This window comes from Ovis canadensis, chromosome 15 (genome assembly GCF_042477335.2).
Source record: "Ovis canadensis isolate MfBH-ARS-UI-01 breed Bighorn chromosome 15, ARS-UI_OviCan_v2, whole genome shotgun sequence".
NCBI classification, from domain to species: domain Eukaryota; kingdom Metazoa; phylum Chordata; class Mammalia; order Artiodactyla; family Bovidae; genus Ovis; species Ovis canadensis.
In genome coordinates this window covers 83,905,355-84,467,754 of record NC_091259.1, presented here as the reverse complement: position 1 = coordinate 84,467,754, position 562,400 = coordinate 83,905,355, and the positions used below count along the sequence as shown (strand labels likewise).

Here is a 562,400-nt window from a genome sequence, read left to right as displayed (position 1 = left end):
TCCTCATCTCTGAAGTGAGGGTAACACTCTTACTGGAGCATAAATTCGAATCCAGTGTCATAGTAACTATCTGGAATGTGGTAGCTGTTGTGATTAAGGACTAGGAGGTACCAGTCCAGATAAGGCAGGCAAAATCACAGAACGAGGGAAGGCCGTGAGGGAAAGTGGAATTGCACCTCCATTGACAGTCCTCACATTTCTTCAGCGCTGTTTTTCTGCGCTATCGCAAGCACCCAGGACAGTCCCTAGCACACAGTCCTGAATAAATGTTTGTTCGGTATCTTGAGATTCGGTGACATCTCAGCCCACCTCCCGAGCCTGCGCTGGTGCTTTACTCCGCGCTTGCTGATCACCCTGTTTCCCACGCTGAAAGCCCGGAGGTGACTCGAGTCCTGTCTACCCCTCCCTCTTCTCAGAAGTCGGGGCTGGATTCCCAGAAGTGCCTCTTGAGTTTGTCCTCCTCCTTTGTCCCCACCGCCTCAGCGCGTCATCCCTGCTCAGCTGTCGCGGCAGCCTTCGATCTTGTCTTCCCGCCACCAGCGCAGGACAGTAGGCAGTAAAGCTGGGGCTCCATGGCGTGGGCCGGTTATGGAGGATGGCTGCACCTTTCCTCTGCCGGAACAGGCGTTTGGCGAGGGACAAAGTACTTTCTGACGTAAGTTTCCTGAGACGTCCTGCCCCAGAATCCTTGAATTCATGCACCTGACCCACGTCGGGCAGGCGGCTCTCCTCCAGCCTCTTCTGCTCTGCGCATCTGTCCCTGGCTCGCAGCTGCTCTTTGTATCTGTTCCCTTCCGCTGGAGTCTTGTGCAGGAGGAGCAAAGCCGGGAGACTGGGATATTTATAAATAGAAAGTGGGTGTAGAGTTCTGCAGTGGCAAATGTTTTTTAAAACGGCTAATTCCATCTCCTCCACCATTTGAGCTTTCCACCTCCTCATCTTGCATCTTTTCCCAAAAGTTTCTGCACTCTCCTTGGTCAAGGCCATGATCAATTGGGAAACCACGGTGGTTAAGAGGTGTCGCCTGCAAAGAGGTGCCCCTACAGACAGCCATACAGAGTAAAGCTGTCAAGATGGTGTAAGATGGTGCTGGTGGTTTAGTCACCAAGTTGGGTTTGACTTTTCTGTGAATCCATGGGCTGTAGCCCACCAGGTTCCTCTGTCCGTGGGATTCTCCAGGCAAGAATACTGGAGTGGGTTGCCATCTCCTCCTCCAGGGGATCCTCCCGACACAGGGATTGAACCTGTGTCTCCTGCATTGGCAGGTAGGTTCTTCACCACTGGGGGAAGCCGTCAGGGAAGCCCTCCTTACCACCTAACAGTAGAGCATTTGCTGGCGGCCTGCTGCATCATCTGCCCATAGATCCATTAGCTTCAACCCATGAAACAGCCATATAAACAAGAAACAGTCCCATTTTATTGATGGAAAAGTGAAGCTCAGGTTTAACTGATTTACCCAAGACCGATAAATGACAAAACCAGGATCCAGATCTGGGCCTGCAAACCTGGGGAATATCTAACATGTCATGTGCATATACTGAGTTCTATTTTTCTACATAAAAATAGGGAAACCGATTTAAACGAGGTAAAAATGAAATGATGAGAGAGAACTTGTGATCTTATAACCATGTGGATATATATATCATTGTATATCATGGTTGCATACTCAGAAGCCCAACAGACTGGCTTAATTAAGAGGTGGGATTAGATAACTTCCCGGCAGTCCAGTGCTTAGGATGCCTCGAGTCCAATGCAAGGAGTGCAGTGTCAGGCTTTGGTCAGGGAACTAAGGTCCCACATAGCTCACGGTGGAGCCAAAAAAAAGGAAAGATTTATTGGCTCAAGCAACAAAAATGGCCAGTGGTTAACCTGTTGATGCAAACAAAGGCCTCAGGACTCCCACAGGCCACATCCCACTGCCCCACCTCAGCCTGGTTTCCCTCAGACAGGCTCTCTCCACTAGGCAACTAGATGATAAATAGCAGCTTCATTCACGTGGTCACAGAGCTTGTAATTTCAGAGTAAAGATCTCGTAGGGAAGTTCCGTCTGTAAAGCGTCCATTCGGTATGTCTCGGGGATGGAGTACTCTACTGGCCAGAGCTGAGTCAGCCTCACTGAATCCATAGAGTCGGCCCTCTGTATCTGCAGATTCAAGGATCTAAGGGTCACGGGCGCGGTTCGTCACAGGAAGGTTCAGCAGGCACAGGCAGACACTGCAGGGTATCCGGGAGGCCCAGCTCGGCCAGAAAGGGGAAAGAAGCAACAGCACAGTCCACCAAGAACGTGCGCCGTGAAGACCAGGAGCCTGAGGCCTGCACGGGTTGCTGGGTACTGAAAACCTATGCACGGGGGTGTGTGTGAGTGTGTAGTTACTCGGTCACCCCGTCAACTCCGTAACATCCCCATTTTTCAAGTGAGAAAAAATGGAAACTCAGAGAAAATTTGCTGGGAAGGGACAGGGCTAGAATTCAGATCTGGATAAGCTTGACTCCGAATCCTGCGTGTTTTCTGTGCAGCAGAATGGCAGCCCCGGAGAAGCCTCTAGGTGAGACTGGCAGGTGAGCGCTTGGCAGCTATGAGCCCTCGGGAGTTCACTTCCGCCTGCCCAGCCGCAGGGTGGGGGCTGGCAGCCACAGTCCCACGCAGCTCCCTCCCTGCTGAGCGCCCTTGAGAGTGCCTCTCCCAGTGGGAGGACGCTCCTACCAGGGAGCGGCTCCGCCAGCCTGATCTCTGACCATGGGAGAGGACTGCCTGGCGCTGTGGGTGACACGGGGTCCGTGGACAGGTGAAGGAAGAAAGGGGTGTGCCGGCCGTGGGATGAGTGGGCAAGACAATAAATAATAGGGTCATAGGAAAATAAAGAAATGAGAGAAAACTTAGGATCTCACGTTCAGAAACTTAAATGGAAATATGGCACCAGAGAGAGAGGAGGCTCTGAGATAGAAAATGAGGACAGCCTATCTTCGCTGATGGCTGAGATGATAAAGGAATCTGCTGGCGATTCAGGAGACCCAGGTTCAGTCCCCGGGGTGGGGAAGATCCCCTGGGTGGGGGGAGATCCCCTGGGGTGGGGGGGGAAGATCCCCTGGAGGAGGGCATGACCACCCACTCCAGTATTCTTGCCTGGAGAATTCCATGGACAGAGGAGCTTGGCGGGCTCCAGTCCATGGAGTTGAAAAGAGTTGGACACGACTGAATGACTAACACTTTGATCTGCAGAAAATCCTCGAACAGGAAAAGGGGAAAACCCAAAGAAACCAGCAGAGCTGTGCAGAGAGCTCCCTAACAGGCTCACAAATGCGAAGGCAGGTGTAAGAGGAGGAAGGTTGAAGTCCTTGGTAAGCTGAGACTTGAAAGAGTGCAGACAGTAAAAGACGTTCTTGGTCACATTCAGAGAAGGGGGAATAAAGAGGATGGGGATGAACATGTCAGGTCAGCAATTGTTGGAAAGCAGGATACTCAACCCCGATTCTCTTCACTCTTTTCAAAGAGCATTTCTAAACTGGAGTGAGGCAAGAAAATGTGGGATAGAGGAAACTGAAACTCCAGAGAAAAGACAGTAAGCCCAGACACTCACTTAAACAAGTTGTAGGACTTTCCTGGTGGCCCAGTGGCTTGGACTTCGCACTCCCAATGCACGGGGCACAGGTTCAATTCCCTGTTCAGGGAACTAAGATCCCACATGCTGCGTGGTGCAGCCAAAAATAAATGAAATGGTGTTAAACGTTTGCAGAGAAGATCCTGGAGCCCTTGCCACTGCACATGAGGAAGCCATGCAGAAAGGAGCGGGCCCCCGTGGCCGATGGCTGTGAATGTCCTGGTGTGACAAAAGAGAGAAAGGTGCATTCTGGAAGCTCTAGGTGGGAACACTTCCAGGGAATCCCCAACCTTATTCTAGAATAGAATGAACTGGGTTTGAGAACACCTAGAAAAAGAAAGTGGCAGAAAGTGAAGAGGAACTAAAGAGCCTCTTGATGAAGATGGAAAAGGAGAGTGAAAAAGCTGGCTTAAAACTCAACATTCAAAAAACTAAGATCATGGCATCCAGTCCCATCACTTCATGACAAATGGGAAAAAATGGAAACAGTGACAGACTTTATTTCCTTGGGCTCCAAAATCACTGCAGACAGTAACTAGCCATGAAATTAAAAGACGCTCCTTGGAAGAAAACCTATGACAAACCTAGACATATATTAAAAAGCAGAGACATCACTTTGCTGACAAAGGCCCTGGGAGTCAAAGCTATGGTTTTTCCAGTAGTCATGGATGGATGTGAGAGTTGGACCATAAAGAAGACTGAGCACCAGAGAATTGAATTGTGGGTCATGGTTCTGGAGAAGACTCTCGAGAGTCCCTTGGACTGCAAGGAGACCAAACCAGTCAATCCTAAAGGAAATCAACCCTGAATATTCATTGGAAGGATTGATGCTGAAGTTGAAGCTCCAATACTTTGGCCTCCTGATGTGAAGAGCTGACTCATTGGAAAAGACCCTGATGCTGGGAAAGACTGAAGGCAAAAGGAGAAGAGGGTAGCAGAGGATGACATGTTAGATGGCATCACTGACTCAGTGGGCATGAGTTAGAGCAAATTCTGAGAGAGAGTGGAGAACAAAGAAGCCTGACTTGCTATAGTCCATGGGTCGCAAAGAGTCGGACACGACTTAGCAGCTGAACAACAAGAAATGAAAAGAACTGGTACCTTCACTAAAAACAAGATAATACCAACAGAAATCCAGTTTGCTATTATTTCTTTAGAAAGCCCCTAGGAACATTTCCTTGGACATACTGTACCCTGCTTCCAGTTAGACATCAAATGTCTTTCAATCGAGACAACCAGGAAAACAGTGGCTACTCCTAGATTGCCCATCTGGTGGGCTTCTAGCCCATTTAACCACTGCGCTGCTCCCCTCAGGTTGCTTATTCAAGTGATGCAAATCCGAGGAGAAGCCTTAAAGTTCCTGCTTCTAGATTCTGCATTTGGTCAGCTCAGAGGCTGATCGTGTCTATCACACTGGGAATGCGGATGGCACCACGATGGGGAGGAAAAGCTAACATTTGGGTGTCAGAATCAAGACCCTAAAATATCTTGAAACAGTGGGCTGAAACTAACAGGGTGAATTTGAAAGAAGTGGAAAGACCTGTGTTTTTATGTATTTTTAAAAAATCAGCTGCGTTAGCACAAGATGAAGGCAGTTTGGCTTGACGGTGCATATGAAAAAGGCTGAGGGCTATCAGCTGACCTCAGGGTGAATAGGAGCCAGCAGGAACCCAGCAGCTGCTTAAAAAGATAGTGATTCTCCCTGCCTTTTTAAATTTTAGGTACAAAAGGGTGAAACAGTGAAAAGGATGTCTTTCTCCCATAACCGTTCCTCTTGCCGGGAGGCAACTGCTGTTAATGGTTTCTAGAAGATTCTCTCAGAAGTATTCTATGCACAAAAAAAGCAAATGCGTACTTTAAAAAAAAATAGAAATGGCAGCATACTGTGCACTTTATTTCCTTAATATTTATTTCATAATTCATGAACCTGTTTGATTCATTACTCAAAGATATAGACCCAGTGTATACTCAGAAATGGTCATAAGGATCTCTCTCACCTAATAAACTATTACTTTAGAATTACAAAAAAGTTATTATAATAACTAACAGTATAGCTATAACACTTCCAGCATGGAGACCTGAACTTAAAGCAATTCTCAATTAAGTTTTGAATACAAAATGCATAACATTTAACAGATTTTCCAATATATTACAATGGGTTGGTCCTAAACTCCCCTTCTTGTTTAAGTGGAAACTCATGGGAACTCTTTCAGGAAAGCATCAGTGGAAAAGTGGAATTCTGGTTTAAAAAAAAAAATTTTTAGGAAATTTGAGTCAGAGGAGAAAAGAGGTCATCTTATTGAAAGCAAAAGAGGTAAAATTATTTCCTTCCATAAAACTGTCTTCTCTCCATTTATAACAAGGGATGACTTTGAGGGCCAAGAACAGCCGGGGCAGACTTACGGAAAAAGAAGCCTGATGAGTAGTCTAGCCTGTACTGGAGTGCAGATTTTACATGACAGCAACAAAATAAAATTTCCAAACAATACCCATGAGGATCTTAGAGCAAAAGACGTAACCAGCATTCATTCAACAAATCTTTAATATGGAAGTCACATTCTAGAGTATATAGATGAAAGATATGTTAGAAATGATAAATTCCACGAGTAAACGGAAAATAGCAAGTTGTTGTTTGCTTTTTTTTTTTTTTTTAGGGGTGATGGGAATAGGACTGGGTTATAGACAGTTGTTAGGACATATCGTCTCATTTGGTGATGTTCAAGCTAAGACATAAAGGATATGAAAGACTCTCATGTAGAAAGCCAAAAACAAAAAGCCAGCCAAGAGTTGAATAATACTGTTTTAGGCAGGGGAGCGAATGTGAGGGAGAAGAGAAATGATACCTGCAGAATGCAGCTGCTATAATCCACGGCTTGTGGAGGCGATGCATGAAGCAGCTCTGAAAGACTTCAGATGACCACAGCTTGGCCGGACTGTAGTTCAGCTGCTCACCGATCGCCTCAGCACAAATGTGCACCTTGTTTTTTCCACTTAACAGTAAATCTTAGAGATCATTTCATATCAATATGCAAAATGACTCCCCATTCTTCTATAAAGAGTTATTAGTATTCTATGTCTCAGAATTTATTGGATGGGTCCTGTGTTGTTATTGCAAACAATGTTGCAGTGAATAACATGTCATTTCAGATGTGGGTGTATATCAGAACAGCTTTTCAGGAAATAGAATCAAAGAGTTGAAGGGCATGCATATTTTAAAATTTGGTAGATAATGTCCAATTATCCAGCGGTACCGGTTGACCATCCCACTAAAAGGGTATGAATGTTTCTCCACCTCCTCACCAACAGAATATGTTATAAACCTATTGATCTTAGATAACGTGAGAGGTAAAAAAAGGATGGCATCTTATTCTGAGTTACTTGTATTTTCTTTTTTATTAACTGCTTGTACCCTTTACCCACTTTCCTACTGAGTCTTCTTTTCTCAGAGCTCTTATAAAGAAATTGGCTCTTTGTGCTATGAATTACAAATATATTTTCCAGTTTGTAGTTTGTCTTGACTTTGCTTCTGGCAGTTTGCTATATTAATATGTTTTCCTTTTAAGCTGTAGTAAAAAGCTTAAATTTTTTTTAATGAATTCTGGATTTTATATCATACTTCAAACTTCACTCTGAAATTTTTTTAAATATCACTTGATTTTTTTTTTTTGGTACATTTTTGGTTTCATTCTTACATTTAAATATGTGATCCGTTTGGAATTTGTTTTGGTATCAGGTATGATATATCAGAACATCTCCTGGAGAAGGAAATGGCAACCCACTCCAGTATTCTTGCCTGGGAAATCCCACAGACAGAGGAGCCTGGTTGGGTACAGTCTGTGGGGTCTCAAAGAGTCGGACGTGACTGAGCGTGCACACGTGCATGTGTATAAGATGTACGGATCCAACTTAGAGCTTTCTAGATGGCTGCCTAGTCGTTGCCATACAGTTTATTAAATCATGTGTCTTCTCTAAACTCCCACTTTTATAATATTCCAATTCCAATGTGTATTTGGATACATTTGAAAGAAATTAAAGTTTTTCTTGATATTTTAAATCACTTTTCAAATGAAAGGACTAAATATTCATTGTGGAAAATTTGGGAGATAGAAAACATTTTACAGAGTAAAGTGTCCCTGAACCCACTATAACTAACTAGCTGTTTTGGTGTTTATCCAGTCAATTGCTGCATAGTCATATTCTCTACCTGACTGATGACGCTATGTAAGTACCCACTCCCCCAATTTCCCAGCCCCCAAAGGTGGTGTGATCTAAGTGCCCAGAGTGGAACCAGTCATCATCAATGTCTGCCCCAGGCTGAACTCTTCCCTTCCGGTCCTCCCAGATGCCAGTGAAAGAGGCGGAGTCAATGCTCTTGACTCTTCCAGTTTCTTTACTTGCCCCTCACCTTCTAGTCACCAGGTCCTCCGTGCGTTCCCTCCAGAGACTCCCAAGCCCTAAATTATGAAGTCTTCCCAGTGTACATCCACAGAAACCAAGACCCGGGGAGAGGAAATAACTTGTAAAAGTTGGAGTGTTTTTAACCTCAAGAAACAGAGAACTTACTCAAAATGGCTCCACCCTCTTCCATAGTGAGCAGGCCCTCGGGAGGGTGTGGAGTTACCTGTGCCTCCAATCCCCTCTGCCAACGTGGGCCAAGAAGGACCTGAAACATCAGCTCAGACGAGTCTGGGTTCGAGGGGAAGCTCAGTCAGTGTGCTGCCTCTTCAGTCCGACTGTGACACGTTCTAGCTCCCCCAGAGTTCCAACTGTCTAAGGCTGTGCAGTAACTCAAAAATTTCTGGTTTAAAACAGTCAGTTCTGTCCCTAGTGGATCTGGAAGAGCACTGGGTCAGCCAGGTGGGTCCCACTTGGAGTTCTTTCGCCGTTGCCATCAGACTGTGCCTGGGCCCCGAGTCATCTTGAAGGCTTCCGTAGTCGTACCGCAAACAGTGGATGCTGGACCTCAGCTGGGGTCAGGGCCAGCGTCACAGGATGCCTTATACGACTACGCAGAGTCCCACACGTGGCCTCTATGCTTGGTGTAAGGCAGTTCTCACCACCTAAATTCTTAATTTTTGAACAAAAAGCCCTGTCTTTCCATTTTGCCCTGGACCCTGCAAATTAGATAACTGGTCCTGCCTCAGGCTGTTGGCTACCACATCCACACACAGCCTTTCCGTAAGGCCTGGGCTTTCTCACATCATGATGGCTGGATTCCAAGTGTGAATTTCAAGAGCGCGAACACCAGACTGAAGCGGCATCACCTTTTACGGGTGAACCCAAGGCCTCTTAGAGGGTAGTGTGTGGTCTCAGTATAAAAGCAAGGTGGGATGGGAGATGCCGTCACAGCTGTCTTTGGAAAATGCAATTTGCCACGTCTAGTCAGGAGCAGGCCTTGACCTCCCCATCTGCAGAAGGACCTAGGGATCTGCTTCTGGGAAAAGGGCCAACGGAGAGTTAAGAACTTGCTCTTCATAGCCACTCCCAACTTCCCCCATTCCCGGCTCTTTACCAAGTGCTCAGAGGGATTGGAATCAGGCGCCGTGGGGCCAGGAGCCCAGCCCAGGCGCTCTGAACGTCTGCTCCCCCCGGAAGGCTGAAATCTCCCAGGGAGGCAGGGACTCAGCGCCCTGACATCTGTTTCTCCTGCCAGCTTCTCTGCTTGGCTAATGATCCCTCCCCTTTTGTCTCTCCCTGGGGCTTGTTGTTGCCTTTCTCATTAGCTTCCCTTCAACTCCCAGCAAGGTCCCTCGACTCTGAGCTCTGCTAATTCCCCTGTAATCCGTCGGCAAACCAAGAAGCTAATTAAATTGTGAGCTTGTGTGCGCGTGTGCCCTCTGTCTCTGCAACTCTTCTCAGCCTCTCTTCCATCTGTTTCTGTCCTTTCGTTTCCTTTCTTACTAACCCTGTGTGGTTTAGATTGGACACTTTGACGTAGATTCTTATAGATCTCCCTGCCTCTTCTGTCCCCTGCCTTTCACTCTGTGGCTGGAACAATCTTAAAATACTGCTCTCGGCATGCTCCCTTCTGCTGCAGGTTAAACCGAGCTCCTTAGCTCAGCATTTAAGCCCCACACACCTTATCTGCCGCGTCTCTTCACAAACCCTTCCCTCTTCAACTAGCCACACACTGGCACATCCATGCCAGCTCCACGCCTTTGCTCAAAATTTTAACTTAGACTGGATCCCACTCCCTTACTCCTCTACCAGCACAATGTAAAATCCTCCCCGTCATTTGGAAATAACTCCTGTGACACCGCCCTGATTCCCCCAGGAGGCATTTCTGTACCTCTCTCCTGGTGCTGATCTCTTTTTACCTATTGTGGTTCTTTATACCCAAATCCCGCCGCTCTCCCTAAATGATCAGCTCCTTGAGAGCAGGATCTCTACATCCTATTCATCTCAGCTTCCTCCTGAGTACCCTATTTAACACTGTTTCAGAAAATTTCATTGTTGTCTCCTGGCCCAATGTGGCAACTGGAGCTCCAGCCTTCATGCATACGTTCCAGGAAAAGGGAAAAGTGAGGGCAAAAAGAGTGGGCCTAGTCACTCCCTTTAAACCACTTTCTCTCCTAATAATTTTTGTTGTTGTTATTTTATTTTTTTATTTTTTTTGCCAAGCCATAAGGCATGGGGGATCTTAGTTCCCCCACTGGGTATCGAATCCATACCCCCTTGCAATGGAAGCTCACAGTCTTAACCACTGGACCACCAGGGACGTCCTTCCTAATAATTTCTGCTTACATCTCACTGACAAGGCCTAGCTGCAGGAGGCACTGGATACATTGCCTCCCTTCATACTCAAGGGCTCATTCCCCATTTTACAGATGAAACCTAAGGCCCAGAGAGGATCAAAAAATCAGGAAGGCTGCAGAGGATAGAGGTCAAGAAGTGGGTTTGGAGCCAGATCGACCTGACTTTGAACCCTCTCTGTGCACTGACTTCCTTACTGCTCCTGTGTGAAACTGGGTTCGTGACATCTACTTCAGAGGATGTTTAGAAATTAAATAAGGGGACTTCCCTAGCAATCCAGTGGTTAAGACTCTGTGCTTCCATTGCAGGGGATGGGTTTCATTCCTGGTCGGGGAACTAAGATCTCACATCCCTCACAGCACTGCCATAAATAAATGGGAATTAAGGGGTGAAATGAAAAAGCACTTAACTTAGTTATGGTTCATTGTCTCAGTTTGAGATCCCCAAAAGTTGGCCCTGAGAGATTTGGATACAAGTAGTTTATTTAGGAGGTGATCCCAGAGCAGGGTGAGCAAGTGGGGAAGTGAGGCAAGAGAGGAAAGCAAGCAAAGCCTACAGGGATAAGCAGGTTTTCCCCATGGACGACTTTGGTCCATTCTGCTGGAGTCTGAGACTGGAACACACCTGGGAATTGAGGATTGTCCCGCTTTCAGGGGGACTGAAAGCGAGAGGATTTACCCACTAACTCTGTACCCTCCTTGTTGAGGATTACCCTGGAGGGTGTTAATTTCCCACTTCCAGCCTGCCCCACCCTTGCCTCCATAGCTGGGAATGCCTCAGGAGAGACACGAGCAAGCTCAGGAGCTGCCAGGAGGTGGCCTCCACGTAGACCTGGCGGCTTGAGAGGGGGCCTGGTAGCATGTGCAACACCCAGTGAAAGGAACTTGCTATGAAAATTATTACTGTTGCTCCAACTTGTTCAGGACAGAGCTGGAGCAGGCAGGAACTGCAACTGAGCCCTGGGGCTGTTTGCTCTGAACCCTGCTGCCCTCTAACTTCCCTCTGGGGCGCCCCGCCCCCTAGATGCCCGCTAGTACATGGCATCTTCCTCCATATCTCCTTGCCAGGGGCCACCTCGTCCCATCCCTTGACGCAAACCCTGCCTCAGCCACCTGTCTCCACCCCCCACCCTGACTCCTCTGGTGAAACGTTTTGTGGACCCAGGGAGGGTCAAATGGCTTTCAGCCTGAGACAGAGCCCCACTGGGCTTAGCTGTTCTGCCTCTAGAGTCCTGCCTTCTTCCCAGTCCTCCCACCATCAGAATCACACCTTCAAAGCACACCTTCATGATGGCAACCTCAACCTCCTGGTTCAGAAGAGGCACTGGTGCCCTAAGAAGGGTTGTGGCTGCCCCAGATCGGCTTCCTGTCTTCCCCAGCCCTCCTAAGCCTCTCCCCACACCCCTCCTAGACCTTTACAGGCTGGTGAGGAGACAAGGGATAGTCCGGAAGGGCTGGACAGGGGCTTCATCCTGTGTTCCCCCGAATACCCTGTGCCCAGCCAGAAATGCCTCCATCCTTTCCTTTCTGTTCAGGTACATATCCATTCACCTCATCTTTCCCTCAACACCTGAAGAATATTTAAAGAGTTCATCACTGTCAACACCTTCATGAGGACTAACCCATGCTGGATTAACTGGGGTCCTGTAGGTTCTGAGAGCTGCAGGAGAGCTCCAGAGTGCAGGGGGTCACAGAGGGGCTGGGGCAGGACCAGGACTAGAACTTGGGCCTCCTGAGTCCGAGGGCTCCTGCTTCTGGCAGCTGGGAGTGGGGCTCTTCACGACCATCCATTCAGCCAGTGCATGCCCAGCACAGTCTTCAGGAGAGGACTGCAGCCTCCTGGAGGTGGGGTCAGAGTCCAGGGTGGAAGCGGTGGAAGGGCCCCGGAGAGTGCCGCGGTGGGACGGCAGCTGCTCCCAGCCCGGGGATCCTGCTGGGGCCTGCCCACCCGCCCTGGGCCCAGCTAGGCGGGGTGTCAGTGTCCCTCGGCACACAGACCCACTGAGGCCTCCCATCCTTTCTCAACCCCCTCCCTCCTTGCAGATGCTGTGAAGGCAGCCTTCCCGCCACAAGGCAATTCTGCAAGGACACCCCTCCTTCCTCGCCCCCTCCCCGGGGACAACCCCCTCACCCCCACCGGGCTGCCCCTCTGATGCCTGGGAGTTTGGTCTTCCTCCTTCCTTCCTAACCAACCACGGCCTTTTCCGATTTGGAGGGGAGGAAGAAAACGCGGTCGCTGTAAGCCCCTCCTTTCCTGGCGGCACTGACCCATTTATCCTTCTCTTCCCGCAGACCCCCTCCCCTGCCCTGAGCCTGTCCCCGCCGAACTCGCTCTCCCCTTCCGCTGCCCTTGCAGCCCCGAGGCTAGTCCAGTCTCCGCGCCCCGCTCCAGCCCCCTCTCCTCCAAGCAGGGAGGAGGCTGGGTCTCTAGACAGCCCCGAGCCACCCCGGGGCTGGGGACGGGAGTGGGGCGGGGGGGAGGGGGGGCTGGGCCTCTGCCTCAGTTTCCCCATCTGCTAACTTGGATTCCTGATGCCTGCTCTGCACACCCAGAGGCTGAAGCCCGAGGGAGGTCACGGAGGAGGACGAGGCGGGCGCTCGCGCGGCCCGCGCAGGGGGCCTCCGTGCGGTGCCCCTGGGCCCCGGCGCTCGGCGCGCCCCTCCCTCTCCCCCCCGGCCCGCCTCTGCCCGCCTCTCCCCGCGCGGGCCCGGCGGCTCGCTCCCCCGCAGTCCGCTTTCCCTCGCCGCCCCGCGCCCACCCGCCCCGGGGTCCCCGCGCCCCGCCCGCCCCCGGCGCCGCCGCCCCAGCCAGGCCCGGCCCCGCCGCAGCGCGGGCGGCCAGTGCGCAGCCCCGCGCCCGCCCGCAGCCCGGACCGGATCGCGGGCGCGGAGCGAACCCGACCGACCGCCGCCCCCAGCCAGGTGAGGGCTGCTCTGGGGCGCGAGGAGCCAGGCTTCCTCCTTGACGGGAAGCGGGGGCCGGGAATTGAATCCCTTTTTTTTTTTTTTTTTCCACTGAAAGGAGGATCTGGGAGCTTCTACCATGAAAGAGGCTCAAGGGCTTTTCATCCGAAAGGATGGATGAAGGAAGGTCTGGGGGAGAGAGGGTCTAACGTACCATTTTCTGAGGGATTTTTTTTTTCCTTTTTTTAATGGGAAAGGATTAATTGGCTTCTTCCGAGAAAGGGGGACTCATCTTCTTGGGAGCCCGAGGGGCTTTCAAGGTAGGTGGAGAGGGCGCTTTGGGCAGAGCTTGAGGGAGGGGGTGACTGGGGAGTGGGGTTCGCTGAGAGGGTCTCTGGAATCCCCTTAGCCTGGCATGGCTGCACCTCCACGGTCGGCTCCGGGGCTCTGTCCAGCGCACCGTGTCCTAGTTTTTTTTTTCTCTTTGAAGATGATTGTTTTGAGCCTCACCTGCACGAAGCCAGGAACAGCCATTTCCTTCCCTGGAGCTGTGACGCCCACCTGACACCCTCTCACCTCTGACCTGCTCCGGGAAGGGGGCTTAGGGAATGATGGGGACCTAGGGATCTGAGAAATGGGCAGGGCCCGGTACCGATCACACGGAGGACCCTCAGGCACTGGCAGGGTGCACGAGGCGCGGCAGGGAGATTACCGAGGGTCCAGTGGGCGGATGATCCCGGGCCAAGACCTGCTAGGAGAGCCGCAGGGTCAGGAAGAGTTGTGATGCTCCCATATTCCCAGGAGACGAAAACGTTAGTTTTTTTGGTTGGTTTTGCTTTCTTCCCCCTTAGCCCTAGATCCCAAGACTCATTCCACTTCTCTCCCCTCCTATTTTTGCAAAAAGGGAAACTGAGGCAGATAACAGGTTGGCTGGACATATCTACGTTTAGAAGGGAAAGGTGGTGGAGAGGAAAGCACACTGAATTTGGAGCCAAAAGGCCTCCATTCAAGGCTCGCCTCAGGGCCCCAGGGGTGACCGCGGGCCAAAACGCTTCCCTTGGTTGGACCTCAGCTTCTCCCCTGTAAAATGGGAGAGGGCCCACCCGCCTTGCAGGTTAGCTGTGACACCCAGATGGGTGAAGGAAGTGCCCTGGGAAAGGGACTGCGATGAATACTGGGAGGTGCAATCGTCACTGCTGCAGGGACCCCCACTCCCCCACTGCTGCCCTCAACAAGCGACTGGCTAGCCCAAGGGGCACCTTTGTAAGAATGAGGAAAGGTACTGTCTCTGGAAGGAGAGTGTTCAGCTGGGCTAGGGACTTGGGGGTCTTTCTTATGAGAAGCAGAAAAAGGCACACTCCCCAGCTGCAGCAGTTCCACACTGTTGGGCAAATAGGATGCGGGCCGCACTCCAGTGCCCACCTGCCTTCAGGTGAACGTCCTTGTTGAGCACAGCGCATCTGTGCGCCTGCTCCTGGCACTCCTTCTTGGCAGGCCCCCAGCATCTCTAAGCGACACAAAGGTACACACACTCCCAGGGCATTTCCTATAGTAGCCCACATCCTAGGCTGTTGCCAGCTCATTTTCTTTCCCGCTTTGCCTCCACTTCAGGGCTTCAGGGAATTCAGTCCCCAGAGCCTGTGCCCTACTAGGAAGCATTATGGAGGAAGCATCTCCCTATCTTCCGAGAGACAATCCTCTGAGTCAAGTAGTGCCTTCACCAAGCTTCCAGGGGTAAGGGTTACTGAACCCTAACCCCTTATGCCAAGAACTTGATCATCAACTATACTCCAGTGTAATTTTTTAAAATTAGATTTAAAAAAAAAACTTGATCAGATCAGTTTTCCTCCAAAACTGACTGCACTGCCATCCAACAGAGGTGCTCACACCTGCTATCTCAGAGCATCCTCAGTAAGGTTGTTAGGCGGATATCCTCCCCCAGTTTATACAGAAGGGGCCGTGCCCGGAGACATTCGGGAACTTGCCTAAGGTTTCACAGCATGTAGAGTAGCGCCAGGACCTGAGCCCAGGTTTAGCTGCCAGTCTTGTACACCCCAGCGCTCCTACCGAGGAACCAAGCTGCTGACCTCAAAGGCCTGGCAAAGCCCGCTGGAACCCTCCGCCACTGTATCCCCAGCAGCCCCTGGCTCTCTCTTTCCCCTCAGGGACCAACCCCAAAGCTCAGAGGAAAGAGTCCCTTTCTCTTCTTACTCTGATTTTGTGGGGGGAGGGAACTACCTCAAAACCCAACTGTTCTGACCTCTTCAGCGCAAGAAGGGCCCCTGGTGATTCTGGAGGTCCAGTGTGGGAGCTGACCCTTCACTGGGTCACAAGCCAGGAAACGGGTCAGTTCAGTTCAGTTCAGTCGCTCAGTCGTGTCCAACTCTTTTCGACCCCATGGGCTGCAGCACGTCAGGCCTCCCTGTCCATCATCAACTCCTGGAGCTTACTCAAACTCATGTCCATTGAGTCGGTGATGCCATCCAACCATCTCATCCTCTGTGGTCCCCTTCTCCTCCTGCCCTCAATCTTTCCCAGCACCAGGGTCTTTTCCAATGAGTCAGGTCAGGGAGCAGCTATTTCCTGCCAAGATGGGGGCTTAAAAAGCAGCCATCAAGGAGGGTGCCAGTACAGACAGCCAGTGCCTGAGTGAGCTGCACGCTAAGGGCCATGGAACAGACCAGGAAAATGTAGCCGATTGGAAGCTGAAGATAACCCCGGACGCCCTGACCACCCTCTGTGTTTCCAGGGCCCCTGGGTGTCAAGGAGAAGGGCACATGGCAAGTGCAGCAGACAGGGCATTAGGACCCTTGAACCTGAGCATTTCCACTGGTATCTGCGAAATTTTACACAAAGGGGTTTGGTGGTTACAAAAAGAAAAAATAGGTCACTGATCTAATTGTTCACAAACTGTGGTGTCTGGACGAGCAGCATCTCTGCATTACCTTGGAACCTGTGAGCAATGGAAATTCTCAGGCCTCATCCTAGACGAGTGGGAAAGGAAATGGCAACCCACTCCAGTATTCTTGCCTGCAGACTTCAATGAACAGAGGGGCCTGGTGGGCTACTACTGTTCATGGGGCCACAAAGAGTCAGACACGACTGAGTGACTAAGCACAGCACATCCCAGGCGAGGCAGGGGCGTGGGGCCAACAATGTGTGTTTTAACAGGCCCTCCAGGTGACACCGAGGCCCACTTAAGTTTTGAGGTCTCGGTGTGTAGAAAACCAGAAGTCCGAGTTGTGGGTCAAGGGGGGGCTGTGCAGGGGGACCCGGCCGCCGGCCGCCCCTCCACAACCCTCGCCTCCCTCCCACTCGTGCCTCCTGTCCCAGGCGCCATGCTGCTGCTGCTGCTGCTGCTGGGCCTGCTGAGCCCGGCGGCCTGCGGGGCTCCGGGCCTGGCCCCGGGGTCCGCGGAGCTGCGCTCGGCCTTCTCGGCGGCGCGCACCACCCCGCTGGAGGGCACGTCGGAGATGGCGGTGACCTTCGACAAGGTGTACGTGAACGTCGGGGGCGACTTCGACCCGGCCACCGGCCAGTTCCGCTGCCGCGTGCCGGGCGCCTACTTCTTCTCCTTCACGGCGGGCAAGGCGCCGCACAAGAGCCTGTCCGTGATGCTGGTGCGCAACCGCGACGAGGTGCAGGCGCTGGCCTTCGACGAGCAGCGGCGGCCGGGCACGCGCCGCGCCGCCAGCCAGAGCGCCATGCTGCAGCTCGACTACGGCGACGCGGTGTGGCTGCGGCTGCACGGCGCCCCGCGGTACGCGCTGGGCGCGCCGGGCGCCACCTTCAGCGGCTACCTGGTGTACGCCGACGCCGACGCGCCCGCGCGCGGGGGGCCGCCCGCGCCCGCGGAGCCGCGCTCGGCCTTCTCGGCGGCGCGCACGCGCAGCCTGGTGGGCTCGGACGCGGGCCCCGGGCCGCGCCACCGGCCGCTGGCCTTCGACACCGAGCTGGTCAACATCGGCGGCGACTTCGACGCGGCGGCCGGCGTGTTCCGCTGCCGCCTGCCCGGCGCCTACTTCTTCTCCTTCACGCTGGGCAAGCTGCCGCGCAAGACGCTGTCGGTGAAGCTGATGAAGAACCGCGACGAGGTGCAGGCCATGATCTACGACGACGGCGCGTCGCGGCGCCGCGAGATGCAGAGCCAGAGCGTGATGCTGGCGCTGCGGCGCGGCGACGCCGTCTGGCTGCTCAGCCACGACCGCGACGGCTACGGCGCCTACAGCAACCACGGCAAGTACATCACCTTCTCCGGCTTCCTGGTGTACCCCGACCTCCCGCCCGCCGGCCCGCCGGGCCTCGGGCCGCCCGAGCTCTGAACCCCGACCCGGAGAGCCGCTCGGGGTGGGGTGGGCTGGGGTGGGCTGGGGTCGGGGCGTGCATGCCGAGCCCGGACCCGCGGCCCGAACGCCCCGCCGGCGCGAGCATGACGGCCCGTCGCGCGTGGCGGACTCTGCCAATAAAGTGGGCCTGCGCCGGCGCCTGTCTGCTGGGGTCCTGCGCTTTGTCCTCACTGCGACGCTGTTGTCTTGGGGCGGGGCGGGAGAAGAGGGACCACCCCGGTGGGGGGTCGGCAGGCCGAGGGCAGGATTCTCCCTGGGCCAGCGAGGTGAGAATCTGATTGGACCCTTCCTGTCCGGTCTAACTCCGCGTGGGTCTCCCCTCCATGTCCGTTTCCAGTCGGTCCCTGTAGTTCTTCCCCGTTGAACTCCGACGTGATTTTTAGGGCCCATCTAGTTCCTTTTCTGTGACAAGGGACAACACCCCGCGGCCTCACTGGGTGTATGGGATTCAAGGAAACGGTACCTTCTGGCTCCCCGTAAGGGCGGTGGTGAATGCGGAAGGCAGCTGGTATCTGGTTGCCGATTCCTGCCTTCCCAGGATGGGTTAGAGGGGTTTGCTCAGAGTCGCGGTTAACAAACTTATCTGACACAGAACGACACAGGGCTCCAGGAGGCCTGAACAGAACATTTTATGGGATGAGCTACACAGGATCAGAACCACTCCAGCCAGCCTCAATCTCCTCCCAACCTCACCCCCTTCTCTGAGCTTTGTTAGATGGACCAAAAAAACATTTCTCACTTCCCTGCCCCCCAAAAGATAATGTTTCTCCCCCTGCTTCCCCTCATTCTTCCAACAGACTGAACTAAAAATGTCCAGTCTATTCTCCTAGCCTAGATGGGATACTTGGGCAACTTAGGGACCCCCAGAGCCTTGGTTGGGTTTAAAAGAGGTATCTACATAAGATTGGGCACTGGGCACTTAGAAGTTACCTGGGCTAGCAGGGCAGGAGTTGGAGGGTGGGAGCTTCCTTTTCAGCATCTCTTAAACACACTTCTCAAACACGCACACTGCCTGCAAGTCCTGCCCTTAGGTCTGTGCCTGCCGGTCTGGGACCCAGAACCTGGGCCCGAGGAAGAAGGTGGGGGAGGGGTAGACTGGGGTCCAGTTATACAAGGCAAGCCCAGAGACCCGAACACAGCGGCAAGACCTGGCTGCCAGATGGAAGCCCCTGCCAAAGGTGGGTCTGGCTCAGGTTGGGGCTGGGGGGGAGGGGGAAGGAGGGATGGCAAGCAAAAGGGGAGGGTTAGGGGAAGGGGTCAAGGATGGAGGCCCAGGGCCCCAGAGAAGGGGGCTGGCCCTGGGGACAGAAGCCCTTGCACAGGTCCCAGAGTGCTTCCTGTGCCAGGAGGGTGAGGACCTGGGCCCAGCGGCCTCTCTCCTCGGCCTCGCTAGCCACATGGAGCCGGTAGACACAGGACACGCCTGTGAGGAGCAGATGTTCAAAGTCCCAAGGGCTAAGAGGAGGTCCCTTCCGCAGGTCCTGGAGCTGCTGCAGCCGCTGCTCAGCGCCCTCCAAGTCCCTGGGCACCTGGTGCTGCAGGAGGAGCCTGAGCCGGCGGCCTGGACGTGTGGATGCCAGTTCCTCGTCCTGGAGGCGCAGCTGCCCCACGATATCCAGCTCCAGCCCCGCCCAGAGCAGCTGCAAGGGGAGCCACGTAAGGGGCGGGCTGGGGCCTAGGGAGCAGGTCAGCGAGCAGTATTGTGCTGGGGGCCACAAGCAGGCAGTAGGACCCATGCTGGGTTGCCCCCTCCCCCAGCAGACCCAGCTTGAGGCATCCCCCTTCCCGGCCCTGAGCTCGGGGACCTCTGAATACTCCCACCCCCACGTCCCAGGCTGGAGGAAAGACCTCGAACATCACTTCCGGGGCCTCTGGCTCCTTCGGGCCACCTCCCACGCTGGTGCTGTCCATGGGCTGCCCTGGGGCAGCAGAGAGGAGTCAGGGCCCTGCCAAGCTCCACCCTGAACACCCCAGCATCCCCAGAGTGCCCCTGAGCTGCCTGGTGGGGGTGCCCAGAAGTTCTGTCTACAAAAGAACAGGAACGCCACCCCATGTCCACCTCCCCCTACACACACCCACATAGACATTCACTCTCCAGGCATCATCCCGAACCCAGATACCATCTCGGCAAATGTCCAGGACTCCTCCTTGCACTTCTACAGTTCCCCTGGCCAAGAGCTCCAGGCCAACGAGTCACAAGACACTTCACTTCCCATTACCCCTCCCTATCATCATCGGGGGACAGCGTGACCTGAAACAGTGCCAGTGACCCTCCCCAAAGGTGAAGACCCCTTTGAGAAGGACCTAGTCCTTTCCTGCTCCTCAGTAAGTGACTGTGCAAGACGGGAGGCCAGGCAAAGCAGGATGTCTGCCGCAGCTTCCGCATCTCTCTGGGGTGCTGCCTAACCCTTGGAATGTCTGCCCTCAGCCCAGGGCAGTTCAGGAGGTCGTGCTTTGCACATCAGCCGGAAGAAGCCCGAGGCCCATTGAGAGCACCAAGGGTGAACCACCCTCACTTCACCTAGACCTTTCTGGTTGAGTGAGGCCCATATCATTCTGTCCCCCACTCCACAGAGCAGCCTGGCAGCTATCACACCCACAGTTCCTCAGCCCTGCTGGGCTCAGATAGGACCAAGTGTGACTTCTGTCAGCCACCAGCCTGCCTTAGCTCCCATCCACCCCACCATAAGGCCCAGGTACCTGCATGGTGGTAGGTTGTAGTCACCTCGGGGAGGAGGCAAATGGCTACCGTCAGCCAAGCCAGGAACTGCACTGTCCCAGTCATGCCCCACCAGGCCCTCTGAGTCCTGTTCTTCGCAGGGTCTCTCTGCACCTCCATCCGCCTGGCACACACTGGGGCTCCAGCCTTCCACTAGGCTGCTCCAGCTGCTCCCTGCGTTGCGTGTCATTCTTCAGAGCTCAACAGGGAGGGGCGGGCTCTGGCTTCCTAGGGGCTCTTTCCATCCCAGAGAAATGTGAAATCTGGTTGTTGGCAGTAGGAGCCTGGCTCCCAGCTTGTCAGGCCCTAAGCCTATTCCTGCCCAGATGGGCGGGATGCTTAGTTAATAGGAAAAAGGCATTTGGTAGCAAACAGCTCATGCTTGGCCCTCCCAAAGAGGTAGGTGAGACCCCAGGCAGTAAGACTGCCTTACTATCTGTCCTCACCCCCAGAACACTGCAACTGACTGTAGCCTCTGACACTCAGTCTGGCCCAGCCTCCAGGAAGCCCCTCAGTAGCCAAGAACAACCGCCGCAAAGCGTGATCTTCCAGCTGCCTGGTGGGCTGGCTGAATGGCCCCTGGACAGGCAGAGAACTCTTCCCCTCAGGCACTCAGCCACCGGCTGGACAGACCCCAGACTGGCTGGAATGGGGAGTACTGTTTCCTGGCGACAGGTCGGCAGCTCCTGATTGTCTTTGGCCCCAGACTGGGACCCTCCTTTGCTTGTTTACAACATTCTCAGCTCAGACCAGAGTCCAGGAAGGTTCCCTCAGCCCAGGCCCGATGCGCTGTCAGGGTGCAGGACACAGGGTTTGAAACGGGCTGCGGCGCGCCCTGGTCCTGGCTGTCGGCTCTTGGAACCTTGTGGTGTGAACAGGATGAGGGTGGGTGGGAGCTGCCCTATTTTCATGGGCCCCCTGGACCCATGAGCTGCCACGAGAGTCTGCTGTGACAAAGGGCTTTCTCCAGCAGTGGCCAAGATTCCATGCCACACCCGTCCTAAGCCCTGTGAACTGTGAGAACTTTCCATTTCAGTTCCAGGATGTCTCAGAAGTATATCTAGGCGTGCAAGTTACCCTGTCCACAACTGCAGTATTTAGCCCCACTGAAACAGATTCCCAGTTTGGAAGAGTCTCTCTAAGGGAGTCAGCAAAACCCCTGCCTGCACCTCCCTCCTCTCCTGAGTCCAAGCTTCACTTCTTATGGTAAACACGCAGAAAGTGGTGAGTCTAGTAGGATTTTATTTACAGGGACACTCAATTATAGGTAAGGCGCTTTCTAGGATACACATGCCTTCCCTGAAACTACTTGGCTTCAGGTTTCTTGTCTCCGGCTTCAAGCTTGAGACTCTCGGGGGGCTGGCGATAGGCAGGGAAAGCCTCCCACGGGCTGTTCAGATCAAACTTGCGGAACTCTTGAGCCAACTCCACCGGCTCAGCCACCACCCGCTTCACCTCGTCGTCATAGCGTAACTGGAGAAGAAAAAGGCAGGCTTGAGCACTGAGGAAAGCCTGTTACAGCCACGAAAGGCCCACTTTCCCAAACCTATCCTCAGCCCCTTTACTCCTCCGTCCTTGACTCCTGTCCCAGTCTCTTTTAGTCTCCATCCTCATCTGTGTTACCCATTAGGTGGTCACAACCCAACCACCGTCTCAAATGGCCTCTACCTCAAGCTCTGCCATCACCCAGGCAGGCTTCCCAGCCCATTACCCCACATCCTATGCTCTGAGCTCCTCTTCCACCAGAACTGACCTTGCCCACCTATCCACATACTCCTTTTGGTGGGACCTTCGTTCTCCGACCAGGGATCAAACTCGGGCCCATGGCAGTGAAAGCATGGAATCCTAACCACTGGACCGCCAGGGAATTCCCTCCACACACCCTGTAAGTTGATGGTAAGCATTTGCCCAGGATGAGGGAGCAAGTCAGTGGCTGAAAAGAATAAACCTACGCTGACAAGCACTCAAGTTCAGGCCTGGGGGCCTTGGCATTATCACTGCCAAGGTGCAAGGTAGTAAACTTGGCATGACTTTTCCTGTTACTGGAAAATCAGCAGCTGGATAAGGTGAGGGCAATCCGCTGCTACAAATGGGACCATGCTAAATATAAGGAAACAGAAGAGACCTGGGTACTGAAGAGAAAGGGCTGGATTGTTACCACCTCAGTGTTTCTAAAAAGTTACTTTGCTACAAAACCACAGATGTATACATACAATAACCCAGCTTCCTGCTGGAGCCTGCCACACACAGCAGTGCTGAGTAAAGCACTGAAATCCGAGGGCTGAACATTCAGTGTCTTGCCTTCTCCAGAGATCCAGGCAGGGTAAAGAGACACTCCACGTTCAGATCGTGGTGACAAACTGTGTCCTCAAATCTGCCTCAGTCATTAAAATGACCATTAAAACCATTAAAATAATGGGTGACAACAGCTGAGCATTTACAATACACCAGTTTTAAACATACACCAATTAGTTTACTACAAATTTACTGTTGTTAAGTACGACTCTTGTTCCCATTTTGCATATAAGAAAACTGTGTCAGAGTGGCGCTCGGATAGAATGCAGTATTGATGCTCTTAGCCCACCACGATCCGCTGGCCATAATTCCTTCCAGCATCCCTTCCAGTCCCTCGCCCTCAAGCCTGCGGCCTACTTCCAAGGCTCCTACCTCAACATAGCCAGACAGCGGGAAGTCTTTCCGGAAAGGATGTCCCTCAAAGCCATAGTCTGTTAGGATTCTTCTTAGATCAGGGTGGTTAGCAAAGAAGACTCCAAACATGTCCCAGATCTAGAAAAAAGAGGCAACTGGCTATCACAGGGGTGAGGGGCTGCACTGCGTCCACTGAATCCAGTGCGTTTTGCAACTCTGGCCCAGGTGCAGGGTCCACCATGTGCAGAGACTCACCTCCCTCTCATACCAGTTGGCTGCCTTGTACACAGACACAGAAGACTCGACGGGCGTTAGCTCATCTGTATAGGTCTTCACACGGATCCGCGAGTTGAAGCGCAGAGAGAGCAGGTTGTAAACAATCTAGGGAGAATGGAGGGAGCTGAGGACCAAGAGGACCACAGGCTGAGGGGTCTGGGACAGAAGTCCTTGAGTGGGACCATGAGGGGATAAAGTTCCACCCTGTGAACCTGCCTTCTGTCCTAAAGCTCAAAACCTCAAGATGCTCCAATACTCACAACTACTTGCAAATGCCTAAGCTATAGCTCAGCCTGTCAGCATGCTTATCTTTGCTCCCACTACTGGATGTCTCCCAACTCCTCCTCCCCGCCACCCCACCCCCATGGGACTAATACCTGGTTTCCTAATTATTCATCAAGAGTCAGCACAAATTTTCTCTCTCCCTTCATAAAAGCCTTCTAGACTGGGCTAAGTGCCCATCCTGTATTCTTATAACATCCCATGAATTGTGTGATTAGAGTAAACTTTAAAATATATATATATCAATATGTTGAATCTACTTTGTTCTTATAGGCTTTTCTCGAGTGTAATTAACAGTCACTGTATCTGCTTGGTGGGGGTGGTTTAGTCCCTCAGTCGTGTCTGACTCTCGAGACCCCATGGACTGCAGCTCCCCAGGCTCCTGCGTCCATGGGATTTCCCAGGCAGGAATACTGGAGTGGGGTGCCGTTCCCTCCCCCAACAGTAAACTGCTCTCGGTGTCCTCCTTCCTCACTAGAGTGGGGGGGACTTCTGGAGGGCAGGTATTGGGTGTTACTTCTCTCTCGATCCCAGGATCTGGCAAAAAGTAGGTGACGAGGAAACAACAATAGCTAAACGTACTGAGAACGTACTGCGTGCTAGCAACCTACCTGAACTATCTCCATGAGTACTCACAACCACCCTGTGAGGTAGGGTGTTTCACACTTTTTAAAGATACTTATTTTGCACATAAGAAAAACTAAAGCTTGGAAAGACCAAACAAAATGTTTGAAGTCACACGGCTTATTAATGGCAAAGCTACAACTAAAACTCAAGGTCTCCCTGATTCAGAGACCCCGCGTTAACTGCTGTGTTGTATTTGTTTGACCTGAACTGAAACTAAGGCGGCCACGGTTCCCACAGGCAGCTGTTACCCTGAAACTGTTCTGTCCCTTTGCCCTCCTTCACGCTCCAAACCTCAATCTCCTGACTGACCTCAAAACGGTTCTGCCGGGTGGGGATGTCCACCGCTGTCAAGTCAGCCAAGGATTTGAATTGTGCGTTGCTGTGATCCCTGAGGAAAGTCAGCACTGGGATGACCCCGTCAGGATGGATGCAGATCTCTAACTCATTGAAGCAGGACACCTGGCGACACAGAACAGGAGAGGAGAGGGAACAAAGCTACAGCCGGAGCAGGTAACTTCAACTGGAACCTCCTGGTTTAAGGCAGAGAGAGAGGACCAAGCTGGGATGGAGGAGTCTGTGCTTTGATTCCAGGCTGCCCACTCCCACATGCCCTGAGAACACGGCTCTTTCTTGATCTAAATCCAAACACCAGCAGTGAATATTACCTGAACTTGCTGGACATACTTGGGCAGGATTTCAGCCACATACTCTCCAAAAGCTGAGAGCTGCTTGTGGGCCACATCATTCCGTGGTCTGACAGTGGCTGGAAAGAGAAGGCATATTTTGAAAAGGAAAGTAGAAGGCAGCAATCAGCCCTGCAGACTGAGGCCTGAATAGTCTCTTGAGCTTGTGAGGCATGCTGTTCCCCAGTCAGGACTCCCTGAAGAATCCTGAGAAAGGTGGAGATAGAAAGTTCCTCTTCCACGGAACAGGAAGTGATGAAAACGTCGGGGAGATGCTACCTACACGATCCACAAAGACTCACCTATTATTACAGCTGGGGTGTTTGCTTCTTCTCAAAACTGCTCCATGGTTTTTCCTTCTCAATGCCTGCAACTCTGCTAAAGCAGCATGGGTCTCAGTTCTCTTACCACACCAGGAGCTCTTTAAGTGTGAGAACTAGAACTTTTATGATTCTCTGTATCTCCTTAACATCTGGCTCATAGTAGGTTCTCAAACTAAGAACTTCAGGGCTTAAAAGTTTTCACAGATTATGTAGTTGAAACCTTTTTTTTTGGCACAGAGCAGGAAACTGAGGCCCAGAAAGGGGGAAATATCAGGTCTCCTGATTCTCAGGTGGCTTATGTTGACTGGAACTTATCTCCACACACTCATTCGTGTAACACTAAATCACTGGAGCAACTACAAACCATAGGCTGCAGAGTATTGTTTTCTCCGCCTTTGGCAGCAGGCAGGCCTTGCTTTATCACTTACTAGTGCTGTGATCCTGGTCAACCTCTCTGCACCGTTTCCTACTCTACTGTAGAAGAGCATGATACTATCTACCTCGTAAGATTGTTGTGGGAACTATGATCATTAATCGCTTAGCAAGGTGCCTGGCATACAATAAGCACTCAATTAACGGGAGCTACTATTATAATAGTGCTCAGCGGCCCAGAGTCTATGCTTCTCATTTTAGAGAGCTTACAGTTTAATCAAGGAGAAAGAGAGAAATGGACAAACGGCAACAGGGACGTAACAGGCCCAAGGACACAAGGAGGACGCGTGCAGTCAGCTCTCCAAGGACAAGCAGAGGCTTGCCGGGAGGACGCAGAGAAAGACAGGCCAGGACGAGGCAAAGCAAACATTTGACAAAGGGAATGAACGCGGCCCCGCCTGCAGTCCCGAGAAGGGCCGGTCTCGCACATACTCACGGCGCGTGTCGGCCGAAGCGCTTTCCCGCCTCACCGGCAGCAACAGCACCGAGGGTCTCCCGGCCACTGCATGGAAAGACAGAGACACTGAGGCGCAGGATGAGGCCTGAGGGGCTCCCTCCGCTGGGCGCGTCGCCGCTCCTGCCCCGGGCTTCAGCCGGCTGCCCACTGGTCACCTCTGGCCGGCGCCGCGGACCCCACGAGCCTCTGCCAACAACTCCGAGCCGCCGCCGCCGCCATCTTTACCGGCTGTACGCAAGGCAGCCGTGGCCAGGCCCGTAGGACACGGAGCCCCCAAGGGCACGGACCGGAAACGGAAGTGTGCATCAGACCTTCTTCCGGGCGGTCGCGGGGCCAGAAGCAGAGGTTCCAGGTACGGGGCTTCGGAATGAAAGGAGGGAAGGCAGGTGAGAAAGCGAAGCCCGCAGGTGGGGAGACCGTGAGGTGAATGTGGCCCTAGCTTGGCATGACAGAGGCTGGAGAGAAGGCAAAGATCCTAAAGAGCCAGTCGGATGAGAGGAGAAGAAGGGACGAGAGGTCTGGGTTCCACATTCCACACCCCTCCCCCGCTCCCCGAGCTAAGCTTTTGCTGAGGGCCGGCGGGCCAGGCTAGGGGGAGGGGAAAGACAAGAACGGTTTCCCTGGCGACCGTTTCCCGGGCGACTCCAGGTGGAGAGGGGACACTGCACGTGGCGATGGGCCGCCGCTGGCCCCTTGCCGGAGACGGATCGAGCTTCGTCTCGCGTTCTGGGACGAAGTCTTGGGGAGTCATTAGGGCGAGCAGGGAAGTGCCAGGGAGAGGCTCAGAAAAGAGCAGATGGGGAGCTGAGAGATGTCCCAGGCTGAATCTCATATTGTAAGGTCTGGATTCCCTGCGCCAGGGAAGAGGAGCCTGGCTGCAAGGACATAGGGGTCTTCTTGTCGGGTTCTGCTGCTCGGAGCCTCCACAAGTTTTACGTCCAGGGGTCATTTGGTTGGGCTTTTTAAAATCACAGGCTTCCTCCTTGCTCTCATATGTTGACCTAAATACCAAGCCTTTTGTTACATCATGGAAAAGGAGTTTTCCATGTTTTCTCAAGGAAATACCTCGCGTAGGAAATCTTGATTTTATTAGGTATGTGATGTCACTGTGAGCGAATGAGCCCAGCTTTGGTTCAGGGAGATCATCAGAGTTGTCATTAGCAGGGCCAGGACTAAGGCTAATCTGGGTCGACTGTGCCCTCCTCCCTTTTCCCTTCTCTCTCCCTGAATTGGACAGTTAGATTCATAGACTGTGGCTTCCTTCAGTTACTCAAGGTGGTGGTGTTTTACAGACAGCTGGCAGAGAGAGAAGTTGGCTACCACCATGGAATCACCAGAGGAACCTGGAGCATCCATGGATGAGAACTACTTTGTGAACTACACTTTCAAAGATAGGTCACACTCAGGCCGTGTGGCTCAGGGCATCATGAAACTGTGTTTGGAGGAAGAGCTCTTTGCTGATGTCACCATCTCCGTGGAAGGCCGGGAGTTTCAGCTCCACCGATTGGTCCTCTCAGCTCAGAGCTGCTTCTTCCGGTCCATGTTCACTTCCAACCTGAAGGAGGCCCACAACCGGGTGATTGTACTGCAGGATGTCAGTGAGTCTGTCTTCCAGCTCCTGGTTGATTATATCTACCACGGGACCGTGAAGCTCCGCGCCGAGGAGCTGCAGGAGATTTATGAGGTGTCAGACATGTATCAGTTGACGGCTCTCTTTGAGGAATGTTCTCGGTTTCTGGCCCGCACAGTGCAGGTGGGCAACTGCCTGCAGGTGATGTGGCTAGCAGACCGACACAGCGATCCTGAGCTCTACACCGCTGCCAAGCACTGTGCCAAGGCCCACCTGGCCCAGCTGCAGAGCACAGAGGAATTTCTTCACTTGCCCCACCATCTACTCACTGATATCATCTCGGGTAAGCAGAAGGAGGGGGAACGCCATACCCAGCTGCACGCGTGTGTGACGGCCGCTGAAAGTTCTCGTCTAGGACAAGGGTACCCTCAGGCTCCTGGTGTTAGTTTCCGTTATTATTCTTGATAAGAATTTACTTAGATACCTTCTGAGAGAGAGATTGAGTTGACATTTAGTAGTTAATGTCAGAGACAGAGGCCCTTCCAGAGGAAGAGATTAGGAAACTAAAGCAGCATTTCACATTATATGCAAATATCTATTTTTTTTTTAAGCTGCACTTAGCCACGAAAGGTAGTGAGGAGCTACCTGCATTTATATTCTAACCTCTCTTGTGTGTAAGTGTTCTCATCGGTTCTACACTTCGCCTGTATATGTGGGACTTGTTACCCGAGTAAATTGACAGTGAGTCAAGATAGTTAGGGGCTTCCCAGGTGGCACAGTGGTAAAAAAAAAAAAAATCCACCTACCAATGCAGGAGACACAAGAGACATGGATTTGATCCCTGAGCTGGGAAGATCCCCTGGAGTAGGACATGGCCACCCACTCCAGTATTCTTGCCTGGAAAATCCCGTGGACAGAGGAGCCTGGCAGACTACAGTCCATAGGGCTGTAAAGAGTCAGACATCTAAATAAGAAGCTTCTCAAGTGACTGGCCAACTTTTAGGTAACAATGCTAACCCTGCAAGTAAGGTATAACTGTACTTCAAATGTGAGCTTTATAGCCTAGTAGATTGCTTCCATGGCAAATAAGAGAATAAGTCATCCATTTTGATTAAGGGAAAAAAAAGGGCAATTTTAGGTTAATTTCTCATACACACACATACATATATATACATGGTGGTAGTCTAACAAAGAGATTCACATTTTTAAAGCCACTGACTCTAAATATCCCTTGTGAAACCTCAGACTGCCATTGACCAGACCTTTCCTCTGACTTGCAGATGGAGTTCCATGTTCCCAGAACCCAACAGAGGCAATAGAAGCCTGGATAAATTTTAATAAAGAAGAAAGAGAGGCTTTTTCAGAGTCACTCAGGACTAGCTTGAAGGTAAGGCAGATTTCTTTAGGGTTGGGACACCATACTATAGATGCATTCTAGCTGTCTTGTCAGCTTGGCCTCTTTGATGGCTGGCAAGTAAGTCTCTGGCTTAAAGCTGATAAGAGCTGGGGTGGAGGACATGTATGTGAGCCTAGAAGCCAGCAGCCTCTGGGCACCAAAGCTCCTTGAGAGAACTGCTTTCATCATTGCATTAATGACCAAAGCACCAACTCATCATAGTTACAAAAAAGGCTGGAAGGATGAGTGTGACAGGTTTTCTGTCCCAGCATAAGGTGCCTGAAAGACGGCGCTCAGAGGAGAGTCGGGGCGACACACAGTAACTACAAGGGAGTGGGTCAGAGCGAGATACGAGGGTGTGCGTCTCAGCTGCGCCTTTAGCCTCGAGCTGATAGGTACCGTTTATGACTTTCATTTCGCCAACAGGAAATTGGGGAGAACGTGCACATCTACCTGATCGGGAAGGAGTCCTCTCGCACGCACTCGTTGGCTGTGTCCTTGCACTGTGCGGAAGACGACTCCATCAGTGTGAGCGGCCAGAACAGCCTGTGCCACCAGATCACAGCAGCCTGCAAGCACGGCGGGGACCTGTACGTGGTAGGGGGATCCATCCCACGGCGCATGTGGAAGTGCAACAACGCCACCGTGGACTGGGAGTGGTGTGCCCCTTTGCCCCGAGACCGACTCCAGCACACCCTGGTGTCTGTGCCTGGGAAGGACGCCATATATTCACTGGGCGGCAAGACACTGCAGGACACCCTCTCCAACGCGGTGATCTATTATCGGGTGGGTGATAATGTCTGGACGGAGACAACCCAGCTAGAGGTGGCGGTGTCAGGGGCCGCTGGTGCCAACCTCAACGGGATCATCTACTTACTGGGGGGGGAGGAGAATGACCTGGACTTCTTTACCAAACCGTCCCGACTCATCCAGTGCTTTGACACCGAGACAGACAAGTGCCACGTGAAGCCCTACGTGCTGCCCTTCGCAGGCCGCATGCACGCGGCCGTGCATAAGGACCTGGTGTTCATCGTGGCCGAGGGGGACTCCCTGGTGTGCTACAACCCCCTGCTAGACAGCTTCACCCGGCTTTGCCTTCCCGAGGCCTGGAGCTCTGCCCCATCCCTCTGGAAGATCGCCAGCTGTAACGGGAGCATCTATGTTTTCCGGGACCGGTATAAAAAAGGAGATGCCAACACCTACAAGCTTGACCCTGCCACTTCAGCTGTAACTGCCACCAGAGGCATTAAGGTGCTGCTGACCAGTTTGCAGTTCGTGTTGGCCTAAGGCTGTTGAGGGCAGGAGCAGCTGGCATTTGCCCTCCCTCCCTCCAGCACCTCCCTATCCAAACCCAAAAGTCCCCGGAGGGCCCCCCCCCCAACTCGGGTATTATGTTACTTTCTGATACATGTTAGAAAGGCAGCGCCTCAGCCCTTCCCTGAACTCCTAAAAGAGTGTTCTGTCTGGGGCTTTTTAGACTAATGCTACTCAGCCGGCTGCTAGAACTGAGAGTAGGCCAGCCTGTTCTCCACCCCCTGTAATCTTGAGCCTCACTCACTACAGATTGCTTAGAGCCTGCCTCTTCTCCACCCTTAGGCACAGCCTCCCCTCTCTACCTGATCAATGTTAATAGAAGCACCCCTGATCCCGGGACAGAAGGAAAGATGTCCAGTCTCCGTTTTTTTCTGTAGCCTGCAAAGCGGCTTGTTGGTCATTTTCCCACAAATAATTAGGTGTTAGAGTTCTCCTTCAGGTGTTGCTTGGAAAAAATGGACTAAACCGAAGGTGTCCTTCACCAGCAAGAGGCTACACTAGAATTCAGGATGTCCGTCTATTCTTTTTCATCTCTCCGTCAGAAAATGTACACTTTGGTTTTATTTTTGGCTAATTCCAAGGAGTAAGCCAGAAAGAAGTAGAAAGGATTATTTCTGGTTAATAGCAGAAACTTTTTTTCAAACTCAAATATATAAGGTCACTACTCTTTTAAAAGCTCTAAGATAAATCAAGAGCTAGGAACTGTTCATACAAATAAAAGTTTTTGAAGGGATATATGTGTGTTTTGAATTCTAAAGGGGTGACTTCCTAAGGGGAACTGGCTACACACCCACACACTTCTGAGTCGCAATACTGATGGAATCCCATGCTTCCTTTCTACATACAGGATGACTGCTCCAAACTCGAGGACAGCCACGTAAGGCCAGTGGACTAGGATCCTGACAGTGGGCAAGAGCCGGGGCTGGATGTTTCTCTGCCCTTCTCCTAATGCTAAACGTCTTTGAGTTACAGGGCTAAATATTAGGCACAGCATCAGGTGCACGACAGATTTCTTTGATCTCATAAACGTTCAGCCTGGTCCCATCTCCCCATGCCCCATGAACGGAAGCCATGCTAAAGCTAGCCATACAACAGTGTTATTTCAGGAAAATGAAACAAGACAAAGGGAGCAAACCTAACCACCACTTAGCACATTCCTATTAGGTCAAGTCGGGGCTTACGCCCCTCTGGTCCTGTTGAGCGTTTTCATTCTGCAGGGAGCAGCGCTGGTTTGCGTTCTTCCTGATCCCCCTGGGTCATGTCAGTGACGTGCGATGGATCTCGTTCTTGGCTGCCTCTGCAGCGGTCACCTTGTGGAACTCTTTGAGCACTTCTAGCTGGCCAGGCCTGATGTAGACGTGGGACCGGATCTTGGTGATGGCTCTTATGGCCTCCTCTGGAGTCCAGTGGTACACCTGAAGCGCAGGGTTGGGAAGTCAGAGAGAGGAAGGAGCAGGTGTTAAGGGGTCCTTGAGCTGATAACCGGTGCTCAAGGGCTCTCAGCATTTCTTTAAAAACAAAAACCATGACCCACATATAAGTGAGAGAACACTTCAGCCCCCTCAGTCAGCCAGTCCCACAATTTTGTGCAGCAGGCTGGTGGGTTGAGGGGGACACAAGTCAGTCTTTCTACCTAATGTCTTGTTCTGCCAAACCCTGGAAAAATAGGTTGAACACATGAAGCTGAGGTCCTAAATTCATGCAGGCCTAGGCCTACTAGATACCGTCTCTGAGCTAGGCTGTTGGTTACAAGAGTTTCCTGGAAAAGTACACAATTGATGTCATAACTTGTCACTGTGGCTAGAAAAGAGTACTTTTAAAGTTTTTCAAGGAGGGCTATCTTCGTGTCCTCAAGATACTTATTTGTTTAGAACTCAACAGAACCAAGAAAGTAGATTTTTAGTCTGCTGGTTCAATTCTCACTTGGCCCAAAATATCTCCTGACACCCAGTTTCCAGCAAAACAGACTCCTAACGATCACAGCTTTAGTATTGTTAAATCATATATTCACCAGGCCACGTAACACAAGGCCAGGCCGTTTATCTTTACATTTCCTTTTACCTTAAAAACTGTCTAAATTACTTAGTCAGTGCTCTTCAGGGGCCTCACAGGTAACAAAAATGAGCTGAGGGTGTGTAACAGGAAATGATGCACTAGAGAGTGCTGGCTTCTAAATGTTTTTAAAAGCATCCCCGCTGCCAATCATCAAATCGATAGGCAAAATTCTGTGGGAGCCACTGTTTCTAGAAACGAATAACCAGGACTGTACTCTGAAATGCTTAACAAAATGTGAGTCCTCTAGAGCTGTGATCAGCACTGTTACCTACAGCACTGTATTTCCTGACATACCGTTTATAACAAAATGTTTCTAGCCTTTTTGCTTGTATTAACATCCTTTGCAATTCCATTTTTTGAGTGCCTGCTCTAGGTCAGTGTTTGACATAGTTCTTATTTGAGTTTTGTAACACATTTAGTTTGAGGAAATTGAGCATTGGAGAGGGTAACCCGCTTTTGCCGAAGGTCACACAGGTGGCAGGTTGCAGCCTGTCTGCAAATTTCAGGTCTTTTCCACCTCCCAAAGGCCTAAAATTAGGAACGCGGCTCCTTCCAGCAAGGTCCGCCAGTAGATTGGAGATCTGCTGTATAGGGGACCAGTCCATTTCCTGGTGGCCCAGTGGTAAAGAGTCCACCTTCCCATGTGGGCAATGTGGATGCACTCCCAGTTGGGGAACTAAGATCCCACGGGCTGCAGGGCAAATAAGTCCACCCTGCAACGAGAGAAGCTCACGAGCTACAGTGTAGACCCAGCACAGCCAAAATAAAAACAAAAAGAGGGGCTTCCTTGGGGGTACAGTGGTTAAGAATCCACCTGACAATGCTGGGGACATGGGTTTGATCCCTAGTTCGGGAAGATTCCACATGATGCGGAGCAACTAAGCCCAAGAGCCACAGCTATTGAGCCTGTGCTCTAGAGCCCAGGAGCTCCAACTACTAAAGCCCCTGGGCCCTAGTGCCTGTGGGTGCGTGCTAAGTCGCTTCAGTCGTGTCCGACTCTTTGCAACCCCGTGGACTGTAGCCCGCCAGGCTCCTCTGACCATGGGATTCTCCAGGCAAAAATACTGGAGTGGGTTGACATGCCCTTCTCCACGGGATCTTCCCGACCCAGGGATCGAACCCAGGTCTCTTAATGTCTCCTGCATTGGCAGGTGGGTTCTTTACCACTAGCGCCACCTGTGAAACCCAAGTACAATGTACAGAGTACAGTGCCTATACTCGGCAATAAAAAAGAGGCCACCACAGTGAGAAACGTGTGCACCTCGATGAAGAGGAGCCCCTACTCACAGCAACTAGAGAAAGCCTGCAGTCAGCAGCGAGGACCCAGTGCAACCAAAAGATAAAAATTTTAAAAATAATAAAGTAAAAATCAGATTGCTTTTAGAAACAAGGTGGGGCGGGGGGCACCAGTCCAGAAGGCCCTCTCCTACCTGAATGAGATATGCAGCCACCATAGTGGCACTCCTGGAACGCCCAGCCTTGCAGTGCACGTAGACAGACTGGCCCAGTGAGTGGTACTTGATGGCAAACTGGACTCCTTTCTGGAGGTTAGCCAGGGTTGGGACCCCAGTCATGTCGACCGTGCTGAGCCGCAACTGCTCCACTCCTGCCTTCTCCCACTCCTGGGGCCAGGTCCGCCAGCACAGAAAAGAAAATGAAAAACGCCTGATGTGAGTGGCAGGAAGAGGGACTCCCGTGAGACAGCAAAGCAGCAAGGAAGGTTCGTGGTGAATGGTAATATATGCGGTATATGCTTGCCTAAAAAGAAACTTCTTTCAGAAATGTCTTTAAAATGACTGACTTACATGGTCTTTCATCACACAGCAATGCTTCTGAGTTAGAATTATGCCCAAGCTTTAAAGCATTCTTAGTATTTGAATCTTTAGCAACAAAACACAAACTGTATAAAATTCATCTACAAGAGCTGCGTCAAGTTTTTTTTGCGTGACTTTGGCGCTTGTGCAGTGATCCAGCTGCAGGGTTAGACTACTACATTTTGCAAGGCCTTCTATTTCTCTGCCCATAAGTCTTCTCTTTTTTACCACTTTTTTGGAGAGGGGTATGTGGTAGAAAATAAAGAGTTATTTTAAAATTTAAATAACGCACCTACTTTTGTTAGTGCAATATTACTGCTTAGAAGGAAGAAAAGAATCAACAGAAGAAATAAGGCCTCTGGCAAACTGGGCAACTTTTTTATTTTTTGCCTTAAGACTTCAGGTAGACTTTTTGTTATTAATCTCTTCAGCAAATCAGACACATGACTCTGAATGAAGGTCAATATATTACACAGCTCACGAAATTAACCAAAAACAGCAAAATCTGGCAGCGTGTGTTTACACATCAATTACATCAAACACCTGGGGAGCCTGCTACTTAGTCACATTCTTAGGCAGTGATTTAAAGTTCCTGAGAGTTGAACCTAGGAATGTGCTGTCTTAACAGACAGCTGGATAATGCTTCTCTGGGGCTTCCCTGGGGCTCAGACAGTAATGAATCTGCTGCAATACAGGAGTCAGTCAGTTCAGTTCAGTCACTCAGTTGTGTCCGACTCTGCGACCCCATGGTCTGCAGCACGCCAGGATTCCCTGTCCATCATCAACTCCCAAACTTATGTCCATCGAGTCAGTGATGCCGACCAGCCATCTCACCCTCTGCGGCCCCTTCTCCTCCTGCCTTCAACCTTTCCCAGCATCAGGTCTTTTCCAATGAGTCAGTTCTTTGCATCAGGTGGCCATGCAGGAGACGGGGGTTCAATCCCCCAGTCAGGAAAATCCCCTGGAGACGGGAACGGCAAACCACTCCAGTCTTCTTGCCTGGAGCATTCCATGGACAGAGGAGCCCGGTGGGCTACAGTCCATAGGACTGCAAAGAGTTGGGCATGACTGAGTGACTAACACCACTACTACTAGATAATGTTTAGCCGTATTAAAATATCAGAACCATTGCCTTGGAGATTTCTTTTCTCTAGGCTAGTGAGAGAAGATAGCAGATCTCGATGCCTCACACCCAGAGACCAAGCACTTTCTGTGGCTTGCTCCACAGGACCGACCACACTGAGGCGAACAATGCTTTTTGGCTAATAACTCCTGAGGTTCTGTGGGAAATCCAAGGAACTGCTATCTATTCTTTAAAAATGTATGCCATCACTGATCAATAGATTTTAAATGTGAGTCACAATTATTTTTTTAGATTTCAAAAAAGATCTATGGTTTGAAATAACTGCATGTTCATTAGGCTCTATCAGTACAGTGAACAGGGAAGATAATTGTGCAGTGCTAATAGAAGTCAAACACTAGAAAGACAGAGCAACACCTAATAACCATCATGGAGAGTTCCACCAAAAAACCACTCACATCTAACGAAAACTAGGTTTTAGGCTTGAACTGCATTTATCACCATGCTTTGGAGTTCCACTATCATCTCTAACATATAAATGAAATTCCCTCAAATAAAAACCAAATTAATTCTATGCAGTTTTTACAAAGAGTTTCATGATACAGTTATCAGGGATTGGGGGTAGCTTTCTTTTTTACAGTTTATAGGGCCTTCGTCTTGAATATCGAACAGTGTCCGATCCATACTTAGTGCTCATTAAGTGTTGAATGAATGAAAGCAAGGCAGAGAAAAGTTGCCTTTCTGGACTTCCCTCGTGGTCCGATGGTTAGGACTCTGCTCTTTCAACTGCTGGGGTCGCAGGTTTGATCCCTGATTGGGGAACTAATATTCCACAGGCTGCGAGGCGTAGCCAAAAGAGAAACGTTGCCTTTCAAGTTCTAGTTACTGATGTGAGTAACCAAAACCGAGAATACACGTGCGCAGAAAGGAGTAATCAAAGTTGGGCAACTCTACTGTGAAATACCTTTCACATCAGTTTCTACCCTCCTCTAGCCGCAGGACCAGCTCCTCAGAGGCAAAAAAAAAAAACAGAAAAAAAAACAAGCCTGGGACGCTCGTGTCTGCGGCAAGGTCACCTACAGCACAGCCTCCCCCGAACCCCCTCCGGGCTCGCCCAGACCCCGGAGTGGTAGAGGGGTGGCGGGCGGGGCGCCGGGCCCGGAGCCTCACCTTGGAGGAGTTGCACAGAAACCTCGTCTCATACTCCTCGTTCATGGTGATCACCCCGCGCACGTTCTCGTCCTGGACCAGCTGCCGAGGCAAAGAGAGGGCTCAGAAAGGGGCGGGCGGCCGAGGCCCGGGCGGCGCTCTCCGGGCTCGCAGGCCCCGCCGCGGCCCGGCCCGGCCCCGCCCGGCCCGGCTCACCCGGCGCGTCATGCTCCGCAGCGGCAGCGCGCCCAGCAGCACGGTGGAATCGATGCGGTGGTACCAGTCGCGGTGCGCCCGGCCGGGCATCTTCCCGCGGAACAGCGTGTAGAGCAGCGTCGGGTAGTAGAGCACCCGGGCCAGGCCGGCCTCCAGCAACGAGCCGGCCGCCATCCCGGCCCAGCCGGCGCGGCGCAGCGGCGACCCGCCCACCGCCGGGCAGGAGGCGGGCGTCCGCGGGCCGGGCCAGGGGGGCGGCGGGGCGGCCGCGGCCCCCAGCGAGGACCACCCGGCCGGCGCGGGCCTCTCGAGCGTCGCGACCTCGGGCCCGGCCCCCGGGGACTCGCCGGGGGCCCCGGGGACCCACACCATGGCTCGGGAGGAGGGGCCGCCTGCCGCCGTGGGGAGGGGCCCGGGCTTCCCGGGCGGGAAACGGGGCCCCGGGCCGGGGGAGGGCCCGTCCCGCGGACCCGAGGCGGCGAGTCTGCCGCGTGTGGGAAACTGCGACCCCGGCCCGTGGCTAGTGAGCCCCCGCCTCCCGAGGGAGGGGCTGTGACTCCAGCGGGCGGGTGCAACTGTGACCCCGGCCGGTGAGCCCGGGGCACCTTCGCCAACCACCGGCCAGAGCGAGGGGACGCTGACCCCACCGAAGGGCGGGACAGGACCGGGAAGAGGCTCTTGGCCAGGGAGTCCAGAGCTCAGAGCCGAAGGGATAGTAAGGAGAGGGGCCTGATCCTGGACAAACAGGGGACCTGGGTTCGTCCGGCCCTTCCCACCCCATCCCCACATCTGCCTGGAGTCCTGGCTCCCGCCTCCTAACTAAACTGCAGTAAGTATGTGTGTGTGTGTACATAGTGAAAAATAGGTATCAGTTGAGTTCAGTCGCTCAGTTGTGTTCGACTCTTTGCGACCCCATGGACTCCAGCCCGCCAGGCCTCCCTGTCCACCCCCAACTCCCCAGAGTTTACTCAAACTCATGTCCATTGGGCCGGTGATGCCATCCAACCATCTCATCCTCTGTCATCCCCTTCTCCTCCTGCCTTCAATCATTCCCAGCATCAGGGTCTTTTCAAATGAAAAATAGATATAAGTGATATCTGTTCTATTTATGAAGATATATTAATATTAAAAATATCATCATAGGTAGTTTTCTGGCGATCTAGTGGTTAAGACTGTGCCCCCAGTGCAAGCAACACCAGTTCCATCCCTGTCAGGGAAATAAGATCCCACAGCCTTGCAGAGGCTAGACCAAAAATTAAATAAAGGTTTAAAAATATATATATTATGATAAACATAAAACCTACAACCTGCAAATAAGCAAGAGGAATAGTTGTCACACTGATTATTTACAGTTAAATAGCACTCTGAAAAAGTACATCTTGTGCTTTTTTTTCTCTTGCTCAATCATGTCCCACTCTTTGTGACCCGTGGACTGTAGCCCTCCTCCGTCCATGGCATTCTCCAGGCAAGAATACTGGAGTGGGTTGCCATTTCCTTCTCCACATCTTGTGCTTTTTAAAACAGCTTATCTCCTTGTACAAATGACACATATGAATAACAACCGGAACATACAGGAAAGCAGAATTTAATCACCCATAATCCTACCACCTCAAGCACATTTTTTTCTTTTCATGTGTTATCATTAAATTTTTTATAATAGTTTTATTGAGATATAATTCACATACCATTACAACTTATTCATTTAAAGTGTACAGTTCAATGGCTTGTAGTATATTTGCAGAGTTGTACAACCATCACCACCATCAATTGTAGAATACTTTCATCATCCCCCAAAGAAACTCTACACCAATTAGCATAATCACACCCTGTTTTCCCTCAACCCGCCAGGTCTTGGCACTCATGAGTTTACTTTCTGTTTCTGTATACAAGTTTTTCTGCGGTCTTAAGTTCTCAATTTTTTGGATGCCTATCCAGGCATGGGATTTTGGAGTCGTATAATAGTGCCGTGTGATTTATGTACACCATTTAAAAAATCACTGGTGTCGTTTTGGTAAAATTTTTGCCACCATGTTTGTTCGCTCGTTCCTTTGATTTGGCTGCTGCCATGGGGTGTGTGGGACCTGATTTCCTTGACCAGAGATGGAGCCCACACCTCACTGCAGCGGAAGCCCGGAGTCAAGCCCTGGGCCGCCAAGGAAGTCCCCATGAGCACTTTCAATATTACCACATTATTTTTATCATTTATAATGAACCTAGTTACTGTACCATAATGTGATCATTCTATTCTTAGACATGCAGGATATTTCCACATTTGTATTATAAAATATTTTCAACATGAAATTTTTTCTATTTTTTATATTTAGAATTACTATATTAGGATACGTTCCTAAAAGTGGAATTACTGTGTCAAAAGATAGTTTACAAGTTTTGCTCTATATAAAGTATATAAACCTTAAAAGTTTCATCCTTACCCCCAAACCCACTCTTCAGAAATACTGATTTTTTACATGCATATCTTTTTCTAACATTTTGTGATGAAACTTTTCATAATAAAAAATAGATTCAACAGGGAAAATTCATATAATCACTATCCAAACTCGACAATTCATTTCATTGTTTGTTTTATCACATTCATCCACTAATCCTATTTTTGCTACATTGAGAATATATATATTTTATAAAAATTGACTCATCCTATACCTATTGTTCTATCTCCCGCTTATATTTATAAGTATTATGTCAATACAGATAGATGTACATTTTCTTCATTCTTTTCAGACGCACATCGTATTCCAATATATGGATTCCCATTCAATTAAAAAATATTTATTGACTGTCCTATATATTCCAAACAATATTCCAATACTTAGGATATGTCAGTGGACAATATCAGTGAAGATTTTTGTCCTCTCTTGCCTTTCCTATATGAACTATATTTTGGGGTAACCAAATACCTCCAGTTGGTGAGGGAAAGTTATTTACAGCAGACTTCCTGTAAATACATATGGAAGGAATACTGAAGTTAGAAACTCAGGATTGTGCATTTCAGCCAGTGAATGTGGAAGGAGAGATAGGAATGGAAAGACAGCATTTTGCAATTTCTAATGAAATAATTGATACTGTCAACGGTCACCAATGTATGAAAGCATTAGATAAGGTGATGATAGGAAACTTTACCGTGGACAGATCAGGCTGATTTACCCAAACCGCAGATAAATCTCTGCGTTGCTGAAATCAGGACAACCTACCTGAACATCACATTTCCAGAGGTAATGCAGCATGATGTTCGCAGCACCAACCTCAAAAGTCAGGCCTGACTTTTACCAGGCCTCTAGGGCTAAAGTTCATTTATAGGAGATGTAGGTGATAAGGCCTTCCCAGATGGCACAGTGGTGAAGACCCGCCTACAATGCAGGAGACACAAGAGACGCTCCTTTGATCCCAGGATTGGAAAGATCCCCTCAACTCCAGTGTTCTTGCCTGGAAAATTCCATGAACAGAGGAGCCTGGTGGGCTATAGTCCATGGGATCACAAAGAGTCAGACATGACTGAGCGCACCCACAAGCACACACACACACACACACACACGCACAGAGGTGATAAAAAAGTGAAAGTGAAAGTTGCTCAGTCCTGTCTGACTCTGACCCCATGGTCTCTACAGTCCATGGAACTCTCCAGGCCAGAATACTGGACTAAGTAGCCTTTCCCTTCTCCAGGGGAATCTTCCCAGCTCAGGGATCTAACCCAGGTCTCCCGAATTGCAGGCAGATTCTTTACCAGCTGAGCCACAAGTGAAGCCCAAGAGTACTGGAGTGGGTAGCCTATCCCTTCTCCAGCAGATCTTCCCCACCCCGGAATCAAACCAGGGTCTCCTGTATTGCAGGCAGATTCTTGACCAACTGAGCTATCAGGGAAGCCTTAGGTGATAGAAGGGTAAGTGAAATGTCATCATAGTGGAGCAACAGACAAATCCAGAATTTGGGACACCTGACAGGAACAGCTGACTCAGTTTCTGCACCAAGTCAAAAACATGAAAAGAAAAAGGCGGGGGGGGGGAGTATAACTGACACTTTGCTGTATACCTGAAACTAATATAAGTTTGTAAATCAACTATACTCCAATGAAAATTAAAAAAACAAAACAAAAAAAAGAATGAGAGAGCAGCTACCTCAGATTAGGAGTCCTAGAGGCAAGACAACCAGAAGTTAAACACTTGAACTGTTTAGATCCTAATTCAAATTAATCAGCTATTAAAAGTCATTTTTCGAAATGACGAGACAATTGATTACGGACTGAAATAATACCAAAGAATGACTGCTAACTTGTTGATGTCATCATGGCATTGTCACAATGTAAGAAAATGTCTCTAAATATATTGACTACACGCTTACTAAAGTAAGTAGAAATAGATGGCATATGTGGGACTTGCCTCAAAATACTGCACCGAGGAAAAAAGATGGATTAGACAAATATGGCAAAATATGAATCATTGTTGAGTCAGAGTAACGTTCTTTTAAATTTTATCAGTTTCTGTTTACTGGGGCTGTACTGGGTCTTCTCTGCTGCCCGGGCTTCTCTCTGGCTGTGGCGAGTGGGGGTTCCTCTCTAGTCGGGGTGTGCGGGCTTCTCCTGTTGCAGAGCGTGGGCTCCAGGGGCTTCAGCAGCAGCAGCAGCAGCTCTAGAGCACAGTCTCAGTAGTTGGGACACACAGGCCTACTTGCTTCTAGGCACCTGGGATCCTTCCGGACCAGGGATCGAACACGTGTCTCCTGCATCAGCAGGTGGGTTCTTTACCACTGAGCCACCAGGGAAGCCCCAGAATGATGTTCTTTGGGGGTTCATGATGCCCTCCTGCCTGTTTTTTTAAAAAGTATTTTCAAACTACAAATTTTAAATAGGGTTTTTAGCACATCAATGTGGCTTAATGAAAATGATAGCAGATAATCTTGTGTGACTTTTTCCATTAAAGATTCCACCACATTGTTGTGTGTAGGTACTATTCATTAAATTTTCCTGCTCTCTAATCCATTATATGATTATACCATCATTTACCTCCCCATTCTCCTGTGATGGAAATTTAGATTGGCGGAGAAGGAAATGGCAACCCACTCCAGTATTCTTGCCTGGAAAAGTCCATGGACAGAGGAGCCTGGCGGGCTGCAGTCCATGGGGTTCCATGACTGAGCGTGTGTGCATGAGGGTGGAGGGTGATGGGTTGGTAGCAATAAACGGGTAGAACTAAAAAAAAAAAAAAAGAAAGAAAGAAATTTAGATTGGTTTCCATTTTTATTAATGAAGAATGTATCCGTAAGTAGTTTCACCTTTTACGTAGTCAAATATTTTTTGTTGTTGTTATTCTCTCCACCCTGGATTTGCTTTTTAGTTTCTGATTATAATAGTAACACATGCTTATTATAAAAAATGCAAGCACTTCAAAATTACATAGTATAAAAAGTAAATGTCTGCTGCAATCTCAGCTCCAGAGAAAACCACTCTTATATGCATATTCCCCCAGGGATTTTTTTTTTTTTTCCTTTTTAGGAACTGTCCACCAAAATTCTTTTTTTTTTTTGGCCAAGTGGTGTAGCATTTGAGATCTCACCTAACTAGGGATTAACCCATGCCCACTACATTGGGGACCCAGAATCTTAACCACTGAACCTCCAGCGATACAGGAATCAGTTCTATCTCCAGTGGAAGGTGAGCACCAGTAATGTCTGCAAGGACGAGGACCAGCGGATCTGGCCCGTAAATCCTCCACAAATCTCTCCCATACCGTTTTTCTCTTCTTGTGAGATGAATAGCAATGATGATGGCTAGAATCATCATGCCAGGAACCAGTTACAGGTGGCAGAGTCCCCATTAATCTGGGTCACCAAGAACTACTTAGAGTAGAAGCCACCCATCTTCATCCTCCCACTAACCGGGAATATCTGCTCTCATCTGTTAAGGGAGAGAGAAATAAATTTCTCATTTGTTTCAGCTATTTATTTTAGGTCTAACTGTTGCAACAGCTTAACTTATCCTAACGTACGTGCATTACTCAGTTGCAATGTGTAGTCCAACTTTTTTTTTTCTTTTTACCATACCAAATATATGTACTATAAAATATACCATTTAAACCATTTTTAAGTGTACAGTTCATTAAGTATCTTCACGTTGTTAAGCCATCACCACCATCCATTTCCAGAACTTTCCTCATCTTCCCAAACTGAAACTCCACACCCATTGAACAAACTCCCCACGTCTCCCTCCCCTCAGCTCTTGGTAACCATCACTGTAGCTTCTGTCTCGATGTATGACCCTGAGTACCCTAGGTACCTCATATAAGTAGAGTCATATAGCATTTGTCCTTTTGTGACAGGCTTATTTCACTTAGTATAATGCCCTCAAGCTTCATCTATGCTGCAGCAGGTGTCAAAATTTCCTTTCTTTTCAATGCTGAATAGTACATATATATATAGAGAGAGGGGCTTCCCAGGTGGCACTGGTGGTAAACAGCCTGCCTGCCAATGCAGGAGACAAGAAATACAGGTTTGGGTTTGATCCCTGGGTTGGGAAGATCCCCTGGAGGAGGGCACAGCAACCCACTCCAGTATTCTTGCCTGGAGAATCCCATGGACAGAGGAGCCTGGTCACATTTGTTTATCCATTCATCCCTTGGGTTGTGAATCCCAGCCCTTAATTAGCTTGGGCAAAAAGCTATATTGAATTTTCTTCTTCTTCTTCTTTTTTTTTTTTTTTAATACTTATGGCTGTGGTGTTGGAGAAGACTCTTGAGAGTCCCTTGGACTGCAAGGAGATCCAACCATTCCATCCCCAAGGAAATCAGTCCTGAATATTCATTGGAAGGACTGATTCTGAAGCTGAAACACCAATACTTTGGCCACCTGATGCGCAGAACTGACTCATTGGAAAAGACCCTGATGCTGGGAAAGATTGAAGGCAGGAGGAGAAGGGGACGAGAGAGGATGAAATGGGTGGATGGCATCAGTGACTCAGTGGACATGAGTCTGAGCAAGCTCCAGGAGTTGGCGATGGCAGAGTCGGACACGACTGAGTGACTGAACTGACTGGTGGGTCCGCATTGCAGTGCACAGGCCGTCTCCAGCTGCAGCAAGTGGGGCCGCTCCCTCTCTGCGGCGCTCAGGCTTCTCATGGCAGTGCTTTCTCTTATTGCCGCTCACGGGCTCTAGAACTCTGTGGGATCTCCCTGGATCAAGGACTGAATCCGTTTTCCCTGCAGGGGAATTCTTTACCATTGAGCCACCAGGGAAGCCTGAGAGACTATTTTTAATTTTAATAACTACTGTTAAATTTTCTTCTGACATCGCTATATCTGTATACATTAAGCGCCTGTTGTATGTTTTTTCACAATTCTAGCAACCTTCTAAATTTAATTATTTAATTTAGAGGACTTCCCTGGCAGGCCAGCGGTTAAGACTCTTGAGTTTCTATGGCAGGGGATTTGGGTTTGGTCCTTGTTTGGAAACTAAGATTCCTACGTGCCCTGTGGTGTGGCCAACAAGTTTTCTGAAAAGAAAATTACTTAGTTTGTTTCCCATGCTGACAGTAAAAAAAAGTACACATTGTTTTAATTAGAATACCTTAATATTCACGAGTTAGGTTTGAACATCTTGCCTTTGTCACTATTCCTATTCTTCCCAGGCACTGTGTGTTTATTTCTTTTGCAGTTCTGGCTAATGGGTCGTTTGTTGTTACCCTCCCTGGCCATAGAACCTGCACAAATTCTAAGTGTATGGCTTGATAAATTTTATATATCTACACACCCATGTGAACTCCACCCAGAATAAGATATAAAACATTCCAGTACTCCAGAGAACTCCCTGGAGCTCTCTCCAATCAATAGTCAATGCCCTCTCCCTAGCAAAGTGGAAGTGAAGTCCCTGAGTCGTGTCCGAATCTTTGGGGCTCCTCCGTCCATGGGATTTTCCAGGCAAGAGCGCTGGAGTGGATTGCCATTTCCTTCTCCAGGAGATCTTCCCCACCCAGGAATCAAACTCCTGTCTCCCGCATTGCAGGTAGACACTTTACCTTCTGAGCCACCAGGAAGATCTAGATCTCCCTAGCAAAGATACCCTCTATTCTGACCTTTCCTCCTTTTTCCCGCCCATATTCAAATTTCAGTTGAATAAATGCATACAGCGTATGCTCTTTTCTTGTGATTTGCTTTGCTCCATTTTATGTCTGTGCAGTTCATCCATACTGTTATATACAGTTGTGGTTTGTTCCTTTTCATTGCTTTGTAAGTAGCCTGTTGTAAGTATATTCCATAATTCATTTATCTATCATTTCCAGTTTGGGCTATTATTAATGAAGGTACTACAAACCATTTTTTTTTGGGGGGGTGGGAATAAGTATTCACTTGTACTGGGAGCAGAACTGCCCTTGTCACGGGGTACAAGGTCATTTAGCTCATTGAGTTTAGTGAAAGTGAAAGTCGCTCAGTCCTGACCTTTGCGACCCCATGGACCATACAGTTCAGTTCAGTTCAGTCGCTCAGTCGTGTCCGACTCTTTGCAACCCCATGAATCGCAGCACGCCAGGCCTTCCTGTCCATCACCATCTCCCAGAGTTCATGGACCATACATTCCATGGAATTCTCCAGGCCAGAATACTGGAGTGGGTAGCCTTTCCCTTCTCCAGGGGATCTTCCCAACCCAGGGATTGAACCCAGGTCTCCTGCGTCTACATCACAGGCTGATTCCTTACCACTGAACCACCTGGGAAGCCCATATGTTTGACAAGAAACTTGTATTCAAAATATGTAAAGAGCGCCTCCAAAACAAACAAGCAAAAAGAGAGAGAGAGAAAAGAGAGAAAAAAGATTGAATAGGCGATTCACGTACACACAAAAATATCCAAATGGTCAGTAAGAATTATGTATGTAAAGTAGGCATTAGGGGGGAAAAAAATTAAACCATGATAAAATATCACTCCACTTGTACCAGAATGACTAAAATTAAAGGACTTGAAAGCGGCTTCCCTGGTAGCAGAGTGGTTGAAAAATCTACGAGCCAATGGAGGGGACGCTGGTTTGATCCCTGGTCTGGGAAGATTCCACATGCCTCAGGGCAACTGAGCCGGAGTGCTGGTGAGCCCGAGCTGCACAAGAAGAGAAGCCACTGCAACGAGTAGCCCTCGCTCGAGGAAACTAGAGAAAGCCCATTCGCCAACAACAGAGACCCAGCACAATTTAAAAAAAAAATCTTAATTAAAAAACACAGAAAAAATATTTATTAAAATATTAACAGAGCCTCCTACTCCTCACTTGGTATGATCATCCTTTTTAAAAAAAAATTTTATTTTTGGCTTCAAGTCAGTAGTTGGAACACTCAGGCTCAGTAGTTTCAGCTCACAGGCTTAGCTGCTCCAAGGCATGTGGGATCTTCCTGGACTAGGGGTCGAACCTATGTTCCCTGCATTGGCAGATGGTTCTTAATAACTTCCCTGGTAGCTCAGATGGTAAAGTGTCTGTCTACAATGCGGGAGACCCGGGTTTGATCCCTGGGTCAGGAAGACCCCCTGGAGAAGGAAATGGCACCCCACTCCAGCACTCTTGCCTGGAAAATCCCATGGACAGAGGAGCCTGGTAGGCTACAGTCCATGGGGTCACAAAGAGTCGGATGCGACTGAGCGACTTCGCTTTCACTTTCTTAATAATTAGACCCCCAGAGAAGCCCTCTTTCTGGGTTTTATCTCTTTCTCTCAACAAGCACACTCTCTAATAAAGACAGGATCTTAGTGTACCTATTTGTCACCTGTTTTATTTATTTGATTGTGTTGGATCTTCGTTGTGGCACCCAAGACCTTCGCTGCATCATGCCAGAACGTTCATTGCCGTGAATGGACTCCCTAGTCATGGCCTAGCTGTGATACACACTCAGGCTTAGTTGCTCCGCAGCAGGTAGGATTCCTAGTTCCCTGGCTAGGGATTGAACCCAAGTCCCCTGCACTGCAAGGCAGGTTCCTAACCACTGGACTACCAGGGAAGTCCTATCACCTGTTTCATTCACCAAGTATGTGTCATGAACATTTGCCCACAATTAAATGTTTTTTCTGTATTATTATTTGAAAAAAGCATATATATATATGTGTGTGTGTGTATATATATATATATATATAATATTCTAGGCTATGGATATATCATACTTTATCACTTTTTGTGTCAAATTTTATGCAATTCTAACAATGTTATGATCCCTCTCTAGTCTTATCCTGATTATTTTCTCAAGAAATGCTCCTAGAAAGATATGTAAACTTTGAGATTCCTCCAGACAATCTGAATTTTACTCCCACCAGCACGTGGAAAAAAGCTTGCTTCCCTGAACCCTCATTAACATTTTTAAAAACAAATCTTCCTCAATTTGGAAGGCAAAAAATTAAATGGGAAATTTTCATCCTTGTTTACCTCACATCAGGCTTTTTTTGCATTTGGACTGTTGAGTGTTTTTGTCTGTATTGGGAAGCCCTTTGAAGTTCAAACAATCTGTAGTCTTCACGTAATTGTTCTGCCGCCCAGCTCTGGGCTTAGTGGTAATTAGAAAGGACTGGCCCTACGTCCGGCGGCAGATAGATGGGGAAAGATTCTGGTTGCCCGTCCAGAACTGTCTATTGAGCTGGACACTGTGAGAACCAGAGAGAGAAGAGGTTAGCAGGCCAGGTGTGGCCGAGGCTCATGGCAGGGTGCAGGGCTGACTGAGGGGGAAACTGGGTCTTGTTCTGATGGGCGGGGCCATGCTCAGTAAATCCTTAATCCAATTTTCTGTTGATGGGCGGAGCTGTGTTCCCTCCCTGCTATTTGCCTGGGGCCAAACTATGGTGGGGCAGCGCCACTTCAGACACAACTGGAGATGCTCAGAGAGCTCAAACAAACCTCATGCGCACAGAGGCTGAGACAGAACTGTGTGTGAGCATCTCCTGCAGAGGTACGGGCGGCGGCGGTCTGCCGCGGGGACAGGGGCTCTGGGTGCAGCAGACTTGGGTGTGGAAAAAGCCCTCTTAGAGGAGGCTGCCATTAACCCCACCGCAGAGCTGCCAGAACGTACACAGGACTGGGAAATAGGCTCTTGGAGGGCACAAACAGAAGCCTGTGCACCAGGACCCAGGAGAAAGGAGAGTGACCCCACAGGAGACTGCCCCGGACTTGCCTGTGGGTGTCCGCGAGTCTCCGGCCGAGGCTGCTGCAGGGCTGGGGGCACTGAGTGCAGCAGTGCATCATGGGACTGATGCACTCCTTCTGAAGGAGGTCGCCATTCTCTTCATTACCTCCACCATAGTTTGGCCTGGATAAATAGCAGGGAGGGAACACAGCTACACCCACCAACAGAAAATTGATTGAAGATTTACTGAGCATGGCCCCACCCATCAGAACAAGACCCAGTTTCCCCCTCAGTCAGTCTCTCCCTTCAGGAAGCTTCCATAAGCCTCTTATCCTTCTCCACCATACGGCAGACAGAATGAAAACCACAGTCACAGAAAAGGAACCAACCTAATCACATGGATCACAGCCTTGTCTAACTCAAAGAAACTATGAGCCATGCCCTGCGGGGCCACCCAAGACGGGCAGGTCATGGTGGAGAGGTCTGACAGAACGTGGTCCACTGGAGAAGGGAACGGCAAGCCACTTCAGTATTGTTGCCTTGAGAACCCCATGAACAGTATGAAAAGGCAAAAAGATAGGATACTGAAAGAGGAAAGCCCCAGGTCGGTAGGTGCCCACTATGCTGCTGGAGACCAGTGGAGAAATAACTCCAGAAAGAATGAAGGGATGGAGCCAAAGCAAAAACAACACCCAACTGTGGATGTGACTGGTGATGGAAGCAAGGTCCGATGCGGTAAAAATATTGCATAGGAACCTGGAATGTTAGGTCCATGAATCAAGGCAAATTGGAAGTGGTCAAACAGGAGATGGCATGAGTGAACATCAATATTCTAGGAATCAGCGAACTAAAATGGACTAGAATGGGTGAATTTAACTCAGATGACAATTATATCTACTACTGTGGACAGGAATCCTTAGAAGAAATGGAATAGCCATCATGGTTAACAAAAGAGTTAAAAACGCAGTACTTGGATGTAATCTCAAAAATGACAGAATGATCTCTGTTCATTTCCAAGGCAAACCATTCAATATCACCGTAATCCAAGTCTATGCCCCAACCAGTAATGCTGAAGAAGCTGAAGTTGAAGACCTACAAGAACTTCTAGAACTAACATCCTAACATCCAAAAAAAGACGTCCTTTTCATTATAGGGGACTGGAATACAAAAGTAGGAAGTCAAGAAACACCTGGAGTAACAGGCAAATTTGGCCTTGGAGTACAGAATGAAGCAGGGCAAAGGCTAATAGAGTTTTGCCAAGAGAATGCACTGGTCATAGCAAACATCCTCTGCCAACAACACAAGAGAAGACTCTACACATGGACATCACCAGATGGTCAACACGGAAATCAGCCAAAGGTGATTATATTCTTTGCAGCCAAAGGTGGAGTTCTACACAGTCAGCAAAAACAAGACCGGGAGCTGACTGTGGCTCAGATCATGAACTCCTTATTGCCAAATTCAGACTTAAATTGAAGAAAGTAGGGAAAACCTCTAGACCACTCAGGTATGACCTAAATCAAATCCCTAGCGATTATACAGTGAAAGTGAGAAATAGATTTAAGGGACTAGATCTGATAGACAGAGTGCCTGATGAACTATGGACAGAGGTTCATGACATTGTACAGGAGACAGGGAGCAAGACCATCCCCAAGGAAAAGAAATGCAAAAAGGCAAAATGGTTGTCTGAAGAGGCCTTACAAATAGCTGTGAAAAGAAGAGAAGTGAAAGGCAAAGGAGAAAAGGAAAGATATACCCATTTGAATGCAGAGTTCCAAAGAATAGCAAGGAGAGATAAGAAAGCCTTCCTCAGTAATCAGTGCAAAGAAATAGAAGAAAACTATAGAATGGGAAAGACTAGAGATCTCTGGAAGAAAATTAGAGATATCAAGGGAATATTTTATGCAATGATGGGTTCAATAAAGGACAGAAATGGTATGGACCTAACAGAAGCAGAAGATAATAAGAAAAGGTGGCAAGAATACACAGAACTGTACAAAAATGATCTTCATGACCCAGATAATCATGATGGTGTGGTCACTCACTAGAGCCAGACATCCTGGAATGTGATCAAGCAGGCTTTAGGAAGCATCACTACAAACAAAGCTAGTGGAGGTGATGGAATGACAGCTGAGCTATTTCAAATCCTAAAAGATGATGCTGTGAAAGTGCTGCACTCAATATGCCAGCAAATTTGGAAAACTCAGCAATGGCCACAGGACTGGAAAAGGTCAGTTTTCATTCCAATTCCAAAGAAAGGCAATGCAAAAGAAAGCTCAAACTACCGCACAATTGTACTCATCTCACACGCTAGTAAAGTGATGCTTAAAATTCTCTAAGCCAGGCTTCAATAATACATGAACCATGAACTTCCAGATGTTCAAGCTGGTTTTAGAAAAGAAGGAGGAACCAGAGATCAAATTGCCAACATCCACTGGCTCATCGAAAAAGCAAGAGAATTCCAGAAAAACATCTATTTCTGCTTTATTGACTATGCCAAAGCCTTTGACTGTGTGGGTCACAATAAACTATGGAAAATTCTGAAAGAGATGGGAATACCAGACCACCTGACCTGCCTCCTGAGAAATGTGTATGCAGGTCAGGAAGCAACAGTTAGAAATGGACATGGAACAACAGACTGGTTCCAAATAGGAAAAGGAGTACAACAAGGCTGTATATTGTCACCCTGCTTATTTAAATTATATGCAGAGTACATCATGAGAAACGCTGGGCTGGATGAATCACAAGCTGGAATCAAGATTGCCAGGAGAAATATCAATGACCTCAGATATGCAGATGACACCACCCTTATGGCAGAAAGTGAAGAACTAAAAAGCCTCTTGATGAAAGTGAAAGAGGCGAGTGAAAAAGTTGGCTTAAAGCTCAACATTCAGAAAACAAAGATCATGGCATCTGGTCCCATCGCTTCATGGCAAATAGATGGAGAAACAGTGGAAACAGTGGCAGACTTTATTTTTGGGGGCTCCCAAATCACTGCAGATGGTGATTGTAGCCATGAAATTAAAAGGCGCTTACTCCTTGGAAGGAAAGTTATGACCAACCTAGACAGCATATTAAAAAGCAGAGACATTCCTTTGCCAACAGAGGTCTGTCTAGTTAAGGTTATGGTTTTTCCAGTAATCATGTATGGATGTGGGACTATAAAGAAAGCTGAGAACCGAAGAATTGATGCTTTTGAACTGTGGTGTTGGAGAAGTCTCTTGAGAGTCCCTTGGACTGCAAGGAGATCCAACCAGTCCATCCAAAAGGAGATCAGTCCTGAGTGTTCATTGGAAGGACTGATGTTGAAGCTGAAACTCCAATACTTTGGCCACCTGATGCGAAGAGCTGACTCATTTGAATAGACCCTGATGCTGGGAAAGATTGAAGGCAGGAGGAGAAGGGGACGACAGAGGATGAGATGGTTGGATGGGATCACCAAGTTAATGGACATTCAGTTCAGTTCAGTTGCTTAGTTGGGTCCCACTCTTTGCGACCCCATGAACCTCAGCACACCAGGCCTCCCTGTCCATCACCAACTCACGTAGTTTACCCAAACTCATGTCCATTGAGTCAGTGATGCCATCCAACCATCTCATCCTCTGTCATCCCCTTCTCCTGCCCTCCTTCTTTCCCAGCATTAAGTTTGGGCAAACTCTGGGAGTTGGTGATGGACAGGGAGGCCTGGTGCGCTGCAGTTCGTGGGGTCGAAAAGAGTTGGACATGACTGAGCGACTGAACTGAATTGAGGTTGCAGGAAGTTTCTGAAGACTAGACAATTCATTCTTTTTTTTTTATACTCAGTACCTTGATATGTCTTCTTGTTAATTCAGCAATGTTTATTGATGAATCGGGGAGCTGGATGAAGGTGGTCAAAGGTACAAACTTGTCATTATAGATACTAGCAATATAATGTACAAGGTGATGATGATTGTTAGTTGAAATCTGAAAGTAGTTAAGAGAGATCTTGAGAGTTCTTATCACAAGAAAAAAACATTTTTTCTTTTTCTCCATCTGTATGAGATAATAAAGTTAATTAAACTGATTATGGTAATCATTTCACAATATATGGAAATTAAAAAAAAACCACAATATTTATTGATCACCTACATGGCATAATTTTAGGCCCTGAGGATGGGAAACAGACAGAATTCCTATGCCCATAGAGTTTACCTTCTGGTGTGGGAAGAGTACAAATAAGTAAAATATGAAGTGCAAAATATACTATGTTGGATGGTGATAAGTGGTTCAGATAGAAGATAGAAGCAAAGCAGGAAAGGGGGATTGGAAACATGGGGGTATGTGTGTGTATTCTGAAATAGGGTGGTCAGGGAAGGCCCAACTGAGAACGTGACATTTAAATCAAGACCTGAAGGAGGTGAGGAGGTGAAACACATGGATATCTGGATGATTCGATGGTATACAAAAGAATGGAAAAGATTCTCTGCTTAAATGGTTTCTACAATCTACAGCAGCTGGGAGACAAATATAAAAATAATTGTGGTAGTGTACATGACTAAGCGACTGAACAATAACAACATATGACAACCTTCTATAAGCTGTAATGGTCTATAAATGGAAGACGTTTTCAGTAAATTACACATAAAACTATTAACAAGAACAAGATCATATATCAGCATTATTTGTTGTCACTAAGTCCTGTCCGACTCTTTGCAACCCCATGGACTGCAGCACGCCAGGCTGCCCTGTCCCTCACTATCTCCCTGAGTTTGCTCAAACTCACGTCTGTTGAGTCGGTGATGCCATCCAACTATCTCATCCTCTGTTATGCCTTCTCCTCCCGCCTTCAGTCCTTCCCAGCATGTCTTTTCCAATGAGTCAGCTCTTCGCATCAGGTGGCCAAAGTACTGGAGCTTCTGCTTCAGCGTCAGTCCTTCCAATGATTATTCAGGGTTGATGTCCTATAGGATCGACTGGTTTGAGTATCGGGCTTTCCTGGTGGCTCAGAGGTTAAAGCGTCTGCCTGGAATGTGGGAGACCCAGCTTCGGTCCCTGGGTTGGGAAGATTCCCCTAGAGAAGGAAATGGCAACCCACTCCAGTACTCTTGCCTGGAGAATCCCATGGAGGGAGGAGCCTGTTAGGCTACAGTCCATGGGGTCGAGTTATAATGTATATAAAATGATAAACTATACAACACAACTAGAAAATCTGATAGTGTACAATTTAAGGGTTAATTGTTTAGATCTACATGGTACTAGAAACACTGTGACTATTTTTTTTTCCTCCTAAGAGAGGAAAGAGGTGCTTCCAACACATGGGCAAACCCTTGAGGCCTGTGCTTGGGAGTCCACTTATTTTTTTTTTTTGTGGTAAGGTAGGGTATAATCAGTATTTGTGGGTAGAAGAGTTATTGCTCTGAGAAGCCAGATGTTTCGGAGAAATCATTTGCAAACCCATGAGTTATTTGCATGTTGTTGGGGTCAAAAGGTCTTAGAACTAAGTTTTCTTTCTCTGCATTTTACTGTCCCACAAGATGTAGAACTTGTGGGAATAAATGACGTTGACCTTTTAAACAAACAAACGAAAGAAAGAACAAACTATTGAACTATTTGCATTCACCTAGATCCTGGGATTTCTGGGTCACTCTGAAGGAGGTCTTCAGGAACCTAGCCTTGGTTACAGAAAAAAAAAAAAAATTTTTTTTTTTCACCGGAAGAAGCAGGTTAGGGCTGGAAAAATCAGTCTTTTAGTAGAACTCTTATGAGCTTCCTGGCGCTCCAAGGATTTTTGCAAGGTTGTGAGTTCACCCAGCTGATCATCCTGCCAGAGGGCTTTCGTCTAACTCTGAAAGCTTGCAATACACTTACAGTCCACGTCTCAGCAGACAAGGAAGGCCCTGATCCCGTTGCTTATCGGCTGGGTTAGAAGGGAGGGTGTGTCAGGTGCCCAGCGCTGGCCAAGCACCATCCCATTCACTCACCCATTCATTCAGCAAGTATTTTATTATGCGTATATTCAGCGCCAAGCAGAGGTCGGCGCCCGGCCAGTTCGTCCGGAACTCTCGCGGGTGAGGGGCGCAGAGCCGAGAACTTCCAAGTTTTCAGGCCGGGGGTCTTCCCCGCGTCTTCCCTCCAGCGGAGTAACGAGACAAAGAGACTTGCCCTCGCCGGAACCCTCGGGCCCGGGCTCCCGCGCGGCTGCTTCTCCACTCCCCCGCCCGAGGGGGCGCTGCAGCGCCGGGCGCTCGGCCCGCCCCTGCGCCGGGCCCCGCTCGGCTCGGCGCTGCGGACGGCACCGCGGTGGTACGTTCCCCCGAGCCGCCCTCCCCCTCCGCGTCGGCCCTCCCCGCCGGTGGTAGGCGCCGGAAGTGCCGCCATTTTGGGGTGTTCTGCTCTGGCGGCGGCGGCAGCGGCGGCGGCGGCGGGACGCGGCGGCTCCCCCGGGACTCGGCCTCAGCAGCGAGGCGGCGGCGGCGGCGGCTGCGGAGGCGCAGGCAGCAGCTGAGGCGGCGGCGGGCTGAGGTGCAGCCGCTGGTGAGTGCGGCGGCCGCGGGATAACGGGCCGCGCGGGTGGGAGGGAAGGGGCAGGAGGGAGGCGCCGCGGGGCGGGTCCGGTCCGGGCGGCCCCGCGGGGTCACCAGGGCCCCTCCCGGCGCGGCCGCTCCGGCTTCCCCGCGGCCCCTGGAGGCAGGTCCGCGGTCTCTCCCCGGGTGTCGGGGTCCTCCGCTGCCCGGGTCCCGGCGCGTGCCTCGGCGCCCAGGGAGACCCGCCCTCCTCGTGGCCTTGCCCCTTGCCCGCGCCCTTTGCCTTCCCCCTCGGGGCTCCGAGGGCTCGGTTCCCTGCCCCGGGGGTAGCTCCATCCTCCTTTTTTCCGGCCGCCGTGCCAGACCGAGGCTGCCTGCCCGGGACACCCCTTCCCTGCGCCTGTCGCCCCACGTGTTCTCGGTGCTTATCCTTGGGGTAGGGGTGGGGTGTCCCCAGGACCCCCGCCTCTGGAGGGCCGCGCTGCTTCTCTGGAGCTTCGGGAGCCCCCCAGTTCCTCGCCCCAGATCCGCTAGGGCCTTGGCTCACCCTCCCCCCACGTCAGGTGCTCACCCAGTCATGGCCTAGTAGCTGGGCTGGATTCTCGCACCCGGGAGCGCCGAGAGCACGGCCGGGAGCTTTCTTCCTTCGCTAAAGGACCTGCTTTTGGAATTGAAGCTTCTGGCGTCTTCGGTTGCGGTTCTCTGGGAAGAATGTTGTTTTAATTCTCGAGGACGGTTGTAGGCTTGAAGCAGCTTCTCTTTGGTTTAGGCTCATCCCCGTAGTGGAGGGGCAGGTGGTAGGGTTTTGGTCGGAGGAGGCTGCTTTAGCAAAATGGAATCCTTTTTTTTCTTTTTCTCGCCAACAAAGTTAATGCTGTACTTTTATTACCTTCGAGTGAGAAGGCTGCCTAGTAGTGTCAGACAGCGTGGAGTGCTTTATAATGCTTGCAGTGTAAGAGGTTACAGACACCCGATGAATCCTTTGCGAGAACGTCACCCTTAATAAAGGTCTTTTCGCTTTCTTTGATGCTCTGTAGGTTGAAGAGGCTTTAGTTGGATTCTCCGGCCTTTTCCACAAGTGCGACATCTCTCGGAGGGGTATTGCCAAGTTTCAGTGTCTCCTGAAATTCTCGCTGAGGAAGGGTCGTCTCTGAGAACCACCAAGGGTTCTTTCCACTTTAATATTCACGAGTCCACTTGGAAAATAATCCAGTTGCCATAGCGTGCATAAACTATTGCTCCAGCTCCCTCCCCTACGGCTGTGTTGTTACATTCTTCTGACTTTACTTATAAGTCTGCGGTTTCTCCTCGTAAGTTAGCAAAGATGGAAGCAGTGCTGGTAGGGAAGCGAAGCCGGAGCTTTCAGCTGTTGCTTCAACCAGGAAGTTGAGTTTCCCCAGCGGGCTCTTGGCTCTTGACTGTCCACAGCCTCATTCCATTGAAAATGGCCCTTGACCCAGAGCACAGGCCTCAGCTTCTTTCCAATTATTCATTCATTTTTGCCCACGGGGTTTTCTTCTCCTCAGTTGGTATCTAGACTTAAAATCCATTCGCTGCTGAGGCTAGATGAGCTGGTGAGATAGAATAGCTTTTCCAACCACTTCACTTTTCAGATGAGGAAACAGAGCCTCAGCTTCCAGATTACTTGCTTAGGACAGTTTCAACATAGATTAAATATATATATATATATATGTATATATATGATGAGCAGTAATGCAGATTGCTCTTTAAGATGTGGTGGAACGGAAAGGACTTGAAGTTGGAAGGCCTTAATTGTCATCCCTGCTCTGTTACTAGCCATACAGCCTGGACCAAGTGTCTTGCTTTGCACCTCAGTTCATTCTCGTCTGTGAAATGTAGGGAATCATGGCTGTTTCACATGGTACCAGTTCAGCTTCAGTGCAGTAGTGTGGTATCAGAGGCAGACAGTGAAATTTTAAGCCAGAATGATTTATTCTTCTGACAGTTATATTTCTTATTACAGAAGTTACAAATGCATTATTAAAAATGCAGATATGCCAGAAAGGGAGAGCTTTACCCTTAGTTCCACCACTCAGAGGTGATTGGTAATGTTTAGTCTTTATGTCACTATCTCTTTTTATATGTAGTAGAAAAGTTTATTATTTTATCAAAATAGGCTTATCCTAGTTAATAGTTTTGTGATGTGTTTTTAGGATTTAATAATAGGTGATAGGCATTAACAACTACATATTAAATGATGCTGTGTTTATAGCTCCAGCACATGTGAGTTAGGCCAGAGGCTATCCCAGCATGGGAGCTGAGAATTTGCTCTTTTAAATATGCTGGGTTGAAAGGAGAGGAGAGGAAGGGCAGAGACCTGACATTTATTATATGTCTACTGTGTGATTTTTTTTTTTTCCTTTTTAAAAATATTTTGGCTCTGCTGCTGAACGTAGAATCTGAGTCTTGAATTCTGTGCCCTTTCCTGTGACTGCCAGTGTAGCTTCTTTAACTTAACTTTCCTGGGAGGCCAGACATAGTACATAATAAGGAACTGGGAGGTTAAAGGTGGTGGTGATGTGCCTTGGGGAGGGAAGGAAAAGGGCTGTCACATGGAGGCTGGGGTGAAGAAGTTGGAGGAAGCAGAAGCGTAGGATCCTCTCTGAGCTCCAGGATCTGGGTACTTCAACATATTGCGCTCTTTTCTTAAACCAGCAAATGATAGAATTTGGTTAAACTCTGTTTCCTCTGCTTTTTTTTTAACAGCTGTATTGAGATGTAATTCACATACTGTACAGTTTTGTAGTTTTAGTGTAGTACATTATTTTAAAAATTGTGATAAATCTAACACAGTTTTCCATTCTAATCATTTTTTTAATGTGGCATAAAGCACATAACCTGAAAGTTACCGTCCTAATTATTTTTGAACGTATGGTTTTGTAGCGTTAACTTGTGATTGCCAAGTGGTGTCTGACTCTTTTGCAGCCAGATGCACTATAGCCCGCTAGGCTCCTCTGTCCATGAAATTTCCCAGGAAGGAAAACTGGAGTGGGTTGTTGCCGATTCCTCCTCTAGGGGATCTTCCCAAACCAGGGATTGAACCCATGTCTTCTGCAGAGAGGAGAGTTGTTTACCACTGAGCCATCAGGGAAGCCCCTGGCATTAAGTACATTCATATTAATGGAAAATAGATCTCCAGAACTTTTTCATGTTCTAAATCTGAAATTATATATCCATCAAACAACTCCCATTTTCTTCCTCTTCTCCTCACCCCAGCCATTCATAACTGCCATTCTGCTTACTACTTCTATGAATTTGACGACTTTTCTATTTATAGGTGGCTATTTGTGACTGGGTTCTTTCACTTACTAGAGTGTCTTTAAGGCTCATCTGTGTTGTAGCACGTGGCAGGATTTCTTTCCCTTTAAAGGCTGAATAACCTGTTATGTGAATATGCCACACTTTGCCTGTATATTTGTCGATGGACACGGGTTGTTTCCACCTCCGGGCCATCGTGATTGGCGCTGCTCTGAGTATGGCTGTTCAGTCTCTTCCGGCTGGTGCTCAGGAGTGGGTTTGCTGGAGCGTGGGGTGGTTCTCTGCTGAAGTCTTTGCGGAGCCTCCGTACTGTTTTCCAAGGATTGCACTGTCATACCATCCCACAAGCAGTGCGCAAGAGTCCGTCCATCTCCCCAGGCTCCCCAGCGTTTGTTTTCTTTTTTTGGCCACACCATGGGGCATGCAGGATCGTAGTCCTCCCCCCGAGACTGAACCCTGCCCCGTGGCTGGAGCACAGAGTCCTCGCCACTGGATGCCAGGGTTCTTCTCTGACCGTAGTCATTCTAACGGGTGTGAGGACTCCCTGTGGTTTTGATTTGCATTTCTGACTAATGATCAACATCTTTTCATATGCTTGGTGACCATTTCTATATCAGCTTTGCAGAAATGCCTGTTGAAGTCCTTCGCCCATTTAAAAAAATAAAAAAATTTGGGTGGTGTTGAGGTGAAGCTCTTCATTTGCTCTGAATGTTGGCCCCTTAGCAGATGTCTGAGGCTCACACACACTTTCGCCTGCGCCTTTCCACTCTGTCGTGTCCTTTGTTTTTGCTTTTGTAGCCTGTACTTTTGGTGTCTCATCCCAGAAACCACTGCCCAGTCCAGTGCCCTGAAGCTTAGCCCCTGTTTTCTTCTCCGAGTTTCATAGGTTTAGGTCATTTTCACCTTTTTTTTTTTGGCTGCTCCATGCCACTTGGCTTGCAGGATCTCACTTTCCCGAAGAGCAGTTGAACAGGGGCCACAACAGTGCAAGCCCGAAATCCTCAGCACTAGGCCGCTAGGGAGCTCTCCCCGTTTCAACAGTGCAGTGCAACAACACGAAGCACATTCGTTGCGCAGTCGTCGTCTCTGCCTGTTTCCAAAGTGCTTTCTTCAACCCAAGCAGAAAATCTGTAACCATTAAGTAATAACCATCCATTGCTCCCTCCTCGCCCCTGGTAACCTCAGGTCTACTGGCAGTCCCTGTGAATTTGCCTGTTCTGGATATTTCATGTAATTGGAATTGTGCAGTGTTTATCCTTTTGTGTCTGGCTTATTTCATGTAGCCCAGTTTTCAAAGTTTGTCCATGTGTAGCAGGTATTAGGACTTTCTGTGGTTGAAGTCCTCTGCTGATTGAAGTCAGGGACATCTCCTTCATCTTGGTATCTTGCCCTCTCTTGGTGCTCCCTAAAGGCTCTTGAATTGGTTAGAATGCTTGCTCTTCATGGGAATTGCCAATTACAGGGGGATGTCCACAGATTCCCTCAGATCTTTGAAACGTATCAGTGTGCTTAAAAGTATGTCACAGTAACCCAGATCACGAGTATCAGCATCACTTCTGGTTTGCGGTTTGTATGTACAGGAGAAGCACCACATGAAGAGAAAGAAAAGGCAAGTTTCTGCTCTCACTGTGTAACTTGCGCGAGTGCCTTTTGCTCCAGGAGTGGGCTGGTGTCCCGGCAGCCCATACTGTGTAGGGAAAAACCTATAGACCTGGCGTTTAATGGCCTGCTTAGAATTGATAATGAATACTTTAAGGGTTAGAGCCTTCTGAAGGTTCTCATAAGCCTCCGAGTCTGTTTCTGTATATTCAGAGTATTCTCATGGTGAAAGGCTTTCTTCTTACGATGAGCTTTTCCTTGTTTATTTGGAGGCTTATAACTGATTTTGAGCTGCTTGACTGTCTACTTTTCCTCTCTGCTTTTTGGACGTAGCCTCCAACTCCTTTTTTCTTCCTCTCCACTAACAAAAGGAGCGTGATTAATATTAATTCTTGGGACGTGAGATGAACTGGAAGTTTTATTTGGTTAACTCTGTTGTCCTAAAGAGGTGTTACAAGCTTCCCAGTACTTGATGCACGGGATTTTACTGTAGTGTTAGTGAGGAATTTATATACCCCCTTTTTTTTTTAATGATTTATTTAGGGTCATAGTTGCTGCGCTCAGGCTGTCTAGTTAGAGAGAGCAAGGGCTACTCTTTAATTCTGGTGTGTGGGCGTCTTGTTGCGGTGGCTTTCCCAGTGGCAGAGCACGGTCTCTTGGGCACACAGGTTTTGATAGTTTTGGCTCTCGGACTCCAGGGCACCCAGTAATTGTGGCGCATGGGCTTAGTTGCTCTGAAGCATGTGGGATCTTCCTGGTCTAGGGATCAAACGGGTGTCCCATTCATTGCAAAGTGGATTCTTAATGGCTTAACCACCAGGAAAGCCCCTTACATTCCTCTCTTTCAAACAATATGAACCATTTTTTTGTTCAGAACTATTCCTTGATTCTTGATTATTTTTGGTAATAGTTAAAAGTAGACTGTATCATGGAAGTTCAAGTATTTCACTATATGTTTGAAATAACAATTAACTTTATATGTAGGCCTTGTTAGCAGAACTTACAAATTCTGCTAATTGATTGCTATTAATATAATCTTGTATTTACCTGCACACCTCTTCCTAGAGGTGCCATGGCCTGCTGAAATGTTCAAAGAGCAAGTAAAATACAAACAAAATTTTTATACTAATTTTTTAATTGAGGTATGGTTGATTTACAGTATTATATGTTTCAGACGTACGACAGTGATTCACAATTTTTAAAGGTTTTGCCCCATTTATAGTTATCAAATATTGACTGTATTCCAAAACAAGAAATTTTTTAACAAAACGTGGAGAATTAATCTCATAATTGAAAGTTGCTTCTAGGAGTTTTTAAAATTGGTTTGAAATCTGGTTTGAAAGAATGTGACTTGAATAGGGTTTATGAGCAGAGCCTGGCAGGGGTAGGTTTGACACCTCCAGCTCTGGGCCTTAAATTGGTAATATCACTGTGTGACCGTAACATTTCTGGGCTCCGCCCCCCATCTTTAAAATGGAGATCACCTGGAGTGGTGATGTGAGGATTGATTGAGATAACTTGAGTTGGGCGCTGAGTCGTGCCTGGTACAGTGCTGATAATGCTGTTTCCTTTTTCCATCTGTAAAAATGGGCCTACTGCTCCTTCGTTGCTCAGTAATGCAGTTAAGCCAAATGAAAGACGCAGTTAGCATGGCTCGTGGGCCGCACATTGACGGTAGCTATGCCAGCGTTCCTTCCTTTCCCCCCTTTCAGGTGTGTTCTGTTGCACATTTTCCTTTGTTCATTGTGGCTTAGGGATAAGATTGTTTCCTAAAGCCTAATTTGTGCATCTGAATTGTTTTGCTGGGAAGAGTGTGCTTTCCTATGGAAACTTTCAGCTCATTGTTCTCTGGAATGCTTGGCTAATGTGGTTCCGTGACATCTTCACTTTGTGTACTTCACATGGAGTTTGTTAATAGGCAGTCTTCTGTGTTCATAGAAAACTGAAAAATACAAATGAGTATATTACTGGATTTGCTCTAGGGACACCTGGTTATAGATAACTAGTTTTAGGCTTGTGGAGAGGGTGGACTCTAATATTTAGAGTTGTAATGACAGAGGATGAGATGCTTGGACGGCATCACCGACTCAATGGACATGAGTTTGTGCAAGCTCTGGGAGATGGTGAAGGACAGAAGCCTCGTGTGTTGAACACCATGGGGTCACGAGGAGTCAGACAGCTGAGTGGCTGAATGAAGAGATGAAAGAGTTAATTGGTTGTAGCTATTTGCTTAGTAAACTATTGTATCAAGAATCCCTATCTCAGTTTGTAATTTACTGAAGACAGTTTTCTTGATGAGATCTTTGTAATTGTAACTTGTCCTTGCCTTGAAATTGGCAGTTGGCAAAGTCTCCTTAAAGTACTGGTTTCATAACAGAGTTAATCAACAGAACTGTTGTGTAGTTTGTTTGGATTTTCTGGGGGGTGCACGCAGCTTGTGGGATTTTAGTTGCAGTTGCCCAACCTGGGATCGAACCTGGGCCTACTGAAGTGGAAGCCCTGAGCCTGAAACACTGGCCCGCCAGGGAATTCCCATGCTCTGTAGTTACTGTTTAACCTGCTGCGCTGTGGAAGCCGCGAGCATACATTTATTTTTAACTTCTTTGAGTTCCAGACCTGTAAAAATTTTCAAGAATGTTTTGTATCCATGAACTCCACATTAACTTAACACATTCTTTCTGCTAAGGAAATCTTTAATTCCTCAAAAAATGTTACCTCACAGGCTAGAAGGATAAATACCAAAGTTTTTTTGGGGGGATTGCAACATGAGCAGTTTTTCTTTTCTTCATACTTGCCATTGTTTTTAAATTTTCATACAGAGAACATGACTTTCATAAAAGTTACATTAAAATTAGCCTGTATGCTCAGGAGATGAGAAAGTCTAGTTTGGGGAGACCGAGTATAAAATATCTTACATTAAATGATTTTAAAGCATTTCAATTCTTAGAACTTTGTGAAGTTCTGATGTAACCCTCAATCAGCTGACCTTTTCCCCACTTTACAAGAAATGGACTCACTTTTAGAACAGCATTTGAGTTGTAACATTTTGATTTTTCTTTTACTTCACTTAGAAAATGTGGCAGAAGATAGGAAGAGGAATGGGTGAGTTCTGGTTTGGAGGCGGCAGTGAGATCTAGTGGATCTCAATTACTTGGTTTTAATATGCCTCTTTGGGGATGTGCTTGTAGGTTAGGGGTGTGGCTTTAGAAAGAACTGTTGGCTAGCTTTTTCTGACCTCCATGGCTGTGTTCAGCTTTGAAAAAATGGAGTTAAATATCACTTCCCCCTCCACATTGAAACTCCATTGAAATTTTATCCCCAGATTGGGAGATGTCTTTAGTTTGGGGATTATACAAAATGAAGTTTTTTTGGTTCTAAAGCTGTTTAATTTTATAGTGTTAGACATTTAATTTTGATAGGTCTGTAGTTTTCATTTACATAACATTGTTACTCTTCACCAAAGGAACCAGTGAATTAGAAACTGTCACCACTTTCTCATTGTTCTTTTTACCTTTTTGTTTCTTGTGAGATTGAAGCAAGCTCTCGCATGTGGGAATGTGTGATATTTTGGTGATAATGTAGGGTAACTAATAGCCTACTGTGAGTAGACTGTCTTTTTTAACCCAGTAGTTTTTGGACCTCTGTTAAGTTTTTGCTAGTTTCTGTTTTGTACAGATAATTTAGGCTTTTCCCAGTTGTTTTGTGCTTACAGCTTTTGTATGTGGGAAACATTGCTCTTTTCTGTTCCAGTCCCCTCCCCACACACTACTGTAACCCAGCTCAGCCTGAGTTGTCTGCGTGGTAACCGTGCTGGGTTGGGTGGGATATTACCAGTGAGACACCTGTGCTGCCCTAGCGGCCGCCTGAGCCAGAATCTAGGGGGTCCCGGGGGTGACAGGAAGTCAGGGTGGTGGTGACAGGCTCAGGGGGGTGGTGACAGGCACCTTGAAAATGCATGGCCCACGTTCGGCAGCGGGCGGGTCACTGCTGCACTTTGAAGCAGGACTGCTCTGTGGCCTATAATCCTTTTAAGCCTTACAGCACGCTTTCAGCTAGGATATTTCACAGAAGATCTTCATGTGGTAAGAGACTGTCTATTCCTTAGGTCCCTAATTCTTGGACGTGTCGCCGAAGCGAGAGGAGCAGGCGCTGCATGCTGTGCCCCTCGGCCCTCCCTGAGCACGGCTCTATTTCCGTGTGTCCTTTAGTGCACAGCTGGCCTCTGTCATGAAGCTGTTCCTGCCCGTTCACTCTATAGTGTGTCATAGGCTATTATTTAGTATTAATATATTTTTTTTCAGTGAGATTTTAAGTTTCTTTTTGAGGATGCAGACTGCCTTATTGCTTATTTAGTGTATTACACATCTTCTGAGGAGTCAGGCATGCAGTCCCTACACTCTGTGACTTAGCTCTTCTTTTAACAGTTTACTGGACCGCGGGCAGGCACTTAGCCTAAGCTGGGCAAATCAGTTTCTCCTAGGAATTTGAGACTGGAACTGAGACGCATGCCTTCAGGGAACAAACAGGTCCACCTGAATTCAGAGAACTTGGCACAGATAGGCAGATGCCAGGGCACTGCCAAATTCAGGCTTGTATCTGTGGAAGCAGGGAGCCCAGTATGGGGGGGTGGGGGGTGGGGGTAAGATTTACGCAGAAGGAAGCGCTGCTGAGAGGCTTACATCTGTGGAAGCAGGGAAGGCCAGTACAGGGAGGGAGAGGTAAGTGGATTTATCCAGAAGGAAGCGCTGCTGAGAGGCACAGCCCTGGAGAGAGACCCACTGCAGACACGTGTGGAACGGAAGCCTGGGTGTATAAAGGCTTTCCAGGTGTGGCCCTGTTACACTTCCTGCCTTTGGGTCCTGTCTTTTCAGTTAGTGCCTTTTTTGCTTAAGATAGTTTGGAGGAAATTCTCCGTAATTACAACCAAAAGAGCTTTGGCTAAGATGCTTACTGCAGAGCCCTGCCTAACATTTCTTTTTTTTTTTAATTTTAACATTTCTTAAAGTCATTTGAATCTTAGGATAGTCAAGCCTGGGATCATGGCTCTTTGGAATGTTGCCTTTTCCCCTCCACTCCCTGCCCCGCCCCCCGGGCTGCTTGGGCCTTTTCTTCCCCACCTGTGTGGTGCAGACATGCATTTGTGCTGTCCCTTCTGGTGCAGAGTGCTTCTCTCGCGCTTTGCCAGCTCAAGATGGAGGGCTCGGGCTTTTTTAAAAAACAAGTTTCTAATGATTATTTGTTTACAACTCGTTCTTAGGCATGTAAGACTGGTAATAAAGTAATACTGCTATTTAAGATAGGAAATTTAAAGTGAGCCATCATTTTTAAAGAGTTTTTTGTGAGGCATATGAATTAGATCCTTTATTCATTTTCTAGTTAAATAACACATTTGCTTGTTTCCTGATTGTTTTCTCTTTTGAGAAAATTGATGGACTTGAGTGGAACACAATAATGTGGGTTGAACGGCAGTTGAGACTCTAAACAAAGGGTAATGGTGAGTGGCTGTGTGCCCAGTTGATGGAGTCTGTCTGGTCTCAGCTCAGTTAGGAGCTTCATGAATGGTCTGTAACGGGAGCATCACAGTGATGTTTTTCTGTTTGAGAAATGTTAAGGAGGGGGAGAGGGAAGCTCTGAGAAAGAGTTTAATGCTTCTAATTTGACTTCTTTTTCTTCCTGCGATCATTTGGTTTCTGTTAAGTTGAAAGACTTTATGCCAGAGAAATGTAACATTGCTCTATACTATTGAAACAGGAAAAAGAAACATGGATTTGTATACAGCCAGGAAGGTATATAGATGTGCAGGGCAGGAAGAGCTGAAAGTCACTATTTTACATTGAAACCCAAATTGTTGCAAATACAGCCTCAGTAATGCTGTGCCTTCACCTTGGCCACAGCGTGTGTACAGTACTGAGCCAAGCGCTGTTCATAGGAGACGTTTACATTTTTACAGTCCAGAGTGCTTACTGGTATAGGGCCCTTGCACAAAGTAAGTAATCGGTAAATATTGAAATACTGTATATCAAATGACAATTTTATGTTTGAGACAGTTCAGTTCTAAAGATTAGAAATAGGAAGGAAACTTTTAAGACTGAAATTCTGTGGCTCCATTTCTTTAAATCATTGTCTTCTGAAAATTGTCAGTACCTTAAAGCTCCAGAGAGTTTTCTGGGGGGAAAATAAAAGCCACTTTACATTGAAAGAACATTAAGTTGGCTGAGATTTGTACTATAAAAGCCTTTGTGTATCCTAAAGCCTCACGCCGCCGTATGCTGCCTGGACAGAGTCAGAGGCTCCTTGACAGCCCGGATTCTGGCTCTGTTTTCTGCAGCTCCAGAAAATAAGAAAAGGAGAATCTGATACTGTTGGCAGTCTGTGCTCTCTTGCTTTTCTGGGCCAAGACATGCATTTAAAAATAAAATCAAGGAAATTGTAAACCAGTAGTAAAAACAAATAAAGCACCCAAGAGTTTGCCTCTTAAGTCCTGTGACCTGAGTCTCTCTCTGTCTCTGGATGTCTAATAGTAAACTAATGTGTCAACACTCTGCTTTGGGCTTGTCTTTTGTTCTTCCAATTTAAAGTTTATGGGAAATGATCACGGAAAGACGCCATGTTTACTATTTCATTATTGTTTGTATCGAATGCCACGTTCCTTCAATAGCCTCTGGATGCAAGTCTTTTTTTTTTTTTGCTAGCAAACTTTACTGAAATAATCTGGGTTATAGATTGTGGAGATTGGATTGGGAAACTGCTTAAAAATAACCCTCTTGGACCTGCTCTAGGAAAGCTTGGGTGAGTAAATACATCAAAACCGGATGGAGTGTTTCTGTGGAATATCCTGATGCCTGTTGTTTACTTTTAGTTGATAGTGTAGCTTGTCTCCTTAGGTCTTCCTTTTTTTTCCCTCTTTAGACTTGTAAATTTGTGATTTGTTTTTTAGGTTATGAATTCTGTTTCAACACGTTTTATCTTACTGGTGTTTATATTTAGGTTTTTCAATAATTATTAGTGTGAGATCAAAGAAAGATTTTTGTGAGTACAGGGACACGTCTTTCAGCTTTGTTCCAAGTACCTTGTGGCTCTTGGGGTAATTGTGCATCAGGCCTCGGGTAGGTGCAGTTTCAGACTATTACTGTGAAATCAAGTGCTATTTTTATTAATGTTAATTTGTCTGGTGTAACTTTGCTTTGGGTTAAGTAAGGCATAGAGAAATGTTTTATTCTGAATTCTGACGGCTCCTCTTTTCTGATCAAACCGGATCCACAGATTAGCCTTGTAAATGACCTTCTTTCTTAAGGTATCTTCTAACAGAATGGGTCTGGGGGAGCCTGAGCCCCAGCGCACACTTAGCTGGGAGTGACAGTCCATCTCCCTTTGTCCATACACAGCAGATTTGGAGGCAGACCTGCAATTTAAACTCTGTTCTGGTCTGAACAGTGTGGTTTATTTTATAATAAGTTTTGTTTTTATGATTATTCTCTGTGACGTATTTCTGACAAAATCGTGTAGCGAAGCTGAAATTTCTTGAGGAGAATCTTGATTTGGAGAACTTTGAAGTCTTGATGGGAAAACACTAAATACAGCTCCGCAGTGCGGTGATCTGAAAAGAAACGACAGCATGCACAGGTCATGAGCCTTCAGTGGGCTTGTGCTTATTTGCTTCTATGAATAGAGAGATTAAAACTTGACTAACTCATAAGAGTGTCATTAAAACAGGTAATATTTTGTCAGAATTGTATGCCACTTGGGAAATGATCACAGAAAGACACCAGTGTCTCTTCTATCGTTATTGCTTTTATCGTGCCATTTTTAGTAGCCTCTGGATGCACTTACAAGTCTGTTTTTAAGAATGTGTGTTCATTTTCGGCTGTGCTCGGTCTCTGGTGAGGCGCACGGGCTTCTCACTGTGGTGGCGTCTCCTGCTCTGGAGCTGGGGCTCTGGACTCAAAGCTCCTGGGCTTCAGTAGGTGCAGCTCCCGGGCTCTGGAGCACAGGCTTGGTGGTTGTGGCGCGTGGACTTAGACGCCCCATGGCCTGTGGGATCTTCCCAGATCAGGGATTGAACCTGTGTCTCCTGCACTGACAGGCTGATTCTTTAGCACTGAGCCATCAGGGAAGGACCCCCCCACACGCACTTTCTTTTTAAAGCTTGCAAACTACTGAATTAATCTGGATTACAGATTGTGGTGATGGGATTGGCAAACTTCTTAAAAAATAACCCTTTTAGACCTGCTACATTTCTTAAAGGCAGCTTGCCGAAGGAAAAACAGATCAGGCTTTCTGAATTGGTAGATCCAGACCATCAGAAAATGCTCTGACCAGAAGGGGGGAAAGCCTGCTGGATTCCCCGCCCGGGAGCCCTAATGGGTCCCCATGGCAACGACCTCCTTGCTTACAGCTTGTCATTGTAGCTGTCACTGGAGTTCAGGAAAAGCCAGTATAGCAAGAACTGTGTGGCATTAACTACTCCTTGGTAAAATGCTGTTGCACATTTGCAACAAACCAGAAATAGAAAGTTAAAGGTTTTAATTTCTGTGTTCCATTAATTAGATGCTTTAAAAAGCTGCCTAATTATGGTAAGGTGCAGTAGTGGGAAGGTGGTGGGTGGCCGAGGCAGGCATAGGAGGAAGCCGTAGGCTCAGAATGTTAGGATCTTCATTTTCTTCTCTCAGTCTTTCATTTTGAAAGAGGAAAGTGAAATGCCTTATTTAAGTTCACATAGAAGTGGAAGCGGGATTCCAACCTTGGCTTCTAATTTTCCAGCGCTCTTCTGCTCTCTGCCTACACATCACACTTGCTTTGCTTCTACTTTTCAAAAACCGAGTCTCAGTTTCTGAGGTTAGCAAAAGACCTTAGAGGTCATGCAGGGAAATTTTCCACCCAATGGAGGAATCCCTCCTACAGCATCCTGAGCAGGTGGCCTCTGCCTCTTCCCTCAGCTGGGGTTTACCTGTCTAGTTAGCGAAAACCCCACTTCCTAACTTCAAAGAGAAGATAGTTTTACATTAAGCTTTGTTTTTCTACCTTACAAAATAGCAATGGAAAATCAGACCTGAATAGTTTTCATTAGCCTGTTTATCTCCAGTTAAGTCATCTTGTCAGTCATGACAAGACAGAATAATTTGTTGAAGAATTATGTCGTGCCTAAATCGTAGAACTTGGAAAAGATCATGCCATATTTGGAACAAGCTAGTCCTTTAACAGCTGAGAGGGAAGAGATAATAAATGCTATATTCAGCTTAAAGTATTTTATAATATGCTTATTAATAAGATGAAATGATGGTGAGCTGAAGAGTTTTGCTGTTCTCAGAAGGCCTCAAAAGAGGCCTCAAAGTATTTTAAAAGCAAAATCAAGAGCTAAATAGGCAAGGTGTTTTGTGGGGTTTTTTTTGGTGGTACATTTGTGACCATTTCTGTCATTGTTTAGAGTAGATTCATTTACACAGAAGTGAGTTTTGGATTCAAAACCAGTATTATTTTGGTAATTATTAATTGCATGTACCAAAAAAGGATTTTTTTAGGTCTGTTTTCTGGATATCGTTGTTGCTCAATATGCCAGTCATTTGATGTCCCATCAGTAAGTGCTTCAGCTTTTATTTCACTTTTCTTCTTTCCTAACTACTGGAAGGGTAGTAACAGGTAAACATTTAAGATTATTAGCCTGAGGTTTTGTTTTTTTTAATACCTTTTAAGCAAAGCATAAATGCATATTTTCTAATAAAGTATATAAAAATGATTTCAGTTTCTTATAACCATGGATATTTTTTCCTCGAAGAATTTAGCATGTCTAAAAATGGAGAATTTGGCTCCAATGTTAATTTTTCTTTTTGTCTTACCAGAAAATTAAAGTGAAAATGCTGTTGGCAGTCTTTTGCTGTCTTGACTTCAACACAGTAGAGAATGCTATAATGAAAATGTGGCTGAGTTTTTAGTATTCTGGAATTTCATGACCACCAGCACCTCTTGGTTATGCAGCCAGGATAATTAAGGTAATCAAATATTTTAGTCATTAGCAGGTGCGGCCTGGCTCTGAGAGACATATCTAGTCCCAGCTTCAACCCAGTGCCCTTTTCCCTCATTTACTCCAGAACATATTATTTTTGTTGGTTCTGGTTCTTAATTCGACCCGTGGGTTTTTGCATGAAAGTTCATTGTACAGTTTTTCTTGATAAGAAAGTATGCTGGATTACAGTGTAGTGATCGAGACTAGCTGTTGGACCTCGTGTTTCGGGTGGGAGGTGGGGAATGAGAGAGGAGGGAGGAGAGGAGGAGAAGGATGAGACAGAGAGAGAGGGAGAGATGGCTGCGTCTGTGCCGAGTTGTAGGCAAGAGAACTTGGGTTGGGAACCTCAGTGAGGAGGGTGACTCATTTGGGGCATCCAGCTATCAAGTGGTAGGTCAGGGCGGGACTTTGAGTCCACGCCCCAAATTCCGTGCCATTTTCCTTTGCTTTTCTTGCTTTTAGAGGCTCAGACTCATAAAAATAATGAAAAAATTTATTTTTATAACCACTCTTTTTCATGTGGCAGTAAATTTTTAATTGTTAATCAGTCCTGTAAGTTCAGTGTCTCATTTTAGAAGTTCTTACCTTGAGTTAAGGGGGAAAATGGGCATATCTGTGAACTGCTCTGACAAGGTTGGTTTGTGTACCTTACCTAAGCTGTTTTTACCTGTTTTCTTGTTAAGAAGTAGGAGTAGTTTAACCCTAACAGAAGTGGCATGGAAGTAATGGTTTTAAGATAGGTAGCATTCATAGCACCTTCAGGTCTTTGCAAAGAAATGTATGGCATTCCTATGGGCAAATAAATGAGGGCATCCCTCCCACGGGTCATTTACTAGATGAGAAAACTAGAAGTTGCATCCTTATTTGGTTCCTTATGAGAAATGGTGTGGCATGAAAGGCTGCTGTCTCCATTCCCCCTTATCCCTTCTCCCTAAGGTCTGGCCCTGATCTCTGCTCCCAGGCCCACAGCCGTCCTCTTGGCTGTGACATCACCTAATCCTAAACAGCCGCCTTCCACGAGCCCCTAGAGAGAGAGAGATGGCCAGTCTCTCCTGGCTGGCTTGCAGCCAGTGCCGCCTCACCAGGTGGTCTGCTCTGCGGCCGTGTCCTCTTGTGGCTGGGCCCACATTAAAGCCTGTCCCAAATGCCGTCTTGATATGTATGTCCTTGCTAGCAATCTTGTTTTTTAAGCCTCCATTTACAGGTTGATTCCCAGTGGGGGCAGAGCCATGTTCAGAAACTTTCTGATAGCCTGATTTTTCTTGTCTTTCATCTCTTTGCTTCTATTTATGTTCTTTGTGCCTCTTTCTTGAGCTTGCACCTTCTGCATAGCTGACTCTATTATATCATCTTCGAGGCTGCAAAATAAAAGTTGGAAGATTTGAAAGTTAGAGTTCCCAGAATAATGTTGTCGCCCACATTGCACATATGTCACATTTCGAGTTTACTAGTTAAGCCTCTAAATATGCGCTTTATATACAGTATGTGCAGTGTGATGACTTTGGTTGCCATGAGAACCTAAAAATTTTAGGCTTAAATGGTTCAGTAACAGACACATTTTTTTTCTCTTTCATTGTCTTAGAGGTAGGCTAGCTTTTTCTTTGATCTAATGTACTTTTTACAAATTGAGGTATTAGTCAATGTCTGTTCTCAGGTATCACCTCTTGCTGACAGGGTGGGTAGCTTCTTTGTTTCTCTATTATCAGTCTCCTTTATTCCAGTCTTCCATGCTCTAGTTTTTTCCCTGTCTCCTATTACTTTGCTACAGGATAGAATTAGAAGTAGGAAACTGGAAGCCTTGCCTTCTTAGAAAAAACAGTATACCTGGTAAGAGAGGAACTGTCTAGTGGGACAACCCTAAGCACATCTACCGAATTCCACTCTCATGTAAGCCTACTGTGATAAGCTGTGGTGGTAAAATTTGCTTAAGGGAAAAAAAAAAAATTTTTTCCTGAACCAATGTACTAGACTTCTCTCTTTTTTTTTTTTTGTAATTGAGGTATGGTTGATTTACAGTATCTTGAGAATTTTTTAAAAAGAATTATGATGTTAGTCTTTCATCTAAAACAATTCAGATTCCACTTGAATTGGAATATATTATTTTGAATAATTTCTTGGCCAGAGTGACTTGTTTATTTTTGAGTAAGTTTAGTCATGAAGATTCCCTCTTTTTTGGACTAGGAAGTAGAAGAGGAGATGGCAGTATGTTAACAAACTATATATTGTTTGCTCTTTGATTCTTAAACCTGTTTTGCATCATAGACCCCCTTTGATAGTTCATGGAACTATTTCCCTACAAATACAATTTAAGTACATAAATTTTTTTGCATCTATAAGTAAAATTTTGCACATAATATAGTAAAATTTATGGAATCCATGAAATACCCAGGAATTCTGTAGGTCTGTGGACCCTAAACACGGACTCCTGATCTGGCCCAATGCCAGTTTTCACCTGAGAATGTTGGTATCAGGAAAGAAATGACTTGCCAAAGGCCAAACTATAGGTGTGTTTAGCCATGTTGATTTTGTGGTTGTACTTTAATCACCCTTGGTGTATATAGTTGTGATGTTTTGCATTGTGTTTATTTTTACATAAGTAATCTTAATGGATAATTAAAGCTGTGACGTCATCCAGAAAGTAGCATATTAGTCCACAGTACGCTACATTTTGGGAAATCAAAGTTCCTGTAATAGGCCCGGTCAGAATAAATTAAGTGTATAAGCCACCAGCATGGCTACAAGGTTTTTAATGAAACGTTGAGCAGTTGCGCATCTGCGCTTTGTGGGACATGCCTGGACTGCCTCTGCTGCTGGGATCCTGCTGTGCTCTTCTGCAAGCACATCAAACAGGGTGTGGAAAAGGCTCTGCCTTGCACCAGGGGATCCAGGAGGTGGGATTGAGAGATCAGTGTATCTGTGATTGGGCCTTTTGCTCATCAGTACTGAATTATGTACAAAAGGCACAGAGAAGATTTCAAATGGTTAGTTTGCTTATGAAATACAGTAAAGTAAATAATTACGGTGGACCAATTAATTTTAAGGATTTGAAAGGTTTTCCTTTTTTGAGTTTTAGGGAAAGCATTTTGCTGGGGTGCTACCCAGTATGTTTGAGTATTTATGTCCCATAAGCTGGAGGATTGTGCACACACGTAAAGCAGGCATTTCAGTGATAGAGAGAAACTAGGCAGTGCTGTCTTCTCCAGAGCTCCCCTTCATGACTGGGTGACTTAGCAAGTGTTTTGTCATCAAAGATATTAAAATACACACTCAGTATTGGTTGGTTCATTGAGAGCTAAAGTACAGAATCTTTTGAGGCCATCAACAATGCATTTCTTTCATTCTCTGGCTGCCCCCCCCCCCCCCGCCTTTTTTTTTTTTTTTAAACCGTGCATTTCTTATCTTTGGAGAGTTTACTCTGGCCACAAATGAAGCTTTTCATATATGCTTTACATTGAGATGAATGTGAATGAGTTGTTCCAAGTAGAATAATTTTTAGAACATAAACATTTGATGTTTGGGAAATACATTTTAAAAGTTACACATTGTAAAAGTTATATCAGGATTTATTTTAACTTGTAAATCAGAAGAGCACAAGAGACCCGAAACGTAGTCTGAGAGTTGGAATGAGAGTTTCATGCTGAAGACACAGCCGAGGGGCCTTCACACAGATGCGGAATAACGTTTTTTGCATGTTAAATTCCAGAATTTAAATGACCAATTAAACCTTGTGGTGGCTGCTGCTGATCGGGTAAGATGCTGCCCTGCTAAAGTGCTCACAGTGTCTTTCCTGTCTCCTGTGGCAGGGGGATTCTTGATGTATAAGTGACTGAAATTATTGGGAGGTTCCTTGGCTGAAATAGAATCTCAAACCTTTCTTCAAGTAACAGCCTGTGTGTTTCTGTTTTTTGTCTGGAGCATGTGAACACAGTGCATGTGTGTGAGATAATTGGGCTTTCACTGGCGGCCCCCTTTCAGCAGCCATGTATGGATAAAGCTGTTCAGGTCCCTGCTCCTCCCTCCGGCGCAGGATCTGTTCTGCTGAAGCTGCTGCTGCGCTTCTCAGCTTTCTATATTTGTCCCGCATCGGCAGGGGCAGCCCATCCTGGCTTGGGCCGGCTCAGGGCCCAGCCGAGGCTTGCAGCGTGTGCTCTTACCTGCTTGCATCTGCCTTTGTACATATCTGTCGGGGACTGAGTTTTCAGATTAAAGAGGTGACCTGTTTGCCTTGTTTTGTATTGTTTTGTCAGTTATCAATGGTAAAGAATGTTTCAGAATCTTGAGGGTGGGGTGAGGAGGAAAGATTTGTATTATTTAACAAAGTATATTAGGGAGAGGATGCCAGACTGATTTTAAACATAGTGTCAGAGGTGACTTTGTTCTCTTAGAAACTTATCTCATTAAAGTAGTAGCATTTTTTTCCCTTTCGTTTTTCACTAGTCACAAGGCCCAGTTCTTCGGGGTGAAAGTGAATTCTTTTCCTGGCACGTGAATTTCCTGATATAAGAATTGAGTAAAAAAGGCTGGGACATCTACCTCCTTATGAAATGATCTCATACGCATCTTTTTGTAAGAGGGGCTTCCCTGTGTCTCAGACTGTAAAGAATCTGCGTGCAGTGCAGGAGACCTGGGTTCGATCCCTGGGTCCAGAAGATCCCCTGGAGAAGGGAATGGCTACCGACTCCAGTATTCTTCCCTGAGGAATCCCATGGTCAGAGGAGCCTGTCGGGCAACAGTCCATGGAGTCTCAGAGTCCAACACAACTGAGCGATTAACACTTTTCACTTTTATGAGTAGGGGCTAAGCCTCTTCCTTTGACCTTTTCTTGGAAAAGGAACTGGGAAATGCCCCATTTCTCTGGGCTTTGCAGTGACGATGCTGTTTGCACCGTTTCAGAGGGCTTTGTCTAGTCTGGCCTTACAGAAGGCTCGTGATATTTTTTTGGTGTTATGTCTATTTAAGGACATGACATGTAGACAAGAGTTCAGGTTATTCCAAAGAGTATTGGGTTTGTTATATATTTAAGGAGTACTCTCTTGCTTTGTTGTAAGGTATTCTAATTAGCCAGAAATACATACCTCATTCTTGGTCAACTCAAGTCTAAATTCAAGTTGGTTTCTTTGTTTTACACTTGCCTTTTACTCCCCTCCCCCAACTCCCCATGAGTCATAAGCATGCTAAGTTGGGAATAGACCTTGTCAGCTGAGTAGGGATGAGACACTTCTCTGCACATATTTGTAACTGGCTGGTGAGGAAGGTAGAGGACTTTAATGCTAGAGAAATGCGTTCACTGAGGCAGCTGCTTCTGTGGCTGTGTAGTGTGGCTGCAGGGTTCCGTGTGACTGTTGACTGATGCAGTCTGCGTTTCAGTCCCTTAGGAGTCTGTTGTCCTGTGACTCGTTTGCCTGTGACTTGTCCGTTGTTGCCTTCAGGGGTGTGTATTTGTGTAGGGCCTAGGACCTGGTACTGAGTCTCTCATGGGTCCCATTACTTTCTGAAATTCTGTTGTGTGTCACTGAGTCGGCTTCACCTTCTCCTTGGCAACTCTTAGTCCCTGTCTCATTTTACCTTTCTACTAATGTTTTCTCATTTATACCGTGAGTCACTGTATACTCTCTTTAGGGGCTGTCACCGGAGATTAAAATCAGTGGCAGCTCTCAGATTTTAGAGCTCAGTCTCAGTAAAGGACACCATGATTTAGCACATCTCTTATTTCAGCTTTTCCTTGATCTTCTAAAAACTTTTATAATTTCCCTAGTCTCGTTTCATTAGTTGGTATTTTTTCATTGTATGCTTCCATAAACCCTTTTTGGTATGATGGTAATAAATAAATGTTTATAAATAAATAAGTGCTTTAGAACAAGGGGTTCAGTCTTTTGCAAAGAGGGTACACCGACACTGGACTCCTAACAGACGCAGTTGGACATTTGTCTGCCAGTCTTTGCCTTCGTATCTCCCTTCCTCCCTCTCTTTCTAACAGGTGTTTCTGTATAATCTTAGGTGCTCCATTTTGCTGGGGTTGACATCTGCACACTGCAGTATCTAAAGTAGATAACCAACAGGGATCTACTGTCTAGCACAGGGAACTCTGTTCAATATTCTGTAATAAACTGGATAGGAAAAGAATTTGAAAAATAATAGAAAAATATCTCAGGTGCTCAATTTTGAAGAGAAGCAATCCTGTCCTCCCATAGGCGCCAGCCTCAGTGCCTGGCATAATCATGATAGCAGAAGTTTATTGAGTACCCTGTGTGTGCCAGGCACGGTTCTAAATGTTGTATATACATGGATTTTTAAATTCAAACAAACATCTTCTAAAGTAGGTACAGTTGCTGTGACCATTTGCCAGATGAGGTAACCTATAGAAAAGCTAAGCAATTCACCCAAAGCTAAACGTGGCTAGTAAGGTCGAAATTGGGACTAGAAAGCAGTGGTGTGACTCCAGAGTTTGAGGGCAGGGTGTATTACTGGCTCTTAGTCCATATTTGACTATTAATTTTATTAACATTCTTAATTTTATTTGGAGATTTTTGAATCATGAGTCATCTAACCTGTTTCATTTTAGAATTTCCTTCTAAAAATGACTACAATATATGACTTTGGTTTTGCAGGTCACTGTCAGCTAATTCATTTATTGATAAGAAGCTGGAAGGCAAGTAAAGTAGTGAGCCTGCAAAGCACACGCCAGATTACTAATTTATCTCTGCTAGTGCCAGACTGTGTGTTGAAGATACTGAAAGCAGAGTTAATTTTAGCTTCTTTAACTCTGGGGCCCTACACTACCCGTCTTTAAGAGATGCCTTCGTAGGGGAGCATGGGGAGCGAAGCCTGGCAAATTTTGCCTGATCCATTAGCTGTAATCTATGTGATGGTAACAGGATAATAAATATATTTAAAAGAAATGATGATGGTAGAATTATTGGTAGGCAGAGTAATTTCAGTGGAGGGTAGCAAAAATGTTATTCTAATCTTAGACAGTGTGGTTAACTAGCTCGGAAGTGTGATTTAGACAGCGAAGGAAGGAAGGGCCCGCTCTCCTGCAGTGTTTGTCTCTCTTGAATTGATGACAGATTTCCCCTGACCATATATGCTTTTCCCTTATATATATGCTGTCTGTCGTTTGTTGTTTGCATAAATCTTGTCTTCTGAACAAGGACAAGGATTGGGCCTTTTTTGTACCCCCTCTGCTTCGAGAGTTAAATGTTCTCTATGTGCATTTTTTGATGGATAGCTCTCACATTTTGTAAGGAGCTTGTTTTTGTAAAAATGAAATCAAAGCACTGACAAGTTTAATTTTGTGGAACAGTGGGATTTTTTTAGAAGTGATTTGAAGGAGGTGACAGAGATCATATAAATGGGTGTTTAAATGTGAGAAGCACTTTTAGGAGCTCAGTTCGAGAGTGATGAAAGCATGATAATTGAAACCGCTTTTTTAAAAAGTGACAGTATTAAAGAGATATATAGAATTTGCCCTAGGGCTGCACATCCTTCGGGACGAATCAAGCCATGCTGAACACGTGCCCTGATTGGCTGAAGTAAAGGTATGATTTTCGTATCTCAGGGAGCATCTGCACGGAACGAAGTGGTTTCTGGTTTTGTAGAATTATGACCTTAACAGAAAGAGGTTGAGTGGAGTTTCCTGCTTTCCAACAGAAGAGGACACGCCTCCTGAGACAAGGGCGTATGGAGGCGTCCTGCTCGAGCACCCTGTGCTGAGGTTGAGGTTGGGGCAGGTGGTGCAGGCAGGGTTCCTGGCCGCTTGGTCAGGGATTTTGGAGATGGTAGGAGTTAGATGCTAGGCTGTGGAAGGACCGTTGAATGTGATGCATATTGGGCATGTCTGCCTAAGAGTTGAAGTGAGCTCAGTGAGAGACTATTGATGTATTTGGGAGTGTGGGGATAAGATAAGGGAAGAGATAGGAAGACGCTGACTTCAGTGATACCTCAAATTTGATCTTAACCTCCTGAGATTAGGAAGAAGGAGACAAGATACGGTGTGAGAAGCAGGATTCCAGATCCCTGGCCTCGCTTGTTCTCTAGAGACTTCAGGTAAGGTACGGCAGGACTGTTCAGTTGAGCCGCTCAGTCATGTCGACTCTCTGTGACCCCATGGACTGCAGCACACCAGGCTTCCCTGTCCTCCCAACTTCTGGAGCTTGCTTGAACTCACGTCCATTGAGTTGGTGATGCCCTCCAACCATCTCATCCTCTGTCGTCCCCTTCTCCTCCCATCTTCTCCTCCTGCAGGACTGTAGGATTTTTCTATTTAAGCTTAAAGCTGTTTTGATCCCTTTTTGAGATACTAGGCCAAAAGCTGTATTTATAGAACTTGTTTTGACATATTATCTCACCCTGTCCCCAGCCTTCCTTACTGGAATCCAGCTAATGTTGCACTCTGCCTGGCAGGAAGGATTGATTGAAGAAATGTACACATATATATACAGCTGAGTGATTGAAAATAGCTCCAGACTTTGTAAATAGGCCGGCTATAAGGTTTGCAGTCAGTTAAGTTGCTGGAATAACTTCACATGGTGTAATTCTTCAGCTCACACGTGGTGGGTATACTGCTGGTTCACCTGGACATTGGCTGTTTCCACACGTTTCTGGAAAGCAGGAAAAAAAATAGAAAACAAAATGCTTGGTTTGTAACAGATTGAGTTAGGATTTTTCTTTACTTTGTCCCTCATAACTTCCCAGAGTTTTCTTTAAAAAAAAAAAAAAATTCTGTAGGATCGATACAGCGTGTCCATATGTGGGCGATTCAGTCAGTATTCCACTGCTGCAGCCCTGCTAGCAGTGTTTCTTCATCTGTCGAGAGATGCTCTATTCTGTTTTATAAATATTCTCTTTATTCTTTTTTTTTTTTTTCCTTTGGTCAGACTGCGCTGCTTGTGGGATCCTAGTTCCAGGGATTGAACCCAGGCCCTGGTGGTGAAAGTGCCCCTGGACACAAAGGAGTTCCCGGTCCTCTCCTGTATAAGTACACCCTCCTGATCAGTACTTAGTGGTACACTGAAACTACCTTTTCTGTTTAATAGCTACAGAGGTATTGTGTCTCTATGCTACTGGCAACCCACTCCAGTACTCTTGCCTGGAAATTCCCATGGGCAGAGGAGCCTGGTAGGCTATAGTCCATGGGGTCACAAAGAGTCAGACAGGACTGAGTGACTTCACTTTTCACTTTCGCTACAGTTTATTTAACCAGGATCCAACTGATAGGCGTATGTGTTTCCCTTTTTTTTTTTTTTAACTGTTATAAACAATGTCCTTATGAATGGCCTTTTGTGTATGTCAAGTATAAGTTTATTTGGAGGCTGTATTTCTGGAACTGGAGTTGCTGGATTCAAAGTGCATATATAGTTGTCAATATTGATACACATACTTAAGATCATTTTTTATATTTTGCAAGTGATGTCTGTTGAAGACTAGAAAGATTTTTGAAAATTTTTATTAAAGTATATTTGATTTACAGTGTTGTGCTGATTTCTGCTGTACAGCAAGTGATATGTATATTCTTTTTCATATTTTTTTCTATTATGGTTTATCACAGGACATTGATTATAGTTCCCTGTGCTATATACAGTAGGACCTTGTTGTTTATCAGAGTAGAAAGATCTTAATGCAGTGGCAGTCAAACCGCTAGCCCAAACGATTACTGGAATGAAGAGCATATGACCTGAAAGGGAAGATTTAAAGAGACCGTCCTGAGATAAGCTGAACTATCAAAACCAGCAACCATTATTGCTGGAGAAAAGCCACATTGCCTAGAGCAGGCAGGTGTAGCCCCTCCTTTTTTAAAGTTTTTAGGGAACATGGTGATGGTAGCTGAATCTGTAAGCCAGATATATTTCTTTTACTCTCAAAATGTTAGTTTCACCCATTTATGATCTCTGCCTTAGAAAAACATTTGTGGTCCATATCTCATTCAGTCCTTGTCTCTTTCACCTTCTCAGGTGGATGTCATGAGACCAGTCACAAGAATCAGCCAATAAATTCCAAGTAGTTGTTATACCTAAAGTTTAATAATCACCTCAGAAAATAAAAGCAATAATATTTTGAGTGTGCCCCTCCCCCCGCAAAAAAAGCGCAGTTTGCAAGCAGGTGTATTTTACCAGATAAAGCCCTGTGAGTCCAGAATGTACAGGCTTCACTGGCTGGCTGTGGAACCTGCGTCACTCAATCTGGTATCTTCACTTTAGTTTCCTCATCTGGAAAATGGGACTAAAAATGTTGAAGAATCTCTTTTGAGCACTCAGAAGAATAATTATAAAGTCGTCTCCAGAAGGTTGTGTATTACAGAAATGACTCTTCAGAGATATCAGGATTATAAGGTAATTTAAAAAGTAACTCTTGACAGTGTTTTAGGGAAAAAAATCAGTCACATTCTGCCTACATGGTACTAACATATGGCACAGCCCTCATGAGCTGCACAAGTGGGCTGAAATCAAAATGCAGTTGGAGAGAGGAGCAGCAGTGACTCACTAGGTGAGACAGATACGGCCTTACGGCAGGGCAGGGGAGCCAAGACGGAACTGGTGGTCTCCGAACATGCCAGATTTCAGCAGAGGATACGCGAGGATTCCAGGGCAGGAGAAGGGCTGAGCCCCGCGATTCAGTGCTCCGGCCGTGAGTCAAGCCCCGAGGCCCTCTCTCCCCAGTGCCCCGACTTCTTCCACACCGTGGGGACCCTGCGCTGCCTCGGACTGCTGTGTCTTTGGAGGTGGAAGCCACTTGGGGCTTCCCTGGTGGCTGAGATGGTGAAGAAGCCACTAGGCAAATATTTAACATTGTTATCACTGGAACATCGGGTTCAAACTAGAAAGGCATGTAGAAGAGTTAGCAGTTCTGCCCAGAGAAAGCTGCACGGAAGCTTAGCCACCATATGTCAGTTGCTCCTGCCCCATCAGGCACTTCTGTTGGCCAGGACTGACAGTGCTGCCAAGGAAACAGGAGGAGCTGAAGGCAGAAGGAGATTCTTACTCACTGCCGCCACCCTCCCCAAACAGAGAGCTGGGTGGGGAGCAGAGGGGAGCGCTTAATGGGGATCTGAGAATCACTTAGAGATAGAGGTACTTGGGGAGGAAGTACGAAGAGGTGTGTTTTTTTTAAATGTATTTTGCATTTCCTGTCTGCCTCACCAGAGCACCTCCAAAATGGAATGGAGGTGAACTCTTGTTTCCATGTGTATGTAATCATGTGAGAAGGTCATGTGACTCAACAGGAGATGAAACTGCAGATCAGGGGAAGGAAGAGCAGAGCCCAGCTCACCACCATGCAGCTTCTTTTTTTTGGCGCCGTTCTATTTTGTGGACCACTTTTTGTAACAGTTTCAGAAGATTTAATCATTATGTTGGCTTTGTCAAATAGGTGTTATATTTATTGATTTCTGCATACAGATGATATTGGCAAAGTCAGGCTTTATACCAATTGTGACTCTTAATTCTTAAATATGCGCTACTCACAAGAAAATGTTTATAACGATCATGTTTTCTTTTTTTTTTAAGTGTTGCTATATTGCGTGATAGTGTTAACACTACTGAAAGTGAAAGTGAAGGGTCTCAGTCGTGTCCGACTCTTTGCAACCCCATGGACTGTAGCCCACCAGGCTTCTCCATCCATGGGATTTTCCAGGCAAGAGTACTGGAGTGGGTTGCCATTTCCTTCTCCAGGAGATCTTCCCAACCCAGGGATTGAACCCAGATCTCCCGCATTGCAGCAGACGCTTTACCATCTAAACTGCCAGGGAAGTGTATACTAAAAAATGGTTAGATGGTAAATTTTTTGTTTTGTTTGACCCTGCTGTACCTTACAGCATGTGGGATCTTTGTTTCCTGACCAGGGATTGAGCCCGCGCCCCTCTACATTGGAAAGTCCCTGTGTATGTATTTTTTACCACATTTTTTTGTTTTCAAGCTGGAGATAAGTTGTTGCCTCTAAAGAAAAGATGAGCCTACTGGCCAGTGGTGAAGGAGATGAGGTTGAGATCTGTTTATAAACTTCTCTCCTAGGGTCACAGAGAGGACACACACAGATGACTCAGTCAGTAAAGAATCAGAAACCCCAAACTTGAGTCTGAATCATGGAAATAGTAGCCACAGAGCAAGTGTCGTAAGGCGGGGAAATGGTTTTTATACACCCCACAGAGAAAGTGTTGAGTTTATCCCTGCTGACCAAGACAAGTCAGAACTCGGCCTGATATAGCGCAGGACCCAAGCTGTTTAACATGAAACAGTTTACTTTGTGGAAGGAGATGCTCTGGGAGTGAGGAGAGTGATGGGGGGCATTTTTTTGGTGTTTCCGTGCATCTGTTTAATTTACCTAATCGCCTCTGTTTTACAGATGAGCGAAACAGTTAGTGGTTAAATAGTTTCTCAGTCTTGTGTCCACCTATTTGCTGCTGAGTTCTTTTACACATGTTATTTCATTGAATGCTCAGATCACTGAGGTGGGTTCTACTCACTATTGGTTGTGGCATGTGTGCCCAAGATCCTGGATTAGGATCTGGTGGCAACTGCCGTCCCCCTGCTCCAGGTTCCTGAGGGAAACAGCGGCCAATCTGGGCAAACCCCACTGGATTTAGCACTAATCCCGGTGGGGTTTTGCATCAGGAAGAGCTTGGTTAGGTAGGATAGCTCCCAGAGTTGATCCTCTCATCTGGCTGTTTGGCCTTTTAGGGTGTGGGGGTGGAAGAGCATGCAGTTTCCCAAAGCAGTGAGCCCGACGTTCTTACTGACCCAGCCACACGACAGGAGGAGAAAGACAGACAGGAGGGCACTGCCTGCAATCTAAAAAGTGACAGACAGTTTTTAAAGGAGCACAATTTTTTTAAGTCATTCCTATTACTCGTTTCCTCTTCCACTGAGAGACTTGTACAGTGACTTGGTTATGTTCTGGGCATCCATTTGGTTCCTTTTGAGGGGGGTAAAGTTAAGTTCCCTTTTATAGGTGGGGAGACTGACCCTTAAGAGATGTTAATGAACTTGATCAGAGTCACATGTCTCCTGAGTAACAGGAAGTTTTCACTCTTGCTGCTGCTAAGTCGCTTCAGTCATGTCCGACTCTGTGTGACCCCACAGATGGCAGCCCACCAGGCTCCCCTGTCCCTGGGATTCTCAAGGCAAGAACAGTGGAGTGGGTTGCCATTTCCTTCTCCAGTGCGTGAAAAGTGAAAGTGAAGTCCATCCATGGGATTCTCCAGGCAAGAGTACTGGAGTACTCTTGCCTAACCCCAGTCAAATCTGTCAAGACCGTTGAGACTTTGGACGTTTACCTACTTACAAGATTTGCCTTAGAAAAATGGTCAGATTTGGCTTTAGGGAGCTCAGCGTTTACGCAGTCTTTTCTGTGGTTTCTGCACAGGATCTTCCTTATAGACAGCTGGAGTGAAGGAGAGGCTCTGGGAAAGATGGGACCTGGAGACTAGAATTGACGATGGGTTTCAGTGTGTCAAGGGTCCAACCGCCTCTCTTTATGTTCCATCCAGCTCCGTTATTGCCTGGATTCATGTGATCTTGAGAGTTACTGTGTTCCTTTGTGCCTCATCTTGTCTGTAAATGGAGATAGAATAGGCAGGAGGATTAAGTATATAAAGGACCGAAAAGCACCGCATGGTGTACAGTAAATACTCAGAACGTGTTAACTTCTGTAATTGTAGCCTCTTGTACATGACTGGACATTTCTCCCTACTTTCTGGTGTACAGATTTTAAATACATATCCCATTGGTTTGAGGATGCACACACTTACTGCCATTGATGGCATCTTAAATTCCTTGATTTGTGATAACCTGTTAGATTCACAGAGAAAAATCTGTTCAAGAAACTATTCATCCCAAAGCTAGACATAAAATTGGTGAATTACCTATTGTTTTGAATTATCCAGGCCTGTTAATCAAATTTCCCAGGAGACCTAGGGTTACCCTGAGGGCCAGAATAGGCAAACAAGTAGGATCTGCCTTGCCTCTGTCTGTCTGCCACCTGAACAGCTTTACGTTTATGTTTATGGGGAAAACACTTCATTTAAAAACATTTCAAAAACCCCTCATCTGGATCATTGTTCTGTTCTTCTTTAGCTCCCTGCTGTATTATTAACATATTAATCATGTCCAGGTTTTGTTAAGAGCACTTGCTCACAGTGGTCAGTTAGTGAGTCATGCTGGTGAGGCTGGAGTCATGGGTTTAGGCCTCATGCAGGTCTGAGCATCCCTGAGCCTGGTGCCAGCCTCTGTACCTGGAGTCTGCCTCAGTGCACACGGTGTAAGAGCTGTTGGTGGAGATTGAGTCAGTTGACTCTGTCTTCCTTTGAAGGACTGTGTTCTGTTCTTCAACATATAGGCCAGCAGAAAACTCTAAGAAATAAGGTTCATTACCTTGCCTACACTATGGGAGGTGTGCAGGAGATCTGGGACCTTTCCTATCAGATCTCCTTGTGAGAGGAGATACTGTTCATTCACTCTTGCATCCTTGAAACATGTCACGATCATATAAAAGTTCCAAGATATATTCCAAAACCGAATATAAATGCATTCCAGATTGTGTGTTGTGGGATAAGTACTTTGTTTTTCAGAGTCCTCTGTCCCATTTACTTACAAAGTATAATTTTAACTCGAGCAGGTCATGCTTTGAACATGTGAATATCACAAGCAGACAGTCCTGCTTGTTTCCCTCAGTGCTGTCTTGCCCCCACCCTTGTCTGTTGCCCCCTCACCCCAACCCCACCCACCTTTTTGGTACTCCTTTTCTCCCTTGACTCTTCTTCTTTACCCCTCTTTGAGACTACTTCTGTGCCTCCGCACATGGTGATTGAGAATATGAAGGTAATGTTCATGGAAACAGACGTTGTGGAGCCCCAGGGAAGCATAGAGCAAAGGCAGGTCAGGCTTCCGCACAGCTCGCAGTGCATTTTGTTTGGTTCCCTACATAAACGAAAGATGTAGAAAATTCAAACATAGGGGCTTTTCTGGTGGTCAAATGGCTGGGACTCCGTGCTCCCGAGTTCGATCCCTGGTTGGGAAACTAGATTCCACTAAGAGTTCGCATGCCACAACTAAGACCCAGCACAGCCAGATAAGTGCATAAATACTAAAAGAAAGAAAGAAAAAGAATATCAGTTAAAGAAAATCCCTCAAACCTAAAGCTTTTAATTTCCGCATAGCTTTCCTGTCTCCCCAAAGCGTTTCTGTTCTTTTACAGACAAGGCAACAGAATGTAAGAAAAGTAAAACTGAAAAGACAAAGCTTCTCAGAGAAAACACCTTGTGAGCTCATCTTCACACTGTCCTCCTTCAAGTGACGAGGGCCTGTGTGGAGGAAGACAGTGTGTCCTTTTTTTGTGCGCTTAAGTTTCCTTTAGAAAGTCTTTGGGTGACTTAGTAGGATGATTAATCTCCTACTTATGTGTGTGTGTTTAAATAAATAATTCCGTTTTCCTTCTCTCCTGGCTCTGCACTTAGGCGTTCCTAGTCCCTGCAGGGCTGCCGTGCTCGCTGGGGCCTTGGCGTGTGTCCTTCCTGCTTTAATGTGATTGCTCCTCCTTAACAGCCCCAGCCTGCGTTTGGCTCTTTGTGTCCTGGAGGTTCCCCAGCCAGCATGCAGTGTGGGTCTGGTCTCACAGGGTCACACAACAGTAGTGTTTCTCAGCTGTTCCGTGCAATATATCGGGAAACATGACTTTTATCTGGTCTTTTATCTGCCCTTTATATCTTCCAGAATCAAACTGACAAGTAGACATTAAGCTTGTTCTCTACTGTCTTAACAAGCACCCAGAGCAAGCTCAGCACAGACACTGTCCCTATACAAGTCTGTGCGGCCTGGATGGGTTCTCTGTTTATCAAGAGAGATGGACTGTGGGCTCTGAACTTAGAATTCCTCATGTATTCAGTAGATTACTTTAGCTTTTGAATTCCGAGAGTAGTCCCCACCTTGGAATGGCCATAATGATACAGGATTGAATGAGGTTTTATGAACTTCCTCTTAATAACTTTTGATGATGTAGGCAGGTCCAGGAGAGTGCTTTTAGTGTTTTTGTGTGTGTGTCTTAATGTAAACTTTACATTAAGATGGTTGGAAGCATCATTACTTGATTAGCAAAATTGGAGACTGGTTAAGTCTGTAAGAAGCGTCAGTTAAGTATTCATGCACCCATTTTATGCCAGTGAAGAAATGTCTTTGAGTTCAGTGAGGGTAGGTAGAGTGCAGTGTCTCGTGGTGAGTTCTGGTTCTGGCTTTGTCTTTCAGAATTCTTCACACTTTCCAGCGTAGACTTGGTGACTCTGCAGCTCTCTGTAGCTGGGGCCAGACAGAAGTACAGCGGCAGGAGTTGTAGATGGACTTTCGTAGGAATTTGGGCAACTGTTATAGGATCAGTCTTTACTTGCAAGATTGTTCCATATGTGTAACAATGAAGTAGATTGGTGTTTTGGTTCCTCTGTTTGCTTTTACCTTCAGTTAACTTCCCCATTTTCTGGTTTGTTTGTTTTTTTTTTTGGTTTCAGTGGTTCACCACTTTCCTGGGGCCATCAGTATGCATTTACAAGGCAGGAACTGCGGGTTACTTTTGAAGAGTTTTATACCTAGCACCAGCCTGTTCAGGACGATTGTTTTGGGGAAATAGCATGGCTTTGGGCTTGCCTTGTGGCTCAGCTGGTAAAGAATCGGCCTGCAATGCGAGAGACCTGGGTTCTATCCCTGGGTTGGGCAGATCCCCTGCAGAAGGGAAAGGCTACCCACTCCAGTATTCCGGCCTGGAGAATTCCATGGACTGTATAGCCCATGGGGTCGCAAAGAGTCTGACACGACTAAGCGACTGTCACTTTAACTGCTAAAAGGATTATACAGCCTTTAGCTTTGTGGTAGTTCCCACCCAAGAGCAGATGCTAAAAGTGATTGTTTCGGTGACCTAGATGTGCTGTAGTTCAATCTCATAAATTCTAGTCATTGATTTGCTATTTGTGGTGACATTTTGGGGTAAGCATCTTTTTAATAAACCTTTTAGCACTTTAGTTCTCCATTTTTAACTAGATGGTGTTCGTAAATTAACTTGGAGGTGTTCATGTGATTGTGTGTTGTGTGCTTTCACGTTGGGAGAGGGAGTGTTTACCTTCTGTCTCGGTGACAAAGGGGCTTTTGTTCGAAAAGAAGCTATGTATCTGAAATTGTGAGAAATACAGGCATGGTCCACTTATTTTTCTCTCCTTGGTTTTTTAGAGTGAAGACAGTAGTCCAGAGAGGGAGGTGGAAAGCTACAGGTATGGGCTAACTGCTGGGTGGTTGTGCTCTGGTTAGCTTTTTAACCTTCCTTCTTGCATGAGGCCTGTTTTGCAGATGTGAAAAAATTGCCTTCAGAAAGGTGATGGCTTTTTTTCTACATTTTGGGATTAAATTTCCTGTTCCTGGGAAGCTAGATTTTTTTTTTTTCTCCTTCCCAACTTTCTCCTTAGCTGTTTACCAAGGCAGGCTTATCTCCCATTTGAACTAGCTTCTGCCTAGTTCAAATAGTTGGAGCTAGGCGGAGGGTGGAGAAGGCATGGGGAGAGAGGGAGGGCATGTATGTATATGTGTATATATCTACACACAGCAGCTGCCTGGCTGGCTTCCTTTCCCCTCTCTACTTCATAGCTGGAAAAGGATTCGTTGCTCAGTGCTGTCCGATTCTTTGCAACCCCATCAGCTGTAGCCTGCCAGGCTCCTCTGTCCATGGAATTCTCCAGCAAGAACAGTGGAGTGGATTGCCATTCCCATCTCCAGGGGATCTTCTCGACCCAGAGATCGAACCTGGATCTCGTGCATTGCAGGCAGAATCCTTACCATCTGAGCCACTTCATACTTAGAAGACCCTAAAAGTGAAAAAGTGAAGGTGCTCAGTAAGTGAAGTCCTCCCGACCGAGGAATCGAACCTGGGTCTTCTGTGTTGTGGGCAGATGCTTTACTGTCTGAGCCATGGTGGCTTATTGGAAGACCCTAAGTAAACTAGAGCAAAGATGAGGATAAAACTCATTGAATTTCACAAAGATGATACAACCCTCTTGGAACCAGAATTTGTTCAACATACTGATTTTTAAATCAGCACTGGAACCTAAATAAAGCTTCAGCTTACAGTATATTGTTATCAACTAACAGTTATGCTTAAATTCCAGAACTAGTTGGGGACCTGAAAATATGACCTGATTTAAGGGGTGGTCACAGTTTGACAGGATGATTTATTTGGTCAGGTGTGTCCCAGAAACTCCGTGGACGTCTTTGAGCTGACACTTTTGCTGAGAAAACTAAGCATAGAAGAATGTCTTTCTGCTCGGACTTTGACGCTGACTGGGGAGGAGATAGGTGATTAAAGACAGGGAAAGGAGATAGAACACTTTTAGATTTCAAAAGTAAATATTCCTCCCTTCAGTCTTGTCCTATCTTTTTAGTGTACCATATATAATTTACAGGCAAACAGTCTTATATGTAACAGTTACTAAACTTAGTGCTTTTGGTCTTACTGTGATTTTAGATTTGGAATAGAACTTTTTGTTTTTTAAACAATACTTCTATTCCTTCTTTAACCCCCTAATTCCTTCTTTAACCCCTCCACCCCCCTCTTCGGAATTTTTTCATTGTCTAGACTCTCACGGAAACCCAACAAAGGTTTTCTGTTTTAAGATATGCTCAACTCTCACATGTTTGCAAAAAGTCTCCCACAAAGTGAGATGTCACAGAGATGATTAGCAATTTAGGTCAGTGTATTTTTGCATATGCAAAGTACTAGCTTGGGAGTTTCAGGAGACCCACTAATTACATTAGAGGTACTAAACTTTAGAAGTGAAATTCAAGTCCAGAAAGATTTTAGGCTAAATTTTAAGTTGTTCTGGTTGGTTATTTTCAAGTAGTATCAGTTTGTTGCTTCTGAGGGGATATCCAGTCCACTTCACTGTGTTAGGTTATGACTTTTCCCTGGATTTTTGCACTTTTCCTTAAATAGACTAATGATGGAGTTTTTTTTAAATAACATAGGCTCTCTTTTATAAATTAGTAGTAGGCTCTCATTTTCCCTATGCTCATATAACCAGACTTCACATTTTTGCCTTTTAAAACACATTTAGGTTATTGAGATGGAAGTATAAAATCCCTTCACCTGTCATTGAACTCCTGGTTACATCAGTCAAGATCGACAGGCTGACATTTGCACGTTCCATGTGGGCTTTTTTGCTTAACTATACTTTGCTTTTTCTTTTGACAAATCAAATGCTGTGATTCTAGCATTTCTGTCTTCTAATCTGGTTTTTGAGCTGTTTATTCCCTTCTGATGCTCTAAATGCAGGGTGCGCTGCTCTTTCGAGGGTGTCCTGGATCCTCTGGTAGTATCCACAGGGTTCCATAGGAACACAGGGCAGAGCACCTGAGGGATTCAGGAAGGCTTCCTAGGAGAGATGTGTGTGTGTGCGTGGGTGCATGCATGTATGTCCTAAGGGATTCAGGAAGGCTTCCTAGGAGAGATGATGCGTGTGTGTGCGTGCATGCGTGTGTGTGTGTGCGCCCACGTGTGTGCCCTAAGGGATTCAGGAAGTGTGTGTGTGCATGTGTGTGTGCGCGCGCCCTAAGGGATTCAGGAAGGCTTCCTAGGAGAGATGTGTGTGTGTGCGTGGGTGCATGCGTGTATGTCCTAAGGGATTCAGGAAGACTTCCTAGGAGAGATGATGTGTGTGTGTGTGTGTGTGTGTGCATGCGTGTGCACCCTAAGGGATTCAGGAAGTGTGTGTGTGTGTGTGTGTGTGCATGTGTGTGTGCGCCCTAAGGGATTCAGGAAGGCTTCCTAAGAGAGGTGATGTGTGTGTGTGCATGCGTGTGTGTGCGCCCACGTGTGTGCCCTAATGGATTCAGGAAGGCTTCCTAGGAGAGATGATGTGTGTGCGTGCATGCGTGTATGTGTGCGCCCACGTGTGTGCGCCCTAAGGGATTCAGGAAGGCTTCCTAGGAGAGATGTGTGTGTGCATGTGTGTGTGCATGCGTGTGCACCCTAAGAGATTCAGGAAGGCTTCCTAGGAGAGATGATGTGTGTGTGTGTGTGCGTGCATGTGTGTGTGTGCGCCCTAAGGGATTCAGGAAGGCTTCCTAGGAGAGAGGTGTGTGTGTGTGTGTGTGCGCGCGCGCCCACGTGTGTGCCCTGAGGGATTCAGGAAGGCTTCCTAGGAGAGAGGTGTGTGTGTGTGTGTGCCCTAAGGGATTCAGGAAGGCTTCCTAGGAGAGAGGTGTGTGTGTGTGTGCCCTAAGGGACTCAGGAAGGCTTCCTAGGAGAGATGTGTGTGTGCGTGTGTGCATGCATGCGTGTGTGTGCGCATGCGTGTGCGCGCTGTGTCCGACTCTTTACGACCCTCTGGACTGTAGCTCGCCAGGCTCCTCTGTCCATGGGATTCTCCAGGCAGGAATAGTGGGGTGGGTTGCCATGCCCTTCTCCAGGGGAACCTTCCCGACCCAGGGATCGAACTCACGTCTTCTGCCTGCGTCTCCTGCATTGGCAGGTGGATTCTTCACCACTGAGCCACCTGGGAAAACCCCAATATCTTATCCTCTGATCATTTTTAATGATTTGGGTTCTTACTGTTATAACAGATAACAGACTGATTGTTCCTACCCTCACGTAATCAAGCCTTGAATTATTGCCCTTAGGAAAAAAGAGAATATTCAAGGCAAAGAAAACTGAGACAGCCAACCAGGGGAAGAAGAGGAAACCATGCATGTAAATTCACAGACGTGGTTAAAGAGAGACTGAGGGAAGGTTAGGGCCTTCTGTTGCAGTGGACCCTGGATTTTAGGCCTAGGCTGTGTTTCTGATTAAGAACTTTTAAACAACTGCTTACGGATAGTTTGCAATGAATAACTTTTAATTCTCCTTTTTAATTTCTCTCTGACAGCTGCATTTTTGTATTTCCATAATTGTTTTTATCGTCACTTTGTGACCCTTTTCTAAAATGGAGTGACTTGTGATTAATTTCCATTCTTTCTTTTCCTACAAGCATGTTGAATTTAATTATACCGAGATAATTCTTGTGACCTGTTTAAAGAGAATTCCCCCTCCCCCCATGTAGTAACATTTCCACCTTGTAGGTTTTTAAAACATTGCAGCCTTATCCATCATAAAATGAATTTTTTAAAACGTTACAACCTTTGACTCGGTAAAAATTACTATGAGGAGTACACATCCTTTGATACACTGGCCAGTACTCTCATTATAGTTGTGATTCTGATTAAAATAGAGATGTAGTTAGGAGTCATGCATTTTTGGTGAATAATAAAAGCATAGCTACCAGTGGACTTCGTGAAAACTTGATTCATTTTTAAAGGAATCCTGGAACTAGAAAATCTAATTTGATTAACTGATCTCACACAGTTACTCCTTAGTCAGGTGCTTCCCTATAGGAAGAGGCGTGTGATCAGTTCCAGTGCTCTTAGAAACGGACCAGACAGGCCAGTCGCTCCGCCAGCTCCAGCTGGGGCTGCCTGGTTTCTCTCGGGCAGTCGGGCTCCGCGAGCTCTGGGTGCCGGTTGCAGGCTCCTCACTGGCAGCCTGGTTCTGCTTCCTCTGTTAATAGGGTGGCAGAGAGCTCCTGTCACTTCTGTCTCTCTAGGAGATCGGGTAGGCCAGGGTCTCTGACAGAGCGGAAAGAGCAGTTACCTACTATTTTAGTTCTAAATTTTGGGTGGTTGTGTCTGGATATTGGACAGAAGACACAGCTTTTACCTTTCTCAGTTAGATGTAGACAGGTGTCAGCCTTTGTTAGACAGACTGGAACATTTAGACCTGTGCTGTGACATAACTGCCTTTCATTATTTTTTGTTTTAACGACATTCTGTATCTTTAGTTCATTTGTTTACCTCTTTATATAACTTCTTTTTTTCAAAGTTCCCTATATTGTGATCTGAGCTTGAGTGAAGTGAAACCTTTGAGGTAAGGCAACCCTAATGGTAAAAATGGAAAGAAGTCCTGTGAAATTTGGGAGCCTTCAGAGATAGTTTTAGAGTCACTGCCTAAATATTGAAATGCCACCATTTGTTGTTTGGAGGGATGTGGAGCTAAATTGAGAATGAGAGTACCACATCTGCCTTGACTGCTAAGTTTATCTATCTCTGCTGCTCACCCATAATGGAATTTTTATGTGTGCATTCATTAATCTTGGTTTTAGGAACAGTTTAAAAGAGGGCAGACAGTGAAGAGGCTTGGTCTGCGTTCCTCTCTCCTTTAAGTATTTGAGCGTTCGTCCCTGGTAGGCCCCAGGTCTTCTTCACTATCATCACTGTGGTGGCTTTTGTTTGTTTTTCTTTTGTTTCTCTAGAAAGGTTAATACTGAATAAACTGTTTCTTAGTACTCTGTCAAGAGGCAGAATATACTATTTTTATTTTTTGTTTTTTAAATTTTCTGACAAATTAAGATTCAGAGTTCCTAAGGAAGTTTTGCCTTGCGCTCCCTAAGTGAATGCCGCCGCCGCAGCAATTTTTAAAGCCCTTCACTGCGATAAAGATCATCAAGAAAGCAAAGTTGGTCCAGCGCAGAAGGTAATATTAATATAAGAGCAATATGTTTCTGGTGGCCAGTTCTTCAGCCAGCTTGCCTCTGGCCTGCTTCTGATGGGTGGTCTGAACCATTTAAGGAACTCCTTAAATGACTCTTTGGAGGTTAGTTTGGAACCCAAACAGTGCGTTCATTCCAAGGCTAACCCACCCAGTTCTTTCTAAAACGTTTTCAGACTACATGACGTGAACCGCGCCCCCCTCTTCCTTGTGCTCAGGTAGTTCAAGCTTGGGGGGTTCCTCAGAAGCTGCTCGGCAGGGAGCAGTTTGGAAGATGGAAGCAAGTCTGTGTCTCTTCTGCTCTGTTAGCCGCTGCTCTCTTCATGGGTCTGACACTGTTTATCTGACAGTGCGCTTAGTACTGCTTCGCCAGGGAAAATCACACAAAACCAGCCTGGCGCATCAGCACTTCCATTGTGTGCGGGGCTGAGCCTCCCTCCACATGCTCACACCCCCTGTTTAATCCCCTGCTCCCTGCCCCTTCCCCAGTCCTGCCTGCTTCTGTGGCACTCACTGCTGGCGTCCCTGAGCTCCTGTTTCCACTTTGTGTTTTTTGTGGGGCCCAGGAAGCTAAAGCTGTGTATATTTGTGGATCAGACAAGTGCAGCAAGTTAATATCATTGGCTTCTGAAGGGGAGAGTGAGGTGATGGCTGCGTTTAAGTTGGATTTCCTTCCAGAAATGATGGTGGATCATTGCTCTTTGAATTCCAGTCCTGTGTAAGTATTTTTGTTGTCTAATATTTATCATAAGTAGAGGACTTGGGCTGTTTCCTTTGTTACTTGATAAAATGAGTCCCTTTGCTTAAAAGAGGGAAGAAAAAGACTGGGTGAGGAAGCCAAAGTCCACACTATTGTTATTTTCCTATTGTAGTCTGATTCTCTCATTACTGCTGACTTCCTGTAGCTGTAACTAAGTTTTGTACGTAAGGATGCATTTGATGTGTGACCAGCAGCGTCAGCTCAAGTGTGCTGGGCTTAGTTCCTTCTGTAGTTTTCCTATCTGATAGATTCTAAGGTATTTTTTTAAACCTTAGATTTATTGCTTTGGGTTGGGTACACAATTTCAGATCATCTTTGGGAAGCTATTTATTTATGTATGTTTTATTTCTAATGATCTAATTTTTATACTCATATCACAGAGTGATAGCTAGGGTGTATTTAGCAGTGTATACAGAATACTGTATTGATGTGTAAACTAACCCTGAATCTTGACCCTCCCCCCCACCAACTAATTGAACACGCAACACACTGTGTGGTTTTGGGGACATCAGATGTGCCCCACCCCAAGGACGGCAAACTGAATTAATCTCAATTGGCCAATTGCCTAAATAAATTTTGAACGTAAAAAGTGAGAAGCCTAATCAGTTTGCGTTATTGTTCACCGTTGTATGCAACTAAAATGCCAGCCTGGCTCTGAGTTGTACCTGTAGGGAGCCTGAATTCTGGGCTCTGTATTAAAGAGCACACTTCTAACCCTTGATTTGAGTTACTTTCACCGGGCTTCAGAGTACCTTGTAACCTAAATGAAGGAGACTTAAGTCATTCAAAGCCAAGAATATTAAATGGTAGAATACCCCCTAGATCACAGGGGGAGTGCAAGTCTTTGACATTAGGCCTCAGTGTGCAGATCTGCCTTGGGATTTGGTGTAACAAGTGTGGTGGTAGCAGATTCTCAACAGTTCTTTGTGGGGTAGTTTTGGGGGCCTCAAACAGAGTTGGCTCGCTCATTTGAAACAGGTCCTGCGCCTTCTCTGTAGTCTCCAAAATAATGGTAATTTAGAAGTGTCTTTTTATGAGAGTTCTCTTCACTGCTAAAATAAAACTTTAGCAGTAGATTACAGGTGAAATCACAGTGAATGCTGTCATAAAAACTTACTGTATAATAAAAATATTCCCACATACCAGATGGACGATCCCTAGAGTTAGCTATCTCCCGTTGTCTGTACATTGCCGTTGCCTGGTGTTCAGTCCTCCGATCCAGTGCTCTTCCTCAGCCTGTTTCCTCATCTTCTACTAGGTCGGCCTAATTCAGTATCCCATGAGATCTGGGTCATGGACCACTCTGTAAAAGTCACCTGGAATTAAAAATGCAGGTTCTGGACCCACGCGCTGATAATTCTCATGCTAGAATGGGCCCAAGGATCTATTTTAATAGTGTCCCATGTGGTTTTTATGTACACTGAAATATGAAAACTAATGGACTTAGTACAGTGCTCATTCTGAGTAGAAGAGAGTACTTTGTTAACATTATTATTTTTTTCCAAGAGCATTTGCTTTTGTTTTCATCATCCATCTTCACAGAAACTTTGTGAGGTTAATTGGGCATAGGCTATTGCCCCTGTTTTACAGATGAGAAACCCAGCTGAGAGAGGCTATGGCTGACTGAACTGAGGACAGTTGGTATCAACCTTGGGCCTAAAATACAAGTTTGATGGTAGCCTCTTTGTTCTTTGCCTGCTGGACTTGGCTTCCTCGGGTGCCACTAAGCAGTTGTCACCCGCTCTTCTCATGACTGCAAGCCCTCTGGCCCACTCACAGGGGCACCACACGAGTGGAAAGAAGAAGGTTCTGGAGAATGGTGGGTGCTTGCCACCTCTTGGATTCTCAGCTCTTCTTTTCATTCAGATTGCTTTAGCGGTCGGCTTGATACCACTGCTTTTCTCTCTGAAGCTACACTGCCTGGGAGCAGGACCTAGCAATGTATCTGCTCTGCAGTTTCAAATTACAGCAGACAGAAATTGCTGCAGGAGCTGTGGAAGGGCTGAGGGGGCCCGCTCCCTAGCTCCCTTTCTTGTTTATGGAAAGAGGTGTTGCCAATACCTACTCTGTGTAATAGAGGAACAGGGAAGCTGAGGGGCACTTGGCTTGCGCCCTGGGACAGAGGTGTTCTCTAGGCTGGGGTCATCTCTCAGCCCTGACCTCTTAGCGTCCCTGTTGTATAAGGGGGCACTGGTGTGCTTCTCTGATCCTCAGGTCTTTATGACTGTCCCCTGATGTCCCTTGAGTTCTGTGTACCTAGTCTCGTTCCCCTAGAGAACAGCTGGTAAGTAACTTAGGCCAGTGTTTCTGGGTCCTCTTCATGCTGATGTTCTTCTGTGCACATTGTGAGCCAGAGGACCAGGTCAGGGTCACGGGTGTCTGGAGACTGGGATGCAGCAAGTGTTTGTGCCTGCTGGCGAGGTAGACGGAGTAGTAAGTGTGTGAAATTTTTCTGCTTGTATAATGAACAAATGGAGGTCACCAGGTAATAAGAAGGGAAGAGGGGAAAAAGTGAGTGAGTAAAGATTTTGGAAATGATTTTTGAACAGTTGTGAAGGTAGTATTTGCCAGCTGATTTGGCTACAAGGAACAGATTCCACTCAAGCTAGTATATATGAAAGGCTCTTCCTGTAAGGACGCAATGGGCTGGACTATAATATATCAGGAACTCTACCCCTCAAAGACGCGAAAACTCCAGCTTTTGGAGCCAGGGCACACGTTCGGCTGTCTGCACGTGCCTCTGCTGTCCATCTCCTGGGTGGTTTTGGTTGCAGTGTGACTTGGCTTTGCCATTGCATTTCCAGGATGTCTTGACACCGCCCGTGCCCCCCCTCCCCCTACCATGCAGGTATAATTAACACAACACAAAGTTTACCCTTTTAAAGTGCACAGTATCAGTGATTTTTTAATTGATTTTTTACTATATCCATAAAGTTCTGTGATTATTACCACTGTCTAATAACTTTTTCATCACCCCCAAAAGAAACCCTGTACCCTTCAGTGAGCATGCCCTCACTGAATGGGCATAGTTCCCATTCCCAGGCAACCACTAGCCTGCTTCCTGTCTCCATAGGTTTGCCCATTCGTTTCACAGATGTAGAATCACGCAATATGTCACTTTTTGTGATTGCTTGATGTTTTCAAGCTTCAGCTGTATTGTAGCATGACTCCGGTTCTTTCTTGCCACTGCCCTTTCATCTGAGCTTAGCTCAAGCTGTCCTGAGTTGCAGCTTTTCCTCTTGCAAGTTCATCACTGACTGCCTGTTTCTGTCAGTGGGTTCTAGGTTCTGCAGAGCAGTCCTGGGCAGCAGAACTTGCTGTGACGTTAGAAATGTTCTTCTGAGTAGTCCCTGCTGGTCCAGTACTTAGGACTCCAGGCTTTCACTCCTGAGATGCTGGGTTCAACCCCTGGTGAGGGAACTAAGATCCTGTGAGCCGCACGGCATGTCCCCACCCCCCAGAAAAGTCTTCTGTCTCTGATATCCTGTGTAGTCGACACTAGTCACATGTGGCTAGTGCCAGTTGAGAAACTGGATTTTAAAAATTAAATAGTCACACGTGGCTGGTGGCTGTTGTCTTGCTCAGGGCACCTATAGGGTCTTGCCTAGCTGGCCTGTGCTTCTGTTTTAAGCATAGGGCATAGGGTCTTGCCTAGCTGGCCTGTGCTTCTGTTTTAAGCATAGGGCACAGTCTTGGGTTTCTAGCCAGCCGGTGGACCATCTTGTTAGGTTAGGATCCGCCTCCTGGTCTCGTCATCAGGGGCCAAGGGATGGGAAAAAAAGTAGAACAGAACATTAACTCTGCCCTCTGAGCTGGGAAGTTTTGATAGGAAAAGGTGAAGACAGGGGTTAAGAGTTTTGAATGGAAATGTACTTTGGCGACACAGCTCTTCAGTTCCCCGCCCCGTCTCTTCCAGATTGGTTATTTCCCTTTTCTGTGGCGGGTTCCATCGGGAATCAGGTAGACAAGACAGCCTCTTGTCCTGATCCCTCCTAGTTTCTCATTCTTAATGAGTCGCGAGTTGCTGCCAGAGCCAGAAAGATAAAAAGGAGCGGATACCATGCCTCTTTCCTGAGATGCTGGCTGCCTTCTCGTCTCCCTTCTTCCCCTGTTGCCGTGGGCCTGCTCTTCCCTATTCCACGCCACTCCCGGGTCAGCACTCCACTGGCTGGCAGTGCTCCCACAGAAGATGAGGAGGCGTCTCCACTGACCGGCCTCTTCGGAATGACAGGGACGTCATAGATAACTTCTACAGGGAGTTTGTTGAATTCACTGATTCTTGAATGAATGCAATAAATATTTTTAATTTATGATTACTGACTCTGAGGAGCTCTCCATCAATGGGCAGGTGAGACACAAATTTGAGAATGTAGTAGGTGATGTGCAGAGTAAAGGCCATACCTGGATATTGTGGGATCCTTGGCATGTCACGCTGGGAGTCTCGTCCCCAGGTGACTTTTTTATGTAGTGGTTACTTCTAAGGACAAGTATGTGTCCTCCTAAGGACTAGAAGTATGTGTGGAAGGTTGAGAATGGAAGAGCATTGTTGATCATCTCTTCAGACACAGTAACAGTTGATGATGAAGTTTGTGACTACTTACTACATACATATGTGGTTGCTTTTCTCTTTTTTATCTCTAGCTGGTACTGGCACTTACCTTTCTAATTGTATCTTCGTGTGCTCCAGAGAAATACCCCGTGTTTTCCTTATTCACTGATGCATACCACATCTTGAGCTCCCCTTGTAGCTCACTCAGTTGGTAAAGAATCTGCCAGCAGTGCAGGAGACCTGGGTTCGATCCCTGGGTTGAAAAGATCCCCTGGAGAAGGAAATGGCAACCCACTCCAGTGTTCTTGCCTGGAGAATCCCATGGACAGAGGAGTCTGGTAGGTTCCCAGTCCATGGGGTTGCAAGAGTCAGACACGGCTTAGCAACTAAAGCACCACTGCCACACCACGTCTAACGCTGTGCTTGCGCTGTGTGAAGAAGAAGAGCTCAGTAGTAATGGGAGGAAGAAGTCAGTCAGTCCATAACTCCAGCTGGATGATGTCCACTGCATCTTGAGCGCGGCCTGATCATTTGCTGTGCTCTAGAAGTGCTTCTCAAACTGGTGAAGGACCATGTCCCATCCTCCCTCCACCCAGCTTGTAAAATACAATAAGATAATTTCATAGAAAAACAAAATAATGAGGTAAAGGCTTACATTTTGCATATCTTTTTAATATTCAGTTAACCATATGTAAAATTATGGAGTGTGGTTCTTGTAAAAGTTTCTGATGGTTAAGTTTAAAGATTGCCCAAAGTTCTTAGGGGAGTCTTCTGGTTCTTGGATAGGTATACTCAGGGGGAAGGGTGATTCAGGCAGAAGGTGGACATGAAATGAGCGGGGTTTGGAGAGTAAAGAGAAAAAGGAAAGGCACTTGTCTGGAATGCTGAATCTCCACTGAACTTTTGGATAAATCACAAATCATATAGATCGACTACATTTATGCTTTTGCACTAAAAAGCAATGTAAAAACTTAGAAGTGGTACACAGATACAGAAGGAGGGGACAAACTGAGAGCCTCCAATGTTACACAAGCTAATGGGCTCCTGCCTCTTCAGAAATAGCTCTCTGCTTCTTTATGGTCAAAACATTCTAAGCACCATTTATTTGGGTGCTATGCTAACCCTCCCTGGAATAGAAATGTGATTAAAAATTAGCAACATTTTAATAAAATATTAAAGTGAAAGTAAAGTCGCTTAGTCGTGTCCGACTCTTTGCAACCCCATGAACGGTAGCCTACCAGGCTCCACAGTCCATGGGATTTTCCAGGCAAGAATACTGGAGTGGGCTGCCATTTCCTTCTCCAGGGGAACTTCCCAACCCAGGGATCGAACCCGGGTCTCCTGCATTGCAGACAGACACTTAACCGTCTGAACCAAGTGGTAATTAAAGTTGTGGAGCACGGGTGGTAGGAAGTGATTCCCATTTTCTCAAAATGGGAATTTTTTTTCTTTAAAAAAAAAATTCATGATAGAATGATTTCTGTTACAACATTGGGATTAATCTTTTAGAAGTAGCTATATTTCTGCAGCAACTTGCCAAACGTGGTTTTAAATTAAAAGGGAAAACCAGTAAAACAGTATATTCCAAAATGCTTAAAAGGGGGGGGAGGTAGATTATTCCTATGACAGTCAAATAGTCACAGGAGAGAATACCTGCTCTCTGGTCTGTGAGTCCTTTGTGCACAGCATTCATTTTTATCAGGCTTAGGTGCTTAAATGAAATTGTTGAGAACAAGAAGTGCTTCCCACCCCACATCTGGGTAGTTACTTTGAACCAGGCACCAGTCCCAGGTGTGACTATAAGAATATGAAACGAAGCCGCTTCTGCCCTCGAGGAGCTCTCAGTCTTGCTGGGAGAGGTAGCTGGAGCCGGAGCGTGCTAAGAGCTGTTCAGTCCTGTAACCGAGCTGGAAATTTGGTGCTGCGTGAGTCTTGATGGAGCTGACTAGTTAACCTGGGGGAGAGTGTGGGGAACCCTCATAGACAAAGCAACAGGGATTGGTTGATATGAGGTTTATCTTACGCTTTTTGATGTTTAGCACCTAGACATGAAAATAGCCCTGTGTTCAGTTACAAGAGGTGTAGAGATTAGAGGATGAGCTGCTAGATTCAGCATTCTCGAGGATTTGTAATTGCCAGTCAGAAGGCAGCAGTGTGAGAAAACGCGCTGCTGCTAAGTCGCGCCAGTCGTGTCCGACTCCGTGCGACCCCATAGACGGCAGCCCACCAGGCTCCCGGTCCCTGGGACTCTCCAGGCAAGAACACTGGAGTGGGTTGCCATTTCCTTCTCCAGTGAATGAAAGTGAAAAGTGAAAGCGAAGTCGCTCAGTCGTGCCGACTCTTAGCGACCCCATGGACTGCAGCCCACCAGGCTCCTCCATCCATGGGATTCGCCAGGCAAGAGTACTGGAGTGGGGTGCCATTGCCTTCTCCTGGTGACAAAACTGGTGACAAAACTGTTTTTCTTTTAAAGAAAAGTGGTGTTTTATTTGAGGTTGAACATTAGAAAGAATGCATGAAAGAAAGAAAGACACATTCGAACATGGTGATGTAATTTCTGGATTTATCAAACACTGACAAAAGTTAACCATGCTAACTATTTGGAATGTCAGGTGTTACTAGTTTGGATAAATGCTCAGAATAAGATTGTGAAAAGGTGGTAGGAGAAGCACTTTGATTCATTCTGAATGGAAACATTTAATAGTGTAAACGTTTCCCCCATGGTTCTTGACAGTGGCAGGGGTAGGAGTGAAGGCATTTAAACAGGAGTGTTACAGGTTTGGTGTGATCAGATTCGAGGAATTTGTGGACATTATAACAGTTAGAGTTGGTAAGGGAATTAACTGGTAAAATCTTGGAGAAATAGCAGCAAATCGGATTACTTAGAAACAGAAGACCCTAGAATGATGACATCGTTGTTTATATAACAATCGTTTGTAAAAGTTTAAGAGGTTTTATTTTGTTTTGATTGGAGGGCCTCACTCAAGAGTACCAGGATTATGCATGAGACAGCAACACCCAAAGATTAATGTTCTAGTCAGTTCTTAGGCCTTGGAAGTCCTGTGCTTCTGTTCTGACATCTACTGAGAGAAAACTTTTCACCCATCATTGTGTAGATTGAGAATCCTGAATCCTACCCACAAGCAGTAGTCTTTTGTGATTTTGTGGACATTTTATAAAGTTTTATTAGCTCTACTTAAAAATGATTAAAGCTTTCTTTAGGAACTTTACCTCTTAAGTTCTGAGACTTCTCTAGCTAGACAAGGAATGACTGGCGTTCGTTTCATGCGTTAAAGCCCAGGGCACCCTAATCAGAGTGGTGCCTTTAGTCTGGGGTCAGATGGAAGGGGTGGCATAGTGCGGGGCGGCTGGGGGCCCTGGTAGATTGAATGTAAGTAGTGAAAAGAAGTAGGCTTTTCCCCCTTACTTCTTCAGGAAGTAGTTGAGACTTTTAAAGAAAGGAACTTTCTCTTAGAAACAACATGAATACATAATAGAAATCCGTTTTATGCAGCTCAAAGAAAATGAACGGCACCCTGGACCACCCAGATCAACCGGATCTTGATGCCATCAAGATGTTTGTGGGCCAGGTTCCAAGGACCTGGTCTGAGAAGGACTTGAGGGAACTGTTTGAACAGTATGGTGCTGTCTATGAAATCAATGTCCTAAGGGATAGGAGCCAAAACCCTCCACAGAGCAAAGGTAAGGAAGGGCCTTGGGTTTATGTGTATTTGCAGTCACGCGCATGCTCTGTCTCGTTGCCAGAATGCACTTGTGGTCATGGCGGGGGATCTGACTGTCTTTTTGTTGCAGCTATCTCTCCCAGTGCAAACACGTTTAATGGCTTAAAAATAAAAGAAAATCCTCATGAGTGACATCATGAGGATAATTTGTAAGTTGGATCTTGGGCAGTCATTTTCAAGATCTGTAAAGTCAAGAGACAGACTCCTGTGAGTGTCTCATTTGACCTTGGTAATGGAATGACAGAAATAAAGTTGAAGTAAACCCACCACGTAGGGGGTTTTTAGTATTTTAGCTAGGGTAAGTGAAAAGGGGAAGACTGTCCAGGTACTCGTGGGCTTTTGTTGGTGTTACAGAGGCCTTCTGGGATGGCTTAGCAACTAGGAGGGGCTTGTTTATAGATCACCTGGTTGTTATAGCCTACAAAATGAACAGGGGAAGGAAGGCAAGCTGCCTCTGGAAATACCCAGCAGAGGAGAGGGTTTATAGGACTGATAGTAGATCAGGTGTTAGCTTTGCCCCTAGACACATGCAGATATACACTTGTTTTCCCAGATAACCCATTTCAGAGTGATTTTCTATGGAAGCTGTCCTATAGTACAGAGGTAAGCAAGCGTGATTGTCGTGCTTAAACCAGCTTAATAGCGAAGGGTCTAGAGCTGAGGAATTATTTTTTCTTTGTGGCGTAGTTAGCCAAAAGTAAAAGGTATTATAGTTTCCGAAAATGACTGTCAGTGTAATATACAGTAATTTAAAATCTTAATTGCAGGGTGATTTTAAAAGAAATCTATATCATATCTTATGGGACTGCGGGCCTAAGATTTACAAAACATACTTATGCCCTCCCATCCCCAGTAAAAACACAGAGCACAGAGTCCCAAGGTCTCCTCAGTCAAGTGCTGTTGGACATGTAATTATATTTGATGAGACCCAAGAGTCCAAGAAATAGATACTAAGAGAGCCTTGCGCTTAAGTCATTTTATAATTTAATAAGTGATGATTATGTTAAGGCATATGGTAGAAGCTGGCTGCAGTGTAAGGCCTGTTCTGAGAAAGGAGGAGTTGTAGACCACAGGCTGTAAGAGGGCGAGGCTGAGTCTTTGTGCCCAGCGCACTGCCTGGGCAGTGGAGGGCGGGCTGAATGGCGTGGTTCTGTGACCTTTGTAAGGACAGCCATCTTGCCAGCGAAGTTACAGGAGCAGCTAAAGAAGAAGACAACCAGGTGACGATAGCAATAAAGAAAATGGTAGAAAATCTTTTTTTTTTTTCTCTTCCTTGTTAGATTTTCTCCATCTCCCTCCCTCCCCTCTCGCCACCCACCCACCCACCCATTTGAATAAACCCAGCCCTGGCTTTTGACTTTCAATGTATCCCTGGAGGAGGGAGTGCTCTCGTAAATTATCTCCTTTCAAAGGACTGGTTTGATTTCATTAAGTATTGTTTATTGCAGGGTGCTGTTTTGTTACATTTTACACCCGAAAAGCTGCATTAGAAGCTCAGAACGCTCTTCACAACATGAAGGTCCTCCCAGGGGTAAGAAACTTCTACTAGTAAGTGGAACCGCGGTGGCTTTGACGTGTGGAGCACACTTATGGGGGGAACGGGGTGACTGCCACAGCAACTGATGCAAAGGAGGAATAAAGGGAATGTTTCAAAGAAGATAGATTGAAAGTGATTCTCAGCCGAGAGAATTTTGACTTGTTGACTCACATTCTATTTTGAGGTTCTGCTGAGGAGAGATAATGAGGCAGGCGTGAGTTCAGAGACAGTTCTTCCTTTCTTTGGTGCGTCGGGTCTCGGTTGGTTGCGTCATTGCAGCGTACGGACTCTAGTTGTGGCGCATGGGGTTAGTTGCTCCAGGGCATGTGGGATCTTAGTTCCCTGATCAGCAGTTGAACCCACGTCCCCTGCATTGCAAGGTGGATTCTTAGCCACTGGATCACCAGGGAGGTCCCCAGAGACACCTCTTAAAGCTCGGTTTTGGTATTTCCCTGAGAGTCCTCATCTGTGTTTCCGAATGCCTTCAGTGTGTGTAATGCTAATAGTCAGGTGTCTTCCGTTTTAGATGCATCATCCGATACAGATGAAGCCTGCCGACAGCGAGAAGAACAACGGTAAGCGAGCACGTGCGGGAGTCCTCCCCGTATGCGGTTCCTGCGGGTGTGTTTGCTGCCCTCAGGCATTTGGGTTGCCTCGTGCGCTGATTGCCCTTCTGTGGAGGTATAATGGCGCATGATATGTCAATTGCAGCTGTGCAGCATGATGATCCAGTGTCTGTGTGTGCTGTGGAGTGACACTACAGGAAGTCTCGATCTGCCACCATGCACAGTTACCAGAGTTATTCTTCTTGTGATGAGAACTCTAAAGATCTGCTTTCTTGACAACATTGAAACGTGCAATGCAGTATTAACTATAGTCACCATACGTCCTCGTGACTTATTTTAAAACTGGAAGTTTATGTATAATAAGCTTATTAATACTTCTTGGCCTCCTTTCCCCATTTGGCCTGCCTCCTTTCCCTTGCTCCCGACAAGCACCAGTCTGTTCTCCATGAGCTCAACTGTTTTTTTGTTTGAAATATTCATATTTAAAAGAGAGCAATGCAGTATTTATCTTCCTGTGACTTACTTCACTTAACTGAATGGCTTCACGGTGCATTCCTGTTGTCACATGGGCCCAGATTGCATCTCTCATGGCTGGAGAATAATCGTGTGTGTAAAATGCCCCTTTTCCTGTATCCCTTCCTCTGTTGATGGATACTTAGGTTGCTTCGGTGCCTTTGCTGTATAAACATGGGTGTACATAGATCTTTTCAAGGAAGTGTCTTCATGCTCCTCAGATGAGTGTCCCAGGTGGGGTCGCTGGGTGATACGGCGGCACTCATCCCGACGTTCCGGAGACCTTCTGTGCTCCTTTGCACAGTGGCTGCGCCACATCGGTCCTGCCAGCAGTGAACAAGGGCTCCCTTTTCTCTACAAACTCACCAACACTTGTTCTTTTTTGTCTTTTCGATAATAACCATTCTAATATATGGGATGATATCTCGCTGTGGTTTGAGTTCCCTTTCCCTGATGGTTAGTGGTATTGAGCGTCTTTTGTGTCTCTGTTGACCCTGCATTGGAAGTATGGAGTCTTAACCACTGGACCGCCAGGGAAGCTCCTGGGGAAGCTGTGGTTTATTTTTGTTTGTTTGTTTTTGCTTTTGGTGTCAAATCAAAAAAAAAATCATTGCCAAGACTCATGTGAAGGAGTTTACCAAGCCCAACTCACCTAGGAGTCTCATGGTTTCAGTTAATCTGTTACTTACTCAGAATTAATGCATTTTGAGTTAAGTTTTGTGTCTGGTGGAAGATAGTGATTCAGTAGGTAATCTGTCATCTGAGTTGTTCTTTAAAATAAGCATGGTAAATAGAGGCGATAAATAGAGTTGACGGGGAAACATCACAGGAACGTCTGAGAGTGAACTGGAATGCCTCTCGTCTGCATAGTTCCTTACCAACCAGAATAAGGAGGGGAACTGAAGAGATTCCCTCCCTAAAAAGTTAGGAAGAAAAGCTTAGTCCTCAAGAAGATAACCAGAATATGAAAGTGGACCGTTACATTCACTGAGTGTGTGTGCTGCTGCTTTTGTCTTATCAGTTAAGTGTGAGCACTCATCCTTTGGTACAGCAGTGTTTCTGGTGAGAGCAGACCTCGGAGGCAGGATGCTGAGTACTTGGTGTTTAATACCCACAGCAACCTCCGAGGTGAACCAAGTTTCCTCTAGTAATCACACAAGGAAACAGGCACAGAAGGGTTAAGTAACTTCCATGAGACCCTGAAGCTACTGTATTTCATCTAAGTGCTCCCAGTTATGACTTATAAGAGCAGGTGCTAAGTTATGAAACAGAATGCATCTTAAAGTCAGTGCTGTAGGTTGGCAGGCACAGCGCTCTGCTGCACCGCCTCCTGCAGTAACGGCCAAGCATTTGTGTTCACTCTCTCAGCAGTGGAAGACAGGAAGCTGTTTATCGGTATGATATCCAAGAAGTGCACTGAAAATGACATCCGAGTCATGTTCTCTTCGTTTGGACAGATTGAAGAATGCCGGATACTGAGGGGACCTGATGGGTTGAGCCGAGGTGGGTACACTTATAACTTTTAAAGGTACCTTTAGTACCTTTAAAAGTATTTATCTTAAATTTGGAGTTATTTTTAATTGGATCAATGGAAACCAGTGATCTCCAGCTGCCGTGAATGATACTGTCAAGATGGAGAGGGTTGAGTATGGTGTTGTGTTTCTAGGTCCCGTTGTGATTCCTGTCAATTGATCCCAGTTCCCCCAAGGAATCTACATTCTGCACTTAAGTGTCGTGCATTAAAATTTTCTGTTTCTGTCCTTGGAGAAATTCTATGCCCAAGTGCGAACACCCCTTTTACGAGAGAAACTAGAGAATGTGACTCCTCCTCTATCTGTCAGGCACCTTCTCTCCAGTTTGTGCTTCCCTGATTTCTCCCGGAAGCGTGTATCGCCTGGTGGTAACACATCACCTTCCCCACTAGATCGTGAACTCCTGAAGGCAGGAATCACGTCTGTATGGGTAGCATGGCACTTGGGCACGTAGTAGGTGTTCAGTAAATGTCAGTCAGATAAATCATTAAATGAATGGACGAGCTATTTGCTCTTCTCTCACCAGGTTGTGCGTTTGTGACTTTCACAACAAGAGCCATGGCACAGACAGCTATCAAGGCGATGCACCAAGCGCAGACCATGGAGGTAGGCGCAGGCGGGTGAAAGGGAGGGCTCCCCAGCGCCAGAGCGCCAAGGCCACTGAGCGCCGAGGCCCGGCAGCGTGTGTAGCATTTGCTTGCCCTGAAAGGTGCTGTGTGCGAAGTCACTCTAGTCACGTGCGACACTTTGCAACCCCGTGGACTGTAGCCCACCAGGCTGCTCTGTCCGTGGGATTTTCCAGCCAAGAGTACTGGAGTGGGGTGCTGCTGCTTCCTCCAGGGGCTCTTCCCATCCCAGGGATCGAACCTCGGTCTCTTAGTTCTCCTGCACTGGCAGGTGGGTTCTTTCCCACTGATGCCACCTGGGAAGCCCTGAAAGGTAAGCCAGCCAAACATCCGAAACACTGGTGCTTTCTTTAAAGTTAGCATAGTGCAGCTAGTTCACCCTTTCAAGTTACCTTTTGCCACTTGTGTCTGTCAAAGAGGAGAATCATTTGGCACTGAATAAAATGAGAGTGCAGCCCATGGGACCCTGGAAAGGAGGATTTCCCTTCACCCAGAATGAGGAATTTGACCCTTTGGTTTTGGTGTTTTCGTAGGGTTGCTCCTCCCCCATGGTGGTAAAATTTGCTGATACACAGAAGGACAAAGAACAGAAGAGAATGGCCCAGCAGCTCCAGCAGCAGATGCAGCAAATCAGCGCAGCCTCTGTGTGGGGAAACCTGGCTGGTCTAAACACTCTTGGACCCCAGTATTTAGCAGTGAGTCCTGTGGTTTGCTTTCTGCAGGCTGTGCAGGCTCCCGGCTGTTTCTTCTCCTGCTGTCCCTAGCTAACACATATAATAGCACTCACAGCTTTTAGCGTATCCCAGGTTTTACAGAAAAATTCAGGCCACATGGTGTCCTTGTCACGTGAGTCTCGCGTATGCGCTGGCTCGCTCTCTCGTCACACATCGCTGGTTATATTTTGAGCTTCTGCTCCAATTAGAATGAATTCCTAATTTCCTAATACAAAGATTTGGAAACGTGTCCCTGTCCCCAAGGAAAAGAATTCCTGGGGACTTCTTAGCTACCAAGTATCTCTCTCCATCTCTTTCTTTAGTAGATGTAGAGGCCATCAATAAAATTCTTCCTGAGCCTTCCATGAAGAGTATGACAGTAGATTTTCCCATTGACAGAGAGGTCAAGAGATTAACATGGACATTATTAAATGAGTATTACAGGTGTCTATTTGAGTTCACTAAATAGTAAATAGATTTCCTTTAATTTGAATTCTCTCTTGTCAAGTTTGAGTCATATAATCCAAAAGCAGGCTCTAATTTGTTAGATTATTAGGTCTGCAGTGTATATTACAGGGGATTATCACTGCTTTAACCCTCAAAAGAATCACAGATGGCACAAGACACTTAAAACTGTCTCATCTTAGAATCAGAAAGAACAAGTCATCTGTGAAGCTACCAAAGAAGGAAAACAAATGGTGAAGCCACTAGGTTAGTATGGATAGCCTAAGAATACACACAGAAGTATAGTCATTCATTCCTCATCCTTTAACATATTATTTTACATGGAGACAGAAGAAAGGCAGTGGTTTCTGCCCTCGGTGCCAGGTTTTGGCTAATTTGATGCCCTCTGGTTTCTATGTTTCTAAAATATTAGAAGAATTATCTTTGCTAGTATTTCTCTGAAATCAGAAAGCCTAGATGGTGGTTCTATTTCTGCAGATTAAATTGTTCCTTGGTGCTAGAACATTGCTTATAAGTTGAGAAAATTCAGATTTTAGTCTTCTGCCAGAATGATAATGCTTTGGAAATTATCTCCATGGCATGTGCTTGCTTTTCTTAGAGGGTTTGGCACCTTCTTTTAGGGAAGACTCACCTTTTTGTCGTCATTACCACATCTAGCGGGCACATGATGGTATATGTTGAGAGCTGTGGCCTCTCTGTTTCAATTCAACATGATCCCTGCGCTCAGAGCTGGTCTCGTTTAGGGAGGAAGTGCCAAGTACAGTATGTACAGCCCACTAGTTGGGACTGAGCCCATTGGCCAGGATGTTGAAGAAGACAGAAATAAGGACGTGTGAGTGATGGACTGCGGACGTGATAGCACGCCATCATTAATTAGGATGCACTAGAATGTGTCAGCTTGAAACCAGGGCAGTAGTTCTTAAATCTTCCAGGTTGTGGAGCCCTTTGAAAAGCTGATAAAATTCTGTGTGTGCACACTTTTTCATCCTACTTCTGGAAGTTTGTGAACTTGCCTGAAATGCCTGTAGACTGGAGAGATTCATGATGACAGAGGAGCCAGGTCAGATGTTTCTAGGAATGGGTAACAGATTGAACCGAGGATCCAGAAGCAAGAATACCAGCCATTCAGTGATTGGGTTTGAATGGAACAAAAGGTTCCAGCAGGTTGTTTAGATCAGGGTTCCAGTTTGCTAGGTACAGGGTAAGGCCGTGGAGATTCATAGCTTATGGACAGGTCCTCTCGTTGTATTTGTTACGGAACACTTATTGAAAGAGAATGTTCCGTGGATGAGTGCAGCCTGCGCCGTCATTTGGTCATCTGCAACAGTGAGGTGAATGGGGCTAGATGAACGCATAGTATTTTAGTCACGACAAGGTTGATCTAGTCACACCTTCATCGTGGCTGGTAAAGGATACTCTGAGAAAGAGCCTGAAATGGTCCCACTTGGCATTTTAAGTAGTCGGCTAAAGTAGAAATTAGGTCTCCAGATGGGAACAGCCTATAAAATAAGGTGTATGGACCTGATCAAGGAGGATTTGGGAGAGAAGTTAGACATGGCAGTCGCTCGTCTGCAGACGCTCCTGAAGTGGGCTGCATGGCTGCCTGAGCTGAGCTCGGGTCTCTCCTCGCGCTCTGTCCTCTGCTGCTGCGCTGTGTTGCCAGGGACTCGGGCCTGGCTTAGGACGCAGCTGACATGGCCGTCCTCTGCGCCAGGGCTTCAGCTGGGTTGTGCTGTCGTAAGCCTCATGTTTTTGTTGTGTTGGCTTGGGTTCTTGTCTTCGACTTTCTTCTCTCTGGGGGCCTCTGCACTCTCGCTTTGCTGTGCTGTAGAGTTATCCCAGATGCAGAACCAGCCCTCACTCTCACTCTTGTTCTGTTTTTTGGTGTAATGTCTAGCTTTATTTGCAGCTCCTTCAGCAGACTGCCTCCTCTGGGAACCTCAACACCCTGAGCAGCCTCCACCCGATGGGAGGTAAGTGTTTCACCGCTGCAGAGGAGCAGCAGCAGCCAAGCCAACAGACGCAGCTAACAACAGTCTTGAGAGTTTTCTACTGTTCGTGCAGGAAAAAAAAAATTCCCCCTCCTTACATAAACCTGACATAAGATGAGCACCCTGGGACTCATGCCTCCTCTCTCGAAGGCGGCCCGTTTAGTTACTGGTGTCATAATGCTTTGCAGCTGTCTGCTCCCCACCCCTGTAAGTCTCTAGTAAGAAGAGCTGTTAGTACCTGCAGACTGTCTGCAGCCACTTTGATAAGGAGAAAATTGCACGAATTATTTCCACAATAAAGTGACTTTTCCAGTGATTCTCAGAGGAAAAGTATAAGATGGCTTCTGTGTGTGTGGCTTGCCCTGCAGCTGCTAGAACCTCGAAAGTTAGTGTCTGATACATGTTATTCCTTAGGTAATTATTTTTGGTGTTAACAAACACCAGAAACTTAACTGACAGATGCCCAAGTTGTTAACAAAGATGGCTCCACAGACAAACCTGAGGCAGGAACAGGGCCGCTCCAGAGCCGCCCAGCCCCACCCCCTCAGCACTGGGATACGGCCAGGCAGGTGCATCTGAGGAAGGGCTACTCCTAGGTGAGGTGCAGCGTGCCACTGGGGAAGTCTGATGGATTCATTTTTTGTCCCAGGGACTCAAAGGTTGCTGTGTTTTCAGAAAGTTGCCGGATTGTAAATCTGTGCTGCAGCCTCTCTCTTCTCATTAATTCCCCACCCCTGCCCATCTGCCTTTCCCCTACCTAGTGAATCGTTTGCCACACGTTGGTGCAGTTCAGATTTTTTCTCTCTTTTTGCCAGTGTTGCTGGGTTCCACTTGGAGGTCTTCTCCTCGGAGTTTGTTTTCTCTTGTTTTTCTGATGATTAGCCTGCTATTCAGGTGGTGGTTCTTTCTTTGTTCTCTCTGCTGTTGCAGTTTTGACATGTCATCCCTCCATGGTCTTCTGGATCTCTGCTACATTTTCTGCTTGGTTCGCCTCCATTGCAGAGCAGATCCCCTGTAAAGCATGAGTGAAGGCTCAGATACAGATGTATTCTCTGCCTCGGGCTTTCCCATTGTTCTCTTCAGTCTGCCTGTCTCCATGGTAGACAACAGAATCCACCCCTTTTTTTCTGATTTTCTAATTGCCCATCCATTTATTAATGTTCACTCACTTGGGCTGGCCTGCTATTGTATTAGACATGTCTTATCTGAGGAAATGTCTAGTTTCTTAATGAGTTGAACGGTATCTGAGTCTTTTTGGAGCTCTGTAGTATTGCCTGTAAGGCTTATACCTAGAATAGTTCCACTTTGGGATGAGCCTTCTGCCAGTCTGCACGGTCATTGCCGGAGTGGATATAGGGCACTCTTAGCTGCTGGCTGATCGCTTGCTTTGGATGTTGCAGGGTTAAATGCAATGCAGTTACAGAACCTGGCTGCACTGGCTGCTGCAGCTAGTGCAGCTCAGAACACACCCAGTGGTACCAGTGCTCTCACCACGTCCAGCAGTCCCCTCAGCGTACTCACCAGTTCAGGTAAGCATGTGATAGCGGCCGGGCGCCCTTGTGGGCCTTGGCAGAATCCCACGTGAGGATTATGTTGTTCTGGAGAATAGTTAACACCCATTTCCAAAGGGGTCAGATCATGAACAGTAAAGTCTCAAATGTCTTCTTCTGAGTTAAGAGAGCTCTCATAGTTTTCAGTTAGTTGTAATCATCGCTTCTGTGTACTGCAGGAGCATGTTGTTTCCAGAATCATTCACTGGGGCGAGCAGAGGGTGGGGGACTTGGTAACCGAAAGCCCCCCTATGAAGAGAATGAAGAGTTGAGTGACACGGCTTGTGTTTTGGCTCCTGTTGACACGGGAAGGCAAGTGTTGGTTTGAGTTTAACTGGTGGGTGTCTGACAGCAGGGTCCTCACCGAGCTCCAGCAGCAGCAGCTCCGTCAACCCCATCGCCTCCCTTGGAGCCCTGCAGACATTAGCTGGAGCAACAGCAGGCCTCAACGTCAGCTCTTTGGCAGGTGAGGGCCAGTCCCTGGAAGTCATCCAGTCACTCTGTGCAGGTAGCACATTTTAAACTACTCTGGTAGGGACACTGAGAGTGAAGGGTGGGGGTGGCCCAGTGGAGTTAGAAATGATCGTGGGGTTTTGAGTCAGGCCTGACCCTGTACCTTAAGACCACCTTTCGAAGGGCATTTTCTCATCTGTGAAGTGGGACTAGAGTTCTCTGAGGATTGTCAGGTAAAACGAGAATCCAGTGCAGTGCTGAGCACATCACCTAGTACAGTGTCTGACCGTGGTACATGCAGTAAACGTTGGCAGCTATCCCGATGATGGGATTCACCCACATCTGTCATACAATGTATGTACTCGTTTTAGGCCCCAGGCCTGGGACTATTTTACCACATTCCATTCTTAGGAGAAAATGGCAGCAAATCCAGAGAAGAAGTGGGGCAGGTCACGAGTCAGTGGTATCACTTCTTGTGCAGGTTGGAGGATGAGCTGCCTCTGGGTGTGGCCGTTTAGAATGTCCCCCTTAGCCATGGGCCCTGGTGACTGTCCTGAAACCTGACCCGTCAGATGGCTGTTCCTTCTCAGGGAGAAGCTAAGGAGGAGATGACAAGGTGTACTTGGGCATTTGTCTTTCGCATCAGTTGAGTCTTTCCGATTTGTCGCTCCTCCTCCCCCACCCCACCCCCACCCCCACCAAGGGATGGCTGCTTTAAATGGTGGCCTGGGCAGCAGTGGCCTTTCCAACGGCACCGGGAGCACCATGGAGGCCCTCACGCAGGCCTACTCGGGGATCCAGCAGTACGCTGCCGCAGCACTCCCCACCCTGTACAACCAGAGCCTGCTGACACAGCAGAGTGTCGGCGCCGCTGGGAGCCAGAAGGAAGGTGAGTGCGGGGGGACTGGAGTCAGGGTGGGGTGGGCACACTCTCTGCACCAGCACTGAAGGGCAGTCAAAGCGCAGGAGAGCTGTTGAGGTGGTGAGGCCAGCACTGCTCTTTGGCATTGTCAGGGGTGGACTGAGAAACTGTGGTCTGCACTGGAATGTGTTCTGGTTGTGGCTCGTCTCAGAACCTCTGTACACCCTCCTCGCGTGGGGCTACAGCTTTCAGGCGAGGAAGCATGCTGGCCTCACTGTGTCTGGTGCCGTCTGGCAGTCTGTTTTTGAGAGGAAGTCTTCTCTGTTAGAAGCCTGCTAGAGGAAGTCTCTCTTAGAAGTCTGCTAGAGGAAGTCTCTCTTAGAAGTCTGCTAGAGGATGCCTTCTGCCTAGGTGTCCCCTTAACCCTGTCATTTGGCGTTTTCCTAACTTTCTCATCTGTGCTTTTCCTTACTGAGGACAAACTGAAGGACGATGAGACAGAGTTACAGCCTGTGGGCTGATGGAGTGGGGAGTAGGTGCTTTGACACAAATGGTATTAAGTTCAGGAGAGGCTTTCTAAGCAGAAAGAGGCCTGAAAGTGGTTTGTGTGAGTAGAAAACCCTGCTGACATCTCTGTGCTCTTATTTGATGGGTTTTCATAGCCAGGAGCTGGCAGGATCTAAGCGTTCATGTAGGAAAAGACAAGCATCCTCTCTTGCCTTAGCCCCAAGGAGCCCCGGTGCAGCACCCCCTCCCTGCTCTAAGCTGGTCATTTACCACCTGCCCTGGGTTGTGTTGACAGGGAGCTCCTGGAACCCTGGAGACAGGCGGTGAGCAGAAGCGTGAGGTGTTCCAGTGGTGCTCTGAAGAATAACACACAGGAAAGCAGAATAGAGTGCCAGAAGGATAGCATTTTCCATAGAGGTTTCTCCAAATGGACGTTTTAAGTGCAGACCTTAGGGAGGGAAGGAGCGAGCCGTGTGTGTATCTTGGGGAAGAAGAGGAATGGGGCAGAGGGGCAGCAGCGCAGAGACCACGAGGCAGCGTGTGCCACAGTATCTGACGACAGCAGGGAGGCCGGGGCGGCTGGAGGCTGGCTGGACTGCCACTGTAATAAAACTCATCTTCAGTGCGTGGTGCGTGTATACAGCAGGCTGTACCCAGCCGTTAGAGAGAATGGAGTAGTGCCATTCGCAGCTACATGGACGGCCCTAGAGAGCATCGTGCCGAGTGAACTAAGGCAGAGAAAGATGAACGTGGTGTCGCTCATGGGGGGAGTCTTTAAAACATGCTGCAGATGAGCTTATTCACAAAGCAGGAGGAGTCACAGATGCCGAAGACAAGCTTGTGCTGACAAGGGGGGAGGGGAAAGGAGGGGCAAGCAGGGAGACTGAGGCTGACGCACACACACCGAGACACGTGAAGCAGACCAGTGCGGACCGCCGTGCAGCACAGGGAACTCTGCTCCGTGCTCTGAGGACCTGTATGGGAAAAGAGCCGCAAAAAGTGGATATACGTGTGTATACGTATAACTGATTTACTTAGCTGCGCAGCAGAAACTAACACCACATTGTAAATCAATTATACTGCAGTAAAAATACTTTTTAAAGCTTTTCTTTCGTTGGGAAGTCCTTGAGTTGAAGAGGAAAACATATTCTGTTTTTGAGCTTTGGTTGCTTATCATATATAGTGAAAGTCACTCAGTCGTGTCCAACTCTTTGCCACCCTGTGGACGATACAGTCCATGGAATTCTCCAGGCCAGAATACTGGAGTGGGTAGTCTTTCCCGTCTCGAGGGCATCTTCCCAATCCAAGGATCAAACCCAGGTCTCCTGCATTGCAGGCAGATTTTTTACCAGGTGAGTCACAAGGGAAGCCCAAGAATACCGGAGTGGGTAGCCTATCCCTTCTCCAGCAGATCTTCCAACCCAGGAATCGAATCAGGGTCTCCTGCATTGCAGGTGGATTCTTCACCAACTGAGCTATCAGGGAAGCCTGATTGTTTATCATAGGCATGTATTTTAAAAATACATGTTTACTGAGGCACAATTTACTTATGGTAAAATTCACCCTTTGGTGAATATAGCTCTGTGAGCTCTGACGAGCACATGTAGTCACGTTCCTGCCACCATAGACGTAGAATATCTCCATGACCCCTAGAAACTCCCTCCTGTCTCTCTGTTGTCAGTCCCTGCCCCACTCTGGCGACTACTGACCTCTTTGCTGGCCCTCTAGTTTCTAGGCACTCTTTTGAAACCCATTTTACTTATAATCTCTTTCTACTGGGTTTTTTTTTTTTTTTTTTTTGCTCCAAATGCAAATCTGCCTGCTACTGTCCCAGCATGCCATCTTCCCACAGGGTCAAATTCTGCCCTCTGTCGGTGAGACAGAGCGTGAGAATGGTGAACAGGGAAGAGGGCAGGAACCTGTTGCAGAGATTGCCCTTCAGCTCCCTGCTTTGTGTTTGGAGAATCATTTTAGTTCTCCAGACACATTTCTGTGTTTTGGGGGATGCTGAGAGTTTTAACACAGGTGGAAATGGGGCTCAGCTGGTGCGGGGGAGAGTGTGCTTGACCCTGATGCCGTTTCAGTCAGTGGGAATCTTGCAGGTCCGGAAGGAGCCAACCTGTTCATCTACCACCTGCCCCAGGAGTTCGGAGACCAGGACCTGCTGCAGATGTTTATGCCCTTCGGAAACGTCGTGTCTGCCAAGGTTTTTATAGACAAGCAGACAAACCTGAGCAAGTGTTTCGGTATGTTGGTGCTGCTTCTGGTGTGGGGAGGGCTGAGTGCCCAGTGAGCGAGAAAGAGAAGGGGCTGCCAGCAGGAAGAGCTGAGTCTGACTCTGTTTAGGCTTAGTTTAGCTTTGCTCTGAGTAGATCACATCACCTCGTTTTGAGCCTCAGTTTAGTTTTCCATTTCTCTAAGTGGGAAAGGTGATTTGTACCCACACTGTCGCTCCAGAGGTAAAAATAATGTATGAAAAATGGCTTGGCCAAAAAATACTTGAGGATACCGTGTAGATGTCAGCTGATACTGTTAGGAACCTGATTTGTTTCATGTGATGTAATTTCAAGAAGTCTTCCTGCTGAGAAGAATTGAGATTTGAGACTCAGCTCATGTAAGGATCCTGCTGCATAAGGAGGACTGAGGCTGTCCTTGCCTCTTCATGCCCCTCACTGGGTTTCTGCTCGGACACACAGGTTTTGTAAGTTACGACAATCCTGTCTCGGCTCAGGCTGCCATCCAGTCCATGAACGGCTTTCAGATCGGCATGAAGCGGCTTAAAGTGCAGCTCAAACGTTCAAAGAACGACAGCAAGCCCTACTGAGCGTGCTCCCCTCTGAGACTGGAGTGAGAGGGTCTTCTGGTAAGTGGGGGAGGAGCACCCTTAATGATTCGAAGCCCTAAGGCTGTGTGTTGACAGCCCTGGACCCTGATCCCTGCCACTCTCGCAGGCACAGCTTGCCCTGAAGACTCAGCTACTGCCTTCTGTGGGAATTTCGCTTCGTACAGAGGACAAGTTTGTGCTTTGGTTTCCAGTGTTTTACTTTGGAGTTTAGGTGCCATATCCTGAGTTTGTTTTTTTTTTTTTTTCCTTTATTTAAAAGTTTGCTGTGTTTGTAACCAGTGTGTGTTGAGAAGGACCAACATCAAACTGCCCTGGGGGAGGAGGGGAAATGGAAAAACATTAAGAAAGAGGATCAGAATTTGCCCCAAACTATCCCAAGAAAGAGGACGAAGTTAGACGAAAGTGGACCCCCAGAATCTTCCTGAGCACGAGAGTGGGTGACGTGAGAGCTGATACCCAGCAGCTTTTGGGGCATAGCAGGTGGGGTTGGCTTTGGAGAAGGAGAGTGACTTGAAACCCGGCAGCCCTGGGAGCTGGAGGCTGAAACTCCTCTGTAACCGCCTTCACTGGAAAGTCTGCATTCTTGCCAGCGATTTTTTAGATTCTCATCTAGGATTTCTGCCCGCTTACCTAAGAAGGGGTAACAAGTCTCTGGAAATAATGCACCTATTAAATTAGCCTAACATGCAAAAAGCAGGGATTTGTCATCCGTTACCCAGCCAGCCATTGGTGTTGGATCAGCCCTTCCTCCCTGGCTGGTGGCTCTTAGGAAGAAGCAGCCAGTCCAAGGGGTCGTGTATAGTTTATTTCAACACCAGACCGCTAGACCACGGCCCACGTCCACCAGGCCCCTTTAAAGAAGGCCTCTCGGGAAGACACTGTCGGGTTTCCTGTTTTGGAATTGACCACAGCAAGGAATGTCACTTCCACCCCCAGCCACAGTTTTCTCGTGAGGGTAGATCCAGGAAGGGCTATGGGATCTGGCAGAAGGGAGCACCTCTCCTGAGCAGAGCGATTAAAAGCTGTCGCTGGGGGAGGAGGAGCCTGCTTCTCAGTGTACCTGAGTCCTCGGGTTCCTTTGAGCCGGTGCTGCATTTCCCGGTGGCCAACACCCAGTTCTTAAAAGGATTAAGCGATCCGCGGTTGCCTCCTTGGTTGAGATGGCCCAGGCGTGGCGTCTGAGTGGAGACAGGCCCCTCTTCTGCCCCTCCAGCCCCGTGCTCTGCTCTTGGTGACAAAGGCGACGGCAGGACGTTTACAGCCTCCGTGTGCGCTCAGTGTTCATTTACCTCAGTAGCACCCTGTTCATTTTCGTCCTCGTGCTTACAGTCAGCTCCCTGCTGCCTCCCGCAGGTCTCACTCCTGCCTGTGACCCACACAGCCTCCGGGCTCAGCCTTTGCTCCAAGAAGCGCTGGTAGTGGGGAGGCCCGGGAAGGACCTGCTGTCGGGAATGTGTCCCTGGGCAGAAGTGGCCCTGTTAGGATATGACCCGCAGCCAAGGCCAGGGACCGTCCCTGGGGTCCTCAGCCTCACAGACGTCAGCCGTGCCCCCTAGCGGCAGAGGCGAGATCACAGGGGTTGCTTTGCTGTCAGTCAGGGGCGGTCTCCTTGCCATTCTGTCCTTGGGCCTCAGGTGAGCGTTGACCGGCTTGCTGTTGTGCGGGTGGTTGGTGGTGGTGGATTATCCCATTGAAGCTGGGACAGCTGTTCCCTTCTCATAGTGATAACTTGGGTCTGTTGTCCTCTAAGAAACATGAAACATACTTCTTAAGCTGAACCACGTAAACTTGAATTCTGCGCACTGGGAGAAATGTGTCCTGTGTTTCAAGGATAAAACTGTTCCAAAGGCTTCCAGGGTCATGATGGGATTTTTTAAATAAATGCAAAAAATAAAAATAAAAAAGAAAAAACAAAAAAAAGAAAAAAATGCTAGGTTGGGGAGGCGCTGTTCTGAATCCCAACCGGCTGGAACCAAGAATGTCGTTTCTATTTTTATAGAAGTTTTATACAGCTCCGGGGTGGAGAATATTTATTACCTAAATTATATCTCTGGAAAAGGCCAGGATTTTATAGAATCCAGAATGTGATTGTTGTACACACAGGGTGCTGTGTATGATTGAAACTACTGACTTTCTGTGGCCGTCTGCAGCCCAGCTAATCTGCCCGAGGGGGAGGCGTTAACGCTGTGAACTGGCGGAGGAGAGAGCTGTGCTCCCCAGGTTGCTGCGGTCTCGCCTTCTGTTCTGTCCTCCTCCTTGGCCCGCGTGGGGTTTTCCAAAGCCCGGAACCCCACTCTGTGCCCACCTTTGTCCCTGTCCCTCCCTCCTCCCCCATTTCACTGTTACTTGCATACCTATTTGTCCTGGGCTCCGGAACCCCTTTGCTATTGGCATGAAAGTTAAAGGTGTAATCCGCCTGCCTCTGATACCAGACCCCGAGGTTTCCTGCCTGCAGTGGGTTCCCTCGGCTGCCCCGGCCCCGCGAATTCCCACAGCAGCGCCGCCCTCGAGCACAGTTCTCTCCCCGGGCCAAAGGTGGAGTTGTGGAGAAGCTGCTCCCCCTACAAGTCTCACGGTGTGAAAAGGGTTCAGCTCGCAGAGGGGAGACTCGCAGTCAAGTCTTAAGCAGTGCTTTTCTGTTGTGGGGGTCTCACTTACATAATTGTTTTCTGCTGTAGCTTTGTTTCTTCCTTGGGTTTCATCATGAAATTGATTTGCCTTGAATGCAGCCAGACACTGTCTCCTGGGTCCCGCAGGAGTGGCCAGGGCCCTCGTGGAAGCTAAGAGCTTGGATTTCTGGCAAGAGGGCCATCCCTATAGGAAGGGGGGGAAATTCTGGCCCTCTCCCCCAAAGAATTCGCACCCCCCACAAGCCAGCAGCTCCAGCTGTCTCCCTGAGTCTCGACCAGGAGTGAGACTCGGGAGGCTGAGGCTCTGCTCCGCCCGAGAGCTGCTTTTCGGATGCGCTTGGGTGCTTCTGGGGAAATCCAAGCCTTAGGTTCCCCGTGTTTCTGGCAGTTGGATGTTTTCTTGGTGTCCTCCATGTCCTTTTTGACTTTCCCGTGTCCATTGTTAGCATGTGCAAGAGTTCCGTCATTGCCCAGCCTCCCCTGCCCGCCTCCTCATTTCAGGGCTGTACACAGTGAGTGTTCCTGTTCTCTCTCTCTTTGTTTGGATGTATTGCTCTGTGTAACTCAGTGGGTCTCCCTCTTTCTGGTTTGTTTTTTTTTCTAGATTCCTGCCGTTTGTTCATCGTTGTGCCTAAAGCATGTCGATGTGGCGTCAAGTACATCGTCCAAATCCCTGTCTCTTCAGCTTCTCTGATGCTTGAACTCTCACCTTTGACCTTGTGTTGACCTTTGATGCTGATGTGTATTTTTATTATGTTTGTTTCTTTCTTTGTTTTTTCTTTTTTCTTTCCTTTTTTTTTTCTTTTGTGCTGCCAAATTGGTTTTGCTAGAACGACTGCTGAAGGGGAAATATTTAAACTTGCATTTGAATATAAAAAAATCTATTTTTCTAGAACTTCATAAGATAACCACTTGATTTTGTGATTCCAATTCTTTGTAATTGTCTTCAGAGCAGCCCTACTAGCACATACCGCGTGGTGTTTGTATTTCTGTGAACACACAGCCAGTCCGCTTCTAGGCTTTGTTTCTCGGTGTGTTTAGTTTTAAAGACAACTTTGGAGTAAACAATGAAATAAAAGATGTCACTAAAACCTTTGAGGCTCCTGAGCACATTTTGCTGATACAGTTTGTAGGGCTTGAGGAGACTGCATGTGTTCCTATTTTTGTTTTTTTTTCTGAGTTCGCAACTGCAGAAAGCCCCTGAACCCTTTTTCCTTTCTGACCACCGGCTGCAGCTGGGCCCAGGCAGCCCCCGCCACCTGTGGCCCTGCCGGGGAGCGCCCCTGTGGGGAGCCTGCGGCCCCCAGCCCCGCCGCGCCCGCCCCACACCTGCTCCTGCCGTCTCCGCAGCAAAATGTGATGCTTCGGGTTTTTTCTGTTTTTGTATTGTTTTTGTGTTTTTGTTTTGGATTTTTCCCTTCCTACTAAGATTGTGCCCAGAAACCCGAGCTCTGCGTGTTTCCTGCTGTTTCTTCACACCTCCGTGTTTATCACCTCCACCTCTCTGTTTTCTATAGTTTGTGCAAAAACTGACCGATTTAAAAGGGTTTCAAAGAAGCTGTTTTAAATTGTTGTGGGGTTGATTTTCCCCGGGTTGTGCTGTTGTGTTCTGAAGCGGCAGCTTCCTCCTCTCTCGCCCTTAGAGCGCGCGCCTGTGCATTTAGACTGTCTCCCCACCAGGCCTGCAGGCCTCGGGGGGCCTCCGGGGCCGGCTGCTCTGCTCAGAGACGGGTGGGAAGGGGGTCCAGAGAGGCACAGGAGCAGAGAGAGCACCCCGGGGCGGCTGTGGGCAGCAGGAGGCTGAGCGCGCTAGGGGCCCCAGGCCTCCCTCGCCCCCGGAGGCGGAGAGTGCCCTGAGCCTCTCAGAGGGGGCCGTGCCTGCACCAGGCGCCAGTGCCCCTGCCAGCGTGCTGTGCAGCCCCCGGCCCCCACCACCCCACTCTGGCTCTTCACTGCAGCTCTGCTCTTGCTTAGCTGTTGGGGTGGGGGTCAGGGCGGTTTTTTTGTGTTTATTTTTTTTTAACTGGGTGAAGAGCCAGATAGCTACTGTCCCCGGGTGCCAGGCAAGCCCCGGCCCTTGGTCCCCTGAGGGGAGCCTGCCCTCCTCTCTTGGGGCACCATCCCGCCTCAGGGTCTGCAGGGACTTGAGTGAGAGTGTGCATGGTAAAGGGTGAGGCCAGGGGAGACGTGAGGTCGCAGGGTGGGTCTGTGGAGGTCAGAGGTTGCAGGGCGGCGTTTGGGATAGCTTCCACCCAGGCCTGAGCGGCTGGTGGGCTGGTGGGTGAGTGAGCGAGCTGGGAAGCAGGGCTGTCCAGGGAGGGGCGGGGAGGGTAGAACGCTGCCCGGGTCCTCCTCGCTGCAGGTGATGAGGAAGGGTCTCGGCAGCGTCTCTGCCCCGGGACCGGGCAGGCAGCCTAGTGTTAGCTCGGGGGCCCCTTACCCAGAGGAGAGGGTGGCCAGGTGGAGGCCCAGTGGATGGTAGGCTGCTTCATTTCTTCAGAGGGGTGAGTGGATGGAAGGAGGCCAGGAACCCCAGCCTGAGCGAGACCGCCGCGCACCCCACAGTCTGACTGCACAGAGCGGCCTCTGTGGGCAGAAGGCGCCGAGGCTCCCCTTCCTGTGTATTCAGAACCCATGTTTGCCAATATATTTTGCTTTCAATTCCAAGAGGAGCTCTGGGAAAACCTGTGGATAAAACCAAATGCCAAATGTTGGACGTTGTTTCCTTTTCCTTTTTCTCTCTCTGATTGTTTTAATTGTTTTGTGGTGGTTTTAATGGATTTGAGACCCTGGAGCGGCAGCTGCCTTTCTGATTTCCAGCTGCTTTTTGTGAATAATTTAAAAAGAAAAAAAAAAAGAAACTTTACATTTTGGAGACAAACCTGTGTGAGTTTTTTATTGGTACAAACGTTGTATTTAACACTAGGGGTTTTGTACAGTTTTTTGCCTTTTCTACTAGAAAACAATGTAAAGTGATTTCACAATGTGAAGAGAAAAAATTGCCACTATGACCAAACGCACAGTCTGTTCTGCAGCAACAACGGGATTCAATCAACTCAAAGTCGTGATTCAGCCGTAGAAATGCTTTTTCTTTACCTTGTTTGAGCTTTTCCTTTCTTTCCTGTTTTGATTTGCAAAAGAAAATGTCTTTTTTGTGTGAACTTGTGTTGTACTATGTAGAAAATTATGGATTTTACTTTAATGGTTTAAAAAAAAAAAAAAAGGCAAGAAGAGCCCCTGTAGCTTTTCTGACCTGATCACAGAGTTTGTGTAGTGGATTAAAAAAGAAAAAAAAAATTGTTACAAGTTTGGAGCAAGGGAGTATGTGTTTAAAAGGAAATCTTCCTTTTTTGTGTGTTTTTCCTTTTGTCCCAATGGGGAACCTAAAATCTGTTTTAATTGCACAGACACACGGACAAAAAGTCATTTTGTATCTGCCAAGTGTGGTACCTTCCTTTGTTTATTTGCTATTAAACTGTTTGAGAAGAACTGCCGTTGTCTTCTTTGTTACTGATTGCTGGGGCAGGGGTGGCCTTTGGGGCAGATTGGCCTTCCTGAGGAAGGGGTGGGCACTCTAGTGTGGTTTCACTTTGATGTGCCTGTTAGTATCCAGTGGGACCACCCCAGACTCCTGAAAGAACAGGATTTCTTTCAGAAAAGTGCCTTCTGTATGGATCCTGCATTCTTCTCAACGGACCCACTAACCAGGAGGCCCTTACACAGCTTTTCGGCAGCCTTCATTTCTATGCTTCTTCCATCGCCAGTAGTGGCCGCCACCCTGCAGGACTGGCCCAGACCTGTGAGTGCAAGTCCCTTCCTTGGCTGCAGAGTTCCTGCCCCCAGGGAGGCAGCCAGCGAGCACCGAGGTGCCGTGTCGGGCCTTCTCGCTCCAGACCAAAGTGCGTGGGCTCCTTTTCCCCTCTTTCTGACCTTAGGACAAGGTCACATTTCTAGGGTTTCTTGGGTTTACCTCTCAGTAATTCTAGATCACTTTCCAAGTGAGGCCCATACCGAGGCTTCCCCTCCTGCCTCTGTGGACTGTGGATGCAGTCAGCCCCTGGGCCGGGAAGCTCGCCCCCTGGCTGAGGCATGAGCTTGTCTTGCCCCTTCCTACCGCGGTCAGCATCACTCCCCTGGGAGGCCCATCCTCGTGAAGCTGGCGCCTGTGCAGGGGCCTGCAAGCAGCTCTGGCCAGTAGGTGTGCCAGGCCTCAGCCTTCTCATCAGGCTGGCTCCGTGTGGGGTGGGTATGGAGTAGCGTTTGCCACAGTGGGTTGTACTGGGTGCTAGTCCACCAAGTGTTTATGCAGTCATTGTCCCAGCTTGTGTTCACTGACCACCGTCCTAATGCTGCGGGGAACACTGGACGCACTAAACGCTCTCGTCTTTATAACCCCTGGGGGGCCTACTGTTCCCATCCCCACTGAGCAGATGAGCAAACTGAGGTTAAAAGAAATTGGGTTGTGGGCCTCTCTGGTGATCCACCGGTTAAGACTCCATGCCTCCACTGCAGGGGGCATGGGGTTGATCCTGCGTGCCACATGGCATGGCCCCCAGGATAAATAAAAATAAGAAAAATACTTAAGAAAAAGAAATTGTATCGGGGTGAGGGGAGCATTAATCTTGCCCTCTGCCAAAAAGATAAGTCAAGTTTATTTACAAACGTCTAGTATGTTGAGTTCAAGAGTTTGATCCTTTTTTCAAAGAGATTGCACCTCTTAAAATGCTCCCCTTCATATCTGTCTCCTGAATTCCCCACCCGGCCCCAGCCGTGCCGCACAGCTTTTGGAGTCTTACTTCCCCAACCAGAAATTGAAGCCCAGGCCCTCAGTGGTGAAAGCACAGAGTCCTAACCGCTGGACCACCGGGAGTTCCCCTCTTGGATTATATTTCAGGTCGTGAGTGTCTTGCTATGAAGGTCAGCAAATCCAGATCCAGGCTACAAAGTTCACAGCTAGTAGCTTCCACTTGTTTTCCCCCGAAAGTGGGGAAATCTTCCCACGGACGCTCTGTCCCAGCGTTGCAGCGCCGGTGGATCTCTGCGAAGGTCTTGGAGCCTGAAGGTGGAAGTGACCGCGGCCACCCAGCAAGACCGCCTTTCCCAACCACCCCATCCCCCTGTGTCCAAAGTACTGCCATACTCCGTTGAGTCTTTTTGTCCTGTGCACATTTTAGAAATAGAACTAGGAACTGAAAAAAAGGAGGCACCGAGTTGCTCTTGGGAAGTGGTGTGCACCGAAGAGTCAAACCAGGTCTGCCTGACTTGCAGGCCCTCATCCTAGAGAAGTAACTCCGTAGAAGCGACTGAGTCTGCTGTGCTTACCTGTGCAGACTCATCACGTGTGATCAGCGTGCTGTCCCCTAGGCTCGAGGGGAGGGACCCTACATCCCTCTGACTCCCTCAGTGGTGCATTTATCTCAGATTTGTCCTCAAAGTGACTCTCAGTCACTTTAAGGGATTCACTCGTAACTCAGTCTCCAAATTGTTGGTCAGCATGCCCCTGCGAGGTGCCACTTCCCTAGAATACTGGGGTGCTTCCTAAACGTCATTCCTGCCACACAGTTCTTTCTTTAGATCAGTTCAGTCACTCAGTCATGTCCGACTCTTTGCGACCCCATCAGCCGCAGCATGCCAGGCCTGCCTGTCCATCACCAACTCCCGGAGTTCACCCAAAACCATGTCCATCGAGTCAGTGATGCCATCCAGCCATCTCATCCTCTGTTGTCCCCTTCTCTTCCTGCCCTCAATCTTTCCCAGCATCAGGGTCTTTTCCAATGAGTCAACTCTTCACATAAGGTGGCCAAAGGATTGGAGTTTCAGCTTCAGCATCAGTCCTTCCAGTAAACACCCAGGACTGATCTCCTTTAGGATGGACTGGTTGGATCTCCTTGCAGTCCAAGGGACTCTGATCTCCTCCATCACCTGTTGCCACTTAAGCTCATCTTTACCTTGTGTTTAATTTTTTTTTTCTTTTTGCATTGTGGTAACAATTTCCTATTCACACCATTTTTAGGTAAACAGTTCAGTGACATTCAGTACATTGACAATGTGGTACTACCATAGCCACTTAATGTTTTAAGTCAGCTTGAAACACACCTTTTGTAACTTCACCTCCTTCGGGCCGTTGGTATTTGTGAAGTCACAAGTTCGATGCCCTAGTTGTATGTTTTAAAATAACACATCAAGGGATTTACCTGGCAGTCCCGTGGTTAAGACTAGGGCGGCACAAGTTCGTTCCCTGGTCAGGGAACTAACACCCCACATGCTGCTCGGCCAAGATAAAAAACACCTGAGGCTACGTGATCATCGGGACACAGAAAACGGCCACACGGCACCTTCTCAAAGGATCTGTGTTTCACACTTTGGGAATTTGGACCAGGGTGAAGAGTCGGGCTTGCCCATGGACTCTGTGGGACCTGTTGCCTCTGAAATTAGAAGGCGCTTGGTTGAACCTGAAGCTGTCTCCCGCCTGACCCGGATGCTCTGTGATTCACAGTAAAGAATGAGGTGGTAGATCTCTTTTGAAGTCCTTGCATTTGGACTCCTGCATTCCTGAAACAGAACTTGACTTAAAAAGTACGACTTGAACATCTTCTAGTTTAACATCATACTTAAAGGCTGTTATTTCTCTTTAAAATTTACCAGAAAGGGATTATGTCAAAGGTATTTTGAACCTCAAAAAATTTTAGGCTGGTGCATCTCTATAATCATATAAACTGTTTATATATATATGTTAAAAAGCTCCCATTCAGTCACCTTTATTTTTTTTTTAAATAGAGTCCTCAGGCATCTAATTTTGCCACACTTCTAGTTCCCAGCTTACTGGCTTTCTCAGTCAGTACACGACCCCCCCTAAATCTCCCAGGAACATCACGTACTATGCTCACCTGAGCATAGCAGTCCCAGATGAAGATGAGCCATCAGGAAGGAAATGAGAACGCAGGTTTGTCCATTCACCTCTGGGAATGTCAGACTAATGTATGATAACATTGCCCTTTCATGAGGGACTGTGACTCGGCTTTCTCTTGGACCTCCTGCATTTTTCAAGCTCTTCCTCAGGAGCCCTTTCCAGCCGCCGCCCCCCCCCCCCCCACCCAATCTGGTGTTCAATTTCTTTTGCATACACTGACTTTCTCTTTACTGGCACAGGCTCCGGCTATAGAAAGGGCTCTTGTTCTTCTAAATCACAGTCAGATCTGGGGATGGGAAAATGAACACATTTCGGCCAGGAAGCCCTCGCCCGATGCTCCAGCCAAGTCAATAGGACCTCAGCCCCACTTCCATCCCCACGCCCCCATGAAGGCTCCCAGGGACCTGAAGCCACCTGTGGTTTTGAGTGTTTTTGAACTGCTCTACTGAGATGTAATTCACACACTGTAGAGTCTGCCCACTAAAGCAGCCAGGTCTGATTTTGAGTATTCTGTACCATCACCATAACCTAATTTTAGAACATTTTCATCACCATAGAAAGAAACGCTGTACTCCTAAGCCATCAGTCACCTTCCACCCCACCCCCACCCCCCATTCCCATTTCCAGCCCCTCAGTCCAGTTCAGTTCTGTTCTGCTCAGTCGCTCAGTCGTGTCTGACTCTTTGCGACCCCATGGACTGCAGCACACCAGGCTTCCTGTCCATCACCAACTCCCAGAGTCCACTCCAACTCATGTCCATTGAGTTGGTGATGCCATCCAACCATCTCATCCTCTGTCATCCCCTTCTCCTCCCGCCTTCAGTCTTTCCCAGCATCCGGCTCTTCTCCAATGAGTTGGTTCTTCTCATCAGGTGGCCAAAGTATTGGGAGTGTGAGCTTCAGCATCAGACCTCCCAATGAATATTCAGAACTGATTTCCTTTTGGATGGACTGGTTGGATCTCCTTCTGGATTTGTCATATAAATGCAGTCCCGCGGCACATGCCTTTCCTGTTTGGCCTTCACTCTGCCTACTTACTTCCTGAGGCGTCTTTTCCTTTCCGCACTAGCCTGGGTCCGCCTGCTCCTGCTGTTTCTAGCCCTTCTGAGCTCGTCTCCTATTGTTTCTGTGGCGTCCCGTGCCTTCCACTTCTCCCAGCTCCTCCTGCCTGACCCGGAGTCTCTTAGACCTGCCCTGCCTGCATCGTCCACTATGATTACCTGTTAGCCAACAGAGCTACTAGTTAAGAATGAAGACTTCCTTTCTGGGCTTCGCTGGCTAAGACTCCATGCTCCCAATGCAGGGGGCCCAGGTTTGCTCCCTGGTCAGGGTTCTAGATCCCCCATGCCACAACCAAGAGTGCTCACGCCGCAGCTAAAGAGTCCACACGCTGCAACTAAGGCGTGACACAGCCAGGTAGAGACGTATCGTTTTAAAAATAAATTAATTCCACCTTTAGAATGGAGCTTCATGAAGGCAGGGACCGGGTGCAGTGGCGTTCTTCACTGGAGCCCTGTTGTATTGTCTGGTCGCTCAGTCGGGTCCGACTTGCGACCCCATGGACTGTAGCCCTGCCAGGCTCCTCTGTCCGTGGGGTTTCCGAGGCAAGAATACTGGAGTGGGTCGCCATTTCCTTCTCCAGGCCACCTTCTAGACCCAGGGATCAAACCCCGGCCTCCTATATTGCAGGCAGATTCTTTACCACTGAGCCACATGGGAAGTCTCACTGGAGCCCTAGGGGCTGGTAGATAATAAGCATCCAGGGGACATTTAATGGATAAGTAAATACATATCCAACATGAAGAAATAAATATCCAAAGGTGACGGTTGCTTCTGTCAAGAGCTTCCAGGTGTGCTTCTATATTACATTAGATTTTTATTTAGACATCCATCCATTCCAGAAAAAAGGGAGGAACATTTCACACCCGCTTATAAGCCACTAGCTACCAGCCAGTACCCGAATTCTCTGCAGGTCCTCTAGAGACACTTGACAGGAGTGCTGCTAATACAGCTTCCTGCTTCTTGAGGAGATTGGTGTACCACCTGTTCCCTGGGCCCCTCTGCTGCTGGAGCGCCCCTTTGGCAGCCAGGGAAGGCCCTTGGCAGCGGGGAACTTGTGTGTGGCCCACCAGCCCGGAGAGTGTCACCAGCCTAGTCATCCCTGCAGTGGAAAGAGCGCCCTGAGCCTGGGGCGAACATGACTGGCCTTTTTAAAGGTTATAAGGGTTGAGGGGTTTTTGTTGTTGTTGTTTTAAATGCAAAATGTATATAGAAGAAGGTTTAGTGTGTGGTGGGAAAAACTTATGTGTGTTTAGAAGCCTCTTCCACCAAATGAGATCCAAATCCCAGGTGGCGCCCGTGGTAAAGAACCTGCCTGCCAGTGCAAGAGACTTCAGACACATGAGATCAATCCCTGGATGGGGGAGATCCCCTGGAGGAGGAAATGGCACCCCACTCCAGTATTCTCACCTGGAGAATCCCATGGACAGAGGAGCCTGGAGGGCTACAGTCCATGGGGTTGCAGGGTCGGCTGCGACTGAGCATGCGCACATTGCTGTCCCGTAGCTCATTGATGACTGTCAAACAGATGGGGGACGTACGCTTCCAGAATTTCTCTCTATACAAAGATGTGTGCATACGTAATTTTTGTTAATAAAAATGAGATCATGCCTTAATGTATAGAATGTTCTGCCATCTGCATTTTTTTTTTCAGTTACTGTTCCATGGGCACCCTTCCATCTGGTATCTACAATTTTCACTTTTTAGAGGCTTCATAGCATTTCATGGTTTCTCAATGACTTTCCTATTGAATGCAGGTTATCTCTAAATTGTTCACTATTGTAAACTGAAGAGCCAATTCAAGGGAAGTTCAGGGGGTCCTTTAGAGGGCTGTTTGTGCCACGTCTTGTTTTCAAAGCCAAGTTCTTCCGTTATCATCTTGTTTGGTTTTCACAGAAACCTTCCCATAAAGGTAAATCCCCATTCACAAACAGGAAAACGAAGTTTGTTGAGAGGGACAGACATCTCAAGGATACCAGTAACCATGGCAGAAGGGGCCTGGGACTGTCACCTCCAGTTACATTTGTGCAGGGGCTGTAAAGTCAGGGACCTGCAGGGGCCAAGCCGGTGATTCAAGCCTGCAAGAGGAGGCCAGTCTAAGATGGTAAGTGATGCTTGGCTTCAGTGTTGAGGCATGAACAGCAGGAAGTGGGGGCTGCGGGTAAAGGGAACATTGTTGGTCTCTTGACTTTAGACACCGACCCCTTGAGCCCAGACACTGACCCTTTGACCGGTTGACTGTGGACTCACAAGCCCAGGGATCACTTGAGCTTCCAGTCTTCAGGAGAAACAGGAAGTGCAGATTCTTACATGAACTCTCCCAGGTAGCAAATGTAGCCACCTTATGTGGGAATCTTCAGCAGGCCAGATTGTGAGTCCCACTTCAGGCCCAAATTTCATTTTCTGCTTTCAGTTATCAACCAGGGCACTAAAAGGTAGGCCATGTAGCTGGTACCCGACACAGCAGACACTGGAACAACAAACCCCCAGGCCCTTGCTGTCCCATCACCCTGTGAGGGCAAGTGGCCCAGACAGAGACTCATTTTGTGACTTGCTCTCCTGGATCAGCCTTTGTTGCTGGGCTTTGTGAGTAAGGCTTGATTCTGTTCACCTTCTCCTTAGCCTTTTTTTTTTTTTAAGAGCAGTTTTTTAAAAAATACTTATTTTTTTATTTATTTGGCTGCTGGGTCTTAGTTGCTGAATGCAGGATCTTTGATATTCATTGTGGCATGGGGGATCTTCAGTTACGACATGTAGGATCTAGTTCTCAACCAGGGATTGAACTCGATCACCCTGCATTGCGAGCTCAGAGTCTTAGACCCTGGACCACCAGGAAGTCCCTCCTTAGCCTTCTTTGTATACATTTCTCCTGGCCAGCCAGGTCAGAGCCTGGACAGGGTTCCCAGTGGGCTTGGTGTGTCTGGCGAAAATCACTAAGCTTCCTGAACATGGCTATCTACGTCCCCTTCACTTTTCTCCCTCTCTCCTGGAACAGTGTCATGGTCAAGAGTAAGACCCCTGGAGTCACACTGCTTGGGGTCCACTGCCTGCTCTGTCTTGAGGTCGAGGTGTGGCCTTGGGCAGGTCACTTCACCCTTGGGTGCCACCCAGTTATCTGTAAGCTGGAAGAAGTGCTCAGCTTGGGCAATGGAAGCCTCCTTTTGATCTCCTCTAACTTTGCCAGGGGCTGAGCGAATGCTAGTACAAAAACCACCCCCTTGCCCTAAAGGAGCTGCTGCTGCTGCTAAGTCCCTTCAGTCGTGTCCGACTCTCTGCGACCCCATAGACAGCAATCCACCAGGCTCCCCCGTCTCTGGGATTCTCCAGGTAAGAGCACTGGAGTGGGTTACCATTTCCTTCTCCAATGCATGAAAGTGAAAAGTGAAAGTGAAGTCGCTCAGTCGTGTCCGACTCTTCGCAACCCCATGAACTGCAGCCTACGAGGCTCCTCCGTCCATGGGATTTTCCAGGCAAGAGTACTGGAGTGGGGTGCCATTGCCTTCTCTGAAAGGAGCATGACCCTGACCTAACTATGTTTGGAAGTCAGCAAATGGCTCACTTGGGAGCAGAGAAAACTCGGTCAGGTTTTTGAGTTTTGAGATCATTTGAGTTCCGAGGTACCTGGAAGGCTGTGGTTCCAGATTCCTCTGGGATACTGAGGCAGAGTGCCCATTTGCTTCTTGCCAAAGACTCAAGGCAGACTCGGGGCACTGGACTGTATCTCAACCACAAGTGGGAGAGAACCTGCTGGCTCTTGTGGGTTCAGCTTCCTTCCCCTCTGGAGATCAACCCAGGACCCACCTGTCCCAAGACAGCACTGTGCCAGTGGCTCCCAGCTCTCCCCCTTTGCCCAGCATCCTGTGTGCCAGGTTCGAGAGCACGTCCCCCAGGACTTCCCTGGTGGTCCAGCAACTAAGAAGCCTCCCGCCAGGGCAGGGGACATCAGCGCAACTAAGCCCGTGCACCCAGAGCCCACGCTCTGCAACAAGAGAAGCCACAGCACGGAGAAGCCGGCCCACCGCGGTGGAGAGCAGCCCCCGCTGCGCCATAACTAGAGAAAGCCTGAGCGCACCAACGAAGACCCACACGGCCCCAAATAGACTTGACTAATTCATTAGACGGGCTTCCCTGGTGGCTCAGACGGTAAAGACTCTGCCTGTAATGTGGGAGACCCAGCTTTGGTCCCTGGGTTGGGAAGGTCCCCGCGAGAAGGGAATGGCTACCCCACTCCAGTATTCTTGCCTGGAGAATCCCATGGAAAGAGAAGCCTGGTGGGCTAAAGTCGGGGTCACAAGGATTCTGACCTGACTGACCAGTTAAATAAAGTTGAAAATTGAAATTAAATTTAAAAAAAAAAAAAGGCAGCACTTCCCCTGGGACAGCCCAATGTCTTTGTCTAGTCCCAAGGGCCTATTCCTCTATTCCCTTGGCGTATGACCCTGGGGCATGGACCACCCCCCCCCCCGCCCCCGCCCATGCCCAGACTGTCCCACTCTGGACCTGTTTTCCTTGCAGCAAACAGGAGGCTGTGATCTCTGCCTCTGCTCAGCTTCCCCAGGATGAAGGAAGCATGGCAGGTTAGCTGTAAACCTGGAGCAGCTACTTTAAATTTCAAAATTAAGCTTTCATTCCTCCCTGTTTTTTCCCATTCATTCATTTAACATATGTATTGAGTGGCCACTGCATGCCAGGTTTTGCTCTGGAGACAGGTCAGTGAAAAATGAGATAAAGTTCCTGCCCACACATTTGAGAGGGGCAAACAGATACTAAGCCAATACCCTCATCAATGAATATAAAATTATAGAGATACATCTTGTATCAGAATGGAATTTAATTCTCTGTGAGTATTGTGAGCTGGTCCATCCCAAATGGGCCTTAACTGGGCAGTAGGGAGGAGAAGAGGGACCGTGAGGGGCAAAGGCCCTGGGGCACTCAGATTCCTTACAAGTTGAACACAGAGTTACCTATGACCCAGCAATTCCGCTCCTAGGTGTATACTCAAGAGATACGAAAACTTGTCCACATGAAAACTTGTACATGGATGTTTAAAGCATCATTATTCATAATCGGAAAGGGAAACAACCCAATGTCTATTAACTAATGAGTGGATAAGCGAAATGGCATAAATTCACAGTGAATACTGAAAGTGAAAGTCGCTCAGCCGTGTCCGAGTCCGAGACCCCATGGACTATACATTCCATGGAATTCTCCAGGCCAGAAAACTGGAGTGGGAAGCCTTTCCCTTCTCCAGGGGATCTTCCCAAGCCAGGGATCAAACCCAGCTCTCCCACACTGCAGGCGGATTCTTCACCAGCTGAGCCACGAGGGAAGCCCCAGAATACCATTCAGCCAAGAAAAGGAATGAAGCACGACTCACGCTACAATATTGAAAACACTGGGCTGAAAGGAGCCAGTCATGAGGGGCCGCATGCTGTACGAGTCCATTTATATGAGATGTCCAGAACAGACGAGTCCGCAGCAAGTAGGTTGCGGTTGCAGGGTGTGTCCGTTTGCTCAGGCTCCCGTAACGCTGTGCCACAGACGGGGGGTGGGGGTGGGGGTGCTTAAACAACAGAAATGTATTGTCTAACAGATCTGGAGGCCAGAAGTCAGAGAGCAGGTGTCAAACGGGTTAGTTTCATTCCGAGGCCCCTCTCCTTGGCTTCTCAATGGTCCTCTTTCTCCCTCTCTGTGTGTCTATGTCCTAATCTCTTCTTACGACGCTAGTCATATGGGATCAGCGCCCTCTCTAGTGACCTTGTTTTACCTCTTTAAAGATGAATTCCTGGCAGCCCCGTGATTAAGACTCTGAGCTCTCACTCCTGAGGGCCCAGGATCAATCCCTGGTCAGGGAACGAAACTCCCACAAGCCAGGCAGTATGGCCAAAAAGAGATGGTGTCTCCAAATAGGTCACATTCTGAAGTCTGCAGTCAATATCACATATGAGCGGGGTGACTGCTGATGAGCACAGGGCTTCTTTCCAGGGTGATGAAAATCTTCTGGTGTTAGTGCTAGATCAGTGTTCATTGTGCATACAGGCACACCTCAGAGATACCGCGGGTCTGGTTCCAGACCACCACAATAAAGCGAACATCACCATAAAACGTCATACGAGTATTTACGTTTCCCGTTGCATACAAAAGTTATGTCTGTGCCATATTGCAGTCTATTAAGCATCATGTCTACAAAAACAATGTTCAGACCTAAACTGAAAAATACCTTATTGCCGAAAATGTAACCATCGATATCAAAGATCACTGATCACAGGACATCCCTGGTGGTCCAGTGGTTAAGACTCCATGCTCCTAATGCAGTGGGCTCAGCTTCAGTCTCCGGTCAGGGAACTAAGATCCCACATGTCCCACACGCAATATGGCCAAAAGGCTAACAAAACAAAATGAAACCAAAAAAAAGATGTTAAGCCAAGAGCACTGATTACACGTCACCGTAAGAAACGTAATGAAAGAGCTCCAAATACTATGGGAACTGCCAAAATGCAAACACAGAGACGCGAAGTGAGCTTGTGCTCTTGGAAAAATGGTGCCAGTAGACTTGCTCGATGCTGAGTTGCCGCAAACCTCCCATTTGTAAAAGACAAGCATCTGGGAACTGCAAGAAAATGAGGGATGCTTGAATGCTAAAAGCCACTGTCCACTCTGAAAGGACGACTTTGCCCTGGGGCAGGAGGGAGCCTGGTTTGCAGATTGCAAAGAGAACGATGCAGTGAGACGAGCTGTTAATTTTGGCAGAGCCCTCTCTCAACCCCGGGAGACTTCACGGGTCTGCCTGCTCCCTCTATAAGGCCTTGCCCTTCTCCATGGTGTCTGGCATTCAAGCTCATTATAAGGCACTCTTTCAAACTGGGATTGGAATTTTCTATTTTTTGTTTGTTTTTGTTTTTTTTAGGTGAAGTAGAAAAGAATAGCTTTATTGCTTCGCCAGGCAAAGAGAGCCACGGAGGACTAAAGCTCAGAACTGTGCGTCCCTGGAACTGGATATTTTTTTAAACCTTCAAAAACCAATTTCTACTCCTCGTAGACAATTTGCCATGGAGCAGACGAATGCTGCTTGAGATAACCCCTTGCTTATTGTCACGTGGTGCTTCCCGTGTGTCAGGCACTGTTCCAAGTCCCAGCCAGCTACTAAGGCGTATAGTTCCAACAGTCCAGTGAAGTGGGAACCAGTGCTCTCCTCCCCAAAGGCATGCTGCCCATAGAACTAATAAACGGCAAAGGCAGCATTCGAAAGTTGGCAGCCTGGTCCAGGGCCCACGCTGTTACCCATCATAGGTGAGGGTTTATTAGCTTATGACAGTTCCATTTTACAGATGAGGAAACTGAGGCCGAGAGGTAAGCAACTTGTTGGCTGGGCTGAGCTGCGGGTGAGGACTCATTGGGATAGGGTGGGCCTGTGCGCAGGTATGTGGCTTCCATGGCCAGTCCCTCTCAGATGCAGAGCTGGGGAGGGTGGCTCTGGGGATGGTGGTGAGGCGGCAGAGGAGGGCTCAGAGCTGGGCATCCACTCCAGCCTCCCGGCCGCCCGTGTGCCCAGCTTCATCCCTGCTTACTCCAACTCTCAGGCTGCAGGGAGAGCCTGCCCTGCCAGGAGGGCTCATGGGGCTGGGGTCAGAGGTGCTAAAGAGATGCCCGAGGGGGTGCCTTGGGCAGGAGGGGGCGGGCACCTTCCTCCCAGCTCTGCAACGGCCCGCGTGACCTTGTGGCTGACATTCCTTGGCGGCCACGTGGCCCCAACTGGCAGGGACAGCTGCACACAGGGGCCAGACCGGCTTTGTTCCCAGGGTGGCGTCTGCTCTCCATTCGGGCCCCACGCCTGTTCGGGGCTGGGTGGGCAGTGGGCACCAGGAGTAGGGGGGTGGTCCCATGAGAGCCTAGAGGCTCAGGGCCACCGGGTGTCTCTGGGAGGATGGGGCAGGACCAGACGAAGCAGCAGATCGAGAAGGGGCTCCAGCTGTACCAGTCTAACCAGACGGAGAAGGCGCTGCAGTTGTGGATGAAGGTTCTGGAGAAGAGCTCAGACCTCGTGGGGCGCTTCCGCGTGCTCGGCTGCCTCGTCACAGCCCACTCGGAGATGGGCCGCTACAAGGAGATGCTCAAGGTGGGAGCGCGTGGCCAGGCTGGGCAGGTGGGGCCCGGCGGGGCTTCTCCCAGGCTTCCCGGCTCCCTCCCGCCTCCTCAGACTCGCCCGTATCCCCCAGGCTGGCGGCCAGGGCCTGAGGCCCCGAATCCTCCGCATCTCAGGCCCTGGGTCTTGGATGCTCCGTCTTGGCTTTGGATTTGGGCCCGTGGCCTTGAGCTTTGGTGTCTGAGGTTCTCAGCCTCGCGGTTTGAGGCACTCAAGGCCAGGTCTCAGACTCGAGGCTCCAGTCCTCTCCTGTGGGGTTCTGAGTCTAAGCCTGTGGAGGGGGGCACTGGCTCCAGGTTTGAGGCTGGGGGGCTGGGCGGGTGGTGGAGACTGCAGACCAGTTCCGGGATGAAGTTGAAAGTGGGGGGGTCTGGGTTTGGGAGGTGAAGGCTACCGGGTTGCAGCTTCCAGTCTGGCTGGGGAGCCTAGCGCATATCTGAGGCTTGGGGTGGGTGCTCCGGGTCTGAGGCTCTGGGCTGGGGGTGGGGGGGCTTGGAGGGGCACAGGCTGAGCGCCCCAGCCCACCCCCGCGGCGGGCAGTTTGCTGTGGTCCAGATCGACACCGCCCGGGAGCTGGAGGACGCCAACTTCCTCCTGGAGAGCTACCTGAACCTGGCGCGCAGCAACGAGAAGCTGTGTGAGTTCCACAAGACCATCTCCTACTGCAAGACCTGCCTCGGCCTGCCTGGCACCAGGGCGGCTGCCCAGCTCGGAGGCCAGGTCAGCCTGAGCATGGGCAATGCCTTCCTGGGCCTCAGTCTCTTCCAGAAGGCCCTGGAGAGCTTCGAGAAGGCCCTGCGGTATGCCCACAACAACGACGACGCCATGCTCGAGTGCCGCGTCTGCTGCAGCCTGGGCAGCTTTTACGCTCAGGTCAAGGTGCGCCCCGGGGCCCCCGAGGGAGGGCGGTGGAGGCCCCGGCTCCCAGAGAGCCTCCTAGGAGCCGTGCTCCCTGTTGCCTCACCGTGTTCAGTCCTCCCATATAAGTAGGGACAAGGCAGATGGGAGTCTGAGAAGAGAAAGACTTAGCCAGGAGGAACAGAGATGGCCAGGCTTCCCAGGTGGCGCTAGTGGTAAAGAACCCACCTGTCAATGCAGGAGACATAAGAGATGCAGGTTCGATCCCTGGGTCAGGAAGATCCCCCTGGAGGAGGGCATGGCAACCCACTCCAGTCTTCTTGCCTGGAGAATCCCAGGGACAGAGGAGGCTGATGAGCCACAGTCCACTGGGTCGCAGAGTCAGACACAAGTGAGGTGACCTAGCGTGCAGAGATGTGGCCAGGCAGGGCAGAGTCAAAATTCCAGCTTCAATCTGTCTGACTTCCTGGGGGAGTGGGAAGCTCCCATGTGAGGACAGGCCTCAAATCTGTACTACTGTGTGTTTGCTGTGTGATCTTAGGCAAGTCACTTCTCTCCAAGCCCATGAAATGAGGGCAAATGGAACCCGCTTTATAACATGGTTTTAAGGATCATTCTTCAAACACATATTGAGCATCTATTGTACCCCAGGCACTGTTGGTCAGGATACAGCAGGGAAAATAACAGCCAAGTGCCTGGGCTCATGAAGCTTGCTTTCTAGCTGGGGGAGGAAGCTGAATAAATATAATCAGCAAAGCCAAGTATACAGCGTGGTGGAAAGAGCTTAGGAAAAAGGGGGGCAGGGAAAGGGGGTCGGAAGTGCTGAGGAGGGGGCGTTGCAAGTTCAAACAGGGTGGTAGGGGTGATGTCTGATGACTTGGAGAAGAGAGGGTGGGCCATGCAGAAATCTGGCAAAAGAATGAAAAAGGGAGTGGTGAAAGCATAGCTCTGCTCTTGGGGGAGCTTACCTTGCCTACTCCAGGAAGGGTGGAGGCCAGCGTGGCTGTCGCAGGTGTGTGAGAAAAGGTGGGAGGTGGTGGGGTCCTGGGGGTTAGGGGAAAGGGAGATAGCAGAGAGAAGAAACTGATAGAGCCAACCACCTCAGGCTTCAGGCCCTGAGCCTTTGCTCTCCTTCCTGCAGACATCCAGGCTGCGCTCGGCCCTTGGGGCATGTCAGCGCCTGGCACAAAATAATGCCTAGTAAACCTTGCGAAAGTCAAAGTGTGAAAGTGTGGGTCGCTCAGTCGTGTCTGACTCTTTGAGACCCCATGGACTGTAGCCCACCAGGCTCCTCTGTCCATGGAATTCTCCAGGCAAGAATCCTGGAGTGGGTTGCCATTCTCTTCCCCAGGGGATCTTCCCAACCCAGGGTTCGAACCCACATCTCAGTTTTCTGCATGGGTAGGCGGGTTCTTTACCACTAGCTCCACCTGGGAAAGCAGTTGGGTGTGAGGAAATAAGAGTCGTCCATGGATTGATGGATCATCCTTCATCTGAGGATTTTGTTTGCAGCAATAAGACATCTGGAGAAGCCATTCTGTGAGATCAAACAGGATTGGAGAGACATAGGCGTGTTTTAAAACCTTTTTTTTATTATGAAGAAAATTAACCATACAGGAATGCATAGAGGATGGTATAATGAATCACCATATACTGGCTACTTATATTTAACAATTAATATTTTTCCATGTTTGATTTACATATTTTTCACTGAAGTGTTGTGATATAAAATTATCTCACATTATATCCTGTACATTATGGGACTTCCTTGGTGGTCCAGTGGCTAAGACTCTACACTCCCAGTGCGGGAGCTGGGGTTCGATCCCTGGTCAGGGAACTGGATCCAGTAGGCTGCAACTAAGAGTTTGCATGCTGCAACTAAAGACCTGGAGCAGCCAGATAAATAATTTTTTTTTAATTATAGACATCACAAAATTTTACCCCGAAGTAGTTCAGTAAGCATTTCTGAGGAATAAGAAGACTATTTTCTGATATAAGGACACTTTATTATATAACCACAATACTATTCTTACACACACCATGGTGAACAATTATCTCTTAAATTTCTCTGTTTATCCTGAAAATACGCCTTAACTCTCAGCTTGTTTGAACTGGAACACAAGCAAGAACCACACACTGCAGTGATTACTATGTCACTTTCAATAGAAAGTTAATACACTACTCTTTATTCTCCATGATTTACTGAAGAAGCCAAATTAATTAATATTCCATCTCATTGTCTCATTGCTTCCTCAAGGAGTCACATAAGCTGTTTCTTTGTCTCCCTTACTCCCTATGAACGAGAATTTTAAAAATGACTTGGTAAGATCTAGGTCACGCATTTTTTAATTTTTTTTTTTTTTTTTTACTGTGGAGCCTTTATTGAATTCATTACAATATTGTTTATGTCTTGGGTTTTTGGCCACAAAGCATGTGGGATCTTAGCTGCCCAACCAAGGGTTGAACCTGCACCCCCTGCTTTGGAAGGGGAAGTCTTAACTGCTGGACCGCCAGGGAAGTCCTGAGGGTCATGCATTTCTGGTGAGAACCTGTACAAGCAGGACTGCGTGCTTCATAAGACACCATATCGAGGTCTGAGCAAGTGACCACCTGATCCCACCGTTTTCAGCTTTGCCTTCTTCCTTGCAGGACCAGCAGCTTAATTTGTGGGGTGACACTTTGTGAATATTCAGTTCAGCAACAGTATTTTCCATAATGGTTTGAGCATTTTTTGATGTCTGTTGCCTGAATCAATTCTGTCAACTCTCATGAAATGGTGACTTCCAAGTTCTATGATGCCTTCTACAATTATTAGCTGGGATTTTCCTATAAGGAAGAACTTTCCCTCATCAATTAGAGCTAGCTGATTACTCTGAAAAACAGTTCCTAAAGGAAAGGTAGATAAATCCTTTGTCCCTCTCCTTTAATTGCCATGTTTCAGGATAACGAGTTGATGTGATAGTTGACTCCAGCGATCACACTTGTTTTGCTTCCTCTTTTTGGTATTTCATCATGAAATCTTGGACTTAAAAAAATATTCAGTAGTCTACAGTCAGTTGCAGTCATTGTTCCTTTTGATCCTCATGTTATCTTAATTTTAGTCAGTGGAATTCTCTTCAGCATGACCCCTATGTCCTTTTGACGAGACTTCCTTTAGACTTTGAAAGAAAGCATTCTTGTTTTCTGACACAACAATCTGTCCCATGGTATTGTGGAGAGTCGGCCCTTGGTATTCTCAGGGGATTTGTTCCAGGATCCCCGAGGACACCAAAATCAAGGAATGCTCAAGTCTCTTATATAATATGGTGTAGTATTTGCATCGGAGAAGGCAATGGCGACCCACTCCAGTACTCTTGCCTGGAAAATCCCATGGACGGAGGAGCCTGGTAGCTGCAGTCCATGGGGTCGCTAGGAGTCGGATATGACTGAGCAACTTCCCTTTCACTTTCCACTTTCATGCACTGGAGAAGGAAATGGCAACCCATTCCAGTGTTCTTGCCTGGAGAATCCCAGGGACGGAGGAGCCTGGTGGGCTGCCATCTATGGGGTCGCACAGAGTCGGACACGACTGACGTGACTTAGCAGCAGCAGCAGTAGCAGTATTTGCAAAGAACCTGCATATATGGCTGCAGTGGGTCTTAGCTGTGGCATGTGGGATCTAGCTCCCTGCCTAGGGAGTCTAGAGTCTTACCCACTGGACCACCAGGGAAGTCCCCCCTCCTATATTCTTTAAATCATCTCTTGTTGTTGTTTTAGTTGCTAAGTTGACAGGCCCACGGACTGTAGCCTTCCAGGCTCCTCTGTCCGTGGGATTCTCCAGGCAAGAATACAGGAGTGGGTTGCCATTTCCTTCTCCAGGGGATCTTCCCCAGCCAGGGATCGAACCTGCGTCATTGGTAGGCAGATTCTTTTCCACTGAGCCACCAAGGAAGCCCAGATTATTTATAAAACCTAATACACTGTAAATGCTAGGTTAATAGTCATGTGCCTGGCAACTGCAAGCTTTGCTTTTTTGGAACTTTCTGGATATTTTTCCCCAATATTTTCAAGCTTTGGATGTGGAACCCTTGGGTACTGAGGCCCACTGTATTTCCTGCTCCAGACCAGTAAAGACCAGATGTGGGCTCTCAGGATGCTCATTGCCACTGGCTTGTTATTGCTACTAAATCTCCATGGTTTCGAGGACAATTGGACTTTATACTGAAATCTTCAACTCAAGCCTAATGTTTCAGGATTTCCTTTATTTCAAACTTGATTCTTTTTTTCTCTTAGGCTGAAAATCTTGGTTTCTAACAACATAATTAAATATTTACTTTATCTTACAAAGTACACAAAATAATTTCAAGACAATATACCACTATTGCTGAAAAAAAGTGACAAATGAGGTTTAAGACTTCTCTGCTGTTTTTTGTCTTTATAATATATGCCACTATGGTTGAACTGTTCAAGTGTATGTTTTAAGGTCATTTGAAATAACACTTGTTCTGTATGGTTATATTAATAAGAGCATATATAATATATTATGGCAATTATGAAATCATCATAATATATTATACCTTAATTATATTTATATTATAATTATAAATTATATTTTAATTATTTAATAATATTATAATAATATAATTATATCATGTAGAATATATAATATATACAATATATAATATAAATATTTATAAATATAGATATATAAATATACAATACAATTAATACATATAATATATTTACTATATAATTAATATGTTATAATTATAATTCTTATATTATTATAATATAATAAATTGTTATAATATATGATATGATATGATAGAATTATATATAATAAAATTATATTATGAATTATATATAATTGTGTTATATAGTTATATTGTATAAAATTATATTAATATAATTATATATTTAATTATGTATTATAATTATATTATAATTACATTATAATATAGTATATAATATTATATTTATATTATATTACATTATAATTATATTTATATAATATTATATTATATTCATATTATTATATTATATATATTATGATAATTATATTATGCAGTTCAGTTCGGTTGTTCAGTCATGTCTGACTCTTTAGCAACCCCATGAATCGCAGCAAGCCAGGCCTCCCTGTCCATCCCCAACCCCCGGAGTTCACTCAAACTCATGTCCATTGAGTCGGTGATGCCATCCAGACATCTCATCCTCTGTCGTCCCCTTCTCCTCCTGCCCCCAATCCCTCCCAGCATCAGAGTCTTTTCCAATGAGTCAACTCTTCTCACGAGGTGGCCAAAGTATTGGAGTTTCAGCTTTAGCATCAACCCTTCCAATGAACACCCAGGACTGATCTCCTTTAGAATGGGCTTATTGGATCTCCTTGTAGTCCAAGGGGCTCTCAGAGTCTTCTCCAACACCACATTTCAAAAGCATCAATTCTTCGGCGCTCAGCTTTCTTCACAGTCCAACTCTCACATTCATACTATATTATTATAAGAGTAATATATTATATTTATATTATAATTATATAATATATTTATATTATAATCATCATATTTGATTATATTATAATTGTATTATAATTACAGTCATATTATAATTAAGTTATATTATATTGTAATATAATATAGTTGTATTACATTTATTTATTATAGTTATAATTATATTACATTATAATTATATAATTATAATTATAATATTATATAGTTAATTACATATAATCAATATATAAGTATATAGTATAATTAAAATTAATATATATAATTATATAATATACAATATACTATATAAATATTATATATGTAATATATTAATATAATACATATAATATATTTAATATATAATTAATATAATTTAAAATATATAATATATTACAGGTATAATGATATTATTAATTATATATTAATTATAATTAAAATAATTATAATTTTATATAATAATATACAGTTAAGGTTATTTGTTTCCATTTTCTAATCTTAGGTTTTTTTAAATTAAATTTCCTATTTTTAAGTCTGTAAAACATTTACATGGCTTCGAATTTAAAAGTACATAGTACATATTAAGTTTATTAGAAACAGGTCTATATTGGGGTTACCGAGAGTTCTCTTTGGGTCATATTAGCTTGTTTGATATCAAATGAAAATTCCAGTCGCTTTTCTACAAAAAAGAACAGGGAATCGGGGTTGTAGTTGAATGGGACGTGAAGTCAAAGGTGGCTGTTTGATTTTTAGTTTTGTTTTTCACGTGAGGTAAGACATGCCAGACTGTGTTTTTACGGAGATGGGATGACTCAGTAGAGAGATGGGGAGGGTTCCAGAGCCTCCCGGAGGCGGTTTATTTGGTTTGAGGGAGCAGGGAGGACCAGGAGCCGGGCAGTGTGGAGACAGGGCCGGTGGGCTTGACCGAGCAGGCGGGTGAGGGAGCGCGTCCCCGACTTCCCTCTGTTTCCTGACGGAGTGTGTGGTGAGGTCATGTGCTCATAACTGGCAGGCTGAGAAGACGTCCGGAGTCTGAGGAGAAGGGAAGCGGGAGAGGATGATTTCTTTGCCCCAGTGAGTCTGTCCCATGTTCTCGGAGCTGACTCTGCTGGCAATCCAGCCTTCAGTGATGACCGGCCGCCAGCGGGGGGTCAGGGTGGGCGCGGACGGCCCCGCCGCCACACTTCTGTGCATCTCTGCAGGCCGGGGGCCCAACCGGGGCTGGCTGAGAGGAGAAGCCAGTTGCCTTTCTTGCTTCTCATTCTCATTCATTCATTCAGCAAATACTTTCTGAGCCAGGAACTGTGCTAGGCTCTTGGCATATGTCGGAAAACCAGATGAAAATTGTTACGTTCATGAGCCCACCCCTTTGCACGGCTGTTCCTCCTGCGTGGATCACGGTTTTCCTGGGCACCAGGATAAGTGAATGAATGAATGAGCGAGCACGCGGTGGAGCGCTCCACTCAGGGGCAGCTCCCGCCACTCAGCATGCGCCCTCCCAGCCCGGCCCCTCCCTTTGTTCCCTGCAGGACTACGAGAAAGCCCTGTTCTTCCCCTGCAAGGCTGCGGAGCTCGTCAGCGACTACGGCAAAGGCTGGAGCCTCAAGTACCGGGCCATGAGCCAGTATCACATGGCTGTAGCGTATCGCCTGCTGGGCCACCTGGGCAGCGCCATGGAGTGCTGTGAGGTGGGGCGCGGGCAGAGGAGGGCGGGGCCCTGGCCCAGGGCTTCCTCCTGCCTGCCCAGCCCGCTGAGGCCCCCCAAGGCTGGCTCCTAGCCTCCCTCTCTACTGCTGAGCCCCTGGAGGATGTGCTTGCTCCCCTTACCCAGTCTGCCCCAAATCTCATTCCCTTATAGGCTGTTCCCAGCGGAGGGGGCTTTCCTTTGCCCCCCGCCCAATACCCACTCTGTGGGACACTTTTAAGTTGGAAGCCAGCCAGTCTGGAGTTCCACCGACCTATCCCGCTTAATAACCTGGGGACCTCGGTCAAGCCACTTCCGCTCTCAGAGACTCAGTCTCCAGGGCTGTCTGTCCTCAGTGGTTCAGTACATGGGGACTCTGCACCAGGAAAGGGGTACCGGGCTCAGAGGGGCCCACGGGGCGAGGATACCTGTAGGGTGGGGGGCAGACGCGCAGGCCTGAGGGACCGGCTCCATCACAGGAGTCTATGAAGATCGCGCTGCAGCACGGGGACCGTCCGCTGCAGGCTCTCTGCCTGCTCTGCTTTGCTGACATTCACCGGAGCCGTGGGGACCTGCAGGTGAGGTCATCGGGACGCCGGGGACGGCGGTGCGGGCCAGGCCGGGCCTGATCCTACCCCCCAACCCGGCTGCGCAGACAGCCTTCCCCAGGTACGACTCCGCCATGAGCATCATGACCGAGATCGGGAACCGCCTGGGGCAGGTGCAGGTGTTGCTGGGCGTGGCCAAGTGCTGGGTGGCCAGGAAGGCGCTGGACAAGGTGAGGGGACTCCTGTCCTGCGGCCCCCAGCTCTCCCCAGCGCCTCCACACGTCAGCCAAGGGTGTGTGGATCTGCTTCCCGACTGGGCTTTTTCAGACCCCTTGTCCAGTATCAGCCTCACCCCAGGTCTGTGAGGCCAGGGCATCCCAGGTCAATTTCCAGGCTCAGAACAGGGTGTGACTTGCCCAATCATCCAGCTCCTAAAGGGCCAGACCTGGGGTTGGAACTCGAGATGCTTGAACTGCCTCCTATGATTTCACATGGAGTAGGAAACCCAGGGCAGTATTCTTGCCTGGAAAATTTCACGGGCAGAGGAGTCTGGCAGGCAACAAGCGGTTGCAAAGGGTTGGACACGACTGAGCAACGGAGCCTGATTTCATAACCCCATCGTGAGATAGGAGTGTTCTTCCCATTCTGTATCCAAGTAAACTGAGGCAGCTCAGGCCAGTGTACCCCAGCCTCTTCCTCTCCCCAGCCCCGCCCCTCCCTGCCCTTCCTTCCCTACAAGCCGAGGCCTCCGTCTGATGGCCCTGCCTGCAGCCCTGGTCTGTCTCCCCTTCCAGGCCCTGGATGCCATTGAGAGAGCCCAAGACCTGGCCGAGGAGGTGGGGAACAAGGTCAGACCTGATTCCATCTGCTGGGTCTGGAGTCAAGAGCCCAAGGTGGGATCTAGGGTGGCTGGGTGGCTAGGTGGGGAGACCCCCCCCCCACCAGCCTGCTCGTGCCTGAGTCCTTCCCGATCTCCAGGAGGTGCCCCAGTCACCCCCTGACCCTGGCTGTTTCTCCTCCACTCAGAGCGCAATTGGAGGGTCGGGCAGGGTGAGAGTTCCGTAGCTCGGGGGACATCAGAATTCCTCAGAGGATTCTTTCTCTCTTTTTGGAAAGCTTCTTTCTTTCTGGCTGCGCTGGGTCTTCGTTTCTGCTTGGGCTCTTCTCTGGCTGTGGCTCACAGGCTTCTCCCCGCCCAAGTGGCTTCCCTTGTTGTGGAGCACAGGCTCCAGGGCCCCTGGGCTTCAGAAGGTGTGGCCACCCGGGCTCTGGAGCACGTGCTCAGTACGTGTGGTGCACAGGCTTAGCTGCTCCATGGCACGAGGGATCTTCCCAGATCAGGGATCAAACCTGCACTCCCTGCACTGGCAAGCCAATTCTTCACCACTGTGCCACCAGGGAAGCCTCTCTCAGAGGTTTCTTGATGGTCATTAAGACTCTGCCACTGATAGGGAGGTGGGCACCCCAGGGCTCTTCTAGCTGTGGGTTCCAGGACTCACTGGCTTCCTGCAAGGTGGGTAGAGCAAGCCCCCTTTTACAGATGAGGAAAGTGAGGCTCAGAGAGGTGCTCAAGGTCCCACACCTGGTAACTGACCTGTGTTAACTCCACAGGCTGTGTTCTTCCCGCAGTCTATGCAGCCTCTTCAAATTTCATCATCCTATCCAAACCTTTTGAAAATAGCCTCAGAGTCTTCTAGAAGATGCACCTTTCTCAGAGGTCAGGGCATAGTCTTGTTAAAATGCCAAATATACCTGCCTTGGCTGGACAACAGCTGCTCTGGCTTACCCAAATATCATCAGAAATGCCGATGAGCTGCTGTGGGTATGCAATGAACAGAAACAGGAAAGCAAATTAGTGAGTAGGGCGTCGAGACAGCAGATCTGGTCAATAAAAATCCTTCAGAAACATGAGGTCCCCAGTTGCTTCTAGGAGTAAAAATCACTAATTTCGCCGACCCCCTCATTCTGCATGAAGGGAAGCTAAGGCCCGGAGAGGGCCAGACATTTTTCCTAGGGCCCTCAGCAAGGCAGGAGCGTGGTAGGACAGGAACCCCGTGTACTGAGCGCCCTGTGGTCCCGGGAGGACAGATGGCGTCTCGGGACAGCTGCTCACCGGCACTGACCTGGTCTCGTCCGCCCCCCGCTGCAGCTGGCCCAGCTGAAGCTGCACTGCCTGAGCGAGAGCATCTACCGCAGCAAAGGGCTGCAGCGGGAGCTGCGCGCCCACGTCGTGCGTTTCCACGAGTGCGTGGAGGAGACCGAGCTCTACTGCGGCCTGTGCGGCGAGTCCATCGGCGAGAAGAACAGCCGTCTGCAGGCCCTGCCCTGTTCCCATATCTTCCACCTCAGGTGAGTGCCCTGCCAGCGGGCCCTCGGGGGCTCCCTGGGGCCTAATCACACTTAGGCGGTGCTTTCGGGGCCTCCCGGGTGCCTGCTCCAAGAATTTCCTGTCTAATCACTCATCAAACCCTCCCAGCGGCCCTGTTTTTCTCCCCAAAGAGACCACAGAGAGAGAATTCTCGAAGGTCATGGGAGAGCGGCGCCCAGGGCCAGAGGTGCCCCCGTCACCCATGCCTGACCCCTGGCCCAGGCTCTGGCCTGCTGGCCTCCCCAGGCACAGGGCCAGCAGGGCTGCCTACCGTAGGGAGGGAAAGAGGGAGCCAGGTCCAGGGTGGGTGGCCAGGCCTGCCGAGCGGACTGCGCCCTTTGCACCAACCTTCCACCCACCCAAGGTGCCTGCAGAACAACAGGACACGAAGCTGCCCCAACTGCCGCCGCTCGTCCATGAAGCCTGGCTTCGTGTGACCCCGCAGGTCGTGAACCTCACCTCGCCTCCCCTGCTCCTTCTCTGCCCTCACGCTGGAGGGCCCTGACCGGCTGAGCCCCTGCCATGCCTGTTTACTCCTGGGGCAGGGGCTGGGGGGGCGCCTCCTGCGGCCTCGGTCAAGGCCCAGGGCCTGCCCACCGCAGTTCTGCCAGCCCCAGCTGCCCTCCCCCCTGCCTCTCTGGACTTTGCTCTTTCTAGAAAAATAAAACCGTTTGTACCTCGTCCCAGTGATTCGGATGTTCCCTGCCCACGGACTGCCCAAGGGTAGGGGAGAGCAGCGGGCTTCCTCAGACACCCCCGTCTCTCTGCACACATGGACGAGCGCCTCCACTGCCCTCCCGGCTTCTCGGGCTGCCGTGGGAGCCGGAGGCAAGATCCTGCTGGTGAGCAGCACCTTTAAGTGCTGACACGCGGGGCTGGGCAACAGGATGTGGCACAGAGTAAACACAGCAAACCAGTCACATAGAAAGTCTGCCAGAGGACTCCCCTGGGGGCCCAGTGGATAAGAATCTGCCTGCCAATGCAGGGGACATGGGTTCCATTTCTGGTCCGGGGAGATTCCACATGCCACAGGGCAACTAGGTCGGTTCATCAAAACTGCTGGGCCTGCGCTCTACAAGAGAGTACAGGAGAGTACCCCCAGTCGCTGCAACTGGAGAAAGCCCGCACGCAGCAATGAAGGGCCAGGGCAGCCAATAAATGGACAGAATAAATGTTTATTTTTAATTGAAGGATAATTGCTTTACAATATTGTGTTGGTTTCTGCCATACACAACACGAATCAGCCATAGGTATGCATACATCCCCTCTCTAAAACACAAGACTTCTAGTCAGCTCAGGCTGCCATAACACAATACCACACACCGGGTGGCTAAAATCATCGGAATGTATTTCCTTGCAGTTTTGGAGATTGGAAGTGCAAAATCAAGGAGCCAGCAGGGTTGGTCCCTGGTGAGGCCCCTCTTCCTGGCCTGCAGATAGCCCTTTCTCAGTGTCCTTGCATGGCGTTTTCTTTGTGCTTATATGTAGAGAGGAGAGAGTGAGATTTCCCTCTCTTTAATCCCATCATGAGGGTCCCACTCTCATGATCTAATCGAACACTAATTACTTCCCAAGTGTCCCATCTCCCAATCCGTCACACTGAGGGTTAGAGCTTCAACGTATGAATTTGGAGGCAGGGATACAAAATTCAGTGCATAGTAATGATTAATTAAACCAAAATCCATACTGATGTTAATAAATAAGTGAACAAATTAAAATCTTAATAAAAAAAGAATGAGATATTTGCATAGTTTCAAAGTACTTCCTCACAAAATACTTGTTAATTTCAAGGGGGAAACCTCACCATGGAGAAGGTTTGTAGAACTAGATTAATCACTGAGATCGACCGACATCTCCAGTAATGAAACAAAACGAAATCAGCTGCTACCTGCATGAACGGAGTGAGAAACTCAGTGTCTCTTCTGTGACGCCCCAGCAAAGATGAATCACGTGAATGTAATCATGAGGACACACCAGGTAAATGCAAAGGTAGAAATACTCTGCAGGACTTCCTTTGCAGTCCAGTGGAGAAGAACCCACCTGCCAATGCAGGGGACATGGATTCGATCCCTGGACTGGAAGATTCCACATCCTGTGGAGCAACTAAAGGCCCCCCCGCATATAGGACTGCTGAGCCCACAAGCTGCAACTACTGAAGCCTGGGAGCTCTAGAGCCTGTTCCCTGCAGCAAGAGGCTGCAGTGAGAAGCCATGCACCGCAACTAGAGAGGAGCCCCCGCCCACTGCAACCAGAGAAAGCCCGTGAGTGACAGTGAAGACCTGCCACGACTAAAGAACAAACACATTAATTAATTTCTTAAAAGACTGTTAACGTCAGTGAACCGTGAACTTCCTGATGTTCAAGCTGGTTTTAGAAAAGGCAGAGGAACCAGCGATCAAATTGCCAAGATCCACTGGATCATGGAAAAAGCAAGAGAGTTCCAGAAACACATCTATTTCTGCTTTATTGACTATGCCAAAGCCTTTGACTGTGTGGATCACAATAAACTGTGGAAAATTCTGAGAGAGATGGGAATACCAGACCACCTGACCTGCCTCTTGAGAAACCTATATCAGGTCAGGAAGCAACAGTTAGAACTGGACATGGAACAACAGACTGGTTCCAAATAGGAAAAGGAGTACATCAAGGCTGTATATTGTCACCTTGCTTATTGAACTTCTATGCAGAGTACATCATGAGAAACGCTGGGCTGGAAGAAACACAAGCTGGAATCAAGATTGCCGGGAGAAATATCAATCACCTCAGATATGCAGATGACACCACCCTTATGGCAGAAAGTGAAGAGGAGCTAAAAAGCCTCTTGATGAACGTGAAAGAGGAGAGCAAAAAAGTTGGCTGAAAGCTCAACATTCAGAAAACGAAGATCATGGCATCCGGTCCCATCACTTCATGGGAACTAGATGGGGAAACAGTGGAAACAGTGTCAGACTTTATTTTTGGGGGCTCCAAAATCACTGCAGATGGTGACTGCAGCTGTGAAATTCAAAGATGCTTACTCCTTGGAAGAAAAGTTATGACCAACCTAGATAGTATATTCAAAAGCAGAGACATTACTTTGCCGACTAAGGTCCGTCTAGTCAAGGCTATGGTTTTTCCATTGGTCATGTATGGATGTGAGAGTTGGACTGTGAAGAAGGCTGAGCACAGAAGAATTGATGCTTTTGAACTGTGGTGTTGGAGAAGATTCTTGAGAGTCCCTTGGACTGCAAGGAGATCCAACCAGTCCATTCTGCAGGAGATCAGCCCTGGGAATTCTTTGGAAGGAATGATGCTAAAGCTGAAACTCCAATACTTTGGCCACCTCATGCGAAGAGTTGACTCATTGGAAAAGACTTTGATGCTGGGAGGGATTGGGAGCAGGAGGAGAGGGGGACGACAGAGGATGAGATGGCTGAATGGCATCACTGACTCGATGGATGTGAGTCTGAGTGAACTCTGGGAGTTGGTGATGAACAGGGAGGCCTGGCGTGCTGCGATTCATGGGGTTGCAAAAAGTTGGACACGACTGAGCAACTGAACTGAACGCCAGATTTTTTTAATTTTTGGAAAGAAATATTCTAAAAAGTAACTGTAATCTTCTAAAGTGTCAAGGTCATGAAGCAAGGGAAAGACTGAGAAACAATCCCAGATGGAAAGAAACTAAAGCCCTACAACTAAATACAATGCCTGATTCTGATCTTGATTCTGGACTGAATCCAAGTCTGAATGCAGTCTGTCCTTTAATGCTGTGAAGAACATTATTGGGACAAGTGATGAAATTTGAATGGAGTCTAAGGGTTAGATGGTAGAAACATATCAAGGTTAACCTACTGGTACTGAAGTTGTATTGTGATTAAGTAGGAAAATGTCCTTGTTTGTAAATTCCCACCAAAGTATATGAGGTGATGTGGTATTTAATCAATAATATTCTCTCAAAAGATGCAAGAAAAAAATTATTTACACTGTATTTGCAACTTTTCTTTAGGTTTTAGATTTTCAAAATAAAAATATATAATTAAAAAAAAAAAAAGACTAGGACAGGGTAAGCGGTTGAGGAGCATGGGAGCAGAAAAAGCCCAGGAGGTGCAGGCTGAAACATTAAAAGGCTGTGAGAGTGGGTCTGGGTGAGAAGGAGGCATTTAAGCAAAGACTTGAAGGAGCAAAGGTAAGGGAGTGAAGCAAGAAAATATCCTGGAAAGAACATTTCAGGACAGCGGAACAGAGTCCAAGGTAGGAATTGGCCCAGCCTGATCTCGAAGCCGCAAGGAGCCATGTAACTGTGAGCAGGGGGAAAGGAGTGGGAGGCGAGGTCCTGGAGAAAATCGTGGGGGAGGAAAAAAGTGGTGCCAGTGGTAAACGACCCGCCTGCCAAGGCAGGAGATGTAAGAGATGTGGGTTCCATCCCTGGGTCGGGAAGGTCCCCTGGAGGACAGCGTGGCACCCACTCCATCATTCTTGCCTGGAGAGTCCTGTGGGCAGAGGCGCCTGGCGGGCCACAGTTCATAGGGTTGCACAGAGTTTGGACACAACTGAAGCGACTTAGCACGCAAGCACGAAAACCCCCGCAGGACCTGGGAGGCTGTTTCAGGGAGCTTGGCTTTTACTCCCAAGTCTCACAGCTGCTGCAGGGTTTTGAGCAGAGGAGTGACATGATCTAACGAGGCTTTAAAATAATTCCTTTGGTTGCTGTGTTGAGAACAGAGGACACATGACAACTGGCCAGGATGCTTCAAAAATGTCAATGTCATGAAAGACCAAAAAAGATTGGGAGGTTGTTCTAAACAGAAGGAGACTATAGGGACCTGACAAATGACTGCCACGTGTGACTTTTAACTTGATATTGGATTTTTTTTTTAAAGGCTCTAAGGCATGTTTTGGAGATAATTGAAGAAATTGTATGGACTGTATATTAGATTTTATTGCCTCAATATTAAATTCTTTAGGTATGACAATATACTATGCGAAATGTATTGGAGTTCCATTATTAGAATGTCTTTACTCTTAGGAGACACAAGTTGAAATATTAGAGGTGAAGTAACATGTCTGCAATGTACTTTGAAATGGTTCAGAGAAACACACAGACGGCAAAAGAAAATACAAATCAACTAGTGAATCTAGGTGAAAGCTACATAGGTATTCATTGAGCTCCAAATGAAATATTCTTTCATTTTTTAAATATATTTCACAGTTTTCAAACTAACAGACTTTAAGAAGTATTTTAGTAGGGGTCCCCAGAGGGACAGATCCAACAGGAGACATACATGTATGTAAAGAGATTTATTATATGGAGATCAGCTCATACAATTACAGAGGTGGGAAACCTCCATGGTGGGTAGGGTAAACTGGCAAACTGGAAACCCAGGAATGTTGCTGGTTTGGTTTCAGTCTTAATCAGAAGGCCTGAGATCCCATGGAGCTGCTGGCATACATTTTAGTCTGAAAGCCAACAGGCACAAGACCCTGTTCAGTTCAGTTCAGTTGCTCAGTCGTGTCTGACTCTTTGCAACCCCATGGACTGCAGCATGCCAGGTCTCCCTGTCCATCACCAATTCCCGGAGTTTACCCAAACTCATGTCCATTGAGTAGGTGGTGCTATTCAACCATCTCACCCTTCTCCTCCTGCCTTCAATCTTTCCCAGCATCAGGGTCTTTTCAAATGAGTCAGTTCTTTGAATCAGGTGGCCAAAGTATTGGAGCTTCCGCCTCAGCATCAGTCCTTCCAACAAATATTCAGAACTGATTTCCTTTAGGATGGACTGGGTGGATCTCCTTGCAGTCCAAGGGACTCTCAAGAGTCTCCTCCAACACCACAGTTCAAAAGCATCAATTCTTCAGCGCTCAGCTTTCTTTATAGTCCAACTCTCACATCCATACATGACTACTGGAAAAACCATAGCTTTGACTAGACAGACCTTTGTTGGCAAAGTAATGTCTCTGCTTTTTAATAAGCTGTCTAGGCTGGATCATCAAAAAAGCAAGAGAGTTCCAGAAAAACATCTATTTCTGCTTTATTGACTATGCCAAAGCCTTTGACTGTGTGGATCACAATAAACTGTGGAAAATTCTGAGAGAGATGGGAATACCAGACCACCTGACCTGCCTCTTGAGAAACCTATATCAGGTCAGGAAGCAACAGTTAGAACTGGACATGGAACAACAGACTGGTTCCAAACAGGAAAAGGAGTACATCAAGGCTGTATATTGTCACCCTGCTTATTGAACTTCTATGCAAAGTACATCATGAGAAACGCTGGGCTGGAAGAAACACAAGCTGGAATCAAGATTGCCGGGAGAAATATCAATCACCTCAGATATGCAGATGACACCACCCTTATGGCAGAAAGTGAAGAGGAGCTAAAAAGCCTCTTGATGAAAGTGAAAGAGGAGAGCGAAAAAGTTGGCTTAAAGCTCAACATTCAGAAAATGAAGATCATGGCATCTGGTCCCATCACTTCATGGGAAATAGATGGGGAAACAGTGGAAACAGTGTCAGACTTTATTTTTGGGGGCTCCAAAATCACTGCAGATGGTGACTGCAGCCATGAAATTAAAAGACACTTACTCCTTGGAAGAAAAGTTATGACCAACCTAGACAGCATATTAAAAAGCGGAGTCATTACTTTGCCTAAAAAGGTCCGTCTAGTCAAGGCTATGGTTTTTCCAGTGGTCATGTATGGATGAGGGAGTTGGGCTGTGAAGAAAGCTGAGCACCAAAGTATTGATGCTTTTGAACTGTGGTGTTGGAGAAGACTCTTGAGAGTCCCTTGGACTGCAAGGAGATCCAACCAGTCCATTCTGAAGGAGACAAGTCCTGGGTATTCATTGGAGGGACTGATGCTGAGGCTGAAACTCCAATACTTTGGCCACCTCATGTGAAGTGTTGACTCATTGGAAAAGACCCTGATGCTGGGAGGGATTAGGGGTAGGAGAAGGGGACAACAGAGGATGAGATGGCTGGATGGCATCACCGACTCGATGCACATGAGTTTGGGTGAACTCTGGGAGTTGGTGATGGACAGGGAGGCCTGACGTGCTGTGATGATTCATGGGGTTGCAAAGGGTCAGACACGACTGAGCAACTGAACTGAGGTTGGTCATAACTTTTCTTCTAAGGAGCAAGGTTAAGAACTGATATATCAGTGTAAGTCCCAAGCCTGGATCCCTATTCTTGGGTTTCCCTTGTGGCTCTGTCAGTAAAGAATCCGCCTGCTGGGTGGGTAGACCTGGGCTTGATCCCTGGGTTGGGAAGATCCCCTGGAGGAGGAAATGGCAACTCACTCCAGTATTCTTGCCTGGAGAATCCCCATGGACGGAGGAGCCTGGCGGGCTGCAGTGCACGGTGTCATAAAGAGTCGGACATGATTGAGCGACTAAGCACAGCACCCAAGCCTGGAAGAAACCCAGCTCAAGACAGTCAGGAAGAAGGAGTTCCCTCTATCTCTGAGGGTGTTAAGCCTTTTGGAGCTATTCAGGCCTTGAACTGATTGGATGAGGCCCACTTATTTTGGGGAATCCCGTAATTCCTAACTAGGCCAATTCTGCAGTTGAAAGACCTACCCCCTCCACCCCGCCTCCTTCAAAAGCGCCCTATGACCCGCCTGATTAGGACTACATTTCCCAAGGGCCCCGGGGACACCGGGTCGTGTCTCCCTCCCCTTTCTATTTCTTCTCCCCGCCAGGTCCCGCCCCTCTGGGCGTGCCAGCCAATGGCGCATCCTCCTCTCGCTGCGGCACTAACAGGACGAGGGCGGGAACGTTTCAGCAGCCGCGGGGGCGGGCCTTATGGCCTGCGCTTCATCTTTTGAATCCGGGCAGCAGATTCGCCGCCGCAACGCGGCCCAAGCTAACTTTTTTCAAGAGTCAGGACTCGTTGACGGAGTCTCACTAGTCAAGAGCAGACGTAAAGAGAGGCAATATTATAATATTAATCTCTCCCCGCGGCTGCCGCGCGGCGCAGTCTTCAGGCTGCTCTCGCAGATGGTGAATCTGCTGCCGAAACTCGAGAGTTCGGTGACTCGGCAGGAGAAGATGGCGACCGTGTGGGACGAGGCTGAGGTGCGCGCTGGGGAAGCTGGCGGTTCTGGAGCCCGGGCCACGGGGAGACCCCGCTGGCGGGAGGGGAGGCGGTGGCTGCGGGGGTCAAGGTCGAGCCCGGTCCCGGGATTGGGGCCGCTTGGTATGCGGTCGCGACTCCGTTCTGGTTTTTTTTTTTTTCGGATAGTGGGTTAATTGAGGCAAAGAGTTGGCTAACTCACAGTGCGGAGTTAACGGCCTTGAATTTAAGAAAAAAAAATTATTTTTTTCACAGCAAGATGGAATCGGGGAGGAAGTTCTCAAGATGTCCACAGAAGAGATCATCCAGCGCACACGGCTGCTGGACAGTGAAATCAAGGTGGGCAGTGAAGCCCCTCTCCCTGCCCGCGTCCCCCCGCACACGGCAGGCCCTGGTGCTCTCACGTCGTCCCCAGCCTCCCTCGGAGAGTGTGGGGACCGCGGTTTCCTCCTCAGACCAGAAAAAGAGAAAACTAAGTTTTAAAAGGGAGGGGCAGAGGGCCGGGGTGGGAGAGCAGGCCTGAGAGAAGGAATTGGCTGACTGCTGTTCCCAGCTTGGTCTTTCCAGTATTCCTCTTGAGAGTCTGTCTTTTAAGAAACCCCCATTTTACAGATGAGCAAACTGAGGCTAAAAGAGGTGTTTTTGTTGTTGTTGTTTTGTGTTTTACTGTGGTGAGATATGGAGCCTGTAATGAAAGGCAGAACCTGAAGCCCGTGTGTGCTCAACTCAAAGTCTGGCTTTTTCCCTTTACTACAACTGCTTACCCAGGAGGTTTCCCGACGGGCCTCCTGTTTCGACCTTTGCTGGTTGTGGACAGTCAGGCTGAGCATTCAGAGAGCCTTTGAGCTGAGTGAAGGGGTGCAGGAGGGTTCCTCTGGCCGCCTGGATAAGGTGCTCCAATTAAGTGGCCCTCAGATAAGCTGAGGTAAGGCTGAATATTTCCTTCCATTCACCCTCATCCCAGATCATGAAGAGTGAAGTGTTGCGAGTCACCCACGAACTCCAGGCCATGAAGGACAAGATCAAAGAGAACAGCGAGAAGATCAAAGTGAACAAGACCCTGCCGTACCTGGTCTCCAACGTCATCGAGGTGTGTGTGTATGTGGAGGGGAAGAGGGGTCAGTGGGGCTTGGAGACAGCCTGCCATTGGGGAAAGAGTGCGTGGGCCTCTTGAGGCCTAAATTGCATGTAGGATCTAAACCTCTTAGGTTCTCCTCCCCACTGTAAGTTTTCAGGGGAATATACAGGCCTGAAAAGGCATTGGAAGCTTCCTGTTTCTTTTTCTACTGGGTATTTTTCCTCGGGGGATAGATGAGCTCTGTGCAGGGAAGCAACACCTGAGCAGAGATCACACTAATCTTCCGATTTATTAACCGTACCTTTGCTGGGCTTGGGGCTAGGCTGAGGAGTGAGGTAGGGATGGTGAGCCCTGGGAGTGTTGAGGTTGTCTAGGCCCCAGAAGTGCTGGGCTCTGCAGAGTACAGGGGGGCTGAGCAAGGCCTCTCGATCTGAGCGTCTTCCTCTCCCAGCTCCTAGATGTTGATCCCAACGACCAAGAGGAAGATGGTGCAAACATCGATCTAGACTCCCAGAGGAAGGGCAAGTGTGCGGTCATCAAAACCTCCACACGGCAGGTGGGGCTGGCTCAAGAGGGGAGTGCCGAGGCTGGGGGGGTGGGACAGGACTCGGGGACCTGCCTGAGGGCAGCGACTGAGGCTGTACCTGGAATCCTTCTGCAGACCTATTTCCTGCCTGTGATTGGCTTGGTGGATGCCGAAAAGCTGAAGCCGGGAGACTTGGTGGTGAGTGGTGTCCCTGAGCCCAGGCGGGCCTTTTCCAGCCAGGTTTCTCCCACTGCTGAGCCGAGCCCCTGGCCCCGGCTTAGGTCACTGTGGGTCCTGAACGTTTGCAGAGCTGCCTGCCCTTTGACTCTTGTGTTGCCCAGTCCTGTGGCTCTCCTTTCACTCTGGACACCTGTCCCCCAGTCACTTAGGTAGGCCTTGCGTTGGGACAGAGCTGAGGCTTTCATGCTGTGTCCCCAGGGTGTGAACAAAGACTCCTATCTGATCCTGGAGACCCTGCCCACCGAGTATGACTCGCGGGTGAAGGCCATGGAGGTGGACGAGAGACCCACGGAGCAGTACAGTGACATCGGGGGCCTGGATAAGCAGATCCAGGAGGTGAGGGAGTCCCGGCGCCTCGGTGGCCCAGCGCTGCTCCTCCCGTGCCTCTTACCCTCGCAGCCTCTAGGGAGGCAGGGAAGCGGCCGTGGAACAGTTTGGAAGACTGAGCTCTGGAGGGTTTGAACAACTTGCTCAGGATCTCAGACGGTTAGGGCCAGAGCCAGGACCGGAGCTCAGGCTCCGGTTCTTAGACCGTCCTTCTGCCCCGTCCTGCTGTTCTGGGAGTCCACCGCCAGCCTTGGTGGGAGTGAGCGTTCTGTGTCCTCTGGATGTGGGGCAAGGAGACGGCCGTGTCCCTGAGTTGAGTGGGAGGGCTACAGATAGGGTTAGGCGGTGGGAGCCCACAGGGTTCCCTGTCCTCACCCAGGTCTTCTTCCTGGCAGCTAGTGGAGGCCATTGTCCTGCCAATGAACCACAAGGAGAAGTTTGAGAACTTAGGGATCCAGCCCCCAAAGGGCGTGCTGATGTACGGGCCCCCAGGTACGGGGAAGACCCTGCTGGCCCGGGCCTGTGCTGCACAGACCAAGGTGAGTGCCTTGGGAAGGATGGGGGGAGATGGGCAGGAGCTGAAACTCAGCCGGGTGGGCTTGAGTTGAAGGGGCCTCTTGTCGCGCCTTTGGCCTGATTCTGTCACCCCCCCCACCCCAGGCCACCTTCCTGAAGCTGGCCGGCCCCCAGCTGGTGCAGATGTTCATCGGGGACGGTGCCAAGCTCGTCCGGGACGCCTTTGCACTGGCCAAGGAGAAAGCGCCGTCCATCATCTTCATTGATGAGCTGGACGCCATCGGCACCAAGCGGTGAGGGGTGCGGGGTCCCACCAGTTTGGGTCTGGATCCCCGCTCTCGCACTCTGCTTGCCCTGGGATGCTGGCAGCTCTATCCGTGTGCTTGGACTTCCTAATGCTCTTCTGACTAGCCTCCCTGCTTCGTTTCTTTTCCCCCACCATCCTTTCTCCTCACAGGTGCCAGCAGGTTTCCCTCAGAGCTTCACTCACCGGCTCCCCCAGCCCCTCACACAAGCAGAGCCTGCTTTCCCCTGCCGGGCCTCCCTGCTGCTCCATGGCATAATCGCTGGGCTTGCCACGGCCTGCAGGGCCCCTGTGTTGGTGCCCCGGCTCCCCTCCAGCGTCACCCTGTCCCTGCCCTCACCTCCCCGCCGCCCCTGGCTTCCTCCAGGCGGCCCCCGTTTGCAGGCCCACTCGTTGGCAGAGATTCGCCACCTGCTCTTTTCTCTCTGGAATGTGCTTTTCCTTTTTCCCTGATCTCCACTGGTCGGTTGCCCAGTGATGTTTTCAGCCTTCAGATCTCAACCTGAGGGACATTTCCTCAGGGACAGCTGCCTGGGCCCCCTGTTGTACGCCAAGTCTGGGCCAGATCCTGTATTCCTTCTGAATTTTAGCTCAGCTTGTGATGGCACCTTCATCAGGGGTGCAGGCCAGGCAGCGGGTTTTGCTCACTGCTCTGTCCTCAGTTTGGCCCCTGAGCCCAGGAGCTCTCACCTCTGACGCCATTTCTGAGCTGGTCCCTGGGCTGGGGACCCCCAGGCTGAGCGGGACTCCTCTCAGCCCCGGGATGGGTTGGGCTGGGCCCCCGGTGGTGGAACGGGGGGCGCCCCCGAGCCGCGGCCTCACCGGCGTCTCCTTCGGGGCCCAGCTTCGACAGTGAGAAGGCCGGGGACCGGGAGGTGCAGAGGACCATGCTGGAGCTGCTGAACCAGCTGGACGGCTTCCAGCCCAGCACCCAGGTGAAGGTGAGCGCCGTCTTCACGGGGGCTGAGGCCCGGGGCCTCCCGCCGCTTCACTGGCGCGGCTCAAGGCGGAGGCGGCCTTGAGTGTCCGGTGCCGTCTCAGCTGACCCGGGCCGCCTCCTTGCCTGTCGGGGCCGTGCCTGTCGCCAGTCTCTGAAGCTCCCTCTTCATTCAAGCGGCCACGTCTCCTCCTCAGGTCATCGCGGCCACCAACAGAGTGGACATCTTGGATCCCGCCCTGCTCCGCTCAGGCCGCCTGGACCGCAAGATCGAGTTCCCCATGCCCAACGAGGAGGCCCGGGCCAGAATCATGCAGATCCACTCCCGGAAGATGAACGTCAGGTGGGAAAAGTCCCGAGCGAGGCGCTGAGACCTCGGGGTGGCAGAGCCGTCCCAGTCCTCTTCGTACTGAGCCTCCCCAGGCTTCCCCTCTCCCTCCACCTCCTGTTCACACAGCGCCGTCCCCACAGCGCCCTCCGTTTCTCCCAGGTGCCTGACCTGACACAGAGCCTTACTGGGGCCCGGGATCCTTAGCGTTCACCTGCACACACACCCCTGCCCCCGGGATCGGAAGGCGAGCTGGCCCAGGCCGTTTCCTGGCCTCCCCCGCTGCCAGGGGCCAGGCAGACCTGGGTTCAGATCTGTGTGACCGTCCGCAGGTGGCATAAGCCTTGGTTTTCTTCCTGGGACTTGGGGGTGAGAGCTGAAATCTCCTGAGGTTGTGATAATGTCAGGTGCAGTGCTTGGCGCAGGAGGGGAGTCGGTGCAGTGCTGCGCTGGTGCAGGCCCCGTGCCGCCTGAGAGACAGTCGGATGGCTGTCTTCTGTCTCCACGACCTTCTGCTCCCCCCAGACTGGATCCTGGGGTCCAGGTGCATGTCGAAGGCTGGAGACACGAGAAATGACTTGGTCTAACCTACTCTGACCTCCCTCCCTCATGCCTCCCCGCTGCCCTGTGCAGAGGGACGGAGGGACGAGGCCCAGTGGGGAAGGGACTCGCCTGTGATCCGGGCGTGTCGACCTCGCTGCCTGAGGGAGCGTGTAGGGAACAGCTGCTCTTCCTGCCCCCCTCCCCGTAAGTCACTGAGTCTCGCCCCACCTCCCCACAGTCCTGATGTGAACTACGAGGAACTGGCCCGCTGTACGGATGACTTCAATGGGGCCCAGTGCAAGGCAGTGTGTGTGGAGGCGGTGAGTGTGGGCCGCGGAGGGTGGGCGCTTCATACCACCTCCCTGCTTAGGCTGGTGGAGGCGGCCAAGGGTGGGGCTGAGAAGGTGGAGGCCTCCGGGAGCTGGGCTGGGGCGTGGGGAGGGGCCCAAGAGCCTGTCTGTTCTGGGGCGTGGGGAGGGGCCCAGAGCCTGTCTGTCTGTCTGGGGGCTGGGGCGTGGGGAAGGACCCAAGAGCCTGTCTGTCTGTCTGCGGGGCTGGGGCGTGGGGAGGGACCCGAGAGCCTGTGTGTCTGTCCTGGGGGCTGGGGCATGGGAAGGGACCCAGAGCCTGTCTGTCTGTCTGGGCGCAGGGCATGATTGCGCTGCGCAGAGGCGCCACGGAGCTCACCCACGAGGACTACATGGAGGGCATCCTGGAAGTGCAGGCCAAGAAGAAGGCCAACCTGCAGTACTACGCCTAGGGGCCTCCTGCTGGCAAACCTGCGCAATAAAGGATGCTTCTGTTCCTGCTGCCTGTCTGTCTCGCCTTCCCTGGGCCTTGGGTAGAGGAGTAGGGTTGTATGCTGGAGGCCCTTCCCTGGGTGCTGCTGCTGGAAACCTGAGCGAGCCATGGGCCTCAGACCAGTTGTCAGGGCAGGGCCCCCTGGCAGGGATGGGTGTGCGCCCCAGCTGCTCCCTGGGGTCTCCTGGCCTCCAGACCCCTCTGACTGCACACTCCCCACCCCACCTCTCAGTCTGAGCTTCTGAAAATTCTTGTTAACTTGCAGCTCACCTGAGGGGCCCACATAGAAGCCAAACTAGTGTTTCCCTTCCTTTTGAATCTTGGTGCTCTGGCCCTCGACCTTGCTTCCTGGTAAAGCCAGGCCCTGGGCCTTGGCTCCCTGGTTCCTGGCTGCCAAGCCTTCTGTTTGTCTCCACGTCCTGGTTCGCTGTTGGCCCATTTCCTCCCGCTGAAAAATGAGCTTCAAGCAGACCCACTGAGAGCCCTTCTAGGCCTAACCCCGCTCACGCTGTGTCCTCTCCCTCCCCTGGTCCTGCCCCCAGCCCCGTCCCTGTGACGCCCCACGTCCTGTCAGAGCCCTTTACCATCTTGCTGGTCATCTGCCTGCCACCCTTCCAGCTCTGCCGCCTGAAAGCTAACTGGGTGGTTCACCGCTGGCTGAGGGCTCGGCCTGGGCCACATGCTTTGCGGATCTTATGCATAATTGTATCTAATTAATTTCAGCCACCAGTAGGGCAGCCCTATTTTATGGATGCATCTGAGCAGCGGGGCCAAGACCACACAACTCTTAGATGGCATAGCCAGGATTCAAACCTAGGAGTGAGCACAAAGCCTACTGTGTTGTCGTTAGCAGGTTTGACTCCCTCCCGCCCCCTCAAACAGCCTGTTAAAACAGCAACCCTTCGAGAACACCCCTTCGGCTCTCACTTGCCCCCTGGCAAGAGCCCCTTACCCTCTTTTTCCATCCCCTCTGAGAGGCCGTGTCCACAATCCCAGAACTGCTGCCAGTCCGGAGGCCCCTCCCTCTCCCACTGCCGCCAGCCTGAGTCAGGGGGCACCCCCGCTGCGCGCTCCTTGGTGATCGGTCCCACTGACTTCCACCCCCCCACACACCATTCCAGAGCAGCCCCAGCACAGCCTCATGGGGCTCTGTCCCTCTCCTGGGCGTCCCCACCTGAGCGAGGCCTCAGGCTTCTCACCCCTGACCGCGGAGCCCCCATCTGTAAATGGTACCTGGCTGCCTCCCTCAGCGGGCTGAGTGCACTGACATCCCGCGCCTGCTGAGGGCTGGTGGGGGCCCTCCATTCATCAGGCCTGGGCCCACCAGGCCCTGGCTGTCTCGAACAGGTAGACCAGGTCCCTTTTCACTGAAGATGGTGAGTCAGAGCCAGGCCTTCCCCGCCACGGAGCCAGCCGACCTGGGCGTCACACCCTGAACCAGACTCTGTGCTCCCCCCACCACCTGCAGAAGGTAGGAGAGGAAGCGGGCTCCCCATCCGCCTTCTCCCAGGAAGCAGCTCCTGATGCTGGCTTTACTCAGCCTGTTCACTGGAGGGGAGGGTGTGGTTTAGAATAAAGATCTCATTTTTTCTTTTTAACAAAAAATAATTTCATGGAGGCCAAACCTGGAGACGACTTTGTGGGTGGAGCTCCCTCCCGTGGTGAAGTTGCTTAGGCCAGGCTGGGAAGAAGCCCTTGGTTAGCAGGTCTGCGAGAACACCAGCCTTGGGGGTGACGTGGGCTACAATAGCCTAGAACCAGGCTTGTTTTATTGACATAAGCTAACAACAGAACAAGCCAGAGAAATGTGGAATGTTTATACCCTGTTCGGAGAAGCAGCTCAAGAGAGTGCAAAGATGAGCAGAAGGGCTGAAGGTGGGGATGACAGGCTGGGCAACCTGCAGGAGCCGTGCGCAGAGCAGCCAACCTGGCGGGGACACGAGGTGCCCGGCTTTCATGTGCAGAACAGAGGCAGCCAGTTCGTGTATATTTATTTGCATCTCATCTATACAACAAGTTATTTACAGATACAAACGGAACCACAGCAAAACTGCTATAAAACCGATCAGCCCCTCCTGACGGCAACTCCTCCCGACGCCCACGGCCAAGCGGCGGGGCTGGAGCCTGGCTGTGGAGCAGGCCAGCTGAGTACGTGGGCCTCGGCCAAGGGAAATAGCTGGGGATTATGGCTTCAGCATTCTCCCGGAGCACATTCCTGAGTGCTGACAACGTGGAGCCCTCACCGCCCCCACCCAGCCCCACCCGCGGTGGCTGGGGAAGGGGGCCTGTGTCAGGGGCGGGCAGCCACCGTTCCCTGTCTTCCTGTCCCCAGAGTGTCTGCCAGACCCCAGGCTGGCAGGAGCACCCAAGTGGATGGGGAGGACACTGGCCTGGGGCTGCTTGCTGCCCTGCTGGCTGCTGTTTGGCAGCTGGAGGTGGCAAGAGCTGCTGGCGCTGCCAGGGAGCATTCGCAGCGGGGGAACAGGAGCCGGCCCAGGGCTGACGGGGAACAGGTCTTAGAAAGCATCTCCCAGCTCCGCGCTGGGTGGAGTAGGACCATCAGCGCTGAGTGGAGCTGGGGGCGAAGCAGCCGCCTCTCCTCTCTTTGGCCTCGGAGCTGGTGAAGGGAGGACAGGGCCACGGCCGAGAAAAGGTGCCCAGCCTTGGTCCCTGGCTGCTCGGAGCTGGGTGCATGCGCCCAGGGGCTTACCCCCAAGGCCCAGGGGCCCCGAGGCCTCAGCGGGGGACAGCCTTGGGGCTCGCTGCAGGCCTGGTTCCTGGGGCGGCTCGCTCCTCCCAGCATCCTGCGCAGACGCCTCTGCTTGGGATTGGCGCTCCCTGCCTCACTGCTGACTCCGGGGGTGCAAGCCCACGGGGTGGCAGGGGGAGACGACCAGTGGGCGGGCCCGGCGTCAGGGATCACAGTGTCGGCCTCGCACACACCTCTGGCCACATGTGCACGACACGCACACACACACACCACCCTCGTGTTGGGTTGGCGGCGCACTCGCTCTCTGACACACGCATATTCACTCACACACACACACACACACACACACGGTCACAGAGTGAATCCGAGTCTCTTATTGCTGTGCAGGGGTGGGGCGCCGGGGACAGTCACTCCACGAAGACCGAGAACAGCACCATTACCACGATGCCCGCACAGAGCAGAAGCACCTGCTGCAGGGAGTGCCTGCGGGCGAGAGGGCCGGGGCTCAGAGGGCCGCACGGGCCGACGGGCAGCGGGCAGGGGCCTGCCAACGGCAGTGCCGGTGGGCAGCTCACCATGGGTCGTCTTCCTCCAGGAGGTCGGGCAGCACGTTCACCAGGGCGATGTAGAGAAAGCCGCCGGAGGTGAAGGGCAGGATCCAGGCCACCGTCTCCTCTGCAGCAGGGGGAGGAGCCCTGACTGGCTGGGGGTGCTGGGCGGCCACGTGTACCGACCGACCCCCCTCCCGTGAGGTGGACCCGGGCAGAGCCGGGCTTGGATACCCGGGTCAGGGCAGCCGTGCCCTTCGGCCAGAGCCCCTCTGCAGACCGCCACCACCCCGACGCCCGTACCTACTCCCTTGGGGGACTGCGCACAGATGGCGAAGCAGGCGCCCAGCAGGCCCCCCAGTGCCGTCGAGAGCTGCAGCTTGGCTGCGCTCCATCGGTCAAAGCCGGCCCGGAGCAAGATGGCAAAGTCGCCCACCTGAGGGGAGGTCCAGATGGTCACTCTGGGTCCTGGTGGGGCCAGACGCCCTGAGCATCTCAGGTGTGGATGGGTCCACCAAACCCCGAGCAGCAGCCCCATCGCTGGGACCCCCGGCCTACATCCCCTCTGCTGAGCCCCCAGTCCCGAGGCGGCTGGGGCGCGGCTGCAATGGTGGCTGTGGCCTGAGTAGACTAAGGGGCCCCAGGCCTCTGGTGCAGCCCCCCAAGCCAGCCATTGCTGGGCAGTCCCTCCCAAAGTACCCCCACCAGCTGCACCCCCACATGGCTGATCACGGGGACCCTGCGGCACTCACCTCATGGGGGATCTCATGCAGCAGGATGGCCACGGTGGTCAGGAGCCCGATCTGGAGGGAAGGGAGTGGGGGGGGGGTCTGTGTTGAGGGCACCCACCTGTCCACTCATCCTACCAGTATCTGCCCTGGGTGCCTTGGCCAGACACCGTTGGGCTACTAGAAATACAGAAGCGAATACAACAGACCAGGAATCCGCCCCCGAGAAGCTAACAGTCGGTGGGGGGAGAGGCAAGGGCTGAGTAAACACAGAAGGAGCCGTGTGACTACACACCGTGACAGGGGCCATGGGGACCGGATGGACTACGTGCCATGGGACGCGAGGGGCCTGACAGATGAGGAGTCAGCAGAGGCCTCTTTGAGAAAGTGCTTTTGGAACAGAGGCCTGAAGGATGAGAGTGGGAGAAAGAACACTCCCAGCAGAGGCAGCAGGGAGGAAGGAGCCACCAGAGGGGGACGAGGTGGGCCAGTTCCAGGGTGCTGGACCTCGGGGCCCAAGCACAGAGCGCAGAAGGAGCAGGAGTGGGGAGAAGCGTCTAGAAGCAGGCAGAGGCCGAGTCTAGCAGCTTGGCTGAGGCCCGTGGTCCCAACGAGGAGTGTTTGCAGTAAGGAGGCTGGGATAAGGTGCTGGGTGCGGGGAGCGTGGAGGAGGCAGGTGGACTGGAGGCAGGGCCACCTGGTCAATGTGGGCCCCGCATGCCCATCGCGCTGGCCTGCGCCCCCGCCCCGCCCCAGCCCCACTCACCTTCTTGCTCACTAGGAAGCTGGCGGCCACAGCCAGCCCGTGGGTGAAGTTGTCTATGGTGTTGGCCAGCAGGTTGAGATAGCCGCTGACCTGGGTGAGGAGGGACAGGGTTGGGTTGAGCCGGGCAGGCGGGTCTGAGCCGGGCCGGCCACTCGGGGTGGGGCAGCTGTAGGAAGGGGGGCCCCGAGCGGGCCACTCACTTTGATGTTCCGGACCACGGCGCTCAGGCCGGGCTCTGCAGCCGGCTGGGCCAGATAGTGGCCTCCATTGAGCGCGGCAGCAGCTGCGGGGTCTTTGCTGGGGGCCTAGGGCCAGGAGAAGGGGGGAGAGGTGACATTAGATGCCCCCCACTTGGCCAGGGTAAACAAAGGGAGTGAGACAGGGGAGACCCCTTTTATCTGGCTAGACCTCACTGCTCAACCAGCCGGGTGACCCCAGACCCAACAGGCCCTCTGCCCTCCACACTGCTGTCACTATCGTCCATGGGGACAAGTCACAGCACGGGCTGGGGCCCGGATCCTTCCAGACAAGCTGGCCCAGCCTCCTAGAGCTCCCAGGAAAGGGCCGAGAGACCGTCTCTTCTAGGGCTTGACTCAAAACCTGAATATTCATTGGAAGGGCTGATGCTGACACTCCAATACTTTGGCCACCTGATGCGAATAACTGACTCACTGGGAAAGACCCTGACGCTGGGAAAGACTGAGGGTGAGAGGAGAAGGGGACGACAGAGGATGAGATGGTTGGATGGCATCACCAACTTGATGGACGTGGGTTTGAGTAAACTTCGGGAGTTGGTGATGGACAGGGAGGCCTGGCGTGCTGCAGTCCATGGGGTCACGAAGAGTCGGACACGACTGAGGGACTGAACTGAACTGACTCAAAACCTGGGCCTCCAGGTCCTAGCACCACCACAGAACGAAGGCTGACCTGTGTAGGCTCTGGAGTTTGGGGCTCACCTGGCTGTTCTCCTCCTTCCCTTTGCTGTCCAAGAACAACTTCTCCAACACCAGGAAGGTCAGGAAGCCAGCAATGACCCACAGTCCCAGCTGCTGTTGCTGCTGCAGGCTCCGCCCCTCACCACCTGCAGGGGGCAGCACTGACAAGCCAGGCCAAGCCAGGGCCACAGATCCCGGGTGGGGGCGTCGCCATTGGAACCGGGGCACTGGGACCGTGATAGAGGTCCAGGAACCCCTTTCCCAGTCATTCTGCAGAGTGGGCAGGGCCTAGGCCATTCCTGGGCCTGGACACCAGCTCCCACCCACTGCCCACCACCCTCCTGGCCTCCCCCCAGCCTGTGGCCTCACTCACCAGAGCTGGCACTGTTCGTGTAGGCCCACGCCTCGGGGAGCAGGTGGAGAAACACATTGCCCAGAAGTCCCCCCAAGGCAAAGCTGAGCAGCTGTTTCAGGCGCCGTGCCCCAGCTACAAGGCAGAGATGCGGGACCTGGGAACCGAGGCCAAAGTCCCTGGCCTGACCCCTTCCCCACCCAGCTTACTGGGCTCCTAGTGTGATCCCAACCAGACTGCACCTCTCTAGAAGGCTGGACGTGGGCTGCTGGCCTCCCCGGGCCCCCAGCCTCCAGCCCCAGTAGGGGCTGGTGTTCAGCAGGAATTCACCGCGTCCTGCAGGGCGCCTGTGGAGCCACTATTGCTCCAGGGCTAAGAGAGCAGACAGGCCCCAGCTCCCAAAGCCAGCAGCTGCTAAGTCTGGGCAGATTACTTCCAGGACTCAGTCTTATCATCTGTAAACTGGGGACAATTATATCTATCTGACAGTGAGTGATCTTGAGAAAATTAAATGACAACATGCACGGGAAATGCTTATTAAAGTGTTTTTCTCTTCTCAGCCACTGATACTCTCAGCGAAGTGGCAGAGATCTGACAACTTGTGCAGACTTAGAATACCCAGAGTTGGAAGTGCCCTAAAGGGGCCATCTCAAAACCCTTGGTTCAGTAGACAAACTGAGGCCCAGAGGGAAAAGGTGGCTTGGTGGTGGGGGTATGATCCCAGGGTAGCTACTGCTTCCAGGCTGTGTGACCTTGGGCTCCTCGAAGAACTTCTCTGTGCCCGTGCGTCCCCATCTGTAACACGGAGCTAACAATCCAAGTCCTCCCTAGGCTGACCCCGAAGGGACGCCATGAGAGGGGCAGGAGCGCCGGGCCTGACGAGGGCTGTGCTCACAGCTGCAGTGTCAGCCCTCAGCCCAGTGCCCGGCACGGCTGCATGCATGTCCATCTGCTGAATGAACGGTTCCTAAGCCTGGCAGGCAGCACAAGTCCCTGGGGGACCCTCACTTCCAAGGTTCCCAGGGCTGGTCCAGAACTTCCACGACATTGTCCTGGCTGGGGGGCGACAGGCACCTGCATCTTTAGGGCCCCCCATCTGGTCCTGTTTCTCTTTCATCACAGAATGTCACTATGGACACGCGCACATGGTAGGAAGGGGAAGCCAAGGAAAGCCCTCTGCCACGCCTGCGCCCACCTCCCAGGTGCCCTCCCTAGAGGAGGTGGGCTGCCAGCCTCTCGGTGTTCCAGGGAAGGCTGCCCTGGGGGCTCTGGGTCTGAGCACCCTTTTGCACACTGAATGGGGGCTGGAGTGAGAGGCGGCGCTTTTTACAGGGCACTGGCTGGTAAACATGGAGCCCCTTCCCAGCGCTGGGCAGTCTTTTTTTTTTTTTCCATGTTAACTGCTTAATTTATGTGTTGGGCCCACCACCCCTACCCTTGCAGGGGTCACCGTGGCACCACGTGCCACACGAAGCCAGCCTCGCTGTGGTCGGAGCCCGAGACGTAAGCCTGCACACTCCATGCCTAAGCATGGTTGAGACAGCAAGGAACTCTGGCCAGAGGTAACACCTAGTCCCACTGCTCATCAGGTCTGTGTACAGCGTTTCATGTATCACCCCAGAGGTATAACATCAGGATGGACTGAATAGCAACCATCTTCTCCTGCATCATCCCACCCGCTCCCCCAGTACCACTACCTCACGTCTCAGTAAGACCCCAAACCCACTCCTCACTCGCTAAATATGTTACAAGGTGACACTCGGGAGGCAGGCCCACTTGTGTTCAAGAACGCCCCCCTCCCAGGTCCGGAAGCCAGGGTGGACGATGCCCCCCAGGTTTTTCAGTGGCTGGGCAGTCTTCCAATCGCTTTACTGATATTAGCTCATTTAATCGTCACAACAATACCTATGAAGTTTATACTGTTATTATCCCCTTTTTTAAGGTTGGGACCTTGAGGCAGAGCCAAGTTAAGGAACTCACGCAATACTACCCAGAGTGGCAGAGCCAGGCTTTGAACCCCAGGCAGCCTGGCGTCCTATTTCCAGCCTTGCCTCTTGCTTCGCAGTGAACGTTCGCTGACGTTCATCTTTCAGAATAAACAGGTGCACAGATGGATGAACAAAGAAGCACGGCGCAGCCCGGCTCACAGGACCGCGGGGAAGAGCTGTACTCAGTCCAGCCCTCTGCCTCAGACACGCTGCCGCCTGGGACGAGACCCGGCTCTCCCAGGAAGGGCAGCGGCATGGTTCCCCAGTCACCTGCTGCCCCTGGGTGCCAGAGGGGGGATCACTCACCTTCTGAGCGCAACGTGGTCCCCATCTCCAAGGGAATGACAAGCAGAGGGAAGACCCCGCTGAGCCCCACCATGAGCGAGCCCAGGAGGGAGCAGATCCACGTCTCCAGCCTCTCTCCACTCAGCAGGGCCCCCCAGGACTCACTCTCCTTATTGTCCAGGCGACAGGCTGCTGCCACCCCCCGGCTCCGGAGGGCCTGCTGGGAGCCCCCAGCCCCTCCCAGGAGCTCCAGGGCAAGAGCCACGAGGAAGAGGAGCCTCTGTCCCGCCATGCCGATGCCGGGGCAGGGACATCCAGGCATGCCACGTGCTGAAAAAACACACAAAGGCCGCTTGCATGAGCGGCCACCCTTGGCCGCGCACCTGCTTAGAAAACGTGGCACCTGGACCCTCCCTGCGCTCCCAGTGGCCACGGTGCTCACCCTCCTGCCTGCCTCCCCCAGGGCCTCCAAGGACCCCTGTGAGGGGTGCACGGAGCAATGGGGCTCTGCTCCTCCACACCCCACTTCCAAAGACCACACACTTTTTTTTTCCTTGGAAGCCAGTTCCAGACTTTGTGTCAGCCTGTCCGCCTAGGGCTAAACTTTCCTTAATGACAGGGTGAGGCGCTGGCTGGGTTCCCTTCAGCCACCGGCAGGCCCGCTCCATCAGGGTGTCTGGCTGCCAGGGGAGAAAGCTTGGCTGCCAGGATGCGCCCCAATGAGGACACCCCCAGGGGCGGCAGCCAGCGGCACTGTCTAACTTGACGGGACGAGCTTAGGAAACGCAGGTGGCGGAAGCCAAGCAGCTGGGCTAGGTCAAGACCATCAGGGCTTCTTCCTAGGAAATGAGTCTAATATCCCGGGGCCCGGAGACAGACAAGAGGCGAGGTGAGACAGAAGAGAGAGGCTCCTTCAGTGACGAGTAGCCTCCCAGATGCACAGGGTACGGCATCCAAGACCCACCCTTAGCTCTGTGCTCCACGCTTAAAGCTGCTGGGCTTGCCGCGCTGTGTGCTCAATCGCTTAGCCCTGTCGACTCTTTGCGACCCCGAGGACTGCAGCCCGCCAGGCTCCTCTGTCCATGGGGATTCTCCAGGCAAGAATACTGGAGTGGGCTGCCGTGCCCACCTCGCCTGACTGTGGACAAGTCCCTAAAGCTCTTCTCCGAGCCCTTAGTCTCCTCCTCCTCCGAGGGAGATCAGTATGGCCTCCCTCACTTGGTCGTGATGGTGAGATGAGTTTGCCCATCCGGTGAGCCTGCCTGGCATTGTGAAGGTACAGAGAGCCCTCCTCACTTTAAGGGGCAGCCCGAGTATACCCAGCGGGCAGATCACAGGATCTGGATGTGAGTCAACCAAGAGGGAAGTTCAACCTGGAAACTCAGGCATGAGGTTTAAATGTGGTCGGCCCAGCCTCAGGCCGGCTGTGACCTTGAGCCGGTGATGTCCTTGCCTCAGTTTCCTCATCTCCTGATGGAGGTGGGAGGGAGGGAAAGCAGCTGGAAGAGACGCTAGGGTCTGGGATCTCCAGGCCATAATGGGACCCTGATGAAACCCACTGGGCTCCACTGGGGACCAAAGGCGGGACTGCGGGCAGGAGGCCGGGCTTGGGAGGCAGAGGTGGGTCACGGTTAGAGGTGAGGGGGCCCCAAGTGTGGAACAGGAGATGGGGGGTACCGAGAGAGTCAGAGAGGAAGAGAGAAGGGGGGAAGCAAGAGCGGCAGAGTGAAGAGGGGGAGAGCCAAAAACAGATGCGGAGCGGGGAGAGATGGGGACGACGCGTGGGAGACAGAGGAGAAGAGCCCAAGGAAGTTTTACGTCCCGCGCGAGAGGCCCAGGTCTGACCTGGACAAGGGGATCGGCAGAGTCCGTCCCGTCCGGGGCTCCGGCCCCGGGCGTCGGGCGGTCACTCACCGTGCGGCGGCGGCGGCGCTCCGGGCGGCCCCGGCCATCCAGCTGCTGCACCGCGCCCCGCCCCGGCTCTGCCCCGCCCGGCCCGGCGCCCCCCTCCGCCCGGGCCCGGAGCCGCCCCCAGCGCGCGGCCACGTCACACGGGACCTGTCCGGAACCCGGCGCGCCGCGCGCCGCGGGGTCGCGGGGGGAGCGGCGGCAAAGGGGCGCGCTTCCGCCTCGAGGCTATGGGGGACCCAGGAGGCTGGCGCACTTCCGCTCGGGCCGGACCGGGGACGGCGGCGGGGAGCGTCGGGCGGAAGTGGGAGCCCCGTGGGCACCCGGCTCGGCCTGGCTGCGCGAGGGCGGAGGCAGCGGCCCCCGCAGGGACCGCGAGCGGCCGGGGGACTTGGGCTTGCGGGGCCCGGCCGCCGCTTCCTCTCTCGGGCGGCGGTGCCGGCCGCGGCCGCACGGGGGCGCGCTCGGCCGCTGGACGGCGCCGCCCCGGGCCGGGGTCCGGGTGTGCGGGGCGGGGGACAGCTGCCGTGCTCCCGCTCTGAGTCAGCCGGGCCTGGCTCCTCCATGAGCCAGGGAAAGGAGAAGTGCCTGCCACAGGGAGGGGCCTAGCCCCGGGAACCTCAGAAGAGGGAATTTTATTCTTACTCATCGAATTATTTTTATGCTTTGGTTTTTCACTGGGAACCTCAAGCCTTTTGTCTCCAGGGCTTGTAACCCTTTGGAGTCCAATGCACGGTGGCCCGACGTTGCTGCCCGGTAAACTCCAAACCTTGGGGAGCAGAGAGTCTGTGCTTCCGTCACTTTAGACGAGGGCAGCAAACAGTAGCATCGTTATTATTGCAGTTTAATTGAACGTCTATGACGTCCCATTCACTCTGATCGTACTGTCTTCACTGAATCCTCGGGTCTGTCCCATTAAGGCGGGGACTGTTAGCTCAGGGTCGCACGGATGGCAGAAGCCCGATTCAAACCTGGGTGTCCCTGGACCCAGAGTATGTGAGAGCACCTCTCACTTGCAGGATCGTGGAAATCTGGTTTGGCATTTCCACTTTTGCATTCTTGGGGAATCAGCCAGGACCATATAATACTAGGAAAGGGGCTCTTGGGTGCCCCCTTGGGTAGAGATTGTGTTGGGGGTGGGAGTCTCCGAGCCTCTGACCCTCATCTGCTCCTGCGGTGGGTCCATGTGTCACTGTTACCGGGGGCTCCGACAGCACAGGGCTGTCACGTGCTACACCAGTTGCCCTGTTCTACTGCACTCGCCCACGTTTGCCCTTCCTAGACCCCCAACTACACAGCCAATCAGCTTTCCTCTGAAAGTCCTGTCTGCCTCATCAGCCAGGCCCTTAGGTCTGCTGGGGCGCCCTCCTGTTCCGCTTCCTGAGTTCTGAAGTGGAAGCCCCAACTTACTTTGTAAAGGGAGGAAGACACTCAGGGATGCTGCTCTGGGATCTCCAAGATGCCCTCCCTACCTATGCAAATCACTCCATCACATGCAAAGCACTTCACAATATACAAATGATTTCACAATAACATAGTCAGCATTCCCGCCACTAGGAGCTGAGGACTGCTGGCCGCCAGTAAGGGGATGGGCAAGACCCTGCTAGAAACACCACATGCTGCCTTCTCTCTGCCCTTTCCTCTCACTCGGGTCAGAATTTCCATCATTAGACTCCTTAATGTACTGGGGGTTGGGATGACACTGGAAAATGGTCATGAGCCAGAAGAGCCCATCTAGAGTTCGGTGGGGGAACCAGAGAGAGTGTGGCTGTTAAAAATGGTGAGTTCCATCTGCCAGGGGTTTCCGGATGTAGACAAGTAAGAAAAGAGAAATGTAGAAATATCTTTAAATATATCCACTAGTTTAAACTCATGACAAGGAGGATGATTAGAGGTATTGAGAGATGTATATATATATATATATATATGCCCATGTATAATTGTGAGTAAATAAAAACTAGAGAAAATCAAGTCTTCCCAGGCGGTCCAGTGGGTTGAGTCACACGCTTCCAATGCAGGGGCATGGGTTTAATCCCTGGTCAGGGAACTAAGATCGCACAGGCCGCAGCTAAGAGTTCGCATGCCACAACTAAAGATCCTGCATGCTGGGGCTTCCCTGGTGGTTCAGTGGAAAGAATCTACCTGTCAATGCGGGAGAGACAGGTTCGATCCCTGATCCAGAAAGATTCCACATGCGGTGGAGCAGCTAAGCCCCGGTGCCTGTACTGTAGAGTCCAGGATCCACAACTACCGAGCCCACACCCCACAAATACCGAAGCCCGTGGGCGCCTTGAGCCTGCTCCACAAGAAGAGACGCCACGACAATGCACTGCAGCTAGAGAGTAGCCCCCGCTGGCCTCAACTAGAGAAAAGCCCCACGCAGCAACAAAGACCCAGGACAGCCAATAAGTAAATAAATAAAAGTATTTTTTAAAAAGAATCCTGCATGCCACAATGAAGATCAAAAATCCTGTGTGCTGCAATTAAGATGCTGCTGCTGCTAAGTCGCTTCAGTTGTGTCCGACTCTGTGCGACCCCATAGACGGCAGCCCACCAGACTCCCCAATCCCTGGGATTCTCTAGGCAAGAATACTGGAGTGGGTTGCCATTTCCTTCTCCAATGCATGAAAGGGAAAAGTCAAAGTGAAGTCTCTCAGTCGTGTCCGACTCTTCGAGACCCCATGGACTGCAGCCCACCAGGCTCCTCTGTCCATGGGATTTTCCAGGCAAGAGTACTGGAGTGGGGTGCCATTGCCTTCTCCCGCAAGTAAGATGAGGCACAGCCAAATTCATGAAATTTTAAAAAGAGAAAAATTTAAAAACATACGTATGTAAAAAAGAAGGTGTTATAGTGATGGACAGAGGATGGCACGGGGGGCCACGCCCTCCTCTCCTTGCCGAGCACAGACGATCGGCTTCCAACACATTCAGCAGTCGGTTTGGAGGCTTCAGGGACTGCCTGGGTCATGGCACTGGGCCGGCACACTCCAGCAGGGCAAGGTGAGCCTGGACACTGCCTTCCTTGTGGTTGGGAGGCATCTGGCACCCAGGGTGGGGCTGGGGGGTGGCACAGACCAATTTCTCTGCTTTCACTGAGTTGCCTAGGGTCTGACTGTAACACGTTGTTCCTGGCTCTGGTACCTTTACCGGGGGGGCCTTTCTCAGCAGCCTCAGCCCCCTTACTTCTGGAAAGTGGGACTGCTCCTCACCGGGCGGGCAATGGCCGGCACTGCCCAGGCCCTGCCAAACCCTCTCCTCCTCTGTCGGTCCAGGCTGGAGGCCCGGGCCTGGGCGCCTTCCTCCTGCTTCCAGAGCGTGGCCTCTGTGAGAAAGCCGGCCTTCTCTGGGCTTTCCATGGGGGCCTGCAGGGAGGCAGCAGTTGCTTGCTTGGAGAAGGGCGTCTGAGGCTCAGGGGGACCAGGGTGGGTGAGGCGGAGCCCGGGGCTCACCCAGGGCCCCGCTGCTCTTACCGTGGCCTCCGGCTCGGTCTCTCCACACTGGATGTGCCCTCTGGAACCCACGACTCTAACTCTGTCTCCACCTGCTCTTCCCAGAGCAGCCTTAGCTCCCCGGGAGTTCCTGGGGAGCTGTCCCCTCTGAATCTCCAAGCCTGGCTGGCAGTGCCCCAGTGACTCCACCCAGGGGGTCCCTGTGGCCAGGCTCCCTCCCGCCCTGCCTCACTCCTTTCCTGCTGCCTCCCTGCCTTTACTGCGCCCATGTGACTCCCATCCCACCCTGGCAGACCCGGCCTGGCCTTCCCCTTCCACCATCTCTGTCGATTGGAATCCAGCCTGTTTACAAGGCCGCCTCCTCTCTGAAGCCTTCTGGGTCTGTCCAGGCCCTCAGTGGTCGTGTCTTCGGAGCCTGGAGCCCTGTCCCCTGAATACACAGGGCTTCTCCACCCCCGACCCTCCTCAGCCTCACCCCACTGTGGGCTTCTGGAAAGAAAGACAAGCTCTTGCCAATAACCCTGAGGAGAAGTCTGTCCAAATCAATTTAATGTCTCCTTTTCCCTCTCTCCTGCCTCAGGAGCACAGAATGGGATAAAATTCCTGTGCGCTACACACTGTGTTCTGAGACTTTGCAGGGCTCTCTTTTATTTAATTTATGTATTTTTAAATATATATATATATATATATATATCTTTCTTTATTTGGCGGTGCCAAGTCTTAGTTGCAGCAAGCAGGACCTTAGTTAAGGCATACAGGATCTTAGTTTCCCGACCAGGGATTGAAGGAGTCTCAACTCCTGAATCACCCCATTTAATTCACATTTATTCATAGATTTCCTTACGTGTTACCCCGTTCAAATCCCATATCTCTGCTTCCTTCTTGGGAGAACCTGAGTTTTAACAATTCTTTTTTTATTTTTAATAAACATGGAAAAAAAAGAAAAAGTAAACATGACAGGCAATATTCTGTCTAATCTGGCTTTTTTTTTTTTAATAAAGAGCTGTTTTCTTTTACATTATTCAGATTTTTTTTTTTTTACAATTGTTCTCATATAGGTCCTGCCTAACTCTTAATAAACTTCAGTTCAGTTCAGTTCAGTCGCTCAGTCATGTCCAACTCTTTGCAATCCCACGGACTACAGCATGCTGTCCATCACCATCTCCCGGAGCTTGCTCAGACTCATGTCCCTCAAGTTGGTGATGCCATGCAACCATCTCATCCTGTGTTATCCCCTTCTCCTCCTGCTTTAATAAGCTTACTTTTAAATACTTTACATTTTGCAGGTAGTTAAAAGAATGTATTTCATGTTACATGTTAGATGTAGTGCACAGGAAAGCAAATGATTTTTATGCACTCCTTTGATACCTGGTAAGCCAACTACATTTTCTTATTGGTTCTCGTCAATTCTCAGTATTACTCTTGAGTCTTTGGGTGGGTAATCACATCATCTCCTAATAATAAAAGTAGCAGAAGGAAGGGACCCACATCATCTGTTGTAGAGATATGGTTTGGCTTGGTTTTGAACTTCGTAGGAAGTGTTTGGGGACTGGCTTTTTCCCTCAACGATATGGGTACTAAGGGCTTCCCGGGTGGCTCAGACAGTAAAGAATATGCCTGCAATGCAGAAGATCCGGCTTCATTCCCTGGGTTGGGAAGATCCCCTGGAGAAGGGAATGGCTACCTACTCTAGTATTGTTGCCTGGAGAATCCCATGGACAGAGGAGCCTGGCGGGCTATGGGGTCACAAAGAGTCGGACAGGACTGAGTGACTAACCCTTTCATGGGAATAAGACTGATCCACAATATTGGGAGAAGCTAGCTTGCTTGCACTGCTGACCCACGTGCCACTGTGTGAATGAGTCCTCTGTAACATGCCCGTTCTCTTTGTCAATGGGCATTTGGGACATTTCCTAGGTTTTTGCTATTCAGGACAGTGCAGCTTTGAATGATCCCTGTCTCTTGGAGCACATGCCAAAGTTTCTCTTGATTTTAGCCTGGAGGGGGATCTGCTGGGCTTTACAAGATAAGGCCAGATTGTTTTCCCCAGAGGTTGTCTGGAGTTGCACTCTGACTAATGCACTGGAGATCCCGTGGCCCCACCTCTTCTCCAACGTTTGGTGCTGTCAGTCTCGTTCATTTTTGCCCTTCACATGGCGTAAAATAGCATCTTATTGTGGTCTTTATTTGCATTTCTCTCATTGCCAATGAGCTTGAGCATGCCTTAGATGTTGACTGGACAAACGTGTTTCTTTTGTAAAAAGGCCAGTTCATGTCTTATATCTGTTTTTCTGTTGCATGACGAGGGTTGTTGTTTTTTTGTTGTTTTAGTTTTTTCTCTATGGATTTGCAACAGTCCTTTATGTATTTTTGATGTTTATCCTTCATGAGTTGGACCTGGCAGACAGGCAGACGTCTCCTCCAGTTTGTGGCTTGCATTTCACTTTCTCTAAGGTGTCTCCACGTCTCTTCCCTCCCACACCTGTGCCAGGGATGCGAGTGTGCGTGCGTGCGTGTGTGCACGCGGGCGCGTGTGTGGTGTGTGTGTGGTGGGCTCCTGTCCCTCAGAACACCTTGCAGACCAACGCCACTGCCTCTCCTGCTCCCTGGGGCGTTAAGGGACCCGGGCAGCCCTCCCGTATTTGGTCAAGGGAGCCGGGATGGGGCGCCCCCGTCGGGGTTGGGGTGGACATGCTGCGGCAGGGAGGGCCTCCTCGCGATGGTGCCCCCTCCCAGGAGTTATCACTTCCGGCTGCTCACCTGGGGCCCGGGCCCCTCTCTGCTCCGCTGGGCAGCAGCCCGGGCGCTCCCTGGGGGCGGGCGGCCGCGGGGGAGGGGCGCCCCGGGCCGGGCCCTCGGGAGGCGGAGGCGCGGGCCAGGCCTGCGGCGGGGGCTGGGCGGGGGGCGGAAGCTGCCCGAGCAGATAAGGGCCGAGGTCGGTCCTGCGGTGAGACAGTGCGGGACGCCGCCTCCTCCCCCCAGCCTCCGCCCAGCCCGCCCCCGCACCCTGCAGTCCCAACTCCCCGGAGCCACTTTCAGCCCCGGCGGCCCCCTCCCTCCAACCCCGAGGGTTGATCCTCTGCAGTCGTGGGGGATGGGGCTCCAGCCTGCACGTTCCGTTCCAAACTTCAGTCATCTCCGTTGGAAAATGGGGGTGGGAGCTCCAGTTACCCACCCCCAGGGCCGTTGGGGATGGGACAGGCGCAGGCTGGTGAAATCCCTTTGTAGATCTGGGCCCTTTTGTCAAGAAGGGGTATCCTGAGTTCCTCGCATGGCCCCTGCCTGTTCTTGCTGACTCTCCAGGCTTGATCCCCACTGTGTAGATGAGGATTTGGGGGGCCTGCCCTAAGTCACAGAGCCGGCCATCAGGAAACAAGTGGGGAGTGGAATGGAGCTCTTTGTATTGCCCCCAACCCCAGGAACAAAGCTAGGTTTGGGTATGCTTGTACACTCTAGGGGCCCTCTTTAAGAAAAAGATTACAAAATCACAAATACAAATTTGCTGAGGCCTCTCCCTGGGCCTTGAAAGGGGTCCAAGCAAGCCAGAAGGGCAAGTCCAGCTTCTTGGTTTCCTGGCCCCACCCTGCAGGCCACCCCTCCCCCGCCTCCCGACCCGGGAAGGGCTTACACCCCTCCTATAAGAGCGGGTCGGACACCAATATAGTTGCAGGGTTGGCCCAAAGCAGGACAGCTGGGGCCTAGAGGAGTCCTCGCTGCAGCTGGGCGCACCCCCTTGCATGCTTAGGCGGCCCTCCGCCAGCCCAGCCCAGCCCAAGAGCGAGAGCAGTCAGGCATTTGGGGACTGCACCACAGCTGGGCAGGGCCCAGCCCTTCAGTCCCAACCAGCCACTCAGGGCCTCTGACTTGTGGGCTGGCAGTGGTAGGGAAAATTCCTAGGAAAAAAAGGAAGGGGGGACCTGTCTGGGGCAGGGCAAGTGCATCTGACTTGGAGTCACATGGGCCTGAGGTTCAGGTCTCTGCAGGACCATGTGACCTTGGGAAGACTCCTTCACTTTGGTTTCTTCATCTGTAAAATGGGAGTAATAATAGTACCTACTCGTCAGAGCTGTAACAAGGCTTAAATGAGGCCATGCATGAAGAAGGGCTGAGCCTTTGGCCTTTAGAAGCAAATTTCCCTTCTGTGAAATCTCCAGGTCAGGAGAGGCATCTTTCTCTCCATATTAGGGTTGTCACTTATGCACTGGGGGGTGGACTGGTATGTCTCTGGTTGCAAAATTGAGATTTAGACCCCATGAATGTCTGGCAGCAAGGCCCTGGTTCTAACCACCAGGGAACACTGCCCCCTTGGGCCTGTCTCCATCCACTACTAGGTGTGCGTACACAGGGCAGGGAGCCAGGGGGAGCATTTGATTCAGGAGGCTGCTCACCTTTCTGGATTTTATAATCTCTGATCTTATGGTCACCTGAGGCTGGAATTTTTCTAACTCCAGCATACTGCAGCCTGAACCAGGAGAAGCAGGAGACTCTGGGGATGGAGACAGAGCCGGGGAACTGGGAATAGGTCATGACTGTGAACCAAGAACCTGCCTGCCAGTGCAGGAGATGTAAGAGACATGGGTTCTTTCCTTGGGTCTGGAAAATCTCCTGGAGAAAGGCATGGCAACCCACTCCAGTACTCTTGCCTGGAGAATCCCATGGACAGAGGAGCCTGGTGGGCTATATACAGTCCATGGGGTTGCAAAGAGTTGGACACAACTGAAGCTACTAGATAGGGAAGCCTGGTGTGCTACAGTTCATGGGGTGGCAGAGTCGGACACGATTGAATAACTGAACTGAACTGAAGCTACTTCGCATGCATGCACACGTGAGCCTGGACAACAGTGACATCCCAAAGGACTCAGATTCTTCCAAACAAAGAGGTACTGCTTCGCCTCACGGTTTGCTTAGGATTTCTCCTGGGTTAATAGACGAGAGAACTGAGTTCTCAGCTCAGAGCTGCCCCTCTGTAGCCAGCTGACCTCACACCAATCCCTCTTCCTCTCTGAGCCTCAGTTTCCTCATCTGTGAAATGGGGATAAGAATACTTCCAACTGCAAGGATTATAAGATATGGAGTGCACAGAGTGCCTGGTCAACACTACCTGTTGGTCAAACCGTGTGGCTGTCTGGGGATGAAAGCGGGTGTCTTGGGAGGGCAGGAAGTATGTGAGTAGAAGTGGGGAGTCCTGCCAGGGCAAGAGTTGAGCCTCCAAGGACCTTGCCTCACAGATGGAGTGCCTTGGGGTAGGGCTGGGAACCCCAGCTCTGGTACTCTCCCAGATCAGGACAGGTCAGAGGGAGGTCAGGGGCCCTGGGCGTGCAGAGAAGAGCAGGGAGCAGAGGTTCTCAGGCAGGTGAAAGGGAAAGGAGGGAGGAAGTGGGGGCTTCTGGGAGGAGACAGTGTACGTTGCTGGCCACACGGTCACTGTGAGGCCCCAGACCATGACCTCCTTTGTCCTACATTACCGGCTTTCAAGTGAGGCCTTTCCCCAGTGGGGAAACCGAGGCTCCAAGGGGCGAGATCACTTTCCCAGGGTCACACACTGCAGGCTCCCCAATCTGTCTGGCTCTGCAGCCTGGACTCCCCAACAGTCACAGCCACTTTCTTATCTTATCTGCCTGATGAAGTTGAGTGAAGCAGCGTGATCTCAGAGGTGCAGAGGGATCCTGGGCCCTGCTGCTGTCTCCTAGGACCCCGAGCTCTAGGCTGCCAGCTGTTCAGGAGACACTGCCGGGATAGCCTGGGGGCTGGGAGCCCAGGTGGGGCCCAAAGCATTTGCTCTGAGAGCAGAGACCCCTGGAGTAAAGGGGAGTGAGCCTGCCATCTCAGGAGGGTTCCAGTAAAGACACCCCAACAGCGGGGGAAGCTGGAGGCGTTGCTCACAAGGCCCAAACTAGCCAACCTATTTCTGAAATTCCTTCTTCTTGTCTTAAAAATTCATATAGATTTGTATTCTGTTAAAGAGGTGGGATCCCCCACCCCACACACACTTAAAAAAAATCAGTTTCTACTCAGTTTCCACCTGCGTGGACACTCCAGGAAGACGTGATGTCTTCAGTGACTGCATGTATCTGGGGCCTGCCCTGTGGACCCCAGGCCCTGGGCCCCTGGTCTGGTTTGAGAAAGTGCAGGGACAGAGTTGAGGTCACCATCCTGCCTGTTCTCACAGTCTAGGGCTCTCCCCACCTCCACTCCATGCTCCTGACTCTTGCTTCGGCTCTCCCGTCTCCTTTCACAGACGTTTGTCCAGCCCAGCCCACTTGGGACTTCTCAGATGCTTCACTCCCCCCTCTTCATGCCCTGAGGGTCCTTGTCCAGAGGGGCCCTGCCCATCTTCAGCTGTATGTATAGGGCAGTCTAAGCCCTTGCCTCTCCAGATGAACAAACAGCCTTGTTGAATCTCCCCATGCCCATTTGGAGGAAACTGAGGCCCATCGCTGAGAGAGGCTGGGCCTCCAGGGTTCCCAGGGGACCTCCGGATGGGTGGGGTACCTCAGCCTAGGAGAAGGCACCCGATCCGGGGCCCCCCCGCCAGGGATGCAGGGAGGAGGAGGGAAAGCCATGGGGTGCCGGGGGCTGCAGCCTGGCAGGTCCCTGTGCCCAGGGTAGGGAAGTTTCTTATTTCTCCTGCTCCGACTTCCCCCTTTGATTTATTATAGCCATGAAATGCTCTGCTCTCTTCTCTTTTCCTCGCTGTCCGCGGGGCTGGAGCAGTGCAGGCCCTGTGGGACTCCCCTCTCCTTCCAAAGGGCGAGCCCGTCGCGGAGAGGTGAGTCGGGGCAGGCAGGTAGGGCGGCTGAGGGGGGGCCCCGACTCCCACCCCCGTCCCGGCGCCCCCAAGGCTGGCCCGGGGGCAGGACCCCAGGGGCGGGCACAGTCTCGGTCGGGAAGGGCTGGGGCCGGCCGAGAGGGTGTGGCAGGTGTGGGCTTGACGGCAGACAGCTCCCAGGGGCTGTGGGGGTGGCGGGCTCTGAGGCTGCGGCCTCGGGAGGCTGGCGGATGGAGCCCGGTCAGGTCGAAGGCCGTCAAAGAGTCCTCCCGTGCTAACCCTTAGGCGGGAGAGGCGGCTTCTCTGTGACCCCTGACCCCATGTTCTGATTTCTCGACGGCCAGGGGGGCCTGGTTCAGCCGCCTCTGGGGGATGGGGCTGAGCACCCAGAGGAAGGCGGGAGGCCCGCAGCCCAGGCCTCGGGCTCCTCGAGGCCGCGCCCCTGCGCCCGTTGGACATCGGCTCGAGGCCGGGGCCAGGCAGCTGAGGGCTGAAGTCCGATGGCCCGGCCCCCGGGGCGGACCTAGCGGCCCGAGCGTCCCGGGCCGCCGCGGTGTGGTGCCTGTGGTAACGGGGCTGTTGGCGTTTTGCAATGGCCCGGGGGCGGGGAGGCTGCGCACACACGCTTCCTGTGGTGACTGGGTGCTTCCTGTTTTCTCAGGCGCCGGACTTGCTGCTGCCGATGTGGAAACAGGGGCAGCTGCAGCCGGGGTGGCTCCAGGCAGGGCGGCCCGCCGACTCTGCCCAGAGGGGCCTGAGTGGGCCCGCACCCCAGGCCCCGACCCAGGCAGTAGACGGCCCGAGTTACCCCCCAACCCCAGGGGCCCCATGCCTCCCATCTCCAGCAGCTTCCGCCAAGAGGAAGGGGCCAGGCAGGGCTGCCGCCCAAGGCTGAGCAGGTGGTCCAGAGGGTCGGAGGTCCAGGGATGGGAGCTCTGGTCTCAGCTCTGTCCTTTGTTCTCTGAGTGCCTCTGGCCATCCCTGACCCACCCCAGGCCTTGGTTTTCCTTTTTCACGTGAGGTGATCATGGTACTCAGAGTCTAAAATCCCTCACCCATTTCAGCCCCAATTCTGACCTTCCTTGATTTTTTCCATCCCAAGAGCCTCAGCTTTGAGGTCAAGATGGGCCCTGAGCCTGGGACCATCCGAGGTGGGGCTTGGCATAGGCCTCAACAGAGAGGGGTTTGGAGAGACTGGGGAGAGCACAGCTGCTGGGGAAACCAGACTTCCAACTGAGGTGTGGAGGCCGGGAAAGGCCAGGACCAGGTTAGGGAGACAGGCTGTGGATGGGACAGACGGAGAATGGTGGCTGACAAGGTTGACTCGGAAGGGTTCAGAGCAGGAGAAAGATCTCCGGATCCTCTGTATTCCTGCAAATGTTAGGAAAGGGTCTGGTACGCCCTCACATTCTCTCTCAGGAGAAAGATGAGTAGGGCTAGGGGCAGGGCCAGCCCTTCCCGTCTGTCCGGCAAGGAGGTGGGTGCCTGTGAGGCATGACACGTGGGCCTCAGGAGGGCCCGGAGCCTTCTCCAGGAGTCAGGTGCCTGGAGGTTCCACCACCAGGGCCAGGCCTTGGGAACTTGGCATTGCCTTTTCCCCGAATGTGTTTTGTTTTGTTTTCAAGCTGCTCTTGCAAGAAGGGGAGGGCAGATGACTTGGCTGCTTGTGGAGATTGCTGACAGCATCTGACGTCTGGAGGAAGAATTTCTTTGCAGGAAGGCCGAGGCCTGGGTGCCCCTGGGGGAACTGACCGGTCCACTGACTGAGTTCAGCCACCCCGCTCGGCCCAGGAGGTTCTGAGGGGCCCACTTCTTAAGTGGCTTCTCCTCAGTCTCAAGGCCTGTCCATCGCGGATGGCCAAGGACTGGTTCCAGCCAGAGAGGCCTCCAGAGTCCCAAGACCCTGGTGCTCAGCCTGAGGGGCCGGGAGGCCTGCCTGGCCTCTGCCATCCCGTCCCCTGCCTTGGTGCCTGGGCTCAGCCCAAGTGCTGAGTTGGCGGCTCCGCAGCTGCTCTTCTGCCCACGGAGGCCCAGTTATAAATAAGCCCAGTGTTGGCCAAGTCATCAAGTTCTACCCCAGCTGTATTACCTCAGTGACCACAGGTTGGGGCTGCCCAGAACTGGGCCCGCCAGAACCTGCCCATCAAGGCCAAAGGCCAGGCCAGCCTCGATTCCCACAGTGGGGGTCCTCAAACCCAGGGCGGGAGTCTGTGCAGCTCGCTGCTCAGACCTGGACCTGCCTGGATACAGGCCACAGAAGGGGCAGGGCCCATCCCGCCCGCACGGAGCCAGCAGCTATTTACAAACCGAAACCGGGAGAAGCGAAGTGGCTGCGGCCAGAGTGGCTCCAGGCCCCCCGGCCCCCACTCCATCCCCCGCGGCCCCCTCCCCCGCTCCGCATGGCTTCCTCTTTCCTTCCCCACACAGCTCCCCAGCCTCCCACTGCCCCGGCCAGCTCTCTCTGGACAACCTGCCAGGACCTCGCAGTGACCCTCCCCCGCCCTGTCCCCAGCCCCTCAGCCACTTGCTTGGAGGTGGGGGGGTCCCCTTCAACTCCTCACCGCCCCCAGGACCCCATGAGCCTGGGCTCCTTGGAGCAGCCCCCTCCCAGCGGGGCCCGGCCCACTCTGGCCTGCCCGAAGCACATTCCCACAGTTCTCAGTTCCCCTTCGTGAGTGGAAAAGCTCCAGCCCCAATGGCCGCCATGACGCTGCTCAGCCCTGCCCTACGGTAGCCGCTCCAGCGGCTCCTTGACCTTTCCCGGGGTGGGGATGCTGGGGGCAAGGAATCTGGGGTGCTTCGGTGGGCCTGGGGGCACCCGGGGCCTTCCAGGGGGCTTGTTTCTGGGCAGGAGGCCCCAGCCATCTACTGTCTTTGAGCTGGGTTTCAGCCCCCTCGTCCGGCTGGTGTAGGTCACAGGCCCTCTTGCGGGGCAGAGTTGAGCTGGGACAGACGGACGCTGGGCCTGAGACCACGGCTCTTGCTGCTTGGGAACCACAGGCAGGACTGGCGCTGCAGCAGAGGATTGTTCTAGGAAGAGACAGAAGACAGCGCATGGGACACCCGTTTCAAATCATGAACAAGCTGTCTCACGATGGTGCAGAGCGGGTTGGTTCTTTTCGTCCCCAGATAGAGACTGTCCCACCGTCTCCATCAGAAATGGATGCTGGGGCGCAGAGGGCAAGGCGCGTGTCCCAGGCTACTCAGCGGGCAAGTGTCTGGACCAGGAGTCAGGGTTTCCCGACACCCAGTCCCCTTGTCTGTCCATCTGACTGGCTCTGGCTCCATCTCATCCACCCGTCTCCTTCCCAGGGAGGACACAAGTTTCCCAGCCCCAGGGACAAGGCAGGAAGCCAGGCTGGCATGAAGCTTTAGGGGGACGCAGGCCTTAGACCCCAGAGCTGCCAGACCTGGTCGTCAGTAGCCCAGGTCCCCCTCCGCGGCCCCAGGAGGAGGCTCTGCCTGCCCCACTCCATGCCTCCCACCAAGTCCCAGCTGAAGCAGAGCCCTGGCTCCCACCCTCACCCCAGCCCCAGGCAGTGGGCTGCGTTTCACCTAACTGCTCTGAATGTCAGAATCCTCTTCCGTGGATTGTCAGTCCTCGGGCACAGAGCACCCACTCCATGCCAGCCGCAGCAGGTGCAAACTGTCTCTGGAGCCAGGACATGGCGCCTGCCCACAGTCCTATGCGGAAGGCAGATGAGTGACAAGATGCTGAGGACTCTGGGAGGGAGACTGAGGCTGGGGGACCCCAGGAGAAGGTGACGGGTGCTTCCCGGGGTAAGGAGGGGCCCCTCAGGTGGGATAGGAAAGAGGTTCCCAACAAAAGCCGGGAGGACAGGCTCTCCATGCCGAGTCCCATCCCTGGGCCTGGGCTCTAGTGGTTCCCACAGTTCAAGTCAAGTGCCCTTTCTTCCTCTGGGCCCGGTGAACTCCTATTCATCTGTCAGGGCCCATGGACATACCATAGTATGACCAGGCCTGGCCTAGCTTCATGGCTCCTTGCCTCCTTCTTCCTACCCGGAAGCCAGGCCTCCTTGGTCACGACGCCCTCGCCAGCCCCACCCAGGCAGGCATCTGCTCCCGGGCTGGAGCCCCCGCCGTCCTCTGCTCCGAAAAGCACCGTTTCCCTTTTCTGGGTGACCACACGCCATGCACAGGGAATTTCCATCTCACCCTGCGGAGCCTCTGATTCACCCAGGCCCCTAATGCATTTAACTCCTTCCGGGTCCAGGCCTGTCTACTCCTTGCCCCTCGCACTTGCCCAGGGACCCCTAGTCTGCTTCAGACTAGCCTGGAATCCCACAGCCTGGAAACGAAGTCAGCGCCTCACTCACTGGCCCCCTCAGCACCCTCCCACTCACGCACCGGGCACAGAGACCCCTGTCCTGCTGGCTCCCGGCACGCACGCTGGGGCAGCTTTGGGCTGAGAGCAGCACAGACTGTGGAATAAGATAAGCCTGGTCCGACTCTGATTCTGGCTCTTTCTGCTTTCCGGCCTGGAGCGGTATAAGGGTTGGCTCTGAGGCCCATTTCTCATCTAATAAGATCAATCCCTGTGCCGTAAATGTCTGACACGCTGGCCCTTTTCGTACCACAGCATCCCTACTCCAGACCTGGGGCCCCTAAGGCTTCTCCCGAGAGCTGGTTGCTCAGGCAGGGAGAAGGGGAGAAGGGCAGGCAGGGTGAAGGAGGGCGAGAGGCTGCTCTCTCAAGGCTCTCGTCCGACAGCTTCTCGGCTCCTCACGTTGCTCAGCTTTTCCAAGGAGGCTTTGGAAAGGCCAGGGGGTGGGAGCTTCCAAGGAACTGAGGACCGCAGAGGTCCTGAGCCCTTGGAGATAGGGCTGAGCCTACCTCCTCCAGAGGGATGGCGGGTGTGCGCATCAGATAAAAACATATCCAGTGCGGTCTCTAATGCTCGCAGCCCCCTGGGGTGTATCCTGCTGTTGCCCCCATTTTACAGATGACGATACTGAGGCTCTGAGAAGTGACTTGCCCTCAGCCACACGGCAAACACAGGGCAAGGAAAGGATTTGAAATCAAGGTCTCTAGAACCGTACTCTAACCTCCACGAGGGTCACTCAGCATTTGTGGAGGCCAGTGAGGGAAACGTGCACTAATTGGAAGCCTACTGTATACAAGGGGAAGGCTCACACAGATTGTCTCTTTCTGCCTTCTGGACCATGCTGCGGCTGAGTCTTGTTGGCACCTCTACAGAATCAAGGCCTCTGAGCTTTGGGGAGGGGAAGGGGCTACACAGCCAGTGGTAGGGAAGGATCCAGGGGTGCCTAGATAGGAGGGGATGGTGTCGGGGGCTCCACAGAAGAGGGGGGGGCCTTGCAGAGTTGGGGGGAGTGGCTCCTGTCCTCACTGAGCGAGCAGGGCGGGTGCTGCCCGTGGTGAGCAGGAGGAAGTCGCTGTGGGTGGCGGTGGGTTTGAGGTGCCGGAGGCTGAGTGATGTGGCCAGGAGGTGAGCTCCCCGTCTGAAAGGCCTGGTCAACAGGAGACAAGGGTGTGGAGGAGGCTGTGGGGGGAGAGCTGAGATTCAGGGCATGGCGGAGATCAGGCCACTCTGGAGACCTCTGCTGCTTAGCCCCTGGCACCAGCGAGCTGGTAGGAGTGTGGGGGGGGAGTGCGGAGGTGGGCAGGGGCTGGTGCAGAGTGCCAGGAGAGACTCAGCAGGGCGGGGGAAAGATGGAGGTGTGACCTGGGAAGGGAGCATCTTAGCCTGGAGGAGGCGAGCCCTCAAAAGATGGAGGAGAAAAAAAAAAGATGGCGGAGGCCTTCGAGTGTGAAAGGGGGTGGGACTGTGAGCAAAGGCCGTGGGAGATTGAGAAAGAGGTTCTGGGAATGTTGAGTAGTGTCTTTGGGCTGGAGGTGGGGGCAGGGCTGGTCCACTCGGGGTGGGGGAGGGTGGGAAAGGCTGGCCAGGGTGTTGAGGGGGAGGGTGGCGGACTCTAGCCCAGGACTCAGAGCTTTGGATTTCAGCCTGTGAACCAACCAGAGCCAAGGAGCACTTTTAGGTAGGAAAGCACCCACGGGGGAAACTCGGGATGGAGGCAGCCGCGGAAGCACACGCCCCAGGGCCACCCCACACACCCCTGGGCCAGCTGTGTGTCCTTGGGCAGCCCCTCGTCAGCTGAACCCCATGACCCTTGTCTGTAAAACGGTACTGGTACTAAATTCACAGGGTCATGGGAGGTGGGGCGAGTTAATGCCGGGAGATGAGGGCCTCAGCCGGTAGTGCTGGTCTCCTTGGTCCCAGCCCCTGGCACATTATGGGCGCCTGCCCTGGGTACCACCCGGGTCTCCAGCAGACCTGGTTTAAGCCTCGCCTGTCTCTCAGTTGGCTGAGTCATGGACCCCCTTCTGAGCCTCAGTTTCCTCGACTGTCCCAGGGGGGATGATAAGAGCCCCAGGTTCAGATCTGAATGAGAATGTGAACTTTGCGGTGATGCTCCTGTTCTCCCGGAGTGAGGACCAGATTCCACACGATGCGTCCCTCACCGTCCCCCACCCCCTCCCCAAGCCTCTCACCTTCTCCCCCACACCCCGGCTCTGCTCACACGGGCCCCTTGCTGGTCCCCTCGCCTGGAGCTCTTCTCCCAGGTGTCTGCTTGGCTGGTTTGTCCACTTGTTCCCAGGGGTGGTTCAGTGACCCCATTCTCCGTTTCTCCACGAGGCCTGCCCTGCTCCCCTTCACACTGCAGATGCGCCCCGCCCCCCGCACTGCCGCAGCCCTAAGCTGGGCAATCCCCTTTCCTATAGGGCTTGCCTCCTTCTCGCCTGCTCCGTGTGTCCCCTGCCCCCCACCCCCCAACCCCACCTGCTCCAGAATCAGCCCCAGGAGGACAGGGGCCTTTGCCTGTTTGGTCGCCTGACCCCTGGAGTCCCTGAGCAAATATTTGTCAGATGTCCTAACGTGCTCCAGAGCCAGCCCAGTGCTTGGACCAGAGCTCAGAGCTTGGAGGGGCCCAAGGAGCCCCTCCCGGTGTCTCAACCGTGAGAGGAAGTTGCAAGACGGCCATTTCTGTACACGGGCTCAGCTCTTTCTGGTCACCTTTCCCAGCTCGCTGTGTGAGGCCTGAGTCCTCCCACGTGCCCCGCCGGGACTAGTCGCTCGCAAGTGTGGAGGGCGTCTGGAGCTCTTTGGGGCTGAGGTTGAGGGGCCTGCGAGAGAAGGGACCACGATGCTCCCCCATGTGCACTCAGCGTCGAGGACGTGGGCCCCATGTTTCCTGTTGCCTGCCTGCCTTGTGATTGCAATAGCACCCAGCCTACCCCAGCAGTCGCCCAGCCCAGTGCAGGCAAAGGCCACCCAGCGCTCCTCCACCCAGGCCTGCCTGACCGCCTGGCCCTCTCTGCAGGGCCCAGCCCTGTGTGGCCACCCACTTGTCCAGCGGGGGTGGGAACAGCGCTCCCCCCGGGCTGCTGATGGGAGGATAAGTAGGGAGACCCTTTACTCAAGACCATGCAACAGTATCTCCATGTGTGTCTCATTGTTTAAGCACTCAGTCGTGTCCGGCTCTTTTGAGAACCCCATGGACTGTAGCCCACCAGGCGCCTCTGGGCATGGGATTTCCCAGGCCAGAATACTGGAGTGGGTTGCCCCTTCCTCCTCCCGGGGATCTTCCCAACTCAAGGATCGAACCTGTGTCTCCTGCATTGGCAGGCAGATTCTTTACTGCTGAGCCACCTGGGAAGCCCGTGTTTATCTACCTATTTACTTAAGAATGCATGCAGTACGAAGCCTAAAACTAATAAAATGTTATATACATCACTTATATCAACTGAAAAAAATGTCTCTTTTGACTTCAAAAAAGGTAAGTCAAAAATTTCTGTGGGTACTTCAATAAAAAAAAAATGAAAAGGAAAATTTAAAAATTAAAGAACTATCTGGGCGCCTGCATTGATAGCGTCTAAATAACCATCTGGTCTCTTTTCCAATGAGTTAAGATAGAAAGCTGTGGCATTTTCAATATTACTTATAATTGAAGGAGTTTTTGTTTCTGTTTTAGGTAATTCCTGATACTATTTATTAGTGTCTGCAGGGAGGTGCACAAAGATTTTTGACTCAGCCTGTATTTGGTTGTGGTGATTTTCTTTTCACTGTCAGATCTCTTAACTGTCAAGATTAGACTTGGAAAATTAAATACAGAGAAAGAATTTGTAACATTGTAGTGTCTCACCCTTTGAACATCTGCTTCTGCAGAAGCAGGCCTTTCTCCTACATGGTTCTCGTGTAAGGCAGAAAAGTGGGTTTTGTTCTTTACAGCTGAAGGATGTTTTTTAGAAACAAGCAGAGGTAAAGGCGTGAGGACTGCCGCCTGGAGCCAGCATGGCAATCCCGCCAGTCCTGGCAATGAACTTTCACCCCCATCTTCCCCCAACTATTCCAGTAGACACTCCTCTCTAGCTTTCCTGCAAAAAAGAAAGCGCTACTCTTTGACCCAGTATTTCAACTTTGGGGCATTTATCCTAGACGTACACTTGCATGTGTGTAAATTAGCAAATTTTGCCTATTGCAGTGTTATTTGTAATAGCAGAAGACTGGAAATGACCTGAATATCCATCAGCAAGAGACTCGTTAAATAGCTGTTTTTCAGCAATGGAATGCTATACGGCAATGAAAATGGACCACAGCTACATGCAACAAGAATATTTACACTATGATTCTCTTCATATAAAGATTAAAATCTGTTAAGGTAAAAACTAAACTATATTGTTATAGATGTTTACTTAAGTGGGAAAGCTGTAAAGAAAACATGGAAATAATTACTGGAAAAGTTAGGATAGTCTTCCTTCTAGAGAGAGGCAGGACATTTGGGGGAAGCTTCTGGAGTGCTGACAGTGTTTTATTTCTTGACCTGGATGGTGGTTACGTATGTGTGTGCTTTATCTTTTAAATTGTACATAATGTTTCCTGCAGTTTTTTGAATGAATGAGGTCTCTCAGGATGTGAAGCTACCACGGTTTACCCAAACAGTAGAATACTATACAGTCATTAAAAAGAACAAGAGGGCTCTATATGCATGGGCATGGACATGGATTTAGTGGGGAAAAAACAACCAAAGTGAAGTACGGTGTGTTCAGTGTGCTACTTTCTGTGTGAAATTTTAAAAAGAATTTATCTGCCTCTGTGCTTCTATCTGCTAGACTTCCTCCAGAAAAAATATCCAAGAATCAGGTAACAGGGAACAGGACCATTTCCCCTTTTGTTACCTTTTGAATTTCGTACCATGTGTATCTATTACCTATTCAAACATTAACATAATTTAAAGAACTGTTTCAGGGATTTCCCTGGTGGTCCGGTGGTTAAGAGTCTACCTTCCAACGCAGGGAACACAAGTTCAGCCCCCGGTTGGGGAGCTGAGACCTTGCATGATGCCGTGGGGCAGCTGAGCCCACGCAGCGCAACTAGAGAGTCCACGTGCCTCAGCAGAGACCCAGCGCAGCCAGAAAGAAACAACAAATAAAAAGATAAAAATAAAAAACAGTTTTGCCTCTCACTCCCTGGAGCACCTAATTTTGTTGTTGTTGTTTTTTTTTATCTCAAACTGATTTCTTGCCCACAAAACCTCGAGCCGCAGGGTCAACAAGACGCTCCTGGTGACCTCCAGCAAACCTCGGACCCTCTCTGGTCCCGTTTCCTCTGCTGTGGAAGACGGAGGCGGGCCTCCGCTCGTCAGGGCCTGCAGCCTTCCAGAAGCCCCGGCGCTGTCCCCGCTCGCCCTCCTGTGTCCCCCACCACCCCACCCCGCCCTTTCTCGCCCCACTCCTCTCTACCACCTCCTTTGACTCTTTCTCCTGTTTTCGCCTCTCTCTTCCTCCCCAGTTCTGACCGCCTTGGCCCCTGTGTCCTCCCGGCCCCCTGGTCTGCTTCACACTTGGCTCCTCTTCCTTCTGCCTCCTTCCCCTGCCCTGGGATCCAGCCCTTCCGAGAGCCCCAGAAAGCAGGTCCAGGCCCCAGCTCCCGACTTACAAGCTGTGTGACCCTGCGGAAGTCATCAACCTCTCGGGCCTCAGGGTAACAGATGACTGTCCCCGCTCCATGAGACCACAAGGGTGGAGGCACTCAGTTCAGTGCTGGACACGCAGAAAATAACTATCCCCGCCTCACCCCCTTGAAGGAGTTGCTAGCTCCTGGGGTTTTGGATGATCAGCCCGTCCCTGCTCTGCTTGGAATTGCTTAGAGGCTGGGTCCTGCTATTCCTAAGGCTTAGGACCTCAGCAGGTCCCTTGGAATCCGAGCCTTGGGCAGAGGTTTCTGGTGCACTGAGGGAGGACAGGCACTGGGAAGAAGGATGGGGAGGACTTGCTGGCGTGGGAATGGATACAGGCTGCTCAAGCTGCGCAGAAAGTGGGAATCAGTTCGGCCCGTTTCCTGAGACTGGGGACCCTGGGGGTTTTGTTACTCGGGCCTTGGCCAGGCTTGGGACAATGGAGTCTCTCACTTCTCTGTGGCCCCTTGAGACTTAGGGCTCAGGAACGCAGAGTCGGCCTGGTCTGCTGTCTGCACTCATGGAGGAGAGCAACGCACTCCCTCCTCGTGCGGGTGTGTGCTCAGTTGTTCAGTCGTGTCCGACCCTTTGTGACCCCACGACCCCTGTAGCCCGCCAGGCTCCTCTATCCATGGGATTTCCCAGGCAAGGATACTGGAACCGGTTTCCATTTCCTCCTCCAGGGGATCCTCCAGACCCAGGGACTGAACCTGCCGATCGCCTGTGTTGGCAGGTAGATCTGTTACCTGTTACCACTGCACCACCTGGGAAGCCCACACTCCCTGCCTGACACCAGCGGAGGCCCTGCAGTAGCTCCTGGAGGCAGCCCAGGCTCCCGGCTCCCAGCCCAGGCTCCCAGCTCAAGGCTCCTTGCCGCCTGGTCTGGTCTTGCTTCCGGCTTTTTCCCTTGTTCTCTCCCACCTCCTGGCTTCGCTTAGGCTTGTTCCTCAGCCAGACGTGCTCTGGCCCCTGCGTGCTTCCCTGCCTGTGGCCCTGGCCTGACTGCCTATGTGCCAGAGCACCTGGCAACTCTTGTGCCCCTGCCTCCCCAAAGAAGCACGGAGCTGCCCACATGTCTGTTCCCTCTGGGCCTGTGAGCTCTTGGAGGTCCGGGGCATGCCTCCTTCACGTTCACGTCCCCTCGCCTGGCCCAGCACACGGGAGACCTTCAGTAAAGCGTCAGTGATTAAATGAACGAAAGAGGAGATAAAGAAGCATATAAGCCAAACAAGCGAAGAATGAATGAATGAACACATCGAGCAGGACGTGGCTCTCGTGCAGCAGAGCCCAGCCTCACAGCCGTGCAGTCAGTGGGGACAGGCCTTCTTGATGAGAAAGTGGGGTCAGGGATGGCACAGATGCCAAGTCAGCCCGCCTCTCCCCTCTTCTTGGGGAGGGGCCTTGGTCAGGTTCCTAGGGTGTCCTGAGGACCAGCGACCTGGACTCCTTGGAGAGTCCCACAGATGGAGGCAAAACAGTGAAGATGTAGACGGGAGGAGTCTCATGGTGAATCCAGGCCTGCCATCCCCTGGCCTTCGCCGCAAGTGAAGAAGCACTCGGGTATCTGTGGTCCACTGACAGGAAGGACGCAGTGTTAGTGCGAATGGGACTCAGAGCAAGGGTAAGACTACGCAGGAGAGGAGAGTGAGCTCTCAGTGAGCTGGAGAAGTGGGCTTACTAGAGACCAAAGATTTAAAAATGGCCTCTGTTCATCCTTCTGCCCTTCAGACTAGATCAGGAACTCCCTGAAGACAGGAGTCTTGTCCAGGACCTTTCTCTTTTCCCAGGACTGAGCATAAACCCTGTGTGTGTTAGTCACTCAGTCGTGTCTGACTCTTTGCAACCCCATGGACTATAGCCTGCCACTCACCTGTGTCCATGGGATTTCCCAGGCAAGAGAACTGGAGTGGGTTGCCATTTCCTTCTCCAGGGGATCTTCCCAACCCAGGGCTTGAACCCAGGTCTCCCACATTGCAGGCAGACGCTTTACCGTCTGAGCCATATCGTATGGGCATGAAGCCTAGAACTCAGCTGATATGGTGGAATGCATACATGGATGGATGGCTAGATGAATGGACGGACCAATGAATGATCAGACTGACAGCTGGACACGCGATGGACACACAGCTGGAAACGTGGATGAGTAACAAGTGGATGGGCTGATAAATGGACGTATGATGGCTCAGTGGATGAGAAGACAAACAGATGGGTGGATGGATCGTAGACTGACAGATAAATGGGGGAATGAAGAGCTGGATTAAACTGAGAGACAAGTGAACGGCTGGCTTGACGGGTGGATAGAGGGACTGAGAAAACAGATGAGTAAATGGATGGAAAACAGATGAACGGATGGACAGACAAGAAAAGTTTGTAAACTAGGAAGACTCGATTGACAGTCAGGCATTGGTAAGGGGTGGGGAGACTGAAAAATCTGGGCTGGGAACAGAGATATGGAAGGCATGGTGACCCTTAGGAAGCTGGGAGGGGAGGGTGTAAGAATCCTTCTGGTGGAAATGAAGCTGGTGGAAGGAAGGAGAAATCAGCATGATGCTGATGACCAGGCCCCAGGGCCCAGCCCCAGGCTTGGTAGGACCAAGCGGTTGGGAGCCTATGGGCCCAGGAAGAGCCAGGCCTGGCAGTTAGCCGGACCAGAGCCCTAGGCCAACCAGGCTGACCCCAGAGCGTGGAGGCCCCAAGAGGACACCCTTACCAGCTCCGATCCCCCAAGGAAGTGACTGTTGGCCACATGGGGGGGGGGTCTCAAAAGTAGTAGGCATCTGCGGGGTTTTGGGGTGAGAGAGCCTCCACAGGCCCCGGGGGGCAGCAAGGCCCTCCTCGTGGTGGTGCAGCCAGCCTTCCGCCCTCCCGTTCTCCCACCCTACCCCAGCCCTCAAGGCCGCCCCTCGCAGTCCCGGCTTCCCCCTCAGCCTCCCAGGCCAGCCCCTGGAGCACCACCTGCCCCAGCCGGCCAGAGACTTCCTGTAGCGCAAGAGATTTATGCAAACGGGCCGGGGCGGTGATGTCACCCCAAGGGGACTATCTCCCAGCGGCAGGCCTTCGATAAAATCAGGAACTTGCGCTGGCCCTGCAATGTCAAGGGAGGGGGCTCACCCAGGGCTCCTGTAGCTCAAGGGGCAGGCCTGAGCCCTGCACCCGCCCAGAAGCGGTCCAGCCCCCCCCACCCCCGACGGGGCGCCCCATCCCCAGGGGCTCCGCACTGGCCCCCACCGAGGCAGGGGACCTGACCGGCTCAGAGCTCGGCTGGATGTTACAGGCGTGCAAAATGGAAGGGTTTCCCCTCGTTCCCCCTGTGAGTATCGGGACTCCTCCACCAGCCCAGCCCGCGGCCCTCGGACGCCCGCCACCTGCCCGCCAGCCCGCCGCCTGCCTTCCCCTATCAGTGGGAAGTTGGTGTTTCCTCCCTGGAGCCCCAGGGCCTGAGACCCAAGCAAGAGGGCCATCGGCCTCCTTGGAGCAAGCACACCCCGGCGGGCTGAGGGCCGGGCCCACGGTGGGGCTGTGATCGATGGGGCCTGAACGGTTATTTATAGATGGGGCTTGGGTGGCAGCCGGGGTTCCACGGGCCTGGGGGGGCTGGGCTGAGGGTGGTGAGGGCAGCGGGGAGCTGGTGGTGGAGGAGCGGGAAGGCTGGCGTGGAGGGAAGCCGGTCCCCGGGACAGTGAAGGGCTGGAGGGCAGGAGGCAAGAGGCCGAAGGTCTGGGCCCTGGACTGGGTGCTCCTCGAGACCGTGGCTGCCTTACACCTGGGTCCTTGCCACCCAGGCACAGAGGACGTGCCTGTTGACCCGAGAGGTCTGGGCCTTGGGCCCCGAGTGGCGGAGGCAGAGGCGGGGGCTGGGGCAGCAAGGGGAGCGGGGGCTGGCCAGGCAGCTGGGGCTGGGACTGCGGAGAGGAGGGCAGAGCCTTCCTGGGGCTGAGACTGGGGCTGGGGGAGGACCTCGTCCAAGGAGAGACGGGAGTGAGGGCAGCGGCTGAGGCCGGAGGTGAAGAAGCGGGCGTCCCAGGGGACTCCAGGGACGGCAGGGCGGCCGTCTGGGGCAGACCCCCTCCGCTCCCGCTCTCAGTGACAGTTGCAGCCTCCGGCAGGTGTCACACCACCAGGCCCCTCTGAGAGGACCCCTCTCCCTTTCCTCACCCCCTTCCGCACTCAGCCGGGGATGGGGAGCCCTGGGGGTAACTGGGAAGGGCTTGGCCGGGCCTGCCCATCTGACTCAGCTTTCCCGGCTTGGAGGCAGCTCCCTTCCCCCTATCCCCGGCCACCCCACTCCAGGCAGGCCCAGAGCCCCAGGGAGGCACCCCAGCTTGACACCCTTCTGTGGGGCTGTGCTGTCTGTAGACCCAGAGCCAGGCTCCACGCAGGGCCGGGCACTGATGGGACAAGCCAGCCGGCTTCTGACCTGGCCCTGGCCCCCCCACCCCCACCTGGAACCTAGAAGATGGGGGAGACAGGCAGAGGGTGATAGGGGGTGGTCTCAGGAAGAGCCCACTCTGCCTCAAGACAGCCAGAGGCCTCGGGGCCCGGCCACCCTGTCTCTGACCCTTGACCTCTCAATGCCTGAACCCCAGCTAAAGCTGAGTGGGAGACATGTCCTCCTGGGCTCCATGCGAGCGTCCTGAGCCCCTTGGCCCAGTCCAGGGGGGACGCCGAGTGGGTCCTGTGAAGGTGGGCTCCCAAGGCAGCTCTGGCCCCCAAACCAAGCCCCGAGGGCCGGGGTGACAGTTGTGCAATCCTTGGGCACACGCGCGGGGGTGGGGAGAGGCCTGGTGACTGTCGGGAAGCCTCTGGGTGTGCATATCCCAGTGCCTGGCCAGGGAGTGGGGTGGGGAGGGACAGGGATGGGGAGACGGAGGGAGGGGGACCAGGGAGTGTCTCTGGAGGAAAGGGGAGGAGGGAGAGGCCCCCAAAGCCATGGCCTTAGCCCTGCGTGGGGTGAGTCCTTTAAAGCCCGTCAGTGTGGACAGCCAGTGTGGGGGTGGGGGCCCTGAGCCGGCCTGGGACCTGGACATCGGGCAGCGAGAGAGCCTGGGGGCCTGGGGGACTATGGCAGGAGGACAAGCCTGTGTGCTGGGCGATGGGCGTGCAGGAACATGAGTGACCGAGCAAGGACATGGGCGTGAGTGTGTGTCAGCGCGCTTGGAGGTGAGGGAGTGGATTCGCATGTCAACCCCAGGGACTCTGCAAGCGCCTACAGGCAAGTGTATACTGGCGTGTGTGCCTGGGGTGAGTGTGAGGGCTGTGAGTGGACGTGTGAGCTCACATTGGGAGTGTGGGAAGAAATGTGTCAGGGGGAGTTTGCGTGCATTTGGGGGGTGGTTTAGGCACGTCGATGTGCCTGTGAGCGGGCGAGTGTGTGAGGCTGGGACCTGGGCATGCCGTGGAGCGTGAGTGTGAGGTGGCCGGGGGAACTGTCCCCTCAGACCTGTCTTCTTTTGACCTCTGACCCTCCAAGGTCTCTGTCACCCCCTTTCCGCCGGAGCCAAGGCTCTTGCACCCCTGGGTCCCCCCGCTTGCGCCCTGCGTGGCCTCTCCCAGTTGATAAAGGGGCTCAGTGTGGACCCAACATCCTGGGGTGTCCTGCCAACCTGCCTGGGGTCTCCCCGCCGCACTCCGAGTTCTGACCCCCTCCTCTCTCAGCAGCCATCGGAAGACCTAGTTCCCTATGACACGGATCTCTACCAACGCCAAACGCACGAATATTACCCCTATCTCAGCAGTGATGGAGAAAGCCACAGCGGTGAGTAGCAGGCCCCACCCTGCCCTGACTTCCCCAGCCTGGCCTGGCCCCGGCGGGCGCCACCGCTGCGTTCTGGGGAAGGAAAAGCATACCCTTCCCGAGGTTTCTTTGGAATTCCGAGGATCGGATCCAGTTAGCTCTCAGGGACATGAATTCCCTACCCTAAAACCCCACGCTCCTGCTCCCCACCAACACCCCATACCCCCAGCGTGCGTTTCTGGAGCAGCCTTGGTGTGCAGGCACGGGCGAGCTTCTTCCCTGTTTTATCTTCTCATCCAATCCTTTTGGCCTGTTTCCACCTGACGAAAAAGGCGGAGAGGCTACGGGACTTGTACAAGGAGGCGCACTGGCCGCGGGGGCCCAGCTCTGCCCGCTCCAGGCCCAGCGCTTTCTCTTTTTTTTTCGGCTTCACTTAGTCGCTCATTCACGTCCAGCTCTTGGGGCCCCATGGAACAGTAGTCCGCTGTGCACCTCTGTCCTGCGGCTTCCCCAGGCGAGAATACTGGAGTGGGTTGCCATTTCCTCCTCCAAGGGATCTTCCCAACCCAGGGATTGAACCCGTGTCTTCTTCTCCTCCCTCAACCCCCCATCTTCTTCTCCATTCTTGTCACTGCCCGTGACCCTGAACCCCTCATTGGTGCAGCCCCAGTCGCCACTGCGTGTGACTAACAGCAGTCTATTGACATTTGGGCTGGATACTTCTATGCTGTGAGCTCTGTCTTGTGCCTTGTAGGGTATTTGCCAGCATTCCTGCTTCTGCCCACTGGACGCCAGTGTTACTGCCAATCATGATAACCAAAAATGTCTCCAGAGTTGCCAAATATCCCCTGGTGGTGGGGGCGGGGTGCAGAACCGCTCCCATTTGAGAGCTGTTCATTCAGCAGGGGCTGAAACCTTGTCTGCTGGAGGTGGGGGTGAGGATGGGGCCTGGGCCAGGGCTTTTTTCTATCTGGGTCTAACTGCCCCCCACCCCAAAGCCCAGGCTCAATCCTGAAGCAAATTCAGGGAAAGGGAGAGAGACCTTCAGTGTCTGGAACCTGGGCAGGGAGCTAAGAGAGGTCACCGGTGGTAGATCTCAGTGTATTGATGGAATATCTCTGAACAATAGGCGAGGTGGCCTGGTTACTGGGTCTTCACTGAGGGATTCTTCAGGGGGTATGGAGGCCTGGGCAAGCCAGACAGCGGGGTGTCTGCAACCCCACAGGGACAGGCGTGCTCTGCCATAGCCAAGGAAGGGCCTCACCTGGGGGCCGTTAACACCTGGAGCTCCATTCTGCTGGCACACCTCTGGCAGTTTAAGCCTGATGTCTGTACCTAGAGATGCCATATGTGGCAAGTCCTTATTTAGGGCCCTCACATCCAGATGGCAAAGCCCGCAAACAGTTTTGCCTGGAATTCACACCTGATGTCCATTCTAAAGACTGTAACTGGAAACCATATCTTGGGAATAAGGGGTGGACATCCTTCGAGGCCACATCTGGGAAGACACAGGCTCCTTTCAGAACCTGAGGACTAGAAAGACTTTAAAAACATTCTCCCCCCTCGCCACTTCCTTTAACATTTTATACTTCTACAAGAAATGCATCCTTTCTGGGGAAAATACAGAGACAGTTTAGAGAGTCTCCCTCCTCCAGCTCTGCCTCCAGCTCCCACTGCCTGGGTCGGGGCCTGGCTCTCCCTGACTCAACATCAGCTCTACACCTGCTTCTACCCAGTCTGGGACCTAAGCAGGTCCCTGCTTGAGGACTGGCGCCCCCTGGTGGCTCCAGGCAGCAGGCCCGCTCAGGTCCTTGCAAGCTCAGGGCTGCCTCTGACCCCTGCTAGCTAGCATCAGGGATCGTTTTTCCCCTGGCCTGACCGTTTCTCAGTCTCCCTGGGTTTGGGTGCCTTTCCTTTGGGTCTACCGAAGCTGCATTCTCCCTTCCTGTAATACAGGGCTACTATTTATGTACTCTAGAAACCAGGTAGGCCTGGGGCTGGCTGATGGAGTGAGCACTGTAGAGAAAGCCAGCACGTCGACAGGGAGTGGAGAAGCACCGAAGGTTCTGTGACATCAACAGGCTCATTTTCGGGTGACTCAGTCTATCATTCACCCAGCCGTCCGCTCCCCTGCCATCCACCCAGCTGCCCCACAGCCACCCGTCCTTCCAACGCTTGTTGTCCAGCCCACTTGTCCACACATCCCCTCTCTTGCCCATCCGCCAAATAGCCCCTGATTACATGTGGTGGACCTGACCCTGTTGTAGGAGCTAGATTTGCCACAAGGAGCAGGCCGGGCAAGGCCACTGCCCTCGTGGAGCTCACGGTCCAGTGAGAGAGAGATGGGGAACAGCTGAATTAGCAGACATGCTCTAAAGACGTTCTGTAGAAAGCAGAGCACCGTGAGTCAGGCTCTGCCATCTGCACGTGAGGGCCCTAAAGAAGGACTCGCCACAAACGGCATCTCTGGGTACAGATGTCAGGTTTAAGCTGCCAGGGGTATGCCTGCAGGACGGAGCTCCAGAGGTGAACGGCCCCCGGGTGAGGCCCTTGGGTGGAAATCTGAGTGTCCTGAAGGCACACAGATGCACAGATAGGGAGCTATAAGTGTTCTAGGGGCGGGAACAGCAGGTGCAAGAGCAGGAGGGACCTGGGTGGGGACCAGGGTGGGAAGGGAGCACAGGAAGCAGAAAGGACAGGAAGGGAGGCCAGTCTGCAGGGAAGGACCGCACGGGCCCGAGGACTGCAGCGGGAGCTTGTCGTGTTTCCCACACCTAGCGGGAAGCCACTGGAGGGGGCTGAGCAAAGAAATGACACAATCTGAGTAACCTTGTGTGTGTGTGTGTCTGGTAAATATCCAAAGAAATTATAGATATTTAATTTTAATTATTCAAACAAGAAATACCCATTGCAAACAATTTTAAAATACAGCAGCGTATGAAGGAAAATATTACCTGCTTCTCATTCTTACCCTGCACTGATAGCCATCTTGGTCTATTCTAGCAGATACTTCATTTGACGGTGTATGTTTGTAAGTGTATACATCCATACATATCCTCTCCATTCAGAAATGAACTGTAGTATCATGCTGTTCTGCAATCTGCTACTTTTTACATAAATTTATCAGAGTTGTTTCTCCATGGCCAATCCAGCGCATCAGAGACAGTTAAAAGCTATTTTTCCAGTCTTTCTGTTACAGACCACGACAAGTACATACATGAAAGTTTGAAACTGAGGCTTAGAAGAGCATTTATTTACTAATTCACAAACATTTATTGAGGACTTTCTATAAGCCAGGTGGAGATGAATCTAGCTTGATTTTTTATTTAGAGAATTCTATTGTACTATGAAAGATGAGTATTTGACTTTCTAGTTATTTATAGCACACACACATACCAAAATAGTTACAGTAACTTTCCCCCCTTTCATTTTATTGCTGTTATGATATGCAACATAAGTATGTGAGTTTAAGGTGTAACAGCTAATGATTTCACACACCTATACATTGGGAAATGATTACCACATAAGTTTAGTTAATATCCATCTCCTTATACAGTTAGAAAAAATTTTTTCCCTTGTGATGAGAACTTTCAGGAGCTACTCTTAGCTTTCGAAGTTACCATGCAGCAGTTAGCCCTAGCCATTCTGTGCATGGCTTCCCCAGGACTTATTTATCTCACAGCTGAAAGCTTGCACCTTAGACCGCCAGCGCCCAATCTCCCCACCCCCCACTACTTCTGGCAACCACCAATCTGACCTCCTTTTCTGAATTGTTACTTTTTTTAAAGATTCCACGTATAAGTGAGATCATACAGCATTTGTTTTCCTCTGTATTCTATTTTTAATATTTTGTTTTCACTTTTTGGCCGTGTTCCACCTGTGGGGGCTTCCTGGTGGCTCAGAGGGTGAAAAATCTGTCTGCAATGCGGGAGACCAGGCTTCGATCCCTCGGTCAGGAAGATCCCCTGGAGAAGGGAATGGCTACCCACTCCAGTATTCTTGTCTGGAGAATTCCATGGACAGGGGAGCCTGGTGGGCTACCTTCCACGGGGTCACAAAGAGGAGGACACGACTGAGCGACTAACACTCAAGGTTCATGTCATTCGGGCTTTTAGTGCCCTGATCAGGAATTCAACCCTGGTCCCCTGCATTGGGAGCATGAAGTCTTACCCACTAGACCACCAGGGAAGTCCCTTTGTCTGTATTCTAAGTTTGTTCAATTGACATCTGAATTTTCCGTGGTTTGGACCATGTGAATATTGCTCACAGTTGAGCCACGCTGCGTATCTTGATTACCTGTACTTTCTCATCACTGTGTTTCTGAGGGCTGAGCAGCAGTGACGTAGGCCCCCACCCCACAGCAAGGCTGCTGGGAGTCACGCCCCATCTCCCCATTTTCGGGTGGGGTGACCACAGGGACGATGTCTCACCCCTCTGGGCCTCAGCTCCTCACTCACGAGACCTACTTCACAGGACTGCCCTAAGGATGGAGTGAGCTACTCCATATGGGAGGCTTAGAAAGTGAAAATTATGTAAGGATTTGTTACTCATAGCATTATGGTCTCCTAAGAAAGGATGTCTGGGAGGTAAGGTTTTATTGCTGTTTGTGTTACCTGCTGTTTTTATGGTCTCACCTGATTAACAGTAGTTTGGCTGTGTATAGAAATCTAAGTTGAAAAAAAATTTTTTTTTCTCATTGAAACTGAAGGCATTTCTCTACTGTCTTCAGGTTACTAGAGTTTTTCTTAGGAAATCTGATGTCATTCCATATCCTCTTTTTTGAATGTAACCATTTTGGGGTTTTGTTTAAATTTTTTTCCTGTTTAGTTTTGTTTTATCTCCCTGGAAGTTTTTAGTGTCTTCTCCCAATACCTAGTGGCTCCACTGAATAAGTTTTTTTTTTTTTTTTTAATCACTCTAATTTCTGGCTGGAGAATAGCTGGAGAGGAGGCAAGAATAGGAACAGGGGGGAAGGCCGGGAGGAAACCACTGGAATAATCCAGACAAGATATGACAGTGACTTGGCCAAGGGTGGTGGCGAGACAGACAAAAATGAGCAGATGGATTCAGGATAGATTCTCAAGGTAGGGTTCATAGAATTTGCTGTTTATTATTTTTAAGTTGTGATTAAAATGTATACAGTATAACATGTACTATCTTGACCATTTGCACATGTACAGCTCAGTGGCTCAAGGACATGTTGCTGTACTCCATCCCCACCATCCAGCTCCAGAACTCTTTTCATCTTGCGAAACTGGCATTCCGGACCAATTAAACAGTGCCTCCCACTGCCCCCTCCCCTCAGCCCCTGGCAACCATCATTCTGCTTTCTGTCCCTATGTTCCTGCACTCGGGACCTCATCTTAGTGGAGTCATGCAGTGTTTCTCTTTTCGTGACTGGCTTCTTTCATTTAACGTATAATATCCTCCAGGTTCTCCCGTGTTGCAGTGTACATCAGAATTCCTGCCCTTCTGAAGCTGAGTAACATTCCGTCGTGTGGATATACTACATTCTGTTTGCCCATTCATCTGTTGATGGACACGTGGGTTGCTTCTATCTTTTGGTTGCTCTGAATAATGCTGCTGTGAACACAGGTGTTAAAATGCCTCTTTGAAGATCCTGCTTCCCGTTCGTTGAGACTATATGCCCAGAAGTAGGATGGCTGGATTGTAAGATAATTCCAGTTTTAATTGTCTGAGGACCAAGCATACTGGTTTTCCTTAGTGGCCGCACCATTTTGCTCTCCTACCAACAGTGCACAAGGATCCCACTGCTCCACATTCTTGCCAAAATCTTTTTCTGCCTTTTTAACCATTAAAAAAAATGAAGTATAGTTAATTCACAATATCATGTGTTCAGCAAAGTGATTCACTGATTATATATATGTATGCATACATGTATATATGTGTTCTTTTCCAGATTCTCTTTCATTCTGTTATTACGAGATAGTGACTGTGGTTCCCTGTGTTATACAGTCGGCCCGGGTTGTTCTGTTTTTTGATAATAGCCATCCTAATGCTGTTTGCAGAGGGATTGATGGAGGAAATAGAGTTCCAAAGTATGACCATTCTCTCCACCACTCCATCTTTCCATTCACTTTTCACCTTCTCATCCCACAGATTCACAGTTTATTCCCAGTCTTCTAATCATCCATTCATTTCATTCGCCTTCCAAAGTGTCCTTCCTTCCCCTACCAAGCCTTGCTTCCATCCCAGGCACATTGCCAGGTGCTGTAGGATGAATGAAACACAGGCCCTGCCAGATTTATCTTTCTTAACAAAGGAAAGAACTAAAAATCATAATAATTAGGATACAGTGTAAGAAATAATAAGGATCATGAGACCTGGCGCTCTCTGCTTGCTGGGACCTCCGTTTCCATGTTTGAATAATTTGCAGGAGGGCTGGGATTAAGGAGCCCTTGTCCAGGGGTCTGTGATTTCCTGCAAAGGTTTTTTTTTTCCTCATTCCTTGCTTTCTTAATTCCTCATCTTCCTTCTTGGTCTTGATCTTCTCCTCTCCTGGTAAGAGCCATGGCTTCAGGCTGGGGTTTCTGCTTGAAGGAGATAAGGTCAACGGAATGACACTTAAGGCTTGCATTTTGTGTGTGGGGGGGGCGATTGTTTTGAATATCATTTTATTTTTGTCCTAGTGACATCTAGGTGTTAGGGACACAAAAAAACTGAGGAGCAATAAGGATGTGTGGGTAGGACTTTGGTTCCAGACTGGAAGCTGGTTTAGAGGGTAGAAGTGAAAGATGTTGATGAATGGGTCATTGCTGGCTTGATGAATAAAGGTTCAGTGATGGATGGGCGGATAAATGGATGGATGGGTGGGTTAAATGATGGATGATGAATGAGTGAATGATGGGTAGATGATATTTGGATGATGGATGGGTGGATGGATGGATAGACGGATGGATGGATGATGCTGGATGGTGGCTGGATGATGAATAATGAATGAGGGGTAAATGGTGGTCGACAGACAGATGGATAGTAGCAGTCCATAAATTCTGTCACCATAAGTCTTACTTAAAGCTTTCACTGGCTGTCTTGGTCCTCAGCGGTGGTACGGCATAGGGATAAGAGTTCAGTCCTGGAGTCAGACACAGGTGGGTTTGGATCCTGACTCTACCAACGACTATCTGTGGGCAAGGGACTTTATGTCTCTGAGTCACAGCTTCCTCATGTGCAAAAGGAAGGTCAGACCATAGCGGCCACTTTGTCAGAGCTATGGTGAGGACTGAGTGACATAATGTGCATTAAGTACTTAGAACAGGGCCTGGTACATAAAAAACACATTGAAAGTAAGCTTTCACTGGTCATTTAACCAAATATTGACTGAAGCCTAGTAGGAGTTGATTGCCCCACAGGTTGCAGAAGGGAGGGTCCAGAGCTATCTCTGGATATGTGAATGACACTATACTCCTGTATTGTAACTTTTCATATTTATTTATTGGCTGTGCCTGGTCTTAGGTGTGGCACACAGAACTTTGATCTTCATTGCTTGATGCCTGGTCTTTTTTTTTTTTTTTCCCCAACTGTGACATGTGGGATCTCTTTTCTTTTTTTTCTTTTAGTTGCAGCATTCAAAGTCTTAGCTGCAGCCTGTGGGATCTAGTTGCCTGACCAGGAATTGAACTCTGGCCCCTTGCATTGGAAGCACAGAGTCTTAGCCACTGGATCACCAGGGAAGTCCTGACCCTATGTCCTTTTGAGGAGCAGAAAGTCATACTAAGGGGACATAAGTTGCAGGAGAGTCTGGGTGACCTCTCAAAGTGACAAGCAAGGATTTAGCAAAGCATTCCTGGGCAGTCATCTAGGAGTAAGGTCCAAAGAGCTCAGAGTGCTGACCTTTGCATAAGGATGGACTCACGGCATGATGTTCCTTCAGACAACTCATCTCTGCCTACCAAACAGTGTTTATTATACAACTGCCTGAGCACTCAAAACCAAGGGTAGAGGAAAGGTTTCCGTTGGGCCTTTTGAAACCTTAATTGTAGCCCAAGAGTCTCTGTTGCAGGTTTCAGCGATGCTGGGGCAGGGTTTCTGAGCCTCAGTGAGCAAACGAACCTCTGCAGGGGGCTGTGAAAGGCCAGACTCTCCCGTCTCTTTCTGGCGCTGCAGATTGCATGGGTCTCAGATGGGCCCCAAATCTGCAAGCTTTTCTGGCCCCCAAAGTGACTCAAACCGGCTGGGGGGTGCTGAGACCTGCTGTGGGAAGTGCTGGCTTCAAGCTGGGACCACCAGAACAAGCGCGTGGGTCTCATGTGGAGCTGGGACAGAGGTGGAGACCAAGAGAGAGAGAACTCAGAGCCCCCAAGCCAGAACTGAGTAGGGGGTGCTTCCCTAGAGGTCAAGTGATTGAGACTCTGTGCTTCCAATGCAGATGGCATGGGTCTGATCCCTGGGAGGGGAACTAAGACCCCACGAGCCACACAGCACGGCCAAAACCTGCCCCCCCACCCAAAAAAAAAAAAAAACCCAAAAGACCTGGAGTAGGTGTGAGGATTTGAGGGGGAGGATAAGGCATTCTATAAAGATCAGGAAGTTCCCCTGGAGAAGGGCATGGCAACCCACTCCAGTATTCTTGCCTGGAGAATCCCCGAAATGGAGGAGCCTGGCTGGCTACAGTCCATGGGGTGGCAAAGAGTCAGACACCACTGAAGTGACTTGGCATGCATGCATGGACAGGATAAGGCATTCTATGAAGATCCGGGCACTTCGGCCTGGGCAGGAGAAGGCAAAATGGGAAGGGCCTGGAGTGGGGCTCCAGGGCAGATCTGCAGCTGTAAAGGAACCTGGGTCCACTCAAGTGCCCCAAAGCCCCAAAGAGCCCCATCCATACAGACAGAGCCACCTCTCTCTCAGCAAGTGGAGAATTTCTGGGACTTATGAATGCAAGGCAAGATGAAAGGACAAAATAAGGGTCATTTTGTTTTGTTTTCCCTTCAGATTTGGATGATTTGGTGGAGGAGAGTCAGAGTTCTTAAGAAGCTAGGATTCATGCATTCCCTCAGGAAGTGCTTGTTCAGTGCCTACTGCATTGCAGTTCAGTCCAGTTCAGTCGCTCAGTTGTGTCCAGCTCTTTGCGACCCCATGGACTGCAGCACACTTGGCCTCCCTGTCCATCACCAGTTCCTGGAGCTTACTCAAACTCGTGTCCATTGAGTTGGTGATGCCATCCAACCATCTCATCCTCTATCGTCCCCTTCTCCCACCTTCAATCTTTCCCAGCATCAGGGTCTTTTCAGATGAGTCAGTTCTTCACATCAGGTGGCCAAAGTATTGGAGTTCCAGCTTCAGCATCAGTCCTTCCAATGACTATTCAGGACTGATTTCCTTTAGGATGGACTGGTTGTATCTCCTTGCAGTCCAAGAGACTCTCAAGAGTCTCCTCCAACACCACAGTTCAAAAGCATCAAGACACCTACTGCGTGTAGGCACTGGGAATACGAAGGTGAAAAAAAACAGTCCTCTGCCCTTGGTACAACCTTGGGGTCCCAACTTGAGCTTCTGGGAGAAAGAGACAGCCAGGATCCCTCAAACTATTTCTCTGGACCATGGGCTAAGGTGGCAGAGAGCAGGGGAAGATGAGGAATTGATAAGTATTAAAGTATCTGCTGTTTGCTCAGGTGCTGATTCAGGCTCTCTAAAGACAGCATTCAACATTCATAATAATTACCATTATAGACAGTGGATGTGTGTGTGCGCACAGTTGCTCATGTGTCTGACTCTTTGTGACCCCACGGACTGTAACAAACCAGGTCCTCTGTCCATGGGATTCTCCAGGCAAGGATACTGGAGTGGGTTGCCATTTCCTTCCTAGGGATCTTCTCAACCCAGGGATCGAACTTGTGTTTCCTGCAACTCCTACGCTGGCAGGCAGATTCTTTACCACTGAGCCACCTGGGAATGATAATAGTTAATGTTTATTGAGTCTTACTTTGTGCCAGGTTCCATTTGAAGTGCCTTGAAAGCATTAGCTCATTTAATCCTCACAGCAAGCCTATGACGTGAGCTGGTTGTAGTTATTAGCCCCATCTCACAGCGGAGGCAACAGGCATAAAGAAGCAGGACGAACGGCTCAGTGTCACTCAAGGGTGAGTGCCAGAGCCAGCATTCAAACCCAGCTCCGCCCCAGTTAGCTCCCCTATGCCATGCAGCTTCACGGAAATGGGAGTCTGGATTGTGGGTTCAAATAATTCCACATGTGAATCGGACCTCAGTAACCGCCCAGCTGGGTCTCTGACTTTTGCAGAATCAGAGGCTCAGGGAGATAAAATGTCTTGCTCAGGGTCACAAGGCAAAGGCGCCACAGAGCAGGACTGGAAAATGAGTGAGTCTTCTGAGAGCCAGTGCAGAGCCAAGACAACACGTGTCGTTTATCCAGGATGCGTGAGCAGCGACGTGTTTGTGAGAAAGAGGTGGGGGGGGGGGCAGACAGACAGACACACAGAGACACGAATAGGTGGTTGGTGGCAGTCCCCCTGCAGGCCCTGTGCCAGTCCCGGAGATGGTGACCTGTCTCAGCATCCTGCACACTCCCTCTCTGGGTCACACGAGAAAAATTCCTCTTGTCACTCTGTCACATCTTTTGGACTCCAAGTTGTACCCAGGAAGTCCTCAGACGTGTGGTGGTTTTTATTCCTGGAAAAGGTGCCCAGAGTAACCACGCTGAAGACCGGCTCCAGGCCCAGGCAGGGCTCCCAGTGGCACGGAGCTGTTCCCCAAACTCAAATCCACCCTACCGCAGACTCTGAAAGCACCCACCAGGGGCTTTCCGGGAAAGCCTCGGGTGCCGTGGCGACCTCCCTGGGACTCAGGTGCAGCTCCCCAAGGACACGACCTTGGAGGGGCCACAGAGGGAGCTCAGCTGAGGAATGTTAGCCCTGTGACTCTGCAGTCACACCTCGGCTGTGTGACAGGGCAGTGAGCTGTGACTGCGGGCAGCCAGTCAGCTCAGGAAGCTCTGCTGTGTCTGAAGAGGAGGAGAAGCGGCTCCCGAGTGCAGCCTCTGGGGCCAGGGGGTTTTTACAAATGTGAACTTGCGTGGGTCCTTCTAGTCTCTAGCATCCCTGTTTGACAGAGGGGTCAATGCGTGTGCCTGAGGCCGCAAAGAAAGGAAACGGCCCGGATTCAGACTCTGGCTCAAAAGCCGGCATCCTTGTGATGGGCAAGGGAGGCAGGGTAGACTGGTTGTTGAGAACAAAGGCTTTGCTCCAACGTGGGCTTTGACTGGGGGCGGGTCATGTAGCCTTTCCAAACCTCAGTGTCCTCATCCATAGCATATTCTGAGTATTCTAAAGTCCCTCAGTCGTGTCTGACTCTTTGTGACCCCATGGACCGCAGCCCGCCAGGTTCCTCTGTCCATGGGATTCTTCAGGCAAGAACACTGCAGTGGATTGCCATGCCCTTCTCCAGGAGATCTTCCCCGCCCAGGAAATGAAAGCAGGTCTCCCGCATTGCAGGCAGATTCTTTACCTTTTGAGCTACCTGGGAAAGACCCATCTATGGAATTGGGGTTCAGAAAATAGCAGGGTGGGTGGTGCTGCGATTAATGCCAATCTGCAGTCCAGAATGGCGTTGGTGATTATGATAGAGGACACGGCCTGGCGCTATTATTTTTATATATACTATTATTGCTACATATATTAATATATAGTTATCATATATAATTATATATAATATATACCATTATTGTTCATATAATATTGTATACAATCATAAGCCCCTCCTGCTTTGGCCGCAGACCATTACTGGGACTTCCATCCACACCACGTGCACAGCGAGTTCGAGAGCTTCGCTGAGAACCACTTCACGGAGCTGCAGAGCGTCCAGCCCCCACAGCTGCAGCAGCTCTACCGCCACATGGAGCTGGAGCAGATGCACGTGCTCGACACCCCCATGGCTCCTCCCCACGCCAGCCTCAGTCACCAGGTGCGTGCCTGCAGGGCCGCCCCGCCTGGCCCGGCCCGGCGCCTGCGGTGAGGCGGGCGCTCCGCAGGAAGCTTACTCAACCCGGCTTCCTGCCCCACAGCGCCAACGGTGGCCGGAGCCCCAACGGCTGCCTCCTGACCCCCCGGCTGACCTCGTGACCCCGCACCCCATGTCTGCTCTCACCCCACCGAGGACAGAGGCTGGACCATTCCCACCGCCCCCCCACACACACACACTGGTCCTTCTGACCCCCGGGGGCCTCATCGCGGGCCCTCTGAAACGCGGGGGCTGGAGCCCCAACCCCGTTCACTGGCTCCTCGTGGGTCTGATATCCAAGTCACTGAGTCCTGAAATCCACTGACCTCTCCATCTCCCCGCTGACTCCCTTTCCCGACCCTCCTCCTCAGCCCCTCACCCCAGGGCAGCTGCCTGTCCACATGGCACCTCCCGCCGCCCAAACCAGGGAGACAGGCGGGGTGTCAGGAGCCACTTTGTCCCCACAACTGGCACCCTGTGTGTGGGGACCCCGTCTGACTCCGTAAGAAGCCCGACCTCCAGTGTCCCCAGCCTTCTCCCATATCCCTCTGCCCCTCTCCGGCCACCCCGCCCCAGGACCCCCTCTTCTCTCACCCCACGGAACCCCCCCTACTTGGCCGCCTTCAGCTTTGCACCGTCCCTCAGGGACCCCAACCCTCCTTCTGCCTCCTTTCCAGGTCTCCTACCTGCCCCGGATGTGCCTGCCGTACCCCTCGCTGTCTCCCGCCCGGCCCAGCTCGGATGAAGAGGAGGGGGAGCGGCAGAGCCCCCCGCTGGAGGTGTCCGACGGGGAGGCCGACGGCCTGGAGCCAGGGCCTGGCCTCCTGCACGGAGAGACAGGTAGGGGACCCAGCCCTGACCCAGCCTGGGACCAGCCCTGACCCTGGCCACCCTTGAGCCCCATCCCCACCCCGATCAAGGCCCACGGACGCAGCAGCCTGCCCACAGAGCAGAGTGCTTGCGTATGGGTGTGTGTTTGCCAACACGCGTCTCTGCGTGTGTTCCGTGGCGGGGGTGGAGGCCTCTGTCCCCGCGTCCGGGTCTGAGCACGTGCGCTGTGGGCGTGCGCATGCGCCACGCTGGCTGTAGCTCCGCCCCTGCGACCACCCCACCGGGAAGGGAAGGAGGGGGCGGTCCCACGTCACCGGGAGGCGGGCTGGGTCCCTGCCGTGGGCGCTGACCGTCTCCGGCCGCAGGCAGCAAGAAGAAGATCCGCCTGTACCAGTTCCTGCTGGACCTGCTGCGCAGCGGCGACATGAAGGACAGCATCTGGTGGGTGGACAAGGACAAGGGCACGTTCCAGTTCTCGTCCAAGCACAAGGAGGCGCTGGCGCACCGCTGGGGCATCCAGAAGGGCAACCGCAAGAAGATGACCTACCAGAAGATGGCCCGAGCGCTGCGCAACTACGGCAAGACGGGCGAGGTCAAGAAGGTGAAGAAGAAGCTCACCTACCAGTTCAGCGGGGAGGTGCTGGGCCGCGGGGGCCTGGCCGAGCGGCGCCACCCGCCCCACTGAGCCCAGGCCTGAGCCCACCGGGCCCGCCAGGCCGCCCCGTTGGCCATAGCATTAACCCCTTCGCCCGGGCGGCCGGACACAGGAGGGAAGCTCCCAGGGGCCAGGGGCAGGACTGTGGCGGGCCAGGCCTCGCCTCCCCGCCCACCCCCTCCTCCTCCAAGCCCCCTGCCTGCCCCACACCCTCTGCTTCGCCTCCCAGCAGGGCGCTGGCCCCGGTTCCAGAAGGCCATCTGGGCGTCTGGCCCCAGCGAAGGGTCAGCTTGCTTAGTACAGGGCACATGGCCTTGGGAGTTGGAAGCCATCATTATTTGTGTATATTGAACCCTTTTTTTTTCAGTGACCCTCTCTCCCCACACCTGTCCCCCCATCAGCATTTTCAAGAAACCCATTTACCTAAAGTTATTCTCAGTCAGTTCTCTTCAGCACAGAGACCCGGTTTTTAAAATCTTTTGTGCACCTTGCCTGATGCGCCTCACCCACGACATCTGACCTGCTGCCTTCTCGTCTGTCCACTGTGGGTTTACTAAGGATCCCTGCCAATGCTGGACGCTGCAGACCTCAGGATGGTTGACACTTTGTCCAGTTGTCCAGTTTGTCCAGACAGTTGACACTGCCTGACCAGTAGTCATGATCCATGGAAGGAACGAATTCTCAGTTTTTCTTGAAGGAATAAATCATTAAAAAGCTCTCTGTACCTGATAAATGGCTGTTTTTTTTAATGCTTCAGTGAGGCTTAAACTCGTTGAATCTTTCTGTTATGAGCCCAATGTTGATGATGATAATAAGGGCAACAACACTGGATATTCTAGCCATTTACTGCGTGTTAACCTTGAGAAGTGGAATCTAATGCCCGGTTTGATAGACTGGGAAACTGAAGCTAACAGAGGTCAACCCATTTGTCCAAGGTTACGCGTGTAGTGAAGGGCTGCCATGGCTGTGCGAGGCGGGAAGCTTCATGTGTCTGCAAGGGGGTAAAGTGCAGCTTCTCCAGGAGCAAGAATGAAGCCCCAGAGCTCCGGTAAGCAGCAGAGCAGCTCATGGAATCCCTGCTGGCAGGACCCTGACACAAGAGAACTCCTCCCACGTACCCTGGTGCCTGGTTGTGCTGGCCTCTGGCCCACAGCAGGGGAGAGGCAGAAAAACATGAGTCGTGAGACTTGTAAGGGTTTTGCTTCCAACAGTAGCAAGAAGAGGCGGCCGGCAGCCTGGGAGTGAGGGAACTCTCATCAGCAACCCACAGACCTCAGAGAATCCAGATTCTGGGGCCATTTGTGTTGGGGCAGACACCCTCTGGAGTGCCCTGAGCCCTCAGGCTGGGGAAACTCAACCATAAGCCCCCTCCATGGATCTCTGAGCCCCGAGCTCAGTCTCTGAATTTTTATGGATTAATTTATTTTAAATATTTGGCTGTGTCATATGGGATCTTGGTCCCCCGACCGGGGACTGAACCTGGCCACCAGCAGTGGAAGCGCAGAGTCCTAACTCCTGGACCACCGGGGAAGTCCCAAAGTCCCGATGCCTTTTGAAAGACGGCCCAGGGACATGAGATGCAGTTTAAACGTGGTTAAAATGGCAGAAGAGAATGGATTTATGTTGAAAGGGATGGCAAGTGTTGACCACACGGACAATGCTTGTATATAGAATTCCTTGCTCCTGACAGTTGAGGGGCGGAGCAAATGACCTTCCCTGATAGTGGGTCTTGCTCACAGTAGGTCACATGTGATTTGCTCCTTTCTATGTAGAGGCTGATGTTCTTTGCGACTTTGGCGGGGTGTGGGGTGTGGAGGCAGTTGCGGGGGTTCAGAAGGACACTGAGGGAAGCTGGGACTCGGGGTCTGTGGGTGTAACCATCACCCGACACGGATGCCTCTGACCTGACAGCTTCAGGGTTCTGGGCCCCGCACACTCCCACCGCTCAATTTGCCTGTCACAAGGACACACGGACAGGGCTTGGGGTGCCCCTGTGTTCACTGAGGGTTGGGGGGCAGAATCTGTCCTGTGGGGTTGGTGGAGGAGGGGGAGGGGCCAGGGGCCAGCAGAGAAAGCCAGGGCCACACATTCTCCTGGAGAGCCCTTGATCTCGGGAATTTGTCTATATTTAGCAGGTGGCCGGGCAGGGTGCAGATAAGGAAGGTCTGGAGAGGGGGCGGCCCCTTATATAGTCGGGGACCGGAGCCCTGCTCAGAGTCTCTTTGGGTGGCCTGTGCCTGCTGGGTTCCTGCTGTGACCTCTCTCAAGATGCCTGAGCCAGGGAAGAAACCAGGTAGCTCCAGGCCTGGGCTGGGGGCCGATCGTGGGGCATGGAGGGCTGCGGACATCCTCGGTTGGGGGTGGGCCCAGGAATGAGCTCCTGAGGGGTTCCCAGGACAGGGCCTCTGTCCTCCTGGGTCCTTTTTCAATTCTCAGTTTCTCCTTCTCATCGTTCTGATGAGAGTGAGGGTAAACCAGGGTCAGGGCCCAGACGGGGAGACAGCCAAGGCAGGAAGCCCCCAGGGCCATCGCCCCACTCTCAGGATGCCAGGTGACCCCTTCCCTGCCTGCATCCCCATCTTCTGCAGCAAGGTTAGGTCCCGGCTTGCCTTTTGGGGAAAGACTGCCGCAGGAGGCACCCCAGGATGGCTCCAGACTCAAGTCTGTCTCCCTGAACACCTTGGACAGGCCCCTCCCCTTTCTGGGTCTCGGTTTCCCCAACTCTACAAAGAGGGCTTTGGTGGGTTGCTTCCTGTTCTGAGAGTCTCTGCTTTGCCAGCCTGCGCCCCTGTGGCCCCCACACCAGGCATAGCCCCCACACTGAAGTGATGCAGGGCCTCTGCTATGGGGAGAGGGTGGGCAAGAGGTCCCTGAGCCACCACCAAGGGCAGAGAAAGTCACAGCCTGGAGTCCCCGCCCTGGCCTTCCAAGGTTGTCCAGGTCAGGGATCAGCCCCCCAGCCCCAGCCCTCTCCCAGTCCAGCTTTATCTCACTTGCTGATTCCCAGCCCCAGGCCCTTAGAGGACAAATTTAGCCATGTCCAAGTAGGCAGAATGCTGGCCCCTTGCCAAAGGCCCCAGCTGGTGGGGGTTGGGCTTCCACAGGCAGAGAGGGTGGGCTCTTCAGGGACACACCTAGCAAAATTCCTCAGGCCTGGCTCTCCCACTTCCTGGCTGTGTGATCTTGGGTAAGTCACTTAACTTCTCTGAGCCTCAGAGCCCTCCTCTGGGGATAACTGCACCTACCTTGTAGAGCCACTGGAGCATTAAATGAGGTGATCCATTAAAGCGCTCATCACCTTATTTAATAAGAGGGGATGTAGGAATGGGGTGCAGGGGCAAGCCGGGGACCCCTGCAAACTCCATCGGCCCCTCAGTCTCCGCCTTCAGCAAGAAGCCGCGGTCCGCAGAAGTGGCCGCCGGCAGCCCTGCCGTGTTTGAGGCCGAGACAGAGCGGGCGGGCCTGAAGGTGCGCTGGCAGCGGGCGGGCAGCGACATCAGCGCCAGCGAGAAATACGGCCTGGCAGCCGAGGGCACGCGGCACACGCTGACCGTGCGGGACGCGGGTCCCGCCGACCAGGGCTCCTACGCAGTCATTGCTGGCTCCTCCAAGGTCAAGTTTGACCTCAAGGTCGTAGACGCAGGTAAGCGTCAGGGCAGCCTTCCCTGAAATTGGAGCAGCCCCTCCAGCTCTCTGTCCATCACCGCACAGGAGCTGTCTTCCCACTTTCTTGCCTTGGCCCTGGGTGAGCCCTCAGCCCGCCGTGGCCTTTTCCCGTTTTCTGTAGCAAGACCTTTCTGAGTGTCCCCGCGAGGCTCCCTGGCCCATCTGGGCCGTTCTGGAGGTGGGGGAAGTTCAGAGATGAGTCAGACGTAACACTGACCTCCCGCTGGACACCCCCACACGGATGGGAACTTGGTGGGCTGGGTGTGCTGGCAGGGAAGCCCCACAAACCTGTGGGTGTGTGCCGAGCCCCAGCCCAGCCTGACGGGCTGGACCAAGACCCGAGCCTGGAGAAGGAGAGGAGGGATGTTCAGGCCGACCCTCTGAGATGAGGGCACAGAGAGCTGGTGAGGGCAGGGAGAAGGTCAAACGCAGGCTGGATGGACTTCCTGCAAAGATGGGAAGGACCAGGGACAAGATAACTGGGGCGGGGGGCAGGGCGACTCTGATTAGAAGCTGCTCCACAACCCCCGACCTGATCCCCTCCAGGGAAAGCGGAGCCTGTGTCAGCCCCTGCTCCCGCCCCCACCGAGGCCCCTGCAGCCCTGGGAGAGGCCCCAACCTCTGCCCCTGAGGTGGAAGCAGGCGCCCCTAGTCCTGAAGGTGAGAGGAGCGGGGCAGGGAGGCCGGGTCTGTGGATGGGGGTGTCCCAGGGCAGGTCTCAAACGCCTCTGCCCACAGGGTCCAGCTCAGCGGCCCCTGAGGGCCCCAGTGCCCCTGGCGACCCCATCGGCCTCTTTGTGATGAGGCCACAGGACGGCGAGGTGACCGTGGGTGAGTGTGGGGCTGTTGCCCCCGGGGGCGAGGAGAGGGGACGGAGGTCCAGGGCGTCCCCCAAGCCCAGACGGTCGCCCCTCTCCTGCAGGTGGCAGCATCACCTTCTCGGCCCGCGTGGCCGGAGCCAGCCTCTTGAAACCGCCCGTGGTCAAGTGGTTCAAGGGCAAGTGGGTGGACCTGAGCAGCAAGGTGGGGCAGCACCTACAGCTGCGCGACAGCTACGATCGGACCAGCAAGGTGGGGTCCGCGGGCGCAGGGTCACGGGGACGTACCACGAGGGCACGTGGAGAGCCCCTGGAAGGCCCAGGGGCACAGAGAGGCAGGGGGCACTGTGAGACCTGAGCCACAGGGGAGGTGCAGAGCAGGGTCGTGGAAAGCCTGCAAAGCTGGTTGGGGGGTCAGCGGCACACAGCGAGCTTGGCGAGGCTCCGAGGAGGGTTATTGGGGGCATAGAAGGACATGGGGGCTCAGAGGCGTGATAGTCTCAGGGGTGCGCTCAGTCGCATCCGACCTTTGCGACCCCATGGACTGTAGCCCGCCAGGCTCCTCTATACATGGGATTTCCCAGGAGTGGGTTGCCATTTCCTCTTCCAGGGGATCTTCTCAACCCGAGGGTCAAACCCATGTCTCTTGCATTGGCAGGTGGATTCTTTACCACTGAACCACTAGGGAAACCATGATAGTCTCAAAGGGGCGTAATAAAGCCTGGGGGGGCACCAGTCAGTGAGGGTGCAAAGACCCCATATGGAAGGCTATCAGAGCTCGCGGAGCCCTTGATGAGCAACCACAACAATTCTCTACACACACGAGGAAACCAAAGCTTGAGAGGTTTCTGTTGTTGGTCCCAGGTCACTCATAGCCAGGCCTGGAACTTGTGCTTTGACTCCCAGCCTTTGCTCCTCCCACTCTTCCACAGTCCTGGCCCAAGCAAGGGGGCTTCTGGAAGGGTAGGGTGGTCATGTTCAGTTGTGTGGGCAGTTCCCTGAACAAAAATGCCTTTTTGGGGGTGCTGAACTGCGTGGCTCTCAGAATCCCTAATCAGGGATCCAACCTGGGCCCACTGCAGTGAAAGCATGGAGTCCTAACCACTGAACTGCCAGGAAATTCCCCCCAAATGCCTCATCCTAAGCGAATGCCACTTGCCTTGTAGCCACCCTTGATTTCTATTTTATTACCACCCTGTGCCAGCAGATGGCAATGTGTCTTGAGAAGGGGCCCCGTTTTTATGCGTCCAAAACTGAATGGATTCGTTTAAGCCCCAAGGGGTGAGAAGGTCGGTGGTCCTCAGCCCCCCAGTCTCCTTTCGGGTGCAGGGCCTTGTCTCCTGGCCTGCAGCCTCTCCTGACGCCTCACTCCCACAGGTCTACCTATTTGAGCTGTACATCATGGATGCCCAGTCCTCCTTTGCCGGTGGTTACCGCTGTGAGGTGTCCACCAAGGACAAATTTGACAGCTGCAACTTCAACCTCACTGTCCATGGTGAGGGGCCCTGTGGTGTCTGTTGGGTTCAGGCTCCCTGTGGGTCCAGTCCCCACCCCCGCCTCCACTTCCCAGTACTAAGGGGGATGCTGAGGCCTGGCCATACGCCCGCTGATCACACGCCCAGTGCTATTCACACAGAAGCGTGCAAGAAATACATCGGGGCTTCTAGGGTTGGGGTGGGGCTTGACCTCAGATCTCCTCTGGGTATCATCTTGGTGTCTGGTGATTAGGCACTGGTGAAGAGGTGAAGGGTGAGTCGAGAGATGGGAGGGAGATGAATCTGGAAGGTATTGGAGACCTTGAGCTGCACCACACCCCTGGTTCCTCAACGTGGGCTGGGAAAGGTTCAGAGGGCAGGTTCCTGGGACAGATGCCCACTGTCAAGGGGTCATAGGTGGGCAGGCCCCCTCTAAAAACTTCCCCATGACTCTCATCCCCCCTCTTTGAAACCAGAGGCCGTTGGCCCCGGAGATGTGGACCTCCGATCAACTTTCCGCCGCACGTGAGTAGACCTCCCTCCTTGGGGCCCGTGGGGGAGGCCAGTGCTGGGGTCTGTGGCCCCTTGGGGTCAGGGCCAGGGTGATGTGGGGGGCCAGGGCTGGGGCGGGATGTTGGGGGGACCAGGACTGGGGTTGATATGGGGGTCAGAGCAGGGGCATAACATAGGGACCAGGACTTGGGGTAATGTGAATGGCCAGGCTGAAATGGATGGGTGTGGAAGAGAGTAAGCTCCCCGGGCAGGTGAAAAGTCTGAGTCTTATCCCCGCAGGAGCCTGGCTGGAGGCAGTCGGCGCATCAGGTACCCCTTCCTATCCGGTACCCCTTCCTATCCACCTGTATGACGACCCCAGGGGTCTGAGACGGGCAGGGCGCGCCCCCTCTGTCAGTGTCCCTCTCTCTGCCTTGCCCCACCCCCACGGCCCCGCTCCCAGACCCTTCTATTCACAGTTGGCTCTGTCGTGGCCTCACTGGGGGTTCCTCTCCACAGCGACAGCCATGAAGACACTGCGACTCTGGACTTCAGCTCACTGCTGAGGAAGAGGTAAGCCCCAGGGAAGCAGCTCCCAGAACACGTGGCTCCCCGATGCCAGCCCTGCGGTTTTCCAGCTGTGTGACCCCGAGCAGGTCATGCACCACTCGGAGCTGGTTTCCTTGTCTGTCGGACGGGACAGTCCAGGTGCTGGGAAGAGTCAGAGAGCTCAGCAGAGGTTACATCGATGAACGAATATCCTCACACTGTTCCCGTGACCAGCCTACACTTGTCTGTGATAGCTCTTCCCAATAGGCTCTGGAGACCCACAAGCTGGGAGAGGACTCCAAAGCCTCAGGAATTGCCCACCTAGCCCCACCCAGTGCAACTGACTCGTGTCCTCTGTGTCCTGTCCCTCCCTCTCTTGGACCCTGCATTACGGCCAGTGCTGCTTCAGCCCAGAGAATGAGCACTGGGGTCAAGTGCTTTGGGGGTAGCAGGGCCATCCCCACCAGGGAAGATGACAGATGACAAGGCTGGGGATCAGACTGACCTGGATGAGGATCTGGGTGAGGATCTCCACTGACTGGGGAGAGTCTCTGAGCCTCCGGCTCTCCTGACACTCACCTATCGGAGCTCAGGAGGAATAAACAAGGCCACGGGTGCCCTGTAAACAGAAAGGTGTGAGTGCAGGGAGGAAAGTGGAGGTGAGGCCCCATGTGTGTTCGTGGAGGGATGACCCGTGCCTTTGTTACTGAGTCCACACTTGTATTGCGTGCTGCACGACAGGCCAGTAAATCGAAGGACAACTTGTTGGGGGCAAAGAATAATGACTTTATTCAGAAAACCAGCAAACCAAGAAGATGGTGGACTAATGTCCCAAAGAACCACCTTACCCCAGTTAGAATTCTGGTCTCTTTTCTACTGAAAGGGGGAGGGGGTGTGGCTGGTTATCACAGACTTCTTAATAGAATGCTTTGTTCTTGCAGCCCTCCAGGGAGATTTGGTCACAATGTTCTTGTAAACTTCCCACAAGATAATTGTTGTCTTTTGGAATTTTTTATCTCCATACAAATGAAAAGTGTTCTATACCTTTAAAGGTCCAGCCAGGGAGACACAGCCTTAAGAATGGACTGTCATATACTTTATAGTTCAGGGTATGAGAAGGCAATGGCACCCCACTCCAGTACTCTTGCCTGGAAAATCCCATGGATGGAGGAGCCTGGAAGGCTGCAGTCCATGGGGTCGCTGAGGGTCAGACACGAATGAGTGACTTCACTTTCACTTTTCACTTTCATGCATTGGAGAAGGAAATGGCAACCCACTCCAGTATTCTTGCCTGGAGAATCCCAAGGACAGGGAAACCTGGTGGGCTGCTGTCTATGGGGTCGCACAGAGTCGGACACAACTGAAGTGACTTAGCAGCAGCATAGACAACATGCTTTTACAAGGGCGCAGAGCCAGCTTGACGAAACGCAGGCAACAGAGGACAGGGGTTAGTGCTAAAGGCATGGATTCAATATGGAATCACCTTTGTTCTTCTCTGTTCTGTCTCTGTGTACACTGCCTTTCTTTCCTGCCTGGAGCAGCAGTTTACGGACCCCGAGGTGAGTGTCCCAGGAAGCCCCCACCCGGCCCTATCACCCCTACTTTAGCCAGGAGCCCCTCCCAGTCCCAGTCCCCCACACTGAGCACGTAAGGCCTCATGATCCCCAGAACTGGTCCAGGATCCACTCCAGTTCAAGCTGCTCCACCAGAAGGGAAGGGTCAGAGGGGCAGAAGCAGCTCCCCCTTGCGGAGGGGAGGGGAGGGGACAACAACTCTGTCCTGGCCACGGGGGCCCTGAGGCCTCGCCACGTGGACGCAGGCTGGAGGCCCCCGCTGAGGAGGACGTGTGGGAGATCCTGCGGCAGGCACCCCCGTCGGAGTACGAGCGCATCGCCTTCCAGCACGGAGTCACCGACCTGCGGGGCATGCTCAAGAGGCTCAAGGGCATAAAGCGGGACGAGAAGAAGAGCACAGGTGAGCCTCCTGCGCAGAGCCAGGCGAGGCGAGGGCTGGCTGAGCGCCTCCCCAGGCGCGTGCGCGCATGTGCACGCACAGCGGCGCGCAGACGCAGGCACGTGCACGCACGGCGGCGCACAGGCGCGCTTCCGGGAAAGAGAGCGGCGTCCAGCTTGACTCAGAGACACCCGGGAAGGGACCGTTTGGGTGAACGTCCTCTTCTCTGGCGGGAAAAAGCCGGCGTGCCCGGGTTGGCATCTGGTCGCACAGAAAAAGAAAAGGGCAAAGTTAGCCCGGAGATGCCACAGGAAGAGGATGGAGCCCAGGCCAGCCCTCCTCTCCACAGCCAAAGCCAGGAGGCCCCTTCCTCCCCGACCTGCCCTTGGGGAAAAAAGTAGCCTGCTTGATTCTCCCCATACCCCTAGAAGGGGGAGAAGCCAGTTAAGCCCAGAGGACACTGCCCCCCGACCCGACCCGGGAAGAGAAAACCCTGGTTAAGCCCCCTCACAGCAAACAACAGGTGGGTGCAGGTGGGCGCCCCCGGCCCCTACCCCAGGTGGGTCGGAGGCTAGGGCTCGGGCCAGCCCTTCCCCATGGTGGGCTTGACATGGAGGCCCTGGAAACCGAGTTGAGACGCAGGCACCTAGAAGGAGGGCGTGAACCTGGGGGTTGCCGCAGAAACAGATCGGAGAGGAAGAGAAGGCCCACTTGTCCCACCACCCGTTCTTCTGCTGAGCTCCTGCCTTTCTGGAAGCCCCGAACCCTAGCTCTGAGCTGAGCAGGTGAAGTGGACCCCAGGGAAGGAAGACAGAGAGACAAGGAGCTGACAGAGATAAGGAGACAGGTCCCAGCAGAGGCCCAGAGAGAGACACGGGGAGGCAGGACCTTGTCCTCCTGGCCTGGGTCAGCCTGGGGAGCTGGGGGCTGAGGGTGGGGGTGCTCAGCCTTTCAGAAGAAGCTGCAGCCGGCCTACCAGGTGAGCAAGGGCCACAAGATCCGGCTGATGGTGGAGCTGGCCGATCCTGACGCCGAGGTCAAGTGGCTTAAGAATGGACAGGAGATTCAGATGAGCGGCAGGTGAGGGCGGGTGCTGGGGCCGGGGAGGGCTGCTCCGCAACCCTGCTGTCCTGCCTCTCTCTCCGCCCCTGCCCTCTGGCCAGCTCTCACTCCCTATCTCTGTCTCTCCCCGTTTCTCTGGGTTCTGACTCTCGTCTCTGTTTCTTCCCGGCTCTTTCCCTGCTCATTTTCTCTCGATCTCCCTCCTCCCATCGGGAATGCTCCACGGGCCTCTTCTGCTCCACAGCAAGTAAGGTTCCTTGGGGTGGGGGCACAGGGGTCCCGATGGGGGTTTGAGGGGGCACCCAGGGCCCAGGCGGGGAGTCCATGGGTCTCCTGCCACCACCCTGGCCTTACCCAGGTACATCTTCGAGTCCATCGGTGCCAAGCGCACGCTGACCATTAGCCAGTGCTCGCTGGCGGACGACGCAGCCTACCAGTGTGTGGTGGGCGACGAGAAGTGCAGCACTGAGCTCTTCGTCAAAGGTGGGCCCGGGGCCTGGAGACCCTAAGAGGGGACCCGCTGAGCGGCCTGCCCATCTCGCTCCCTCCGCTTGACAGAGCCCCCCGTGCTGATCACGCGGCCGCTGGAGGACCAGCTGGTGATGGTGGGACAGCGAGTGGAGTTTGAGTGTGAAGTGTCTGAGGAGGGGGCGCAGGTCAAATGGTGAGTGCTGAGGCAGGGGGTCGTGGGGCAGGGCCGGGGGCCTGGGGTGTCCCCAGAGGGGGCCCTGGCACCTGCTGCCCACCCTCTGGCCAGGCTGAAGGACGGGGTGGAGCTGACCCGGGAGGAGACCTTTAAATACCGGTTCAAGAAGGATGGTCAGAAGCACCACCTGATCATCAACGAGGCGACACTGGAGGACGCCGGGCACTATGCGCTGCGCACCAGTGGGGGTCAGGCTCTGGCCGAGCTCATCGTGCAGGGTGAGACCCCAGCCACGGGAATTGAGCAAAGCCAGCATTGAGGCCAGCATGGTCCTGGACATGTCACTTCAACACCTCAAACCTCACTTATCTCATCCATAAAATGGGGATGCTGGGGTGACCACCTGGAGAGCGTTGGGAGGTTCAGATGGGCCTCGTTGGCATCACCCACCCCGGCGCACTTAGGTTCCTGTGTCCACAGCACCGTCACAGGCACACAAGCATTGCACTCATGCATGCACTCGTGTTTTCACAAGCCCAGGAGATCTCCGCAGGGATTCCCACCCACCCACACCCTCCCCAGCTCACTGGGTCTGCCCTGCCCCCGCAGAGAAGAAGCTGGAGGTGTACCAGAGCATCGCAGACTTGACGGTGGGCTCAAAGGACCAGGCTGTGTTCAAGTGTGAGGTGTCAGATGAGAACGTGCGGGGGGTATGGCTGAAGAACGGAAAGGAGCTGGTGCCTGACAGCCGCATAAAGGTGTCCCACATCGGGCGGTGAGTGTGCAGGGTGTGCCAGGGACAGAGCCACAGAGAGACAGCAAGAAACAGAGACTGAGATAGAGACACAGACAGACGGAGGGACAGACGCGTAGAGAAACAGACTGAAGCAAAGGAAAAGAGACGACCAGAAGAGATGCCTAACACCGAGAGTGAGCCAGAAACAGAGATTGAGAGACAGGAGAGCTAGATGGGACAGACACACAGGACAGAGACAAAGAGGACAGGGACACACCGAAGTGTGGAGAGGCAGAAGCATTGGAGGGTCCATTGGAGATGGAGGAGGAAGTCGGAGACAAAGATGAAGCAGTGAGAGAGACAGGCTGGGACCCCCAGCCTCTTCCCCCAGCTCGTGACCAGGGCAGGGCAGGGCACCATGGGGCATGGCTCTGGCCAGGGGCCCTCACTGTCTCCCACTCTCTTACTCATACCCTGAGTATCTGGGCCAGCCCGTGCTGGGCTCAAGGTCACAGAGATTAATGTGACAAGCCCCTGCCCAGTCTCCAAGGGCCCAGCCAAGGGGACATGTCTACACTGCCTGCCTCTGAAAGCAGGCAAGGGAGCGGAAAAATTCAAAAGCAGAGAAAGACAGCACTCAAAAAATTTTTTAGTTTTTGGCTGTTCTGGGTCCTTGTTGCTGTGCACCCTTTCTCGAGCTGTGGCAAGCGGGAGCTCCCCTTTGGTTGCAGTGCTGGGGCTTCTCATTGCGGTGGTGTTTCTTTTTGAGGAGGACCAGCTCTAGATCCAACTGCTTTAGTTGCTCCTCAGCATGTGAGATCTTCCCGGACAAGGGGTCGAATCCATGTCCCCTGCGTTGGCAGGTGAATTCCTAACCACTGGACCACCAGGGAGGTCTGAGAAAACACTCTGCACACCATTGAGCCAGGGCAGGGCAAGAGCTCCCTGGAGCCCTGGCTGGGGTGTCTGGTGAGGCAAGGGGTGCGTGGCCCAGCAGGGTCCCTTGAGCCACCACTGCCCTCTAGGGTCCACAAGCTGACCATTGATGACGTCACGCCTGCAGATGAGGCGGACTACAGCTTTGTGCCGGAAGGCTTCGCCTGTAACCTGTCTGCCAAGCTCCACTTCATGGGTGAGCCGGTGTGAGGGGCAGAGGGGCCCCTGCAGCTGGGCCTGGCCTGCACCCTGGTGCCACTTGCTCTTCTGTCTCTTGCAGAGGTCAAGATTGACTTCGTGCCCAGGCAGGGTGAGTCTTGGGCCCCGGCTTGCTGCCTCCCCCCACCCCGCCAGGGTCTCCTCTCCACTCAGCAGAAGCAAGGAGCTGGGAGTCGGGACCTGGCTCAGCCTGAGGCCCAGCCTCAGCTCTGCCACTCTGACCACAGGCCAGCTGTGGTCTATCTCAGCCTCAGTGTCCTCACCTCTAAAATGGGGACCCTGAAGTGGCTCCCCAATGGGGTGATAGGAACGCTGACCTAAGGTGGTATGTGTGAGCTTGCAGAGGACATCACAGTTGTGGGGTTTTATTATTGAATCTTTTTTGCTTTTAGAAGTACTTCTCCTGCATTTAGGTTAAACTGTAATCAGGCATTTTAAGATCTTAACTTCAGGAGACTCATCCAGGCTGAGGCAGGCTCCAGGTCAGGGCTTTCCAAACAGGGTTCATTAAGTTTGAGAAACTCTGAACCGTCCGTCTGTCTACTGCTTGTTGATTTGAAAAGTGCATTGGCACGTCAAAGGCTCTGAAAAGTCCTACTCAACTTGGTTTAACCCAGGGTTTCTTAAATATTTTCCATGGAAATTTTTTTTTTCTAGGAAGACACTGGTGTTCCCCCAAACACAATCTGAGAAATGCTGTCCTAGGTGACCCAGTGTTCTGAACCTCCCTGGGGCTTCCTGGGCAGGTGTTGATGGGCAGTGGTTACATGGGGGCATGTTCATCAGCACTCGTTAAGCAGGGTGCTCAAGTGTTGGCGTTTGATTGTATGCAAACTATACCTCGATAAAATCAATTCAGAAAATAAACCAGCACCCAGGGCATGTGCTTCTTCCAGTTGCCCCTTCTTTCAGAGGCCTGGGGCCCTTTTCTTCTTTCTCTGACCTGTCCTATCTCCCTGCCAGAACCTCCCAAGATCCACCTGGACTGCCCAGGCCGCGTGCCGGACACCATCGTGGTGGTGGCAGGGAACAAGCTACGCCTGGATGTCCCTATATCCGGGGACCCTGCTCCCACTGTAATTTGGCAGAAGACCATCACAAAGGTACTGTGGACCCCTCCCCCCATGCTCCTGTCTGTAAAGTGGGTGCATGGGCCCAGCATGCTGCCCACCCCACCTGCGCATGCCTTACAGCTGGCCGAGGGTGGGCAGAGACAAGGACAGGGTGCTTGGCCGGGTTCCCTCCAGGCCAAACCAGACCTTCCTCCTCCTCCCTCCCTCCTTCCTTCCCGTCCTGTTTCCAGGGGAATAAGGTCGCAGCAGGACCAGCCCCCGATGCATCAGAGGAATCAGGTGCCGGTGACGAGTGGGTGTTTGACAAGAAGGTGAGTGAGGCTGGAGGAGGCTCGTTTGCCTGCAGTGAGTTTCTGTCCACGTGGTGTCCACCCTCAGGCGAGGTCTCTGCTGAGGTGCCCCATCGAGCCAGCTGTGTTCCTGCCCCAGGCAGGGTCTCCACCCTCCACACCCCAGGAAGTCCTCCGGATTTGGGGGCTTGCTGGCTCTTGTCTTCCTGAGGCCGCCTTGACTTTGTGCTCCCTCCCCGCGGGGGAGTGGGTCCCTGGCCCTATCCGGTTGGATTCGCGGCCGGGGCACCGCTCCTGGCTTTTCCTCCTCCTCCACGCTGCTGCTTCCGCTGCCCAGCTGAGGTCTTTTGAGATCCTCACAGTAATTGTGTGAGGTCCTTTAGGTCAGAAAGGGAAACTGAGGATGGAGAGGACAGGTGACTGCCTGACCTTCTGTGACAAAGCGAGGGCCGTGCTCCGGGCAGGTGGTGGGAAAGGGTCTTGGATTAGATGCTCACACGATGCAGTTTCCACTCAGGCTGTGCCTCCCCAGCAGACCCGGGCTGAGCTCCGTGCCCACCTCAGGGTTGTCGGTGGCTGCAGAGGCTGCAGGAACCCCTGGGGTCTGACTTGAGTACCCCCCACCAACTTCTCCCCCACCAGCTGCTGTGTGAGACAGAGGGCCGGGTCCGAGTGGAGACCACCAAGGACCGCAGCATCTTCACCGTCGAGGGGGCTGAGCAGGAGGACGAGGGCGTCTACGTGGTCACAGTGAAGAACCCTGTCGGGGAGGACCAAGTCAGCCTCACGGTCAAGGTCATCGGTGAGGCGGGGGTCCAGGGGAGAGCACGGAGGGAACCAGGGAGGACCCGTCTGTTCAGTCCTTTAGTGTCTCAGCAGACGTCGCGGGCCCCTCTCAGATCCGTAGACCGGGTTGGGACTTGGACCTGGGGGCACACAGGCAGTGGGGAGCCATAGCGGGTTGATTGCAGGCTGGTGACCTGATGAGAACCGCATTCTGTAAAGATGGTGTTAGGCTGTGGGGGCACGGGGGAGCCTGTTGGTTAGGGTGGTGAGGGGATGGGCACCGGTGGCCCCGGCTAGGCAGAGCACATGAGGGTCCACTCCCCTAGATGTGCCAGATGCTCCCGCGGCTCCTGAGATCAGCAAGGTGGGCGAGGACTCGTGCACGGTGCGCTGGGAGCCACCAGCCTACGATGGCGGGCAGCCGGTCCTGGGTGAGCTGAGGGCATGGGACCGAGCCCTGGGCGGGGCACGTGGGACGGGGGTGGGCTGAGCTGCAGGCAGACCAGCGTGCCTGCCTCCCCTTTCAGGGTACATCCTGGAGCGCAAGAAGAAGAAGAGCTACCGGTGGATGCGGCTGAACTTTGACCTGCTGCGGGAGCTGAGCCACGAGGCGCGGCGCATGATCGAGGGCGTGATCTACGAGATGCGGGTCTACGCAGTCAACGCCGTGGGCATGTCCAGGCCCAGCCCCGCCTCCCAGCCCTTCATGCCCATCGGTGAGCCCTGCCCCAGGCCGCCACGGCCAGGGCGCAGTACCCACAGCTGCCCTGTGGGCTGCGTCCACACCCCTCGTCTTCCTTCATTCCCGTCATCTCACAGGTGAAGGGAGGGAGGCTCTGAGAAGTAAATGACTTGCTTGGGGAGCCCAGCTGGCAGGGGGTGGAGCTGAGACTCACCTCTCCAGCCTCACTTTTCGCATCTGTGAAGTGGGGGTGATGACGATGTCTGCTTCACAGAACTGCTGTTAAGATGAAGTGAGAGCGCGCAGGGGCAGCATCTGGCGTAGATGTTTCTTTCTCCTGTTCCCCCCTCTCTTCAGCCAGGGTTTGTGAACCAGGGAAGAGGTGAGGGCAGGGGGCTGCTGAGGGTGTGAGGGGTGTCTGTCTGTGGAAAGGGCGTTGGACCAGGAACCAGAGCCAGTGCCTTCGTCCCTAGGAGGAATATCTGGAGTCGTGGTCTCCCACGAGCCTCCGTTTCTGCATCTGTATAATGGGAGTTGAGAAAGTCCCCAGGAGGAATGTCTGGAATCATGGTCTCCCCAAGCCTCAGTTTCCGCATCTATATAATGGGGGTTGAGAAAGTAGAGCAGCCCCCGAGGGTGTGGCACTCTTGAGGACCCCTGTTGGTGTTAGGACCCATGAGTCTAGGGGACAGGGTGGCTGGCTGTAGTGGGGCAGACACAGGGCGGGGCAAGGTTTGGTGAGATGGCAGGAAGAAGGTGCCCTGGGGAGAAGGGCTCAGGCCTCCCTCTTCAGGGACTGACTTCAGTTTCTCAGCTCACTTGTACAATACCAGGAAACTTCCATGTTCTGGGTTAGTTTCCCCTTGAATTGCCTCCATAGCATCTCCTGCACCATCTGGCAGGAGCGACTCCTTCTAAGCACGTTGGCGTTTTGGGTGTCTTTTTAGATCTTTCTTCTGTAATTGCTGGTGCTGTCTGGATGTGCGTTTGTTTTTGAGTCTTTCTAGAGACATGTCTTTTAACAAAACTGGGATAACTCTATAGTGCTTGAAGGCCAGTGGAAGGGGAGGGTCTTCCTGGATCCTTCAGCTGTGCTGACGGGGGCGCAGCCTCGCTCAGACCCCGTCTGCCTCCCCTCTGCCCAGGCCCGCCCAGCGAGCCCACCCACCTGGCGGTGGAGGATGTCTCCGACACCACCGTCTCCCTCAAGTGGAGGCCCCCCGAGCGCGCGGGAGCCGGAGGGCTGGACGGCTACAGCGTGGAGTACCGCCGAGAGGGCTCTGGTGAGGGCACCGCCCACCCGGGCCCCCTGCCCCCTGCTGGGCCTGCCAGCCACCGGGACGTGGGCAGCAGGCTGCGGACCCTGCCGGCCTTGCCACCTGACCGCCGCCTCTGCCCCACCCGCAGGCTCAGCGTGGGTGTCTGCCCTGCCGGGGCTGATAGAGCGCACGTCGCTGCTGGTGAAGGACCTGCCCACTGGCGCCCGTGTGCTCTTCCGTGTGCGAGCGCACAACATGGCGGGGGCTGGGCCCCCCGCCACCACCAAGGAGCCTGTGGCGGTGCGGGAGTTGCTGCGTGAGTGCCTCTCGAGTGCAAGGAGGTGGAGGCGGTCGGGGAGGGCCTGCCAGAGGGAGAAGAGCACTGGGCAGGGGCGAGGGGCTGCCCCCTTATCCCGGGCAGCACGAGCGGGCAGCGGCAGGGCCTCCCGCCTGGCTGCTCCATCAGGCCTGGGTTCGGACCACGGAAGGGGTAGGTCGTTGCACCATCACCATTGAGCTGTTGTGTGGGTCTCTCAGCTCCATCAGGTCGGCGTTGTCCATGTGCTCAGGACAGAGCAGTGAGGTCACTTGGGCTCAGGTTGGCCCCTGGGGGATCCACTTTCCATTAGTCTGTCACCAGCAAAGAGTGGATCGTTGAGGAACTGCTGCTCAGAGTGGACAGAGGAAACCGCAGGGGCTGCAGAGGGAAGGCCTCGATGGTTAGCATCCTGGCCTGTGACAGACTGGCTGTCGGGCCGTGAATAAGTCCCTCACCCACTCTGGTCCATGCCTGTGTCGCAGTGTGAGGCTCGGTGGCAGTGGGAGCTGTGGGACCTTTGGGGCCAGGGCTGGGCAGTGGGAGGGGAGGGGCCCCAGCCGCGGCTCTGCAGCCTCGTCCCGGGCCTGCGGGCCCCGCCAAGCTGCTCTCTGTGCCCACAGAGCGGCCTCGTCTGCAGCTGCCCAGACACCTTCGCCAGACCATCCAGAAGAAGGTCGGGGAGCCCGTGAACCTCCTCATTCCTTTCCAGGTAGGGCTGGCCCCTGCCCTGGCACACTTGCATGTCCTCAGCAGGGCTGGGGCAGGGGCCAGGAGGGCGGGCCAGGCTGGCCGCTGAGCTGTGCTCCCCCACAGGGCAAGCCCCGGCCTCAGGTGACCTGGACCAAGGAGGGGCGGCCACTGGCGGGTGAGGAGGTGAGCATCCGCAACAGCCCCACGGACACCATCCTGTTCATCCGGGCTGCGCGCCGTGCCCACTCGGGCATCTACCAGGTGACGCTGCGTGTGGAGAACATGGAGGACAAGGCCCAGCTGGTGCTGCAGGTCGTCGGTGCGTGGCCCTGGGCGCCCCTTCAGCCTGAGCGGGGCTGCCGCTTGCCATCTTGCAGGCCCGGGGCCCCTGCCGAGGATGGCAGGCCAGGTCTTGGCAGGCAGGGGGACCCCTGGAGCCTGGCATCCCCTGCCTGTACTGTGTCAGAGGCGTGGGCTTCCAGCTGAGTTTGTCTCCTGCAGACAGGCCAAGTCCACCCCAGGACATCCAGGTCGCAGAGGCATGGGGGTTCAGTGTGGCTCTGGAGTGGAAGCCACCCCAAGATGATGGAAACACAGAGCTCTGGGGGTACACGGTTCAGAAGGCAGACGAGAAGACCATGGTGAGCCTGGGGCTGGGCCCCCGACCCTGCCTGGGGCCAGGCTGCCCTTCCCTGCCCTTGGGCGGGGCCCTCCTCTCTGCCCTGGTTCCCTCCACAGTGAGGGTGCAGACCACAGGGGTGCCCGAGAGAGGCCCTGGCAGCGCGTAGGGCCAGCCGCAGGGAACCCTCCTTTCCCTCCCCGCCAGGAGTGGTTCACTGTCCTGGAGCATTACCGCCGCACCCACTGCGTCGTGTCGGAGCTCATCATCGGCAACGGCTACTACTTCCGGGTCTTCAGCCATAACACGGTGGGGCCCAGTGAAAGAGCCGCCGCCACCAAGGAGCCGGTCTTCATCCCCAGACCAGGTGCTGGGCCCTCACTCCCGCCGCGGGAGGCCCGCCGGGCTGGGTGCGGCCCTCCGGTTGCTGAGTTCTGACCCCCACAGGCATCACGTATGAGTTGCCCAAGTACAAGGCCCTGGACTTCTCCGAGGCCCCCAGCTTCACCCGCCCACTGGTGAACCGATCGGTCATTGCCGGCTATAACACTACTCTCTGCTGTGCTGTCCGGGGCAGCCCCAAGGTAGGGACCTGGGGCGCTGGTCCAGGCTGACCCAGGAGAGCGACCTATGGGCCCCACCTCAAGCAGCCTTTTCCCGGGCTGCCCCTGCTTCCTCTCCACCCAGGGGTCAGGTCCCTCCGTGAACAGGGCTGAGACACTCCTGCCGGCTCTGTTTGTCCTCAGCCTTGGCCAGTCTGGGACTCCAGTGGGCGCTCAGAGGAGAAACAAATGTTGGGTCTCCCTCAATCTGAGAGCGCTCCCTCCCACCCTCCCATCTGCAGCCCAAGATTTCCTGGTTCAAGAATGGCCTGGACTTGAGCAAAGATGCCCGCTTCCGCATGTTCAGCAAGCAGGGAGTGTTGACTCTGGAGATCAGAAAGCCCTGCCCCTTCGATGGGGGCGTCTACGCCTGCAGGGCCACCAACTTGGAAGGGGAGGCCCAGTGCGAGTGCCGCCTGGAGGTGCGAGGTAAGGAGCCACTGGGACGCTGGGCTTCTGTCCTGCTGTGCTGGCCCAAGCTGCTGCTCTGGCTGAGAGAGCAGCTGGCACGGCCAGGTGGTACTGGCCCCTGCACGTTGCTGCCAGAGCTGCTCCCTGAGCCTTCTCGAAGGCTGGGGGCGGGGGCAGGGGCAGGGGTGGGGGCCATACGTGGTGCTGGGAGATTGCAGCACGGATTTGGCATGGCCACCTCCTCTCCCGCAGTGCCTCAGTGACCAGGCTGGCTCCCTGCAGATGGCCAGGTATGTGCTCCAGACCGTCCTTGGTCCAGGGGCAGCCACCAGGAAGGGGGGTGCAGGAGGCTCTTAGGGTTTCAGCCCAGCTCACTCAGACAGGAACCTGTGTTACAGGTGGAGCTGGAGCCGGCCCATATGCCAGGAACCTGGAAGGAAGCTGGACAGGCCACCTTCCTGCTGCTGGATGTGTGTGCTAGTGTGTACACTGGAGCGGGGGGAGCACCCGTAGGGCAGCATAGTCACGATGGGCGGGCACGTTCTGACCTCAGAGCTCATGCGGAAGCTCTCAGACCCTGTGTGAGCTTTGGAAGTGGTGGCTGGGGACGGGGCTTTCTGGCCTGCTGTGTTCTCAGTGTGTAAGGGCAATAAAAGAGCGTTGCAGCCACCAAGAACTGACTTCCTGTCCAAAGCGCCTGTTTTCACAAGAAGCACAGGAAAATTTATATTGAAAACAAACAAGGCAGGTGTTCTTTCTCCAGATGAAGTAAATGAGGACCAGAACAGGGTCCTAAATTCACAGAACATCACTAGAAGGAACTTGGCCTCCCTGACTTCCCGTTGAGGACACCGAGGGGCTGTGACAGAGGAAAGTGCGCTGTTGGCCGAAGGGCCGGAAGCCCAGGCGCTGCCCCCGCCATCCTGGTGGCCGCAGCCTGGCGGGGGGCAGTGATGGGCGTCTGTGTTTCTCTGCCCGTAAGGCCTGGGGTGAACGCGTCCCAGCTGCTTTGGGGTCCCAGTAGGCAAAGAGCCCGCTGCCCACCCACAGCTGTCTTGCACGGGGAGAGGGTCCTGTCTGGACAAGATGGGACCAGGAAGGTGTGTGGGGGCCAGGGCCCTACCCTGCTCTCCATCCCAACCCCCGCCCAGCGGTCGGAAGCCCGTCACTGATTTCCTTTTGGGAGAAGGAAGCCAGCAGCTTTCAGAGGTGCTCGGATAGAGTGGCTTTTCCATGGTACAGAAAAGAAGTTCCATGAAGGCTGGTCCAAGGCTGCTTCTCGGAGTCCTGCCCTGCCTCAGACACTCCTGGTCTCCAGGCCCTGGGGGAGGCCCAGTCCTGACACCTCTCTGGGGAGCTGAGGCCCAGGCCTCAGTCTCTTTCCGGCCCCACTGAATCCCTGCTCCCTGTCAAAGCCCAGTTTAGCCACTCCCTCTAGTGGCCCACTCGGGCAGAGCCACCCTGGGGCCACCCCTCGGAGCAGGCCGGGCAAGGTGGGGCGGGCACGGCCTCACCTCCCCAACTGCCTCCGCCGAGGGTGCCTCTGTGGAGTCCAGGGCCGGCCCTCCTCGCGCCCAGGCTGAGGGGCCTCACTGAACGCACGGCAGCCGGGAACCCGTGGGGAGTTGAGGACGTTTATTTCACATTCACACCTCTGTACACTGTCTATAAATAGTGTGGAGCCAAAATATTTACAGTTCCCTGTTGCCTGCTCCCAGGCTCGCCTGCCCTCACACACGAGTGGGGCCCGGACTGGCCTTTCCCCACCCCACCCGGCTCCGGGTGGGGCAGCCTGCAGCCTGCAGCCCTGGGGGTCTCCTGCCGAGGCGGGCAGGCCGCAGGGAACCCAACGCTCAGCAGCGAAAGGGGGTCAGCATGGCCTGCTGCGGGGGGAGGCTGTGGGAGCAGCCGCCAGGCAGGCCTGTGCCCGTGGGCAGCGACTGCTGCCTGGGAACTGCCCGGGGAGCAGGGCGGGCCCCGCTGGCTCTGCTGCCTCCTGACCCCTCCCGTGCTCACCCACCCTTCACTGGGGGTGGGGACAAGCCTGCTGGGTCACAGGGAAGAGAGGCCGGGTCTGCCCTGAAGAGCCACGATGTCACGGACAAGAACCACAACAGACGTCTCAACAGCACGCAGCAGGGGGCTCGCACTGCGTGTCCTCTCGCGTTTTCAGGAGCCACTGGCCCGAGAGATGTGCACACACACACACACTTGAGCCCCGAAGGGACCGCAGGCTGGTCTTCTAGGGGAGGGGAGGGAAAGGTGGGACAGACTAGCTCAGCCCTGTGGGACACTGAGACACACACTGAGAGCTGTCTAAGCTGCGGCGAGAGGCCTGCAGAGGACACGCTGGGCCACCATTGGCGCGCTCGGCAGCATCGTGCCCGTGGCAGCAGCGAGGGGCAGCCTTTGGCCCTCCCCATCAGCTAGAGAGGGGCCGGGGCGGGGTCCGGAGGTCCTCCTCACTGCTGCGGACTGCAGCCACATACGAGAAGAGACACAGCACAGAGTAGCAGATCTCGTGGGCCTGGGGGAGAGAACCAGCCGGGTCAGTGTCAGCGGACGCAGGCTCTGCATCCTCACTCGTGGACGGCTGCCAGGTGGGAGACCCCCGGCCTCCAGCTGAGGAGCCCCCGCGAGGCCAGAGCAGGCTGCGGGAGGGGAGGCAGTGCGCCTCTGCCGGGCCAAAGGCCTGCTCCACTCCAGCGGCACCTCTGGCCTCTGGACCACACTCGCCTCAGCCACTCGCCATCGCCCCGCGCCCTGCGAGGCCCGCCCCCCTCCTGCCAGAGTCGCCCTGGGAGCCCTCTGCAGACACACTCACCATCGGCGTCTTGTACTTGTGGCTCACCACTTCTTTAATTTCAGGAACTACAACCGGACGGGCAAGAGACAAAACAAGAGAGTTCAACACTTCAGAGCAATGATGCCACGCTCCCCCAGGCGGCGGCGCCCGGCACAGGGTCCCCTTCCCCTCTGGGCCTCACCCAGCCCCTGCGAGCAAGGGGACACAGGCCCAGACGCCCTGAGGTCCGCAGTGGCCCCTGGCTCCACGGCCGCGGCTTGACCCATGGGGAGCGCCCCAGCCAAGAGCAGGCTGGGCTCTGCCCCGCTGGCCGCCGCTCCAGTCCTGGCCCCTGAGGACCACAGCGGGCGCACCCAGCTTTTGGCCAGAAGAGCAGTTTCCTAGCCTGTGCCTCGCCTTGCTGGGGCCCCGAGCACTCAGCCCCCTGCCCAGCCCCACCCTCCAGTCAAGGCAGCAGACGCCCTGTGCTCCCAGCCCCGACACGGAGGCTCCTGAGGTGGGATGAAGCAGGGGCGGGACACTAAACCCACCAGACTCGGGAGTTTCCTTCCCTGATGGCAGGAGAGGCCCAGGCCTGCCCGTGTGAGGGAGAGCGTCAGAGGGCCCTGGAGCAGACACACCGAGCAGCAGAGACAGGCGAGGACGGCGCCCGGGGAAGTGCCGGGGAGCGGCAGGCAAGACACACGCAGGTCCACGGCCCGGGGGGCAAGACTGAGACCCCCGGCCCCAGCCCTGCGGGGCTGCTGCGCGGCCAGAGCAGGGAAGCAGTCCCCGGCCTCAGCCCCGTCCCAGCCCTGAGACCAGGAGTGGGGGGCGTCACACCCCCAGGGGGCCCCTCCTCCTCCTGACCCTGGGAGGGGAGTTTGGGGCCCAGGGTTAACAGGGAGTTAATACACTCGTCCAAAGTAGAACAAGGAGCCCAGGTCCTTCTCCTGAGCCGGAAGGCCCCCCTGCCCCCGAAACATCTCTCTGGCAGAAGAGAGGAAGGCGTACAGAACCGGTGAGCCAGCGCGGGTGGAGGACATGGGGAAGGAAGAGGGTGGAGGGAAGGTGAGGGAAGGTTGGCGATGGGAGCGGCTGGCCTGGGCAAAGGGAGCCCGCCCACCTGGGCCGAGGCGGCGGGCGGGGGCCTGGGAAGGCAGCGCGGCGAGGTCACTTTACCTGCTGGAGAACGAAGGTTTTCATAGCAGCGATGAGGGGCACAAAAGAATGAAGCACAAACACAGCAGGAACTCAAAGCCCCAGGGTGAGAACCCAGGTGCCGCTCAGCCCTGGACGTGGGGGGGAGCCTGGCTCCCGGCTCCCTAGGCCTGCCTGCGCCCCTGTGCGCCTCCCTCCGGCTTGGAGGCTGCAGGACCCTGGTGTGGCCCCGGGGCGGCTGGACGAGGCGCTGGGCTGCTAGAGGGACCGAGGCGGGCTACGTGAGCACAGCTGAGCGGGGGCACGGCTGGGCCGCTCTGCCCCCAGGACTTTCTGACTTCTGCCTGGTCCGGCCCAGCCAGCTGGAGGAACCCCTGAGCACCAGCACTGCTCTGGGCCGGCATTAAGCCGCTGCTCTGGGGCCTGCTCCCTGGCAGCACCGGCTAGCTTTCCTGCCTCCCTTCTCGTCCTCCCTACGCTCCTGCTCCTCCTGACCTCTCTGCAGAGGTGCTTCTCTGTCTCTAGTCCCTCCTCTGGAGCTCCGAGGTTTGAGTTACTGCCATGTGAGTCCAGACCTAAGAGCAAAATAGTGTAATTACCAAATTCCTCCAGGACAAAGACGCCTCGGACTGTATTGCACTTTTTAATGTGATTCAGCTCTATGAAAACCTGCAAGAGAGGGAGGGAGGGAGCGGTAAGGCCCAGAGGCTCCCCCTCCGCCCGCAGAGACCCCTCTCCCAGCTGCAGCCCCGCGCCCACACCGGAAACCTATGTCCCGAAGGGAGGGCGCCAGAACCCACACACACACAGCTCAAAAGCGCCAAGAAGCGAAGACAGCAGAAAGGGCAGTACCTTCCGCTCCTGGCCGGAGGAGAAAGCATGGGAGAGAAAGGAAGGTGTTAGTTTTAACGGTCAAAGCCAACCCCGAGGCCCCTCTGCCGGCCTGGGCTGCCTGCCCGCACCCTCCGCCCAGGGCAGCGCTGGCAGAACCCAGCGCCCCGGGGGGCCCCCCGCCCTGGCCCCTCAGCGCTCTACCCCGCCATGCGTCCTCCTCCGGCGCAGAGGGCTGGCACGGGCACAAAGCTCTCCTCAGACTGTCCTGGGGGAAGTGGGGGCATCTTCCGTGAGACAGGATCCAGGTTCTCCCTGGAATGTGTGGTGCCGGCAGTGACAGCTACCACTCGTGAGTGCCTACTGGGAGTCTGCACACACTGTCTGTCCTTGAGTCTCCGGGGTGGGGCATCCCGCACAGGTGTGGTATCACCACAGATAGGACACCGAGGGTCAGGAAGGTTTTTGCCCGAGGATAACAGCTGGCATCTGAATCTGAGTACATCCTGACTCCAAAGGCCACGCTTTCCCCGCCTCAGCAGAGCCCCGCCAGGGGGCCACCACGTCTTCCACTCCAGCTGACTGTCAAGAGGTAGAAGATGGCCCCGAGACCAGGATCTCAACGTGAGCCAGGGTCTGACCCCTCTCTCCACAGCATCTGTCTCCTGGGGCAAAGCCGGAATCCAGACTGCCCTGCACACACTGTGTAGCTCTTAGACGGGAGGTCTGTCTGGGGCGGGGGCAGGGGGCGGACCAAGGTGAGGATGGGGGTCATTCACTGAGATGGGTTCTTCAGAAGGTGAGGCTCTGGGGGAGGCCGCACCCTTCAAGTGCAGCCCGAAGCCTGGTCCCCAAGAACTGCTGGCGCCTTCATGGTCCAGAAGACCGCTTAAGTAAACCCTCTGCAGGTGTACCCTAGGGTCTCGAGTGTACTATTTACGGCACTACCGTGACCGATAGTAAACGTGCTTCTGCACGTACCCTGCTGGGAAGCCGGGGGGCTGCTCCCCAGCACACCGAGCTGCCCTGAGGGGGTCCTGAAAGAAGAATTAAAATGGAAGCGGGGAGGGAGCCCCCGAGGCCAGGCGTTCACTGTGCACTCGGATCTGGCTCAGAGCCTCGGGAGGGTGAGGGAAGGCACTTGTGTGAAGAGCCAGGACTGGGAACGGACCTGGGATGACGCGCCGGCCTCAGAAAGCAATTAGCTTAAGGAGCGTCCACTGAGAGAAAACGTAAGGCTGTGTTAGAAGACCAAGAGGAGAAACGGTAAGCTCCTACGGTGGAACCACAGGGAGGGCAAGATGGATCCCGAAGTGCTCCCCAGGTGGGGTCACGGGCCGGCGGGCGGGGGAGTGGGGTCTGCGGAGCAGGGGACGAGTGGGGCGCTCAGAGGAAGGAAGAGAAAAGGAAGGAGGATCAGCAGGGTGCAAAGGCAAGTTCACACACACGCTTCACACGCACAAGAGGACCAGCTGGCCTAGACTCACAGCGAAACCACAAGCAAAAGCACACCCTGGAGCAAGGGAAGGGCCGAGGAGACGCTCCCACTCACACTGAGCTGAGGCTATGGGCGGGGCGGGGCCCCTCTCCCCGCCCCCCCTGCACGGCCTCCCTGCCTCGGCTTTGCGGGGTGGGGGCGGCCAGTGTCACTGCGCCCTCCCCTCGGATCGCCCTCTGGCCCAGCTGCCCGGATGTTCCCACTAGCCCCGGAGGCCTGGCTCCCATTTGCGGGGGGAACCTGGACACTGGACGCCTGCAGCGCTGGGGCTGGAAGCCTCGGGCTGCTACTCTAACCCACCTGGTTGTGCATGAACTTGAGGTTGATCCCTTCGAGGGTGACCTGCAGCAAGCCCCCTTCACCAGTCTTCATGTCCTGCACGGGGAACTCGCCACCCAGTTCCGGCCCTGCGGCAAGGGACGGGCGTTATCAGCTAACGGAACGGGCCTCTCTGGGCGGATGAACACCAAGGAAAGTCAACGGAAGGCATGGGCTCAGGGCCGCCCCTCCTCACCCGGCTTGATGCTCTGCTGGCGGGCGGCGGCGCGCTCCATGCTGTCCTTCACGCAGTAGTACAGCTCCCGACACTGTGGCACAGGGGCCGGCCGGCCGGTCAGAACAGGCCCTCGGGCGCGCCACCCCTCCGTCCCTGAACCCAGGACCTCGGAGGCAGCTTTATGTGGCCCACGCCGCAGCCAGGGGCACGTGGATGGTGGTGGGGGAGGCCAGCGTGGCTTCCGGAAGGGTCCCTTCCCCGCAGGGAACTCAACGTGTGGCCCTCATCGCCTGCCCCACCCGGACACACGGAGCTCACGGGGAGGTACCTTCTTAGTATAGAACTTGTTGAGCTGGGTCTCGGAGCCGTTTCTGCGCCACAAGCACAGCACCTTGGTCTTGGGGCAGTAGGTCATGTTGATGAGTTTCTCGTACCACCAGCGCTCGTACAGCGTCCCGATGTTACTGCGCAGCACCACGCAGTCGTCACACACCTGCGGGGCGGTCGGCGGCCCTGGTCTCCTGGGTCTCCGCCGCCCCGCCCCGGGGACGGGGGCACAGCGGGTGCTAGGAGCATCCCCCAGGTCAGGGTTCTCACCCGACACTCAGCCTAACCTGGGGGGAGACGCAGACCCTGAACGGCTGGGCACGCGTCCACCCTAAGGGCTGTTGTCAAGAGGAGAGGCCGCTGAAACGAACTCGTGGGCCCGGAAGGAGGCCCGCGCCTCACCTCAGGGATGATTGCCTCTCACGCGCTGCGGAGGTAAAGCGGAGGCCATCTCCGCCTCTATCTTTCAGTCTTAGGAATTCTCTCTCTAGTGACCGGCACAAAGGCAGGGGACTAGGGCAGACTTAGCCCAGGAGGGAAAAAAAAGGGAAACAAGCATATTTCCTAATCCTGGCTCAACTCCAGTTCTGCACAGATTCTTCTCAAAAATTAATTACGCCAGTGACACATGGCCATTGCTTAATGCAATAATAAAAAAAAGTTATCCAGCACAGGGCAATATAAATTAAAAGGCCAAGTTCTCCTTCACAGAGTTCCTCTTTCTTGCTCAACGTTCTCCCACAGCCCAATGAATCTGTCCATCTGCCTTCAGTTATGGAGGCGGCAGTTCAGCACCATGGCTAAGGACACTGGGCTAAGATCTGACTGCCTGGGTTTAGATTCTGGCTATCTCCTTACTTAGCTGTGTCACCAGCAAGTTAACCTGTGTTTGTATGTCCTCATGTATAAGATGGGGACAGCAATAACTTCATGGAGTTATTGTGAAGATTAAGTAAGTTAATGTGCATAAAATTCTCAGAATAAAGCCAGGCACGTACAAAGTACCCGAGAGTCAGCTGCCATACCAATAATACAACTGTGATGTAGCCAACAGAATAATAATTCTGACGACTATACTGATGATCCTCAAAGCCTCCTGCATAGGAGACTTGTCTTCCTGAGTCCTGACCACGCTCTGTGTTGATTTCACACTGGCAGCACCTCAAACTCATCCTGCCCAGCTCTGGACTCTGCATCTCTTGGGCAGCTCCTCCCTCTAAGCTCCTTGAGTAAATGGCATTTCTGTCCCCCCAGCTGCCTGAGCCAGGAATGAAAGGCGTGATGTGAGACCTCAACATTCCGCCCCAAACACCTCAGGACACTCTTCCCCTCCCCTACTCCACTAAGCACTAACTCTTCTTCAAGTCTAAGTGCAAAGATCACTTCTGGGCATCGCCCACAATGCCCAGGCCCTCTGCTGTGTATCCTCATGACATCTGCCCCCCAGAAATCTCATAATGCTCATTATCCTTTATGACACTGGGTGTTTAATTACCTGACTTTCCCAATAGCTTATCAACCCTATAAGGGCTTATCAACCCTTATAAGGTTGCCCTATAAGGGCAACCCTTACCTCCCTGATTCACTACTGTAACCCCAAAGCCAGCAAAGCCAGCAGAGTGTCTGGCTGTAATGTGTGCTCCATAAACACTGCGTGAAAGAATAAGGAACACACAAGACTATCGGTTGTAATCTACCTACACAAGACATTGCTGGGGTCCAAAAGCCTGAGGAAGAAAAGGGCCGAAGCAGCTGCGTGGGAATTTAGAAACTTGAATTCTACCATGGCTGAACTCTGTGCTTCTCTCCATCTTTCAGATAACCCTTTAAGAGCATCATGTAGGGCCTTCCCTGCGGGTAGAGTGGATAAAAAGCCGCCTGCCGATGCAGGGGACAGGGGTTCGATCCCTGGTAAGGGAAGATTCCACGTGCCTCGGAGCAACTAAGCCCGTGCACCTAGAGCCTGTGTTCTGCAACAAAAGAGAAGCCACCGCCACGAGGAGCCCAAGCCCCACCCGGAGGAGCAGCCCCCACTCGCTGCAACTAGAGCGAGGCCACGCACAGGAACACACACCCGGTGCAGCCAGAAACACGTGACTCTGAAAAGAACTCAGGGCAAAAGATACCCAGAAGAACACATGATTTCTAGGCTAGAGACACAAAGGCAGTAACGTGCCATACTCGTCAATGCTGGTGGAGGTGTAAATTGGCATAGTCTTTGGGATGGCAATGTGGCAAAGCCTATCAAGACTGTAAATGTATCCAGTGGCCACCTGTATCTGTATGGCTGTGCCCCTCTGCTGTCCACCCGAAACTACCACAACGTCGTTAATCGGCTGTACTCCAGTGCAAAATGAAAAGCTTTTAAAAAGTTGTAAACATATGTAAGCTTGATCCAGAAATGTCTTTTTTTTTTAAATTAATTTTTATTGGCGTATAGTCGCTTTACAATGCTGTGTCAGTTTCTGCTGTACAGCAAAGTGAATCGTCTGTAGGTATAGCTCGACCCCCTCTTGCCTAGATTTCCTTCCCATTTAGATCACCACAAGCATTGAGTTCCCTGTGCTGGAAGTAGGCTCTCATTAGCCATCTATCTTATACATAGTTTGACCCAGAAATTCCACACTAAGAATCTATCCTATAGAAATTCTCATGTGACTGTGCGAAGATTTATGTTCAAGAATGACCAGTTAATCCTTGTTAAAAAAAAAAAAAAGTGGGAGGGACTAGTTAAATACATCATGGCACATCCATAGAAAACCTAACGGTTGAGCATCCATTTAAAAAAGATTTCTATAATACGGAGACATACTATCGCTACATCTGTGATAAGCTAAGTGAAAAAAGCCAAATTATATAACAATATTTGTAATCTAATATCACTTTTAGAAATACTGAAATAAAATTCCATATAGTAAGCTGTATTCATACAATTATCCTGAAGTGGAGAAGGCAATGGCACCCCACTCCAGTACTCTTGCCTGGAAAATCCCATGGAGAGAGGAGCCTGGTAGGCTGCAGTCCATGGGGTTGCTAAGAGGCGGACATGACTGAGCAACTTCACTTTTACTTTTCACTTTCATTCACTGGAGAAGGAAATGGCAACCCACTCCAGTGTTCTTGCCTGGAGAATTCCAGGGACGGGGGAGCCTGGTGGGCTGCCGTCTATGGGGTCGCACAGAGCCGGACACGACTGAAGCGACGCACCAGCAGTAGCAGCAGCATTCATACAAATACACATTTTTAAAAAAATCTGAGAGGATTCACACCAAATTCTCTAACAGTGGTTACCTCTGAGACACGCCATTGGCAGGAAGTGAAGGAAAATTTTTACTTTTTACTTAATTGACTTCTATATGATTTGAAATGTTTCCCGCATATACTCTTACTTTTGTAATTAAGATAAAAGGCAATAAAGTGATTTTTAAAAAGTCTTCAAGTTGTTATCCAGCTGATCACGCAGCCAGCAGCCTGTGCTGAGGACGGTTAACTCCGATAGCCTCACAGTAGCCAGGCGCTGACAGAGCAAGCGTGGTGCCCGTGCTTTGCAGTACAAGGCGGAGCACCTATGAGTTGACGGACTCACCCCAAGCTCCACCGCCCTCGTCTGAGGCTCCACGTACAGTGGTGAGAGTGGGTCCCACACACCAGAGAACCCTCTGCAGAGATTCACCCTGCTGCAGGTGTCCGAAGCAGCCCTCGGCTCCAGCAGGCACTCAGACACATTCTATCACTTCAAGGGGACATGAAAACAACAGCCTTCCCCGCTACATCACCATCTAAGTTTCCGCTGCAGAGCAGATCCCCGCCCTATGTTCGCTGGATTACCTCTTCAAAGAGCTGTGACTGAGAAAATCAAATTCAACTGAACCAAAAGGCAACAGGGTGTTAGCTAATTTCACTGCTTTATAGAGGAGCTTTACTTGGCCCTTAAATTACTTAGAAAGAATCTTAGAATTTTAGAATTAAAAACACCGAAATGAAGAAAACGTGGCCAACTTCCTTCATAATACTGGATTAAGGCAGGATTTTTCTAGCTATGACTTAAAATCCAGAAGCCAGAAAATAAATGACTAATTAATTCAACTATAAAAAAAAAGTAAAAATTCTGCACGGCAAAAAATACCATAAGTTAAATCAGAAAGTAATGCAGTGCGGAGGTCAGATTCCCATGTGTGAACCCTCGGACCACAAGCAGAGAGCTGACCATGTGAGGCAACCACCTAGTCTTGCCGAAGTACTGAAACCAGAACTGAACAAACCTCCAGACTGAACCACTAGAGTGCACAAATACAAGCGAGAAAGAAACCAGTTACACAGCACCAAGGAGATGCCATCAGCAAAAAACACTGAAATGTAAGATGGCTCCTCCATAGGGCATATTTTTTCCAACAAAATAAACAGCCACATGGAAGAGAAACTATATGTTAGGTGACACTTTAGAGTCATAGCAACCAAAACTATCAATGCCTCTTCTCTTTGACCCAGCTATCCCACTTCTGGGAATTCTTAGATAAAGCTCCTTTCATGCATGAAATGAAGCAGGCACAGCATCATCCAGAGTCACACCACTAACAATATAAAAATCTGGGCGAGAACCAAGGGTGTGTATCTACTGACTGGCGAAATAAAGTGTGGTCTAGTCACATGGTGGAACACCACACGGCTGTAAAAAGAATGAGAACATGCTTTTTGTACTGAGATGGAAGATCTCCAGGATATGTTTAAGGAGAAAAACAAAAAGGTTCAGATCAGCAGATATGATGTGCTACCTTTATGTCTGTGGTGCTGGAGAAGGCTCTTGAGAGGCCCTTGGACTGCAAGGAGACCCAACCAGTCCATCCTAAAGGAGCTTAATCCTGAGTGTTCATTGGAAGGACTGATACTGAGGCTGAAACTCCAATACTCTAGCCGCCTGATGCGAAGAGCTGATTCATTGGAAAAGACCCTTATGCTGGGAAAGATTGAAGGTGGGAGGAGAAGGAGACGACAGAGGATGAGATGATTGGATGGCATCACCGACTCAATGGATGTGAGTTTGGGTAAACTCTGGGAGTTGGTGATGGACAGGGAGGTCTGGGATGCTGCAGTCCATGTCGTCACAAAGAATCGGACATGACTGAGCGACTGAACTGAACCTTTATGTAAAAGAGTAGGAAAATAAGAATTTATGTTTATATTTTATTGTGTTTGCATAGAAAACCACTGGAGGACATAAAGTGGTTATAAATAAAAGTGGCTGCCTATGAGAGGAAGGGGTGAAGTGGTTGGAAAACCGAGTGGAAGGGGGTAAGAGTGAGATAAGACTTGGCAGTGTATACCATTTCATGTTGTTCTGACTTATGGACAATGTGACCGTATCATCTATTTTATATAAAAGACAAGACAGGGAATCATCTATTACATTAACTTATTTGCATAAGAGCCTGACAATCCATCTAGTCAAGGCTATGGTTTTCCCAGTGGTCATGTATGGATGTGAGAGTTGGACTATAAAGAAAGCTGAGTGCTGAAGAATTGATGCTTTTGAACTGTGGCGTTGGAGAAGACTCTTGAGAGTCCCTTGGACTGCAAAGAGATCCAACCAGTCCATCCTAAAGGAGATCAGTCCTGGGTGTTCATTGGAAGGACTGATGTTGAAGCTGAAACTCCAATACTTTGGTCACCTGATGTGACGAACTGACTCATCGGAAAAGACCCTTATGCTGGGAAAGATTGAAGGCGGGAGGAGAAGGGGATGACAGAGGATGAGATGGTTGGATGGCATCACTGACTCAATGGACATGGGTTTGAGTTAACTCCGGGAGTTGGTGATGGACAGGGTGGCCTGGCGTGCTGCAGCTCATGGGGTTGCAGAGTCGGACACAACTGAGCGACTGAACTGAACTGAAAATTAATGATAATGGACCATGAAAATGAATGAGATAAGTGGGGAAAAATATTCTGGCATCTGTTCTAGGAGTTTCTTGTGACTTTCAAATGACTTTCAAATGTTCCTCTGGGCATGAACCAGCAGCACCTACCTCCATGAAAAAGATATCTCCATTCGTGTCTGTCCCTGCATGTACCACGAATGTCTGCTTCTTCATGTGCCGGCTGCCACTGGACCGGATGGAAAGATCTCGTCCATTCTGAGGAGAGAGAGATCCTTTAGCGACATCCCAGCTTCCCTCTCACAGAGCAGTCTGGGCCCAGAATCCCGCAATCAGCAGTTCAATTCCTCGGTCTCCTCAGAGAAGCGCCATCTGCTGGCCACTGGCCACCATGGACATGTTCACAAACTTCTTGGTCTCAGGATTCTTCTAACACTACTGATGACCCCCAAGAGCTTATGTTTTTGTGAGTTAAATTCATAGAGATTTACCATATTAGAAATTATCATTGACAAAAGTCTTAAGTCTTTATTAATTCATTTAAAGTGTTAGTTGCGCGTCGTGTCCAACTCTGTGACCCCCACAGACTGCACAGGTTGCCAGGCTCCTCTGTGCATGGGACTCTCCAGGCAAGAATACTGCAGTGGGTAGGCATTCCCTTCTCCAGGGGGTCTTCCCCAACCCCAGGGATTGAACCTGGGTCTCTCACATTGCAGGCAGATTCTTTACCTGACCCAGCAGGGAAATCCAATTTATTTAAAAGGAGTTAGTAATTCATTAATAAGGGGGTGCAAGTGGTAAAGAATATGCCTGCCAGCGCAGGAGACACAAGGGATGCGGGTTTGATCCCTGGGTCGGGAAGATCCCCTGGAGGAGGAAATAGGCAACCCACTCCAGTATTCTTGCCTAGGAAATCCCATGGACAGAGGCCTGGGCTACTGTCCATGGGGTTGCAAAGAGTTGGACACGACTTAGTGACTAGGTATAAGAGTACAATAATAAATCCGTTGCATGGTAATATACATAACATATACTTTTCAAATAACTGTCTCTCTCAGAACAACAAAAAAAAGGGAAGAGCAGCATTATTTTGCATTTTTGCAAGATTCATTAATGTTTTAAAAAATAGTTGCATTCTCATATCTGCTTCTACATTTAATCCACTGTGACATGTTGCTTTGGCAGAGGTCTATTAAAGACAATCTGACTTCAAAGATATGTATCTGGAAAAGGGAGGAGTATTCTACCAGGCTTTCCATATATATATGCATATTCTTCTCTGATGCTGTACCAGAACCTCAAGTAGTTTCTTAGACTTAGTTGCAGTGTGGGATCTGAAAACACACCAGTGAACACTCTGTACTCTGTTACTATGACCCATTTGTCTGCTTTACACTTGGGAGTTACGCTTGGGGTGGTTAGCTGAATTTTCAACACCACACACTGAGCACCTGGAAAATACTGGTTTTTCAAGTTATGAAGCTCTTCCAAGCGTTGACACATTTCATGACATAATATCAAAAAATCACATTCATTAATTTCATCAATTCATTATTTCATCAAATTCATCATTCACTAATTCACCAATCTCACTAGAAAAGCCTTTAAATATTGGGAAGCTTTGAGCACAAAAGTCTGCTGAATACCCAACTCCAAACAATGACAGTCAGCCATTCTTTTGAGTGAAAATGATGTCCCATAAACAAAGCTGCCAGTTCACCATGCAACTAAAATTGTCACAAACTGCTTTTCCTCAAAACGATCATCGCATTTTGGTTTGCAGCAGAAATGCTCTATGTGTATTTCTCATTTTGCCACACAGAATATTAAGAAGATGTATCATCAATAATCAGATTTAAGAAAACTGATGATTTTAACTGCCTCATCGAGGACACTCTCAAGTAAACTGGCTTTCCATTTTCTTCTTAACCGAGAGAGTACAGAGGTGGGGCCGCCAGCATGCCTTGGTGCCACTGTCTACACTGCATTAAGGCACCAACGGTGTTTACCCACATCTGCCTCTGAATCATTAGTGTGCATGTCAACCCAGTGAAAAAGGCAAATAACATCTCAGCTTTGTCAAGAAAACAGTATTCACCTTGTGGACCCGCAGGCCACACAGATGCTGAAAAGCCTGCACTGGGACAGTTTCAGCGCAGAGGCCCCTGTCACAGAACTGAAGGGCAAACTCCTCATCTAGAGGCCAAGCCCTGCGTTCAGAACTAGGAATTCTGAAAATATCTGGGCCAAGAAGTGACCTACAGGGAAGTCTCTCCGTCAGGCCTTGGGGCCCACACCTAGGCAGCTGACTAGTGTGATGGAAGGAGCCTGAAGAATGGCTGAGACGTGCTCACCAGGTTGGCCAGCTGGTCAAGGACTTCATTGATTTGCTGACTGTACACGAGCCCAATATGGGACTTTCCCATCAGGCGCCTCACCTTCTTCCGGATGTCATTCTTATTTACCTGGAAAGCCAAAACACAACCTTAATAACCAAGAGTGACTGCAGGGTATTCTCTCCACTGGATCAACTCATGTCTTCACATTAAGAGAGGCTGGAGAACAGGTGGAGCAAAAACCCAGGAACTTACTCTCAAAACAATTCTGTTCTACCCACCAGGTCCTTTCAGAACAGGACTCTTCTACTTGGGAACACAGTTCTCTCCCATGGCTATAAAAACCAAATATAACTAAGTCAAACTAGAATCCGCCATTCACTGCTTTTCCAATGAGCAATGGCAACCCACTCCAGTACTCTTGCCTGGAAAATCCCATGGGCAGAGGAGCCTGGTGGGCTGCAGTTCATGGAGTCGCGAAGAGTCGGACACGACTGAGCGACTTCCCTTTCACTTTTCACTTTCATGCATTGGAGAAGGAAATGGCAACCCACTCCAGAGTTCTTGCCTGGAGAATCCCAGGGACAGGGAAGCCTGGTGGGCTGCCGTCTATGGGGTCACACAGAATCAGACACGACTGAAGCAACTTAACAGCAGTGCTTTTTACATCTACGAGAAAGTCTATATGATGAAGTGCTAAAAAGTAAATTCTGAGCATCCTTTCTAAAGTTTCAGAATCTACTACTTGAAAAAAAATTCTTTTTCCACTGACTCCTCTGGGGAGTTCAACAGGCATCCTAAAAATATTCAGCAAAGGAAGCCCATTTAAAATTCAAAAGAAACAAACAGCAAGCCATCATCCATCACCTTTACAACACTCCCCAGCTGTACAGCAGCCTGGCTGCTTCAGAGAAGGGGATAAATGAGCTGCAGTGAGGCCTCAGACCTTCAGTGAGGAAGAGGCCCTAGCAGGATGCCCTGACTGCTTCCCGACTGCCCCAGGATTCAGGCAACAGGAACAAGCCTTGTCCTCAGCACTGGCAGTAGCTAGGCGGAAGCAAGACCGGCCCTACCTTCATCAGCAGCATGTGCGAGATGAGATTGTGCAGGAGTGTGGCCAGCAGGCGGTCTTCATCGTCCTCCAGGCGCTTCCGGTCGTGTTCTCCCAGGGACAGGTACCTGAACGGGAGACCAGGACACGTCAGCCCCCAGGTGGGAGGATGCAGAATTAACGAGGAAGGGGCCAAATTTGCCTTTCCCAAGGGTTTATAAACCTCACACCTGTCTATCATTTCCTGGGGACCCTGGTCCATGCCCATTCCTTCTCTCTCCAACATCACAGCATCTAAGAACGCGTCTTCCCAGAACTGCATTTGGTCCCATAAAGTAGAACGCTCTTTGCCTGTGTGGAAGAAAGGGTTTCTTAGGGGCTTATATAACATATAAAGAAGGCGGCTGCCAAACTAAGATAAAGAGTAAATTCCAGCAAGGAAGGGAGTCTTTACAAATTCCAGAGCAAAGGAAACATCAGACTCGCCACCCCAGATCCAGCATTCCTGCCACCAGCCCCAGCTGCCTCCAAGTGAGGCCCAGTCCCTCCCAAGGAGGAGGGATGAACAACACACACAGAAAGGTGGTTACTTATAGAAAAGGTCTCCATAGCAGCGTCCTCTAACTGGTCCCACATCGATCCTTTGTCCCTTCCTGCCAGTTTGTGAGCAGGACGGACCATGGTAAGCAAGAAAGTAAAAGAAGACAGAAAGACAGAGACTGTCGATTAACACCGGACTTCAGTCTCTCCTAGCGTTCTCCCACTGCCTTCCTCTCTCTGGACCGACAGTCGCCGGCTTCAGATATAAAATCGCCTTCTCACATCCGCACTGACGTCAGCCAACAGCCACGCAGCTACTTGTCTGGTGCCACCCTCTTCCCTGGCCGAGGCCTGCTTCCTTCCTGTTTGAGAGGCCTTCCCGATCTGTTTCTCACCTAGGAGTCCCTCGTAGAGGTAGACTCGCTGGCTGACATCTTCAGAAGAGCGAACTGGGCTGCCCACCAGCTTCTCCTTTACACTTGGCTTCAAGCTATGGGCTTTACCCTAGAGAGAAGAGACAGCAGATCAGCTGCTGAGGCACCAAGGGGCAGGGGCAAAGGAAACCAAGCAGCTTATAAAAGAGGCTCACACACCGGCCACCATCATTAGCCACATGTATTCCAGTAGCCCTGCCTTTGCCACTCAGCTCACTTCAAACAGAAGTCTATCTGGGACTTCCCTGGTGGTCCAGTGGGTTAAGAATCCACCTGCCAATGCAGGGGACACGGGTTTGATCCCTGGTCTGGGAAGAATCCACATGCCGCAGGGCAACTAAGCCCATGCTCCCTAAAGCCCATGCACCTCAACTAGAGAAAAAGCCTTCACTCAGCAAAGACCCAGCACAGCCAAAAATAAATAAAAGAAAGCTTTTAAAAAATAAGTCAATCTGATAATACTGCTTTCGGTTACTGCCTCCCGAAACATGTACTCGACCTTTCATTTTTACTTATTTTTACCTCCTTTCGTTTCTATAAGACTCTTTGCTCTTAAAAATTAGACAAATTCTCGGTAGCAGCATGACACAGTGGAAAGAACACTGGGTTTCTTTTCTGAGAATGACCAAGAATCAGACCCCTGCCTCTTACTAGCTGTGTGATCTTTGGCACAAAACTGATTAGCTTCTCAGACTCATTTTCTTCATCTGTAAAAGGAAGGTTATAATACCCACTCAACAGGACTACTCCAGGGATTAAATGAGAAAAGACATATAAATCACTCATAGTGCCTGGCACACGTGTGTGCGCTAAGTTGCTTCAGTGGTGTCCCACTCCTTGCGACCCCATGGACTGCAGCCCACCAGGCTCCTCCATCCATGGGATTCTCCAGGCAAGAACACTGGAGTGGTTGCCACGCTCTCCTCCAGGAGACTCCCACGTCTCTTACGCCTCCTGCACCGACAGGCAGGTTCTTTACCCCTGGCACATGGCTGGTGTTTGACAAATGTTAACGTCTTCTCTCTTACCATCTCTTAGAAATATCTTCCCACGTAAAAACACCACTTTATCTGTCACTTCCACAACAGTAAGCTTTCTGTTTATTCGGGAGAGATTTTCAGCTGGGGAAGGGGTAGCTCTCACACCCATTTCACAACACGTGAGGCAGCATAAGCAGAGAAGCCACCAATCAGAGGTTCCTGGGCAATAAACACCTAATGAGTGTGTGCAAACGCCAGCTGCCTGGTTCACAGCCCAAGACTTCGTCCAGGGAACCATATTAACTTAATATAATGCTATCTCTTGCCAAAGCAGCCTATTTTTTTGAGCCAAGAAATTTAGGTAACTGCTCTCGGCAGGAAGCGCCCTTACCCAGAAGCACAGGACAAGTAAGAATCTGTCCTGGGAAGGTGCCAGGAAGGGGAGCCCACAGCTGAGTGGCTTCTTGCAAGACAGCTACGGCACAGCATGTACCTCAGCTTCCAGAACAGAAGCAGACTAGAAGGATTTAAGATGCTCTTAATTAAAAGGGTCTGTTTAGACTCCGGGCGAGTTACAGTCCACGAGTTTGAACGGCTCTGCTGATTCAATCCTACCCCTACCCCCCACTCTGGGACGTCACTGGCTCCGTCTGAAGCAGGGCTGCACAAGGCCCTGGGGTGGGAGTGACCGCCAGGGCTGCCTGCTATATTTCATTTAAACTTGCTCTCCCATTCTCCCCACAGACCAAAGATGAGGGCCTCTGAGCTCAGGCGGAGAACACCCATCCTCAGCTCTGCCTAACCAAGTGGCCAGAGTGGCAGGACCCTTAACGCTGCCTGGGGATGCCTGTATACACTGCAGGGCAGTGTGTCTACAGACAGGGACTAAAAAGAACTCATTTAATTCCTACTGATCCCTGGCTTATTGTATAACCTAGGGCAAGAGCTATTTTTTTTTTCCCCCTACGGCTTTGTTTCTCTCACCTATCAGAAAAGATCAGTCATAGCAACAAACAGAACTGCAAACTTCTTAAGAAGGGGAATCATGCCTTGTCACCCCTGATTCTTTCTTACAGAATCTGGCATTTAGTCAATCACTTAATAGACGTTTATTCACAAAGGAAAGCTTCGAATAACTGTTGCTGCTGCGTCGCTTCAGTCGTGTCCAACTCTGTGCGACCCCATAGACGGCAGCCCACCAGGCTCCCCTGTCCCTGGGATTCTCCAGGCAAGAACACTGGAGTGGGTTGCCATTTCCTTCCCCAAAGCATGAAAGTGAAAAGTGAAAGTGAAGTCGCTCAGTCATGTCTGCCTCTTAGCGACCCCATGAACTGCAGCCTACCAGGCTCCTCTCTCCATGGGATTTTCCAGGCAAGAGTACTGGAATGGGGTGCCAGTGCCTTCTTCGTAAGGTGCTACATAAACAAAGCAGTGAGCAGAATAAAAACAGGCTGACTGGGACAAAATGAGAGCTGCAGCTGCCCTGACGTGGCCACAAAAGCATCACTTTGTTTATTTTAAACACAGGGGTAATTGCCACATAGGAGTCGAAGCCCTTATGTGACTGGGCAGGAAGCCTAACTCATCAATGATTCAGGAGAAGGTTCTGAAAGTCCCAGAGCATGGCGTCGGATGACTCTGCAAAGAGCTAATTTAAGAAACATTTTCCTGAGGTCAGATATACGAAGGTTATCTATGCCTGGCCTTCCCTTTTGCCTCCTAACTGCCTCCTAAGTTTCAACCTTTTCTAACCTAGCCCCATCCCGCTGAGCTTACAAAGATGGCACTGGTGGCAGAGTTGGTCTCGATCTCACTGTCAGACAAGGTGCCTCGAGAGCCTGCCAAGTGGGCACTGCCCTCGCCGCCTGGGCCATCGCCCGCACTGCTGCTGAGGTCGCTGTCTGCTCCCAGGGTCTCTCCGGAGCTGTTGCTCACCTGCAAAGGAAGAAAGGCGGTAAGGGATCTCCCCCAGGGGTGCGTCCCAGAGATGCCAAGCTTCTTAGAGCCTTCTGCTGCCGTGAAAACACAAAAACAAAAACAAAACCACCCAGCCTCCAAGGCGTGTTAAGACAGCCTCTGGAAGCACCTTCTTTACAAGATGAGGAGACGCCCTGGGTGAAATCTCAGGGTCTGAGCCCACAGACAAGGACCTACGACAGGTACACGTCTCCACCAAGAGAACCCAGCTGACCTGACAGCAAGGCCAGCCTCCACAGGAGAGAGGAAACCCCCTTCCAAAGGGGACCCACACCCCGCCCACCAAGGCGCCAGCGTGGTGTTCCCCTACCACGGTGCTAACTTCAGAGTCCTGACTTGAGCTTCGGATCATCACGGCGGGACTCACACCGACGACAGAGTCTGGATCGGTCCTCTGAAACGAGACACGCGGACTCAGACACAGCAGGGAGGAGATCCATCCACACTCTCCTTCCCTAAGAAACGCTGTATCTTCTTCCTCCTCCCATCCCCACCCTTCTGTTGTCATCCCTGGATAGGTCATGAGAAATCAGCCCTTTTTCCTGAATATAAAATATGTAGGACTTACAGAATAAGAAAAACAATGAATGGGAAACAGATACGTGCTTGCTACGGAAAATACACGAAAGAAATAAGGAAATTTTTTTAAAAAGCCATAAACTTACCACCCACGTTAATCACTGTTATTAAATCCTAGCATACTTCCTTTCAGTCTTTTCTATGTATATTTTAAAAGTAAAATCTGATTCACCCTGTATATAGCTTTGTAAACACTTTCCCATGTCACTAAATTTTTGAAAATACAGTCATAAATGGATACTAATATTGCATTACATGGATGCTGCTGCTGCTGCTAAGTTGTTTCAGTTGTGTCCGACTCTGTGCGACCCCACAGACGGCAGCCCACCAAGCTCCTCCGTCCCTGGGATTCCCCAGGCAAGAATATTGGAGTGGGTTGCCATTTCCTTCTCCAATGCATGCATGCATGCTAGGTCGCTTCAGTCGTGTCTGACTCTGTGTGACCCCACAGACAGCAGCCCACCAGGCTCCCTTGTCCACAGGATTTTCTAGGCAAGAATACTGGAGTGGGTTGCCATTTCCTTCTCCATTACATGGATATATTACACTTATTTCACCATTCCTCTGAGACTGGATATTCATGATGTTTCAAGGTTGTCTTTTTGTTTTGGTCTTAAAGTGTTCTGAGATAGCAAACTGTTGACGCTCATGATTCTGAACAAGGTTGTCACAAACCTGGGAACCGGATGTCAGGCTCACACCACTGTCTGCGCTGACCTGGGACTTTTTCTCGTCGGTCTCACCAAGGTCAAAGGTGGGTTTGATTACTTCAGGCCCTGAGGAGGGGAAGACTTGTGTTACTCGGTACACAGGCTAGGGGCAGGCTGGCCAAGGGAGTGGGACAGAGGTAAGGCCTGGCCCCAGACCTGCTCCGCGTGTCCCAGTCACCTTTCCAGGGACTGCCACTCACTCGGGCCCCGCTGGAAGAAGAAGTCCGCAGATGCCTTAAGAACCAGGTAGGGAAAAATCAGACCTGGTCTCAAGGGGTTCTGCAGCCACCTTCTTAGCTAGAGAAGACTCTGACCGCATCATCCTAAGGAGGAAAAGTTACACAAACCAACCACGCTCCACCGCACTCCGGGTCAGCGCTCACCGGGGCCTGAGGGCCTTTGGGGTCCCCCGGTCCCTGCGCTTTCCCGTAAATCTCTCTGCAGGGACCAGAGTAGGGGGAGCCCAGGGAATTAAAGAACACCAGCTGTTTCAGGGGACACTGCCCACCCCCCCTCAGCTTCCACGTTCCGGGTTAAAAGGCACCCCCATCTTTCCCGCCCATCCACAATGGTATGGCAGAAGGACAGAATGACAGGAAGCGAGAAAGCGTGCCTAGGCAAGCCACCAGAGAGCCGGGAGGCTGCAGACTCAACACGGAGGGACAGCAACCATCTCTGCCAACTGTGCCCACAGGCCTTCCAGTGGGTGCGGGAGACTCAGCCAATGAGGGGCGCTGAAGTAGGCAAACATTCTCCCCACCAACTCTGGGGCGACAGAGAACCCAGCTCTGGGGGCCTTTACGCAGCGGATGCCCTGATCACCGCCTGGTTTACCGCAAGGGGAAGGGGCAGCAGCAGCCTACGAGCACATACCTAAGTGTCACACACCACCTACCTGCTTTCGTTCCAAATACCCCCCAAGAGCAAATTTGGGGCGGGGCTGACCAAGGGGCCTGCCCCGACTGGACCTGGGGAGTTGGCAGGTATGGGAGACTTGGGAACGGGAAGGGGCATTTGTTCCTTACTCTGTTTTTCCAAAGCTTTTTGCTTTTTCACTTCCTGGTGCTTGCTCCACAATTCTACCCCAGATGCAATGTAAGCAGGAGAGAAAGACAGAGAGAGTCAGAGGCTGGTCAGACAGATGAAATGGAAACCCCACCCACCCAAGCTGCTTCTGTCTCAGGCACAGGGCTACAAATCAAGAGAGATCTTCATTGAGGGGAGGGGTAGGGGGTGAAACATCGAGAGATCTAATGCCTTCCCCCTGCCGCCCAGTTCAAGAACTAAATTCCTTTCCGCATCTCGATGCGTCAGTGAAAATCCTGCGGAATGTCAGAGACAGAGAAGCCTCTGATCAAGCGCCTTCGTTCTGGTGCGAGGAGACTGACCCTGACGAGGCTGAAACACTTGCTCAAGATCACGTAACCTTGGGCCAGGGAGAGCTTCCACCACACTGTGCTCGCTCTGCCAAATGAGCTGGGGAACAGCAAACTTTAAGGATTCCAGATCAGACAGAGGATCACCTCGTGCAGCCACGGGGCCCCAGAAGCATCAGCACAGATCTGGGTGCTCCTCTGTATTGGACAGAGAACACCTGTGCAGGCAGCTAGTATCCTTCCCCGTTGCTACCAAAACACCTGCTTACCCTCAGAATCAGTGCCTGCCCTGCCAAAAGACCCATCTTAGCCGGTAGAGGTGGCAGAGAACCCTAAATGGTCAAGAAGAGCATCTGAGTAGGGGTAGAGAAGAGGGAACAGTCATCACAGCAATTCTTTTCTTGAAAGAACTTTAAAGTCTACTCGGTCCAATCTCCTCGCTTCCCAGGTGAGGAGATACAGACCCTGAAGGGAAGCGATCTGTCCAAAGTCATTTTCCTTGCTGGGGGCCAGATCTCCAGACTGGGGGGTCAGTACAGTTTCTAGAGCGTCACAACAGGGAGGAGACAGGCATGGCTGGCTGCCTCCAGGAAAGTGTTCTGCCGGCTAGAGAAGGCCAGATCATGGATGTGGCAAAAACACGCTTCAGTTAGAAGCATGTTCCCCAGGGATCTAGAACCAGAAAAAGAGAGAGGCACAACCTAGAGGACTCTAGGTCAGGTGGGGAGTGAGTCAGACTGATGCTCCGAGAGCTCACCAGGCGGTGCCTCAGTGGGAATGGAGAAACACCACAGGTAAAGCGAGCTCTAATACCAAGTCCAGCGAGGAAGAGCTGACTCAGAACTCTGGACCTCAAGGTCTAGAACCCAGGGAGGTGGGGTGGCCGGACATGCCCAAGAGGAGCAAGTCCGAGGGCAGTGTGATGCCTGGGTCGGGGGGGAAGCTGGCTGTAGAGACCCAGACCATCACAGTGTTACAGCCCAGAGATGCATCCGTAAACTGCCTTACAGCTTCCAGGAACTCTCCACTACGTGAAGCAATCCCAGTGTAAATGAGAGAGGGAGGGACGGCGAGTCCAGCTCAGACTCCGGCAGTGAGCTCCACTGGGCCCCCTAACCAAAACTTCCACTCTTCCTTTAAGGCTCAGGTGATGGTGAGTGTAAATAAATCATAAGGGATAGAGAAGTAAAGAGACACGGCTAGAAATGGACACAAGTCTGTCTCCCTGCCTGGAAAGCAAAGCGTGGGGAAGAGAGAGGTGGGATTCTGGATGAATTGAAAGGAGGCAGGGACACTGAAAAAGCCAGAACTCCTCCAGCATACTCAACACATGATACACACCAATAGATGCCACAAAGTTCTCTTCCTTTAGACTCCTGGTGTCCAGCTCCTTGGGACTCTTTCCTGGGGCACTTGGTGCCCGAGGTCCCAGCTGGGGGACCCTCAGCTGGGCCATGGCCTTTGGGTCCCCCCGCCCAGCCAGGCCAGGATCCTTGCCGACTGGTGTACTGACGCTCTCCGTGGGACTTCTCTTCCGCTTGTCTGGTTCTGAGGAAAAGATGAAACACACGAAGAGGTCAAAGGAGACGGAGAGGACTTCCCTGGTGGGCCAGTGGCTAAGACCCCGAGCCCCCCACACTGGGGGCTTGCGCTCGATCCCTGGTCAGGGAACGAGATCCCACGTGCTGCAATGGAGAGTTTGCATGCCATAACTAAAGATCCCACTTGCTGCAACTAAGACCATCTTTGAGCAGCCAAATAAGTAAGTAAGTGTTTCTTTAAAAAAAAAGAGAGAGTCCAGGTGTGGAATGAGGTTGGAGAAGCGAGGACAGAGGAGAAGGCGGAAGGGAAGAAGTGCAGAGAAAGAAAAGTGGGCCTCGTTCTCTCCCACGACAGAACATCCGCCCATAAAAACACGTGCTAGAAAAGAAAAGCCCAGAGCCTCAGAGGAAGCAGCCTGGCGCTGGGAGCCCCGTCAAGGGGCTGAGTCCCTTCTCTGCGGACGGCATGCCGCCCTGCTGGTCCCAGCCCTACCTTTACTGTAGTAGTGGGTCTGGGCGATCTCCAGGAGCCCGAAGATGCTGGCCATGCCACCCAGGCCGGCGTGGGCAAAGGACTGCTCCAGACTGAGGACCGTGCACTTGAGCAGGTCCAACATGCCCTTGTACACCTTCCGGCTGACCTCCTGCAACGACAGCCCGGGGTAGAGAGTGGGCGCTGCTCTCTCCAGCGCGGCGTCTCCGCCCCTCCTCCCTGGGCGACCCCCGGCCCCGGCCCTGACCACGTCGGGGATGACGTCCTGCCGGGCCTCCTCCTCGGACTGCACCGTGCGGTTCAGCTTGCTCAGGACAAAGACGCGCAGCTGCTCGCTCTCCAGCAGCCGCCGCACCTTCTTCATGTTGAGCCAGCCGACACCCTGGCCGTCCAGCACGCTGTGCACCACCTCCTTCAGGAACTGCTGGTTCTCACTGTGGGTGGGGGGGGTCCACACACCACTTTTGGGGTCAGCGGCTCCTTGGCAGAGCATCCCCCACTTTCACCAGGCTAGATGTCTGCCGCCGGGGGCAAAAACTTGAAGCCACTTTCCAAAGCACCAGGTCCCCTGCGAAGCCCACCCCTCCAGACGGCTGGGTGTGCCCAAGGACCCAGTATTGGCCCCACCCTCCTCCACACCACCAGCAACGGCTGCCTCACGGGGGCCGAGTCAGAGTAGGGAGGGGTTTCACCTCTCTTTCTCTCTTTAGCACCCCTCAGGTTTGGTACAGGAATCGCTACCTCCATCTGAGAACCTCTCGAACGGCTCTGGGGACTTCTGGGGCGTGCCCAATGCAAGGGGCCCAGGTTTGATCCCTGCTCAGGGAACTAGATCCCATATACTGCTACTGAGGAGCCTGCATGCCACAACTAAGGATCCCACATGACAATGAAGATCAAAGGTCCCGAGTGCTACAACTAAGCCCAGCGCAGCCAAATAAATAAGTCAATGTTTACACAGGGGTAAAAAAACAAAAAACAAACAAACAGCGCTTCCCTTCATTACCTAGAGTTGCTGGCCCGGCCCTGGGGTGACGGAGGCTCTCTTTTCACGGTCGGGCTATGTTTAATAACCGATGACTTCTGGTCCACTAAGGCCCGCCTGTTTCCTGCAGTTAGGAAGGCAGGAGGAGACGGCGTCACTCCTGGGGTCCAGGAGCGAGGCTTGGCGCAGCCCCCGGACAGCCACGCTCCGCACCCACTCCCAGGAGGGCTGGGTGCGGGCGGCCCCAGGGTGTCGCGCACACACAGGTGGAGGCCAGCCGCGTGGAGGAGGTGGGGATGGAGACTCAGGCCGCTCCACATGCACCAGCAGCACGCCCCACGGGCAAGCACGGGGGAGCGGGGCAAGGCGGGCCACTCGAGGTGAGGCCGCTTGCTCCGGGAGGAGGATGGCCCTCGGGCAGGCACAGGAGATGCTAGGAGAAAAAAGATCATGCAGAGCTCACGGGCAAGACCCACCTTCACCACTCCCAGGGCCGGCTTCAGTAACAATCTCCATTAGAGTATTTAGCCCAAATACTGGGACACAAAATACACAATTAGTAGCTGCAGCACGATACCACCCCCCTGCACCCCGCGGTGGAGCGGCCAGTCAGGTCGTCTGAGCATCCTCCCGAAGCTTAGTGCCTGTGACCTTCGTTCTCGGGCACCTCCAGAGGCTGGAAGCCGAGCGGCCAAGGGGACAAGCCCAGGCTCTGGGAAAGACTGTCCTTAAGACTATGGCCTCTCCGAGCCAGAAGCAGGGGAATGACACCAGGAGCCTTTAGGTACTCAACGAACGCATGCGTATGAGACAGCTGTTTCATGAAACATCCAGCATGGGTGTCCGGAGGGCCCACAGGGAGACAGAGGGAAGTGCCCCCCGATGGCGTCAAGGGGAGGCGGTGAGGCTGAGGATGGGAGTGGGTGGAAGGGACCAGTGCAGCGGATGGAGTGAAGCGTCCGGATGGACTGAAGCGCCTGCATGCAATGAGAGCGTGGCAACGCCTGCCCCCTGCAGCTGTGTCAAACGAGAGTCAGCGACACTGCTGCCTTTCCGTCCCTAAGCTGCCGCGCCTGGGCCGATCCGCCCTGCAGGCCTGGTGAGCTCCCTACACGCACCACTAGCCGTGATGCCCTTCTGCCCATCTACCCTACACCCCCATCCCCACCAAAGAACGTTCCTGAGATTCCTGACATTTACTAATTGGTGGGGAGACAGGCCAGTTAAAAAATACATGAAACTGCTGCTCATTTGGCTTTCTTCTTTGATTAAATATTTCAGCACAAACTCCAAAGGAAATAAACAAAAGTCAGAGTAAATTCAAAAGAGCCCGTCAAACTCAGAGATCGCAAATGAAAATCCAGTGAGGTCTTAACTGCCCCTCGATGCCAACCAATGCTGCACTCACGGGGCCCTGAGCTGACAGCGAGCCAAAGTGAGAGGTCTCTTGACTCTGTGAACACTGCCAGTCTTTTCACAACCAGCCCCTGGTGGGCCAGCTCCTTAGGATGGAGTCTGTCCTGAGTCCACACAGTAGGAGCCTGGCAGAAGACTGGTGGCAGCCAAGGAGCCCTATGTGGATTACGTGCCTCTGACAAAGGCTGCCTCCGGAAGCAGCAGTAATCCCCCAGTTACCGTTATCCTAAATGACACGACAGGGCCTTCTCTTTAGCTACAAAAGACAGTTTCCACCTGAAAACCAGCAGAGAACTCATACGATGTGTGGAGAGAGCCACGAGAAGCATTATATGAGAGGCAACAGCTGGGTCAGATAATTCATCATACACGGGGTTCCTGACAAGCACCCACGGGCCTGAAATATTTCCCGGAGGACCTCGGCTTGGCAGAAGGAGGGCGGTAGTCACCTTTCAGACTGGGGAAGGGCGTGCTCTTCTCTCGGGCTCCTTTGGTGGGCAGCGTGAGGTTTGAAAGGCTGAAGCTGGTGCTGTGGTTCCGATACAGGCTGCCTGTCCAGGGGGCGGGTGAGAGCCATGCGTCAGGGGGGTGTAGCACGGGCACTCCCCTCCAGGGGCTGGAGCACCACCTCCACCCTCCTCCTCTTCAGACGTAATCCCAGAGCCCCTCACCTAAGCTTAGAAAGGACCACAGCTAACTTAGGACAAACAAAAGGGCTACTGCCAGGAATGCTCAGAACCCCCAGGAACCACTTTCTCTGGCTGCCTCCCATGGTAACACCCAAGCCTCTCCTCTACTGCCAGCCCAGTGCAAACGCCTGGCAGATAACGCACTTCCGGTCTGACGCTGGTACTCTCCCTTCCGGGCTTCTAAAAAAAAAAACCTCACCATCACAGTGATCCCCCCATGATGGCCTTCTCTGGCCCCTAGTCTGTCTTTAATCTTGAACCGACACCACCCTCATTTCCGGTAATATTCTCTATGTACAAGCCCGTGTCAGATAGATTTCAAGGTGTGTGCGTGAAAAAGTCCTTCCCCCAGGCAGAGAAGATATTAAACATAAATCTCAAATCAAATTTGACCAGAACATTACCAGGAAATACATGTACAAGGGTTATGATTTTAATAAAATGATTCCTTTTCAGTTCAACAGCCAGCTGTCTTACCCTCAAACAGACCGAAACCTCCAGGCATAAAGACAGTGACTAATCTGTCCCTGTTCTCTGTTGACTTCCCCCGAAAATACCTTATTTGGCATCGCTCAAACCACCTGAAGAGGAGCTTGACAATGCCAACCCAGCCCTATGTCTGAAGCCGTAAGCAGCATCTGCTGTGGTCAGGCCCTGTCGGACAGGAGATGGGACCCAGGCGGGAGGAGCCTCAGGTACTTACTGGCGAAAGACATGATGCCCCCGAAGCCCTCCGTGCTGTTGTTGGAGACGGTGGAGGTGGGCGAACTCGCTCGGGAGTCCGACTCTGCGTCTGAGTCACTTGCCAGTTTCAAGCTGTTGGGCCGCAGCAGCTTTTGACCCCTTGAACACACAGTGGCACCTCTGAGCCCCCAGGCAGGGGTGCCGAGTCCTGGGCGGAGGGGCCTGACCACACTGCACTCCCTTCCCGTGGTTCCTACAGGCAGGTCTAGATCAAGCCCGAGCCTCTGGGGATGCCAGGCCTCACGAGCCTTCAGACTGCCCAGACTTTCTGGCCCACCCTCGCCCCAGGGCCCACGGGGTGAGGTCCTTCCGTCACCCCTCTAGGGGCACCCGCAGGCTCTCACCGATGGCCACTGGCATGCTGGCTGAGTCGGGGGGTGTAACTTTCACCCTGCTCATCGTCCTCCTCAGGGGGAACGCCATACTGGGGCTGGAGGCACGGACTGTCAGAGGCTTGCCGGCGCACTGAACCTTCTCCCGTTTCTGGCTGACGTCTGTCTACGCTGCACTTGCCCACGCCAGGAGGCATGGTGGGGAGGGACTTGGGGACGCCTCCTGCCGCCTTATCGTCCACCTCTGTTGAGTTGACAGGTTCCTGGGGACATATTAAATACAAAGGGGTCACCCGGCGCCTGGGGTGCCTTCCTGTCTTTCTCAGCTGGGCAGGGCCGAGCCAGGCCTGGTAGATTCTGAGCCTGAGGCGTGTGTGAGAAGCATCTCCGTGACACCCCTGTTCTCTCTGCACAAAGTACACAAGGGGGAAAATCTCAGCTCACCCCTGAACAGGGCTGCGGGTCCTCCTTCGGGGCTCAGACTGTATTTCATAGGCTCTAAACTACAGGATCTATGGAGAGGAGGCTGGGGGCAATGTGGAGAAAGCAGCAAACTGAGTGGACAGTTTCACCCCAGCTTTCCTAACAGAGATGAGGCCCCACACCTCAAGTCACCGTTATCACGCATCCCCTCCTCCGAGCCCTCACGTACAGAGCTGGCGCCGTGGATGACGGTGCTGGGGCTACTGCTGGCAGTGGTGCTGGAGCTAGAGCGCAGCGGCGGGTTTTCCTGAGAGTGCTCGCCATCCAGGCCGGGTTCCTCTGCCTCCTTCTGGTTCTGTAGCTCATCAATCGCCACCTCGCTGGCATCCCCCAGCGCCGCGTGTGTCAGAGGGTCCACGTCTGCCAAAACCCAAGGAAGATATGTCTGGCGGACTCACTGTGCTGTACCGTAGACGCTATCGCTGTAAATCAACTATACTCCAATTACAAGATTAATTTTTATTAAGTTTTCTTTAAAAAAAAGAAAAAAAAACCTCAAAGATGGCAGCTGCAGACCTGCCATCGCAGAACCCCAAACCCCACCTGGAGCGGCTAGTTTCTCCGAGTATACTTACTAGGAGTATCACCGTTGATGTCGCACTTCATCATCTCGCTGACAAAGTCACCAAGGGAAGAGTAAGAAGAGCTCGAGTCGTCATAATCCATGCTGTCACTCCCGCTGCAGAGTGAAGAGCAAGAAAAACAAAACAGGAAAAAGGGGGCAGAGATAAGAATCGGCAACCCACATTAGGAAACCAACAGAGGAGCACCTGTAACTCAAGATCAGGGAACAAGATAGAGAATGAGGAAACAAACACGAAATCAACTGAACTATGTATGATACAAGGCCTTGCAGACCAATGTCTAAACCCTACGAAATCTGGCCACTTTGCTAGTGAGAGCCTTCTAGCCTTTGAGAACCCTCCTGCTGCTCACCTGTCATCAGTTGGGTCAGAGTCAGAGTCTCGCTCGGGCGGCACGCTCAGTGCCTCGGCCAGCTGGGAACCGCTGTCATACACTCGATAGTGAATGGGCTGCAGCTGGTGGGCGTACCACTTGGGCTTGTCGCCAATCAGAGCTGGATCGAACATGTCTACCCATGGAGGAAAACAAAAGGAGACTCGAGTGGGCAACAGGGGGAGAAAAAGCAAGCAAAGTGTAAAAGAAAGGTGGGAGAAAGTCTCAAGCAAAATCAGAATGGCAGGGGCAGCCTGCAGACTGGCAGATGAGAGAGCACAGGGAAGAGCCATCAGGAGGACAAAACAGGAGGTGGGCAGCGGGACGGGGACTCACTGTTGTGAATCCGCTGGAAGGCGTAGTTGGTGGGGTTCAGGATCCATTCTCCAAAGTACTCCACGGCCTGAGTCCTGGCCAGTTTCTCAGCGAAAGGAGTCTGCCGGGGGCGTGAGGCTAGAAAGGAGCCGGCTTGGAAAGCCACCACGGGCCGGGGGAAGAGACGTAGGGTGCGCGTGTGCATCTGAAAGCCCCGCAGCACGTTGGGGGAGTTGAAGAAACGGACCATGGCCACTCTGGGGAAGAAGAGGGTGGTGAGACGGCCCGAGTGCCGCGCCCTGCAGAGCAAGGGTCCCTACGGTCTGAGGCCTCGGACCACCTCCCGACGTCATCATTTTACAAGCTTCCAATAGCCAGGGGGAGAGGTGTCTTGAAGAATCATCAACCCCCGTCCGCACCCGAGGCCTAAAAGGCCTGGGAATATGATGAACCATTTCCTCTGCTTTTACTAAGGTGGCAAATATAACCAGGTATTATACACATTTTATAAATAAAGAATCTCTGGGCTCATGGAAGTAATTCGCCCTGAGGTCACTGAGTGAGGAGGGCCCAATTTAAGAGCTTGTGACTGTCTGGTTGGCTTGCCTGTACCTGGTTGCGACATCCACTGAATCCACATCATTGCCGTATATGAGCGGGTTGAACTCGGTGGAAGGTGTGGACTGCAGGTCATTAGAAGGCCTTCCCAGGAGAAGGGGGATCTCCTGGCCCTCATGGAATTTCTCCAGATTGAGGATGGGTTGGGTGTTGAGACTCATGCTGGCGAGGGCCTGCGGAACAAGAAGAAGTCCCGCACAGATGGCTGAGTCCTGGGCGGCCAGCCAACGTCAATTCCTAGGAAAGAGCCTTCCTCTCTGAAACAAGAATCCAGAGACTTTAACCTTTAGGAAATAATCTGAATTACGCAATCTTCAGCTTAAGCCAATCTGATCAAAGCCACTTGATCACACCTGAAGTCCAAGGTGATAGTTTTCAAATTTGTTTTAGTTATGAAATCTTGTTTTTCAATTGAGATCTAGGTGGGAACGTCAACAGTTGAAACCTATAAAAGTAAAGCTTCTCTGAAGCATATACAGAACCCAGAGCCTCATATGCTCAGTGGTCCCGATCTAAATCAACCCTCAGGGGCTCCATGGGCCAGTTTGAAAACCACTGGCCTAAACCAGCAGTGTTTGTTTTTTTTTAATCAGTCTACTTGAGGGCTGCACTGGGTCTTGGTCGCTGTGTGCAGGCTCTCTCTAGCTGTGCTGAGGAGGCTTCTCACGGCTGGGCTTCTCCAGTTACAGGGTGGGCTCCAGGGCACATGGGCTTCAGAAGCTGCACGTGGAATCTTCCCCAACCCGGGACCGAACCCATGTCCCCTACGCTGGCAGACAGATTCTTAACCACCGGGCCACCAGGGCAGTTGCAGCAGTTTCTTCAATGTCATTAAGCATAGGAATCACCTGGGGATGTGACGGCACGCGGATTCTGATTCAGTGTGTCTGAGATGATTCTGCATGTTTAACAAGCCCAGGTGATACTAATGCCGCTGGTCCAGGGACCTCGCTTTGAGTGACAAGGGTCAGAATACAGGGTCTGTGAGCCCAGAGATCTTAGCTCCTATGAACGCGTAAAGCACAATTCTGACTGTACTTCTCCATCTCATTAGTCATACTAAAACAATCATCGATAATGAAAACACAGCAAAGGAAGACAGCTAGAGAATCTTCTGAACTTGCTATCCTCACCAGACTCAGCTGTAACAAGATATCATATTGTATCAGCAGTGATGGAGCCAAGTGAGAAAAAGCAAGAGGGATGACACAAAATAACTCATGTAAATCCAAACAGATTTTACCTAGAGGTATTGCTAAGTAACTGAGACAACACAGAGAGAGATTTCTGAAGACTCTCCAAGTGAGGAGTTCCTAAAAAGAAACACAGAGCTATCTACTGGAGGTCCTACACAAGACATAGGGCAGGGCTGGGGGCCAGGGTCTCATCACGGTTTACCTTCAGGTACTGTGTTCAGCATGCAGAGGAAGAAGAAAATCAATCATTGAAAATGCGTTTATGGGGTTTACTCAAAGGAAGGAATTTTTGAAGAAATGATTCTGTAGGGACCAGAGATCAATTCAAGAGAAAAACATGAAAGGAGCCAGACTGTCCAAACTGCTGACTCCCTCCTTAGGAGACAGAGAATATTCCGAGGCCATTAAGAAGGGCAGCTATGACAAACAGCAGAAAGTGAAGGGTGGTTTTATGCACTAGAGGGTGGTGGGAGGGGTGCACACCATGGATGGAAAGGAATCTAAGTGGCTCTTCTTCTGAGATTCACCCCACCACCCCAAAATGAGATACCCCGCTTTTCTGGAGCCCGCCCACGGCTAAGGAGACCTACTCGTTTGCTCCCCTCTTCACCCACCTGCTTCAAATGCTTCTTCAACTCTAACGATTCCGGTTCTGGCAGGACAGGCAGCACTTCTGCGTTGGTGGGGGCAATCACCTGCACCAGAGAAAGAGCAAAGGTGCGACCTTAGAATTAGTTGCTCCAGAGTTTCTCTCACGTAAGGGTAAGGAACAAGAACAGGAAATTAGATACACAACGTTGTTGTTTTTGGTCACGAAGTCATGTCTGACTCTTGCGACCCCATGGACTGAAGCCCGCCAGGCTCCTCGGTCCATGGGATTTTTCAAGCAAGAATACTGGAATGGGTTGCCATTTACTTCTCCAGGGGATCTTCCTGACCCAGGGATCAAACCTGCATCTCCAGCTTGGCAGGCGGATTCTTTACCATCTGAACTACCAGAGAAGCTCCTTACATATATACAATACTATTATATACGTGCGAACACACACGTTATACACGCATGTATATAAATATACAGATATATGCATGTATATGACAGATATACACACCTGAAAGGAAACAATATACCTAAATGCTCTTGGTGACTCTCCCTGGCCAACAGGCTCATGGGACTGCGCCAGGTCTTGGCTGGGGTGCTGGGGACCGCCCAGCCTCGTGAAGGCATGTGTGTTCTTCAGTTGCAACGTGCAGGATCTTTTAGTTGCAGCACGCAAACTCTTAGCTCTAGTTCCCCGACCAGGGATCGAACCTGGGCCCCCTGCATAGGGAGCATGGGCTCTTAGCCACTGGACCACCAGGGCAGTACCAGGATCACGTCTTTTGTTTCGTTCTTTGTACTTCTATTTTTACTCTCTAAAGTTTTATGGCAAAGACGTATAACGGCTATCTACCGAAGCTGGAATGTATTCACATCACAGAATGTTAATAATATACTTTTTAAAAATCTGTGCTGAAGTGCAGTTTCTTAGTAGAAACTACACTCCCAGAAAACCAGTAGATGACCTACGCCGTAGGAAATAATTCTGCAACCGTAACTGCTCTGCTGCTCTTGGAAGATGCGGGGAAACACTTAACTCCAGAAAAACGAAATCTTATAATTCTCTGGGTCCTAACCAAGAGCCTATCAAGACAATAAAGTAAAAGCAGCATTTTTTTAAAGAAAAGTTGTTTCAGTGAGTTTCACAGTAGCAATCACCCACAAATTTAGGACCTTCCTGACAGTAATCTAGAAAAACAGAACACATTCCTATTCTAGGCCCCACGGAGCCTGAGACAAGGACCTCACCCTGTTGCTGTCCAGATCTACCAGCCACACGTCATCAGGCATTTTGAAGTCCAGTTTGTAGAGGAAGAAGCTGGCAGGGACCCCGATGATGTATGGTGTTGGAGCCAATAGCAGCTGTGCAAAAGACAAGGAACAAAACCAAAATCTACTGTGATCACTTATCAGGTCAAGATTTTTCCGAGGGAGGAAAACACAGGTCCACAATCCCTCCTTGAAGGCAGATGTGTTCCAAAGTTCAGAATGCTTCAGATTTTAGAGAAGTAATAGTATGTATTATACATATTATGTACTACTTGCAGTGAGGTAGCCAGTAGCATATAATCCCTGACATTAACTGCGATAAATAAAAACTATAAATAGTGGATCCATGTATATGTATGGCTGAGTCCCTTCGCTGTTCACCTGAAATCATCATAACACTGTTAATCAGCTATACCCCAATACAAAAAAAGAAGTTTAAAAAAAAAAAGCCTAAATAGCCTAGGTTTTCCCACCAGATCAGTTCAGATTTTGTGGACAAATAAGTTATGACAAGGAATTCAGGACCAGGACTGATTTACAACTTCTTTGGGCATGGAGCCTTCACCTGGGCAGTGTCAGAAGAGAGGTGGCAAAGCCAGAAGGCGCCTTGAGACTCACCTGCTCTGCTGACGCCATGCAGGTGGGCAGCAGTGGGATAACAGGAAACATATACTCCAAGGGGTACAGCATCGCCACAAAGGCCATCACAGACATGGAGAGTGCGTTGTAGTCTCGGGACTGGAGCACGACCTGCCGCAAACCGTACCAGAGGGATTGCTCAACAGAATCAGTAAGGCTGAAGTTGAAAGAGCCTCTGACACTACAATTTAATTTCTTTTCACCAAGGCCACGGCCCTGGGACCTTAGTTTCCACACTTATCACTGCCCGACACCCTGCCCTGCCTGTCGCCTCCCAGTGTAAGCACTGCCCAAATCCTCCCTGGAATCATTCCTTTACCTTCTTAGCTCTTACTCCCCAAATCCCAGGGTCACTCATCAGCACAGAGTTACTGAGATTTCCAGAGAATTAGGCTGGTACAGTTGAGGATAATTCAGCTGAGTGCCAAGCTCTCTGAATATATCCCACATGATGCTCAAAGTCACTCAGTCATGTCAAACTCATTGCAACCCTATGGACTGTAGCCCGCCAAGGATCCTCTGTCCATGGGATTTCCCAGGCCAGAATACTGGAGTGAGCTGCCATCTCCTCCTCCAGGGGATCTTCCCGACCCAGGGATCGAATCCACGGCTCCTTCACTGGCAGGCAGATTCTTTACCGCTGGGCCCCCTAACCCACGTGATGCTGGTACCGTAATTCAACCCTCACCCACTGGGAACCTACTGTATACTTCGGATCACGTTATCTCTTGGAGAAAAGTGATGAAAAAGATGTGGTCCGTAATCCTCATCTGTGATGGTCTAGCCTCTGCTTCGAAGCCCTTCCCCTAGAACAGCTTGGAACGCTGCCCTCTCACCTTGTGTTCTAACAGGATGCAGGTGAGCACCTGTAGACAGGCGTCCACACCCAGAAGCTCCAGGGGAAGGTGCAGCGGGAAGTCCACTAGGGTGAATCGAGAGGGGTCTGGGAGAGCAAAGGTCAGAGCCTGCTGGAGCTCCTGGGGCAGGACCTCGATGTCCACTCGTTTCTGCCCCGAGACAGGTACTGGGGAGCGCAGCAAGCGGTAGATCCAGGCCTCAATCTCCCGGAGGTCGTGCAGCAGGGCGCTCGACTTCTCCTCCACTAACAACGATCCGGTGAAGATGCGCCACATGGTGTCCCTGAGGAGCAGACATGTAAGCAGCGGGAGCAGACGCCTCCCGGCAGCCCAGCGCAGCCACAGAGAGTCTGATGATGGCGACTGGAGAAGACTTCTCTATGGGCTCAGCCAGGGCCACAGGGGGCACACAAGGGTGATGACAAGCACAAGAATGTACACACAGCAAGGACTTCATGTCCTGCCCATCCTGAAACACCCAACTCCTCAGCATCACTCCAAGCACGATCACGGAAGGAGGTCTAACTCTGCAGCAGTCTTTCGCTTCCATGGATTAACATTAAGCGTTTAAGGAGGTCTGAGGGACCTCAGGCTTTAGAGGGAAATCCCTACGTCCCTCACCAGCCAACTACATCTCAACTCCAGACACCTACCCTGTTCCAAGCAGCGGCAGTGAACCATACCTCTGTATGCCTCGAGGGAGGCCCAGTTTCTTGCCCAGCAGGCGCTCGCTGCAGCAGTCCACCAGACGCTTGAGGGTGTACAGACATTCGCGGAAGGTGGAGAAGAAGGGGTAGTGGCTGAGCACACACAGGGATGTCAGCGTGCTGTTGCGGGACCGGGTCCCTGCCTTGGCCCTGCGTCTGGCCCGCGGAGACTGGCTCACGTCCGGGGTGGAGTCGGCACTGGGTGGCTGCAGGGACGGGCTGCTCTCTGAGGTCTTAGGGCCCACCTCCTCGGAGACGCAGGGGGCTCGGGGCCCTTCCTTCCCCCGGGACCCTGGCCCGGCCTCCCCTTTTTCCTTAGGCACACGCTTTTGGAAGGAGCGGTAGAAGTTGACGCAGATGCCATAACGGGTGACGCCAGTGTCCTTGTCGGTGAGGGTGAAGACAAAAGAGGTGTCGTCCCGCAGGGTCATGCGCCGCTGCCGCACGCTTAGGCAGCCCTCTGGCTGGCAGAAGAACACGACATCCGGGGGCAGGGGAAACTCCGCGTGGTCCTCTAGCGGGTACCGCCGTAGCAGTTCCGGAGTCTGGGCCACACTGTCACTGCTCGGGTGCCTGGAGAACATACAGACAAGGTCAGCAGCCTGAAGGGATGGCATGCTCTTTTGGGTTTTAACCACAGTAAAGAAAAAAAAAAATAATAATTTAGCTACAGTGGAGAAATAAATGCTCTTTTGGATAAAGTAACCTAGCTGCAGGACCTGGGAAAGCATGCCACGTTGAGGTCTGTGCTGCCATGAAGATGCCTACCCTGAAATGAAAGGCAAATGGCGACAGTAAGATTATCGCCAACACTATAAGATGACTAGCATCTTTCAAGGTGTATTAGCTAATGAATTCCCCAAAGAGCATAGGCAGACAGAAAAGGAGCACAACATACTTTTCCTTTTTCACAAAATAAGGAAGCTGAGGTAGATAACAGTATATTTGCTCAAAATCACAAAGATGCTATTTAGGAGCAGAGGTTTGCTCTTTCTCTTCCTCCAGGCCAGTAGCCTCAATCCGCCTGTTCTGTTTTTCCAACTGGCAGCAAAGTTCCCCTCAGGGTCAAATAACAGAAGAATGAGATATGCAAAGCAACCTGGAAGTAGGGAACGGGATTCCTTACAGATTTTGTGGCTACCCAGATGACTAGACAAAATCAGTCACTTCCTGGTTACCTGGCCCCTACGATCACCAGGTAGTCAAGTAACCGAGGACAGGACTTCTTCTTCTGCACCATGGCTCCAATTCATCAGTTCATCTCAGAGAAACTTCAAGGCACCAGGCATGGAGTCAAGGTTCACAGGACGAATTCTGATGTTATCTGAAAAGCCAAGTCTAATAGGAAAAAAAGTACTGATAAGATCCACTGCTTCACCTAAGGGACTCATCCCTCTCCACGTCAACCCAGGTCAGAAGATCTTCCATTTTACTACTAAAGATAGGAGAACATGACACTTTTCCCAGTGTAGAGCTCTGTCCGGGCTTATGAGCTCACAGAGTCACATGTCAAGAAGTAGGATAAATAATGGCTCACCTCCCCATCCCTACAAACCAGGTCGTTTCCAGCCTCACTCCTGGGGCTCTTTCTGAAAAACAGGCCTGGTCAGTCCAATCCGGACTCAATTATCATAATAACAAAAATTAAGCCACTTTCAGGACTGCTTCAGGGTGCATCAGGATCAAACCAGACTCTCTAATCAGAACTAATCTGCACTCCCAGCTCTAGGTGGAAACCTAATTATTCTGTTCCAACATTCTGCATTCAGCTTGATGTGAAACTACCCTATAGATTATACTTAATTGCATTCAGACAACAACAACAGATGGCTACTCTACCTCCATGTGATCTCAAACAAGGACTCTCTCTGCCCCGGCTGCTGCCTCCATACCATTTTTCTTCCCTCTTTAAGCAAGAAAGGGGCCGAGTGGCTACAGATACTAGCTCTGCCCTTGGTGCTGAATCATAGGCTTCCGCCTCTACTGTGGTTCCAGGATTTGAGTCAGTAATACAATACACTTGGATGAGGCCCTGTCCTTCTGGATCTTAGAGATAAAGAATCTAAAGGCAGAAACAACAGGATTTCTGTGAGGAGAGGGAGAGGTGCTCAGGGAAATTTCTAAACCACAGTCCAAAAATTAGGAAAAGCTTCCATGTCTTCCCTGGAGAAGGAAATGGCAGTCCACTCCAGCATTCTTGCCTGGAGAATCCCATGGACAGAGGAGGCTGGTGGGCTACTGTCCTTGGGGTCGCAGACTCAGACATGACTGAGCAACTGAGCACGCACTCACTCCATGTCTTAACTGCAACTTATTTCCTGGTCCATTTCCATATACTTCCCTAAATAAAATGTTTCACTCCACGCCAAGGCCCCTTTCAGCGCTTCCAGCACTGCACCTCTGTGCTCCACACATGGCCACACTAGGATCTTGTTCACTGCACACACAGAACCCCACTGCACTACACACACTCTTACACACCACTCCCTTCTTTGCTGCTGCAGGTACAATGCAAACACTCCCTGCAGGCTTAAGGCTCTACCTGATCCAGATGAGAAGTTATATCGTTTTTCTCTCTTACTTACCAATTTTTAAAAACTATTTACAGCACCTCTCAAATCCTCAAAATACTTCTCCCTCCTTTCCCTTGCTCCCCATAGAGGGCCTGCAGGTAATAGGATTCGGTTTTGTCTCCATAGCAACTCTGGCTCCAGCACTATTTATAGCAGAGCTGCCACCCCTCCCCGGCTTGGTGACCGCACAGTGCTAGCAGCTGCTACCCCGGAGCTGCCCAGTGCCCATAACAATTCATTCTCCTTGAATCTAGAGACGCCTCTTCCACTGACAGCATCTACTGATTATCAGGTTATCTTCTCCCTCGTGTGCCTTTAGTTTGCATGTGGTCCTATTTCCGGATTTTGTTAAGAGATTATCTCCCCTCTATACAACCAAAACCAAGTTCCCAAGCATACCGTATACTCATTTCTAGGCATCACTAGCGCCGCAAGAGCCCTGTGGGTCTCCCCACTGCTATGGAAGCATGAGCATGCTGCAGAATGTAGGGCACTGTTAACAGAGCTCCTCCCAAGCAGAATGAGAAGGGGAGGGAGACACAGGAATGAAATGGGAAGACGGGTAAAAGCATAACTCATTCTCTAAACAACTGTGTGTTTGCGGTGGTCATTTTATGCTGTATTTAAATGTCAGATCACTGTTGTACATCTGAAACCAACGTAACAGTGTACTTCCAACCACACTTCAATAAAAATGTCTGCTCCCCCCCAAAAAAAGAATCACGTGGAAAATGCCTAGTGAGAGCCAAAGCACCTTAAAATAAAACAGAACTTGCAGGACCAGAGCTCAAGGCTGAGCCTTGAAATAATCTATGTTTACACTGAAAACCAGGAGCCCTTTACAACCAAAAAAACTCAAAGATCTCACCTGGAGTATCTTCTACTGATATACTAGGCATCGGACCCCTATCCTTGGTGGGATCCCAGCCCCCTCTGAACTGAGAATCACTTGATAAAACTGAAATCATTATCGTGCTCTACAGTGTTCATCTCCCTCCAAAGCCAAAAGGACCCAGAGACTTCGTGACCATTCTGGTCACTAGCAATAGGATGGATTTTTAGCCTCGGCTCATATCTCATCAACAGCCACCGCCTTCAGTTATTCAGATTGCAGAGATAACCAAGGCTTTCCTAACTATTCTCTCTCTTCTCCCCTCCTCACAAAGATTCTACATCCTCTAACATGACCTATAACTCAACATTCTGTCTTCACATCCACCCACTCAGCCTTTAGCCTCAACCACATTTACAAAACGTAGAACCCATCATTAGCCCCTATATTCCAAAGGCATCAAGCTCCAAACCTACCTGCTGAAGTTCTACACAGTTACCATCCACTGCATCCACAGACCTTTAAATTATCTGTGTCTTTTCAGCTTACAAATGGTCACACGGACCAGCTCCTTGGATGTGTCCCCCGTTTGGGGCAGGATGTTAATAGTAAAACCACAGGAACCAGAGAGCGATATGACATCTTCGCTGACGTGAGCAACGACAGGAGGCTCTCTCCCCTCCCCCTCCTCCCCAGGCAGTGACCTTGCAAGCGCATCAGCACAGACTGGTCCAGCTTGGGGAAGAATAAGAGCAAGGAGGCAGGCACTAGGCAGGGATGGGGAAGAGGGGAGGACAGGAACAGGAGGACGAATTTAGAGGTGCACGAGGACGAGCAGGGAAGCTGTTGCAGGAAAGACTGAACAACGGCGTCTCCACTCACCAACAAGCCAATTTTCAAACACCGAATTAAAAATAATGATAATTTTAAGAACCAAATGTTCTTCAAAATCTAACCAAAAATAAGCCGCGCGCGTGCGGGCACACACATATACACACGCGCACAGAAACACACACACACACACGCTCGCCATGTGCTTAGCACGGCTCGGGTCCCCGGGCTGGACAGCTCTGGCCGCCCCCTCACCTGCTGGACAGTTCTCCCCCCGCCCCCGCCCCGGAACCAAGGCCGCCAGCCCGCCCCGTAGGAACCCAGCCCTGCAGCCGCGAGCTGCGCCCAGGTTCGCAGCCCGAACCCCCTCAGCATCCCGGACGCCCCCACCTCCAGCCCCACCGCCCCCATTCCTTACCGACCCCTGCTCTGCCTCTCGAGACCCCCATACCCTCTCACACGCCTTTGGGGCCTCCTTAGAGACCCCCTCCCCCTGGAGCTCCTGTTCCCTCTCAGGATCCGTTTCCCCCAGAGGAACCCAATTCCCAACATCTTTCTAGGACCCTCAGTGGTCCGGACCTTCCTACCTCCCGGGCCTAGGGGGACCGGCCGGGCTCGGCTGGACGTCCCCGGGCAAGCCGGGCGTCAGTGGCTCCCCGACCCGGGCGCCGCTGGGAGCGCGAGCCAGTTCCGCGTCTGCACCAGGGGGGCGCGCACCACTCCGACTAGGTGAAGGCAGGGCAGGCTGAGGGGCGCCGGGGCCGTACCATTCACCCCCGGCGGTGGGGGGGGGACGGGGCTGCACCAAGCAGAGCGACGAAGGGCGGAGCCGGTCTCGGGAGAAGGGCGTTTACGCACACACCTAGGCGTGAGGGAGTGGGAGCGCGATGGGGCGCGTACGTGCCAAGGGGAGGACCCACGGGAACGCTGTGGGTGTGCGTTGCGCTAACATTTCAGTTCGACACGGTAATAGAGCCCATTTCGATGATGGTACCTTCACCCTGGAAGCGACTTCTCAGAATAAGCTGCTCTCAGACTGTCTCGCCGTCCCCTTCACCTCACTTTCCTCCTCCCCCCCGCCGCTCGCTGTTTGGAAGCGCCCAGCAGCCCGTGCAGGGAAGCCGGCGGCCGCGGCGGCGGAGCCTACCAACTCGGGACGGCGGGGGGGGAGCGGGCGGCTTGAGGCCGGAAGGCGCGGCCGCGTTATCACCTACGCCCGGTGCGCTCCAAGGAAGAGGGCGTGGGCGGCGCCGCGGGGCCCGCTGGGAAATGCAGTCCCGCCCTTCTGAGAGGCTCAACCCGGGACGCGGCAGCCTCCTCTTGGCTTCGGAGGACCTTTTTTTTTTCCCCCAGTCCCACAGGGCCTGCGGGACCAAGAGGAAGGAATTATTGTCCTTTGATTTTTCAGGAAAGCCAAGGCATTGGACCTGCACGCGCGAATACAGGTGCGCGACTTAGGCGTTGGTTCTGAAAAAGAAATCCAACACCCCTCCCCCAGAGAAAGACGACGCGCGATCCCTGAAGGGGAAGCTGGCCTCCCAGCCTCAGCACCTCACTGACCCCTTTCGGCGGGATGGGACTGGTAAAGGGAGGTCCCCTCTCACTGCCAAGGCTGCCACTTTGTGACCTGCCTCTCCCCTCTTGAGTCTGGAAGCGGACCCTCAAGGACACACTAGCTTCCCGCCTCCGGTGGTCAGGCCCCCATTCCCACCCCTCAATCCAGAAATCGGTTTCTCTCCTTCTAAATTCACTTTGGTCTTCCTATACAAACGTCCTAAAGGAAATCAGTCCTGAATATTCATTGGAAGGACTGATGCTGAAGCTCAAACTCCAATACTTTGGCCACCTGATGCGAAGAGCTGACTCATTTGAAAAGACCCTGATGCTGGGAACAATTGAAGATGGGAGGAGAAGGGGACGATAGAGGATGAGATGGTTGGATGGCATCACCGACTCAATGGACATGAGTTTGAGTAAACTCCGGGAGTTGGGGATGGACAGGGAGGCCTGGCGTGCTGCAGTTGTGGGGTCGCAAAGAGTCAGACACAACTGAGCGACTGAACTGAACGGAACTGATATAAACAGTGCCAGACCTCTCAGTGTGGCAGCCCCGAGGCATTTACGGCCAAGCCGGAGGGACAGTGGAGAATTTCTCTGGGGGCCCTGTGGGGGAAAACAGGAAGTGGTAGAAGCAGTTGGGCAGCGCCTGGAGAGCCTTGTGCAAAGGGGCCCCCAGGTTCATCCATTTGACAGGGTTCACACAGTGTTCACGTGGAGCGCAGTGTGGATATCCCGACTACCCAGCAGCCACAAACTCCCAACCCTTTGACTCTCCTTTAATGCCACGTGAGGATCTCCTCTGCCCAGCCCTCAGGAATGTTTGTCCTTCATCTGGCTCCACCTCTAGGAGGCAGCCACCCAGCCTCAGTCATCCAGCCCAGGAAAACAGAAGACACGAAGGAGGAACTGTCATTCGTGCACGTCCCAGATCTCAGAGAGCAGCGGGGGAAGCTTCTTATCCTGCAGGCGCAGGGCAAACACTTGCTCTGAGTGGACGCTGCTCAGTGTCCGGAGGCTCACCAGTTTCATCAGCATCCTTGGGAACATCAGTCGGTCCTAGGAAAGGAGAGGGACAAGTAGGGCCTTTTGTCTCTCCCCAGGGAAGAGGGGCCAGGGGGAGGGGAGTTGGGGGAGAGGCAGAGAAGTGGCTGTGCTCAATGCAGTCAGGGAGGGGTTCTAGAAGGGAGAGCAGGTGTGCTGGGGATGAGCTGTGGAGAGGAGGGAGGAGGGACAGCGGGGAGACTCACATGGGGGTGGTGGATGGAGACGTAGGCATGCAGGGCCTCCACATATGTGTGTTGCAGCCTCTCTACCTGGAGCTGGTCCTGCACGTTGGGCCGGTCTACAGGTCACCAACAGAGTTGAGTGGCAGGTCTGGCCAGGGTCTCATTTCCATACCCCAAATCACAGCCCCAGAAATAGGGACCTGCCGCACCCAACCTCTCCCATCCCACAGGAACACAGCAAGGGCCTCCACCCCCACAATCGTTGTCCCATGGCGCCTGCAGCCCTCTCTGATTTGAGTCTCTCGCTGGTTTTCCCTCTTGCCCCTCCTCCGCACCTGCAGAGAAGATGCTGATAGCAATGAGCAAGGCAAACTCAGCATCATTTAGCTGCAGCTCGTTCATGGCTCTCGAGAACTCGAAGATGGGGTTGATGAACTCCACCTGCAGCCCTGGGGAGGAAGAGGAGAGGCTGGGGACTGTGGCATGGGCTTTGATGTTCAATCCCTAAGTCATGTCTGACTCTCTTGCAACCACAGAGACTGTAGCCCACCAGGCTCTTCTGTCCATGCGATTTCCCTGGCACAAATATTGGAAAGGGCTGCCATTTCCTTCTCCAGGGAATCTTCCTGACCCCAGGATTGAAGCTGGGTCTCCTGCACTGGCAAGCGGATTCTTTACCACTAAGCCACCAGGTGAGTCCTGTGAGACATGGGCAGCATGGCTCAATTTTGGAAGCTACCAGGAAACTCAAGTCCCCAGGCTCTGCTGTGTAACCTTGGATAAGCTTCTTAGCCTCTCTAAGCCTCTTCTGTGAGGTGGGAATCATATCTGAACTTACAGAATTGTTGTGATGGTTAAATGGTAAAGCATACAGACCCCTTTGCACTGCACCCAGCATATAGGACATTCTGAATTAAATAATCACAATAATAATTGTTAGGATTCTTCTTAGAACTCTTCAGGGCCCCACATTACTAGAAATAGAGGCAACTCTATGTTTGTTTACAAAAAGACTTCTTCACTGACAACTAGCCTTACTTTGAATAGTAGCAATTCATTTCATTTTCCACATCACAGGGGAGACAGCAGTGTGCTGAGGGTGTGGACTCTGTTGTTGGACTCCCTGGGTTTGAGTCCAGGCTCTACCACTTCCTAGGCTGTGTGACCTTGGCTAAGTTATTTAAGCTCTTTGGTTTTCCCATCTCTAGGATGGAAATAATAATAGTACCTACCTCATAATGGGTCCTTAGAATAATGAGTGGCACATGTAATAACTGCCATATAAGTGTTTGTTGAATAAATTTAAAAAAAAATAGAACCAGTCTTCTTACTGAGAAGACTGAAGTTCAGTAAGTCATGACTTGTTCTAAAGGACAGCGTTCTAATGAATGTTTCTCCCAAACACAGTCAAACTCTCCCCACCCTACCCCATCCCTAGGTTTTCTCGGATGTCTTTTAGCAACCGTCTGCTAACTTTTCCATTCCAGGCTTCTCGATTAGTCACTTCCTGTGCTTTCACCCCGATGTTTATCAACTGTGTCTTGATCCACTTGTGGACAAGTTCTGTTTAGAAAGCACTTCTTGGTGAGGTGTCTAGCCTTGAATGGCGCGGAACAGCCCCCTGGGAGGACGAGCCAGTTTTAGAGTTTTATCTCCCGTGAGGGCCCACTGCTGCTCGCTGAGTGAGCACCCCCAATGTGCTCGGCTCACGTCACTAGTCACTCACACGTGCAGCATATGGCAGTGGAGGTAGAGGGGGAGGGAGACCTACCCAAAGAGCACCGCCGTCCTCCTCCCCTCACTGAAAACATGAGAAACGAAAGACAAACACTACGGCCTGAGAACCGCTTATATAAATGAATCGATACATAGATGCAGATTCAGATGGCCCAAGTCCATAAGTGCCGAAAGACACACGCAGACATGAGAACAGGCAAGGGTTCAGAAGGGAGGGTGTTATGAAGGAGAAGGCCGTGGTTGGGTAGAGAAAGGGGGCAGGGCTGGGCTTCTAAAGAAGGAAAAAGTCATTACATCACTCCTGTTAGGTGTCTCTATGTTCAAGCAGCACACCGGGCACTGTAGAAGGCTAGAGGTGCCCACACAGCCCTCCCATGCCCTGTGGTGAAGGGAGTCCTACCTAGAAAGCTCACTGGGTGGCCTGTGATCAGACAAGAGCTGGCCTGAGTCACCAGAAACCTTTCTGAACTCTGCCCTGGAAACCAGGATCCTCCAAACCTGAGAATAGAGTCAGCATCAGCCCTATTTTACAGACCCACTGACTCAGGTGTGAAACCACTCAGTCTCTTGTTCAGCCTCAGTCCTGTCCCTCCAAAACACCCTCTACCTTCCAACCCTTCTCCCACAGCACAAACGGCACCAGCAACTGAATATGAGGAAACCAACATTGCTTAGCCTGCAAGCAAGTATCAGATAGACAACAGCACTGTGACTAATTCTTGGAGAAAGTCCTCCAGCTATGGGATGGGGACAGAAGTGTTCCCTCTTATCCTAAAACTGCCCCATCTGGGCATCTCTGCTGTGTTTTAACGCCAATGCCACGCCTCCTCAGAAAGCACAATTGAAAGGAGGAAATCAGTCCGCGTGATCCTTAAAGAGCACGTCTGTGAAAGGTTTTTCGTGATTGACTACAAAAGGGCTCAGTGAGGTTTTCAAGTATTTTTCCTAGCTTTTCTTCAAGCAAATCTTTTCTTCCAGCAAAATATTATTCAAAAGCACAGCATATAATGCAGATTTAAATGGAGCTTCTTGTTTGGCTAAAGTTAGGGTGAAGGACATGTCTGCTCTAAGGTGACACTGTGGAAACCCTGCCTCAGGTTCCTGGGAGCACAGTCTGAGAACCACTGGCCTAATTCAACAGAGACCAGGAATCTGTGTGGGGCAGTTAAGGGAAAACTATCAGGATTTCAACTTTCTGTCTTGGAAAAACAGGTGGGTCCTTCCCTTTGCAGCTGCCCAAACCCCGGGCCTGCAGCTCTGTAGTCACTATGGATCCCCTGCATGACGGGACAAAATGCATCTGTCCATCCAGCCCAGCCCGTGTGTGAGTTCAGTCCTCACCTGCTTTGGCAAAGTCTTCCCGGTTATAACTGAAATCCTTGAGGAAGGTGATACTCTCACTTCCAGGGTTGTACCTCCGAGAGGTCTCCAGGAGCATCACCTGCACACAGTGATCAGGCTGGTCTCGGCCTGGGGCACCTTCGAGGAAAGGGCAGCCCCTCATCCCTACTTCCCGGGCCGGGGGGTGGGGGGAGGACATGGCTTTCCAGGGGGCTGGCTGGAGGCTCCTCCCACAGACATCCCTTCACCCCCATGCCTGCCAGCCACCTCAATCGCAGACGTCTTCAGCAGGGCGATCTGGTCCTCCCGGCTGAGCTGCAGGAAGCCTGGCAGCTGTTTGGCAAAATCCACGATCTCCTGCACAGAGACGATGGCCAGCTCGGTGAAGTGAGCAAAGCGCTGCTGACGGGCCTCCCGGCTCTGGGGATCTGGTGCCATTGGCCAAGGCTGCCCAGAAAGGCAAGGAGGAAGGAAACAAAGCGCCCTGAGTCGGACGTCAAGAAGCACCTGGGGCTCTGGGCACAGCCGTCTCGTCCCCAGGGCTCTCAGGTACCGTGACTCGAAGCTGGTCTGAGAAGGAGCGCCTGTTACACAGCTGCTGGGCAGCCACTAGCTTCTCAATCATGCCCAGCTGCTCCGGGCTGAGCTGGGGCAGGACTTGGGGAGGTGAGGAAGCCCTCGGGGGTGCAGATGTGGCCTGAGCCTGTTCCTCCTCTTGCCGCTTCAGTTTCTTCAGACGGATCTGTTCTTCTGATAAGACACCTGAGAAGAGAGCAGGACAGGGTGAGGAGGGGAGAAGCGGGGAGACAGGAAGCAGGGATGGGGCACAGGAATAGTTTGAGGCTCCAGAAAAAAAGAGAGCATTGGTTACAGACAAAGAAGATACAAAAAAACCCCAAAACACATGCTATGTGGCATATGGGATCTTAGTTGCCAGACCAGGGATGGTCTGAGCCCCCTGCAGTGGAAGCTCAGAGTCCTAACCACTGGACCATCAGGGGAGTCCCTAAAGAAGAGACTTTAATCCACTCTTAGGAAGGCCTGCAGACTCAGCTGCCTGTCTGCCCCCAGACCCTGGCAGCCACACGTCCCCTCTTCCCCATCAGCCTAACCGCCCCCAGCTCCAGTGTCCAGACACTCACACTCCTCCCGCATGCCCGCCTGGCGGCACTTGCGAAGGCGGCACTCCTGGCACTTGCGGCGCATGTAGGTGTCCATGGGGCAGTGGCCCCCGCTGTGGCAGACGTAGCGTGCCCCTTTGATGACACTGCGGCGGAAGAACCCTTTGCAGCCCTCGCAGCTCAGCACGTTGTAGTGGAAGCCGGAGGCCTTGTCCCCACACACGCTGCACAGCTCGTTCCCCAGCATTTTGGGGGCGGGCCCCTTTTTCCGCTTTTGTGGACGAAGCTCTGGATGCAGAGAAGAGCCTTCATGTTCTTCTTCAGGGAGAAGGCTTAGTGCTCAGCTGGCCACTGGCCACTGAGCACCTTCATTCACTTCATTATACCAAGACTAGTCTCTCTATTCTAAGAAAGTAGCTCTCATACGCCAAGCTGTCCTAGGTACTGTCTGAGCCCTTACAGGCACTGATCCTTACAACCACCTACAAGATGGGTGCTCTTATTATTTCCATTTTACTGAGGCTCAGAAGAGCCTAGTGTCCGACTCTTTGCAACCCCATGGACTGTAGCCCACCAGGGTCCTCCATCCATGGGATTTTCCAGGCAAGAATACTGGAGTGAAGAGCCTAAGACAGATGCAAGATTTACACTCAGATCACTTATGTCAAGTTGACGCCAAAGCCTTTGGACTTAACCCCGATCTCATAAGGTAAAGAGCCCTGATCCCAGATCCAGGGAGCCCCCTCCTCCAAATCTGGCAGCTCCTCACCTGTGGACTCTGGAGGGGCCTCCACACCAGGGAGCAGGGCCGCGGGCTCTGGCGCCTCCAGCCCCACCCTTGAAGTGCCCCCAGCGGACTGTGGTGTGCTGGATTCCTCCCTGAGGATGCACTTGCTGCTTCCCAAGGGCTGGCTGCTTGCATCTCGTGCATCTGGTTCCCACAGCTCCACTGCAGAGTCTGAACCCCAAAGGACAGACACAAAGGGTCTCAGGTCCCCTACATTCTCCTGGGAAACTGCAAGTCTATCTCCGCCCACAGAGGGCAGCAAAACGTTGGCTTTGGCTCTGGGACCCTGGGATTGTTGTGGGCTCTAGGGTGAGCCACTTGTAGTCCCCTGCACCTCAACACGTTAATTGAGGATGTTAACCTCTATCCTTTGGGCGGGGGCTGAAGTCCATCCATCTCAGAGATCAGACAGAACTCTTGAAAGCCAAGCTGGGTAAGCCCTGGACATGCCAAGCCTCCCCAGCAGCAAGCCTGGATTGAGAAGGATGGCAGGTTATCTGCCAGGGCTAGGCACAAGAACCAGGGCAGAGGTAACCCGGGCAGAAGGAGGTCAGCAACACCCACAGCAGCTCTGAACTGCTCTCCAGGGGAGGGCAGAAGGCAGGTCATGTAGGAGGCTGATTCCCGCGGGAGGAGAGGAGCCAGGGCCCAGGCTCAGGGGAGAGGGCTGGAGTGAACACGCTTACCAGGAGACACATCAGGCACAGGAGCCTCCAGCCACAAAGACATCTCTTCCCGGAGTCCTGGACATTACCGAGGGACTGTCCTGCAGGAAGGATCCAGGTTACACTCTTCCCAAACTGGGCCCCTTCCCCTCCTGATCCTGCCTTTTATCTCTCCTCATATATCAGCTTATGTTTACCTGCCATGTATGTGTTAGCACCTGTGCCAAGGCTTTTCATGCCTTCCTCACAACATCCCTGTGACATCAGGGCTACTCTTAAACTCAGTTTACACATGAGCAAACTGGAGTTACAAGACACGAAGAAAATTGCCTATGGCCACGCAGTTAGGCAGCAGTAGAGCCGAGGTCGAGTCCCAACTCTGGTCTCTCCGACCGTCGACAGCTCTGATGTCTTGGCTACCGTGCCACCTCTTCTCCCTGGCCCCCTCCAGGCTGTCAGGGAACGTTTGACCCCCCCACCCCCACCCCCACCCCCGCTTCTGTCAGAGCCCCCTCCCCTTACTCCTGCACTGGGGACCGCCGGCGTTGGGCCGAACCCGGGACAAGTTCTGTGATCCAGACTCCCTCCACCCCGCGATAAACACCGCTAGTTAAGACAAACCTCCCTCCTGCCACTTCCCGGGACAAAATTTTCGCCTCCGGGAGTCACCCAAGTTCACACAGAAGACCTCCTCCTCTGATCGCGACAAGTTATTCTGGGGCTTAGAGCGAGCGCTGCGCTTTCATCACCACCCTCCCTCGCTGCTCCCCAAAGACCTCCTTTCTAAAGCCCCGGGACACCCCGCACCCCCGCCCCCACTCCCGGACACGCAGACGCAGAGTCCGAAGGCAGAGCTGAGGCGCAGACCCACCGGTGCCCGGGCCGCCAGACTTCCCGGCCGGGGCAGTCTCTGGAGCCCCCTTGCTGGGAGAGCAGGATGCTGCAGTTCCCGGGTCCGCAGGCCTCGGCGGCGGCCGGGGCGCCCGAACTGAGCGAGGCAGGGGCTGGGAGCCCGGGGCCAAGCGACTGGAGCCCGAGCCTCCTCGCCCCCGCCCCCGGCGCTGACTCCGCCCCTGCCGGCCGGCCGCCCCCTCGGCCCGGCGCCACCGCGGCCCCTGCCCCCCGAGCCCGGCGGCAGCATGTCCCCGCAGAGCGGCCCGCGGCTCTCCCCTTCCTCTCCTCACCCCGGCGGCTCGGAGCGGCTCTTACACAAACCGCTGCCTCCCAGGCACCACCACCACCCAACTCCCCGCAGCCTCCAGCGTCGTCCCCTCCCCTCCGGAGACATCTCGCAGAGCAAAGGTCCCGGCCCGGCCCGGAATTACGACACCGAGCCCCAGCCTGCTTTCCCAGTCTCCCTCCGCCTTCCCTGCCTCGGGAAGGGGCCGAGCAGCTCTCCCCACCATCTCCAGGCCGGGGCCAAGCTGCGAGAACTCCAGGGGTGGAGACGGGCAGGTTGCTGGGCCTTCCAGGGAGTTTCTGACTGTGGGTGCCCTGCGGGGGGTGGGGGTGGGGGCCTCCGAGAGGGGAAGAGGTTGGGGCGAGGCGGGGATGGAAAGAAGTCGCTTCAGCACTGGATGGTCTGGGATGAGAGGCTGTGGCTCTGGGTACCAGCCCGGAGGACCTGAGAGGGTGTGTATAGGAAGGGTTCCATCACAAGTGAAGGCAGGCCCTGTCCTGCTTCTCCTGAGGCCATAGCCCTGCCTTCCTGGAACCCCACTGCCTGGAACACCGAGGTCTGCCCTGAAGGTGGACACCTCATTTGATTGATTTTACCTCCCCTGTAACAGAACCTGACATAGAGTAGAAACAAGAGTAGGTACTGTGGTCCCGTTTGTTGAATGAATATAAACAAGGAAAACAGTTTGATCCTCTTCTATCCTATACTTGTTACCTCGAGTCAGTTTCATCTCCACAGCACTGCTTCAGTGCACCGGCTCTGAGCTCAGGTTTTGGATTCAAATTTGGGCCTTGCCTCTGCCTCTTTTTTGCTGTGTGATCTTGATTAAGTGGGCTTCCCTGCTGGCTCTGGCTGTAAAGAATCCACCTGTGATGCAGGAGACCTGGGTTTGATCCCTGGGCTGGGAAGATCCCCTGGAGGAGGGCATGGCAGCCCACTCCAGTATCCTTGCCTGGAGAATCCCATGGGCAGAGGGGTCTGGCAGGCTACAGTCCATGGGGTCACAGAGTCAGACACAACTAACCACAGCACATAGCACTTGATTAACTAAGTTAGTTAATGTCTCTGAAGCTCTGTTTCCCTATCTTTATAACAGGGATAATAATAATGGCTTTTACCACAGAAGGTTGTCGTGGCAATTAAACAATGTATCAGATGGCAATTAAACAATGTATCAGATGGATCGGCCCTAGTAAGAGTACTAGAGATGGCAGCAGCAACCAACCTCCCAATCCCTTCTGCAATGGGTCTTCCCATCACCTTGACTCTGAACACTATTCACCTTCCAGTGCTTATTTCCTATACAGCCCCCTCACTATCTCTTCTGGTCCTTGGAGCCATCCCAGGAGGGAGGAAGGGCACAGTAACTCTGGAGAACACTGAGCTCAGGTCAGAGCCTTTCCCAAGACCACACACAGTCAGCGGCCGAGCTGGGATTGGAATCCAGATGTCCTCACTTGAGTCCCGTCCTCTTTCTCCTGCGTCAGAGTCCAGGATGCTTGTCTCGGTGCCTCTCAGGTCTGCTGGACCAGCTAAGCGCGGTGCCTCTCAGGTCTGCTGGACCAGCTAAGCGCCGAGATGGGCGAAGGTTGTGGGGGGGCTGCAGTGGGAGAGGCAGGGGTCCCTGGGGATGCTTCAGTGCAGATGTGGGAAGCAAGGGGCTGAGGTTACTGCTGGTTGCTCCCCCGCCCCACTCCCAGTTTCCTGCTCACAGGCTCTTCCTGTTTTGCTGTGAACTCCAGTTCCCATGGGTCCCGCATTAAAGCAGAGAAGGACAGGAGGCCAGGGCGGGCAGCCAGAGGGCCAGACACAGAGATGAACAGGGCACCAGGGAAGAGGAGAGGGAGCAGGGCAAGAGTGGACACGGGGTGGGGGGAACTGGGTGGGAGAGGCACTGGGCGAGCAGAAACAGCAAAGAGCTTGGTGAAAGACGGGAGGAAGGTCAGGGTGGGGCAGGGGGAACGGGTGGAGGTTGGGGAGCAAAACTTGAGAAGACAGCAGGCTGGGCGGTGTTGCAAAATCTGCCCATGTATTCATTTTCACATTTCAGAAAAGCCCCTCTGACACCCCCCATCTCAAAGTTCTGCCTCCAGCTCTTGCTCTTGTTCCCTCTCATCACAAGGTCATCCCCTCACAAGGCCGGCACCCCGGGCTGGGCATCTCTGAGTCACGAGCACAAGGCCCCAGCTGTCCTGGGAAAGTGAAAAACCAGGGACTCTGGCTCTTGGGCAACTGAAACGGTTCCGTCTCAAGCACGTACATCCTCTCCCGGCTCCCTTCTCCTCCAGCGGCCAGAAGGGTTGGCGCCACTGAGACACCCAGCACTCTGGTCTGGGGTCTGATGGCCTTTCTTCTGGGAGTCGGGAGGAGACCCTCATTCACTCCAGATCCTCAGCTCCTCTCCTCACACCCTCGTCTCCCCCACAGGCTGGGACTGAGGACCACACGCCAGCCGCCTCTGTCACCCTCCGACCCGGGCCAGAGCCGGCTGCTGAACAAGCAGCTTAGGGCGCCATCTCTCCCCACGTCAGGGAGTCAGCCCCAGCCTTGTCTCAGGAGGAGGAAGCGTGACTGCCTGAGTTACCCCTTCAGGTTACAGGGGTTCAGGAGCCTCCCCGTGAGGGGAGAGCAAACCACAGGGGTCCTGGAGACTAAGGACTGGGCCCTGTTCCCCAAGCCAGGGCCAGCAGTCAGTTGCTTGCAGCAGGAATCGCCTCTCACTTTGCCAGACCCCCAAACCCACCTACCAGTCTCCAGGAGGTGTCGGGTGTAAGGCCTCCCCGTCCCTTGGGGGCTTTCCTGTGTGCTTCCTCCATCCTGAGAGGAGGCATCCTGCCTGGGAGCTCCATTTAAGATCTTCCCGCTCCCCACAACCTCCAGAGGGAATCTGAAGCCAAGACAGGCGCATCCCCCAGCCCGTGGTCACATGCACCACTACATAACTCCCCTCAAAGCGCTCCCCTGAAGCAGGCCACAGGGTACACTTGGCGTACAGAGGAGGAGGGGGGCAAGTGCTTCCTGCTGCCTCCCTTACGATTCTGGAAGGCTGCAAAGTGTGGGGAGTGGGAGGTGGCGGGGGGTGGGGGGGGCGGTCATCTTTCAGGCCAACCAAGTAACTTCTCAACCTCCCAATCTTCCTGGGAAGAACTCAGGAATTCCAGGTCGGTGAGTTCAGAGATGATAGACAGCAGAAAGGAAAAAAAGAAAAGCAACATTTATTAGGTCCTATGACATACATTTATCTTTGCAGGTATTATTTTATTTCTCCTTATATATAAAACCCCAAGAGGTAGTTACTAGCAGGAGGGGAAATCTCAGATTTGAACACAAGTGTAGCTGACTCAAAAGCTCAAACAAGAAATTCCCACCTCACTCCATTATACAAAACTACCTTCCCAATTGGGAAAAACAATGAACTCACACGGATTTAGGTTCACTTCTGCCAACAAAGAGTAGAGCAGTGGTTCCCAAACGTGGCCTTCTTTTCAGAGATTCTGATTTATTTGGCCTGAGGTAGGAAGGGGATGACAGAGGATGAGATGGCTGGATGGCATCACTGACTCGATGCACATGAGTCTGGGGGGACTCCGGGAGTTGGTGATGGACAGGGAGGCCTGGCGGGCTGTGAATCATGGGGTCCCAAAGAGTTGGACACGATTGAGCAACTGAACTGAACTGAGGCCCATGTATCCATCTACACATCTATTCTTTTTGCAGCTGTAGCTAAGAATCAAGATGTGGGAACCATAGAACCATCTGGTGGAAAACATGCGGAAGCTGGGGGTCCAGCAGTCAGGGCTCCACGTTCGGCTCTAACATGTGCTGTGATGCAATCCTCACCCTTCCTGGGTTTATTTCTCACCATCAAAACTGAAATAATATCTTCTCCATCAATACTTCCTACATCGGATATTTGCAGGCACAAAGAAAACAGAAATATTTGAGCAAGTGGGAAGAAAAGCAAAAGATGAATTTAAGGGATTTTTGTTCTACGTGCCAAAATTTAGTAAGCCTGAGATTTACACTCTGATATCACAACAGTCTGGCTACTTTGCAAGGAGAGTAAGGGGCATATTAAAATGAAATATTCAACAACTCCCATTAATATGCAGAATTTTGTTAATTAACCATGTCCCGTTCAACCCCATCCATGTGAAAAGGTTTCCTTTGCTAGAAATCTCTTTATTGAAAATATTTGGGGGCCACTGAATATAGTTAAACAATGCAGTTTGAGTAGCCTGTGAGAAATAGTCTGTTTATAACAGGACAATTTGACTAGAAATCAGAAAACCTGAGTTTTAATCCAGTCTCCTAAACTGTGTGACCTTGGACAAGTCACTTCCTCTTTTAGGATTTGTTTTCTTATCTGTGAAGAAAAGGGGACTAGGTTACATCAAGGATTCAGAGATGCGGATTTATGAAGCTTATTAATGGTCTTCATGAACTTCTTGGGATTGTGTACAAAATTCTATTTGTGTATGGACATTTTTCTGAGAGCCTTCAGCTCTCAATTTCTATTCATTCCTCCATAACAATTTTGGAAGCAAAGTTTAGATCCTGAAATATATGTAAATAATTCAATCTGGAGTTCTGGGGCAAAATAATGACTCTGCTTTCTTCCACATGTTCTGATCAGGTTTTATTTCTCCAATGATCTGAGGTAATTGGCTACTAGGGGCCAGACTGAATCAAAGCATCTCAATGGCCTTTGACCTGACTTCCTGGAGCAGTGAGTCCCTCCTCAAGTTCAGAGTCACAAAGATCTGAAGCCAGACTGGCTTCACCTATATCCTAGCGATGAGTGCCAAGCGGGCCTCTGTCTGATTCTGTGGAAAGCCCATCTACTCCTACTGTATGATATCCTCTTTTCCCTTACCCCTAAAATATCTCCCCACTGGTCTGAAATGTCTCCCCTGAGGATTCACTGCTTTGGTTTTGGAGCCTGAACATCCTGTGCAACCCAACCCCTTTGAGAAGAGGCACAGCATCTCGATTCTAATCATCTAAAACCTGGAAGTGGACGGGTGGGAGGAGAGGGAAAAGCACTGGAAGGGGAAGTGAGAGAGCACCTTAAGCTCTGCTCAGGAAATGAGCAGTAGGCTAGACTGGGACCAACCTCAGGCACACAGGAAGTCCAAAGGGCTGGTACACCCTGTGCCCTACACCCCGAACAAGCCTTCTTTCAGGGAATAAGAGCCCGGGCCAAGGCTCAAATTCCACCCCTGGGCCACCCCTCGCCTCAATTCGGCACGGGCTCTGGCTCTAGGTCAAGCCTGACGGCACCCCCCGGCCCGAGGGGGCGCTCGCTCTCCCGGCCACGGTCCAGCCGAATTCAAGAGCCACCTTGGTACGTGGGTCTCCGTGACCAGAGGCAAAATCCACGCTCAGGGGTCTCTTTACCAGGACGAGGTCTTCAAACCCTTTCTGCAGGGCGAGGTCGCGCTACATTCCCATGCTCCTTTTCCACCGCAGGATCGCGAACCTCCTACAGGAATTCCCTCCGGGATTCCTCCTCCCCCCATCCCTGCCCCGCGCCTTTACCAAGATGGCGGCGAGCGCACTTCCGGCGTGTGTTCTTAAGGGTGCGTCCGGGTGGCTGCTGCAAGTGTCACCCAGAGGGTTCCAGCCTCTGTGCTGCATAGACTATAGCGGTGATGGCGGGCAGGCGGTTTGGCTGGAGCCGGGCGGCTCTTCTCCAGCTCATTCTTGGTGTGAACCTGATGGTGATGCCACCCACCCAGGCCCGGACTCTGCGTTTCGTTACCTTGGTAATGAGAAATGGGGTCGCCAAGGGCTGGCCAGTGCTAGGAGGGCACCGGCCTGCTGGTGGAGGGAGGGGCGGGGCTTTGCTGGGGTCTAGGGTCTGGACGAGTGGGGAGACGACTGGCCTGCGGGGTTGGGGGCCAGGGTTCGCAGTTTTTGTGAAGCCCTGGGGTATTTAGGGTTGGGGGCAGGGTGCACGGAGTTCTGTATTAGAGGATAGATTGGTGAGTCTGCCTTGGGAGTGGGATGTAGTTCAGTGATTTATAAGAGATTCACTTCTAAGGCAACCTTTGGTGATTTTTTTTTCCAGTCCCCCTCCCCCACAACACACCTGCATTGCTTTCATTTCTTTCCCTTTCCCTCCTGTACTTTCGGTTTTCCCAAGGTCTCCAGCGGCACTGCTTAACCAAGTTAAGAGTCTCTGGAGGCTGCAAGAAGTTAGTGACTTCTAGTTTGGGGTTTTTCGCCGTGGGTAGAGTTAAGGCTCTCAACATGGGGCAGAGGTTGGCTCTGTGTCCACACCAAGGGGACCCTCTGACCCCTGGGCTCACCACTTTCTTTCCTCAGCTGTACCGACATGGAGACCGCTCTCCAGTGAAGACGTATCCCAAGGACCCCCATCAGGAAGACAAATGGCCCCAGGGCTTTGGTCAGCTAACCAAGGTGGGTCAGGAGCCAGCTCTCTCAGGATGAGCTGTGGAACTCACCAGACTGCTTTTCCCCATGTGGCTGCTGACTTTGGCCACATTTCTTCAGCTCACTTTCATCTGTGCCCAGATTAAAATGGGCACACACAATGCACACACAATCAACCCCTTAATAAACGACTTGTGGGATCAGATTAACCCATCTGCTTCCAACCTCAAGGTGGAAAGCAGCCGTGGCTAGCCCCCATTGTCCTCATGCGCCATCCCTCTCCCCCGGGGCCTCTTAACCCTTGGGTTTGCCCACAGGAGGGCATGCTGCAGCACTGGGAGCTGGGCCAGGCTCTGCGACAGCGCTACCGTGGCTTCCTCAACGCCTCCTACCACCGGCAGGAGGTAAGGCTGGGAACTCGAGAGGGAGGAGGGATCGGCTGTTCTCACCCTCTGCCCTCGGGGAGACTGCCGGTGACCCGGGCACTGTGGCCTTCCTCCGTGCGTCTCTGGTTACAGCTGCAGGATGAGGCGTCCACGGGCTGTCTGGAGCAAAACTCTGGAGGCTGAGTTGCCCCTGCTTGGCTTGGGAAGAAGCCAAACTGTTCAAGCATCCAAGCCCAGACCTAAGGGCCTCGCAGAGTAGTTTCCAACTCTGTGAAGTAACTCAGGCTTTCCATCCAAGTACTGTTACGGGCCAGGCACTGTGCTGGCACTGTGTGTAACAGTGCATCAGCCAGATCCAATCTGTGTCCCTCAGGTTGTTACTGTTTCCTTGAGGGCCGGCCCTATCCTGATCTTGCCCTTTCTAACTTCTTCCTCCCTTTTCACAGGCACTTATCTCTGTTCCTCATCTTGTTTCCTCTCCTGCTCTGTAAGCCAGTTATTAAGCAGTGTGTGTGTGTGTGTGTGCGTGCGTGTGTGTGTGTGTGTGTGTGTGAGATTAAAGACAGTTTCTGCCCCCAAGGACCCAGGCATCGATAAGGGAGACAGGTGTTGTAATAAACCAGGCAGGCTGGCAGACCCGAGAGCCTTGTTGAGTAAGCACTTTAGACTGGGAGGGGCATTTGACCTATAGCCATTCCCGCAGGAATTCTTTGCAGATGGGGGGACAGCAACCCCATCCGTCTAGGCTGGAAGATGGGTGGGGAAGGCCAGAGAAGGGGAGAAGGCCAGATGCCTGGTGGATTCACAATTTGCTGGGTGAACAGCAAGAACTGGGGCCCCACTGTGAGGCCACAGCTGCCCCCACTCCCCGACTCCCACAGGTGGGACTGATGTTGTCATCTCTGCAGGTTTATGTGCGAAGCACAGACTTTGACCGGACGCTTATGAGTGCGGAGGCCAACCTGGCTGGACTCTTCCCGCCCGACGGGATGCAGCGCTTTAACCCAAACATTTCTTGGCAGCCTATCCCCGTCCACACCGTGCCCATTGCCGAGGACAGGGTAAGCCTGGCCCGCCCTTCTCTCGAGGTGACGGCAGGCACGACTCTGGCCTTTGGCCTGCTGATCCCCGACTCCTTCTCTGCCTCTGCTTACCCCCGCTCTGGCCTGCAGCTGCTGAAGTTCCCCTTGGGCCCATGCCCCCGCTTTGAACAGCTGCAGAATGAGACCCGGAGGACGCCTGAGTATCAGAACGAGAGTATTCAGAATGCAGTGAGTGGGGCTGAGGTGGAGGGCACCACCCCAACCTTCAGCCCCGGGCAGGACTGACCCCCTGATCGTGTTTCTTAGCAATTCCTGGAGATGGTGGCCAATGAGACGGGGCTCACGGACCTGACGCTGGAGACCGTCTGGAATGTCTACGACACGCTCTTCTGCGAGGTGAGCGGCTCAGGTCTTCTCTCACAGCTCGGCAGGCCCGGTGGCCAGGCCAAGTAAAACACCGTGCCTGATGCCATGCCCCTGGGGAGGTCCAGGCAAGCTGCCTCTTGTGAAACAGAAGAATTTCCCTCACGGGTGAGAAAGAACCTCAGAGTGGGAAACAAGTTTGTTGATGGTCAGCAGTTCCCACTTCTCCCCACCCAGAGCTCTCGTGGTATCCAACTCCATTCTGCTGAGTCACATTTTTGGGACCCGAGCCTCTTTTCCTGTTCCCTGCCTCCTCGAAACCCTCCACCACGTCTCCCGGTTCCAGACCCTCTGCCTCCCCTCACACACACGCAGGCACCATCCCAGCGGGGAAGAGAGCTGCTCCCGGGAGAGGCTCTGGCCTGGGCCGGGGAGCTAACCTGCCCGCTGCCGCACACAGCAGACACACGGGCTGCCCCTGCCGCCCTGGGCCTCGCCCCAAACCATGCAGCGTCTGAGCCGGCTGAAGGACTTCAGCTTCCGCTTCCTCTTCGGGATCTACAAGCAGGCAGAGAAGGCCCGGCTGCAGGGGGGTGAGTGACTAGACCAGCATGTCACTCCCCTGAAAGAACCCGACAGCGTTAGAAACTTTCTGCAGGGGGGGCTGCTTCTCACACGCTCAGTTCTCTGCCTGAAGAGTTCTCCACTCTTTGAGGACCCGTGAACCCTGGTTATCCTGTCAGTCATCAAAGCCTCCCCAGCCCCCCAAGTGCTTAGCATGTCTGTCACTAGTACCAGTGACCACAGTTAGGCTGGTGTGTATCTTTTGTGTGTGTGTGTGTGTGTGTGTGTGTATCTCTTCTGCCATTCATATTCTTAAGTTTCACCTGTATTAGGAAACCCTCTGTCCCCTCAAATAACTCCCTACCTCCCCGAAAGGACCACCAGGGGCCATTCTGAAAGAAGGCCAAGAGTAGTACACAGGCCACACACTGATCTGAGCGCTCAAGGGAGCGCCAGCTGCCAGACCTTTCCAGCGTCTCGGAAGTTCTCCGAGTCTTCCCCTGACAGAGATCCCCTGGCTGGTGCTGCTGTCTAGTGCTCCCTGAAGCAGCCTTGGGTTTATATTTGTTCCCAACTGGAGTAATTCTTCAACACAGGCAGGGCCTCATAGCTTCTTTATGAATAAGTGGGCAGGTTTCTGCATCCGTGTTGAAATAGAGGTATCTTGTTTTATCTTGCTGCCTTCTGTAAATTTGAAAGTTCTTAAGTGGGATTCCTCTGACGTGTCCTCTCTGCTGGGGATCAGACCCAGGGCTGGCAGAGGGTGAGAGAGGCCCTCAGGTAGGTCTGGTCGGAGGACGGTGAAGGCTGCAGCCGCTGACACCGGGGGACTCTCTCCCTCAGGCGTCCTGCTGGCTCAGATACGGAAGAACCTGACGCTGATGGCAACCACCTCCCAGCTCCCTAAGCTGCTGGTCTACTCTGCGGTGAGCTCCCCCGGCCCCCAGGGGGCTCAGGGCACGCGGAAGCTGGGTTCTTCCTCTCTTCGGTATCTGGGGTTGGCGGGGGGAGTGGTGCTGATGGGAAGCCCTCCCCCTTACAGCACGACACCACGCTGGTGGCTCTGCAGATGGCATTGGGCGTCTACAACGGCGAGCAGGCCCCCTATGCGTCCTGCCACATGTTTGAGCTGTACCAGGAGGACAGTGGGTGAGTGGAGCACGCAGTCTGCCCTCGGGAGGGGCGCCCAAGTGGAGGGAGGGGCTGTGGGCAGCCTGTGGGGACGCTGTTGGCCTGGAGAACCACTGCCCACCTGCCTCCCACCCACCCGCAGGAATTTCTCGGTGGAGATGTACTTCCGGAATGAGAGTCACAGGGACCCCTGGCCCCTGACCCTGCCCGGCTGCCCCAACCGCTGCCCGCTGCAGGACTTCCTCCGCCTCACGGAGCCGGTTGTGCCCAAGGATTGGCTGCAGGAGTGCCAGCTGGCGGGCGGGCCTGCAGACACAGGTGAGTGGCCGTCTGCCTCCGTGCTGGCCGAGGCCCAGCATGGCTCCCGGTTCCTACCCAGAGGTCTCCAGAGGCTGAGGCACCTCCAGTCCTGGTGCAGGTTCCCAGACAGTCCCCTTCCCAGCCTGAGATGCACTCCTTGCCCTCAGGCGATGCCCGTCTAACAGCAGGAGGAAAGCCTTGCAGCTGGGGGGGAGAGGACCGTCTCACCCGCCCCCTACCACGTGTCCTGGCCCTCTCGCTGGCGTGAGCCCTCGATGGGGGCCCGCCTTTCCACTTGCATCCCGGGTTCGTTTCCTTTCGCCTCTACATGGGCCCCGGTGCTCCGTGTCGCCGCTCTGCCGGATCAGTCCCGGCGCAGAGCCCAACAGAGACTCCTCTGGCCTGCCTCCTTCTCCGGCTGCCACTCCCGTTCTGCCCCTTTCGGATGGGATCTTTTAGAGTTGCCTAGACTCTGCTGTCACCTCCTTGCTGCTCATTCTCAGATTCACACTGGACAGGCTTCTGTTACCTGCCACTCCACGGAAGTCACTGTTGTTGAGGACCAGTGACCTCCCCTTGCCCCAAAGCCAACTGACCAGTTCTTAAGTCAGCTCCTCTCACCTGTCAGCGGCGTTATGGAATCGGTCACTCCTTCTTTGACCACTTCCTTGCTTTCTCTGGTTTTCCTTTCCCCTCCCCCGAGGCAGCTTTCTTTACTAGCTTCTCCTCCCCACTAACCAGCGGATGGCCCCGGGTTCATCAGCCTGGCTCTTTCCCCACTGATGCCATCTACGCAAGTGAGCTTACGCAGCCTCATGGCCTCATGTTACCATTTCCATGCTAAGTTCTTTTTATGACTCGTGACCTCTTTCTCTCCGAGCTGCAGGTTCACATATCCAGTTGCAGACTTGAGGTCTCTACGTGGATGTCCACTAAGGCATCTCACAGTGGAGGTCTAAATCCATACGTTCTCCCTGCAGGCTTCCCCGCCTTAGTAGATGCAGCCTCAGCCACAGAGGTGCACAGCATATCCCGAGGTGCTATTCCAAGTGTCCCCTTCCTCAGACCCCCACCTCCAAACCACCAGCATATCCTGCCAGTCCAGTCTTTAAAATCTGGCTCCCTAGCTCAGTCTACCATCTCTTGCCGGAAGTACTGAAAAGCTTCCTAACGTTCTTTGTGATTTTGTTCTTGGCCCTACCAGTCTGTCAGCACAGCAAAGTTAAATTTTTTAAAAACACGAATCGGTGCACATCACTACCCTTCTCAGAACTGTCCAGTGGCTTCCCGTCACTTGGGATAAAACCCACGTTCTTCACTGTGGCCTCCCAGGCCCTGCTCAGTCTGCTCTGGTGATACTCTTTCCTAGACCATGTCAAGCTAATTCTCTCTTGCATTTGCTTCCCCCTCCCCCCCGGCTCCGCCCACTGGCCTGAGGACACGCCTCTCAGATCTGTGTCTCACTCAGTGACTCCAAGGCTCAGGTCAGTTTGCTGCTTTCTCGGCGACACCTTGCCTGTGACCTGCCTGGCTTTGGTTCTCTCGACGGCATCTGCCGCTAACCTGCCCTTTCTGTCAGTTGCCTGTCATGGTGCCTCCTCTCCTAGAAGGGAAAAGCCACACGGGAGACTGCGCCTCGGCCACCTGCGGTCTCCCGTTGTGGGAACGGCACCTGGCATGTGGCAGGCGCCCCAACACTTGCTGAACGAACACTGACGTGACCTTTCTCTCCTCCCCCGGTGCCGTGCTCAGAGGTGATCGTGGCCTTGGCCGTCTGCGGCTCCATCCTCTTCCTTCTCATAGTGCTGCTCCTCACTGTCCTCTTCCGGGTGCAGGCCCAGCCTCCTGGCTACCGCCACGTTCCGGACGGGGAGGACCATGCCTGACAACCACTCAGCCCCCTTCCCTCTGCCTCCTAGGGGAGGTGGGCTGGGCCCTTGCTCCTGACTATTGCTGCTCCCCAGCCCATGGACAGGAGACCCTGGGTTGGGCCTCCCTCTGATCACCCGCACCTAGATGAACAAGTGAGGCTCAGCTTGGCCCGAGGCACCTGTCACCTGTCACCCACGTGCCCAACGTTAACCAAGTACTGTGTCGGACCCTGGCTTCCTCCAAACGAGATTTGCCTCCTCCGTGCTCCCTTCTAAGGACGTGAAATGTAGACAAGTGCTCCAGTTTCACTCAGGACCTGGGAGGAAAAAACTGAAGGAGATGGTGCTGATCTGCTTTGCCTCTCTATCAAACCCTGCTCTCCCTTCCAACCCAGAGTCTTTGGCAGATGGCCCCAAGGACACGGTCTTGCCTCTCACCTCTCAGTGCTCATTTTAGCGGGAAGAATGGCCGTCAGGGAACCAGATCACCCAAGAGCCAGCCAGTGAAGTTTGTCCAGCTGAAGCCACCATTAACTCGAGTGAGACATAATGCTTTCAGCATCTTTGTCACCCCTCACCTTGAGCCAGTTGGAGGTTTGTGCTTGGGAAGGAGTCGGGGATGGCAGAGAGGGGATGGTGAGTTGTGGTACAGAATCCTGAAACCACTGTCCCCGCCCTTAGTGGGGCTGGGATCCCTAGGTTGTGAGCTGAGCAGCTCTAGACTGTGGCCCAGAACAGGCCTGAGCCAGCTTCCAGAGAATGAAGGTCTGGGACTCCTAGTGCTGGTTCTATGCCTTTTCTTCACTCTGGGGAGCTGAGAAGCCCTTTGACAAGATCAGAGCTGGAAGATCCACTCAGAAGCTCAGCTGGGTATGGTTTTATTGGCCGTGTGAATAGTGAGCACAGATCAAAAACCACTACCTGAGCACTGTGTGTCAGAGAGGAGAAAGGAGAGAAGCTCGGCTCCAGGCCACATACAGCAGAGGCCCCTGGGGCAGCGAGTCTGCCAACTCTGGAGTTCCTGGAGCTCAGTCCACGCACGTGTCCAGTCCCCATGTCGTGGTCCCAGTGCCCCAGCTCCGACGCTGGGACTCCAGCACCTCGGCCCTTTAATATGAAGCCGCCTCTTGTTAAAGAACTTGTTCTTGTGGGGCTCCAAGCCGCTGCTTGGCCCCCGCTTCATTAACATCTCTCATTTCTGAGTCCCAGCATCCTCCGGGCTCCAAACAAGAATGTGATAACCTAGGAGGAGTGAGACCAGAGGCACCTTCCATCACCAGCCTCTGAGAACTTAGAGCTGATGTGGGGAACCTAGCACTTGGTCAGGAGACACCAGGAAGCCGGGCAGCAGCCAGGCACTGCTATGGCCAAGACTCAGCGAGGAGGACGGCCCTCAGTCCAAAGAGACCGTGGGCTCCTGGTTACCATCTTCACTGACTATATCCTGGGGGTGGCTGGAGCAGCGCTAAGCTGGGGTGAGCCCGCACTGAACCTTGGGGAGTAGGCTCGGCTTGACCGGCCTCATGTACACTCACCCATCACAGAGGCCAGCGTGTCCCCCATGGGATTGAATTCATTGAGCTGCAGAGATAAGGGGATGAGCGTGAGGAGGGAGTGGAGGTACCAGAAGAGGGGCATGTGAGGAGTAACTGGTCATTTTTGATCCAAGAGGTTGAATCCCTGCCTCCTCCCATTTATCATTTGAGGGCCCAGGCCTCACCGACATGATACCAGAAGATTCTGGGTCATACAGCTGATACATGATCTTTCCTGAGCTTCCATCAAACACATCGATCGTCCTTAATTCATGGGGGGAACAACTTTTGAAATTAGGATCTGGGTATCGGCCCACGACAATGAGGTTGTACCGAGGATGCCAGCTTGCCTAGGAGATGGAGAGGCAGGTCACAGGAATAAATGCAGAATAGCGTTTAGAGGGACATCAGAAGTACCTTTGCCACTGACAACAACAGTTAAGACAGCTGCCAGCAGTTTAACAACGGAGGCGAGGCCTGCGTGGAACAAGAGACAAGCATGTGTGCGTCTGCCGTCGCAGATGTGGAACCCCGGCTGGCCTTCCTGTGACCCTCAGGACACATTCAGGCCGCCTCTCTCTGCGTTTCCTGACATCGTACCAGCTGATAAGTATTTTAACAGCAGCATGACCCGAGTGAAAGCGACAGTATAGTTGCTCAGTCGTGTCCGACTCTTTGCGACCTGTAGACTGTAGCCCGCCAGGCTCCTCTCCGTGGGATTCTCCAGGCAGGAACACTGGAGTGTGTTGCTGTTCCCCTTCTCCAGGGGGTCCTCCCGACCCAGGGATCTAAATAGGACCTTGGTTCTGAGCTCATCCCACGGCTCTCCCTCCAACGTCAGGGAGTTGAGTAGAAAATGGCAAGTGGCTGAAACGAGGGAGGATCCCTCTGTTCCCAGATCACCCCACTCAAACCCAGCAGCTACTGGGATGACAGAACTGGGTGGGATTTTACCAAGAAAGCTTTTCAAGGAAGTTCTGAAGGGGACAAGACACGGTAAGCAGGAAGAAAGAGGTGCTACAGGCAGCTGCTTGGAAACAAGTCACAAGTCACACCTGGGACACTGTCGGTTGGGCTGGCTGATTGATACCAAGAGGGAGATAAGGAAGAAAGGATCAGTGGGAACACCAACCGCTGAAGGGCCGATGTTACAGACAGCTTGGATTTGACTCGAGGTACGTTATGCTAAGTTGCTCAGTCGTGTGACCCTCAACTCTTTTGTGACCCTATGTGACCCTGTAGCCCACCAGGCTCCTCTGTCCATGGGATTCTCCAGGCAAGAATACTGGAGTGGGCTGCCATTTCCTACTCTAGGGTTGAGGTACACGGGGGCCATTCTGATACCAAATCATTATTGTTTCCTGAGTACTTCCTAGGCGCCAAGCATGTTGCCACATGCTTTTAAGTACTTGGGTCCAACCTCACAACCACCACCTGTCAGTCAGATACCGTTATTCCCTCTTTATAAATGAGGACATCGGGATCCCTAATGGGAGTGATCTGCTGAAGGTCTAACCTGGGGGCCGGGGGGAATGGGGTCTGCCCGCCTGAACTATGCTCTACTGACTACACAAGTGCAGGCATGAGCTCTGGAGGCCCGAAGCGGGGCTGTGGTTCTAGAGAAGAATATCGACTAGACAGCAGGAGGACTGGCGGGGCTCAGACTGGCGGCGGCGGCAGGCATGGAGGACTTGAAGGTTGGAAGCCTTGGGGGTTAAGGCTAGAGAATCTGGCTAACTAAGCCAAGTTAGCTCATGGGTCAGCTGCACACACAGGTCGCTGAAACTGAGGGCCGAACAGCGGATCAGGATCTCAGAAAGTGCCCCCACAGAGAGGAGATCTGGGCTGCGTGGAAAAAACTCAGGAAAATCCACTTATCAGAGAGACATGAAGAAGACTCAGCAAAACGGGCTCATGGAGCTGGACCAAAGGTGCAGAGCGAGCCAGGGAGAGAAGAGGGCTGGGGCTGCAGGCCTCCATGTCCGCGGCGCCTTCCCAGCATCACTTACCTTGATGGGCGTCAGGTGCTGGAAGTGGCGGTGAGGATGTGGGATCAGGCTTGGCGGGCAGTCCCACTGGCAAGCAGAGTAAACCCGGATCTCACTCTTCTGGTCAGTGGTCAGGAGCTGGGCTCCATCAGGACTGAAATGAGCTGGCAAAGCGAAAAGCCTCTGAGCTCAAGGGACCCCAGGTGGGCCCTATCCTGGCCCTCACGGGCCTCCTGCAGGGGCACCTCCCTCCCACTGCTTCCTAGAGACGGGTGGCAGGGCCATGATCTGGGCCGTGAACAAACACCCAAGAGGCTCAGCAGCTGGGGGCTGGCTAGAGACAGGAGGGCTCGGGACCTCGGCCTGGCTGACGCGGTGCGGGGTTAAGGCCCGGCTGAGTGGCTTCTGTGCTTTTCGGGAAAGAGCCTGAAGCGGGTCGGTGGGGTCTGCAGGAAGGCCGAGGTCTGGTATATCACACCTGCGTTGACAGGATGCCTGTGCGGCAGCGAGTGGAGGAAGCTGGATTTCCCTCTAACCTGGCGCAGGTCCCAGATTTTCACCGTTTGATCTACGGAGGCTGTGGCCAGGAGCCAGTCACAGCACGGGTTCAGGGCCACATGGGTCACCTTCTTTTTGTGCATTCTCAGATTCCAAAGCTGCGGACGAGAGCTCGGTTCAGGCTGGGGTGCAGAACCGAGGCTGGGGGTTGGGAAGGGAAGGGGAGGGCTTGGGCTCGTGAGAACGCACCTCCCTGCCGTCCATGTTCAGCAGGATCACGTGCCCCACGTTGTCTCCCGTGACCACCACTCGGCTTTTGACAGATATATCCAGGCTGCAGAACCAGACGCTGGAGGGAGAGATTGTGCTGTAAGACTCTTAGGGACAGAGGCAAGTTGCATTTATTCACTGCTGCAGCTCATGTCTCACACACGGCAGTCAATAAATATCTGTTGAGTGAATGAATATCTTGTCATGGACTCCCAGTGAGGAGCACTCAAGACTTGTCTACCATCCCGACGAAGGGTATGGGGGTGGTGGGGCTCAGAAACTTGTCCAGTTACTTCTAGGCTCAGGATCCTCACTTGGTAAGAGTCCCTGAAGCAGCCAAACCCAGAGCTGCAAGGCGAGTCCTCAAGTCGGGGCTTGCCCCCTGGAGCCCTGAGAAAGACTCAGCTGTTGTTTTCTCTCTCTACTCTCCACCCTCTGGGCCAAAGGAGAGGACACTCCAAACAGGGACTGCCCAACACTTCCTCACTGCTGGCTGGAAAGGAACTCCTGCCCCCTTCTGAGCACTTAGGGGAAAAAGCACACCAACTCTGAGCGAGCTTTCCGTCCCTGAGACCACTTGATAGGAAGGGATGTGTCGGGGTGGGGAGAGCGTCAGGGATCCTGATAGCCAGTCAGGAGAGTCCAGGTTCACACTTTTCCCCTCAAATCTCTGCTGCCCTGCTTTCTGCATCCCTTGTAAACATCTTTCGGGAGGAGGGCTCCTTGTGGAAGAGTAAGTCCATCTGTCACCTGTCCCGTTGCTCCTGTATTTCTTACCCCGTGTGGCAGCCAGTGCTAGGTAGAACCCCACACCCTCACACATCTCGGGAGCAGAGTCATCTCTATGACCGAAAACCAAAGTGACAAGCATTTTGTAATTTCTCTAGCCATATGCTCTTGAGCAGTCCAAAGTGCTTGGTGGACATGATTTTATCCATTTAGGCTTCCATCAAGGAGCTGGCCAGGTCATTACACCCCAGTGAAAGCAGGGAATGGAATCTTAAGTTCTTAGTTCCTGCTCCAGGCTTGAAGTAGTTTTTTAGACTAATGCCATGTTGACTTGTCCAGTGAGAATCCAGGTCTAGTCGGATACAGGAAGGACTGACAAGAGCTGAGACCGTTCCCTTGCCGAGAAAAGCTGAGGTTCTAGAACCTGTCCCTGAAACAGGAACCCACCTGGCCCAGAGGAGTAGCAGCTAAAGAGTCAGAGGGAAGGGTGAAAAGGAGCTAACCCCTTTCTTCCCTGTGCCGGGTTTAGAGAAAAGAAATGGGATCCGGGTGCTCTCGCCACAACTACACCGAGAGCCTAGAAGCCCTTTCCCCTCGAGTTAAAACTACTCACTTGCAGGTGTCTGAGCTGGCAAAAACTCGGAGAGTGTTGCCTTTAAAGTCTTGCAGCCTAGTCGTTCCCTCCATTGAGGAGGTGAAAAACTGGTTGGTATTGAGAGGGTTAAACTTCAGCCCAGTGATGCTCCCTCCAGCTCCAATCTAACACAAGGAAGAAAAAAGTCAGTGAGTGAGACTGGCCCGTGAAGTGGACAGAGCTTGGGTGCACATCCTCTGCCTGGACACGAGCCATCCAGGCCACACTTGGGGCTGGGCCAGCTTGGATGCCTAGACACTCGGCTGCTCTCCACAGCACTGTTTCTTAAGGTTCTCATTCTATACTTTTTAAAGAACACTCAGTAAATTGGTTGTTTCTGGTATACAGCTTTATGAATTTTAACACATTTAGAGATTTGAACCACCACCACCACCACCACAATCAGGATGCAGAACAGTTGTGCCACTTGCCCCCAAATCCCTCATGCTCTCCCACTGTAGTCACATCCTCCCCCGACTCCTCACCCCGGCAACCAGGGATGAGTTCATCACCATACAAGTTTTGCCTTTGATGGACTGTCCTATCAGTGACTCATGGTATGCAGCCTTTTGAGACTGGCTTCTTTCATTTCACTGGGTGCCTGAGCTTGTTCCAGCCCGCTCTGTGAATCTGTAGTGCATCCCATTTTACTGTTGAATATCCTATTGTGTGGATGTACCATAATGTATCATACAAGTGCTCTTTTCAGAAGAGCTTCAGCTTAGAACAATGGCTGGGTTAGGTGGGCTGGTGTCAGACCCGAGTGCCTCATTTTTTCGCAGACATACCAGACAATGATGATGAAGATAATCATGATAACATAGGTAGCATAACCTTATCAAGTGCTTATTATATATCAAATGCACTGTTTTAAGAATTTTATATCCTCCAGGCTCCTCCCCCAGTTCTCCTGTATGTTGTTGCTATCCCAGCCTTACTTCTACAAGGCCTCTCACACAACATTCACTTAACTCACTCAGCATACTAACTGGTACTTTCCATTCCCTCTATGAAACATTCTAACTGATGCCCATGGTTCACCAAACCCTTGCTGCTAGTAAGTTAATCTGCTCCCACTAGCTGAGTTCTATGCTTATGAAGGGTTAGTTGTGTTTGTTCTTAAACCTAGATATGTCAGTTGTACTTTGTATTGTAATCATGTAATTTAACTAAACATGTAATTTATTAAACATTTGAACTTTAAACACAAAACATTTCATTAAAATGTAATTTAATTAAAATTGATGAAATATGTGCAAAAAGAATGACCACTGTGGTTTCTGTGAAATCCATATTGAAGACTTTGGAAAAACTAGATAAAGTTTTGCTAAAATACGAGTTGTTGAATTAAGCATGGGAGAGATACTTATAAACAATTAGGGTGGGAAATAGTGAAAACTTAAGAGAATCTGCAATCAGACTGCTTCACAACTGATTTTAAATTATGTCTCCACTTTTGGGAAATGGAAACTAGACACTGTAAAGTATGTATTATGGATTCGGTTTATGTAAGACCAGGTGAACCCGAATCAGTGAACACTTACTACAAGAAAGGACTGGCCCTATGTCAAAGCATTAGTAATAAACACTTATGTAAACATTTTAAGGTAAAATGCATGCGTGTTCTAGCAAGGGTGGATTAAGTTATTGACAGCTCTTGCACTGAGAAGGACTACATAAACCTGGACAAAATACAAAAAAGAAAATGTGTTTGAGACTTTCCAATTCCAGTGACGGTGGGTTAGCTGGTTTCAGGCCAACCTTCTGTCAAGAAAAGCTAGAAAAGGTAGATGAGGTGCATGTTCTCAAAGGAAAGTTTCTGAAGTCAACGAAGAGCTATCAAGGCACCAAGGACTTCGAAGTCCAGCCTCCTAGAGAGAAGAGAAGCAGAGAGGTAAGTTTGACATTTCAATGCTGCTTTTGCTCCTGAGGCCTATGCAGATGAGAAAGCTGTATGGCTGAGAAGCTCAACAGAAGTTCTGTCAATCTTAAGGGAGGCAAAAACAGAGTTCAGACCTGTCAAAGAGGAAAGGTTTTAGAAGAAAAAAAAAAGCAGGTTTTAGTTAGGATTCCTGAAACCCTAGAAATAAGAGCAAACAAAACAGACCATCCCTCGTGAAGACTGAAGTCCACATTCAAATCATTTTAATCTCTGATTAAGATGATCTGATTCTACCTGACCTGCCTGCCAGAGAGAAAAAATTCTTTTTGTAAGAGCACTCAAAATTTCAAATTATATCTCTGCAAATTTTCATATGCAATATTTGGCATCAAATCTAAAACTCTCCAGCAAGATCAAATAACCAACCAAGAGAAAAAACACCAGCTTAAAGACACTCACAGAAGATCCAAGTATTGGTGCTATTAGTCATAGGGTTTTAAATAATTGTAATTAGTATACATTTTTAAAAGAAACCTAATTAAAAAATGGACAAAGAGAATTCCCTGGTGGTCCTGTGTTTAGGACTTGGTATTTTCACTCCCATGGTTGGGGTTCAATCCCTAGTCAGGGAACTAACATCCCACAAACCCCATGGTGCAACCAAAAAAAGGACAAAGGATTTCAACAGACATTTCTCCAAAGAAGATATACAAACAGTCAGTGGCACATGAAAAGATGCTCAACCTCATTAGTCACTAGGCAATGCAAATAAAAGTCACAATGAAATACTATTTCACAGCCACTAGGATGGCTATAAAGAAAAACACAATAATGAGTGTTGTGAGCCTATAGAATGAAAGAAAATAGTGCAAACTATATCTGACGAGGGATTAGTATCAACAACATATAAGGAACTTGGACAACTCAATAGCGAAAAAAGAAGAAACAATCTGATTAAAAAAAAGTGGACAAAGACTGAATAGGCATTTCTCCAAAGACAGACAAATGACCAAAAGGTATATGAAAAGGTGCTCAATGTCGCTAACCATAACAGAAATACAAAATTACAACGAGCTATCACCTCACACCCAGTTAGAATGACTATTATAAAAAAGACAAGCGATAAGTGCTGGCCAGGATGTGGAAAAAGGGACTCTGGTCTATTGTTGGTGGGAATGTATGGAAAACAGTATGGAGACATTATGGAAAACAGTATGGAGGTTCCTCCATGAAAACCTTGGAAGGGAGCTACCAAACTATCCAGTTAATTCTACTTTTGAGTATATATCAAAAGGAAATGAAATCAGTTTCTCAGAGTTCTGTCCTCCTGTGTTCATTGCAGCATTATTCACAATTGCCAAGATATAGAAACAAATGTCTGCTGATCAATGAATGGATAAAGAAAGAAAATGTGAGATATATATATATCAAGTGGAATATTATTCAGCCTTAAAAAAGTAAATCCTGCCACTTCTGATAACATGGATGAACACGGAGGACATTATGCTAAGCGAAGTCAGACACAGTTAAATACTGCATGACCTCACTTATATGTGCAATCTAAAAAAGTCACTCACAAAGGCAAGAGAATAGTGGTTGCCAGGGGCTGAAGGTGGGTAGGGGAATGGTGAGATATTTGTCAAAGGACACAAAGTTTCAACTATTCATGAGATCTAATGTATAACATGGTGACTATAGTTAATAACTTTTATATGTGAAATTTTCTAAGAGGATGGATCTTAAGTGTTCTAAGCATACACATACAAAACTATGTGTAAGATGATGGATGTTAACTAATTAGTTGATTGCAGAAATCATTTCACAATATATACATGTATTAAAACATCATGTTGGGTCCCTGGTGGTCTAGTGGTTAGGACTCTGCGCTCCCACTGCAGGGGGCTCAGGTTCCATCCCAGGTCAGGAACTAAGATCCACATGACACAGCCAAAAAGAATAAATAAAGCAAAAACAAAACCACAATATGATGTACACTAAATATGCACAGTTTTTATTTGTCAGTCAAGGATGTGGAGGAACTGAAGCCCTCCTACATTGCTGGTGGGAAAGTGAAATGGAGTAGTTGCTTTGGAACACAGGCAATTCTTCAAAAAAAACATACAATTACCATATGGCCCCAAAGATGCATATACCCAAGAAGATATATAGTCAACAGAAATGAGTATGTATGTTGATATAAAAACTTGTATGCAGATATTCACAGGAGTATTATTCACAATAAAAGTTTAAAAAAGCCTAAAAATCAATGACCATCTCAAGAAGCTGTAAAACAAACAAGAAACTAAAACCAAAGAGAGTAAGAAAAAACAGAAATGAATGAAATAAATACACTGTGGAGAAAATCAAAGCCAAACGTTAGTTCCATGAAAAGACTAATATAATTAAATCGACAAATCCCAGCTGAGAATGACCAAACAAAGGAGAAAACACAAATAACCAATTTAGTGGATGGAAAAGACATCCTAGACATTTTAAAAAGTAGTAAGAGGACATCATAAACAATCTTTTGCCAATAAAACTGAAAATTCAGAGGAGATAAGCAAATTCCTAGAACAGTACAAACTTGCCAAACTGACAGAAGATGAAAAGGAAAAATCTGAATAGTCTGATACAACTAAAAACTTTCTTGCAAAGTAAATTCCAGATCTTAATGGCTTCAGTTGTGAATGTACTAAATATTTGAGGAAGACACAATCTTCTTTTTTTTTTTTAAGTTTATTTTCAGATTATCTCATAGAAAAGTTGTGACAACAGCACAAAGAAATGTTTTTTTCTGGAACCATTTGGTAGTAAATTGCCAACATGAAGTCCCATCACACTCAGATACTTTACTGTGTACTTCCTAAAAGAATATTCTCTGACATAGCCCTAGCAAAACCACCAAAACTTAGGCTATCTAAAGTAGTTCAGACTCATAGAAACAGAAAGTAAACCTGTGGCTGCCAAGGGCTGGAAGGAAGGGGACATGGTGAGCTGTTATTCAGTGGGTACACAGTCTCAGTTTTACAAGATAAAAGAATTCTAGAACTCTGTTGCAAAAAATGGCAATACAGTGTTAACTGTGCACTTAAAAATGGTTGAGATGACACATTTCAGGTTATGTGCTTTTACCACAGTTTTTAGAAGAAGCAGTATCGCTTGCTAGAAATATAATTGTAAAGGTTAAAAAGTAGGGAAAAAGAACATTTAAATAAAAAAATAAAATTTGGTTTATTTGGTAATAAACCAAAACAAACAAAAAACTGTAGTTTTTTTTAATAGCATAGATAAGGAAAATCATATGCTGACCTCAACAGACACAAAATTGTTTTAAAAAATTCAATTATCATTCATGATAACAGCTTCTGGCAAACTAAGAATAGAAGAGGAACTTAATCTGATAAAAGGTATTAAAAACAAACAAGCTCCCAGGTGCATACCCAAGAAAACTCAAAACACTTGTTCAAATAAAAACTTGTACATAAACGAACATTCATGGCAGCTGAATCAAAATAGCAAAAGGCAGAAACAATCCAAATGTTCAATGACAGATGAGTGGCAAAACAAAATTTGGTACATTTATACAATGGAATATTACTCAACCTCAAAAAGGAATAAAGTACTGAAACCTGCTACAACATGGATGAACCTTGGAAAAATTATGTTAAGAAAAAGGAGCCAGACCACCAAGGACAAATATTGTATAATTCCACTTACATGCAGTACCTGGAATTGTGAAATTCAGAGACAAAGAACAGATTGAGGGGGCTGGGGAAGAGGTAAAAGACAGTTTAATGGGTATAGAGTTTTACTTTGGGAAGAAAAAGTCCTGGAGATGGATAGTGGTAATGATTGCACAATATAAATGTACTTAGTGCCATTGAATTGTATGCTTTGAAATGGTTAAAATTGTAATTCTCATGTTATATATAGCTTATCACAATAAAACGCAGCAGAAAATTTAATGGTAAAACATAAAAGCCTTCTATAATCAAGAACAAGATAAGAATGCCTGTTAGAGCAAACATTCAACAAGGTACTAGAGGTCTCAGCCAATGGGATAAGGCAAGTAAAAAGAAGTGTAAAAATGATAGAGGAAGAAATCAAACTCTCATGATTTACAGGTGACAAGACTATATAGGGAAAAAATTTAAATCCCTCAGAGAAACTATTAAAATTAATATGAATTTCTACTTCCAACCATGATGGAGTGTCAGAAACCAGATATATCCTCCTGCCTTAACACAACTAGAAAAATGGAAATATACATGAAATAATTTCACACACTGGCCAAAAGGCAACACAAGAGGGAAAAGAATGAGGCAGCCATGTGACTGCCCCAATTTAATGCTTGGAGAGCATATCCAGGCTGCAGCATAGGCAGGGAGGACCCAAACAGCCCAATAGTCTCAATGGGCTCAGGAAACACTTGGGAAAGCCAGCAGGGCAAAATGCTGGAGAGGCTGACGTGCAGAGAGAGAGCATTATGGATATTTCCAGAGGGGTCTCCTCAGGCCTTTGAGTAAATAATATTGTGTAAATGTGTATAAGGAAACTATACAAGGCTGGGGCAGGAAAAGGGAGACATCAGAAATTAATGGAGAAATCCTCAGAATGGTCTCTATTCTCACCATCCAGAATGAAAAGATTCTTAACATACAGAAGCTCAAGCAGAATCCTCAGAAGGGTGATGCCAAAATCTACAGTATAGGCTGCTTTAGACCCATGCTAACTGGAGTGGATTGAATAATGGGTAATTATCCAATTACTCAAGATGTCTATGCTGTGATCCCTGGATCCTGTGACTATTCAGATGACAAAGGGAAAGAAAAATCATATGAAGAGGAACATAGAATGGGAGCTGACTTCACATCAGAAATCATCTTTAAAGTACTAAAAGAAAAATAAAAAAATCCTGTAAACCTAGAATTCTATACCCAGCAAAAATACCTTTAAAAAAACTGCAAAATAAAGACTTCCTTGGACAAACAGGAAAAAAAAAAATGCATCACCAACCAACCTACATTATAGGAAATGTTAAAAGAAATTTCTTCAAGCAGAAGATCAAAAGGAAGTCTGAATCATACAAAGGAATTTTAAAAACTGGAAATGGCAAATATGTGGGTAAATATTAAAGTTTTTTTCTCATTTAAAAAACATCTTTAAAAGATACCTACCCTGCAACCCAGCCATTCCACCACCAGGTATTTACTCAGGAAAAATGAAGACATATATCCACACAAAGACTTGTACATGAAATCTTCATAGCAGCTGTATTGGTAACAGTCAAAAGCTGGAAAAAGTCTAAATGCCCTTCAATAGATGAATGGATAAATAAACTGGTATATCAATACACTGGAACACTACTAGAAACTATTGATACAGGCAAAAATATGGATGAACCTCAAATATTCATACTGCATGAAAGAAGCCAGGGAAAAGAAAAGAGTCTATATCATACAGTGCCATTTATATAGGGAGGATCTCCTGCAGGAAGGCATGGAAACCCACCCCACTATTCTTGACTGGAGAATCCCATGGACAGAGAAACCTGCAGAGCTATAGTCCACGGGGGTCACAAAGAGTCAGACACGACCGAAGCAACTTGGCATGCAAGCCATTTATGTCTTGAAAATGCAAATTTATCAATAGGAATAGAAAGCAGATCAGTGGTTTTCAATGTGATTAACCAATGTAACCTAACTGATTTCAATGTGATTAACCAGTGATTAACCAATGTAACCGAACTGACATTTAGAGAGTAATTCACTCCAAAATAGCAGAGTACACATCTTTTTTCAAATGCATATGGAACACTCCAAAGACAGTCAATATGCTAAGTTATAAAAGGTCTGGAATCATGATAATGTCCTTTGTTCCATAACAGCATTGAACTAGAAATCAGTAACAGAGATATCGCAACAATCTCCAAATAGTTAGAAATTAAACAGATACTTCAGAATAATCCATAGCAAAAAAAAGAAATCATAAAGAATTTGGAAAGTAATTTATACTGAATGAAAACAAAAACACAACAAAATCTGTAAGATTCAGTTAGAGAAATAGAGGGAAATGTATAGCATTGAATGGTTGTATTAGAAAACAATAAAAAAAAAATCAAGTAAAAATCCAAGTTTCTGTCTTAAGAAACCAGAGAAAGAAAAGTAAATTACACCCACAGAAAAGAAAACAATGGGGCAAAAAGAAAAAAAAAAAAACAAAAACAGAAAAGCAACAGAGAAAAATCAATGAAGCTAAAAGCTGGAAAATATCAACAAAACTGATGATCTTCTAGCAAGACTGATCAGGGGTTAAAAAAAAAAAAAGACACAAATTACCAGTACCGATAAAATGAGTGAGAACATTACTACAGATCCTATGGATATTAAAAAGATACAAGGCTTCCCAGGTAGCACTAGTGGTAAAGAATTCGTCTGCCAATGAAGGAGACGTAAGAGACTCAGGTTTGATCCTGGGTTGGGAAGATCTCCTGGAGGAAATGGCAACCCACTCCTGTATTCTTGCTTGGAGAATCCATGGACAGAGGAGTCTGGTGGGCTATGGTACACTGGGTTGCAAAGAGTTGGACACGACTGAGCATCTGAGCACAAGGTAATACTATAAACCACTTTATGCCTCTAAATTCAACAACTTAGATAAAATGAACAAATTACTTGAAAGACAAACTGCCATGCTCCTTCAAGAAGAAACAGATAACCTAAATTGCCTTATTGCTTTTAAACAACTGAAAATATAGTTTAAAACCCTCCAACAAAGAAAACTCTAGATCCAGATGGCTTCACTAGTGAATCCTATGAAAAATTTAAGAAAAAAATAGTACTAACTCTGCACAAACTATTCCAGAAAATTCAAGTAGAGGGAACACGTCCCTGATACCAAAACCAAAGACATTACAAAAAAAAGGAAATAAGATATTTTTAAGTGGTCATCATCTGGTACAAGATGACTAAGTGTGTATAATAGTGTCTACACACACATAAAGATGCCCCATATGAGGATTTCAGTAACAGTTATTCTTTATATATGTATTTTTTCCTGTATTGCTTGAATTTCTTACAATGAGCACAGGTAATTTTTACAATGAGAATAATCATTTTGAAAATTACACACATCTCCTCTTGCCAAGGGCCTAAAAGATATCAAGATCAGAACCAAGGTCAGATGGCTACAGAAAAGATAAAATGAGGCACTGCTTCTCCCTCCCTCACTGGTTTCAAATCAACTTTCTGCTGTCGGTTTCTGGGAGTAAAAACAGACAGTACTCCAGACCACCAAACCTTTCTTCTGCTACAGCCTACCTCCCTTCGAGTCACACAGTTTAAATGCCCAAACCAATCTCCACAACAGCGTGAGGAAGCTTCACTTAAACACACATCGTAAGGAAGGGTGATGAAACCAAAAGCCCCTTCACCCCAACACAAGTTCAAAGCAGTTATCATTCCTCTTTCAGTCAGGAAGCTCTTCCCCAGGACACTCTTAGGCTATTTCTTAAATTTCTCTATTCGCACATCCTGGCTGCTTGCGGGGAGGCGGTGAACAAATCTCCTCCTGTTTGAGCTCTAGGTTCTGACTTCAACTTAAAGTTCCACTTCCTGGTGGTCATCTGTCTCACCAGCTGGACAGAAAGCCATTCTTCAGGCTTCAGGCACTTATTTTCTTGAATAATCTCATAGCTTGAATCCTAATCTCTCAAGTCTGTCTAACCTGGCCTTTTCTGATGAGCTGTTTTCCAAACCGTCCGTTTAAAAGAACTCATCCTGGGTTTAGCCATGGCCTCTAAACCAGAGGTAGAAAAACAGTGAGCTAATGAAGAATCCAGTTCACAAATGCGTTTTGTTTAGGTACAGAGCATGTTCAATTTCATTTGGTTCCCAACATTAAAAATCACGATATTTTAAATTAAAACCCTTGCGTCCTATTGGCAGGAATGTAAAATGGCACAGCCGCTATGGCAAACAGTATGGTGGTTCCTCAAAAAATTAACAATAGAGTTACAAGGTGATCCACTCTGGGTACATAACCAAAAGAACTGAAAGCACGAACTCGAAGAGACATTTGTGCAACCCTGTTCAGAGCAGCATTATTCGCAAAAGCCAAAAGGTGGAAGCAACCCAAATGTCCATCAAGAGGTGAATGGGTAAAAAAAAAATGTGGTGTATACATTCAGAGAAATATTATTTAACCTTAAAAAAGAAGGAAATTCAGATACATGCTGCAACGTGGATGCACCTTGAGGACATGATGCTAAGTGAAATAAGTGTCAGAAAAGGACAGGTACTTTCTGAGTCCACTTGTATGAGACAGTCAGTCAAAATCAGAGAGACAGAAAGCAGAATGCGGTTGCCAGGGTCTGGAGGGAAGGGGGAAAGGGAAGTCTGTGGTAATGTTCACAGAGTTTCAGTTCTGCAAGACAAAAAAGTTCTGGAGACTGGTTATGCAAGAACTTAAATGTACTCAATGCCACTGAACTGTACACTTAAAAAACGGTTAAGGTGGTAAACTTTATGTGTTTCACTACAATTTTTAAAAATCCAAACATTTCAGACTTCATTTGAAAAACTCAGATCTGATACCACAGGACCTCAATTCTCACCTGTCAACCATCTCCAATTTATCACTAACCACCATCCTGCATCATTCTTTTATCTGTCTGGCTTCTTTAGGTATGTGAATTTACAGCTCCTGCTCTAAACCCAGAGTGTCACCTTTCACAGTATAGCCCTCCAATCCCAGTCCCCTACTGGGCAAGGTAAGAGTGTTCTCTTTGGTGGAGAACCCAACACTCTCAACCCCTTAGCAACCGATGGCAAACACTAGCACAATTAAGACCATCCCTAAAAAGCTCTTTGCCAAACCTTGCCCCAAACACACTCTGCCTTTCCTCCTTTTCTCTCCATTTACCTAAATATTGTTCTTCCTCACATCTCACTCATCCATGAAACCTTCCCTATCGACTCTAATTCCCAGAGATTCTTCCTTCTCTCATTTCTGTAGCATTTAGCATCTGTATTGCTGTACAGTCAGCGATCTTGTAGGTATACATCTGACTTGCCCAGTTATACCTCAAGGCCCTCATTCATCCAGCAAATACAGAGCAGCTACTATAAGTACTGGGGATACGGTGCTAACTTAGAAAGACAAGGTCCCTGCCATCATGGAGTTTACTTTCCAGTGAGCAAAGACATACAAATAAGTAAAACATTTCAGATATTGATAAACATTGTTGGGGGGGGGAAGTGATGGAGGATAATAATGAGGTAGAGAGTCATTAGTGAGTAAGCAGAGCGGTCAGTAATAAGCCTTGTTGAAGAAGCATATTAAGCTGAGACCTAAATGGTAAGAGGAAGCCAGCCATGAGAAAAACCTCTGGAAAGAGCACTCCAGTCAAAGGGAACAGCAAGTCCAAAGACCCAGTTTCAGGAACAGAAGTATCTAGCATGGCTAAAGCATAGGCAATGAGGAAGACAACAGTACAAGACGAGGTCAAGGAGGTAAGAAGGGGCTTAGATCCTATAAGTGACTTACGAGGATGATTAGTGTATCATAGTGGCTAATATTTTAAGGGCAGGCCTTCTATAAAGAGTTGAGTACCATCACCGTTTACTTGTTTGAAAATACCCAGTTACTTTTGATCCCAAATATCTCCTTGTTACTGGATGACTTTTCATCCCTTCAGCAAACATCTCTTCAGTACTACTGTCTGGCAAAGGGTACTGCTCACCCCTTTAATGAAGGTAGGTTTGTCCTTTATGCCAAAGTTCCAGAGCAAGATATCTCCCCCTTTGGAGCCCACAGCCAGGGTGCTGGGGTGAGTTGGGTGCCACGCCAGGGATGTGGCCCTCCTGTCAAAAGGGGCAGCCTTTTGGAAAATCCGGTAAGAAGCCAGAGAGTTCAAAAAGGACTGCTGGAGACCCTAATACAGAGAGAAAAGAATTAAGTTGAATTAAAACACAAGGGTAAATTGCCTATCTCTGACTCCTTCATAGATGAGGCCTGGGGCCAAGTTCTCCCACTAAGGGAAAACTAACTACCTGGCTCTGTGCATAAAAAGATCTGCAATACATATAATCTAACCACAGAAATCAAGGAGGCAGAGTGCACTCCTGCTGGGACCCCTACAGCGTAGGACTTCTATCTTGCTGAGAGCCCAGTAGGCCAGTCACCAAGGCAGGGGTGATCTGATCACTCTGACAATCCAGTGAACCAACCCAGCATCTAATTTTGGAGCACCAAGCAGCTTAGAAAGGCACCATACAAACCCCTGAACTCTTCAGCCAGGAAACGCCTCACCTGCTGTAGTGATGGCCAGGCAGCTGTGCCCAGCTTATGCTGGTGGAGGGCCCTGACGATGCTGCTGCATAGCGGCGGGACCCGCAGGCTAGCCAACCCCGCCCAAAGGCAGCCTGAGTCAAATCTTCTGCTAGAACCTGCCAAGCAGAACAGACACATATTTTCCGCTCCAATCTCACACAGGGAAGATTTTTCTGCCGAATATGCAGAAAGAAAGCCCTACTGCTTCTTTTGGCAGAGACAATCTCTATCACCTCCTAAGACCTTTTCAGGTTCTGCTCAGTCTCACCGAGCACAACAAATAAATAGTGAGCAGGGATTCAACCTCTTCCAAAAAACATTCCCCAAAATAGTAATTCTGAAGTGAAACTGATCTTGCAGGGTTCCTGAGAAGTGAGCCCAAGAAACACACAAGAATTGCAGAACTCTTCTCAGTTTGGGGTGGAAAACTGGTGATAGGGTTGAGTGACAATTTAAAAGTCACATATAAAGCACAATAAAAAGATTTTAAGACGATATAGTGAAAGTGACTAAGAAGAGCAGTTTTTTTTAATCCTGTATTACAATAATGTAGAAGTGACCAGCTGTGGGCCCCAAGTCCAATCTGTTCTCCTGAAAACCGGCAGGATCCACGGGGTCTGGCATGGGGCTAAATTCACTAGGCTACTTTTGGGGAGGCAGATCCACCTAGAATAGGAATAAAGCAACTCTGGATTACTAACCTGTATTTGAGGACCTGATCTCTATAAACCCTGCCTCTGGACAACCCATTCTTTCTTCTCATGAACAAAAAAACCCACTTCATCTATAATACCGTCTTTTGAGTTCCCTACTTTCCTTACAGCCCCAGGTTTTAGCCCCAAGAGTTTTCAAAGGAAGGAAGGAAATTGAGGGTTCCCGCAGTTAAATCAAGGACAGATAGCTAACAATCGTGACTATCGAAATTAGGCACACACACCACCACGCAAGGTAGGATTATCTTAAGCAGTTCTCAGTGTGTAAAAATGCCGATACAAACAAGGAATTGGAAAAGTCGGTTGTGTCTGTTGTAACGGAGGTCATCTGCCTCGTCCCGTCACCTGAAGGAAGATAAGCCCAAGCTCTAAGGGTGTCAAAGGACCTGCAGACAAAATGCATAGCCTGAGGCGCCCACAATTTGGGCCAGCCTCAAAACCTATGCGCACCCATCCCCCACTCCAGCCTTCGCGTGAGAACCCCAAATTGCGGATTAATTAAAGCAGCAGGCACAGGCAGTACCGGGGCCCTTCACACAGAGCTTCTTGGCCTCGGGCTCCAGCTCCCGGGGGCTTCTGTTCCTCTTGCTCTTGGGGCGCACAACCACCTCAGGGGTCTTCTGGGCTTCTGGGCGTTTCCTGGGAGCCATGGCGTCCTCCGTGCGAAGGGGTACTATGCCCTATGCCGAGGAAGAATTAAGAAGCCTCTGGGGAGAACAAGGCGGGGACGAGGAAAATCGCTCAGCCACAGGTAGGTCAACTAAGCCAACTTCCCGCCAAACAGGCTCACCGGGAAGGCGGGGGCGCGCGCGGACGGATGGGAAGTGTGTGAAGGCAGGGCCTCACCGCTCCCCAGAGAAAAAGGATACCGCCTACAATTTGGCTCGGAGCTAGCCCAAATCAGCTGACCTGCCAGAAGTAAAGATGGCCGTCAGCGCTGGGCCTCCCGACTTGAAGCCCCTTCAGACGCCACGCTGCCAGGCCTCTGGCCCCCGCCTACCCCCGAGACTGGATGCCAATCAAAACTTCGGCTCCGCCTCTCTACCTTCTAATTGGTGACCACGCCCTCTCGGGCTTTGTGATTGGCTGATCCCTACAGTTGGCGTGAGGCGGCTTCGTAGAAAGTAACCACATCCTGGCGAGGGAAATGAAGTTGTGTCTGTCGGCTGGCTCTGCGGTTGATGTCAATTAGTTGTTATTTCTCCAAGCTCTGCCGAAACTCAGCTTTTCTATGGAGAACAGTTGAAGCCCTCAGCTTTTAACTAAAGTTTCCCTAAGCCTGCTTAGCGTCCTCCTCAGGAGTAACCTAGGGCAGTGATGATGGACCGGACAGAGTGCGTCTAAGCTAACTGCCTGGGCTGAGAGGTCTTGTGCCCCCGACTTCAGCCAAGGGCCATTGCAGTGAGCTTCGTCAGTGTCCCATCCGGCCAGATAGGAGACAGTTTGGATACATCCCACTTTCTGCCTCGAGCCAGGCAGAACTGCTTGTCGGAAACTTCTGGTTCTTTGGTTCCACGGGCTAAGTCCCATGACAGGTGCTTTGGGAGAGTGAGCGGAGACAAAAACGTGTTAGTGGTAGATCGTGCATTAAAGGAGTTCAGACAGGTAGAGTGCCACAAACAACTCTTGGAAAGAAAGGAATGCTGCAAGAGAAAAATTGGAAAATGATTTCTTGATGGGAAGATCAGCTCAGGGTGTTAGAAATGGCAGACAACGGAAAAGCGCAAGCTGATGGCATCTCCCCCGCAGCTGTGTTTTCAGACCTGTGTTATTGAAGCAAGATGCCCCCTCTCCCTTCCTCAGACCAGCCCTTAGTTTCACCTCAGCGGGCATTCATTTCTGGGGGATCCTGAAGTATGAGAAATTGTCCTGCCCCTAAACTGTTGTAGTCAGTTTACAACCTACTAAGAAGAAAAATGCATGTGAAACAAGTCAAGATAGGACACAGTTAGAGGACTTCCCTGGTGATCCTTTGGCGAAGACTCCACACTCCCAATGCAGGGGGCCTAGGTTCCATCCCTGGTGCAGGAATTAGATCCCACATGTCTCAAGTAAATTGTCCTGTTAGCAACTAGAAGATCCCTCAGGCCGCAACTAAGACTCAGCCAAGTCAAATAATAGATTAAAAGAAAAAAGAACACAGGTGAGTACTAAGACTTAGATGCATTCAGAAGAGATAATCTAATGGAGAAAGAAGTATTTAGGAAAGCCTCATGGGAAAGATGGGTTTTTGTGGAGTTGGCTGGGGGAGGGAGAATAGCATCCTAAGAGGAGAAACAGACTGATAAAAGTTAGACATGGGTGTGGGTTGTGAGAAAGAGAAAAACAGCTCCTTGGGCTTCTCTGGTGGCTCAGTGGTAAAGAATCTGCCTGCCAATGCAGGAGACACAGGTTCCATCCCTGATCAGAGAAGATCTGAAGCCTGAGTGCACTAGAGCCCATTCTCCACAACAAGAGAAGCCACTTCAATGAGAAGCCTGCACATTGCAAGAAAGAGTAGTCCTTGCTCACCACAGGTAAAGAAAAGCTGGCACAGCAAGGAAGACTTAGCACAGCCACAAATAAGTAAAATTATTAAAATTAAAAAAAAAAAAAGCAGCTGCTGGCATCTGGAAGCTGCTGCTACTGCTAAGTCACTTCAGTCATGTCCGACTCTGTGTGACCCCATAGACGGCAGCCCACCAAGCTCCCCGGTCCCTGGGATTCTCCAGGCAAGAACACTGGAGTGGGTTGCCATTTCCTTCTTCAATGCGTGAAAGTGAAAAGTGAAAGTGAAGTCGCTCAGTCGTGTCCAACCCTCAATGACCCCATGGACTGCAGCCTACCAGGCTCCTCCGTCCATGGGATTTTCCAGGCAAGAGTACTGGAGCAGAGTGCCATTGCCTTCTCTGATCTGGAAGCCGACCTAGTACTATTAGCTAGGTTTTAGTCATCTGTTGAAATAATTTTGCAAAATATCAGCACAGACAGACAAGGCCAATTTATAATCATGGTGTGTGTGTGTGTGTGTGTGTGTGCACATGGACACACGCTCAATTGTGTCCAACTCTTTGTGACCCCATGGACTGTAGCCCACCAGGCTCTTCTGTCCATGTACTTTTCTAGGCAAGAATACTGGAGTGGGTTGCCATTTCCACGGGATCTTCCTGACCCCGTGGGATTGAAGACATGGGATTGAACCCACATTTCTTGTGTCTCTGCATTGTAGGAAACCCAAAGAATCCACCTGCTAATGCAGGAGACATGAGTTGGATCCCTGGTCCTGGAAGATCCCACATGCCTCAAAGCAACGAAGCCTGTGTGCCACAACTACTGAGCCTGTGTAATCTTGATAGATCAACACAAAAAGATAATCACTGATGTTTGAATACAGACAGAAGTATGAACACTGTCCAAACCACAGAAATGACCCAAACATTCCCCTATTATTTTGGCTAATATGAATGACTGCAGATTCTTTGCTAATCACAGCTTTAGCTTTGCTTCATTCTTACTGATATGCAGTCATATGCAATCATAGAACCATTCCTGTGTCCTGACAGCCTCCAATCCAGAGCAAAGGCCCACTTCTCTGATCCCTTATCCAAACCATCTGGTTGAGCAGAGCAGCAAGAAGGATCTAAGTTCCCCAACCAGGGATTGAACCTGGGCCCTTGGCAGTGAGAACACAGAGTCCTAACCACTGGACAACCAGGGAATGTCCTCCTATTTCTTTCTAACACCTTCTTTCAGAGATGTCCCGCCCTTCTCCAAGGTATGTATCCTCTGTTGCAATGCCAGTAGACCTAGAGTTCAACTCCATGCGTGTCCCTGATGGTATTTGGCTTGGGGGCATGAATATTCATGAGCAGAATAGGAGGCGGCTTGAAGAGGAGACAACTGATCTCGTTAAAGATCTGTGCAGGGACTTCCCTGGCTGTCCAGTGGCTAAGAGTCCTGCTCCCGATGCAGGGGGCCCAGGTTCAATCCCTGGTCAAGAAATAAGAGTTTTGCGTGCCACAGTGAAGACTGAAGATCCCAAGTGCCACATGTAGGACCTGGCACGGCCAAGTAAATATGAAAAATAAGTCAGTAAAGGATTGTGGAAAGTGGGAGAGGTCAGATAAAGGGGGAGGTGGTGTAGTAAGCAGAAGAATTCATCCTACTGACATTTATCAAAACCCACACTGTTCCTGGCATTATTCCAGTCAGAAAGAATGCTGAAGTGGAAAAAAAAAAATGCTCTTTTCCCCCATGGAGTATGCCTTTTAATCAACAAGTAAACATGCAACTACAGTATTGTGTGATAAGCTGGGTGAGAGAGGAAGCACTGGATTCATGTGGGGTAGGGGGCACAGGAAAAAGACACTTGAACTCATTTCGGAGTGGAATACAGAAGGGACAGTGTTGGGACTTTCCTGGCGGCCTTCCAGTGGTTAAGACTCAATGCCCCCAGGGGGTTCCATCTCAGGTTGGGGAATAAGATTGCACATGCTGTGTGGGCGTGGCCAAAAAATGTTCACTAAGTGAACAGAGTCAAGGAAATCTTCCCAGAGAAGGTGACACTTAAGGTAAATCTTGAGAGGAAACTGAGGCAGGGGAGATGGGGAGAACCTTCCAGGCAGGAGGAGTAGAAGGCAGAAAGGTAGGGAGGTAACTGTTAGCCATAATGGACTCACGAGCAAAGATGTCCCACTTAATACCAGATTTTCCTACCATCTTTGTTTAGGACTGAGGAGTCTTCCATGGTGGATATAAAACAACAGCAACAAACAAGCCACATGTGAGCAGTGAAACCTACCTTGCACATACCAGTAAAACACTTTGCCTCAGGTTGTGCGATGGTCCATTCTTACCCTGAGTTTTGCTGTTTCACAAGGGACTTGATCCATTCCCATCTGATGAACCATTGGGTGTACAGTGGACAAACTATTTAATACATATTTTTGATGCAGCTACTCTTATAATGGCATGAATGGTACAGCATTGCTCTGGTTTCATGCCGTGGAGAGGTTGTGCCGGGTAACTCCCTTTACAGATGTTTGGGTTCTGTCTGTGACACTACTTTTGATGTAAGGCATCACAAGGCAGTTCATTCAAAAGCTGCTGGTGGTAGCAAATCAAGGCCTCGCGTTCACACTGGAAGCCTGGCAGACCATGAGCATGGCCCTAAATAATGCCAGTTTCTTTGACCTGCAAAACAATGTGTGGCTTAGGTGTTTTCTGGAACAAATAATATAGCACGGTGGAGAGAGCATTGTACTGAGACTGTGTATGTGGTCTTGGAGCTGTCATTTCGCTTCTCTGTGCCTTACTGGCCTCCTCATCTAATGAAAGGGAGAGAGGAGGCGGGTCTCTCAGATCCTTTTTGATTTTAAAATCTGTGATCCTGTGACTGTCTTGCTGTTAAAGCCGCAGAAACCAGGGACTGCTTTCAACTCTGGTCTCCCTGTGGGAAGTTTCCATCTAGTAGGGATTATTTTCCTATTGCAGGCTGATACATGACTCCGATTCTGATCAAGCTGTCTGTGGATCCAAACACTTCGCTGAGTCTGCAAAACCATCCATAATCCACACAGATGGCATGTGCAGGCTTCCCACACAAAGTTACTGCGTCCAGTGGTTTGCAAATGACAGCCTCAAGGATTCGGCAGCATTTGCAGGAAACTGAAGTCTAAATTCCTCCTAAAGGACTGGAGACAGGCTGAATACAGCATCCAGAGTCCTTGTTACTTGGCATCTCCAATACATATTTAACTGCCCAAATATGAATAGATTTGTAATAATGTGAAGTGAAGGCATGACTCCCACTCTCTGGGAACAGCATCAGTTTTCAAAAATATAATAATTTGGGGTGGCTTTGGGAGTGTCAGACAGCTGTGTAAATACCCCCAAACCCTACCTTCTCTCTCTGCTGTGGGGAATTAAGCACCATCCACACACTAAATCAATATCCTGTCGTGAAATACCATTGGCACAGGATGCCAGAAAACTTCTCTAGGCAGCCAGAGCTGCAGGGCATTCGCCAGAGTGCTGAAATAATATATGAAAGTGCTTCACAAACTGTAAAGCGCTCTACAAATAGAAGTTGTTATATAATCTCCTGGCAGCATGTTTTTTACTGATAAGGTTTGAAAAAGGTGCTGGAGAGGCTGTTCTCCAGAATTCTCACCAGTCACTGAGCCATCATGGAAAGAGCAGGGACCAGAGAATGAGAAAGCGGGTGTCTGAATTCAGGCCGTGCCTTCTACTTGCTCTTCTCAAGCCAAAGGTCTCTTCCAGGGACTGCAAAAGTCCCAAGTGGCAGAAATAAAAATGGTTCTCTCTGTGTTACAGCCAAGCCAATCTCCCTGAGCGGATGAGTCACCCGCTGGTGGAGCCGGGAGAACTGCATTTACATCTCTGTACATTTCTCTCTTCCCCCTCCCCTCCCCACTGCCCGCCTTTGGCTCCTGTCCCTAGGAGCCAAGGTCTTGTTATTAGGACATTGTAACTCCAGAAGCATGTGACAAAAAACTTGCCCGAGGAACCTCAGTTAACATTCTCTTTGTAAAGGAAGGTGATAAGCTGCCAGAATAGCTATAGTTCTTATAGGTGAAGCCAATAGCCTAGGGGAGGGGGTGTTCTTAGTACCGATGTACACACATCCTACCCGACACTCCACACCCTGCGTGGGCATCATCGCTGGCACGTTTACTGTGATTCCTCTTTGTGCTAGACTTGCCCAGCGTCAGAAAGCCCCAGAATCTGAGCATTTTGTCATAGTGATAGGCAATCTGGAAGAGCATGCCCCATTCGTGTTGACAGCGTTTAGGCTGCTGATCCATCCCGCAAAGAGGCAGATAGATTTATGAAACTGGATGAAGAAAGTCTCTGAAAAGGCATCCTGCTTTTTAAGCTCAAGAAACATTATACTAGATGTCCAAGGCTAACAGCTGTGGGCTCCTCCAGCCTTGTGTGGAGGGTTGAATGATGGCCCTTGAAAAGATATACCCATATCCTAATCTCCAGAATAGATGGGCAAATAGATGGGAAAACAATGGAAACAGTGAGAGACTTTCTTTTCTTAGGCTCTAAAATCACTGCAGATGGTGACTGCAGCCATGAAATTAAAAGACGCTTGCTCCTTGGAAGAAAATCTATGACCAACCTATTAAAAAGCAGAGACATTACTTTGCCAGCAAAGGTCCGTCTAGTCAAAGCTATGGTTTTTCCAGTAGTCATGCATGAATGTGAGAGTTGGACTATAAAGAAAGCTGAGCGCTGGAGAATTGATGCTTTTGAATTGTGGTGTGGGAGAAAACTCTTGAGAATCCCTTGAACTGCAAGGAGATCCAACCAGTCCATCCTAAAGGAAATCAGTCCTGAATAGTCATTGGAAGGACCGATGCTGAAGCTTCCAAAGAAAGGCAATGCCAAAGAATGCTCAAATTATCGCACAATTGCCCTCATCTCACATGCTGCTAAAGTAATGCTCAAAATTCTTCAAGCCAGGCTTCAACAGTAAGTGAACTATGAACTTTCAGATGTTCAAGCTGGTTTTAGAAAGGCAGAGGAACCAGAGATCAAATTGCCAACAGCCGTTGGATTATTGAAAAAGCAAGAGAGTTCCAGAAAAACATCTATTTCTGATTTATTGACTATGCCAAAGCCTTTGTGTGGATCACCACAAACTGTGGAAAATTCTGAAAGAGATGAGAATACCAGACCACTTGACCTGCCTTTTGATAAATCTGTATGCAGGTCAGGAAGCAATAGTTAGAACTGGACATGGAACAATAGACTGGTTCCAAATAGGGAAAGGAATACGTCAAGGCTGTATATTGTCACTCTGCTTATTTAACGTATATGCAGAGTACATCTGGAAAAGGCAATGGCACCCCACTCCAGTAGTCCTGCCTGGAAAATCCCATGGACGGAGGAGCCTGGAAGGCTGCAGTCCATGGGGTCGCTAGGAGTTGGACATGACTGAGCGACTTCACTTTCACTTTTCACTTTCACGCATTGCAGAAGGAAATGGCAACCCACTCCAATGTTCTTGCCAGGAGAATCCCAGGGACGGGGGAGCCTGGTGGGCTGCCGTCTATGGGATCACACAGAGTCGGACACGACTGAAGTGACTTAGCAGCAGCACCAGCAGCAGAGTACATCATGAGAAATGGTGGGCTGGATGAAGCACAAGCTGGAATCAAGATTGCTGGGAGAAATATCAATAACCTCAGATATGCAGATGACACCACCCATATGGCAGAAGGTGAAGAAGAAATAAAGAGCCTCTTGATTAAAGTGAAAGAGGAGAGTGAAAAAGTTGGCTTAAAGCTCAACATTCAGAACACTAAGATCATGGCATCTGGTCCCATCACTTCATGGCAAATAGATGGAGAAACAGTGGAAACAGTGGCAGACTTTATTTTGGGGGGGCTCCAAAATCACTGCAAATGGTGACTGCAGCCATGAAATTAAAAGATGCTTACTCCTTGGAAGAAAAGTTATGACTAACCTAGAAAGCATATTAAAAAGGAAAGACATTACTTTGCCAAGAAAAGTCTGTCTAGTCAAGGCTATGGTTTTTCCAGTGGTCATATATGGATGTGAGAATTGGATTATAAAGAAAGCTGAGCGCTGAAGAACTGATGCTTTTGAACTGTGGTGTGGGAGAAGACTCTTGAGAGTCCCTTGGACTGCAAGGAGATCCAACCAGTCCATCCTAAAGGAGATCAGTCCTGAATATTCGGCCCCCTGATGTGAAGAACTGACTCATTTGAAAAGACCCTGATGCTGGGAAAGATTGAAGGCAGCAGGAGAAGAAGGGGATGACAGAGGATGAGATGGTTGGATGGCATCACTGACTCAATGGACGTGAGTTTGAGTAAGCTCTGGGAGTTGGTGATGGACAGGGAAGCCTGGTGTGCTGCAGTCCCTAGCGTCTCAAAGAGTCAGGCATGACTGAGCGACTGAACTGAACTGAATCTCCAGAACCTGTGAATGATATCTTATTTAGAAAGAGGGTCTTTGCAGATGTAGTTAAGAATTTTAAAATACGGAGATCATCTTGGATTATTCGATTAGACTGTAATCCAGTGGCAAGTGTCCTTATAGGAGTGAGGCAGAGAGAGATAAGACAAGGAGACAGACGCACAGAGAGGATGACGTGATCGAGGCAGAGACTGGAGTGATATGGCTGTCGCCCAGGGGGCACCAAATATGCCCCAGGTTGCCCGCAGCCACCGGCAGCCAGCAGAAGGACAAGGAAAGCTTCTTCCCCAGAGCCTGGAGAGGAAGGTGTGGCCCTACCAACACTTTGGTTTTGGACTTTCGGCCTCCAGAGCCATAAGAGAAGACATTCTGCTGTTTTAAGTCACCGTTTGTTGTTCGGCAGCCCTCAGAAGCTAATATATCCAATTTCTGCCATGGGTGGTCTGTATCACCAAGAGGTAAAAATTGTTCCCTGGTGTTGGTGAGCCCTCAGGTTCCCACTTCCTAGCTGTGCCCCAAAGCAGATCCCGCACCTCTCAAAGTCTCTTCCCTCCATTGTTAATTGGGAAGAATAAATCCAACTGGACAGGGTTGTTACGAGGCTGGGGTGACCAGATGCTCAGCAGATCACCTGCACCTCCACAGACACTCTGTAAGCACCCCCTCCCACGCGGTGGGTACCGGTTCACCTCAAGTGCAGAGGGCTCCCATTCTGCACAGTTTCTGTACCTTCTCCCAGGTCTCGGGCTCATCAGTGAGGTTCAGGATAGTGCCTGTGTGCCAATAAAACTTTATGGAAAATTTTAATTTCAATAACTAATTGAACTTATAGACACTGACATTTGAATTCCTTCTAACCTTCATGTAACACAGAGAGCATTCTTCTTTTGGTTCTTTTCAACCATTTAATTCAGTAAAAGTTGTTCTTAGGGATTTCATTCGTGGCCCAGCGGTTAAGTGGACTTGCATGGCTGAGTCCCTTTGCTGTTCACCTGAAACTACCACAACATTGGTAATCGGCTATACCCCAATACAAAATGGTTTTGGTGTTTAAAAAATTAAGAAAAAAATCAGTTGACCGTAAGAGAAAAAAAAAAGAATCTGCCTTGCGATGCAGGGGATGCAGTTTCAGTCCCCGGTCAGGAGCCCACATGCCACCAGACAACTATGCCCTTACTCCGAAACTGCTGAGTCCGCAAGCCAAAAGGAAAGATCCTGCATGACGCAACTAAGGCCTGACAGAGCCAAATAAATAAATAAGAATAATCTTTAAAAGATTCGTAGCTTTGAAAACAAACAAAAAACAAAAAATAAAAATCTTCTTACCTTGTGGGCCATCCAGGCTCCAGTTTGCTGATCCACTGCTCTAATCTATTCTTCACACAACATCCAGAAAGATCTTCAAGGTCTCTCCTGTTTAAATTCTGCACTCAGAATAAAACAAAGCCTGCAGTGTCTGAGAGCTGCCTGCCCCTCTTACCTCACCCTGGCCCTCTCGCCCTCTCGTTCACCACTTTGCCCTTCTTTCCCAGGTCAAGTTCCCATCACAGGGACTTTGCACACATCAATCCTTCTGCCTGGAATGCCGTCTTCTAGGTTTCATCTTTACCTAGCTAACTTCCATTTGTCTTTTGGGCCTCTGGGGGTAGAGAAGCTTAAACTTCCTGAGAGGAGTCTCCTCTGACCCATTGAAATTGTGCTCCCCCTGTTTTTCTTTCATGGCACTGAATCCTTTTCAGTTCAGTTCAGTCGCTCAGTCATGTCCGACTCTTTGTGACCCCATGAATCGCAGCTCGCCAGGCCTCCCTGTCCATCACCAACTTCCGGAGATCACTCAAACTCATGTCCATCGAGTTGGTGATGCCATCCAGCCATCTCATCCTCTGTCGTCCCCTTCTCCTCCTGCCCCCAATCCCTCCCAGCATCAGAGTCTTTTCCAATGAGTCAACTCTTCACAAAGTACTGGAGTTTCAGCTTTAGCATCATTCTTTCCAAAGAACACCCAGGACCGATCTCCTTCAGAATGGACTGGTTGGATCTCCTTGCAGTCCAAGGGACTCTCAAGAGTCTTCTCCAACACCACAGTTCAAAAGCATCAATACTTTGGCGCTCAGCTTTCTTCACAGCCCAACTCTCACATCCATACATGACCACTGGAAAAACCATAGCCTTGACTAGACGGACCTTTGTTGGCAAAATAATGTCTCTGCTTTTCAATATGCTATCCTTTTTATTCCCCTTTAAAACACATACCACAATTTGTAATTGTGTATGCAGGCTTTTGACTTTAGTGGAAAACTCCATGAAGCTTCCCTGGTGGCTCAGATGGTAAAGAATCCACCTGCAATGCAGGAGACTCAGGTGTGATCCCTGGGTCAGAGAGATCCCCTGGAGAAAGGAATGACAACCCATTCCAGTATTCTTGCCTGGAGAACCCCACAGACAGAGGAGCCTGGCAGGTTACAGTCCATGGGGTTGCAGAGTCCATGGGGTCACTTTATCCTGTCCTATCATATCCACAGAATCAGGAGACATATCTGCTTTGTTTGCACTGGACCAAGCATCCAGCATGGTGTCTGGCATAGCGGGTGTTCTCTGAAAGTCAGCTGAATGAATGGATCCCCCACTAGAATTCCTCTTTTACCAAAAAGGAGGTCCCCAGTGGACTTTGGGGAAGGGTCCCAATGAACCAGGGCAGGCTTCCTGAGCAGAACCTTTGCCTGCAGAACTGTAATGTGGACTGTGCAACAGTACCTTCCAAAGACTGCCCCAGGCAAATTCCTGACCCCAGAGAGGCTTTCTCCATAGTCCCCGCTCTGAAATCTGCTGCACATTTTTCACTCTAATGCCATCCATCTGCTGTTCTTCCTGTGTTTCAGCCCAGAAACAGCCACCTCCCCTCCGCCCTCCACCAACTGAGGTTAACCCTTCTCAATAACTAGGACCAGTTTTTCCACCTGGGGTTGCCTGAGATCTTAAAAACATAGCTGTTGAACCAGAATACTTTACTCAGCTGCCCGTCTGGAATGCTGGGGCAATGTCCAGAGGCCACAGAGACAAACAGCAGCCTTCAGAGGAGATCAGTCCTGCCTGCAGCCCTCTGCCCACTCCAATCTACACTCTGAAGGGCTGCCAGAGTTATCTTTTTAAAGGACAGATCTTATCTAGTCACTTCCTTTCACACAGTGAGATTGTCTATGAGAAGTGTGAGAGGAGCAGCACCATTTTAGATAATACGACCCATCACCATCTCCTAAAACAAAATTGTTTAATTATACAATTTATGCTTAAGTACATACTCATCGTTAATTTTCAAAGATTACGAAGATCTCCTTCACCAGTTCTCTCTAGAGTGTGTATGCATGCTCAGCCGAGTCCAACTTTTTGCAACCCTAGGGACTGTAGCCCGCCAAGCTCCTCTGTCCATGGAATTTTCCAGGCCAGAATACTGAAGTGCGTTGCGATTTCCTACTCCAGGGGATCTTCTCGACACAGGGATCAGACTGGCATCTCCTTCGTCTCCTGCATTGACAGGCAGATTCTTTACCATTGAGCCATCTGGGAAGCCTCTCTAGAGAAAATCACCAAAATCAGTTTGGTGCATATTCTCTGAATATTTTGAGTGTTCTGCACTTTGCTTTTTTGTATGCAACAGTATCTTGGATGTCTTCATATAAGAGCACATCTTTATCTCTCCTGTTCTTTAGTTATTGCAGAATAATCCAAAAGCATGAATGGACTTTAGGTTATTCAACCAATGGCCTCTTTTTTTTTTTCTTCATTAAAATTTTTTTTTGACCACACCACATGGCATGTAGGATCTCATTGCCCCGATCAGAGATGGAACCCATGCCCCTACAGTAGAAGGGCAGAGTCCCAACCGACCACTGGACCACCAGGGATGTCACCCAACCACTACCCATTTGTTTTCAAGTTTTCCCTAACTGCAAACAATACTATACACAAACATCCTCGGACCTTTTCCTTGACTTGTACACGTTTGTCTGGGGTAGATACCAAAAAGTGGAATTGCTGGGTCACCATGTCATATGCTAACACCTCCGGCGCTTGGCACACCCTGATGCTCCTGCCTAGATTGCTTCTCCACATGACTAATTCTTGCTCATCAAGACCAGTCAAGTGTCATCGCCCGGTGAAAGGCGGTCTCTTCTGCTTCTGTTTTCCCATAGTATTTCCTGCTCATATTGTATCCTTAACGTATACCTTGGACTCTGCCTTTTTTATTTTTGTATTCCCAACACCCAGCCTAGGGCTTAGCATAAAGCAAAAATTCAAATGTTTTCTTGATTGGCTGAGTGAATAAATAAATAAACAAACAAAGGAACAGTGCTTAGGACATTCCAGAAACTCAAGGTGAGTGAGTCTGTGAATGTTGTGAACTTGCGCTGAGGACCAACCTGCCACCTGATGCCTGGAGCCAAGCTCCCTCTCTGGGTTTCTGTCTATCTGGTCCTCCTGACCTCGGGATGTCGTCTTGAGCTCTGCTCAAGTTGGGAGCCCACTGATGGAGCCCGGTGAGAGTTCAGAGGCTCTGGCTGCAGAGCACAGACATCTGAAGCCTGGGGCAGGACTTTGGCTTTCCAAGGTCAGCTCTGGCCCTTGAAGCAGCTCACTATGCTCTGGGTTTTGGTTTATTTTTTTCTCCCTACAGTACCTTAGGGGCAATTAAGATCAGCTGCAGCATTTCTTCAGATTTGAACCGGAGGGATGCCAGATGTTTCCCCACTCCGCATTCCCTTCTCTGTGGTCTGACAAACAATCCTGTTTTTTTGAGTTTCTAGAGAGACTTCCCTAGACCCCAGAGTCTGGCTTGCAGCCTTTATTTTCAATGGGTTTTTGATAGGTGTCTCCTGTAAGTCATTTCTTTCTTATGATTTCACACTTTCTGTCCAGGTGCCTAAAGCCCCTCCGGGCACAAGGTGGGATGGTCACTGATTTTGAATAATACAAAGCAGTATGGCTGTCTTTAGATGTTACCTCAGCTCCTCTCATTTGTAGTCGTTTACAATCATTAATTAGTTGCTGCACAAGCCCTTTGGGGAGGTCAGCCCAGTCACCTGTCATGTTTCATAGGGGTGGAAACAGAGATATGGAGAAAAGGGACTTGTCCAAGCCCCAGCTGAGTGGGTGTTGAAACTTGTCTCGGGAGCTACATCCTGCTGGGTTCACACCCTGCGAGCGCCCAGGCGAGGATCCACTACTCAGGTGCGAGGGGCCGAACGCGGCTCGTCTAGGGTGCCCTACAGGCAGTTTCACCCTCTCACGGGGACTGCGGGGCAAGTCAGTCCTCAGCGGCTTAGATGCCCGTTTGAAATTATCCCCGTTCATTCTCTGCAAGCCCCCTTTTCATTTTATGAGCGGATTTATCCGCGCAGGGAACGCGTCCGTGATTCCTCCTGGATTTAGAAACTACATAATTTTGCTATTTTTAAAGCTGTCGTTTAAAAATCGGTGCACACGGACTCACACTCCTCGGGGAGAGTAGGGGTGGGGGTGGGGGCGTCGGGACCTAGGGGTGGGGGCGTCGGGACCTAGAGGAAAGTGCTAGAGAGAGAACAGCTTGGCTCTCGGCTTCCCAGCGCGCACGCCGTCCCCTGGGGGCGCACTCCTCCGAAAGCGCGGAAGGGTTTGCGGCCCGCAGCAATTTGCGCGGTCCAGACCCTCTGAGCGCCCGGGGCGTCGGACCGCGCAGACTTGCGCCCTCTCTTGCCTGCCAGGCGGAGGGCACGGCAGCCGGGTCACCGGGCCCAGGAGCAAGCGGGAGGGGCCGGGAGACCGAGCAGGTGGCGATTAGGTCAGACTCAGAACATTCTTGGACCGCTCCAGTGGATATAAATAACTGACAGGCAGACTCCGAAAAATCCCAGGGTGCGGGGCAAGGGGGTGAGGAAGCAGGTGTTTATTAAGGGTGTGGGGAGTGGCATCGTGGTGATCTGGAAAGATCTACCAACGAAGAGGGTCGAGGGGCGAAGGGATTTAAGAATGAACCGTGGTACAAAATTTGGGAGTAAGAACACGTGCGGGGGAGGAGGTCATGACTTTCTGCCCCACCTTCACCGCGTGTCGGACCCAGTCCTCAGAATGGGCCATCAGATTGGCCAAGAGGGCTGTGCAAGGAAAGGGCAAGGCTTTGGAGTCCCGGCCTTGCCGGACGACAGATCTTGTGCAAGGTGCTAAAGGTCTCTGGGCCTCAGTTTCTGCATCTATACAATGGGAGTCCTAATGCTTACAGGGGGATGGTTATGAGCCTCTCCAGAGTTAACGTCTAAGTAAACGTCTAAGTTAACTTATAACTTTTAAGAAAGCTGTGCTCAGCAAAAAGAGTAAGGCAGTGTAGCACCCCGCCAGGCCTCCCTCCAAAGGGAGCCGGTGCAGGCCGGACTCCTTCCCGCTTCCACGGCTCTCCCAGGTTCTGCCGAGGCCGGGGAGGGGCAAAGCCGAAATCAGACTCCTTACAGCGCCACCCTGGGTAAGCGGCCCTGGCGCTCCTCGGGCGGGAACCGAGACCCCACGGCCCGCGCCCCGGGAGCCGCGCGGGTCGCCGCGATGCAGGCAGCTCCTGCGCCCCGCGGCTGGCCGGTGGGGTTGGGGCCCGCCGCCGCGAGGAGAGGGCGGGGCTGGGGGGCTGGGCTTCCCGGGGGGAGGGCCCGGCGCGCTCCGGGAGGCGGCGGCCCCGGCCCGGGAGCGACGGGAGTTGGGTCGGAGCGTGGCCGGACCCCCCCACCCGCCGAGGCTCCCAGGGAGGACGCGGTGAGTGCTGCCCGGGCGGGGACGGCGGCGAGGCGGTGGCGGGAGCCGCGGCTACATAGAGCACGCCCTCTCCTCCTCCCGCTCCTGGTTTGCTGTGGGACCGGCTCCGGCCCCGGGAGCCCCGGGGGAGCCGCGCTTTGCGGGAGCGCGGCAAGAGCTGCTGCCGCGCGGAGGGGTGACCCTCCTGCGGCGCCGCGCGCCCGGCACTTTCCCAGACCTGCCGCGGGGCGGTAGGGAGGCGTCGGGGCTGGCGGGCCACCCCATCTCCTGGGGCCCCTCAAAGGCCCCCGACCGCCCTGGGACCCCAGCAGGGGCCTTGCTCCCCAGCGACCCTCGCCCTTAGCAAAGAGCCCCAGTTCCTGGGGCCGCCGGTCCCGGGCCACCATCTGGAGTTGCCGGCGGCGCGGGCCAAGGTAGGGTGCGCCCCCTCCCCTCAGCGGTGACCGGCGGGCCCCCACCCCGCGCCGAGACCGAGTTCAGCGAGTTTGGCCAAGAAGTCCTGGAGTTTCCAGGACCAGGCCTGGCCGGGCCGCTCCTCGTGGGCTCCAGCGGCTCCGAGGTGTGCAGCGCCTGGCCCGCAAGCAGCGCGCCCGTCCATAATGGTTTCGAGGCCAGAGACCGGCGGCCCCTGGGTTCGGAGGTTTGGTGTGAGGGCTCTGGATTCGGAGTGCGTCATCGGGGAGCTGGCACCTCAGGCGGGGCTGGTCGGGTTTCCAAAAGTGCCCCTTTGTTATGCCCCTCCCGGGCCGGCCTCCTCCCCCTTTCCCGCGCCGCCCCTCCCCCAGCCTCGGGGCCTCCCTGGCTGCAGGTTCTAGTGGCTCTTGTCTGAGCACCCCTCTCTGGACCGGTCGACCGCCCACCTCGGTGCCGTCAAATCCGCGGGCTGCGGGCAGATCGGGAGGGGCTGCCCGGAGAAGAGGTCCTTGGGCGCAGCCTGTGACTCAGGACGGAGCCTGGGCAGGGCAGGACAGCAGGGCTCCCTTCCAGGGCCATGTCCCGGGACTTCGGGGACAGGGTTGGGGCTGGTCTGGACAAGGGTACCTAGTGGCCTCTTAAGGGAAAGTGGGTTCTTCCCTGGACCCCAAGACTCCCTACCTTGGCTCAGGAAGCTGTGAGGAGACCCTGCCAAGCCCCAGCCGCAAGTCCCAGCCCAGTTAGGTGCTGGCTCCCTGGGCTGGGAAGGTTCATGATCTGCCTCCCGAGCTCTTGGCCGTGGCAAGAGTGTGTTCTGGGGAGCAGTCTGGGTCTCTGCCGGGGTCAGGAGGCACAGGGTGCTGGCCCTCCTCAGTAGGGGTCAAGGCACAGGCCCATTCCCCCACTGCTGTGTCCGCTGGGGCAGTGGGGCTGGCTGTGCCTGGGGCTTGGGCTTGTGTTTGCTCTGGGAGGCCGGAGGGAGCGGTGCCAGCCCTGCACACACAGCTCGCTCTGTTCTGGGGCCAGAGAGAGGGAACGGGTGGGGGGCAGCTCTCCTGGGAGCTGGGAGGCTGGGGCAGGCAGGGGGCCCGGCCCCTGGATGCCTGGCTAGGGCAGCTCTTGAGGCCCTGGGGTTTACAGCTGCAGCTCTGTTTCCATCTGGTTGGCACGTCCTTTCTGGGTAAATGGGACAGACTCAAGAGGAAGCAAGGGAGGACCCTGGAGGCGCAGGCTGCTCCATCCTTCTACTCTGGGCCCAGGCATCTCCGCTGAGGGCCTGAGCTCTCCCCGCTGTGAGCTGAGAGGCAGAAGCCTACGCAGGCCATGCTTTCTCAAAGCTGCCATATCCCGTGCATTTCCTGGTCTTCAGGTGGATGTCGTGTGTGTTTTAAATTCAGCTACTAACTCCAGTGCCTGGAGGAACACAAAATGGACCCTCAGGAAGTCTCTGCCAATGACTGAGGACAGATCCTGGCCTGTAGTCGCAAACCAATGTGATATATACCCGGAGAGAGGGGTGGGGATTGGGGATGGGGGAATGGGAGGGTGCCCGGAGAAGCACCCTCCCATTCTTTTTTGTAATAACAGCTTTATCGACATATATCACACAATTCACCCATTTAAAGTATCTATTTAAAGTAATGTTTAGTTGCTAAGTTGTGTCTGACTCTTTGTGACCCCATGAACAATAGCCCGCCAGGCTCCTCTGTCCATGGAATTTCCCAGGCAAGAAGAGTGTAGTGGGTTTCCTTCTCCAAGGGACCTTCCCGACCCAGGGATTAAACCCGAGTATCCTGTATTGGCAGGTGGATTCTTTACCACTGAGCCACCCGGGAAGCCCTTGCTGTTGAGTTTTGAAGGGTGGGGAGGGAGTCAGTTTGGGGGAGGATTGTCATAGAGCCCTGCCTTGGAGGCAGTGAACACACTGTTCTCCCGGGCCTGGCTGTGTCCCTGGGGTTTGCTCAGAGGAGGAAGTGGTTTCCTTCTAGGGGCTTGAGTTGATGCTGGGGACAGCTGAGACCCTGCTCAGGGACAGGCAGGGAGTGGCCGCGTGCCTCTGTGTCCTCTAGCTCCCCCAGGGGGAGCTCTGGGGCTGGAATCTGCCTTGCCCTTCCCCGCAGTCCTGGAACGCATTGTTGTAACTGGCTGATCACCTGTCTGACACTTCGTGCTGCCCCTGACTCTGGGCTTTTGGAGGGTGGGGCTGAGTTACTCATTATTCCTGGAATCCTGTGGGACCTCAGGGATGCTGTGGAGCAGGACGAGTGTCCCTTATGACTGTCAGGCTCCTCACAGTTTTTGTTCGCTGCCTTGAGTCTTATGCCATTGTTGGCACAGAAAGAGGGAAGAAGGTGGGATTTCCATCTTGGGAGGGAGCTGAGGCCCCTTAGGAGACTACAGTATAATGCACTTGTTCAAGCTTCATGGCCAAGATAAGACTCAGGCCTCCTGGCTCCCAGTCTGCTTTTGCCACCCCAGAAGCTCCTGGGGTGTGGCTGGGTACCCTCTGACCTGGCCGGGTCTGGGGAGGGGTCGCCTTGTTCAAGGAGAGGCCACAGAGCCCTGGCTTGGGCAGGCGTCCCCTTATCTCATCTGCGGTCAGGGCAGCGGGGCCCTCTGCCCACTACCCACCCCTGCCTGCCATGTAATCCCCGGCTGGACCGTGTGACCCGACTGGCATTCTCCTGGCTGGAATCTGGCGCTTCTGACAGCAGTTGCTATATCTGGGGAGCCGGGAACCGCCCTGGACATGGTCAGCCCCACCCTCATCCCCTGCTTTGCTCTTGGTAGCGTTCAGGCAGGATCACGGTGGCAGCTGCGAGGGTCGGACACCCAGGTCTCCGGAGTGAACTCTAGGCCCAGGTACATGGACTGAGGTGGTGGGGAGGGCATGCCAGAGCAAGAGGAGCAGCCGTGGAACCACCATCTTTGCCCCCTTCTGGCCTCTCCTGGGACTTCCAGACCCCTGCCTGCTGAGTCCTGGCTGTTGACAGTTCCTTGGGGAGTGGGGATGGCAGTGGGGGTGGGGGCAGAACCCAGGGGTAGCAGAGGCTCTTCGCCTCGCCCTCGAACTGTGCCTGGTTTTCCTGCTTACACCTCTGCCCTCTGCAGCCCCCATCCGCCACCATTCCGTGCTGCGGGGACACCATGGCTCCAGAGGAAGAGGCTGGAGGGGAGGCCCTGGAGGGCAGTTTCTGGGAGGTGAGCAGCTGGGTGTCAGCTTTGGGGGTGGCGCTGAAATGCCCACCCCTCTCTGGGCCCAGCCACCTGTCCCAAGGAGGAGCCTCGTGTCAGCCCTGGCCCCTGAGGGGGGAGCGGCTCCAAGCACCAGTCTCCTGCGCAGGCTGGCAACTACAGGCGGACCGTGCAGCGGGTGGAGGACGGGCACCGGCTGTGCGGGGACCTGGTCAGCTGCTTCCAGGAGCGCGCCCGCATCGAGAAGGCCTACGCCCAGCAGCTGGCTGACTGGGCCCGCAAGTGGAGGGGCGCCGTGGAGAAGGGTGAGCCAGCGGTCGGGCCTTGTGAGGAGGAGAGGACCGCCAAGGTGGAGGGCGGGCAGCCAGGCAGGGCAGCTTCTTTTTGCACCCCTTGTGGAAATTTGGAGGCTTCCCTGTCCACCCTCCCTTTAAAGAGAGAAGATCCTCCTAGTTATTCTTTACAGTTGTGTTGTTAGGGTTTGCCAAGCACCATCAAATGAGTTATTTTGATATTTCTACTAACTCGCTGGGAAAGATTTGAGGACAGAAGGAGAAGGGGACGACAGAGGATGAGATGGTTGGATGACATCACTGACTCAATGGACATGGGTTTGGGTGGACTCTGGGAGTTGGTAATGGACAGGGAGGCCTGGCGAGCTGCGGTTCATGGGGTTGCAAAGAGTCGGACACGACTGAATGACTGAACTGAACTGAATAACCCTATGAGTTTCCCTGGTGGCTCAGTGGTAGAGAATCTGGAGATGTGGGTTGGATCCCTGGGTCAGGAAGATGGAAATGGCAACCTGCTCCAGTATGCTTGCCTGAGAAATCCTATGGACAGAGGAGCCTGGCAGGCTACAGTCCATGGGGTGGCCGGAGAGTCAGACGTGACTTACAACCAACCAACCACAGCTCTATCATGGGGATGGTCTTGTTCTAACTATTTGCTAGAGGAGAATGGGATACTTCAGAGAGGCCAACTGACTTGCCTGAAGTCACACAGCTAAGAAGAGCTAAAGCTTGTGCCCAGGTTTACCGGCTCTGGAGCTTGGGCTCCTTCTATCCAAACAAGCTGCCTTCCTTGGGGACAGACACTAGTTCTTCCCTCTGGGGCAACAGAGTGTAGTGATTTATACCACACACCTGGGTTTGGATCTGAGCTCCACCTGTAGCTGGAATGCTTTGGGCAACGAATCACTTCCCTGGGCTGGCTTTTCGCTTGTTCCACGTTGGTGGTGGTGCGGTCTTCACGGTGGTGGATGAGTCAAGCACTCAGTGGGACTGTGTGTCCAGGCACGGAGTAGGTGTTCAGTCAGCAGCAGCTGACGTCATTTGTTGTTCATCTTCGCATCTCTGCCCCATGCCTGGCGGGGGGGGGGCTCGCTGCCAGCATGTGGGCCCAGCCCCAGCTCACCCTTCCTCGCAGGCCCCCAGTATGGAACGCTGGAGAAGGCCTGGCACGCCTTCTTCACGGCGGCCGAGCGGCTGAGCGCGCTGCACCTGGAGGTGCGGGAGAAGCTGCAGGGCCAGGACAGCGAGCGGGTGCGTTCCTGGCAGCGGGGCGCCTTCCACCGGCCTGTGCTGGGCGGCTTCCGCGAGAGCCGGGCGGCCGAGGACGGCTTCCGCAAGGCTCAGAAGCCCTGGCTCAAGAGGCTGAAGGAGGTGAGCCCGGCAGGGAGGAGGGGCCGCAGAGGCTGGCCCCCTTCCTGGGTCGGCCTGGGGCTAGAAGGAGCCATGGTGCAGGGTCCTGGGTTCAGTATGGTCCCTGCGTGTGCGCTAGGTTGAGGCTTCCAAGAAAAGCTACCACGCGGCCCGGAAGGAGGAGAAGACCGCCCAGACGCGGGAGAGCCACGCAAAGGCAGACAGCACCGTGTCCCAGGAGCAGCTGCGGAAGCTGCAGGAGCGGGTGGAACGGTGCTCCAAGGAGGCCGAGAAGGTACAGGCTGAGGGACCTGCCAGCTCAGATCAGGGCACCCTGAGTTCCTTTTCCAGTACCCAGCATTGCTCTCATCTTCACCTGCCCCCTGCTCTCCAGCTTATCACGTAACATAGGACCCTGAGAAAGATGAGGCGTCCCAGTGGCCTTAGTGGTAAAGAATTCAGTACTGATGCAGGAGATGCAGGGGACGTGAGTTCGATCCTTGGGTGGGGAAGATCTCCTGGAGGAGGGCATGGCAACCCACTCCACTATTCTTGCCTGGGAAATCCCACGGACAGAGGAGCCTGGCGATCTCCTGTCCATGGAACAGCAAAGTGTCAGACACCACCAAGCGACGGAGTGTGCGCGCACCAGAGAAAGAGGATGCTTTACCCAGGAAAGAAGTGGTGCAGTGTGGGCCACTGGGATAATTTTAGCAGTTGAGGAGGCCTTCCCAGCTGCTTTCCTTTCGGTGTGCCCCCTGGGACACGTTCTCATGTTGCTCGCTCAGCCAGAGCGCTTTTCCCCCAGCTCTGCATATCCAGAGCCTCCCTGTCCTCTGACGTGCTGCTCTGCTTCCGCTTCTTCCGGGAAGCCTTTTCTGATTTCTTCCATGGCGCCCCGTGTATGTGTGTGCCCATGTGTGTGTGTGCTCTGCTGTGTCTGCCTTGCAACCCCAAGGACTGTAGCCCATCAGGCTCCTCTGTCCGTGGGATTTTCCAGGCAAGAACACTGGAGTTGGTTGCCATTTTCTGAGTTGAGGTTAACCTCATCTCACTCTGTACCACCTTTTTTTCTTTATTTATTAAAATTTTAAAATTTATTATTTATTCATTGAGTCTTAGTTGTGGTGCTCAGGCTTAGTTTCCCCAAGATATGTGGCATCTTAGTTCCCCAACCAGGGATTGAACCCACGTCCCCTGTGTCGGAAAGCGTCTTCTTAACCACTGGACCACCAGGGAAGTCCCTCCACCGGACTCTTCAAGCCACCGGGCCTGAATGTCAGCTCCCTTGTTAGGCTCCTGGGGTCCTAGTGGGCAGGAGCCAGGTTTCCGGCTTCTGGTGCCTAGCCCACAGCAGGTGTGCAGGAAAGACTAGCAGAGTCCTGAGTGGAAGAAGAAGGTCTTGTCTTCACCAGAGTCCCTCCTCTCCCCACCCAGACGAAGACCCAGTATGAGCAGAGCCTGGCGGAGCTGCACCGCTACACCCCACGCTACATGGAGGACATGGAGCAGGCCTTCGAGAGTTGCCAGGCGGCCGAGCGCCAGCGGCTCCTCTTCTTCAAGGACATGCTGCTCACCTTACACCAGCACCTAGACCTGTCCAGCAGTGAGAGGTACGGCCTTCCCGTGGGCCTGGATGTCCGGATGAGGCTGGCTTGCTCCCCTCGCCTCTGGGCTCTGGCTGGGCTGAATGAGACCAGGCACGGTGTGCGTGTTGGGGGAGGGGGAGGGTGGGGAATAGAGGCTTCCCGGCCTGAGGCTTATACCTGGGGCACAGGTTCCACGAACTCCACCGAGACCTGCATCAGGGCATCGAGGCAGCCAGCGATGAGGAGGACCTGCGCTGGTGGCGCAGCACCCATGGGCCGGGCATGGCCATGAACTGGCCCCAGTTTGAGGTACGTGTTCCTGGCAGGCTGGGGCTGGGAGACGGGGTAGGCTCCCACCGGGCTCACCCTGGCACTGTGGCGGGAGGCTGGGGTTTGGGATGTAGGAGGTAGAAGTGGTCTGGATGGTCCTGGCTGCCACCAAGCCTACAGCTCAGCCTGGCCCTGAACACTATCCCCACAGGAGTGGTCCTTGGACACACAGAGGACAATCAGCCGGAAGGAGAAGGGTGGCCGGAGCCCTGACGAGGTTACCCTGACCAGCATTGTACCCACCAAAGACGGCACTGCACCCCCACCCCAGTCCCCGGGGTCCCCACGGTGAGAGCCAGGATCCAGGCTGTGGGAAGGACACAGCTCTGCCCCCTGCTGTGCCGTCCTGCCTCTGTCCCTTCCCTTCATGCCCTTCACACCTGAAGTGGGTTCAAAGCTGCTGTTTTGAGTTGTAAAGATGCCAGTTTATATGGTGGTCTGCCAGGCGCTCCCCACACTCCCTCTCATGTACTGCCCGTGTCACCTCTGCATGGCAGGACGTGTGCTTGAGCTTGCAGGCATTCGTGGCAGAAGTCAGGCTAGAATCCTGCAGCTTTTCCCCCACCTGCCTCTCCCTGGGCTCCTGCAGGGGGGAGCCCTTGAACCCGAGTCCCAGGCTCTCCTACTCAAGCCTGCCCCCTTGTCCTCCCCTCTCTAGTGGCAGACACGAGGAGGAGTGGTCAGATGAGGAAAACCCCCCGAAGGCTGCCACGGGCGTGCGGGTGCGGGCACTCTATGACTACGCGGGGCAAGAAGCCGATGAGCTGAGCTTCCGAGCAGGTACCCTAGAACCCCTTTCCTGGTCCTTTCCAGGCTGCAGCCCATCTCCCTCGCCCCTTTACTAGCCTAAGCAGCAATGTGGAGAAAGGGAAGCCAGACGCTCAGTTCTCAAGGGTCAGTGAGAGCTCCGAGTCCTAAGGCTGCTCTAGGGACCTCCCTGGTGGTCCAGGGGCTAAGACTCCATGCTGCCAGTGCTGAGGGCCTGGGTTCGATCCCTGGAACGAGATCCAACTTAGAGTTCGCTTGCCACAACTAAAGATTCTGCATGCACACTGCAACACAGATCGAAGATATTGCATGTGACTTTTAAGACCCAGTGCAGCCAGATAAATATTTTTTAAAAACTATTAATAAAGAAAAAAGAAAAGGCTGCTCTGGGTCCATCCCCTAGGAGTCAGAGTGTCTGCTTGGAGCCCTCACCTGCCTCTCAAAAGTCACCAGCTGGGGCCTGACTGCTGAATTCAGGGCCTGGGGGTGGGGTGGGGTAGAGTGGGGGGTTGGGGGTGGAGTGGCTGACTTTGACCTCCCTCTGCTTGAGCCAGGTCTCTTCTGGTTGGGTTCTCCGAATACCCCCTCCCCCTTAGTCCTTGACCCAATTGCAGGAATGGGGCGGGCAATTGCCAGTGACCAATCCCCCTTCTCTCAGGGGAGGAGCTGCTGAAGATGAGCGAGGAGGATGAACAGGGCTGGTGTCAGGGCCAGCTGCAGAGTGGCCGGATTGGCCTGTACCCTGCCAACTACGTGGAATGTGTGGGGGCCTGACCTGCCCTGGCAGCCCTTGTGCAACGTTTCTCCACCCTGAGTCAGAGCCAGCTTGTTTGGACAGCCGGACCTGAGGGCCCTGAACCATCCTGTCCCCTGCGACCGCTCTGTCCCTCCAGGAGGGAGAAGTCCTGGGACCCAGGGAGGGGAGGGGCCTTGTGTCTGGGAAGGGACTGGTAGGGAAGGGCCAACTGAGTCTACCCTGAGAAGATGGGGAGGTAGGGAGGTCAGGAAGTGACGGAAGGGCTCAGGGGTGCCTGAGCCTCCCCAAAGAGTCCTCCAGTCTCCCCCGGAGCTGTGGACCTAGTCTCTCTTTTGGGGCTCCAGGGGTTGGCTTGGGTTGAGTGTAGTTCTGGGCTAGCAGCACTCTTGTGGCTTGTTCTAGTGTGTATTAAACTTCGAAGGAAAAAAAAGGCGTCTGTGCATCTTTTTCGATATTCCACCCTTGCCAGGCGGCCGTCGGCATCTGGTGGCACTAGCGGGGTAGGTCGTGGGCCTGCAGTGTATTGCGGGGGCGGGGGTTGGGCGGAGATGTGCCAGCTTGGTACCTGCTCTTGGGACTTCGGGACCCTAACCTAACCTGGGGTCCCGCAGGGGACTCGTGATCAGATTTGGTGCGAGCCATCCGAGGATGGGTGGAGGTCAGGAGCTGAGCTCTGAGCGGAGCGGGGGCCCGGCCAGTTGATCTTCCCATTCAGGCCGGCGGCACCGCGAGTGTTTGGTAGGGACTGTTAATCATTACACACTGGGAACTGGCCCGAACCGAGGCCGAGGGCCGAGCCTCGCAGCCCTCACGCTTCTGGGAGGTGGCTCCGCCCCCCCGGGGGGGGCGGGGCGCGCGCGGGCGGCGCGGTTTGGGCCTGTGGGCGAGCTGTCGCCCCGCCCCGCCCGTGGATTGGCCCCGGCACGGCGCGGCGAGGACTGGGGCGCGCGCGCGTGGAGCTCGGGCCCCTGACGTCACGGCGCCCGCTCCGCCAGCCGCTCGCCCGTTGGTCCGCGTGGGCCGGGTCGCCCCGCCCCTTGGCGGGCCGGCCTCCGCTCAGGCCCGCCCGCTGACCCGCCTTGGCGGCCGCGGATTGGCCCGTGGCGGGACCCGTCGGTCGCGCTGCTGTTCTGGGAAGGAGAGAAAATGGCGGCCGAGCCGAGCAAGACCGAGATCCAGACGCTTTTTAAGAGGCTTCGCGCAATTCCGACCAACAAGGTGCGGGAGAGGGAGGCGTGCGGGGTCAGCGGCGGGCCGAGAGGGTCTCTCCCGGCTCCCCTGGCGTCTGCGGGGCGGGGAGGGGCCGGCGCGGGCTTCTCTTCCTGGGTTGTCAGCGCCCGGCCTCGACTCGAGGCCCCTGACCGTTCGCTCATCTCCTTCTCTGCCCAGGCCTGCTTCGACTGTGGCGCCAAGAATCCGAGTTGGGCCAGCATCACGTACGGTGTTTTTCTGTGCATTGACTGCTCCGGGGTGCATCGCTCCCTGGGCGTCCATCTCAGCTTCATCAGGTGGGGTCTCCTCGCGGCCGTCCGGGACTGAGTGCTCGGCAGGGGAGAGTGGGCTGCCTGGACTTGGACCGAGCTGAATTTGGTGTTCGCTAGACTCTCACGCGAGGGACCCGCCGGTGTGGGCCTCCTGTTACACTGGCGGTTCGTCTCCGCGTCTGGGTCAGAACTCTTTCCTGGTAGTCACGCTCGACCCTCGAAATGTTAGCTTCAGGGGGAGAGTTACCTGCGTTGATCTAGTTGGTGATATGCTGGAGCGAGACTCTGTCCTTAAGAGGAAGGCCGAGTCCAAGCTTCCATTTCCTTTCGCAACTGGAAAATAATTGGTACCCTTTTGACTAAATGAGGGTAGAGCAGAGCTCTCCGGGACAGGGTAGAGTGGAGGAAATGGGGTGGTGGCTGGTGAATGTTCTGGGGTGCCTACTGCAACCCGGGGCCAAATGACAGGTGTGGGTCACTCAGGGAAGCGTCTCCTGGAACCTGCTGGTAGGTGACACACAGCCCTTGCACACAGGTCCACAGAGTTGGATTCCAACTGGAGCTGGTTCCAGCTGAGGTGTATGCAGGTCGGCGGGAATGCCAATGCGGTAAAGCTCCTCTTTACCCTTCTGCCCCCATTCTTCTGTCCGGGTACTGACTTCTCAGTGACTTTTCGGAGGCCCTCTCAGTTTCTCTGTTCAGAGGATTCTCTGGTCTATGGCGTCTCTGTACACTGTTCTCTAAACTTGGACATCAGTCACTGTTCTTCTCAAAGGGGCTTTGGATTCAGACTAACCGGGACAGACATTCTTGGGGAGAGGCCAGTGGTGTTGGGGCCTCCACGGTCGACCAGGTCTTGGCCTGGGCAGAGTGGGTGTATCATGCTGTTCTCAGGCAGAGTCAAGTGAGGGTTAGGCTTCAGACATTCATCCTAGAGATGCGTGGCTATGTTATTTTGCAGGAGTTTCTGAGGAACTTTGTGAAAAGCTACTGGTGTCAGTAGTGTGTATCATCCTCTTCGAGTAATAACAGGGCTGTTGTGTGTGTGTTTGTGCGGGGGGCCGGGGGGGGGGGGTCGGCTCTTTTGCTCTGGAAGAATCTGTAGCATATTCTCGCTTCTCTGCTCACCAGACAGCCTTCTTCCGCCAACATGGATGCACAGCCAGTGACGCCAACACCAAGTATAATAGCCGAGCTGCCCAGATGTACCGAGAGAAGATCCGGCAGCTGGGGAGCGCGGCCCTGGCTCGGCATGGCACTGATGTGAGTGCCTGTTCCCTGGGGCTGGGGTTGTGGGGGGAGTGGGTATATTCAGAGCCCTGTGTTTCAGTGGTGTCGTCTCCTTTCTAGCTTTGGACAGACAGTGTGAGTACTGCTGCCAGTCACTCCCCAGAGAAGGAGTCCGATTTCTTCTTGGAACACACTCAAGTGAGTGCCCACAGGAATGTTTCCCACAGTTGTTCCTGACAGGTGGTTTACTGACTGAGGCCAAGGCCCGCAGTCACAGGCATGGATCCTGTTCGCCTTGGTGTGATATCCCCTACGGGGAATGTGTGGGGCCCACTGCTGGGTAAAGCCGGCTTTTTCCTCCTTCCATGAACAGGGGTGCAGTGTGGCCCTCCTTAGGAACAGAACCCTATAAACTGGGGTGTTAGGGAGAATGACAAGATTCTTAAAGGCTCAAGAGATGTCAGGAACCCAAATAATTTTTCCTGGATTCTTCCCCTATGAGAAAGGATTCCCTCCCAAGCAACCCCCCCACCCAGAGGTTTCCCTCTGCTGGTGCTGGGTGTTCAAGTCAGACTCTCTGTCTGGGTCCCTGCTCTTCTGCTTAGCCTTTCTAGTGTGGGGTAAGATACCTAACGTGTTAAAACCTCAGTCTTTAGGATGGAGAACTATTTACCTCATAGGTTTGTTGTGATAATTAAACGTACTTATATGTGAAAAGCCCTTAGACTTGTACCTGGCACCTGGTGAGTGCCCTTGTTGGTTGTTATTCAATTAGGGGAATGGGTTCTGGGTGTAAGTAAGTATCGAAGAGGTGGTGACAGCTGAAGGTTCGTCTTGCTTTCTTCCACTGTGCTTAGTTGCTCAGTTATGTCCAACTCTTTGTGACCCCATGGACTGTAGCCCCCGCCAGGCTTCTCTCTCCATGGGGATTCTCCAGGCAGGCAGACTGGCATGGGTTGCCATGCCCTCCTCTGGGGATCTTCCCAACCCAGGGATCACACCCAGGTCTCCCACGTTGCAGGCAGGCTCTTTAATGTCTGAGCCGCTGGGGAAGCCCTCCGTAGTGAATAGCAACTGTAATTTTACTTGCTAATCTCCAGTCTCCTTTGCTCATGGGCTTGAAGTAGGGCCTTGTACTCCCAAGGTACTTGGCTCTCTTTGCCAGCAGGAACGGCTCATTGAGGCTTCTGTCATCTGGCTTTTTCAGCCCCCTGCCTGGAATGCACCAGCCACCGACCAGTCAGAGACCCAGCAGCCAGCCCCGTCTGCAGAGAATAGTGGCCTGGCACGTGAGTTCAGCCCATGTTACAGCCGTGTACCCTGGTCTTGGCAAAGGGCTTGGGGCAGAGGAGTGGGACACCTACCTGACCAGAGGAATGGAAGCGAGGAGTCTCCTGTATCTCTGCGTGGCCTGCGAGTCACTTAAGTCCCCTAGAGAGGGAAAGTGGTAGGAATGCCTTCTCTATCTGGTGGCCTCAGAAAGCTGAGGAAAGCAGCTGAAGAAAGCTGAGCTTCTGCTCTTACCTCGTCACTTTTTAAGGGCAGCTCATTGGAAGTTTTGAGTGTCACACCTAATTCCCACCATTGCATCCACAGAGCCGGGGCATGGCCCCAACATGGACCTGCTTGGCACCTCACCCAAAGCCTCTCTGGGTCAGTATACCAGCTGGCAGGAGGGCGGTGCCTTGGGAGAGGGTGGGCCGTGGGGGTTCTTTTCAGATCTGCTGCTGCCTGTGTGGACTGAGGTCCCAGGAGACTGAGCTTCTTGTCTCTCTCGAGTGGGGCCTGAGATTGAAGCTGTGGCCACAATGTTGACTGAAGGGACTTCAGAGCAGGCCTTTGGCGGCTGGTGTCCCAGGCCTGGGGTCTGCCTCAGAGTGTGGGCCTGGGTCTGGCTGGTATGAGGCTGGACACCTAGCCCTGGGGGCTGACGCAGGATCGGCCTGTCTGGTCCATTTCATGATACAGGGGGACAGCTCTGAGGTGTTAATGGCTAGAGGTGACGTTGTCCTTTCTCAGCCAGTTCCTGGCCTTTCAACTCTTTTCTATTCTTCTTGATGTCCTTCAGATTTAATTCAGGGTGAATTATCCATTTGCTGCCCTGGTTTGTTTTGTTGACCTTTGGGGGTTGGGACCGGAAACCAGCAGAGTGACCTGTGAGAAGGCTGGTGTGGCCTGGTCTGGAGTGAGGCTCTGTAGAGGTCTCTGGGCTTGGGAGCTGTATGGAGGCTCTGGGGTAGGGCCCGCTGTTAGCCACGAATCTGTTTCTCTCCAGAGTCCATGTATCTGTCACCTAAAGGGGTTCTTCCTGCCAGAGGTAACCGCCCGCTGCTTCTGGAGCCCCTTGCGTGCTGGAGGCTGTGTGTGGTGCCACCCCGGCCTGGCAGTCTTTATGCTTGGTCAGGGCCTTTGTCTCTGGTGCTTCAGGTCTGGGTTCTTACGTCCATGTGCTGGGAGTCAGTAACCGCCCCTAACCGTGTCCGTCTTGGCTTGGACGTCCTGACACCGTTGGTTGGAGCTGGTGGTGGCAGCTCTGCGTTTCTCTGCCTGAAGCTGTTCTTCATAGAAGCTCTCGCCACGAAGCTGCATGGTGTGGACTAAGCTGCCACCTCTGAAGTCCCTTTGTCTCTGCTCACGCCCCACCCTCTTCCTCACACAGAACCGAAAACCTCCCTCATTGGCAAGAAGAAGCCAGCAACAGCGAAGAAGGGGGTAGGTGGGGAGAGGCAGTATGGCAGGGTAGTTAGGGGCTGGGGTTAGACCCGACCACTTTGGTAGATGACTGTATGACTTTGGTAAAGGTGCATAGCTTCTCTGCAGCTCAGCTGTGAAAGGGCTGTCAAGAGGCCTGTCTTTAGGGGCTCCTGGGAGGAGTCAGCGAGACTGTGTGCCTCAGTGCTTGGCTCGTCCCAGGCCTGGCAGCGTTAGGCCTCTGCTGAGTTGTGTGGGCCACCTCGTGCCTGCCTCCAGGCAGAGCCACTCTTCTGCCTTTCCACCATGCGGATGGGCTCCTACTTTTTTGTTTAAACACTTTAAGAAGGAGCCCTTTCCTTGGGGGTGTCCCCTCCATGCCATGGAGGGGAGGAGGGGACATAGGACATTGTGGTTGGCAAAGCTCTCATCACATGATTCTCCTCCCAGCTGGGTGCCAAGAAGGGCCTAGGGGCCCAGAAGGTGAGCAGCCAGAGTTTCAGCGAGATTGAGCGGCAGGCCCAGGTGGCAGAGAAGCTCCGTGAGCAGCAGGTGGCTGATGCCAAGAAGCAGGCCGAGGAGTCCATGTGCGTGTCTGCCAGAGAGGCCCGGGCTTACATGGGGTTGGGCGGGCAGGCAGGACGGGTCAGGCTGTGTGCTGAACTCTGGCACGTTTGTTCCCTTGAAGGGTTGCCTCCATGCGTCTGGCCTACCAGGAGCTCCAGATTGACCGTAAGAAGGAGGAGAAGAAGCTACAGAACCTGGAAGGGAAGAAGAGAGAGCAGGCCGAGAGGCTGGGCATGGGACTGGTGTCCCGAAGGTGAGGCTCCGCTTCGGGGTGCAGAAGGGAAATGCCATTGTTCTCCTGGGAACCCCTGGAGGTTCTTGCTAGCGTTCTCAGCTCAGTCTTCCTCTGAGGCTGAATAGATGGCCGTGCCTACTGTCTTCAAGCGCCTAGTATAGTGCTTGGCGTGCAGTAGGTTTGTGCTCGCCAAGTATTTGTTGAACGAGTCAAAACGCAGGATCAGGTGCTCTTCCGAACATCCGAGAGACCAGGGTCGTGTTTCTTGACGAGGGCGCTAACGGCTCTTAGGATGGCAGGACAGTTCTTTATTTCTCAGGGTCTTCCCAGGAATCACAGGGCTTTCAGTATTCTGACCCATGTCCTCTAAAGGCCGTTAGTGCTGACAGCTCCGGTAACACCTGGAAGTACTCCAGGCTATCAGATGCCCCCGGCTGGGTGGTGCCCTTCCTGTTTCAGGACCACTGGATTTAGGTTGCTGTGGTTTTCTTAAACAAAAACAAGAGCTGCTCACCAGTTCTCTTAGGTGTTTTGTTTGCTTTACACTGAGAGTTAGTGTTTGGAGATTTTAGTAATACTAGGCTTTTTTTAAAATCTGTCTTAAAAATTGCCCTATCTGGCAGTGCCAGAGAGAGAAACCCTGGCTCCAGTGAGCTTGTGCTAAGTGGCGGCTGCTCCTTTCCACAGGGTGTGAGCTTCACCAGTGGCTTTATTTACTTAAACACAACAGTCCTATGCAGGAGGTATTCTTATCCCTTTTTACAAATGAGAAAATTGAGCCTCAGAGCAGTTAAGCAACTTGCCTGAAGCCCAGAATACTAGTAATTGGTCCAACTAGATTTTGAACCTAGACCTCTTTCATACTTAGCATTTGTGGCCATTATACTATGCTCCTCAGGTAAGAGAGAAAGCTGGGTCTCTGCTCCATCTCAGGCTGCGGCGAGGCAGGTCCCAGTCACTCTCTCAGTCTGTGTCCTGATAGTGTGACCCACAGCTGATCAGGGAGACACAGTTTTACTCCAGATTGCATCTCTTCCTCGTCCCTGTTTTAGTCTCAGGAATTACTGGGTTAAAGAGTATACTTAATTTTTTTAATTTTTTGTATGCACTAGAATCTTATCTTATTTAAACCTAGTCTACCCTGTTTAAAACTCTGTAGCAAAATAGGCACTCCGTGGAGTTCTGCCAGCCAAAAGCTGTAGATCTTAATGAATTTATTTAAATGAAACTAATCCTTAAACTGCCTCTGTGGAGTTGTCACACAGCAGGGAAGAGAGGTGTCACGAGTCAGTGCTGCCTGCCAAATCCACTGCCTCTTCCCCTTAGGAAACCACATAGCAGATTCAGGTCTTAGTGTGTAAGGCCAGACGCTCTACTTTGAAATGCTTTGTTCTCTAAAAACACACATAAGAAAAGGATGGGTTAATTAGGAACTCACCCTGTGATGCCATCAGACTCATTCCCCTGGTTCTGGGGCATTTTCCATCTCTTCCTTTCGTTTGTCTGTGTCCGTCATGGTGAAGGATGTGGCTCATGGTATAGCAAGCTGAGGACAGAAAGCGCTGTTGCTCGATGCATAGTATCACTGAGATTAGGCAAATGGTCATTGGCCAGGGAAGCCCTCCTTTGAGAAGATGAGCTGATAGGTTGACAGGAGCTGCGCTCCAGTTCAGCAGAGGGTCTAGCACTCCCTGCGGGGCCTCGCCTAGCCCTGGGCGCAGGGAGGGGAAGAAGGTTCTGGGTGGTGCTCGGGAAGAAGCAGGTTTCTGCCCGCAGCTGGGCGCCTCGTTTTGTGCGGCGACACGGATGCCCACCTCTGCTCTCCCGCCCCCGTCCGGCTTGTCTCTGCAGCTCCGTCTCCCACTCGGTGCTGTCCGAGATGCAGGTGATCGAGCAGGAAACCCCAGTGAGTGCCAAGTCCTCTCGCTCGCAGCTGGACTTATTTGACGACGTTGGCACCTTTGCCTCTGGGCCTCCAAAGTAAGGCTGTTGTTGGGGTGCAGGCTTGGCTGCTGTGCTCGTTACTCAGCTTCTCTGAGCCCCTCTACTGTCTCCCTAGGTACAAGGACAACCCCTTCTCCTTGGGGGAGAGTTTCGGTTCCCGCTGGGATACAGATGCTGCCTGGGGTATGGACAGGATGGAGGAGAAGGAGCCGGAAGTGACCGTCTCCAGCATCCGGCCCGTTTCAGAAAGGTGGAGGCCCGTCCCCTAGGACGCCCCTTGCTGGGGGCAGCGCTCTGCAGCTGCCCTGCCGGTGTGCTGACCACCGCGCACGCGGCTCGCAAGCCCTTCAGGAGTGTCCAGTGTTAATGGAGGAACCGAGTTTTTAACTTCATTTAAATAAATTTGGATAGCCGCTAGTGGCTACCAGACTGCAGAGTGCAGGAAGCAGGCCTGGGTTTGAGATGTGCTCGTGTCTCAGAAGGCCTAACTAGCCTGCTGTGCTTGGGGTCCGTTTCTGCCAGGGGCGCCTGATTTTATGCTTCGGTTCCCGACGATTATGTGTGTCATCTAGAAATTTTTTAAAAGCGTATTCCATGTCAACCTGGGTAATGCTTAACTGATAAATATCTGCAAATAACCCACTAGTAAAATGGGGACATAACTAATTACTTCACAGGGCCGTCTTAGGATTAAATGAAACTGGCAAAACGCCGAGCTCAGTGTCTGTGTGCCAGGGTTAGGCGGCAGTGACCTTACACCTTTCAGCAGACTGAGGTGCTTTTGAGAGGAAAAGAGTGGTACTAATAATTACACCAAGAGCGGAGGTATAAATCCAGGCAGCCTGAGAATTGGATCATCCTCGTGGTTTGGGGCAGAAGCCTCGGCCCCTCCAACCCCTATTGCCATGCTGCCTAGCGAAGGGAACAGAGGTCCTGTGTTGTAGCCTCAGTGTGGAGGAGAGAGGGCCCGGTCTAGGGACTGTGGGGAGCGCCCCTGGGGGCCTCGGGTGGTCATAGGGTGGCAGTGCTCCAGGGACACTTCTCTGGAGGCAGTGGGAAAGTCAGGGTCGTCCCGTATCCACCCCTCAGAGTCACCAACCGGAGGGAAGTGGAGAGCCGGAGCTCGGGCCTGGAGTCGAGCGAAGCACGTCAGAAATTTGCAGGAGCCAAAGCCATCTCCTCCGACATGTTCTTCGGGCGGGAGGTGGATACTGAGGTGAGGTGGTCCACCCTGAGCCTGGAGGCAGCAGGCAGAAGCGGACTGTCTACCCTGTTCTTTGGGCTTTGGCACTTGGGTGGCTCGGCCCGTGTGAATCCTAGGGTCAGCGGCACAGAGAGCCGCAGACCTCACCTTTTCCCCGCCACAGTATGAAGCCAGGTCTCGGCTCCAGCAGCTCTCGGGCAGCAGTGCCATCAGCTCGTCAGACCTCTTCGGGGACGTGGATGGAGCACACGGAGCAGGTGGGCCCGGGGCCGGGGTAGGCCCCTGGAGGGCCTGCCAGCCGAGTGGGAGGGCCCTGGGGGCTGGGAAAGGCTTCCTGCGGGCGCTGGGTCACCCCCTCCCTTCTCTTACAGGCAGCGTGTCCCTGGGGAGTGTGCTGCCCACGGCTGACATCGCCCAGTTTAAGCAGGGTGTCAAGTCTGTGGCCGGGAAGATGGCCGTGCTGGCCAATGGCGTGATGAACTCTTTGCAAGTGAGTCTGACTGCGTGACCTGGGGTGGGAGGAGACTGGAGGGTAGTGCTGAGAAGGCGGCCTTCCCCACCACGCCCAGACTCAGCCTGAGAGGGCGCCTCCTCTCTTCCTGGAGGACAGCGTCCTTCCTGAGCTGGGTCCGGGGCCGGGCCTCTCCCTGAGACGGTGTCGTGTCCACACTGATCTCCCCACACTGGTGCTCAGTGCTGTCTCTCCCCCCTCTCCAGCTTCTGTGAGGCCAGGCAGGGTGTCCCCCTGGGGGTCTGCGCACACCCTCTTTCCTGGGTCACAGTGAATAGGAGACCGTCTCTGTGCGGGTGAGATGGGTGCCTGATTCCCTCACTCACCCCTCCCCACAGCCCCCCAGCCCCTCGGGGTGTGTTGGGGGTGTGCTTGCTGGGAAGCTGCTGCGGGTCAGAGACTCTGACTTGGGTTTTTTCTTTCCTTTATCCCCAGGATCGCTATGGTTCCTACTGACCCAGGGTCCGTGTCTCAGACTTTGGGTGGTGGCAGTAGCAGAAACCTCATGATTCCTCGGCCTGGGATGCTTGCTTTGTGGAAGCCGGGGAGGCATTGTTACTTTATGCCTGGCGTGAGTCGGGTGGCCTGTGAGGAGCTTGGGCGAGGGAGGGGCAGAGCCGGCCCCCGACCTCTGCCTGGAGATCGGGCCCTTCGTTCCCCTCCCCGCACACCCCGACCTCTGCCTGGAGATCGGGCCCTTCGTTCCCCTCCCCGCACACCCCGACCTCTGCCTGGAGATCGGGCCCTTCGTTCCCCTCCCCGCACACCCCGACCTCTGCCTGGAGATCGGGCCCTTTGTTCCCCTCCCCGCACACCCCGACCTCTGCCTGGAGATCGGGCCCTTCGTTCCCCTCCCGGCACACCCCACCCTGTGTGCTCCGTGCTTCTGGTCCTGACCCCCACACTGCCGCTCACTTGGCTTGCCACCCTGGGAGTGTGGGGAGGGCATTCCCTCAGGACGGCTCATTCTGGGTCCAGGCCTTCCTTGAGGAGGGAGAGTAATAAGTGTAAGGCTGTTTTGCCGGCTTTAGGGTCCTTCCAGGTGGTCCCGGGGGTTGGCTCCTGCCCTGGAAGCGGCAGGGAGGCTGGAGAGAGCTCTGCTGTAGCTCAGCCCCCAGGGTGGGAGGCTGTGGACGCGCTGCTGCTCCTGTGCTCTCTCCGGCACCAGGAGAGGGCAGGGGAGGGGAAGGACCTCCCTCTGGGACTTGCGAAGGGCTAGAAGCTTGACCTGGTACCTAAAGCTTCCATTTGGGATCAGACTAGAGGCCCGAGTGATCTCCCGTCTCGCCGACCCTTTTTACAGCGGTCGCTCGGAGGACTCCTCCTCCTCCTGGGTGTGTGGGAATCCTCCCATGCCATCCGTGGTGGACCGCAGTCCCTCGGAGACTCTGTCCCTTCTTCCCCTGCTTGGTGGCTGTGGTGGGTTTGCTCTGCCCGGGGCTCTGCTCAGGATGCTGTGAGCGTAGTGCTGGCAGAGGACACATGGGACCGAAGCAGGCGCCTGAGCTCGGCTTTCCTTCAAGGCCTCGGGACCCTGAGCAGCACCCCCCACGGAGAGCTCGCGGCACCTGTGGGGCGGCAGGTCTCGGCCCCCGGCCACACACTGTGCCGTCCTTGGTGCCACCTGCCCCTGCGGCCGGCAGCCCGGGTCCCCCAGCCGTGACGGGGGCTGGGCTCCCGAGCGCCGCAGACTGCTGTTCCCAGCACCCCTCCCTAAAGGGACGTGACTTTCTTTCTGGACTGTATTGAAACAAAGTGGTGTCGAATAAAGCCCCGAAGGGGCCCTGGGCCTCTGCTGGTCTGAGTGGAGGAGTGTCCTCTTGGGATCCTGCCTCCCTGCCCCGCGCAGGCCCCTGGCCTCACTCTCTGGGCTCCCATTGATACAGGCAGGGCGTTGGTGCCGAAGCAGGGGGCACTGTCTGCAGGGCCTCCAGCTTGTCTCTCCTCTGACAGCCAAAGGCCCCTGGCTCCTTGGCCCTGTGCTGCCGCGAGCTCCGGTGCGGCCTCCACCTCAGCACCCTGTTGCACGCGGGGGAAAGAGCTGGCGTTAGTTGGCCCTTCGCAGCACCCCGAGAGCTGTGCACGGGCGGTAGGCTTTTGCAGCCCTGCCGCTGGCCCAGCACTAGGCTTGGCTGGGGGCGGGTGTCTCAGGGGTGGGTGGGGGAGAGAGCGAGAGTGTGTGTAGGTGTGTGTGTGTGTCTGTCTCAGGGGAGTTAGGAAAAAAGACCTGAATGGAGCCCTAGGCAGGCGCGTGCATGCGTGCAGCGCACGTGTGCCTGTAGACCTGTGGCCTGGCAGCTCCCCTAGGTGGGCTCCTGGAACAGCTCTGCGCCACCGTCTACGGATGGTTGTAAGCCGCTGGTCTGGGAGGTGGGTGATGAGAATGGATGGGCGGAGGCAGCCACGGGCCTCTAAGCCAGCGATGTCCCAAGTGCGGAGTCATCACGAGTCCTCGGGAGGTGCTCATGAAGAGATTTCTCTGCCCACCTCCAGGCTGGAGGGGTGTGGTCGTGGGGCTTGAGCCCCCGGGGTGATTGAGGCAGCCAGGGGCTTTGAGTGGCTCCCAGTCAGCTGGCGAGCTGGAGGCTGCAGATGCCTCAGTGGTCACCAGCCTGGCCCGGCAGAGCTGTGGGAGCGGCTGGTCCTGTAACTCTCCAGGGGGTGCTGGTCTGGGCAGGGATGAGCCAAGGAAAATGTGGGTGTCTGGCAGTTGCAGAGGAGGAAGCCTGCTCTGCTTGGGTCCTGGGGTGGTTTTACTTTCTGGAAGTTGCAGACCACGCGCCTTACTGTCCAGCTCTGGCTGGAAGCTGGTACTCTGCCTGTCTTGTTCTCAGCTGCACCCCTACTGGCCTAACCCTGAGCAGGTGCTTAGAAAATGTTTAATGAACCTGTGATGGCAGCCCCTGGTGGCCCGTCTCTCAAGTTGTGGGCACCTGGCCTTGAGCCATCTGAGCTTGTTCCTGAAAGCTCTGTCCAGCTGTGGCCACCTTTCTCATGAAAGGCAGAGCTCATGTGCAGCTGGTGAGTCCCTCTTTGCTCATGATCTGAGACAGGTCTCCAGGTCGAGTAGTCCTTTGTCCCCCAACTTCCCAGTCCTGCCAGAAGAAACTGGAACTTGGCATCAAAATCTCAAACTCGCCCCTTCCCTTCACCCCTTTCTCATGGCTTTAGACTCACCACTTACCAGACACAAGGGACTTTATTCATTTCACATGTTTAACTATTAGACACAGAGGAGACTTGACGCGGTTTCTGGAAGTGAAATTTCTTTTTGCCCACCCTTCATCTCACGGCTAGTGGCTAGTCCTCCCGCAGAAAGCTACCATGGCTGTATCCTAATACCTGCATCACTGGCTGGGTGTCACCCTTGACCATGCAAGGCTCTGCATGGTTCCTGGAATTGCTGTGAGGAGATGGGGATGGTCAGCAAAAAGGTAAAACCAAGTCACCCTTCCCGTGGCCTCAGCTCAGTCCGCTGTCAGCTTGGGGCCTGGTGAAAGGCAGGCTGATGGGAGAAAGTCGGCTGTTAACTTTCTAGGGTCACTGGGTAGCTTGGCTTATCAGCACCTCTCTGGCGGGTCTCTGGGCTGGGGCTGTCACTTGGCCTCGCCAGTGGAGGGCAGCGCCAGTGGAGGGCAGCTCGGCACAGGGAGTGGGAGGAGAGAGGCCTGGGGTCCTAGGGTTTGGAGGCGGGTGGGGAGTTGAGCAGGTGGGGTGCTGGGAACTGGACCCAGGGCTGGGTTCTGTGCTGTAGACAGGACCCTTCAGGCTCCTCAAGTCTCGGACTCATCTGTCTCTTCAGTGGAGCCATCGCTTTCTGCATCCACTTTGCGGGCATGATGGAGGGGTCTCCAAGGGGAGCCAACCCGGGGAGGGGTCCGGGGAGGCAGGCAGCTGGCCTCTGGACCGGCAGTGACTGAGGTGACCAGGCCTGGTATCTGCGCCAGCCTGAAGAAGGAGATGCCCAAAGGGAGCGAGGTGCCTCTTGTCCAGAGACCAGGACCCCTTCACCCACTCTCGCGTGTGTGAGACCACAGGCTGCCTCCCCAAAGGGTTCAAAGAGAGGCTGTCTCAGGCCTCCATCGGCCCCCCAAGCCTTCCCTGACCGATGGACAAGTGCTCAGGGGCCCTTGTCGGGCTCTGATCAACTGGGGTCTGGTGCCCACAAGGGGGCAGCATCTTCCCACGTAACACTTACAGCCGCTCCAGTTCCTCATCCATGGCTGGGTCGTGCATCAGGTCCCCTCTGTCGGGCAAGGCTCCTAGGGAATAATTGGGGGCACAGAACTTAACCCGAGGGTCCTCCACCCGGGCTTCAGCCAGTAGCTGCCTCTGTGCCCCTCATCGTCACATCTGCCTACAATGTCGACCCTGGGAGAGCTGATCTAGAAGATTCAGGGAACAGAGGTTTAAGAGATCTGCTCTGGGGGCAGTAAGCCCTAGGTGCTGCTGGAGAAATCTAGTGAACCCCCCTGCCTCCCCTCCCTGATCATAACTACGAGACAGCCCCAAAACTCAAGGTCACTGCACAAACAGAATGGTCTTCCAAGACTAGATGGTGTGTTGTGAGGTGGTGCTAGTGGTAAAGAGCCCGCCTGCCAGTGCAGGAGACGAGACAGGCAAGGGTTCGATCTCGGTCAGCAAGATCCCCTGGAGAAGGAAATGGTAACCCACGCCAGTGTTCTTGCCTGGGGAATCCCTTGAAGTGAGGAGCCTGGCGAGCTACAGTCCATGGGGCCACAAAGAGTCAGACATGGCTGAAGGGACTTAGCACTCATGCACAAGCTGGTGCTGAGGGTTTAGTCCTTTCCTGAGGCTCCAGGTCCTGAGCTGAAAAGAAATAAGCCAGAGACACAGGACACGGCCAAGGCCCCAAAGGCCAGAAATTACCTAGTTTTGCGCCACCAGATCAGGGGGATCCCACTTTGGGGACAGAATGGTCAAAAATGCTGTCTCAGCTCCTCCCGGGTCCCAGGGTGAGAAGGGAAGGCGGGGTCAGGATGAGACCCAGCTCTCCTCGCTTGGCCGCGAGCCGCCAGGAGGGGCGCTGTCCCTTCCCTGACAGATCACTCAGCAGGTTTCCTCGGCTACAAACCAAGGACAGTCATTCTCAGATGTTGGGAACGGTGAGAGGAGGGGTCCAGGCTGCCCCCTGGGGCTGTTAACAGTGGGAGGGAAGGTAGAGCTGGAGTCTGCAGATAGAAAGATTCTTTATCAGCAAACTTAAAAGAGCTGCAATCCTGGTCAGAAGCTAGTGAACAGTGGTGGTCCCCGGGAAGCCTCAATCTTAAAATTGTCCATCTGGCTCTGCAGTTCCTGACCTTTTCAGATGATGCTTCTTGGCCCCTTTGGTGTTAGTGGTGATCACACTGTGATGGAGCCCTCGTGTGCCTGTATGCGTGTATCCCGCTTTGAGGACTAAGGGAACAGCACAGCCCCCCTCCACAGCTGGCTGCACCTGGGGTAGCTCAGGTCGCTTTTCCATACACGGGAGACGCAGGTGAGGACGGACCCTATGCTGCTTTCCGTCTCCCACTGGCCCAGCGCTGCAGGGGACGTGAGCTCCATCGCTGGCCGGGTAACTAAGGTCCACGCTCCACAACTACTGAAGGCCACTTCCCCTAGAGCTGGCATGCCGCAACGAGAAGCCACCGCAAAGAGCAGCCCTTGCACCGAAACTAGAGAGGAGCCCCGGCTTCCACAACTAGAGAAAGGTTGCACGCAGCGACGAAGACCCAGTACAGCCAAAAACACAAACAGTTTAAGAAAGGAGCAGGCAGATGCGCTCTTTCTTGTTTGAAAAATAGGAAGAAGAACCCTCTCAAGCTCTGGGGGTGGTGATGTCAGCCTGGTGGCCCCTCCCTGGGAGGGCAGCAGGTGCGGGAGGGGGCTGAGGAAGGTAGGAGGGGAAGGCGGACCAGTGAGGAGGAAACGATGGACAGGAAGAACAGCCGGAGCCGGCCTCCATCCACCACCGCCCTTTTTTTCCCCACTCCCTTTCAGACTAGTAATTTTTTTTTTTTCCCCAGATGTGAAAAAAAGGTCTCCTAAGACACACCTTTGCCCTGCTTACGAATGGGGTTCAGGTCTCTGAAATAAGCTCCGGAGCCACTGAATAAATAGCCTGTGTCTGCCCAGCCTGCAGGCCAGTGCCCACAGCAGAGTTGGGGATCCTATGGGGTGGGGGGTGCTGAGCACACCTCTGCCCTGGGGAGGCTGAGGCTGCTTCATGTTGGGGCAGGACCCGGGTGGGGGAGGCCATCCGTCAGCACGGGAGCAGGGGAAGCCTCAGAGTCCGGCCCTGAGGAATCAAGGCACACCTGGCAAATCTGTGTCCCCTGTGGGGACTCTGTCCACCAACACTCCGGCTCCTACGTGGCTTTCCGCTGCCAGGGTGGAGGTGGCCGGCTCTGGCTTACCTAGGGCTTGGTTGATCCCGTGATGCTTTGAGAGGGCCACGAGGAAGCCGTAGAAGGTCAGTCTCTGAACGTTGCTGAGGACCTCTTTGACCAGCGCCGGGGGTGGGCAGCTAGAGGAGAGAACACAGATTCAAACACTAGTTAAGTCTGACGCCATCTTCTCACCCAGACCTTCAGGCTTAGGAGGGTGTTTTCTGCCACTAAGTCAGGTCCGACTCTTTGGGACCCCGTGGACTGTAGCCTGCCAGGCTCCTCTGTCCATGGGATTCCCCAGGCAGGAATACTGGAGTCGGCTGCAATTTCCTCCTCCAGGGGATCTTCCCAACCTGGGGATCGAACCTGCGTCTCTTGAGTCTCCTGCCTTGGCAGGCAGATTTTTTACCACTAGTACCACCTGGGAAGCCCTTAGGAGGGCAAAAACCAAGGGACCTGCCTGCCCTGGGAACCCTAAGGCCCTGGGGAGCCTGGCAGAACTCTCGGAGCAAGGCCTTGACTGGACAGAAAGGCTGGTATGTTCACTGATTGGTGCTTCACTGGCAGGAGTGGGGGATGGGGAAAGGGCGCTGGGCGATGCCTCCTCTCGGAGGAGACACAAGCTGGCTTCTCTGTCCCCAAGGGGACTTCGTGCTACACAGGACAGCTACCCTCTTTTTCTGGAGGGTGAATTCTGCACACGGTGGATATTTTTTTTGCTTCTCTCTAAAAAGTCGAGACCAATCTATCACCTGGCAAGAAGAAGGGGCCCAAGCTGGTCATTAACAGCTGCTGCTGCTGCTAGGTCGCTTCAGTTGTGTCTGACTCTTAGCGACCCCATGGACTGCAGCCCACCAGGCTCCTCTGTCCATGGGATTCTCCAGGCAAGAGTGCTGGAGTGGGGTACCATTGCCTTCTCCCACTAACAGCTGCTGCTGCTGCTGCTAAGTTGCTTCAGTCGTGCCCGACTCTGTGCGACCCCAGAGACGGCAGCCCACCAGGCTCCCCTGTCCCTGGGATTCTCTAGGCAAGAATACTGGAGTGGGTTGCCATTTCCTTCTCCAATAAGTGAAAGTGAAAAGTGAAAGTGAAGTCACTCAGTCATGTCTGACTCTCTGCGACCCATGGACTGCAGCCTACCAGGCTCCTCTGTCCATGGGATTCTCCAGGCAAGAGTGCTGGAGTGGGGTGCCATTGCCTTTTCCCATTAACAGCTGATCTTGCCCAAATGGAAGCAGTCTGGCCCCCGTGAGCCACCTGGGAAGCTTGTCAGTCATGAGCCTGGACTGGGGGCAAATGGTGCTGATTCATATTCAATACGATGACCGTCAAGGAGCCGGCCGTCAGGAGAGCCTGCAGGGGGCGGGGGGGGGGGGGGTCCGAGCTGGCGCCTGCGCCTGCAGCCCTGGGGGCTGGGGCGGGCTCTCACCTGTACTTGTGCCGGTCACACAGGTTCTCCAGGCACTGGTAGAACAGTGAGGCTTCCACGCCCTCCAGCGTGCCTGCCTCGCCCGCGGAAGGCCGCTGGCGGTGCTGCCCACTGGACGACGTGGGCACAATCACCGTGTTGGGGTTCTTGCCCGACAGGAGGTCCTGATAGATGGCGGCCACGCTCTCCAGGAACTCTGCATACAGGGTGGAGGGGCCAGGTCAGGTGGGGAGGACACCCTGGGTCCCCTCACCGTGCGCCCCCTTCTCTGCGGGTCGGCTCAGCTCCCAGTGAGTCCTCAACGCACAGCATCCAGGGAGCAGGGACCCTCATGGCCCACACTTGTGAGAGATGACACTCGCGTGTCTCAGCTCGAACGTCCCCTCCTCTGGCAGTTCTTCCTAGACCAGGCGAGACCCCATTACATACTTTCAGGCACCCCGGACTCCTCTGGGGCGCTTATTCAGTGAGGGCGTCTCTGTGCGGCTGGTTTGCTTTGTCTCCTTGCTGGAATGGCAGATCTCGCCCCCAGGCCTGGACCGTGCCGTGTCCGCTTTCCCCACCCCCAGCACCCAGCACGGTGCCTGGTGCATAGAAAATGCAATAAATAGTTTTGAAAAACGTAAAAGGTGAACAGGAACACATTCCTGCTGGCAAACCGCTCTTGTGAGGCCACCTGCCTCTCTGACTAAGGGAAGCAGATTGGAGATACCCATGGGAGAGAAAGCTTACGAGCTGCTGATTTATTAAACAACTAGTTTTCAGGTGTTAGTTGCCGAGCCCTCATCGGTGAGCTGAGACTTACGGCCCACCTCCCCATGGCTGCCCTTTCTGGGGGGCGCTGTGAGGAGAGCCCGTTCACATGGCGAGGGGAATAGGGTCTCCACACGCAGCTGCTCCTTCTCCAGGGCCCAAGAGCTTCAGAGAAATGGGACATGGATGCCCGGAGCTGCTGTGAGCAGGAGGCGAGACCCCAGACTGCAGCCCCTGCCTGATTGGGCCCTGGGGCCGCCCTCGAGAGGACACGATGTGGCCCCTGAGTGAGGTTGGGGCCGGCCGGGGCCAGCCGCTGGCAGAAAGCCACGGGCAGGCTCCAGGGACAGCCAGCCCTGTTTACTGGAAGAGCCTGTTTGAAACAAGTTTGCTGATGGACACAGTCAGCAGTTTCAGGGCCCAGCATTCCATCGGACGCTGCCATGTGTGAGCCGGTGTGCGCTGGTATCCAGCCAGCCATCTTTATTCCACCTGGGATTTCGGGGTGCAGCTGGAGCTTGCTGGGGAGCAGGGGATGAGGGGGGCGTGTGAGAGGGGACTGGCGTGCGCTGATGGGGAGCTGTGTGCTCACATGTCTGCGTCGGGCCCAGGGAGAGACCTCCGACCCCGCTGACACGGCCGAGGGGCTGAGCGCGCGGGCGGTGGGGCGGGCCCTCTGGTCAGCCCGGCGCATTGGCAGCTCCCCTTGTCCGCTTCTCCATTAAAAAGCCGCATGCCCCTTAGGGCTGTGGTGAGGACGAAGGCGCCTAGCACTGGGCCCGGCACACGGCACGCCTTCACTAAACAGGAACCGCCTCGGGGAGCGCCCCGCAGCAGCGTGTCGGTGGTGGTGTGACCGTGGTCATCACTTAAACTGATGTGTGTCCCCCTGCCGGTGGGAAGCACCGTGGCTTTCTGTGTTGTGAGGAGGCCCTGCAGGCCGAGTCTTGTGACCACATCCTGCGGGGAAGCCCGCCACGAAGGGAGGCGGCGCAGGAAGTGCGGGCCAGACGCGCAGACGGAGGGGCCACAGGGTGGGATGGGGAGTGGGGGACTGTGGTCTCGACAGGAGCCACGGGGGCCCGGGAAACTCTCACCTGAGTAGTAAAACTGGACCTGGAAGGCAAAAAGGAAATCTGAGAAAGACATCAAGCAGTCCATGGCGTCGTCCATGAGCACAATCCTGAGGGGCAGAGAGCGAGAAGGTCTGAGCGGCTGCGTGTGTGCGCACGTGTGTGCGTGTGCGTGTGATGGAGGGTGCTGCAGTGAGCCCTGCCGGGGGCTCCAGACCCCCTTGGGACAGCAAGGAGAGACGGGTCCCCCAGACAAGCTCTTCCCCGTCACTGCACTTCTCCGTTAGCTGGGCTCTGCCACCAAACCACTGGCATGGGGCGGGGGGGGGCAGGCTCCCAGTTCAGTCCCTGTGGCACCAGCAAGGGGATGGAACGTGGGCTAGCGGGGGGCAGCAAGGAGGGAGTGCAGCTGCAATGCGGCCAGGGTTTCTTTTCATATCCTTCAGCAGAAAATCCTTTCATCCTGCAGCGAGGACCATTTAGTTCAGAATAAATACAGCTGATCAGAAAAGGCAAAAAGAACAGCCAAGAGCTTTAAAGGGTCTTGGCAAGTGGCCCCGAGATTTAATAGGTGACCAAGGGCCAGACAGGCCACAGGCACCTCCAATCCTGGGGCACAGGCGGCACAGAGGGCCGGGGGTGCAGCCTGGGGTCTGCCCTTGAGGGGGTCCAGTGACGCTGGGCGGCCACTGATCCTCCACGATGTCCACGCTCACAGGGTGGCCCCCTCCCGGCTTCTCACAGGAAGAATGCCCCGTGACCACTAGAGGGAGCGGACCAGAGATACTCCGCTCAGGGACTTGCTGGAGAGAGGACAGGAAGAGACGGAAATGAGCACTTGCCGGGCTCCATCCTTGTGCCAGGCAGGGTGCCAAACTCATCTACTGACCGGCAGCTGGGCCCCCAATCTGTTTCTTTTCTCTTTTTTTTCCAGCCATGAGACATGTGGGAATCTTAGTTCCCTGACCAGGGATTGAACCTGTGCCCTCCTGTAGTGGAAGTGCAAAGTCCTAACCACCAGACTGTCAGGGAATTCCTACCCCTCTCCCCAATCTGTTTCTGACTGGGCCCTATCTTTCCTTAAACAAACAAATGACCCCCAAGAAACCAACTTATCTTGCTCGTTCATGGATTTTTCGAATTCTCTCTCCACCTCACTGGGTCAGAGTCCCCAGACTGGAGCTGGATCAGCTCCAGAGACTGCAGGCATTGTTCGCCTCTGGGGAAGGGGCTCTGGAGAGACTGATGTGGACAGTGCCCCTGGGAGTGTGCAAAGCCTGGCTTCAGGTCCCCCCGAAGACAGAGATGGTTCCTACATCTAGTTTCCAGGTCTAATAACGATTAACAATAGAACTAGGCCGTATTTACTGAGTCCTTACTTCATGGCAGGCACCATACAAGGAATTTGGATGGACCTGTGGTGGTTTAGTCGCTAAGTCATATCCAACTCTTATGACCCGGTGGACAGTAGCCTGACGGGCTCCTCTGTCCATGGGGTTCTCCAGGCAAGAGTACTGGAGTGGGCTGCCATTTCCTTCTCCAGGGGATTGTCCCAACCCAGGGATCAGACTGAGTCTCCTGCATGGCAGGCAGATTGTTTACCAACTGAGCTACGAGCGAAGCCCTGAGTTACAGGGTATTTAACTTATGTTAATTAAATTTTGAGAGTCCCTAGAACAGCAGGGAGATCAAACCAGTCATTTCCAAAGGAAATCAACCCTGAATATTCATTGGAAGGACTGATGTTGAATCTACAGTCCTTTGGCCACCTGATGAAAGAGCTGACTCATTGGAAAAGACCCTGATGCTGGGAAAGATTGAAGGCAGGAGGAGAAGGGGGCGACAGAGGATGAGATGGTTAGATGACATAATCGACTCAATGGACATGGGTATGGGTGGATTCCAGGAGTTGGTGATGGACAGGGAGGCCTGGTGTGATACAGTCCATGGGGTCATAAAGAGTTGGACATGACTGAGCGACTGAACAATAACAAATTTTATCCCACAACAATCCTATGAGACAGGTGTTGTGATTATTCCATTTTACAGGTGAAGAGACTAAGTCTCAGAGAAGTCAGCTTAATAAGGTCGCACAGCTGGTAAATTTACATGTCATGGACTTGCTTCCTGCTAGGTCTCACCACCTCTTTTAAAGTAAAGATACAGGATATGAACCGAGGAGCCTGGCAGGCTACAGTCCATGGGGTCACAGAGTTGGACACAGACCGAGCAACTTCACTTTCTTTCTTTCACAGGATATAAACACCTGCATTTCATTTCTTAGTTTATTATCTGCCTAAATTATCTTTTCTTCTTCTCACCTAAATCTTAGGGCCTTAATTGCTTCTCATGTATCTCTTGGGGAAGAAAAAAGCTGCTTCCTCTACCAGAAGACCCTGATGCTGGGAAAGACTGAAGGCGGGAGGAGAAGGGGACGACAGAGGATGAGATGGCTGATGGCATCACCAACTCAAAAAAAAAAATTCAAGGCCAGAGTGGGAACAAGCAATACTGCCAATGGCCGCAAGAGGGCGCCCTAGTCTTTCTGGCAGAGGCTCCAGGGACCAAGAGCTGAGACAGGCCAAGTGGCTGTGATTCGGTCACCCACTCGCATCTGACTCTTTACGACCCCATGGACTGCAGCTCACCAGGCCTCCCTGTCCCTCACCATCTCCTGGAGTTTGCCCAAGTTCATGTCCATTGCGTCGGTGATGCCAAGTATTTACCTCTTTCCTTATAACCTGAGCAGAATGGGCAGGCAAAAGGGATGAGAGAGGGCACAAAGCCCAGACTTTGATATCCGGATGGGGACAGAGGGCCGAGCTAGGTAGAGAGAGGGCAGGGAGAGGGGGCTGGGGTAGCAGAGGCATCCCAAACTGCAGAGGGACAGTGCATTTCTCCAGAGTCCCAGGGAGGACCTCAACGTCCTCCCTTCCCTGGCCCACAGCGGAGGGACAGGCCCCCGAGGAGAGAAGGCAATGCCCTCTCCTTCCTGCCCTACTCCCGGGACAGCCAGGAACCAGAATGGCCTGAAGTTAATTGCTAGGGAAGAGCACTGGGCTGAGAACATCCCCAAGCAGGAAACCACGAAGGGGAACCAAAGCCTTTGAAGATGTTACTTGGCTCCTCTTGTTTATCATCAACCTGGGATCTGGTGCTCCTGTTTATAGCAGTTACCTCCCTCTACTATTTCTCTCTCTCTCTCTCTTTTTTGGGCCATGCTACGGGCATGCAGTAGTGTCCGAATCTTTGCAACCCCATGGACTGCAGCCTATCAGGCTCCTCCGTCCATGGGATTTTCCAGGCAAGAGTGCTGGAGTGGAGTGCCATTTTCTTCTCCAGGAGATCTTCCCGACCCAGGAATGGAACTCGGGTCTCCCGCATTGCAGGTAGACGTTTTACCGTCTGAGCCAGAGGATAAAACATCTGCCCGCCATGTGGGAGACCCGGGTTCAATCCCCGAGTGGGGAAGATCCACTGGAGAAGGAAATGGCAACCCACTCCAGTATTCTTGCCTGGAGAATCCCATGGACAGAGGAGCCTGGCGGGCTACAGTCCATGGGGTTGCAAAAAGTTGGACACGACTGAGTGAGTTCACTCACTCACGGGCATGCAGAACTTCCCCAACCGGGGATGGAACCCATGCCCTCCACAGTGGAAACTCGGAGTCTTAACCCCTGAACCATCAGAGAAGTCTATTTCTCTCTTCACCTATTTATTCACTTATTTTATACAGACGGTCCCCAACTTGATGACAGGCAGTCTTAGGTTTTATAACTTAACCGATGATGGTGTGAAAGCGAGAAGAACTCTGAATTTTGGCCTTTCCCTGGCCTAGCGATGCAATGTACGTACTCTCCTGTGACGCTGGGCAGGGGCAGCTCCTAGTCGGCTGTGCAGTCATGAGGGTGGGACAGGGACAACCATTCTGTTTTCACTTTGAGTACCGTGTTCAAATCAATTACATGTGAGATTCAACACTTTATGAAGAAACAGGCTATGGGTTAGATGATGATGTCCAACTGTGAGCTGATGCAAGTGTTCTGAGCGCAGCTGAGGTAGGGCTGGGCTAAGATATGATCTCTGGTAGGTAGGGTGCAGTCAGTGTATTTTTGACTTGATATTTTTAACTTACAGTAGATTTTATCAGGACATACCCCCCCTGCCCCACCCAGCAAGTGAAGGAAGAGCTGTATTGCAATGTAACCCCAGTACCATAGGACTTATCCTTGCAGAGTGCACAGGGCGGTGTGTTCACAAAGCCACACAGTCACCAGCCCCATCTAATTCCAGAAGCGGCCATTCTTGCTGATCGGCCTGCTCCCGGCCGCGCCAGGGCTGCCAGGCCAAGCGCCGTAAGCATCTCCCCTTCTCAGCCACAGCCAGGACTGTTGGCTGCGGAGGGCCTGCCCTTCCAGCCCCAGAACTGGCCGCCGCTCTCCATCAGCAGCCAGGCTTGACTGTCAATGCCAGCTCCCTCTTTTGAGATGGGCGGCTGGGGAAGAGAGAGGGCACAGCCCTCGGAGGTGTCAGGGTGAAGCAGGGCAAGCCCGGCGTGTGCTCTGCTTTGACCCCTGCTCCTCGGGGGGCTGACACGTGGATGGGGCTAGTTGGGGGAGGCAGGCGGTGCAAGGGCTTTCTCTCTGAGGGACAGGTAGCCGGACCCTGGCAGCACATGCGCGTGGGACTGAAGTGTTTTCCTGACTGCAGGCAGTGGGCCTGGCTGACAGAGAAGCCAGTTGGGTCTCAGCTGTCATTGTCAGCCCTGCTCCTCTGCTCAGCCGGAAGCCTGGGAGTCCTCCTGACATCCGGGAAACGCCCTCTTTTGCCCACCACGTATCAACCAATCACCCGGTCCAATCAGTCCTGTTCCAGAGGTTTCTCTGGAATCCGTCTACTCTTTTCCACTTCCACGGCCCCCACTGATGCCCACGTCCACCTCCTCTTCCAGGACAACTGGACGACCTGCTACCTGGCTTCCGGTAACACTTTTGCCTCCTTCTAATTGGGTATCCATACTGTGGTCAGAAAAACTTTTTTTTTTTTTAATTAAATTTATTTTTAAATGAAGGATAATGGCTTTACAATATTGTGTTGGTTTCTGCCAAACATCAACATGTATCAGCCATCAGTTCAGTTCAGTTCAGCTGCTCAGTCGTGTCTGACACTTTGCAACCCCAGGGACTGCAGCACGCCAGGCTTCCCTGTCCATCCCCAACTCCTGGAGCCTACCCAAACTCATGTCCAGCGCACTGGTGATGGCAATCCAACCATCTCATCCTCTGTCATCCCCTTCTCCTCCCGTCTTCAATCTTTCCCAGCATCAAGGTCTTTTCCAATGAGTCAGTTCTTCACATCAGGTGGTCAAAGTATTGGAGTTTCAGCTTCAGCATCAGTCCTTCCAATGAATATTCGGGACTGATTTCCTTTAGGATGGACTGGTCGGATCCCCTTGCAGTCCAAGGGACTCTCAAGAGTCTCCTCCAACTCCACAGTTAGGTTTACCTATGTTCCCTCCTTCTTGAACTTTCCTCCTACCTCCTTCCCCATCCCACCTCTCTAGGTTGTCATAGAGCCCCGGTTTGAGTTTCCTGAATCATATAGCAAATTCCCATTGGCTACTGGGCTTCCCTTGTGGCTCAGCTGGTAAAGAATCTGCCTGTAATGTGGGAGACCTGGGTTCGGTCCCTGGGTTGGGAAGATCCCACTCCAGCATTCCGACCTGGAAAACTCCATGGATCGTATAGTCCATGGGGTCACAGAGAGTCGGACACAGCTGAGTGCCTCTCGCTTTCACTTTTCATCTATTTTACATATGGCAGTATACAAGCTATTTTACATATGGCAGGATACATGCTATTTCACATATGGCAGGATACAAGCTTCCATGCTGCTTTCTCCACTCATCTCACCCTCTCCTCCCTCCCAGAAAGACCTTTTTAAAAATGCGAATTAAAAAAATAAATAAAAAATAAAATAAAAATGCGAATTTGACTGTTTTACAAGCCAGTTTTAAACACTTTATGGGCTTCCCCTTGTCCTTAGAGCAACATCTCCCATCCTTATCCTGGCTTATGAGCCTGTATGCCCTGCCCTTGGCCCCCGCTCGCCTTTCTGGACTCACAGGAGGCCCCAGTCAGTGTCCCCCACGATGCTCCAGCGTGGCGGGGAGGGCACACGGCAGGCCCTCAGCCAGTGTTAGTTGAACGAGAGGGAAAGTGTGAACTCATAACTAACAGCGGTGCGGCACCCTTCTCTTTTCTCCTGGCAAGGTGGCATCCGGGCACTATTTAAGAGGGTGGTTTATTTAAGAGGGACGAGCTAGAGTCACAGAACAGGGGGTCGGCGAGGCGGAGTCTGCAAACCAGGATGTCAGCTGACGACTACCTTCAGATCCTTTAGTGGGAAGAGAGGATGAAGGGTAAGTGGCGCTGGGCCACGGCTCTTGAAGGGCTGCCTCTGAGGGAGACGCCACAGGGTTCTGGGAGACTGCCTCCAGAAGACTGGAAGCCGCCCAGCTCTGGGATGATGGCTGCTTTGTGAGCAACTGAGCTGCCTGCTGCTGGAGATATTCAAGTGGAATACTTCCCCAAAGTCTGAGCGGGCTTCTTCTGGCTCTGACAGAAGGGCACCCCAAGGGCGGAGAGAACTAACATCTGGTAACTCTGGTCTCACTGGGGAGAAGTTTGCTGTTGAAAAACCTCACAAAAAGGTGCTTTTAGAAACATGGAATGCCACACCGTCCATCTCCAGACTAGCGCTGTGACCCGTAAGAGTCCTGGGCATCTGGCACTGGGATCTCACAACTGTGGAGAGAGGCAGGCAGGAGGCTGCGGCTCTGTCTCTGCCCGTGGTGACTGTGATGACCCCAGGCTGTGGGCCCTTCACCTCACCGACAGCGGCTCCACCCTGAACTCGAACCTGGCCCCACCCGCTTGAGGGTCAGGAGGAGGAGTTTCCTGGCTCGACACCCCTTCCTGCCAGAGGCCTTCTGCTAATGTGCCAGCCGCTCCTGACACCTGGAGGAGAGGGGCCCGCTCCAGCTTTGAAGCGGAGCCAGCAGGGAGCGGCTGCCAGCGAGAGTCTGTACTGGGTCGGGGAGGGACCCTGGCATGCCAGCCTCGGGGCTGGAGAGAGGGGGCTCTAGGGGAGAAGGAGAGGCTGGCTCTGAGCAGAAACATGTGGAGGGTGGAGTCCAGGGCAGCGGCTGGAATGGAGAAAGAAAAGAGCGCTTGGCAGGGTCTGAGCCCGTCCCGAGGGGGCTGGCTGTTCTTGCCCTCCCATGCTGACTTCCAACAGCTGGGATGGGCTGGCTGGCTGGACATTTGGTGGGTGCCAACGAAGCAACAGTTTTCAGCCTGAATCTGCGACTTGCCAACTTCCTATTCTCCCTTAAAGGTCAGCATCCCCGGGTTGAGTGGCAGAAGATGTATTGTTTTGTTTTGTTTTGCAGGGATCCAATCCCACCCAGCTCTAGAACTCCCTGCCCAAGTTTCCTTTTCTCGACAAGTCACGTTTTCTCTTGGAGCTTTAGTTTCCTCATCTGTAGAGGAGATGATTCTAGTTACCAATTCACAGGATTCTGGTGAAGATTCAATATGGTGATACGCTGCGTCTATTCTACTGTTATACATTACTGGTATATCTACTGTTATATATTACTGGTATACATAGTAATGACTCAAAATCAGTGTTAGCTGCCATCCATAAGTGTGTTCTAGCTGGTTTCAGGTGATGGAAGAGCTCAAAATAGCGAATAAAAATATAGCTCGGAGGAAGTGCAAGTGCCTGGCCGGGCACAGGCTCTCAGGCGGAAGCGAGCTATCCTGTTTCAAGTCCACTTCTGGGGGGCCGCCGGGGCTGGCGAGAAGCCTCCCATGCCGGCACTTCCTCTGGGAGGTCACATGAGCTGCACTGTTCATGGGTGAAGGTGAAGGGTGTCTCCAGGCCTGTCTGGGATCCCGGGACACCTCCGTGGAGTCTGCCTTAATGTCAGGGCCATGAGTGAGGGCAAAGCCACAGCCTGGCTGCCTTCTCCAGGTATCGCCACGGTTCTCTGCAACACTTCCTTAGGGCTGCCCGCCCGCGGGGCTGCACTGGAGACGCCCCCTGCGCGGCAAGAGCTGCTTCCAGTCCAGGCCCTCCGAGCAGCGTGGGGCCGTCCAGGTTGTGGTCTCCCCGGGCTCCGGGCCGCACTTCCGGCCCCTGCCCTGCAGTGCCTGAGAAGCTGGACCCAGAGAGCCTGGGCAGCAGCAACGGCTACAGCTACACAGCGTCCAGTAAGGGCTTGCTTGGTTAGCGCTGTGCGTCCGGCATTGCACTTTCTTTCCCGTTGATCCTCTGATGTGAGATCGATGGATATCTTCACTGAGAACACAGGGGCTCAGATACTTGACCAGGGCTTTCAAGCCAGAAGCAAAAGAGCTGTAATTTGAACCCAGGCCTCTCTGACTCTAGTCACAGCTCCTGGGCCAGCTGCAGCTGCTCCAGGTGAGACGTGGCTGTGACGCCTTCCACCGGGGTGGCGCTGTCCCTTCTCCCACTCCTGTAGAGCTGCGGCCCCCAGGCGGGCCGGACGCCGAGGCCTGGACGCTGCTTCTTCCTTGCAGATGCCATGAAGGCTCCGCTCGGCCATTTCGGCTCCATGATCCTGGTCTCTCCCCAGAAGCCTCGTAGCTGGGGCTGGGGGCAACTGTTCCACTCTCCACATCCAGTGCGTGGCCTGTGAGGCCCCCCCGTCTTCTCCCAGCTCCCCGGCTCCTCAAACTCCAGGCCCCCTGGCTCCCCCATCCAAGTCCTCACTGGCTCCTTTCCAGGTTGCTTACTTGCCCGAGACGGCCTTTTGCTCTCCCTGCTCCCTTCCTAAATCCTGCCCACCTTCTTCCTTTCACTTGTTTTTCTCTTTTTTATATTTTGAATTACAAAAGCATGATAACACATTTACAGGACGCTTGGAAAATACATATCAAAGTTACATAATAGTTTCACTATATATTACAACTACTTTTTAAGTAGATAAATTAAGATTTTTAGTTGGAGTTTCAATATCAAACTCTCAAAAGTAATAGAATGAATACAGAAAAGTCGAAGGATGGAGTAGAGCTGAAAAGCACCGTGGACCAGTTCGACACAAAGCTGACACAATTTTCACGCAACAGTAGGGTATAAATTCAAGCCACCACAGATCGAAAACTAGAAGACACTGGGACACATCCAGGGACATAAACCAAGGTGGAAAAGCTTCGTGGTTTAAAGGCATTGAAATCACACAGAGTGTTCTTTTATCCACACCTTTTGCATTTTAAATACACTATTTAAAACTTCAGAGAATTACACAGAATAACAGAAAAAGCATCTGTGTACCCACTAGCTAACTTCCTCTCCAGTCTTCACGTTTCCCCACCCTTGCTTCAGTGTTTAAAAGCTTTGTAAGCGATTACACGTACTGTTTAGAACACCTGGACACCCTCCCTCTACCTTCCTCCTCCGAGATCCTGCGGGAACTTGAGGGCTTAGCATTCATTCATTCACTGAAGCTTGGGCTTGGCAGCCCTCTGCGTGCTTTCATACTGCTGTTGACTCACACAAACGTTGACATTCTTAAAGCATGATACGGCTTCGGTCTGCCTGTTCTCAAGGCTCTGCGCATCCCTCTGCAACTCGCCATTTTGAGATACATCAATGCTGATGCATATGTATCTCCCTGTATTCACTTTATTATTTAAGAAAAAACATCCGTGGTATCAAACCTGAGTCCCTTGCATTGGAAGGCAGATTCTTAACCCCTGGACCACCAGGGAAGTCCCACCTCCCTGTATTCATTTTAGCTGCTGTACAGAATTCCATGGAATGGATTTAAGGCATTTTGTCCTTTCTATGGCCTGGCAACAGGCATAGGGCTTCACTGGTAGCTATCACAAATAATGCTGCCTGTCTCCTTAGACTCAGCCACACCTCGTGAACTTTTTTTTTTTTTTACTATTATGTAACTAGTTCCCTGCACATGGCAAATTCAAATTTATTTTTTCAGAACTTTCTGGAATTTTTTTTCCATTTTCCTCTTAAAAAAAAATTTATTGGAATATAGTTGCTTCACAATGCTGTGTTCGTTTCTCCTGTACAGCAAAGTGAAGCAGCTGTATGTATACACATATGCCCTCTCATTTCTTGAATTTTTTAAGATTTGCCCAAATGGCTTCCAAGTGATTATGCCAGCTTACACTCCCACTAGCAGAGTGTGTGAGTTCCCACAGTTCCACGTCCTCACCAATACGCGCATTATCTCACTCTAAAACTTTTGCCAATTTGATGACTGTGACGGGGTATCTCAACTTAACTGGCATTTCCCTGATAACTAGCGAGTTTGGCCACGAAAATATGCCCGAATGTTTGGTAGTTGTCAGGGTTTTCTCGTCTGTGTATTAGCTCTTCATGTCTTTGGACTATTTTTCTACCGAGGTCCTTCATTTTTTTGTTATGCTCTTGTAGGAGTTCTTTATAGACAATCTCGAGACTAAAGCAGTTCTGTAGACTGATTTGTTGTTAGTTACGTAGGTGATAAATATCTTCTTCAAGTCTCTGGCTTGTCCTGCAACTTTGTGTATGGTGTCTCTTGTTGGACAGACGTTTCTCATCCTCACTCTCCGCTGGGCGAGGGCTCCGCGCTTGCGCGGTCGCTGCCTGGGTTCAGTCTCTGCCAGGGCGCTCCTGCTTCCCCGCGGATGCTTCTTTCTCTAGAACGTCCGCTCCACGAGGGCAGGGGCTTTGTTTTCTTCACTGCTTTCATCAGCAGCAGGTGATGGCATTCTCCTTCAACACTGGCTGAATGACTGATTGAGTGAATGCAGTTTTGTGGTCAGCTTATCAACCTCGTCCATTGGGGATGGGCTTAAAGAATTTATACCTCGTTTAAGAATTTTTTAACTACCTGGTGGCGATAAAATATTTTCTTCTAATCTCTTTTAAGAGTATTATAGCTTTGCATTTTACACTTACATCTATAATCCAGCCTTCCCAGGTGGCAACAGTTGATAAATAATCTTGTGCCAATGCAGGAGACTTGGGTTCAATCTCTGGGTCGGGAAGATCCCCTGGAGGAGGAAATGGCAAACTACTCCAGTATTCTTGCCTGGCAGATGCCATGGACAGAGGAGCCTGGCGGGCTATAGTCCACAGGGCAGCAAGAGTCGGACAAGACTGATCACACATGCACGCATGGATTTTCTGTAATCTATATGAAACTGCCTTTTGCATATGGTCAGAAGTAGTGATCTAATTTTATTTTATCCTAGAGGATAAACGTCAACTGAAAAAAAAAACAACGCACAATGTGAGAGTTGTGAGTTAAGTTTTATTTGGGGCAAAATGAGGACTACAACCTGGGAGACAGCACCTCAGATAGCTCTGAGGAACTGCTCTGAAGAGGTGGGGCGGGGGGGGAGCTCAGTATATACTGGTTTTGGTGAAGGGCGAACATGCAATCAAGCGCGCATTGTTGCAGAAGCTGCTATTAGTCTTGTGAAGTTTACTGCTAGCCACGAGGAGCAGATGTCTCCATGAATGATTTTAGTGCTTTTCTAGGTATGAGGAGAGGCAAGGATTGGACTCCTAAAATCTTTTCTTGAAAACATCTAACTATCTGAAGGCCTGTTCTGCTAGTTTTTCCCAGAACACGGAGTGCCTCATTCCTTATGACCCCATTCAGGGTGTGTTGAAGGTCAGCTGCTGCAGTGGCTTAATCCTCGTAGAGACAGATGGCAAGTCCCAATTTTCAGTGGGCATTACGATGGCCTTGGGCTTCCCTGGTGGTTCAGATGGTAAAGAATTCACCTGCAATGCAGGAGACCTGGGTTCGATCCCTGGTTTGGGAAGATCTGCTGGAGAAGGGAATGGCTACCCACTTCAGTATTCTGGCCTGGAGAATTCCACAGATTATATAGTCCATGGGGTCACAGAGTCGGACACGACTGAGTGACTTTCACTGTCACGGTGGCCTTACAATAAGTCTTAGTAGTTGATAGGGCTAAGACTTAGTGCAAGACCATCAGGCTTCCCTGGTGGCTCAGGTGGTAAAGAATCCGCCTGCAACATGGGAGACCTGGGTTTGATTCCAGGTCTGGGCTGGGAAGATCCCCTGGAGGAGGGCAGGGCACTCCAGTATTCTTGCCTAGAGAATCCCGTGGACAGAGGCGCCTGGCGGGCTACAGTCCAGGGGGTTTGCAAAGAGCTGGACATGACTGAGCGATGAAGCACACACACAGAGAACACAGAGCTGAAGAGCAAGTTCATCTCTTACAGACCCTTCAGGTCCTGATCCAACATGTCTATCCCTGCCTTATGGACCAGCTTTTCCTACTTTACCAGGTTAGGCTGTAACCTGTTTATGCGTCCCTGCAGCACTTGGCTCTTCATTTAGTGTCTGCCGCTCTATCGGCAGGCAAGTTCCTCGAGGGCTGGAACCACATCTGTTTTGCTCACTGTCATAGCTCCTCCACAAGCACGATGACTGGCACATAACAGGCACTCAATAAGTATCTGGGAAATGAAAGGATGGGGAGGGAAAGGACCTTCTCTTTGGGTGAAAGACCTCTGGGGCAGCAGCGACGCTGTCAGATGGCAGGTCCGGCCTGGGAGGAGGGCTGAGCAGGGTGATGTTGCAGGCGGGAGGCATAAAGAAGGACATTCCAGATTTGTTCGGAGTCTACATGCTTTCAAAGCTCTGTATGTATTCAGCCTACAACCGTGGCAGAGGAGCTCTTCCTATTAAACACGTATTACTGATGAGGAAATGCGGCTTTCAGAGACGGAAAAGTGAGCTAAAGGCGATTTCAGATGACAAGAGTGAGAAGGAAATGCAATTCCTCTGAGTGCAATCAGTTCTAAAATGGCAGAATGAGATGGGCATGCAAAGCTCTAAAGAGGTTCTCCAAGAGTGGTCCCAGACCCGTGAGCATCACCTGAGAACCTCTAAGAAACATGAATTCTTGAGCCCCATCTCAGACCCCCTGAACTCTGAGGCGGGGCCTGGGCCATCTGTCATTTACTAAGCTCTGCGGTGAGTCTGGCACACTCTCAGTTTGGAGAGCCACTGCTTGAAATCTCCACCCTTGGGGCGAGGCTTCCTACACGTGTCCTGTGAGCCTTGGACGGGCCACAGGTGTGAGGGGCCCCTGGCCCAGGGGGTAACCACAGGCAGTCTTGTCTTTACCCTACTTTTTGTTACATATTATTTTCTGAGTGTTGTGAAGGGGAAGAAGGCCAGAAAGCAGTGCCTTAGGGAACCTAGGAACTTCTCACTTATTTAATTTTTACATTGAAGTACACTTCATTTCCAATGTTGTGCTCATTTCTGCTGTATAGCAGGGTGATTCAGTTATACACACATATATTCTCCTTTCAATATTCTTTTCCATTATGATTTATTCTGGGAGACTGGGTACTGTTCTCTGTGCTCTACAGAAGGGCCGTGTTGTTTATCCATTTTATATGTAACAGTTGCATCTGCTAACCCCAAACTCTCAGCCTATCCCTTCCCACTGGCAACTACAAGTCTCTTCTCAATGTCTGACTTCTCACTGAATTAAAAAGAAAAGTCTGGCAATAATAATACCAACATTATTTTAACAGCAAGAAAATATTATTTATTGAATGTCCATAATGTGCTAAGCAATTTACATATATATAATTTTGTTGAAATCTTACAGCCACCCTATGATGTAATTATTAGCCCCATTTTACAGACAAGGCAAACAGGGCTTAGAGAAGTTGAGAGAGATCCTCGAGGTCATGCAGTCAATAGACAGAGGTGGTGTGGATACTCAGGTCTTTCTAATCCCGTGGTGCCTGTGCTCTTAGAGGTCAGGGTTAACACCACTGCTTCTAACATTTTTGCTCTATGCCAGGCATCGTTTTAATCACGTGATATGCAGCTTCAATGATTACAACTATTACAGTTATTCCCACTTTACAGATGAGGAAACTGAGGCTCAAAGAAATTAAATAACTTTCCCCAGGATATAAGCTGGAACCTGGATTTGAACTCAAGAGCTCTGGCTTGAATCTCTCTGGTGGTCCAGTTGTTAAGAATCTGCCTGCCATTGTGTTCAGAGCAAAGCCCAGACTCTGCCTGAACACGACAGTCAGGCACAGGATGCCAGGAGCCTGCGCTGGATGGATACAAGCTGACTAACTGGAACACTCCTGATTCTAAGTGTTTGTCATTTCTATATTCTTCTGGCTTTTCTGAAATTTCTTGGATTTCTTTACTGCACATGTGTTGTTCTTACAACTTGAAAGGGAAAGGATGAAAGAAGCAAAAAAAAAGAATCTGCCTGCCAGTGCAGGGGACACAGGTTCGATCCTGGTCCGGGAAGATTCTGCAACCCGCAGGGCACCTAAGCCCATGCGCCACTACTACTGACCCCGTGAGCCTCAACTACTGAAGACCTAGGGCCCGGGCTCTGCAACGAGAGAAGCCACCGCAGAGAGAAGACCATGCACCGCGCCTGGAGAAGAGCCTCTGCTGGGTGCAACGAGAGAAAGCCCACACACGGCAGTGACGACCCAGCACAGCCAACACACACACATGAATAAAAAGGACCTTCCCTGAAGGTGGGGAGGGGTGGTATTAAAATACCATCCAAAGTGGCCTCTCACTTGTTAAAAAAAAAAGAAGTTTGGCTCTAGTTGAATTCTTTTAACTGTCAGGAAAGCCGCCCAGTCCATGGAGGATGGAGACGAAGATGGTGACCGTTTAGGGATACGGTAACTTAAGGACCTCCATTCTGCAGGAGTGGGGGATGGGGCGGGGCTATGGCCGGGCGCTGTCAGGGGGTCTGCTGGCTCTTCCCCCCAGCTGTGTTTCCGGCTCACACCTGCCGCCCCAGGTCTGGCCGAGGTGCCGACCAGGAGTTGGGTGCACGTGGGGCTGCTCTGTGCCCGGCAGGCTCTGGTGCACAGCTGCGTGTGGGTCACATTCCTTTACGCACACATCATCAGGGGCTGCCGCCTGCTCCCGCGACCTGTCCCCCCCTCGGGGCCACGAAGACCGTCCTCCAGGCACGGCCACTGCCTTGGGGGGGCCTCGCCATCCGCACCCCTGCCTGCAGTTTTGGTCAGAAGCCGGAGCTCTCGTGTGAGGAAGCTGGGATCCTGACCTTCAGGACGAGATGGGAAGAGCTCAGTCAGAGGGGCACATTCTGGGACGGATATGATTTTTCCACACACACACACATGCACGCAGCAGCTGGAGTAGGGTGGGGAGAGAACGGAGCTGGGGAGGCGGGGTCGACACCAAAGCTTGAGTCCTGAAGTCATCTCTAATTTTGTAGCCCGTCTCCTGACGCCTGTCCTGGGCCCTTCTGTTGTTGATTCTGGCGTCCCCACCATCCCTTCACGTTGCTGTCTATTAGCATGGACCGGCCACCATGCTTCCCCCCTGCTCAAATGAAAAGGGCTGAAGTTCTAAAGAACAAGAGGGTCTCTTGGTGGTGGTGGTGATGGGGAGGGGCGGTAAGCTTCTGACCACAACCAGGGGAAGGTCACTCCAGAAGCCCCTGGATATCAATACTTGTCAGAATCTGTGGATTTTAGATGGTTCTACCCCTTCTAGTCTAGCCTTGCAGTGCTAACTACATCAGGTTGTTTGGAAGCATCTGGGAGGTGGGTGGGGCCGAAGACCATACAGAAGGCTCGCCCTCGGGCCCACCCGCTACCTTTCAGGTGCAGGAAAGGGGGATGGCAGGCTGTGATCGGCACCCAAGCGATCCTCTTCTAAATCAGATGTGAAGCTCCTTGGTGGCGGGGTGGGTGGGTACAGAGACTATAATCTTATTCACCACTGCACCCCCAGTGTGCAGATTAGATCCTGGCACAAAACTGGCACTCAATAAATAGTTGATGAGCGGCTTGTCTGGCCGTCCAATGGTTAAGACTTCACCTTCCAGTGCGCGTTGGATCCCTGCTCAGGGACCTAAGATCCCACATGCCTTGGGGCCAAAAAGCCAAAACGTGACACAGAAGCAATATTGTAGCAAATCAGTAAAAACTTAAAAAAAAAACCACGTAAGAAACCTTTAAAAAATATTTGATAAGAGGAAATACTGAGAGCTGCTATGACATGGATGAACTTTGAAAGCCTAAGGCTAAGTGAAAGAAACCAGCCACAAAGGCCCACGTATCGCGTGCTTCCGTCTGAGTGTCCTGAACAGGCAAATTTACTGAGACAGAGTGTAGTTGCTGCGGGCGAAAGAGGATGGGCGGGGGATTCGGGAGCAGTGGTTGAGAGCAGCAGGGTTTCTTTTGGGGGTAATTAAGATGCTCTAAAATGGATTGTGGTGATGTGAGTATATGGTTGACCCTTGAACAACCTGGGTTTCAAGTGCGCAGGCTCACTTACATGCGGATTTTTTTCAATAGTGAATACACAAGGTGCAGCTGGTTGAGTCCATGGAAGCTGAACCCGCGTATACGGAACCATGCGTCTAGAAGTTCTGTGTGTATGCAGAGCGGACTAAGAGTTCTCCTTGGATTTCCAACTGCACAGGGGGGTCAGTGTCTCTTGCCCCTTCCTTGCTTACTAGTCAGCTCCACTCTGTATGCATACTTGATCAGCTGATTTAGGGGAGCTGGGCATTTAAAAGAAATCATTACTTAGACTTTACTGGAGCAGTTTTAGGTTCACAGTGAACTTGAGGGGATTTCTCAAATGCCTTCTGCCCCCACACAGGCACAGACTGCCCCCGTCATCAAAGCCCCCTACCCCGCCAGCACATTTGCTACAGTCATTGAACCTACACTGACACATTAAAGTTTAGATTTGCGCTTCACTCTTGGTGTTGCACATTCTATGGGTTTGAACACATGTATCTATCATGTATGCTGGGTCCTGTGTGCCATCTGACTCCTTTCAACCCATGGACTGTAGCCCTCCAGGCTCCTCTGTCCATGGGGATTCTCCAGCCAAGAATTACTGGAGTGGGTTGCCATGCCCTCCTCCAGGGAATCTTCCCATCCTAGGGATCGAACCCAGGTCTCCCACATTGCAGGTGGATTCTTTCCCATCTGAGCCACAAGGGAAGCCCAAGAATACTAGAGTGGGTAGCCTATCCCTTCTTCAGGGGATCTTCCTGACCCAGGAATTAAACTGGGGTCTCCTTCATTGCAGGCGGATTCTTTGCCAGCTGAGCTACCAGGGAAGCCCGTCTATCGTGTATAAGACAGAATATTTTTCTAAAAATCCTCTGTTTGGGCATTTTTCAAAAAGATTTTTGCTACACTTCCATTTGCTGCCTTAGCTCAGATTTTCAGCTAAATAAGTAAAAGTTAACTGAGGCATAGCCAAGCTACCTCATGTGCTTAAAAAATGTGAATAACAGTGAAACCAAACATAGAAATTAGGAGGTTCCAACTATTCTTGCCAGGTCTTCCTGGTTCTGGACTAATATTGAAAACCGTCTTTTAGCATAAATAATACAATTTATCTCCCCCTCAGTCGGAGTTTATCACCTTCACGCTTTCCAGCCTTGAACTTCACCCCCCTTCATCACAAGTCACTGCCAAAGCTTGCGCCATATTTTCTCAGAATGTCCTCTAGGGATGTTTATCTGTGTGTGTGCCCGTGTGAATGTGCGAGCCGGTGTGAGTGTGTTTGCCTCTTCATCTCACCACTCCCCCAACTTGATCTGCAGACCCTAAGGCTCCCCACAGAAACCACCAAAGATCATTTGGCTTCTTCCTGGAGATGCAGAAAGTGAATATTATGTTTTGGGGCAAATCCCAAATAGACCCCTCTCCAAATGCCAGTTCCTTCCCTATCGGTTTTACTCTCTCCTAATGTGTGTTTGTCTGCATACGTCGCAGTTATCTCTCAGAAGCCCGAGCCAGAGAGGGGGCTGAGTTTACTTCGGGAGCCCGGGAGACATACCTGGCGGCCTTCTGAGTGAGCTCCAGTGGGAAATCCGGGCACAGTAATTGCAGCAAGCAGTGATATTCCCTCATGGTCAGCAAATCTGCAGCGAAATGGAGAGGAAGGAGTCAGACCTCAGAGTGGGAAGTCACTGCAGTCTCTTCGGTCATTTCAGGGGTTTCAGACATACCCTAGTAGAACTGCTCTTGTTTAAACAAATTTTTATTGGAGGATTATTGCTTTATAATATTATGCTGGTTCCTGCCACACATCAACATGGATCAAGGTGAGTCACTATTAAGGTTGTGTTAACCCAAGGATGATATTTTACGATCAATATTTCTACAAAGTTTTTCCAGGATGGGAGGCACCCAGCTACAACATTTTGGCCAAAGGAGCTTCACTGGTTTGAGAGATGGTTGTGTAAGAGGGGAGAATTAGAGGGGCAACTTTATTAGCCTTCTCAGTTTGATTTTCCTGGTGTCTGAAAATCCACAAAAATGAGTTATTTCAAAGCTGGCTACGTTTGCTGAAATTCTCTGGCATAGTAGTCTTCACCACAACATGCCCAAAGACCATGCACAGAATATCTGGAAGCAGTGCTGAGGCAGAGGCAGCCTTGCAATGTATGGGGGAGAAGAGTTAGCAGGGCGACCCACAGCCCTTCTTGCCCTGCCATCCAGTACTGGGCAGGCTGGCTTCTTTTGGATGCCCACACACAAATCTGGCCATCTTACTGTAGGAAGCCAAGACTCAAGGTCTACAATCAAGGCGACCAAATGACTTCCGATATACAGAAGCAGTGCTCTGGGAGAGATGAGCCAGGATGAGGCTCCGTGGCTCAGCAGAAAACCCAGAGAGGTAAACTGAGGGCTTTGTAGAATGTCAGGGGAGGGGAAATACACTGACGCTTAAAAGCTGTTTCGGGATGATTTGAGAGACTAGCATTGAAACATATACATTGCTATGCTAAGTCACTTCAGTTGTGTCCGACTCTGTGCAACCCCATAGACAGCAGCCCACCAGGCTCCCACGTCCCTGGGATTCTCCAGGCAAGAACATTGGAGTGGGTTGCCATTTCCTTTTCCAATGCATGAAAGTGAAAAGTGAAAGTGAAGTTGTTCAGTTGTGTCCGGCCCTCAGCGACCCCATGGACTGCAGCCTACCAGGGTCCTCTGTCCATGGCATTTATACATTACCATATGCAAAACAGATAACCAGTGTGACTTTGATGTATGAAGCAGGGCACCCAAAGCCGGGGCTCTGGGACAACCTGGACAGACAGGGTGGGGAGGGAGGTGGAAGGGGGGCTCAGACGGAGGGACACATGTACACAGATGGCCAATTTATGTTGATGTATGGCAGAAACCATCACAATATGGTAAAGCAATTATCTTCCAATTAAAATTAAAAAAGAAAAGAAAAAAAAAAAACTTGTTTTGTTATTGCTTGTCCCAAAGCTGAGGGATTTTAGATCAGTCAGGCAGCTTCAACCCACAAGTATTCCATATACCAAAGCATTTCAAATACGGAAGGATGTGCTGACCGTAAAGCAGGATGGAGCAACCCAGAAGCCCTCCTAACCGGGAGCCTGGGTGAGAGAAGGGAGCCCAGAGGGCAAGGCCACGCTGGGGGAATGAAGATGGTGATCACAGGCACTCGGCTTCTCTGGACCTAAGTTAGCTCAAGCCACAGGAATCCAGATCTCCTGTCCCAGCGAGTTCGGTTGATGCTTTTCCAAGATAAAAACCCCAAATCCCCAGGGACAGGCCTGGGTTTCCTATTCCTTTTTCATCAAGGCTCAATTCAAGGTGAAGGCACAGCATCAGACTAACCGCACTGCCAGTCAGGGACAGCGAGGGGACAGCAAGGGGACAGCGTCAGCGCCAGGGTGGGTCAGAGGACCAGGACGGCTTGTGGCCTTCATCTCGGCCACAACGGGGTGGGAGGGGGGGTCGTGCTTCCCTCTCCTCGCTCGCCTGACCTCGGGCACCAGCCTAGTCGGAGGCTTTGTTCTTCAGGGGAAAGAGTAACAGCTACTTGTGGGCTCGCGGACTTGGGGTGAGGACAGGAAAAACGAAACGAGGAAAAGCCACCGAATCGAATGCGCTCCTGCTTTCCTCTCACTCCAAAGCTCCCTGTGCAGAGAGGAGTGAGTTCTGTCTTTGAATCATTAAAGCTCTTCGAGGCTAAGATTTAGAGGAGGAAATGGCAACCCACTCCAGTATCCTTGCCTGGAGAATCCCATGGACAGAGGAGCCTGGTGGGCTACAGTCCATGGGGTCGCAGGAGTTGGACATGACTGAGCAACTGAACTGAATTGAACTGAGGCTAAGATTTGGTGGATGGATCTGATACCATTCTTAGGGCGGGCCAAAGTATTCCCCAGTTATTCATATTTATCCCCCAAATTATCTGCAAGATACTCTTGGGAAGATAAACAGCATGAAGGAAAATGAGAAGCTGAGAGAGAGTTGTGACACCTGCCCCCCACCCCCCGCTTATTTAATCAAGAAACACCACGCTGGGACTCCATCTTAGCCTCTAGCCCCCTGGTTTTCCTGCCCTCAGCATTTTTTAGGTTCTTGATGACATTCTAACTCACATGTTTCAAATACTTGCTTCCTAAGGACAGAAGAGTAACTTACGAAAATAATTTTGTTCTTCTCCAAAGCATCGACAGTTCTGGGAAATACTAAATACACTCAGAAAAACAGAATACATCCTGTTTACCACTTCTGGAACTTGACATTCCCAAATGTAAAGTGGGGAAGACAGTCAGATAAAGAGATGAGTGAAAGTGCAGGCAGACACACAACTCTGGCTACCTTAACTGTGGAAGACAGCAGTTCTATTTCTTTAAGACAGCAGTTCTATTAAAGCAGACTCAGGATAATAACAAGGCCAGATGCTTTCAAAGGAGACGCATCTGTCACTTGGAAACACTCCTGGGTTGCACAGTGGGTATCTGGGAGAAGGGTGAGCAGTTAAGTCTTGTCCCGGAATCAGAGCATTGATGAGCAAAGGAGAGCTGTTCTTCCCCTGTCCCTCCGGCTCAGGGTCAAACCTCAGCTCTTTGGTTCCCCAGGTAGGCAACCTTGGGCAAATTGCTCATTCCCTCTAAATCTCAGTTTCTCATCTGTGAAACAAGAATGACGATACCTACCTTTCAGGGCTCAAGTCAAGATAAAAGAGATGATGTCTAGAAAGTACTAGGCGGAATGTCTAGGGCACAGTAATGCCAAACAACAGCAGCTGCTTGGCTTTGTTTTTAGTGCTCATTCATTTACTTATTTCATTTCTGGCCGTGCTGGGTCTTAGTGGTGGCCCTCGGGATCTTCAGTCATGGCATGCCGGATCTTTAGTTGGGCCATGTGGAATCTAGCTCCCTGACCAGGGACTGAACCCAGGCCCCCTGCATCAGGAGCATGGAGTCTTAGCCACTGGACCACCAGGGAAATCGCTTGGTTTTGGTTTTAAATCCTGGGGGCAAAGGCAGGAGATGAGAGGAGGAAGAAGTTTCTTGCTGAGTTTAAAGCTTAAACCCCCAGGAGTGTTCTGCCTTGGAAATTCTGTCAGCTTGTTTGAGTCAAACCTGTTCTTGAATATTCTTCTGCAGTCTGCATTTCATGCCTGCTCCGTTCCCAGGAAGATCCCCTGGAGAAGGAAATGGCAACTCACTCCAGTATTCTTGCCTGGGAAATCCCATGGACAGAAGAGCCTGAGGGGCTACAGCCCATGGTGTTGCAAAAGAATTGGACATGGCTTAGCAACTAAACAACAAGAACAACAATATATGGAGGAGGGCATGGCAACCCACTCCAGTATTCTGGCCTGGAGAATCCCATGGACAGAGGAGCCTGGTGGGCTATACAGTCCATAGGGTTGCACAGAGTTGGACACGACTGAAGAGACTTAGCACGCACGCCATTCCCAACAAGCTGGCGGCCTCCCCAGCTCAGAGGCTCCAACTCAGCCATTGGTTAATCCTAAATGCTCCTGCCTTCGGGTCCTTTGGCTCTAAAGAGCTCTCCAAGATCTCGAAGACCAGCCTTGCAGGCAGCCCCTTTGTGCTTCGGGAATAATAGTGAGTCAGACAATCACTGAGCTCTGTGCTCAGGCTCTGAAGTAGCCTGCTTAACTTCACGACAACCTCATGAGATAGACTCCAGTAGTCTCAGCCCTACTGCACAGGTAAGGACATGAAGGCTTAGAGAGATGAAATTATCTGGGAAGTGAGGAGACAAGGGTCCAGAGCGTGGGGGACAGGAGGAGCATGTTTGGCTTTCCAGAGCCTTGGCTTCCTCGGCTGGGAGGGGAAAGGAAGTGAAGTGAAAGTCGCTCAGTTGTGTCCGACTCTTTGCGACCCCATGGACTATACAGGCCATGGAATTCTCCAGGCCAGAATACTGGAGTGGGTAGCCTTTTGGGCCCAAGGGCTGGATGGGCTTAATGATGATAATAATACCTAGGGTGAACACTTACTGGGCACTTACTCTGGACCAGACACAGTTCTTCCAAGGGTGTTACGTGTGCTGTCTCATCTAATCTTCACTGCGGTTATCCCCATTTCACAGATACAAAAACTCAGATCATGCTTAACTGGTGGAACTGGAACCCAAGCTCCGGCAGTCTGGCTCCGAAGTTTACCCAACTAACATTTTCTGCACCTTGATCTTATCAACGGTAATGGGTGAAGGCTTAAAAGCTTGTTCTCCACTCCAAACAAACTGTAGGGACTAAATAGCTCCAGGTGAACAGGATCAAGGAGACAATTCAAGTGAATTGGGATTTTTTTGCATGTAAGAAATTGAGTCTGAAAGGTTCTAATTACTGTCAACAGGAAAGACTGAAGCTCCAGCATTGCGGCCTGTGCTGGGCTGGGGGCCACGGGGAGGCAGGAATGAGTACACCTGAGCGGCGGCTACACCACGAATCCCACCCACTGCCGGCGCTCCACCCCGGCAGGTGCAGGAAGGCAAGCGGTGTGCACCTCCAGATGCCTGCTCTAAAGGAATCGCCCAGGTCCTGAAAAGTTCAAAGGCAAAGACATGAGACGAGTTTGGTATAAGATCAAAATCAACATTCCCCGCAAACTGGTGCTGCTCTTTTTGTGGGTGGCCACAGCTGTTCATCTTTCTTATTCTAAACCTCCTAAGAGCCCCAATGACTGTGTGCCTGGCTCGGGGACCAAAGGTCTCAACCCCGCTCCATCCTATCATCTCAGGAGGCTGCTCGGTACTGCGTCGTGGCTCCCGGCATGGACTCTGGAGTTCGACTGCCTGGGTCCAGATCCAAGCCTTGCCACTGATTTCAAAGTACTGACCTTTAAGCGTTCTATGCCTCAGTTTCAACATCTATAAAGTGGGGATAAGGATAACCAACATCATACAGTTGTTCTGAGTTAAACTACTGAGAACAAGGGTGCCATCATAAGTGCTCTGTTAGTATTTGATATTATTATTTCAGAAATAAAGAAACAAGGTTTCTTTATGAGATTCAGATGTTTGCTAGTTTAGCATTCAAGGTCCAGTGAGTCATACTCTAGCAGGTAGGATCTGACAGGTTTGTGGGGGACGTGACTTCTGATGATAGGATTATTTATGCCAGGTGACTTGCAGACTTTATATCTAAGGTAAAATACAGATAGAGGAAAACAACAGAATGGGAAAGACTAGAGATCTGTTCAAGAAAACTGGAGGTATTAAGGGAATATTTCATGCAAGGAATGGCACAACAAAGGACAGGAACAGCAAGGACCTAACAGAAGCAGAAGTGATTAAGAAGAGGTGGCAAGAATACACAGAGAAACCATATAAGAAAGGTGTTCATGACCCAGATAACCATGATAGCACAGTCACTCACCTAGAGCCAGACATCCTGGAGTGTGACATCAAGTGGGCCTTAGGAAGCATTACTATGAATAAAGCTAACGGAGGTAACTGAATTCCAGCTGAGCTATTTCAAATCCTAAAAGATGATGCTGTTAAAGTGCTGCACTCAATATGTCAGCAAATTTGGATAACTCAGTGGACACCAGACTGGAAAAGGTCAGTTTCCATTCCAATCTCAAAGAAGAGCAAAGAAAGCTCAAACTACTGCACAACTGAGCTCATTCTACATGCTGATACAGTTATGCGCAAAATCCTTCAAGCTAGGCTTTAGCAGTATATGAATCAAGAACTTCCAGAAGTAAAAGCTGCATTTACAAGAGGCAGAGGAACCAGAGATCAAATTGCCAACATTTGTTGGATCATGGAGAAAGCAAGGGAGTTCCAGAAAAACATCTACTTCTGCTTCATTGACTACCCTAAAGCCTCTGACTGTGTTCAGTTCAGTTCAGTCGCTCAAGTTGTGTCTGACTCTTTGCGACCCTATGAACTGCAGCACACCAGGCTTCCCTGTCCATCACCAAGGCCCAGAGCTTGCTCAAACTCATGTCTATCAAGTTGGTGATGCCATCCAACCATCTCATTTTTTTGGGTGTGTGGATTTGCCTGTGGGGATCACAACAAACTGTGGAAAATTCTGAAAGAGATGGGAATACCAGACCACCTTACTTGTCTCCTGAGAAACCTGTATGCAGGTCAAGAAGCAACAGTTAGAACCGGACATGGAACAACAGACTGGTTCCAAACTGGGAAAGGAATACGTCAAGGCTGTACAGTGTCACCCTGCTTATTTAACTTATATCCAGAGTGCATCATGAGAAATGCTGGTCTGGCTGAATCACAAGCTGGAATCAAGACTTCCGGGAGAAATATCAATAACCTTCAACACACAGATGATACCACTCTAATGGCAGACAGTGAAGAGAAACTAAAGAGCCTCTTGGTGAGGAGAGTGAAAAGCTAGCTTAAAACTCAACACTCAAAAATGGCATCCGGTCCCATCACGTTATGGCAAACAGAAGGGGAAAAAGTGGAAGCAGTGACAAATTTTATTTTCTTGGGCTCCAAAATCACTGTGGATGGTGACTGCAGCCGTGAAATTAAAAGACGCTTGTTTCTTGGAAGGAAAGTTATGAAAACCTATACAGTATATTAAAAAGCAGAGACATTACTATGTCGACAAAGGTCTGTATAGTCAAAGCTATAGTTTTTCCAGTAGTCATGCATGGATGTGAGAGTTGGTCCATAAAGAAGGCTGAACATTGAAGAATTGATGCTTTTGAATTGTGATGTGGGAGACTCTTGAGAGTCCCTGGACTGCAAGCAGATCAAACCAGTCAATCCTAAGGGAAATCAGTCCTGAATATTCATTGGAAGGACTGATGCTGAAGCTGAAGCTCCAGTACTTTGGCCACCTGATGCAAAGAGCTGACTCACTGGAAAAGACTGTGATGCTGGGAGAGACTGAGGGCAGGGGGAGGAGAGGGTGGCAGAGGATGAGATGGTTAGAGAGCATCACTGACTCAATGGACATGAAACTGAGCAAACTTTGGGAGTCGGTGGAAGGCAGAGGAGCAGTCCATGGGGTCACAGAGTGAGACACAACTTAGCCACTGAACAACAACAACAACAAAAATACAGATACCTTGCGGGTGGGCAGGGCAGTTGTGTTACTGCAGAGCCCAGACTTCGTAATCAGATGACCTGGCTTCAAAACCTGGTCCCGCTAGTTACCGCTGGCGTGACTTGGACAAGTTAGACAACTTCTGTTTCCTTTTCCTGTTTTTGGCTGCAGCTTGTGGGATCTTAGACCCTCTACCAGGATAGAATCTGTGGCCTCAGCAGTAAAAGCTCGGAGTCCCCGCCACTGGCCTACTGGGGAATTCCCTAGACAACTTTTCTGAACCTTGGTTTCCTCTTAGTAATATGACTAACAACAGTACCTGTCTAATGGGATTGTTATAAAAATAAAAGGAGGTAATTTGCATATGAGGTGTTTCTAAAAAATTATCAAAATGTTCAGTAAATGGGAGAATTGTTTAATAATTATTAACTGAAGTCCTGAAATTAAGGCATCTTTGGACCTAACTAAAGTCCTCAGCACAATGTCGGATTATAGTACTAAACAGCCGCTGAAAGAACAAATGAATAAAGCACGCACCGCACAGTGACCCAGGTTAAATTCAGAGGGACGAGTTTCTGGTCGCCGCGTGAACAGAGAGACGAGGGGTTTCCAGACACAGGAGGCATGACTGTAAATTTAGGGTAGTGCAAGGAGGTGCCGGGTGCTGGAAATGGAAAACGTGCTGGTTGGTTGGGTAACCCGGCTCTCAGTGAACTGAATGAACTACAGCAGGTGTAACTACACTCCATGGCCTCGCTGATAGCTAGCACTTTCTTAGCAAGCGCTCAGTCCAATCAACCTGAATACTTATTTTCACTGGAACAGATAAGCAGTTTTACCATGAAAATCAGAGGAAGCCTAGGGTTCGCTTCTTAGGCATTCAGTTTACCACTGTTAAAACTCTGGGGCTTCCCAGGTGGCGCTAGTGGTTAAGAACCTGCCTGCCAGTGCAGGAAACCACAGAGGCTCGGGTTTGACTCTGGGTCAGGAAGATCCCCTGGAGGAGAGCGTGGCAACCCACTCCAGCATTCTTGCCCGCGGAATCCCAGGGACAGAGGAGTCTGGAGGGCTCCGCAGGGTCTCAAAGAGTCCCTGACTGAAGTGCTTTGGCATGCGTGCCCTGTTACAACTCTGGAAAGAATACTGAAGTTTTCAACACACCCAACCCCTGACTCAAAATATTCTTTTCTCGGCTGTCCCACTCTAATCCTAGAGAGTGATGGATGAGGTTATGATGGCTGAGAAAACTCATCTCGTCAGAAATTAGTCACGCTCAATATGTTCAAGGGCTTCTTGGAAAAGAAGGATTGAAGACCTTCTCTTGTCTTTTCTCCATCTGGTCTTGCCTTCCTGGTGTGGAAACTCTGGGCTCTGAAGCTCTGTGGGGGCAGCTGAGTCATCTCTACATCTTCCTCACAGACCACCATGTGGGTCCACACATTTGGTCCGAAGAACTGCGGCGGTGTGTAGTTGAAGACTCAGATGCCTCTTTGCTCTCCCTGGGAAATGGTGCCCTTTGCAGGGTCACAGTGGTGTCAAGAAAGCAAGGATGAAGGAACAAGGGCCATATCTTTGTCCCTTACTCATAGAAGCCTTCCCCCAAGCCTGACTGAATCGAGGGTTGTTTTTATTTTTATTTATTTATTTTTACCTCCGAAAGTCTGGAGGAGGAACTGGGGTTTAGTCTGAGTTCATTTGCATGAGTGCCTTCAGGCTGAGGGCTGGGACAGGAGCCGGAGATAATGAAATGCTCCCAAGCCACGGGGAATCCCAGAGGACTGAACAGCCTCTAGTTGGTTGGCTGCATGATCTCAGTAGGAACTACCACAGAGTCCAGAGAACACCGCAGCCCATGAGTGGACTCTCCAATTTTCAGTTGCCATTGTGTTTATGTTCTTTCATGCAGGGGTTGTGAAGTCTCCTTCCAAATGACACTTGCCCCCCAGCCAGGCTGCTCTGCCAAGAGATGCTCGGAAGGACATGGATAATTCAGGGCATGACCATACCACCCCTTCCTTTCCCCAGGGCACTGAGGCTTTGGTACCAGTCCGCAGCTGAGTAAATATCTCAGCGCTACTCTGCAAGGAGGGGAAGGGAGAGAGGGGGGAGTAGGAGGAGGCGGCGAGACATCTGACAGCTTCACCCCTCATGTAGCACTGGGTACCATGAGACACAGGAAAACTGCAAACATCCACGGGGGATGTTCTTGTCCAGCAAAACCTCAGAGGAAGGGCAGGCTGTGTTCTTAAATTTTATCTTCTTTGATAGCACGGTTGTTTTATATTGTAAATGGAGGGAAATGATAGTTTACTGAAAGGGAAATGATTTTACAAAAGGAATGAGAAGCAGCAATGGCTCCCAGTGACACCTGTGGGGCATTATTAATGCAATTCTTTGCCAACTCATTAGTCTCCAGGCTCTGCGAAGTGTGTTCAAACAGGGGCAGAGAGCCAGACTCTTTCGTTTTCATATTTGATTATAACAAAGCCCAACACCAAGTGACTATTACTTCTTGACCAGTACATACATTCTAGGCAAAGTATTAAATCAGGTACAGTAACAATTTTGCCCCGAATTTTAGAATGAACAAAAGAAATTCCCCAGGGAGACGTCCCAGGGGGTCCAGTGGTTAAGAATTCACCTGCCAATGCAGGGGACATGGCTTTGATCCCGGATCCAGGAAGATCCCACAGGAGACAACTAAGCCCGTGAGCCACAAGTCCTGAGTCCGTGGGCCCTGGAGCCCGGGCTCTGCAACGACAGAAGCCACCATGCTGAGAAGCTCGTGCACGGCAACCAGAGTAGCTCCCAGCTCACCGCTACTAGAAAAACCCCGAGTGCAGCAGTGAAGACGCAGCACTTCCACCAATAACGACAAAGTCCCCAGAAACTCTTATACAAAGATTTAAAGAGACATGAGCATTTCTAATCAGGGTCTGAAAGCTCTTCCCCAGGGATTGTGTTCGGCACATCCCAGCAGTCTGATCAGGTGAGGGGCTGCGGGACTGAACCGGAGGGCTGGGCTGGCATGGAAGAACCCTCCAGACTGGGCCAGACCCTCAGGGTGCCACCCTCTCTTCTGGACGTCATGATGCAGCTGCTGAGAGGTGGAGGACCGGGGCAAGGCCTGGGGCTGGCAGGGGCGGGGGGCACTGCCTTAGCTCTGATGACCACGTGAAACCCAACAGGCTGCCTGTGCCCAGGCTGGGGAGACAGGTGACATTGTGAAAGGAGGCACCAGCTAGGAGAAAAGAAGAGTCTCTCTCCAGCAGCAACAGGGCTGGCTCCTCGGGCACGGGCATGATTTCCAGATGGTTTACTGAGGACATGGAGGCAGCTTTCCTAAAGAGCCCAGCAGCCCTTCAAGGAAGCTACCTCAAGCCTAGCGTTCACAAAAGGGAGTGCCTTTGGAGGCAGAGGTTTCAGAGCCGAAGTGTAATTTTCATCCTGGAAGAAGTAGGGACCACCGCAAACTCCTATGAGCCACTTCTGTTTTTAATACAACAGAAACGGTCAAACAGGCGCAAGAGCTGGAGGATGAAGTAAGGGTGAGAGGAAAATCCTGCCCTCTCGATGGTGGCGTATCTGGAACACCTCACTCAATTTTTGAAAAGCAGGCAGTATTTAAAATTTCCTGCTGAGTGTGTGTTAGTTGCTCAGTCATGTCCGACCCTTTATGACCCCTTGGCCTGCCAGGATCCTCTTGTTCATGGCATCCCCCAGGCAAGACTACTGGAGTGAGTTGCCATTCCCTGCTCCAGGGGCACTTCCCCACCCAGCCTGAATCTCCTGCTCCGCGGGCACCTTCTTTACCATCTGAGCCACCTAGGGTTGTAATGGCCGAAATGAGGATTTTCAAGCCTTTTTTTTTTTTTTAAGTCTGTTTTCCCACAAAGATACCTCCTGATGTACAGAAAAAAAAACTTGGTCTGAGTTCTGCAAAAAACTAATTCTGTGATTCTGGCCACAGGTTTTTTGGACCTCCATTTCCTCACCTATAAAATAAGAACGTTGTGGTATGTGAGGGCTGAACAAAATTTTTAAACAGATACACTTTTTAAAGGGGCTTCCCTGGTGACTCAGTGGTAAAGAATCCACCTGCCAATGCAGGGGACGTGGGTTGGATCCTTGGGTCGGGAAGATCCCCTGGAGAAGCAAATGGCAACCCGCTCCAGTCTTCTTGGCCGGGAAACCCCATGGACAGAGGAGCCTGGCGGGCTGCAGTCCGTGGGGTCGCAAAAGAGTCACACATGACTTTGTGTCCAAACAATACAACAATTCACTTTAAAAAAAGAAAAGGAAACCTTGGGAGCTCCCCGGCCATCCTCGGATTCTGCCCTCTCACCGCCAAGGGTGTGAGTTCAATCCGCAGTCCGGGAACTATGATCGCACCAGCCAGAAGGTGCACCCCTGCTCTCCCCCCACCAAAAGGAAGTCCTATAAGGAAACTTAACGTATAACAGATAAAAACAAGCCTTTTCTGACCTAACTTTGTCCTCAACAGCCTTTACTAGAGGTGTGGGGGTGAGGAGGCTGGGGAAGAAGGCCTGAGGAACTACTTTGAAACTGTGGGCTCTACCCACACACCCCAGCTCCTGAGCCGGTACGCGGCGGCTAGAGGAAAGCCTTCACTAGCAAGGAGAGGACCCACGTGCCGCAGTGAACGTCCTGCGTGCCGCAACTAAGACCTGCCACAACCAAAGAAACAAATACCTATGCAAGCAAAATAACACGCCAGGCTCTGTGCAGGACGGCTTATAAATCGCTGGCCCTGACCCCGAGTGGATGTCATACAGCGTATGGCTAAGGGTGCGGGTCCTGACTCAGCCGACCAGGATCTAAATCCTGGTGCTGAAGCTAAGTAGCCATGTAGCAGTGAGCATGCCCACTAGAAACGGCCATAAATCATCATCATATGACTGTGAATAAAGATGATGCTAATACTGATCATGAAGAGCTCTTGAGAGGATTCGAACAGGCGATCAAAAAGAGAGGGGTAGTAAACTTCACGTTCTAGTACACGACACCGGGCAAGCGTTCAGCAGAGTGCCTACTCCGGTGTCTGAGGCACGCAGGCGGGATGGCACCTGCAGAACAAAGGCTCAGTTCATGGAAGCTCTCCAGCTCCAGCCAGTGGGTGGCTAGAACCATCTTATACCTTATCGCATAATTATTTTCTCTCGCTGCCTTTGTTCTTATTGACGAGTGAATAACAGACTTCCTGCCCCAAGGCAGGTGCACACCACCTTCCTGGATAGTCAGTGCGCTGCCAACCCTCTCTTCTTACAATTAAAAGTAATGATGAGTCATATTTACAGAGAGGCTGTATAATTATGCAAACCATTTTCATACGCATTACCACTTTTGATCTTCATAAGAAACCTGTGGGGCAGAAAGAGGAAAGTGGGAATAAAAGTATTCCCGTTTTTATAGATGAAGAAAGTCAGCCTCATTCAGGGATAAAATCACCAAGTAAGCGGTAGAGACAGGGTCCAATCAAGCTTCCCACTCCAGGGAATGGCCTCTTTCTACTGTGGAGGCCAGTTCCCTGTGATGCCATACGGCCCCTGGGACCCTGGGCTCTCAGCCTGCTTTTATCTCTCCTAGAGAATTCAGTAGTGAGAATGCAGTGAATGTTAGCTGCAGACGCTATTATTGTCATTTCGGTTACGTTGAAATCTACCACCGGGCATTCTACCTCTTTCTAGCATCCTTCTCCTAGGCTGACCCCACGGTCAGATGTGGTGTGTCTGGCTCCCAGCTTCCTGGTTGCCCCCTCCAGTCAAACTGAGAAGGCCCTTCTATTTTAGGTGACCCGCTGCTAATCTCTAAAAGAAAACAGAGAAGGGAAACAAACACAACAAACACGCTGAGTCATTAGAAGCCTGTGTCTGCAATGGTAACAGGCCCAGGCTTAGGTTAGCAAAAGTATATTGAATGTACATAAAAAATAATTCCAACTACCTTTTTTCCTTTTCCAATTTAAAATGAGGCTGACAACCTGAAACAACAGAAGTCAACTATACTTCAATAAAACATATATAGTTAAAAAAATAAAAAATAAAATGAGGCTTAAAAAAAAATTTGGCATGGAGTTTTATAAGCTATCAGCAAAATTATCTGATGAGGACTTGTCTGAGAAAGCAAGCCACAGAAAACAAAACCCAATAAAAGTTATTATTTTTCTGGGCTTTCTGCTGTCCAAAGTAGCCATAGAATAAATAAGAAGTGGAACAGATTATGCATTTGTTTTGCTTAAAATGCATTTTCCTTCTTTTCTAAATAAATATACTAAGAAGCGGTGGCTAACAGAGTTACTCACAGAGGGTGAGCCGAACCAAGACAGACTAAAAATAAAAAACAATCTAAGTTCTCTGGTTCTCAGTGATGGCACGAGTAGGGGAAGGCTGTTGCCAGCCTGTAGGCGTATTTATAAAGACCACAGCCTGTTCTCTTGTCAGAATCCACTAACTTCCACCAAGGATGATGCATTTCTGGCTACCCATGAACTAAAAAAACAGATTTCACAAACAAACACAGAAGGAAGCAGAGAGAGGGCTGGATGCAGATAAACATGCACTTCTCGGGATGAACCCACCTTTGCCGTCCCCGCTGTTTCCTGCCTTCTGCGGGCATATATATTGCACCGTATCTATAATTATATGTATATGTGTGGGTCAGAGAAAGAGGTGTCCAGAGACACAGAGTGTCTGACTTTTTTTGGGATTGGATGGGAAAGGAAATTGATGTTAGCAGTTTCTGTTCCTTAAAGCCATCCTCTTTGTTTGTCAAAGTATGGTTTTCCTGGTAGAAGAGTCTTTGCCTGTAACACGAGTGAATCACTCATCTCACTTTAATAAAGATTCAAACCAAATGCTAGCGGCTCTCCATGCTGGGAAACGACACAATGGTTGGGCTGTCTCAACTCGGATCCTCATCTTTCAGTGCAGCTGGCAGGCATACAAAAGGAAAGGAAACAGGTAAAAAAAAAAAAAAATACCCCAGTGGCATCAAAGGATGAACCCACCCAGTTTCTTTCAGTCATAAACATGCTAGAAGACAAAGTCTGGTCTTACAGCGTTTGGATAAGTTACTCGGTGTGCCCATTGACGTGTGGCCTTCAACTGGGCACCAACTCTTTTTTTTTTTTTTAATATTTATTTGGCTGCTTCAAGTCTTAGTTTCAGAGCACAGACTCTCTAGCTGCGGTGCTTGGGCTTGGTTGCTCTGAGGCATGTAGGATCTTAGTGCGCTGACCAGGGATCGCACTCATGTCCCCTGAATCTCGAGGCAGATTCTTCACCACCAAGGGAGTCCCAACTGGGCACCAACTCTTTGTACCGCAGTTTCTTCTTCTGTCATGCCTCACATATAAATGATTGGGGTCGATCAAACTAAGTTTAAATATGTTTGAAAGTATTAAAGCATTATACCTTTTGAAGTTTGTCACAGTCATGTATAACCCATTTTAGAAAAATCAAACAAAAATATGAGCAGTGGGCAGACATTGACAGCTCTTAAAAAAGTAAGACCGTAGAAAAAGAAAAAAAAGTAAGACCATTCAGAACTATATAAAAAACTGCAAATTATTTGTCTCAATAATCCTCAGGGTTCTATTTGGATCTAGCATTCTAGGATTCGTTAACCTTAATTCTCTGTGGTTAAGGCAGCAACCTAAAAATCAGGGAGGACATAATTTGAATCTAGGTGTCAAGGCTGTATATTGTCACCCTGCTTATTTAACTTATATGCCGAGTACATCATGAGAAATGCTGGGCTGGAGGAAGCACAAGCTGTTATCAAGATTGCCGGGAGAAATATCAACAATCTCAGATATGCAGATGACACCACCCTTATGGCAGAAAGTGAAGAGGAACTAAAAAGTCTCTTGATGAAGGTGAAAGAGGAGAGTAAAAAAGTTGGCTTAAAGCTCAACATTCAGAAAATGAAGATCATGGCATCTTGTTCCATCACTTCATGGGAAATAGATGGGGAAACAGTGGAAACAGTGTCAGATTTTATTTTGGGGGGCTCCAAAATCACTGCAGATGGTGATTGTAGCCATGAAATTAAAAGACGCTTACTCCTTGGAAGGAAAGTTATGACCAACCTAGATAGCATATTAAAAAGCAGAGATATTACTTTGCCAACAAAGGTCCATCTAGTCAAGGCTATGGTTTTTCCTGTGGTCATGTATGGATGTGAGAGTTGGACTGTGAAGAGAGCTAAGTGCTGAAGAATTGATGCTTTTGAACCATGGTGTTGGAGAAGACTCTTGAGAGTCCCTTGGACTGCAAGGAGATCCAACCAGTCCATCCTAAAGGAGACCAATCCTGGGTGTTCCTTGGAAGGACTGATGCTGAGACTGAAACTCCAATACTTTGGCCACCTCATGTGAAGAGTTGTCTCATTGGAAAAGACCCTGATGCTGGGAGGGATTGGGGGCAGGAGAAGAAGGGGACGACAGGGGATGAGATGGCTGGATGGCATCACGGACTCGATGGACGTGAGTCTGGGTGGACTCTGGGAGCTGGCGATGGACAGGGAGGCCTGGCGGGCTGCGATTCATGGGGTCGCAAAGAGTCGGACACGACTGAGTGACTGAACTGAACTGAGCACAGAACTTGCTAGAAGAGTGAGGATGCTATAAACCCACATTACTGCCTTCTAGTGCAGCACATGTAGTCACTAACGGCATGAGATTTGGAATTAAAGACAGGCCTGAGTTCAAAATACCTGTTATTTCCTTGCTATGTGGCAAGGGCAAAATTCTTTGAGCCCTAGTTTTCACATCTGTAAAGTAGGATAAGACTTCATCCTTCTCGGACTCCATCCAGTGGGGGCCCAAACTGCATCTCTTACTCACCCCTTGCTCAGACCATTCCAGCCACACGGCTTTGCTGTTTCTTGAATATGTCACGCATGTTCTTGTCTCAAGCTTTTGTACCTGCTGTCTTCACTTATCTCTGTGTTGTGGTGACTTCTTTCAGGTCTCTCCTCAAATGCCATCCTAGCAGTAAAGCCTTTGGGGCCACAAGTATTCAAAACAGCCACTCCCCTACCCCTATTCCCTGTCTCATTCTCCTGCTTTATTTTTTTCCACAGTACTTATCACTGTATGACGTATTATATATTTTTTAACTTATTACCTACTAGGATACAGTAGTATTCTATTTATCTCCCTACTAGAATGTAAGCTCCAGGAAGGCAAAGATTTTGATTCTTTTATTCACTGTTGGTTCTCAATAAGTAATTGTAAGATGAACAAGACTTCCGTGATGATTAAGTGAGATGATGCTTGGGAAGCTCTTGGCATTCACTGAGACAGAATATGGCTGGAACACAGGTTTGTTTGGTTTGAACTGTATTTTTTAATTTTTTGAGTTAAAACATTAAAAAATCAAGACAATTCCCATAATTCAATCTAGGTTTCAGATATCCCTTTCCAAGCTTTTACAAAAGTAATTTTATGTTCTCTCTGGCTGTGCTGGGTCTTTGTTGCTCGCTGGCTTTTCTCTAACTGCAGAGAGCGGGGGCTTTTCTCTGGACGCAGTGTGGGCGTGTCTCAGCGCAGTGGCCTCTCTTGCAGTGGAACAGGGGCTCTTGGGTGCACAGGCTTCAGCAGTTTCGGCTCCTGGGCTCCAGAGCACGGGCTCAATAGTTACAGTGCATGGGCTTAGCTGCTCCTTGACATGTGGCATCCATCTTCCAGGATCACGGATCGAACCTGTGTCTCCGGCATTGGCAGGCGGATTCTTTACCACTGAGCCACCAGGGAAGCCCCCCAAAAAATTATTCTTAGAAAGGCCATTCCTTCACGGCCATGATCAGCTGAGCTGGGCAGAGGACGCCCTTGTTAGGTACCCACAATGCATTGCACTGAGTAACACCTGTGCTCCATATATTACCTGTCTGCCTGCTGCAGGCATGTGAATTTTCAACCCCAGATGTAGAATTTCTCTCTGGAAGCATTTACGATAAAGATTTATGACATCTGACTAAACAAGATGAAGATGAGAAGAAATGAACTAGATAATCTCATAATTATTCAGGGAGAGAGCAAAAAAAATTGTATACAGTATGATCTCATTTTTGCTTTATAAGAAAAAAAAAGGCTATAAACTTGCACAGAAAAAAGAATGGGCTACATCAAAGTGTTAATAATGGTGGTTAACTCTGGGTTTGGGGATTATGGGTGATTTGCATTTTCTCACAATCAGACTAAAATGTACTTCACAAAAGCCACCCAGACTAATGGTATGAAAATTATATCTCAGTAAAGCTGTCAGAGCGTGCAAGCAGACCAGCCAGCTGTCCAGAGAAAATGTCAATTCTGCATCTTCCTTCAGAAAGCCACTTCCATGCCCTCATTCTCAGGGGCTCTGTCTGCCCTCTCTAAGTCACTTGGTTTGTCCATAATGAAAAGAGTTTGCAAAGCTGATAATCATCTTTTAAAATCCTTAACATGCTTCTGGATCTTGTTAGAATGGCGTTTGGCTCTGCTTTACACATGCTCACAGTTTGGGCCCATGGGGCACAGTAAGCAGGGGTCGGGGGGTGGGGGGAGACACTTATCAAAGTCAGGGCTAAAACTGATCAGTTACAATACTAATCAGACTTCACTGCCTTTTAGTCACAGTTATTGATGGTCTTCCTTCCTTTCTACAGCCCATGATGATTCTTTGTTTCCTCCTGGGAGCAGTGTGGCTGAGCAGAGGGGAAGGGAGGCTCAGGAGACTTGGAACCCTGCCTTGGCTCTGCTGGGCTACCTCACTGGAGCAAGCTCCTTACTCTTTAGGCCTCAGTTTCTTCATCTGTAAAATGGAGGTAATGATCAGTTACCCAGTTGAGAGCAAGAGGCCAGATTTACGGCCTTGTGATCTCCAAGGCTCTTCTAAGTTACACAGCCACAAAATGGACTAAATTCCGATCCTGAGAACAAAAATGGATTTTCCAGGTGTCTGTACCCTACACAGTAATACCTAATGCATTTTAAGTTATTTTTTTTTTATGTGGACCATTTTTAAAGTCTTTATTGAATTTGTTACAATATTTTTTATGTTTTTATGCTCCTTTTTTTATGTTTTGGTTTTTTGGCCATGAGGCATGTGGGAATCTCAACTCTCTGACCAGCGAGGAATCAGAACTCGCACACCCTACATTGGATAGTGGAATCTTAACCCTTGGGCCACCAAGGAAGTCCACTAAATGTATTCACAACTTAACTAATAGGAAGTCTCAAATATCTAGATGCCAATAAGCCTCTAAGTAGGCAAAACAGATGTCACAAAGTTCACACACTAAAGCTTATGTGGTTAATGTACAGGCTTTCGAGAAATGTCCTGATTATACTCACAGTTTTTAATAAGCTTGGCCATCTAGTTTCTAAGCCCAGTACAGACTAGACAAAGTACCCTGGGAGAGGAAAAGGAAGTATAAAAGGCAGGTGCTAGGACAGCAGTGAGAAATTAGGCATTAACAGCATGATAGAAACTTGATTGAGAAGGAGAAATATTCAAAAGACAATTGATGCTTTTAAGGTACACTTCCATGGGCTTTGATGGCAGCAGTGTTTTCCAGCATAATGTAATTCACAAGTATATACTTAGGTGCAAGAGAAGTTCTATTTATGAATGCAGGGGGAGAAAAGAATGCAGAGAGTAGAATTATATATTTATTTAAATGTATTTTGAAAAGATTTCCATGTAAGTTATATTAAAAATGATAAAAAATTTTGGTACTCTAACCATGAAACAGAAGGCTGTAAAATGGTCAGTCTCTCCTTCTGAGTTTTTCTATGTTTACTGTTTCTAAGCCACTTATTTATCACTTTTTATCCACTGCCTCCTGATGTTGGTTATCTGTTTTTAAACTACCTTTCTGAATTCTATACACACATTACCTCATTTAATCCCTCATTACTGTCGTATTAGGTAAATATTGCTGTTCTCATTTTAGTTGCAGACACGGGGAGGTAAAGTCATTTGCCATTCCAGCTTTGCCTGAATCTGAAGCCTGTGGTTTTTAGTACTCCATGATTTTTCAATAATATATGTATCTGGCTGCCCCGTTACTACCGAAAGATTGGATCTTGAGAGTGAGGACTCATCTCACTTGCTTTTATATGCCATAGGGACTGGTACATAGTAGGCACGCAGAACATGTCCCGTGGACTTCATTTCTACAGCTCCTTATAAAGATCCCAAGCCGTTAAATGCAATGTAGTGTATCCCAAGGTCTCTCCCAGTATGGTTCATGGAGCATCTGTATCTCAGACCTACAGAATCAGACTCCTCAGGGTCAGGATGTGTGAATGTGCATTTAAATAAATAGCTCAGGTGACTTTTAATGTGTATCCACGCTTGGTGGGAGGACTTCCCTGGCGGTACAGTGGGTACCGGCTCTGCCGGCCGATGCAGAAGACGTGGGTTTGACCCCTGGCCTGGGAAGATCCCACAGGCTGCCGAGCAATCAGAGCCGGAGCACCACATGTACTGAATGCCTGTGCTCAGCCCCTGAAGCCCGGGTGCTTAGAGCCGGCGCTCTGCAACCGGGGGAGCCGCCCTGGCGAGAAGCCCCCGCACCACAGAGAGGAGCAGCCCCCGCTCGCAGCTCCTAGAGAGAGCCTGCCTGCAGCAATGAAGACCCAGCGCAACCAAAAATTAACAAATTAAGAAAAAACTCTTTAAAAATAACATAAACAAAGTTTGATGGGACTTCCTTGGTGGTCCAATGGTTAAGACTCTGCTTCCACTGCAGGGGGCCATGGGTTCCATCCCTGGTCAGGGATCTAAGATTCTGCATGCTGCATGGGGCCGCCAAAAAATTAAAAAACAAAAAGTCTGAGAACTGTTGACCTAGTGTTTGAAAGCACATTCTTTGGAGTTAGTTAATCCTGGCTTCAGATCTCGGTTCCATTACTTAATAGCTGAGTGATGTGGGCAAATTAGTTACTTACATTTTTTGAGCTTTAATTCCATCATCTTTAAATGGAAACAACAGAAACATCCACCTCACAGGATTCTTGAAGGGACAAAGTTCATCCATTTAGCAGGAATCATGGAACATCTAAATGTGCCCGATACTGCTTTTTAGGTGCTTAGGACATGTTACGGCACAAACAGACAAGTTCTTTGCCCTCCTGAAGCTTACCTTATGTTGGGAGAAGACAGATAAACAAAATAAGTAACTATATAGTTAGTAAGTAAGTCGAGTGGGAAAAATAGAACAGAGGAAACTGGGGAAGGCGTGTGAGGTAGCAGTTGTAGCGTCGTTTTACAGGGAGGAGGCTGCTGCTGCCGCGGCCAAGCCACTTCACTCGTGTCCAACTCTGTGCGACCCCAGAGACGGCAGCCCACCAGGCCCCGCCATCCCTGGGCTTCTCCAGGCAAGCACACTGGAGCGGGTTGCCATTTCCTTCTCCAATGCATGAAAGTGAAAAGTGAAAGGAGTCCAGTTAGGTTTCGTAAAGATGGTACCAAGCAAGGACTTGGAGAAAGTTAAAAAGTAACTTTGGCAGACCTCTGAGGGAAAAGCCTTCCTGGCAGAGGGGACAGCTGCTGCAAAGGCCACACGGAAGGAACGGGCCTGGCGGGTAATAGGAACAGCCCAGAAGCCAGTGGGGCTACAGCCAGAGCCAAGCAGAAAGGACTAAGGGGTGAGGCTGGAGAGATCACTGGAGTCAGTTCACGTGTGGCTTTCTAGGCCTACACATAAGGACTGAATAAGATAGTCATGTTAGGTGCACAGAACAGTATGTGGTATGTAGCCAACATTTAACGGGCGGCATCTACATCTGTGTTGACATGAATACCTTCTGGTCCCTAAGTAGAGCTAGTCTGGAAGGTCAGGCTACAGGGATAACAGCACCTTTTATGTGCTTTGGTGCGGTTTCAGAGTCCTTCAACGTTTCCCAAAGTACAGAGACCAAACAGATCAAAGGCCTGGGTGATCCCCAGCAGCCAGTAGAGATGGTTAATTCTCTGCAGGTGCTCAGAAAACTGAACTAACAGAGACACACAAAGTCAACAGAGCATCAATAAAAGACAGGGAGAGGGTAGGGTGTGGACGGGGTGGGCTTGGCTAAAGGCTGAAACCAACAGAAGAGTTGTTAGTAATGTAACAGAAAAAGCAGTGGAGCGTGGAGCGTCACCTACGGCAGATGAAACACATTCTAATATCAATGAGACCGAAGTCCAGAGAATAATGACTACAAACTGCTGGGGAGTGAGCCAGGGAGCCCATAAACATGAACACACTTGTATGGGGGGAAAACAAATTAAGAGATTCAGGCAAAACTGTCCCGTTTCCTGGTGGAGGAGGCTCTTTAATCTTTAATATCTCTCTCCTGACACCAGGCATGGATCTTGCCCCAACAAGACAAAGGATGGTGTCTGTGAAGTTAGTACTTCTCATTCCAGCAAAGGACTCCCGAGGAGATGACTGCCATGTGGATGCCCGGCTAAAAGGATGCACTGTCTCAGTGCCACTGTTTCCTTGCTGGGCTTGAGTGCGTGCTCAGTTGGTCAGTCGTGTCTGACTCTTTGTGACCCCATGGACTGTAGCCCACCAGGCTCCTCTGTCCATGGAATTCTCCAGGCAAGAACACTAGAGTGGGCTGCCATTTCCCCCTCCAGGGGATCTTCTCGACCCAGGGATCAAGTCTGCATCTCCTGCATTGGCAGGTGGATTCTTTACCACTGAGCTGCCTGGAAAGTCCTTCACAGCTGGGCAGATCAGAGCTAGGACACACCCACCCACCCTCCAGGGCTCTCACAGTGGAAAGAGCTGCCTGCAGGGCCCCGGAGCTCTGGAGAGGAATGTGAGCTCGTTGGGACCCGGAGGCAAGCAAGGGTGTAATAAAAAGCAGATAAAGATACCCAGGCTGGGCTTTATACTGCTGTACACCTTGATGCCAGTTTCTTCTGGCATCTGCCCTCGGGAAAGCTAAGCTGGGGGCACTATCCAGTGGAAATCTGGACGTGAGCATCCTTTGAGGCCTCGGTTATGCCAGCTTGGAAGGGAAGGGTGTCGTATTGGGCTCCATGACCCTGACCTGACCTACTCAAAAGGGAGCAGTTTAGTCTGAGTCAGAGGAAGTGAAGAGAGCAACTCACTTTCTGTGATGTTTGACTCAACACATTCGGTTTGGAATTAAAACCATTATGAAAACCAACACGAGAAACCCCTGGGCTTTTATTCCATTCCTCAAACCATGCGTCAGTCTGCCTTCACCATCTCCTGAGAGAAACCATATATTTGCTCTGGGCGTTCTTAATTGCTACATTCCTACCGACTTCTTCAGTTAATAAATATTTAAGTGCCCACTGTGTTCCAGGGGCGAGGCGAGGCTCTGCAGGAACAGGAACGGTAAGACAGAAGTTCCTATTTTTATGGCGCTTGCTCTCTAGCGTGGATGCATGGGTGAAGAGAGAGAGAAATGAGATCCTTGCAGAAAGTGAGAGGGGCGACGGCAGGAGTGAAGCAGGGCGGTGTGACGAGGAGTGACTGAGCGTGAGACCCTGGACAGGGCGGTCAGGGAGAGGGCGCTGTCTGAGCCGGGGCCTGCCTGGATGAGAAGGGGCGGGGCATGCGGTCGGGGGGAGCGCGAACAGCACTCGCACAGCCAGGAGGTGGGAAGGGGCGGCGAGGCCGCTTTGCTCCCCGAGTCCCTGCTCTGCACACAAGCACGACCTTTCTGTCTCCGGCCATGCTGCCATCTGCTAAAGAAATTGCTCCAGGAGGCCTGGGAAAGGAATGGTACTGAACGGAACGGAATCCCAGGGCTGACCGATTAGTACTGGAGACGCGTGTTGACCTTGGGGAAGGGTTGGGAGCATCAGTAGATACTCTGATCTCAGAGCAAAGATAAGGCAAGGGCTGTAGGAATGGCCGCTCTTCCCTACTGTGGTTAATTGGCAAAGTGGCCCATGTGAATGAGTGCAGGATGTCCAGAAAGCAACACTGTTTCACACATCATCATTTCAAGTCACCAGCCGGACAGGATTTAGCACTCTGTGTCTGGCAGCAACCGGCAGGGAAGCAGAGAGAATTCCATTGGACTATCCAGAGCATCTGACCCACAAATGAGGAGCGAGGAGAGCATTAAAACCAAACCAAACAACAACCATTCCTGAATGGTAGAGTGAGCCAATTCGATGTCGACCAGAGATACACACACATATCCGGGCGCCTCTGAGGCAAAAGGTCAATTTCTTGTGCTGGTCCCTGATCTTCAGAATCCAAGTTCTTGATCTGAGCTCAGTCCCTCATTTCCAAGCAGTGGGGCCAGATGGGCTGCTCGAGGTCAACACTCCCTGATCTGACTCCAGAGGAGCCTTATGGCTGCAGTGGATGCTAGCAGGGCTGGTGGGAGAGGAAGAGGGTGCAGGCAGAAGTCACGATGTGTCCCCTAAAGATATAAGTTCTGATTGCTTGGTTTTTCAGTTGAAGAAACGGATGTTTGCAGCCAGATCTTTATCTTTGGCAAGCCCACCACAGGTCCCGGGACTGGGATGAAGGGACAGAAAAAAGGAAAGGAGGAAATCCCCATCTCATGAGATGTAGGGGGGACTCAACTGTCCCGCCTTGTGGATTTCTAGTTCTCTTCAGGTCCAAGCCCACCCTCCCATGCCTCATCCTTCTCTCCTCTAAGTCCTTCTCACACAGTTGTTAGGTAAGATTTAGTAGGCAGAAATGTGTTTGCAAAATCTGTTTTGTTCATCGGAACATGTTTATCTAGAAGGAAAGGGGTAAAAAAAAAAAAAAACCACAACTCTGTCCCTTCTCGCTATTTACTTTTTGGTGACCGTCTTCTGGGATTTGGAACTGGATAAACAGATGGCTTTCATGGAAGGAATCAGGCGAAAAGCCAGGGTGTGTGTATATATCTTGGTCTCAGTGTATATATGGCAAATGGTTCCCGTCCACAAGCTGTGCTGGTTTTGGAGGGATGTCAGGGGACAGTGTCCTCTGGATGAGAGGACTCCCACTGCTCCAAGCTGTGGTGCTCCAAGGATCCCCTCCGAGGAGCACCTCCCTGGCACAATCTTGGGCCATGGGGTGCCTGACGGTTTTTAGAGTCCTAACCCCAGATACGTGACCCTGGTTTCATTTGCTGGCCTCTGGCTGTGGTGACTAAGGGCTGTGCCAGATTCAAAACTGTTGCTTATGATTTGCACCGGGTTTGTCTGATGTATGTGGGCGCCTGCAGCATGCTGAGTGTTTGCACGGCCTGTGGAGCATCAAGCACCTCTGCAATACACTGGATGCCTCTGTGCTGAGGGCATCCCCATGAGGGTCATGGTTGTGTTGTGCCTGTGTGCACAGAAGTCATGGAAGGCCTGAAATACAATTATTTTCCAGGCCAGGGAAAAGCGTAACTGCCAGAGGGCATAGGGGAACGGCAATCCCTTCCGTGTCCCCCAGGCTGATGGTGACTTCTTGGGGGACTGGAGAAGCGGTGTCCCTCCTAGTTTTTTGACCTCCGATATAAAGGGCTCCCCTGGGGGCTCAGATGATGAAGAATCTGCCTGCAGCGCAGGGGACCCGGGTTCGATCCCTGGGTTGGGAAGATTCCCTGGAGAAGGGAATGGCAACCCACTCCAGTATTGTTCCCTTAAGAATTCCATGAACAGAGGAGCCTGGCAGGCTACAGCCCATGAGGTCGCGAAGAGTCAGACACGACTGAGAGGCTCATATACACAGGCGCACACGCATGTAAGTGTCTACTGCAGGGGGTGGTGATGCAGGAAGTAACTCTTCCATAATAAGTATGTTTCAAGTCCAAGGTTTGAAGAAGTCTCATTATATTTCTAATAGTCAAATTAAAAAAAAAATCTTCATTTGCTTCACAGAAAAGGGTTCAGATGGATGTTATTTCTCACCCCTGGCAAAAGTGCCTTTAAACAACCATGAAAAGAAAAGATGACAATACTGTCCAGGCAGAGAACTGGTGCCAAACAGAGTCAACTCAAAACCCCCAGAAATCCCAAACAGCAACAGCGAAAACTCGAGATAAAGTGGCTGCATTCATCAGGTTCAGGTAGCTCAAAGACAAGAACATGAAATGATTAGCCTCTAAGAGAGCAAGGCGCTGGAGGGAACGGGACCTCGCGGAGACAGAACAAAAGATCCCATTTCCCACAAAGCATGTGCAGACCTTTAGACTACAGTGAGCTGTGAGCGTGAGGGATGCCGCCCAGGAAATGAAAGGACTCCCTCGTTCCTCTTCAGCGAGCGGAGCCCAGGACGAGTGTTCCAGGGCACTCTCACAAACACTCTTCAATAACAGCATCCAGAGCCTTTGATTCAAGGAACATGCTGCAGAATAAACAGCCTATTAATCTGAGTTTTCTGATGTGCCTGAGTATACTAAACAGCAGTGAACTAACCCCTTGGCTCTCGCCCACGTCCCGACGGTGCACCATCCGCTGCTGCGCTCCACCCCTCTGCTCCCCGTCTCCACCGCTGCATGCAATCTGTCCCTGGAAAAGCTTCAGGTTTGGGGGCCCTGGTGGTTTCAACTAAGGATGCCGAGGCCCAACCCCGGGTGCAAAGAATTGGAAACAGCACATCCTTGTTTGGCCATGAGCAGTAAAACCATGTGACTTGGGACTCAAACGAGACTGTGTGGTGGTGCGCCTGGGTGAGGAGCCGGAGCCATCAGTCTGCCTCTTTCTCAGCCAAGCTGACAGCCACAGGCCTGGGAAAGGAAGGCCCCGTTTCAACTGCTTCCCAGTCCTGGTTACCGTGGTGGCGGGCAGGGTGGGCTTTGGGTGCCGCTCTGCGGAAATATTCCTGGGCGTTTTGCCTAAGTAAAAGTGACCGAGCAAGGTCCCTGAGTTTTCAAGGAGGAGAGGAGAAGAAAGACAAGTGACCGTCTCACTCTCAGACCCTTTCTCTATGAGTTGTTCTTTGGAAACAACGAGGCGTAGCTTTTGTGATAACAACCATTTGATGAAGCATCAGGTCCTCCTTCCCGCCCCCAAGGAAATCAGAGATAAAGAAGCCGATAGTCTGAACGTTAAGTAATAAACCAGGTTCGGTTGTTGAAACAGTGTGATTGAGGCTAAGATCATAAGCTCAAATCAGCCCTGGGAGCCAGGTGGCTTCTTTGTGTCCACAGTCACCGATCTCACAGAGGTGTGTGCTTAATCATAAAAGGAACTGACCTGGTGAGCTGGATAAATCAGTATCAGTGCTACTCAACACATACACAGACACACACACAAAACCTCAAAGCACGAATCCCACTGACCTCAAATTTATACACATAGGAAAACATCAAACTTTTTCAGAAAGTATTTTAGAAAGGGTCCTTTCTAAAAATAATTTCAAAGAGGTGCTTTGATTAAAAAAAAAATTAATTCTAAAGTCCTCTGACTCTACTTTCAGAGAACCATATGGTGTTTGGTCTGCTGAACTGGAGAAGAGAGGACAAGCATCTTACAAAAGAGGCGGGACAGCAAAGAAGCTCACATACTTCCCATGAGTGATGCTGAGATGCCACAGGACACAGTGATTAGCCTGGGATTTGCAGAAAGCAGGGGCCTTGCAGACACACAGGTGGAGCCCTATTGCTGGTTGCGTGTGATCTTAGACACGTCACATAAGATCACTGAGTTTCACTTCCTCACCTGTGAAGTGGGAATCATCCTCATAGGATTAGTAGGAGGGTTATATAACATACAAAAAAGGTTTTGTGCAGCGCCTGGGACACAGTAAGTGCTCAATAAACAATAGGTGTACTCATTACCCTTCGTGTGTGTATGAGTTGCTCAGTCATGTCCGACTCTTTTCGACCCCATGTACTATAGTCTGCCTGGCTCCTCTGTCCATGGGATTCTCCAGGCAAGAATCCTGAAGTGGGTTGCCATTCCCTTCTCCGGGGGATCTTCCCGATCCAGGGAACAAACGTGGGTCTCCTGCATTTTGGGCAGATTCTTTACCGCCTGAGCCACCGACAGGCACAGGAATCAAACACGGCTCTGGGGAGGGACCTAAGGGGCAGCAGGCCCACGAGCTTCATGAAACAGGAGTTTCTTCATCTCTTTATTGGGCGGGGCTTAGAAGGCCTCCACAGTGTCCCTTAGTACACTGGAAACAAGAGCTTGCATTTCAGGGGGTTATTGACGAAAGGGCCATGAAAGATTCAATCCTGGTACTCTGGGGATGTCCTTTTAGACTTGGGAACTGCAGACGGACTTGGCATTTTCCCATCCCAGAGTGTGGCTGAGCAGATACAACCTTCTTCCTCACAGCTTCCACCTGTTGAAACAAACAGATGTCTTCTGAACACAAGAGGGGCCAGGCAAGCACAGATCTGGTATCAGACAGCCTTTCCCTGCAGCATTCCTGGGGTGGTAAAATGACAAACATTCCAGCAGGCTGAATCGAGTCCTTCCTGCCCTGTAACTGGGGGCCTTATGAAGCTGCTGCTTGTGATCTGAGCCATCAGGACCTCACTCCACGGCTGCGGGGTGGACTTCATTAATATTGATGAGCTGCAGCTCGTTAACCTCATTTGATGTTTATTTACAACCATTCTTCTCATATGCTAACGAGTGACACTGGGCTCTTCAGATAGAAAGGAGAGAACCGGACCCTCTCTGCCAGCATCCCCTTGGCAAACTCCTGTCCCTTGCCACAGCAGTTTGCGCAGAGGGAAGGATGCCAGATGGAGGGGATGGGGCAGTGGGGGCAGAAAGATGTGGAAAGAATGTCTGCAATGCGATGAGGGGAGCAGCCCGGCTGCTGGGGCCCGCGGGGGCGGCCCGGCCGGTGGCAGAAGGAAGCTGACGGGTGGGGATCCGAGGACCAGTGAGACGGCCAGGACGTTAGCCAGGAGGTTAGCGTTTGCAGCGGGGGTGGGAGGTGGAGATGAGTGGGTCCCCTGGGCGTCAGTGGCCTTGAAGGCCCCTCTCCAGGTCATTTCACTTTCTTCTAGATCTTAAGGAAATCAACAAACAGGGGGTTGGGGGAGATTTCTGTAGGGCAGTTAAATGCCCACAGTAATGAATGCTTAGTAAAGGCTTGGCTTGGGGAAAGAGCACTCATTGTCCAGAACATCACTGTGAAACTGGTAAGCGAGGAGGGAAGAAAATCACTTTCTCTTTTTCTCCGAGGGTATGTTATGTATATCAAAGAACAGGATGACGGAAGAAGAGTCAGAGATGGGGGTGGGGGGTTGGGGAGGGTAGTTTTTAAAAATACGGCCAGGATTTCCCTGGTGTCCAGTGCTTAGGAGTCTGCCTGCCAATGCAGGGGACACGGGTTCCATCCCTGGTCTGGGAAGACCCCACACGAGGTGGGGCAGCTTAGCCTGTGGGCCGCAACTCCTGAAGCCCTTGCACCTACAGCCTGTGCTCCGCAACAAGAGAAGCCACCGTGATAAGAAGCCCGCCAACCGCAAGGAGCAGCCCTCGCTGGAGAACGCCTGAGCGACAGAGACCCAAAAGTAAATTAATTAAGAAATTTTTGTAACATCAGTCATGAAAAATATGGCCAGTCTATTTTTTCAGGGCTGCTGAGTCTAAAGAACACAGGGCCTCTTCCAAACTTCATAGTCTGTAGCAAGTCAATTTTGAGACGTCTCATCCATTCAAAAGGCATGAAAAGACTATGTAAGACATACAAGGGGAATGGAAGGATATAGAAATGTTTATTAATATCAGCACCAACATCAAACTTAAAGTTTCCTAAACACTTAAACGCCAGTTCCCCACCGTATTTCTGGTCTTTATTCCTCTGCACGTTACATTGCTGTTTAGACAATTATTCCCTTCCTGCCTGCGGGGTCCACACCCTCTCTTTTCTCTCCATCTGACTTTTTCTGTGAACCACTTTGAAGATCGCTTCTACCCTTGATGTGCCTTTCTGCAAGACTAAAGAGGCAAGAGAAAAAAGGAATCTCTTACCTTAAGGATTTAACCACATTTAAGTACAAAGTATTGGTTCTGAAAGGGTAGATTTTATGTTGAGTTGTTTGTATGAGATCATTATCCCTTAGGGTATGAACTGAATCTCTTTCAAGTTTCCTATGAACTCAGTTCCTGCTGGATTGAAGGAATCAATGGCAATCTGCATTCAGCCTGACTGTGTGCAGCTCACCTATCCTCAGGGACAAACATCTCTAGGAGACTAACCGAAGCTGTATGCCTGGGCTTCCCTGGAGACTTGGACAGTGAAGAATCTGCCTGCAACGCAGGAGACCTAGGTTTGATCCCTGGGTCAGGAAGATCCTCTAGTGAAGGGAATGGCTACCCACTCCAGTATTCTTGCCTGGAGAATTTCACAGAGGAGCCTGGTGGCTATCGTCTATGGGGTCCCAAAGAGTTGGACAGGACTGAGAGTCAAACAAGCTTGTTCTAGACTGCAGCCGTGTTTCCCGACTTTTAAAAATCCCATCCCCGACTGAGTGACTGCACTTTCACTTTTCACTTTTATGCATTGGAGAAGGAAATGGCAACTCACTCCAGCGTTCTTGCCTGGAGAATCCCAGGGACGGGGAAGCCTGATGGGCTGCCGTCTGTTGGCTCGCACAGAGTAGGACACGACTGAAGCAACTTAGCAGCAGCAGCAGCAGAGTCACTTGGAGTTTCCTTTCCTTTCTGTATTCCCAGAGGGAGCAGTTAGGCTCCAATTTACACCAGTTCCCAAGGGCCCTGATGGCCGAGAGCTCACACAGCACCCTGGTGTTCAGGATGCATCCATAAATCACCCCCTTAGTGAAAAAGTGAAAGTGAAAGCCTCTCAGTCGTGTCCGACTCTTTGTGACCCCATGGACTGTATAGTCCATGGAATTCTTCAGGTCAGAATACTGGAGTGGGTAGCCTTTCCTTTCTCCAGGGGATCTTCCCAACCCATCTTTACCAGCTGAGCTATGAGGGAAGCCTCACCCCCTTAGGCGAGAAAGCAAAGGGCTCTGGAAGCTTCCCTGAAGCCCAGTGGTCAGGATTCCATGCTTGCACTGCAGAGTGCAACGGTTCGATCCCTGGTAGAGAAACTAAAATCTTGCAAGTCAATCCACAGACACACAGAAACAAAAGCCAGGGTCTACAGGTAGAAGGTCTATGAAGCGCCTCTCTTGGGCGATGTACTGTCTGGTTTCCCTCTCCCCCAGGTGTGCTGTGGACCTTCAAACCGACTCTGGGGACAATGACATTGCCTTCTCCTTCTACTTCTACGCTCAGTTTGAAGATGACAGTGGTGACTATGTGATCTGCAACACAAGGCAGGAAGGAAAATGGGGTACTGAGGAGAGGATTTGTGAGATGCCCTTCCAGAGGAGGGAGTAAGTTTGAGCTCTGCTTCCAGGTAGAGAGCTCGGAGTTCAAGGTGAGTTGGAACTCTCCTCTCTCTTCACTTCAACTGCCTGTCCCTCAGCTCAATCAGACCCAGGGAGCAGCCTTTAACTAGTCACGTGAGCAACATCTTTGTGTAGGGAACTGTCTCCTTATAAGACTGCAGTCTCCTGACATACCCTCACCTGTATCTACAGGCACACCTATTACTTTCCCCAGAAATAAGCACCAGATAAGTCACCGTGGTGGTTTTTGGACTCCTGGGTGGTCAAAGTTCAAATTATTTCCATTTCTCTGTGTAGCCCTTCTTCCCCTCCAGGTCCCTGGGAACATTACTTTTTCTGTTACCTGGTTGCTGCCTTTATCCAGGTGTTATTAATGGCTTAGCTTTACAGGACATTTCACATGGCTTTAGCAAGCAGAGCACTGTCTCTGGGCTTGAGGGGGAGGGGGGTGAGTCCATCTGTGTCTGTGCTTCTCTGTGTGAACATGAATGTCCCCACCCTCTTATCATGCAATGTGATCTCACCTCTCCTCTGCTCCCCAGAAACATTTGTTGAACCCAGGTGAGCCAGGACTAGAAAGATAAACCTACTGTGATAAACCAACAACCAGAAGAATTAAAAAGCCAATAACTAAATCCACGTAGAGATTGTGTTTGGATGCCCTTTGGGTCCCAAGTATGTTCCTGTAACTGGCACAGCTCTGAAGGCTGATGCCCAGACCTACAAGGAATAAACATGAAAACTAGACTCAGGTTTAAAGTTCTGGTAGCAGGCATCCCAGAGGCTCGTCTCGATAGGTGATGGTGTATGGGGACCTCTTCACTATGTACCCTTCAAGAAGTCAACACCATCTACAATTTTTTAAATTTAATTTTATATTATATTAAAAAAAATCCCATCCCCCAGCCCCAGTCTTTTCATAAAATTTTTTTCCAAGTGCCCTCTTCCACCATGGAATTTTAATACCATAGAAATACTGCATGTCTATTTTTTTTTAGTGGAGGGCCACAGACCATTATATTATTGAATTTTTTTTTGCCTCTCAGAGAACTAATATTTTCCCCCTTCAGGGTAAATATTGCTCCTATTGAAAATGCATGTTCTAGAGACTTTAAAAAAAGTATATCATCTGATTTAACATGTTCTAGGACTGAACCCAACATTCTCTCAAAGTGAACCATCAAACCCAATTATGCCACTGTTCTGATTTCAGAAAAAGAAAGAAAGAAAGAAAAAAGGACATCTTTGGGCCTATCCAGTGATAGTTTTTCCAAAGAAGAGATCAAAATCCTTTTTTTTTTTTTTTCTGCACTGGATCTGATCTATCTGCAGAATAAATGGCTTACTTTTCGGCTGTGGGTGAGCGCTTTACAATAGTTCCATTTGAGTGCTAGAAAAGGTAACAGATTGTCAAGTCCCTTGGGGACCCCCAAATAGCTAACTCTCCTAAAAGTCAACAATAGATTCCCTTGTAAGAGTAGAATTAAGTTCATTATCTCATTAAATTTCTCCCAAACTCCAGAGTAAGATAGTGATTGGTGTTGCTATTCCTCTTTCACAAGCAGAGAAATGATGACATCGAGAGATTAGGTAGCTTAAATTAGGTCACAGGGACTGATGTTTCTTCGTATAAATACCTTATCCGTCATACAAGGTCACTATGAGGATTTCTAGAACTTATGTCTTCTGGTTCCTACTTTAATCTAGAATCATGGTACTCTGCTAGAGAAAAATTTAAAAAGGTCATTCTGCCTCTGACGACCCATTTTCTCTATCTAACAGCAGAAAAGCAAAAGAAGGTGCTAACAGATAAGAACTGACTGATGGGAAGAAAGGAAGAGAACTCAGGCTATTATTCTAAAGGTTTCTATTTTGCAAACAAATGGCTTATAGTCAAGGCTATGGTTTTTCCAGTAGTCATGAGTGGATGTGAGAGTTGGACCATACCGCAGGGTGAGCACTGAAGAATTGATGCTTTTGAACTGTGATGCTCGAAAAGACTCTTGAGAGTCCCTTGGTCTGCTAAGAGATCAAACTAGTCAATCCTAAAGGAAATCAACCCTGAGTATTCATTGGAAGGACTGATGCTGAAGCTGAAGCTCCAGTACTTTGGCCACCTGACGTGAAGAGCCAATTCACCGGAAAAGACCCTGATGCTGGGAAAGACTGGGGGCAGGAGGAGAAGGGGATGGCAGAGGATGAGACAGATAGCGTCGACAGCTCGATGGACGTGACTTTGAGCAAACTACGGGAGACAGTGAAGGACAGGGGAGTGGTGCAGCGCACGGGGTCACAGAGCCAGACACGGCTTAGGGGCTGAACCACAGCAGCAACAAAGCAGAGCACACTGTGCAGGGGGGCACACAAGTCTTTCTCTTTTCCATCATCTTTCTGGGTTTAGGCAAGGCAGAGTAAACCATGATGTATGAAGACTCAAATCAAGAACTCGCACAGAGCACCTCCCTGGCGGTCCAGTGGTTAAGGCTCTGCACTTCCACCGGGGCCTGGGATCAATCCCTGGTGGAGCTAAGATCACACATGGCCAGAACAAAGAAAAAAGAATTCTCACAGGGAGTCTTCAAGTAACATGAAAAATTCATATTTTAATTAGCAGTCACAGAAACAGATCATGTCTTAGAACCAGCCATACTTGAAACTCACCATAAGAGGGTGGGAGTCAGAGGTTGGCAAACCAAATAAAAACTGCTATCTAAAAGGACTCTTCTCTGTAAACTAGACTTAGGTTCATTTCAATTCTCCCAGTTAAATCAGTGTTAAAATTCCCTAAAGAGTATGTGACTTCAAGAGATAAAGTCCATCTTAGGCTCTCAAGTAGATCTGTATGTAATTCATTCTTATTACCAGAGTCTACTCTATTAAAGCAAAGCAAAGAACTTCAGGAAAGGATATTCTGCAATACTGCTTAGGAACCTCACATGACATTGCATAACATTACCTCTAATAAATTTGCTCACATATGTGACCTCTGTCCCTCACACTGCAATAGGAATTCATTCTTTTTTGTTTGAAGAGGTGGAGATGAGCTAATGATGGGTTAGAGGCTTTAATTTTAATTGAGAATGCCCAGAGCCAAAAGAGACACCCCAGATCAATGAGAACACATTAAGGAGAATTTCAAAGTAGTATTACATTCGGTTCAACTAGCTTCTGATACAGATATGTTATTCTAGCTGCTTCTTTTGCTGTAAACCAGGAACAAATTTGAGAGAGGGCAAAAACAAAAAACCCTTCATGCTTTGCCTTAAAAAAATAAAATTATAACTATTTTGAACTAAAACAGAAACTAGAAGATACACGGTACAAATATCTAAAAAGGGATTCTTCTATTACAGAGAGGCATTGAAACAAACAAACAAAAAACCATTTCCTACTGGATGCCATAAAGCAGGAAAATAGGGGTGGAGGTAGGGGCAAGTCCTTTAAAGTCTTGGACTTCAGAACAAAGGAACCAACTGAAAACATTCCAACTTGGGGCTGGTGAGGAGAGAAAGAGCCCCACGGAAACCCCGTTCATGTTGGTGGCAGCAGCTGTCAGTGAGTTGGAAAAGGGCAGTGAACAGGAATGAGCACCACTGTGAGACTGATTCGTTTATTTCACAAGCATTTGTCTGTCTTGTTCTACCAACATAACTAGCTAAAGAAAAAAGCCTAGATTCGGGAAAAGGCTAATTTTTTTCATTGGCGGGTGACCAAAAAAAACACATTCTTCAACAAGCAGTACAATAAAGCAATAAAAACAAGCTGGTACTTATCAAACGTTCTTATCCAAAGTGCTTAAAACATATGCCCACGTTATACCTAGTTTTCACTTCCCCTTCACCGTCTTCCTCACAGCTGTGGGAGGAAAAGCCAACTTTCTGTGGGAAGGATGTCTCCTCTGCAAACTGATGTAAGTCTGCAGATAACTTTAGGGAAAGGACCTCCCAAAGAGGCTGTTGGTGGGAACTTTCACGAAAGCTCTCCGTAAAGGCTTGACTCTACCATTTCAAAGGCAGGGGCCGGGGGGGCAAGTCCTTCTTGGTAGTCACGGATGCTGCCAGGAAGAACAACTCTTCATCTGGGCCAGGTACCAAGAGGGAGAATACAGAAGGGAAAGTAAGATGGCATTTTCCCACCCAGAGATAAGTAAGGAAACAAACCCATGGACCCACTAATCTCTTTTTCTAAGAGATGGTATTATTAACCTGATTTTATGCTCAGTGAAGTTGTGTGGGACAGTTAAGTGTTCAAGAAATAACTTGCTCAAAGTTACAAAGTAGGTCTGTAACAAAGACCCAAGGGTCAACTTCAAAAAGTGAACAGATGGAGGTTATCGGAAAGGCCCTTTTACAGGTTTGAGAATTAGGAGTTGGAATACTTTTTTTTAATGGTGAATAGGAATGTGTAGGAAGACCTTTAGACCAATGACTTGTCATGATACAGTGGTCCAACCCCATGCGAACAGAGACTAAAAGCAATTTTATAATGCAAGGTTTAAGTACTTAACAGGTAGTTCCATAGTTTTGCACAAAACATATTAAGTGGAAGTGTTAGTTGCTCAGTCTTGTCCGACTCTTTGTGACCCCGTGGCCTGTGACCCACCAGGCTCCTCTGTCCATGGGATCCTCCAGACACGAAAACTGGAGTAGGTTGCGATTCCCTTCCCCAGGGGATCTTCCTGACCCAGGAATCAAACCCTGGTTTCCTGCATTGTAGGCGGATTCTTTTTTTTTTTTTTTTTAGGATTAGTCTCTTGGCATATTTTACTTATTTAAAATAAATAAACTAATTTTAATTGGAAGATAATTACTTGATAACATTGTGATGGCTTTTGCCAAACATTGACATGAATCGGCCACAGCTGCACATCTGTCCCCCTGTCCTGAGCCCCCTCCCACCTCCCTCCCCACCCCATCCCTCCGGATCATCCCAGAGCATTGGCTCTGAGTGCCCTTCTTCGTTGTAGGCGGATTCTTGACCATCTGAGCCACCAGGGAAGCACATAATTAGGTTTCTAAGGATCAGACTTTTATGGTCAGACAGTGAAGGTGGTGAGTATGTCACAAATAGTCTTAAAAGCTTGAGGAATTGGGGCTTCCTTGGTGGCCCAGTGGTAAGGAATCCACCTGGCAATGCAGGAGACATGGGCTTGATCTCTGATCTGGGAAGATCCTGCACGCCGAGGAGACACTAGGCTCGTGGGCCACGACTATTGAGCCTGTGCTCTCGAGCTGGGGAGCCACAACTACTGAGCCCACGTGCCGCCACGATGGAAGCACACGTGCCCTAGGGCACGTGCTCCACAGAAAGAGAAGCCGTGGCAATGAGGACCCGGAGCACTGCAACTCGAGAGGAGCCCCCAGTCGCTGCCCCTAGAGAAGGGCCCGTGCAGCAGTGAAGACTGAGCACAGCCCAGAATAAATGAATTATACATGTATACATTTAAAAAGCTTGGAGAATATGGTCAAAATAAACATTTCCAGGAGTGGCTATTTCCTGGGCCTCTTTCCTGGGCACAGATGCCCTACTCTGGACAAGAGGAGAGATTTTTTTCCCCAGAGTAGTATGCTGAGGATGTAAGATGCTCTTTGCTTCACTGGGACATCTGGAAGAAGTCAGTAGGGCTGCACTCAAGAGCTAAGTCTTGTGGACAGGATGACTTGGAATTTTCAATTTGTGATGGCTTGAAGTAAACACTGTTTATAAAAAGAGCCTAAAAAGTCCTAGTTCTCCTGTTTTTGAACTTTGGAACCATTTTAATAATATTCTCCTCAATTTTTTTTCCTCTGGGCCTTGATATGACAGAAAAATCTTAGAACGATGTAACTGAAAGATGCTTATTAATTTTTATGAGAAAAGTCAGATAAAGTGCCACTAACTAATCAGTAACCATCTCGAATGAATAGACTTTATATAATGAACACACAGGTTATGATAAAAATGATTAGGATAAAAGGAATCTACATGATTTCATGAAACCAAAGTTCATGAATATAATTTTCTATTGCTTGAGATAAATCCAATAAATCTGAATAAGACCTTGGCTTGGCAGATCCAGAGACCTACGATGTTTGATTCCCTTCACCCTGACTCATGCCTCCAGGCAAGAAAGCAACTAAACTTCGGACAGAAATCAATTATCTGTCCACTTTTATGTGGTACCTAGAAGAGGCAAAGTCATAGAAAAAGAAAGGAGACTAGAGGACACCCAGGGCTGGGGCTGGGAGAGGGAGAAGCAGGCCGTTCTTGTTTAATGGGTACAGAGTTTCAGGGTGGGGCGATGAAAACGTGCTGGAAATGGATAGTGGAGCTGGTGGCACAACGCTGGGAATGTGCTTGAATGTACTTAATGGCACGGAACTGTACGCTTATCCACAGTTAAAATTTATTACGTGTATTTTACTACAATAAAGAATGATCTGTCTTGTTTTCAAAAATATCCAGATAAAAGGTTCTTCAATCATTCTTTTATACTAATGTGGCTCAGGCAGTTCCCCAAATTTGTCTGCTCATCAGAATCATCTGAAGTGCTTGTTTAAAGGTACAGATTCTCTGGCCACGTGGGAACTCCTGGGCCCTAAGACAGGATCACGAAGAGAGAGCTGGACGGTGTCTGTACTGGGGCACCATGGTGCCAATTCAAGAAGCTTACTCACCCTTAGACCTCTTCCTCTGTCCTGTTTTTGCTCTTTTTAAAAAATCGTGGTAAAATGCACATAACAAAAAAATGTACCATCTTAGCCATTTTTAAGTGGGCAGTTCAGTGGTGTTAAGTCCATTCACACTGTTACGCAACCGTCCCCCATCTCTCCCCAGTGCCTGCTGCATCTTCCAGAACTGAAACTCTGTGCCCTTTAAACAACACCCTCCCATTCCTCCAGCCCCTAGCAGCCACTGGCCTACTTTCTGTCTTTGCGAGTTTGACTCCTCTAAGTGCCTCATATGAGTGGAGCTTGTGTTTTCGTGGCTTGTTTATTTCATCCAGCGTGGCGTCCTCAAGGCTCGTCTGCGCTGTAGCACATGTCAGGATGTCCTTCCTTTCAAGGCAAGTAATGCTTCGCTAGGTGCATGCACCACTGCTGGCTCACCCGCTGATAGACACTTGGGGTACTTCCATGTTTTAGCTGCTAAGGACGTGGGAGTGCAAGTGTCTCTTTGAGACTCTGCTTTCGGTTCCTCTGGCTACGCATCCAGAGGTGGTAGGCCTAGTTTGATGCTCTGAGGAGCCACTGTACACAGCAGCGGCTCCATCGTGCATTCCCTCCAACAGTGTACAAGGGTTCCGGGGCCAGTTTCTCCACATCCGTGCCAACACGTGTTCTTTCCCTTTGTAATAGGAGCCCTCTTAATGGATTTTTTTGGTTTTCATTTCCCTAATGATGAGTTATGTTGAATGTCTTTTCATTTCACTCACAGCTTATTGATCATTTGCACATCTTCTTTCATCATCTTCTTTGGAGAAATATCTACTGAATCCTTTGCCAAGTTTTAAATCAGGTGGCTTTTTTTAAATGGTTGATGTTCTTGTGTTTTAATAGTTGTCAGGCTTATTTTTCATGGAGAAGGATATGATTTGAGCCTCCAATATCTGTCATATTTGAGAGATCGTATGCTGTTGTTTTGGGCTTCCCAGGTGGCACTAATGATAAAGAACTCTCCAGCCAATGCAAGAGACATGAGACGAGGGTTTGATCCCTGGGTCGGGAAGATCCCCTGAAGAAGGATATGGCAGTCTACTCTGGTATTCTTGCCTGGGGAATCCCATGGACAGAGGAGCCTGGTGTGTCCCAGTCCATGAGGTTGCAAAGAGTTGGACATGACTAACATGACTGAGCACCCACCCATGCTGTTGTTTAACTAAGGCTAAACAGTTATTAAGAGCCCTCTCTATACCAGGGTAGGCCTTAGGATTACAAAATTCAGTACGTTATAATCTCTGTCCCCAAAGAACTTAAAGTCTAATGGACAAGACAAACAACTGATTTTGAAACATGTTGGTGATGCAATTGACAGGGAGGACAGGGTTTAGCCTCCTTGGTGGGCTGTGGCAGAGGACAGCTGAGGGCAGGATTCGAGAGGAGGTGCTACCGGCGATGAGCACCGGAGTGGGAGTTTATCCAGGAGGAAAGATGAGGTGGCAGGGCTGCAGGCAGTGTCTCAATTAAGGCATCCTGGTGGGAAACAACACGTGAGATGAGGGGGGACTATCAGTACTTGCGTTCAGTATAATTGGAGAGTAGATTTTCAGGTAAGGAGTCGCTAGAAACGAGGCTGAAGAGGGAGGCAGAGATCAGGTCACAGAGTCTTGTGGGCTTCATTCATGGTTTGCTGTTCAGTTGCTAAGTTGTGACCGACTCTTTGTGACCCCGTGGACTGCAGCACACCAGGCCTCCCTGTCCATCACCATCTCCCGGAGCTTGCTCAAACTCATGTCCATTGAGTCAGTGGTGCCATCCAACCATCTCCTCCTCTGTCGGCCCCTTCTCCTCTTGCCCTCTCTTTCCCAGTGTCAGGGTCTTTTGCAGTGAATGGGCTCTTAGATGGTGGGGGCATCTTTAAATGGTTTCAAGCACAAGAAGAAGAAGAACAGTGCAGTCAGATTTTCTTTGCACGTGGATCACTCAACTGAAAAGGGAGCAAAATTTCAAAGGTTCAAGCAGAAACCGCAGCAATGATCACTGGAATCAAGAAGACAGATCAGGAACTTAAGAACTATTTTGAAGGGAGAACAGCGGGACTCTAGCTGACTGCATGTGAGGGGTGAGGGGGAAAGAGGAATCTAGAATGATAAGAGTGTAATCTTGGAGAGCCCAAGAGAGGCAGATTCAAGGGTGAGGGTGAGGAGTTCTGCTTCCGACATGTAGAAACGTGTGACGGTCAGACATACGTGTAAGTAGCGGTATCTGAGGCTGGTAGCATGCTGTGGGTAGCATGTGTGGGTCTGAGGCTCAGGGGGAGTTCAGGGCTAGGACAGACAGATTTAGAAGTCATTTGCCCAAGATAGTAGCGGAAGTCAAAGGAGACAGGACTGCTCAGTAACCACGCCCAGTGAGAAACGTAATGAGTCAAGAATGGAATTCTGGGACACAGCAGCATTTAAGACAGAGGAGAGTAACTTTCTAAAGATGCTGAGGAGGACTGGTCAGAGGAGCAGGAAGAATGAGTTAGTGAAAAGGGCATGACTCTGAAGCCACAGAGAAGGTTTAGAATCTCTTCTCCACATCCTATTGCATCGCCTTGAACAAATTAGTTGTGAGCTTTACTTCTCCTGTCTGTAATATAGAGACGATACCTTGTAGACTGTGATGAGGATCAAATGTAGTAAGTAGAAATTTTAACTTTAGGAAGCGCCTGTCACAACACCTACCTCAGTGGAGGAGCTCAACAAACGTCATTTCCTTTTTTCTTGTTAGTCTGGTCCTCTCATGTTTCTCTCTCTGTGAGTAACAGGAAGTAGCGTATCCTTAGCTTTTATATAGCTTTTAGCTTAACCAGGGGTCACACCGGAGACAGCTCAGCCTCTCTCCATCTACACTTATTCTAAACGGAAGCCACAGAGATGCAAGAAACCCAGGTCTGCACTGGCATTCTCGATGTCCACCCAACTGCTGCCCTCCTCCTGCGTGGTTTCTGGTTTTCTAAGACACTGGTCCTTGGGAGTCGCTCTGCAACGGCTAAAGTGGGTGAGTAATAACATATTTGCAAAGGACTAGGAATACAGAGCTATTAGAGGCGACACCAGGTTCATCTTTGGCTCAAGGAAGACACAGGAGATTTGTGTATTGCAGGCAGTGAAAAGGTGCTGGAGTACTCCAAAACATTAAAATCAGAAAAGAAAAAATTCTCCATGACTCAAAGATTAGTTTTATGGAGATTCTTTTTTTCTGTTGGAAGCTAAAACATATATTACATCAATCTGGCAGGTCTGCTTTTAATGATTTGTAAGCATCTGGTCCCATCACTTCATGGGAAATAGATGGGGAAACAGTGGAAAGTGTCAGACTTTATTTTTTGGGCTCCAAAATCACTGTAGATGGTGACTGCAGCCATGAAATTAAAAGATACTTACTCCTTGGAAGGAAAGTTATGACCAACCTAGATAGCATATTCAAAAGCAGAGATATTACTTTGCCAACAAAGGTCCATCTAGTCAAGGGTATGGTTTTTCCAGTAGTCATGTATGGATGTGAGAGTTGGACTGTGAAGAAAGCTGAGCACCAAAGAATTGAGGCTTTTGAACTGTGGTGTTGGAGAAGACTCTTGAGAGTCCCTTGGACTGCAAGGAGATCCAGCCAGTCCATTCTGAAGGAGATCGGTCCTGGGTGTTCATTGGAAAGAATGATGCTAAAGCTGAAATTCCAATACTTTGGCCACCTGATGCAAAGAGTTGACTCATTGGAAAAGACCCTGATGCTGGGAAGGATTGGGGGCAGGAGGAGAAGGGGACAACAGAGGATAAGATGGCTGGATGGCATCACTGACTCAAATGGATGTGAGTCTGGATGAACTCTGGGAGTTGGTGATGGACAGGGAGGCCTGGTGAGCTGTGATTCGTGGGGTCGCAAAGGGTCGGACACGACTGAGTGACTGAACTGAACTGAACTGAAGCTTCGATGAAGCAAGCATCATTTAAGGCTTTGAAGGGAGAGAAAAAAGGGTTTTTCAAGTCCCTCAAACAATTTCCTGCTCCAGTATTCCTAAGAATCATGTGAGCATTTTCCCTTTTGACTGGAGAGCAAAGGAAAACGGAAACCTGTGGAAACTGGAGTTGGACAAGAAGCAAAGCTGGTAGACGGCATCCTGTCCAACACCGACAGCTGAGACCAGACTCACAGCTCATGTCCTGTGCAAAACCAGCCCAGCTCAGGCTCTTTTCTTCCCCTCAGTGATTTTTAAGTGTCACAAAAGGCTTTCAGGCTGAGCTAAACAATCATGGGAAAGTTCTTTCAGGAAAAAGAGACAATGATTATTGTCTTGATTATGCTCTGGGTAGGCCATTTCCCTGTTAGAAATTTATGTCTTTAATTGGAGTGATGAGCTCAAAAGAAACAATTTGAAGTCAACAAAATAAAAATATCTCCGAATAACACAATAGTTTTATTTCTGTGATAATTACTTTCCTTTACTCCAAAATGAAACTGTGCCTATCTCTGTATTATTACTGATGGTTAAAAAAGATGACCTTTAAGAATCTATAAACTAGTGCCTGGAATACAGCAGGCCCTCAAAAAATACTAGTCAAATGAAAGAATGAATAAACAGAGCAAAACAACCATCTTCTCCTTAAGACCTCTGTTATTTTTGTATTACTCTAAGGCTAACTTCGGAAAACGCAATGGCACTCCACTCCAGTACTCTTGCCTGGAAAATCCCATGGATGGAGGAGCCTGGTGGGCTGCAGTCCATGGGGTCGCTGAGGGTCGGACATGACTGAGCGACTTCACTTTGACTTTTCACTTTCATGCATTGGAGAAGGAAATGGCAACCCACTCCAGTGTTCTTGCCTGGAGAATCCCAGGGACGGGGGAGCCTGGTGGGCTGCCATCTAGGGGGTCACACAGAGTTGGACACGACTGAAGTGACTTAGCAGCAGCAGCAGGGCTAACTTAGGTTTGTGGTGGTCACATCATTCTGTGACCCAACAGTCAATGTAACTGTCTTTGTAGTCTCACGGTTAAGTTACATGTCACCATGCATCGTGGCCACGCTGTCCGGCGTGCAGGATCTTAGTTCCCCGACTAGGGATCAAACCTGTGACCCCCGGAGAACCCTAACCATTGGACTGCCAGGGAATTCTCATACCTCTTTTGTCTTGACCAACTTTTTCAGTTGGTTATTTTTTAAAACAATTTTAATTTATCTTTTCCTATTTGGTTTGTAAAATGAGCCTGTTGTTGGAACATGAACTCCAGGAACACAGAGGTAATAGTTAATATACAAACAACAACAGATTAGCCTCTTTGGCATCCTCTAAATCACCCTTCGGGACACTCATTATACTTGTATTGCTTACTCATTCACTCATCTGTTTATTTAACAAATATTTACTAAGTCTTAATAAGTGCCAGGCCCTGTTCTCAGTGCTGAGGACATAGCAACGAACAAAAGGGACCCAAATCCCTGCCCCTGTGGAGTTTACATGAGAGCACAGGGAGGGTCAGGCTAAACACCAGAAAAATACATCATGAGGAACAAAACTGAACAGTGTTTGTTCCAGATTAAAAGAGGCTAGAGAGGCATCGTTGAGCGCAACTGTGAACCTGGATCGGACCCCGGGTCAGAAAACAAGCTTCTTTTAACACATCTGAGAACAACTGGGGAATTATTGGTCATTTCCTTAAATAATGAAACTGGAGTTACGCAGACGAGGAGAATGCTTCCTTTTAGGGGATTAAGTATATAGGGGTTATATATATTAAGTTCTTTCCTAGTGGCTCAGATGGTAAAGTGTCTGCCTGCAATGTGGGAGACCTGGGTTCAATCCCTGGGTCGGGAAGATCCCCTGGAGAAGGAAATGGCAACCCACTCCAGTCCTCTTGCCTGGAAAATTCCAGGGACTGAGGAGCCTGGCAGGCTACAGGCCATGGCGTCACAAAGAGTCAGACACGACTGAGTGGCTTCACTTTCACTTATATCGGGGTTAAGTGTCATGATTCTTATAACTTAGTTTTGAATTATCTATCTAGCTACCTCCCTTCCTTCCTACCTATTGTGCACTAATGCAATAGTTGGTAGCATTTGGGGAATCCAAGTTACTTTCATAGCTTTCTTGAAGGTTGGAAATAATTTTTTAATGAAGAGTGGAGGGTGTAGGGGAAATCTGCTATATTTCTAGTCAGAGGTGTGGGATGTGATTACTGACTTGACTTTTGACATTCAGTATTTTTCCATAAGTGTGTTAATCCTTCATCTTGAAAAGATTTCATTTCATTATACACATAGCAACGCTGGTCCTATCACTTTTCGTTTTCCACTGTAGCAATTCAAAAGGCTGGGATATGGGTTAGCCATAGGATTGGATAATCTCATAAAGTGCCTCTTTGTTATGATTTTGTAAACCAGCGTTTGTTAAGTGGAGCATAGGATAGCAGGTGGTGAGTCTTGTTCAACAGCTGACCACAGGAAAACTGAAATAGAGATGTTTATTACAGTCAGGTCTTGGAGGAAGCGCAAAGCACATCTCAAGGGGTCACAGCGGGAGGTCAGGGCAGAGTGCAGACAAGACCGTCAGGCCCTGTGGTAACAAGTCCTTATTAGGGTCTGTGGGTGAAGAACTTTGGGATTTCTGGGCTAAGTCTGGATCGGTCAATTCAAACCAAAACAGTGGGCTTTTGGTAAGCTCCCACTTGGGTCTTATCTAAGGGATGATGTGAAAGCCCTGGGTGGCAGGGGCGACCTCTGAACACAAGGGGAAAGTCATATCAGGACCTTATGTTTGCTTGTGACTCTGCAGGCTGTTATCCGGGGCATGTGCTTGCTGAGGGGCTGGCATCATTTTTAACATCTCTGTGGACCAAACAAAACGGATGCCAAGGCAGCAACAGCATGGAGTAGCCCAGCTAAATTCTCAACATGCCTCAAACCTGATCTGAAACGACGCTTTTGTAACTGAATTCAGGAAATACAATTACCAAGTGTAGGAAAAATATAAGGGCAAAGTGTGAAGCAAGCACACCGCGAAGACAGTCACGTGGCTGTCCGAGGCTCTTGCGGCGGCTGCAGCGAACACCACGAACGGCGGCTCGCCACGGCTGCAGTTCACACGCTTATAGTCCTGAAGGCCGGAAGTCCAAAGTAAGTCTTTTATTTTTTCTTTTTAAAGATTGTTTTGGATGTGGACCATTTAAAGTCTTTACTGAACTTGTTACAATATTGCTCCTGGTTTACATTTTGGTCTCTTAAGTTTTGGTTTTTTGGTCTTGAGGCAGGTGGGATTTTAGCTCCCTGACCAGGGACTGAACCAGCACCTCCCCGCCCCTGGAAGGTGAAGTCTTAACCACTGGACTGCCAGGGAGGTCCCCAGAATGAGTCTTAACAGGGCTAACATGAAGGTGTCAGCAGGCATGATTCCTCTGGAGGTTTGGGGACAATCTGTTCTTTGGCTTTGCCAGCCACGAGGGGCTGTGGTCATTCCTTGGCTTGGGATGCTACATCACATCACTTTCCCCTGTCCACTGCTTCCAGCTTCCACACTGCCTCTCCTCTCCTATCATCAAACCTCTTGTAGTCTGCCTCTGGGAAGACTTGCTACTACTGCTACTGCTAAGTTGCTTCAGTCGTGTCCGACTCTGTGCGACCCCATAGACGGAAGCCCACTAGATTCCCCCGTCCCCTGGGAAGACTTGAGATAACATTAAGTTATCTTTTGGATATTCTTTTGGATATTATCACATGGATATTCCAGGATAATCTCCCCCATCTCAAGATCTTTAACTTCATCACACCTGCGAAGTTCTTCTTGCCATATAAGATAACATTACAGGACTTCCCTGGTGCCTAAGTGATAAAGAATCTGCCTGCAATGCAGGAGATCCTGGTTCGATTCCTGGGTTGTGAAGATCCCCTGGAGAAGGGATAGGCTACCCACTCCAGTATTCTTGGACTTCCCTGGTGGCTCAGATGGTAAAGAATCCACCTGCAATGCGAGAGATCTGGGTTTGATCCTTGGGTTGGGAGATCCCCTGGAGGAGGGCATGGACACCCACTCCAGTATTCTTGCCTGGAGAGTCGCATGGTCAGAGGAGCCTGGCCGGCTGCAGTCCATGAGGTTGCAAAGAGTTGGACACAACTGAACACCTACTCACTCACTCATATTGTGTTGGTTTAGTTTAACTGGATTTCAACAAGACCTTGACAACATCTCCATGATATCCTCGTGAAGAAGCAGAAAGGATATAGGCTGGATGACATACAACAGTCATACCAAAATGTGCTAATTAATGGGTTCATGTCACGCTGAAGTGAAGACAGACACGTCGCTAGCAGAGGTGATGGAATTCCAGTGGAGCTGTTTCAAATCCTAAAAGATGACGCTGTGAATGTGCTGCACTCAATATGCCAGCAAATTTGGAAAACTCAGCAGTGGCCACAGTTTTCATTCCAATCCCAAAGAAAGGCAATGCCAAAGAATGCTCAAACTACTGCACAATTGTACTCATCTCACGCTAGCAAAGTAATGCTTATAATTCTCCAAGCCAGGCTTCAACAGTATGTGAACCATGAACTTTCAGATGTTTAAGCTGGATTTAGAAAAGGCAGAGGAATCAGAGATCAAATTGCCAACACTGACTGGATCATTTAAAAAGTAAGAGTTCTAGAAAAGCATCTACTTCTGCTTTATTGATTATGCCAAAGCCTTTGACTGTGTAGATCACAACAAATTGTGGAAAACTCTTAAAGAGATGGGAATGCCTCCTGAGAAATCTGTATGCAGGTCAAGAAGCAACAGTTAGAACTGGACATGGAACAACAGACTGGTTCCAAATTGGGAAAGAAGTACATCATGGCTGCGTATCGTCACCCTGCTTATTTAACTTATATGCAGAGTACATCATGAGAAATGCTGGGCTAGATGAAGCACACACTGGAATCAAGATTGCCGGGAGAAATATCAATAACCTCAGATATGCAGATGACACCACCTTTATGGCAGAAAGTGAAGAAGAACTAAAGAGCCTCTTGATGAAAGTGAAAGAGGAGAGTGAAAAAGTTGGCTTAAAGCTCAACATTCAGAAAAGTAAGATCATGGCATCCAGTCCCATCATTTCATGGCAAATAGATGGGGAAACAATGGAAACAGTGAGAGACTTATTTTGGGGGCTCCAAAATCACTGCGGATGGTGATTGCAGCCATGAAATAAGACACTTGCTCCTTGGAAGAAAAGTTATGACCAACCTAGACAGCATATTGAAAAGCAGAGACATTACTTTGCCAACAAAGGTCCATCTAGTCAAAGTTATGGTTTTTCCAGTGGTCACATATGGATGTGAGAGTTGGACTATAAAGAAAGCTGAGCACCAAAGAATTGATGCTTTTGAACTGTGGTTTTGGAGAAGACTCTTGAGAGTCCCTTGGACTGCAAGGAGATCAAACCAGTCCATCCTAAAGAAAATCAGTCCCAAATATTCATTGGAAGGACTGATGCGGAAGCTGAAACTCCAACATTTTGGCCACCTGATGCGAAGAACAGACTCATTGGAAAAGACCCTGATGCTGGGAAAGATTGAAGGCAGGAGGAGAAGGGGACGACAGAGGATGAGATGGTTGGATGGTATCAGTGACTCAATGGACATGGGTTTGAGCAAGTTCCGGGATATAGTGAAGGACAGGGAAGCCTGGTGTGCTGCAGTCCATGGGGTTGCCAAGGGTTGGACATGACTGAGTGACTGAACTGAACTGACCTCAGTTCCCTCATCTTTAAAGTAGAGACAGGGACTTCCCTGGTGGTCCAGTGGCTAAGACTCTGTGCTCCCAATACAGGGGGCCCTGGTTTGATCCCTGGTCAGGGAACTAGATCCCACAGGCTGTCCCTAAGAGTTCAGGTGCTGAAACTAAAGATCCTGCATGCCACAGTGAAGACGGAAGGTTCCGTGTGCTGCAATTAAGATCTGGCACAGCCAAATAAATTAGTAAACATTAAAAAAAATGGAGATAATAATACTCAAATAGTGGTTGAGAAGATTCAATACCATAATGCATGTAAAGATTTAACACAGTTCCTGATCATGGTGAGTTTTCACTTGTTCAGTTGCCAAGTCATGTCCGACTCTTGTGACCCCTTGGACTACAGCATGCCAGGCTTTCCTGTCTCTTACCATCTTCCGGGATTTGCCCAAGTTCATGTCCATTGACTCGGTGAAGCCATCCAGCCATCTCATTCTCTGTGTTCAATAAATGATGGCTGTTATTCTAATTATTTTATTATTCACAGAACAGGCTGTGCAACCCTCACGATGCTGAATCAGTACACAGTTTTCCCAGAGGCTCCAGTGACCCCTTCTTCTATGTGTATTCTGTAAGTCAATAAGTAAAGCTTAAGTGCCCAAACTTAAAAAAAATTTTTTTTAAAAAAGCATATCTTATCTCTAAACTGCATCACAAACTTCCTTGGCCGGCTAAAAAGATGATAATAAACATAAGTAACATTTGGTTTATCAACTCTGGTTCAACATTCTGCTTATTGCCCTGGACCATAATGGAAAGATACCCTCAAAGAACAAAAAAGATTAATAAAGCCTTTACAGGTCCCCTACATGGTAAATGACCCTAAAATACCATTTGATTAAAAAATATATATATATATATATACATAGATTTTCTCTTGTTTGTTTTTAACACAGATTTTCTCTTCACTGTTTGAATTTTAGTGACTTTCTTTCCTGATAACTTTTATCACCCCTGTCAGACCTGCCTCACCACCTTGCTATCTGCTGCTGTTGACCTGATCAGAACCTGAGAGTTATGCATTTATAAATAGTTATCGGATTCTCTGTGGAGCTCTTGGCAGATTTTCTGCCTCTTTTACAGAGACACATATAAACTCTGTAAACACTGGCTCCTTGGGGGCCATTTTTACTGACTTTCAAATCCGTGACTATGTTGTGAACATGTTAGAAGTCTGATTGCTTTGTTGGTGAGTTGCTAAGGAGAGTTCCATAATGCCAGACATTAGCCTGAGGAACTGTCTAATGATTAATGCAAATCAAAACACTAGTGAATAAACCAGTTTCGGGTGTGACACTATCTTCAATTTAATGATCTTATCTTTCCAAAGTGGCCCAGTAAATTACTCTGTCCACCTGGAGTTCAAGAGTTCTTATGCTTTTGTTTACAACCAGCATCAGACAATCCCTGAGGCTACTGATGGACACTTAGGTATCCATATGTATACACAAACAGAGGGACGCTTGATTATCCAGTGATTCTTGTTTCTGAGTTTCTACTATCAACATCAACTCTCTGGCTTAATTGAGCCCTTTGTTGATATACTTCTTTTGCTTGTTGATTTAATTCTCCCTAAATTACTCCTCGCCCTCAGGGAAGGTGGGTGAACTAGCAAGTCTTCTTATCTTTGTTGAGACTGGGTCCTCTTAGTCTTAGGGGTGGCCAGTTTTCTAGCTGAAAAGGAGAGCAGGACACTCAGACAAGTTGGGATACTACACAGTTTAAGTTGGAAGAATTCTAATATTTGTTAATATAAATATAGGTGTTTATATTTTATCTTAACCAAACAAAATTAATTTTTGGATTAACCATCAATTCAAACTATCCATGTCACTGGTATCTGTCGGCTGACTATGTACTTTAGGTATGACTATTAAGTGTTACTGAAATTTAATTTTATCAGTCTGTTCTTAATGCAATAGTATAAAAAGAGTGCATTCATTTTAGTTTACAAAACAGATATAATGAATCTTGTGATATATGGTACTTCCTTCTCTGTATTTTCCAGGAATCTAAAGAAACACCTGGAGTAACAGGCAAATTTGGCCTTGGAATACGGAATAAAACAGGGCAAAGGCTAATAGAGTTTTGCCAAGAAAATGCATTGGTCATAGCAAACACCCTCTTCCTACAACACAAGAGAAGACTCTATACATGGACATCACCAGAAGGTCAACACCGAAATCAGACTGATTATATTCTTTGCAGCCAGAGATGGAGAAGCTCTATTCAGTCAGCAAAACCAAGACGGAGAGCTGACTGTGGCTCAGATCAGGAACTCCTTATTGCTAAATTCAGACTTAAATTGAAGAAAGTAGGGAAAACCACTAGACCATTCAAGTATGACCTAAATCAAATCCCTTATGATTATACAGTGCAAGTGAGAAATAGATTTAAGGGCCTAGATCTGATAGATAGAGTGCCTGATGAACTATGGATGGAGGTTCGTGACATTGTACAGGAGACAGGGATCAAGACCACCCCCATGGAAAAGAAATGCAAAAAAGCAAAATGACTGTCTGGGGAAGCCTTACAAATAGCTGTGAAAAGAAGAGAAGTGAAAAGCCAAGGAGAAAAGGAAAGATACAAGCATCTGAATGCAGAGTTTCAAAGAATAGCAAGGAGATATAAGAAAGCCTTCCTCAGTGTTCAGTGCAAAGAAATAGAGGAAAAGAAGAGAACGGGACAGACTAGAGATCTCTTCAAGAAAGTTAGAGATACCAAAGGAACATTTCATGCAAAGATGGGCTCGATAAAGGACAGAAATGTTATGGACCTAACAGAAGCAGAAGATATTAAGAAGAGGTGGCAAGAATACACAGAAGAACTGTACAAAAAAGATCTTCACGACCCAGATAATCACGATGGTGTGATCACTCGCCTAGAGCCAGACATCCTGGAGTGTGAAATCAAGTGGGCCTTAGAAAGCATCACTATGAACAAAGCTAGTGGAGGTGATGGAATTCCAGTTGAGCTGTTTCAAATCCTGGAAGATGATGCTGTGAAAGCACTGCACTCAATATGCCAGCACATTTGGAAAACTCAGCAGTGGCCACAGGACTGGAAAAGGTCAGTTTTCATTCCAATCCCAAAGAAAGGCAATGCAAAGAATGCTCCAACTACCGCACAATTGCACTCATCTCACATGCTAGTAAAGTAATGCTCAAAATTCTCCAAGCCAGGCTTCAGCAATACGTGAATCATGAACTTCCAAATGTTCAAGCTGGGTTTAGAAAAGGCAGAGGAACCAGAAATCAAATTGCCAACATCCACTGGATCATCAAAAAAGCAAGAGAGTTCCAGAAAAAACATCTATTTCTACTTTATTGACTATGCCAAAGCCTTTGACTGTGTGGATCATAAGAAACTGTGGAAAATTCTGAAAGAGATGGGCATACCATACCACCTGACCTGCCTCTTGAGAAACCTATATGCAGGTCAGGAAGCAACAGTTAGAACTGGACATGGAACAACAGACTGGTTCCAAATAGGAAAAGGAGTACATCAAGGCTATATATTGTCACTCTGCTTATTTAATTTCTATGCAGAGTACATCATGAGAAACGCTGGGCTGGAAGAAGCACAAGATGGAATCAAGATTGCCGGGAGAAATGTCAATAACTTCATATATGCAGATGACACCACCCTTATGGCAGAAAGTGAAGAGGAACTAAAAAGCCTCTCGATGAAAGTGAAAGAGGAGAGTGAAAACGTTGGCTTAAAGCTCAACATTCAAAAAACTAAGATCATGGCATCTGGTCCCATCATCATGGGAAATAGATGGGGAAACAGTAGAAACAGTGTCAGACTTTATTTTTTGGGGCTCCAAAATCACTTCAAATGGTGACTGCAGCCATGAAATTAAAAGATACTTACTCCTTGGAAGGAAAGTTATGACCAACCTAGATAGCATATTCAAAAGCATTACTTTGCCAACAAAGGTCCATCTAGTCAAGGGTATGGTTTTTCCAGTAGTCATGTATGGATGTGAGAGTTGGACTGTGAAGAAAGCTGTGCGCCGAAGAATTGATGCTTTTGAACTGCGATGTTGGAGAAGACTCTTGAGAGTCCCTTGGACTGCAAAGAGATCCAACTAGTCCATTCTAAAGGAGATCAGTCCTGGGTGTTCTTTGGAAGGAATGATGCTCAAGCTGAAACTCCAGAACTTTGGCCACCTCATGTGAAGAGTTGACTCATTGGAAAAGACTGATGCTGTGAGGGATTGGGGGCAGGAAGAAAAGGGGATGACAGAGGATGAGATGGCTGGATGGCATCACCAACTCGATGGACTTGAGTCTGAGTGAACTCTGGGAGTTGGTGATGGACAGGGAGGCCTGGCGTGCTGCTATTCATGGGGTTGCAAAGAGTTGGACACGACTGAGCAACTGAACTGAACTCAACTGAAAAAAGCATGAGGTTTTCTTGTCCTTCTCATAGTGGCTTTATAGAAAAGACCTTATGTATTAGGTATATAGTAGTAACAGCATAAAAACAACTGCCATTTATGGAGCACCTAGCAACAAAGGTCTAGCCAAGGCTATGGTTTTTCCAGGAGTTGTGTATGGATGAGAGAACTGGACTACAAAGAAAGCTGAGCACTGAAGAATTGATGCTTTTGAACTGTGCTGTTGGAGAAGACTCTTCAGAGTCCCTTGGACTACAAGGAGATCCAACCAGTCCATCCTAAAGGAGATCAGTCCTGAATATTCATTGGAAGGACTGATGCTAAAGCTGAAACTCCAATACTTTGGCCACCTAATATGAAGAACCGACTCACTGGAAAAGACCCTGATGCCAGAAAAGATTGAAGGCGGGAGAAGAAGGGGACGACAGAGGATGAGATGGTTGGATTGCATCACCGACTCAATGGACACGAGTTTGAATAAACTCTGGGAGTTGGTGTTGGACAGGGAGGCCTGGCATGCTGCAGTCCATGGGGTCACAAACAGTCGGACTGAGCAACTGAAATGAACTGAATTTTGTGCAAAGCACTAGCAGAGTACTTTTTATAATGTGGTGGTTTTAAGATATGTCCACAATATTCTATGATACTCTCCTCTCTGCCCCTTGAGTATGGGTGAAACAGTGATTCACTTCTAAAGAGCAGAGTAAAATGGAAGTGCCATCATGTGACTTCAGAGACTTGGTCGTAAGAGGTACTGATGCTTCTTGCTTGCTCTGTCTGAGATCCCTTTTTCTGGGGAAGCCACTCCCGTATCATGAGGGACTCATGATGAAGAACTGAGTCCTCCTGCTGACAGTGATATGAGTGAGTTTAGAAACAGAGTTTCTGGTCCCAGTCAAGCCTTCAGATGCCTGCAGCCCTGACCCAAATCTTGATTTTGTCTTCTTTTTAAAAAATCTATTTATTTGGCTGCACTGGGTCTTAGCTGCTTCACCTGGGATTTCCATTGCGGGTGAGCCAGCTTCTCTAGTTGCCCCTTGCAGGCTCTCTAGCTGCAGCGCATGCGCTTAGTTGCTCTGTGTCTTGTGGGATCTTAGTTCCCTGACCAGAGATCAAATTCACGTCCCTGGCATTGGAAGGTGGATTCATAACCACACCACAGGAGTCCCCCAAATCTTGATTTTTAACCTTATGTGGGACCTTGAGCCAGAACCATCCCAGTAAGCTGCTCCTGGATTCTTAACCCTCCGAAATGGTGTGACATAAGTATTTATTGCTTTAAGCCTCCAAACTTTAAGCCTCCAAACTTTGGGGTAATTTATTATACACTGATAGATAACTAAAATATATTTAACTAGTCCACATATATTATCTTTTTTATTCTCACAACCACCACGGAATAGGTGGTATTATCTTCATGCAAATAGGAAACAAAGGCTCAGGTAGTTAAGTAATTTTTCAAGGTCATAAGCTAGTAGTGATAAACCCACCCACCCCCATTCTCTGTAGTATATTATACTATGGCTTTTCAGGTTCTATTTCTTTCAGGCAGCTTATTAGCTATCTCTCCCACCTTTGATTAGCCTGCTATCCATGCTTTCATGCAAATAATAGATTAGAAAAAAATGGCATAATCCAGAATTATATTTCTGGAGTCTTCGCTTCAGCATGATATGAACCCATTAATTAGCACATTTGGATATGACCGTTCAACCTGTTAGATGTCATCCAGCCCTACATCCTTTCTGCTTCTTCACCAGGATATCATGGAGATGTTGTCAAGGTCTTGCTGAAATCCAATTAAACTAAACCAGCACAATGTGAGTGAGAGAGTGGGTGTTGAGTCATGTCTGACTCTTTGAGACGCCATGGACTGCAGCCCACCAGACTTCACTGCCCATGGAATTTTCATGGCAAGAATACTGGAAATGGGTTGCCACCTCCTTCTCCAGGGGATCTTCCCAACCCAGGAATCAAACTCGTGTCTTTGGCGTCTCCTGCAGCGGCAGGCGGATTCTTTACCACTAGTGCCACCTGGGAATCCCAAACCAACAGAATAAATATAGCTACATTTTATAATAATTTTATAATGCTGCTGCTGCTGCTGCTGCTAAGTCGCTTCAGTCGTGTCCAACTCTGTGCGACCCTGTAGATGGCAGCCCACCAGGCTCCCCCGTCCCTGGGACTCTCCAGGCAAGAACACTGGAGTGGGTTGCCATTTCCTTCTCCAATGCAGGAAAGTGAAAAGTGAAAGTGAAAAGTGAAAGTGAAGTCGCTCAGTCGTGTCCGACTCTGTGCAACCCCATGGACTGTAGCCTGCCAAGCTCCTCCAACCATGGGATTTTCCAGGCAAGAGTACTGGAGTGGGGTGCCATTGCCTTCTCCGAATTTTATAATAGATATAGCTAAGTATAGATTCTTCTCAATTTAACAGTCTAGTAATCCCTTCAAAAATGGAGTCAGTTTGCACTGACCGTCTCACTTTTTCCTCCTTCAGTATTGTGGCCATTACCACCCTTTGTCTTTGTCACTCCCTTCACAATTACCAATGAGTTTGATAAATGTTTTACACACACTATTTGGTTTATACCTCAGAACTATGCTATGAAGTAGGTTCACTTATTATTTCTATTTTACCTATAAGGCAATTTGGCTTATACAGATAAATAATTTGCCTAATGTCGTTTGACTAAGAAGTAACAGCTGGGGCCTTCTTTACCCGCCAAGCCTGGGCTCTCTTCCTTCTCTCCTCTTCTCTCCTCCCCTTCCCCCTTCCCTCATCCCCTCCCAGCCCTTTCTCTTTCAGTAAAGTCTGATAGGCTTACAGTGACTACAACGTCCTTTTCTAAACACTGACAACTTACTCTTTTTAACAAATAGTTGAAAGAATATCTCAGGACAGATGGCAAGGTCACCTGCCCTCAGTCTGTTGAACCGGCCTGCTGAGGCGGGTCTTCTGGAACTTCTCCCCCCAGCAGCTCGGCCACCCTCCCTCTGCCCGGCCGCCCTCTCCTCGCATCCTGCGCGCGGTCCGCTTTCCCAGAGACTGCCAGCAGCAGTTCAGCCTACTTATCCACCGGGCCTCCGCGCCTCAGAAAGTAAATCAGACCCAGAAACTTGAGCTCATTTAAAGCAGTTAGGTGACTTCTTACATCTCAGCTATATTTGATTTCACTTCCTGGAACCAGCGTTTCTTTTAATCTTTTCCAATCCAAAAAGCATTCTCTTTGATGAGGAGACTAAATCAAAATCAGAGGTGAATGCTCTCTTTTCTCGCTTTCATTCATTAATATGATACCATCCACCTAGTCCTCACTGTCATTTTTTGCTCTGATGTAATTTTTTTTAAAGGAGGACTTTTTACATTGTCTTCAGTATTTTGTCACCATTTTCAAGTCTTCCTAGTCTCTTATTTTCCCTTTAATACAATGTAAGTGTAAATATTCATCTGTATATATGTGTGTATATATATAGTCGACCTTTGAACAACACAGGTGTTAGGGGCACCAGCCTCCCATGCAGTTGAAAATTTGTGGAACTTTTTACTCTCCCCAAACTTAACTACTAATAGCCTACTGTTGATCTGAAGCCTTACTGGTGACATAAACAGTCAATTAATGCATATGTTGTGTATTATAATATTATATATTATATTCTTAACAATAAAGTAAGCTAGAGAAAAGAAGACATTATTAGGAAAATCATAAGGGAGAGAAAACACATTTATAGTACTGTACTGTAATCATCTGTCAGTACCTATATAAATATTGTCTTATATGATACAAAACACTGTAATGTTATATGTATTGCTAACATTTATGAGAGCTGGACCATTGAGAAGGCTGAGCACTGAAGAATTGATGCTTTCAAACTGCAGTGCTGGAGAAGACTCTTGAGAGTCCCCTGGACTGCAACGAGATCCAACCAGTCCATCCTAAAGGAGATCAGCTCTGAATATTCATTGGAAGGACTGATGCTGAAGCTGAAGCTCCAATACTTCGGCCACCTGATTCCAAGAGCTGACTCACTGGAAAAGACCCTGATGCTGGGAAAGATTAAGAGCAAGAATAGAAAGGGGAAACACAGGATGAGATGGTTGGATGGCATCATCGACTCAATGGACATGAGTTTGAGCAAATCCGGGAAATAGTGGACAGGGGAGCCTCGTGTGCTGCAGTCCATAGGGTCACAAAGAGTTGGACATGACTTAGGGACTTAACAACAAAATGTGAAAAAAGAAATCCATATTTATTTACAGGTAGAATGGTTTATGTATTGATAACGAAGAAGCAGCGATACGATTGCTTTATGGTTCAGTTCAGTTCAGTTCAGTCGCTGTTGTGTCTGACTCTTTGCAACCCCATGAATTGCAGCACGCCAGGCTTCCCTGTCCATCACCAACTCCCAGAGTTCACTCAGACTCATGTCCATCGAGTCGGTGATGCCATCCAGCCATCTCATCCTCTGTCGTCCCCTTCTCTTCCTGCCCCCAATCCCTCCCAACATCAGAGTCTTTTCCAATGAGTCAACTCTTTGCAGGAGGTGGCCAAAGTATTAGAGTTTCAGCTTCAGCATCAGTCCTTCCAATAGCCTAACCTATATACAAATGAATGAATCATTATAAAAATTTTATGGCATGGAATATTACAGTCATATGCATGATACACTACTGGAAATATTGCTGCCTTTTAAAAAACCACTTACTTGTGATGACAGGATAAAACAAAGTGTCTCCAATTATAAGAAAGAGAAGCATGCTGTATGGTAATATAATTCTCTGAAAGCAAAGTTTTAGTAAACTAGGAAGAAGACTAACAGATTGTTAATTTTGTATTAAATATCACTCGCCTTATGCCTGTATAAGGATAGGCTATCAGCCTCAATACCAGTCTTGCACACACTGTCTTTTTTTTTTTATTTTTACATTCTTTTTACCTTTATTTTATTATATGATTCAAGGGAATCTCTAACAATAAGGAAAAATGCGTTTTCTAATTTTTAATTGGAAAAAAGTTCAATACTTTCCTGTAAAGAGTAAGAACTTTGCAGAACTTAGAGATCTTTTTTTTCCCTTGTTTTCATTTATTTTAATTGGAGGCTAATTGCTTTACAATATTGTGATGGTTCTGCCATACATTGAATCAGCCACGGGTGTACACATGTTCCCCATCCTGAGCGCCCCCCTCACTTCCTTCCCCATCCCATCCCTCAGGGTCATCCCAGTGCACCAGCCCTGAGCACCCTGTCTCATGCATCAAACCTGGACTGGAGATTCATTTCACATATGATAATATACATGTTTCAATGCCATTCTCTCAAATCATCCCACCCTCGCCCTCTCCCACAGAGTCCAAAAGTCTTTACATCTGTGTCTCTTTTACTGTCTCGTATATAGGGTCATCATTACCGTCTTTCTAAATTCCATATATATGTGTTAGTATACTGTATTGGTGTTTTTCTTTCTGACTCTGTATAATAGGCTCCAGTTTCATCCACCTCATTAGAACTGATTCAAATGTATTCTTTTCAATGGCTGAGTAATACTCCATTGTGTATATGTAGCACAGCTTTCTTATCCATTCGTCTGCTGATGGACATCTAGGTTGCTACCATGTCCTGGCTATTATAAACAGTGCTGCGATGAACATTGGGGAACACATGTCTCTTTCAATTCTGGTTTCCTTGGTGTGTATGCCCAGCAGTGGGATTGCTGGGTTGTATGGCAGTTCTATTTCCAGTTTTTTAAGGAATCTCCACACTCTTCTCCATAGTGGCTGTACTAGTTTGCATTCCCACCAACAGTGTTAAGAGGGTTCGCTTTTCCCTACACCTTCTCCAGCATTTATTGCTTGTAGACTTTTTGACAGCAGCCATTCTGACTGGCGTGAGATGGTACCTTATTGCGGTTTTGATTTGCATTTCTCTGATAATGAGTGACGTTGAGCATCTTTTCATGTGTTTGTTAGCCACCTGTATGTCTTCTTTGGAGAAATGTCTGTTTAGTTCTTTGGCCCATTTCTTGATAGGGTCGCTTATTTTTCTGGAATTGAGCTGCAGGAGTTGCTTGTATATTTTTGAGATTAATTCCTTGTCAGTTGCTTCATTTGCTATTATTTTCTCCCATTCTGAAGGCTGTCTTTTCATCTGCTTATCGTCTCCTTCGTTATTGCACATACTGTTCTATGTGATGAATATTTAGGTGATGATAATGGTAATGACACAAAAACATCTCACACAGTTCTTGCTATTTAGTTATTAGATTTTCACACAAAGATAACCCCCCCTCCACATACACAACAGATAAGTTTATTAATGGTATAACGTGATTACTTACTATTATTATTACTTACTTATTATTATTAAGTGGAAGTGGACCATCATAAAGATCTTCACATTGAGTAGGCTTAGGAGGAGGAGGGGTTGATCTTGTCATCTCATGGGTGGCAGAAGCGGAAGGAGAGGCAGGAGAGGCAGGCACACTGGGTGTAATTCTACGGAAACATATCAGAAATTTGCCTGACCTTTTTCGCTTTCTCATTCCTCTAAAAACATTTTTGTATAGTCCTCATCCTTCTTTTACTGTTTGCTTTAGTTTCGGTGCCTGTATCATAGAGGGGTCCGTGCCGCAGAAGTCAAAAGCAATCATGACTAACTGGAACCCTTCTGCCAGACTGTCTAATGCCAATATGTTTCCTGGCACTACTTGTACGTCTTCTTCATTGCCTGGCACCGGTTAGGAAGCACTCATCTCCATCAAGTCATCTTCTGTTAATTCCTCTCATTTGGTGTTTCTTAGTTCTTGAATTTCTCCATATCTTAAAATTTTCACCCCCCCTCCCACTTTTTCCTTTTTATCCCACAATCTCTTTCATGATTTCCTTGACTGGCTCTGTTGTAAATCCTGTGAAGTCATGTACAACATCTGGACACAGTTTTCCCCAGCAGGAATTTATTGTTTCGGGCTTGATGGCTTTCATGGCGTTTTCTCCAGCAACAATGGCATCTTCAGTGGTGTAATCCTCATAGACTTTCATGATGTTTTCTCTCCTGGGGTTCTCTTTCGCAGTGTTGACAATCCTATCCCTAGAGTACTGTGTGTAATGAGCCTTAAAGGTCCTTATTATCCCCTGAATTAGAGAGTGTGTTTGGGGGCTAGTAGACCACTCTGAAGCCTTTATTACTGAATTCATGAGGTTCTGGGTGGTCGAGGCATTGTCCGAAATCAAAAGAACTTTAAGAGGCACTCCTTTACTGGCAAGGTACTTCCTGATTTAGGGACAAAATGTCGATGAAACCAATCTAGAAAAAGGACTCCTCTTGTCCAGGCCTTCTTCCTGCACAGCTTAAAAGACTGGGAGCTGGTATTTATCTCTTTCCTTCGAGGTCTGAAGGCTGGATGAGGGGAGTCGTGATGATACACTTGACTGATTATAAAAAACAGTCGAGTTAGCCTATTTCCTTCTGCCTTAAATTCTGGTGCTCACTTCTCTTCTTTGCTAATAAATGTCCTTTATGGCATTCTTTTTCTTTCCAGAATAGGGCACTTTCGTCTGCATTAAAAACCTGTCCAGACAGATATCTTTTCTCCTCAATGACTTTCTTAATTGCTTCTGGGAACTTTTCTGCTGCCTCTTGGTTGGCAGAAGCAGCTTCTCCTGTTATCTTGACATTTTTTTAAGCCAAAACTCTTTCTAAAATTATCAAACCACCTTTTGCCGGCATTAAATTCTCCAGCTTCAGATCGTTCCATTTCCTTTTGCCTTAAGTTGCCATATAATGACTTCACTTTTTCTCAAATCATATTAGAGTCTATCAATATGCCTTTCTTACAGTAATTCTACACCCACATGAAAGCTGAATTTTCAAGGGGATAAAAAGAGAAATATTCAATATTTCTCAAAAAGTGCAAGGTTTCTGTGCCTGCTGATCTAGCTGCAGCAATGACTCACACAGAAGTGTTTTTTTTTTTTTTTTTTTTAAGAATGGCCCTTACATTGGATTCACTTATCTTGAAATGGTGGGCAGTCACAGCAGCAGACCTCAATCTCTGGTACATATCAAGCAATTCAAGTTTTTCTTGTCATGTTATGACTTTTCTCTGCTTCTTAGCAGCACTTCCGGCATCACAAGTGGCTCTTCATATGGGCCCAATGGTGTCTTTCAAGGTTTACAATATTGCACTAAACGTGATGAAAAATACATGACATCTGCAGGGGATCACTTTTAACATGATAAGCAGGACTGGAGCTATGAACTGCCCAGGTGGAAATAGTCAGTGTCACATGGCGTTTTAAGTGAATACTCAGGATGCTTGAGCTCACTGCAACAGCGACAGGGGTTCTCTACAAAATTGCTCCAGCAGCAATACAGTGAGTACTAGAGTTAACTTTATACAGTTACGATTTGATATTGCATCTTCACGGTTGTTTATATTTCTCTAGACCACAAATGATGCTATGTAGGTATGTGCATACGTTTCTATAAACTTTTTATTTGACTATTTTTATGGGTTTCCCTTGTGGCTCAGATGGTAAAGAAGCCACCTGCAATGTGGGAGACCTGGGTTCGATCCCTGGGTTGGGAAGATCCCCTGGAGAAGGGAAAGGCTACATACTCCAGCATTCTGGCCTGGAGAATTCCATGGACTGTATCGTCCATGGGGTCGAAAACAGTTGGTCACGACTGAACGACTTTCACTTTCACTTTTCATGGTGATATTTAAGTGGGCTTCCCAGGTGGCACTAGTGGTAAAGAACCTGTCTGCCAGTGCAGGAGACTAAGAGACACGGGTTTGATCTGCAGGTCAGGAAGGTTCCCTGGAGGAGGGCATGGCAACCTACTCCAGTATTCTTGCCTGGAGAATCCTATGGACAGGGAAGCTTGGCAGGATATATAGTCCACAGGGTTGCACAGAGTTGGACATGACTGAAATGACTTAGCACATATGCATGGTTGCTGCTGCTGCTGCTAAGTTGCTTCAGTCGTGTCTGATTCTGTGTGACCCCATAGACGGCAGCTCACCAGGCTCCTCTGTCCCTGGGATTCTCCAGGCAAGAACACTGGAGTGGGTTGGCATGTCCTTCTCCAATGCATGAAAGTGAAGAGTGAAAGTGAAGTCGCTCAGTCGTGTCCAACTCTTAGCGACCCCATGGACTGCAGCCTACCAGGCTCCTCCACCCATGGGATTTTCCAGGCAAGAGTACTGGAGTGGGTCGCCATTGCCTTCTCTGTAATATTTGGCAGAAAACAACAAAATTCTGTAAAGCAATTTCCTTCAACTAAAAAAATTAAATTAAATTTTAAAAATCCTCAGCAAATTAAGAATAAAAGTAAACTTCCTCAGCATAATAAAGGACATCGACAAAAAGCCTCATATTTAATCTGAAACACTGATAACTCTTCTGCCATGATTGGGAACAAAGCAAAGATATCTGCTCTTACCACTTCTATTCAACATTGTAATGAGGTCCTACTCTGGCAAAAAAGAAAGAAAGAGAAAAATAACCTACAGAGACCTGAAAGGAAGAAATAAAAGTGCCTCTAATTGGCATATGACATGATTTTGCATGTAGAAGATTCTAAGGAATCTACAAAAAAGCTATGGAACTAATAAGTGAATTTAGCAAAGTCTCAAGATATAAGAGAAATATACAAAAAGCAATTATAAGTTCTTGCAATGAAAAGTTATAAAGAAAATAGATTTTAAAAATAATGCTACTTAAAATAGTAGCACAAAACTTGAAATATATAAATTGATTTAATACAATGTATAAGATCTATATATTAAACACTATAAAGTATTGCTGAGAGACATTAAAGAAGGTACATACGGTACCTTTCTGCTGTAATCAAGACTAACGTTCAAGTAGATCAATGAAACAAAATAGAGAATCCAGAAATACACCCACGCTTATATAATCAACTGATTTCTTTTACAAACGAACCAAAAAAATTAAGTGGGAAAGGTAAAGTCTTTCAAAGAGAGGTGCTGAAATAAACAACTAGCTATCCATATGGAAAAAAACAGAACAAAAAGTCCTGATCTCAACTTCAAACCACACACAAAAATTAATTCAAGATGGATTATCTATCTAAATGTAAAAGTAAATTTCTAAAGCTTTTAGAAGAAAATGTAGAGTAATAGTGTTATAAACGTATTTAAGGCAAAGATTTTTTTAGAGTGGACCCCAAAGACCTAACTATAAAAGAAAAAATTCAGAAAACAGACTTCAAACTTCTGCTCTTTTAAAGACTTCATTAAGGAAATAAATAAGCCAAACAGTGAGAGAGATTTAAAATACATACATCTGACTGGCAACCAGAATATATAGAGAACTGTTTTAATGATTATAGTAAATAACCCAATAAAAAATAGGCAAAAGACGTGAAGAGGCATTTCACAGAAGAAATGGCCAATAAACAATAAAAATGTGTTCAACATCATTAGTCATCAGGAAAATGCAAATCAAAACCACAACAAGATACTAGAAAGACTACTTCAGACCCATTAGAAAGGCTGAAATTAAAGACTATGCTTGCCTGAATGTGAGGGGAGTTTGGGGAAGAATGGCTATATGCATATAGAGGGCTGAGTCCTTTGCTGTCCACCTGAAACTATCACAGCATTGCTAATCGACTATACTGCAATATAAAATAAGAAGTTAAAAAAATGACTGCTTGCTTCAGAAGAACGTATATTAAAACTGGCACAATACAGAGATTCTTTACAACACTGAGCCAACTGAAGCTTCCCACCTGCCAATGCAGGAGACACAAGAGACATGGGTTTGATCCTTGAGTCGGCAAGATTCCCTAGAGTAGGAAATGGCAACCCATTCCAGTATTCTTGCCTGGAAAACTCCATGGACAGAGGAGCCTGGCTGCCTACATCCCTGAGGTCACAAAGAATTGGACACGACTGAGTGAAAGAGCACAGAGAGAGATGAGCATGGTCCCTGTGCAAGGATGACATACAAGCTTGTGAAACATTCCACATTTTTAAAAATGACTGTACTGTGGTAATCATTTCACAATATATACATATATCAAATCATTGCATAGTACACGTTAGACCTACAGAATGTTCTATGTCAATTATATCTCAAAGTTGGGGGAAAAAAGATTGACAACACCAAATATTAGCAAGGATGTGTAACAACGGAAATTTTCAGACATTGCTGATAGGAGTATAAAACAGTACAACCAATTTGGAAAACAGTTTGTCAGTGATTTTACCCTTAGATATTTACCCAAGAGAAATAAAAGCATATATCCACAAAATTCATCTTCCTTTCATGATTAAAAACTCTGAACAAATTGGATATAGAAGGAAAGTACCTCAACAAAATAAAGACTGTATAGGACAAGTCCACTGCTTACACCATATTCAGCGGTGAAAGGTTGAAAGCTCTCCCTCTAAAGACCAAGAACAAGGCAAGGGTGCCTATTCTCACCATCCCTGTTCCACACAGTACTGCAGTTTTTAACCAGAGCAATTGGGCAAGAAAAAGAAATAAAAAGCGTCCATATCAGAAAGGAGGAAGTAAAACTGTCTCTGTTTGTAGATGATACGATCTTATATATAGAAAATCTTAAAAACTCCAATCTAATCCCTAAACTGTTAGAACTAATAAATCAAATCCAGTAAAGTTAGAGGACACAAAACCAGCATACAAAAATCAGTTGCATTTTAATACACTAACAGCAAACCACTTGAAAAAGAAATTAAGAAAACAATCCCATTCACAATAGCATCCAAAACAATAAAATACCTAGGAATAAATTCATCCAAGGAAGTGAAAGATATGTACACTGAAAGCTACAAGCGTTTGTTCAGAAAATTGAAGAAACAAACAAATGCAAAGACATCCACGTTCACCAACTGCAAGAATCAATAATGTTAAAATGCTCATATTACCCGAAGCCATATATAGATTCAGTGTTATCCCTATCAAAATTCCAATGGCATTTTTCACAGAAAAAATAGAAAAAAAATCTTAAAATTCATATGAAACCACAAAAGACCCTGAAGAACTAAAGAAATTCTGAGAAGGAAGAAAAAACAGGAGGCATGACACGTCTTGACTGCAAACAATACTACGAAGCTAAAGTAATCAAGACTGTATGGTACTGGCATCAAAGCAGACACATAGAGCAATGGAACAAACTCGAGAACCCAGAAATAAGCCCATATGTATAGTCAGCTAACATTTGGCACGAGAGCTAAGAAAGAATAGTCTCTTCAATAAATGGTGCTGGGAAAATCGGACACTCACATGCAAAATAATTAAATCAGACCTCTATTTTAAACCACACACAAAAAATAACTCACGATGGTTTAAAGGCTAATGTAAGACCTGAAACTTTCTTCTCCTCCTAGAAGAAAGCAGAAGGGAAAATATCCTTGATATTGATCTTGGCACCAATTTTTCTGGATATATGACACCAAAAGCATATGCAACGAAAGCAAAAATAAACAAGAGAGATATCAGACTAAAAAGTTTTTGCACAGCAAAAGAAACAACTAATAAAGTGAACAAGCAGAATTCCCTGTTAGCCTGGTGATTAGAACTCCGTGCTTCCACTGCAGGGCACACAAGTTTGATCCCTGATAGTGGAATTAAGACACTGCATGCCACAAAGCATGGCAAAAAAAAAGAAGAAAGAAAGAAAAGGCAACCTAAGAAAGGGAGAAAATATCTGTAAGTCATGTATCTGATAAGGGGTTAATATTCAATATGTATGGGGAACTCAAACAACTCAATAGCAAAACACCAAATAATCCAATTTAAAAGGGGCAGAAGACTCAGACATTTTTCCAAAGAAGACATAGATGGCCAACAGACAGAGGAAAACGTGCAACATCACTAATCATCAGAGAAATGTAAATAAAAACCACTTGAGATATCACCTCACACCTATGATAGCCATAGTCAGGATGGCTATCACCAAAAAGACAACAAGGATGTGGGAAAAAGGGAGCCCTTGTGCACTATTGGTGCAACTCTATGTTGGCGCAGCCACTGCAAAAAACAGTATGCAGGTTCCTTAGAAAATTAAAACCAGTACTAACACAGGATCCATGAATTACTTCTAGGTATTTACCCGAAGAAAACAAAAATACTATTTCAGAAACATGTCTGCACAGCAATATATGTGTTCGCCGCAGCATCATTTACAACAGACAAGGTATGGAGGCAACCTGTGTCCATGGAGAGACGAATGCATAAAGAGGGTGTGGTACACATATCTGTAACGGAATATTACTCAGCCATAAAAAAAGAAATCTTGCCATCTGCAACAACACTGGTCAATCTGGAGGGTTTTACACTAAGTGAAACAAATTAGACAGAGAAAGACAAATACCATGTGATCTCACTTATACCTGGAATCTAAAAAAACAGAACAAAGTGAAAAGTCTCATAGACACAGAGAACAAATGGGTCGGGGGACAAAAGAGGCGAAGTGGATTAAGAGGTACAAACTTCCAGTTATAAAATAAACAAGCCACTAGGATGTAACACACAGCTCTATGGTCAGTAACAGCATAATAACTTTGTATGGGGCCAAATGGATACCAGACTTACCATGATGATTGCTTCATAATGGATGTAAATGTCAAATCGCTATGCAGTATTCTAGAAACTAACATAATACAGTACATCAACTATATATATATATATTTCCTTTTTAAAAGACAAGTGCTGGCAAGAATGTGGAGAAATGGTAACTCATGCTTTGGTGGGAATGTAAAATGCAGCCACTTTAGCAGGCAGGCAGTCTTGCTGGTGGCTCAGCAGTAAAGAATCTACCTGCAATGCAGGAGCCACAGGAGACATGGGTTTGATCCCTGGGTTGGGAAAATCCCTGGAGGAGGGCACTGCAACCCACTCCAGCATTCTTGCCTGGAGAACCCCATGCACAGAGGAGCCTGGTGGGCTACAGTCCATAGAGTTGTAAGGAGTTGGACACGATTGCAGTGACTTAGCGCACACGCACAGGCAGGCAAACAGTTCCTTAAAAAGTGAAACGTAGGGTTATCATATGATCCAGCATCCCGCTGCCAGCTATACATCTAAGAGAAAAGAAACCGTGTGTGTTTGCGTGCTCAGCTGCTTCACTGGTGTCCAACTCTGTGACCCTGTGGACTGTGGTCCGCCAGACTCTTCTGTGCATGGGATTCTCCAGGCAAGAATACTGGAGTGGGTTGTCATGCCCTCCTGCAGGGGGTTTTCCTGACCCACCTTTCTTATGTCTCCTGCTTTGGCAGCAGGGTTCTTTACCACTAGCGCCACCTGGGAAGCCCAGTGAAAGCTATGTTCACACAAAAGCTTCCACACAAATGTCCACAGCAGTATTATTCATAATGGCCAAACACACAGAAACAACCCAAACGCCTGCCAATGGATGAGTAGATAATTATCGACTGCATACCCATACAACGAGATACTAGTTGGCCATAAAAAAAGAACTAAAGTATGGATGTGATACATGAAACAACATGGATGAACCTTGAAAATACTATTCTGAGTGAAAGAAACCAGACACAGAAGTTCACGTGCCGTATGGGTCCTTCTATATGAAATGCCAGAACAGGCAAATCCAGAGAGACAGAAAGCAGACTAGTGATTGCCTAGGGCTGGAAGTAGATCGGTGACTGGTGGAAAGAGTAGGGGTAATCAGTAATTAGAGTTACTTCTGAGTATGGTTTCTTTTGAGGGTGAGTGGGTGATGAAAATGCTCTAAAACTGATTGTGGTCATTGTTGCACAACTCTGTGAATATACTAAAACCCATTGAATTGCATGCCTTAAATAAGATAATTGTATGGCATGTGAGTTATCAATCAAGCTATTATTAAATATTTTTTAAAGAATCACTTATACCATTCTTTACTGTGAATTTTGTTTTCTTCATTTAATATTCTACTGAATTTTTAGAACTTTTATTATTGATTTTTAGGAACTCTGTATGTAAGGAAATTAGCCCCTCACTTGTTATATGTTACAAATACTTCTCCTTGTTTGTTGTTAATCTTTTATCTTATTTACAGAATTTTTTGGCCAAGCAGATTTTCTACCTTTTTAATCTAATGAAATATACCAATCTTTTATGGCTTTGATGTTTCTTTTTGTCAGTCATATTAAGGCTTTTCCTTCTATTAAACTATAAAAGTATTTTCCTGTGGTTTCTTTGAGCATGTTTATAGATTCAATCTTTTTAAAAAAAGAGTTACATTCCTTTTAACTTAAAAATTTTAAATTCACTTATTTGGGCTGCGCTGGGCCCCCACTGCTGCCAGGGCCTCTCTCGAGGTGCGGGGAGCAGGGGTGCTCTCTCCTCTCTCGAATTGCGGGGAACAGGGGTGCTCTCTCCTTCTCTCTCGAGTTGAGGGGAACAGGGGTGCTCTCTCCTTCTCTCTCGAGTTGCGGGGAAAAGCAGGGGTGCTCCCTCCTTGCAGCGCGCTGGCTTCTCCCTGGGGTGGCTTCCCTCGCTGCAGAGCACAGGCTCTAGGCGCACGGGTTAATAGTTGTGGCGCATGGGCCTAACTGCTCTGAGGCACTTGGGGTCTTCCCAGATCAGGGATCGAACCCACGTCTCCGGCATTGGCAGGCGGATTCTTCACCACTGAGGCACCAGGGAAGCCCAGTGGTCTCATTTTTTCACACTGGCATTTTCGACCCATCTGTAAATTTATTTTCATGTAAGGTGTGAGGAAGGAATCCAACTTCATTTTTTAAAAGATGGCGAACAATTATGCTCATTGAGTTTAAATGTCCTCCCTTCTCCAATACAGGTTAACTCCGTTTCATATTTGGGTCAGTTTCTGGACTTCTCAATCTGGTTCACTGATTTTTCTCTCACCTATTCATGTTCTGGTAATGAATGCTTCTATGGCATAGTCATGAAGAACATGTACGCTGGAGCCAGAGGACCCCGAGTTTAAATTCAACCTCTGCCACTCATTAACTCTGTGAGCTTGAGCAAGTTAATCTCCTTGGGCAGCTGTGAGGATTAAATGAATTATCTCAAAAGTGCTTAAAACAGTACCTGGCACACAGTGTTTTGCCTTAGTTATTATTAGTAGAATTATTATAGCCTTAGAATAGCTTCTAATATCTGGAAGGAGCTACTACTCTATTATTTTTTTCTTTCTCAAGATATTCCTGGTTATACTGGCCTATTTACTTTTCCTGTATAAGCTTTACAATCAGCATGTCTCACAAAACATAAGAAAACAAAATTAAATCCTCTTGGTATTCTTCTGAGATCATGGTAATTATAAATTAAATTAGGGAGAACTGACAGATTTATGATGGTTAAGTCTTTCTTTCTAAGAGCAGAGTATGCCTTTCCATATGCCCAAGTTTTCTTCTGAGTTCTTCAGTGCGGTTTTAAGGCTTCCTTCATACAGTTCTTGCATATTCTTGTTGGTTTAGTCCTAGGTATTTTATCTTCTTTTGCTACAGGAAGGGACTTTTCTTCTTGTTTGACTATATAAAGGCTATTATTTTTAAAATAAATGGTTGGTTTTAGTGTATTTTGTCCGGCCACCTTGCTGAATCTCCATAAATTTTTTTGGTTTGTTCGTTTATTTGGCTGCATCAGATCTTAGCTGGGGCACACAGGATCTTCATTGCAGTATGTGGGCTCAGAGTTGTGGTGCTTGGGTTTAGTTGTCCCAGGACATGTGGGATCTTAGTTCCCTGACCAAGGATTGAACCTGTGTCCCCTGTGTTGGAAGGCAAATTCTAAACCACTGGATCACCAGGGAAGTCCCCTTCATAATGCTTATAATAGATTTCAGTTTGGTTGTCTTTCGCTTTCCAAATAAGCAACTGCATTGCCTGCAAATAATGTAATTTTTCCTTCTTTAAAATTTTTATGTCTTTTATTTCTTTCTCCTGCCTAATAGTACTTTTTTTTTTTGAACAAGAAAGTAAATTTTCCTATATCCTCTTAAACTTAGTGACAAGATTCCTCTTTATAATCGAACAATGGAAATGTATCACCTCTTCTTCTAAAGATATAGTTTTATTAGAGGGCTATTATCTTTTTTCTTTTTTTAAATTTTATTTTTAATTGGAGGATAATTGTTTAGGATATGTGCTGCCGAAGCAAGCACTAACTGGAGGATAATTGCTTTACAATCTTGTGTAGCTTTCTGCCATATATCAACATGAATCAGGTATACAAATGTCACCACCCCGTTGAACCTCTCTCCCACCCCATCCCACCCCTCTAGGTTGTCACAGAGCACTGGGCTAAGCTTCCTGCAAGATGCAGCAAATTCCCACTGGCTATGGAAGAATGGATACTTTCGAATGTGGTGCTGGAGAAGACTCTTGAGAGTCCCTTGGACTGCAAGGAGATCAAACCAGTCAATCCTAAAGGAAATCAACCCTGAATAGTCACTGGAAGGACTGATGCTGAAACTGAAGCTCCAATAATTTGGCCACCAAATGCGAAGAGCCAACTCATTGGAAAAGACCCTGCTGCCAGGGAAGATTGAGGGCAAGAGAAGAAGGGGCTGACAGAGGATGAGATGGTTGGACAGCATCATCGACTCAATGGACATGAGTTTGAGCAAACTGCAGGAAGTAGTGAAGGACCAGGAAGCCTGGCGTGCTGCGGTCCATGGGCTCACAAAGAGTTGGACCAACCTGGTGGCTGAACAACGACAATCTGTTTTACATACATGGTAATACATACGTTTCAATGCTCCTCTCTCAATTCATCCCACCCTCTCCTTCCCCTGCTGTTCTCTACGTCCACATTTCTATTGCTGCCCTGCAAATAGGCTCATTAGTACCATTTTTCTAGAGTCCACGTATATGCGTTAATATATGATATTGTTTTTCTCTTTCTGACTTAACTTCACTCTGCATAACAGGCTTTAGTTTCATCCACCTCACTAGAACTGGCTCAAATTCATTCCTTTTTATGTCCTGCTTAATAGTATTGACTGGTATCTTTAGAAAAATGTAAATAATGATTTGTTGTTGTTTTTTATTCACTAAGTCATGTCCAACTCTTTTGCGACCCCATGGGCTCTAGCCCACCAGGCTCCTCTGTCCATGGGATTTCCCAGGCAAGAATACTGGCGTGGGTTGCCATTTCCTTCTCCCGGGGATCTTCCTGGACCAGAGATCGAACCCACGTGACCTGCACTGGGAGGTGGATTCTTTACCACCAAGCCACCAGAGAAGCCCCGTAAATAATGACAGCAAACAGTAAATAGTGAGCTTGTTTTTATAATTACAGCTAGAACTCCTATTTCATATTTCTTCCTTTTGAGAGAGGGACAGAAAATAAAGGCAAATCAAAGATTTAGAATTAAAAAAATTCAGATCTTCATGAAGATATATATGAGATAGATAAGAAACAGACATGAGGAATAGCTTCTATATTTAAAAAAACCAACTAGGTATACGAATGTTATTCAGCATAATCTCTACTATGTAAAAACAATGTATAAAAAATATTAGTCCAAGGAGAGAGGCCTCAGGAGCAATCAAACCTGCTGACACCCTGATTTGGACTCCGAGTCTTCAGACTGCGAGAAAATACAATTCTATTGTTTAAGCAAAAAAGAAAGAAAGAACCTAGAAATCATTAGCAAATATATTAATGGTGAGTGCTGTCAGTAGTGTGTTTATAGGTAACCGTTTTTCTGCTTCATTAGACTTTGCAGTACTACATTTCTATAATAGGCATGTGTTTCTTTAATGATCAGAAAAACGTAAACAGGAGATAGAAAGAATTAATCAAGCATATTGCTTACTGGCTGAATGTGGCTCGGAACTTATGTCTTGATGTCTGAAATCCCTGCCGCCATGCTCTCCTGACTCAGGCCAGTTTTATGATATGCATCAAGAATGCTTCATCCAGTTCTTCCATCTGGCTCGGTAGCCTACAGTGAAATCTCACATGATGTCACTTTCTGCTTTCATCTGACTCCAGATGTTCTCCAACACGCTCCCACCCTCAGATTTGTGTCTAGATATCCATGCAGCTATAGATCTTTTCGATACCAAGCTGCTCTGTTTCTCTTAAGTCTCTTGAATATCTTGCTTTTTGTTGCCCATGATTCTCTCCAGAAGACCCCTGCATGACCCACAAGCAAACCTACTCTTTGGTACTCCTGAGCAGTAACTCTCCTTGAGTAAGTATTTTTCTGAAGGTTTTGAACCCTGGGATGTCTCCTAAGTGGAGAAGGCAATGGCACCCCACTCCAGTACTCTTGCCTGGAAAATCCCATGGACGGAGGAGCCTGGTAGGCTGCAGTCCATGGGGTCGCACAGTGTTGGACGCGACTGAGTGACTTCACTTTCATGCATTGGAGAAGGAAATGGCAACCCACTCCAGTGTTCTTGCCTGGAGAATCCCAGAGACAGCGGAGCCTGGTGGGCTGCCGTCTATGGGGTCGCACAGAGTTGGACACGACGGAAGCGACTTAGCAGCAGCAGCACGTCTCCTAAGACACTCATAGGAAGCCCTTCCCTAGCCTAGATAATGACCTATACAAGTTTTGGAGATACAGTGTTCTTGGAGGAAGTCCAGAAACCGTACTGATTGGCTTTATTACAAATTCATACAATCCAGCCTCGACTGGATGCTCACGGCTACCGGGTAATCCTTTCAGTCATCTCCTTTGAACTTTGTATTGCATTCCTTACAGCAGCTGCCCCAGACATTTTCCATTCTCAAATTTCTAAACTAACCCTTTGCCCCCACCCCTCCACTCTAAGCAGAAAACCTATTTTATTGAGAAGATTGAAGCCATCTAATTTAATCCTTCAATTTCCTTCCTCCATACCTTAAATCTCCCCGTGTCTCCACTTACCCTCACCTCTTCCTTCCCTCTCTCTCTCTCTCTCCATCTGTGTTCGCGAGTCCACCTTCTCTCAGTTTCTCTGGGACCCTGCTCCGCCAGTTATCCACCTTGCATCTTTCATCTTACCTTTTCCATTAACTCGTTGCTATCTACCCGCGTATGTTTGAGTGGTCCCTTAATTTAAAAACCTTTCATAGTTTACTTACTAAAGCAACTTGCTTCTCCTTTCGCTTTTCAAAGCCAAATTTCTCAGAAGAGTGTGCTATATTCATTATCCTCTTTCTGACTACTCATTCACTCACTCAGTAGCCCCTTTAATGTCGCTTCTATCACATCAAAACTGTTCTCTTGAAAGTTATGGATGAGCTCCCAATCACCATAGATTCAAAGGACATTTTTCTTAGTTCTTCACCTGTGACCACTGATACTGCTGTCCCTCCAGTACTTGAAACTCTCCTCCTGTGGCTTATACCGTGGTATTCTATGCTGTTTTTCTTCCTGCATTCTGCTTCTTCCCTGATTCTTTTTCCTTCTCTCACCCTGTAAGTACACACATTCCCCAAAGTCCTTACCTTTCTCGCTCCCTATACTTTCATTCCTTGGTGATCTCATCCATTCACATGTTTTAAATTCTGATTATATTCCCACTTCTAATCTCTTCATCAGTCTTGAATCCCTGCTGGACAAGTTCATTTGAAAGGTTCACTGGCTTTTCAAACTCAAGTGATTCCAAACCAAACTACAGTAGCAACTCTTGTAACCAACTCCACTTACACTGAATGAGTCTTCTGTTCTTCACTTTCCATTTCTTAATAATATGCTTATGCTGCTATTTCTCGAGTTTTAAATCTTTGATATTGTCGTCGGACTCTTAGCTGAAGATGGGAGATTATCTTTTTTACCACTCACACACATTTCCATCCCTCCACCTTTCTAATATATTAATGAGGAGCAGACTCTGGAGAGTCCCTTGGACTGCAAGGAGATCCAACCAGTCCATCCTAAAGGAAATTAGTCCTGAATATTCATTGGAAGGACTGATGCTGAAGCTGAAACTCCAATACTTTGGCCACCTGATGCAAAGACCTGACTCATTAGAAAAGACCCTGATGCTGGGAAAGATTGAAGGCAGGAGAAGAGGACGACAGAGGATGAGATAGTTGGATGGCATCACAGACTCATTGGACAAGAGTTTGAGCAAGCTCTGGGAATTGGTGATGACAGGGAGGCCTGGAGTGCTGCAGGCCATGGGGTTGCAAAGAGTTGGACACAACTGAGCGACTGAACTGAACCAATAGTAACAATTCTAGTTTAAAATATGCAGTATTTATATTTTTATACTACATAAATATTATTCACAGCCAAGCCACAGGCTGTGCTATTACATATTCTTTTTTTATACAACATTTTGTTTCTTTTGGAGTTATGTTGTTCTTGGTTTGCTTGGAGTTTGTAAGTATTAATTACTATTTGACTGAAATATTCATCTCTAATTCTCCAGCCGAATGTAATCTAACACAACAGTTTCATCAGTTCTATTTTTAACGTTTTCTTGTAGGCATTCCTCCTGGAGATTTCTGACACTGCAATCTGAGCTGTTTGCTATCTACCTCTCCCGCACAAACGACTGTCCTGGGACTAACCTTCAATATCATCCGGAGAATCCCCTTTACTTCCTTCCTGTGTTGGATAGCTTTTTCCAGATCCTATAATTTCACCTTTTTAGATTTAGCCTCATTTTTGGATAAAACACGTCCTCCAGTAGTTTCATGAGAAAAGCTGCATGGGAGTTAAAATTTATAAGCTCTTGCCTATCTAAAAATCTATATTCTGTTCTCATAGGTGATTAATAATTTGATTTGATAATTTCCCCTTAGAATTCTGAAAGCATTGCTCTATTGCTCTACTGATTTTCAACTTCCAGCATTGTTGTTGAGAAGCCCATTCACACTCTAATTCCTTTTCTCTGAAAGTCCAATTTTTCAGATGTTACATTTCTGGAGTAGGCCTCTAATTCCTTGTAATTTTCTCTTATTTTCTAATTCTTTGCCTCTTCTGGGCCATTTTCTTAACTATCTTCAGCTTTTCTACTGAATTTTTAATTTATGCTGTTATATATATTAATTTATGCTATTATATTTTTAATTTCCAAAACTTCCTTCTTTTTCTTTGAAGAAAAGACATATATATGTGTATTTATGTTTGTATGTACCTGTGGTGGTGGTGGCAGTGGTTTAGTTGCTGAGCTGTGTCCGACTCTTGCGACCCCTGGACTGTAGCCTGTCAGGCTCCTCTCTCCCTGGGATTCTCCAGGCAAGAATACCAGAGTGGGTTGCCATTTCCTTCTCCATATGTATGTGTGTGTGTATATATACATATATGGCTAGCCTGCTAGTCCTATTTAGTGGGTCCAATGTCTTCTCTGTTTCCCCTGATGGTATTAATGAGAGCCTTCTTAAAGTTTCTTCTGATCCTTGTATTGTCGCCACTCTTTCTGAGCTCCCCCCTTCTTTACCCTTTTTGCCTGGCCTTGGTTTCTGGCTATCACGTTAGAGAGTTCTTCCACACGGCTGGTGACCCAGGAATATATCCATTCATATTTAGAGGAAGATGTCAAAAAGCTGGTTTTCTGAATGGATGGAGCTTGCTAACACTGAGCTCCATAGTAGAGCGAATAGGCTGAGACCTGTCATTTCACAGTGGAACTCCTAAATGTCAGATTTGTGGGGACTTTTTCAGGGGCTTCTTTAGTTTCCCCAGGTAATACTCCAGACTCACACTTCGGGAGTATCCATTTGGCAGCCAGCATTCTGAGAACTAAGCAAGGGAAGTGGGGATGAGGTATCAACACACAGCCTGAAGACACTGGTTGATTTCCTTGTTTTCACGAGGCTGTCTCACCTCTGCTCTGAACCTGGTATTCTTGAATTGAGACGTCTTCAGTTTGGTTGCTCCAGCCTTCAACTGGATGGAGAAAGAAGTACTTGACCTTGATGCTTTATGTGGGGAAGAAGTTCTCGGGCTCTAATAGTTCCTTACAAGGGCTTTCACCAAATCCGGTTTTCAGCTCTCCTCACACCCCTAGTTTCAGAGTGCCTGACCCAGCATGAACAGATACCTTTCTCTTTTGTAAGTCAGTCAGCAACTTTCTTTGCTAAAACAGTTCCTACTAATCCATCTGCAATCAACCTGAAGATAGGTGTAAAATTTAGTTCACATCTATCACGTGGACTGAAAGGAGATCAAACCAGTCAATCCTAAGGGAAATCAACCCTGAATAGTCATTGGAAGCACTGATGCTGAAGCTGAAGCACCAATACTTTGGCCACCTGATGAGAAGAGCCGACTCACTGGAAAAGACCCTGATGCTGGGAGGGATTAAGGGCAGGAGAAGAAGGGGGCGACACACGATGAGATGGCTGGACAGCAGCACCAACTCAATGGACATGAGTCTGAGTAAACTCCGGGAGAAAGTGAAGGACACGGAAGCCTGTCTTGCTGCAGCCCATGGTGTAGAAAAGAGCTGGACATGGCTCAGTGGATGAACAACAACCACCACTGTCATCTCGTCTTCTCTTTCGGCTTTACATCTCTTCTCCCCTTTTATTACAAATTCAGTGTGTTTGATAGAGAGTGCAAGGCCCAAATCCAGGCAAATTTGGCCTTGGAATGTGGAATGAAGCAGGGCAAAGGCCGATAAGAGTATTGACAAGAGAACGCACTGGTCATAGCAAACACCTTCTTCCAACAACACAAGAGAAGACTCTACACATGGACATCACCAGATGGTCAACACCGAAATCAAACTGATTATATTCTCTGCAGCCAAAGATGGAGAAACTCTATTCAGTCAGCAAAAACATGACTGGGAGCTGACTGTGGCTCAGATCAGGAACTCCTTATTGCCAAATTCAGACTTAAATTGAAGAAAGTAGGGAAAACCACTAGACTATTCAGGTATGACCTAAATCAAATCCCTGATGATTATACAGCAGAAGTTAGAAATAGATTTAAGGGACTAGATCTGATAGAGTGCCTGATGAACTATGGATGGAGGTTCGTGACATTGTACAGGAGACAGGGATAAAGACCATCCCCATGGAAAAGAAATGCAAAAAAGCAAAATGACTGTCTGGGGAGGCCTTACAAATAGCTGTGAAAAGAAGAGACGTGAAAAGCAAAGGAGAAAAGGAAAGATATAAGCATCTGAATGCAGAGTTCCAAAGAATAGCAAGGAAATACAAGAAGACCTTCCTCAGTGATCAATGCAAAGAAATAGAGGAAAACAACAGAATGGGAAAGACCAGAGATCTCTTCAAGAAAATTAGAGATACCAAGGGAACATTTCATGCAAAGATGGGCTCGATAAAGGACAGAAATGGTATGGACCTAACAGAAGCAGAAGATATTAAGAAGAGGTGGCAAGAATACACAGAAGAACTGTACAAAAAAGATCTTCACGACCCAGATAATCAGGATGGTGTGATCACTCGCCTAGAGCCAGACATCTTGGAATGTGAAGTCAAGTGGGCCTTAGAAAGCATCACTATGAACAAAGCTAGTGGAGGTGATAGCATTCCAGTTAAGCTATTTCAAATCCTGGAAGATGATGCTGTGAAAGTGTTGCACTCAATATGCCAGCAAATTTGGAAAACTCAGCAGTGGCCACAGGACTGGAAAAGGTCAGTTTTCATTCCAATCTCAAAGAAAGGCAATGCCAAAGAATGCTCAAACTACCGCACAATTGCACTCATCTCACATGCTAGTAAAGTAATGCTCAAAATTCTCCAAGCCAGGCTTCAGCAATACGTGAATTGTGAACTCCCTGATGTTCAAGCTGGTTTTAGAAAAGGCAGAGCAACCAGAGATCAAATTGCCAACATCCGCTGGATCATGGAAAAAGCAAGAAAGTTCTAGAAAAACATCTATTTCTGCTTTATTGACTATGCCAAAGCCTTTGACTGTGTGGATCACAATAAACAATGGAAAATTCTGAAAGAGATAGGAATACCAGACCATGTGACCTGCCTCTTGAGAAACCTATACGCAGATCAGGAAGCAACAGTTAGAACTGCACATGGAACAACAGACTGGTTCCAAGTAGGAAAAGGAGTATGTCAAGGGTGTATATTGTCACCCTGCTTATTGAACTTCTATGCAGAGTACATCATGAGAAACGCTGGGCTGGAAGAAGCACAAGCTGTAATCAAGATATCCGGGAGGAATATCAATAACCTCAGATATGCAGATGACACCACCCTTATGGCAGAAAGTGAAGAGGAACTAAAAAGCCTCTTGATGAAAGTGAAGGAGGAGAGTGAAAAAGTTGGCTTAAAGCTCAACATTCAGAAAATGAAGATCATGGCATCTGGTCCCATCACTTCATGGGAAATAGATGGGGAAACAGTGGAAACAGTGTCAGACTTTATTTTTGGGGGCTCCAAAATCACTGCAGATGGTGACTGCAGCCATGAAATTAAAAGACGCTTACTCCTTGGAAGAAAAGTCATGACCAACCTAGATAGCATATTAAAAAGCAGAGACATTACTTTGCCAACAAAGGTCCGTCTAGTCAAGGCTATGGTCTTTCCAGTGGTCATGTATGGATGTGAGAGTTGGACTGTGAAGAAAGCTGAGCGCCAAAGAATTGATGCTTTTGAACTGTGGTGTTGGAGAAGACTCTTGAGAGTCCCTTGGACTGCAAGGAGATCCAACCAGTCCATTCTAAAGGAGATCAGTCCTGGGTGTTCATTGAAAGGACTGATGCTAAAGCTGAAACTCCAATACTTTGGCCACCTCATGCGAAGAGTTGACTCATTGGAAGAAACCCTGATGCTGGGAGGGATTGGGGGCAGGAGGAGAAGGGGACAACAGAGGATGAGATGGCTGGATGGCATCACCAACTTGATGGACATGAGTTTTGGTAAACTCCGGGAGTTAGTGATGGACAGGGAGGCCTGGCGTGCTGCGATTCATGGGGTCGCAAAGAGTCGGACACAACTGAACGACTGAACTGAACTGGGTCTTCACCGTTGCATGGGTTTTCTCTGGTTGCGATGAGTGGGGGCTACTCTTCACTGTGGAGCGTGGGTTCCCCATGGTGGTGGCTTCTCTTGTTGCGTTGCGCAGGCCCTCGGGCACGTGGCTTCAGCAGCTGCAGCTTGGGAGCTCTGGAGTTGGGCTCAGTAGCTGTGGTGTACAGGGTTAGTTGCTCCGAGGCATGTGCAATTTTCCTGGACCAGGGATCAAACCCGTATCCCCTGCATTGGCAGACAGATACCTACTCACTGTACCGCCAGGAAAGTCCCTTAATGTCTTTTTTATTATTTATTTAATATTTATTTTTGACTGATGATTGCTTTACAATATTGGTTTGATTTCTGTTATACATCATCAACATGAATCAACCGTAGGTGTATTCCCTCCCTCTCGAACCTTCCTCCTAGCTCCTGCCCATCCCCACCTCTCTAGGTTGTTACAGAGCCCCAGTGAGCTCACTGCAAACTCCCATTGGCTCTCTGTTTACATGCGTTAGCGCATATGCGTCCATGCTACTCTCTCCATCTATCTCACCCTCTCTCTCTTCTCCTCCACCCTCCTCCACAGTCTGTGTCTCCACCGCTGCTCTGCAAACAGGTCCATCAGTACCATCCTTCTAGGTTCCATATATACGCATTAATACACAGTATTTGTCGTTCTCTTTCAGACTTACTTCACTCTGTATAGTAGGCTCTAGTTTCCCACCTCATTAGAACGGACTCAAATCTGCTCCTTTTTATGGCCGAGTAGTATTCCATTGTGTGTATGTATCACAGCTTCCTTATCCATTCATCTGTCGATGGACATCGAGGTTGCTGCCGTGTCTTGGCTATCGTAAAGAGTGCTGCAATGAACACTGGAGTCCATGTGTCTTTTTCAGTTTTGCTTTCTTCAGGGTATGTGTCTAGAAGTGGTACTGCTGGATCATATGGTGGTTTTATTCCTAGTTTTTATAGGAACTGCCATACTTGTTTCCCATAGTGGCTGTATCGATTTACATTCCCACCAGCAGCGTACTTTGATGTCTCTTTTTAAGTAAAATTTTGCTTTTGTTTTGGCCCTCATACTTCCTACTCTACTTTTTCACTTTTAGTACAAGAAAGTAGGAACACATCAGTCACGAATTAAAAATCTGTACAAAAAGCCACTGACTGAATTGAGATATGGATTAAAATGACAGCATTAGAGAGCACGTGTACTGAAGGCTTTCATTCTCAATACACTAAAGATAATGAAATGTTCATAGCAGTCTTAATTTTTATGTCACTTTAGAGTTAATATTTGGGATAGTTGTGTTTATTTTCCTAAGATATCCTTTTTTAAAATGCTCAAGTATACAAAAATATAATTTTCAATGTATCAAAATAAAGATATAGAATGGACTTGGCAAGAAAGCAAATTTCTCTACCTCAAATTATGTTTGCTTACTACTCTAGATAAACTGACTCCCCACTGTCTTGTCAAATACCATTATTATTGCTTCAGTGCTCAAGCTGCCTAAAACGTCCGCCTGCCCTCCTCCTGGTCAAATCCTGTCCATCTTTCAAGGTCCAACTCGAACCTCCTCTTTCCAGTAAAAACTTCCACACGACCTCTCCTCTTCCTGGTAGCCTCCAGCACTTCTTTGAACCGCATGTCCTGACGCCTGATCACTCTCTACCACACCGCCCCCAGGAGTCTTCCCGACTAGCATGTGAACATCTTGGTGGCTAGGCCACAGCCTTCTTTTCTAATCCCCACGACTCCTAGTACCTCTGTGGGCCCATGGCAGATGGTGAAACAAAATCTTTTTTCAAAACAAAAATAGCTTTACTTTTTTAAATGATGATAGCTAATGTTGATTGTGTTTCAGGTATTGTTTTTGTTGTTTGTTTGTTTCGGCCACACCATGAGACTGGCGGGATCCTAGTTCCCTGACCAGGGCTCAAACCTGTGCCCTCTGCAGTGGAAGTGTGGGGTCTTAGCTGGTGGACTGCCAGGGAAGTCCCCCAAATAGCTTTATTTTCACTGTGGTTATAAAAATGTTACATAGTCATTATAAAAACTCAATATAAAAATGTGTGGGGGAAAAAAAAGTAAAATCCTAGCACTGAAAGAAAACCAGTAATAACATTTTGGTAAGTTCAGTCTAGTCGCTTAGTTGTGTCCGACTCTTTGCAACCCCATGAATAGCAGCACGCCAGGCCTCCCTGTCCATCACCAACTCTTGGAGTTCACTCAGACTCATGTCCATCGAGTCCGTGACGCCATCCAGCCGTCTCATCCTCTGTCGTCCCCTTCTCCTCCTGCCCCCAATCCCTCCCAGCATCAGTGTCTTTTCCAGTGAGTCAACTCTTTGTATGAGGTGGCCAAAGTACTGGAGTTTCAGCTTCAGCATCATTCCTTCCAAAGAAATCCCAGGACTGATCTCCTTTAGAATGGACTGGTTGGATCTCCTTGCAGTCCAAGGGACTCTCAAGAGTCTTTTCCAACATCACAGTTCAAAAGCATCAATTCTTCGGCGCTCAGCTTTCTTCACAGTCCAACTCTCACATCCATACATGACCACTGGAAAAACCATAGCCTTGACTAGACGGACCTTTGTTGGCAAAGTAATGTCTCTGCTTTTAAATATGCTGTCTAGGTAAACCTCTTTTCAAACATTTTGTATGTATATAAATACATACAGACATAAAATATATATAAATGGTATTATACCATTCTGCTGTTCTGCCACCTGAGACAATAAATGTAGATTTTCAGAGTCTTCCTAAAGTTGTATTACTTCTTTGTCTATCGCTGCTTCCTGAAGTTAATTTTATTTTAAAAACAGAAACATGCTTCCAAGGAATTATTGGCCAACTTACATGACAAATAAGGTTTTGGACACTGGGATTATATATTTTTCAAGTTGCTAATTCTTTTGTCATCAGACCCGTTTTGATTATAACTTGGTTAAAGTCATTTATTTGTTCATATTTTAGCAGATACTAGACACCTGGTTAACATTTTCGCGGACTTACCCATCAATCTTCATATGGTTTGTTACACATATTTCATGAGGTTTCAATTAGTTAAGTATATTCTCATATTCCTTCTGCAAGGGACATAGATGGTGATAAATGCTCTCTGGTGTCGCCTCTGCCTCACTTATACAGCCTCTTAGCAATCAAATACCTTTAAATGAGAGCGGTGATGGCAAACCCTACTTTGTATAACTTGTTCACATGTAGTCTATCAACACTGGATTTTTGAGAAAGGACACTTTAAAGCTCCAAAGACCCTTCTTGGTCCTGTGTATCTAGAAAAAGAGCACACAGCCCACAGGGTTTCTTCTCATCAATCTCCATGCCAGATGAGAATTTCCCAAACTGTTTTTCAAATCAGGGCAAGGGGGAAAGAGCAGGGCAGGGAATCCTTGGCTGCAACAGCCAGCTCCAAAGAATTCAGTGTGCTGGGAACCATGGCCAAGTGGGTGCGACTGCCTGCGCCCTTGCAGCACAGCCAGAGAACAAAGATGAAGGGTGAGGAAATTAAAGAGATTCTTAAAGTGACTTCCCAGGAGGACTCGCAGGCCAGCCACACCCAGTCCCTTCATCTTGGTAAATAACTCAGCAAAGCGGCAAAAGGCTTTAGCTGAGTCCCTGCAGGAACCTCTCCCACAGAGTGGGGGATTTCTTCCTCTTTGCTGCTACTTGCAACTTCCCAGACCCACGCTTGCCTGCAGGCGAAGTGTGTGCTTTCCCCAAGTCACGGCATGTTTATCAGAAGATGAACAAACAAACAGCAAATAGCTCTTGGAGGGTTTCCCCTATTTCCTGGCAGCAGAAGGAGAGCAGCTGTTGTATGGTTAAACTGGGGATTTGGCCTTTTTAATGCAGTTTTTAAAGTTTTTAGTAAAAATCCTACTTTCTATCTATCTCTGATGGTTAAATTGAAATTTGACTTCTTCCAAGATGGGCTTACTGGAAAGGGACTATAAATAAGCCTGGCCCACGCAACCATCCAGCAGACACTCATTAATTTATTCTCCCAGCCTGTACTGAGCACCCACAACAAGCAAAGGCACTGCATGGAGCTTCAGAGATAAACCATGCTGTCTCCACCCTGAAGGAAACTAACAATGATGCTCACCGCATGACACAGACAACGGGCACTGATGAACCAGTTACTATGTGCCAAAATTAATAAGGGCTTTAGTCCGTTATCTCATTTAGTTTTCACAACAGTGAAGTAGTATATGTTCCATTTTATAGATGAGAAAACTAAGGCCTGGAAAAAGTAACTTAACTGTGGTTACACAGCTGTACCCAATTTAAAGTCTTCTCTTGAGGGCTTCATATGGAGCTTGACATTACAGATTTATGAGCTGGAGTGAGAGGTAGGAAAGACATAAAAATTGATTTAATTTAACCCGTGTGATGTCTTACGAAAGAGACTATGTTTGCTAATAACTAAATATAAGTATGATAGAACAAGTGTCGTAAGAGAGATCACATGTGGAGAGAAGTGAGGGCAAGGAGGGGTTGTTTTTGTTTAGTTGCTAAGCTGTGTCTGACTCTTTGCGACCCCATGGACTGTAGCCCGCCAGGCTCCTCTGTCCATGGGATTCTCCAGCGAGAATACTGGAGTGGGTTGCCATTTCCTTCTCCAGGGGATCTTTCCGACCCAGGGATCGAACCTGCATCTCCTGCATCGGCAGGCGGATTCTTTACCACTGAGCCACCAGGGAAGGCCTGCAAGGAGGGGAGGATGTGGGAATCACGAAGACTTTTAAAAGATGCATGACTTGAGCTGGGTTTGCTTGAAGATGCGCAGGAATGTGACAGACTTGCAAGAAAGTTCTGCCCAAACAGAAAAGAAAAAACGAAGGTGTGCTCGGAAAAGCGTAAGGAGTGTCTGGGGGAAAGTGAATGGCTGCGTGTGGTGAGCGTCAGCTGTGAGTAGGAAGGTGCTGGCTGGAAAGGTTAGATCTGGTCTGGATGTAATGTAATGGGATTCACATTTCCAGGGCTGTGCTTTAGAGAGCTGTATTTATACAAGGTCTCGCAGTAGTTCTCAGGCTTCAGCATGTATCATGATCACCTGCAGAGCTTTGAAAACGCATGGGCCCCACTAAAAGTTCCAGGGCAACAGGAACTCTTCACAAGCTACAGTAAAATGTGGAAAATGGTGCAATCATTTTGGAAACCTGGGAATATGTGCTGAAGCTGAACAGACACATTCCCAGCAATTCCACTCCTAAGTACATACCTAACAGAAATCTGGGTACCAAGAGACACACAGAAGTATGTTTAGAGTCACACTGTACTAGCATGAAACTGAAAACAACCCAAATGCCACCAAACTGCAGAAGGGATTAAAAAAAACTGTGGTTTAAATAAAACGGAATTCTGTACACCAATAAAAGAGAACAAACTGCAGCTAAATCCAACAGCAACTCGGAAGTAAGATGTTGAGCGAAAGAAGCCAGACCCTGAACAGCGTTCTGTGTTCTATGATTCTCACTACTTAAAGTTCAAGATCAGACACGTCTGGTTTATGGTGATAAATGTCAGACTAGCGGTGACCTAGAGGGGACTCACGACGAGGGGGACCTGGGAGAGACCGCTGGGGTGCTGGCAATGTCCTCTGTCTTTATCTGGAGGGACATCACTTGAGTATGTTTGTTTTTAAGAACTCCATTAAGCTGTACATTTATTATTTTGCACTTTTCTCTAAATGCTGCACTGCAATAAAATGTCTTTTACTTATTTCAAAAAAAAAAAAAGCATAGGTCCCAAACCATAAGATTCTGATTAAATCACTCTGGGATGGGGCCTGGGCACCAGCAGTTTTTAAAAACTCCCTTGGTGAACTTGACATGCAACCCGGCTTAAAAATTGCTGATGTAGAGCAAGGACTGGAGCAAAACGAAAAAAAGTTAAGAAATTATTCAATACTTCGCACACTTGAGTGATTTTAAGAATCACCTGAAATGCTTGTTAAAAAATAAATTCCCAGGTCCCTCCCCTGCTGACTCTGATTCAGTAGGTTGGAGGCGGGATCAAGGAATCTGTCTGTTTGACAACCTCTCCGATGTGGTTAGTTAGGGCTCTAAATTAGGGTCAGGTGGCGGCAGTGGGAAGGAAGAGCAGGTTATGCCAAGCAAAATAAAACTGGAAAAGATTAAATTTTCAACACTACTTACACTTGCTTTTATATACTTCCAGCTTAAAACCCACCAAAACAACCGAATTTGAGTATGCTTTATTAAACTGACATCTTTAACCTAAGGTGGCTTTACTTTGACTCACAGTGTGTAAACTTTGATTTAGTCATTTACTTTTGTTTCTAACTGAATCATGAGAGCAAGAGATTTCAGAAGCCTCAGAGGTTCCATTTGGTTTTGGGGTAGATCTGCTGTAGAGAATGGGTTTAATAACATCCCATGGTAAAGTCTCACTTTTTAGCCTAATTTTAAAAAAACAAAAAACCTTTAGTTGCATTCTCAAAGAACTTGTAAATTCTGCTTATGTCCGTCAAAGCATGAAATATGCAGTAACACAAGTACCATACTTCCCTCAGTAACAAGAATCATGATTTTTAAATTTTAAATAAAAGATGGAATAACTTCTTTCTCTTGAAGACAGGCAAAATGGAACTTAAAGAAACTTTCCTCCATCTGTTAAGGCAATGAAAGAAGATGGAAAATCACATATAATTGCGATGCATTCTTAAACCTTAACTCATTTGATCACATTCTGGGCTAGGAAGTTATACACTGACCTCAGAGACTGAATGACATAAAATATATATGTGTTCATTAAGCACCAGGGAGAGAGAACTTGATGCTAATGGCAAGATCACTTGGTGAGAGTCAGAAGACGGGGAGACTTGAGGCTTCAATTTATACCTGTGTGATAGGGGATGCGTGCAAGCAGTTTTTATTTATTTATTTATTTTTCTAAAAAAAAAACACAAAAATTCATTTATTTTAATTGGAGGCTAGTGGTTTTTGCCACACATTGACATGAGTCAGCCATGGAAGCAGGAGACTTAAACCAGGAGACTAGAGCTTTTGCAGAGACACTTGTAAGGTTCTACAGATGTTTAATATTAATACTTTTCTTGTTAAAAAATATGCCTTTCTTTAAAATTGATCAGAAAAACAAGATGTACACTGAATAGGTTAGTACAAATTTTTAGATATGGGCTCCACCAACCTGCGCTCTCAGGTTAACTCCTCCTGGAGCTTCTCCATAAACGTATGTGTAGATGGCACACTGGTAGACGTGCCACTGAGGGGGAAGCTTTTCATCTGCTCAGGTCTTTTCCTTTTTTCAACCCAGGACTACATTAGTATAAAGGCTATGATTACATAAAATCTTCAGTTCCACCGGATGAGAGTACAGATGTTACCACCTTCTCCTTGTTCCTATATGATGCGGTCACGGAACCAAACGAAGTAGATCTATTATTCCATAACATGGTTGGATGGAGAAGGCGACGGCACCCCACTCCAGCACTCTTGCCTGGAAAATCCCATGGACGGAGAGGCCTGGTAGGCTGCAGTCCATGGGGTCGCGAAGAGTCGGACATGACTGAGCGGCTTCACTTTCACTTTTCGCTTTCACGCATTGGAGAAGGAAATGGTAACCCACTCCAGTGTTCTTGCCTGGAGAATCCCAGGGACGGGGGAGCCTGGTGGGCTGCTGTCTATGGGGTCGCATAGAGTCAGACACGACTGAAGCGACTTAACAAAAACAACAAAAAGCTTGATAACTATAAAACACAAGCCTTTAAATGTTAACACGCTAACAAATAAAGTGCGATAGATGTAGTCATTTTTGTATCGGGACTGGAAAAGCAGGATCAGGAAAAAAACTTATAGCACAGTGGATCATAGGAAACAGGCCCTACAGGGTCATCGGATGCTGTGTAGATAAGCACTAGCAGTTAACATCATGCAGGCAGTTTTCAAAACTCTATTGGATAATGTACAAATTGATACATACTATTAATTTTATTAGGATGAGGCTTTTAAATTAGACCTTTCAGAGTTATCTGTAGATGCATCAGTAGTGATACTGGAATTTATTCTTTTGCACTAAAGTTTTCTGACTGATATAAGTTGTTGAAATAATAGTCAAATAAAATAAATTACTCCTACTTCTGCCTTATGTATATCCATTAAAGTTTATCAACTTGGAAATCTTACTAATATTTTACATAAACTGAATAGCACAATTTACATTTACAAGACTAATATACTTACAACCTCATTAGTGGTTGTAATGAGATAAAACATTAGTGATGCATCAAAACAGGATTTGGCTTCAACATGCAAAATAAAATCGACTTTTCTGCCTAAAGACTGCGAGTAGGGAGATGGCTCCCGCATCAGCAGCTCAGGCTGATGTAGCACACCACCACAGAGCGGGCGACTTAAACAGCAGAAGTTCTTATTCTCGCAGTTGAGCGGCCTAGAAGTCCAAGACCGAGGAGCCAGCAGGGTCAGTTCTAGTGAGGAATCAGTCCTTGGCTGTAAAAGGCCATTTTCTCACTGTTCCTTAGATGGGGGAGAGAGGCCAGGCTCTCAGCTGTCTCTTCCTAAAAGCATGCTAACCCGACTGGAGAAGAGCCCTCCCCTACTGACCTCACTGAATCCTAATGACATCCTGACAGCCCCTACCTCCAAACACAGTCATATTGGGGCTTAGGGCTTCAACATATCAATCTGGGGGGACACAACTTAGTCCACAGCAGCCCCTGAGGTATCTGATCTTTCATGAAATAACACTATTGGACAACTCGTATGAGATGTTATAGATACACTTATTTTTCTCCAAACAATACAGTTTTTAAACTAGCTGAGAAAATTGTTCATTGAGTTCTCCAAAGTGATTACTCACCAATTAGGCAAGAAAATCAGCTTTGACACAAAAATTTACCGTCACTACTTTTTCCTTTTTTGGTTGCGCTGCACATTATCCACAATAGCCAAAAGGTGGAAACTACCCAAGTGGCTACCGACAGACGAAGGAAAAAACATGAACTCCACACACTGGAATATTATTCAGCCACAGGAAGGAGTGAAATTCTGATACTCACTACCACATAGATGAACTGGGGAAAGCCACACTTAGTGGAATAAGTCAGACACAAAGAGGCAAACACTGTATGATTCCACTAATACGTGGGACCTAGAGTAGTCAAACACACAGAGACAGAGAGTAAGACAATGGTTATCGGCGGCTGGAGGAGGGCAGAACGGAGAATGATGTTTTAATGGGTGAAATGTTTTATTTGGGGAAGATGCAGACAAGGAGCTGGATGCTGGTAACAGTTTTATAACAATGTGAATATAGTTAATACCACAGAACTGTAACTTAAAATGGTAAATTTTAGGTTACTTATATTTTACCACCAAAAGAAGATTTCTCAATTTTAAAAGTGGTTAGAATAGCAAATTTTATGTTGTGCATATTTTACTATAAAAAAAAGGGAATATTAAAACCCCCCTAGACTTAGTTTCAAGATGAGAGGACTTCTAAGGGCCCTTCTAATTATGAAATTTTTTGAGAGACATCATGATAACAAGGAGAAAAGAGAAAGAATCTAGCTGAGGAATAGGATCCTAACTCTGTGTTCTGAATTAAGAGTGTAACTTTACCTTTCAAGTGATTATAAAGGGACCAAGAAGTTCTAGCAATGATAGCAAATTCAAATGCCTACAGAGGCCAGGCAGGAAACGTAAGCAGGTGAAGCCAGGCAGCTGGGGATGGTGGTAAATCTGAGGCCACATGCCCTGTCTAAAGAGAGCAGCTGTACCTCCGCCCTGGCGAACTGTCTCTCTGTTGGAATGTGGTTGCAGTATTGGAAGGACTTTGCATTTTTAAGTGAAACTGAATCGAGATTTTTTTGTTAAATGTTGGCATCTAATTAAAAATACATATTTTTTTAACATAGCAGACCAAAGAAAACATACCTGCAGGCCAAAGCACGTATAGTCAGCTGACCACTAGTTTGTGATCTCTTTCAAAGCATAAAGGCTGGACCAGAATACAAAAGAAGGGAAGGAAGTATCACCAACCAGACCCTCACCAACGTTTAAAGCTGGCTTACAGTTCATGACATAAATATTTTTAATCCCTGTTTAAAAGCACCAGTGGGTGTTGAATATTATTTTAAGTTTTTGGACTTCCCTGGTGGCTCTGTGGTAAAGAATCTGACTGCCAATGCAGGAGACACGGGTTCAATACCTGGTCCAGGAAGAACCCACATGCCACGGAGCAGGCAAGCCGGAACTCCTGAGCCTGTGCTCTGGAGCCTGGGGGCAGCAACTACTAAGCCACGCGCCGCAACTACTGAGCCACGCGCCGCAACTACTGAGCCCACGCACCGCAACTACTGAGCCCACACGCCACAACTACTACTGAGCTCACATGCCGCAACTACTAAGCCCACCCACCGCAACTACTGAGCCCACACGCCGCAACTACTGAACCCATGCACCGCAACTACTGAGCCCACGCGCCGCAACTACTGAACCCATGCACCGCAACTACTGAGCCCACGCACTGCAACTACTGAGCCTGTGCTCTGGAGCCTGGGGGCAGCAACTACTGAGCCACGGGCCGCAACTACTGAGCCCACGCGCCACAACTACTGAGCCCACACGCAACTACTGAGCCACGCGCCGCAACTACTGAGCCACGTGCCGCAACTACTGAGCCACGCGCCGCAACTACTGAGCCCACGCGCCGCAACTACTGAACCCATGCACCGCAACTACTGAGCCACGCGCCGCAACTACTGAGCCCACGCGCTGCAACTATTGAACCCATGCACAGCAACTACTGAGCCCACGCGCCGCAACTACTGAGCCCACGCGCCGCAACTACTGAGCCCACGCGCCACAACTACTGAGCCCACGCGCCGCAACTACTGAGCCCACGCGCCGCAACTACTGAGCCCACGCGCCGCAACTACTGAGCCCACGCGCCTCAACTACTGAGCCCACGCGCCGCAACTACTGAGCCCACGCGCCGCAACTACTGAGCCCACGCGCTGCAACTATTGAACCCATGCACAGCAACTACTGAGCCCACGTGCCACAACTCCTGAGCCTGTGCTCTGGAGCCTGGGGGCAGCAACTACTGAGCCACGCGTCGCAACTACTGAGCCCACACGCCATAACTACTGAGCCACGCGCCGCAACTACTGAGCCCACACGCAACTACTGAGCCACGCGCCCGCAACTACTGAGCCACGCGCCCGCAACTACTGAGCCCACGCGCAACTACTGAGCCCACGCGCAACTACTGAGCCCACGCGCCGCAACTACTGAGCCCACGCGCCGCAACTACTGAGCCACGCGTGGAAACTACTGAAGCCCGGGCACCCAGAGCCCATGCTCTGCAACGAGAGAAGCCACCCCGGTGAGAAGCCCCAGCATCACAACTATAGAGTAGCCCCTGCTCTCTGCGGCTGGAGAAAACCTGTGCACAGCAACCAAGATCCAGCATGGTCAAGAATAAATAAACAAAAGACATTATACTACAGTATAGCTTTGAAAGGGTTCAGTTGCTGCTGGGGCACTTCGAACATGATGTTTTAGTGTGTGGCATATATCAGATGGTCAATAAGTAGCAGGTACTATTATTTTAAATCATCTCCTACACAATATTGAAAAGTTAGATATGAAAAGCAGATATTTGAAGCCGACCCTACCCCCTAATAAAAGGGGAGATAAAGTAAAGCATTCAATACTCTATCCTCTGTCCAGTGACAGGGAAATGGTGAACCTTCATGTTAATTAACAAATCACTTACATATGCTAGGTGTCAGGAATAGCCTCATAAAGGTTACAATAAGAGAAATGTGCATTAAGTAAAGGATCATGCAAAAAAAAATTTAGTCAGAAGCGATAATACATGATGACTAAAAATTTACAGGATGATTTGAAAAGAGTAATGAAGTCATCTAATTCAGACGAGGAAGGGTCACAGAGAAGCCCCCTTTAAGGAGCTGACCTTTAAACTAAGACCTAAAAGGATAAAGAGAGGTCAGCGACCTAAGCGGGCTGGGGAGGCTTGGGTGGGAGAGGAGTTGGTGACAGAAGCATTCCAGAAATGCTTCTGTGCCGAGAGTGACGGCCCCAGATGACCAGAACAGCCAGGAGGGGAAAGCAAATAGAGGAACAGATGAGAGGCACTGCAGGGAGAAAGGGGACAGACTCCAGGCGACACCAGCGTTCTCTCTGGAGAAAAGATTCTGAAGGAAGTAAAAATAAGAAAAGGAGAGGAAGTTAGGAACAGAGAAGAAATAAGCAAAATGGGAGCTAGGAAACAGGAACTTGAGGTTGAAGAAATTATTTCCTGGCCGTCTCGGGCTCCTGGGGAAAATGACGAGAGGTGAAGAAACTGGTGGGAGCAAGGGGAGAGAATGGGCGAGGGGAGAGTGAAGAGGTCACACTTCACTTTGTGTTTGTTTACAAAATTACAAAAGCAGCAAATGCTCTTTAATATTTCAAACAAGACAGCCACCCCTCTCCTGCAGTAAGCACCGTTAATCCTCACAGAATGGCTCTTTAGTGGCGAAGATGAGGATTAGTGACAAGCAGAATCAAGTGGAAGTCTGATGCAATTACACAGAGAAGTCAGACCAAAAGCTTCATCTCAGCCTGAAACGTCTGTGTGTTCACTTGAGATCACTAAACCCACCATACCGTTCGACATTTTAGGGGAAAAGTAACAGGTTTTTATCATATGGTCATCAAGACCTACTGCAACCCCCCGATTCCGGGAATGTGAACTCCTTTTATAAAAGCAGGGATTTTTTTTTGTCCCCTCCAATCTCTGATTGGGCTTCCCTTGTGGCTCAGGTGGTCAAGAATCCACCTGCAATGCGGGAGATCTGGGTTCGATCCCTGGGTTGGGAAGATCCCCTGGAGAAAGGAAAGGCTACCCACTCTGGTATTGTGGCCTGGAGAATTCCATGGACTATATATAAGAGTCGGACACAACTGAGCGACTTTCACGTTCACTTTTAATCTTTGATTATCGTACCACAAACTCCATGAGAGCAAGAATTTCTGTCTAATCCCAGGCACCGCTGATCATTGTTCAGTCGCTAAGTTCTGTCTTTTGTGACTCCAGGGACTGTAGCCTGCCACACATAATTTTTTTTTAGTGAATAAATACACCTAGACAATGAAGACAAAACCTCAGCAAATCCAGAGTAAAACCTAAAAGGTGAAAGGGAAAATGAAAGGAAAAAAGGAGAGGAGGGATGAAATTGGAACAATTTCAGCTTCTGGCATTCATTTTCGCCTCTTCTCTCCCTTACCCTACCCTCACAATACATCTGCAAGTCCTGTCAAACCAACTCCTTAAATAACGTCTCATCTCCACAGCCACTTCCTGTTTGATTACAGCCATCTCCTACCTGGTCTCTGGCTTCAGCCTCACTATCTACCTTCCATTCTGTTTTCCATGCTTGTGCCAGTGTCAGAAGTGAAAATATCACACGAATCGATACAGTCCTACCATGTTTAGGGGAAAGCATGCATTTCAGAGGACACAGAGCCCTTTGATACTGGGGGTAGCACAGGTTCAGTCTAACAGAGTTGTTAAGAATGAGGCCTTGGTGAATGACATTATGCCGGTGGCAGGAACATGGATGGACCTAGAGATGGTCATAGTGAGGGAAGTCAGCCAGAAAAGGGAAAAGCAAATACCATATGATATCGCTTATATGTGGAATCTCAAATCTGACACAAACGAACTTATTTATGAAACAGATTCACAGACACAGAAAACAAACTTCTGGTTGCCAAAGGGGAAAGCGAGTGGGAGACGGATAAATTAGAAGTTTGGGACTAGTAGGTATAAACCACTACACATAAAACCAATAAGCAAGATCCTATTGTATAGAGCAGGGAACTATATTCAGTATCTTGTAACAAAGATAAAAGAAACATAATGGAAAACAGTATGTATATATGTATAACCGAATCACTTTGCTGCACATCAGAAATTAAGGCAACACTGTAAATCAACTACAATTCAATTAAAAAAAATGTGGCCCTTGTGAAGACTTAAGTGTGAATATGAGCTGAGCTACTTACAAACCGTATAGCCTGTGCAAGTCACTTACCTTCTCTCAGTTTCTTCAGGAGAAATGGGACAATAATCACACCAACTCAAGTTGGTTGTGTGAATGAAATAAATGAATACGTGAACAGAATTTCTGTTCAGTGGCTGGCACAATAAGCATTCAGCATCATTTTCTGTTGCCACATAGTACTTCTCACCATTTCCCAAAGGAACCATGGTGTTTCGTGTTATATTTGCAAAACTGCAAGACTTTTCTGTTTAGAATGTACTCCTTTGCTCAACAGCCTTCTACTATTCCAAGATCCAGCCTCATTCTCCTTACTTCTTTTCAGCTTCTCCAGCTTCTGCAGGAAGCGTCTGCAGCTTCTCTAGCCTCTGCAGGAAGGACTATTTCTCCCCTGTGCAGCCGCTGACTCTTACAGACTTCACTGAGCACTTACGCTGCATGGGGACCACTTCTAACCTACTCCGTGTCTTCCCCCGGAACGCGAGCTCCTTGAGGGCAAGCATTGCCATTTACTTATCTGTATTTCCAGCATCTTACACGCCCTCCAGTAGAGAACACGTTTACATTAAAAACACAATACTGTCTGTAGTCAGTTTTCTCTGGCTTCTTTGGCATTCCTCGATCACACACTTTTAGGTGTGTGACCTAGACCAGTTATTTAAATTTCAAAAATCTCAGCTTCGTTTTCTGTGCAGAGGAGATAATGAAAGTATCTACCCAATACACAGGATTAAAAAATGAGATAAATCTACTTAATAAATATTAACCGTTATTATTATCAATATTTTTATTTCTGATACTGTATTTTATATGTCTAGAAATTCCGTTTAGATCTTCCTAATATCTTTCATTTATCTCCTAATCATACTCATGTTTTCCTTTACATACTTGAGTACATCTGTATGACTTAACTGTTTAAAGGTCCTAGGTAGCCAGTCCCCCATGTCTGTCATTTCTGAGCCTGTGTTTCTACTGATTTATTTTTTCTCCCGGTTATGCGTCATATTTTCTTGCTTCCTGTACTTTTTAGTTGGATGCCAGACTTTGTGAATTTTATGTTGCAGAGTGCTGGATTTTGTTGAATTCCTTTAAGGAGTATTGAATTTTGTTTTGGTGTGCAGTTACTTGCAGATCAGCCTGATGCTTACTTAAGTGGCTGAGGACTCAGTCCAATGCCCTGTGTGGGTTGAGGTTTCTCCACTCCAACTGGTAGAACTCTGAACTAGCCTTGTGAACACGCCAGGAATCGCCTTGCCTACTGTTTTCCGGTCGGTCTTTTTCCAACCCACACATGTGCACAGTTTGTAGCCAAAGACTCGAATACCTCCTTGCAGTTCTCTGGAGCTAAGTGAGCAACGTACGCCTCTCCAGTGCTTGGCCCTGCGAATAAGGCCACCGCAGCCTCCCTAAACCCCAGCCCTCGTCTCAACTCAGTAAGACCCTCCTGATCTCCCAGTGCTGGCACTTGGCAACTGTCTCTCAGAGACCACAGTTCCACACTGACTGTTGGTCCAGTGTCTGAAACAGTTGTTACAGACATTTTGTCTGATTTTCTAGATGTTTATAGCAGGAAGACACTTCCTTTAGCATCATTATTTTATTAAATAAAACATATATATTCCTTGGTAAAAGCACAGAGCTCAAAACGAAATTCTCATAAACTGTGAAAATCAACTGTGGACAAAAGCTCTTTGAGCCAATATCCCTAAATAGAAGTAAACTTCAGGGGAATTTCAGTCTTTGCCAGACGTGGAAAATTTAGATTAATCTTTCTGTATTGAAAGAAATACCGAAGTGAGAAGTCGAATGTTAAAGGCTCATTACATTTGAGTAGATCTTTTTGCTTCCAAGAGTCTAAAGTTGTCTAGATAGCACTACAGTTTTCATGAGGTTATTTGACATCCAGACAGAGGGAAATGAGCACCATTCAGTACTCAGTCATGCAGGAAGGACACTGCATCTCCAGACTTGCTAAAACCTGGGATGAAACTTTTCTTGCCAAAAGGGGTCAGGTCCTTACTTTTCTACAGGTGGCTTCACTTTTAGATATGTGAGGCTGGAACTCTGTGCTTCTCTTGCTACCTCCCAGAAGAGTTAGTTTCCTCTCAATGATGCTAAAATATGTACTTGATGTTCTAAGGAAGTTATCTGCAGGAGAACAATATAATAGCAGCTCCATTGAGTAGGCATCTGGCACTTGGCATTCTAATTGAAAAAATGGGGCTTAACAAATACTTCCCTTTGGAACCATGCCTCTGAGTGTTTTTGCTCATTCTGGATTAAAAACTGGGGACTGACACATTTTGGGACAGAATGATGTTCTACGGTTTCCTGGAAGAAACTGAGAATATATTAAAACTATTTAACCAAAGACCTGACATAAATGCTGTCTTTGGTGTTTAAGAAATCAGAGACTGATTAAGAAGCATGACAATAAATATCCAGCATAAAATCTAGGTCCTTTTGGTAGCACAGGAGAATTAAGGAGAATCTGGGGTCGCTTCTTTTCAGCAGCTGAATGAATCATTCCTTGATGCTGCTGCTGCTGCTAGGTTGCTTCAGTCGTGTCCGACTCTGTGCGACCCCATAGACGGCAGCCCACCAGGCTCCTCTGTCCCTGAGATTCTCTAGGGAAGAATACTGGAGTGGGTTGCCATTTCCTTCTCCAAATTTCTTGGTGGCTCAGGGGTAAATGAATCTGCCTGCAATGCTGGAGATTTGGGTTTGATCCCTGGGTCAAGAAGATCCCCTAGAGGGGGAACTGGCAACCCATTTCAGTGTTCTTGCCTGGAGAATCCCATGGACAGAGGAGCCTGGTAAGCTACAGTCTCTGGGGTCCCAAAGAGTTGGACACGACTGAAGCAACTGAGCATGCACACACATAAAAAAGATAAAGAAAAGAACACCTGTTTATAGTCCACTGCTCCATGGATCCATAAATCATGAGAAGAATTAAGGATATCTGAGGATTGTTTTCCATAGTTATCTTCATGTGCTATTTCACAAACCAACTCTAGCTATATGCACCATTCTTCAATATAGTGAGTATTCAATATATATTTGCTGACTAGTTAAGGGACAGAGAAAGGATTAGGAAAGATAGGTTCTGGAAAGATAGGAAAGATGAAATAGTACAAAATTCACTGATACACTCATAGCTCCCAGCTTATGTGGAGATCAATGAGATAGTGTTTCTGAGCTAGTTCACTTAAAATTTCATTCACATTGATTTCTGCCTACTGGTCATTTGTAAAGAAGATGATGCTATTCTCAGTACACTGGCATGAGAGTGAAATTGGGATGGATGATCTCTAGAGTTACATGTCAGTAGTAGAAATAGAGGTCCCTGGTGGCTTAGACGGTAAAGCGTCTGTCTATCAATGTGGGAGGCCTGGGTTCGATCCCTGGGTCGGGAAGATTCTCTGGAGAAGGAAATGGCAACCCATTCCAATACTCTTACTTAGAAAATCCCATGGATGGAGAAGCCTGGTGCAGGCTACCGTCCATGGGGTTGCAAAGAGTACCAGTAGAAATAGAGTACCAGTAAATCTGAGTTCTATTTCTATCTTTGCTACTGTGAAATCCTTTTGCAAGTTACACAATTTCACACTTTATAAAATGGGCACAATAATATCTACCTTATCTATTTCTTAGGATAGTGACATGATCTAATAAGAAAACAGGCAGAAAGAGTTTTAGCAAAAAAGTTTCAGTGTCTGCATATAAATTAGCAATAACATCAACTAGATCAGGGTAGGAAATCTTGCAAATTCAATAAAAGCAGGGAGCATACCTATTTACTTACTATAACTCCAGAGCCAGGCACGTGGCAAGTTTACCAGAAATACTTGTTGAATGAATGAGGAAATCGTTTTGGCCTTCCTCTAGAAACTGTCTTAAAGGCATTCAATACTTATTTGGAAAAGCACATAATATGAAAATAGGAATAAAAACAGATCCTTGAAAACAGATGTGAACAAAGGTTTTGATATAGTCTAGATCTGAAAAGTGTAATTAAATCTATTTTAGTAGTCTAAATGTAAGAATCTAATCTAGTGTCATTTTTAAAAAATAAGCTCTCACTAAGGGTCTTTCACATTTCACCTCACCAAAGGTCTCAGTCAATATAAGACATTTTCAATCAGCATTTTTCTTAATATTTTCCTTGGGTTATAATCAAAAGATGCAGAACCAACAACATGCAAATTGATCTTAAGTTTCATTTGTTGTAAAATAGGAATTACAGTATCTACCAGAGAGAGATGCTGTGAAGACTAAATGAATTACTGCACATAAAGCTACACTTGGACCTCAACAGGCATCGTCAGTGATGGTGATAGTGTTGCTGACGGCAGCGCCTCCGGTACAGACAGACAGCTCCTTAAAAGGAGCGTGTTCCGAGAGCCTTGAACAGTATTTATGCTGAGCAAAGAGAAAGAAGTTTGGAGGGCATAAAGGAAGGCTAGAAAATAATTCAGGAAGACTCACCACCATTTTTGCCTACTGTTCGGAAGCATCTCCAGAAGGCCCGTAGGAATGATGCCCTGTTGTGAGGGGTGGCTTGGATGAAGCTGAATTCCCGGAAAAGAATATGAGTTCCCTGACATACACTGTTAAAACTGCAAAGAGAAAAAGCAAGAAATCATCACTGGACGGGTAGTTACAGAAGACTGGAATTAGAATAAAAAGTCAAGAAGATATAGAACAACTGCCTGGAGAAAAATCTTTTCTCCAACAAAACTCTGGACTACAGCTTAGACCAAGTCGCTCTATGAGGAATTCTCTCCACATAACTATATCTCTTTGGAAACTTTTGGTGTCCGATTCCTCTGAACGCTACCTCATATGTGTGTGTGTGTGTGTGTGTGTGTGTTTGCGTACACACACTAAGGAAGCTTTAATCAGTTGTTGGAACATCTCATATAGAGGGAAATCTTTGTCTTTAGCTGGATGATGCTGGCACTCATATCCTTTTGGAGAATACGTCTCCCTCTACCCCATTTGAAATTAGGTTTCCTGGCCTGGCGTGCTGCGATTCATGGGGTCGCAGAGTCGGACGCGACTGAGCGACTGAACTGAACTGAACTGAACTGAAGACATTCTTTTTATCTCCTCTCTGGCCTCTATCTGGAGAAAGAAATGGCAATCCACTCCACTATTCTTGCCTGGGAAATCCCATGGACAGAGGAGCCTGGCGGGTTACAGCCTATGGGGTTGCAAAAGAGTGGGACACGACCGAGCGGCTAAATAACTGACCTATATTAGGTGCTTTAAGAACAACACGGCTTATGGAAACACAACTGGATTGTCTGTTGCAGTTTGGGGGTGGCGTTGTATACCTCTCTGACAATAACCTTAGAGGAAAGTCCACATGCCAAAGAAATAAAAAGTTCCAGACAGACACTAAAGGCAAATAAGGAAAACAAGGGTAGAAAGTGGCCCCTGAATGGGAGCATGAAGCAAAGCCCCAGGGCCCAAGTGAGTCATTGTTTAAGCTGGGCTGGGGAAGGGGAAAAAATACACTCCATTGCCTTTGGGTTCTTCTGCCAAAGAAATAAAGGCTGTAGAGCCTGGCGTAATCTAAAAATGGAAAATCCACCAAAGAATAGGCAATTATCCAGTAATCATCACTACCAAAGACAGACTTCTGGTTCCAGAAAACTCCTAAAGTCCCTGACAAATAAATCATGAGTGGAAAATATGTTAATCTTTGTAGAGAAGCAGACATTAGCTGAAGATGGCAAGCAGTAGAGGGATAGTGGGATTCCAAATGCCACTTTTCATTTGTTTATTTAAAGGGGGAAAATATTCCGAGTCTCCGTACTGAACAGGAAAAAAACATCAGGAGCCATCTAATCCATTTTCCTTTTCCCTGACCAAGTTTAGAGGGAAGTGTCTAATCTGTCTTTAACATGGAGCATATTATCACTTGGGATAAAATTAGCCTCTTTCTGTTAATATTAATAACACTGTATGAAGAAGAAAATTACATGCCCTTCTTTCCCTATGGAAAACGAGCCTAGAACTCTTACTTCTAAGATACTGTGAGGAAGTATGAGGACAACATCTGGCAAAGAATTAGAAGAGAGATTTTTAAAAAGCAACGAAAGTGTTAACCTAATTATGCGGTTTGCAGCGCTGTTGTCTTGAGTAAAGGAAAATGAAAAATAAAGCAAATGAGCTGTTACAGGTAAATGGAGTGGGCCACATTTCCAGCAAATGGAGTCTAGCAAATGATAACATTTTAGCCTAAATTTATGAAGCTACCCAGCAAAGAATTAGTCCCAAAGTGTACTGCACACCCCTCAAGGGAGACAAGCTGGTGTCTAGGTCATGGTCTAGGCTAAAATGGAACTAATACTAGTGAAATTCTATTCTTCATGTAGCTTTAAAAAAATAGCTTTTTTAAAACTGGGGAGTAATTTACGCATTGAAGAATCTAGCTGAGCCTCATTTACAGATGAATACAAATATACACAAGAACTTATAAAATAGGAATTTTATACAACAGGGCAAGTCAGATAATATTGAATATAAAAAGATTTAGAATCATGTTTACACTACCATCTTTAGATAATTCATACCAATAAAACTCATATTTAATTAAAAGTAAAAATAAGCAGGAATTAGCGAGGCAGCTAATTATGGAGATCATAATCACTACCTAAGGAGTTAACAGACAACCTTAACACAGCCAGTGAAGTTCTTTTAGATAAGATGGCTGTAAAGAAAAAGCAGAAAACACAATTACTCCAAACTTCACTGTTTTTCTTCAACCTGAAATATCTTTTTCCTACCACCCCCACCTCTTAAATTCTATCCAATCTTTTAGGACCATCTCAAATACCATGTGCATGAAGTCTTTTCCTGATTCCACCACCACAGCCAATTCCCATCATACATCACTTACAACTCTCTTGATGATACTCACAATTTGCTGCCTTGTTTTAAAGTGACTGGGTTTATATCCTCTATTACATTCTATACAGTAATCAATTAGTTTGTACTCATCTTTGTCTCCATTGCATTACCTAACATGTAGTAGATATGGCTTAAGAAAGATAAAAAAAAATAGATTAATGATACCAGGAAGAAAGCATCAGGATTTATGTTTGTAGCCAGCCACACTAGTGATACTGAAAGTCAACATTCTAGATCTTTTTATTTATTTATTTATTTATTTTCTACGATCTTTTTAAAAGCCCAGGACTTTGGTCTGATATTAGTGTTGTAATTCTGCAATACTAGCATTTTTTTTCTGATTGCTATTTGCCTGGCATATTTTTTTCCATGCTCTCTGGCATATTTTTTCCATGCTCTCAATTTCAATCTTTTTGCTAATTTTAAAAAGGTAAATACTCAGATTTTGTTTTTTTACCCATTTTACATTCTATGTATTTTGGTGAGTTTTTAAAATAAATATTTGATTAATCTCTGCCATCTTATTTTGTCTTTTCTCTGAACTGTTATTCTTTCCCCACCTCTTTTCCTACTTTTTGGTGTGCTAGTAAAGTTTTTAAAAAACATCACCCATCCCATTAGTTTGGAAGCTATGACAGAATCTGTAATCTTTTAGTATTTCTCTTAAATTTAATATACATATTTAGCTGAACATTTTTTAAATACAGAATTAATCATCTTTATCAAAACTAAGGCCAAAAAGTACACTTATTAGCACTCTTCTAATCTTTGGGTATTATTTTCTAGAATTTGAATTCTACCTTTCTTAAATTGAAAAACTTTTTTATTATGGTAAGATAAAAATATTAATATTTATCATTTTAACCACTGATAATACTTCTCATTTTGAACACTGTAAAGTGTACAATTCAGTAGCATTAAGCATATTCACAATCCTGTGTAACCATCGTCACTCTCTATACCCCAAATTTTTTCATCATCCCTAATTAAAACTTTATATCCATTTAAAAAACTGACTTCCTGCTTCTATTCTTCTCCTAGATTCTGGCAGCCTCTATTCAACGTTCTGTCTCTATGAACTGGCCTATTTTAGGCGCCTCATCTAAATGAAATCATACTTGTCCTGCTGTTCCTGGATCTTTCACTAAGTGTGTTTCCAAGGCCCATCCATGTTGTGGGAGACATCAAACTTCATTCCATTTTAAGGCTGAATAGTATTCTACCACAGGTATATACCACATTTTGTCTGTCCACTCATTTGTCAATGGACACTTGGGTTGTTTCTACCTTTTGACTGCTGTGGAAAATGTGGCTATGAACTTGGGTGTATAAGTATCTGTTAATGTCCCTGCTTTCCATTCTTTTGCATCTATGCCAAGAAGTCTGCCTCAAAGAGTAGTTCTATGTTTAATGTTTTGAGAAAACACCAAACTGTTTTCCACAACGCTAGCACCATTTTACACCCTCACCAGCAGTGCACAAGTGTTTCAGTTTCTCCATATTTTTATCAACATCAGTGATCCTACCACCTCTTTTTTTAATCACCCTCTTAGCAGGTGTAAAGTGGTATCTCGCTCTGGTATTGATTTGCACTTCCCTAATGCCTAATGATGCTGAACATCTTTTCATGTGCTTATTAGCCATCTGTATATCTTCTTTGGAGAAACGGTTATTTAAGCTCTTTGTCCTTTTTTTTTTTTTTGAATTGTCTTGTTTATTTTTTATTGTTGTTGAGTTGTAAGAGATCTTTACATAATCTGGATACGAATCCCTTATTAGATATGTGAGCTGCAAATATGTTCCCTCTTTCTGTAGGCTGTCTTCTTACTTTCTTGATAGTATCTTTGATGTATAAAAGCTTTTAATTTTGATGAAGTCTGATTTATCTATTTTTTTCTTTTGTTCTCTGTGTTTTTGGTGTCATAGCCTTGAAACCATTGCCAAATTCAATGTCAGGATGATATTGGATTGTTTTCTTCTAAGAGTTTCATGGTTTTAGCTCTTAAGTTTAGGTCCTTGGTGAATTTTGAGTTAATTAATCCAAAACACATTTTCTACCTGCATAAAAATGCACATTCTCATTAATTTGTCACTGTATTTAACGAAACTGAAATGTTCTTTAATAGTCATAAATCTTGAGAACAATTAGTGGTTACTAGAGGGGAGAGGCAGAGAAGGCAATGGCACCCCACTCCAGTACTCTTGACTGGAAAATCCCATAGATAGAGGAGCCTGGTAGGCTGCAGTCCATGGGGTCGTGAAGAGTCAGACACGACTGAGCGACTTCACTTTCACTTTTAACGTTCATACATTGGAGAAGGAAATGGCAACCCACTCCAGTGTTCTTGCCTGGAGAATCCCAGGGACGGGGGAGCCTGGTGGGCTGCCGTCTATGGGGTCACACAGAGTCGGACACGACTGAAGCGACTTAGCAGCAGCAGCAGCAGCACAGGGGAGAGAGGTAGAGGGAGGGGTAAAATAAATGGATAGGATTCAGATGTATAACTACAAGGTATAAAGTAAATAAGTTACAAGGATGCAATGTACGGCACAGGGAATATAGTCAATATTTTATAATAACTTTGTATGAAGTATACTCTATAAAAATATTGAATTATTATGCTGTACATATGAAACTAATATAATATTGTAGGTCACCTATACTTTAAGAAAAATTAATAAATAAAATTGGATCACAAATTTTGAAAAAAAAAAAAAAGGTCCTCAAGCTTACCTGTAAAATCAAACACAAAAGTTCCTAAAAATAATCTTAAAAGGGCATGCAAAAGTATACCAGATGCCTGCCTCAAATGGAGTTCTCCAAAACCATTATTTAAACTTCATTGAGTAAATTCTTTCATTTTCTTTAAGTTTTTAGTTTTATTCCCTTGAGATTTCATGTTTTTCTACTGTGAAATAATTTCAAATTTACAGGAAAGTGACAAGAATAGCACAAGGGATTCCTGAATACCCCTCACCTCGATGACCTGAATGTGAATATTTTACCACATTCGCTCTCCCTACACCGTTCTTCCTTTCTCAGCCTCTACCACACCCATACATGCATGTGTACATATATATATATATATATTTCAGAACTAGTCAACAGCAACTTGTGGACATGATGTGCCTTTACCCCTAAACACTTTATGTATTTCCTAAAAAATAGGCAGTTTTCTTATGCAACAATAATACAATGAACAATACAATACCATTGATATAACACCTTATTTTATATAATAAAACTGATATAATACTTTTATCTGCTCTACAGACCTTATTAAGATTTCACCAACTGTTTCAATAACGTCTCCTTTACAGGAAAAGAGAATTCAAGACAAAACATTGCATTCAGTTGTCATGACTTTTTAGTCTCCTTTAATTGGAAACAGTTCCTGGGTCTTTGTATTTCCTGACACTGACATTTTAAGAGCACAGGTTTTCCTCCAGTTGGGGTTCATCTGCTGTTTCCTCACTACTAGGTCCAGGTTATACTCTTTTGGGAGGATTATCACAGAAGTGATGCTGGGTTTCCCTAGTGCATCATATCAAGAGGCACTTGCTGGGGGTTAATCTAATCACTGGTGATATTAACTTGGATTATTTAGGTAAAGCAGTGTCTGCCAGGTTCACCCACTGTAGAGTGGTGAACTCATCCTTTGTAACGAGTAAGTCTTGTGGGAAATATACTGTGACTCTTCAAACCTTCATTTACTACTTTCAGCATCTAACGACAATTCTTGCCAGAAGCAATAAAAATTATGATGGTTTTACCGAATGGTGATTTTCTGCCTAATTACATCATTTCATCTACATTTACAAGTCTGTTTTCTATACTAAAGAATAGGTAGATGTATATATTTTTATTTCCTATTCTTTCTTATGCTAAAGTTAGCATAATATAGGTGTTCTTTTGACCAAATCTGATGATTTCTTTTTAAGATGTCATGAATAAAAAGTTCAGGAACTCTCTGGATCTTTGTGAATAATTTTTAATCCTAAAAGGTATAAAGCAAATTTATTAAAATGAAATTGTCTGAGGACAAATGTCTCAAATTGATTTTAACAAGAAAATAAATTAATTAAATTTCAGTTGTACCATTTTATTTGGTTACTATTTAATTAATTCTAGAGTAACATATCAAAAAATACAGCAGAAGCTGTTTAAAATTAATGACCTTTATAACCAGACATTTGTAAGTATGTTGAATAGTTTTGATACAATTTCATTTCCTCATTTAATAACAAAAAGTTGTTTATACAGAAAAAAGTCAACAGACTTCTATTAAGTGGTATCTGTTTTCTCCAGAAAAACTAAAGAAGTTCTAAGGATTCATTTATGATATCAATTTCACATAAATATCTTAATTTTGAATATTAAAAAGCAAAAGGTTAGAACTGATTTAAGTTACTTTGGTTAAGTAGTCAGTAACTCAAGGACTACCAAAGAAAGAATTAAATATAAATGTAATCATAGTAGATTTATATACATAGCCATTCACATTCTATATAAAGAAACAATAAAGAGCAAAAGGACCAAATTAAAATATTCCACCTCATGTTCAATGTGCCAAGAGGCAAAAGTTCAAAGCTTCTACAATACTTCACACCTTCCAGATACTCTTTGCTCTTACTCAAAATGAAAATGGCCAATGAGTCTTGACCTACACAGTTAAATTGGATTGCAACAGTTCCGTCTTCTTAGGCCAGTCACGGATCTCCTTTTTTTTCTCTCTAAAATCAGGCTAGCTCATTAGAGTATATGATCTTCTGTTAGAATTGGAACTGCCGTTTGCCGTTTTGAGATGAGTTTTGTTTGCAAGAAATCGTAAACAGATCTATCAAAGAAGCAATCTATGAGAACAGATCACACCCAATTATGCAGCACAAACTGGCCACACCAAGGTGATAAATATATAGGGTGTAGATCAACCTCTGAAAAATAAATAAGATCAGAGATCCAAAATACTTTAGAAAGAATCATGATTTAAAGTAACCCTTTACTGTTTCTGGAAGCAGAAGGAAAAAATATATTCCCTATAGAGGGAATAGAGAAGAAACCTTTTGTGGCCTATTTCCCACTATCAAATTGGCAAGACTAACAGACTGGAGTTTTGTTCTGCAAAAAGTCGCCAAACCCTAAAGATATATTCCCGTGGTGTGATTTGGTCCCCTGAACTAACTATGCCTGTGTTTGTTCTTTCCCGCCTTATGAAATTCAGATCAAGCCTAAAGCCCTTAAATGTTTTCTTTCCATTGCTTTTCTGCTATAGAATTTTGCAATGCCAACTTACGAGAGAGGTCAGTGAAGCATGTCAGCTTGGTCTACGTTGTAGTTTCGACAACACACTTGAGCAGAAGTTGTCTCACACCAATTTCTTTCACATAATGCTACAAAGACACTTCTGCCCAAAAGTTGACTGCAGAATTTCTAAAAACTTCTAACTCTCTCCTGGGCTGTTATAATCTATTGTTCAATATACAATATACTCACAACAGGAAAAAAATTAATGAACAATATCATTCTGTGTCCATAGGGAAATCCGACCAAATGTGTCTTTACTGCACAGTACATGTGGAATAGGTTCTGCCCAGTTCACGCATCAGGTGAACTGGCTGCAGGGCCTCTTCTGTGTTGGGCAGGAAGATGTAAGTGTCAGCAGCATAGAAAATGGAAATCCACCATGCTGCAGGTGGGTGTCCACCATCCTCCTCATCTTCTCATTCGCAGCTAAATTAGGAGTAGAGTATCTGAGATCACTGGCTTCTAAACAAACAAACGAAAAAATCTCCAATTGAGGAAGAAATTCAACAGGGACTAATTGATCTTCAGTCCCTGGTGAACCAACCTGTGAGACCTGAGCTGCCCTTGTGTTGGATGAGAGCAGTAATCTCTGCAAGAGCAGAACCATTGAATCAGAAGCTTATCAGTTCACTCTGAAGACTTAGCATTGGCATTTCATACCAGGATTCTTTTTTTTTTTCCCTGCCTGACTGAGTAATCCTCAGCAGCGGAGTTAGTTTTCAGACCATGATATCAGTGAGATCACATCGAACTGCATTATGAAGAGAAAAACTCATGAGACGGCCTCGTAGGCCCCGAGAGCTGTGCAAAGTTCTGCAACGGGAGGCATAAGCAGTGCCGAGTTTTCTTTCCTCAGTTACTTCGCCAAGTGCTCTTCTGTCACCAAACTGCAGAAAGAATCTACTTCAAGCCGTGGATTGTGCCACTCTGGGCATCTGATGCCAAGGGGAAAGGAGAGTGTTTCTACACAGGGTGATGCCTGAGCAAATTCTCATGCTGCTTCTCTGAAAGTAAATCACTCTCCACTGGATCTTTGTTTCTAATTCAGTAAGGACCCCCTGCCAGAGTTAAAAAAGAAAATGTTCCAAACTCCCTTTTCAAGTATTCCAACTTCAAAACTTATTGCTGAAGGCCTGGTATGCTACAGTAAACTCCCAATTGCATATAAACTCCTTACTCACTTGCATTAATGGAGAAGTAGGATGATTCATTAACATCTGTTACTGTCTGTAGTTGTTAAGTGTTAAGGAACATTACTTTTAAATGGTTGTTTACTTCATACCAGTAGAAACAGGCAAATACATGTAACTCAGGAGGGAAATCAATGCACAGAGCACCAGGAGACAATTACTAAATACATACTCTTTATAGCATGTTAGAAATTTAAATTATAAAAAGACAATGTAGCAATTTAGAAAATGATTTTCACACATGATAAAAAACAGGAAATAAAATTGTGAGTACTTTATATTTTAGCTACATTATAGTAGGTCTACAATAAGGAAAATGATTTAAAAAATTAAAAGGCAACTGTATTTACTCATTGTATTAGGGTTGTTGACTTCTGATTGCTTTCTTTCTGTCTTCCATATATTCTGCAAGTAATGTAGTAAAGACATTTTTTTAACAAGAGTTACCATAGATCTCTAGTTTTCTTTATTTCTACTTGGTCTCTAAATAGAGTTCTTGATAACAGAACGTCCAGGAGCTTGTCTAACTTCACGTGAAATTCAGAGTAATTTTGTTTTTATGATTTCTCTCGGAAATGTCTCCTGCCCGTAGAGGAACATTTTCTGGACAGAGAATGCTCCTCTTTAGAAGCTGCAATATTTCTGTCAGCCTTACCTCGTGCTCCATGTCATATCTCACACATTTTCCTATGTGGTCTCTAAACCTGTTGTCTGTTGTTTCTCTCTCTTTGGCTCTATCTTTAAACCTCTGTATCTCTTTTGTCAACAGGCTCATCCCATCTGTACTACTTTTTCCGCTCAGTCATGTCCGACTCTTTGTGACCCGATGGACTACAGCCCACCAGGCTCCTCCATCCAAGGAATTCTCCAGGCAAGAAGCCCGGAGCGGGTTGCCATTCCCTTCTCCAGGGGATCTTCCTGCATTGCAGGCAGATTCTTTACCAGCTAAGTTGCCACGGGAAGCCCTCTTTTCTGCTGCTGAAGTTAAATTTAGTGCCTCAGGGAAGGCTCTCCTTAGTCACCCTCAACACATCCTGCTGTTCCTCTCTCACAGTGTGCTTACTCTCTACCTCCGGACCTCAAAACAGCTTTCATCTGTTTTACTGCCAGATAGCAAATCATATTCGCATCTAATTTCTTGTCAGTTTTCTTCTTTAGCTTTTCCAACTCAATACTAATTTCCTTCCAGGTTTTCTCTACCCATTGCAAGTCTGAGCTTTGTATCAGTACAACAGTAGACGACATTTTTAGGAATATTCTACTTTCTGCCTACAACTATAAGGTTTTCTTCTTTATCATCTTTCTATTCTCATTAGGATCTGAAGACCCAACCCTATTTTTATGGGTCCCTTAAATGTTAAGAATACTTCCCTCCACCCCACTCAAGAGCTGGAGGCATTACATTTATCAGCTCTCTTGGTTCAAAGCCAGCAAGTAATTCTCAAACCATCATCCTTTGTTCTTGTTCAAGATGATATGAATTAAGCTGAAAAAAAAAAAAAGCTTCATAGAAATGCTTTAGTCATAGGACAAAGTCTTTCTTGGATTTGATCATAATTCAAAATGAAAATAAAGTTGAAGGGGAGTTGTGATGCAGGGTTTGTTCTGTTAGAATCACATACATCAGACTTGCAGCTGCTGATCCTGTTTTCTCCAGGGTTATCATCTCGTCTCATCATGTCTTGCGTTACATTACTACCACTATTTCCAGTTATCTTCTTTGTGTTATTTTTTGTTTTATCTCCAAAGTTGGTCTTACTTTTTAGAAAATAAATGCAGTTTCTTTTGGTATGTATACTTATCTTTAAAAGTTGCTAGTTGACTCATTTATACTTTAAAAATACTCATTTTCCTGACTTTAGGTAAACGTTATTTTGTGTTTTTTTACTTTTCCAAATGCAAGTCCATTCTTTTTAATTTTTTTGCATTACCTGGTAACTCCTAAAATGAGAGAGCTCTAGGCACACGTGATTAAAGCAGTCTTGGTGATTCGGTGGTCTATGATGGAAATAAGTCGGTTTCTTCCTGATACCTTTATAAATATCCTTTCAAATGTTCTTATAAACTTATCAGATTCCAATATCACTTTGATTTACTTTATTTCCAACAGAGAATTTTATTTCTAAAGATACATGAGGAAAGAACTCTAGATAGTAGGTAGGGTCTTACACAAAGCTTTGTAAACACATGAAAATCTAATGTGTCATTTAGTTAAAAACCTCAGAGAAAAGGGTATCACAAAGTCTCTGATGATCCTGGGATAGTTACTTCAGGAAATCTTAAAGGAAGAACATTAAAATTTAACTGGTAAAGAATCCGCCTGCAATGTGGGAGACCTGGGTTCAATCCCTGGGTGGGGAAGATCCCTGGGAGCAGGGAAAGGCTACCCACTCCAGTATTCTGGCCTGGAGAATTCCATGGACTGTATAGTCCAAGGGGTCGCAAAGAGTGGGACACGACCAAGTGACTTTCACTTTCACTTTCCCATTCCCCAGACACCTGCTTGTCAGGTTCAGTCTTGAATTCATTCACATTAAACTTTCTCTGTGATATATACCTTCTTAGTATTGATTTATTTTAGAACACTGCCATTCTCTAATTCTTTACTTGGTATCATTTAACCAATTACCAATCTTCTAAAACACAAAGGACATTTTCAATGTTTTTTTGTGATTGAAAATCACAAAGCAGTTATAGATGACAGAACTTAATGGAAATGTATACTGAAACTCACTTTTCCTGCCAAACCTTTAAAGATTCATTTAAGTAAGAAATGCTTTTTCTTTTTTTGAAAAAGAGGGACACAAACAATACCTTGAACATAAACTTGTACCTTAGGAAGTACATTATTGGCAGAATTACTATATATTCCAGCAATTTCACTTCCAGCTTTATTGTCAAAAAAAAAAAGAAAGTAGTACTCAGATATTTGTACACCCGTGTTCATGGAAGTATTATTCACAATAGCCAAAAAGTGGAAGTAACCCAAAGGCCCATCGACAGGTGCATGGATAAACAAAATGTGATAGTGGCATACAATCAAACATTATTTAGCCTCAAAAAGGAAGGAGATTCTGATACAAGCTACAACTCGGATGAACCTTGAGGACAGTAAGCTAAATAAAGTAAGCCAGTCACAAAAAGACAACTACGGTGTGACTCTACGTATGTGCAGCATCTTTTGTTGTTTAGTTGCTAAGCCGGCCTGATTCTTCTGTGACCCCAGACATTGCAGCTCTCCGGGCTCCTCTGTTCATGAGATTTTCCAGGTAAGGATACTGGAGTGGGTTGCCATTTCCTTCCCCAGGAATGCAGTATCTAGAGCAGTCATATTCGTAGAGCTAGAAAGCAGAATGGCGGTTATCGGGGAATAGGGGACAAGGAAATGGGAAATTAGTGTTCAATGGCTAGAGTTTCGGTTTGGAAAGGTGAAAACGTTCTGGAGATGGATAGTGGTGATGGCTGCAAAATAATGTGAATGTACTTAATGTCACAGAAATGTAGAGTTAGAATTGTTACAATGGGAAATGTTAGTCATATATATTTTACCACAATAAAAATAAAGAAATGAAGATACTGGTTAAGATAATAATAATGTAACACAAAAGCCCAGTATGTGTATTTACAGAATTGCTTGATGGAAAGAGAAATTCAGTTATAACTAAATTTTTCAGAACCACATTTTTAGAGCGGTTCTGTAGTAAGAATGACTGCAGCTTTGTCACTGAAAGTGTGGACCAAGGATGGCGGCACCAGTGTTACACAGAAGCCTCTAAGAAGCCAGAATCTCAGGCCCCATCCCAGACCTACTGAATCCCATTCATTATTTTAACAAGATGCCCAAGTGATTCATATACAAATTAAAGTTTGAGAAGCACTAGTCTGGGGCCGGAGAAGGCAATGGCAACCCACTCCAGTCCTCTTGCCTGGAAAATCCCACGGGCAGAGGAGCCTGGTAGGCTGCAGTCCACGGGGTCACGAAGAGTTGGACACGACTGAGCGACTTCACTTTCACTTTTCACTTTCATGCATTGGAGAAGGAAATGGCAACCCACTCCAGTGTTCTTGCCTGGAGAATCCTGGGGACGGGGGAGCCTGGTGGGCTGCCGTCTCTGGGGTCACACAGAGTCGGACACGACTGAAATGACTTAGCAGCAGTAGCAGTCTGGGGCACACCTTATCACACCTTATCACTTTTTAGTTGTGTGACTCGGCCCAGGTACTTAACCACTCTGTGCCTCAATTATTTTTTTACCTGTAAAATGGTGACAATAGGAATGCTTACTATATAAGGCTGCCAAAGATCAAATGTGACCGTAATGCCTGTTGTATAGTGCTTGCCACATTCAGGGAATACCAGCTATAATTATTACTTTGCTGCGCTGTGCTCAGTTGCTCAGTTGTGTCTGACTCTTTGAGACCCGTGGACTGCAGCCCCCCAGGTACCTCTGTCTATGGGGATTCTCCAGGCAAGAATACTGGAGTGGTTGCCATGCCCCCCTCCAGGGGATCTTCCCAACTCAGGGATGGAACCCAGGTCTCCCGCATTTCAGGTGGATTCTTTATCGTCTGAGTCACCACGGAAGCTCACTACTGTTACTTTGCTTTACAGAAAATCTGTGAAAGTAGATTTCAGGGTCTTCTCTAAAAAGAGTAAATTTAGGAGGTCAGTATTTTCCAGAGGATATGAATGGTGCCTGGCTTTTAAGAGGTAATAGTGAAAAAAAGATATATGGGAGATAATTGTTTTGGCAAAGCACAAAGGGATGGAAGTGACTTTCTTCAGAAGACCTAATATAGTTGAGGGAAGGTGTCAAATTCATTCACAGTGGGGGAAATTTTTCTTGTTACAGTGTGTGAGGACCAGACAGATAATATTTATAAAATATAAATGGAATGGAAGTAGCTTTTAATGACAGTATTTGAAAAATATTTTAGGGGCTCAATGGTATGCTTTTCACGTGTTGGAAATCCCCCTGAGGGATATACTCTTCCTGCTGACATATCACAAATATACTTGACTTTTGTGATAAAGGACCAGTATCTGGCCAAGGAGCAAGCTGGAAGAGGGAGGAATATTCACGAGGTGGGGAGACAAAAAGGACAGTCACGCAGGCCCCATGAACTGCTAGCACCTGGGCCACAATTCCCAGAAGACGTCGCTGAGTTCCTAACCTACTTTCTCTGGCTGGAGATCTTTCCTTGTCCCAGAAAAGACTTTTGGAGACAGAGAGGATTAAAAAAAATAATAGTTAAGAAGTGAGGTTGCTGGGCTTGCACTTTCCTAGCCGGAATCCCTTTATCTTTCCTGAGAACCCCCCAGATCTGTTTTATTCTAGGTCAGTAATTTAACACTCTCAGCTCTCAATTCAAAGCCAGTAATGACCTTGCTGTGCTGAATTATTAGTCTAGGATATAGAAAGAGAGAGAGAGGGAAGGAGAGGGGGAAAAAAGAAACCCTAAAAACAACAGAAGCCTTTTGATCAGAGCACCAAACTGCAGTTCGCTGTAACTCAAGCTGCCCATTCTTATATGGCAGGAATTAAGGACTCCCCCTGCCAGGCCAGACCCTATTAAAAGACAATAGCTGTTTGAAAAGGGTAAGCAAGTTGATATGGATATAATAGGCCACATATGGGGGCCCTTTTCTACTCTGAAATAAAGCTCCTTCTTAAGAATTGTGAGCTGGGAAATCCAGCATTCAGTAAGGCAGGAGGAGATGGAACAGAAGAGAGTGGGTAGCCATGCAGAAATGCCTGAAGGTGCTTCAGGGAAAGCTTTGGGGAGCCTGTAGAGACGCGCATCAATCACTGCGTAGAGGCTTTCAGAATGGCCAGGTGCTCTGAGATCCCCCAGAGGTTTTTAGCACCAGTGATGACAAGGATTTGGCCGGAACTAATATAGTGGTTAGTTTCTCTAATGGGTTAACAACGACAACAAAAAAACAAGCAGCAAACTTGTAAGCTCTCGCCAGGAATGATGCAGCCGGCAGAAAGTAACCTTTTCTGTCTTGTTTTAAACAACCTCTCATGTCAACATCCTAAACTCCTGATGAGTACCATCGAGTGCCACTCAATGTTCTTGTTCTCTCTAGGATGATATATTACAAAAAAGAAAAAGAAAAAGGAAAAAGCCTTGCAAAGCAAAGACAGTAAACTCCAAAAGAAATTGCCTCCTGCCTACAAACTACACACTTCCTCTGTGCAGAGGCAACCACAGGACATGGGACTCCTCACTCTATTAGCTAATCCATCTTGGCGCTTGTCTAGCGCCAAAACACTCTGCCCATTAATGGATGATGCTTTTCGAGGATCTTAAATCCACAACAGAATTTTCCAACCACTGTTTCAGCTATCTCTAAGATCTTGTTAGTATGTTACAAAACAAGGAAGGATTTAAGAGTGATTCAAGTTATTTAAACACATTAATCTAGTTGTTTACGACTAAATTCTGAATTCCCAAATTCCTAAGCAGAAATATCAGAAAGGTATTTTCCTTTCCTCCACCACCCTTTGCTAATTGCCAAATGAACAGCTCTCCAATTCCCATCCACTGCAATTAATGGGCTAGCCTGATGGAATTTACAAGCAAAGAAAAAACACAAGGGCTCTCTAACACTTGCTTGTTTCACTGAGCGGTCAACGGGGCACAAAACTGATCTTTTGCAAATTAAAGGGTTTCGCTGATTAAAGAGAAGATCTGGATTCCTAAGAAAAAAAATTCTGCCTCACCACTAGGCTTAAGACTCCAAAACAAACAGATGATTTTTACAAAAAGTTATTAGAGATAATTGTTTCCATAAAATATTGCAATTCTGAACTACTCTCCATTACGTAGACGCATTTCAGATGGGGTCATCGTGTAGGAAGGGAGGGACAAGCAATGGAGAACTATGAAAAGAGTAATGGGGAACATCAAACACCACGCTCATTTCCTAACTCATGCCTAAGCATATGGTGACCATATTTTCAGAAGTTCAAATTGGGACACGGAGTCTAAAAAAGTGTTTTATTTGGTGTGTGGGCCACTTCCAGGTGTGAGAAACGGTCTAAAGATTTTACATACAGATATAGGTGGAATGGCTATGTTTACATGCCACGCTAATTGATAAAAATTAAATGTCACACCATTTGATAATTTTTTTTTTTTTTAAGATTTGTTTGTTTTTGGTTGCACTGGGTCTTCGCTGCTCTGTGAGCAGGCTTTTTCTAGTTGCGGCAAGGGAGGGGGGCTACTCTTGGTTGCGGTGCACGGCTCGCTCATTGCAACGGCTTCTCTTGTTGCAGAGGACAGGCTCCAGGCATTTGCGCTTCAGTAGCTGTGCTGCATGGGCTTAGCTGCTTCGTGGCATGTGGGGTCTTCCCGGACCAGGAATCACACCCATGTCCCCTGCATCGGTGTGTGAGTCATCAACCACTAGACTACCAGGGAAACCCAAATCGTGATTTACTTATTTATTTGGCTGCATCAGCTCTTAGTTGCAGCATGCAGGATCTGTAGCTGTGGCATGCTAACTCTTACTTGCAACGTATGAGTCCCTGACCAAGGACTGAACCTGGACCCTCTGCATTGGGAGGGAGTGTGTGGAGTCTCAGCCACTGGGCCACCAGGGAAGTACTGATAAATATTAAAAGACATACAGCCTAAATAATCTGAAAAATAGTATTTTGTACAGAGCAGCATGGATAGTATAATACCACTGATACAAAACTACATGTCTGTGGGGGTATATGCCAGTAGACAAGATGTCTGAAAGAACAGAGAAAATGAAGGCAAGAAAAAAGTTGAAGAAAATTTCCCAGAACTGAAAGACATGAGGTCCCAGATTGAAAGGATCCTGAAAAGCCCAGCATGATGAATGACTACAGATGCATGCCAAGGTCCATCACTGTGGAAATGCAGACTCTACCTTTTGCTGGGGCGTGGCAAGATCGCTCTGCAGCAGAATGGATGACTGGAGACACTGGTGCAGCTGTCTCTGGAAAACAGAACCTGCCAGCTTCCCTCTGGCCACAACATTCTTCCCAACTGCTCTCTGAAACCCCTAAAGTCTAATTCCATTTCAGCGTCGACCTGAAAGTCTAGGATCTTTTCGTATAAATCAAAGCCAGGTCCAGATGGAGTCCCTTCAGTGCAATGTCTTGGGTGTGGCTCCTGGAGTCCGGCTCCTCATGTGAGCACTGTACACCGAGGAGATGAGTTATTAATATGTGCTCCCCTACATCCAGGGTGCACAGCGATGGTACAGGTGCAGGATAACTACAAAACACTTCTATTCAAAAACAGGGAGGAGGAGAGGATACAACCACTGGTCCGTTGCAGCTCTGAAATCCATCCAGGCACAGGTCTCATTTCCTTGATTTGGGCCCAATCCTTCTTCCCCGTAATGATTTTCTGTGGCCTTTGACTCTGTACTCTGAGCTTTTGGTTCCATCTTCTGAATCATACGTTCATCTCCATGAAACATTGCTTCAGTTTGTAGCCGAGTAGCTTTCTTGGCTTGCTTCCTGTCCATTGAAGTCCAGGGGTCCAACTTTGTTATTTTGTATTATCTCTATCTTCTTGAGTCCAAACTGGTGGCACTTCTGCCAATACAATTCTCTTAAAAACATGGGTTTTTCTATTACCTTAATTGGAGTTTACTTCATCAGACAAAAGCTATACACTCAAATCTCCCTGAAGCAGGTCCTATTTGGGTTTTCTTATGAGGTCTTCTGAAACAGTCTAAGAGGCTCCACCTTGAAATCTGAAGGTTTAACGAATGGTACCTCTTTATAAGACCACATCTTTCTGACAGCACTCTGGATTTGATCTTTTCCCTGAGGCACTTTCTTACTTTGAGTACTTTTTGCTGGTTGGAAACACTATCCATGCTCTCTGTATTTCCTCTAAATTCTACTTGAAAATGTAATAGCTCATTTCTTTAGCTCATTTCTCTCACATTTTACTGTGAAAGTGAAAGTCACTCAGTCATGTCCGACTCTGTGACCCCATGGACTATACAGTCCATGGATTTCTCCAGGCCAGAATACTAGAGTGGGTAGCCTTCCCCATATTCAGGGGATCTGCCCAACCCAGGGATCAAACCCAGGTCTTCCACATCGCACATGGTTTCTTTACCAGCTGAGCTACAAGGGAAGCGCAAGAATACTGGAGTGGGTAGCCTATCCCTTCTCCAGGGGGTCTTCCCAACCCAGGAATCAAACCGGGGTCTCCTGTGTTGCAGGCGGATTCTTTACCGACTGAGCTATCAGGGAAGCCCACACATTTTACTGTAGGCAGCTAGGAAAAGACAGACAGGCATCCCAGAAATCTCCATGGCTAGCCCACTGTCTTCACCAGGTACAGTTCCTATTTTTTCACATTACCAAAGGTGACAGTATGCCAATCTTCCTGTCTCTGTATAACAAGGGTCTTTTCTTTCCCCCAACATTTATTTGGCTGTGCCAGGTCATAATTGTGGTACTCGGGATCTTTGATCTTTGTTGCAGCATGCAGGATCTTTTAGTTAGTTCCCTGACCAGGGATGGAACCCAGGCCCCCTGCATTGATTAAGAGCGTGGAGTCTTAGCCATTGGACCACCAGGGAAGTCCCATCTCCAGCTTCCAAAACCATTTTTCCTCACCCTTTTTTCAGCCTTCATGGATAGTCTCCTAGAGGCCCAGCAGACTTCCACTAACCTCTCCTCAAGGTCCTCCTGATTTCTTGCCCGCTGCCTGGTCTCCAGGCCAATGGTGCATGTTTTAGGTTTTTGTTACTGAGCTTCCTCATTCCTAGGAGCAAATGCTGTTCCAGACCTCTACGGCTGCTTAACGAACCACACCAAAGTTGGTGGCATGAAAAATAAAAATGCTGTCACGCTCATGCATTCAGTAGGGTCGGGAATTATACAGAGTGCAGCAGAGATGCCCAGTCTTTGCTCCACGACGTCTGGAACCTAAACTGGGAAGGCTTGAGTGGCTGGGGTCAGTGTAAAGGGCTGGGGACAGAATCCGCTGGAGGCTTCTTCACTCTCAGGTTGGGCACCTGGACTGGGATGACCTGAAGACCAGGCTCGTGGCTGGGCTTCTCACAGCACGGTGGCTAGTCAGTAACGGGGGTCCTGAGGGGCAATGGCTGAAGCCTGAGGTCCCAGAGACAGAATCTACATGGCCTTTGTGACCTAGCCCTGGGAACTCACAAAGCCTTTCTTCTATCGTATTCGTATTCAAGTGGAGGGCACATAGACTCCACTTCTCCAGGGCAGGAATATCAAAGAATGTGGGATCCTTTTTTAAGACCACTATACCAAAAATAAAGACGAAAGAAGACAGGGGATCTGAAGGGTAGCAGTGAAAGTCCAGAGATCCCTGATAGCAGCTATATAGCACACGGAGAGATCAAGTAATGAAGACAGAGCAGAAAACAAGATTCTGGAGGAGACTTCTTTAAGGAGCTAGAAAAGAGAGAATACATACATACAAATATTAACGCATTTGCTTCCGTCAGAGTCCTGGCAGTGAACAGATAACGCACTGAAAGAGGATAGCTGAGGAATGTGTTTTAGAAAAAGGGTATTTACAAAGGTGTGGACAGGGCTGAGGGAGAATGGATTACCTAAGGGCTAGTTAGCATCTGTGTTTACCCCTAGGCCTGGAGAGGAAGGTGGAGGGAAAGCTTCCTGGAATCCAGAAAGAGTAGGGACCTTTCGACCTGAGCTGTGACCGTCAGTAAAGGAAAAGAGCCAACCCAGCCCACAGCAGACTGGTAGAAAGAGAAACAAATGAACATATACCCCCATCTCACTCTCTCCCCTCCCGCCCTTCAATCTCCTGCCAGTACCTCCCACTGGCTTTAACCCAAATGGAAGCCACAGGGCAAGGGAGTCTGTGGATTCAAATCCCTACAGATCAGCCCCCCAGAGCAGAGAAATGCAGAGACTGGATCCAGAGGGGCAAGTGGAATAACACAGCACTCAGGGAAGTTTAGGCAACTGGATAGAATTTGGTTCAGTTGGTGATAAATCTATAGGAAATTAACCAAACGAGAAAAAAAAAAAGTAGCAAGGGAAATCCTAGGGGCAAGAAGGTTATACAACATAGATCAACGGTTGATAGTGTTTATATAATTACAAAATATAAACACAGAGTAATAACAAAAATCTGCACGTAAGTATACTGGGAGATTGTGGGGGGTAAGTAAAGGTACATATGTGTGGTAAAGGAAATAATAACTTACAAAAGGAAGTCAATAGGGAATGCCTGCATTTGAAAAAAAGTCAAGAAGTAGCAACATAAGCTAGTAATTTAGAGATCTGGAAATAAATGCCAAATAAATCACTCTGAGTTGAAAGTGGTTATCTTTGAGGAATGGGAAACGGAACTGAGAGTTGGCGGACTTTTTCTTTTTTACAATTCTTATAGAACTATTTCATTCTTTAAACTGTATGCATGTATAACTTTGATTTAAAATAAATAAATAAGTTAGGAAAAGAATACTCAGCTTAGAGGGCTACCTGTTCTGTGACCCCTTCTGTGACCCTTCCAGTTTAATTAAGATGTCTGTCCTCTGGACAGTCTTATTCTTACACCTTAAACCTCTAGTTAGCTCAAATCACAAGTAATTTAACCACTGGCTTATTTGTGAGTTCTCTCAAGGTACGGACCATGCCTTGTTAATCATTGGTTCTCCAGCACCTGTGATAAACCAAGGCATCAGTCAGTTCAGTCACTCAGTCATGTCCGACTCTTTGTGACCCCATGAACTGCAGCACGCCAGGCCTCCCTGTCCATTACCAACTCCCAGAGTTCACCCAAACCCATGTCCATTGAGTCAGTGATGCCATCCAACCATCTCATCCTCTGTCGTCCCCTTCTCCTCCTGCCCCCAATCCCTCCCAGCATCAGTCTTTTCCAATGAGTCAACTCTTCGCATGAGGTGGCCAAAGTACTGGAGTTTCAGCTTGAGCATCATTCCTTCCAAAGAACACCCAGGCCTCATCTCCTTTAGAATGGACTGGTTGGATCTCCTTGCAGTCCAAGGGACTCTCAAGAGTCTTCTCCAACACCACAGTTCAAAAGCATCACATCTTCGGCGCTCAGCTTGCCTTATAGTCCAACTTTCACATCCATACATGACCACTGGAAAAACCATAGCCTTGACTAGACAGACCTTTGTTGACAAAGCAATGTCTCTGCTTTTCAATATGCTGTCTACGTTGGTCATAACTTTCCTTCCAAGGAGTAAGCGGCTTTTAATTTCATGGCTGCAGTCACCATCTGCAGTGATTTTGGAGCCCAGAAAAATAAAGTCAGCCACTGTTTCCCCATCTATTTCCCATGAAGTGATGGGACCGGATGCCATGATCTTAGTTTTCTGAATGTTGAACTTTAAGCTAACTTTTTCACTCTCTTCTTTCACCTTCATCAAGAGGCTCTTTAGTTCTTCACTTTCTGCCATAAGGGTGGTGTCATCTGCATGTCTGAGGTCATTGATATTTCTCCTGGCAATCTTTATTCCAGCCTGTGCTTCTTCCAGTCCAGCATTTCTCATGATGTACTCTGCTCATAAGTTAAATAAGCAGGATGACAATATACAGCCTTGACACACTCCTTTTCCTATTTGGAACCAGTCTGTTGTTCCATGTCCAGTTCTAACTGTTGCTTCCTGACCTGCATGTAGGTTTCTCAAGAGGCAGGTCAGGTGGTCTTGTATTCCCATCTCTTTCAGAATTTTCCATAGTTTATTGTGATCCACACAGTCAACGGCTTTGGCATAGTTAATAAAGCAGAAATAGATGTTTTTCTGGAACTCTCTTGCTTTTTTGATGATCCAGTGGGTGTTGGCAACTTGATCTCTGGTTCCTCTGCCTTTTCTAAACCCAGCTTGAACATCTGGAAGTTCACAGTTCATCTATAAAAGGGGTATTTAAGAAGTAGTTCCTAAATTGAATGATCTCAGTCAATGGTACCAATACCCTATCAGTCACAGAGGAGAGAAAACTATCTTTCTAACCCCTCACACAGATATCTTCCTAAGCTCTATTACCTCACTGCAATATGCTGAATATTTGCGGCCCTTTCAAAATTTGTATGTTGAAACCTAATTCCCAAGGTGATGGTATTTGAAGATGGGGCTTTGGGGAGGTAGGTCAGGAGGATGGAGCGCTCATGAACGGGACTTGCGCCCTTACAGAAGAGGCTCACGGGAGCTCCCTGGCCCCTTCTGCCATGGACTACTGCTGCTGCAGCAAAAAGATGGCCACCTATGAACCAGGATGCAGGGTTCAACAGACAGAATCCCACCAACCTCTGCAAGGAACTGACCTTGCACTTCAAGCATCCAGAACTGTGAGGAGTAACTTCCTGTTTATAAGCCACATGGTCTACCATAGTTCGCTACAGCAGGTTGAACAGACTGGTGCACAGACCACAGACCCTTTGTTCTCTGAATACCCCAGCCCTCTGCGCCCTCGCTCATGCTATTCCCTGAGCTAGAGAAGCTCTCCTTGCTCAGTTTCCGTTCTCCATTATTCATTTTCTAAAGACCGTTTGAAGCTTTCCTCAAATCTTATAGTCAGAATAAATCTCTTCCACTTATCCCAAAACATGTTGCCTGAAATTCTACTCGGCACTTACTGAGCAGTATCTTAATAATTATGCTTACATCTGATTTTCTCCTTGAGTTCATTAGCTCCTCGAGTTCAATTGGCTTATTCATCTTATATCCTTCATTAACATGGTGTCTAGCATATAGTGGATCCACAAGCATTGTAGGATACACTGTTTTCTAGTATGTAAACTGTCATCATTTCTGCTTCCTGTAAGAATGACAGTGAATTCCTCAAGGACCATGTCTGACACAGTGGTTGGCATTTTACTAAATGCCAACTAGAGGTGACCTCTAGCTTAGAGGTTTAAGGTTTAAAGGCTTAATAAGGGCTTCTCGGGTGGCACCAGTGGTAAAGAACCTGCCTGCCAATGCAGGAAGCATCAGGGATACAGGTTTGATCCCTGAGTTGAGAAGATCCCCTGGAGGAGGGCATGGTAGTATTCTTGGATTGGGAAGATCCTCTAGAGGAGGGCATGCCAGTATTCTTGCCTGGAGAACCCATGGACAGAGGAGCCTGGAGGGCTACAGTCTATAACATTGCAAAGAGTTGGACATGACTGAAGCAACCTATCATGCGCAGGGCTTAACAAATAGTAACCAAGTTTTAAAAATTAAAAGACCAAGCAGTGAGTTTACTTCTCAGCCTTTATAAGGTACTGTCTTTCACTTTGCCTTTCTTCTTATCTCAATATAATTGAGCCTTCTACAAACCGGCCCTATCCTAATTACTCATTTCCTGTTGGTTACTTTTCAACAGGTGCCGGCCCTCCACAAGTCAGGGGAGACTCTTTCATGACTCCGTGCAGTGTCTGGTACTTTCTACTTCTGCTAATATAATACTATTCTGCTAGAATGAAAGTTCCAAACACTCCCTCTTACAAGGAGGTAGACTAAGGAATTCAGACCAACCCTCCTGGATGAGAAAAGCTGGATCAATTATTAAAAGTACCTGTTTGAAGTCATCAGCAAGCCACCAAGTCAAATGAAGAATGACAAGGCCAGGTATAAGAGGAGAATAAAATCCAAAGAGGCGAGTCTACTGTTTGGAGTTATTTTTCCCCGTGGGCAGGGATTCTAAACGGAAGGATCCATGGATTGAATTCGAGGAATCTACAAACTTGGATAGGGAAAAAAAATTACATCTTTATCTTTACTAACCTTTAATTGGGATTTAGTATTTCCTTCAACTATGAAAGTAAAAATAATAGAATTAGCAGTGCCTGTGATTTTTTTTCAACAATAGAAACCTCAGATATTTTCATATCATATTAAAGTTGTTCCAGACACTTCACAATATCATTTATACTCATTACCACTTCAAAAACAAGGTAATATTATACCCACTAGTAGTTCCAAGAGCTGTGTTAGTCATAAAAGAGGCAGCTGATAGACTGAGCAGTAATCATTTTGAATTATCGTTAAGTCCTTGAATTTTCAAATGATTCTTGAGACTTGGCAGTCAAAATTCTGGAGTTCAGGACTCAGGGACTTTGGTAAATTCTCTAAGGCTCCAGGAAAAGGCTCCATGAAAACTGTAACTGGAAATAAATCAGCCCTCCCTGATGCTTAAGCCCAGTTTCTAATGATTTCAACCCCTGATTGGATTGAGGTAATCCAGGATTGTGAGTGCTCTAGCCATCTGCCAGAAGCAAATATAAATCCTCTCTGAAAATAGATAACATCATTCTAGGCCTCACATTATCTCTATAGTTTTTCATATACAATATATAACACAACTAAGGGAGAAAGGTATACTACAAAATAAGGCAATGGAGTAAAAATCCAAGAGAAAGAATAGATAATAGACACAGACCCACAGAGAATCCAAATGATGACTGATGGACTGCCTATAACCATATGCTTTAGTATGGTCAAGCAAATGAAAGAGAAGGTCTAGTAAAGAAGCCATTAAAAAACTGAATGGCAGTCCTCTTCATTACAAACTGCACTGAAGTACAGTTGATTTATAAACTTGTGTTAGTTTCTGATGCACAGATCTAATTTTTGCTATAAGTGATTCAGTTATATGCATATAATATATAATTATACACAGTATACATAATTTTCAAATTCTTTTTCATTGACTACAGTTCCCTGTGTTATACTGGAGGACCTTGTTGCTGACCCATCTTACATATGATTGCATCTGTTAACCGCGCACTCCCAGTCACCCCCCTCTCCCAGCTCCCCTCCCCGCCGCCCACCACACGTCTGTTCCCTGCGTCTGGGGGTCTGTGCCTGTCTCATAGATATGTGCATTTGTGTCATAGTTTAGATTCTACACATACGTGATATCATAGGGCATTTCTGCGGTACTTGTCTTTCTCTTTCTGACTTACTTTGCTTAGTATGATAATCTCTAGGTCCATCCATGTTGCTGGGAAAGATTGAGAGCAGGAAGAGAAGGGGGAGACAGAGGATAAGATAGTTGGATGGCACACCGGCTCGATGGACATGAGTTTGAGCAAGCTCTGGGAGCTGGTGACGGACAGGGAAGCCTCACGCGAGTAGTTCAAGGGGTCGCAAAGAGTCAGACACGACTTAGGGACTGAACGACAACTATCCATGTTGCTGCAAATGACGTTATTTCGTTCTTTTTGATGGCTGAGTATGTTCCATTGTATCCATGTACCACATTATCTTATCCGTTCATCTGCTGATGGACACTTAGGTCCAAGACTTCCATGTCGGTTATTGTAAACAGTGCTGCTGTAAACAGACGGGTGCATGTACCCTTTCGAATTATAGTTTTCTCTGAACATATGCCCAGGAGTGGGATTGCTGGATCATATGACAACTCTATTTTTAGTTTTTTTTGAGGAACCTATATACTATTTTTCATAGCGGCTGCACCAATTTACATTCCCATCAACATGCCAAAGGGTTCCCTTTTCCCTAAACCCTCTCCAGCATGTGCTATTTGTAGACTTTTAAAATGATGGCTGAATAGCAGTTCTTCAACTACAAAATATAATGATCAGAAAATGCTACATATTATATGATTCCAACTATATGATATCCTGAAAAAGGAAAAACTATGAAGACACTAAAAAATATTAGAAGTTGGGGTGGGGAGTCCCCTGCATTGGAAGACAGGTTCTTAACCACTGGACTACCCAGGAAGTCCCAGAGCAGAGGATTTTTAGAGCACTAAAAAATTTTCTGTATGATATTACAATGATGGATATGTGCCATTATACACCTGTCCAAACCTGGAGAATGTACAATATCAAAAGTGAACCCTAAGGTAAACTGGGTTTTCCAGGTGGCTCAGTGGATAAATAATCTGCCTGCAATGCAGGGGACACAGGAGATGTGGTTCTATCCCCAGGGTGGGAAGATTTCCCCGGAGGAGGGCATGGCAACCCACTCCAGTATTCTTGCCTGGAGAACGCCATGGACTGAGGAGCCTAGCAGGCTACGATCCATAGCGTCTCAAAGAGACGGACACGACTGAGGTAAACTGTAGGCTTTGGGTGATAATGATGTGTCAACACAGGCTCATAAACTGTAAAAGGCGGCTACTCTGGTGGGATGTTGGCATGAGAGAAGCACGCATTTTGGGGGAGCAGAGGATATATAAAAAAATCTCTATCTTCCTGTGAACATAAAACTGCTCTAAAGATAAGCCTTTAAAAAACAAACAAACAAAAAACCATATTTGAACTACTATTTGAAAACTAAGGTTTTCACAATAATCTAGAAGAATAAATTATAGAAAGAAAGCTAATTAAAATCTATTCTGCTGTTGGAAATAAAAATAAGAAAGAATTAAGATGCAGTGTAGGGGAGGCAAGACTGTGTGATGGTTACTTTTCATATCAATCTGACCAGGCTAAGGGGTGCTCCAATAGCTGATAAAACATTATTTCTGGATATGTCTATGAAGATGTTTTCAGAAGAGATTAGTTTCTTCAGACTAACTTTCACCATTTATATTGATAGTTTCCCCAACTTGCAATTTCCCTTTTCCTTCTTTTGTATTTAAAAGACTGATTAAAAGTGCCACAGTAAACACACACACAAAAACAATACAATAATTGGGAGTTAAGAACTCAACAGATGGGTTTAACAGCAAATTGGACATAAATAAAAGGAGAATTAATGAACTGTAAAAATAGCTCAGAAAAAAATATTCACACCGAAAGACAAAATGATGAAAAAAATGCAGAAAGGACGTAAGAGAGGATACCATGAAAAAGTCTAATGGTTGTGTAATCAGAATTCCAGAAGAAGTGAAGATAGTGGAACAGAGGTAAATTTGAAAAGTTAAAAATTGAGACCTTTCCAAAACTGATAAAAGATGTCAAGTTACATGTTTAAGAAACACTTAAGATCCCAAATAGTTTATAAATACAAAGAAAAGCAAACCTAGGCACACCACAGAAAAACTAGCAAAAATCAGACCAAATATCCAAAAAGTAGTTAGAGATTATTATAAAAGGACAGATTATTTTCAAAGGTATAAGAATAAGACTGATAACTGACTTCTCAACAGAAATGGTGTAAACAAGAAGAGAATGGAATGGCATATGCAAAGCGCCAAACTGCCAACCTAGAATTTATACAAGAAAAAACTGGCCTTCCAAAACGGAGGTGAAAATTCCACTAAAGTCTATAATTAATAGTTTTCAATTAATAAGTCTCTGATCTTCATAATTATACTATGGTTATAGAAAATGATAACATTAATGGAAGCTGGGTGAAAGAATGGAATAATGGAAGCTGGCTATAGAAACTCAATAATATTTTTGTGATTTTTTTGGTAAGTCTCAAATAGTTAAAAGAGAAAATAATGAAACAAAGATAGTTTCAGAATGATAGCTAATTTTAGAGTGGAAGTGCCGTGAAGGTTGAGATCTTGTCCATCCTGTTCACTTCTGTATCCCCTAGTGTCTAGAACACTACCAAAATGCAGTCAGTAAATATTTTTTAATGAAAGAACAATAGTAGCAGTAGCTATTATTTATCCAACACTTAATATGTCTTAGGTAGAATGCCAAGCACTTTATACTCTATCTCATTTAAGCCTTCTATCAATCATGTAACATATAATTTTATGTTTATATGAATCTCCCTATTTTATAGGTAAGGGTAAGCAACCTGCCCAAGATCACATACAAGTTAAATGGCAGGCTCGAAATCAGATCTCAAACATAGATCTGATTCCAAAGTCTGTGTTCTTAACCACTGTGCTACAGTGCTTTCAAGTCATATAAAAATTCTTCTGTCTTTTTCACTTATCCATATTCTACTCACCTTTCCAGGTTATATTAATCAGGGTTATCCAGAGAAACAGATATTATGTATATATATATATATATATATATATATATATATATGGAGATTTAGCTTACCTGATTATGGAATTAACTCATGTGATTACAGAGGCCAAAAAAGATATGCCATTTGTAATCTCGATAACCGAAAAAGTTGGTAAATTCCACCAAGTCTAAAGGCCTAAGAGCCAGGGGAGCCAACAGTATAAGACTCAGTTTGAGTCTGAATAACCAAGAAGCAGGGGGCCAGTGGTTTAAGTTCTAGTTCAGGTTGGAGGGGTTACCAATGTCTAAGGGCAGGAGAAAATGGACTTCCCAGCTCAAGCAATGAGAGCAGATTTACCTTTCTTTACCTTTTTGTTCTAATCAGGTCAATGGATTAGATGATGCCCAAATGCACTGGGGAGGGCAATCTTTCTTTAGTTTACTGGTTCAAATGCTAATCTCCTCTGAAAACCTCTTCATAGACGCATCCAGAAATAATGTTTTACCAGCTATTGGGTCACCCCTTAGCCTGGTTAGGTTAACACATAAAATTAACCATCACACAGGTCAAGACAAATTCTTCTGTGATGTAATTACTCTAGTGCCCATTATTTCACCATACTCTCAGATCTCCAAGCACGATTTAAAGCCATTATATAAGGTCTTGAATGGTTCTCTGGTTGTTAATCAATAAGCATTAACTCCTCAACCAGATGACATGCCCCAAGCCATGTGACCATATCTTATATTTCTATTGATATAGACCACATTTAAAGCTCTATAACAATACTTGCAATTTCGGTAAAGACATGAAGAAAAATATATAGTTGGAAAAACCATCCATGGAATATTGTTTGGGGATGCCTTAGAGATTGGGACTGTATGGTTTAAGATTCTAAACAACAAACCTGACTCAGAAAAACACTACCTTAAAAAAGGTGCTTTTTACATCAAATTTTCTACAATATCTTTTTTTCCTTAATGGCGAGTTAGTGGATGTTCGAGACAGTTTGAACAGAGCTCTCTCGGTTAAACCCCTTTGAGAGGGCACATATATTGCACAGCAAGTGAAGTCTGAGGCCGTGCCCAGGAACAATTATTCCCACATATGCAAACTGTAACTTGTGTGGTGTGAATATACTCTCCCTGCCTGGAACTGCCCGTGTCACATTCTCTCCTTGGGCTCTGTGGTTTCTCAATACATTCCAACTGTTTGGAGGCTGGAGCTTGGCTCAGCAAGCACAGATAAACAGCTTCCTGGAGCAAGCTGCCAGTGTGATGAGCAATGACCTCAGCAGAGAATGACTGCTTTTCATTACCCTCAGCACATCACTGTACTGCTGGAGCTAAGAACAGGAACAATACAAGCTGGATAGGCTTGACTGACTCAGGTCTCCCATGACACCTTGAATTTTTAAAACCTTGGCAGCCAGCGGAAAGAGGGTATAGACAGGAAGTAAGGAAATAGCTTATATGTTGGGGGGAGGGGGGAAGCTTTCTTAGGTTATTCTCTGAATAAACTAACACTAAACGGCTACCAGTCATGTAGAAAATCATCAAATGTCTTTAATCCAAACAGTGCACGCAGTGTTACAGAAAACAAGAGAGGCTAACAAGTCCTAAGGATCTTCATCTCTAATACTATTTAAGAGAAATACTATCACTTTCCAAAAAGGCCATGAAATAGGAGGGATGCAAACATCCCAGAAAACTGGAGCCAAACAGGAATGAGACGTACATGAAAATGAATCATCAATACATAAAGGCAGATACTGGAGAAGGAAACAGCAACCCACTCCAGTATTCGTGCCTGGAGAATCCCATGGACAGAGGAGCCTGACGGGCTACAGTCCATAGGGTGGCAAAGAGTCAGATTCGACTGGGCACGCATGTACACGCACACCATGCTGATCAGAGCCGCATCTGTTAGCTGAGGACGGGAGCGCTCAGTTCTGACCTCGGACAGGAACTTGGTTGGATACGACCCTTCTTGAGGGATACTGAGAAACAGTTTGTTTTGTGGGCAAGTCACTGAGTGCAGAGATGCACCTGCCAGGGGCTGGAAGCGACGCACAGGCAGACATCTAAACAAATCATAGTAACAGAGAGAAGCTTCGTTTGACTTTCGTTTCCCTTTTCTCGGGGAAGAAGGACCTTTGTGTGGCTGCCAAAAATCTGGCTGTCCATCCTCCTTCCCCTGTCTCCCTCCCACCCCATCTCAGTTCATTAGCAACCTTCTGGTTCCAGGTGCCAGACTGCGTCATTCTTTCCTGCTCTCATGCCAGGCCTGTGCTGCCAGCTCCACTGATCTTCTAGAGTCGTGAGCAAATTATGGGAGAAATTAAAACCACTGATGAATTTTTTTATATAACTTTTTTATTTCCTTATTTTTGGCTGTGCTAGGTCTTTGCTGCTGTGCGAGTGTTTTTTCCTGGTTGTGGTGAGCAGGGGCTACTCTCTAGTTGTGATGCTGGGGCTTCTCATTGGGGTGGCTTCTCTCGTTGCGGAGCACGGGCTCTGGGCGCCCGGGCTTCAGTAGCTGCGGCGCGTGGCTCAGGAGTTGCAGCTCCCGGGGCTCTGGAGCACGGGCTCAGCAGTTGTGGCAACACAGGCTTAGTTGCTCCGTGGCAGGTGGGATCTTCCCGGCCTAGGGATCCGACCAGGGTCTCTAACCCTGGCAGGCCAGATTCTTTACCACTGAGCCAGGAGGGAAGCCCTGATTCATTTAAATGGTTCTATTGTTGATTAGGTAAAGCCTCTTAACTTCTGATTAGCAATAGCACTATCGACACGTTGCCTCAGATTTGTGTGTGTCTACTTGATTGTCAGAGGCGCACTTGGAATGATCAGAGTGAGAAGGAATATCAGGGCTTGGACTGGGCCAAGTAAAGGTTCTTTATATTATTTATAGGTTACAATAAATCAAGTAATTTCTCTAAGGGGAAACAGTTCAGTGTGGAGAAGGATACCCCACATTTACGCTAGCTAGCTGTAAGAGCAGCTCCCAAGAAAACAGAAAGTATCACTGGGTCTTGAGAATCCTTCAGCCAAGGATGGAGCTCCTTCATTCCCTCTTACTGAACGGTTTCATGACAGCTAAACTCCTCTAAACTTGTAGCAGGGAGGGGGTGGGGAAGTAAGGTCTGTCCTGACAGGGAGAATCTGGGCCCAATCATTCCTTGCATAGCCTTGGACTCCGGCTTCTAGAGGAGTCAGGGGGCCGCTGGGCTGTGAAATGGCTTCCTCGGCTGCCAGGCGAAGCGCTGCTGGGTGGTTGCCTGTGCTCAAAACGTGAAGGGCCTGGAGAAGAAAGACGGATTCCAAGCAAATAAGCAACTTCTTACATCCTCAGTGAACCTGGATTTTTAAGCTTCAAAATACTTTCAAACCCGCCACTGTTTCTTTGGCGTCCTTTTTCTACAAGATGCCTCTGGTAATATAGAAAAGAACCAGAATCCTCTACAGATTTCATAAATGATGGCTTAACAGAAATGCCTGGGCCAGGATCAGTGAGGGCAGGATTGCTTCAGCTATGGCAAAATCTATTCCAGGCAACCCTCTGAGAATGCAGATGGTGACAGTGAAAAGTGGATAACGTTCTGTTACAGGATGTCAACTGCAGCTAAGAACTGAACTGTGGAAAAAAGATGGGGATGAGGGGCAGGCCAGGGCAAGCATCACCCCTGGTGAAGACGCCTGTGATACGATCAGTCACCATTACTTCACCACGCTACACTCTGGCTCAACTGTACAACAACCAGTTGGGAGAATGTGGAGCAGAAAAGGCCCAGAGAAGTCTTGGGTCCGCTCCTCACTCAGAGCTGCTGCTGCTGCTGCTGCTGCTGCGAAGTCGCTTCAGTCGTGTCCGACTCTGTGTGACCCCATAGACGGCAGCCCACCAGGCTCCTCCATCCATGGGATTTTCCAGGCAAGAGTACTGGAGTGGGGTGCCATTGCCTTCTCCATCATTCAGAGCTACGAGCCTGAAAATCAGCGAGGTCCTAGTTTGTTCTCGTGTGCTTCTCAATGGCCCAGACCTGCTCCTCTGTTACCATGGGCACAAGAAGAGCCCAAACATGACTTAAATGCTGGGTGGTGGATAATCCTACAAAACCTGCCAACTTTAGAACTGAAAGTTTACGCCCTGATGGTTCCAGATTACTGAGGAGAGAAGTGGGTCATCTTTCATGGGGCTTAAAGCACCTGTTTAAAAAAGAAAAAGTAGTACCTGCTTTATAACCATGGACTGTTTTCATTAGAGTTACATTTTAAATGATTTAAGAATATGCACTATTGGAATCTCCTTTCCTCCAAGAGTAAATTAATGAAACTCACATTTCATGGACTTATTCTAACTAAAACAATAAAAAAAGGAATTTGATGCTGGCACCTTTTACTACTAAAGCATATAAAACAAGCATGCAAGTTCCCAACTGAATTCTGATAATTGATATGTATCAGAATGGAATTAATAATTTTTTCTAAAATTGATAAATACTTCCATCTCCATATTTAAACTATATACAGTATATATTATATAACACAAATAATTTTATGACTAATTATTTTATTATTCTTACTTATTATATACAAGCAGTGCCCATGAGAGAGGCCAATTACCTATAAGGTAGATTTCTATGACTATTACCTGTTAAAGGTATTCTACTCTGAGAAGCAGCAAATAAAATTAGTCCAATTTTCTTTTTTGGATAAAGAAAGTGATAGAGGTGGACAAAAACAAGGTAAGTCACCTGAGCTGAAGTAACTTATCAGCTCTTGAATGAGGAGCCAATCATTCTATAATTTGAGCCCTCAAATGATAAGTTTGATAAATTATACATTGATAAATTCTCAATAATAATTTGATGAGCCGTCAAATGCCGTCCCTCCCAGGGGCCTTCCTGGCCGTTCTATAAACCACATTATTCTAGGTAACTTCTCTGTTGTTTATCTTGTTACTATCCGCTGTGTAACCTGGGGAATGTTACTTTTGCGGGCCTGAATTTCCTAATGTATAAAATGAAGATAATACTAATACTCCACCTCATAGTATTTTTGAGAATTAAATGCCATAATGCATGTTACAGGCTTGGAACAATGCCCAGAATACAGCAAGTATTCATCTACTATTAGCTACTGTCATCGTCACTAGTTCACCTGTTTACTGACTCTCTCTCACTGAACCTCCAGGTCCATGAGGGCAATGATTAACATCTTATTTGTCTTGTGCACCACTGTTCTTCATTGCCAAATACACACAGGCACTTGCAGTGCTCAGAAACGATCACTGCATGAATGAAGTCAAGAAGTGTTGTCATATAGTCTCACATATCCTTAAGGTAAACCTCCATCTATGAAGGTAATCTGTATGTGTACCTGTAACCAAAGTAGTCGTCATGCAAACTTCCCTAGGAAGCTAAAATCATCATTTAAAAAAAAACAAAAACAAGACGCTTGATCATAAAAAAGAGCCCTCCTGGGCCCACCAGCCAAGACCACAGAGTACCATTCTTTTCTATATTCGTACGTGGAGGTCAAGCTCCCTGATGCCACAGGGTTGTAACTATCAATTTAGCCTGTGAAGAATGGTTCCCAATCGTGATAGGAATTCTCAGATTTCAGCCTGTTTTTCTCTCATCATTATTTTCCAGTGTCTTAAAAAACCACATTTCTCATTTTATCTTTGCCACAAGAACCTGGTCACACTCTACTGTGGTTTCTGAGTTACAGCTACTCTATTCTAGCCTCTTTTTCTTGGATGTACTTCTTCAAAGGTCCTGACCCGGTGCTGACACTTGGTCTATTCTTAGAGTGGCACCTCTAAACGTCAATTCCTTTTACCTTACACTAGTTGAAAAACAACATTCAGAGGTAGAGGTTGCATACAACATAAAAGAAAATCCTCCGGGATCTGGTATCCTTCTTTCAAGAGTGTCCAGAGGAATCTGATCTGAAGAGCTCACAGTCTTACAGACACACACACACACAGAGTACAGCTTAGCTACTCATGTTTTACAGCTTATCCAGATTTGCTGGAACAATCATGGATTTGTTGGAAAACACCAACCACCAGGGAGTGACGGCACAGGTGAGAGGGCAAGCCAATCCACAGAAGAAAATCGGCAGAAAAACCTTCCAAAAACAGTTTGGAAGAGTAATCTTTATCGTTGTTCAATAGACTGGTTCCAAATAGGAAAAGGAGTACATCAAGGCTGTATATTGTCACCCTGCTTATCTAATTTCTATGCAGAGTACATCATGAGAAATGCTGGGCTGGAAGAAGCACAAGCTGGAATCAAGATTGCCAGGAGAAATATCAATAACCTCAGATATGCAGATGACACCACCCTTATGGCAGAAAGTGAAGAGGAACTAAAAAGCCTCTTGATGAAAGTGAAAGAGGAGAGTGAAAAAGTTGGCTTAAAGCTCAACATTCAGAAAACAAAGATCATGGCATCCGGCCCCATCACTTCATGGGAAATAGATGGGGAAACAGTGGAAACAGTGTCAGATTTTATTTTTCTGGGCTCCAAAATCACTGCAGATGGTGACTGCAGCCATGAAATTAAAAGATGCTTACTCCTTGGAGGGAAAGTTATGACCAACCTAGATAGCATATTGAAAAGCAGAGACATTACTTTGCCAACAGAGGTCCATCTAGTCAAGGCTATGGTTTTTCCTGTGGTCATGTATGGATGTGAGAGTTGGACTGTGAAGAAGGCTGAGCGCCGAAGAATTGATGCTTTTGAACTGTGGTGTTGGAGAAGACTCTTGAGAGTCCCTTGGACTGCAAGGAGATCCAACCAGTCCATTCTATAGGAGATCAGCCCTGGGTGTTCTTTGGAAGCAATGATGCTCAAGCTGAAACTCCAGTACTTTGGCCACCTCATGCGAAGAGTTGACTCACTAGAAAAGACTCTGATGCTGGGAGGGATTGGGGGCAGGAGGAGAAGGGGACAACAGAGGATGAGATGGCTGGATGGCATCACCGACTTGATGGATGTGAATTTGAGTGAACTCCGGGAGTTGGTGATGGACAGGAAGGCCTGGCATGCCCGTGATTCATGGAGTCGCAAACAGTTGGACACGACTGAGCGACTGAACTGAACTGAAAAAAAGGTAAATTATCCACCATTTATTGTATGAAAATATCAATGTCTGAACTTGAAACTGGGAGATGGAAGTGCGCACTTAACATTTTTTAAGAGATTTATGTATTTAATTTTTTGGCTGTGGTGGGTCTTCGTTGCTGTATGTGGGCTTTCTCTAGTTGCAGCTCACGGGCTTTAGCAAACTGGCTCAGTAGTTTTGGTGCACAGGCTTAGCTGCTCTGTGGCGGGTGAGATCTTCCCAGACCAGGGATCAAACAGGTGTCCCTTGCATTCCAAAGCGGCTTCTTAACCACTGGACCACCGGGGAAGCCCAACACATTTTTTACAAAAATTATGTCTCCTATTGTTTAGAGATAGCTTCAATTTATCCCCTCCAAAGGCCAATGTTAAACATTTAAATGGCAATGTACTGAGGTCACCAGACAAAGCTGTGTGATAACCTGTGTGAAGTATAATTCATAAGGGAAACCTCAAAGAATTTAGAAATTATAGCAAGAAGAGACTTCAAATTATTATCTGGTTAGGCCTCCAGTAACATTAGGCATTACAGAGACTTGGAGACAGTAGAGAACAGTGGCTTTTTAATACCGCAGGTGAGGCTTGGTTCTTAATTCTGTAGCTCATGAACTGAAAGAAGCTATTTTAACCTTTCTGAGACTCAGTTTCTACATCTATAAAATAGAGATAATAATATTACCTACTTAAGAATTATAGTTACTGCAATATAGTATGAGTTTGATAAAAACTTTATTATAATGTATAACTATCACATCATTTTTATTAGCATGTTAGACTTTATTATACCCATTTCACAGATGAGGCAGCTGAGCCCAGAGAATTTCAGCAATTGGCTCAAGATTATAGAGTGAGGACTTGGGATAGCAGCTCTTCTTCCCAGAGCTCCGTTCTTTTCACTTCATTGTGTGTGTGTGTGTGTGTGCGCGTGTGTGTGTGAATTGGAGGAGGAAATGGCAACCCCCTCCAGCATTCTTCCCTGGAGAATCCCAGGGACGGGGGAGCCTGGTGGGCTGCCGTCTATGGGGTTGCACAGAGTCAGACACGACTGAAGCGACTTAGCAGCAGCAGCAGCAGCAGCAGCAGCAGCAGCAGTGCTTAGTTGCTCAGTTCTGTCTGACTCTTTGCGACCCCATAGATGGCAGCCCACCAGGCTCCCCCGTCCCTGGGATTCTCCAGGGAAGAACGCTGGAAGGGGTTGCCATTTCCTCCTCCAGAGGATCTTCCCAACCTAGGGATCAAACCTGTGTCTCCTGCATAGCAGGCAGATTCTTCACCCTCTAAGCCATCTGGGAAGCTTTTCACTTCGTTATGCTTCTACAAATCAATACAAAATTGAGGCCTGTGAAAGAAGGATTTTCACTAGGTAAGTTAAATTCACAATCCAAGGAAAGTCAGGAGCTTCTACCGTGCAGGTCTTCCCGTTTAATCATACATCTTCCAAGTTTTGTTTTATTTCCTAAAGGATTTTGGAGCTTTGATGCCAGCTCACTTCTCAAAATAACTTGCCTCAGGCCAATATAGTTGTCTTAGAGTTATAGAAATGTCAAGTGTGTGCCATTCATATATATTACGTAATTTTTAGTTTTCTGAGGACAAGCAACTGCTCGCTTGCTAACTAGATTTCTATCAGCACTGTGGAAAATCTTAAGACTCTTTTTTCCCCAACAGTGTACTGCTAGATAAAAGCTATAGTCAATAGCATTTGGAAATAGTTATAAGCCTTGTTAGAGTTCAGTACTAGTTACACAGACTGGTGGGTTCACTTTTGGAATCCACACTACATGGTACATCCATGGTATACAGCTTCCTCTTTATTTTTCGGCCGGGCAGCAGAGCAAGCGGGATCTTAGTTCCCCAGCAAGGATATAAGTCATACCCCCTGCAGTGAAAGTGAGGACTCCTAACCACTAGACCACCAGGGAATTCTGGTACATAGCTTCTTAAATGGCAGGATATAGAACTTTATCAAAAACAATCAACAAAAAAGAACAAGAGATAGTTCTTATTCATAATAAGATCAAGAGTAAAGAGTAGATAGAAATGTTGGCTGTTTAGTCGGTAAGTAATGTCTGACTCTTTTGCAACCCCATGGACTGTAACCCACCAGGCTCCTCTTCCATGAGATTCTCCAGGCAAGAATACTGAAGTGACTTGCCATTTCCTACTCCAGAGGATCTTCCTGACCCAGGGATCGAACCTCTGTCTCCTGCATTGGCAGGAGGATTCTTTACCACTGAGCCACCAGGTAGATAGTATTCAATAACTTAAAATATATATACAGCTATAGATTCAACAAATATTTACCTAATACCTATCATATACTAGGCATCATGCATGCCGGGCATTGGGAATACAGAGATGAAGAAGAAATGATGCCTACCCTCAGGAACCAGCATAGTAGGGAAAAGATGTAAAGAGATGGGGGAGGGAGCATAGAGTAAAATGAGCCAAGCCAGGAAGAAGCATTGCCCCCAGAAGAATCATATTTCACTTGGCAAGGAGGCTCAAGGGTGCTGGCAGATTAAATGGCCTAGAAACTTGACCCCTAGGCTTGTCAGTTCTGTAAAAGCAAGCAAGGCTATTTGATCTTGGTCTTTATTCCCAGCCCACTTCATTTGCTTCAGCCCATACCATGAGAACAAGGAAGATGCCCTGCTCTACTTCATCCTCTTTTAGACAACTGGGAGAAGACAAGGGACCAGCTCTGATCCTGGAAAGCCTGGTTTTCCCAGGAACTTGAAATTCCAACCCATAAAAAAATCTAGATTAAATTTGCAAGACTTATAGCTCAGCAAAAGAGTGAGAGTGAGTGAAGAATTCCCCTAACAGCAACCCAAGTTTAGGCCATTAGAAGAGATATCTAATCTTCAAGGAACCTCTAGAGAATAGAAAGGAAAAAAAAATTGTTTTCAAGAATAGACCGGAGCTCATGATTCAGCTTAGAATAGGATAGCCTGTAAGAGCTATTCTTCCTTTCTTAAAACGCTTACAATAAACCAGAAAAAAAGGGAAAGGAATACAAAAATGATTATATAAATATCTGATGGCAATTTGGTAATAAAAATAATTTTTAAAATTTCTTTAGCATATCCTTTCATCAGACGGTAAAACGTCTTGCTTCCAATGCGGGAGACCTGGGTTCGATCCCTGGGTCAGGAAGATCCTCTGGAGAAGGAAATGGCAACCCACTCCAGTACTCTTGCCTGGAAAATCCCATGGACAGAGGAGCATGGTGGGCTATAGTCCACGGGGTCGCAGAGAATTGGACACGACTGAGCGACTTCACTTCACTCACTTCATGAAGACCAAGGTATTTTAAACTGATTATCTCATTCAGCCTAAAAGCAGTTTTGTGATATCAAAAAGAAAGAAATAGGTAAGAGACTTTAAGAGGTAAATTCTAGTGGCAAAACAAAAAAATGACTTATGGGTATGAAGTGTACAGTGAGGAGAATATGGTCAGTAACTAATATCTAAAATTTTTAAAAAACTAAGTAATATCTTTGTATAGTGAACTACCATAATTAGACTTGTTGTAATAATCAGTGTCAAATGTACAAGAAGTATTAAATCGCTATGCTGTGTAACAGGAACAAACAGTGTTCTAGGTCAACTGTAATTCAAAACCAAACTCAGTTTGGGATGGACATGCACACACTGCTATATTGAAAATGGATAACCAACAAGGACCTAATATATAGCACATGAAACTGCTCAATGTTATATGGTAGCCTGGGTGGTAGGGGAGTCTAGGGGGAGAAAAGATACACCTATACATGCGGCTGAGTCCCTTTGCTGTTCACCTGAAACTATTACAACATTGTGAATTGGCTACACTCCAAAACAAAACGAAAAGTTTAAAAAAAAAAACAGAAATAGAGATCAGATTTGGGGTTATCAGAGGTGGGGAAGGATAGGAGGAATTGGATAAAGGTAATCAAAACTTCCAGTTATAAGATAAACAAGTACTGGGGATATAATAATGTATGTTACATATGAAAATTTCATACGTTACATATGAGAATTGTTAAGAGAGGAAATCCTAAGAGTTCTCATCAAAAGAAAAAAGTTTTTTTCTATTTCTTTAATTATCTAAGACGACAGATGTTCATCTAAATTTATGGTGATAAGCACTTCATGATGTATGTAAATCAAATCACTATGCTATGCATCTTAAACTTATACAATGCTGTATATCAATTATATCTCAATAAAACTTGAAGAAAACCATTTTTTATAAATTTAAAACAATGGATAATCATCTTGACTTTTACACACTCCAAACATACTTTATAAAGAAACACAAGTCCTATAAGATATAATCTATGAAAGATATCCTACCTCTAGAAATAATCTTAAATTCTCAAGTGACGGACACAGCATCCTCTGGAAGGAAAACTGCAGAGGAATATCATCCTAAACATTTCCGTGAAAAAAAGCCAGCGAAGAAAAATACAGGCTAACGGAACACAGACTAAAGGAAATCAGAGCGAATATTCTGAATAATGGGAAAAGTTAGAAATTATGAGAGGAACCTAAAAAATAAAACAAAACAGATCTAAAAGATCAAACAGGGCTTCCCAGGGGGCTCAGTGGTGAAGAATTACCCTGCCAAGCAGGAGATGGGGGTTTGATCCCTGGGTTGGGAAGATCCCCTGGAGGAGGAAAGCGGCCACCCACTCTAGTATTCTTGCCTGGAGAATCCCATGGACAGAGGACCAGACGGGCTACAGTCCACGGGGTTGCAAAGAGCTGAGCGACTGAAGAGCAGGAGTAGCAACAGATCAAGCGAGCAGTTGCTGAGCTTCTAGAGTTGTGACTGCTCACTAGACCCATCATTAGACAAAGCTGGCTGCACCAAAAGCATGCTCCAAAACATGTCTGGGCAGCCCTCAACTCATCTACCAAAACCAAGCATTCACTGCCACTACTTCATCAGCACTGCCCTGCTCTACTTTCCATGCATCTTGCCTGCTTCCAAAAGCCTCTTCTGGACCTGCCCTAGAGGCAAAGCACTCAGGTACTTACTATTCTGTGAAGAATCTGGCAATGCCGTACTGGCTAATATCTTCCTTGTTCTCTAGCAGCTGGCAGACTGCATCCTCCACGTATGTGAGGACATGTCGCTGGGCTACAAAAAAAAAAAAAAGAAGAAGAGAGAGAGAGAAAGTGAGAGGGAGATAAAAAAAAAAAGCCAACCCTCCAAACCCCAGTAAGGCATGAAAGTCAATCGAGGCGCTGGCTCTGCTCCAGGAAGTGGACTGCAATAGGTAAAGCAACTCACGGCCCTGGCTGAGCTACAGTCTCAGTGGGTAGAAAGGGAGATGCTGGAGAAGACCTGCCGCCGTGTGATTGGCTGTCAGTATTAATATCAACTGTTCGCTCTTCATTTCAGTGATGAAGGTGAGGAGCTTTAGCACCATTTAGCAGATACGCCTGGGAATTCTTTCTTCCCACCTCCTTCCACTTCTGCATGGCTCAGAAATTTACCCTAGGGAGTAATGATTCTGTGCCTGACTGCAAGGAAAACTCAATTCTTTCATTAAAAAAAAAAAAAAATTTCACTGAAAAAGTTTAAGGACCATGAAGATTCCAGTAAAGATGTTAAAAGTTATTAACCTTGGTAAATAATAAGACCATGAAATCTGGGTGGCCTGATTTATCAGAAAACATGTTTCCCACATTTGCTGTGACTAGCAGATGTGTGACTTCATCACGGGCTTGTAATAAAGGGTGTGATGAGGACTAGAATTAGACAGACCTGGGCTGGAATCATGACTCTGTCTGATAGCATAATCTTGGATAGTTATTTAATCTGCGCCTGTTTCCTTCTTTATCAAGTGTGGAAAGAAACGTAACTTTATGTATTTATTTTTAAATTGAAGTATAGTTGATTTACAATGTTGTGTTAGTTCCTGGTGTATAGAAAGATGATTCAGTTATATATACATATGTTCTTTTTCATATTCTTTTCCATTATAGTTATTACAAAAGCTTGAATATAGTTTCCTGTGCTATACAGTAGAACCCTATATATCTATTTTATACATAGTAGTTGTATTTGCTAATCTCCAGCTGCTAATTTATCCCTCCACACCTTCCCCTTTGGTAACCATAAATTTGTTACCTATGTCTGTGGGTCTGTTTCTGTTTTGTAAATAAGTTCATTTGTGTCATATTTTAGATTCCACATATAGTGATGAGAGAAACAGAATTTAATTCTTTCTCTAAACATGGTCAACAACTTAATCTGAACTGCCTGAGACACCCTATTAAAATGCAGATTCATCACCTGGCACTATCTCAGACTTCGTGATCTTAAAATTCTAACCGGAGCCCAGTAATTTTAAGAGGTACCCTTCAAGTTTCTTATGTATCCTGAAGTTTAACAATCACTGGTTAAGAACTTGGGCTCTGGAGTTCTGATGTGCGACCTTGGGCAAATTAGTCTGCGAGCCTATTTCCTTACTGTAAATTGCGGACAATAACATCACCACTATTTTTAAACCACAATGCCTTGTTTTCTTGATAATATATCTCGTTAAAAGTCTATCTCAAAGGGCTACTGGAAGTCTGCTTCAGTGACACAGCAGAGCTTCTGACACAGCAGGCGCTCCCCAGACGCTTGCTCCCCTCCCTGACTTTTGTCTTCAGGTGTAACAGTGGTATCCTGGCACACTTCACATAGAAACTTCCAATTCACTATTTCCATTTACCACCCTATTTTTTTCTTTTTCAAAAGCAAAACAAACAAAACAATTTTCGTCTGGAGCAGTAAGAACAAAAAACCCCAAAGTAATAAATATCCTGCCACAAAGCAGTTCCACAAAGTTGCTACCAAGATGGACACTTGCCTCTTTCATATTTTCATCCCTCAGGAAAACATGAGGGAATTACCGAAAATTTGTAAAATTAGATACTTAAAAAAAAAAAAACAACAAACCATTCCTGAAGTCCTGGTAGTTTAGTGAGACTCGTAAAGCAAATCCGCTTATCTACCCAAGCTGCACTCAAGACAGCCTTTGTTTGACAGTGGTTACCTAAAGTTTCACCATGTTTACACCAGCCTGAAGTCCAGATGAATGACATGTTTACATTCCATGACTCACTCCATCGATATGAGCGCTTCCCAAAGCTAACAACTATCAGCTACTGCAAACATTCTCCAACTCCGACCCCACAAAAAGATGTGGAAACAAAACCCGTGCTTCATCAACAGTTCATCCAACTGGAAAACTATTTCACTAAGAAATGGCCCAAACTGACAGTGAAGCCATGAGATAGCACATGAGAATTTCTTGGGGCTTCCCTGGTGGGAAGTGCTAAGGTCCCTAAGGTCCTGCAAGTCTCACGGCACAACAAGAACAACAACAGACAGTTTCTGGCATTAATCGTTTTATAATTAAGTATATATGAAACTAGGGGTGGGGTAGGGGATGGCCAAATTAACATTAAAATCAGGTATATTTTCACTTCTGTATTTTCCTTCATTTATTCCACTCACTTATCCTTATCTTACAAAAAGATTCCTTTCATGGGCTATATATAGCCTTTTATGAGTTGGAACTACCTAAGGCTACCGCAAAAGATTAGGGTTGTGTTTGGTTTTTTTTTTGGTTTGTTTTTTTGTTTTGCTTTTTGACAGCAGAAATGAAAGAGCTCTACTTAGAAGCAAATCCCGCTTCTTCTCCGTCTTAGCTCCAGGGACTAAAAGTCAATGTGAAAGCCCTTTAAGGGAGAAATGTTTTCAGAGCAGTTAGAATCAAAGTACTTTTGTCTTCCTCAAAAAAGGGAGGAATTTTCTGGAAAACAGACTTTGCAGCAAGAAAAAAAAAGGTGGGGGATGGGGAGCAGGGAAAGGAAAAAAGAAAACAAATATAAATAAAGGACTATACCTATTTAACATTCAGCTACCATTCAGATATTTAGAACTTAATATTACACATAATGATGATGATAACAATAACAGCTCTACTAATTCTGAGCACCTGTGCAACTTACTGAATAACCATGTGCCAGAAACTGTGCTGTTTTAAATGCATTATTTTTTTTTAAGTTTATATATTTATTTTTTGCTGTTGTATCATTTTAAAAAAATTTTACTTTACAATACTGTATTGGTTTTGCCATACATCAACATGAATCTGCCACGGGTGTACATGAGTTCCCAATCCTGAACCCCCCTCCCACTTCCCTCCCCATACCATCTCTCTGGGTCATCCCAGTGCACCAGCCCCAAGCATCCTACATCCTGCATCGAACCTAGACTGGCGATTCGTTTCTTACATGATATTATACATGTTTCAATGCCATTCTCCCAAATCATCCCACCCTCTCCCTCTCCCACAGAGTCCAAAAGTCTGTTCTATACATCTGTGTCTCTTTTGCTGTCTCACATACAGGGTTTATCATTATCATCTTTCTAAATTCCATATATATGTGTTAGTATGCTGTACTGGCGGAGAAGGCAATGGCACCCCACTCCAGCACTCTTGCCTGGAAATCCCATGGACGGAGGAGCCTGGTGGGCCACAGTCCATGGGGTTGCTAAGAGTCAGACACGACTGAGCGACTTCACTTTCATGCTTTGGAGAAGGAAATGGCAACCCACTCCAGTGTTCTTGCCTGGAGAATCCCAGGGACGGGGGAGCCTGGTGGGCTGCCGTCTATGGGGTTGCACAGAGTCAGACACGACTGAAGTGACTTAGCAGCAGCAGCAGCATGCTGTATTGGTGTTTTTCTTTCTGGCTTAGAAATATAGATCAATGGAACAAAATAGAAAGCCCAGAGATAAATCCACACACCTATGGACACCTTATCTTCGACAAAGGAGGCAAGAATATACAATGGATTAAAGACAATCTCTTTAACAAGTGGTACTGGGAAAACTGGTCAACCACTTGTAAAAGAATGAAACTAGAACACTTTCTAACACCATACACAAAAATAAACTCAAAATGGATTAAAGATCTAAACATAAGACCAGAAACTATAAAACTCCTAGAGGAGAACATAGGCAAAACACTCTGACATAAATCACAGCAGGATCCTCTATGACCCACCTCCCAGAATACTGGAAATAAAAGCAAAAATAAACAAATGGGATCTAATTAAAATTAAAAGCTTCTGCACAACAAAGGAAACTATAAGCAAGGTAAAAAGACAGCCTTCGGAATGGAAGAAAATAATAGCAAATGAAGCAACTGGCAAACAACTAATCTAAAAAATATACAAGCAACTCATGCAGCTCAATTCCATAAAAATAAACGACCTAATCAAAAAATGGGCCAAAGAACTAAACAGACATTTCTACATGCATTATTTTATTTCGTTTTCACAATAAGCCTATGATAGATATTTTGATCACGTTTCCATTATACAAAAGGGAGAATGGAGATTTATAAAGTACCTTTCTCAAGATCACACAGCTAGTAAGAACAGAAGCCAAGACTCAAGCCAAGGTATGTCCTACCAAGAACCCATGCTCTTAACACTGCATACCACACTGCCTCATCACTGACACGTTATAAGTTTTATAATAGATACGATCTTCATTTTACATGGAGCACAAAAGAAGGGGGTGTGTGTGGATAGTAAAAATCATGAGAGGCGGTCCACCTGTGTCCATGTGAATTTATATGTGAACTCGTATGAGTGTGTGTGTGTTGTATGTGTTTACCCTGTCCCCGCCTGCACAGGTGTGCATGCCGATCGGCATTTGTGTGAAGTTAGGACATGTCCCCAGTTTCAAAGTTTCTTACAAAGAACCTGCTCACCACAAAGTCTTCGCCCCACCCATCCCTAGCTCAGAAAGTAGAAAGAGAAAGATCTAGTGCTCTTTTCATCCATGGGTGAAATGAAGGAATTAAGAAGGGCCGGCAGAGGCAGGAGGAAGTTCCTCTCTGAGGAGTTTACACAAGCCTAGTGCAAAGAGCCCTCCTCTCTAATTGCTTTCTAGCTGGTGGTTTCCTCCACGTGCAGCTCTTATCAGTCCCGTGTTACCTTCAGCGGTTAAGGGTACCACCCAACCCTGGAAAATCCTTGCACTTTATCAAATGTCAATATGACAGAAGTTCAAAGCTCTTGTCTGGCAATAAAACATGGAGGGTGTCATTTCGTATTATTTTTAAGATGCAAAGGAAAAGGCTTTAATTTATGCGAATGATTAAAGAATAGAAACTGCACACCTGCATCCCCGGAGGGCAGAGATATCTGGGCACCTTAGTTGCCCTCTCGGAGAAGGAAAAACGTTTCAGATTGGCTTTTCCTCTTCTGCTTTGCTGTGATTTTCACAAGGCCAGGATTAAGTTTTCTAACGTGAACCAATAGACTCTATTGTTCTGAAATCCACACTAAGGCCCAAGGATCCATGTCTTGCTCAAGATAGCATCACGGACTGATATAAGCATTTAAACCTTCAATACACTGCACTGAAATGGCTGAGAAAAATAAAAGTAAGCACGGTATGATCTTTATATGAACCGTGTGAGTGAAAGCAATTGTGGATCAGAAACTTCTTGGTTCTCTATTGAATCATCTCCTGCTGATCACTTAATCTCTAGATATCACAGTCAAGCTTGCTGTGACTTGAATATGACGTGAAGACTATGTCTATTAATAAACTATTTCTTTAGAAAAGGGCTTCCCTGGTGGCTCAGATGGTCAAGAATCTCTCTGCAATGCAGGAGACACAGGTTTGATCCCTGTGCTGGGAAGATCCCCTAGAGAAGGGGATGGCAACCCACTCCAGTATTCTTGCCTGGAGAATTCCATGGACAGAGGAGCCTGGGGGGTTATAGCCAAGGGGTCACAAAAGAATTGGACATGACTGAGCAACTAAGCACACAGATGCACTTCCTTACAAGGAGCAAGCAAACCTCTTTAGAAAATATCGGATATATACAAAAGATAACATATTAATGATTATGTTATTATTGCTACATACAGATTTTACAGATCAAAACAATATAGCAATTCACTGCAATGGTTAAGAACATAGGCTCTGGAGTCAGGCTGAACTGGATTTAATTTCTAGCTTTGGTACTTATTAGCTGTGTGACTTGAAGCAAGCTACCTAATTTCTCTGCCCTTTTCTGTGAAATTGGGGACTAATGTCTACCACTTAAGGTTATAGTGAGGAGTAAATAAAATAACTTGTGTAATAATCTTAGGGGGTTCCCTGGTGGCTCAGATGGTAAAGAATCTGTCTCCAATGTGGGAGACCTGGGTTCGATCCCTGGGTCAGAAAGATCCCCTGGAGAAGGGAATGGCACCCCACTCCAGTATTCTTGCCTGGAGAATCCCGTGGACAGAGAAGCCTGGCAGGCTACAATCCACGGGGTCGCAAAAAGTCAGACACGACTGAGCAACTAACACACAACACAACACACACAACAATAACCTCAGCATAGCACTGGGCACGCAGTAAGTATGCGATAAATTTACTGTGTGTCTGTTGACTATTGTTGTTATTGTGATAGGTGTTACTGCGTATCCCTTCCAGACATCGCAACTCACAGAACAATGGGTTTCAGCACTAACAAACACCAAGACATCAACCTACCATAGCTCCTGCTCACTTATTTAAAGTTTGCCCATCTAACCAAACATGTTTACAGATTATCTTCAAGGATTACTGAGCTACATAAAACTCTACACATGTGATAATACACATAATTTAGACTCACTTCAGCTATAGCCTTTAAACTTGTAGGAAGCATTCACTTATTAACTGCTAATTACTCAGGAGACTCTAATTTATATGGGGAAAATCCAAAACAATTTCTTTTTACTCTCTTCCCAAGCATAAATACCATCAAAGTATTAGCTGTTTATTTTGCAATTAAATGGTAAGGGGTCCCATTTGGAAAATTTTGCTTGAGGGGCTACCTCAGTTATTTAGACCACTCCTTTTATTATATGATTATTATTTTACACAGAGTCCGTGGACTAGAATAAACAAGTTTCACTAGAAAACATTCACATAAAATACAATATGAGCTATTACTAGATATAAGAGCAATAGCAGTGTAAGTGAAAAGCAAAGCATATACATATATCCACGTTTATATCTGACTTTTTTCTCCCTTGTCAGAGTCCTTTGGAGACTCAGATGCTGGTTGGAACAAATAGTGCTGGATTAAATCAAGACTGTTCTCTGAGATTAGAAAAGTAACCTTATTAACCAACAACCTGTCATGTAAACTGTTTAGAAGCTTCAAGTTTAATATCATTTCTAAATCACTAACATGTGTTGATCTTGTCAAATACAAATAAATAGCTTAATGGTTTAAAAAGTTAAACCTCTAAAATTAATCATTTACATTCTCCATCTTTACTGGTATGCTCTCATCCAGGGATACAGTATGCTCTGGTAAAATATTTTATCACCCATACAAGACCATCTTTGATCTTAGACCACATAGACCAATTTCCTTTGACCAAAGGAGATGGGGAAATGAGGAAAACTAGTACATGTAATACTTATACAATCCAGTGAGGTAGGTAATAGACTTTTTTTCTGAAGCTCAGCGAGGCTAAGAAACCTGCTCAGTCTTAAAAAAGACTGAGTCAGAATTGAAACTTAACATTTGACTTCAAAGCCCATGCCTTTCCATCTCAACCTTAGCTCTCAAAAGCAAAACAAAATAAGAAAAAATGAAGAACCGACAATGTGTCCCATTTTACACTGCATTGTCTAGAAAATGCTAGCTCTCCATTGTTAATACTAGAAAAGAAATTTCATTTGGTTAATCAGATAAAGTATTGGCATGGTCTTTAAATTTTTAAAAATGTTTATTATTTATAAGTATATAATTATTTTGAAAGATTCAAACAATATAGAAAAAGTTAAAAACCAATCCCAGTTCCCAATCAGTTTGGTATGCATATCTAAAAAATACAGAAATACAGTTTGTGAACTTGGTTTTGTTTTTAAGTAAATGACATATACTTTTCTGTACCTTACTTTTTTCACTTGACCATGTTTGGAAATCTTTTATGAAACAATATGGTACCAACTTATTTGCCAGTGTACTTCTATTGATAAACACTCAGGCTGTCCCCGCATATTCCCTACAGCAAACTGCTGGTTGAACATTCCTGTACTTGTCTCCCTGTGCCTATGTGCAAGAGCTTTCCTTAAGGTGAAAGTAAAAGTCATTCAGGTGTGTCCAGCTCTTTGCGACCCCATGGACTATACAGTCCAGGGAATTCTCCAGGCCAGAACACTGGAGTAGGTAGCCTTTCCCTTCTCCAGGGGATCTTCCTGACCCAGGGATTGAAACCAGGTCTCCCACATTGCAGGCAGATTCTTTACCAGCTGAGCCACAAGGGAATTGACATCTGAGAGGATGCACATATCCTCATGGGCTTTATTTCTCAGTTTTATTGAGAAATAATTGACGTATATTACTGTGAAAGTTTAAAGAATACAGCATAATGGCTTGATTTATACATGTATTATGAAATGGTTATCATAATAGGTTAAGCCTAACATCCATCTTCTAACATACATAAAATGAAAAGAAAAAAAAGAAATATTTCTCCTTGGGTAAAAGCTCTTAGGATTTACTCTTTTAACAACTTTTCCATATATCATACAGCAGTGTTAAAAATAGTCATCATGCTGCATTTAACACCCCCAGCATTCATTTACCTTATTACTGGACATCTGCACTCTGCCCAACCATCACCCCCACCTTCCTCCTCTTCCCTCTCTCCCAAGCCTCTGCCTCTGGCAATCACATCTGGTCTCTTTTCCAGAGTCTGATGGAGTCGTTTAGATTCCACGTATAACTGAGATCATAGTGTCTATCTATTTTATTTAAATCTATTTAAATGGGTAGGTTTTAGTATAATCTATAGTGTAAATCTACTTTATGACTTACTTCACTTAGCGTAATGCCTTCAAGGTCCATCCATGTTGTCGCAAATGGCAGGATTTCCTCATTTTTGTGGCTGAATAATATTCCACTGTGAGAGTGTGTGTGTGTGTGTTTTGCACAACATCTTCATCCATTCATTCATCAGTGGACACTCAGGTGGTTTCCTTATCTAAATTACTGTAACCGTGTTATTAGGAACATAGGGGTATAGGAATCTTTTCCATTTACTGCTTTTGTCTCCTTTGGATATACTCCCAGAAGTGGAATTGCTGGATCTTACGGTATTGTTGTTGTTCAGCTGCTAAGTCATGTCTGACTCTTTGCAACCCCATGGACTGCACCATTCTAGGCTTCCCTGTCCTTCACTATCTCCTGGAGTTTGCTCAAACTCAGGTCCATTGAGTCAGTGATGTCATCCAACCATCTCATCCTCTGTCGCCCCGTTCTATTCCTGCCCTCAATCCCTCCCAGCATCAGGATCTTTTCCAATGACTCAGCTCTTCACATCAGGTGGCCAAAATATTATTGTAGCTTCAGCTTAAGCATCAGTCCTTCCAATGAATATTCAGGGTTGATTTCCTTTAGGACTGGTTTGATCTCCTTGGTGTCCAAGGGACTCTCAAGAATCTGCTCCAGCACCACACAATTCACACACAATTCACCACACCACACAATTCACCACACAATTCAAAAGCACCACGAAGATCAATTCTTTGGCGCTCATCAATTCTTCAGATTTTATGGTAGTAGTTCTATTTTTAATTTTTTGAGGATCCTCCATACTGATTTCCATAAATGCTGTACCAACTTACAATCATAACAATAGTACATAAGAAGTTCCTTTTCTCCGTGTTTACTAGATATACAAAATTGCTTTACAAAATGTGTTTTGATTTATACTCCTCCCCATCATAAGAATATCTGTTTTCACTATGACTGTTTTCACCGACTTCATGATTTTGGCAATTTAACAGTTATAAAATAGTTTCTCACTGTTGTTTCAGTATTCTGGTCTTCTTAATTAAGTTAAGCATATTTTCATGGTCATTTGTATTTCTCTTCTGTGAATTGTTATTGTTGTTACATGACAGCTGGAAAAACCATAGCTTTGACTATACAGACCTTTGTTGGCAAAGTAATGTCTCAGGATTTTAATATGCTGTCTAGGTTGCCTATAGCTTTTCTTCCAAGGAGCAAGCGTCTTTTAATTTCATGGCTGCAGTCACCATGTGCAGTGATTTTGGAGCCCAGTAGTCTTTCACTATTTCCATTGTTTCCCCATCTATATGCCACGAAGTGATTGGACTAAATGCCATTATCTTAGTTTTTTGAATGCTGAGTTTTAAGCCAGCTTCTTCATTCTCCTCCTTCACCTTCATCAAGAGGCTCTTTAGTTCCTCTTCAGTTTCTGCTATTAGGGTGGTGTCATCTGCATATAGGTTATTGATATTTCTGCCTGCAATCTTGATTCCAGCTTGTGATTCATCCAGCCAGGCACTTCACATGATGTACTGTTCATATAAGTTAAATAAGCATGGTGACAATATACAGCCTTGACATACTCCTTTCCCAATTTGGAACCAGCCCAACCAGTTGCTCCATGTACCGTTCTGTCGCTTTTTGACCTAAATACAGGTTTCTCAGGAGGCAGGTCAGGTGGTCTGGTATTCCCATCTCTTTAAGAATTTTCCATGGTTTGTTGTGATTCAAGAAACCATGTCAAAGGCATTAGTGTAGTCAGTGAAGGAGAAGTAGATGTTTTTCTGGAATTCTCTTGATTTTTGTGTGATCCAACAGATGTTGGCAATTTGACCTCTGGTTCCTCTGCATTTTCTAAATCCAGAGTGTACATGTGAAAGTTCTTGGTTCAAGAACTGTTGAAGCCTAACCCTAATCCTAACCCTAGTTGAAGCCTAGCTTGAAGGATTTTGAGTATGACCTTGCTAGCATGTGAAAGGAGTGTAACTATATGGTAGTCTGAACATTCTTTGGCATTGACCTTTTCTGGGATTGGAATGAAAACTGACTTTTTTCCAGTGCTGTGGCCACTGCTGAGTTTTCCAAGTTTGCTGGCATATTGAGTGCATAATCTGCTAATATCCTTTGTCCATTTTTCTCTCTGGTTATCTTTTTTCTTCTTTTTGATTAGAAGCTTTTCTAATTCTCTATATGTGCAAATATACACCTACCTTAGGGGTTTTCTTATCGTTTGTTTATGGTATCTTTCATTAAATTTCATCACAGAAATTTAAAATGCTGATATTGTCAGCAGTATTTAAATATCTGTATACTTTGTGCTTTGTATCTTATTCAAACAGGCCTGTACTCCAAGTGTATAAACCTATTCCACTATATTTTTCTCTGATGTTATTTAATTTAAGCTAGTTATGTTCCTTACCAAAGTTATGAGTTCACAATTAACATAGTATAATTCAAAAAGAAATTTAAAACTTTCAAGAAAGAAAAATAAAGTAAAAGTGTTAACCCAAAATCAAGCCTTTACTAGCTCTGAATATAAAACAGTGGTGTGTCAAAAGTTTAACTTTCAGTTCAGTTCAGTCGCTCAGTGGTGTCTGACTCTTTGAGACCCAATGGACTGCAGCACCCCAGGCTTCCCTGTCCATCACCAACTCCCAGAGCTTGCTCAAACTCATGTACATTGAGTTTGTGATGCCATCCAACCATCTCTTCCTTTGTCGTCCCCTTTTCCTCCTGCCTTCAATCTTTCCCAGCATCAGGGTCTTTTCCAGTGAGTCAGTTCTTTGCATCAGGTGGCCAAAGTATTGGAGTTTCAGCTTCAGCATTAGTCCTTCCAATGAATATTCAGGGTTGATTTCCTTTAGGATTGACTGGTTGGATCTCCTTGCAATCCAAGGGACTCTCAAGAGTCTTCTCCAACACCACAGTTCAAAAGCATCAATTCTTCAGTGCTCAGCTTTCTTTATAGTCCAACTCTCACATCCATACACGACTACTGGAAAAACCACAGCTTTGACTAGACAGACCTTTTGGACCTCCAGAAAAAAACTGTAAATAAGTCACACCTTGCTGATCCATATCCTGAGAAATATCCTTTATATAAATGCAGGAGGCCTCCCTCTTTTACTAGCTCTTGATCACTACAGATTTGCTTAATGGTAGCTAAACCTATAAATATAATAAAATAACAGTCAATATTTATTAAGCTCTGCACGCAAGACAGTATTCTAAGCATTGTACAGGTATTAATTCATTTACTACTCACAACAATCCTATGAGATGGGTTTATTTCCATTTTATAGATGGCAGAAGGAAGACTCAGACATGTAATTTACCCAAAGGTCAACAGGCTGGTAAGTGGCAGAGACAGGATTTGAATTCACAGCCCTCAAAGAGCTATGCTGCATATATATCAAATGGAATTTCCTAAGAACAAATGTACAGGTTAAGGAAAGATCTTTTACCCTGACAGTTATAAAACAGACAAAACGAATCCTTTGCATGTGGGCACCCAAACCACCACACCGCTGCTATGAGCGCATTTGTGCTAAGTCACTTCAGTCGTGTCCGACTCTTTGAGACCCCAGGGACTGCAGCCCACCAGGCTCCTCTACCCATCGGGATTCTCCAGGCAAGAATACTGGAGTGGGTTGCCGTGCCTTCCTCCAGGGGATCTTCCCGACCCAGGGATCGAACCCGAGTCTCTCCCATCTCCTGCACTGGCAGGCAGGTTCTTTACCTGGGAAGCCCCAGTGCTGCTATACAGCTAGTCAAACTCAAACACTAAAAGATAAGCCAGGAGCAAACAAAACACTACACATATGTCAACATCACCTGTGACAACCAGAAAACAAGCGGCGACTAAAGATCTTTGTGTAAAGTAGAGGATGAACCACTAAAGTCTACTTCCCTCAACAAATGAAAGAACTGTACGAGTTAACAGCTGGGCAGAGCTCAGTCCCTTGACATTCAGTTTCTAGTCAACCATTAATCTTCCCCTCTTCCCTTTTCCTTCCCAAAACTGGTGGCTTTGCGGAGGGGGTGGGGGGTGGTGAATGTCAAAAGGCTAAGTACTTAAATCTTACTGCTTCAGTATTTCCAGCCTAAATCTCGTTATACAGAATTTGTATGTTGGAGTCTTATAATTTGAAGTGCCAGAAAAAGGAGGCTTTTACAGAGGTCCAAATGTGAAGCGCTCACCTAGCTGACCATAACAAAATTCACTGCCAAAATGCAGAAAAATCTAAAGAAGCACTTAACTTTCCTATAGTTATGACTTATGCTTATGAAGATGTCAAGTAATAACTATCATGATAATAGCTTTGCAAAATCAGCTATTCATAGAGCAGTAGAATTATCAGATCAACTCTATAAACATTCACAATACCATTTTCCAGAAAACACAAACAACCTATAAATTGACAAACATGGAACAAGTCATGTGCCATTCATAATGTCATGTCAGGCAGAGAAGTACTAACGTTATAGGGTGAAAATTAATTGTGCTACATAGAGTCATCAAAGGTTGTAGCATTTGGGGCAAACCACGCATTTACACATTATCAGCAGTTATGTCTGGTAATATGCAATTGAACTATGAATATACAGATCAGTTACATTAATGCAACAAGGTACTAATGCAATAACTTATCAATTACTTGGCATTTTATATTCAAACTATTTCATAAAAATTAGTTCACACTCGCAACAACTCACAAAACAGCAACAGGGTCTCATTTAATCTAGTGGCAGAAAGATACAGAGGAGTTCCAATTTAAGGTAGCTGAAAACTCATGGGCTTAGAATTCCCAATCCTCTCTCTTCTGAGTGATCCTGCTTCTGTATGAAGGTGGGATTCTTTTTCAAATGAGAGTCTCACATGTCAAATCCCCACTCAGAACTATGTCTACACCCTGCTTATGGGATAAGGCTGTAATAATGCTCAATAATCCCTCTGAGTTTCTATTTTTGTTATAACATAGATATTTATAGATGCCTGGAGGCCTAGGTCAAAGTGCACAAAAAGTCACATGCAATGAATGACTGGAACAGCATAGGCTACACAGGGAGGCCCTGTACCCAGAAAAATGCGTACTAATGTACACAGAAAATCCATGCCGGCACGCAACACATCATCTAAATTAATGGCGTGGAACACCAAAGAAACAGGCGTTGGATCTATTTTACCTCAGCCACATGATTTCTGACTGGTAACTCAAATGACTAATGTCGGAATGTTGCAATGTTGCAATGTCCAAGCCTACCTTTCCTGCTGGGCTCAACTCAAATGCCACCTGGCCAGGAAGCTTTCTCAGATTCTCCCCCAGCAGGAAGCAATCTTCCTTTTCCTGAACTCCCTAAATACCAATTTTAAATATTTCCAAAGGCACTTTCTACTTTGATATAGAGTTATTTCTGTTACACATGTGTTACCTCCTTTGTTAAGACTTCTTGCTCCTTAAAGACACAGAGGTAACCGTAACTCATTTATCTTCTATCCCCTATAACACTCTGGGTCATTCAGCGTCTTCCACATAACAGTCATTCAAATATTTACTGAATGAATACATAACTTGAATCACTATTTATAAACTGTGGTGCTATTCTTCATTCAACTCAACCGTTTCAGGACTGTGCCTCCCAGGTGGGCGTCACTAAGTGCCAAAACACGTTCTGTGGCAACGTTAGGGCTCTTACAGGAAGCCACTTTGTCCTGCTCTCAACCCTTCTTTCCATTGCCTTTTTACTGGTCTGTCCCTCTACTCCAGGGAGAAAGCACTTGTTCCTTTTATTGTTATTAAGGGCCTCATTATGTTCAAGGTAAAGTGAAAAAAAAAAAAAAGCATTCGATGCAATTACCAGTTCCTCCACAAATTTGGGGGCTACTTGTCATTTCAACATTCAAGACGTGAATAGAAGAAAAGTCCAAATTCTTTTCACTCCCAAGAACTATTTTCTTTTTCTCTTTTAGACAAAATGGAAGCACACAGCACAGGAAGCAGTCCTCAGTAAGCCACCGTTCATAAACAGCTTTGCTGAAAGCGTAACAAAGGTTCTGTTGTGCGCTTGCATGGCAGGGCCAGTAAGCAGCAGGAGCAGATGAACTCTTTAAGAAACAAAGGTTCTGTCTTCATGCAAATGTTTGCATTAATAAAAAATGAAGGAAAAGATATAGAAAATGCAGGCTAGCTGGACATAATGGGTCTCTAAACGGGAGGTTTTTCACATTTTTCAGGCGGAGTCAGCAGGTCTTTTACAAACGTTGTCATTCTGAACATTTCACAGACACCGCGAGAAAGACATGCAAATACCAGAAGCAAATCAAAGGGCGCCCCGCTGTTCCGCCGGCGCCTCCCGCATCCCCGCCTGGTTTGTCATTTTCCGTTAACCCTGGGGGCGGCTGCTGTGTTGTTGAGGAATGGAGTCCCCAGCCCATGTGGCAGTACATGTCCAGCCAGCTGGCCCCTGCATGGACGGCATTACAATGCAAGCCATGTACCACCACTCAGGGACACGTGCTGCCAGGCAACAAGTCCAGGGTGTGACTTTTATACACCCAGCTTGCAAATCTGCATTGGAAAGAGCCTCTAGACTAACCACTTAATAAGATATGATCTTCTTGAGTGTTAGCATCACTGAGCAGTTCTCTGAAGACGGATTGACTGAGAACCAGCTCTTCCAAGTGAAATCTACAATAAGCGCCTTAAAATAAATGTAGGAAATTAAAAAACCACGTGAGAGGAGAGGTTTACCAAATACTGACACACTATACTAATGCTACCATGCATTATCTCATTTAATCTTCACAGTCACCATTTAAGGTAGATATTTATTATCCCCATTACGCAGCGGAGAAAATTGAGTTTTTGAAGGTAATTCACTTGCCCAAGGTCACACAGCTAACAATGGCAAGCCATAACTAAAAGCTTCTAATGGGCAAATTCCTCTCTATTTTTTAAAAATTTAAATTGTCAGCCCTTACTTCTGTGTCTTGTGTGACAGAAACCCAGTTTATTCTGAAAATGTTACAATGACCATATTCATCCACTGCATGTCCCATGAAGTGTATTACTCTTTCTCTGTTTTAATCATTTGAAATCTTTATCATTCACTTTTTTTTAAGAGTGAGCGGCTTTTTGTTAGGTCGTGATAAGAATCTAATTAAAGCTGCAAATGCTTTCTCAAAGAAAAATGGATATAATTTAACATGTTACAATTTTAGAACACTGAAGAACTTCCAAAGGCTCATCTATAGCTCCTCTGAGGATTCAGGGCCTACATGTTAAAAACAAAACAAAACAAAATCTCTCTTCATGGAAGCACATGGTCAGCTTTCTTTCACAATGATGAGCTACCAAATCCCAACCTGACAATTCCTTGCCCTCCTCAGCTTTCACTGAACACACTATTCCTCTTCACCAGGACTTGAAATCACTTATGTCCTCCCACAGACTGTCCCATTGGCCTCTCTTTCTGTGCTTGCATCAGTAGCCAGTCACTGCATCACTATTCTCACCTCTGCTCCTGAATTATAAAAGCTTAGGAGTTAAAGGACTTTAAGGTTGTATCACGCAACTCCAATCATTTTACAGATACAGAAATTGAAGTCATTCTTCTTTCTTTTTGCCCTTGATTCAGTGATAGACAGTTCTTGGGCTTGCTCAAATGCATCCCTTAAGTTCTCCATATTTCTATCCAGAACCACATTGCCAAAGCTTTTCTTTATACAAAGCAAACAAAATAAATCATGGTAATAACTGAATTATTTTCAAATATTTTTTTTCAAACTCCCTGAAAGCACCCAACTTTTTTAAAGCAATAGTCAAATGATATGGGCTTCCCTGGTGACTCAGTGGTAAAGAGTTCGCCTGCCAATGGAGACATGGGTTTGATCCCTGGGTCAAGAAGATCCCCTGGAGGAGGAGACAGCAAGCTTCTCTAGTATTCTTACCTGAAAAATCCCATGGAAAGAGGAGGCTGGTGGGCTATAGTCCGTCAGTCACAAAGAGCTCGACATGACCGCGTGACTAAACAGGCGCACGCCCGCTGGTGCTGGAGACATGGGTGCAGTCCCTGGTTGGGGAAAACCCTATGTGCTGTGGAGCAACTGAGCCCGGGAGCCTCAACTACTGAGCCTGTGCTCCAGAGCCCGGAAGCCTCCACTACTGAGCCCGTGTGCTGTAACACTGAAGCCCACATACCCTGGAGTCTGTGCTCCACAACAAGACAAGCCACCGCAACGAGAGCCCACGCACCACGGCTGGAGAAGCGCCCACGCAGCCAGGAAGACCCAACACAGCCATAATGAGACACATAGGAAAACACACAAAAGCAATAGTCAAATGGTATTATCCAGGCTCCTTCTGTCCTATTAATAGTCCATTTAGGCCTCTGGTACGAATCATAATGCAGGATCAAATACAAACAATTGTTTTTGTCCTATAATAAGGGATAATAAATTTAATAAAGTATTAACTTTCTTTGCATTTATTATTTATCTATTGGGCTGTGCCAGGTCTTAGCTGTGGTATGCCAGATCTTTGACCTGCACGGAGGCATTTGGTTTCTTTAGCTGAGGCATGCAAACCTCTAGTTGTGGCATGTGGGATCTAGTTCCTTGGCCAGGGATCAAACCTGGATTCCCTGCATTGGGACCGTGGCGTCTTAGCCACTGGACCACCAGAGAAGCCCCTGAACTGTCTTTAATATAATGCTAGGCTGAAAGATAACCAAAGTACTGATAATCAGATTACTGAAGTATACTGAACCTTTAATGTGAAGATAACCAGATGAGGAAAACTATTACACGCCTTTATGATAAAAAGGCAGAGAAGGCAATGGCACCCCACTCCAGCACTCTTGCCTGGAAAATCCCATGGACGGAGGAGCCTGGTGGGCTGCAGTCCATGGGGTCGCTATGAGTCGGGCACGACTGAGCGACTTCACTTTCACTTTTCACTTTCATGCATTGGAGAAGGAAATGGCAACCCACTCCAGTGTTCTTGCCTGGAGAATCTCAGGGACGGGGGAGCCTGGTGGGCTGCCGTCTATGGCGTTGCACAGAGTTGGACACAACTGTAGAGACTTAGCAGCAGCAGCAGCAGCAGCATGATAAAAAGGCAGAAAAAGAAAGTATTCTAGAGCAAGTAAAGAAGGAAGCTATTTTGGAGGAGGGTAAATGGCAAAGCTCAACAGTACTAGAAAATTGGAGAATCAAAACATAATCATATCAAATGGATTTAAAAGAGCTGGTTGAAAAAAATAAATGCAGTTGTCCATATAAGAAGAGAACATAAGAAGAGAAGGGGAAAGAGATGAAGTAGGGCAGAGTGAGAACAACTCCTCTCAATGTATGCCTTGCTATTTGGTTGGTGCAAAAGTAATTGCGGTTTTGCATTGTTGAATTTTGCCATTTGACGTTGGAACACATTCGTAAATAAATGTGGTTAGGTTCTCTATCATTTTAATGCGCACTTCTCATGGGATTTTTTTTATTATGATTTATTACTTGCTGTTTATTTTAGACTACAGCAATGATGTCAGACAAAAAGCAACTTAGAACAATTTTAGAATTTGCGTTCAAGATGGGTAGTGAGGCAGCAGAGACAACTCGCAGCATCAACAATGCCTTTGGCCCAGGAACTGCTAATGAATGTACAGGGCAGTGGTGGTTCAAGAAGTGCTGCGAAGGAGATGCGAGCCTTGAAGACGGCCGGCCCCGGAAGCTGACCATGACCAACTGAGAGCAATCACTGAAGCTAGTCCTCTTACAACTACTAGAGAAGTTGCCAAGTTTGGCATTTGAGGCAGATTGGAAAGGTGAAAAAGCTTGATAGGTGGGTGCCTCATGAGCTGACCGCAAATCAAAAACATCTTTTTAATGCATTCTCTTCTCTTATTCTGCACAACAAAGAACCATTTCTCGATTGAATTGTGACACACAACCAAAAGTGGATTTTATACGACAACTGGCAACAACCAGCTCAGTGGCTGGACGCAGAAGAAGCTCCAAAAAGCACTTCCCAAAGCCAAACGTGCACCAAAAAAAAAGGTCACGGTCACTTTGGTGGTCTGCTGCCGTTCTGATACACTACAGCTTTCTGAATCCCAGCCCATTACATCTAAGAAATACACTCAGCAAATCAGTGAGATGCACTGAAAAGTGCAATGCCTGCAGCCCACTTTGGTCAACAGAAAAGGCCCAGTTCTTCTTCACGACAACGCCTGACCACGCATTGCACAACCAGCACTTCAAAAGTTGAACAAATCAGGCTACAGAGTTTTGCCTCACCTGCCCTATTCACCTGACTGCTCACCAATCTACTACGACTTCTTCAAGCATCTCAACAGCTTTCCGCAGGGAAAACACTTCCACAACCAGCAGGAAGCAGAAAATGCTTTCCAAGAGTTCATCGAATCCCAAAGCCTGGATTTTATGCTACAGGAATAAACACATTTATTTCTTGTTGGCAAAAATGTGTCGATTGTAATGGTTCCTGTCTTGATTAATAAAGATATGTTTAAGTCTAGTTATAATGATTTGAAATTCAGGTCCATAATAGCAATGACTTTTGTACCAGCCTTATATTTTTTGAACCTGTGGATGTGTTACCTAGTATGTATGTGTGTGTGTGTGTGTATATACATATATAAACATACATATAATAAACACATTAGTACTGTGCGGTATACACACATTCTAAAAAGATTGCAGGCTGAGAAGAGGCTGAATCTTAGAACTGATATAGTATCCACAAAGCATGTATTCAATAGGACTTTGCCTTCCTCAGAGATGAGAAAAGGCTAAAGTAAAAGGAGCTAAAGACGTTTATAGATAAGAGGGTCCAAGATTAAACCAATGCAGTGAATGTGCACGTGTGCTCAGCTGCTTCAGTAAAGTCCAACTCTTCGCGACCCCGTGGATGGTAGCCTGCCAGGCTCCTTTGTTCGTGGGATTCTCCAGGCCAGGATACTGGAGTGGGTTGGTTGCCTTTCCCTTCTCCAGGGGATCTTCCAGATCCAGGGATCGACTCCATGCCGCTTACATCTCCTGCACTGGCAGGTGGGTTCTTTACCACTAGTGCCACCTGGGAAGCCCCAGTACAGTATTTCCTAGGGGTTTTTCCTTTCTTGTTTTTATCTCCTTTTTAATTTTACTTATTATATTTTTCAAAATGTAATGTTTTGACATTAGAAATATTGCTTTATACAAACATTGCCAAATATAAAAATATGTCCCTGGAATTTTCAGTTTCCCCTGCCCAAATCATCTTGCTACCTTCCTAAGGAGATATATTCTCTTTGACTCCTCGTCTAATTCCTCCAACCCCCAGTGATCTCCTTTTCTCCCCCTGAACTATTACTTATTACACAGCACTTGATTTCATATTGACTTAAAGTATTTCACTTCATCTGTAAGTAACCTCAACTAAATTATAATATAATTGAAGACATTCTTTTGTTTAATAATTAGTTAATTTACTTAAGCATGGTCCTTGTCCTCGAGGAGATTATTTAAGATTGACTGGAGAGGCAGATATACAAATCAAAGATGGTAACACAGTATGATAATTGTTATAAAGGAGGCATGGAAAAAAATGTAAAGATAAAGAGGCCTATGTCTGTCTGGGAGAAAGAATGTTTCAAAGAATGTGAAAGAATTTCCAGGTGAACAAGTAGAGAAGGGATATTTAACACAGACACATCAGCAGGTGAAGAAGCCTCAAGATGTAAAAAGCATGGGAGATCTGGAAAGCGACAAATAGTTGAATATTCCTAAGAGATAAAGCTGGACAGCATCATCATCGTAAAGCGTTTTATAAAGAGTACAGATGTTAGGAAACCACAGAAGGAGTCTGAGCTGGGGAGTGACAGTCATATTACTATTTCTGAAAGATCACTTTGACAGCAGCATGGAAGAGCTGGAGGGAGAAAGATTAGAAGTACAGACAACAAGGGGGGCAATTGTTGAAACAGTACAGGCCCGAGGTATTAAAGGCCCAAAGTAGCGGAGTAACAATGGAAACGACAGATCAAATCAACAGAAGCTGGCAACTGACTGGATAGGAGAGGTTCAAGGACGGGATGGAATTTAGGATGATTTCTGGGTTCCTTTCTTGGGCATTTGGGAATACAATGATTCCAATCACAAGACCAAATAAAGGACTAAAAGCCAGAATGATACCCTTTCTGGGTATTGTGCAGGATTCAGCACAGCACTGAGCACACACGTAGTCAAGTCATTCCATGGGCCAACTGGCTGTCTTGAAAAAGACCACAGAACCTTTTGCTTTATGACCTTTTGGTCACGTTCCTAAAGTTGGCTTCAATCACCAGGCACTGATATGATTCCTGGACACAGGATAACTGAAGTGGACTAATTTACCCAGGAAACAAGTGGAGTAAAATAGGCAGCACTTATGTGACTGTGAGGCACATGTGTGTCTGTGTGTGTGCACGCAAGTGTTGGGGTGGGAGGGTGCAGCTTATGAGCAAAACATCCACATCTATGTAATGCTGTGACAGAGACTGCTGGTTGCTAACTCTACCAACCTTCTTTTCCTTAGAAACATACGCCAGTTTTACCTGGGTACATGGCCACTGGCATAAAGACCATATTTTTCAGCTTCTCTTGAAGCCAGGCTTTCGTGATGTGGTTAAGCCATAACATGAGAGCACAATCTTGTGAGGGTCTTTTAGAAAGTGTCTAAATGAAACTCATTCAGCTGAAAGACGTCCCTTGTCCATCCCAGAAAAGAACAGAGAAGCTACTGCAGTCCTCATGGATCATGAGGCAAAAAAACAAGGAATCTATGGTTGGATGTCAGAGTAAGAAGACAGAAGCCGGAGTTCTTGGTTACACTTGGGACACACCATACCAGTCCACACCATACCAGTCCACACCATACCTGTACGGGTATGGAACACCAGGAATCCTTTCCCGAAGAAGCAGGGAAAGGAACCCTCATCTCGAACGGAGGAGTGGGAAACGGGGCTCCTCTTGAGTTGTGGCGGGACCCTCGGGGTTCCTCTCGAGTGGAGACGGGTATGTCGGGGAACTTCTTGAGTTGCTGCAAGGTTGTGAAGGACCCTTTCGAGGTTCAAGAGGGAAGGTGTGATTTCCCTCAAGACACCGCAGCGGCAAAGGGCCTCCTCTCGCCTGGAGGGGAGAACCTCCTGGTTTTTCTCGAGCTGCGGCAGGTTCCTCTCGTGTTACGACGGGGACCTCAGGGACCCGCTCGTGTGGCCTCAGGAAAGGCCAGTCTCCATGCGAGTTGCGAGGGGCCTCTCCGGATTCCTCTCCAGTCGGTGCCGGGGCCGGAACCTGAGGTTTCCTCTCCAGTGCTGACATGGATCTTGGGGTTCCTCTGGAGTCTCCACAGGGGAGTCAGTCCTCGTCTCGAGTGGGGACATGCACGTCCGCTTTCCTCCCGAGCTGTAGCAGCAGTGTCACGCTTCCCGTCGAGTTGACACAGGGATCAGTGGCTTTCCCTCGAGGCTTTCCCACCAGACTGGCTTATCGTTAGTCTTCTAAGTCATTTAAATCATGCTATTTCAGGGTTTTCTGTTGTATTTAGAGAAACCTAATATAAACATAAAATGCCTATGTATTTGCCCTAAAGTATAAATGAAGAGATTAAACTAATGTACCAATCAGAAAGCTCCTTGGTCTATCCACTAATATAGGTTAGTGCACTCTGGGCTAGCATGACGTGTTTCTAGACATCATCCTAGAGTCTGAAGAAATGTACTGTTGCCTTCAATGCTGAACCTTTGTTGTACACAGGGTAAGGTCTTCCTGACTCTTTTAACTGAACTTGTAATGCCCCTGAAAGTTTACTAAATACTTTCACTTACATTATCTCATTGAACCTTTCAACCAACCTAGGAATCAGATAAGGTTGGAATTATTCTCTCCATTTTACAAATGAGGAAATTGCCCAAGGTCATACCGTTTATAAATGGTAAAGCCAAGATTTAAAATTTAATCTCCTAAGTGTAAATATACCCCCCACTGAATCATAGTGGATAACTTCTAGAGAGATTCTTAAAGATATTCAAAAGTTTTAAAAAATGACCATGATTAACACTAATTAATATGAACATAAATACCATGATTTGTATGTGTGTGTGTTGACAACAGATCACAAATCAATGTCTTAGTATCTCACAGAACTTGCATAGACATTTGAAAATTAATTTTTCCATTTACTGAGGAGGCAGTCTGTTCAACTTCAGAACTGATGACGGTAGCATTTCCTTTGATCCTACCTTTTGCACTAGAGAGGAAAACGAACAAACGAAGGCCAGCATAGGAAGTCAGAGGCGGCAAAGGGTGGGAGAACTTCTCTCTAAAGGCCCCTTCTCTCTGGACAACCTAGGGAAGATTCCATTCAGGTCCTCCTGCTGGTGCTATAAGACACTTCTGCAATTGCTTCCAGAAATCTCTTATCAGAAAGTTTATATTGCTCAAATAATCCAATACTTCAAGGAAAGGTGAACTGACCTTTAGTCCAGCTCTTAAACACTGAATTGATCCCAGCCCTGCATTGCCATTCCACAGAGAGGCCCCCAGGCTAACAGCCTAAGCAAGAGGGTCTTGTTATACGAGCCCTGGTTTCTAATCACTCTCTTAGACTGCTCCACAGAGCATTATGCACGGTATTCAGCCTCCCTCCAAGCTGGATTTCCTCATTAGATGATGGAGGAGGAGGACACTTTCTTCTCCGGCACCATCTGGAAGCCTGATTAAACATAAGCGCACATTTTGCTTTTGTAACAGTTAATACAAATAGATATGGAGAATGAAATAACTGCATTTTCTTCTACTTCTCTGAATTTATACTTTGTCTTTCCAAAACAAAATGAGTCAGTAGAGAGCCTCATTAACGCATTGAATTTAAGAAAATGTTAAACTAAGGAGAAAGATCTGAACGGCACTAGAGGGAGAAGGAAAAGATCAAAGAAACTTGACTTTCAAGTTCATTTTCTTGAGATTATAAAAGCATGGAGCTGATAGCAACCGTATTAAGGTCATCTAGTTTAATACTTTTTTAAAATTAGAATATCAACATTGTTATTGCATTTTAAAACATTACTTAAACACAGAATTCCTCTATCATAAAATAGCAAGAGATTACATATCTCTATGGTCCCATCTCATCGTCACTAAAATCCACAGGTTTATGTTGAAGTTCTATCTTTTTCTGTTGGTTGTTTCTACATGCTTTTACACATATACACACTCATACCCACACACATAAAGTCTTCTTAGGAATTACGTAGTGATATAATAATATAATATTCCACTGTATTAATTTACCTCAGTTTGCTTCTGGAATATTTCCAGTTTTTTATTAAAAATAACGTGCTACAAAAATTTTTTTACAATTTATTTTCTCTTTTGAATTATTTCCTTAAGATATATTCCCAGAAGTAGGATTGATTGATTTGATCTCCTTGCAGTCCAAGGGACTCTCAAGAGTCTTCTCCAACACCACAGTTCAAAAGCATCAATTCTTTGGCGCTCAGCCTTCTTTACGGTTCAGCTCTCACATTCATACATGACTACTGGAAGAACTATAGTTTTGATCGTATAGACCTTTGTCGGCAAAGTATTGTCTCTGCTTTTTAATATTCTGTCTAGGTTTCCTATAGATTTTCTTCCAAGGAGCAAGTGTCTTTTAATTTCATGGCTGCAGTAACCATCTGCAGAGATTTTGGAGCCCAAGAAAATAATAAAAGTCTTTCACTGTTTCCATTGTTTCCACATCTATTTGCCATGAAGAGATGGGACCAGATGCCATGATCTTCAGTTTTTGAATGCTGAATTTTAAGTCAGCTTTTTCACTCTCCTCTTTCACCTTTATCAAGAGGCTCCTTAGTTCTTCACTTTTTGCTATTAGGGTGGTGTCACCTGCATATCAGAGATTATTGATATTTCTCCTGGCAGTCTTGATTCCAGCTTGTGATTCATCCAGCCCAGCATGTCCCATGACCTACCCTGCATATAAGTTAAATAATAAAGGGTGACAATATGCAGCCTTAACATACTCCTTTCCCAATCTGGAACTAGTCCATTGTTCCATGTCCGGTTCTAACTGTTGCTCCTTGACCTGTATACAGATTTCTCAGGAGGCAGGTAAGGTGGTCTGGTATTCCTATCCATTTAAGAATTTTCCACAGTTAGTTGTGATCCACAGTCAAAGGCTTTAGCGTAGTCAATGAAGCAGATGTTTTTCTGGAATTCTCTTGCTTTTTCTGATACAATGGATGCTGGCAATTTGATCTCTGGTTCCTCTACCTTTTCTAAATCCAGCTAGTATGTCTGGAAGTTCTTGGTTCCCATACTGTTGATGCCTAGCTTGGAGGATTTTGAGCATGACCTTTCTAGTCTGTGAAATGAGTGCAATTGTGTGGTAGTTTGAATATTCTTTGGCACTGCCTTTTCTGGGATTGGAACGAAAACTGACTTTTTCCAGTTCTGTGGCCACTGCTGACTTTTCCAAATATGCTGGCATATTGAGTGCAACGCTTTAACAGCATCATCTTTTAGGATTTGAAATAGCTCAGGTGGAATTTTATCACCTCCACTAGCTTTGTTCGCAGTGATATTTCTGAAGGCCCACTTGACTTTGCACTCCAGGATGTCTGACTCTAGGTGAGCGATCACACCATCATGGTTATCCAGGTCATTAAGATCTTTTTTGTATAGTTCTTCTGTGTATTATTGCCACCTCTTCTTAGTATCTTCTGCTTCTATTAGATCCATACCATTTCTGTCCTCCATTGTGCCCTGAATTTTTTTGTCAATTCCCTGCTGACAGCATTTTTTCAGTTTCTAGTCTGGGTCTATTATGAATGGTATCACTATGAACACCCTAGTATAAGTCTTTTAGTACAGGGGTCTCCAACCTCAGAGATCTAATGCCTGACGATCTGAGGTAGAGCAGATATAATAAGAAAAGAAATAAAATACACAATAAATGTAATGTGTTTGAATCATCCCCAAACCACCTTTCCGCCACCCTCAGTCTGTGGAAAAACTGTCTTCCATGAAACTGGTCCCTGGTGCCAAAATTTAGTAAACTCATGTCTGCATTTTCAGCTTGTTCTGGGCCCTCAAGTGCATGACTAGGCCAAAGGGGATGAGTAGCTTCAACTTTTGTACATACTGCCAAGGAGCTTTCCTGGTTTGCAGATAGCCTCCTTCCTCCTCAGGTGGTAAAAACAGAAATTATTTCTCTTGAGTCTGTTTGTAGTGGGTTGGCCAAAAAGTTTGTTTGGGTTTTTCATACAATGTTATGCAAAAACCTGGAGGAACTTTTTGGCCAACCCAGTATCATCTCATGATGAAGGTTCCATCTTATGGCCCAATTACCTGCCAATGGCCCCACCTCTAAATACCATCATACCAGGGATCAAGGCTTCAACATAGGAGCAGGGCACAAGGAAACTTGCAGGTGATGAAAATGCTCACTGAGGTGATGACTACATGGCTCTATATTAACACATATATATCTCAAAGCTTATTAAATCTCACCCTTATAGTACGTGATCTTTATTATATGCAAATTATACATCCATAAAACTGTCAGTAAAAAAGAGATGACAGTTTTTTCTGAGTTAATGACAAACTTTGTAATTGAACTACTTGCTTCTGAAAGCTCAAAAAAAATCACCATTTGTTTGTGTACTGTATTATTTTATTTTATATTTTCTTTGGTTTGCTACTTTGCTCCTTTTCCGAAGTCTTTAAGTATAAACTTAATTATGTTTTTGTGCCTTATTAATTTAAATACTTATAGCAGTAACTTTTCCTCTGAGCATTGCTTTAGTAAATGTCCATAGATTTTAATTGTGCTGTGGTTAAAAATAGTCTATTGTTATTTCTCAAATTTATTTCCTAACCCAGTTGTAAAGGAAAGGAATTTATAAATTATCCTTGAAGTTAGGTACTTTTAAATTATACTTTCATTATCTCTAATTTTATAGTATTATGGCTTGAGGATGAAATATATATGACTGCCTTTTATTAACCAAAAGCTTCTTTGTACCTTGTATATGATAAATGTTTGCAAAGGATCCACATATTTTTCATTTCTAAATTTTCTCATTTATTCTTTTCCTAAATGTTTTAATTTTACCTTACTGTCAGTAATGTCAGATTTATAACAAAAGAACTATTAGTCAGACTCTCTTCATAGGTTAAGATGAATAAGATAATATACCTAAATGTACTTTAAAGTACTACACACGTATCGGTTATTTATATTTGGGTGAAAGTCTAATCCACTTAAATTTAACATAATATTTGTTTATGCTTCATTCATTCATTTAAACATTATATGGAAAATCTAGAATATGCTAAGCAAATGCTAAGCATTGGGAAAATGGGAAAATGAAAGCAAATAGAACTATGCTCTCTGTCCTTAAGGAGACAAGTAAGCAAACTGACCATCACCATATAGTGAAAACTACAGCAACGCTGCCCGTGTATGGTGCGCATGAGACCGAGTCCAAACAGAAAGCACCAAAAAAGCACTCAGAGGAGCAAACAGTTGTGTGGAACCCTGGACAATAAGAACCCACTGTAAAACTCTTTTTTTTCCATTGTAACATTACATGAAATCTCAAGAGACTCTGAACAGCCAAAAAATCTTGGAAAAGAACAAAAATGGATGACGCACCCTTCCTAATTTTAAAACTTATTACCAAGTGACAGGAATCAAAACAACGCAGTACTGGCATGAAAACAGACAAAAACAAACCCACAGTGGAATACAATAGAGAGCCTGGCAATAAGCCCTCACATATATGTCCCATAGTTTTTGACAAGGATGCCAACGCGATTCAAGGGGGACAGGGGATCTTTAAAAAGAAACGGTGAGGGGGGAACTGGGTATGCACACACACAAGTGGACCCACGCACACTGTGATTGTCTCGTTGTGGCAGGCTGAGCTAACTAATATGGTTGGGCGAAAAGTCTACATGAGAACCACTGACATTTCTAGATCCTCTCCCCGACTTTATGGAGCAAAGTTATCACCCTCCCTTTACCTAGATATGACATTAAAGGTTTATCTTCTATTAAGCAACTGAATCATCAGGTCTTTGAACTTGGGGACTTCAAGAACAGTTAAAGACAGAGGTGCCAGATGACTACATTGAAGCCGACCTGTGTGAGACTCTCCCCTGCTTAGCATGGAAACAGATATCCAAGGAGCTTCAAAAGTTTGAGGAAACGTTCTTATCTAAAAAACACACCAAAAATTACTAACAGAAAAAAATAAACTTGAAAGAAAAAAATGCAGAAGACATACACAAAAGCAAGAAAACAAACCAAACCAAAGCACAAAACAACAACAAAATAAGAAAAGAAATCTCACAATTACTAATCTCAGAAAGTACAATCTAGAGGGGTGGGATGAGGAGGGAGATGGCAGGGAGGTCAAGAGGGAGGGGACATGTGTATACCTATGGTCGATTCATGCTGATACTTGGCAGAAAACAACAAAATTCTGTAAAGCAATTATCCTTCAAATAAAAAAAAAATCTCAGAAAGACAAGCTAAAATCTTATATTCACAAATCCAGGAAAAAATGAATAGAAAATTATAATATAATAGTAGATATTTGTAGCATTCAATAGGATTGGAAAGGTCAAACATATTCACATAAAATATAATAAACCAAAAAATACAGAAAAGAAGAAAGAAAGGTAAGAAAATTAGAGCATGAATCCATAAGGTCCAATGTCTGAGTAACAACAGTTCCAGAGACAGACGTGAGAAAATGCCAAACATAAATTCAAGAAAACATCCAGAACTGAAGGATGTAAATTTCCACATTGAAAGGGCCTCAAGAAATCAATGAAATATCAACACCAATGGATATCTCTATGAAATATGACAAATAAGAATGGCATTCAATTTTTCCACAGCAATATGGGAAACTAAAAAATAAGGGATAAATGCCTCTAAAAGTCTAAGGGAAAATTATCTCCGACACAGAATTTTATATTTACACAAATTATGAACCAAGTGTCAAGGTAGTGCAAAGACATTTTCAGAGATGCAAGACACTCTAATTTTATTTTGCATGCAAACTTTCTCAGAAAGCTGCTGTTGGAGGATACAACCTAAGAAAAAGAAGGATTATTTGGGGGAAAAGGAAAACAGAGGCTTTAGGTCATATGGAGTATCACTTGAGAGAGACAAGTAATATTCAGGATAAGGATAAGGATTTAGGCAACAACTGGGTCAGATGGTAGCAGGAGGGCCAACCAGGTAAAGGAGTATCCCAAGAGAGTTATCTTGAAGAAAATAAATTGAAATTTGGAGAATACCTAATGTGTCTGAATCAGCTCGGAGAAGATTAGGCTTTTGGTTGGAGAGCTGGGGCAGAAACTAGAGACAAGTTCATAGAAAATCAACCAAACAAAAGACAAGGCAATTATTAACTCTTGGGGCGGGGGGAAACTATGAAAAAAAGGGAAATGTAATCATAGTATACTGCATGACTAACGTATACATACCATTTTCTTAGTGATAATAAACACTGAATATTGACTTAACCAAAAATCATATTTTTATTGCAAGGCTAGGAGGGAGGGAAGTTAAGAGGATATAAAAGCGCTAAATCCATCATAGGCAGTCATTAGACAATATCTGCAACTGAAAAATCAAGAAGAGCAGTGTAAGCATGTTATTTTACGATATGCAGCAAAACAGCAAAAGACATGGTGAAAAAATCCGTAAGTAGTCTCCTCTGAAGAGGGGGATTTAGAGGTGAGAGTTTGTGCGCTACGGTACTACTGTTTTACTAAAGCTTTTATAAACCCACTTGGCTGATAAAATTCTGTAGCTAATAAACATCAAATCAAATATTTTTTGTTCTTTTGGATTTTCCCCTCTCTTTACCCATTATTTGTAACATCTTGTTTTCCTAGAAGTTATTCAGTTGTTTCACCTAATTATTACTTTGCAAAATTTTTGTAGTTTTTTCTTTTAGAATTTACATAGTCGACTTTGTTCCTATTTACGTCTTTTTGTTGCTTCTTTTTTTCAAAGGGTTTATTTATTCCCAGGTGGCGCCGTGGTAAAGAATGTGCCTGCTAATGCTGGAGATGCGGGTTCGATCCCTGGGTGGGGAAGGTCCCCTGGAGTGGGCAATGGCAACCCACGTCAGTCGGTCTTCTTGCCTGGAAAATTCCATGAACAGAGGAGCCTGGGGGGCTAGTCCATGGGGTCACAACTGAGCATGCACACGCTACTATGCACTTATACATCTTTACTTCAGATGTCTTAATGCTGCTCAGAATTCTTGTACTTGTCCCTAGTCAAGCTATCTTTCTTCCTTCCTACAGCAACTTGTTTCTTCTCTTCCACGGTAATACAAATTTTCTTTGTTCTCCTATGCCTTTTACTTTTGTTTCCCTAACTCTAGAGAGATAACGTTGAATCTTACTTCAAAGACAAAGACGAGGTAGGTGGCCAGGTAAAGAACATCAACTTTCAGCTCCATTTCAATTCTGTCCTTCACCAATTTTACTTTCTGTCTCTGTTATTCAAATGCATTTATTCTTTGTAGAGTCAGGGTTTCCTGCTTTTTCTTTTTTATTGATACATAATTGACATATAACACTGTATTATTAATAGTTTCAGGTATACAACATGATGATTGGATATCTGTGTATGTTGTGAAATGGTCACCACAGTAAGTCTAGTTAATGTCCGTCAGTCACCACACAGCTACAATTTTTCTCTTGTGATGAGAATTTTTAAGATCTACTCTCTCAGCAATTTTCAAATATAAATAAAGTATAATTAACTATAGTCACCATGTCGTACATTACATCCCCAGGGATTATTTATTGTATTACTAGATATTTGTACTTTATCCCACCTTTACCCATTTCACCCACGCTCCACCTCTTTGTTATCTATGAGTCTAGGGTGTTTTTTTTAATATATTAAATACTATATACATACTAGTGAGATCATACAGTATTTGTCTTTAACTTACTTCACTTAAAATAATGCCTTCAACATCCATCTATGCTGTTGCAAGTGGCAGGACTTTCTTCTTTTTTATGATGAATAATATTCTTGTAGAGTTGTTTTAACAGAGAAGGCAATGGCACCCCACTCCAGTACTCTTGCCTGGAAAATCCCATGGATGGAGGAGCCTGGTAGACTGCAGTCCACGGGGTCGTGAAGAGTCGGACACGACTGAGTGACTTCACTTTCACTTTTCACTTTCATGCACTGGAGAAGGAAATGGCAACCCACTCCAGTGCTCTTGCCCGGAGAATCCCAGGGATGGGGGAGCCTGGTGGGCTGCCATCTATGGGGTTGCTCAGAGTCAGACACGACTGAAGTGACTTAGCAGCAGCAGAGTTGTTTTAAAACCATGTTAGGACATGAATTCACACTTAGGATCTCCTGCTAATTGCAAAAAATCTTACCTATAACTTGCTTTTGTTGTTCAGTTGCTAAGTCATGGCCAACTCTCTGTGACTCCGTGGACTACAGCACACCAGGCTTCCCTGTCCTTCACTATCTCCCTGAGTTTGCTCAAACTCATGTCCATTGAGTTGGTGATACCATCCAACCATCTCAGCCTCTGTTGCCCCTTCTCCTCCTGCCCTCAATCTTTCCTAGCACCAGAGTCTTTTCCAAAGAGTTGGCTCTTTGCACCAGGTGGCCAAAGTACTGGAGCTTCAGCTTTAGCATCAGTCCTTGCAATGAATATTCAGGGTTGATTTCTTTTAGGATTGACTGGTATGATCTCCTTGCTGTCCGAGGGACTCTCAAGAGTCTTCTCCAGAACCACAATATGAAAGCGTCAGTTCTTTGGTACTCAGCCTTCTTTATGGTCCAGCTCTCACATCTATACATGACTACTGGGAAAACCATAGCTTTGACTACATGGACCTTTGTTGGCAAAGTGATGTCTCTGCTTTTCAATATATTGTCTAGGTTTATCATAGATTTTCTTCCAAGGAGCAAGCATCTTTTAATTTCATAGCTGCAGTCATGGTCTGCAGTGGTTTTGGAGCCCAAGAAAATAAAATCTGCCAGTTTCCAATTTTTCCCCATCTATTTGCCATAAAGTGATGGGACGAGATGCCATGATCTTAGTTTTTTAAATGCTAAATTTTAAGCCAGCTTTTTTACTCTCCTCTTTCACCTTCATCAAAATGTTCTTTAGTTCCTCTTTGATTTCTGCCATTAGAGTGGTATCTATTGCATATCTGAGGTTGCTGATATTTCTTCTGGCAATCTTGATTACAGCTTGTGATTCATCCAGCCCAGCGTTTCTCATGATGTACTCTGCATATAAGTTAAATAAGCAGGGTGACAATATACAGCCTTGACCTATTCCTTTCCAAATTTTGAACCAGTCCATTGTTCCATGTCTGGTTCTAACTGTTGCTCCTTGATCCACAGTCAAAGGTTTTTGAATAGTCAATAAAGCAGAAGTAGATATTTTTCTGGAATTCCCTTGTTTTTTCTATGATCCAATGGATGTTGGCAATTTGATCTCTGGTTCCTCTGCCTTTTTAAAAATCCATCTTATATATCTGGAAGCTCTTGGTTCACCTACTACTGAAGCATAGCTTAAAGGATTTTGAGCATTACCTTGTGAGCATGTGAAAGTTGCTTTTAAATGTAATAAAATGTTTTTCCATACTAAATATAACAATAAAAGTGATATTATACTACGTTTTATAAATGTATAATTAAACATTTACCCATATTTTAGGATCAATAAATATTGTTTTGGGGGCTTCCCAGGTGATACAGTGATAAAGAATCCCCCTGCCAATGCAGGAGGCACAAGAGATGCAGGTTCGATCTCCGGGTTGGGAAGATCCCCAGGGTAGAAAACGACAAGCCGCTTGAGCATTCTGGCCTGGGAAATCCTGTGGACAGAGCAGCCTGGTAGGCTACAGTCCATGGGGTCGCAAAGAGTCGGACACAAGTGAGGACATGCATACAACAAATATTTGTTAGCTATCAAATATTTTCAAAAGTTTCAAAACTGTTTATAGATTTGGCACAATGCCTGTAGTGCCTAATGAATAAACATGGCCCTGAGTCCCACCTCCAAAACCAAGCTTGCACCTCTGCCCTTGATCCTGGAACACTCTCTCCCCTCTTCTGAAAAAGCGTTCCATCACTGACTCACCTTATTCTCTTGGACCGTCCCTCTCTCCTCTACAACGGCTCCCTTTCCTTCAGCCTGTAAACACACTCAAGACTCTAAAAACTTCAAAACAACAATAAACTCTCTCCTACCCTTGCTACCACCCCCTGTCCTTTCCCAGTCCGCCAAGCTTCTGGAAACAAGTCTATCCTACCTATTGTCTCAAATTCCTCACCCTTCCCATTTACAGGCAAACCTGGGATCCTGCCACACTGCTCCACTGAAACTTCTCACCTAATGCCACCAACAATCCCTTTTGCAGCTCTTATCTTATTTGACCTCTCGGAGGCAACTGATAGCACTGAACACTCCCTCCATCTTGAAACTCACTCCTCCCCCAGTTTCTGCGTCCCCACGTTTTCCTCGTCCTTCTAAATCTCTTACTCTCAGCCTAGGAAGACAAATGTCTTTATTTACTGTAAAACTATCTCTCCAGAGACAAGATTTAAGTTACCATGGGCCTAACTCCCCACTCAAAACATTTTTATTTGGCAGCAAAAGTAAGCCCCAACAGACAGCAAGCAGCACAATAAGGAAGAACTAAAGCTCTAACAATTACATGTGCTCCCTGCAGTGTAGAAACGAACGATTTTGATTAGTTGGAAATGTTTACAAAGGACAGAGAAGTGATCCGAGAGAAATGACTGGAGACATAGAGTTACGAAAAAAAAAATAATAATAATAAAAAGGGAGCAAGCAAGCTCAGTAGTAGTGTTAAGTTAAAAGAGTGGAGGACAGGGACAACCGATAAAATACACTGTACTTGAAGAGGTAGACATTGGGAAGGAAAGGCCAAACAGCCACCGGAGTATCTGCGCTCCCCCTCTGAATAAGGACTCTGTGCAACCCCACAGACGGCAGCCCACCAGGCTCCCCCGTCCCTAGGATTCTCCAGGCGAGAACACTGGAGTCGGTTGCCATTTCCTTCTCCAATGCATGAAAGTGAAAAATGAAAGTGAAGTCGCTCAGTCGTGTCCGACTCTTCGAGACCCCATGGACTGCAGCCTATCAGGCTCCTCCGTCCATGGGATGTTCCAGGCAAGAGCACTGGAGTGGGGTGCCATCGCCTTCTCCGTGAATAAGGACAAGCAGCTACTAACTATGCACAGACCAGGCACGGTAGGTTATTGTCGGCACTCCTAATATACGTGCTCCTACGCAAAATATGTGCTCCTATTCTTCTTACACACGATGTCTGGGTGGACTTCCCAAGCTCCTCTGCAATTAGCAGGGGTCTTATGTTAAGTCCTCACTTATGAAATGTGAGCACAAGTGATGTTCGCAACTTCTGCCTTATTTGCTTAAAAGGTGTTTGCCCTGGACTCATTCCTTCCTCTTTTCCTTTTTATATCAGGAATGGCTACAACAGAGGCATCCTCAGAAACCACGGATTTCAAATGGCATGGCTACCCTGCTAGCCTGAAATCCTGCGATGGCTTCCTAGAGCAGATTTCTGCCTTCTGCATCCTGGACCTAGGTTAAGGGAGAGAGAAATAAAGTTCTCTCCTGTATAAGCCATTGCGGTGGAGGGGGTGGTTGCTCAACCATCACCCTGAGATCAGTGGCACAAAATCACCTAAAGCACAGAACCTCAATATACTCACCAGCTTACTGACCCAGTAGGAAACATTAGTCTGGAGAGAGAGGAATTTTGAGCAATGGGGGACGTTCTTGTCATTAATCAATGACAGCTACCAGTCAGATTTAACCAACACTGATTGAGTGGCACCTAAACCACTAAATTTGGAATCAGAAGAACTAGAATCAAATCTTAGCTCCACCTACTGCTATCTACATGAACGCTGGAAATTTTACTTAAGCTCTCTGAGTCCCTGTTCCCTAACATATATCCTCATGAGCAAATGTCATAACACATCTACAGTACAAACATCTAGAATAATGACACCACGTCATCAAGAAAATGTTAAATTATGTTCTATTATATACCAGGGAATACGGGGAATGTATCATATATTCCATAGACATTTCTGTTAAAATATTAAGTTCTAATCCTTAAATCCTTATGAACTGAATAAGAAAGCGGGCCTTGGGAAATCAGACCTAAAAGCAAAGTAGCTGACAACACAGGCTCTAGAGTTAGATAAACTTCATTTAAGCTTCACCTCCACATTTACTAGCTGGATGACTTTGGGCAAGTTACATAACCTAAATTTCAGTTTCCTCATGGAAAAGTGAGGGTCAGGCTGGTACCTACTTCACAAATATCTTATAAGGACTGACTCTAGTCCTCCTGGATATGAGAATGACTCCAGCTGGCATACCAAGAACATCTGATTGAATATATTTCCCACTTAAGACAGTATTTGGGGGGCTGGGCTTACTTAGAAGCTGGAATACTATCTCTGTATTTAAAAATGTAGGAGAGAAACATAGGCAAAACACTCTCCAACATAAACCACAGCAGGATCCTCTATGACCCATCTCCCAGAATACTGGAAATAAAAGCAATAATAAACAATTGGGCCCTAATTAAAATTAAAAGCTTCTGCACAACAAAGGAAACTATAAGCAAGGTGAAAAGACAGCCTTCAGAATGGGAGCAAATAATAACAAATGAAGCAATGGACAAAGAATTAATCTCAAAAATATACAAGCAACTCCTGCAGCTCAATTCCAGAAAAATAAATGACCCAATCAAAAAGTGGGCCAAAGAACTAAACAGACATTTCTCCTAAGAAGACATACAGATGGCTAATAAATATATGAAAAGATGCGCAACATCACTCATTATCAGAGAAATGCAAGTCAAAACCACAATGAGGTACCATTTCACGCCAGTCAGAATGGCTGCTATCCAAAAATTTACAAGCAATAAATGCTAGAGAGGGTGTGGAGAAAAGGGAACCCTCTTACACTGCTGGTGGGAATGCAAACTAGTACAGCCACTATGGAGAACAGTGTGGAGATTCCTTAAAAAACTGGAAATAGAACTGCCATACAACCCAGCAATCCCACTGCTGGGCATACACACCGAGGAAACCAGAATTGAAACAGACACATGTACCCCAATGTTCATCACAGCACTGTTTACAATAGCCAGGACATGGGAGCAACCTAGATGTCCATCAGCAGACGAATGGATAAGAAAGCCGTGGTACATATACACAATGGAGTATTACTCGGCCATTAAAAAGAATACATTTGAATCCGTTCTAATGAGGTGGATGAAACTGGAGCCGATTATACAGAGTGAAGTAAGCCAGAAAGAAAAACACCAATACAGTATACTAATGCATATATATGGAATTTAGAAAGTTGGTAACGATGACCCTGTATGCGAGACAGCAAAAGAGACACAGATGTATAGAACAGTCTTTTGGACTCTGTGGGAGAGGGTGAGGGTGGGATGATTTGGGAGAATGGCATTGAAACGTATATTATCATATGTGAAACGAATCTCCAGTCCAGGTTGCAGGATACAGGATGCTTGGGGCTGGTGAACTGGGATGACCCAGAGGGATGGTATGGGGAGGGAGGTGGGAGGGGGGTTCAGGATGGAGAACACGTGTATACCCATGGCGGATTCATGTTGATGTATGGCAAAACCAATACAACATTGTAAAGTAAAAAAATAAATTAAGTAATTTTAAAAAAAAGTAAGAGAGAGAATCTCTGCTGAGGGTTTAGAGTTTAAGTGAAATAGTGTTTCCCATTTTGTGTCATCTAATAGAAAATGAAATCTGGGAAGTGAGGTTATCCAAATGTTAGTGTACTTGGAAACAGAGGATGAAAATTACATTGAAAATTACATTATTTTCAAGGGGGTCGTCTCAGGTTTTGTTGCCTAAAACTTTATGCAAATACCAACAAAAATGGAAGCAGAGATGTCAGTGATAATTTTGTCATTAAAAAAAATATAAAGTCTTTTCCTGTATCCCTTCTTTAAAGATAACAACCAAAGCTGTTTTTATTACTCGGCTTAGTTTAAGACCTTTCCAGTTAGGGAACTCAAAGTGAGGTCCTTCAACAACAATTATTTTCTCTTAAACTACTAAGAAATATGATAAGAAAAGTTCACAATGTAAGACAAATCAATCACTTCTTTTCCTTATAAGCTTGTTTCTTCTTTAGAAACATGAGATCAAAACCAAATATTTACTGGGAGAACAAAGGTCAAAACAGTCACTACCTATGTTCAGACATGGCAACAAAGATTAGCAAGATTCCAAAGACTATTTGTAGGCATAACCTTGAAAAGAAAAAAGACAGGGCCATGCTTCCTGAAGACCTAACTTATTTTCTTCCACCACCACATGGTAGAGTATGCGCTATTCTCTACCAGGCCAATCCTTGAAGGCAAGGCAAAAGACCGACGGCACATATAAGACTTTTGTAAGTTAATCATGTGCTTAAATAGACTATCAAGAAAGACAATTTTAGGTCTCATTAAATAGTTTACTGTAAGATAACTGACATATATTAATTAATTCATCCTCTCAACCCGGTATGAGGTAGCTTTTATCCCATCCCCTTGTGCTGGGGAAATTTGATCAACGAGAGTAATAATGGTATTTTCTATTTACAAAATACCTTTCTTATAGAGTTCTACATGTTTATCGTCTCAATCTTCTAACATTCCAGTGAGGTAGGTGGTAATATTACCTTTTCCTTTCTTATAGGCAAAACGCTAGGGCTCGAGGGGCTTAATGAGTCACTCACTTGGTAGCCTGTTAGCTGCTAACTAGAACACACTGCATGGGATTAACACTAGACCGTGGACTCAAGTCTGAACTGCACATAATTCAGGAGTGTCAAGCTTCTAGCTTTCCCTATACTCATCTTTCAGTGTGTCACATTCCAAGAAAGACTGGGGTCGTGCTTGTTGTTTAAGCTCATGTGCTTACTGTTCATAAAGCTCATTATCATTTCTCTAAATTGGACTATTCAAGTTTTGTCAAAATGCCTGAAAGCTAAATTATTTTTTTGTTTACTGTCTGTGCACGAGCATTATACATGATGTCATCAGGAATCTGCAAAACTCTTAGACAAAGCTGCAGGGCCAATAAAAGCAACTCACTTGGGGAAGACTGTGTTTCTTCTCCCCCTCTACCCCCGCCCTCCCCCCCCACACTCTTTTTTTGAGGTAGGCATCACACAAAAAGATGACTCATTAAGCCCAAAAGAGTTGACTATGCCATGTAAGGGCTTCTTATGCAGCCCTCCACAAAGAGACCTGAGTGGCAGCATAAGGCCTCCTCCTCTGCGCATTTCCCTCCAGGCAGAATGCGCATTTGTGTGGCTACACACACAATTATAATCTCCCCTGAAAAGCAATTCCTTCCATATGACAGGCTGAACAGTGGCCTGAGTGCTAGCCTCATGTTGCCTGTGCAGCTAACATGCTGAAATACCAGATGCATTTAATCTCTCCTTTCTGAAAAACACTGTGATGGGACAGGAGAAGCAAAGTTGGAGAGAACTCCATACAGAGAGAAAGGGGGCCAGCCCGGGCGCCCAAACTCATTCTCATGGGCTGAGCTTCTTTGTGCATTGCCTACTTACGTGTCAGTTTCCAGGACTTTAGGGCATGAGAACCATGGAGCCGAGTGGTTCTGGCAGCCTCTCCATTTGACAAGCAAAGCCAGAGACATGTGGCCTTCTGGTACATTTCACATTCAAAAGTGTTATTGTTTCAAGCATGCCTATTTTAAAATATATAATTTTCCCATTTAGGGCACATGTTGTATGTAAGTTGGCCACAGGAGGAGTTCTGCCACATGATTAAAAAATAAAATAAAATAAAGGCAATGGCTCTTATACAGCCCTTTCCCTGCCAGATATCTCTGTTTACTGGGGGCCGGGGCGGGGGGTGGGGGGGGGCGTTATTCCAGGTGAGAGAAGTCTGAATTTCACAAACACCTGATGTGAAGGGCAGGGCACAAACAGATTTCGGTCTGAGATTACAGAAACTGAAGCCTGTGTTTTATCACAGTTACCTATAATCTCAGGGCCAGATAATAGTATTAACAAGACCTTGGGCTACACAATAGGACAGCTGGAAAAAGGCTCTTACTCTCTCCAAAGAACAGTGCTTTCAAAAAAGCTAATTCAATGAAGAAAAAGAAAGGGCTCAGAAAGTGCCTTCTCAAACAATATTTACTTTTACTGGGTTCCTGCTAATCAAACACAACTTAGTCAAAACCTTTTATGAAAAATACATTGGATGATTTCAGCTGTAATTACTTTGTTTAAAGAGAAGTGCTTAAGAGAAAACATAGCTAATGGGATCGGTAATTTGGTAAGTTCAGATGTGTTTGGGAAAACCCCTCCTCTCTTTGATAAATCATTAAAATTCTGCTCAGATAAATGTGTTTTGACTTGAAATTCCAATCATAGGATGAGCTATTTCCTAAGGCCCGTAGGGAAACACCCGGCGATTAGCTGACAAGGGTAATTCCAGGCTTAATCAAAGCAGGTTACTCTGCCCAACTGAAAATGGCATATCCAGGAGATGCCTCAAAATGGTATAAAATTTCCTTCCTTCATAAGAAACCATTTGAAAAAAGGAACTAAATCTTACTGCTGCATAATCAAAACAAAGAATACATGGTGTCAACCAAGAAATTATATTTACTCATTTAGTAAACATGGTATATATGCAAGTAATGGTGATCCCCAACGTTTGGACAGCATTCAGAGCAAAGATTTTAATCACTTATCTTTTGGTTGTCAATGGAAGGGAAAAAACCCTAGTGTCTCTCACACAGCAGGAATTCAATAACTTATTTTCTGAACTGGATTTCTTTCTTTCATTTGAAAAAAAAATTATTTTGCTACTTAAAGCAGTGTGCATGTGTGCTAAGTCACTTGAGTCGTGGCCAACTCTTTGCAGCCCCATGGACTGCAGCCCGCCAGGCTCCTCTGTCCATGGGATTCTCCAGACAAGAATAATGAAGTGGGTTGCCATGCCCTCCTCCGGGCGATCTTTCTAACCCAGGGACTGAACCTGAGTCTCTTACTTCTGCACTGGCAGGCGGGGTCTTAGCACTAGCACCACCTGGGAGGCCCACATAAAGCACGCTGTTCATTTAACAACTGTGCACTTAACTTGGGCCAAGCACTGTGCTAGATTTTGGAGATACTGAGGGAATGAGTCTGCCCTTATGCTTACATTCTAGTAAGAAACAGACAATAACAAGATAACCGAATAGATTAATAAGCTAATTGTGATAAGCGCTAAGGATATAAATTGGAAGATGACCAAGAGATAAAGTTAATGGATCATCTACCTCTTCTGAAGTCTTATTACTTTTTAAAACTTTGATTACCTAGTCATCTTCCTAAATTCACTTATTTAGCAAATATGGCATTTATAACAAAAAATATTGATTTCCAACTTTTAGATAGCATTTGGAGGGAAGATTTTAAGATGACCTGAATATATAAATGATGAATGAGTGAGTGAGTGAGTGAGTGAAGTCGCTCAGTCGTGTCCGACTCTTTGCGACCTCATGGACTGTAGCCTACCAGGCTCCTCTGTCCGTGGGATTTTCCAGGCAATAGTACTAGAGTGGATTGCCATTTCCTTCTCCAGAGGATCTTCCCGACCCAGGGATCGAACCCGGGTCTCCTGCATTGTAGACAGACGCTTTACCGTCTGAGCCACCAGCAAAGTAAAAAATTTACGGGAACTATTTTTAATCCCTAGAATAACACTGACATCACCTGTAGACAGTTACCCAGGAGAAACAGAGGTGGGTGATGGTCAACAAACAGCATGCCTTAGAACTCACTTGCTCTCCTCCGACAGCCTCCATTCCCCATCCCTAACCCCCTCCAACAGAAACATTGATTACATTTATTAAGTAGCTTACAGAATCCTTCGAAAGATGAATGAAACAGAGCCTAAGCTTAACTTCCAGAGGCACGCCCCAGAACTGGGCCACCTAGGGAACTGCTGCCCCTGTGATGGCAATTTCTTTTTTTGCTTTTGGATGAATCCTGATAGGCAAACTTACTTTTGTTTGAATATGATTAGTGAACCTTCCAAATCCAACCCTAAGCTAGTGCCAATCCAGCACACTGCTGTTCACAATATGTCAACAGAAGTACTCATGGGACTTTAGAGTGCTCGGGTTGTTGCAGGAAGGAAAATAAATAAATATTATAGATGTTAAATGCTGACTGACTTCCTAAATCTCTGGATACTATTCATAGGTTTACAATATATGAAGCTGGTCACTTAAAAACGGTAAGTCACATGTCCACAAAATCATCTCTTTCCTTTCTTCTTCCCCCTTTCCCCTTCCTTTCTTCTCTTCCTAATTCTTCCTTCCTTCCCTTCTTTCTTGTTCCCTGAATAGCTTCTCTATATAAAGCAAAGGATGAGCATAACGTGCCACTCCCTACAGGAAACCTACGCCATACATGGGAGATGGGATCTAAGTGCTATAACTGAGTGAACTGTGTGTAGGCAGGTGTCTTGGCTCTTTCCCCAGTTTCAGTTCAGTGCAGTCGCTCGGTCATGTCCGAGTCTTTGAGACCTCATGGACTGCAGCACACCAGGCTTACCTGTCCTTCACTAACTCCCAGAGCTTGCTCAAACTCATGTCCATCAAGTCAGTGATGCCATTCAACCATCCCCTTCTCCTCCTGCCCTCAGTTTTTCCCAGTCGGCACTTATTACAGAGTTACTTTGTGTTACAGTCATTTACGTTCATGATTTTGTGAACATATGCATTACTGTTTTTAAGTGACCATCTTTATTATTATAAACCTGGTTTCCAAAGATTTAGGGGATCAGTGTAACACGTATTTATTCCTCTTCCTTTCTGCAACAACCCGAGCTCTCTAAAATCCTATGAGTATTTCTTCTGACTTACTGTAAATGGCAATGTTTCCTAGCATGAGGCTGGGTTTGGGAGATTGGAAGGACTGATGTTGAAGCTGAAACTCCAATACTTTGGCCACCTCATTCGAAGAGCTGACTCATTTGAAAAGACCCTGATGCTGGGAAAGACTGAGGGCAGGAAGAGAAGGGGACGACAGAGGATGAGATGGTTGGATGGCATCACCGACTCGATGGACATGGGTTTGGGTGGACTCCGGGAGTTGGTGATGGACAAGGAGGCTTGGCGTGCTGTGGTTCATGGGGTCGCGGAGTCAGACACGACTGAGCAACTGAACTGAACTGAACTGATTACATTCCAACAAAATTACGTTTGTTATCAAGACTCATCCAAAAGCAAAAAGAGAAACTATGTCTGGCAATAAGACAAGTTGATATCAGCAAATGCAAAAAAAAACCCAAAAACCAAGATTAGTAAACACTTAAGAATCTTCAACATAGAAACAGTCATATGTCAGAACCTCCGCCAAGGCTTGAAGAAATCTTAATCTCATGACTGAAAGGGACTGTATCAGTGACTGTTGGAGGCTGTCCGAGTCCAGGGACTCTGAGAAGCAGACAAGAAGACAGGATCAGACATGCAAGAGATTTAGGGGATGAAAAGCCCACGAGAGAAAATGCGGAGGGAGCTGGAAGAGACACGGAGAGGTGACAGGCGCACCGCAGGGCTGACCCGCGTAGAGAGGAGAATGAGAGTGTTAGACTGCGGTGCAGTGGCAGTCCCCGAGCCGAAGTCACCATCAGAGGAGTCACACTTCTCATAAAAGTGGGTCTGCCTGCCTCACCCAGTCATCTGCTGGAAGCAGCCCGCGGGAACAAGGTGTTGCATTGAGGGCTGGAGTTGAGTTAATTACCTTCCCCTCCCATACTAGGAGATCTGAGAGGCAGTTTCATGGGTACCACAGGTGTATTGTGCGTGCTAGATTGCTTCAGTCGTGTCCGGCTCTGTGACCCATTGCCACAGATGTATTACATATTTTTATTAAAAAATAGGAATAATAATAGCAGCTAATATCTACTGAGCACCTTCCTAGATGCTCTAGAGGAAAAGATGTCTTACTCATCTTTGTATATCCTCTTTTCACAATGTATCAGCCAGGTATTGCTCTAAAAGCTTACATGCATGAGGTAAGTAGTATTATTAACTGTATTTTGCAGATTAGGCATCTAAGGCACAGAGAGGTTGAGTAACTTCCTCAAGGTCACACAGCTACACAAAGTACACAGATTACGGTCATGCAAGCTCCCCTAAATGGTCTATTTTTAGTCGTAATCTTCCTTACTGCCTGCCTTTGAGAGATGAGTCCAGTGGAAGGAACTGGAATTTTACTATTTCTTGATCCATCCTGATTCCTAGGATGCCCCCTCCTGGCAGAAATGTTAAATTAAGTCCTTGGAGTCATCTGAACTGACTCCAGAATCCATGCAACCATGGAATGCAGGTCTGTGCGATAACTGGAGCCTCATTTTTGGAGTTGTTCAAGGTATTTGTAGCACAGAGTTTAACAATGCAGACTCTGGAATTAGACTGCTGGATTAGAATCCTGCCTCCAGGACTCACTAACTAGTTATTTAATGCCTTAGTGCTGCAGTTTCCTCATCTATGAAATGGAGATAAAAACTCAAACTATCTTCATGTGCGTTAATATATGTAAACTATATAGAATGTCACCTGATACATACTAAGTACTTAATAAGTCAGTTATTGTTGTAGCTGCTCACACTTGGGGGATCCTAAGGTCAGATTATTCATGTTGCATGGGTGGCTTAGGTGGTAAAGAGTTTGCCCACAATGCAGGAGACCGGGGTTCAATCCCTGTGTGGGGAAGATCCCCTGGAGAAAGAAATGGAAATCCATTCCAGTATTCTTGCCTGGAGAATCCCATGGACAGAGGAGCCTAGTTGGACAAACTGAGCAACTGAGCAAAAGAGTTGGACACAACTGAGCAACTAACACTTTTACTTTTATGTAACACATATGTATGTATAAGGTGTCTATATGGTGAAAGGCAGGTGTACAAGGATGGGTAAGATACAATTTCTGTTCTCAGGACACTTATTTGCAACTAATGAACTGTTTAAGAGCTCCAATCTTAAAAGGGAAGCGAGGATCACACCCTTTACAGGCAGTAGCTATTTTGGTTTGTTTATTTTTAATCTCTGGTTTTGAACTGTGATGTTGGAGAAGACTCTTGAGAGTCCCTTGGACTGCAAGGAGATCAAACCAGTCCATCCTAAAGGAGATCAGTCCTGGGTGTTCACTGGAAGGACTGATGTTGACGCTGAAACTCCAATACTTTGACCACCTCATGCGAAGAGCTGACTCATTTGAAAAGATGCTGATGCTAGGAAAGATTGAAGGCAGGAGGAGAAGGGGACGACAGAGGATGAGATGGTTGGATGGCATCACCGACTCAATGGACATGAGTTCGGGTAAACTCTGGGAGTTGGTGATGGACAGGGAGGCCTGGAGTGCTACAGTCCATGGGGTCGCAAAGAGTCACGACTGAGCGACTGAACTGACTGAATTGAGCTGAAGAGAGGGAAAAACAGGCATGGAATCCCATAAACCTGGATCTGAATCTGGCTTTTATGCATCACCACCTGTGTGATTTTGTACAAATCAATTAGCCTTTCTAAGACTCAGTTTTCTTATTTCTAAAATGAGATTTTAATAACTACTAAATAGGACTAATAATTATTGTTGTTCAGTTGCTAAGTTGTGTTCAACTTTTTGTGACCCCATGGACTACAGCATACCAGGCTTCCCTGTCCTTCACAATCTCCTTGAATTTGTTCAAATTCATGTCCATTAAGTTGGTGATGCCGTCCAACCATCTCATCCTCTGTCACCCACTTCTCCTGCCCTCAATCTTTCTCAGCTTCAAGGTCTTTCCCAATGAGTCGGCTCTTCGCATCAGGTGCCAAAGTATTGGAACTTCAGCTTCTTTATCAGTCCTTCCAATGAATATTAGAGTTGATTTCCTTTAGGATCGATTGGTTTGATCTCCTTGCTGTCCAAGGGACTCTCAAAAGTCTTCTCCAGCACCACAATTTGAAAGAATTCAGCGCTCAGCCTTCTTTATAGTCCAACTCTCACATCTATCTATGCATGACTACTGGAAAAATAATAGCTTTGACTATACAGACCTTTGTCAGCAAAATGATGTCTCTGTTTTTTAATATGCTATCTAGATTTGTCATAGCTTTTCTTCCAAGAAGCAACGGTCTTTTAATTTCATTTCAGTTACCATCTGCAGTGATTTTGGAGCCCAAGGATATAAAATCTGCCACTGTTTCCACTTTTCCCCCATCAATTTGCCATAAAGTGATGGGACCAGATGCTACAATCTTGGCTTTTTGAATGCTGAGTTTTAAGCCAGATTCTCACTCTCCTCTTTCACCCTCATCAAGAGGCTCTTTGGTTCCTCTTTACTTTCTGGCCTCGAGCAGGGCATGGCAACCCACTCCAGTATTCTTGCCTGGAGACTCTCCACGGACAGAGGAGCCTGGTTGCAAAGGGTGACACAGTTGAGCAACTAGGCACACGCACACACATCTGCATGTCTGAGGTTGTTGTTATTTCTCCCGGCAATCTTGATTCCAGCTTGTGATTCATCCAGCCTGGCATTTTGCATGATGTACTCTGCATATAAGTTAAACAAGCAGCATAACAATATACAACCTTGAAGTTCTCCTTTCCCATTTTTGAACTAGTCTGTTGTTCCATGTCCATTTCTAACTGTTGTTTCTTAACCTGCATACAGATTTCTCAGAAGGCAGTATGGTGGTCTGGTATTCCTATCTCTTTAAGAATTTCCCACAGTTTGTTGTGAGAGTTGGACTGTGAAGAAAGCTGAGCACCGAAGAATTGATGCTTTTGAACTGTGGTGTTGGAGAAGACTCTTGAGAGTCCCTTGGACTGCAAGAGATCCAACCAGTCCATTCTGAAAGAGATCAGCCCTGGGAATTATTTGGAAGGAATGATGCTAAAGCTGAAACTCCAGTACTTTGGCCACCTCATGCGAAGAGTTGACTCATTGGAAAAGACTGATGCTGGGAGGAATTGGGGGCAGGAGGAAAAGGGGACAATAGAGGATGAGATGGCTGGATGGCATCACTGACTCGATGGATGTGAGTTTGAGTGAACTCGGAGTTAGTGATGGACAGGGAGGCCTGGAGTGTTGCAATTCATGGGGTCGCAAAGAGTCGAACACGACCGAGCAACTGAACTGAACTGAACACAGTCAAAGGCTTTTGAGTAGTCAATGAAGCAAAAGTAGGTATTTAGCTGGAATTCCCTTGCTTTTTTCTATGATCCAGCGGATGTTGACAATTTGACCCTGGTTCCTCTGCCTTTTCTAAATCCAGCTTGTACATCTGGAAATTCTTGGTTTGTGTACCGCTGAAGCCTAGCTTAAGGATTTCGAGCATGACCTTGCTAGCATGTGAAATGAGCACATTTGTATGGTAGTTTGAGCATTCTTTGGCATTGCCTTTCTTTGGGATTGGAATGAAAACCGACCTTTTCTAGTCCTGTGGCCACTGCTGAGTTTTCCAAATATGTTGGCATATTGAGTGCAGCACTTTCACAGCATCATCTTTTAGGATTTAAAATAACTCAGCTAGAATTTCATCACCTCCACTAGCTTTGTTTGTAGTAATGCTTCCTAAGGTCTACTTGACTTCACATTCCAGAATGTCCAGCTCTAGATGAGTGACCACACCATCGTGGTTATCTGGGTCATTAAGACCTTTTTTGTACAGTTCAGAGTATTTTTGACATCTCTTCTTAATCTCTTCTGTTAGGTCCTTGCCACTTCCTCCTCCTCTATTGTTCCTGTCTTTGCATGAAATGTTCCCTTGGTATCTCCAATTTTCTTGAAGAGATTTCTAGTCTTTCCTATTTTAGTGTTTTCTTGTGTTTCTTCGAATTGTTCACTTAAGAAGGTTTTCTTATCTCTCCTTGCTCTTCTCTGGAACTCTGCATTCAGCTGGGTATATCCTTCCCTTTTTCCTTTGCCTAATAATAATACCTTGTATGACGGTTGTGAAGATGAATGAGTTAAGGCACAGTGTCAAGCATAAATGAAGTGTTCAAAAACTATAGCTTCAAAATAACTGTGGGGGTTGGAGGTGGGAGAGAGGATCAAGAGGGAGGGGATATATGTTTACTTACAGCTGATTCACGTAGTTGTACCGCAGAAACCAATGAGACATTGTAAAGTAATTATCCCCCAATTAAAAAAACAAAAAAACTATCCAGGGACTTCCCTGACAGTCCAGTGGTTCGGACTTCACCTTCCAATGTGGGGGGTATGGTTTCAATCCCTAGTTGGGGAGCCAAGATCCCACAGGTCTCATAGCCAAAAAAACATCACATAGAACAGAAGCAATATTGTAACAAACTCAAAAAAGACAAAAAAAAAATAAAGATCAACACTAAAAAAAAAAAAAACTATCCCATTTATTATGATTCCTCTATAAGCACAGCCTGCAAAGGAGAAAGACCACCCCTGATTCCCTGGAGTTACCTATCATGCCAATCCACTACCAACTTTAGTGAGAACAAGCACTTTCCATAGAAACAGAAGCGGTAAACAGGAACATGAGTGAAAGCAAGCACCTCCCCAGTCTAGGTGGGGTAAGATGATAAACTTCACACCCTCTTGCTTATACTCACGTCAGCACATAGGGAGTGTGTTTTGCAAACCTGGGACCAGAACAGGCCGCCCTTCAGCTCTAGAGAACTCTCCACACCCAACCAGATACACAGACACACCTCAGCCTCTGGCAGAAGCTTCCAATAAGTAGCTTTCATAAACTGGAACTCTTTCAAGGGCTCTATATTTATTTCATCTCTTTTCCAGATTCTCCTCTCTCTATTTATGCCTGGGCATTAACACAGTTTCTATCACTCTATTCTGATGACTGCAGGCATGAACATCACAGAGCTGAGTCTGTAATGATGATCTTAAGATACTAAAGCCATTCCAGGCCATGATTACAGGTTCCAAATCCACCAAGTCAGCAGGGAACGGATCAGTTTACCCAACATGATGAAAGATTCTTTTCTTCACTAGTAGTGAAAAAGGCAAATGGAAGACCTGGCTAACAGGTAGAAAGGAAAATCTATAGATATTCACTGAATAGGTATCCCTGTAATTTGTACATAATACTAAAGAGAGGTATCCATTTACACTTACCAAGGGATATTGAACTTTCACTTTTCCCATGCACTGAATACCTAGAGCTTTCCCATCTCCCCAATTTTCTTTTCTCTGTATGCATTTTCTTGTCTAGTTCTACACACGTGACTTTATAATTTGTAAAAAAAAAAAAAAAAAGAAGAAAAGGGGAAGAGCCAAATCAAGTCAAACAAAACCTTGACAAGTATTTAAATTTTCAAACCAGAAAATATTTCATTAAATTAATCTATAAGGGATGATTTTCAGTGGTTGTTAAATGGAGGGTGAATGCTTCAAAACAGCAACAGCATGCCTCTAAAAGAGACCAAACTGAAATGGGCAGGGTTGCTCTCAACTAAAGACAAATGCATTTCAGCAGAGTTGTATGGTTTGAGCAACCATGAGGAACGCAATGAGTAGTATGACCCTGCTTAGGGCAATATGAATGCCCAGGCAGTGACTGGGACATGGAGTTAAGACACTTAAATATGCAACAGAACCTGAAAGAGCTTCAATAATCCAGGGTTCAATAATTAGGTAAGTGGCTGCATGCTGAAGTTTTTTTGGCCAATCTGAAACTTTGATTCTGTTTATAGATTCATTATCAACAATGCCATTGGCCTAGTGTCCCTGGGGGAAAAAAAAGCCACTTATGGAGGGACCATCAACTTCTACTCACCAAAGAACCAGTAATATTAAATATGTCAAGCCTTTGAGGCATATAATTTAAATATGTCAAGACTTTGAGCCAAATATCCAAGGAACTGAACAAAGGACTAGGCTTTTCAAATATTTCATAGACTCTTAGTACCGAGTAAGTAAGATAAAAAACATAAAATTCTTAGCAAGCGTCTAGGCATTGCTAGACATTATTATTCACTGGTTGCAAAATTATCTGTGATTTAATTATGCTCTTTAGGCATATATAAGTGAGTGAAATCGCTCAGTTGTGTCCACCTCTTTGTGATCCCATGGCCATAGCCCGCCAGGCTCCTCTGTCCATGGAATTTTCTGGGCAAGAATACTGGAGTGGGTTACCATTTCCTTCTCCAATTAGGAGAATTAGGTATATATACTCCTTTCGAAAACCACATATACCCCTTAACCTTGGTGAAAAGAGTCCTAACTTCATAAGAGAAATGCATAGCAAATCTACCCTGGGACTATCTGTCACTAACCAGTTGAAAATATCTGATGGTTTGAGTTTGATATATTTTGTTGCAAAGACCACAGGGAAACAGGGATTCTCCTACATTGCCAACAGCAGTGTAAAATAGTCCAACCCCTGTGAAACATGATTTAGCAATGTCTATCAATATTTAAAATGCATATATCTCTGACCCACCAACTTTACTTTGTGGTTTTATCTTTGCAGATATACTAGTAATGGCACGAAATTACAGGGTATTCAGTGGGGCATTTTCAGTAATGGCCTTCTCTGGTTAGACAGAGTGGTTCAGACAGTAAAGAATCTGCCTGCAGTGCAGGAGACCTGGGTTTGATCCATGGGTTGGGAAGATCTCCTGGCTACCAACTCCAGTATTCTTGCCTGGAGAATTCCATGGACAGAGAAGCCTGGCTGGCTACAGTCCACAGTGTCGCAAAGAGTTGGACATGACTGAGTGACTAACACACACATTTTCAGTAATAGCAAAAGGCTAAAATCAACATGTGTACCAACCGAGAACTGGTCAAATAAATTATTTCAATACTATGTGGCTAAAAAATTTTTTAGAAGAATGAGAAAGCTCTCACTGATATAGAAATCACTCTGAGCTATATAGAAAGAAAAAAATACACTATCTCTTATATACATAATAAACTAAACTCTGGAAGGACACACAGGAAACCAGTTAACAGTGGTTACTAGTAGTGGGCTGAGGACAGATGAAAATTGGCAGATGAGGGGAAAAGGGCTGGAAGAGACTTTTCCTTATAAACTTCTTTATATTTTTTAATCTAGTTTCCATATGACAAATTCAGAAATTTAAACTGGAATTGTTTTCCATTTTTAAAAAAGTGTATAATATCAATATATCCATACAATTGAATATTACTCAGTGATAAAAAGAAATGAGCTTTCAAGCCCGGAAAAGATGTGGAGGCACCTAAAATGCATTACTGCTTATTGAAAAAAGCCAATCTGCAAAGGTTATATACTCTGTGACTCCACTGTATGATATTCTGAATAAGTAAGACTTTAGAGAGAGTAAAAAGGTCAATGGTCGCCAATGGTTGGGGGACAGGGGAAAGGATGAATAGACAAGGGTGAAACTACTCTGCACAATACTATAATGGTGGGTACCTGACACTATGCATTTGTCAAAACCCATAAAACTGTACTGACACACAGTGAACCCTAAGGCAAACTGTGGATCTTAGTTAATAATAACGTATCAATATTGGTCCATCAATTGTAACAAATGTACTATACTAACAGATGTCAGATGCTAATAACAGGAAACTGACTGGCAGGGAGTACATGGGAACACGATAATATTTGCTTAATTTCCTGTAAACTTAAAATTTCTTTAAAAGTAAAGTCTATTAATGTTTTAAAGGGCTTCCCTGGTGGCTCAATGGTAAAGAATCCACCTGCCAATGGAGGAGAGGTGGGTTGGATCTCTGGGTCTGGAAGATCCCTGGACAAGGAAATGGCAACCCACTCCAGTATTCTTGCCTGGGAAACCCCCATGGACAGAGGAGCCTGGCCAGCTACAGTCCATGGGGTTGCAAGAGAGTTGGACACGACTCAGCGACTAAACAACGTTTTAAAATACGTGTCCTTACACGTATGCATATACACACACATCCTTTTTTCATCCACACTGAAGGCGCTAAGTGTGCATAACGTATTACAGCCGCAGCCCTATTGATCAAGAACTCAAGCTCACAAGTGGGCAAATTAGGTTCTGATCCAGGCCACACCATTTCCTAGCGGTGTGGCTTTGTGTAAGTTCTCTCTTCAGCCTCAGTTTCTCCGTCTGGAAGGAAAACAGTTTCCTCCTAGGGCTGTTAGGAAGATTCAATAAAGAATACATGTAAAATGCTTAGCATAGAGCCTAATGCAAAAGAAACACTCGAAAGTGTTAGTTGCCGCCGTGACAGTTATATGACGGCTCACGGAATGACTGATGTGGCGCTTCAGGGTTCTAAGGTTACTCCACTAGCAGCATATCATAACATCCCCAAAGCCCTCCACCCCCGCCAATTCTCAACTCCAACCTGGCCCACTGTGAGCACAACCCACACTGCCTGAGCTCCAGCGGGTACACTTCTGCATTCTTTATTCCCCAGATGTTGTTTTCCTCTTCTCTGGGCCTTACACCTTCAGGCCCCTGGATCAGCGCCCCGTCCTCGCCCCTCCATAGCCCACCCGACCCATTCACACTCAGATCCCGCCCCACCCTCCTCCCGAGACCCTGGCCTAATGCGTTGGCATTTCTTTCCTTCCCCAAAGCTGAAGGAAGCGCCTACCCAGATACTCGTAGTCCGGTAGGGCTAGGCGCTCCGGACTCAGCATCCTTTGATCAGGGTGGCTTCAGAGCTCCAGCTCCTCGGCTTCCGGAACCCAGGTCTCCCAGCTCTCCTGGTTGCCATGGCACCCACGCGGCGGGAGAGGCAGGAGGCGGAGGGGGTGTCACGCAAACAGTTTCCGTATCGCAACTCCAAGCTGGCCGTACCAGTTCCGGGAGCAGTCGCCTCGCGGCGGTCCTAGTTTCTTGGGACTCCCTTTCTTGAGGCGACGGTTTTAGAGGAATTTGAGGCGGAGAGTTCCTCTGAAACCATCCTATTTCCCGGTGTGGAATACTTATTCCCAGCCGCCAAATATCCTCAATTTCTGAATTTCATAATTCTTCCTGCTTTGTACAACTGTTATCATAATAGTAGCCTAGATGGTTTAGTCGCTAACTTGTGTCCTTCTCTCATAGACTGTAGCCCATCTGACTCCTCTGTCCACGGAATTCTCCAGGCAAGAATACTGGAGTGCGTTGCCATTTTCTCCAGTGGATCTTCCCGACCCAGGGATTGAACTCAAGTCTCCTGCATTGCCGGCAGTGTCCTACATAGCAGGCAGATTCTTTACAACTGACCCACCAGGGAAGCCTCACAATAGTAGCTCCCACCTCTAAATCCCCATAAACATTTAATATCCCATCATCAAAAAAAATTTTTTTTTTTTGGTGGCTTCCCTGGTGGCTCAGACTGTGAAGCCTCTGCCTGCAGTGCAGGAGACCAGGGTTCCAGGGGTCTAGAAGATCCCCTGGAAAAGGCAATGGGACCCCACTGCAGTACTCTTGCCTGGAAAATCCCATGGATGAAGGAGTCTGGTAGGTGTAGTCCATGGGGTCACAGAGTCGGACACAACTGAGTGACTTCACTTTCTTTCTATTTTTATCTGATTATTTACCATCTTAAATTACTACAAAGTGCTTTCACGTGCCCATATCTCGGCTGCTCCTTGAGGTCAGAGATGTCTTTGCTTGTGACAAGACTAGGCATCCAGAAGGTGCTCATTAAATCCTCTATGACTTCATGGACATTTCCTCTCAAATTCCTCTTTATAGCCCCTCCTTCTACTTCTGTCTCTTACTATTTGATATCCTTCCCAAATGTCTTTTTTTCTTCCCCTACAAAGACACTCCACGTCTTAGGGGAATGGGATGCACAAACAAGGACATCTATTGGATTTTTCCCCCTCATATTCCTAATTGCTCACTTTTCCTTTAAGAAGGTAGAGAACCCCTTGGTTTTCAAGTTTCCAGATATTCACATATAGTATTTGTCTTTTAGCCCCTCTCCACACCCAACAAGGGGTTAGTATTGTACAGCACTTGTCACAGTTCTAACGCAGTAGAAAAAGCGACTCTGTCCTCACATTTTTAGCTAGCTCTCCCCCACACAAGGTGAGGTTTTGTGGACAGAAAGAAAACAAAAATCATTTTTTCAAAGGAATGACTGGGAAACCAGTAGGCCACCTACACTGGGAGGAAGAGGAAAAAGGAGGTTCTCTCTGTGTCCTGAGTGGGTCTATTCTTAGCCTCCTCCAGCAGAAGCTTCAAACCTCCTAATCCTCCCTTTCCCTTAAAATTGTGTATGTCTCATTTCTAGGCTCCTGTGAGTCACTCTGAGTTTAGATGTGGTAAGGATAAAGGGCCAAAGCCAAACTCAGGGCAGCATTTATTATCTTGAGGTAATAAATTTGCTAATTTGGTATTTGATGTGAAGTTCTGCAAATTTGATTTGAAAAAATGTTGCCTCTTCCTCCACCCTTGCCTCCCACCGCCCTGCCCCACCCCCCGTGCACCTTGAGGGTATGGGAGTTTCATAACTTTTTTTCAAAACTTTAACACCTGTGGCTTTTTACTGTAGTATTAATTAAGTAATAGGATGGTAATTATTAAGGATTGTAATTTCATTTTATTTCCAAGCAACCTGAAGCTATTCACAGGTCATTTCATTTGTCCTCATAAAAACTTTCTAAAGCAGTGCTCCCTTTTCTAAATAGGGAAACCGAGGACCGGGTCAGGAAAATGACTTGTCTAGCATCATCCATCCAGTCAGTGGGAGAGCTGGAACTGGATCGCAGCGATCTCAACCTCCAGGATAGTGGTCTGACCGCTAAACCACATAGCCTCTTTTTTTAGGGTTTGTTGGCTTGACGTTTATTTTTTTATTTTCCCCTTGGCTCTGCCCTGCCAGCAACTGTGAGCTCCCAGATAAAAGACGAGAATTTTGAGTCCAGGCTGAACATTTGACATCGCCTCATTTGTGGGGCATTATCCTGGGATTTGGAGGGTGCTGCTCTTGGGGTCTGTGCGGTGGATCTGGGAACCAGCCCCAAGAATATAGCTTTGTTTGGGCATTAACCCATTTGCGGTTATAATAATGATAAGTTTCAGCACCAGTGGCGCCCGACTGTTAATGACTCAAAGAAAGCTAAATAAGAACAAGATGTCATCTCTGGAGCAATTTGTAGGTTTTTCCTACAGCTCCATCCCTTCCATAAAAATCCTAAGGGCCCTTATATTTAAAGTCAGCGTTCCACTCTTAATGTCCTAAACAGTCTATTGAGGCAGAAGACTTAGAAAACGGCAGGTGGTCGCTAGGCTAAGCCTTCAAGAAACTTTGAGGTTGCACAGAAATAGCAGGTAGCCTTTAAATGGTGGTGGAAGTACTGCTTACATTTTTCCTCTTTATACTTTTCTTTATCCTTAAAATGATCTATAATAGGCATACGAAAAACCTGAAAATGAACAATAACTGAGTGGCTTGAAAATGTTTAAAATGTTTTTAAGCAGACGTGATGACCCTTCATAGAGAGTTTGTTTTTCCCCAAAAGCAGCCATTACTTTTAGATTTCTTTTTTTTTGCCGTACATCACATGAATATGTTTTGGCAACCCATCAGTGGCAAAGGAAGTTTTCTAGTGAAACCTTTACAATCGGATCTTAAGAAAAGGAGAAATATACAAGAATTGTTAGTCAAGTGTATTTCTGTAAACCTATTGAATGTTAAAAAAAAAAGAAAAAACATCTCAGCCTTCAATTAGATGGGCTTTTCAGGTTCTTCCATTATTATTACATACTTCTGAAATTTTTACCCAAACAAATAATCATCAAGGTAAACCAATAAATTAGAAATCAACTCCACAATCCTGAATATAAGCAAGTGATATGAAATCGATCAAAACACAGAGAGGGCTTGAGATGTGACAGTCAGTACCGCAGCATAAGGAATGGAAACATCAAACTCAATAGAAAAAATGCCCATGAGAGAGGATATGTTGAGACATCAATTTATCAGATTATAATTTCTAATTATAAAGAGAAAATGAACAGACATCTCTGGCTCTGCAGAGGATCTGTGGCGAGATGGATAGGGAAGAAAATCCTCCTTGGAACTGAAAACCACAGAAAAGCAAACATAAATGTACCAAATAGTTTTAAACCTCAAGGAAACAATAGAAAGAAAAAAAATGCAGTCTGAATTATTGCTACAAAACAGGTTCAAGAAACTAGGACAAGCTTTTATCAACTCATCAAGCAGAAAGATGCTAAAGGCGAAGCAGCTACTAAGAAATGCAGGTCATGAAATTCATGCTGAGCTACTAGGCTCTTCTTCAAAGACTTATCTTCCATAAGAGAAAAGCAAAAACTAAGTGTGGTGCCCACTGCATGAGGTTTACATGTTTACTTTAAAATACTATTCACAGACAAATCATTTTATACTGCCCCAGATCAGCAGACCAGAACTTCGGGAGAACTTGCAAAGAACGGTCACAAATTCTTGGTCAGTTAAAGAAAACTAATGCATCGCAAGAAAGTGGTTTAGAGGACATGGCTTAAATTGAACTGGAGCCCAAAGACAATTACAGACTCGTACCTTCTTGTTATTTTATATTTTCTGTGCTGCAAAAAGAGTTGGAAATGATACTTTCATGTAATTTAAAAGAAAGAAAGATTTTTTTTTTTACTCTTCTTGGTAGCCCACAAAAATTAGCCATGCCTTCCTCTGTCCTGGAGTATGCACCTTGATAAATATTTATGTCATTTTCACTAAGGGAATAGTAGGACAGTGTTACTCATTTAATAAATTATGTAAAATGGAAAAATTCCTTGAAATCCAAACTAGCAAGTTTCACTCGAGAATAAACAGATGACTTGAATACCTGTCTATTTATAAAGAAATGGAATTTTTAGTTAAAAATCTTCCCACAAAGAGAGCTCCGATTTTCCAAAATGTGATTTTGTATCCTTTAAACATTTAAGTTTATGAATTAAAATAGAAAACATTATCTAATTTCCCTTTGGAATTCTTCTTTGTCCCATGGGTTATATAGAAATGTATTATTCAGGATTTCCATACACCAGAGGGTTTTCCAGAGGTGTTTCTGTTTTGTTTAATTTTTTGTTTCTTTGTGCAATCTGTGGGACCTTAGTTCCCCAGTTCAGTTCAGTTCAGTTCAGTTGCTCAGTCATGTCCGACTCTTTTCGACCCCATGAATTGCAGCACACCAGGCCTCCCTGTCCATCACT

At 48.4% G+C, this 562,400-nt stretch overlaps 18 protein-coding genes, 7 long non-coding RNA genes and 1 pseudogene across 158 annotated transcripts; 14 read left to right on the top strand and 12 right to left on the bottom strand.

Annotated features, from left to right (window-relative positions):
- Positions 1-12,498: 12,498 nt before the first annotated feature.
- C1QTNF4 (C1q and TNF related 4) lies at positions 12,499-17,738 on the top strand. 3 transcript variants are annotated; one of them, XM_069555679.1, is made up of 4 exons: positions 12,499-12,589; positions 12,905-13,273; positions 13,513-13,575; positions 16,589-17,738. In XM_069555679.1, the coding sequence occupies exon 4, from the start codon at positions 16,594-16,596 to the stop codon at positions 17,575-17,577; it is 984 nt and encodes a 327-aa protein (XP_069411780.1). In that variant the 5' UTR covers positions 12,499-12,589; positions 12,905-13,273; positions 13,513-13,575; positions 16,589-16,593; the 3' UTR covers positions 17,578-17,738. The 3 variants fall into 3 exon arrangements, with proteins under 3 accessions (XP_069411780.1, XP_069411782.1, XP_069411781.1); XM_069555681.1 differs by lacking the exon at positions 12,499-12,589 and having other exon boundaries at positions 12,889-13,273; XM_069555680.1 differs by lacking the exons at positions 12,499-12,589; positions 13,513-13,575 and having other exon boundaries at positions 13,048-13,273.
- Positions 17,739-18,214: 476 nt separating this feature from the next.
- FAM180B (family with sequence similarity 180 member B) lies at positions 18,215-20,531 on the bottom strand. Of its 3 annotated transcripts, XM_069555683.1 has the most exons (3): positions 20,302-20,531; positions 19,450-19,520; positions 18,215-19,241 (listed from the first exon to the last, which is right to left on the bottom strand). In XM_069555683.1, exons 1-3 carry the CDS (start codon positions 20,438-20,440, stop codon positions 18,846-18,848), a joined length of 606 nt encoding a protein of 201 aa, XP_069411784.1. In that variant the 5' UTR covers positions 20,441-20,531; the 3' UTR covers positions 18,215-18,845. The 3 variants fall into 3 exon arrangements, with proteins under 3 accessions (XP_069411784.1, XP_069411786.1, XP_069411785.1); XM_069555685.1 differs by lacking the exon at positions 19,450-19,520 and having other exon boundaries at positions 18,215-19,276; XM_069555684.1 differs by lacking the exon at positions 19,450-19,520 and having other exon boundaries at positions 20,302-20,495.
- A 1,011-nt stretch (positions 20,532-21,542) lies between these two features.
- On the bottom strand, positions 21,543-26,843 carry NDUFS3 (NADH:ubiquinone oxidoreductase core subunit S3). The gene is made up of 7 exons (XM_069555682.1): positions 26,205-26,843; positions 26,029-26,094; positions 24,820-24,917; positions 24,464-24,613; positions 23,225-23,350; positions 22,988-23,107; positions 21,543-21,793 (listed from the first exon to the last, which is right to left on the bottom strand). Exons 1-7 carry the CDS (start codon positions 26,353-26,355, stop codon positions 21,626-21,628), a joined length of 879 nt encoding a protein of 292 aa, XP_069411783.1. The 5' UTR covers positions 26,356-26,843; the 3' UTR covers positions 21,543-21,625.
- KBTBD4 (kelch repeat and BTB domain containing 4) lies at positions 25,855-31,062 on the top strand. 3 transcript variants are annotated; one of them, XM_069555676.1, is made up of 4 exons: positions 25,855-26,401; positions 27,342-27,962; positions 28,900-29,006; positions 29,442-31,062. In XM_069555676.1, the coding sequence occupies exons 2-4, from the start codon at positions 27,374-27,376 to the stop codon at positions 30,300-30,302; spliced, it is 1,557 nt and encodes a 518-aa protein (XP_069411777.1). In that variant the 5' UTR covers positions 25,855-26,401; positions 27,342-27,373; the 3' UTR covers positions 30,303-31,062. The 3 variants fall into 3 exon arrangements, with proteins under 3 accessions (XP_069411777.1, XP_069411775.1, XP_069411776.1); XM_069555674.1 differs by having other exon boundaries at positions 26,356-26,435; XM_069555675.1 differs by having other exon boundaries at positions 26,389-26,565.
- A 348-nt stretch (positions 31,063-31,410) lies between these two features.
- On the bottom strand, positions 31,411-37,430 carry PTPMT1 (protein tyrosine phosphatase mitochondrial 1). Its single transcript, XM_069555678.1, has 4 exons — positions 36,645-37,430; positions 36,450-36,530; positions 33,815-34,006; positions 31,411-31,744 (listed from the first exon to the last, which is right to left on the bottom strand). Exons 1-4 carry the CDS (start codon positions 37,014-37,016, stop codon positions 31,586-31,588), a joined length of 804 nt encoding a protein of 267 aa, XP_069411779.1. The 5' UTR covers positions 37,017-37,430; the 3' UTR covers positions 31,411-31,585.
- Positions 36,441-44,792, top strand: LOC138421377 (uncharacterized). The gene is made up of 2 exons (XR_011249475.1): positions 36,441-37,473; positions 43,379-44,792. It is a non-coding gene; the product is annotated as an uncharacterized lncRNA (long non-coding RNA).
- Positions 44,793-53,677: 8,885 nt separating this feature from the next.
- On the top strand, positions 53,678-120,959 carry CELF1 (CUGBP Elav-like family member 1). Of its 50 annotated transcripts, none has more exons than XM_069555643.1 (15): positions 54,048-54,224; positions 55,252-55,312; positions 100,452-100,639; positions 102,129-102,211; positions 102,744-102,792; positions 104,665-104,799; positions 105,355-105,434; positions 105,988-106,149; positions 108,530-108,605; positions 110,024-110,152; positions 110,529-110,639; positions 111,330-111,515; positions 114,098-114,241; positions 114,692-114,858; positions 114,947-115,533. In XM_069555643.1, the coding sequence occupies exons 3-14, from the start codon at positions 100,462-100,464 to the stop codon at positions 114,817-114,819; spliced, it is 1,461 nt and encodes a 486-aa protein (XP_069411744.1). In that variant the 5' UTR covers positions 54,048-54,224; positions 55,252-55,312; positions 100,452-100,461; the 3' UTR covers positions 114,820-114,858; positions 114,947-115,533. The 50 variants fall into 50 exon arrangements, with proteins under 50 accessions (XP_069411758.1, XP_069411755.1, XP_069411742.1 ...); XM_069555645.1 differs by lacking the exons at positions 55,252-55,312; positions 114,947-115,533 and adding exons at positions 86,291-86,331; positions 118,075-120,959 and having other exon boundaries at positions 54,051-54,224; XM_069555622.1 differs by lacking the exons at positions 55,252-55,312; positions 114,947-115,533 and adding exons at positions 92,195-92,346; positions 118,075-120,959 and having other exon boundaries at positions 54,054-54,224.
- A 12,215-nt stretch (positions 120,960-133,174) lies between these two features.
- RAPSN (receptor associated protein of the synapse) lies at positions 133,175-149,464 on the top strand. Of its 5 annotated transcripts, none has more exons than XM_069554131.1 (8): positions 133,175-133,554; positions 134,122-134,460; positions 141,428-141,586; positions 142,062-142,160; positions 142,238-142,360; positions 142,925-142,978; positions 144,280-144,479; positions 144,863-145,181. In XM_069554131.1, exons 1-8 carry the CDS (start codon positions 133,363-133,365, stop codon positions 144,933-144,935), a joined length of 1,239 nt encoding a protein of 412 aa, XP_069410232.1. In that variant the 5' UTR covers positions 133,175-133,362; the 3' UTR covers positions 144,936-145,181. The 5 variants fall into 5 exon arrangements, with proteins under 5 accessions (XP_069410232.1, XP_069410234.1, XP_069410235.1 ...); XM_069554133.1 differs by lacking the exon at positions 144,863-145,181 and adding an exon at positions 146,290-149,464 and having other exon boundaries at positions 133,193-133,554; XM_069554134.1 differs by having other exon boundaries at positions 133,193-133,554; positions 144,944-145,181.
- On the bottom strand, positions 140,459-143,731 carry LOC138420716 (uncharacterized). Its single transcript, XR_011249293.1, has 2 exons — positions 142,011-143,731; positions 140,459-140,930 (listed from the first exon to the last, which is right to left on the bottom strand). It is a non-coding gene; the product is annotated as an uncharacterized lncRNA (long non-coding RNA).
- Positions 143,819-145,379, bottom strand: LOC138420717 (uncharacterized). The gene is made up of 2 exons (XR_011249294.1): positions 145,176-145,379; positions 143,819-143,946 (listed from the first exon to the last, which is right to left on the bottom strand). It is a non-coding gene; the product is annotated as an uncharacterized lncRNA (long non-coding RNA).
- Positions 148,646-158,159, top strand: PSMC3 (proteasome 26S subunit, ATPase 3). 2 transcript variants are annotated; one of them, XM_069554130.1, is made up of 13 exons: positions 148,646-148,728; positions 152,178-152,553; positions 152,807-152,890; positions 153,516-153,641; positions 154,081-154,185; positions 154,291-154,353; positions 154,594-154,731; positions 155,118-155,261; positions 155,383-155,531; positions 156,387-156,483; positions 156,677-156,822; positions 157,589-157,670; positions 158,000-158,159. In XM_069554130.1, exons 2-13 carry the CDS (start codon positions 152,281-152,283, stop codon positions 158,108-158,110), a joined length of 1,518 nt encoding a protein of 505 aa, XP_069410231.1. In that variant the 5' UTR covers positions 148,646-148,728; positions 152,178-152,280; the 3' UTR covers positions 158,111-158,159. The 2 variants fall into 2 exon arrangements, with proteins under 2 accessions (XP_069410231.1, XP_069410230.1); XM_069554129.1 differs by having other exon boundaries at positions 148,711-148,777.
- A 1,966-nt stretch (positions 158,160-160,125) lies between these two features.
- Positions 160,126-168,802, bottom strand: SLC39A13 (solute carrier family 39 member 13). 6 transcript variants are annotated; one of them, XM_069554142.1, is made up of 10 exons: positions 168,378-168,802; positions 166,485-166,793; positions 164,212-164,325; positions 163,860-163,984; positions 163,104-163,208; positions 162,904-162,993; positions 162,162-162,212; positions 161,717-161,845; positions 161,437-161,536; positions 160,126-161,344 (listed from the first exon to the last, which is right to left on the bottom strand). In XM_069554142.1, exons 2-9 carry the CDS (start codon positions 166,783-166,785, stop codon positions 161,474-161,476), a joined length of 978 nt encoding a protein of 325 aa, XP_069410243.1. In that variant the 5' UTR covers positions 166,786-166,793; positions 168,378-168,802; the 3' UTR covers positions 160,126-161,344; positions 161,437-161,473. The 6 variants fall into 6 exon arrangements, with proteins under 6 accessions (XP_069410243.1, XP_069410239.1, XP_069410240.1 ...); XM_069554138.1 differs by having other exon boundaries at positions 161,713-161,845; positions 168,378-168,603; XM_069554139.1 differs by having other exon boundaries at positions 161,713-161,845; positions 168,309-168,523.
- Positions 168,803-178,451: 9,649 nt separating this feature from the next.
- Positions 178,452-188,115, top strand: LOC138420710 (uncharacterized). The gene is made up of 3 exons (XR_011249291.1): positions 178,452-178,589; positions 187,118-187,294; positions 187,929-188,115. It is a non-coding gene; the product is annotated as an uncharacterized lncRNA (long non-coding RNA).
- LOC138420711 (uncharacterized) lies at positions 179,923-185,445 on the bottom strand. Its single transcript, XR_011249292.1, has 3 exons — positions 185,127-185,445; positions 182,150-182,273; positions 179,923-181,619 (listed from the first exon to the last, which is right to left on the bottom strand). It is a non-coding gene; the product is annotated as an uncharacterized lncRNA (long non-coding RNA).
- A 3,448-nt stretch (positions 188,116-191,563) lies between the features above and the next one.
- Positions 191,564-208,516, top strand: SPI1 (Spi-1 proto-oncogene). 2 transcript variants are annotated; one of them, XM_069554128.1, is made up of 5 exons: positions 191,564-191,900; positions 194,249-194,345; positions 206,074-206,261; positions 206,975-207,137; positions 207,494-208,516. In XM_069554128.1, exons 1-5 carry the CDS (start codon positions 191,856-191,858, stop codon positions 207,811-207,813), a joined length of 813 nt encoding a protein of 270 aa, XP_069410229.1. In that variant the 5' UTR covers positions 191,564-191,855; the 3' UTR covers positions 207,814-208,516. The 2 variants fall into 2 exon arrangements, with proteins under 2 accessions (XP_069410229.1, XP_069410228.1); XM_069554127.1 differs by having other exon boundaries at positions 194,246-194,345.
- Positions 208,517-209,993: 1,477 nt separating this feature from the next.
- On the top strand, positions 209,994-227,746 carry MYBPC3 (myosin binding protein C3). The gene is made up of 33 exons (XM_069554126.1): positions 209,994-210,076; positions 211,160-211,426; positions 211,996-212,109; positions 212,188-212,280; positions 212,372-212,520; positions 213,645-213,762; positions 214,219-214,267; positions 214,535-214,564; positions 214,754-214,807; positions 216,325-216,342; positions 216,603-216,757; positions 217,684-217,816; positions 218,157-218,281; positions 218,357-218,462; positions 218,556-218,722; positions 219,054-219,219; positions 220,206-220,312; positions 220,397-220,426; positions 221,299-221,438; positions 221,639-221,719; positions 222,341-222,500; positions 222,811-222,915; positions 223,012-223,200; positions 224,312-224,449; positions 224,574-224,741; positions 225,365-225,453; positions 225,558-225,753; positions 225,936-226,075; positions 226,261-226,420; positions 226,501-226,637; positions 226,898-227,084; positions 227,319-227,356; positions 227,465-227,746. The coding sequence occupies exons 1-32, from the start codon at positions 210,052-210,054 to the stop codon at positions 227,327-227,329; spliced, it is 3,807 nt and encodes a 1,268-aa protein (XP_069410227.1). The 5' UTR covers positions 209,994-210,051; the 3' UTR covers positions 227,330-227,356; positions 227,465-227,746.
- A 940-nt stretch (positions 227,747-228,686) lies between these two features.
- MADD (MAP kinase activating death domain) lies at positions 228,687-269,271 on the bottom strand. 44 transcript variants are annotated; one of them, XR_011249277.1, is made up of 35 exons: positions 269,090-269,271; positions 265,038-265,197; positions 263,836-264,432; positions 263,132-263,435; positions 262,275-262,406; positions 261,636-261,749; positions 260,404-260,484; positions 258,588-258,766; positions 257,997-258,232; positions 257,640-257,796; positions 257,279-257,382; positions 256,873-257,063; positions 256,233-256,483; positions 255,848-255,987; positions 254,905-255,006; positions 253,061-253,163; positions 252,302-252,488; positions 252,055-252,205; positions 251,362-251,568; positions 248,610-248,710; positions 247,666-247,749; positions 247,155-247,313; positions 244,360-244,468; positions 244,015-244,077; positions 243,655-243,775; positions 243,447-243,552; positions 242,392-242,502; positions 240,188-240,295; positions 234,166-234,330; positions 233,856-233,928; positions 233,642-233,748; positions 231,612-231,681; positions 230,403-231,036; positions 229,891-229,937; positions 228,687-229,593 (listed from the first exon to the last, which is right to left on the bottom strand). XR_011249277.1 is itself a non-coding variant. In XM_069554102.1 (35 exons), exons 1-34 carry the CDS (start codon positions 265,097-265,099, stop codon positions 229,914-229,916), a joined length of 4,818 nt encoding a protein of 1,605 aa, XP_069410203.1. In that variant the 5' UTR covers positions 265,100-265,183; the 3' UTR covers positions 228,687-229,593; positions 229,891-229,913. The 44 variants fall into 44 exon arrangements, 27 of the variants coding, with proteins under 27 accessions (XP_069410203.1, XP_069410200.1, XP_069410225.1 ...); XR_011249280.1 differs by having other exon boundaries at positions 247,678-247,749; XR_011249274.1 differs by lacking the exon at positions 269,090-269,271 and adding an exon at positions 253,516-253,575 and having other exon boundaries at positions 265,038-265,183.
- Positions 269,272-270,415: 1,144 nt separating this feature from the next.
- Positions 270,416-285,033, bottom strand: NR1H3 (nuclear receptor subfamily 1 group H member 3). 10 transcript variants are annotated; one of them, XM_069554083.1, is made up of 11 exons: positions 283,113-283,282; positions 278,995-281,220; positions 276,554-276,633; positions 275,850-276,038; positions 275,102-275,368; positions 274,513-274,721; positions 274,227-274,406; positions 273,960-274,059; positions 271,217-271,330; positions 270,903-270,997; positions 270,416-270,711 (listed from the first exon to the last, which is right to left on the bottom strand). In XM_069554083.1, exons 3-11 carry the CDS (start codon positions 276,594-276,596, stop codon positions 270,565-270,567), a joined length of 1,344 nt encoding a protein of 447 aa, XP_069410184.1. In that variant the 5' UTR covers positions 276,597-276,633; positions 278,995-281,220; positions 283,113-283,282; the 3' UTR covers positions 270,416-270,564. The 10 variants fall into 10 exon arrangements, with proteins under 10 accessions (XP_069410184.1, XP_069410181.1, XP_069410185.1 ...); XM_069554080.1 differs by lacking the exons at positions 278,995-281,220; positions 283,113-283,282 and adding an exon at positions 284,561-285,033; XM_069554084.1 differs by lacking the exon at positions 283,113-283,282 and having other exon boundaries at positions 279,170-279,409.
- ACP2 (acid phosphatase 2, lysosomal) lies at positions 283,032-294,255 on the top strand. 4 transcript variants are annotated; one of them, XM_069554093.1, is made up of 11 exons: positions 283,032-283,480; positions 284,043-284,138; positions 284,429-284,515; positions 285,406-285,558; positions 285,670-285,768; positions 285,847-285,936; positions 286,364-286,496; positions 287,311-287,393; positions 287,510-287,616; positions 287,741-287,916; positions 289,651-294,255. In XM_069554093.1, the coding sequence occupies exons 1-11, from the start codon at positions 283,367-283,369 to the stop codon at positions 289,782-289,784; spliced, it is 1,272 nt and encodes a 423-aa protein (XP_069410194.1). In that variant the 5' UTR covers positions 283,032-283,366; the 3' UTR covers positions 289,785-294,255. The 4 variants fall into 4 exon arrangements, with proteins under 4 accessions (XP_069410194.1, XP_069410193.1, XP_069410195.1 ...); XM_069554092.1 differs by having other exon boundaries at positions 283,319-283,480; positions 286,367-286,496; positions 289,734-294,255; XM_069554094.1 differs by having other exon boundaries at positions 283,319-283,480; positions 286,367-286,496.
- On the bottom strand, positions 290,632-310,479 carry DDB2 (damage specific DNA binding protein 2). Of its 2 annotated transcripts, XM_069554089.1 has the most exons (10): positions 308,874-310,479; positions 307,617-307,753; positions 307,048-307,239; positions 295,403-295,548; positions 294,040-294,139; positions 293,771-293,948; positions 293,314-293,456; positions 291,490-291,654; positions 291,305-291,350; positions 290,632-291,011 (listed from the first exon to the last, which is right to left on the bottom strand). In XM_069554089.1, exons 1-10 carry the CDS (start codon positions 308,998-309,000, stop codon positions 290,962-290,964), a joined length of 1,284 nt encoding a protein of 427 aa, XP_069410190.1. In that variant the 5' UTR covers positions 309,001-310,479; the 3' UTR covers positions 290,632-290,961. The 2 variants fall into 2 exon arrangements, with proteins under 2 accessions (XP_069410190.1, XP_069410189.1); XM_069554088.1 differs by having other exon boundaries at positions 291,305-291,654.
- On the bottom strand, positions 308,138-308,661 carry LOC138420706 (uncharacterized). The gene is made up of 2 exons (XR_011249273.1): positions 308,575-308,661; positions 308,138-308,303 (listed from the first exon to the last, which is right to left on the bottom strand). It is a non-coding gene; the product is annotated as an uncharacterized lncRNA (long non-coding RNA).
- Positions 310,480-323,794: 13,315 nt separating the features above from the next.
- On the top strand, positions 323,795-333,063 carry PACSIN3 (protein kinase C and casein kinase substrate in neurons 3). Of its 6 annotated transcripts, none has more exons than XM_069554069.1 (11): positions 323,808-324,076; positions 327,281-327,352; positions 327,602-327,691; positions 327,834-327,990; positions 329,114-329,349; positions 329,468-329,623; positions 330,766-330,941; positions 331,106-331,226; positions 331,399-331,535; positions 331,906-332,027; positions 332,674-333,063. In XM_069554069.1, exons 3-11 carry the CDS (start codon positions 327,638-327,640, stop codon positions 332,787-332,789), a joined length of 1,275 nt encoding a protein of 424 aa, XP_069410170.1. In that variant the 5' UTR covers positions 323,808-324,076; positions 327,281-327,352; positions 327,602-327,637; the 3' UTR covers positions 332,790-333,063. The 6 variants fall into 6 exon arrangements, with proteins under 6 accessions (XP_069410169.1, XP_069410170.1, XP_069410174.1 ...); XM_069554073.1 differs by having other exon boundaries at positions 323,940-324,076; positions 327,288-327,352; XM_069554070.1 differs by having other exon boundaries at positions 324,065-324,489.
- A 654-nt stretch (positions 333,064-333,717) lies between these two features.
- Positions 333,718-344,433, top strand: ARFGAP2 (ARF GTPase activating protein 2). Of its 5 annotated transcripts, XM_069554063.1 has the most exons (17): positions 333,872-333,990; positions 334,162-334,280; positions 334,792-334,864; positions 335,388-335,519; positions 335,607-335,684; positions 336,694-336,775; positions 337,083-337,139; positions 337,762-337,803; positions 338,146-338,198; positions 338,628-338,764; positions 338,866-338,997; positions 340,831-340,959; positions 341,039-341,173; positions 342,013-342,139; positions 342,291-342,384; positions 342,499-342,617; positions 343,074-344,433. In XM_069554063.1, the coding sequence occupies exons 1-17, from the start codon at positions 333,919-333,921 to the stop codon at positions 343,092-343,094; spliced, it is 1,602 nt and encodes a 533-aa protein (XP_069410164.1). In that variant the 5' UTR covers positions 333,872-333,918; the 3' UTR covers positions 343,095-344,433. The 5 variants fall into 5 exon arrangements, with proteins under 5 accessions (XP_069410165.1, XP_069410168.1, XP_069410167.1 ...); XM_069554064.1 differs by lacking the exon at positions 337,762-337,803 and having other exon boundaries at positions 333,718-333,990; XM_069554066.1 differs by lacking the exon at positions 340,831-340,959 and having other exon boundaries at positions 333,870-333,990.
- On the bottom strand, positions 344,367-558,332 carry CSTPP1 (centriolar satellite-associated tubulin polyglutamylase complex regulator 1). 3 transcript variants are annotated; one of them, XM_069554076.1, is made up of 9 exons: positions 557,839-558,075; positions 506,255-506,357; positions 466,314-466,444; positions 370,209-370,293; positions 352,310-352,395; positions 350,460-350,655; positions 349,058-349,167; positions 346,837-346,900; positions 344,367-344,657 (listed from the first exon to the last, which is right to left on the bottom strand). In XM_069554076.1, the coding sequence occupies exons 1-9, from the start codon at positions 557,882-557,884 to the stop codon at positions 344,498-344,500; spliced, it is 981 nt and encodes a 326-aa protein (XP_069410177.1). In that variant the 5' UTR covers positions 557,885-558,075; the 3' UTR covers positions 344,367-344,497. The 3 variants fall into 3 exon arrangements, 2 of the variants coding, with proteins under 2 accessions (XP_069410177.1, XP_069410176.1); XR_011249271.1 differs by lacking the exon at positions 344,367-344,657 and adding an exon at positions 345,819-346,586 and having other exon boundaries at positions 347,327-349,167; positions 557,839-558,031; XM_069554075.1 differs by lacking the exon at positions 344,367-344,657 and adding an exon at positions 345,819-346,586 and having other exon boundaries at positions 557,839-558,332.
- LOC138420702 (uncharacterized) lies at positions 410,112-423,681 on the top strand. Its single transcript, XR_011249272.1, has 4 exons — positions 410,112-410,696; positions 414,467-414,807; positions 417,945-418,028; positions 419,466-423,681. It is a non-coding gene; the product is annotated as an uncharacterized lncRNA (long non-coding RNA).
- Positions 432,783-432,862, top strand: LOC138421432 (U6 spliceosomal RNA; annotated as a pseudogene).
- Positions 558,333-562,400: the final 4,068 nt, after the last annotated feature.

Bases quoted from the DNA above. Each gene is read 5' to 3' on its own strand.
- C1QTNF4 (XM_069555679.1), top strand. From the start codon at position 16,594: ATGCTGCTGCTGCTGCTGCTGCTGGGCCTGCTGAGCCCGGCGGCCTGC.
- PACSIN3 (XM_069554068.1), top strand. From the start codon at position 323,873: ATGCAGGCAGCTCCTGCGCCCCGCGGCTGGCCGGTGGGGTTGGGGCCC. The intron at 327,991-329,113 runs GTGAGCCAGCGG...CCTTCCTCGCAG, and splicing joins GAGGGGCGCCGTGGAGAAGG to GCCCCCAGTATGGAACGCTG. The intron at 331,536-331,905 runs GTGAGAGCCAGG...TCCCCTCTCTAG, and splicing joins CAGTCCCCGGGGTCCCCACG to TGGCAGACACGAGGAGGAGT.
- CELF1 (XM_069555620.1), top strand. From the start codon at position 92,276: ATGGCTGCGTTTAAGTTGGATTTCCTTCCAGAAATGATGGTGGATCAT. The intron at 104,800-105,354 runs GTGGGTACACTT...TTCTCTCACCAG, and splicing joins ACCTGATGGGTTGAGCCGAG to GTTGTGCGTTTGTGACTTTC. The intron at 106,150-108,529 runs GTGAGTCCTGTG...TGTAATGTCTAG, and splicing joins TTGGACCCCAGTATTTAGCA to CTTTATTTGCAGCTCCTTCA.
- NR1H3 (XM_069554080.1), bottom strand. From the start codon at position 276,596: ATGTCTTTGTGGCTGGAGGCTCCTGTGCCTGATGTGTCTCCTG. The intron at 275,369-275,849 runs GTGAGGAGCTGC...CTCTGCATCCAG, and splicing joins GGCCCCTCCAGAGTCCACAG to AGCTTCGTCCACAAAAGCGG. The intron at 271,331-273,959 runs GTGAGGACTGAA...CTTCCTCCCCAG, and splicing joins GGAAGACTTTGCCAAAGCAG to GGCTGCAGGTGGAGTTCATC.
- SPI1 (XM_069554127.1), top strand. From the start codon at position 191,856: ATGTTACAGGCGTGCAAAATGGAAGGGTTTCCCCTCGTTCCCCCT. The intron at 191,901-194,245 runs GTGAGTATCGGG...CTCCTCTCTCAG, and splicing joins GGTTTCCCCTCGTTCCCCCT to CAGCCATCGGAAGACCTAGT. The intron at 194,346-206,073 runs GTGAGTAGCAGG...CTTTGGCCGCAG, and splicing joins TGATGGAGAAAGCCACAGCG to ACCATTACTGGGACTTCCAT.
- PTPMT1 (XM_069555678.1), bottom strand. From the start codon at position 37,016: ATGGTGTGGGTCCCCGGGGCCCCCGGCGAGTCCCCGGGGGCCGGGCCC. The intron at 36,531-36,644 runs GTGAGCCGGGCC...TTGCCTCGGCAG, and splicing joins TGCGGAGCATGACGCGCCGG to CTGGTCCAGGACGAGAACGT. The intron at 31,745-33,814 runs GTAGGAGAGGGC...CCTGCGCTTCAG, and splicing joins TGGCTGCATATCTCATTCAG to GTGTACCACTGGACTCCAGA.
- RAPSN (XM_069554131.1), top strand. From the start codon at position 133,363: ATGGGGCAGGACCAGACGAAGCAGCAGATCGAGAAGGGGCTCCAGCTG. The intron at 142,161-142,237 runs GTGAGGTCATCG...CCGGCTGCGCAG, and splicing joins GGAGCCGTGGGGACCTGCAG to ACAGCCTTCCCCAGGTACGA. The intron at 144,480-144,862 runs GTGAGTGCCCTG...CACCCACCCAAG, and splicing joins TCCCATATCTTCCACCTCAG to GTGCCTGCAGAACAACAGGA.
- DDB2 (XM_069554088.1), bottom strand. From the start codon at position 309,000: ATGGCTCCCAGGAAACGCCCAGAAGCCCAGAAGACCCCTGAGGTGGTT. The intron at 295,549-307,047 runs GTGAGCAGTACC...TCCTTGTGTTAG, and splicing joins AACCTACCTTCATTAAAGGG to ATTGGAGCTGGAGGGAGCAT. The intron at 293,949-294,039 runs GTGCGTTCTCAC...TCTCGTCCGCAG, and splicing joins TGAACATGGACGGCAGGGAG to CTTTGGAATCTGAGAATGCA.
- MADD (XM_069554096.1), bottom strand. From the start codon at position 265,099: ATGGTGCAGAAGAAGAAGTCCTGTCCTCGGTTACTTGACTACCTGGTG. The intron at 243,776-244,014 runs GTAACCACCTTT...TCTTCCACACAG, and splicing joins TATGGAGACCTTTTCTATAA to GCAAAGAGCGTTCTACTTTA. The intron at 233,749-233,855 runs GTGAGGAGGGGC...CCCTTGCCGCAG, and splicing joins CCAGCAGAGCATCAAGCCGG to GGCCGGAACTGGGTGGCGAG.
- MYBPC3 (XM_069554126.1), top strand. From the start codon at position 210,052: ATGCCTGAGCCAGGGAAGAAACCAG. The intron at 212,110-212,187 runs GTGAGAGGAGCG...CTCTGCCCACAG, and splicing joins AGGCGCCCCTAGTCCTGAAG to GGTCCAGCTCAGCGGCCCCT. The intron at 226,638-226,897 runs GTAGGGACCTGG...TCCCATCTGCAG, and splicing joins CTGTCCGGGGCAGCCCCAAG to CCCAAGATTTCCTGGTTCAA.
- PSMC3 (XM_069554130.1), top strand. From the start codon at position 152,281: ATGGCCTGCGCTTCATCTTTTGAATCCGGGCAGCAGATTCGCCGCCGC. The intron at 153,642-154,080 runs GTGTGTGTGTAT...TTCCTCTCCCAG, and splicing joins TGGTCTCCAACGTCATCGAG to CTCCTAGATGTTGATCCCAA. The intron at 154,732-155,117 runs GTGAGGGAGTCC...TCTTCCTGGCAG, and splicing joins TGGATAAGCAGATCCAGGAG to CTAGTGGAGGCCATTGTCCT.
- CSTPP1 (XM_069554075.1), bottom strand. From the start codon at position 557,884: ATGCTGAGTCCGGAGCGCCTAGCCCTACCGGACTACGAGTATCTGG. The intron at 349,168-350,459 runs GTGAGAGCCCGC...TCTCTCCTCTAG, and splicing joins TGTGACCGGCACAAGTACAG to CTGCCCACCCCCGGCGCTGG. The intron at 346,901-349,057 runs GTAAGCCAGAGC...ATTATTCCCTAG, and splicing joins CGGGATCAACCAAGCCCTAG to GAGCCTTGCCCGACAGAGGG.
- ACP2 (XM_069554090.1), top strand. From the start codon at position 283,367: ATGGCGGGCAGGCGGTTTGGCTGGAGCCGGGCGGCTCTTCTCCAGCTC. The intron at 284,139-284,428 runs GTGGGTCAGGAG...GTTTGCCCACAG, and splicing joins GCTTTGGTCAGCTAACCAAG to GAGGGCATGCTGCAGCACTG. The intron at 287,617-287,740 runs GTGAGTGGAGCA...ACCCACCCGCAG, and splicing joins CTGTACCAGGAGGACAGTGG to GAATTTCTCGGTGGAGATGT.
- SLC39A13 (XM_069554138.1), bottom strand. From the start codon at position 166,785: ATGCCTGGATGTCCCTGCCCCGGCATCGGCATGGCGGGACAGAGGCTC. The intron at 163,985-164,211 runs GTGAGTGAGGCC...TGCCCCCTGCAG, and splicing joins CACGAACAGTGCCAGCTCTG to GTGGTGAGGGGCGGAGCCTG. The intron at 161,345-161,436 runs GTGAGCTGCCCA...TCTCGCCCGCAG, and splicing joins CTGGAGGAAGACGACCCATG to GCACTCCCTGCAGCAGGTGC.
- NDUFS3 (XM_069555682.1), bottom strand. From the start codon at position 26,355: ATGCACACTTCCGTTTCCGGTCCGTGCCCTTGGGGGCTCCGTGTCCTA. The intron at 23,108-23,224 runs GTGAGTCTCTGC...TCTTTTTTCTAG, and splicing joins CCAACTGGTATGAGAGGGAG to ATCTGGGACATGTTTGGAGT. The intron at 21,794-22,987 runs GTAGGAGCCTTG...TTTCTTCTCCAG, and splicing joins CGCTGTCTGGCTATGTTGAG to TTACGCTATGACGACGAGGT.
- FAM180B (XM_069555683.1), bottom strand. From the start codon at position 20,440: ATGGAGGTGCAGAGAGACCCTGCGAAGAACAGGACTCAGAGGGCCTGG. The intron at 19,521-20,301 runs GTACCTGGGCCT...CTGCTGCCCCAG, and splicing joins TACAACCTACCACCATGCAG to GGCAGCCCATGGACAGCACC. The intron at 19,242-19,449 runs GTCTTTCCTCCA...CTCCCCTTGCAG, and splicing joins CCCCGGAAGTGATGTTCGAG to CTGCTCTGGGCGGGGCTGGA.
- KBTBD4 (XM_069555675.1), top strand. From the start codon at position 26,541: ATGAGAGGAGAAGAAGGGACGAGAG. The intron at 27,963-28,899 runs GTAAGCAGAAGG...TCTGACTTGCAG, and splicing joins ACTCACTGATATCATCTCGG to ATGGAGTTCCATGTTCCCAG. The intron at 29,007-29,441 runs GTAAGGCAGATT...TTTCGCCAACAG, and splicing joins CACTCAGGACTAGCTTGAAG to GAAATTGGGGAGAACGTGCA.
- ARFGAP2 (XM_069554063.1), top strand. From the start codon at position 333,919: ATGGCGGCCGAGCCGAGCAAGACCGAGATCCAGACGCTTTTTAAGAGG. The intron at 334,281-334,791 runs GTGGGGTCTCCT...CCTTGCACACAG, and splicing joins GTCCATCTCAGCTTCATCAG to GTCCACAGAGTTGGATTCCA. The intron at 334,865-335,387 runs GTAAAGCTCCTC...TCTGCTCACCAG, and splicing joins TCGGCGGGAATGCCAATGCG to ACAGCCTTCTTCCGCCAACA.